This window comes from Ambystoma mexicanum, chromosome 6q (genome assembly GCF_040938575.1).
Source record: "Ambystoma mexicanum isolate Mex_15411 chromosome 6q, UKY_AmexF1_1, whole genome shotgun sequence".
Taxonomy (NCBI): domain Eukaryota; kingdom Metazoa; phylum Chordata; class Amphibia; order Caudata; family Ambystomatidae; genus Ambystoma; species Ambystoma mexicanum.
The window spans coordinates 82,177,565-82,754,280 of NC_090937.1; the positions used below are offsets into that span (position 1 = coordinate 82,177,565).

General features: G+C 48.1%; 1 protein-coding gene across 7 annotated transcripts; it reads left to right on the forward strand.

Moving 5' to 3' along the window:
- Positions 1–154,575: 154,575 nt before the first annotated feature.
- YTHDC1 (YTH N6-methyladenosine RNA binding protein C1) lies at positions 154,576–440,674 on the forward strand. 7 transcript variants are annotated; one of them, XM_069630505.1, is made up of 19 exons: positions 154,744–155,075; positions 198,577–198,678; positions 214,746–215,083; positions 215,304–215,484; positions 215,590–215,631; positions 246,832–246,918; positions 247,202–247,255; positions 252,919–253,013; positions 259,264–259,372; positions 259,461–259,578; positions 261,976–262,060; positions 312,346–312,512; positions 317,131–317,210; positions 333,889–333,925; positions 354,613–354,652; positions 354,737–354,799; positions 392,180–392,314; positions 423,902–423,967; positions 439,702–440,674. In XM_069630505.1, the coding sequence occupies exons 1-19, from the start codon at positions 155,048–155,050 to the stop codon at positions 439,939–439,941; spliced, it is 2,067 nt and encodes a 688-aa protein (XP_069486606.1). In that variant the 5' UTR covers positions 154,744–155,047; the 3' UTR covers positions 439,942–440,674. The 7 variants fall into 7 exon arrangements, with proteins under 7 accessions (XP_069486609.1, XP_069486606.1, XP_069486608.1 ...); XM_069630507.1 differs by lacking the exon at positions 246,832–246,918; XM_069630502.1 differs by having other exon boundaries at positions 215,304–215,631; positions 439,702–440,102.
- The last annotated feature ends 136,042 nt before the right edge of the window (positions 440,675–576,716 follow it).

Genomic DNA, 576,716 nt, shown 5'->3' on the forward strand with positions numbered 1-576,716 from the left:
GTTCCCAAATTTCAGAGTGTTTGTGTGAACAAGCTATGGCAAAGCCAAAGTATTAGAAAAGTTTAGTAAAAGTTAGCAAACCTTTAAAGGGGAGTTTAGGGGGCAGGTAAGTATCACTATAACTCACCCCCTGTACTTCGATTCTTCATGAGACTTGGCAAGTCAGTTGAAGAAGGTCCGTGGTCGCTTTTCCCGCCATCAGCCTCAGCCCTTGGCCCCCAGGGGTTGCAGGCTTGAGCAGATCTCTGGTCGGTGTCTGATGCTGGTGCAAGGACTCTCAGTAGAAGAATGCAGCAAAACCCAATGCAGGGTCCCTCTCAGGACAGGAATGGATGCAGGTACGCAATTTTCGATGACAGCCACTGATGCACGGCGACGCAAAGGGACTTGCTTGTCGTGATCAGACTTTCCCGCCTATCTCGAGTCCCCTTAATGCTAGGAATACAACATTCCGCAGAAGTAAGTCATGTTGCACAAGCTGAGGATCCCCCAAGGTCCAAGCCTCAACTCGGAATGGCGACATCTGCAGCACGGTAGCCCAAACTCAGAGCTGGTCAGCCATAGGGCGGTCCTGGGCTACTTCCGAAGGCTCTTCTTCGTAGGACTCTGCGATGACATCAAGAATGGATGTTCCCTCCACTACAAGGGTCACAACTACTCCGCAGGACTGCTGGAGATTCAAAAATAAAAGCAAAACGTTTGGGGGTCCACAGAAAGGGGAGGAAAGGTGCAGTAAAGAGGGATCTTTCCTAACACTGTCCCAGTACTTACTTGTGAGGTTCCCGACCTCCATCTCAGGAATCCATTTAATCTTTTAATTAACACCCATACCTGCCCCAACCCTCCAGAGAGTACAATACTCTGCCACCCCCACAACATGTTAGATTTAATTTTCCTGCCTAGCTGTCAGGATCTTCGGTGGGTGGCTTTGCCACCTGCTGCTCTGTTCTTTCCACTCCCGTCTTGGCTTGGAGGGGCACCTGGATGTTCCCCTGCCCCTGCACTCTCTGCTGCGCTTTTGGGTGCTTGGGGTTGGGACATTGGTCTCCCAAGTCCCCTTGCTGAACAGGGGGACTGGTTGAGCGGGAGCCTGTCCTGTGGGCCCTGCTGGGCAATCCAGCATGGATGGTCTGGGCCCGGGCGTCGGTGAGTGGGCGATGGGCCCTTGGCCGTCGAACGAGGAGTGAACGGGAATGGCTTCCAGCCCTCTTCTGACTGCCGGGCTGCTCCAATCCCTGTCTCCGACGCTGCTTTCAGTATCACAGAGACAGGGACAGGGCTCTAGTGTGCGCATCCGCCTCTATGGGCTGTCGCATTGTTTCTGGACCTAGCAGGAATCCAGGCAGGGCCAGGTGACTCTGCGAGGTCCCTCCTACAAATATGAGAGAGGAAATAAAACATGTTCTTTTTGAATGGTGCGCTCACTCACGTTTGGATGCTTGGGGGGCTGTGGGCAGAAAAAACACCTGTCGGTCTTGCTGTGCTTCTTGCTGGCAGGTTCTTGCATGCCTCTGGGCTGCCTGACTGGGTCAGCTGGTCACGTTGTGGGCCAGGTGCATGGGGGAGGTGGCCAAGACATGGGCTGGGGTGCTTGAAATTGGTTGCACCTGGTTGTCCTTGATTCCTTACTTTAGGGAGGTTCTGCTTCAGTTATTTTGGCTTCTGGTCTTTTGCTCTGCTAGTGCCTGGTGCTCTGCTCTTGGAGGGATCTTGCTGCAGGATGTGTTGGTCTCTGCTGGTGCCTTTTGGAAGTTTCTGCTGGTGGTTGGCTACAGTTTTCTACCTGTTGTACCTGGCTGCCGTGCCTCCTGTAATAAGGTGGTGTAAGCTGAAACATATAGAGGTGGAGGGCACCACAGCGAGTTCCCTTTCTCCCTCTACAGACTCTGACAGGTGTACCTGCTCCAAGCGTAAGAGGGCTTCTGTGCTGGTCCACATTTGCAGGAAAGCCCTGAGGAGGGATGAGGATAAAGGCTAGGCGATCCAAGTCTCTGGCTCTGTCATACGCTTCTTCTTATGACCAGGAGTCCTCTTTGTCTTCCTCTTTGGTGCAGGCTGATGCTGACAATCCTAAAGGGAAGTATCTGGATAAAGAGGTGCTGGCTGCTGTGTTGGTGCAGGTGGCGGGATACATGAGGTTTCATCAATTGCGCCCTGTGCCTAATGTGTTGTCTGGATCCAGGCTTCCTCCACGCCAGTTTAAATATACTATCAGGGCGGGACTGCCATTGCTTCCTGAGATCTGGGAGGAAGTCCTCAAGGACTGATGGAAGCCTGAAAAGGTGGTGATTCCTCGCTTTATGGCCAAATTTGATCCCTTACATGGAGAGGAAGGTGCGCTTCCACAGGGGCTTCAGTTGAATACTATCCTGTCCAGCTTGTTGGGTCACTCATCAATGGCGGCTAAGGAAGCAGACGTCTGGAATCCTGTGGATAAAATGGTGGATTTGGCCATGAAAAAGCCTTACGCTGGGGCGCACATGGTCTTTCGGGCTGTCACATACACCTGAGGCTGCTTTGGGATGTTTTACTAAATTGGTGCCACTTGTAGTGGAAAGGGGCCGGATTGTGCTCCCCTCTCAGGCTATGCAGTAGCAGGTGGAGCTTCTGTCGGGTTTGGCAATGATGGGGTTTGTGCTGCTGCAGTGACCATAGGGGCTGCGGTCTCGGGCCGCTGTCACTTGCACCTCTGAGACTGGCATTCTGATGGGCATCAGAAAGCGGTGGTCATGAAGATTCCTTTTGATGGCAAGATGTTGTTTGGTGATTCTCTGGAGGACAGAGTGCACTGCATGTTCAAAGCAGAAAAGCACTCTGAAAAGCTTTGTCAACGTTCTGAGGTGAAGCCAACAGGGGTAAGGGGGCTTCTGGTGGCTGCAAGAGGTTTCGGAGTCATGCCGTGTCCAGGGGGAGTTTTTGGAAGCCATCTGGTGGACGTAGGTCTAAGGGGCCTCAGAAGTCTGGCAAACGTTTTGATCAAGTGCCTTTGCAAAAGTCCTGACTGCAAATGTGTTGGGGCAATGCTCTGCTGATTCTGTTCAGCTTGGAGGGCCGTCTCTACCGATCTGTGCGTGAACCGGATTGTTTGGTGGGGATACTGGATCGAATTTGTCACACCCCCTCCGTGCTTGGGAGTTTTGGAGATGTCGCTTCCCAGGAGGGCGGAGTGTGGCCATGCCATGACCCAGTGTCCTCGAGCTACTGGAGGATGGGGCAATCCAGGGGTATGCAGTAATAAAATCGCAGCAAAAATGTCACCTGTGCAAAAAATCACAGCAAAAATGCTGTGGTTTGACCTGGTAAAGGTTTACCCCGTTATATCATTTAAGGGGAGCTTGGGGTTGCGGGCGTGTCCCTCGCTCCCCTTAAATGGTATAATGGGTCTGGGGGTCTGGGGGTGTCCCCCGCATCCTTTACATGGATTGCAGCTGGAAAACCACAGCCTTTTTGCCACGATTCTTTGTGTAAATGGCCATGTTTTCTGCAATTTTAACGCATGGAACCAAGGAAGTTCCCAGAAGGGATAGGGCTATGGGGTTCTACTCTATTACATTTGTGGTGCCAAAACCCAATGGCAAGATTTGTCTGACCATGGACCTCAAGAGGCTTAACAAGTTCAAGACATTGGATTTTTTGGCATCCTTGGATCTCCAGGACACATACTTTAACATACCCATTCGGAGTGAAGAGAGGGTCCCAGGAATGGACCTTATAACCCCTATGCGACTGTCAACCCACAGAATGAAGAATGAAAGGTGTTACTCGCTGTTTGCCCAATCGCAAACTTCACCAATGTATCACAGATATGAAGAGAGATATTTCTCAGACAGCCATTTAAACAGTATCCAGTTGATGGTTTCAGGGAGACAGAGGTCTCATCAATGGACCAAATCAACTGACAATAAATCCAGGTATCGATGACGTCATTAGAGACATCACGACATAGCTGCGTTTGCCATGAAGCAAATATGCATCCATTCATGAAGCTACACAGACATGCACTAGTGTATTGTTTGTAGACATGAGAAAAATGCGTATAACTCCTGTAGGTAGAGGACGGATACATTTACATAATGCTAAGAACCTTTCCTTTCTTTCGCCAAAGCGAAACCGCAAGATGTAGAATATACATGGACCAAGCTTGCATATGCTTTATTGCAACTAACCAGTGTTAGGGAGAATTCTCTGTTTAGGCTGAATTTCCTAACCTAGTGAGTCCCCCAGCAGCTTTGCTGGATTTTTTGGGGTTTATTTTTTTCTCCTGCCAAGAGTGAGACACTTTTACCCTCACTCTTGGACATGATTTGAGTGTGTTTCTTTGGATCTGGATGTGTTTAATGGGCTATGGGGTCTTTTACGCCATAGGGCTTCATGTGCTTTTGTGATGTGTGTTACACAGCACCCTCAGTGCAGTGACACAGGGGTGTCATAGTGACCCCCCAGTATAGACTCCATACCCTGGGACTGACTACTGTCTCCCAGGGCATGTAAAGTCACCATTGACTTTACTAGTCTTAAATTCTGAACAGAACCAGTACAAACCATCATATTGTGGACGTACTGGCTGGGGCAATTCATTGCCCCGGGGTCTATTAGTCGAGGGGGCACATCTCCGTCCCCCCTGATCGAGTTTTGGCTGGTGGCAGTGGATACTACTTTTTATATTCAACCGTGAATATTCTCCTATGGGATTTCCCATTGTTTTAGGCTACTATCTTTATTTAATTATTTACGGTAGCCTCGAACATACCGCCGGTTTATTTAATTAATATTAATTCTCCGGTTGGTATTTTTTGCCAAAACTTGATTCTAAAATGGCGTTTGTGTTCCCTTCTGTGACTCCAACCCAAGTCGAGCCCTTTGTTCCACTTTTTGGCGGGCTTCTCCACAGAAGCCCTCCACAGTGGTGCCACTATGTCTGGGGTGCTTAGGAGGGGTGGAGGGGAATTTAGACACCCTAGACTGAGTTGCCTAGTCAACTCAAGTCGCACTCCGTCCTGATTGGCCCAGCCGGCTCACCACTTAGCATGTTTGAGTGACAGCTAGGCTGAGTGAATGGGGGTTTGCTGCATAAAAGCAGGGCTTTGGGGACTGGAACTTCAGAAGTCGCCACAGGACCTAAGAATCCGACAAGGGAGAAGCTGAGCCGACCTGCCACGACACCACTACCGGTGGAGCCCTGCTGGACCGTCTCACCACTTTTCCCAACGACAGAGGAGATCTCCCGCCGGAGAGTCTTCTTCCTTTAACTGGTGGGGATAACCAGTTTCACCGTCTTTTCGCTTTCCCGACGTATCTCTTGGCCGCCTTGCCCGTGCCAAGCACCCCGGCAACTGGGATACAACGTTTTACCACGACCGCGAGACAAAGGTACCACCTTCAACCGGAAAACTCCGCGGCTGGTTTCTGCCCTGGTAGGGCAACGACCTTCATCTTTCCTCCAAGTCGAGATCTTCTCTTCCCCTGGACGACAACGCAACTTGCACCCACTACCAGGAACAACTGCCACCGCTGGAGGATCCTTCCCACTTAAGGTACCGTGTCCCGCCTGGCTTCCCTTGCTACCGACTGTACGGGGTAGATTTAGCCCCCAGCTTTCGAACCTGGGTTAGCCTGGGACACCCTGGCTAAACTTTTCTAAGCCTCTCTAAACTCTTTTCTGAACCCTCTGCAAGACATTCTAAGCCTAGTGTAACTGTGTGATCTTGGGCGCATTTGTGCTCCGCTCTCTCTAAGAGTGGGCCCAGCCTTTGGACTTTGGCTCACCAGTGACTTTTCGCTCTCTGCCTTGCTAACAGTGTTCTTGAATCGTAGAGTGGTGTACCTCTTCATATTCTGTCTTTTTCCCTCCCTTTTTTCACAAACTTATTAGAGTGCAATCTAGTTAAGTGCTCACCTCTGTATGAAAATAAGTGGTGTTTTACTGTGACTTTTCTAATACGGAAAAAGGAATGTATATATCATAATAGTAACTGTGTGTAGGAGATGTTACAATAAGAGTGCTGGAGTGTTTCAACTGTGTGTTTTTAAATAAATAATTATATACTTTGATACCAAAGCTCTGGTCAGTGTGTGCTTTTATTATTGTATCTGAGTGCCTATTGAGTATACTTTGCATACTGCCTAACTCTTCTTGAGGGGAGTCTGACTGCTCAGCCACAGCTACCAGGTAAATCTGGGTGGTACAGACTGCTACCAAGTGGATTTACTGCCAACACCTGTAGTCTCAAATCTTTTGCAGTGGTCCCTAAGGGAACTGCACAGGTTTATGACTAACAACCATAAAAAGCCATGAAGACGTATGGCGAACCTATAGGGTGCCTGAAGTGAATTGGGTCGGAAAGACAGGCATCCAATATATGGAAGGGGAGACACCATCCTTGCAGCACACGTCACATAGCTGGTGTTTGCAGAGCTGGTGTTCACAGCCAAGGATAAGGGCGGGTGGGAAATTCCTAGTTCCCGAGGCAGCAAGCCACCTGCAAGAATTCAGAATAAAATCCTTATAATTGCAGACAGAAAGGCTTCACTTTGCGGTCCTCTCCCACGTGACCCAGCAGAACAGAACAATTCTCATTTACTCGTGGTGGGAAGAGAAGCTGTTCTCAGCGAGACAGCGTGGAATGATACAAAAGTTGCCACCAAAACTGCAACCTGCAGGCACTCTCTCCTAGGCTTAGGTGATCAGACAGTGGTAACAGTATGGAACACAGAGCTCTCCATGTTCCTTTGCATCACCTTAAAAAGGTACAGGGTCCCAGGTCTGGGAGGAACCACTTTAGCCAATCCAGAAGACTCATTTGTAAGGTGGTATAAAATGTTGCATGTGCCAATGGTCTTCCTGCGACCCTGCAACAGTGTAATTTGTAACTTTTAGAGGTAGCCTCAGGCAGAACCACCTGATATGTGGGACAATAAACAGACTAATGTATAGTTTTTGTATACATAGTTAGCCCAAACTGACCTATAAGGACACCCCGTAGGTTATTATTATTTTTTTTTTGGGGTGGACCCGATTTTGTCACATACGTACATGAAACCGTATAACACAGGCTCAGAAGCTGAGAATGCTGGATAATTATTTGTCCTGTATGATCTGTGTTGGATAATAAAGACAGTATACCTTGCCCCATGTCTGAGTCTCCTGTTCTTGCGGTGGGGAGTCTTTGATGTGCCCAAGTGTCTCTGCTTGGTATCTGGACAAATGCTGTGAGGTCCCATCTGCAAGCCCTTAACAGTTGGTAGCAGAGGATGGGTGCTACGTTCGATCAGTGAGAGGCGGTCTCGTCGCGCTGCATGCCTGGAAGGCTGTGAGGTGATCTGCGGAAAATGAGAGCGACTCAGCAAGTTCACACCGTGAAGAGGTCACCAGGAACTGACTTGGAGAAATTCCTGCCCGCTTTCCATGGGATGCCCAGCAGACCGGAAATTCAGAGTGGCATGTTGGGGGAGAGTAGGTGCCCGAACAATGTCAGCGGACCACGGAGTGTAAGTATAGACTCAGCTTTATTGCAAGTGGGGAGGGTGTGGAAAGGTTTTGCTCGATGTTTGGGTCATAGTTTTGGGTTGGTGAAGAGCAGTGTTGTTTGACTTTTCTTCTTGGTTAGGAGATATTCGGTCTTGAGGCAATCAGTTTGGGCAGTCAGCTTAGACGACTGACTTAAAGGTACGGATGACAAAAGGTATGTAGATAATGGATTTCCTGTGGGTTGAGCATTGTAGCTTGCGTCATGGATGATGGTATTCCTGGGTATAGGGCTTAGCAGACGCAGCTAGCTTGTATCACGGAAGGTGCTCTCCTGTCTCGCAGTGATGTTTTATCTATAAGGCAGCGCAATAGATACAGGTAGATCATGTAAATTATTCATTTTCCCTGTTGGTTAGGCAGGAAGGGGCCACGTATATGTTATTTATGTTCTGTCAAGTTTGTTTTTGTGGTTGGGGACTGTGTAAGCAGACAGATTGAAGGGGCAGGTGTCAGCTATTTCTTCCTAATTTTAGAGGTGACATCACCAACGTGGTTGTTGCGTAGGACTTAAAGTGCACAAGAGGTGCAGAGCTTTTAGGTGGCTGAAAGCTATAATCAAGTTTTGAAATATTGGTTGTGCCTTTGGAGCAGCGTGTGGCAATTGCATGAGCAGAATTGTCAGATGAGCCTTTGGGGTGGAGAGCTGCAGCAGGGTGGTGCGCGGATGACACCCATGGTATTGGTCAAAGCCGGACAGGCTGAGGTTAATGTGGTGATTTCATGGTCACAAGAGGTATTTGTTACTTGATATCGAGGTGAAAGAAATGGTGTATCTTAAAAAGTGGAAGTGTCAAAATCACGATTTGAGGCCAAGTAAGTATTGATATATGATGTATTCAGGTAGGTAAGACCATCAGGGACACTCCCCTACAGCATATGTGCAAGTCTCTCCCGCGATACAAGGACAAAATCTGTAAATATAGCACAGAATGGATCTGCGGCACAGAGGGCAAATTGGCAAAGCCCTGGCCTAAAAAGGGGAGCTTTTCCAAATGTGTGCAGCAACAATTACACACGTACATACACACAGCTTACAAAGGGAAAAGGTTAAGCAAACAAATGGCCATATTAGAGTTGTGGAAAATGTTTCAGGACGAGGAAGGGGACCTGGCATGGTGACAATGGATGCTGAGCCAGCGAGAGGCAGAAAGTGAATTGCCCTTGGTTCCCATCCTCCTACTCAAACAGAGAGTGAAGGAGCAACAGCAGGAACCCAGGGATTATACCCCACGATAGAATTAAAAGCAGCGGCCAATCCCACATTTGCACTTCGAGCATATAGTAAGAAGGAGGGGCAAAGCGAGGCTGAACAGGTAACTAAGGGAGCGCAGAACGCAGGCGGCCAAAGCAAAGAGTGCACCGAGATCCAGGCCAGGTTAAAGGGAAATTACCTAGGGGAAGGGGGAAGCCCTGAGGGGCAAGAGCCAATAGTACCGTATTAATGAGTAGGCGGACAGATATTGTTTAAATTGGACGAGAAAGTTGCAGGAGAGACAAGGTGAAAGGAAGTTGAAAATAGCAAAGACACAGAAGAGGCGAGAGAATGGGCAGAGATAATGGAGGAAATAGAAAGACGGGAAAGGGAATAGAAGGAAGAGAAAGAAAGGATGTGCAAAGAGAAACAGAAAGCAGAAGCATGAGAGGAGCGGGAAGCAAGAAGACAGAGCTTGAGGGCATAGCACAAAGAAAGACAGAAGAAAAGAGAGGAAAAGGTAAGTACAAATAAAGAAGGACAAAAGGGAGAAGTTGAATGACTCCTTGGAGAGCGACGACGCAAAGAAGAGGAGGGACACTCTTTAAGGGCAGCACAAGTAAAGATGGGTTTAGCGTGTTTTTGTGATGACGAGGAAAAGGAGACACAAGGGAGGAGAGAACGGGAACAAAGTGGGAAAAGTAGAAGGGCTATCCCACAGATAGACAGGGATGAGATTGATCTCTCAATGATGGGGGAACGTGGAAGTATAGGAGGAAAGCTGCCCCAGGGAGACACAGTATTGAGGAGGCTTAGCTTTCAGGAGGACATTGACAGTACCGATGGGTACACAGGGTCCGACGACGATTTTTTGGGGAGTGAGGACGACCAAGAGTAGAGAATCTCTTGCCACTGCCGAGGGAAGACGATGGGGGATGGCTATAGCATCCTAAAGATAAATCATGCAGCACAGGCAATAGCACCCCATATGCGCAGCGGCTTAGAGATCTGCCAGGCGAAAGAAAGGAGAAATGACAAGGGCATTTACCATCACCAAAGACATCGGGAGACAAAGCGGAGGGATAGGACTGGCACAGTGTCCACTATTAGAGAAGAGAGGAGGGCGACCCCAATATATACCATGGCAGCAGATGGACAAAGACAATTTAAGATTCAAGTTACCGTCATTGACAGCTGGGCCTAGGAAGTGGATATATGAGCTAAAGAGACTGACAGCAGGAACAACCTTGGCAGTGGGTGACATTAAGAGTGTGATCTCAGCAATTGTAGGGGAGGTAGCAGATGATGCATGGAAAAGAGCCGGTTACCCTGGAGTAACAGTTCAGAACACGGCACACAATGTTTGGCCATTCAATAATTGGGGAGTGGCCATGTGGCAACTCTAAGGGTACAGTACCCAGATACCTCGGACATTAGCGTGATTTTGGAATGCAAAATGAGGGAGGACGAGGATCCACTTCAATTGTAGGGAAGCCATGGTATGACAAGTATTGAGACTAACACAATGGATACAATTTGTTAAAACTTTATTGAAAATGTTGGGGTTTTGCCCTGTAACTAAGATAGGAGTAGTCTTGACCATCAAACGATAAACAAAACAGTCCTAGTGGATTCTGTCAAATCAAAATGGCCTATGCTAACAAAACCTAATGCCTGCCCTATCTCTTGTACAAAAAGCGTAAAAAGGAGAAATGTATGCAAAAGGAAAAATCAGTGTTCAAATGATAATGTGGATGAACCACCTATCCTCCCCACGTTAGGCCTCACAAAGTAATGATGGGGGGGTGTGGCTTGATGGCCGCGTAGAAGGACGGGCTCTGGAGGAGCTCCCGTGATCCAACATCGATCCGAGTAGAGAAAGGAGGTTTGCAGGAATACCAGTCTGCAAGCAGCATACCTACAGACTCCTGAATAGATGGACCGTACTCTGGGCATCAGGAAAATGAAAGCAGTAGCAGAATAAGCGAGATTCGGCGTCTCGCAAAAGGCTGGGTGTCCGCGTTGTGAGGGAGGACAAGATGGCCGGCGGCGGACAAAGGGTCATAAACTGACCAAGGTGCCGCGAACGAGAAATCTGCAGCTGTGGCTGGGCTCGTGACTGCCGTGACGCCGCACTGCCTGTGGAGGCGAACCCAAGGGGGACAAGACGAGGCTGGCTGTAGGGGATCCACAAGACATTCTGCAGCAGCGGAGCGCATTGGTGCTGCAGAAGATACACCAAAGGGCTGCCTGAGCCCTGCCGAAGCACAGAAAACGAGCCTGTGTGGCGGACCTGGCCGGAATCAGACAAGGGCACTGTGGCCCGCGGCGAGGGGGGGCGTAGTGGGAGTCAGTGTGGCCCCCGACTGCTGAGCACTGAGGAGTGCTAGAGAAGCGAGAAGCTGTGGCACTGCCAGCACCAAAGAAAGCTGGCAGCACAGGAACACGGCGTGTGCAGCGCTACGAGGGAGGACCCCCGATGGGACGGTGGCCCTGCACCACGGGAGCCCAGGAGAGGACGTGACACAACGTGTTGACCCCCGCAGTAGCCCAGAGCACCAGAGGGCTGGGACCAGACCCGATAGAAACCAAGAGCGGGTGGAGAGGTCCCTGCGGTATCCTGAGAGGTGGCAAATAGCTGGCCCCAACTGAACACTGCGGCGTCTGGGGAGGTCGCTCTAGCGGAGCGGAAGAGAATGATCAGCCCAGACACGGGCCGTCGGATGAGGGCCCCCAGCTTCATTTTGTAGCCCCTGCCCTGGAGAGGATGAGTGTATAAAGCATGGGCCGGAGAGAGCGGATTGGTGCGCCCAAGTCACTGGGTGCACAAAGTGCCTAGGAACTGGCACAGGAGCCCAAAGTGGGGGCCGGCGAGCTCGTGCCCTAGCAGGGCACACTAACTGATGCATGCATGCATGTGCTCACAGGTGGGGGCCCGAACAAGGCGGCCTGAGGATAAAAGGGGGCTGACCCGCTATTGAACACATCCACAAGGGCCAAGGAGCCAGAGGGAAGTTCCTTATACAAGACTTGGGACGGCAGGTCCTGGGGCCAACGGCGCGCCGGAGTGGGGGTAAGCAGAGTCAGTGTGGGCACTTAACCACCGGCCACTGGCAGAATTACGGCAGGGGCTGGCCGAGCAATACCACATGCGCACAGGTACGTGGGAGGACACAGCCCACTCTGGAAGTGCGGTGTGCGATAAGGACACACCCAAATACGGCTGAGGCGGCCCTTGAGCGCTGAGAGCGGCCTGGTGCCACGCTGGCTGTTGCGAGTGGGGTGGCAATGCTAGCTCGTGCCCGAACGGCGCAGCACGAAGTCTACCAAAATTGTCAGACCCAGGAACAAGCAGCCCACACTGGACGCCTACGCTAAAACACCTCCAGGTGCAGAAGGGGGCAAAAGCAAAGACAATACTACCACGGCGGCGGCGGAAACACCGGGCACGATCCAGGAGGTGCTTGCAGCAATTGCGGACCTGAAAGTTGCCTGGGAGACCAAACTGGGACTGGCAATGAACGAACTATCTCCCCCGCGGCCGCTGATCGCAAAGATCCTAAACTACTGGGATTAGGAGAAGATAATCAAATTCTTCCGGAAGGGAGGTACGATTGAAAGAGGGCCGGCGAAAATCACAGCGTACCCGGACTACACCTTGCACATGCAGCACAGCAGGATGAACTTTGGGTCAGTGAAGAGGAGATTGAGAGAGGCTGGCCACAGATATATGCTGCTTTATCCGGCCAAACTGAAAGTGTTTCACAAGAACAAAACCCTGTTTTTTGAGACGCCGGAGGACGCTATGGACTGGCTGGACATGCAGGGTCGCACCCAGGAACCAGGTATCCAGACAGAAGCCGATGAAGATAAGTAGCACACAATGGGGCATCCCTTGTGACATAGCACAAGACATTGGGACTGGAATATAGTACTTAATAAAGCCTGTGGGGAATGTGTTGCAGTAAATATACGCTTGAAAGACTCGCTAGTAGCAAACACTCCTAATTAGACAAGAGGGAGCTCCTGGGAGACATCCCTTGATGCCCATTGTCATAAAGCACCAAAGTATTCACTGAAAAGGATACCGTACTCAAAAGGATACAGATGGTAGGGTCTTCCGGATCCCTGTTCACACGATTTGATAGTTGTGAAGTCAAGTTTAGACCTTCCAAATGATACGACTCTCTGACTGATGAAACAGGCAGAGAGATGGATCACTGGAAAGGGCGTGGGTAAAGTATAGGAAGTCAGCCTAGAACAAAATAAAGTATCATAAGAAACTGCCCCAAATCGACTCTCTATGATAGAACAGTATTTGGCATTAATTCACACACTGACCTTATGACTGGTGTAGAAGAATCCAGCAGAAGTCTCTTGAGGAAAATCCGGAATTGGAACAAACGACAAGGAAGGGAAGATTAGTAAGGGAGACTTATCCCGAACGGCACGAGGCTCACGCTAGATACCGGGTTGCTGCACCACAGGATAGCATCCAAAGTACTGTTCACTGTCACATTCCAACAGTCCTTGAAAAGCTTCCTTCCCACGTAGAGAAAAGTATAGAAATGAATAAATCCACCTGTTAACATCACAGATGCAGGAGTCGGAAATAGCGCCCTTTTGTGGAATAAACAAAGTACACGCGGTTCTGAACAGCCGCGAAGAAAATAGTGTGCGCGTGTGGAATTACACGCGAATAGGATTCACGCAATCCAGGCCAGCCGCGCTTGAAGACAGTGTGCGCTTGTGGAATTGCACGCGAACAGGATTCACGCAGCCCAGGCCAGCCGCGCTTGAAGACAACGTGTGCGTGTGGAATTACACGCGAACAGGATTCACGCAGTCCAGGCCAGCCGCGCTTGTAGACAGCGTGCGCTTGTGGATTTGCTCGCGAACAGGATACACGCAGTCCTGAACAACCGCGCTTGAAGACAGCGTGCGCGTGTGGAATTACACGCGAACAGGATTCACGCAGCCCAGGTCCGCCGCGCTTGAAAACAACGTGCGCTTGTGGATTTGTACGCTGACAGGATACACGCAGCCCAGGACAGCCGCGTTTGAAGACAACGTGCGCGTGTGGAATTACACGCGAACAGGATTCACGCAGTCCAGGTCCGCCGCTCTTGAAGACAACGTGCGCGTGTGGAATTACACGCGAACAGGATTCACGCAGCCCAGGCCAGCCGCGCTTGAAGACAACGTGCGCTTGTGGATTTGCACGCTAACAGGATACACGCAGCCCAGGAAAGCCGCGTTTGAAGACAACATGCGCGTGTGGAATTATACGCGAACAAACAGCTCCAGGAATCAGCGTGTGGCGGAAAACACACTATAGAAGGCCCAAGAAGCAGCTGAGGAAAACTGCAAGGACGCAGATCGGAGGTTCAGCTACACAACGCCAAAGGATTCGATCAGAAGCAGCGAGTGAAGTTTCCATGCTACTTATATACGTAATGCCGTAGCTCACGTGACGAAGCAGAATTCACGTGAATTTAGCGATGTGAAAAGTGCAGACGTCGCTTTCCCGGCAATGAATCGAACAACCACCATTTGGAATAGAACGGTCTAGCTGTTCTATGAGCGTAAGAGGTAGAACCACGTCCAGCATGCATGACAGTGCCATCCCCCAAAGGGGCAACCTCTCCCCTTTTCGAGTGAAAACGCTTCAATAAAGCAGGAGCATGTATATTGGAAAGAGGTTCCCAGGACCTATCTTCGGGACCGTAGCCCTTCCAATCCACCAGATAATACGGCCTACCAGAACGTAGCCTCATATCCAGTATGTCCTGTACCTCATACTCATCTGAACCCCTCACAGAAATAGCAACAGGCCGTACAGGCAATCTGGTAGCTTCAGAACACGGCTTAATGAGTGACACGTGGAATACGGGATGCACTCGCCATCATTGTGGCAAAGCCAGACGGACAGCAGCCGGATTAATTACTTGGAGTACTGCATACGGACCAATGTATTTAGGCAACAATTTCTTTTTTCCTGGTATCCTCAAGTTCTTAGTGGACAACCTTACTTTCATACCAGCCTTGTAGACAGGTGCAGGTACTCTATGGGCATCGGCATAGAACTTGTCGTGTCTTTTAGCTTGTTCCAATTGCTGCTTCACTTTCCTCTGTAGATTCTTAAGATCACGAAAAGTATGGCCTGCGGCAGGAGTATCCAAAGACAAACTGGAATCCAAAGGTATTGATCGGGGGTGTTGTCCATAAAGAGCATAGAAAGGTGAAGTGCCTATGGCACTATGATAGGAGTTGTTGTAGGCGAATTCTGCTGCCGGCAGGACCTTGAGCCAATCTGATTGAAACTGCAGACACAAACACCGCAGATATTGTTCCATAGTGCTATTGACTCTTTCGGTCTGTCCATCAGTTTGAGGGTGATAAGCACTGGACATTCTGTCATCAATCAGTAATGCTGAAGTTAGTGCTCTCCAAAAGCGTGACGCAAATTGTGAGCCCCTGTCCGTAATGATTACTGACGGTAGACCAAAGAAACGGAATACATGTCGAATGAACAGGTCAGCCAAAATAGCAGCTGTTGGTAAACCAATACAGGGAATATAAAGAGCCAATTTAGTGAAGTAATCCACTACAACCCATATGGTATCGTATTCCTGGTTTTGTGGGAGTTCCAACACAAAGTCCATAGATATCATGTCCCATGGTTTGTTAGGGACAGGTAGGGACTGGAGTAAGCCCACTGGTTTACCAGGAGTGTTTTTGCATTGGATGCATACAGAACATGTTGATACATGATTTATGACATCTTTTGTCATGGATGGCCACCAACACCATCTTTTAAGCAGCTCTAGTGTTTTCTTCTGTCCAGGATGGGCTGCGATCAAGGAATCATGATTCCACTTGAGGGCCTTATTCCGCGTTGAAAACGTTGGTAAGTAGAGCACTCCTTGTGTGAAAGGTAAACCGTTATGTACGTCCAGCTTCATATCCTGGATCACTTGGGGATGATTTTTCACCCACACCTGTACTTCGTTTTTTAAGGATGGTTGAACAGAACAACTACATATTACATGATCTGCCAACAACTGATTGCGCACCTGTGATTCTTCCTTCGCCTCCTCACCAATGCGAGACAAAGCGTCTGACTTAACGTGTTCTCTGGCAGGACGAAATGTGACCTGGAAATCGTATTGAGCAAAAAAGACATGCCATCTGGCCTGTCGAGCCGTAAGACATTTCATAGATTTGAATGCTTGAAGATTTCTATGGTCAGAGTACACCAACACCTGATGTTTGGCCCCAAGAAGATGATGTCGCCATTCTCGGAAAGCATCCTTGATTGCCAGTAATTCCCGCTCAGTGACGGTGTAATTTCGTTCATATGGGGTAAGTTTGCGAGAGAAGAAAGCCACTGGGTGCTCCTCCTTGGTTTCTGTGCAAACTTGTGAGAGCACCGCTCCAGTAGCGACACTGGATGCATCCGCTTCAACAATAAACTGGCGATCTGGATCTGGATGCTGAAGCACGGGTGCAGTGGTAAATGCTTCCTTTAACATCTCGAATGATGCTTGGGCATTCTGATTCCAACAGAAAGGAACTTTGGAACTAGTTAAAGCCGTCAAAGGAGCCACTGTTTTGGAGAAAGAACGAATAAACCTGCGGTAAAAATTCGCAAAGCCTAGGAAAGACTGTAATGACTTGACATTGTGCGGAACAGGCCAATTCAATATGGCCTTCACTTTGGAACGGCTCATTCGAGCACCTAGATTGGTAATGTCGTAACCCAGGAATTCCACTTCCTGTGAATGAAAGACACATTTCTCGGCTTTCACAAAAAGAAGGTTCTCCCTGAGTCTTTGTAAGACTGTAGAAACGTGTTTGACGTGTTCTGAAAAAGACGATGAATAAATCAGAATATCATCCAAATAAATCACCACGAATTGGTCCATTATATCCCCGAAAATATCGTTCATGAAGAACTGAAAAGTAGCGGGAGCGTTGCACAGACCAAAAGGCATCACCAAATATTCGTAAAGGCCATACCGCGTCTTGAAATCGGTCTTCCATTCATCGCCCTCATGAATGCGAACTAAATTGTATGCTCCTCGCAAGTCCAATTTAGTGAAGTACCTGGAAGTACCTAATTGATCCAATAGAACGTTTATCAGCGGTAAAGGATACTGATTTTTTATGGTGATGTCGTTAAGTGCCCTGTAATCAATGCAAGGCCTTAGATCTCCCTCTTTCTTCGGAACAAAGAATAGAGGAGATGCAGCAGGCGATTGCGATGGCCGTATGAATCCCATCGCTAGAGCTTTATCGATGTATACTTTCAACACAACGTCTTCTTTTGGAGTCAATGAATATACACGACCTGTAGGAATTTTAGCTCCAGGAATCAGTTCAATCGGACAGTCATACTGTCGATGTGGAGGCAGTTGTTCTGCCTGGCCTTTATCAAAAACATCAGCGTACTCAGTGTATTACGCTGGTATGGTTGTATCGCTTTGATGTACCACACTAATAGTTGAAGCTTCCCCCATAGAGGCCAATATATGTGAATTGTTTGACACCTCCTGACTGGTAAAGCAATGTTCATTGCAATAAATTGAAGGATACTGGAGCAATCCCGAAACCCAGTCAATAGCGGGATTATGAAGGGTCAACCAGGCAAGACCAAGTATTATTTTGTACTGCGGAGCAGCTTTGACATCGAAGACGATTTCTTCCGAATGACTATTAGATAATGTCATCTGAACAGGTACAGTCTCCTGGGTTACCATACCAGAAGTAAAAACAGATCCGTCCACAGTATTAACCGTTTCAGGTTTGTTCTTGTTTACAAGGGGCATGGAACAATTCTTGGCATATGTGATGTCTATGTAATTGTTAGTGGCTCCGTAATCAATCATGGCCTTGGAAACCAATTCTTGGTCATCACAACGTAACGTCACCTCGACAGCTATAGGTGCGTGATTAGGAATGGTACAGGAGTCCGATAAAACACTCGACACAGGGACTCCTGCTACTGTCGAGTTTTGGCGTTTCCCGAACGCTTGACTGGTTTCTTAGGACATGTCGCTAATAAATGCTCGGATGAACCGCAATACATACATAAATTGTTCTTTCTTCGGTTCTCTCTTTCTGCATTGGACAACCGGCCTCTCACAGCGCCAATCTGCATTGGTTCAGGGTCGTTCGAGGAAACTGCCGGTGCCTCCGAACGAACCGATGCTTGTAAGAATGTTTTTTTCTCTCCTTTCCGAGCATTTCTTCGGGCATCGATTTGTAGAACCAAATCGAGCAACTCTGTAAATCCCGTAGGAACCACGGGAACCATGGATAAGGCATCTTTCAGTTCTTCTGAAAGACCCTTGTAGAAAACAGCCGTTTTCTTGCCTTCAGGCCATTGAGTTTCGGCTGTTAGTTGATTGAATCGGGCAATGTAAGGCTAAAGAGGTTGACTGCCTTGTTATAGATTAAGTAACTCCAGATCCATAGCTTGAGTAGCATAACACATGTCAAAGACTTTACTCATAGCAGCCAAAAGATCATCACAGTCGTATAACAAAGGGCTATTTGATTCCAACAAAGGGTTAGCCCAAGCAGCAGCTGTACCCCCTAAATGGGAAAGCACAAATGCTGCTTTTGTGGTTAGGTCAGGGAATGATGTAGGACGGCAAAGAAAATGGAGTCGGCACTGATTAACGAAGGTTCTATAGGTTTTGGGGTCACCTGTGAACCGTTCCGGAGGAGCCAAGGGAAACTGAGTGGGCATAACCACATTAATAGTTTCCTGTGGGGGTGTCATAGTCCCAGATCCAGATGCAGTGGCCATCGGAATCTGTGCTCCCTGAGGACTAGCGTGCATGGCGTCTTGCATAACGTCCATACGGTGCCGTAACATGTCCTGTGCCGTAACCATTTCATTTCTCAAATCGCTGATCAGCTGAGTCAAAACAGTTAAAGGATCCGTACCCTCCATGGCTTCTGATTCTGTCATAAAGCACCAAAGTATTGACTGAAAAGGATACGGTACTCAAAAGGATACAGATGGTAGGGTCTTCCGGATCCCTGTTCACACGATTTGATAGTTGTGAAGTCAAGTGTAGACCTTCCAAATGATACGACTCTCTGACTGATGAAACAGGCAGAGAGATGGATCACTGGAAAGGGCGTGGGTAAAGTATAGGAAGTCAGCCTAGAACAAAATAAAGTATCATAAGAAACTGCCCCAAATCGACTCTCTATGATAGAACAGTATTTGGCATTAATTCACACACTGACCTTATGACTGGTGTAGAAGAATCCAGCAGAAGTCTCTTGAGGAAAATCCGGAATTGGAACAAACGACAACGAAGGGAAGATTAGTAAGGGAGACATATCCCGAACGGCACGAGGCTCACGCTAGATACCCGGTTGCTGCACCACAGGATAGCGTCCAAAGTACTGTTCACTGTCACCTTCCAACAGTCCTTGAAAAGCTTCCTTCCCACGTAGAGAAAAGTATAGAAATGAATAAATCCACCTGTTAATATCACAGATGCAGGAGTCGGAAATAGCACCCTTTTGTGGAATAAACAAAGTACACGCGGGTCTGAACAGCCGCAAAGAAAATAGTGTGCGCGTGTGGAATTACACGCGAATAGGATTCACGCAATCCAGGCCAGCCGCGCTTGAAGACAGCGTGCGCTTGTGGAATTGCACGCGAACAGGATTCACGCAGCCCAGGCCATCCGCGCTTGAAGACAACGTGTGCGTGTGGAATTACACGCGAACAGGATTCACGCAGTCCAGGCCAGCCGCGCTTGAAGACAGCGTGCGCTTGTGGATTTGCACGCGAACAGGATACACACAGTCCTGAACAACCGCGCTTGAAGACAGCGTGCGCGTGTGGAATTACACGCGAACAGGATTCACGCAGCCCAGGCCAGCCGCGCTTGAAGACAACATGCGCTTGTGGATTTGCACGCTAACAGGATACACGTAGCCCAGGACAGCCGCGTTTGAAGACAACGTGCGCGTGTGGAATTACACGCGAACAAACAGCTCCAGGAATCAGCGTGTGGCGGAAAACACACTATAGAAGGCCCAAGAAGCAGCTGAGGAAAACTGCAAGGACGCAGATCGGAGGTTCAGCTACACAACGCCAAATGATTCGATCAGAAGCAGCGAGTGAAGTTTCCACGCTACTTATATACGTAATGCCGTAGCTCACGTGACGAAGCAGAATTCACGTGAATTTAGCGACGTGAAAAGTGCAGGCGTCGCTTTCCCGGCAATGAATCAAACAACCGCCATTTGGAATAGAACGGTCTAGCTGTTCTATGAGCGTAAGAGGTAGAACCACATCCAGCATGCATGACACCCATAGCATTAAGCTTAGTTAGGTCACTGTTAGTCCGGTGACGCCCTGCGGGTCATAGCCCTCGGTTTATGGGACAGGACCAAACACGGGTGGGCCTGAGATCCAGGGATGGAGCTGGGCATTTGTTGGGGTTGGGTAGGGAAGGGGGGTGGGAGGGTTGTGTGCAGTGGGGAAGGGTTTGGGAAAGGGGGTGGGGGGAAGTTGTTGAGGTTGGGAAGGTTAAGAGTCGGGAAATGGGCCATCGAAGTAGACATCAGAGGGAGTCGGGAGGGGAAGAAAATCAAGTCAATGGCTTCGGGTAATCTCAGAGTTGTGACCTGGAATGTGCGGGGCCTTAATAGTTACCTTAAACGCAATAAGGTGATGATGTACCTAAAGAGGATGCGGATTGACATAACTCTGCTACAGGAGACTCATCTCACCAAGGAGAAGTTGGAGGTGGTCAGGAGAAAATGGAAGGGTAATGTCATAGGATCCACATACTTGGCATATGCAAGAGGGGTGATCACATGGGTGGCATCGCATATGCCATTTCGGCTGCTTAGGTCAACGACAGACCCAGAAGGTAGAATGGCGGTGGTGGTGGGGCTCCTGGAGAGCAGAGAAGTGAACTTTGTAAATTTGTATGCCCCTTACCACGATGCAGCGGCATACTTTAGGTCCCTATATGGTAAAATTAGCCCCTGGGTAGGTGGCGCAACGGTGTGGGGAGGGGACTTCAATTGTAACCTAAAGCCCAGGATAGATAGGTCAGATGACAAGTCAGTAAAGCCGGCACCAGCGACTAAAGCGCTGGGAACACTGTTGACAGATCTCGGCCTGGAGGATGTATGGAGACGGTTGCACCCTAGGGACAGGCAATACTCGCATTACGCAGCTCCACATGACCTTCATACAAGACTGGATTATGTGTTTGTTGCCGCCGAGATAGCGGGAGAGATGGTGAGTGTGGAATACAAGGCCCGGGTACACTCAGACCATTCACCTTTGGTCATAGAGTGGCGACACCAGCCCCCCAGAGCGCGAATCCCGACGTGGAGGCTTAGAGCTGAGGCTCTACAGTATGCAGTATTTCGAGAGGATCTGAGGGAGGCCATCGAGGAATACTTCGAAATCAACAAGGGAAGTGTACGCTCTGTGGGAACAGTCTGGGAGGCATTTAAGGTGGTGGTGTGAGGGGTAGCTATATCAAAATCCAAAGGGCTCCAAGTGGGCATCGAACGGGAATTGCAGGAAACAGAAAGAGAGCTAGAGGGCCTATTACAAAGTGGGGGGACCACCCGAGAGGACAGCGCCAAGATAAGGGATTTACAGGCGCCCTGTAGTGAACTCTGGGATAGATTATGTAAGCTAAATTATAAGAAATACACAGAGAGGCTACATGCCGGGGGAGATAAGACGGGTAGATTACTGGCATGGTTATACAAGAATGAGACCCCCGCGCAGTGATCAGAGAGGTAAGGGACGTGGAAGGCCAAATATGCAATACACAGGAGGGAGTAAATGAGGAGTTCCTCAAATATTACAAACGATTATATGAGGACATAGGAGGGGATATGAGCCAAGAAATACAGGAAACAATAGATGATATAGGCTTGCCCACCCTGGATGACCTGGAATGCGCAGAACTAGAGGCCCCATCACCGCAGACGAATTGGAAGCAGTGATCCAACACTTGCCCACATGTAAAGTGCCCGGGTCAGACGGGTTACCCAGTGAGTTTTATAAAACATACAAGCAGGAGCTACTCCAGCCGTTGCTGGCTGTGTTTAATGAAGCCTACGAGCAGGGAGAACTGCCGGCGTCCCTCCGGGAGGCTGTGATCATCCCGCTCCTAAAACCGGGCAAGCCGGATGTGGAGTGTGGGTCTTATAGGCCCTTGTCTATGCTCAATCAGGATAGCAAGATACTCACGGCAGTGCTGGCCAACAGACTTAAGAGGGTAATTGTCAAGTTGATACACCCAGACCAAACAGGCTATGTCCCCGGTAGAAATATCACAGACAACCACAGGAGGCTGCACCATATCATCGATCAAACCGAGGGAGACTCGGGCGAGCTAGCTATCGTGTCATTGGACGTGGTTAAAGCCTTTGATTCAGTGCGGTGGCCATGGTTGCTGGTGACCCTGAAAGGGTATGGGATGGGACCAGGATACATCAGGTGGGCCCAGCTGTTATACAGCTCCCCGATAGCGAGAGTTAAAACAGGAACTATAATTTCAGATAAATGGCAACTCAGTAGAGGGACCAGACAGGGGTGTCCCTGGTCGCCCATGTTATCTATCCTGGCACTAGAGCCACTGGCAATTTGCCTGAGGCAACAATACGGGGAGGTGGGGATTCGCACGACAGGAGGAACACACCTAGTATCACTATATGCAGATGACATGCTCCTCTATCTGCGCTACCCGGAGGAGAACCTGCAATATGTGCTGGAGGTGATGGATCGTTATGCCACCCTCTCAGGCATATCGGTGAATCCTGGGAAGTCCAGTTTGTTCCCTTTGGGCAGGTACAAGAGTATCCCACTGGAAAGGCTACCCATTTTGCAGATACCCTGGCAGACCGAGACGTTCAGATATCTGGGCGTAAACATTTACCATAGTATAGAGAGAGAGCACAAACACAACACAGAGAAAGCAATTGATGGAATTAAAAACAGCATGGTGTTCTGGTCTAGATTACCCCTTGCCATGATGGGGAGAGCAGCATTGCTCAAAATGGTGGTTTTGCCCAGACTCCTGCATTTTTTTGTGAATGTCCCATATTTGATCCCCAGACGTTTTTGTGAGACTTCATGGCCTGTGCAGGGGTTCATATGCACAACTCCAGGAACAGGGTGGCCCTGTGGAAACTACAGAACGCATGTGACAAGGGGGGCATAAACCTGCCGAACTTTGAATTGTATTACTTAGTGGGACAGCTGTTGTATGTGGCCAGGTGGTTGTCTGCAGAGGACTCGGCTGAAGCTAGGCTCCTACAAGGTGATTCAGCCCCATACTTCCTTAGATCGACAGTGTGGCTGCATAAAAATAAAATGGCAGGGATGGGGAGACTATTGGTGTTGGGCTGCGAAGTCTGGCACAGAGCATGGAGGACTGTGGGCGACCCAGACCCGCACTCCCATCAGGTCCTGCTGGCAGTGCTATGCGGGGAAGACTCAAAACTGTTGAAAGGGGTCCGAAGATATTGGGAACCGGTGGGCTTAGCCACCCTCTGGGATATATGGCAGGAGGGGGAGGCACTGGAATTTTAGAGGCTGCATGAGGAGACAGGGGTGCATAAAGGTCAATATATTACCTATACCAGGCTCATGAAACGGGTGAGGGAGAGGTGGTCTGAGACAGTGTTAGTGGAAGAACCTGATGCCACCCTAGAAATTATGTATGACGTCTCGGAGGGTGGGCACGAAATATCTTGAATATATGAGCTCCTGAGCGCGAAGGCAGGAAAGGAGCTGCTGCAACTGAGATATGACTGGGAGGAGGAGTTGGGGGAACCCATGACAGAAGGACAGTGGGATAGAGCCCAAAGATACCATAAGAAGGTGTCCCGGAATGCGAGACTCCAGCAGATACAGCTGTATGTCACCCACAGAGCTTATCTGACCCCTGGAAGAATAGCCAGATTCGGAGGCTCGGCCATACAGAAATGCCCCACATGTGAAGAGGAGGAGGCAGGGCTGCTGCACATGTTCTGGGCCTGCCCTGAGGAGCAGATATTCTGGGAAGAAATAAAGGTGAAAATGGCCAGGGGAGGAGTGGTGCTTGAAGTGGGGTCTGCATGGACATGCATGCTCGGGTGTTTCCCTAGACCACGTAATTTGAAACACATCAGTAAGATGAAGGACCTGGCCTGTATCCTAGCCAAGCGTAAAATAGCAATGTGTTGGAAAGCGACCCGTAGGCCCAGAGTGGAGATATGGTGGGCAGACCTCTTGAAATGGGCAGAAGCAGAAACTGCGGTGTGGTATGAAGCTATCACCAGAGGGGGAGAGGAGGAGGTAGGCCCCTTGATAGCCTGGAGGCAACTGGTGACCATAATGGCAAACCCCCACCAGGTCAATAATGAAACGGAAGACTCACGCGAGTTGACCAATACTGAGAAACCTGAAAATACCCAGGCGGATGGCACAGAGGAGACGGCTCAAGTTTGTGGGGAGGGAGGGGGTAGGACGGGAGATGACACTGTATAATGTGATGTTTTGATACGGACTATGATCGTCCTAAATGGTTGTAATGTTTGGTGTGTTGTTTGATAAAAATAATAAAAAATATAGTAAAAAAAAAGTAATGATAGGATAAGTCATTTATAACGCGCCTGTAGACAAGTGTTTCTAGGCACAACAAGACAAGGAGGGGGAAACAGAAGGACGACAAACAACAATCTTACTGGGCCTCGTGTCATTCAGATTGTGCTGGTGTGGGGAAGAGGGGAGGGGAGAAGTGCCATGGGGAAACGGGGGTGAGGAGAAGTGCAGGTGACTCAATATGTGCTGCCAGAGGTTGACGCTTAAGTGCAAAGAGAAGGTACTGTAGTGTTACAGATACAGCCCCTTAACTGCTAAGGGAGCTCAGAGGCAGTGCGAGGTCAACTGGACATGCAGGAGCCTGGGCACAAGTTCAGTGGTGGCCAGGCGACCAGTGTGCGGAGCTATCAGTGACATTAGCAGGGGAGTGGAAGAGAGAAAGTGGAAACAAAAAGGAAGGTCTTGAGTTGTTTTTGGAACCGGAGGTGGTTCTGCTCAAGTTTGAGAGAGGTGGGGAGACTATTCCAGAGAGAGGCCCCAGCCGAGGCAAGAGATCTGCCTCCATTCTCTGCTTGGAAAAGCTTCTGACCCACTGAGAATTGGAGGTGGATGAGCCGAGAGCTCGAGAAGGAAGATGTTTAGGAAGAGAACGTTGGAGGTAGTGCTGTCCCAGGCCCCAGAAGGCCTTGTGGACGATGGAAAGGGTCTTGAATTTGATCCTTGCAGCCACAGGGAGCCAGTGCAGAGATTTCAGAGCTGGAGAGATACGATCCCTTGGCTTGAGCCCAAGGACAAGTCTCGCAGTCCTGCTCTGGGTGAGTTGTAAAGGTTGAAGAATAGAGACAGATTTAGAAAGACGCTGTTGCAATAGTCCAGCCTGGAGAAAACCAGGGCTCTAGAGAAAGTGAGCTTCTGGGGAAAAGTGAGAAAAGGCAGAATACCTCTGAAGATGTGCAGCTCAAAGTTTGACTTCTTAGAGATGTCGGAGATGTGAGGAGGAAAGGAGAGGGTGGAGTTTAAGATGACACCAAGGTTCTTAGCCTCACAGGAAGGTGCAGGAAGAGGGCCCAGGGTGGGTGGCCAGAGAGAGAAAGGAAAGGAGGGAGCAGTTATCCTGATGAGAAGGATCTCGGTCTTACTGGCATTGAGGCAGAGATCATTGGCAGCACACCATTCCTGAATTGCGGCCAGACAGTCTGGTATGAGAGAAGTAGCCGAGGTGGCTGGAGGGAGCTTGAAGGAGAGCTGAGTGCATCCGCCTAACACTGAAAGTTAGAACAGGATGTAGCAATGCAGTTGGCCAGTGATGCCAGGTAGCGGTTGAATAGCCAGGGAGAAAGTTTGACCCCTGGGGAACACCACAAGTAGAGAGAGAGATAAAAGAGAGAAAAACCTCAGTTGGACCTGGGAGGGTCAGTCAGTGAGAAAGGAGGTCAACCAGGATAGTGCTTGACCAGTGATACCTAAGTTATGTAATGGCCACAGGCCCCAGAACACAAAAACCACACCATCTGGTGACGGGGGCAATGGGTCTCTTAATCCTTATGTCCCGTTGGGACTCATAAACACAGGGGCCCTGGCTGGACTCAGTCATGGTGCCTTTGGCGCCAGGCTCATATAGAGATGGGTGCAGGAAGACGTTATTTCAGTGCAGGAGTGCTTTTATTTTACTTCAGTGCTGGAGTGCTTTTATTTTACAAGAACTTTCCAGGTGCTGGAAGCCTTTATTGCAGAGAACATTCCCATGAGCTGACTGACCGGACGTGGCTCCCTAGGCCTGGTCTTCAGGTGCTGACTCATCGGGTGTGGCAGGGCGTGGCAGCAGGCAGGCCAGAGCTACTAGGCATGGCCGGGAACAAGACTATATAAACCCACTGATCCCTCAAGCAAACGTTTCACGTTACTCTGCACCTCCGTGCAACGTGACGCTCACCACCACCTGGACCAGCTACTTACCTCGTGATCCTGCAACAACAGCATCTTTACCTGGACCGTGGCTCGTATCTCACGGCAACGCTCCATCTTCTTGGCAGATCCTGAATCGACGCCGCAGCACCTGTGCTCTCTGTCCCATGAAGCCCTGAAACGAGAAAAGAAGACAAGACAAGGTTAGAACTCCCGAAAACTCGAACCCAGGTTTGCACCTCATTTAAAAACCAACGTGCACCCTAAGGCACCATTAAAGGCACTTATCAGCTGTCAGACCATCTCAGCCCCACTCCTCCATACCACCAGCTCCCCTTTTTCTACCACAGCTACTGCCGGCACCGCTACACCACCTGCAAGGGGAGAGAGCAGAGAAAAGAGACATTACATACAAAGGACAGAGAACGAACTTTGCAAATACAATTACAACAGTCGGGAGACAAGCGGACAAGTGGAAACAAGGGAAACACTTACCCACAAGAGAAGTGGACTAGTCACAACTGGCCTGGACTTCCACGACAAGGGACCAGTGAAGGAACTTGGTTCCCTTCAACAAGCACCCCTGCCAGAAGCAGGAGGACGGAGAGCTCATCATCATCATTCAGCAGGTGAGCCTCAAGAGTAGTACAAACCCAGGGAAGCCACATCCAGGGAGAAGAGGTCTGGAGAAGGGGTCAGGGACCACAGGCTGCATACTCATACGACCCCCCCTTATATTCACGCAGGAACCGTACTGCTCATCACTGCAGTTCCCCACACAGTTGCAGACGGAGGAACAGACAAGAGGAGTTTAATCCCTGGGAGGGCTGCGGCCGTGCCCCAACACCTCTGCAGAGACCAGGTGAGCGTAACAGAACGTGAAGCCTCCTACAAATCTCTGCCTGGGTGTTATGGAAACTTCAGAAACTGACCAGTTGGCCCAGTTACTGGGAGAGTTACGGGCTGAAGTTCATGCCTCAAGACAGGAAACCAATGCCTTAAGGAGGGACCTCATTGTGAATTGAGAACGCACAGACAATTTAGCAAGCAGATGCTCCAAGCACAGGCTGGCCAAGCCCCATTACCGGGGCTGGCCCACCCTATTCCGCTACCACAGTCAATGCCAGAGCCCGTACAGGTGGTTCTTCCAGGGGCAGCTCCCTTAGCTCTGCCCGAACGCTTCACTGGTGATCCAAATAAGTACACTGTATTCATGAATCAATGCCGCCTTCATTTCCTGTGCAGACCTGAGGCCTTCCCCAACGATTAATCTAGGGTGGAATTTGTATTTTCATATTTGGGAGGAAGTGCGGCGGACTGGTCTATACCCTTGGTAACTCAAGATGACCCCTTGCTTCGGGACTTTGGGGGTTTTCAGCGCGAAATGGCAAAACTATTTGCATGGCATGCCCATGGTCAGGCTCTGGACAACAAATTATTGTCACTCTGGCAGGGTAACCAAGATTTGTTAACCTACATTGCCTCCTTCAACTGTCTTATAGTCCAAACAAATTGGCCAGAGGGCAAAAGAACTACGCTCTTTCACCGTGGATTACGGGGGGAATTTAAGGACATTCTAGCCCAAGTAGTAAATCCCCCAGAGGGGTGTGCTGAATATATTGACCTAACAGTTCAACTCGATCATAGATTGCAGAGTCGGAAAATGGATAGAGCCAGAGCTGAAGGGCGGTCAGTCTATGTGCGACCCTGTGAGAATCAGGCCAAGCCGCATGAACGGTCGGAACCAATGCAGATTGGGGGCTTGCGAAGCCCTCTCACCAGGGCGGAAAGAGAAAAAAGAAGACAGCAACAGCTCTGCTTGTATTGTGGTAAAGCAGGACACTTTCTCCGAGAATGTCCGGTGAAACCACCCAGGAGAACAATCGGAACAACTGACAAGAGTGATGAAGAAGAACTGGACTCGGGAAACTCCAACGCCCAGCAAGCGTAGGGGTCCACTTGTCGAGCGGTGAAAAGGAACCAATACAGAACTCACAACTAGTCACCCCGGTGCTCTTGTTAGACCACAAACACCCATCCACAATGAATGCTTTAGAAGCATATATTGACAGTGGAGCTGTGGGGAATTACATTGACCAAGATTTGGCTATCCGGATAGGTCTTCCTCTCCGACAGAAGCAGAGATCGGAAAATGTTGCAGCGGTTGATGGATCTCAGTTATCTTCTGGCCCAGTGACGCATTATACCGAAAAAGTTAAGCTTCTGTGTCAGGGAGGTCACCAAGAGGACATCACCTTCGATCTCATTGGCACTCCTCAGTTCCAAATGATATTAGGGATGCCTTGGCTGGAAATCCATAATCCCAAGATCGACTGGCGTAAAAGAGTTCTGACTTTTCCCGCAGACTGTGCTAACACCTGTTTCAACAAAGAATGCTTAGTGAAGGATCACACTAAACCAAGTTCAAAGAAAGGAATCGTATTAGGTCTCACCAGTTCTTTACCCTCTGAACACCTGGATTACCAAGATATATTTCAAAAGGAGCAAGCGAATACTTTACCCCCGCACAGAACGTACGACTGCCAAATTGATCTTGCACCCGGAGCCCAGATTTACGCCCTAACGGAGTAATAAAACCAATATTTAAAAACATACTTGGATCAGTATTTAGCCAACGGCTTCATTAGCCCCTTTAAAATCCTCTGCTCCCTCGGCCTTATTTTACCTGCCTTAGAAGGAGGAAGACCTTGCATTGACTACAGAGCCCTCAATCAGATCACGATAAAAAACGTGTTACCCGTTGCCACTCATTCCAGAACTTCTGGATCAAGTAAAAAACGTGCAAATGTATACCAAAATGGATTTACGAGGGGCCTACCATCTGGTAAGAGTCAAAAAAGGGGGTGAGTGGAAGACAGCCTTTTGCACAAAATATGGCCTTTACGAATATCAGTTTATGCCCTTCGGGCTATGTAATACCCCCGCAGCGTTCTAATATTTTATGAACGACGTGCTCCGTGAACTATTGGACGTGTGCGCACTTGTCTATATCGACGACATCCTCATTTACTCAACCACCAAGGAGGATCATGTCAGACATGTCCGGGCTGTTTTAGAAAGACTTCGACAACATCGGCTGTACGCCAAGTTGGAGAAATGCTTCTTTCATGTGACGGAGGTTGAATTCCTCGGGAGTATACTCACACGGCAAGGGGTACACATGGACACGCACAAAGTAGATACCATCCTCCAATGGCCCTCACCAACTTCCACGAAAGGTGTACAAAGTGTGCTCGGGTCTGCCAATTTTTATCATCGGTTCATCCTAGGATTCTCCCAGATTGTTCACCCCATCACATCCCTGCTGCTAAAGAACAAACAATTTCAGTGGACCACAAAAGCAGAAGAAGCCTTCCAAATCCTAAAACAAGCATTCACATCAGCACCCATTTTACGGCATCCCGACCCGAATTGCCAAACGTCGTCGAAACCGATGCTTCCAACCTAGCAATGGGAGCAGTTTTGTCTCCGCAAGATCCCGAAACAAGACAATTACATCCCGTGGCTTTCTTGTCTCGTAAGTTCTGCGCTCCCGAATTGAACTATGTGATCACAGATAAAGAACTGTTAGCAATAAAAGCGTCATTCAAGGCATGGAGGCATTACCTTCTTGGAGCCAGGCACACAGTCACCGTCATTACGGACCATCGTAACCTACAATATCTGGAAACCGCAAAAGCACAATTATCACGTCAACTCCGCTGGGCTCTCGTTTTTGCGGAATATGACTTTGTCATTACCTACAGACACAGAGTATGCAATGGAAAAGCGGATGCCCTATCACGAATGAGTGAAGACGTAAAGGCGTTCACCACACTAGACCCCGTGGCAATCATCCCTGAAGAACGAATCCTGAACACGATTGCAGCAACTGCCACTTTGGGCAACCTAAAAATTGACCTTCAACACTTGATGAACCAATCAGAACAGCAGGAATGGCTGTCAAGAAGAGACCAATACACTATTGTGAACAATCTACCGCACTTTCATAGGAGACTGTACATTCCGGATAAAGACCTGCAATATCAAATTATAGCAAACTACCATGACTCTTTAATAGAAGGACATCCAGGAATGGCTAAAACTCAAGCTAAGATAAAGAAAAATTACTGGTGGCCCAATTGGCGAAAACATATTGCCCAGTTCATTGTGACCTGTGGGGTTTGCGCTCAGCACAAGTCTCAAAAACAAAGTCCTGCAGGCCTTCTACATCCTTTGATGGTGCCCCAGATTGTATTACTGATCTTCCCCTGTGCAACGGATACAACACCATCCTGGTCATCGTGGATCTGTTCTCTAAGATGACCCATTTCATTCCTCTAAAAGGGGTCCCGACGGCCTCTACTCTGGCCACTGTCTTTTTGGAACAAATTGTCCGACTACACAGATTCACATTAATATTGATATCAGACCGCGGAACTCTGTTTGTCTCAGCTCTCTGGAAAAGATGTTGCAAAATCGCCAAAATCGACCTTCGATTATCCACAAGTCATCATCCCCAAACCTATGGCCAGACCGAACGGACCAATCAAACTCTAGAGCAGAACTTAAGGTGCATGGTACAACAAACCAAAGATACCTGGAAGGACATAATCTGGTTGGCCGAATATGCATACAACAATTCCATCCACACCAGTACAGGACAAACACCATTTTACACAGTATATAGTCGACATCCACAAAACATCTGTCTTTGATTCGCTTGAAGCACTGGAGATGCCAGCGGTAACGACCTTACATGAAACCATCACTCGATTCCTTAAGCAGGCAGCAGAACATTTGACCAGAGCCAAAGAAAAGCAGAAAATGTTTGCAGACTGACCCCAAAAGGAGGCTCCAAATGATCAGGTCGGGGACAATGTTTGGTTAGCTTCCAAAAACATTTCTCTGAAGGGGCCACAAATCTTCCTTCCCAGATACCTAGGACCCTATTCCATCAAAACCATGATCAACCCTGCGGCCATGAAATTAGAATTACCGGCCCACATGCGGATCCACCCGGTGTTTCATGTCTCCCTCCTAAAACCATTGAGACCAGGTTCACAGATCGATACTCCACCGGATCCTGAAATAGTTGAAGGTGAACCAGAATACGAAGATTAAAAGGATCCTAGATTCTAAGATGGTCCGGACCAAGCTATACTACCTTATAGACTGGAAAGGTTATTGACCCCAAGATCGGACCTGGGAGCCCAGTGAACATGTTCACACGCCATGATTAATCAGGCAGTTCCACCGCAATAACCCCACTAAAGCAGAGCCAGGGGGGAACCACTCCTTGAGAAGAGTCTTGAGGGGGAGTGCTGTCATGGCCATGGGACCCAGAACACAAAAACCACACCATCTAGTCACGGGGCAATGGATCACTTGACTCACATATGTCCATTTGGGACTCATAAACACAGGGGCCCTGGCTGGACTCAGTCCTGGCACCTTTGGCGCCAGGCTCATATAGAGATGTGAGCAGGAACACTTAATATCAATGCAGGAGTGCTTTTATTTTACTTCAGTGCACACTTTATGTCAGTGCAGGAGTGCTTTTATTTTACTTCAGTGCTGGAGTGCTTTTATTTTACAAGATCTTTCCAGGTGCTGGAAGCCTTTATTCCAGAGAACATCCCCATGTGCAGACTCATCGGGCGGGGCTCCCTAGGCCTGGTCTTCAGGTGCTGACTCATAAGGTGTGGCAGGGCGTGGCAGCAGGCATGCCAGAGCTACTGGGCATGGCCGGGAACAAGACCATTTAAACCCACCGATCCCTCAAGCAAACGCTTCACATTACTTTGCACCTCCGTGCAACGTGACGCTCGCCGCCGCCTGGACCAGCTACTTACCTCGTGATCCTGCAACAACAGCATCCTTGCCTGGACCCTGGCTCGCATCTCACGGCAACGCTCCATCTTCTTGGCAGATCCCAAATCGACGCCGCAGCATCTGCGCTCTCTGTCCCACGAAACTGAAGTCCTGAAACGAGAAGACAAGACAAGGTTAGAACTCCCAAAAACTCCCAACCCGGGGTCGCGCCACATTTAAAACCCAACACGCATCCTAAGGCACCATTAAAGGCTACTTACCAGCTGTCGGACCATCTGAGCCCTGCTCCTCCGTACCGCCGGCTCCGCTTCCTCTACCACAGCTACTGCTGGCACCGCTACACCACCTGCAAGGGCCAAGAGCAGAGAAAAGTATTACATTACATACAAAGGACATAACTTTACAAATACAATTACAACAGTCGGAAGACAAGCAGTAAGTGGAAACAAGGGAAACACTTACCCACAAGAGAAGTGGACTAGTCGCAGCTGGCCTGGACTTCCACGACAAGGGAAAAGTGAAGGAACTCGGTTCCCTTCAACAAGCGCCCCTGCCAGAAGCAGCAGGATGGAGAGCTCATCATCATCATTCAGCAGGTGAGCCTCAGGAGTAGTGCAACCGCAGGGAAGCCACATCCAGGGATAAGAGGTCTGAAGAAGTGGTCAGGGACCACAGGCTGCATACTCATAGGACCCCCCTTATATTCACGCAGGAACCACACTGCTCATCGCCACAGTACCCCACACAGACGCACAGGGAGGAACAGACAAGAGGAGTTTCATCCCTGGGAGGGCTGCGGCCGTGCCCCAATGCCTCCGCAGAGACCAGGTGAGCGTAACAGGTTATCACGTAGGCGATTGAGCAGGATGGCAGAGGATAGCTCGAGGAGAATGAGGACAGAAGGAATATTAGAGTCAAGATTAGGGAGCAACTCTTCACTGGTGTTCAGGAGAGAAGTTTCTATGATTATGGCAGCTCTGAAGCCAGACTGGTGGTCGTGAAGACAACCAACAGATTCCGTATGCAGATTAAGCAGCTTTTCCAGGAGTTTGCCCAGGAAAGGAGTGATGGAGATCGGGCGTTAGTTTGCCAAGAGGAAGGATGGGAAGAGGGCTTCTTAAGAACGGGTGCACAAGGGAGTGCTTAAGGGGGAGGGGAAAGTTCCAGTGGCAAAGGAGTGATTGCAGAAATCGGCCAAGGCTGGAGCCAGTGTGTCAATGTGGTCCTTGATGGTTCTGAATGAGCAGGGTTGAACCTTCTTTCACAAAACTGTCAAAGATCGGACTTGTCTAGAAACATTGTTAGGGGTGTATGAGGGAAAGGAGGAGAAAGGAGGAGGGGAAGCTGCCGAAGATGGGCCAGGGGTGACAGAGGAAGAGGAGGTAGAGGAAGAGAGAGTGGACAGGATATCCTGAGTTTTAGTGTTGCAATGCAAAGCCAGGGCCATGCAGAGGGCCTGGGAGGTAACAGGAGACTTAGAGACTGCAGCAGGATTGACCTGCTCCTTGCAGATTTTGAAAATTTCAGCCGAGTTGTTAGATGGTGCAGAGATGCCGGCTTGGATGTAGGCTCTCTTTTTAGAGAGGACAGAGAGTCTGCACTGCTTTTGGAGCAGTCGGCAGGCTAGTTTGTCAGAGGGTGCGCCTAATGCCCTCCACTTCCTCTCAGCCGCCCTACACTTGCGTTTAAGGGTGGCGAGATCAGAATCTTACCAAGAGTTGCACTTGAAAGTGGGCTTCAAGTGAATCCTAATGACAGGGGCAAGGAGAGTGTTAGAGGGATACAGGTTAGATAGGGCTGTGTCAGAGTGTGAGTCAAGCAAAGGTGTAGGAGGAGAAGGAGAGTAAGTAGCAGCGAAAGCCTCCGCTGACACACGCTTCATGGGTCGGATGACTAAGAAAGTAGGTGGCAGTGCTGGGGACGGCTTGACCTAAGGGGTAGAGAGAGAGAGAGGTGGGAGGAGAAGAGGAAGAGGTCACTCCAAGAGAGTGGCAGAGGTTACGAAAGTGCCCCGAAGAGGGGTTGGTGGCATCCAGGTGGATGTTCAGGTATCTGAGGAGGAGAAGCTGAGAGGTAGAGGCCAGGAGGGAGGAGGAAAGGTCAGCCCACTCAGAGAGGAAGAGGGCGACCTGGCCAGGCGGCCTGCAGATAGTGGCCACAATGAGAGCAAGGCCAGGAGAGATAAAAGAACCTGCAGACCAGGCATCCAAAGGAGAAGGAGCCCTGCGCTGGGAATTCAAGGCTACACCCCTGCCGGGACGGTTAATTCTGGGTTCAGAGAGGATCTTGAAGTCATCAGGAAGGAGAGTGTCAAAACCTGTGACAGAGCTGGCCGTGAACCAAGTCTCAGTGAGACTGAGTACATCCAAATCAAGCTCTTCCAGGAGACAAGTGTTTTACAGCAGAGTGAGAGTTGAGAGTAGCGATGTGAAACAGGTTGCCACCTTTGAAAGACTTCCGTGCAGGGGTACAGGCCAGAGGTGCGCCCTGCGGAAGTGTTAAAGGTGCACGAGGATGGGTAGAGGAGGAAGGAAGAGAAGGCAGGGTAGTCGGAGAGGAAGAAGAGAGTGCCAGAGAGGTAGCTGAGGAAGGAGGCAACAGGGTGGTCAGAGAAGCAGCAGGGGGTGCTGGAGAGGTGGCAGAGGAAGGAGGCAGCAGAGCAGCCAGAGAGTGGTAAGTAGGGATAGCAAGAGAAGAAACAAAGTTGATAAGGCATGGCAAGCATCTAGCAAAAAGGAGGAGATTGGCCTGAAGGCCCTGGACCAAGAAGGGGGCATTTAGGTAGACATTAATGATGGTCTTAGAGGAATGGAAGGGGGCCAGACGGGCCTCCCACTGGATGCCATCATTAATGGGAGAAGAGGAAAAAGAAAACAGAAAAGAGAATATTTGGGGGGTCCATATGCCTGGAGAGGGAACGACAAAGAGGATGTCGGTAAAGGTCTGTCTGGAGGAAGCACTGGTGTAAGTATCATCGATAGGGAGGCCTAGGTTGGAGACCAAGATGTCCCTTTTGAGCTTTTTCCTGGCAGACTTAGTGAGAGGGATAGGATAGTCGATAGAATAGCAGTTAGAGAAGATAGGTGAGACAGAGAGCACCAAAGAGGTTACGGGGAAAGAGCAGGTGTGTGGGGGCGGGGGGCAAGCAGGTAGGGGGGTAGCGTAGGGGGAAGACAGTAGAGAGGCACAAGGGGAGGAACAACAGGGAGGAGAAACAGCACTGTCATGAACTGCTGAATTCGTCCATTCTGGACTTCATGGTTCATGATACACCGCGGTATGAACTCTGTGATCCTTCCAACATGGCCGACAGTTCCGAAACGCTGCACACCAACCCTTGCGCATTACGTTCGACTTCCTAGAAAACAGCCACGCCCCTGCGGCTCTGTGCGTCTCAACGCTACTGCTTGGAGTAGTTAGACGTGTGTTGTCGGAGTCCGCTTCCGTGCTCTTTTGATTCCTTTTTTCCCTTCTTCCTATTCCTGGACCCCCGTTAGTTTCCTTCCTTACCTCTTATCCGTGGCTTATTCCTGGATTAATCCTGTGCTTGGTCCTGGTTCGCTCCGAGCCTGGAACTCTATCTCCCTCCTGGCTCCACATCCTGGATACTGAACACTACCCGACGATGGACAGCTGGAGAACTCACGCTGGAATCCGAAGACCCGCGCCCAGGCCTATACAAGTCTCGGACAGTACGAAAGAAGGAAGCCACTTCCAAGAAGGTCGCAAGTAAAGAGAAACAGGTGAGAAGGGGAGAAACTTGTGACGGAATGAGAGGCCTCAAGCCTGATACAAAAGCAGATATGGAAGCCGCAGTTCAAGACCTTATGAGAGGTATGCAAGAATTAATGACTGAAGTCCAAAACCTCAAGGCTGAGAATGCAGCATTAAAGCAGTTAGTCTTATCTCATGACTCTGCAGCCAAGGAAAGTGTCCTGGTAGGGGGAGTAGTGGACAAATATGACGGATCATCAAAAACCCTACGTGCCTTCCTTGATTCTTGTTTAGTACATTTCACCTTCAAACTGTACTATTTTTCCACCCCACGAGCAAAGGTTGGATTCATGATATCTCATCTCACGGGTATTGCCTTAACCTGGGCAACTCCCTTAGTCAATATGGGTGATCCTCTCCTGGATGATTACGATGGGTTTGTGGAAGCCCTTAAGGCCATGTTTGATCATCCAGAACTTGTTTATAGTGCACAAGAAAGACTGCTTGAATTCCAACAAGGGCCTCAGGATATGCTCACTTATGTGACTCGCTTTAAACAGCTAGTAAAGGAAGCCGATTGGTCCCAAGAAGCCAGCTTCACCCTCTTTCGAAGAGGTTTAAATGACAAGATAAAGGACGAATTAGCTAGAGTAGCTCGCCTAAGTTCCTTCCAAGCTCTCATGGACCTCTACCTACAGATTGATTTCCGGATCCAGGAAAGAAAGGCAGAGAAAAGGAAGTCTAAGTCAACATCCCCAAAGGCAGCCACAGGTTATCCCTGCCCAAAGGAAACAGCTGCTTCGCAAGCCTCAGATCCAGAACCCATGAAATTAGGCGCCTTCCGAGGACCAATTTCTCCCCAAGAAAGGATCCGTCGGATTAATACAGGACTGTGCATGTATTGTGCCTCTGATAAACACCTTGTAAGAGAATGTCCTATAGCGCCACCTCGGTGTTCGGGAAATGCCAGCTCCCAATCCTAAGCGGAGCACAGCTTTGGGAGAAAGATATCTGCTCCTCATCTATTCCTTCCTTGAAATCTCCAGGACAGAACACTCTAGTGATTCTACAGACATTCATGTCACCTACCAAAGAAGAATCCTACCCCATCATGGCCCTAGTGGACTGCGGTGCCATGCGCATTTTCATAGATCATGATTCTGTTGTCAACCATCACATTTCTTGAGAAACCAAAGAGGTAGTACAACCTGTTGAAGCCATTGACGGCAGACCCTTGTCTTCTAAACCCATAACTCACCAAACCAAGGACTTACTACTTTCAATAAACAACCATCAGGAAATGCTTAGATTTGACATCATAAAATCTGCCCACTACCCCATGGTTTTAGGCATGCCTTGGCTACAGAAGCACAATCCATATATCAATTGGGCAGCAGGGTCCTTGTTTCTCAGTTCAGAACATTGCATGTCCCATTGTTTATATCTTTCCACATTGCAAGGTCCTTCAGCAGACTTCCAGGAGCACAAGCAACCATCCGTAACTGTATCCAACATTATCCAAATTCCTCAGGCGTACCAAACATACTCAGATGTGGTTTCAACAGCCATTGTTCAAGCTCTCCCACCTCATAGACTAGAGGATTGTGCCATTGATACAGACCCATCTGCGGTGATTCCTTTCGGGAGAATGTTCATTTTATCTGAACCAGAAAAGAAAGCTCTCCGAGAATATCTGGACACCAATTTGACAAATGGTACTATCCAACCTTCCAAATCCCAAGCCAGTGCTTCCCTCTTCTTCGTTCCTAAAAAAGACACTAAGGAACTTCGACCTTGACTGGATTACCGTGGCCTCAACCAATGCACACTCAAGGACCGCTATCCGCTACCACTTATTTCAGACATTCTGGAGGCAGTGAGGGGTGCTGTCATTTTCACCAAACTTGATCTAATGGTGTGCTTACCGTCTCATTTGCATAAGGGAAGGCGATGAGTGGAAAACGGCCTTTAGAACTCCCTTTGGCCACTTTGAGTATCTGTAATGCCCTTTGGTCTCGCCAATGCCCCCGCAGTTTTTCAACGTTTCATGGATCGTGTTTTTTCTGACATGCTGTTCCTTTTTGTCATTGTGTATCTGGACGATATACTAATTTACTCCAATGAACCTCAGGCCCATCAAGAAGATGTAAAAGCAGTTTTACAACGCCTACGTGAACACAAGCTCCTGGCCAAGCCTGAAAAATGCCTTTTCCATGTATCAACCGTTCATTATCTTGGATTTCTACTTAGTTCCAAAGGTATCGGAATGGACCCTTCCAAGGTTGATTCCATCCTGTCTTGGCTCGCTCCCACTACTGTAAAACAGATCCAATCCTTCCTGGGACTTGCTAATTTTTACAGAAAATTCATACCTGCGTTTTCTGACATAGTACATCCGATTGTAACACTCTTAAAGAAGGACATTCCGTTTCAATGGTCCACGGCTCAAGAGACGGCCTTTCAACAACTGAAACAGGAATTCACTCGAGCTCCAATCCTAGCTCAACCTGATATAGATCGACCCTTCTTGGTGGAAACAGACGCATCCGACTATGCCATTGGAGGAGTCTTGAAACAAGAACTTGAGGACAAGATGGAGCATCCTACTGCATACTTATCCCGCACCTTGACTCCCAGTGAGACTCATTATTCCGTCCCGGAGAAGGAGCTGTTAGCCACCCGACAAGCCTTCACCGACTGGCGTCATCTTCTTTTGGGTGCCAAACACCCAGTACAAGTTCGTACGGACCATTGAAATTTACAAGTCCTACAGTCCCTGGAGTGCAGAAACAGCCGTCAAGCCCGTTGGGCCTTCTTTTTTGCCCAATATCAATTTCAACTTCACCACTTTCCTGGAACACATAACATCATTGCAGATGCCTTGTCCAGACGTCCTGATTATGAGCCCCTCAAAGCACGGACCTTTACTAAGATGTTTCCTGACACTGTGTTAGTAGCTCAAGCCATTTCTCTCTGGGAGGACATTAGTGCAAAAACACCTTCTTCCGAACTCTGGAAGGAATACAAAGGGAAGAATCAAAGGAACCTCATGATGAAGGACGGATATCTCTTCAAGGAAACACGGCTGGCAATACCCACACAAGAACTGAGACATAAGATTACGAATCTATGCCATGATACCCTCCATTCAGGACATCGAGGCATCGCTACCACCCTCCATCTTATACAGAGGCAGTTCTGGTGGCCAAGGATGATAGACAACATAAGAACCTATGTCCAATCCTGTGCAGTGTGCAACCAGAATAAACATGATAACAGAAAGCCAGCAGGCTTCTTACACCAAACAGCAATGCCAACACACCTTGGGAAATCATCGCCACAGATTTTATCGTGGAATTACCCCCATCCAGAGGATACACAACCATAATGGTTACCATCGATTTGTTTACACATATGGCTCACTTTACACCTTTGTTCAAGCTACCATCCTCATCTGAATTAGCTGGAATTTTCCTGGAACACATATTTAGGCTTCATGGACTACCTTCCAAGATCATCTCCGACAGAGGACCCCAATACATATCCCAGTTTTGGAAACAACTATGTCAAATATTGGGAATCCAGCGCGCTTTGTCTTCAGGATATCATCCACAGACCAATGGAGCAACTGAACGAGTCAACCAGGCACTAGAACAGTACCTTCGCTGTTTTGCCACCAAAGTCCAGGATGATTGGTCGCTTTTGATTCCTGTGGCTGAATTCGTTTACAACAATTCAGATCATTCAGCTATCAAGACTAGTCCATTCTTTTGGAGTCAAGGATTTCATCCTTCAGTTCTACCATCTGTTCTTCCACATCCTACCCCAGTTCCTGCGGTCGATTCCTGGATTGAAACACTGGTCAACGTACACAAAGAGGCCAAGGAACGACTGGAAAAGGCCAGAATAGATGTCAAACGATATGCAGACACCAAAAGGAGACCAAGCCCTTCTTATCCAGTAGGAGAGAAGGTTTGGCTGTCTTCGAAATCTCTTCCTCGACATCTGCGACCAAATAAACTGGCCCCCAAGTATTATGGGCCCTTCTCCATAAAGGAAATCATTAATCCAGTGGCCTTCCGACTCCAACTTCCAGAATCATGGAAAAGGATTCACCCGGTCTTCCACACTTCCTTGTTAAAACCATTTGTACAATCCACCCGAACTGCTCCAAGACCTACTCTTGTAATCATCAATAATCAACTTGAATTCGAAGTCTCCAGGATATGTGATTCCATATACAGACGAGGTCATCTCCAGTATCTAGTTGAGTGGAAAGGATATCCTCCCAGCGAGCACACCTGGAAACCTGTCTGAAACATGAATGCCCCCCGTTTAATACAATGATATCATTGAATCCACCCAGGCAAACCCGGAGGTGCATGATGCACCGTGGTATGAACTCCCTGATCCTTCCAGCATGGCCGACAGTTCCGAAACGCTGCACACCAGCACTTGCGCATTACGTTCGACTTCCTAGAAAACAGCCACGCCGCCACGGCTCTGCGCGTCTCAACGCTACTGCTTGGAGTAGTTAGACGTGTGTTGTCGGAGTCCGCTTCTGTGCTCTTTTGATTCCTTTTTTCCCTTCTTCCTATTCCTGGACCCCTGTTCATTTCCTTCCTTACCTCTTATCCATGGTTTATTCCTAGATTAATCCTGTGCTCGGTCCTACGGCGCTTCGGTTCGCTCCAAGCCTGGAACTCTATCTCCCTCCTGGATCCACATCCTGGATACTGAATGCTACCCGGCGAAGGACAGCCGGAGAACTCACACTTAAATCCGAAGACCCGCGCCAAAGGCCTATACAAGTCTCGGACAGTACAAAAGAAGGAAGCCACTTCCAAGAAGGTCGCAAGTAAAGAGAAACAGGTGGGAAGGGGAGAAACTTGTGACAAGCACAGAACAAGAAACAACAGACCTATGAAACCAGATGTACGCAAGGACCATCAACAAAGCACAAAACACAGCAAGGAAGAGTGCAGGCAATGCAAAGTAATGCAAAAACCAAGAGCACAACCATGGTCAAAAACAATTGCCAGGTAACAAAACCACAACAAGGAACCTAGAAGAAAGGAATGCAGGCAATGCAAGAAATGTAAAAAACCATAGAGAACACTGCAATGTCAATATAATAGGGAAGACAGTATCAAAGTACAAAGCAGAATCCCAGCCCACCAGGAACAGTAAACAACTGAAGAACCTAGAAGTAAGAAGCACAGGTAAAAGCAAAGGTACAATAATGAAACAAACAGTGGAATGGGTAGGGAACATTAAGCAAAGGGGGGGTGACAAGCACAACTTACTGTGCCACGTAGCACTTGTCCTCACCCTAGCACCGGAGAAGTTGACGTTGGCAGTGTCTGATGATGGTGGGGATGGCCTGTGGGGACAGAGGAAGAAAACTCATGTCAGCCCATGCTTACCTGTTGTCTGAGCAGGGGTTCGGGCCCTCAGTTCTTCTGGTCCGAACAGGCCCAAACAGGAATTGCCCTTTTCTTCATCTGCCCTTCGCTTGGGGTGCCAGGGTGAGAGACACCCTTGATCTAAGAGTTAAGGGCAGAAAGGAAGAGGCACGGCTAAGAAGGTGGGCGGGGCTTAGACCAGCGGACCTAGATCCACTTGCACCTGCTCAAGGCGATCCTTGTAGGCAGGATGACACACTCTGGCTTGGTTTCCAGCACAATACACAGATCAAAACCCTGGATTGAGGCCCGCCTGGACTTCCACGTTAAAGTATCTTTCTCTGACTTTCAAAATAATGTTTCAATCAAAACATTCACAAAGATCCTCTTCTGCCAGGCTCAGACCTTTCACCACACGGTTCTCGTATGTCCCCCTCTGTCTGGCTTAGACCTCTCACGATAAAGTTCAACACAAAGTTGCAAGGGGGCTACCTTCCCCAAGCTAACTATGCTTCAGGTCTCCCTCAGTCGGGCTTGCACCAGTTTTGGATGTCAAAGTATTTTGAATGTGCTTGGCTTTCTTTACAGATCACCACAGGACAACTTTGACTCTAAGTTTGCTATTTTACTTTCACTCTTGCTGTTTGTACGTCTTTTAGCTTCAAACAATGTACCTTTAACAGAGACTTTCGAATTGGCTGCTTCCTTTCACCGGACCACTCTGTTACTTAGTATCGCTGATCTTGCAGCTGCATTTTACTTTAAAGTTCATTCACAGGTCTGCCTTTCTACGCTTCTCATACACACGTGTGCAGCCTTCACTTGTGATATGATGGTGCTACTTCATTCACTTTAACACACACCGGTCTCTCGGGTCGCTTGCCAACTCACCGCCTGTGTGCGCTTTTTTCTCATTATCTCTGTGTCCACAGGTGACTCTAACGTAGATCTGCTGAAGAGCCAAAATCGGCTCTTATGGCTGTTTGTTTACTGCCAGAATCACCTAGTGCTTTTACTATCCACCCATTCACCAGAGCTTTTTCATACGTAAAATCCATTGAGGATCAGCATAAACATATGCTAAAGGTTTCTAGATCCTCCTCTTGTTCTTCCCATTCCTCTTCTCTTAAGCAACCTATTTCCATAGGCTCCTCCTTTTGATTTTTGGAACAATGATGAGCCAAATGACCTGTTTCTCTAAATGAGAAACAGATGGGTGGTGTTGGCCCAATCCCTCTGGGTTCCTCTCTACTTTAATTCTTCTTTAATCCTAGTGTCAGGTATTTTTATTTCTACCTTTTCTCTCAGGGTCCATTCACGGGTCATAGAGAGTCCTCCACGTTCTAACGTTAGGTTTTCGTTCTAACGTCAGGTTTTGAGAGAGTTAGGGTGGTTTTTGATCTTTTCTATCTTCATTTTATGGACGGAATGGAAATGTTACACAGTTCAAAACCGTGAATCGGGGCCCACCTGGCCTTCCAAGTTAAAGTGTCTTTCTCTAACTTCCAAAATAATGTTTCAACCAAAACGTTCACAAAGATCCCCCTATGCCGGGCTCAGACCTTTCACCACACAGTTCTCGTAGGTCCCCCTCTGCTGGGCTCAGACCTCCCACAATAAAGTTCAACAAAAATTTGCCAGGGGGCCCACTTCCCCAAGCTTATTATACTTCGGGCCTTCCTCAGTTGGGCTCAGACCAGTTTTGGATGTCGAAGTCTTTCGAATGACCGTGGCTTTCTTTACAGACCACCGCAGGACCACTTTGACTCAACGTTTACTATTTCACTTTTGCTGTTTATTTGTCTTTTAGCCTCAAACAATGTACCTTTAACAGAGACTTTCGAATGAGCTACTTCGTTTCACCGGAAAACTCCGTTACTTAGTATTGCTGGTCTTGCAGCTGCATTTTACTTTAAAGTTCATTCACAGGTCTGGCTTTCTTCGCGTCTCATCCACATGCGTGCAGCCTTCACTTGTGATATGAGGTTGCTACTGCTATTGGAGAAGGTGACACCATAAACAATCACAATCAGAAAAAGACAAAAGGAAAAAGAGAAACAAAGGCTGAATGACTGACTGCATTTTTTTCAAATAGTCAATTGCAACTGCAAATTTAATTTACTAAGCTTTGGATATTCATCCCTCTAATTTATTTTTCTTGGGGAAAGTATCCCAATCACCTATCAGCCTATGACACAGGCACCGGGACCACAAAAGCAAGGACCCATACAGCCATACCCATAGGCACCACCTGCACCCCAGATGCAGAGAAACATGCCACCACTCGAAGCGGTACAGCAGGATGCTAGGACAACGACACTCGTAGACTCCATGGAATCGACTCCCATTTGGAAGTTGGGGGGAGGGGTTGACTGTTGTGGGAGGTAACCCGCTCAGAGGGACAGCAATGTCATTATACCCACAATAGGACAGCCCACAGACGGACCTGATGTGTTCAATCCTATTGGTTACACCCAACCCGGCAAAGCGACCAGGTATAGGGGTGACGATAGGTGACAAGACCTTCCTTTCTCGTGGACACGGGTACAACTAGATCTTGTATCAGGGAAGGGAGATACCCAATGTCATGCAATACCATGAATGCGCAGGGATTCTCTGGGGTGACGGATTTGGTTCCTTTTACAGACAAACTGTCACTCTCTATAGAGGAACATGACTTAGCTTTGCCACTATTGTATGTTACATCTTCCACGTCTCCTACCTTACGAACTACTATGATTCCCACAGGCGCACGTTTCCGCACGCCCACAACTCCCACATTACGTAGCTCCCGATGCTTACCTCCTGGCGTGCAGACGAGGCAGCACCATTGCGCCCGTCATGGCAGGGGGCGCCGTGACAGGCTTGGTGTCTATCGCCCTTCTCTCCGTTGGCAATGTAATTGGAGGTTCCCGTTTGGCCGGAGTCACTGTTGCTCGTGTGGACCTGATCGTCACGTGAGGAGACCAAATGCAATCGGTATCACGTGACGACCCCACGCCTCAACGTTTCCCTGTTGAACATCACGTGACTTTTCCATTGGTTCAAATGCATTCGGAAACACAGAAACGTTGCTTCACAGCTGGTTTTCCTCTCTGATATTGTGACACTTTGTACTTACCAGGATTTGGTCACTCGATAACGGTCTGCCTTACAGATTGCCCTCTCTACTCCCTGAACTTGCCTTGAATATCATCGGTACTCTTGGTCTCTCGACAACGGTCTGCCTAACGGATTACTCTCTCTAAACCCTGAACTTGCCTTGATTAACTCTGAAACTCATGGTTACTCGACCACGGCCTGACTAACGGATTGCTCCACGGACCACGATTTTCCTTGTCACCTGGGCCTACGGTCTCTCGCTAGGCGTTCGCCTGGTCAAGTACTCTAAACACCAGTGCTTACCACCACCATACCAGAGTTTGTGGGGAGCCCATCTGAACCCAGGCTCAGGTCCAGTCACTCTCCTTCCTTTCTGGGTGGGCCTACAGTACACATAGGTAAGAACGTTTAGTTACTATTCCTAGCATACCCTGTAATAATGCATTCTGCCCTGTACTTAATCCCTCCTTGCCTTACAGCGCTCAAAGGGTCCTTCCGGCAGTCCTGACTCCAGACTCGACGAACTACCACACCTGTGGTAGTCCTCCTCAAGGACTGCACAGGCAGTGTTCCTAAATTGCCTGTATGGTACTTGGGGACGGAGGTATTCATATCTGCACGACCGGCAACTCTGTAACATTGTATTCCCGACAGACACCAGTGAACATAATATGAAGGGACATAATGAATAACGACTAGGGGATAGTGTGTTCAACACCAGGAATTCATTAAATGAACGTGAGGGAGATTATCCAGGCATATTGCGGGCACAGGGTACAGAGGGGGGTGCCAGCAGATACTGAACTGTTCCTATATGGAGTGAAGGTAGGTAGGTGAAGCATAACGTCTTCGCTCCGGGAACCAAATTGGCCAAGGAGTAGATCATCCGAAATTGCTTCATTTCTAGGCACTCATAGGCAGAACCTGTGGCACTATACTTCGCTAAGTGTCATTAACTCGCTTTTGAAGTTAACAATATACTTTCCCAAACGTGTTAATATAGTGTGTGTTTTCTTGTTCTTTCTCATCTACCCATAATATTAGATGTAAGTAAACATCTATGAGGGAATACAATCTCTTTTACAGTCCCTTAATCCTGACAGTACTGTATACACAACGCCAGCATCTCACTAAACTACTAGCTACTTCAAGTATGATGATGCGTTCAGGTAGGTAGTTTTGTAATGCCTAAACTGATCTCTATCGTATTTTCTTTTCTTTAACTTTTTCTTTAACTCTTTCTTATTTGTTGTTTAATGCACTGCTAGGACTAGTGTGCTCTATTTTCAAGCACTATTAAGCACCCTTTGCATTTCGTTTTCCATTTAGCACTGAACACGTTTTTTCCTATCCCCCTTTTTTTTGACTGGTGGTCGATTTCTTAAATTCTAGCCACAAGAGACAATCCTTGGGTAACTCTCTCCGGGACTGATTGCCCAGCTCAACGTTTTAAATAATTATCTGCTACTAGTTGGTACCTACTATATGATTATTTGTCTTTTATATGTTCTTAAGTATAATATTTTTACTATTTGTTTTTAGTGGCTGAATAGAGTAAATCTCTTCCTGATGAAGGTGGTGGCAGATTTATCCCTTCTACCACCGAAACGCCAGTTTTGCCACTGTGATAGTTTGGGATGCGAATGCACACCCTGGACAAGAGAATGTGGCTTATCACGCTTACAATAATTCAATACAGTGGATGCCGTAGGCTTTTTCCTCGTATCAGCCTCATTCTTTCATCCTGGTATTTAATCACCAGGTGGATTCTTTCCTGTGAGTGTTAATTATGTTTCTCTAAACTATAAGACATTGTTCCTGTCGATTGGCACACTATGATGGAGTGATGAAATTAGTCATGATCTAGCCAGGGACAGTTAGCTATATTTTCTGTTAAGGATACCGTTTGGTGCCTCATTACTAATTTTAGTTTGCTGGTTAGAATTCGTACTACAAATGCATGTGTGCATATATGTGAAATGCATGTCTTTACAAGTGAAATTGTTTTGATTAAATGTTTCCTTTTTTTCGTGTACTGAATGTGTTTTCTTAATCATCAGCTCCTTACCCGTGTTTTTCTACACAGGTGTGTGTGCATATAAGTGTATTTGTCTCTGTGTGATTGTGAACATTCAAAACATTTTTTTAAAATAAATTCCATTTCTTTTGTCCTTATCTTTACTATTTGTGACATACCATAACGGAGAACAAAACGTTTTTTGGTGAGGTATTTTCTCCTTGTTGAATTTAATAAAATTCTTGTTTAAAAACATTGAATAATAATTTTTTGTCCATTCGCTTGTCTAATGAATTGTATATTGTATCTAAATGTACTGATAGGTACCACTTCTTCATAAATTGAGTGATAAAATCACTGTAAGATCCATTTAGCAAATGCTTTAAGCTCACTAAGGATTTCAAAGGTTTTTTTACACTGGAACACTTTGTTGTTATTGCTAGTGGAGGCATTGATAGCATGGCTTCCAGGGATTTAGGGAAAGCTATGGTGATTAACCAACAAGTAAATATTCAGGCCAAAAGTCCCATTCGATGAGCCTGAAGGGAAAGTGGTCCAAATAGAGCTGGAGGGTAAGTGGAGGTAATAGTGGGAGAAGACAGGATAACATTACCTGGGACAGATGACACAGGACGATCCTGGAGGACAGTGATTGCAGTGAGGGGAGGATACAAGTTGACTGACATGACAGGTGAGGAACTGTTCCAGGACGATTGATCAGATCACAAAGTGGTGTTTGACATCAGCATTACATATTGGGTGAGAATACATTATAGGGAAGTACTACAGAGAATGGCTGTGTTGCAAAATGCACTGCCACCATTTCTCGAGGAAGACTTGGGGAGGGTACCCAGTGTCTTATGAACCATAAATCCTTATGACGTGGGGATACTAAAAGGGATAGGGGTAGTAAAGATAAAGCTTAAACCAGGGGCAATTATACCAAGGGCAAAACAGTATCTCTTGTCAAGAGAGGCAGATGAGGGCATCTATGAGACAATCGCAGCATTAGTGAAACACTGCATTCTAGTACTATCAGAATCAGAGTTGCAATACTGCAGTGTACCCTGTGAAAAGGTAACATGGGGAGTCTTGGCGTTTTATACAGGACTTGTGCCCTTGGAACCAAATCGTTGAGGCAGAATTTCCTTTAGTTCCAAATCCAGCTACAATTGTGTGCAGCATTCCCACAGAAGATACCCACTTCACGGTAATAGATTTCAAGAATGCTTTCTCCTCTATACCACTTCACATAGAGTCATAAGACCAGACTTCCTTCCTACATAGAAACTGTAAGTATAAACACACATGGCTCCCACAAGGGTACTGTGAGTCACCTTCCATATTCAATAGAGTCCTACAGATGGACCTAGGCAGCGTACAATTGGAAAGTACTGTCATACAGTACGTTCACGACATTTTGAACTGAAGCAAGTAGTGCAGAAATGACTTTGTGCACATGTTGACAGTTTTAGCAGAGAATGGGTACAAGGTAGATAAGGCAAAATGACAGTATTGTCAGAAGAAGGTGCAGAAGGAGGTGCTGTACATTGGACAGGTAATCTCGCAGGAAAGGTGGAGAGTGACACCAGGAAAGGCAGGGGCAATCCGTAGGACACCGACAGCTACGACAGTGGGACAAATGCAGCAGTTTTTAGGTCTCTGTAATTATTGCAGAGCTTAGGTATTTGACTATAGCACATACACAAAACCTTTGTTAAGTGCACTTAAAGAAGCACAAAGAGGGGAGGGCACGCCATAATGGACAGAAGAAATGACAGATGCATTTGAGAAGCTGAAGAAAGTAATATGCACAGCTCCTGTGTTAGGGATCCCACATTAGCAGGACACATTTTATTTGTTCTCGCACTCTAATGGAGTAGTAATGACCACAGTACTCACACAGAAGACTACTTTAGTACACAAGCCATTGGCATACTACAGTTGAAAATTAGATCCAGTAATTAGGGGATATTACCCTTGAGTGCAAGCACTGGCTGCTGCAGCATTCACAGTAGAGAAGTCAGCGAGTATCACAATGGGGTGTAGCACCACCCTTTTTGTGAAGCATGCTCTCTTTCCAATACTCGAACGGCCCAATAGTACTCTGACCACACAGAGGGCATACGGGTGAAAGTGTAACGCTCACCTGATTCCCGCAGAGGCGCCGGTCTTGACTGGGCGAATACCGTATCTTCAAAGGTGATGTGTAACACACGATTGGCTCTTTGGGCTGGACCTCTGTGCACTGTATGTCTGACTCGAAGAGTAAGATGTCTGCAGATAGAAAATATGGGATTAATGAACTGGGGTTATTGGGTGTCTCTCTCTTCTTCCCCTTCTCTTCTCCTGTAGAACCCCAAAGGTTAACGCTCTCACCTTAGGTAAGTGAACGGCGAGCTCTCTATCTGCCTCGGGGCAGGGTGCCGTAACCAGTTTCTTCACTGGATAAGGGTGCAGGCCTCTTGACCTCAGAGGACTGCTGTCTGTCGTTTACTGCACGAACGGTAAGTTCCGAGTATTTCAAATGTCTTTAAAAGTCTTTTGTAATGATGTCTCTTGTTTTGCAGGGTTCCGGCGATGGCGGATGACGGGCTGAAGTGAGTTGAGGATGGAACCCGTGTGAGGAATAGAAGCGCCTGGAAGCACGTAAGTAAGCGCTTGTTGCCTGCTTCACGATGCGCACTAACTGTCCTTTTATCTTGCAGGTACAAGTTCGGAGCTGCTGAAGGGTGCCGGAATACCCACTGGGTTCGGCGTGGGAAGGAGTAATGGCACGTGAGTAATAAAGTTACCCAATGTCTTTAAACGCACCTTCTTTTGTCTTCAGATGCGGGATGCAGCGCCGAAGGCCTCCGGAGCGTGCGAAGAGTTGGTAAGCTTTTGTCTTTCAGATGCCGGAATGCAGTGCGAAGACCTCCGGAGCACGCGAAGAGTAGGTAAGCCTTTGTCTTTCAGATGCCGGAATGCAGCGCGAGGCGTTGGTGACAGCCGATGGACAAGGTAAGAGAAGCGCTGTCACTGAAGACCGTAATGCTAACCTGTTCTTTCTTGTCTTTATAGGTGTTGCTGAAGACTGGATTCAGGATGGTAAGCCTTTTTCCCTTAGGCCCAGGATCAGATGCAGAAGACACGATGAGCGTTCTGCTGCAGAGGATGCAGAATAACACAAAGCAAGATTCATCCATCGGGTGTGGTTTAAATAGCCTCCTGTGGTGCTTAGGTGTCTCCTTCCACAGCCACGCCTAGGTAAGAAAAGAGTTCCTGCTTTCCAGAAGAGTTCCAGTGTTCTGAACCTAGGGAGTGGCTCCTGCCCCACCCAACAGGAAAGGTAGTCCCAAACAGAAGAGGATTAGAGGCTCAACTGGCAGGTAAGTAAGCAGCATGGTCTGCTGCAGGTAAGTCCACCCAAGCATTATAAGCCCGGCGCTTCCAGCGCTGGGACTGGGCATATTTATGAGCCTGGTGCCACTGGCGCCAGGACAGGGTCCAAAAGGTCCCAATTGGGACTGGTTGGCACTCGGAACCTGGGTTATGGGTCTGCTTCCAAGGGAGTTGGGTAAGTCCTGACCTTTTGGAAGCAGAGATCATGACAACAAGGTAGTACCCTCGAATCCCGCCTTAAAGATAGTAAGATGCAGGACTGTAAAACCAGCAACATTTGTACCTGAACCAATAGAGGAGGGAGACTACATGAACAATTCCACCACATACATGGAGCAGTATGATGACCTTGCGAAGGTGGGAGAAAAGCCACTTGAGGGGGGAGAAGTGCTTTATATTGACGGTTCCTCAGAGAGATCAGACCACAGAAGAAAGACACATGGAGACAGCAGTAGTGAGGATAAAGACAGACAGACAGCTGACGTAGTAGCAAGCGCATGGTTGCATCACATTTTTCAGCACAAGCAGCATAATTAGTGGCTCTTATATTGGCATTAGAGCAGGGCAGGGACCAGGAACGTGAAGGTGTTGTTACGCTCACCTGGTAATCACAGGGTCGCCACCCAGCCAGGTTACTCGCTGGTATGCTTCTCAGCTTTGCCCTGATGAGGTGTGCGGGGAAGGTTCTGCCTTGTGGTAGAATTAGGCGTGCTCTCCGTCCTGCCTTCTTTGCAGGGGCACGTTGTCTTTCATGGGCGAGTGCAGTCCAGTTACTTTACTTACGCCAGCCCGTTTGATATTGTTCAGGTAGGTTTTATTGCTGTTCTTTAGTTTTGTTGCTATCCTGCATGCCTTTCTTTGTTTATAATGTCTCTGTTTTCTCCCTTAGGTATGCGGAGCTTCAGCGCGGCGAACTGGCTTGGTTGAGCCCCGCTGGTAAATGTTGGTGCATTAAGAGCGCTATGATGCGGTAAGTAAGCGCTATGCGCAGCGCTGGGAAGTCTTGCCTTTGCTAACTTGTGCTTTCCTTCCTTGTAGGTCGCGGTGTCCTTCAGCACGAGTGGAATGTCCGGAGTGGTGCCAGCCAAGAGGCGACCAGCCAGGTAAGCCTTTTGAGCAGTTCGTAATTTGTAAATGTCTCTACTGCTTTCTTTAATGTTGCCTCTATCTTCCTCTTTTAGGTCGTTCTGTCCGGGGGGCGTGCAGATTCGAGGAAGCTGTTCTCAGTCGCTGCGAGTGTTTAAAGATGAAGACTGCAGGTGAGATGTTGCTGCTAATGATGTTCCTTTTGTCTCCTTGCAGGTTCTGCTTCTCTGAGGTTTGAGGGAATAGCTGGACACGGTGAGCGTCACGTTGCAAGCTGCAAAGTAACACGAAGCGTGTTGTCTTGCTCGGGTGTGGTTTAAATAGCCCCAATAAAATAGTCCAGGAAAGGTAGTCCCTAGGCTACCACACCCAAAACACTAGACCGCATAGCTTGGTTCTTAGGAAACAAGCTATGTGGATGCCTCCATGTTGGCTGACAATAATAAAGTAGTTCCCAAGCACATTGTTTATTCATGGTGTATGAGCCTGGCACCATGGGCGCCAGGACTGGCCCCATGAGGGCTTTTGAAGAGGATGCCAGGCTCTAGAGGCCCGAGTCCTGACTCCACCTGGCCAATGGGTTTGCCAGAGGGGGTTTTGGGCGAGGGTCATGACAGCTGTATTCAGATTCTGCCTACGTGACATCTACAGTACACTCTGGGTTGTCAAGAGAGCAGAGGAGGGGCTTCCAACGTGCTGACGGCACACCAGTGCAGCACGCACCCCTATTGGGCAGACTCAAAGAGGCGCTTCAACACCAGCAGACAGAGCAGTCATGAAGTGCCAGGACCACACAAGGGGGGAGGACCCCGTCTTCAGGGGCAATAAAGCAGCAGACGCAGAAGCAAAGCGTGCAGCATATTTTGTTGATATTTCAAGCTTTGATACTCCATCCCACACACGTATTTTTGTGTGCGCACAATGGTGTTACAGGAAGGGTACAGCGTGTTACCTTTGACACAGATAATGGAGTTATAGGGAAGTGCACCAAGGGAAGACACAGAATTATGGGCAAGGGGATGCTCTATATCTCCATCAGATGCCCTATGGTGACAGGAAAGTACAGGCAATCTGTCGATTCCACTATTATTAATAATACAGACTGCACTGACACAACTACACCAGCCTACCACATGGAGAAGGATGTATTTGATGCTCACATTGAGGGAGAGTGGTTTTGTCCCAATCTGGTGTAGCATGTGACCCCCTTTGTAGAACATTGTATAACCTGTACATGTTTTACTGTGGGGCATACTTTGAGGGTAGTGAGAGGAGCTATACCTCGTCCAGTGGGTCTGTTTCAACATCTCCATGTAGATTATATTGACATGATCTAAGTTTGTCAGGGCTACCGCTATATAATAGTGGTTGTGTGCCCATTTTTCCAAAGGAACGAGGCCGGTCCCTTTTCACACCCAAATGCTCTCAGAGCTGCAAGGTTCCTATTTAGAAAGGTTGTCCCACGCGGGGGGAGGGTGAACTCCAGCAGTCTGACAATGGACCCCACTTTGTTAGTTAAGTATTCCAGAACATAACAACTTTACTGGGGATACAGCATAGGTTTTTCTGTGCTTATCACCCACAAGCAAATGGAATTTGTGTGAACACCTAAACGGTCTATTGAAAGAAAAAAATGCTAAAATAAAAGCAAGAGTTGGTTACATAGCCTGCCCTTAGCCCTGTTTGCATTGTGCAACCAGCCTGGGTCTGACCACCATTTAATGCCACATGAAGTGGTAACTGGATGGCACATGCGAATACCCATGGCTCCTCCCACTATGGCTTTGACAGATGCCAATTCTGTTTCTGATGTTTTCGGTAAAGAAATGTATAAGTACTTGGTGTCTTTGATGGCTAGGGCGTCTTTTATCTCTCGCCAACTACAGGCACGGTGGGAGAGGTCAAAGAAGGGCAAAGAGGACCACATTCCAGAGGCCAATGAAAATCGCTTAGCACCACCACTGGTTTACCCTGGGGACTCTTTACTGCTATGGAATTTTACCCGGACTTGATATAAGCTGAGGTTTAGTGGCCCTTATATCATGGAGGAAGCAACTGATCGAGCGTGAAAATACAAGGCAAAAGAGCTTGGAATTACACTGGAGATGTGAAACTCTCTCTGGCAGAGGCCTCTCCCAGTCGTGAAGAAGACGAGGGAAATTTGAGGCAAGGGGAAGAACCAAATACCAGGCCAAGACAAAGACAAGCAGAGGACTTGCAGCCAAGTCTCACACGCTCTAGAGCAAGAGAAATAGGGCAAGGACTTCCCATACACCTACATTAGGCACACTGGCCCTCATTATGAGTCTGGCGGTAGCCCTGCCAGTGCTACCGGCGGTTGCCGCCAGACTCGCAATATTTTACTGGCGCCTGACTTCCCGGTTTCACTGGCTCATTACGAGTCCAGTGGCCCGGGAAGTCAGGCACCGGTAAATTGGAAGTTGCCATTCCCATGGGAGTGGGGAAACGGAAGCACTGGCACCGTTTTGTTTTGTACTTTGTTTATTGTGCTTGACATTACAGCAAGAGAGCGAGTACCTTACAGATAGTAGGGAAATATACAATCAACATACACAGTGTAAATGTGGTGCAAACAAGATGGTAGGGGACCAGCAAGAAATACAATGTACAGAGCTCAAATACTGCAGTAACATTAGGGGAGTATCATTCAAGCAATAGGGGTTGGGGAGGAGAGATCATCAAGGCCATTATCAGTGTCAGCCAATATAGAGGAAACATAGGAACGGAATGGAGCCCAAATATTCCTGGGTTGTGACACTAGTGATTGCTGAACCGTCCAAGCCTCCTCAGTGTCTGAAGCCCAAGTTACAGCTCGAGGCCACTAAGCACGTGTGGGGGCCCCAGGGCGGAGCCAGCACAACAGGATACAACAAACTGCTAGTAGCATACATAGGCTTGCTAGTTTCCTGGCGTTGCGACCTAGACTAGGGAGTTCATGAAAGAGACATGTCAGTGGAGATGGGGCAATAGTGCAATCCAGGATGTCAGACATAGTGGACCAAACCTCCTCCCAGAACTGCGAGAGACGTGGACAAGACCACATCATATGTATGCATTTTGCATCGTCCGAGCCACATCTGGGGCACCTGTGGAGGTGATCCTTTAACATATAGTGCAGTCTGATCGGGGTATAATGGAACCTGTGGAGCACTTTGAATTGGATTAATTTAAAGCGGGAATTGAACGATATATCATGGACACGGAAGCACATACGGCCCCAACGTTGATCAGTTATTTCAATTTCTAGATCCTCGCCCCAGGTACGTCTGAGTTCTTCAAAGGGGGGGAGGCCTTGGACTGAAGTAGGGCATATAGTCTGGAGACCTTCCCCTTTAAGGACATAATATTCAGGATTTCAGCTAATATAAGTTCTTTTGGGGGAACTGCAGAAAATTCTGGATATCTTTTCTTAAGGGAACGGCAGAGACCTGTGTATTAGAGCCAATGGGAGGGTTTCCTACGCAGGTATGCAGGAAGATCAGGCCATTCGATGAAGTTACCCTGATCAAAGACATCTCAGAAAGTCTCGAAGCCCTTATCGGCCCAGAGACGTAGCGCAGCCAGGGGTATGCAGGGAGCCTCCGGGAGGAAGTTCCAGAGGAGAAAGTTGCCAATAAAAGGATGTGAGACATCGGCCAGTTCCACAGTTTAGTTAGAGCCAGTGACGTGGAGCCTACAGAGTCGAGGGGTTCGAACTTGACACGTTTGGAGGGGAGGGCCAAATAGCGACTATCACGGTCCTCTATAGCAAGCCGTTCGAGCCTGGTATGTAGTGGGGGGTCTGTAAGTATAGACCAGTGCGTGGCATATTGTGCCTGGGCTACTATCCAATACCTTTCAAAATTAAGAGCGCCAAAGCCGCCCTTGGACATGGGTGCAGTTAACGTGTCCAATTTTAGACGGACCGTACCAGAATGCCATAGGAAAGTCTTTACGGTGTGGGTCAGTGATTGAAAAAATGTGTTGCCGGGCCATAATGGGATATTGAGGAATTTATCAAGGAGTTGGGGGATTTTCAGAATACCGATTTTGCCCGCTAAGGAGATTGGTAGTTTAGCCCAGCCTGTACATTTCCTGGTGAGTGTAGTAAGGTATTTTCCAAAGATGGCCGTGCATAAAGGGCTGGATTGGCGAGCGACCACCACTCCGAGATAGGTGATCTTGGTCTGTGACCATGTGACACCCAAGCGGTCCAGGGGGAGCGGGGGGAGAGTAACTTCAGTAAGCGGAAACAGGACAGATTTCGAACAATTCACCTTGAGACCTGAGATCTCACTAAAGTGAATGACATTGTCCAGGATCGGGGGCCGAGATTGTACGCTGGAGAGCGAATGAAGAGGAGAGAGTCGTCAGCATACAGGGAGATGATCTCGGGAGAGCCAGACAGTCTCAAACCTCTATGTGCATGCATTTGACGCATCCTGTCTGCCAGGGGCCCAATGGCTATGGCAAAGATCAGGGGAGAGAAGGGACAACCCTGCCGTGTGCCTCTGGCAATTTGGAAGAGGGACGAACATCTGTTCTCAGTGCAGACTCTGGCCACTGGATGAGAATAGAGAAGTTTGACCCAAGACTGAAAGCAGGGCCCGAAGTTGCTTTTTCTCCAGGACTCGCCAGAGGTAGCTCCAGGAGACGGAGTCAACGCCTTCTGCATGTCAAGAGTGGTCGCCACTGCCTGTATGGTCGGATCAATCCGGGCGAGAACATTGAATAGTCGACACAAATTAAGGGAGGTAGAGCGTCCTGGGATAAATCCCGCCTGATCTGGGTGTATAATGTAAGACATATATGGGGCTAGTCTCAGAGTCAGCACTTTAGCATAGATCTTGAGATCACAATTAATGAGGGAGAGGGGCTGATATGATCCACATTGAGTGGGGGGTTTGCCCGGTTTCACTGGCACCGTTTCTAACAGTGCCAGTGCTTTGTGACGGTTCTGCCTACCATGGCCTCTGTGCCCGGCAGCGTTAGACCTGTTGGGCACAGGGCCATGGCAGGTAGACTCAGAGTTTGCCGATCCAGAAACAAGGCTGCCGGTGAGTTTATAGGCATCCTTGTTTCCGGACCGGCAAACTCCTGAGGCACGCTGTCTTTTCTTTACGAATAGTTATTCATCGAGAAAATAGCGACTTTCTGCGTTCCATGATTTCTTAGAGGCCCCTAACCATATAGGATTACTTTGTACAATTCCTTATACAATCTGAATCAGAGAGAAGAGCACCTCTGGGTCTATACTTCCATGCCTTTTTGCTGTATTTGGCCCAAACTTATCCACAAGTTAATCACAGAAACCCATTTGTCATAGAAGTGCTCAGTGACACCAGAATCTGTATTGTGTGGGAACTGTAAGGAAGGCATGGTATCAAGAATAGACGGACACAAGTTATCACAGTTCAAAGGTGTTTATTTAACTGTATAGGTAGGGTGGAAAAACGCCTAATCTAAACCTAAATCTAAGATGGGAGCAAGCTACAACCATCAAATCGAAAATAAGGCAGTCCTACTGGCATCTTGTCAAATAAAAGGGCATATACTAAGAAATACCTATTGCCAATCCTTATGCTAAATACAAAAGAGCGTGGGATAGGGCTCACAAGAAATAAAGAAGTGTTCACTAATAATAAGTCAGGATGCGGTAGTCATGGTCTCCCTTCCCCGTGTTTTGAGCACAGGGACAAGGCGGGACTCTGGAGCACAGCACATGCTTGAGGTTTCCCAGCACGAGACGACAGTTCTGTTTTCAGCTATCAGGATCTTCGATAGCCAAGTCTCTTGTTCTGTAAAAAATCTCTTGCCTTCGAGGGCCTGATACATGCTAAATAACAACAAAAGTTCCTTTCTGCTTGTACGTTGGGTGATGCTTTTTAACTCCTGGATCCCCCTCTGTGGTATTCATGAATCTTAATGTCTTTTTAAATAGTTCAAGGTGGACAGCCCTCTGCCAGGTTCATTCTTGTCAACACACTGTTCTTTGGGACTTTAGACTTTGCCCCTTTCCATCAGCATCCCTCCTTCAGGTTCACTCTTGTCAATCTCACAGTTCATTCTACTTTCTTACGATATGGGATTAATTTCCCTTATTCACGATCATCTGCCAGTCAAAGACTTTCGACTGTACAGAGGATTTTACTAGACCCCCGTATGACCACTTTGACCCTCTTCTCGCCTTTCCCAAGGCCTTCTAGTTATAGTAGTTTCAACAATAGGGTAATCACCCAGAGTTTCTCGAGTGAGCACCCACATGGTGCCTGGCTCATCGGCAGCTGGCTTTCCCCTTTTTACATCAACAGATCTTTGTACATTCCGCAATCAGCCATTTGCTAACTTTGTTCAACACTGTTCGGTTTCTTTATCGGTTCTCCCCTCGACTCACCGGCTGTGATGAACTGCTGGGCTTTCTTTGTTTCGGGAGTTAAGGCCAGGAAACGGTAGCAGGTGTCTCCCTCTGTCTTGCTTATCAGCGTAGGCCCGCTTTGTGTATCATTGACATCTGATGAAACACACCTTGGCTATTGTTCCCGGTCTCACGATTCCTTCCACAGAGGTTTCATGGGCCTTGGTCAGAAAGAGCAAGATCGCTTCTCTCCTTGTCCCCCTCTCGGTTCGCGTCGTCTTTCTCCTCCTCTTGAATTGCTGTGCCTGGATAGCTGTCTCGCAATGCAGTCTGCCTTGCTCGTATGGTACTCTCGTGCTCCAACTTTCATCCCTGTGGGGAAGGGAAAGGGCCGTCAGGTGTGTGTGTGATTCTGGTCAATTGCCTGACTTTGCCTGACCTTTGGGACACGTCAGGTAAACGGCTCTGGTGTTTGTTCGTCGTCATTCATGATGTGCAAAAGTGTTACAGTTGGAAAAGGGGGGGTAGAGCGTTTGCATTTCCTACGGAGTAGGATGGGAAAAGGTGTTATAAGAAGGGGGATACGGCATCTCACCTGTTGGCCTCCCACTTCCACTCCCCAAGGACTCCCCATCCAGGTGATCCTCCCTGACTGGTCCACCCCCATGAACTGGATCCAATAGTGATGGCCATGTCCTGGGCACCTGGATGACAGATCCCCGGGGACCAGTCAGGGAGACACCATCAGGTTTCTCACATACCCTTCCTCCATGCAATGTAGCCACATTTGTTTTAAAGGGGAACCGGGAAAGCATATCTACATTTCCCTGGTCTTTTCCTTTTCGGTGTTCCACAGTGAAACAATAGGGTTGTAGGTCTAGAAACCATCGCATGACCCGAGGGGTTAGAGTCGTTGCGTTGGCTAATCCAAACTAGGGGTGAGTGATCTGTGACGAGGTTGAACTTTCGTCCTAATAGGTAGTATATAAGGTGGTTTATGGCCCATTTGATGGCCCGAGCCTCTAGTTCCAACACAGAGTAATATTTTTCACGTGGGTACAGTTTGCGGCTGGTGAATAATATGGGGTGTTCCAATCCATCGCCAACCTGGGACAGGATTGCTCCTAGCCATATAAGGGAGGCATCTGTTTGTAAGACAAATTCTTTGGAGAAGTTGACTACCTTTAGGATCGGGTTCTGGCACAGAGTCTGTTTCAAGGCGTTATAGCATATCTCTTCATTGTCATTCCAATTAAGTTTCTGGGGTTAGGCATTCTTAAGTTCATCAGTTAGCCGGGCTGTTTTATCTGAAAGGTGGGGTATAAACCTACGGTAATACCCTATTGACCCGAGAAAAGCTCTAAGGTATCTTTTGGTCTTGATGTACCTGTGGGGGATGGTAGGGCATGCCGTTAGTGGTGTCACAGGATGTGTATGGGGCACTCACATGCAACACACTCCTCATGCTTCATCCACTTGCAAGTATACTCATTGATGGGCTTGCACTCAGTTGCACTCCGTCTAGCTGTCCAGGTGTATTGTCACATGGGGGTGCTGGGTGTGGTGGGCTTAATGGGAGATGTGTTTTGTGCATATGTAGCCCTGGCTGGGGGGGAAGGGGTGCTGGGTGTGGTGGGCTTAATGCGGGATGTGTTGTGTACCTATGTGGCCCTGGCTGTGGGGGCTGGGGGCGGTGCTGGCCTTCCTTCATTTACACTCATGGCTTTGCACTCTGTGTACTTACCAGCCCTGCCAGGTGTGTCTGCTCCGATCTCAGCGTTACCAACACCCTCAATCCCTTCCAGGTGCATGATGTTGCTGCACCTCTCCTCCCATGTTTGCAGCTTCAGTGGGGAATGTGTTCCTCCTCCTGTGGCACTGCATTGCTGTCTGTGTGCTGCCAGTAGGTTCCTGACCTATAGCCGCAGGTCATCCCACCACTTGTGGCAGTCCTTCACTGTCACACCCAAAGCTGTGCACTTCTGGGCAGCCTCAGACCATATCCCCTTTCTCCTCTGCTGCGTGGTGTGCCTCTGGTCAGCACTGAATAGTACCGTTGCATTCTCCACAATGTGCTCCACGAGCACTGTCAGTTCTGCCTCGCTGAAGCGGGGTTTCCGCTGCCAGATGGCTGGGACCCTTGATGTCATCACCACTCACAGGAGCTGTAGGCCTTGTGGTTCCAGAGGATTGCAGCGGATTGGCCACCGATCTCTTTCCGGTTTTTGCAATCCCGGTTTTACCGGATACGGTATTTCTGCATCCGCTGACACTGGCATGGCCGTGGTGGATATGGATGTACCGCTGCCATATGGCCCAGTGCATCCGTCTCCGTGGGTTTGACTGTGATGGTGGTGGCACCGGTTCTGCAAGAGTTCTGGTGCGCGCGACTGCCAACCCGTAATTAGACCTTACTTCCGCATACTTGCGGTCGCGGAAACGGTGCCACCGCCATCACTGTAAAACCGGATTCCGGACCGGATAACTTGTAATGAGGGCCATTATCTAATTTTTTTCTGTCTTCAATATGTATTTGATGACTTGAATCTGACTTTTTTAGAAGTGAAAAATACACACTTGTTGGATAGGGAGAGTCTTTATGCTATCCCTTTTAGATAGACAGTGCATCATCCGATCCCTAGGGAGAAATTCATGGGGAAAGGGACAGGGTGTTCTTCATTACAGGGACAGTCTGTTTTTGTGTATTTTATGTAACTGCAAGAGGGCCTGTTCCTCCACTGTAAATTGTGTTCTCCTAATGCCGCTCTTTTTACTACATTGTACTATAACGGTAGGAAAGTATTTAGGACCTGATGGTCTTTAACTAAGCCCCAGGTGTTTCCGTGATACAAATGAACCTTCTGTTTTCTGTCCGGATTAGTAACTTTATAAGTATAGGTTCCCGTTCGTTCTACTACCTCATAAAGGCTGTGCCATTTGGAGACAAGTTTGTTTTCTGAGGTGGGTAAGAGGACCAGTACTTTTTGTCCTATGGAGTGTGGTTCTGCGGCCCTAGTGTAAGTCTGTTGTCTTTTGTGGTGTAAGAAAGTGTCTGTGTCGGAAAAGGGGGGGTAGAGTGTTTGAGTATCCTACATGGTAGGCCAGGGAAAAGGTATTATAAGGAGTGGGATACTGCGTCTCACCAGTCAGTGTCACACTTTAACTCCCCAAGGACCCCCCATCCAGGTGATCCTCCCTCACTGGTCCACCCCCAGGAACTGGATCCAATAGCGATGGTCGTGTTCCTGGCCACCTGGATGACAGATCCCCGGGGACTAGTCAGGGAGATACCTTCATGTTTTTCACAGAGGGCACAACTCTTGTGAACAGGCACTGGCTACAGCAGCATTTGCAGTAGAGAAGTCAGCAAGCATTAACATGGGATGCAGCACCATGCCCTTTGTGGAGCATGCTCTCTTCGCAATACTCGAATGACCCAAGAGCACACTGACTACACAAAGGGCTTCAGGGTACGAGATAATATTGTCCAGTGCAGTTATAAACATAGTGAGATGCTGAGCTATGAACCTTGCAACATTTGTCGGCGAGCCCATAGAGGAGGGAGACTATGGGTCACATGAAGAGTGTGGCGGTACGGAAACAAGGGTGCCGGTAAGCTTATAGGCACGCTTGTTTCCGAACCGCCACACTCTGAGTCTGCCTGCTGGAGCCGCTGTGCCCAACAGGTCTGACCCTGCCGGGCACAGCAGCCACGGTAGGCAGACCAGTCACAGACGCACCAGCAGCGTTAGCAACAGTGCTGGTGCCTCCGTGTCCCCACTCTCATAGAGTCCTATGGGACATTATGGGAATGGGGACTTACATTTTACCGGCGCCTGACATCCTGGACCGTCAGAGTTGTAATCTCTTGTAGCACCGGGAAGACAGGCGCTGGTAAAATATTACGGGTCCGGCGGCAACCCACTGGTAGCACCGGCAGGGATACCGCTGGACCCGTAATGAGGCCTTATTTACATGATTGTACCACAAACATAGAAAACTGGAATAACATTCCGAGAGTGAGGGAGAAGCCACGTGAGTGGGTGAAATACGTTATATTGACGGTTCATCGACAATAGACCAGACCACGGTAGAAATACATACTGTGATGGCAGTGGTGAGGCTAAAGGCGGATCGGACAAGTGAAGTGGTAGTTAGCGCACGCTTACCGTCACATTTCTCAGCACAGGCGGCAGAGCTAGTGTCTCTCATACGGGCATTGCAGCAGAGCAAAAACCAGAAAGGGGCAGTGTATTCAGATTCAGCCTACGTGATGCCTACAGTCCACTCTGGGCTGGCAAGCTGGATGAGGAGGGGCTTCTGACATGCTGGCGGCATGCCAGTGAAGCATGTGGTCTTATTGGGTAGATTGAGAGGGGCGCTCTGATTCCCAATAGGCATAGCGGTAGAGAAGTGCGAGGCCCACATGAGGGGGGAGGATCCCGTCTCCAGGGGCAACAAAGCAGCAGACGAGGAAGCAAAGCGTGCTACGTATTTCGAGGATAACCTAGACATAGATACCCCATCCTGAGCACGTAATTATGCACAAACTGTGGTACTGAAGGAAGGGTACAATGCGTTACCAGTGACACAAATAATAGAGTTGCAAGGGAATGCGCCAAAGGAAGAACAAGAGTTATGGGTGAAACAGGGGTGTTCTATATCACCCTCAGATGCTCTACGGCGACAGGAAAACATGGGTAAAGTAGTGATGCAGTATCGTTATTACAAACGGCACTGACACAACAACACCATCCTACCCATATGGGGAAGGATGTACTTGCTGCTCACATTGGAGAAGACTGGTTTTGTCCCAATTTGGTGGAACAGGTGGCAGAGTTTATGACAAATTGCATTGTTCTTAAGAGTTTTACGGCAGGCCATACATTGAGGGTAGTGAGAGGAGCCATACCTCGCCCACTGGGTCCATTCCAATACCTTCACGTTGACATGCTCCAAGTATGCCAGGGCTACCGCTACATGATAGTGGTTGTATGCCCGTTTTCCTGATGGATCGAAGCTGGTCCCTGTTCCCAACCTCATGCCCTTAGAGCGTCAAAATTCCTGGTTGGAGAAACTTTCCCAAGATGGGGCGTGTGTGAGGTCCTGCAGTCTGTCAACGGCCCTCACTTCGCCAACGAATTGTTCCAACATATTGCAAACTTGCTAGGGATTCACCACAAATTCTCCTGTGCATATCACCCACAAGCGAACGGGCTGCTCAAGGAGACCATTGCCAAAATAAAAGCAACCTTGAATAAAAGTTGGCTCCACTGTTTGCCTTCAGCCTTGTTCGCATTGCGCAAAAAAAACTCTGACCAGGACTTAACCCCAAACAAGGTGGTAACCGACGGCGCATGCGACTCCCCTTGGCTCTTCCCACTAGGGCATTAATGTATGGTTTCAATGGTTCCTTGTTAACTAGTGCATCTTTTATTTCTCGCCAACTTCAGGCACGACAGGAGAGGTCTAAGAAGAGCGAAGAAGATAACAGTACAGAGATCAGTGAAAATCGTCTCAAGCCATCACAACTCTACCCAGGAGACTCTGTGCTACTACTGTATGGAAGGTATGGTATCAAACAGTGAAGACAGACACAAGTGATCAAAGTTCAAGGGTGTTTATTGAACTTCAATGGGTTGGTAAACCTAAATCTATGGATGGGAGCAGGCTACAACCATCAAATAATAATAGCACGGTCCTAGTGGAGTCTGTCAAAATTAAAGTGCCTATACTAATAAACCTATTGCCAATCCTTACTTCTAAATACAAAATGGTGTGGGACAACAATGTTCGCAAAAGAAGTGTTCAAGAAACAATATGTCAGGATAGTTAGCTTCCCTTGCCCACGTTTTCAGCACGGGACAAGGCGGCACGTGCGGGCTTCACACACACTCTAGCTTCTTGATCCCAGCTAACAGTTCAACACGTAAGCATCAGGGCCTTCCCCCAAAGTCCCCCTTGCAATGACAGTCTCTCAATGCAGATGGCCTGATGCAGCAAACAAAGCACAAATGTTTCTTTCCTTTGTCAAGGTTTCACTTTCACAAGTACAATATTGGTCTCCCTCCTTCAGGCTCGGACCACAGGTCCCCCTCATCCGGGCTCAGACCCCTTTTCTACAATGTTCACAATTTGGTCTCCCTTGTCTGGGCTCAGATCCCCTTTCAATATCAGAATCCAAGACCTTTGAAAGTGAGATGGGTTTTGCTTAAACCGTCGCAGGACCACTTAGATTCACTTCACAAAATGTACACTTCACATTGCTTTTCTGCTTTTTGGAGCGAAGGACGATACCACAGAGTCTGCTGCTCCTCCCCGCATTCGTCAGTTACGCAGGAGGACTCTCGATATCTCTGAACCACAATGCAGGATTCTTTAGCCTTGTTTCCCGGTCTTACATTTTCTGCCTTGTAGGTTTCTTGAGAGTAAAGGCTTCCTGTCAACGAGGTCAAGGGTGTTTCCCCTACCACAAACCTCTCGCGCCTGGCCGATTTCTCCCCTCGTTCAACTGCCAACTTGAAACTGCTGTACCTGAGTGAGCTCTGGTGCTCCACCTTTTATCCGTGTGGGGAAGTGTAATGGAAGTCAGGTGTGAGTGATTGTCGATAATTGCCTGACTTCGCCTGACCATAGTATTGGGACAGGTCATGTACAAGGCTCTGGTGTCAGTCTGTTTTCTCCCAGACCACGCTGTCCGTGAGAAAGTGTTCGTACAAGAAAAGGGGTGGAGGTTGAGTTTCTAAACATCCCATTGGGTAAGATGGGATAACGGTGTTACAGAGAAGAGAGGGAGACCGCATCTCACCATCCGGTGTCCCACTCCCATTCCTTGAGGACCCCTCACCCAGGTAATGCTCCCGCACTGGTCCACCCCCAGGGTCTGGATCCAAAGGTGATGGCCATGCCCTGGACACCTGAGAGAGAGATCTGTGGGGACAAGCGGGTGAGACACCTTCAGGTTTCTCACTCTATGGAACTTCACCCAGATCTGGTACAAACCCAGGTTCATGGGACCTCACTCTATAGAGGAGGTTACTAGTAGGGCAATCAAAATCCGTGAAAAAAAGCTTGGAATTTAATTGGGGATGTGAAACCCTGTCGAGCAGCGGCCTATCATAGCATTGACCAGGAGGCAGACCAACATCGTGCAAGAAGAAAAAGACACTCAGCAAAGACGGTCACAGCCCAGCAAAGATCAACCAAAGATTACGCTCTCTAAAGCAAAAAAGTTAGGGAAAGGACTTCCTACACATCCAGAGTGACAGCACACAGTACCTTTTTTACACATAGTTATTCATCATGAAAGTGGCGACTGTGATTTATTTTGTGTCCCATGATTCCCCAGGAACCTCGCCCTACGACCTATCAGGGCCAATTTGTCCATTTTGTTAGAAGGTCCGAACGAGAAAGAAGACCACCTCCCAGTTTATTCTTTTGCTTTCCTGATCCACTTGGCCCAAACATACACACGACTTTGCAGAGGAAGTCCCTCAGCAATTGAAATACTCTGTGACCCTAGAATACGTATTGTGTGGGAACGATTATTCATTATCGCACTCTCACAATATTATGCCTGTGGAGCTTGAGCGAATATGTATAAACTACATAACAACGCATTTCTAGCAAATTCCAGGTGGTTCCAGGTGGGTACCTTTGAAGCTACACAAGATTCCGAAGTGGAGTAAGTTATGGGTACCATTATTAAAAGTGTGATAATGATGATTTGTGTTCTTTTTTCTCTCTCCATCTTTACCCTCATTTTTTTGGCGAATGCCATTTGTTGTAGAGGAACAAACTGTGACCCCTACTAACATAACCCCAGTTCTGGTAGGTATGGCTACCATGTCAGGTCAGGTGATAAGCACTGGCGAAGCAATAAAGAGAGGTAGGCACAGAACTTATATAGGTATAGGAGGGATTGATTCCGATCTAACTGATACAGCCTGAGTATCTAATAACATGTGGTACAAGCATATGGCCAAAGTAGGCAAACAAACCACTGGAGAGAGCTGCTATGTCTGCTCCCTCATCCCCTATGCCATGAGTGTCTCCAGAACCTTTGTGGGAACTTAATTTCCAGCAGCAAGACGACAGTGCCTCATGTACCTATCAATGTGTACCACCAGAGGAAGGTTCCAAGGAAAGACAGCAACCTTAAGGTGTATGTCTAAAATGACTTTCCCCTATGAAGACAGCTGTATAAAAACCCTAGACATGATGAACAATTACTGGGGGAAAAGACCAGGCTACAGAATACATAACTGAAGACCCACAAAAGGGAGAGACAAGAGCAATAACATTAAAGGAGTTACCCTGTCCCAAGAGGGGACCAGCAGAAATACATGGAGAACCAGGATGCTGGGAAAGACTACAGATGCTGGTGTATGGTAAAATATACACAGCTGAAGGATGGAAATAAGGAGTGGTGGGGAGCAAGGCACACGCGATCCTAAGAGTTCTAGTCCATATAGTACAAGAAGAGAATGACAAATACTTAAAAGAATGGGAGGCCAGTGCAAAGCTATTAACATGGGTAGACAATGAGGCTGGGCCCCTGCCCATAGTACCAGTCAAAGGAGCAGTATTATGTTTCCAGAACGACGGTACAGTAAAGGCTGGAACAAACAAGGAATGCAAGCAGACAATAAAAGTTTGGGCATGAAAGTGGGAACAGCAGATTAATCGATCATTATTGGGCCTGCGGATCCAAGGTGTATGAGAAGTTACCACCCAACTGGGGAGGGGCGTGCTCACTGGTGCACATCCTCACACCAGCACTGGTAATGCCACAGAAGGATATCAAAATGGATGAGTTTCCTAAAATGGACTCTAGCAGAAGAAAAAAGAGATCCGTAGAGCTAACAAGGGTGAAAAGAGGAAACTATATATCATCAATAATGGAGGACTCTCTAGATGAGATACCACGGGAGCATAGACTGTTTAGCAGGACAGAAATGTTTGATCGTGGCAGGTAGCCTATTTGTGCCAGATAGCAGCATTCCACATCCAGCCTGATTGTGCCAGGTAACGTGATTGTGCCAGAAAGCCTGCTTGTGCCAGATATCCTGATTTTGCCAGATAGCCTATTTGTGCCAGATAGCAGAATTCCACATTTAGCCTGATTGTGACAGGTAACCTAATTGTACACAATAGCCTTATTGTGCCAGCCTGATTTAGCAAATTGTGACAGAAAGCCTACATTTGCCAGGTAACCTGACTGTGCCAGATGGCACAATCAGGCTACTTGTGCCACATAGCAACATATCCAGATAGCAACATTCCACATCCAGCCTGTTTCCGCCAGTTAACAAGATTGTGCCAGATAGCCACATCTCACTTTCAGCCTGATTGTAGAAGGTAACCTAATTGTACCAGATAGCCTGATTGTGCCAGAAAGCCTAAATGTGCGAGGTAACTTGGCTGTGCCAGGTATCCTGATTGTGCCAGATAGCCTGTTTATGCCAGATAGCCTATTTGTGCCAGATAGCAGCATTCCACGTCCAGCCTGATTGGACCAGGTAACCGGATTAGGCCAGATAGCCTGATTGTGCCAGATAACAGCATTCCACATCTAGCCTGACTATGCCAGATCGCCTGATTGTGTGAGATAACAGCATTCCATATCTAAGCCAATTGTGACAAATAGCAGTGTTTGTAATACTGTATCTTCTTTGTTAGATGAATAACAGGTGAGTATTGAGAAGATAAAAGTGGCACCAACCTTAGATAGATACAGCAGGCTTGGAGATGTGAAAGTCTACCTGGTCTCCCTATCCAATCCCAGACTAAGCCTGGGCTGAACAGAAATTCCAGGGAAACCCTTGTGGGGAAGAAAAACCTTGGCCAGTATTCTACTGGCGATGTGATGGTCGATGAGGTGAATGTAGCCTACTGGCGATGTGGTGGTCGCTGAGGTGAATGTAGCTGGATAGGTCAGGGATTCCCTTCTGAGATCGCTGCAATAAGAAGGCGAGAGTTAGAGGCAGAGAACTGGGAAAGGAGGGAATGAGCTTTGCGTGAATGGAAAATTACCCAGTAATCAGGAGTGTGTCTACGAAGCTTCCAGCTTAAGACAAGATCCGGAGGAAGGATGGATAGAACCTGAATGATAACCAGAGGGGGCAACAGTGAAATGATAGGAGCATGGACTAGGAATAAAGGCAAATACGATACGAGCTGTTTACCAACCATGTGTGAAACTCTCTCTAGCTGGGATGAGAAGATAAGTTCCCAGAGGGCGAGGGAAGCATTGTAGGCTTTGATGTTTAGATCTTATCCCCTTAGTGGTAGGAGAAATCGCGGAGTGACTGCCTGCAGTAAGAGCGAAAGCAAAGGTTAACTTGGGAAGGAACCGGGACCAACTTTCATGGGAGTGTGAACCAGGACGTACCAATGAAGGCGTGGCTGGCAGCGCAAGAACTGCCAGCCGCGAATTGAGGCGGAAAGGACAGATTCTGCACCTGGTATGTTTCGTTAATGCCTCTGAGAGTGCACCTATATTAATGAAAAAGGGTTGGCGGTTAAAGTGGGGAGAAAGTAAGAGTGGGTCTGCAGGGAGAGAGGAATGAGATGTACCACCATAGGTGTGGTTTTCGGACCGGGAAATGTTGGCCGTGAACGAAAGGTCACGTTCTGCCGTGAGGTATGCGGAATTGCTAAGGAATGCAGGAGACAAAGAGGTAAGGAATTGGGAGAAGTTAGTCACCAGAAAGATTCAGTAAGAAGGCACAAACTTATGTAGCGTAAATACTGGGGAATGCAGAGAAGCAACGCGTCTCAGTCCAGGGCAACAGAGCAAGCAGGTGTGGGCAGAGACAAGACCGCGCCTCCATTACAGACTAGAGCGCTGCCTTCTGCGCAATCTTGGGGGAACCAACATGAATTGCAGTGACAACGCCACCTATGCCACAGGGACCATCGGTGTCGATGGGATCTGACAGCGTCCACATCTAACCTAATTGTGCCAGATAGCATGTTTGTTCCAGACAGCCTGTTTGTGCCAGATATCCCAATTTTTCCAGATAGCCTGATTGTTCCAGATAGCCTATTTGTGCCAGATAGCAGCATTACACCTCCAGCCTGATTGTGCCAGGTAACCTGATTGTGCCAGATAGCCTGTTTGTGCCAGATAGCAGCACACCACATTTAACCTGATTGTGCCAGATAACCTAATTGTACCAGATAGCCTTATTGTGCCAGAAAGACTAATTGGGCCTCATTACGACCCTGGCGTTGGACCATGGTCCATGCCGGATTCCGCCATGGTGGATGGCGGAATTACCGCCCCATTACAAGGTTGGTGGAGCGGTAATTCCCCATTCACCATGGCCCCTTCCCCATTCCCATTTTTGGCCCATAGGGCACAATGGGAATGGGGAAGGCGCTAATTACGGCACCGTAAATTACGGCGCCTTAATTAGCACCAAGGTCCCATAGCGGGTTGGACTTTAACGCCTGCAAAAAGCAGGCGTTAAAGTGTGAATCGGGCGTTAAGGGTTTAACGGCGCCGCAGCCTTTTACGGCGCCGTTAACCCCTTAACGCCAGGGTTGTAATGACGCCCATTGTCCCAGAAAGCCTAAATGTGCCAGGTTACCTGACTGTGCCAGATAACCTGATTGTGCCAGATAGCCTATTTGTGCCAGAAAGACTAATTGGGCCTCATTACATGGTAGGCGGTAAGGGTTTACCGGTACCAGTATTTTACCGGTACCGGTAAACCCTTACCGCCTTACTACGAGGTCCCTTTGTGGGTTGGAGAATTTAACGCCTGCTTTTTGCAGGTGTTAAAAACCAACCCGCAAAGGGACCAGGGAGCTAATTACGGTACCGCAATTTGCGGTGCCGTAATTAGCACCTTCCCCATTCCCATTATGCCCTATGGGGCAAAAATGGGAATGGGGAAGGGCAATGGGGGAAGGGTGAATTACCGCCCCACCAACCTTGGAATAGGGCGGTAATTCCCCTTTCCACCAAGGCGGTGCCAGTATTTTACCGGCATGGACCAAGGTGCTAGTAGCACCTTGGTCCACCGCCATCCGTGTAATGAGGCCCATTGGGCCTCATTACGACCCAGGCGCTAATGGGTTAACGGCGCTGTAAAAGGCTGCGGTGCCGTTAACCTATTAGCGCCTAATTACGAGGTCCCTTTGCGGGACCCCACCTTAACAGCTGGTGTAAACCAGCCGTTAAAGTTGGGACTCGCAAAGGGACCTTGGTGCTAATTACGGTGCCGCAATTTGCGGCACCGTACTTAGCGCCTTCCCCATTCCCATTGAGCCCTATGGGGCAAAAATGGGAATGGGGAAGGGCCATGGAGGAAGGGGGAATTACCGCCCCGCCAACCTTGTAATGGGGTGGTAATTCCCCCTTTCTCCATGGCGGAGTCGGTAACTTACCGGCATGGACCATGGTGCTAACAGCACCATGGTCTTCCGCCAGGGTCGTAATGAGGCCCATTGTCTCAGAAAGCCTAAATGTGCCAGCTAACCTGACTGTGCCAGATAGCCTGATTGTGCCAGATAGCCTATTTGTGCCAGATAGCCGCATTCCACTTCTAGCCTGATTGCACCAGATAACCTGATTGTGCAGATAGCCTCATCTCGCATTCAGCCTGATTGTGCCAAAGAGCCTACCTCAAATTTTAGCCTGACTGACCCAAAGAGCAACAATTGGCATATAGCCTGACTTGCACTGGGTAGCCCGGCTGTGCCTGATCACCATAGTTCAACTACCTAGAAAACTCAAATCTTGGAGTATCACTTTGTCTATAACTACTGTGCTCTGAAACTTGGGCCTTCTCCCCACTGTCCAGAAAAGAAAAAAAGGGGTCTTTCTCATTGACTCCTATATCTAAAACTAGACACAAGCATTTTAGAGATAACCAGAAACTCCAACAATAAACCTTGAATCCCTTCAAGCCTAGGTCGTCCCCAGGCCTCCCCTTGTAAATCCAACGATAAGGCAACGACCCCCAGGCTACCCCCCCAACACCCCTCCCACCCTCTGTCACAACAACATGACATACCAAGCCATAAGACCACCCGACGCTAAACCATTACGCCTACAATCGCAAAAGTAAAGAAGCCAAGAACCGCCACAATCGAACCAGGAAAGCGTATTTCTCATTGACTCCGATATCTAAAAGTAGGCAAAGCCTTTTAGAGATAACCAGAAACCCCAACGATAAACCTTGAATCCCATCAAGCTTAGGACCTCCCTGGGCTTCCCATAGTAAATCCAACAGTAAGACAAGGATCCCCTGTCTACTCCCCCCAACAACCCTCCCACCCTCCCCCACAACCACCCAACATACCAAGCCATGAGACCACCCTACGCTAAACCATTACGCCTACAATCGCAAATGTAAGGAAGCAAAGAACTGTCACAATTCAACCAGGAAAGCGTTGCTTGTGGGCTACGGCCCCTGCAACCTAAAAAGAAAGCAAAACGCAAACAAACTTACAAAGCAAAAGACAACCAGGCGTAGGAATGAACCAAATGGAATGACACCACATAGTCACAACCACGGAACACACCCCGAGAAACACGGTCGACACCAGAACAAACGCCAAAAGAAGATAAAAATCTCTATACCCACCATACCTACTGACCAACAACTCACCGGAACAAGTCCATTCGACCAACGTTATGAGAGGGACCAACAACAAAATGGAGCCGTGCAGAAAAAGAACAGAAACACCCAGAAGGAATAGGTACAAAATCGACGCCCTCACCGCATTTATCGCAAAAACACGGGGACACCTCCTTCAACTACAACAAAATATAGAAGAGGAACCTGAAGAAAACAAGAACCCAATACTTAGCCTAGCAGACCTACTCAACGATGACACAGACGCGACTGAACCACCATCACACCCTGAGAGCAACATGATAGGAAACCTTTGCAACAACCACAAGACAAACCTGATTTTAAAAGACAAACAAAACCAAGCCACAAAAATCCACTGCAACCTAATAAACGCAAGGTCAATGTCAAAACACGGAACAGATATATACGACCTGCTCTGCAATGATGGCATCGACGTGTTATTTATCACAGAAACATGGTTAGACGACAACTACAAAATCACACTCCACAGTTTCCCACCAGACAGCTTCAAGTGCACACAGTTAAACAGGGAAGGAAAAAAAGGAAGAGGTCTTGCAATAGCTTTCCAAGGAACACCTGAAAATAAAACCGACTGCCAAGAACTAAGGGAGGAGAGGCTATCAACCCCCTCTCCCGAACCACAGAAGCCGAATAGATTGATCTGGCACGTGGATGGCACGTGCGCCTGTATTTAAGTTAACAGGCAACCAAGTGGCAGCCAATGGGGGGGAGGATAGATTAGGGAGAGGTTGTGGATAGGTAGGGGGAGTAGGGAAAACCAGAAAGAGTGTAAAGATAGTGTAGTGGGATAGGTTTGGGGGAGGTTAGGGAAAAGCCAGCATACGCATATACCAATACTCCTGACCTGCTCTCACCAGACATACACATAACCGTACTTTACCCTAACTGGTACTTTTCAACCTGGACCCTATACCACACTGAAACAGCGTGGCATTCTCACAACATAGAACATAAATATAGCATGAAGTACGAGTATGGAAGCACACTACATATATCATAGTGCAACATGAAAGCACAGAACATGGAACTTAGTTAACATGGAGACACATTGCATAGGAGACAATGTAGCGTAGCAACACAAGCATGAAATGGGTTGCAACATGTGGTGCACTGAGATTTACACGAAAGCAAGCTGAATGACACACACAAGGGTTTCCCCTTCATGAAAGAACAAATGCATGGCCCTTCGGGCAAGCAACGAAAAGCGAACTGGACATTACATCACATTTCTGGGTTTCCCCTTTCTCCTCATGCAATGACGGTCAAATCTCAAATAGCACTTCTTGTAAAACTCTACCCGCGGTAGATAATGTCTCATACAACTGCACAAAATGCATGTCCTATGACTGCTCTACCCAGTGTGTTCACTGAGGTGCTGTTGGTAGTGCAACCGCAGCCTTTCCCCCATAGAATCACACGTGCGCCGAGCGCACATTCAGAATGTCTCATGATAACAGACTTTCCCACAAACAAGCACTTATCTGAGTGTCCGGGGCCCCGTGAGGCAACCTGGACCTGAAGATGTAGGGCACAGCACTTGCCAAGCAGTTTCTGGTCATCAGCGCCACGGCCCGGGCTGAAGATACTGCTGCATTCCTCTGGTGTCCCTCCCAGTTTCAGTCTTCCTCAGACAAACTGCTGTGACCGTTAAATAGTCTGTGCCTAATCCAAAGCAGCTGCTCAGAGGCGCGAAGCCCCAAAACGACAGCACGGTCCCGGGTTGCTGGGAAATGTAGTTTATTGCTACCACCCTATCTTTTAACATGAACTGCAAGTCTTTTCCTACCCCAGCCCCGATTCCTGACACAGACGAACCACTTAACTTCAAAAACTGTGAATCCATGGTCCTTAACTTGGAAGTAAACCAAAAAACAAACATCAATTCATACTAATTTACAGACCAACGCCATATGACGCAACTTTCTTCGACAACTTTGTAAAAACCATCACCAACATAGCCATCCAACATGAACATCTGATAATCCTTTGGGACTTCAACATCTGGTTTGAAGAAGAAAATGCAAACTCACAAAAATCGCTCATCGAACAACTGAAAAGCCATGAAACTACGACAATTAGTCAAAGGAGCAACACATACAGCGGGGTACACACTTGATGCAATCTTTGCCAACACAAATGTTATCGCCACTCACCACCAATACAGACACTCTGGAGCGACCACCTCATCATCCCATTTGTGATCAGGTTACCATCTAAAGCAACCAAGCAGCCCAATAAACTCCCAACCATCACAAAAAGAAACTGGAAAGCTGTCAAAGCGAGCAATTTAATAGAACAACTTGAACTCACAAAACCGACTACCACTAACCTGGATGAAGCTGACCTTGACGGAAAAACAGAGCTACTTTATAAATGGACAGCTGAAAGAATTGATGGCCCCTGAAAAACCGTTGACCCGTCGCGAAAGAGAGCAATGGCAAAATGGTTTACCCCAATGCTAAGCACCATGATAAAGAACAACAAGAAACTCTAACTGGAATGGAGGAAAGAATACGACAAATGAAAGAGAGCACAATTCCAACAACAGATCCAATCTTACAAAAAAGAAATTCAAAAAGCCAAAAAGAAACACTACGACAGCACAATCACCAAAGCCGCAAACACCCAAAAAGAACCGTTGAACATCATAAATTAAATGAGAGACATGCCGGGGTGCAACAGCACACTGGTACCTTCCCAGAAACTATGCAATGACCTAGCAGCCCACTTAAATCAGGGGCTCCCATCAAATTATACGAAGCAGACCGATCAACCCAAGCACACAACCAATCCCACCAAACAAGGAACCACAGTATAAACTCCAAAGCTTCCCAGAAATACCAGAAGAGACATTTGTCAAGCTGGTAAAACATAGCAATAAAGCAGGATCCGACATGGACCCCTGCCCCCCCAGACATTTACAAATCTATCCTTACACAGGGTGCACCACTGAAACACTACAAAAACGTTTTTAGCCTATCACTCGCAAGTACCTCGATCATTCAAATCAGCTCACATCAAACCACTACCCAAGGACAATAAAGAGGAGACGTGGAAGATCTCTCCAACTACAGACCGATTTCAAACATTCCCTACCCAGCAAAACTACTAGAAACCTACGTCTGCAAACTAACACAGTAACACGTAGAAAAACACCAGCTGCTGGGCCAGGCGCAAGTTGGCTTTAGACCCACGAGGCGAACAGAAACGGCACTCCCATCTATCTGGGATGACCTAGAGACAAACGCAGACTCCGGCACAAACTCTGCCCTAATTCTACTCGACCTCTCCGCAGCTTTCAACAAAGTCAACCATGACATCTTCATCAAGAGAATAGAAGAAATAGGAATAACAGACTTAGCCCTACTCTGGATAAAATCATTCAAATCCGCTCCACGGGACACAGACTGTGGAGTACCACAAGGATTGTCCCTATCCCCACTGTTCTTCAACATCTACCTGGCTTGGCTAATCAAGATAATCAAAAAACACAACCTTACGTGCTACAACTATGCAGACCACGCACAAATCATCTATTAAATCGAAGATACACAAGAAGAGAACACAACGCTGGGAGAATGTCTCAATATTACACTGGGCCTCATTATGAGTATGCCGGTCTGGTAACAACGGTGCCGGTAACAGTGCTGGTAAGTTAATGGCACTGTTGTTACCGGACCGGCACACTTCGAGTTCTGCTGGCTGGTGCAGTCCCGCCCGCCAGGTTTGATCTGGTGGGTGGAACGGCACCCGCCCGCAAGCACTGGCACTGTTGCACACAGTGCCGGTGCTTCTGTCCTCCTCATTCCCATTGAGTCCTATTGGACTCAAACGGGAATGGGGAGTAACATTTTCTGGCACCTGGCTTCAGGGACCGTCTGGGCTGTAATGCCCCAGTGATTCCATAAAGCCAGGTGCTGGAAAAAACACGACTCCGGCAACAGCCTGCTGTTTTTACAGGCACGGCTACTGCCGGAGTCGTAATGAGGCCCACTGGCTTCCAGTCAAACAATGAATCGCGGCCTTAACAGTGTGCATAGCGCACATAGCAATCCACGGCCAAGGAGCAGATTTCCTACAAAAAAATAAAGATTAACCAACCAACCAGAAAAATCAGATCATGTAATGACATCTTCCTTGAACCAAAACCTTACACAAGGAAAAAGCTAGGGGGAGCCTCCTTCTCTCACCTGGCAGCAAAAACTTGGAACACCCTCCCGAAAGACATCCGAAATATAAAGGACTATCTAAAATTTAGGAAACTACACAAAACCTGGTTCTTTGCCACATAACCAAAGTGAATCTGGGACCTCCAAAGCTAAGACCCCTCGGTAGGCTAAACCCAAGGGACATAGACCGCCCCTAGAGGAGCATTAAACACTAAGTAACATCTTACAGGAGAAGGAGCGCATAGAACTCATTAAAAAAATGTTTTATTTGTTTATTGGTATTTTACAAACAATAACATAGCATCTGTAAGTCGTTTCAGCAAGTATAATGTACAATATATATATATATAAAGCAAAGACAGCTTAATCTCTAAGTGGGCATGTGGCATACCAAAAACAAAAAATAAACAGTAACTGAACAGAACCAAACAAAAAAGTTAACACTCTGGGTTTAACAGTCAGGTTATTATACAGGGTGCCGCAGGGAGATCGGCATTGTAAGGTTGAGGTGGCGACACAGGTACGTTGGAAAGGGCAACTAAGGAGACAACCGCTTAGAACTCATAGGGCCTCATTACAGGATGGCGGAGAACCATGGCGCTATCAGCGCCATGGTTCATGCGGTAAAATACCGGCACTGCTTTGGTGGAAAGGGGAATTACCGCCCCATTCCAAGGTCGGCGGAATGGTAATTCCCCCTTCCACCATTGCCCTTCCCCATTCCAATTTTTGCTCCATAGGGCATAATGGGAATGGGGAAGGCGCTAATTACGGTACCGCAAATTGCGGTACCGTAATTAGCTCCCTGGGTCCCTTTGCGGGTTGGTTTTTAACGCCTGCAAAAAGCAGGCATTAAATTCCCCAACCCGCAAGGGGACCTCGTAGTAAGGCGGTAAGGATTTACCGGTACCAGTAAAATACCGGTACCGGTAAATCCTTACCGCCATCCGTGTAATGAGGCCCATAGGGAGGGGACCAACCCATAGGAACAAATGTGAGACAATGAGAGACAGAGCACTCTTACGACCAAAAAACACATGATAACCTTAGCAATCTCAAACCTGGGTGGGGGTGGCCCTCACCTCCTGTCCCTCTAACAAAGCACCAGACAGCCTCAGATAAAGAAAGCCGCCTCATGCAGAACCGGGCGAATGAACCACAGGGGAATGCTCCAACAGACAGCAAGACCATAGAAAGAAAGACAAGACAGATGCCTGAAAGCATGAGATAACCCCAGTAACCCAACCGCGAAAACCTCAACTCTTGGCACACGCCTGTCAAATGCTAAACAAACACAACCACTCTCATGCACCCCAAACCGCAAGCACTTCACTGCACTGCAACAACCAAACAAACCACACATAGCACCGCACAACAGCACATGGGAGCCCACAGATCCAGAAACTGCACCCATGCTCAGCACATGGTGCTAACCGAACTGAAGCTGCCAACAGAACACTTCTAATATCGCTCTACCTTTATCCCGCCTCACTCACCAACCAATCCTACCCTCTGAACTTTCAGATCTGGCAGAGAGCCAAGGAATCACTCCGGCGTTGCTAGTGTGCAGTATAAATATCCTTTAACATAACATAACATTGAGCCTGATTGTCCCAGATATCCTGACTGTGCTAGATAGCAGCATTTCGCATTCAGCCTGATTGTGCCAGATAGACTGATTATGCCAGATCTCTCACATATAAGTGAGCAATATCTCACAACTAGGTAGACTATACTCTGTGCTAGCTAGTCCAGATAAAATATAATATATGAGCAAGCTTCACAATTAGACAGAATTGTGAAGATTAGCTTGCATCATATCTAGACAGAACTGTAATACTAGCCTGCGTCATAACCAAGCAGAATTGTGAAGATTATCTTGGGTTACATCTAGACAGAGCTGTAATACTAGCTTGCATCATATCTAGACATAATTATGAATGTCAGCTTGTGTCACACCAAGCCAGAACTGTGAATGTCAGCTTGCACCACACCTAGACAGGATTGTAAAGATTAGCTTGCGCCGCATCTAGACAGATTTGTGAATGTCAGCTTGCACCACACAGAGACAGAATTGTGAAGATTTGTATTGCGTCACATCTAGACAGAAATGTCATACTAGGCTGCGACATATCCAGATAGAATTGTGAAGATTAGCCTCTGTCACATCTAGAGAGAATTGTAATAATAGCTTCAGAATTGTGAAGACTAGCATTGCGTCACATCTAGACAGAATTGTGAAGATCAGCATTGCGTCACATTTGGACAGAATTGTGAAGATTAGCATTGCGTCATATCTAGACAGAATTGTGAAGATTAGCATTGCGGCACATCAAGACAGAATTGGAAAGAGTGACTTGTGTCACATCTAGACAGAACTTTGAAAATTAGCATTGCCTCACATCTAGACAGAATTGTAATACTAGCTTGCATCATATCGAGACAGAGTTGTGAAGATTAGCTTGAGGCACATCCAGATAGAATTTGTAAAGACTGGCTTCACATCTAGACAGAATTGTAATACTAGCTCGCGTCAGATCCAGGCAGAATTGGAATACCAGCGTGTGTCACATCTAGACAGAATCGTGAAGATTAGCATTGTGTTACAACAAAACAGAATTATAATACTAGTTTGCGTCACATCCAGATAGAACTGCAAAGATTAGCTCAAGTCACATCTAGACAGAATTGTAAATGTCAGCTTGCATCACATCTAGACAGAATTGTAAAGATTAGCATTGCGCCAAATCTAGACAATATTGTGATGATTAACATGAGTTGCTTCCAAATAGCGATGCCACTAACCAACCCCACTAAACAATCTCTCTCCTCTGCATAGACCTCTCACACTCTACACAAACACAACCACACCTACAAAGCACTACAAACCGGACGCCCATCACTACATCGCAACAACAAAACATAACACACATAGCCTCGCACAACAACCCATGCCGACTACCAACCGAAAAGCACACTTAAGCACAGCGAACTGAGTCAACCGAACTGAGGCTGCCAACAGCACATCACAGCTCTCTTGCTCGTTTCACACTCAACCTTACTAACCCATCCCACCCTCTTTCCTTCTCAGGTCTGCCAGTGTGCCAGGGGACCACTACGGTGGCGATCGTTTTACATTGTGGATGTTTTACAATGTCGAGCCTCCGTTGGTGTGGGAGACACAAATGATATGCGCAGGCCCGCATGGGCCTGTGACATGCAGCGCAGCAATGATGACATGACCAGCTTGTGAGATGCATAAACCCGGACTGGCACCTGATGCGCAGTTCCGGTGATTCCTTTATTCTTCCGGCCCCGCCCCAAACACGTGATCCCGGTCTCCCGCGATACACGTGACATCACACGCTGTAAAAATATCCACTAACATAACATGTGTTAGGGGGAATTGAAACTAACATGATGTGGGGGGAGTATTGTACTCTCTGGAGGGGTTGGGCCAGTCTGGGTGTTAGTTAAAATATGGAATGGATTCCTGAGATGGAAGTCAGGAACCTCGCAAGTACTGTGACAAGGAAGACTAGAACTAAAATAAAATGGCAGAATCATTACAAATGCAGGGAACTCATCTATTAGAGATCTGTCCAGGCCCTCTGGGGCAAAATACATGCACATCAACTAATTTGCATATGGATTGCATCAACAGACATTACTACACAGAAAGCACATAGCAAGGAGCATCATCAGTCTTTGATACTTGGAGGCAGAATGTAACTGACTTTAGAATAAGTTGTCATAAGTAAGCCAAGTGGCAAATCATTTTGTTTTGCAAAATACCTAAATTGCACTGTTATATATGGAGCAAGTCAGGCTTTTTTTTTTAAAGTAACAGCATCATATATTAACACATAAGCTTTGAAGTGAATCACTTACAGAGCTGCAGATAAGACACAGTCTGATTTCATGATCTGCCCAGGAGCACAAACTCTGGTTAATAGTGAAACCGGGATGGAGACAATTTAAGCAACTGAGCACATCTTCACAGTTTTAGTTTATTTAGATATTTATTAATGTTTCCCTTTGCATTTCATGTGCTTAAATAATACTTTATTTATATCAATGCCTTGGAAGCAAAGCACATTACATAACAAACTTCCCTTTCATCATTAACTTTACACTATACATCATTATAGAAATATGTTGAGCAATAAGAGGATGGATTTGGTTTTATTCTCCCCTCCCTGCATGCAAAGTCACAATAGCATCATGCAGATTAACGTGAGCCTAACAAATCCCCCTTGAGTAAAGCCATAGTCATTATTTCATAAAGCCTGCAGCATTATGCAACCTTCTAACACCTGATCACTCCCTGCCATGCACATTTCTAAAGGGACAAAAGTCCCTGCTAATAGTACCCCCTACCTCTCAATAGTGCCTAATGGCTCACATTGAAATGCTATGTTGACACAGAGCAACTTGCAAGCCCCTCTGCTGCTGCCCTGAGCTCCTTGGAACATTGTCCTGCCAGAGGTTTCGGAAAGGGTAAGGTGTCCTGCTGCCAGGACAATTACTGTGCTGAGCAGGAATTACTGAGCACACATTTTCCTGCCAGCGGGACACCTTTCTCGTTGGGCACCCTCATTGAGGTGCCGAACGGGAAGGGTGGCCCACTGATGAAAGTCCCGGTCAGGCTCTAAAAAGAGCCTGTGGGGTGGCAGCGTGCCCCCTCCCACCCCTGGCTCGGTACGCCACTGTTACTTGATCAGTCAGCTGAACTGCATTGAGTTAAATGGAACTTAGTTGGTTATATGGTTATTTGTAGCTTAAAAAAAATCACAGCTGCCAATACTTGGTGGGTTATTTGGTTATTAGTAGCTGAATAAATCACAGCTGCCAACAGTGACGGAAATGGGTACACAAACTACGCTTGGAAATTGAAACAATACTCCGGAATACTACCTCCTTAGGGAAATTGACCCGATAGATGGGTTCACTGTAGAGGGTGTTGTGTAGCGGTGCAGTCATCATGGCAAGTACGTAAAACACATACAAATAATATTTCATTTTACAGGGTTGACATTAAACGCAGATAAATCACAAAATAAACGAGACTGACAATATATATATTACACATCTCATAGCATAGTGGGATTATTTGTGGTGTTTCCCTTTTAAGAACATGTATTGCCCCTCTAAGGGTGTCAAGAGAGGATTAGAGTCAAGGTCTACCCTTGTTCTAGGCCTTTGACTCTAATCCTCTCTTGACATTCCTCTATACACCCTCCAGAGTCAGGCACCCTCACAAAAAAGAGGGTCTTGCCCCATTTTTCTCACAACCTCTAAGGATGTGTCATGACAGGCTCATACCTGACTGGAAGAAGGAGCCTCCGCATGCACGTGCAATACCAGGGTGGTAGACTAAATGTAATGGCACACTGTCTCTGTGTCTCACTGTGTAGGGCCTGCAGGCCTACCCCTTGTGATCACAGGCCTGCGGCCCTGCTCGGCTGGGTGCGGTCTGGGTGCCCCAGACCAGCATGTGTAACAGGGTGCCTCCAGGCCACTGGCCCTCTGTGTGATCGCAGAGCAGCTGCTTGTCCAGGAGCCCACGGAAGCTGCGGTCTTGTTGTGTGACCACGACGATCAGGGTGATCCCTGCCACATTAATTTTGTGTTGGTGCCCTGAGCACCCATTGGGCTGGCCCAGAGTCACAGTGCACATAAATTATGTACTCCCATCCACAATTCAAGGGATAGTTCAAGCAGAGCGTTGTTAAATGTTACCCCTCAAAAACAAGGGGATACCAAATATTACAACCCTATATTAGCCATTATACTTGGTATCCCCTTCAAAAAAAGGATGGGATGGCTTCCAGAAGCAGCTGTCACAGTGAAGGATTATGATGTACTCCCCTCCTCAATGCAATGGATAGTTCAAGCAGAGTGTTGTTAAATGTTACCCCTCAAAATCTAAGGGGATACCAAATATTACAAAACTATATTAGCTGTAATGTTTGGTATCCCCTTCAAAAGAAGGATGGGATGGCTTACAGAAGCTGTCACAGTGGAGGCTTATGATGTGCCCCCCTCCCCAATGCAAGGGATAGTTCAAGCAGTGGAATGTTAAATGTTACCCCTCAAAATCAAGGGGATACCAAATATTACAACACTATATTAGCTGTAATATTTGGTATCCCCTTCAAAAAAAGGATGAGTTGGCTGTCAGAAGCTGTCATAGTGTAGGCTTATGATGTACTCCCCTCCCCAATGCAAGGGATAGTTCAAGCAGTGCTTTGTTAAATGTTACCCCTCAACATCAAGGGGATACCAAATATAACAACCCTATATTAGCCATTATATTTGGTATCCCCTTAAAAATAAGGATGGGATGGCTTCCAGAAGCTGTCACAGTGAAGGCTTATGATGTACTCCCCTCCCCAATGCAAGGGATAGGTCAAGCAGTGCGTTATTAAATGTTACCCCTCAAAATCAAGGGGATACCAAATATTACAACACTATATTAGCTGTAATATTTGGTATCCCCTTCAAAAAAAGGATGAGATGGTTTCCAAAAACTGTCACAGTGTAGGCTTATGAGGTACTCCCCTCCCCAATGCAAGGGATAGTTCAAGCAGTTGTTAAATGTTACCCCTCAAAATCAAAGGGATACCAAATATTACAACCCTATATTAGCCATTATATTTGGTATCCCCTTCCAAAAAAGGATTGGATGGCTTCCAGAACCTGTCACAGTGAAGCCCTTTGATGTACTCCCCTCCTCAATGCAAGGGATAGTTCAAGCAGTGCGCTGTTAAATGTTACCCCTCAACATCAAGGGGATACCAAATATTACAAAACTATATTAGCTGTAATATTTGGTATCCCTTTCAAAAAAGGATGAGATGGCTTTCAGAAGCTGTCACCGTGTAGGCTTATGATGTACTCCCCTCCCCAATGCAAGGGATAGTTCAAGCAGAGCATTGTTAAATGTTACCCCTCAAAATCAAGGGGATACCAAATATTACAACCCTATATTAGCCATTATATTTGGTTTCCCCTTCAAAAAAGGATGAGATGGCTGTCAGAAGCTGTCATAGTGTAGGCTTATGATGTACTCCCCTCCCCAATGCAAGGGATAGTTCAAGCAGTGCGTTGTTAAATGTTACCCATCAAAATCAAGGGGATACCAAATATTACAACACTATATTAGCTGTAATATTTTGTATCCCCTCCAAAAAAAGGATGAGATGGCTTCCAGAAGCTGTCACAGTGTAGGCTTATGATGTACTCCCCTCCCCAATGCAAGGGATAGTTCAAGTTCAAGCAGTGCTTTGTTAAATGTTACCCCTCAACATCAAGGGGATACCAAATATTACAACACTATATTAGCTGTAATATGTGGTATCCCCTTCAAAAAAAGGATGGGATGGCTTCCAGAAGCTGTCACAGTGAAGGCTTATGATGTGCTCCCCTCCCCAATGCAAGAGATAGTTCAAGCAGTGCGTTATTAAATGTTACGCCTAAAAAAAAGGGGATACCAAATATTACAACACTATATTAGCTGTAATATTTGGTATCCCATTCAAAAAAGGATGGGATGGCTTCCAGAAGCTCTCACAGTGAAGGCTTATGATGTACTCCCCTCCCCAAATGCAAGGGATAGTTCAAGCAGTGTGTTGCTAAATGCTACCCCTCAAAATCAAGGGGATACCAAATATTACAACACTATATTAGCTGTAATATTTGGTATCTCCTTCAAAAAAAGGATGAGATGGCTTCCAGAAGCTGTCACAGTGTAGGTTTACAATGTACTCCCCTCCCCAATGCAAGGGATAGTTCAAGCAGTTATTAAATGTTACACCTCAAAATCAAGGGGATACCAAATATCACAACCTTATATTAGCCATTATATTTGGTATCCCCTTCAATAAAAGAATGGGATGGCTTCCAGAAGCTGCCACAGTGAAGGCTTATGATGTACTCCCTTCCCCAATGCAAGGGATAGTTCAAGCAGTGCATTGTTAAAGGTTACCCCTCAAAATCAAGGGGATACCAAATATTACAACACTATATTAGCTGTAATATTTGGTATCCCCTTCAAAAAAAAGGATGAGATGGTTTCCAAAAACTGTCACAGTGTAGGCTTATGAGGTACTCCCCTCCTCAATGCAATGGATAGTTCAAGCAGTGCACTGTTAAATGTTACCCCTCAACATCAAGGGGATACCAAATATTACAAAACTATATTAGCTGTAATATTTGGTATCCCTTTCAAAAAAGGATGAGATGGCTTTCAGAAGCTGTCACAGTGTAGGCTTATTATGTACTCCCCTCCCCAATGCAAGGGATAGTTTAAGCAGTGCATTGTTAAATGTTACCCCTCAACATCAAGGGGATACCAAATATTACAACACTATATTAGCTGTAATATTTGGTATCCCCTTCAAAAAAAGGATGAGATGGCTTCCAAAAGCTGTCACAGTGTAGGTTTACAATGTACTCCCCTCCCCAATGCAAGGGATAGTTCAAGCAGTGCATTGTTAAATGTTACCCCTCAAAATCAAGGGGATACCAAATATTACAACCCTATATTAGCCATTATATTTGGTATCCCCTTCCAAAAAAGGATTCGGTGGCTTCCAGAAGCTGTCACAGTGAAGGCCTATGATGTACTCCCCTCCCCAATGCAAGGGATAGTTCAAGCAGTGTGTTGTTAAATGTTACCCCTCAACAACAAGGGGATACCAAATATTACAACACTATATTAACTGTAATATTTGGTATCCCCTTCAAAAAAAGGATGAGATGGCTTTCAGAAGCTGTCACAGTGTAGGCTTATGATGTGCTCCCCTCCCCAATGCAAGGGATAGTTCAAGCAGTGCGTTGTTAAATGTTACCCCTCAACATCAAGGGGATACAAAATATTACAACACTATATTACCTGTAATATATGGTATCCCCTTCCAAAAAAGGATGAGATGGCTTCCAGATGCTGTCACAGTGTAGGCTTATGATGTACTCCCCTCCCCAATGCAAGGGATAGTTCAAGCAGTGCGTTGTTAAATGTTACCCCTCAAAATCAAGGGGATACCAAATATTACAACCCTATATTAGCTGTAATATTTGGTATCCCCTTAAAAAAAACAATGAGATGGCTTCCAGAAGCATTCACAGTGTAGGCTTATGATGTAATCCCCTCCCCAATGCAAAGGATAGGTCAAGCAGTGCGTTGTTAAATGTTACCCCTCAAAATCAAGGGGATACCAAATATTACAACCCTATAGTAGCCATTATATTTGGTATCCCCTTCAATAAAAGAATGGGATGGCTTCCAGAAGCTGTCACAGTGAAGGCTTATGATGTACCCTCCTCCCCAATGCAAGATATAGTTCAAGCAGTGCATTGTTAAAGGTTACCCCTCAACATCAAGGGGATACCAAATATTACAACCCTATATTAGCCATTATATTTGGTATCCCCTTCAAAAAAGATTGGGATGGCTTCCAGAAGCTGTCACAGTGAAGGCTTATGATGTACTCCCCTCCCCAATGCAAGGGATAGTTCACGCAGTGCGTTGTTAAATGTTACCCCTCAAAATCAAGGGGATACCAAATATTACAACCCTATATTAGCCATTATATTTGGTATCCCCTTCAGAAAAAGGATGGGATGGCTTCCAGAAGCTGTCACAGTGAAGGCTTATGATGTACTCCCCTCCCCAATGCAAGGGATAGTTCAAGCAGTGCGTTGTTAAATGTTACCCCTCAACATCAAGGGGATACCAAATATTACAACACTATATTAGCTGTAATATATGGTATCCCCTTCAATAAAAAGGATGAGATGGCTTCCAGAAGCTGTCACAGTGTAGGCTTATGATGTACTCCCCTCTCCAATGCAAGGGATAGTTCAAGCAGTGCTTTGTTAAATGTTACCCCTCAAAATCAAGGGGATACTAAATATTACAACACTATATTAACTGTAATATTTGGTATCCCCTTCAGAAAAAGGATGAGATGCCTTCCAGAAGCTGTCACAATGTAGGCTTATGATGTACTCCCCTCCCCAATGCAAGGGATATTTCAAGCAGTCCTTTGTTAAAGGTTACCCCTCAACATCAAGGGGTTACCAAATATTACAATCCTTTATTAGCCATTATATTTGGTATCCCCTTCAAAAAAAGGATGGGATGCATCAGAAGTTGTCACAGTGAAGGCCTATGATGTACTCCCCTCCCCAATGCAATGGATAGTTCAAACAGTGCGTTGTTAAATGTTACCCCTCAACATCAAGGGGATACCAAATATTACACCACTATATTAGCTGTAATATATGGTATCCCCTTCCAAAAAAGGATGAGATGGCTTCCAGAAGCTGTGACAGTGTAGGCTTATGATGTACTCCCCTCCCCAATGCAAGGGATAGTTCAAGCAGAGCATTGTTAAATGTCACCCCTAAATATCAAGGGGATACCAAATATTACAACACTATATTAGCTGTAATATTTGGTATCCCCTTCAAAAAACGATGAGATGGCTTCCAGAAGCTTTCCCAGTGTAGGCTTATGATGTAATCCCATCCCCAATGCAAAGGATAGGTCAAGCAGTGCGTTGTTAAATGTTACCCCTCAAAATCAATGGGATACCAAATATTACAACTCTATATTAGCCATTATATTTGGTATCCCCTTCAAAAAACAATGGGATGGCTTCCAGAAGCTGTCACAGTGAAGGCTTATGATGTACTCCCCTCCCCAATGCAAGGGATAGTTCACGCAGTGCTTTGTTAAATGTTACCCCTCAACATCGAGGGGATACCAAACATTAAACCCATATATTAGCCATTATATTTAGTAACCCCTTCAAAAAAAGAATGTGATGGTTTCCACACTGAAGGCTTATGATGTACTCCCCTCCCCAATGCAAGGGATAGTTCAAGCAGTGCTTTGTTAAATGTTACCCCTCAAAATCAAGGGGATACCAAATATTACAACACTATATTAGCTGTAATATTTGGTATCCCCTTCACAAAAAGGATGGGATGGCATCAGAAGCTGTCACAGTGAAGGTTTATGATGTACTCCCTTCCCCAATGCAAGGGATAGTTCAAGCAGTACGTTGTTAAATGTTACCCCTCAACATCAAAAGGGGATACCAAATATTACAACCCTATATTAGCCATTATATTTGTTATCCCCTTCAAAAAAGAATGGGATGGCTTCCAGAAGCTGTCACAGTGAAGGCTTATGATGTACTCCCCTCCCCAATGCAAGGGATAGTTCAAGCAGTGCTTTGTTAAATGTTACCCCTCAAAATCAAGTGGATACTAAATATTACAACAATATATTAGCTGTAATATTTGGTATCCCCTTCAAAAAAAGAATGAGAAGGCTTCCAGAAGCTGTCACAATGTAGGCTTATGATGTACTCCCCTCCCCAATGCAAGGGATATTTCAAGCAGTCCTTTGTTAAATGTTAGCCCTCAACATCAAGGGGCTACCAAATATTACAATCCCTTATTAGCCATTATATTTGGTATCCCCTTCAAAAAAAGAATGGGATGGCTTCCAGAAGCTGTCACAGTGAAGGCTTATGATGTACTCCCCTCCCCAATGCAACGGATAGTTCAAGCAGGGCTTTGTTAAATGTTACCCCTCAAAATCAAGGGGATACTAAATATTACAACACTATATTAGCTGTAATATTTGGTATCCCCTTCAAACAAAGGATGAGAAGGCTTCCAGAAGCTGTCACAATGTAGGCTTATGATGTACTCCCCTCCCCAATGCAAAGGATAGGTCAAGCAGTGCATTGTTAAATGTTATTTCCTCAAAATCAAGGGGATACCAAATATTACAACACTATATTAGCTGTAATATTTGGGATCCTCTTCAAAAAAGGGATGGGATGGCTTCCAGAAGCTGTCACAGTGAAGGCTTATGATGTGCTCCCCTCCCCAATGCAAGGGATAGTTCAAGCAGTGCGCTGTTAAATGTTACCCCTCAAAATCAAGGGGATACCAAATATTACAACCCTATATTAGCCATTGTATTTGGTATCCCCTTCAAAAAAAGGATGTGATGGCTTCCAGAAGCTGTCACAGTGAAGGCGTATGATGTGCTCCCCTCCCCAATGCAAGGGATAGTTCAAGCAGTGCGATGTTAAATGTTACCCCTCAAAATCAAGGGGATACCAAATATTACAACACTATATTAGCTGTAAAATTTGGTATCCCCTTCAAAAAGAGGATGAGATGGCTTCCAGAAGCTGTGACAGTGTAGGCTTATGATGTACTCCCCTCCCCAATGCAAGGGATAGTTCAAGCAGAGCATTGTTAAATGTCACCCCTAAATATCAAGGGGATACCAAATATTACAACACTATATTAGCTGTAATATTTGGTATCCCCTTCAAAAAACGATGAGATGGCTTCCAGAAGCTTTCCCAGTGTAGGCTTATGATGTAATCCCATCCCCAATGCAAAGGATAGGTCAAGCAGTGCGTTGTTAAATGTTACCCCTCAAAATCAATGGGATACCAAATATTACAACTCTATATTAGCCATTATATTTGGTATCCCCTTCAAAAAACAATGGGATGGCTTCCAGAAGCTGTCACAGTGAAGGCTTATGATGTACTCCCCTCCCCAATGCAAGGGATAGTTCACGCAGTGCTTTGTTAAATGTTACCCCTCAAAATCAAGGGGATACCAAATATTACAACACTATATTAGCTGTAAAATTTGGTATCCCCTTCAAAAAGAGGATGAGATGGCTTCCAGAAGCTGTCACAGTGTAGGCTTATGATGTACTCCCATCCCCAATGCAAGGGATAGTTCAAACAGTGCTTTGTTAAATGTTACCCCTCAACATCAAGGGGATACCAAATATTACAACCCTATATTAGCTGTAATATTTGGTATCCCCTTCAAAAGAAGGATGAGATGGTTTCCAAAAACTGTCACAGTGTAGGCTTATGATGTACTCCCCTCCCCAATGCAAGGGATAGTTCAAGCAGTTGTTAAAGGTTACCCCTCAAAATCAAAGGGATATCAAATATTACAACCCTATATTCGCCATTATATTTGGTATCCCCTTCCAAAAAAGGATTGGATGGCTTCCAGAACCTGTCACAGTGAAGGCCTTTGATGTACTCCCCTCCCCAATGCAAGGGATAGTTCAAACAGTGCGCTGTAAAATGTTACCCCTCAACATCAAGGGGATACCAAATATTACAAAACTATATTAGCTGTAATATTTGGTATCCCCTTCAAAAAAGGATGAGATGGCTTTCAGAAGCTGTCACAGAGTAGGCTTATGATGTACTCCAATCGCCAATGCAAGGGATAGTTCAAGCAGTGCGTTGTTAAATGTTACCCCTCAAAATCAAGGGGATACTAAATATTACAACAATATATTAGCTGTAATATTTGGTATCCCCTTCAAAAAAAGAATGAGAAGGCTTCCAGAAGCTGTCACAATGTAGGCTTATGATGTACTCCCCTCCCCAATGCAAGGGATATTTCAAGCAGTCCTTTGTTAAATGTTAGCCCTCAACATCAAGGGGCTACCAAATATTACAATCCCTTATTAGCCATTATATTTGGTATCCCCTTCAAAAAAAGAATGGGATGGCTTCCAGAAGCTGTCACAGTGAAGGCTTATGATGTACTCCCCTCCCCAATGCAACGGATAGTTCAAGCAGGGCTTTGTTAAATGTTACCCCTCAAAATCAAGGGGATACTAAATATTACAACACTATATTAGCTGTAATATTTGGTATCCCCTTCAAACAAAGGATGAGAAGGCTTCCAGAAGCTGTCACAATGTAGGCTTATGATGTACTCCCCTCCCCAATGCAAAGGATAGGTCAAGCAGTGCGTTGTTAAATGTTATTTCCTCAAAATCAAGGGGATACCAAATATTACAACACTATATTAGCTGTAATATTTGGGATCCTCTTCAAAAAAGGGATGGGATGGCTTCCAGAAGCTGTCACAGTGAAGGCTTATGATGTGCTCCCCTCCCCAATGCAAGGGATAGTTCAAGCAGTGCGCTGTTAAATGTTACCCCTCAAAATCAAGGGGATACCAAATATTACAACCCTATATTAGCCATTTTATTTGGTATCCCCTTCAAAAAAAGGATGTGATGGCTTCCAGAAGCTGTCACAGTGAAGGCGTATGATGTGCTCCCCTCCCCAATGCAAGGGATAGTTCAAGCAGTGCGATGTTAAATGTTACCCCTCAAAATCAAGGGGATACCAAATATTACAACACTATATTAGCTGTAAAATTTGGTATCCCCTTCAAAAAGAGGATGAGATGGCTTCCAGAAGCTGTCACAGTGTAGGCTTATGATGTACTCCCATCCCCAATGCAAGGGATAGTTCAAACAGTGCTTTGTTAAATGTTACCCCTCAACATCAAGGGGATACCAAATATTACAACCCTATATTAGCTGTAATATTTGGTATCCCCTTCAAAAGAAGGATGAGATGGTTTCCAAAAACTGTCACAGTGTAGGCTTATGATGTACTCCCCTCCCCAATGCAAGGGATAGTTCAAGCAGTTGTTAAATGTTACCCCTCAAAATCAAAGGGATATCAAATATTACAACCCTATATTCGCCATTATATTTGGTATCCCCTTCCAAAAAAGGATTGGATGGCTTCCAGAACCTGTCACAGTGAAGGCCTTTGATGTACTCCCCTCCCCAATGCAAGGGATAGTTCAAACAGTGCGCTGTAAAATGTTACCCCTCAACATCAAGGGGATACCAAATATTACAAAACTATATTAGCTGTAATATTTGGTATCCCCTTCAAAAAAGGATGAGATGGCTTTCAGAAGCTGTCACAGAGTAGGCTTATGATGTACTCCAATCGCCAATGCAAGGGATAGTTCAAGCAGTGCGTTGTTAAATGTTACCCCTCAAAATCAAGGGGATACCAAATATTACAATCCTTTATTAGCCATTATATTTGGTATCCCCTTCAAAAAAAGAATGGGATGGCTTCCAGAAGCTGTCACAGTGAAGGCTTATGATGTACTCCCCTCCCCAATGCAACGGATAGTTCAAGCAGTGCTTTGTTAAATGTTACCCCTCAAAATCAAGGGGATACTAAATATTACAACACTATATTAGCTGTAATATTTGGTATCCCTTTCAAAAAAAGGATGAGAAGGCTTCCAGAAGCTGTCACAGTGTAGGCTTATGATGTACTCCCCTCCCCAATGCAAAGGATAGGTCAAGCAGTGCGTTGTTAAATGTTATTTCCTCAAAATCAAGGGGATACCAAATATTACAACACTATATTAGCTGTAATATTTGGGATCCTCTTCAAAAAAGGGATGGGATGGCTTCCAGAAGCTGTCACAGTGAAGGCTTATGATGTGCTCCCCTCCCCAATGCAAGGGATAGTTCAAGCAGTGCGCTGTTAAATGTTACCCCTCATAGCTCTCAACTCACACGCTTTTGGCGGGTGTCACCCGCCTTGCAAAGGGCTGACTCACCCGCCAAGCCTCCTGCAAGCCCATTCATTCCAATGGGCGTCTCACCCGCCAAAAACAAAATCGGGTGATTTCACCCGCCTTTGCAACACAAATGGTTGAGAGCTATGACCCCTCAAAATCAAGGGGATACCAAATATTACAACCCTATATTAGCCATTGTATTTGGTATCCCCTTCAAAAAAAGGATGTGATGGCTTCCAGAAGCTGTCACAGTGAAGGCATATGATGTGCACCCCTCCCCAATGCAAGAGATAGTTCAAGCAGTTGTTAAATGTTACCCCTCAAAATCAAAGGGATACCAAATATTACAACCCTATATTCGCCATTATATTTGGTATCCCCTTCCAAAAAAGGATTGGATGGCTTCCAGAACCTGTCACAGTGAAGGCCTTTGATGTACTCCCCTCCCCAATGCAAGGGATAGTTAAAACAGTGCGCTGTAAAATGTTACCCCTCAACATCAAGGGGATACCAAATATTACAAAACTATATTAGCTGTAATATTTGGTATCCCCTTCAAAAAAGGATGAGATGGCTTTCAGAAGCTGTCACAGAGTAGGCTTATGATGTACTCCAATCCCCAATGCAAGGGATAGTTCAAGCAGTGCGTTGTTAAATGTTACCCCTCAAAATCAAGGGGATACCAAATATTACAACCCTATATTAGCCATTATATTTGGTATCCCCTTCAAATAAAGGATGGGATGGCATCAGAAGCTGTCACAGTGAAGGCTTATGATGTACTCCCCTCCCCAATGCAAGGGAGAGTTCAAGCAGTGTGTTGTTAAATGTTACCCCTCAAAATCAAGGGGATACCAAATATTACAACACTATATTAGCTGTAATATGTGGTATCCCCTTCAAAAAAAGGATGGGATGGCTTCCAGAAGCTGTCACAGTGAAGGCTTATGATGTGCACCCCTCCCCAATGCAAGGGATAGTTCAAGCAGTGCGTTATTAAATGTAACCCCTAAAAAAAAGGGGGATACCAAATATTACAACCCTATATTAGCCATTATATTAGGTATCCCCTTCAAAAAAAGGATGGGATGGCTTCCAGAAGCTGTCACAGTGAAGGCTTACAATGTGCTCCCCTCCCAAATGCAATGGATAGTTCAAGTTCAAGAAGTGCTTTGTTAAATGTTACCCCTCAACATCAAAGGGATACCAAATATTACAACCCTATATTGGCCATTATATTTGGTATCCCCTTAAAAAAAAAGGGTGGGATGGCTTCCAGAAGCTGTCACAGTGTAGGCTTATGATGTACTTCCCTCCCCAATGCAATGGATAGGTCAAACAGTGCATTGTTAAATGTTAGCCCTCAAAATCAAGGGGATACCAAATATTACAACAATTTATTAGCTGTAATATGTGGTATCCCCTTCAAAAAAAGGATGGGATGGCTTCCAGAAGCTGTCACTGTGAAGGCTTATGATGTGCTCCCCTCCCCAATGCAAGGGATAGTTCAAGTAGTGCGTTATTAAATGTTACCCCTCAAAAAAGGGGATACCAAATATTACAACCCTATATTAGCCATTATATTAGGTATCCCCTTCAAAAAAAGGATGGGATTGCTTCCAGAAGCTGTCACAGTGAAGGCTTACAATGTGCTCCCCTCCCAAATGCAAGGGATAGTTCAAGCAGTGCGTTGTTAAATGCTACCCCTCAAAATCAAGGGGATACCAAATATTACAACACTATATTAGCTGTAATATTTGGTATCCCCTTCAAAAAAAAGGATGAGATGGCTTCCAAAAGCTGTCACAGTGAAGGCTTATGATGTGCTCCCCTCCCCAATGCAAGGGATAGTTCAAGCAGTGCGTTGTTAAATGTTACTCCACAAAATCAAGGGGATACCAAATATTACAACCCTTTATTAGCCATTATATTTGGTATCCCCTTCAAAAAAAGGATGGGATGGCTTCCAGAAGCTTTCACAGTGTAGGCTGATGATGTAATCCCCTCCCCAATGCAAAGGATAGGTCAAGCAGTGCGTTGTTAAATGTTACCCCTCAAAATCAAGGGGATACCAAATATTACAACCCTATATTAGCCATTATATTTGGTATCTCCTTCAATAAAAGAATGGGATGGCTTCCAGAAGCTGTCAGAGTGAAGGCTTATGATGTACCCCCTTCCCCAATGCAAGGGATAGTTCAAGCAGTGCTTTGTTAAATGTTATGCCTCAACATCAAGGGGATACCAAATATTACAACCCTATATTAGGCATTATATTTGGTATCCCCTTCAAAAAAAGAATGGGATGGCTTCCAGAAGCTGTCACAGTGAAGGCTTATGATGTACTCCCCTCCCCAATGCAAGGGATAGTTAAAGCAGTGTGTTATTAAATGTTACACGTCAACATCAAGGGGATACCAACTCCTATATTAGCCTCCTATATTAGCTGTAATATATGGTATCCCCTTCAGAAAAGGATGAGATGGCTTCCAGAAGCTGTCACAGTGTAGGTTTATGATGTACTCCCCTCCCCAATGCAATGGATAGTTCAAGCAGTGCTTTGTTAAATGTTACCCCTCAAAATCAAGGGGATACTAAATATTACAACACTATATTAGCTGTAATATTTGGTATCCCCTTCAAAAAAAGGATGAGATGCCGTCCAGAAGCTGTCACAGCGTAGGCTTGTGAGGTACTCCCCTCCCCAATGCAAGGTATAGTTCAAGCAGTGCATTGTTAAATGCTACCCCTCAAAATCAAGGGGATAGCAAATATTACAACACTATATCAGCTGCAATATTTGGTATCCCTTCATAAAAAGGATGAGATGGCTTCCAGAAGCTGTCACAGTGTAGGTTTATGATGTACTCCCCTCCCCAATGCAAGGGATAGTTCATGCAGTGGGTTGCTAAATGTTACCCCTCAACATCAAGGGGATACCAAATATTACAACACTATATTAACTGTAATATTTGGAATCCCCTTAAAAAAAGGATGAGATGGCTGCCAAAAGCTGTCACAGTGTAGGCTTATGATGTACTCCCCTCCCCAATGCAAGGGATAGTTCAAGCAGTGGGTTGCTAAATGTTACCCCTCAACATCAAGGGGATACCAAATATTACAACACCATATTAGCTGTAATGTATGGTATCCCCTTCCAAAAAAGGATGAGATGGCTTCCAGAAGCTGTCACAGTGTAGGCTAATGATGTACTCCCCTCCCCAATGCAATGGATAGTTCAAGCAGAGCGTTGTTAAATGTTACCCCTAAAAATCAAGGGGATACCAAATATTACAACACTATATTAGCTGTAATATTTGGTATCCCCTTCAAATAAACAATGAGATGGCTTCCAGAAGCTTTCGCAGTGTAGGCTTATGATGTAATCCCCTCCCCAATGCAAAGGATAGGTCAAGCAGTGTGTTGTTAAATGTTACCCCTCAACATCGAGGAGATACCAAATATTACAACCCTATATTAGCCATTATATTTGGTATCCCCTTCAAAAAAAGAATGGGATGGCTTCCAAAAGCTGTCACAGTGAAGGCTTATGATCTACTCCCCTCCCCAATGCAAGGGATAGTTCAAGCAGTGCGTTGTTAAATGTTACCCCTCAATATCAAGGGGATAGCAAATATTACAACACTATATTAGCTGTAATATTTGGTATCCCCTTCAAAAAAAGGATGAGATGCCTTCCAGAAGCTGTCACCGTGTAGGCTTATAATGTACTCCCCTCCCCAATGCAAGGCATATTTCAAGCAGTCCTTTGTTAAATGTTACCCCTCAACATCAAGGGGATACCAAATATTACAATCCTTTATTAGCCATTATATTTGGTATCCCCTTCAAAAAAAGGATGGGATGGCATCAGAAGCTGTCACAGTGAAGGCTTATGATGTACTCCCCTCCCCAATGCAAGGGATAGTTCAAGCAGTGCATTGTTAAATGCTACCCCTCAAAATCAAGGGGATACCAAATATTACAACACTATATAAGCTGTAATATTTGGTATCCCCTTCAAAAAAAGGATGAGATGCCGTCCAGAAGCTGTCACAATGTAGGCTTATGATGTACTCCCCTCCCCAATGCAAGGGATATTTCAAGCAGTCCTTTGTTAAAGGTTACCCCTCAACATCAAGGGGTTACCAAATATTACAATCCTTTATTAGCCATTATATTTGGTATCCCCTTCAAAAAAAGGATGGGATGCATCATAAGTTGTCACAGTGAAGGCCTATGATGTACTCCCTTCCCCAATGCAAGGGATAGTTCAAGCAGTGCGTTGTTAAATGTTACCCCTCAACATCAAGGGGATACCAAATATTACAACACTATATTAGCTGTAATATTTGGTATCCCCTCCAAGAAAGGATGAGATGGCTTCCAGAAGCTGTCACAGTGTAGGCTTATGATGTACTCCCCTCCCCAATGCAATGGATAGTTCAAGCAGAGCTTTGTTAAATGTTACCCCTCAAAATCAAGGGGATACCAAATATTACAACACTATATTAGCTGTAATATTTGGTATCCCCTTCAAAAAAATGATGTGATGGCTTCCAGAACTTTCACAGTGTAGGCTTATGATGTAATACCCTCCCCAATGCAAAGGATAGGTCAAGCAGTGCGTTGTTAAATGTTACCCCTCAAAATCAAGGGGATACCAAATATTACAACACTATATTAGCTGTAATATTTGGTATCCCCTTCAAAAAAAGGATGAGATGGCTTCCAGAAGCTGTCAGAGTGAAGGCTTATGATGTACCCACCTCCCCAATGCAAGGGATAGTTCAAGCAGTGCTGTGTTAAATGTTACCCCTCAAAATCAAGGGGATACCAAATATTACAACACTATATTAGCTGTAATATTTTGTATCCCCTTCAAAAAAAGGATGAGATGCCTTCCAGAAGCTGTCACAGTGTATGCTTTGATGTACTCACCTCCCCAATGCAAGGGATATTTCAAGCAGTGCTTTGTTAAATGTTACCCCTCAAAATCAAGGGTATACTAAATATTGCAACACTATATTAGCTGTAATATTTGGGATCCTCTTCAAAAAAGAGATGGGATGGCTTCCAGAAGCTGTACAGTGAAGGCTTATGATGTGCTCCACTCCCGAATGCAAGGGATAGTTCAAGCAGTGCGCTGTTAAATGTTACCCCTCAAAATCAAGGGGATACCAAATATTACAACCCTATATTAGCCGTTGTATTTGGTATCCCCTTCAAAAAGAGGATGAGATGGCTTCCAGAAGCTGTAACAGTGTAGGCTTATGATGTACTCCCCTCCCCAATGCAAGGGATAGTTCAAACAGTGCTTTGTTAAATGTTACCCCTCAACATCAAGGGGATACCAAATATTACAACCCTATATTAGCCATTATATTTGGTATCCCCTTCAAAAAAAGGATGGGATGGCTTCCAGAAGCTGTCACAGTGAAGGCTTACGATGTGCTCCCCTCCCAAATGCAAGGGATAGTTCAAGCAGTGCATTGTTAAATGGTACCCCTCAAAATCAAGGGGATACCAAATATTACAACACTATATTAGCTGTAATATTTGGTATCCCCTTCAAAAAAAGGATGAGATGGTTTCCAAAAACTGTCACAGTGTAGGTTTATGATGTACTCCCCTCCCCAATGCAAGGGATAGTTCAAGCAGTTGTTAAATGTTACCCCTCAACATCAAAGGGATACCAAATATTACAACCCTATATTCGCCATTATATTTGGTATCCCCTTCAAAAAAAGGATGAGATGCCTTCCAGAAGCTGTCACAGTGTAGGTTTATGATGTACTCCCCTCCCCAATGCAAGGGATAGTTCAAGCAGTCCTTTGTTAAATGTTACCCCTCAACATCAAGGGGATACCAAATATTATAACCCTATATTAGCCATTATATTTGGTATCCCCTTCAAAAAAGGATGGGATGGCATCAGAAGCAGTCACAGTGAAGGCTTATGATGTACTCCCCTCCCCAATGCAAGGGATAGTTCAAGCAGTGCGTTGTTAAATGTTACCCCTCCACATCAAGGGGATACCAATTATTAGAACACTATATTAGCTGTAATATTTGGTATCCCCTTCAAAAAAAGGATGTGATGCCTTCCAGAAGCTGTCACAGTGTAGGCTTATGATGTACTCCCCTCCCGAATGCAAGGGATATTTCAAGCAGTCCTTTGTTAAATGTTACCCCTCAACATCAAGGGGATACCAAATATTATAATCCTTTATTAGCCATTATATTTGGTATCCCCTTCAAAAAAAGGATGGGATGGCATCAGAAGCTGTCACAGTGAAGGCTTATGATGTACTCCCCTCCCCAATGCAAGGGATAGTTCAAGCAGTGTGTTGTTAAATGCTACCCCTCAAAATCAAGGGGATACTAAATATTACAACACTATATTAGCTGTAATATTTGGTATCCCCTTCAAAAAAAGGATGAGATGCCGTCCAGAAGCTGTCACAGCGTAGGCTTGTGAGGTACTCCCCTCCCCAATGCAAGGTATAGTTCAAGCAGTGCATTGTTAAATGCTACCCCTCAAAATCAAGGGGATAGCAAATATTACAACACTATATCAGCTGCAATATTTGGTATCCCTTCATAAAAAGGATGAGATGGCTGCCAAAAGCTGTCACAGTGTAGGCTTAGCATGTACACCCCTCCCCAGTGCAAGGGATAGTTCATGCAGTGGGTTGCTAAATGTTACCCCTCAACATCAAGGGGATACCAAATATTACAACACTATATTAACTGTAATATTTGGAATCCCCTTAAAAAAAAGGATGAGATCGCTTCCAGAAGCTTTCGCAGTGTAGGCTTATGATGTAATCCCCTCCCCAATTCAAAGGATAGGTCAAGCAGCGTGTTGTTAAATGTTACCCCTCAACATCGAGGAGATACCAAATATTACAACCCTATATTAGCCATTATATTTGGTATCCCCTTCAAAAAAAGAATGGGATGGCTTCCAAAAGCTGTCACAGTGAAGGTTTATGATCTACTCCCCTCCCCAATGCAAGGGATAGTTCAAGCAGTGCGTTGTTAAATGTTACCCCTCAATATCAAGGGGATAGCAAATATTACAACACTATATTAGCTGTAATATTTGGTATCCCCTTCAAAAAAAGGATGAGATGCCTTCCAGAAGCTGTCACCGTGTAGGCTTATAATGTACTCCCCTCCCCAATGCAAGGCATATTTCAAGCAGTCCTTTGTTAAATGTTACCCCTCAACATCAAGGGGATACCAAATATTACAATCCTTTATTAGCCATTATATTTGGTATCCCCTTCAAAAAAAGGATGGGATGGCATCAGAAGCTGTCACAGTGAAGGCTTATGATGTACTCCCCTCCCCAATGCAAGGGATAGTTCAAGCAGTGCATTGTTAAATGCTACCCCTCAAAATCAAGGGGATACCAAATATTACAACACTATATAAGCTGTAATATTTGGTATCCCCTTCAAAAAAAGGATGAGATGCCTTCCAGAAGCTGTCACAATGTAGGCTTATGATGTACTCCCCTCCCCAATGCAAGGGATATTTCAAGCAGTCCTTTGTTAAAGGTTACCCCTCAACATCAAGGGGTTACCAAATATTACAATCCTTTATTAGCCATTATATTTGGTATCCCCTTCAAAAAAAGGATGGGATGCATCATAAGTTGTCACAGTGAAGGCCTATGATGTACTCCCTTCCCCAATGCAAGGGATAGTTCAAGCAGTGCGTTGTTAAATGTTACCCCTCAACATCAAGGGGATACCAAATATTACAACACTATATTAGCTGTAATATTTGGTATCCCCTCCAAAAAAGGATGAGATGGCTTCCAGAACTTTCACAGTGTAGGCTTATGATGTAATACCCTCCCCAATGCAAAGGATAGGTCAAGCAGTGCGTTGTTAAATGTTACCCCTCAAAATCAAGGGGATACCAAATATTACAACACTATATTAGCTGTAATATTTGGTATCCCCTTCAAAAAAAAGGATGAGATGGCTTCCAGAAGCTGTCAGAGTGAAGGCTTATGATGTACCCACCTCCCCAATGCAAGGGATAGTTCAAGCAGTGCTGTGTTAAATGTTACCCCTCAAAATCAAGGGGATACCAAATATTACAACACTATATTAGCTGTGATATTTTGTATCCCCTTCAAAAAAAGGATGAGATGCCTTCCAGAAGCTGTCACAGTGTATGCTTTGATGTACTCCCCTCCCCAATGCAAGGGATATTTCAAGCAGTGCTTTGTTAAATGTTACCCCTCAAAATCAAGGGTATACTAAATATTGCAACACTATATTAGCTGTAATATTTGGGATCCTCTTCAAAAAAGAGATGTGATGGCTTCCAGAAGCTGTCACAGTGAAGGCTTATGATGTGCTCCACTCCCGAATGCAAGGGATAGTTCAAGCAGTGCGCTGTTAAAGGTTACCCCTCAAAATCAAGGGGATACCAAATATTACAACCCTATATTAGCCGTTGTATTTGGTATCCCCTTCAAAAAGAGGATGAGATGGCTTCCAGAAGCTGTAACAGTGTAGGCTTATGATGTACTCCCCTCCCCAATGCAAGGGATAGTTCAAACAGTGCTTTTTTAAATGTTACCCCTCAACATCAAGGGGATACCAAATATTACAACCCTATATTAGCCATTATATTTGGTAATTTGGTATCCCCTTCAAAAAAAGGGTGGGATGGCTTCCAGAAGCTGTCACAGTGAAGGCTTACGATGTGCTCCCCTCCCAAATGCAAGGGATAGTTCAAGCAGTGCATTGTTAAATGGTACCCCTCAAAATCAAGGGGATACCAAATATTACAACACTATATTAGCTGTAATATTTGGTATCCCCTTCAAAAAAAGGATGAGATGGTTTCCAAAAACTGTCACAGTGTAGGTTTATGATGTACTCCCCTCCCCAATGCAAGGGATAGTTCAAGCAGTTGTTAAATGTTACCCCTCAACATCAAAGGGATACCAAATATTACAACCCTATATTCGCCATTATATTTGGTATCCCCTTCAAAAAAAGGATGAGATGCCTTCCAGAAGCTGTCACAGTGTAGGCTTATGATGTACTCCCCTCCCCAATGCAAGGGATAGTTCAAGCAGTCCTTTGTTAAATGTTACCCCTCAACATCAAGGGGATACCAAATATTATAACCCTATATTAGCCATTATATTTGGTATCCCCTTCAAAAAAAGGATGGGAAGGCATCAGAAGCTGTCACAGTGAAGGCTTATGATGTACTCCCCTCCCCAATGCAAGGGATAGTTCAAGCAGTGCGTTGTTAAATGTTACCCCTCCACAGCAAGGGGATACCAAATATTACAACACTATATTAGCTGTAATATTTGGTATCCCCTTCAAAGAAAGGATGCAATGCCTTCCAGAAGCTGTCACAGTGTAGGCTTATGATGTACTCCCCTCCCGAATGCAAGGGATATTTCAAGCAGTCCTTTGTTAAATGTTACCCCTCAACATCAAGGGGATACCAAATATTACAATCCTTTATTAGCCATTATATTTGGTATCCCCTTCAAAAAAAGGATGGGATGGCATCAGAAGCTGTCACAGTGAAGGCTTATGATGTACTCCCCTCCCCAATGCAAGGGATAGTTCAAGCAGTGTGTTGTTAAATGTTACCCCTCAACATCAAAGGGATGCCAAATATTACAACCCTATATTAGCCATTATATTTGGTATCCCCTTAAAAAAAAGGATGAGATTGCTTCCAGAAGTCATTGCCTTCATTTGGCAGTGCTTCCATCTCCTGTTGTGAGAGCTCAGGTGGTGCTCTCTCTGGTTGTGGGCGACTCCTGTCGATGTCTTGCCTCTGATTCGGCCTCTAGATTTCTTTCCTCCCAGCTCCACGCTTCTCTGGGATCCGTGAAATGCACTGTCGTACCGTTGTTGTATATTTTCAGTTGTGCTGGGAACAGAAGTCCGTATTTTATGTGAAGACCTTGAAGACGTTTCTTGAGTGGGTCAAAGGACTGCCTTGCTTTCTGAACCTCCCTGGTGAAGTCTGGGAAAAAGGCGATTCTGGAGCAATTAAATGTTATGGAGCCCTTAGTTCTGGCCATCTGCAGTATGGCGTCACGATCCCTATAGCTCAGGAGATTTGCTATTACCGTGCGCGGGGGAGCTCCGGGTATTTGTCTGCCCGTTGGTGAGCACCTTCAACTGAGAAGAATTTTGATAGGGTCTTGGGAGCGAATAGATCCGCAAGCCATTGCTGTAGGAATAGCTCCATGCTCGGGCCTTCAGAGTTTTCAGACGACCCAAAGATCCAGATGTTGTTCCATCTTGCTCTGCCCTCACCCTCTTTCACTCATTCTTCCAGTGCCTTGTGGTGTGCCAACGCTCCGGTCATTTGGTGATTTACAGTCCTCACGCTGTCCTGTTTCCGACTTGCGGCCCTCTGCTTGCCCGGTACGACCCGTGAATTTTTGCAGGTCATGGCGCAATAGCGAAACCTCAGTACTTATGCCATCCATCTTGGTAGCGATTGTGTACTGCTCCATTTGCTCTGCACTGTCACGTTCTTTGCCCTGTCTTTCCCCATGGTGGTCAAGCCAGTGTTGATTTGCAGTTGCTACCTTCCCTCTCAGCCGATGTTTGTGCAGCTGTTTCGGTCAGTGGGGTGCTCGCTTCGGGCGCAACGACTCGGCAAGGCACCATCCAGTTGTTGCTGTTGGTTCAGGATCTTGTGGATACTGGTCAAGTGGTTCACCAGAGACACTTGTGCCGCCTTCGCAGATGCACTGTCCAGTGTTTATTACCAAATGGTGCTGTCCGTAACCACCCGGCTGTGGTACTCCGAAGACGGCAGAGCCACAAGCCTTGGCTTCTGTCTCGCTAGGGAGGTGCCGTTGTAATCTATAACACCTCTTCCCTCCTTTTGGTTTCTCTTACAGTTTATATGCACTGTCCACTTTGTGGTTTTCGTCCCAGAAGTCCGCTGTGTTATCCCCTATGCCCTCTCCCTCCTTTGTTTTGTTGGCCTGAGGATTGGGTTGGTCGGCACCCTATCTTTCGGGAAGGAGGTGTTTCTATTAGTCTCAGTTCAAACGTGTGTCTTAGACTCGTACAGTGCAGGATTAGGGGCCCTGTTGCCGCTTCATGCCACGGACAAGCAGGCCAGTACTCCAGTTGCCTCCTTTCCTGGGAGACATGCTTGTTTCAGTTGTCCTCAGTAGTAGTCTTTGATCGGGCCGGTGATAACAGAATGTTTTTTTGCTCTCTCAAATCCCTGCAGCTTCTGAAGTGCGTGCCTCAGGTCGGCGCACCAGTTGTGTACAAGCTCGCCTCCCAGCAGGTGGTCACTTTTGATAACGGTCTGGGCTCACAAGCGATTTTAAGTGTGTAAACCACATTTATTGCTGCGTGTTATGGCGGCTAGGTGATGTATTCACAGGATATTAGTCTTATTGGGTTCACCTTGGACACTCAGCGCTCAGCCACATCACTACTTTATTGGGAGCTCGGAGCGTTGTAGATTCAGTGCACAGTTCTCATTCACCTTATAACAGCCATGCCCTCAGCATAGGCAGCTTACCTTCCATTCTCGGTTGCTTTGTGGAATGTGTGTTGCAATCCACGTGTCGCGTTCCACTTTCAGGGTCCCACTGTGAGCGGTTGGGGTCCAGGGATAATTCTGCTGCGTATCGTTGTTGGTAGGCAGTTTAGCTTCTTTGCACCGTCTCTGGTAGGAGACGTGTTTGATTTGGTTGCCCCGCTCACTCCTTGTCGCAGGCGCTGCTCGCTTTGCTGTCGGCCTGGCTCTCCTGCAACCGGAGCGCCTTCAGACAGCCTTCCTTGGCTCGCCTGCTAGCTCGGATCGCGTCGTTCCCAGGGGCCCACAGCAGCTTCTCGCAACCTCAGATGGGACTGCCCCATCGACCGCCGGGGCAGCAGGTAGGAGCCGAGCCTCGCTGGCACTTGGAGATCCCATCAGGGGGAGGACCCATAGCGCGGCTCACCTTGGCGCTGCAGTGATCAGGATCGTAACGTCGGCTGGTCCTCTCTGTCATCCTCAAGCAGTGTTGCTCCACCTCGTATCGGAGCAGGGGATGCCAGTGCCCGCCTGCTTTCATGGGTGCGCTCACCGCCTACTCGCAGTGTTGTTTAGGGTCAGGATCAGTGTTTAGTCTTCCTGATTTCGGCCGCAGCGATGTAATGGTAGTTGCTTTTGCGGGGCGCTTGGCTCACTGGAGCCTTTAACGTAATGCGCACCTTCCTCTTAGCTCGCAGTCCCAGCGGCCATCTTGTCTGGCATACACAGTCAGCCGCTTCTGGATTCCACAGCGCGTATCTCCGGAACCACATGTCGGTTCAGGTCCATAGTGCAGCGACCCGTTGCAGAAGGGTTCCGCCGCCTTTGGGAGCTATTTTCATGAGTTTAACAACATCAATTGTTAGGATAAAGGCAGGATCTAGCTGGCGGACTGGGAGCAGCGAGGAATCACGTCCTCATTGCCCGCTTTCTGGCTGTCATGCCCTCCATCCGACCCACCAGTGATCCCAGTTCCCCCTTGGCCCGGATTCACCCCCCACTTACCCTCCGGGGCTCACTTTGGCGGTCCAGACCGGCTCGCACACAGCTACAGCAGCAGCTTCACGCTACTACTCCACAGTCACGACTGCGACCATTTCTTCATTGGCAGCTGCTGTGGATTTTAAGCCATCAAAAGATCAGGTTCGCTTCTTTGCATCGTGCTGCTGGCGCTATCCAATCGCGTGACCTAAACTTGCGGTCACGTGACCGGAACTCGCGATCACGTGACCTGGATTCACGATCACGTGATCGGGAATCAAAGGGTACTTAAGCAGTGGAGTACTTCAGTACCGCGCTTCACAGCTGTTTTCTCGGAGACCTTGTTTGGCCTGCGTTTTTGTCACCTTGTGTTTTGTTTGATCTTGGACCCGGCTAACTCTTTTTGGAACTCTTTTGGATCACGTTATATCTGTGCTTTTGGCTTGGACTGATACTCTTGGCTCTTGACCTCGGACCGTTGTCACGGACTTCTCTTTGGATCCCGCTCTTCATTGTTTCGTCAGCTTGGACTGCTACACTTGGCTCTAGACCCTGGATTGTTGTCACGGACTTCTTGTGGATTACCCCTCTCCAAAGTATCTGGAACACTGTATGAACTACGCCTCATCACCACCCTTACCTGCAATTTGGTTCAGCCCGGTTTCCAGGTCTTCTTCAGGTGGGGTCTGGTGTGACTACCAGTAAGTGCCTCCTACCCGGGACCATTTGCCATCTTGAGCCCCGGAATCCCTTCAGCTACCAATTCCTGGTAAGATCCTTCCTGTTTATTGGTTACCCGTGCTTTTACCACTGCTTTCCTTTACAGCTTCCGTGGGGCTTCCAGTACTTCGCGGTCCCGGATTCTTCTCCACCTGTGGCCTCAACGGTTGTATAGGGAGTGAATTTATCATTCTCCCTGTGCGGCACTTGGGGACGGAGGTCTCACGTATCTGCACAACATTCAAGTTACAACAGTCTGTGAAGCCTTGTCGTGTCAGGTATGGAGGGTACCGCGGAGGACCCCATGGCTGCTATAATCCAAGCAATCACGGTATTACGGGCCGACATGGTCGCTGCCAACACAGCAATCCACCAACGCCTTGATTTGTTGCAGAGTGCCCAACATCCCTTGCCTGCGGACCCAGAGCTTGGAGACGCCGCTCCGGTTCCTGTGCCACCTCCTCCTGTAACCCCGGCTCCGACTGCCTCCACGACCGTCCCCGTTGTTCTACCATCTCCTCTTCCATTGGCAGCCCCAGAAAGGTTCCATGGAGACCCCAGAAAGTTCAGGACTTTCCTTAATCAATGCAAACTACATTTTCTATGCCGGCCTCTTGCTTTCCCAGATCCCACCACTAAGGCGGCCTTCACCCTGTCACACCTAGAAGGTACGGCTGCGGCTTGGGCAAACCCCCTATTAGAAAATGACCACCCCGCTCTCTATGATTTCGACCAACTGGTATCAGAGATGTCACGAGTATTTGACACTAGGTATAAGGCGCAGTCTCATGATTTAGAGTTACTCGAGCTTACCCAGGGTAGGGGGTCCCTGATTGATTACATCACCCGATTTAACCAACTGGCGGCCGAAACATCATGGCCAGAAAGCAAGAGGGCAGTGGTCTTCTACAGAGGATTAAGTAATCCCATGAAGGATGCATTAGCTGTGGTCCCATCCCTGCCCGTCCAATTCCCGGCCCTTGTGGATCTGACCCTTCAAGTTGACGCACGACGTTCTGAACGGAGAGCTGAAGCTGGATTTTCCCATTCCACAGGTCCTGCCATATCTTCGTCCACCTCAGACACCATAGGGGAGCCTATGCAGATTGGAGGTATCAGGAGCCCCATCACGTCTAGGGAGAGGGAACCTAGAAGAGCAGAGAATGTTTGTTTTTACTGTGGGTTGGGTGGCCACTTCGTGAAAGAATGTCCCCGAAGACCGAAACCCAAGAACCAGGTTTTTCACCCAGCTTGACCCTAGACACGGGGGGAGGGTCGAGCTCCCTATGTTCCTCCCCGGATCCAATCCCGATGTTCGGTAGAATTAGACCCATCCGAGTACAAGCCACCCATCCTGTAGTGATCACCCTTGATTCAGGGGCCTCCGGGAACTACATTGATATCACTTTAGCCCGAGCCTTAAACCTGCCCGTGGTTAACAAAAATTGACCCTAACTGGTACAAGCAGTTGTTGGGACAGAACTCGCGTCTGGACCCATCAGACAACAAACAGCACCACTCATACTGACGATCCAGTCCGTTCAAAAGGAAACCATACACTTCGACTTGATAGCCATGCCCCAGTTCGGTGTTATACTAGGAATGCCATGGTTGCGGGATCACAATCCACACATTGATTGGGGTTTGGGTCACGTGCATTTTGAATCCGAACTATGTCAGAACTTTTGTCTCCCCATGAATGGAGAGGAGAACACGCCTGCATCAGCATTGGGCGCTATTGCCCGGCTCAGTATCACAGAAAACAGGGCGTCCTCTGATCCGCATGTGGTGGGTTTAGTCAACACAAACATCCCTGCGGAGTACCAGGACTATGCTCCGGTATTCGATCAAGGCTCTTCTGAAATCCTACCTCCACACCGTCCCTATGATTGCCCGATTGATCTGACCCCCGGGGCTTCCATACCCTCAGGTCGTATCTACTCCCTGTCACAGTCTGAAGATCAAGCCCTCAAAGAATACATAGACAAGTCTTTGCGCCTAGGTCACATACGCCCCTCCACGTCTTCAGCTGCCAGCCCAATCTTTTTCGTGCCCAAAAAAGAAGGCGATCTACATCTGTGTGTGGACTACCGCAGGCTCAATGCCGTTACCACTAAGAATCGGTACCTGATACCTCTTATCACTCCGCTATTGGACCGATTGACACACGCCTCTATCTACTCCAAGTTGGATTTGAGAGGTGCCTACAACCTTGTCCGCATTCGTAAGGGGGACGAATGGAAGACCGCATTCTGTACACGATACGGCCTTTTTGAATATTTGGTAATGCCTTTCGGACTCTGCAACTCCCCAGCCACCTTCCAACACTTTATGAATGATGTGTTCTATGACATTTTGGACATCTACGTGGTTGTATATCTTGACGATATCCTCATCTTGTCCCATACCCTACAAGAACATGTGCAGCATGTTCGAGAAGTATTGTCCCGGCTACAAAAACACTCGCTCTATGCGAAACCTGAGAAATGCCAATTTATGTGACCAATATCGAGTTCCTGGGGTTCAACATCACTTCCGGTGGCTTGGCGATGAATTATTCCAAGGTTAGAGCGATTCTAGCATGGCCGACCCCGCAGACCCTGAAGGCATTACAGTCGTTTCTTGGTTTCGACAATTTCTACCGGTGTTTTATCTCTGGCTTCTCCTCCATTGTATCACCCCTCACCTCCCTCACTATTCCACATGTTCCTTTCAAATGGCTGGAGATACATCAACAGGCTTTTGAGAATCTAAAAAATGCCTTCACCACTGCCCCTGTACTCCAGCATCCTGACCCTGACCTACCTTTTATTGTCGAGGCAGATGCCTCCTCTTTTGCGTTAGGGGCAGTCTTGTCACAAGTATGTTCCGCTACAGGACATCTACACCCTGTGGCCTTCCATTCCCACAAATTCAACTCTGCAGAAGTCCACTATACTGTTACTGAGAAAGAGCTTCTGGCAGTGATTGACGCTTTTCGCACTTGGCGTCACCATCTGTTGGGGGCCAAATACAAGATCATCGTGTTTACAGATCACCGGAATCTACAGGACCTGGCCTCCCTGAAATGTGTGAACAGCAGGCAGGTCAGGTGGCACTTGTTTTTTGCAGCCTTCGACTTTCAAATTAAACACCGTTCTGGTCTGACGCACGGTAAAGCCGATGCCTTGTCTCGTTCCCCCGGGGGGGTTTTGCTACCTATCTTTCCCGACACTCTCTTGTCTCATGAGAACGTTGTATGCACATGTACACCTCCGTTAGCATTGCTGGACGCAATCCGTACTTGGGTCCAGCAGCATCCCAAGCAGCTGTCCGAATGGGACCAGTGTACTATGACGGGTTACCATATGTACAGAACCGCCTAGTTCTACCCACCACTGATACCAGAAACCTGGCTTTGGAGTGGTCTCATGACGCACCTTTCAACGGCCATCCAGGCCAGGCCCGTACCCTGGATCTATTGAAACGCTGGTGTTGGTGGCCATCCATGAAACGTGACGTTATCTGCTATGTCAACACATGCGCAGTCTGTGCCCAAAGTAAACACTGCAGGGGTCGTCCACTTGGCCTCTTGCAACCATTACCTATACCACCCAAGCCCTGGCATACAGTGACCATGGATTTTGTGACTGATTTACCTAGGGTCCAGGGTTACGACACAATCTGGGTGGTGGTTGATACTTTCACTAAAATGGCCCGTTTCATTCCCTGCAGGGGTATTCCATCTGCACCTATGTTGGCCAAGTTGTTCTTTGAAGGTGTCTTCTGTCTCTTTGGTCTGCCTTCTGTGCTCATTTCTGATAGGGGGTCCCAGTTTAAATCTCGGTTCTGGCGTGCCTTAACCAGGTTGCTTGGTATTGATATACGGTTCTCCTCGGCGTACCATCCCGAGACCGACGGTCAAACTGAGAGAACAAACCAATCCATGGAACAATACCTACGTTGTTTGACGCTGCAACAACAAGCAACCTGGTTGCAGGTCGTTCACTTTGCCGAATTTGCCTATAATAATGCTATACATTCCTCCAGTGGTTCTTCCCCTTTTTTCACTTTGTATGGTCAACACCCCTGTGTCCTCCCGGTTCCTGATTCTTCTTCCTCTGTCAACCCAGCCGCAGCTGCCTGTGTTAGAGATATGTCCTCTATCCATGCCCAGACCGTGGTTCACCTCCAGGAGGCCCAGTCATCCATGAAAGCTTTCGCTGACTCGAAATGTAGTCCTGCCCCGCCATATGCGGTAGGTTCCCGGGTCTGGCTGTCCACCCGACATCTCCGTTTGGCGGGTTGTCGGAAGCTTCTGCCTCGTTTTGTGGGCCCTTATGTGGTTTCCCGAGTCATCAGTCCAGTGGCCTACCACCTTGTGCTCCCGTCTTCTTGGCGGATTCACCCTGTTTTCCACACGTCTCTTCTCAAACCTTGTCCTGCCTCCTCCCGCCTCCGTTCCCCGGTTGCCCCTGTGTCCCTGGATGCCCCTGATGTCTTTGAGGTTTCCGCTATTCTAGGTTCCCGCCTCCTTAGGGGCAAGCTACAGTACCTGGTAGACTGGTTGGGCTACGGTCCGGAGGAGCGGTCTTGGGTCTCGGCTTCGGATGTCCAGGCCCCCCGGTTGGTTGCTCAGTTCCATCGGGAGCATCCTTCCTGCCCACGCGGTCGTGGGCCTTTGCGGGGGGGCTCTGTCATGCCCTCCATCCGACCCACCAGTGATCCCAGTTCCCCCTCGGCCTGGATTCACCCCCCACTTACCCTCCGGGGCTCACTTTGGCGGTCCAGACTGGCTCGCACACAGCTACAGCAGCAGCTTGACGCTACTACTCCACAGTCACGACTGCGACCATTTCTTCATTGGCAGCTGCCGTGGAGATTAAGCCATCAAAAGATCAGGTTCGCTTCTTTGCATCGTGCTGCTGGCGCTATCCGATCGCGTGACCTAAACTTGCGGTCACGTGACCGGAACTCGCGATCACGTGACCTGGATTCACGATCACGTGATCAGGAATCAAACGGTACTTAAGCAGTGGAGTACTTCAGTACCGCGCTTCACAGCTGTTTTCTCGGAGACCTTGTTTGGCCTGCGTTTTTGTCACCTTGTGTTTTGTTTGATCTTGGACCCGGCTAACTCTTTTTGGAACTCTTTTGGATCACGTAATATCTGTGCTTTTAGCTTGGACTGATACTCTTGGCTCTTGACCTCGGACCGTTGTCACGGACTTCTCTTTGGATCCCGCTCTTCGTTGTTTCGTCAGCTTGGACTGCTACACTTGGCTCTAGACCCTGGATTGTTGTCACGGACTTCTTGTGGATTACCCCTCTCCAAAGAATCTGGAACACTGTATGAACTACGCCTCATCACCACCCTTACCTGCAATTTGGTTCAGCCCGGTTTCCAGGTCTTCTTCAGGTGAGGTCTGGTGTGACTACCAGTAAGTGCCTCCTACCCGGGACCATTTGCCATCTTGAGCCCCGGAATCCCTTCAGCTACCAATTCCTGGTAAGATCCTTCCTGTTTATTGGTTACCCGTGCTTTACCCTGCTTGCTTGGTACTTAACACTGCTTTCCTTTACAGCTTCCGTGGGGCTTCCAGTACTTCGCGGTCCCGGATTCTTCTCCACCTGTGGCCTCAAAGGTTGTATATGGAGTGAATTTATCATTCTCCCTGTGCGGCACTTGGGGACGGAGGTCTCACATATCTGCACGACATTCAAGTTACAACACTGGCCACACCTGTTACGCTCACCTGGACCCCAAAGGGGTGTCGATCGGACCCGGACAGCTGCGGTCTCTGTCAACGTGATGCGTAGTGCAGAGATGACGGTCTGGACTGGCCCGCCTAGTCTTGTCTGTTGGACCCGAAGAAGTATTTTCCTGCAAGTGGAGACAGGGATTAGCCACCTGTGGGTTTTAGGGATGGCCTCCCAACTGTTCTTGCTCTCCCCCACTAATCACCTCCGATATCCCCTTAGTAACCTCACCTTATGTTTGTAAAAGATGAGCTCTCCATCCTGCGTGTCTTGCAGGGGCGCGTAGATACCAGTTACTTCACTGGTTTGAAGGCGTTGGGAGAGTTCCTGTAAGCATTGACTCTGAAGTCCCAGGCGGGATTGGTAAGTATCAAGTTCAAAGAGTTCAATGTGCCAGATGTTCACTCTTGTCCCCTTCCTTCCTTAAGTTGCAACTGAGTTCGTGAGATGAAGGTCTCGTAGCTTCTGCTGGCGTTCAGGTAAGAGTCTGTGTTACCCAACGCTGTCCGGTAACTATTGCATGCGTTAACGTGTTGTTTTTCTTCCTCTTTACAGATGCGCCATATGAAGATATGGAGAATAATACCGCCGGTGGTAAATCAGGTAAGTCTATGGTGATAAGAGGTATTTGTTGATTCCCTTGGCTCACCTTGTTATTCTTGTGCCCCTAGGTGCCGGAGTACGGAGAAGAAATGATGGAGACAGTGCCGGATCGAAAGATGCTGTGAGAACTGGTGAGTATGGCGCCATGCTGGAGCTGACGAAGTGACGCGTGCAGGACTGATGTACTTTCCAGGTCGGGAGATGAAATGGATCCGGAATCAGGTGAGGAATTTGAAATAAGTTTGTTTTCTAACCTTGTCCTTTTCTTCCTCTTTATTCTAGGAGCTCCGGATTCGAGGCGGGCGTGGCAGAAGACTGGATGCTGGCTGCAGGCACGCGGGCGTGGCAGAAGACTGGATGCTGGCTGCAGGCACGGTGAGAGTCACGCTGCTGGATGCAGAATAACACGAAGCATGTGCTGCTGTTCGGGTGTGGTTTAAATAGCCTCCAAAGTAGTCCCAGGAAAGAAGTTCCCCAGGACCACACCTGAGTAAAAAATAGTCCCTGTAGTAAAATAGTCCCATCCAGGCCTCACGTTGGCTTGGATTTATTTGCAGCATGGTCTGCATGAGGTAAGTAATGTCTATGAGCATGATTTTTAGTATGAGCCTGGTGCCTACGGTGCCAGGACTGAACCCAGACAGCCCCTAGCTGGGGCTGCTGTGGTTTTTGTAAATGTCTGGATGCCTGCTCCCGGGGCTGATGGGCTTGATCCGGATGCCCGGGGGTAGGCCCCCTCCAACCTTGGTGATTATTGAAGGTAAGGTTACCCGGTATATCGGGTGCGTCCGTTTACCGTGCACAGCCCCTATTCGATGAGCCATAAACACATTTGGAGACCCTTTGCACACACCCCTCCATATTTCATTGTGGGCAAGGGGATGTTCAGTGACAGACCAACAGATCTAACAGATCCTTTGGCAGACCTAAACCCATTTTGAGGTTAAAATCTCCTCCCCATTTGCATTGCTCATTATGATTCCTCCTGTTTAGAAATAACTCATCAATAAAGGCCTTGACTTTGGCTAACCTGTCTGCCTCAGCCTTATAGGGGCTGTTCTAGAGGTTCAAAATGATTGACGGGTACCCCCCTAGAGGGTAAAATACAGAGCACCTCTAGGTAGTCCATGTTAGTCTCCAATGCCCTAAACCTACAGGTTAGGGAGGCTTTAATCAAAATCACCAGACCCCCATACCATCTTACTCTAGCATTTTGTTCGCTGAGATCCCCTATGATGTGTGGTCTCCAAGGCCCAGGTCTCTTGCAGGAGAATGACATTGTGTTTTTTTATTTTATTTATTTTTCTTGTTTTTTTTAAAAAAAATGTATTTAAAATGTTTTTGGTTTATTTTCTAAACCTTTACATTTATACATTATCGCATACTATTTAAAAATATATCTGTTACATTAAAATGTTCATGATTGTGTTAGTCCATGGATGCAATTGTCTCTGAGGTTATCTCTTTCCAGAAATGAATGATTGCAGTCACCATCTTTCTATTATTTCCCATCAAAATGTCGCTCCAGCGTTCCTCCGTTTCCAATTCGTGAGGTGCTGCAGCGTAACTCTGGCTGAGTATTTGTCTTTTCTGGTTTAATGCATCACATTCTATTATCACGTGACAAATAGTTTCAGTTATCTCGCTCCTTTGGCAGAATCTGCAGCTAGTATTGTAATCAATCAAAAAATGGCCTCCACTTGTGTGCATATTTTTCTGTCTATGTTGATCATCGTTTCACTTCCATATGTTAATATGGCGGTAACTTTCTGTTTATAAAATGATAGCACAGGTTAGATGGAAAATTTCCCAAATTTTCTATGAATCATAAGACCTTGTCTGCCCAATGCTTTGGCTTTGGATTTTAAATGATTTTGCCAAGGTATTTCAGTCAGAGACTGATTTATCCAAATTCCTAAGTATTTGTACGTGGATATTTGCTCCAATTTTTGTTTCTGAATATAGAATACTTGAGTTTTTTGCTTCTTATGTTTTTTCTGAGTTAGTGTCATGGTCTTAGTTTTTTTTATGTTTATCGACAGCTCATTGTGTTCCATGTATACTTGTGTTCTATCCAGAGCAATTTGTAGCCCACGTGGTGTCTTAGCTAGAAATATTATGTCATCTGCATATATCAAGCACGAGAGTGCGTTATTATTTAGCTTTGGAGGGTTGATGCATGGGGTATATATGCTTTCTTCATAGTCTGACGTGAACAAGTTAAATAAAGCGGCAGCCAATGGGAAACCTTGTTTTAGCTCCTGACAAGTGTTAATTTTGTTGGACACTATCCCGTCAGTTAACATTCTCACCTGAATTTTGGTGTTTGAGTATAGTAGTTTTATAGGTGATAGTATGTCATTGGGACAGCCCCAGTTCTCAAGTTTTTTCCATAATAGGTGTCTATTGATTTTATCGAACGCTAAACAAAGGTCCACATATGCGACATAAGTTTGTGTTCTTGACTCTATTGCTTCATGTTTTAACATATTCATTATTAATAAATTAATACCTGTACCAGTTTTTCACATAAAGCCCGTTTGTCTGATCGCTTGATGCTTCGTTTACTGTGACCAAGCATTGAGCTTAGTGAGTAGATGGTTGGCAAAGATTTTTCCCAAAGGGTCCAAAAGTGAAAATGGGCGATAATTCATGGGGTCTTTGGTTGATCCCTGTTTAAATATAGGGATTATAGTTGCCAGCTGCCACGATGTCGGTATACTTTTGGTCTTGTTGATTAACTTGAAAATTGCATCACAAAATTTAGCCCAGATTTGTGGATTCATTTTCAGTATCGCATTCGATAGTCCATCTGGACCAGGAGCTCTAGAAACGTTCAATTTTTTTATCGAATTTTCTAGATCAACGATCTCATACACCAAATTCCATCTTGTTTCCTTTATATTCACTTTTTCATTCTCATGATTTTTCCTTTCCTTATATAGTTCAGTAAAGTGAGTAATCCAGATGGCCTCTGGGACATCAACTATCATATTCTCCTTTGCGTGGGGGTTAGGTTTTAACAATTCCCATAAGCGTCTCGTGTTCTGATTTTTGATTGCCGCCATCATTGTCTCAGCGTTTTCTTGCTCACGTAGCATTTTTGCATTTTTTAACCAATTTTTGTATTTTTGTTTGGCATTATGAATTTTTTCCGTTCTGCTTTTACCCATGTGTTCATTTTTTGCCATTTTCACAGCTTTCCTTAGTTCCTTTTTTTTCTAGCGATCGACTCATTATAAGGATTTTTGTGCATTTGTTGTTGGAATTTTTTGGGCACGATCGTCAATTGGAATTGCTTAAGTAGCCATCCGTAGTTTAATTTAGTAATTTCAACTAGTTCCGAGACCACAAAATTAGTTGTCAAATTTTCTAGATCATTTTGATTTATTCTGAGATGATTCATTCGAGAATTTAAATCTAATGACAAGGTGTTTATTCTTCTTGGTGCCAGACCAGTTATTTCCCAGGTTCGTTTCAGCATACAGTGGTCGCTTATGTTTGTAGGGATATTTTCTGCTTCTATGATATTTTTAGATATCCCTTTTGTTGTATATACATAATCTATTATTGATTTTCTTTTCCCGCATGACCAAGTGGGGGCTGAATTGTCGTATTTCCCGGTAATGCATCTATTCGGTCAAAATCCCTTTGCCTTATTTCACTTGACCATCTCTGGGTTCGAGGTTCTAGGAGATGATCTTCTAAATTATTTCCGGCTTCATCGAATATGTGGAAATTAAAATCTCCACATATGATTTGCTCAATGCCTTCATATTTTTCTGAGTTGGTATCAATTGCAGATAGAACCGTGTCAATGACATATTCATCTTCTTGTTTCCTGGGATTCCAGTATCTGTTGATGATACTTAGATAGTTTACGTTAAGATGGCAGTCAATCGTATTTCCCAGTTGATTCAAGGTGTTTCTCTTATTATGAATTGTATTTTGGGCCCACCATTCAATATTTGTGTATTCTATGACTTCATAAGGCAGGTCATGGCTAATTAGAGTAAGAAGGCCTGCAGAGGGTCTTCCTATTTTCCTTGCTATTGCTGGATTGGTTTGTGTGGTATAACCTTCGCAAATGGGGTGCTCAATTAGCCAAGTCTCTTGCAAACAGATTATATTGGCTGTGTTTAGGGTTGAGTTTTCTTTGTGGAATAGATGTAGGTGTCCACGTGTATTCCATGAGCTGCAAATCGCCAATGTGTTATTCACTGTGGATCGTTGTTATTTGGATTTTTTATTTTTATTTTCGCTGTAGGTCATCTTAGATTCATAGGGCCTCATTACAACCCTGGCGCTAATGGTTTAACGGCGCCGTAAAGAGCGTCAGCGTCGTTAAACGATTAGCGCCCGATTACAAGGTCCCTTAGCGGGTTGGAGGCTTTAACGCCTGCTTTTTGCAGGCGTTAAAATCCAACCTGCTAAGGGACCTTGGAGCTAATTACGGCAACCGTAATTTACGGTGCCGTAATTAGCGCCTTCCCCATCCCCATTATGCCCTATGGGGCAAAATGGGGAAGGGCAAATGGTGAATGGGGAATTACCGCCCCCGCCAACCTTGTGATGGGGGCGGTAATTCCGCCATCCACCATGCCGGAGACCGGCATGGACCATGGTGCTAATAGCACCATGGTCCAGTGCCTGGGTCGTAATGAGGCCCATAGTCTCTCCAAAAAGGCGTTTGCTGTGATTCTTTCTTATTGTATTTTCCAATCCGACTATCTTTCTCATTTGTAGAATTGTTGTAAGTAATATTATTTTCTTTAAGTGTGTTTTTGTCAGTTATTTGATTCACACTATTTTCTAACTTTTCGCAGCAGCTGGTCTCTGAGTACTTGCTTATAGTTCCATTATTATTTGCATTGTATGAATCTTCTTGTGTTTGGTCATCGCATTCTTCTATGCTCAGCTCGAAACCTGGTTACTTTAATTCTTTTTTGAAAGATTCTATTTTCCTCAGTGTTTCGGCCGTATAGCAATGAATCCAGATTTTATCAAGATTGCTTTTGTCGATGAATTCGATTGTTTTTAGATCTTTACTAGATATCGATCTTAATTTTGGTATTGCATGGATCAAATGCAGTGTGTTTGTTCTGTTCAAGATCAATTTTATATTTCTGTTTACTCTTCTTTGTAATTTTAATACATGACACGGTATTCTTTCACATGGATCAATAAATTGGGGATAAATGATAGATCGATTTTGTTCGTTAAAACTTGTATTATCATTGCTATTCTGATCTTGTTCACTAGATATTGTAATTTGTTGATAAGAAAGTTTCTCTGAGGGCGTTGAAGTAGATACAAGCGTGATGAAACTGTTTTCATCATGTGAGATTTCTTCGAGAGACAGTTCCAGAAATCTCTCGGATCCAGCTGTTGTTTCTTCATAGCAGTCTAGTACAATCATGGATGCCACACTTGAGTGATCTTCAGCCTGTCTTGGTTCCAGGGATTTCCTAGGCTCTTGCTCTTCATCGTCTTGATCAGAATAAATTGACAGATTCATTAGGGATTCAGTGTTTCCAGCGCTTTCCTCTAGCGAATCTTCAGAATTTGATGTTTCATTAATTGGCTTAGGATTTTGTTGAGACCTTGAGTTCAGTTCTTTTTTCTTAGTCAATTCCTCATCTTTTTTTTGTTCGTCAGAATTTGTTTTGAGTTTATCAGTTTCTGTTATTTGTCGAATGGGCTGTGGAATTTTTTTTGCCTCGTTAACATTATGCATTAAGTTCCTTAAAAAAGCTCTTGAACCCTTTTGCTGATTTTTATTTTGGTTCTTTGCCATTTTCATTTTCGTTGGTGGAGGAATATTTTGTGGCTGTTGTTCGAAAATACTATAGGTCTGGTTAATTATATTTTGCTTCGGTTTTGGGATGGTTTCTTCTGGATTTCCTCCGTTCATAGTTGAAATTGTTTTTGCTTTCTCATTTAACGGCATAATAGATGTTAAATCAATGAATAGTATTTCTTGTTTAGGTGTACCGTTTGATCTTAACGTTTCTTCTTTTTTTTGCATACTTGGCTTCTTTTTCTGATTTATGGTTTGAGTTTTTTTTCAATCAGAATTAGATATTTCTTTTGGATGAGCAATCACTTCTATTTGAGTTTTATTTTTGTGGGGTTCGGAGGCGGCAATTAGTGCTTCAATTAATTGAGCTTTGTCGCTTCTATCTTTACTTGCGATATCAGTCAAGCGTTGTTGCCAAGTGTAGCTTGTTTCAGCTTCCATTTTAAGACGATCAGTAAGTTTGATTATTAATTTTTCGAATCTTGTTTGTTTATTATGCAAGGAATTTAGGAGTTTGGTATTTTCTTGCAATGTGTTTGTGTATAATTCTTGCAGCTTTATGTACGGGGTCATTGTCTGCGAGGTAATTGCTATTAACATGTTTTGCAAGTCGACCATATTAGTTGCTATGGATTCTTGAGGTTCATTCCTACTGGTCGTGCATGTTGTCACGCCGCGGGGAAACTGGCGGCTTTGGAAGAAGTGGAAGCTGCGACCGCCATAGCGGGTTCCATTACGTTTTTTGTTTTGAGCTTGCGGTGCAGGTCTAGTCGTCGTTGCGACGTACCAGAACCGGTATTTAATCCTTTCCACTTCCGGGTTCAGGTGCGTTGCAACGTACAGTGTTTCGTCCTGTTCCTGCGCCGCTGCTACTTTTCGAAATTAATACCTTTCCCTTCCGCTTCATTAGTTTCTTTCCCTCTTCCGCCCTTTCGCTCCTTACCTGCTCCGGTAATTCTTCTCGCCTTCTTTCTCTCTTTCCCTTGTTCTATTCCGTTCCAATCTATTTCCTTCCCCCCTTCCGCCTTGATCTCTTCCGTCTATTCTTTCCCGTCTTTTCTAGTTTTCCTCCTGTGTTCTTTCTCCTCCAGTTACCCCCCCTCTGGCCTCTCTGTGAATTCCCGGATTCCGACCTCTGTCTGTTTTCAAGGATTGCCTCGTCCAGCCCTTTTCTGCTAAGTCTGCTGATGATTACTGTGTACCGACCTATGTCTGCAAATTGGATTGCCTCGCCTCATCCTCTACAGTCTACTATTTAAGAACTTTCATCGTGCTGGTTCGTTCCCTGTTCCTCCTTCTACTGCTTCCTCAGGAGAGTCCATTACATCACTACGCTTGAAGATCTTTATCCTCCGGGGGTTTTTTGTGCCTTTGGCTTTTTCCCCTTTGTACCGCGACTGAGGAGGGCTGCCACAGATCACCCAAAGGGTGTCACTGTGGCGTCCTACCTTGGTCGTCCCTCTCTTCAAAAAAAACAAGGAGGGAAGGCTCGAACTAAGGTCAATCCAACGCTAACTCAACGTCGGAGAATTCAAGGTGAGGAGGAAGGGGAGGAAGGGGAGTCTCAGGAGGAAGAGGAGATTACCGACCTTCCTGACAGTTTGCAACGCCTAAATCTAGACATGGCCACTCCACAGCAAGTACAGGAACTGGTAGCAGCCGTCCAAAACTTGAGCCTAGAAGTCCAGAATTTAAAGGGCACTAATGCAGTTCTACAACAGAGGATGGCTGAGCGAGAACTACCGACAACCGATTTGCCTCCATTACCGTTAGTCTCTGGGAAGTTTGATGGGACGCCCAAAAGGCTTAAAGAGTTCTTAGATGCTTGTCACCTACATTTTTCATTTCGTCCACATGCCTTTGCTTCTGGCCATACCAAGGTTGGGTTTATGATAACCCATATGTCTGGCAATGCCTTGGCTTGGGCCACCCCTCTGGTCAATAGAACAGATCCAGTACTTCTGGATTATGAGACTTTCAAGACCATGATGAAACAAACTTTCCTTCGAACAGAGAGCACTTTTTTAGCCTCCGAGGATCTATTGGACATCCGACAAGGGAATGCAGACTTAATGTCCTATATCACCTCCTTTAAACAGATCGCTGCGGAGGCTGGATGGCAAGAACAAGCTCAGTACGCCATCTTTCGGAGGGGTCTGCGAGAAGAGCTAAAAGATGAACTAGCACGTATCGAACGCCCCTTAAATTTTGCCGATCTTATCACTGCAACACTTCGGATCGATTTCAGGCTGTCTGAACGGCGAGCTGAACGACGTAAGATTAAGAGTGGTCTTCCGATGCCCCCAGCTACTTCTTCTTCAGCACCCCTTCCTCCTACTCGTCTCTCGCGTGAAGAGCCTATGCAGATCGGCACTACCCGTTCTCCTCTCTCTGCAGAAGAACGAAAGAGGAGGCGTGAAGGAAACCTATGCATGTACTGCGGATCTTCTAATCACCTGCTTCGAGAATGTCCTGATGTGCCTCCTAGACGCTCGGGAAACGAGTACCCTCGGTAAATTTGGGGACATATTACCGAGGGAAGGAGTCCAGTCCCTTTGTTACCCTCTCAGTCACCTCTTTGGAATGCTCTGACGATGATCGTCTTATGGTAATGACAGTCACTCTTCTGTATGGCCAGACCTCCATCCAGACTCAGGCTCTTCTGGATTGTGGAGCCGCAGGAAATTTCATCGATACCCACTGGGCAGAGAGTCAAGGACTGACTCGGATAGCTAAGACCGAGGATCAAACGGTGGAGGGTGTTGATGGCGAACCTTTGAGCTCAGGCCTTATTACCCATTCTACGGAAGTCCTCACCATGCGTATCATGCAACATACTGAACGCCTTTCTTTTGATATCATCAGAGCCGCTCATTTCCCCTTGATTCTAGGCATTGGATGGTTGCGTCGTCATAACCCTACCATTGATTGGTCTAGGAACCTGTTGAGTTTTCATTCAACCTTCTGTAAAGCAAGCTGTTTGCCGAAACCAAACTTTTCTACGTTACAGACTTCCTGTGGGATGGAATCGAAGTCCATACATTGTTTACCATCCTATTTGAGCAGTTACGCTGAAGTGGTGGCAGAGAAGATTCCATTAGAGCTTCCTCCTCACAGACCTGAGGATTGTTGCATTGATTTGCACCCCGAGGCTTTAGTCCCTTTTGGTCGCATGTATCCCTTGACTTTGCAAGAAAGACATTATTTGAGAGATTACCTAGACAAGAACTTAGCCAATGAGTTAATCAGACCTTCTAAATCTCCTGCTGGTGCCTCCCTATTCTTCATTCCCAAGAAAGACACGCAAGAACTACGACCCTGTATCGATTACAGAGGATTAAACAAGGTAACCATCAAGGACAGATATCCTATGCCTCTCATCTCTGAAATTGTTCATGCCGTCCAGTCGGCCACAGTGTTTACTAAACTAGACTTACGCAATGCATACCATTTACTTAGGATCCAAACCGGAGACGAGTGGAAGACTGCCTTTAGGACACCTTTTGGCTTATATGAGTATCAAGTGATGCCCTTTGGCCTGGTAAATGCTCCATCTATCTTCCAACGTTTCATGGACAGACTTTTTTCAGATATTCTGGGACACTCTGTCATCATTTATCTTGATGATATATTGGTCTTTTCCCACTCTCAAGTAGAGCATAATACTCATGTCAGGGAGGTATTTCACAGACTCAAAGAAAATCATCTCTCTGTCAAACTGGAAAAGTGTGTGTTTTCGGCCACGTCCATATCGTATTTGGGATACATACTCTCCTCTGAGGGTATTGCCATGGACCCTCAGAAGGTCAATGCCATCCTAGATTGGCCGTCTCCTAAGTCCGTGAAAGACATCCAAAGATTCCTGGGGTTATCGAATTTTTACCGGAAGTTTATACCCAACTTCTCTCAACAAGTACTCCCGATGACCTCACTCCTTAAAAAGTCTTCCTCTCCCTTCAGGTGGTCTTCGCATGCCGAAGAGAATTTTCAACAACTCAAGCAAGCCTTCTGTTCAGCTCCCATATTAAGACAACCTGACCAGCTCCATCCTTTTATCGTGGAAACCGATGCATCCTCTGCTGCAATCGGAGCAGTGTTACTACAAGAGCATGAAGGGAAGGAACATCCAGTGTCCTATTATTCCAAGACACTTAACCCCAGCCAACGTAACTACTCTGTGATAGAGAGAGAATTGCTGGCTATGAAATTAGCTTGCACAGAGTGGCGACACCTCCTCCAAGGTGGAGAACACCCTTTTACACTTCGAACGGATCACAAGAATTTGCAGGTATTGCGTCAATTCGAATGTTACAACACACGACAGGCAAGGTGGGCACATTTTTTTGCCCAATTTGATTTCAACATTACTTATATCCCGGGTGAGCAAAACTTAGTGGCAGATGCCCTGTCTCGACGAGGTGATTACCTGTCAGAACAAGAAACTACTACTGAATTGATGTTTGCAAGATCTCGGATAATCGGAGCGGTGTCCACATTCCTGCAACAAGTTAAGGACGATTCTGGAGGGAGGTTTGAAGCAGAAAAGGATAACGTCAAAACCGATTATGTAATCAAGGAAGGTCTATATATGGTTAAGGACAAGTTGTATCTGCCAACTACGTCTTTAAGGAAGACAGCATTATCCTGGTGCCATGATACCAAGATTGCGGGCCACCGTGGAATTCGGAATACTCAAGAACTTTTATCGAGATATTTTTTCTGGCCTCGGATGAAGGAAGAGACTAAACACTACGTTCAGTCTTGTGTTACCTGTCTTCGTAACAAATATTCCACACAAAAGCCTTTGGGCTTGTTACAATCCGACGCCATACCCACAGGTCCGTGGACCACAATCTCGACCGACTTCATTGTAGAGTTGCCAGTGTCTCAGGGTTGTACCTGTATAATGGTAGTAATCGATTCTTTCACCAAAATGGCACATTTTTCGCCTCTACCGGGTGTACCATCAGCATCTCGCATGGCGGAAGTCTTCTTGAGCGACATATTTAAGCTACATGGAATGCCTACTAAGATCATCTCAGACCGTGGCAGCCAGTACACTTCTCATTTCTGGTCTGCTTTATGCAAGCGTTTAGGCATTGAAAGGGCCTTGACCTCGGGATTTCATCCACAATCAAATGGACAAACTGAACGTCTTAATGGTACATTAGAGCAGTATCTCCGGTGTTTTGTCAACCAACAGCAGGATGATTGGGTCCAATTGCTCCCTACGGCCGAATTTTCATATAACAACACCTGCCACTCTGCCTTGGGTTCTAGCCCTTTTTTCTGTATGTACGGGTATAATCCCCGTACCTTTCTTCCCTTGGTCAACATTGAGTCCTCGGTGCCCTCTGTGGAAGCTTCCCTATCTAATATTCGAGAAGCCCAAACCAAAGCTCGACAAGGACTCTTAGAGGCAAATGAAAGGAACCGATCCCAAGCAAATAGACACAGGAGACCAGTACCGAATTGGGAAGTTGGATCTAAGGTGCTTCTGTCCACTAAATTTCTACCACGTTGGGTACACCCATCTAAACTGTCCCCTAGATTTATTGGACCTTACAAGATAACACAAATGATCAACCCTGTAGCATTTCGCTTACAGCTACCTGCACAACTGGTCGAGTACATCCGGTGTTTCATGCCTCTCAATTGAAGACCTTCATAGAAGATAAGTGGTTCCGAAGAAGGAAGAACACTCAGATCCCCTCAGACCCCACTGGAGACGTTTATGAGGTATCCCAAATTTGCGACTCTAGATTTCATAAGGGTCGTCTAGAATACCTAGTACACTGGAAAGGTTACCCTAAGTCTGAAGATACCTGGGAACCCAAAGCCCATTTAAATACACCTCTCCTGTTGCGCAAGTTCCATTCCAGACATCCCAATAAACCCGGTGGGGAGACCCTTAGGAGGGGGCATACTGTCACGCCGCGGGGAAACTGGCGGCTTTGGAAGAAGTGGAAGCTGCGACCGCCATAGCGGGTTCCATTACGTTTTTTGTTTTGAGCTTGCGGTGCAGGTCTAGTCGTTGTTGCGACGTACCAGAACCGGTATTTAATCCTTTCCACTTCCGGGTTCAGGTGCGTTGCAACGTACAGTGTTTCGTCCTGTTCCTGCGCCGCTGCTACTTTTCGAAATTAATACCTTTCCCTTCCGCTTCATTAGTTTCTTTCCCTCTTCCGCCCTTTCGCTCCTTACCTGCTCCGGTAATTCTTCTCGCCTTCTTTCTCTCTTTCCCTTGTTCTATTCCGTTCCAATCTATTTCCTTCCCCCCTTCCGCCTTGATCTCTTCCGTCTATTCTTTCCCGTCTTTTCTAGTTTTCCTCCTGTGTTCTTTCTCCTCCAGTTACCCCCCCTCTGGCCTCTCTGTGAATTCCCGGATTCCGACCTCTGTCTGTTTTCAAGGATTGCCTCGTCCAGCCCTTTTCTGCTAAGTCTGCTGATGATTACTGTGTACCGACCTATGTCTGCAAATTGGATTGCCTCGCCTCATCCTCTACAGTCTACTATTTAAGAACTTTCATCGTGCTGGTTCGTTCCCTGTTCCTCCTTCTACTGCTTCCTCAGGAGAGTCCATTACATCACTACGCTTGAAGATCTTTATCCTCCGGGGGTTTTTTGTGCCTTTGGCTTTTTCCCCTTTGTACCGCGACTGAGGAGGGCTGCCACAGATCACCCAAAGGGTGTCACTGTGGCGTCCTACCTTGGTCGTCCCTCTCTTCAAAAAAAACAAGGAGGGAAGGCTCGAACTAAGGTCAATCCAACGCTAACTCAACGTCGGAGAATTCAAGGTGAGGAGGAAGGGGAGGAAGGGGAGTCTCAGGAGGAAGAGGAGATTACCGACCTTCCTGACACATGTACAGTGATTAATCACGTTCTTTTGCGCACATTTTTCTTTCGTTGAGCCAGTGTTCAGAAAACTATATTTTTCGTTAGATGTAGAATCCGATAGAGTATCTATCTCCGTTCCCAATCTAGAATTGTGAGCATGGTTTCTTCATTGTTTATTCGTTCTGTTTTTTTCTTGAAGTTCTATTAATGCTTCAATCTCTGTCAAGTCTAGAGATAATCACTCCATTCGCTTTGGATTAAAAGGCCGAACACTCTTAGCGGTGAAATCCATTTTTTCAGGCTTTCATATTGATGTTTCCATTGAAGTTGGGCATTCATTGCTTTTTCTTTCTGCAACATTGGACCTGGTGAGCAAGCTTGAATTTGCTCCTTCTGACATTGTGGATCAGGGTTGTTTAATTCCTTAGGCTCGCCCTCAAATTCTGTTTTTTCTGATGGATGCCGGCCTTCCTTTTTATTTGTGGTTTCAGATAGATCCTTTGTACACAAGGCCTTTGCATTTAGATGATTTCCATTCATCATGGTCAGTATAGGATTATTATTTGTAGTATCATCCTGTGGTACAGTCAAAGGGGTCGGGTTTACAGAGTTTCCTTCAGTCTTAATTTTGACTTGCTTATTTGCCTGTATTTTTAAATCATTTACAGTGCAGGGTGTTTCACTGTCATGTTGCACAGAGTTATTCATTGCCTTATTTAATTTATCTTTTCCATTTAGCTGTGGAGAGTTGTGAACTGATGTGCGTTTATCTTCCATTGTTTTTGCTTGTTGTCTTGTATTTGGATGAGGTATGATTGTGCTTTTCTCTTTGAATTCTGACATTTGTGTCAGACCGTTCTAACTTATTATTTCCCTGCTTCACTTATACAAGATTGAGGCTGTAGACACTTGCGCCAGCACTAATGACTCAGCGCTCAGTAACATATACATGCCCCCGGCGCTCCACGCGTCTGGGGCGGGCCCGCAGCCTCAGGTCCTCGCAGTGTGCACAGCTGAACAACAGGCAGGCGCTGCGAATGGAGCCGAATCGCCGTTTCAGCAACTCTCTGCAAGCGAGTCTAGCTCTCCGGCTCGCGCTCTCGATCACTCCCCGGGGAACGTCCCGCCATCTCCCCAGGTCTAGTGACCGGCAGTCATGGCGTCGAGAACGGCAGCCATACGGGTGAGTCAGTAGCGTGTTCTGGATGTACTAGGGCGAAGGACGAAGGGAGAATGGGAGGGGGATTCGGGCTTCAGGCTTCAAGGGCGAGTGGGTCAAAGGAGGTCTCCCGTCCCCACCCACCTACAGTCTGTTCCGGAGCTTTGTTTGGGTTCAATTCAGGTTTTTATGATTTAGATGCGAGTCAATTCGCTACAGCAGCCTTGGAGGGAGGCAGAGGGGGGTGAGGACGTGTAAGCGTGTAGATAGGCAGGGTGCCTTGTATCCAGAGGTGAATCACAGGGTTTTTCTTACCTGGGTTTTTCCCCTTTTTCTTTACTTCTGCGTATCCCGCGGACTCCAGCAGACTCCACACTCTGCCTCGGCCTGTTGTGTATTAAGTAAGGTTGGCCGGCTCCTCCTCAGCAGTAGAAAGAGAAAAAACACTGGGTCCACTCCAGCAGACTACACACTCTGCCTCCACACTCCGCGGCCCGCTCTGCGGCCTGTTGTGTATTAAGTAAGGTTGGCTGACTCCTCCTCAGCAGTAGAAAGAGAAAAAACACTGGGTCAACTCCAGCAGACTCCATACTCTGCATCCACACTCCGCGGCCCGCTCTGCGGCCTGTTGTGTATTAAGTAAGGTTGGATGGCTCCTCCTCAGCAGTAGAAAGAGAAAAAACACTGGGTCCACTCCAGCAGACTCCACACTCTGCCTCCACACTCTGTTTTATGAAACAACAGAGAACCTTTGGAGCAAACATGAAAGGTACTTGTGTCCGTATATAACTTATACAAAAAAGAATTGATAATTCCCTGGCGTTTACACCCTTCCCTCCTCCCTCCCACCCCCTTTCAAGGCACAGTCTCTGATCGCTGCTTTCACTTATACTGTTCAATCCGTAGTCAGCAGCCCCGACCGGGCACTAGATCGTCGGAAATGGGCCGATTCCTCTGAATTAAAGTCTGTGTTTTCCAAGTTAACTATTTGGTGGGGCCAAGTCACTGTTCTCCGGGAATTTCAACCAGTACTTTCCATGTTACTAAAAGCACTAAAGAACGCTAGCCATTCAGTCTCTATCAGAACGCTGGATCCCTGTATAGCTTCTGTGATCTTTTCCATAAGATAAATATCCCTGGCCACTGCCACCCATTCTTTCTTCATGGGGAGGCAGGTCCTTTTCCAAGTTCTAGCTCGACAGGCTCTGGCCGCTAAAAGTAAACAATGTGACAGGTGTGGAAGCTTGTCCAACCGCTCATCCCTTCTTTCAAGTCCAAATAATACTAAGATTGGGTCTAGTGGGAGGGATCCTCCGTCCGCCTTTTTTATCCAGCTCAACTCTTCTGTCCAATATGTGCGCACTTTGTGACATGTCCACCACATACGCCAATAATTGGCTTATTCCCCACATCCATGCCAGCCACGGATGCTGAGACTCCACATTCCAGGAGGCGATGTCAGTGAACATATTATGACAACAGTAACCAAGTTATGAATGAGATGTAATGCACACACGAGCCGATCAATACATAGACATTTAAATATAATAACTTCTAATATGATAAAGTGTAACCTCTAACACTCAACATCCGGTCCCCCATCCCTAGTCTCACCTCCTCCCCTTCCACTTCTAAAGATTTCACCAGATTCTTCCTCCTCATGGACAGTACCTTCCCCACTCTCTACTGTTTTCATCACAGACCTCGACAACGCATCTGCAACCACATTATTTTCTCCTTGCACATGCATCATAACAAATTGTAAACCTTGTAAACTGCTCACCCACTTGATGATGCGTCTGGACACACCTTCCAGACCACCCTTAGAAAATGTACTAACCAATGATTTGTGGTCAGTGCAAATAGTAAACTCTCATCCCCATAAGTTTCTTTTAAATTTCTCCACACCCCAGACAGACGCCAACACCTCTTTCTCAACAACAGAGTACCTACGTTTAACTTCCTTAAGAGTTCTCGAGGCAAACGCCACAGTATAAAGCTCCAAGCCATACTCCTACATGAGAACACCACCCAAGCCATAGTTGCTTGCATCCACAAATAACAAAGTGTTCCTTGACTCGACAAATCTGCTAAACACGGGAGCATTCACCACAGCTTGTTTAATGTCTGTAAACTCCTTCATACACTTCTCATCCCAATCAAACAACACACCTTTTCAAGTAGGAAACCTCATGAGTAACAACAAGGACCCCCAGCCAGGGGAAATCTTTGCAAATGACCTAGTGGAATGTGGAGTCCCCCAGATGCTGAGACTCCACATTCCAGGAGGTGATGTCAGGGAACATATTATGACAACAGTAACCAAGTTATGGATGAGATGTATTGCACACACAAGCCCATCAATACATAGACATTTAAATATAATAACTTCTAATATGATAAACTGTAACCTCTAACACTCACCATCCGGTCCCCCATCCCTAGTCTCGCCCCCTCCCCTTTCACTTCTACTTCCTTATCTGCCTCCATACCAGGGTGCAGAGGATCCTGAGGCATACACACCCCAAGCAACTGCTCCTGTAGAGTCATTACCTGAACCACTGTGCCCCCTAAGGCCCCCATCCCCTCAATACAACAATTTTTTTCAGTGGTGCTACCTTTGGGATTCGCTCCTGAACCTGAAATAGCATCCCATGTTGCTTTTCCAGTGACAGTAAAGCGATTCACTATTTTGCTGGCCATGTCTTACAAATACGAATCAAGGGAGTGTTGCAAAAGATGGGGCTTAACCTTGGCAAGCTCCTGTGCTGTTTTAATTTGTTTCTTTTTTTGTCCTTTCTGTCAGCGCCCCTGGTCTCCGATCATCCCTTGCTTTTCTTTTCACCATGGTGGAAATGCACCTAACAACAGTAAAATTATGCTATTATAAAATTGGTTAAAAAGAGTAAACAGACCGCTAAAACAGCAATGTCTAAATGGTGACTAAGCATTGGGATCTTCCGGCATGCGCCAGAGCATATGAAATAAATGGTAATGGGTTGGTGGCCACAGAGGACCACAACCATCTGCAGAACAAATACAGCCACCCAACACCCGGGATTGATAGCTTAGTAAGGACTGTTCGGCTCCAAAGGCAGCCACAACACCCACGGTCACAGATGACCACCGGCAGCCAGTTCTCAGGAAAAACCTCCAGAGACCCAGGGAGGGGGGACAGGGAAACCCTGATGGCTCAAGGAGCAGCCTTAGTCTGTCTGTCTCCCCCTAATCTCACTCTCATAAACACAAAACTTGAAACAGTCAGAGGCATTGGAGAGCGATAGATTTTAGCGGCAAATCAATAGTCAACCAGTAGCACGGCTCACGGGAGGGATTCTAGCTTGGCACACTCCTCCTTATCCAATTGCCGGAATAAGTAAATAGCCACTCAGTTGGCTGGACGTAAAGTAGCAGGCAAAAGTGGACGGCAGTGCAAATATATTCACGTACAGTTTTTCAACAGTCCAGCTTTCACTTTCCCGCTTTCGGGTTACAGGTTTTCCGCACTGCACTATTATGCGGAAGCACCAAAGTGTAGAGGGGTGAGGAAACCTGGGTTACAAACGGAGGTCGGCCAATGACTTACTGTCATGAGCGCTACTCCCGAGGAGCCAAGACTGGCCCAGCGTCCCCGGAAGCAGGCTCATCATCCACACCCCCGGTTCCAGCAGACCCCTACAGGGGCCCTTTGGACTATGTCCTGGCGCCTCTGGCGCCAGGCTCATAAGGAACCACAGTCCCGGCGCCATGGGCGCCGGGCTCATATTCTTTAAGTGTGCAGTAGTGATTGGGTGGTCTTACCTGTGGCAGACCATGTTGCATACTCACCTAGAACAATCCAAGCTGGGTGAAGTCCCAGCCACTGGCTGGGAGGGACCAATCCTCTGTTACAGGAACTCTTTTCTTACCTGGGTGGGGCAGATGCTAATCCGCTGACACTGGAACTCTTTTCTTACCTGGGTGAGGCTGGAGGAAGAATACGCACCAAAGCACTTCTCCACTATTTAAACCACGCCCGATAGAATTCACGTGCTTCGCGTTATTCTGCAACAGCAGCAGGACGCTCACCGAGTCGGCTCCTGCCTTCCAGGTCCAGACACACCCTCAGCTTCTTGAGCAGCAACCTGTGGATGAAGAAAAGGCACAGGAACATCTACTCACCAGAATTCAGCCACAAGAGTCCAGTCTCCGACAACCTGCAAATAAAGACATAAGGTTAGAAAACGGGCAACACGCTCGCAGCTGCGCTCGCTTACCTTATCCATCCGTGATCACACCGGAGTTCACTGCGGCCTTCGCTTCGGCAGCATCCCAGCACCTGGAAGACAAAAGACATTGTTAGTGGTGTCCGAGCCGAAGGGGTCGCAACTTTGTTATACTTTCGCGCTTCTTCACGCGCAGCAGCGGCAGCATCGCCCTCAGCATTTCGGCACCTGAAAGGAAGGAAAAGACATTATCAGAGGCGCCCATTTGGAAACGGCCACAATTCAGTTATACTTACGTGCCACCGCACGTGCAACAGCGGCGGCATCGCCCACAGCATCTCGGCACCTGAAAGACAGAAAAGGACATTATAAAAGGGTGCTCCTTCAGAAGCGGCCTCAGATCTTCTATACTCACGAGCCTCTTCTTGCACAGCAGTGGTGGTGTCGCCAACAGCTCCTCGGCACCTGAAGGACTATTACAAGCCACAAAAGGACACTGAGCCTAAACACTGAAATCATCCAGTGACGTAATTGGATTCCACGCGCCCCTGCACCAGAAGCAGGATGGAGAGCTCGGCTTTACTAAACCAAAGGTGAGAGTTCGTGGAGACCAGTCGAGAACCAAGAAGTGGGAAAAGCAGAAGATTGGTGGGAGAACTTATCCAACCAGCTTGTAATTACCCCTTTTTCTTCCACCTGCAGAAAACTCACCTTACAAGCCAGACAGTCAATATTCGGAGGTCCTGCCCAGAGCGTCTTCCGAGTTCTACGCCTCATCATAGTCATAGAAGCAACTGTAGCAGTCCAGTTTGGGTCAGCGCCTCTGTGGGAATCAGGTGAGCGTTACAGAACGCGAAGCCTACCCATAATCTCCTACCCAGGCGCTATGGAAACTTCCGACACAGACCAATTGGCCCAGTTGTTGGGGGAATTAAGAGCTGAAGTCCATGCTGGTCGCCAGGAAACGAACGCCCTTAAGAGGGAATTGATAATGTCAAAAGAACGAACTGACGATCTGGCCAGACAGTTATTACAGAGTCAAGCGGGGCAAACTCCTCTACCTAACTCAGGGGGGAATTATACCCCAGTTACTTCAACCAATCCCGTTCAAATCAACCTACCTGGAAATGTGCCATTGGCACCACCTGAACGCTTTTCTGGTGACCCTAAAAGATTTGCAGTGTTTATAAATCAATGCCGACTGCACTTTCTTTGTAGACCTGCAGCCTTTCCAACTGACCAGACCAAGGTAGCCTTTGTACTTTCGTATCTTAGCGGCAGCGCCGCTGATTGGTCAATCCCTCTGGTTACACAGGATGACCCAATTCTTCGGAACTTCTCAGCCTTCCAGGCGAGTATGGAGAGACTTTTTGCAAGACATTCCCAAGGGCAGGCCCTGGACAACAAACTCCTCTCCCTGCGACAGGGCAACCAGGACCTCTTAGCCTACATTGCATCTTTTAATAGGTTAATCGTGGAAACTAGATGGCCCGAGGATAAAAGGATCACGCTATTTCACAGAGGTCTGCGTGGTGAACTTAAAGACGTCCTTGCCCAGGTCGTGAATCCTCCTCAGGACTGTGCGGAATATATTGATTTGGTGGTCCAATTGGATCATAGGCTCCAAAACAGAAAGGCGGACCGATCCAGGTATGAAACCCGAGTATTCACGAAAACACAAAGCAACGCCAAAGGGGTCGACACCGTTGAACCTATGCAGATTGGGGGCGTAAAGGGTCCCTTAACCCAGAAAGAGCGTGACAGAAGACGACAAATGCAATTGTGCCTCTATTGTGGAAACTCTGGACATTTTCTTCGAGATTGCCCGGTAAAACCACCTAAGAAGACAGTAGGAGCGTCTGACAAGAACTCTGAAAAGCCTGAGCCGGGAAACGACCTCGCCCGACAATTGTAGAGGTCCGCTTACCGAGCTTAAAAACCAGTTCTTTGACCTCACACTTCATAATGCCTATGGTCCTCGTAAACCCAAAGCAACCAGAATGTTTGCATGCTATTAAGGCATACATTGATAGTGGAGCAATAGGAAATTACGTGGACCGCGAATTGGCTTCCAGGATGAACCTACCTCTTTGTCCAAAGGCGGTTAAAGACGTCATTACCACGGTGGATGGGACCGAAATCGCCTCCGGACTGGTAACCCATACCACTGCTGAAGTGACGTTACTAGGCCAAGACGGGCATCGGGAGGTAATTGTGTTCGACGTGATCAAGGCTCCTCAATTCCAAGTAATCCTAGGAATCCCTTGGTTGGAGAAACACAACCCTCAGATAGATTGGCGAGCAAAGACGATAATGTTCCCTGAGTGTGCACCAACCTGCTAGCCACGACCCAGCATTGGCCTAGCGTCAGCAACGACTGACGGTCCACAATTACCTCAAGAGTATCGAGAGTTCCAAGATGTTTTTCAAAAGGAACAGGCTAACACCTTGCCACCTCACAGATCATACGATTGTCAGATAGATCTGCTACCCGGTGCAACTCCCCCTTGCAGTAGGATTTATGCCCTCACCGAGCCTGAGAACCTTCATCTGCAACAGTATTTAGACCAGTATCTCGCCAATGGCTTTATCTGTCCGTCAAAGTCTCCTGCATCCTCGTCTCTGTTCTTCGTACCAAAAAAAGAAGGTGACCTCAGAACCTGTAATGATTACCGTGCTCTGAATCAGATAACAGTAAAAAACAGATACCCCTTACCTCTGATCCCGGAACTCCTCGACCAGGTGAAAAACGCCTGTATTTATACCAAGCTTGATCTCCGGGGAGCTTATCATTTGGTACGGATCAAGGAAGGTGATGAATGGAAGACGGCATTTCGCACTAAGTATGGGCTATTTGAATACCAAGTGATGCCCTTCGGACTATGCAATGCGCCGGCCGCCTTCCAATATTTCATGAATGACGTCCTCAGAGAGCTCATCGATGTCTGTGTTGTCGTCTACATAGACGACATTCTTGTTTACTCATCTTCGGAAGCTGATCATCAAAATCATGTTAGGGCGGTCCTTGAAAAACTTCGCCAACATAAACTCTTTGCCAAGCTCGAGAAATGTGCCTTTCATGTCACCGAGGTCGAATTTCTGGGATTTATTCTGACACCCAAAGGAGTCCACATGGACTCGAGAAAAGTTGACGCAATCCTCAAATGGCCATCTCCTACTTCCGTGAAAGGTGTTCAAAGCATGCTAGGCTTTGCCAATTTTTACCGCAGATTTATTCCAGAGTTTTCAGGAGTGGTACAACCCATCACATCCTTCTTAAGAAAAAATAAGCGCTTTGAATGGTCTGCAGAAGCTGAACAAGCCTTCCAAGAGCTAAAGGCCAAGTTCACCTCGGCGCCAATACTGAAACACCCACGCCCGGATCTCCCTTACATCGTTGAAACCAACGCCTCCAGCTTTATTTCTCACTTTTGGCGTAGTTGTTGTCGGTCAGCTCAAATCGATGTAAGACTTTCAACCAGCCATCACCCCCAGACCGACGGGCAAACCGAGAGAACAAACCAGACTCTCAAACAATATTTACAATGCATGCTACAACAGTCTGAAAGCAACTGGAAGGACATCCTTTGGATAGCTGAATATGCATACAACAATTCAGTTCATTCGGGAACCGGGAAGAGTCCCTTCTACATCTTGTATGGAATTCATCCTCGAACCTCCAACCTCGACCCACCTCAAGATCTTGGAACACCCGCCGTAGATCAGTTGCACTCTGTTATTACCCAAGCTTTCAAGGAAGCGACTGCACATCTACAACAAGCTAAAGAAAGGTACAAAAAAGGAGCAGACCAACACCGAAGTGATGCCCCTCAATACCAGGTTGGGGATCAAGTCTGGTTGTCCACCAAACATTTATCGCTAAAAGGACCTCACACCTTCAACCCCAAATACCTGGGACCATATTCAATTACGGCCATAATTAATCCAGTGCCGTTAAATTAGATTTGCCAACCCATACGAGAATACATCCTGTGTTTCACGTATCTCTTTTGAAACCCATGCAATCTGGAACCAGACTGACCAGATGTCACGACCCGGCCAGGTTGGAAATTGCCTTGGCGATTATCCGAGCGCTATTCGGCAAGTAAAAGTCCCTGAGACTACAACTCCCACAACGCCTGCTATCATAGCCGCGTGAAGTACGCGTGACGTTGCGATGATTTCATTTGTTGGGAACGATATATAACTCCCATCTACCCGGAGATCGAGTGCTCCTAAACTGTTGTTAGTTGCGAGCTCCCGGACCCGTTTCTTGAATCCTTGACTAACCAGCGCCTGAATTAACTTATTGCCTTCGCCTTGTCCGTACCTGCTTCCCGACGCCAGCCTCCCTCGATTGTTCCCCTTGGATATTCTGAACCCGGCTTACTCATTCTCGACCTCCTAATTCTAAATCCTTAAACTTTGGTGACCCGATACCTCGAACATCTCCGTAAGGAAATTAGCGTGAAGTGAACGCTCACTTCCCATTTCAATTTTCCTTTTACTTCTGTTGCTTCGAACTATATTTTGGGGACGCTTTGCTGTTTACCTTTTGGATTGCTTTGAACCTTTATTTGGGACGCTTTGCTGTTTACCTTTTGGATTGCTTTGAACCTTTATTTGGGATGCTTTGCTGTTTACCTTTTGGATTGCTTTGAACCTTTATTTGGGACGCTTTGCTGTTTACCTTTTGGATTGCTTTGAACCTTTATTTGGTGCGCTCTGCGGTCTTCGCCCTGGTGATCCTAAGATACTGGCAAACTTCCACTCCTCCCTCCCTACAATTCGATACTAGTAGGTTACTGGTATATTATTTCTACGGTGCAGGTAAGAGTGGGGATTGGGGGTGGTGTTGGCTGTTTGTTATCCAACACTACTTGGCTGCATTTTTCTGAACAACTGTTTTCTTTGTTTTGTTCTTTGTCCCTCTAGCTCTGACGATTCTGCTCCGGCCTTTTCGCTCAAGCCCCCAACCTGTCAGGTTTATTTATCCCTGAAGGCTGAGCTCTTGGGAGGGAAGTCTTGGGCGCATCTCCATAAAAGCCCAGGATTACTTGAGCAAAAGGAAATACTGCATACAACCAGAAAACAACCTCTGGGTTGTGACAGATTTAGGAGCCTAACATAACGCCTATTGGTTATGGAAGCCGCATCTGACCCGATGGCAGCTCTCATGCAGGCTTTTTCTGCCTTGCGTACCGATATGGCATCTGCCCATGCGACCTTACATCAACGCATGGATGTATTACAGAGCTTTGTGCAGCCATTACCCCATGATGAGGAATTCGGGGATGGCGCTGCAGCGGCACCTCCTCCTGTATTTCCCCCAACTCCAGCTCCGGTGGTTCTTCCTGGGCCATTTCCTTTGGCCCCACCCAAACGCTTTTTGGGGGATCCCAAGGCGTATCGGACTTTCGTGAATCAATGTCGCCTTCACTTTCTTTGTCGTCCTTTGGCGTTTCCAGATGCTACCACTAAGGCGGCCTTCGTTCTCTCCCATTTAGGCGGCACTGCCGCAGCATGGGCTAATCCTTTGTTGGAAGCTAATGATCCGGCTCTTTATGACTTTGATCGGCTAATTCAATCCATGAACAGCGTTTTTGATATGCGATACAAAGCACAAACCACGGATTTAGAATTTTTAGCTATAAATCAAGGCAAGACGGATCTGTTGACCTACCTGGCCCGTTTCAATCAGTTGGCGGCTGAAACCACTTGGCCAGAACAAAAGAAAGCGGCTGTTTTCTACAAAGGTTTGTCGGAGGACCTAAAGGACGCCTTGTCAGTGGTGCCCGCCCTTCCACCTGGTTTTCCTGAGTTACTCGACCTGGTTCTCCAAGTTGATGCTCGGATTCGGCAAAGACGGGGCGAACGTCGGTACCCTGATATTCGTACCTCTTCCCGGTCAGATAGCACTACTACGATTCCTCAAGGCGAGGTTGAACCCATGCAAATTGGGGCCATCAGGGGTCCATTGTCTAAGGCTGAACGAGAGAAACGGGCACTGAATAACCTATGTTTCTATTGTGGCCAGTCAGGACATTATATACGGCTATGTCCTAAAAGACCAACTAAACCGGCGGGAAACGCCAGGACTCGTCCATAAACCGGGCCTTTAGGATGAGTCAAACGTACCCGGGCTCGGATGCATGTTTTCCGTCTCCACATGTATATCTCACTATGTGCTTCAAGGCCCCTGGTGTCAATGCTTTTTCCAACCCGGTAATGATAGACTCAGGGGCTAGCGGGAATTATATGGATTCCAACCTGGCTAAACATTATGGGCTACCTATAATTTCCAAAATACGACCTGAAGACATACATGCTGTTGACGGTTCCCGTTTGGTATCCGGACAAGTCACGGAACAAACCACTGCACTACAAATGTCCACATTACAGGGTCATTCGGAATACATCACCTTTGACCTCATTACGGCCCCCCAGTTTGGTATGATTCTGGGTCTATCCTGGTTGCAAACCCATAACCCTGTAATCAATTGGGTTAAACAAACCGTGCTGTTCTCTTCCTCTTTTTGCAGTCAGAAATGTCTAGGGACTCAAGAGGCAGCAGTCTTCTCCCCTTGCCTGGCCCTGGTGGCAAGTGTACCTTCCATCAGTGCTCTATCCTCTATCCCAGTCCCTGTACTTCCAGAGGAATACCGAGAGTACTCGGATGTCTTCGACAAAGGCTTATCAGAAAAACTGCCTCCACACCGAGACTATGACTGCCCCATTGACCTTATACCTGGGGTGGTCATCCCACATGGTCGTATCTACTCCCTTGCTCGAAAGGAAGAAGAACACTTGCGACATTACATAGACAAAGCATTACGCTTGGGACACATACGTCCATCCCGTTCACCAGCGGCCTCCCCGATATTCTTCGTACAAAAAAAAGAAGGAGATTTACGTCCATGTGTCGATTATCGTTCCCTTAATAACGTCACAATCAAGAACCAATATCCTCTACCGCTCATTACGGAGCTTCTTGATAAAATGACCTCCTCTACCATCTTCACCAAGTTGGACTTACGGGGAGCATACAATTTGGTGAGGATGCGTGAGGGGGGTGAATGGAAAACAGCATTCAAAACTAAATTCGGGCTTTACGAATACTGTGTAATGCCCTTCGGGCTTTGCAACGCCCCAGCGACGTTCCAACACTTTGTCAACGACATTTTCAGGGACCTGTTGGACTGTTACGTCGTAATATATTTGGACGACATCCTGATATATTCAGATACCTTGTCCCAACACATACACCATGTACGCTCTGTTCTCCTCCGTCTGAGAGAACACTCCCTCTTTGCAAAACTGGAGAAGTGTGTGTTTCATGCATCGTCTGTGGAGTTTTTGGGTTTTCAAATATCACAAAAGGGAGTGCTTATGTGCACCTCCAAGGTCCGGGCAGTACTGGATTGGCCTGTCCCGACTTCAGTAAAAGCCCTTCAATCATTCTTGGGCTTTTCCAACTTTTACAGACGTTTCATCGCCTCCTTTTCTGAAATAGTTGCGCCACTAACTCGGTTGACCAGCCCGAACGTCCATTTCATTTGGGATGAACAGGCGCACTCTGCATTTCAGAAATTGAAGGAAGCCTTTACCACAGCTCCAGTCCTGCAGCACCCTGATCCGACCCTTCCATTTATCGTGGTAGCCGATGCCTCTGCAATTGCTGTGGGGGCTATCCTGTCGCAAATTTGTCCAGCCACCCACCGACTACATCCTGTGGCTTTCCATTCTCGGAAACTTACGCCAGCCGAACGTAACTATACGATCATGGAAAGAGAACTACTGGCGATTAAGGTAGCGTTTAATGAGTGGAGACATCATCTCTTAGGTGCTAAACATCCCATTACTGTATATACGGATCATCGGAATCTCCAGGCATTATCCCATATAAAATGCACCAATGCTAGGCAAATACGGTGGCATTTATTTTTCACCATGTTTAATTTCACAGTGACATATCGCCCCGGTCCACTACATGGAAAGGTGGATGCATTGTCGCGTATCGGTACAGATATGGTAACTACGAAACAGTCAACCCCTGTATTATCCTCAGGGACTGTGGTGTGTATTTGTTCGGTTTCTCTGTCCATCTTAGATGGATTAAGGACGTGGGCTAAGGATCATGCTCCTATTCTTAAGGAGCTGGGCGCTGAACTCATCACCGGTCTTCCATATGTTAATGGTTTGCTATACTTACCTGATAACCGTATTCGACGAAAAGCTCTTGAATGGTCCCATGATCTCCCGTTGGCAGCTCACCCTGGTCGGGCTAAAACTTATGATCTTCTCCACCGATGGTGCTGGTGGCCTGGTATGAAGAACGACACCGAACAATATGTCTCCAAGTATGCAGTATGTACACAGTGCAAGAGGCAACCGGGCAAGCCCGTCGGTCTTCTAATGAGTATGCCGTTACCCCCATATCCATGGCATACGGTTACCCTTGATTTCGTGGTGGAGCTCCCTTGTATCGGGGGTATGTCCACCATTCTTGTGGTTGTCGATGTCTTTACCAAAATGGCACGATTTATACCGTGCTCGGGTATACCTACTGCCTCTATGTTAGCGACTCTGTTTTTTGACCATGTGGTACGATTTTTTGGGCTTCCTACGGTTCTAATTTCTGATCGGGGGTCTCAATTTACCTCACGCTTCTGGCGCTCCCTTACTTCATCTTTGGGTATCGATGCCCGCTTGTCTTCGGCCTACCATCCTCAAACGGATGGTCAGACTGAACGTACCAATGGTACTATGGAACAGTTTCTTCGCTGTCTGTGTCTGCAGCATCAGTCCAACTGGTTCTCGCTACTAGGTGCTGCAGAATTTGCCTATAACAATTCTATGCATTCCTCAATTGGTTGCTCTCCGTTTTATGCTTTATATGGTCTGCACCCAAGGGCTCTCCCACCTGTCTTGCCCTCCTTAAAGCAGTTTCCCGCCGCTAATGCTGTAAAAGACTCCTTGCTTGCCATCCGTATATCGGTGTTGTCCCATCTGCAAACGGCGCAACGTCGTACCAAAATGCAAGCTGACAAACGGCGCACACCCGCCCCATCGTATTCTTGTAGGGAACGTGTATGGCTCTCTACAAAACATCTGGCCATTAAAGGAAAAGGGAAACTATTGCCATGTTACCTAGGTCCTTATAGGATTCTACGGTGTCTTAACCCTGTCACCGTTTGCCTAGGGATTCCATCTCATTGGCGGGTACACCCGGTATTCCATGTTTCCTTGCTTCGCCCTTTTGTACCTGGCACGAGATTACCTACTGCCCCCACCCCAGTAAACGTCCATGGTGAAGACGAGTATGAGGTGCGTGCAATCTTGGACACTCGCCTATGTCGTGGGATTCGCTCCTACCTGATCGACTGGAAAGGGTATGGTCCAGAGGACAGGTCCTGGGAACCGGCCTCTAATCTAAACGCTCCCCGTTTACTACTTGCCTTTTGGTCACACCGCTTGCGTAGTCTCAGGAGAAAGCGTTCTTTGTGGGGGGGTACTGTCACGACCCGGCCAGGTTGGAAATTGCCTTGGCGATTATCCGAGCGCTATTCGGCAAGTAAAAGTCCCTGAGACTACAACTCCCACAACGCCTGCTATCATAGCCGCGTGAAGTACGCGTGACGTTGCGATGATTTCATTTGTTGGGAACGATATATAACTCCCATCTACCCGGAGATCGAGTGCTCCTAAACTGTTGTTAGTTGCGAGCTCCCGGACCCGTTTCTTGAATCCTTGACTAACCAGCGCCTGAATTAACTTATTGCCTTCGCCTTGTCCGTACCTGCTTCCCGACGCCAGCCTCCCTCGATTGTTCCCCTTGGATATTCTGAACCCGGCTTACTCATTCTCGACCTCCTAATTCTAAATCCTTAAACTTTGGTGACCCGATACCTCGAACATCTCCGTAAGGAAATTAGCGTGAAGTGAACGCTCACTTCCCATTTCAATTTTCCTTTTACTTCTGTTGCTTCGAACTATATTTTGGGGACGCTTTGCTGTTTACCTTTTGGATTGCTTTGAACCTTTATTTGGGACGCTTTGCTGTTTACCTTTTGGATTGCTTTGAACCTTTATTTGGGACGCTTTGCTGTTTACCTTTTGGATTGCTTTGAACCTTTATTTGGGACGCTTTGCTGTTTACCTTTTGGATTGCTTTGAACCTTTATTTGGGACGCTCTGCGGTCTTCGCCCTGGTGATCCTAAGATACTGGCAAACTTCCACTCCTCCCTCCCTACAATTCGATACTAGTAGGTTACTGGTATATTATTTCTACGGTGCAGGTAAGAGTGGGGATTGGGGGTGGTGTTGGCTGTTTGTTATCCAACACTACTTGGCTGCATTTTTCTGAACAACTGTTTTCTTTGTTTTGTTCTTTGTCCCTCTAGCTCTGACGATTCTGCTCCGGCCTTTTCGCTCAAGCCCCCAACCTGTCAGGTTTATTTATTCCTGAAGGCTGAGCTCTTGGGAGGGAAGTCTTGGGCGCATCTCCATAAAAGCCCAGGATTACTTGAGCAAAAGGAAATACTGCATACAACCAGAAAACAACCTCTGGGTTGTGACACCAGACCTCCAGAACCCATTCAGGTGAATGGAGAGCCCGAATTTGAAGTTAAAAGAATTTTGGACTCCAAGATCATAAAATCAAAACTATTCTACCTAATCGACTGGAAAGGCTACGGACCCCAGGAAAGATCCTGGGAACCCTATGACTACGTCCATGCTCCTCGTCTAGTCAGGAAATTCCACCGAACCTTTCCCGATAAACCAAAACCCCCGGGGAGGACAAGTTTCAAGTTTGGGAGGGGCCTTGAGAGGGGGGTGCTGTCATGAGCGCTACTCCCAGGAGCCAAGACTGGCCCAGCGTCCCCGGAAGCAGGCTCATCATCCACACCCCCGGTTCCAGCAGACCCCTACAGGGGCCCTTTGGACTATGTCCTGGCGCCTCTGGCGCCAGGCTCATAAGGAACCACAGTCCCGGCGCCATGGGCGCCGGGCTCATATTCTTAAAGTGTGCAGTAGTGATTGGGTGGACATACCTGTGGCAGACCATGCTGCATACTCACCTAGAACAATCCAAGCTGGGTGAAGTCCCAGCCACAGGCTGGGAGGGACCAATCCTGTTACAGGAACTCTTTTCTTACCTGGGTGAGGCTGGAGGAAGAATACGCACCAAAGCACTTCTCCACTATTTAAACCACGCCCGATAGAATTCACGTGCTTCGCGTTATTCTGCAACAGCAGCAGGACGCTCACTGAGTCGGCTCCTGCATTCCAGGTCCAGACACACCCTCAGCTTCTCGAGCAGCAACCTGTGGATGAAGAAAAGGCACAGGAACATCTACTCACCAGAATTCAGCCACAAGAGTCCAGTCTCCGACAACCTGCAAATAAAGACATAAGGTTAGAAAACGGGCAACACGCTCGCAGCTGCGCTCGCTTACCTTATCCATCCGTGATCACACTGGAGTTCACCGTGGCCTTCGCTTCGGCATCATCCCAGCACCTGGAAGACGAAAGACATTGTTAGTGGTGTCCGAGCTGAAGGGGTCGCAACTCTGTTATACTTACGCGCTTCTTCACGCGCAGCAGCGGCAGCATCGCCCTCAGCATTTCGGCACCTGAAAGGAAGGAAAAGACATTATCAGAGGCGCCCATTTGGAAACGGCCACAATTCAGTTATACTTAAGTGCCACCGCACGTGCAACAGCGGCGGCATCGCCCACAGCATCTCGGCACCTGAAAGACAGAAAAGGACATTATAAAAGGGTGCTCCTTCAGAAGCGGCCTCAGATCTTCTATACTCACCAGCCTCTTCTTGCACAGCAGTGGTGGTGTCGCCAACAGCTCCTCGGCACCTGAAGGACTATTACAAGCCACAAAAGGACACTGAGCCTAAACACTGAAACCATCCAGTGACGTAACTGGATTCCACGCGCCCCTGCACCAGAAGCAGGATGGAGAGCTCGGCTTTACTAAACCAAAGGTGAGAGTTCGTGGAGACCAGTCGAGAACCAAGAAGTGGGAAAAGCAGAAGATTGGTGGGAGAACTTATCCAACCAGCTTGTAATTACCCCTTTTTCTTCCACCTGCAGAAAACTCACCTTACAAGCCAGACAGTCAATATTCGGAGGTCCTGCCCAGAGCGTCTTCCGAGTTCTATGCCTCATCATAGTCATAGAAGCAACTGTAGCAGTCCAGTTTGGGTCAGCGCCTCCGTGGGAATCAGGTGAGCGTTACACTTACTTGCAGACCTTGGTGACTGGAGTAACCCCCTCCATGCCGCTCCACCACGAACCACCAATAACCACTTATGCCTCCACTTCACCTCTGTGCAGCACGCCACGCTTGTCTTAGGGTTAAATGCTCCTCCTCCTCCACCTCACATGAGCATAGGCAGCAAAAACAGACTGGAAAGGCTGGCAGTCCCCCACCAATAATCACTTGTGCCTTGACTTCACCTCCACGCCACGCTCCGTGCTTGTGTTAGGGTTAAATGCTCCTCCTCCTCCACCTCATGTGAGCATAGGCAGCAAAAACAGCAGTAAATGTGCTAATCATCTTCATACTGAGTTTATAAAGGCTGGAGATTTCAACACCATTTTAAGCACCTCCCTAGGTAGATCCAGCAGAGTTACTAGAGCTCTTTCATTGTCTGCACAGGAAATTCACAAGGGTATGTATGATTTTGAGCTTTTAGACCTGAGGAGGACACTCCATCCAAGTGATAGGGAATATTCATATTACTCTTCAGTCCATGAAATGCAGTCGTGTATTGAATGTATCTTAATCGAGACGGGACTGTTACATAGGTCTCGGGAGTGTATTCTGCTCCTCAGGACTCTATCAGAACACCCCTGCTTATTGTGGACATTTCTTCTTGAGGAGAATGTGATTGAGCAACTGCTCTGGCATTTTAAATTGCATGCACTGTCGGATGTAGCATTTAAAAGTGACATCAACGTGGTCATTAACACCCTTTTTTAAACTAATATCGGCTTGGTCCCCCTGAATATTTACTATCTAGGACACAGTCAAGGTTTATCTTCATGCTGCATAGGCATAGAGAATGGAGTCCATAAAATCATAAGGAGGAGTTTTGACGGAACTCGAGGTAGAGATCAGACAACTTGAGATTGAAATGGATCAGGTCCAGCAATAACATCCTGCTTCCATTCATAAAAGTTCAACTGGACCAATTCCGCTCACTGGCAGATCAGGAGGTGAAATTTGTTTCTGCACAGACACAGACCCAAAATATGAAGAGGACGGAAGACCTGCCGCTTACTAGCCTTACTGTTGTGTTCTGAAAGAGCCATCACCTCTTTTGTTTTGCTGTAGTCACCCCGAGTGGGACGGGTATGCCCAGACATGGGTCCCGCGATTGCTGGGCCGAGAGACCCAAGCTACTCCTCACTGATGAGGCCTAACAAGACCAAAACATGTTTGTGGATGCTTGTGGTCTCGTGCAGAAGGGATGTGACCTAGTAGTTCAGGCTAGACTGCCCCTTTTGGAGTGGGAGCAAGCCTGATTTGCATATGGGCTTTCCCCCTTTGTAATGGGTTGGCAGGCAAAGAACAATGGCCTGGAGGGTTGCCCAGAGCAATGCCAGTAGTTAAGATTAATTCTAAACCCTCCAGCCATCACCTCTTTTGTTTTGCATTCTGAACGGGGACCTACCAACATAGCGACCATATTGAACGATGAAGGGACACTTATGTCAGATCTGAGTGACTTAGTGTATATGTTTCATACTTCTAGCAAGACACTGTATGCTAGGAAGAATACACAATTCCCTATGGAACTCAAAGCAAACCTATGCGATATGCCGATGCGCAAGTTAAATCAGAGCACCCTATACTCTTAAATGCCCCAATCACGGAAAAGGATATAATGAATGCCATTGCAGCGCTACCCACCTCAAATGTCCTGGTATCGGATGGTTTAACTGCTGTATTTTTTTAACGAATTTAGTCCTAAAGTGTCCATGCGCTTGTTGAAAGTCTGGCAAGAAGCTTTCCAGCAAGGCTCCCTCCCTCCTTCTATGGTGAAGCCATGATTACGCTAATCCTGAAGCCCAGGAAAGACCCCACTAATTGTGCCTCCTATAAACCTATAGCACTACGTGTGGTGGCATATATCTAGTTGGCAGATATGAACTCTTGTCAGGAAGTTCTGTGGATGAGGGGGCAGATAGAAAAAGGGGGAGGGCGGTGAAAGGAACTCATGGTGGCAACAGTAAAGACCGACACAAGTGATCACAGTTCAAGGGTGTTTATTAAACTGTATGCAGGTTGGAAAAACGCCTAATCTAAACCTAAATCTAAGATAGGAGCAAGTGTCGACCATCAAACGAAAATAAGGCAGTCCTAGTAGCATTGTGTCAAATGAAAAAGGGCCTATACTAAGAATCCTATTGCCAAGCCTTCCAACTAATAGAAAAGGGGTGTGGGATAGTTTTCAAAAATAGAAAGAAGTGTTCACAAATAATATGTCAGGATATGGTAGCCTGTGTTTTCCTTGTCCACGTTTTGAGCACGGGGTAAGGTGGGATCTTGGAGTACAGCACAGTCTCAAGCTCTCCCAGCATGAGACGACAGTTCTGTTTTAGCTTATCTGGAGCCTCGATGGCCAAGTCTCTTTTATCTTCAAAAAGTCTCTTGCCTTCTAGGGTGAGTAAAATAACAAACACAAAGTTCCTTTTCAGGTACCAATCGCTTTCCACAAATCATATATACAGTCCCCTTTCAGTGGGTCTTGGGTGATGACTTCCACCCCGAGAACCCCCTCTTCTGGGCTTGGATACTAAAACAGTTTCTATCGATATCAAGGCCTTCAGTGGTTGAGTCTCCTTTTTCCGAGGGCCTGATAGGTTTACAAAAATGACTAACAAACGCAAAGTTCTGTTCTACGTATTCCTCAGAGGATGGCTTCACCCCTGGGTCCCCCTCTTCCGGGCACAGACCCCTCGCTGCTTTCAGTCTTCCGCCACTGAGTTCACTATGGCTTATTTTTCAGGTGATGGCTTCACCCCTGGGTCCCGCTCTTCCGGGCGCAGACCCCTCTTTGCTTTCAATCTCCCTTCACCGGGTTTACCATGGCTTTCTCTTGGTTCCCAAATCTTAATGTCTTTTCTAACAGTTCATAGTGGACATCCCTCTACCAGGTTCACGTTTGTCAAAGCATTGTTTTTTGGGACTTTAGACTTTGTCCCCTCTTAGTCAGCATCACTCTTCTGGGTTCACCCTGGCCAACTTCAAATTCACATTTACTTTCAATGTTTGCAGGATTTCTCCAGCATGGGGTCTGGCATGTATTCACATGCGCATGAATATTCCCCGTCGTCAGGCTGGGAATCCTCGGTAAAGAAAAAATCTGTTTCAGTTTAGTTTCTGAACTGTCTTTCTACTAGTAACCAATCACTGGTCTCTGGGTCATACTGCCCCCAACCAATGACTGCCCTCTACCTAAGCCCCTCCTCTGGCAGCCATCTTCAGATTTTTACTGCACGTTCAAGAGTCCTCGTGCTGTAGCTCTCGAGCTTTTATTGCATTTAGTGATTTTTCGAAGAGTTTACTCTTATTTTTTCGGTCAATCGAGCCTCAAGCTCCACCAATTCTACTTCCGATCAAAGGGGACCCGTTTTGGAATTTTCTACACCCCTCAAGGGTGAATTTTCATGAGTTTTCACTTCTCGGAGGATTCCGGAAGACCTTTGAGGCCTACACCGCGTGGTCATGGCCCAGGACAAGGGAAACACGACTCCAGGACCCAAGCTGTTCAGAAGCTGCCCTGGATGCGGACTACAGAATGTCTTCAAGGAAGATGAGCACTCCCGGTGCCTCTACTGCCTTCACAACGACAAATTGCACATGGAGAAGGACTGTGCGTTTTGTAAGAACATGTCGGAACGGACAATGAGGGATCGTCGTACCCGACTTGCCAACTGGCAATGCTGAAAAAGGGCACGATAGAACACGTCCCGAAGAGGCTCCAGGGCTCCGGAGTCAACTCACGGTACTTCCTCGTCCGAAAGAAGACCAGCGGTTGGCGACCCATCCTGGACCTTTGTCGTCTAAACAAATACATCAAGCCCCAGAAATTCCGGATGGTCACCCTCCAGCACGGGCTGGGACAGCTGGAGGAAGGCGACTTCCTATTGTCGCTGGACTTGGAGGATGCCTACTTCCACATCCCCGTTCTCAAAGGACATCGAAAGTTCCTACGATTCGTGGTCCAAGGACGACACTATCCGTTCAAGGCCCTTCCCTTCGGATTGAAGTCAGCTCCCAGGGTCTTCACCAAGTACCTGGCACTGGTGGTGGCGCGGCTGCGACTGCAGGGGATCCACGTTTACCCCTACCTGGACGATTGGCTCATCCGAAGCAAAGTCAAGGAAACTCGCCGTCAATCACACAGCGAAGACCGTCCAACTGCTCACGGATCTGGGATTCTCGATCAACTTCGCAAAACCCCACTTGGTACCGTCGCAAGACGCCCTGTTCCTGGGAGCCAGACTCGACACAGTGGCGCGATTGGCTTCGCGGTCGGAGAAAAGGACGAAGGCCATCTTGGGCAAGGTACAACGGCTGTTGACCATGGACGTGGCTAGGGTGAGGTCCATCAAGTCCCTACTCGGCATGATGTCATTGTGCATCTACTGCATGCGCCTATGCAGGTTGAGGATGCGACCACTGCAGGAGTTCCTCGACGCCTGTTGGATGCAAGCGGCGGGCAGCTTCAAAGACAGGATCTCACTCAGCGAGACTTTCCGTCAAGCGATCCGGTGGTGGGGTACCTGTGCGCATTTAGCGGCGGTCATGGACTTCCAGACCCCAGCACATCAGAAAACGGTGACAACGGACGCCTCCCTGCAAGGATGCGGAGCGCACACCGGAGATCTCCACGCAAGAGGCCTTTGGTTCCTGGAGGAGAAGTCACTACAAACATTCTGGAGCTCCAAGCCGTGTTCTGGGCCCTCAGGTCGTTCCTTCCGTCCCTCAAGGGCAAGCTGGTGAGGGTCTTCACCGACAACACCACCCCAATGTTCTACATCAGGAAGCAGGATCTGTGGCACTGGGCCATTGCCCAAGGGATGTTCCTGGTACCTTTCCATCTGGCAGGAATAAAGAAAACCATTGCCGACTCACTTAGCAGAGAGCTGCGCTCGTGCCATGAGTGGGAGCTTCGACAGGATCAAGTGGATCTCCGATTCCGATGATGGGGCAATCCCCAGATCGACATATTCGCGACGGCGATGAATGCCAAGTGCCGGAGGTTCGCCAGCAGGTTTCCCTAGCTGGGGAGCATGGGCGATGCCTTCTCATTCCCCTGGGACGGCCTGTTCCTGTATGCGTTCCCTCTGTTGCCGTTGCTGCTGCGACTCATCAGTCAACTCAGACGGTCCCGGTGCAGGATGATCCTCGTCGCACCGCCGTGGCCGAGGCAGATCTGGTTCCCGGATCTTCTGGACATGTCAGCTTCCCCCCGGTCAAACTACTGACGGACGCGGATCTTCTCGCCAGGGAAGGAGGCGCCATCCTCCATCACGACCCAGGATCACTGAACCTGCAGGACTGGCTCCTGCAGCACTAGAGTTCGGAGGGTACAATAACCCGGCGGACTGCAAGGAGGTGCTTGCAAAGGCCAGGGTGTCCTCGACTCTCAAGTTCTATGGACACAAATGGAAGAGGTTCTCTGTCTGGTGCCGTGCACAGAAGATTAACCCTCTGCGGATTACGGCCCCTCAAGTGCTGCCGTACTTGCTATCTCTGGCCAAGGCGGGGCTGGCACATGCCTCCATCAAGATCCATCTGGCGGCTATCTCCTGCTACACCAGAACTCTGGGGCGGTCATCTCTGTGGTCTCATCGCCTGGTGAAGGAGTTCATGAAAGGACTGTTCCGGTCGTTCCTGCCGGTGAAGACCCCGGCCCCGGCGTGGGAGCTCAGCGTGGTGCTGACCAGGCTCATGTGGCTGCCATTCGAGCCTCTGCATTCGGCACCGTTGAAGTTCCTGTCGTGAAAGACAGCGTTTCTTGTGGCCATCACCTCTGCACAACGAGTGGGAGAGATCCAGGCGCTCTCCTGTAAACCTCCATACCTGATGTTCCACAAGATGAGGGTAGTGCTGAGGATGCACCCCTCCTTCATGCCCAAGGTGCCGTCGGACTTCCATCTCAACGAGCTGTTGGTGTTACCTGTATTCTTCCCGTCGCCTTTGTCGCTGGCTGAGAGGACTTTGCACTCGCTGGATATGGCTAGAGTGCTGAAGTTCTACGTGGACTGCATGAAGAGTCTTCAGAAGACATCACAGCTGTTTGTGAACTTTGGACCTGTGAACCAAGGGAAGGCTCTCTCGAAGGCTTCCATTTCCAGATTGCTCTCCGGCTGCATCATGCACTGTCACCGGTTGGCAAACCGACCGTTGCCCGGCCGTCCGAGAGCCCATTCAACCAGAGCGATTGCTGCTACCATGGCGTTCCTGTCTGGTGTGCCCCTGCTGGACATCTGCAGGGCTGCTACGTGGAGGTCGACGCACACCTTCACGAGATTCTACTGTGTCGACCGGGATTCCAAGGGGGAGTCCAGAGTCGGCCAGGCAGTGCTGCGCAACCTGTTCGCCTGAAGGTGAGCCTGGTGAGGAGGTAAGAGATGCTTAATGTTGAGTTGTTGAAATGCTTAATGTTGAGCCTTGCCACCTCCCGTGGTTGTGCATGTGTGTACTGCTATGTATTCTTGTATTCATGAGCATGTGAATCCAGGCCAGACCCCATGCTGGAGAAGGAACAAGTTACTTACCTGTAACTGTTGTTCTCCAGCATGGGTCTGGCATGGATTCACATGTGAACCCTCCCTCCAACCCCTCTGCGGCTCTTCTCTTGGTCCCACTGCCACCTTACGTTCTACCATATCTGAAGATGGCTGCCAGAGGAGGGGCTTAGGTAGAGGGCAGTCATTGGTTGGGGGCAGTATGACCCAGAGACCAGTGATTGGTTACTAGTAGAAAGACAGTTCAGAAACAAAACTGAAACTGATTTTTTCTTTACCAAGGATTCCCAGCCCGACGACGGGGACTATTCATGAGCATGTGAATCCATCCCAGACCCATGCTGGAGAACAACGGTTACAGGTAAGTAACTTGTTCCTTACTTCCGTTGCTTTCTTATAGTTCTTAGGTCAAAGGCTTTCGACTATACAGGGATTTTGCTTGATTTCCTGTATGACCACTTTGAGCTGTCTCGACGGCTCTCCTACAGCCTTCTGGTATCTGTAGTTTCACTGAGGGATCAATCAGAGTCGACCAGAGTTTCTCAAAGCAGCACCCACGTGGTGCTGGAACCCTTCTGCAGCTGGTGTCCCCTTTATAATTTTTCTTTGAACTTCTTTTAGTTTGCCACTTTGCAATTTTCATTCCCCACAGCCCAGTTCTTATCAGTTTTCCCTTCGACTCACTGGCTGTGATGAACCGCTTGGTTTTCTTCTCAACTGGAGCCAAGGCCGGAAGCATGGTAGCAGGAGTCTCCCTCGATCCAGCTTATCAGCGTCAATACACTCAGTGTACCTTTGGCATCTGCTGCAGGACACTTGGGCTATTGTCCTCGGTCTTACAATTCCTTTTGCAGAGGTTTCGCTGGGTTTTGTCAAGAAGGGCAAGGTTGTGTCTCTCCTAGTCTGCCTCTCGATGTTTGTCGCCTTTCTCCTCCTCTTGAACTGCCTGGTCTTGATAGCTGTCTGCCTCGCTCATACTGTGCTCTCTTGCTCCCCTTTTTATCCCTCTGGGGAAGGGAAAGGGCCGTCAGGTGTGTGTGATTCCTATAAATTGCCTGACTTTTGCCTGACCCTGGTATTGGGACAAGTCAGGTAAACGGGTCTGGTGTTAGTCCATTGTCTTTCATGTTGTGCGAAAGTGTTGGTGTCGGAAAAGGGGGGCAGTGTTTTTGAATGGCCTATGGAAGAGGATGGGGAAAAGATGTTGAAGGAAAGGGGATACCACGTCCCACCCGTCAGTGTCCCACTCCCACTCCCCGAGGACACACCATCCAGGTGATCCTCCCTCACTATTCCCCCACAGGATCCAATAGCGATGGCCATGTCCTGGCCACCTGGGCGACAGATCTCCGGGAGATTTAGCCAGGGTGACACCTTCAGGTTTCTCACAGCAGTTAAACAGGCATTGGGTGCAAGCTTTAATCGCCCACTGAGTGACTACTGTATGTTTTTTTATGTTGAAGGGAAAGTGTGAAAGGGAATTGTATCTGGGCAATCACAAACAATGGAGGCTCTGCCAAAACTATGGTGAGATGGCAGTTAGTTGACAAGTTGTCCTACTGAGCTTGATCATAACCCTGGGGAGTGGCTTCCTCTGAGGGTTTGACAACTGAGAACTAGGTCTGCTTCCCATCACAGTCTTCAGCTACAACCAAAACAGACTTGTTTATGGGACACTGAGAATGCTAGGATCCCTCGCTGATTGTTTCAATGTGTCCCTCCTCAGCACACGAGGGAAGCGGCTACATCCCCCATGCACAGCCCCCACCCACTCACACAAATACTAGAGCAGCGTCTTCTTATTCTAGAATAGGTCTCTGAAGTACAGGCTAGTCCCAGTTCGGTCCAAAACCTTGCTATGACCCACCTCAGCAAGCTCTACCCCATGAGGCAGACGGGCGGCTGTAAGCCAGGTCTGCAGCAGGGTGTCCTTCTGTATCTAGTGGGTGATAGGGCACCACTGCCACACTAGCTCAGGGAAGCCTTTCAGAAGCTACCCTGCACTGGTGTATCAGCAACATCCTATTTAAATGTAAAGCTCCAAGCTGCTGTGTACGAGCGGAGAGCTTATCACTTAAATAGTGTGCCGCTGCCACACCAGCATGGGTAGTCTTTCAAAGGCTGTCCCATTCTGGTGTAGCAGCAGTGCCCTATTTGAATGAAAAAAGTCCTGCTCCCGTGCTGGAGCACCCAGAAGAAGGGACATTTGTTTTTATGAGGAGCAAATCATAATACATTTTTCAGTTTTTCAGGGGTGGGCTGCAGGGGCCACAGCTCTTCCATTGTTTAGAATGGTAGGTATGTGCAGTGATGTAACAGACAAATCAGAGCAGGCATATTAACCCTTTGTGCAATCTAACTGGGAATGGGAAATTCGGACCCATAGGATACAAGTATATCTCTGCAATAGAGACATTAACACCCCTGGCTATATTACAGGGACTCAAACTTACTTTTATCTCTTATTTGATTCATTTTTTATTTGACTTTTTATTTTAGTAGAATTATTTGAGTACTGATTACATTTGAATTTTTAAGTTTTGGCTCCATGAGGTGGTGGTTTAGTTCCCCTCTGCATGTGAGCCAAAATGAATGCCCTAAATGATGACTAGGAGATAAGGCGTCAGGTTCAGTCCTTACCTCTTTGCTTCTGGACTCCTTTGCTGGGAAGAGGTAAGGCCTGTCCTTTCAGGTAGCCACCATGCAACCCGATTACAGGATAACAGGTAAGCACTACGGCTACCCCGGGAGCCAGGTCCCAGGGGGAAAAAAACAAGGTGCTGAGAAGACGTTCCAGGTAAATTTGTTATTCTGGGAATTTGTCTTTACAGGAACCAGGAACAAGTATAAAACACGAGGTCGCAAGGCAATCTAGCGTTCCGCAATACAAAACAATTGCAATGCGAGAAGCCTTCTGAATTACCTCTATTTATTTCTGGGTATCAGATGCTGCCGAGCACGTGAACGCGATGATGTCACCGCGTGGCAAGAGCGTCTGGGCGCCATCTTGGATCGGGACGCAATTTGAAAGCGTTTCCAAAATGAAACCTGATCAGATAAGCGCCAAGTAGGCAAAAGCATGACATAAGGGTTGGCAGAGGCAGATATAGAGTCTGGCTTTTGTTTGGCTGAACTGTCTTTTGTCTTGGTTATCTGCAGTTAAAAGGTTTTGCATTTTGCATTATTCATATTACCAAACGTTTTTTAGGATCAGACAACAGGCGACCATTGCCAAACACAGTTGGCCATTGCTGACTTTCACCAGCGTCCAAACCAACCACAGTTGCCTATCCCCAAGTCAATCATTGCCAACCATGGCCCACCATCCCCAATCAAAGCTAACCATTGCCAAGCATTGCCGATCATGATCAAGTCTTGCCGATCATGGACAGCGATTGTGGACCATGGCCGACTATAGCCATCTGTTGAGCCAGTAAGGTTGTTCTGTGGGTTGAGTCCCACCACAGAGATCTGAGGAAAACCTCTAGACTGCACCTTTTGTACTTTCACAGTCTATCAAAGACCTTGAAATTATATGAGGTTAATGGTCAAGGTGTATTATTGAAGTGGCAAGAGTGCATTTAGTTTATGGAGGGTGTTTTGTCAAAGATTGTGTGAGAGAGACAGGTAGAGAGAGATAAAGACAAACACTTACCATTCCAGCACCCAATATGGCATCCAGAAAATCATCATGGAAGGGATAAACACATGTTATAAATATAATCCCCACCTGTGGAACACCACCAATCACTGGGGCACCCTTGAACAGCATTAATAAGCATGCCAATTAATCTGTTTTTACATACTGCCTGCGCCTGCTGTATGCATCTCCTTCTTAACAAATGTATGATCTACACAGCCTATAAGATAGCTAGACTGGTAATATTGCTGTGGAGAGGATTAATACACTTGCTACCGTGATCTCCATGTGAGCAGGAGTAGGTACAATGTTTATTTTATTTATTTCAAATATTTTCATGGTGAAACATATTCTAATAAGGCCTCACAGCGTTGACAACATTGGTATGGAAGACTTTGCTAAACCAGGGGACTACACCAAGAACTGCACTAGAAGCAACGAACATGCTTTAACAAGCTTGTGGCAGTGGGGTTTGAAAGGGAAGGCTGTATCAATCCTACTCACTGACAAATAATCCGGCAGGGCTTCTGTATTGATCTGCACAAAAGAGGAATACATCAGTACAGTACTCCACTCATGCACATCTTCTGAACTAAGGACGTGAGACCAAAGGACATGCAGGAGAGAAGAGGTGGCACTTTGCAGCAGCACAACATCTCACTTATCTCCTGACTCAGGGTCTGAGCCCAGGCCATTGTAAAAGGGAGGCAACATAATGCGTGCCTGCTGCACCCATGCACCAAAGCAGTATCCCAATTGTGTTTGGAATTGAGGGCTTCTTACCTGCAGATGCTGTAAGGGGTGAGAGGCACAACATGTATGCCTACTGTGTTGATGTTTCTGCACAGCATACTGTGTGGCCCGCATCTCTCTGCCCCACGCCACAAGGACACGCCGTTCGTGGTTGAGGAGGCGTGTGAGGGTCTCACAGGGCACTGCACAGAAAAGCACAGAGTGGCAGGCAGAGAGGTTGCTCCCATGGAGCTCTCCTGCTTGTGGAGTGAACTACACTATGCACACCAGCCGGGTGTGATAGCAGCTGTTACCAGGCCAGCACAGTCGTAAGTCAACTTCATGTGTAGAAATGCTCATTTCTACACATATCTCTCAGGCATATTACATCCATGTTCCTCTTCCTTGTCCCAGTACCTACTTTTAAGGTATCAGCCTCTTTGACAGAAACCCTTCAGGTGTTTGCATATGAGGAGGGTCACGCAGCTTGCAGACTTAATTGCTGCTGTAAACACGCTACTGGTGTAATAAAAATGCTGAAGCCAGGTCTGCATTCAGCCACTTCATTTATAAGCACTCTGTGTTTATTTAATTAAAGTGCTGTTAAGCACAAGCATTGGCAAAGCCAACAGTTTTGGCTTGGTATAATATTAGGAACTTGCCGGGCACTGCTTAGATGCCAAGGTACTGCCACCATTTTGCACCTGCAACGACCAATGGGCAGTTAATACCAATATGACTGAGCCTGACAAGTGTCTTTGCCATACCTACAAAAAAGCCCAAACTGTTTGCATTGCTAATGCTTGTTGTATCAGTGTGCTCCGGCTTGTAGATGTTCCTGTTGCTGTCTGTCACAAACACACCTTGTACCCACCGACTTTCCTTATGTATTGCTGTTTGTGGGTGTTTTTATTAGTGCCTGTTTGATGGAAAATTGTATTTGAAAGGTTGCATTTCTTGATTTATGTAAGGAATCCGTGGCGGTATATGATAAGGATGCATCACTTTGTTGAAATTATTGTTCACGCTCTTTCTTGAATATAACATGTTGACAAAAAAAGTGTAGAACCTAATGGAGGAAGTCTTATGTGGTGTGTTAAAGCCCTTCAATCAGGAGGATGGGTGAAATGCACAAGGGTGGTTCATGAACTCATAGATGTGGCACCAGGGACTGTAAAGCTTCATACCTTGATCGGCTGGAGAACACCTGGACACAGTGGCGTACCGAGCGGGGGCACACTGCCACCCCACAGGCTCTTTTGAGAGCCTGACCGGGACTTTCGTCAGTGGGCCACCTCTCCTGTTCGGCACTTCAATGAAGGTGCCCAAATGGGAAAGGTGTCCCCCTGGCAGGACAATGTGTGCTGAGTAATTCCTGCTCAGCACAGTAATTGTCCTGGCAGCAGGACACCTTACCCTTTCCGAAACCTCTGCCAGGACAATGTCCCAAGGAGCTCAGGGCAGCAGCAGAGGGGCTCGCAAGTTGCTCTGTGTCAACAGAGCATTTCAATGTGAACCATTAGGCACTGATGGGAGGGAGGGTGGATTATTAGCAGGGACTTTTTCCCTTTAGAAATGTGCATGGGATGGAGTGATCAGTGAGACGGTTGCATAATGCTGCAGGTTTTATGAAATAATTAGTATGGCTTTACCCAAGGGGGGGTTGTTAGGCTCACATTAATCTGCATGATGCTATTGTGACTTTGCATGCAGGATGGAGACAATAAAACTAAATCCATCTCCTTATTGTTCAACATATTTCTATAATGATGTATAGTTAAAGTTAATAATGAAAGGGTAGTTTCTTATGTAATGTGCTTTGCTTCCAAGGCATTGCTATAAACAGACATGGCAACATTGTGAAGCCCCTGAGAGGGAGATTTCACAACAGAAATCGGGAGAATGCAGTTTTCCCATAAAACTGCATTGGGGTTATAATGATTTTAGGCGGGAGACAGTTAAAAATAACATTTTTTGTAACTGAAAAATCGGGAGTCTCCCGCCTAAATTGGGAGGGTTGGCATATATGTATAAAGTATTATTTAAGCACATGAAATGCAAAGGAAACATTAATAAATATCTATATAAACTAAAACTGTGAAGATGTGCTCAGTTGCTTAAATTGTCCACATACCAGTTTCACCATTTAACCAAAGTGTGTGATCCTGAACAGATCATGTTATCAGACTGTGTCTTATCTGCAGCTCTGTAAGTGATTCATTTCAAAGCTTTAATTCATGCTGTTATTTTAAAAAAAGCCTGACTTGCTCCATATATAACAGTGCAATTTAGGTATTTTGCACCACAAAATTATTTGCCACTTGGCTTACTTATGACAACTTATTCTAAAGTCGGTTGCATTCTGCCTCCAAGTATCAAAGACTGATGATGCTCCTTGTGATTTGCTTTCTATGAAGTAATTTCTTTTGGTGCAATCCATATGCAAATTAGTTGATGTGCATGTATTTTGCCACAGAGCGCCTGGACAGAGCTCTAATACATGAGTTCCCTGCATCTGTAATGATTCTGCTGTTTTTTTTGTTGTGTTAAAATGCGGGATGCCACTAGTAATGTTACCAAAAAAATAGTTTGGGGCAGGGGTGGGCGGATTGTGTGCGCGAATGAGACAACCTGGAATTGCGTGCACTGCATTTGAGGGGAAAGTAGCAGGTGTTTCACCGTGGCTGTCCCCCTTACCACATCTTGCAATGCTGAATACTCCACTTACAGGATGATATAGGGAGGCTTTTCAAAAGATGTAACTGTCTTGTTATTACCACAAAGCGCAGCTCGACATTTCATGAACTATAAAGAGTCATTAATAGCTTCCGTCGAAGCCTCGCATTTTAATGACAAGTTAAAGTTTATGCAATGCTGAGCTTCCTTCCGTTGTGGATATATATTAATCACCGTTTATTATTCTGAGAGAAAGCTTTACATCAGCAGCTTCCTCAAAGACAGCCTTGCATTTTAATGCAAAGCTTCCTCTCCGAATGAACAGTGTTTTATCTATTACAGCAATGGAGGAAGCTCACGCGGTGTTCTGCTGCTTATGTCCGCGACAGCTCGGAAGAGGGGCCGTTGCTCAGGCTTAATGCAGCCAATCAACAATTAGCCGAAGACCAGGGGATACCGGATCAGTATGGGATACCAAATATTACAGAACACCAACTACTGAGACGAGGAACACTACGACCAAGAGTAATGAGGAGTACAGGTAAGCAATCTAGGCTTTAGCAAGCGAAGTCCTGGCGAGACTACAAATTTGCGAACACACGTGAACTTTTTCCGCAAAATGTCCCTCTAATATACGAGTACTTGGAAGAAACTCCGCAATTATACATTGAGTGTGCGAGTAAGTTCGTTCCTCAATGGGGAAGGAAGTAAACACAGTGTAGAAATGGCCGCCTTGTTTCTAAGAAAGGAATCGTGACGTCGTTTCTATTGTGGTTTTCTTTATATTGGTCGATGTTCGGTACCGTCTTGTGCGGTGATGCAGAAAGACCAGTCGAGGGAGTAGAAATAAAACGAAAAGAATCTCTTGACAGCCGGAGCACTAACAAGAAAAAAACACGGAAATCACCTAAGACCGACAACCAGAGTGCATGCCGGGTATGTGGCGCGGCACTGAAGAGATAAAGAGCTGAAGGGGCGCGCGCCGCCATCTTAGGAGCTCCAAACCAGACCTACCAGGTGCAGCAGCGGACGTGTCTCACAGAGAGACACAGAGCCTTCGAGACCACCAGAGCGACCCGCCGCCCACTCCACCCAAGAGCGCGCGGCCCTATACCTTCTCCGGCGCGGCCCCGCAAGAGCGCCGCCACGGCAGGGGAGCGAGAAACCCGTGTCCGGAAGCGCGGGGTCGAGCCCTTTACTTCTGTGTGCGGCGGCCGGGATAGGCGCAAGGAGCGCGGGGGAGGCCGAAGCAGGATGGAAGCAGACAGCAGGGACGAGAAGGGTAAGCAAGGGGGTAATGGCCTGAGTGGCCGGGACTTATTTAAACCGTACTATTTGAGCTCCCCGAAGCTCGACCCCCCCTCCTACCTCCCTGGTTCGAATCTGACACTGAGTGTACCAGACGGCAGCGCCTCACGTTTGTATCTTTTGTTCTATCTTTTGTTCTTCACTGTCTCTGAATAAGGTGCTTAACATGGCGGACTTGCGGATTGTAGATGCCTACGGAACGCTGTGCGTGAAGCAATGATTCGCCGCACAGCTCTGAGTTGTAGGTTTAACCATAGAACTGTACTCTTATGAGCCCCCTTTCCCAGCAAACCCTTCGCCTCTCAAGGCCGCGGTTGGCCGATGTCGCCTACTTCCTCCCAAAATCGACAGGGTTTCGATTTCGACTAACAGTGATATGATGCAGCACTCATAGATCTGATTGCTCCTTTTGACCCAGATATGTGATCTTGATTTCTGCTTTTTGTACAGTGGAACACGTCACTGGGTCTGCATTCACCGAGCAATTGCAGTATGTGGGTGTTACTTTTTTCTGTTTGTTTTGGACTCTGCTCAATGTGTCCTGTCGTCCATTTTGTGCAGTAAATGCATCCATGTCACTTTGTAGTAATCTAAATTAAGAGTTAGATTGGGGAGATAGTACATAGTGAGGCTCAAATCTAATATCCGCATGAAATGCAAGTGTTAAAATGCAGCCCTTTGTAGGTTTAATTGTGCTTAAATGTTATAATTGTGCTTTTATTCTTTGTGAATATTACAAAGCAAGTAGGGTTAATATCCGATCTGTTTTTATGACACCAGCTGGGCCTAGTGAGTCAAAACGAGTTGGTATTTAGCGAAGAAGTCTCTCCTAGTTTGACATGGGGCAAGATAGTTTCAAACCCTTCTCTGCATTCCTTCCGTTACCATCAGAATCAACGGTGGGTAGTTTTATAAACTATACCAAATATACACTATTACTGTCGCATTGTTGTGTCAGATGCGTCCAGCACTACCATCTCTTAGCTCACGTCATGTATGGAGGAGATTCGTAATTAAAATTGTCACCTACCTCCAAATTCATGTAGCGAAATGTCACAATCTATTTAGCTGATCTCGTCCTCTCCACAAACTTTCAAGACAACCTTTAACGTCCTCCTACATGGGAGGAAAAACGTTTACTGTACACAGCAAACACTTTGTTACTCTGTCCCAATCTGAGGCACCTCTAAAGCTATCCACTTTATGATGCTGAACGTTTATCATTTCCCCTACTATACATCCCATCTCGGTTTTGTTATTAGCGGGGGTTACATTGATAGAACAGCTGACGGTTTTCCCACCCAGTGCAGATCTCTAGTTTGGTATGTTGGCATTTATGAATCCCTTGTATTTTTTTATTTTTTTTACAAGCGATATCCTTGCCGAATGTGCACCCTTTTCTTCCCACCTGTAGGCAGGCATAACGCCCCCACCTGTAGGCAGGCATAACGCCACAAAGTATGTGTGGTTTGCTGTAGTGGGGTGTGAGAAAGTAACAAACAAGTGACAATGGTGTTTTTTTCAGAAACTGCCAATAAAATAATGTGCGGTTCGCCATCTTTTCAGGAACAGGTTTAATTGGAAAAAACATATTTTTCGTAAGCGTATCATTAGTTGTGTAAAATGTCGGCGATTTTTTTTCCCTTTTCTGAATAGGACATGCTTGAACGTTATGTAAGAGGGTATGAAAGCAGAATGGGAACACAGAAAGGCATACATTCTGAAAAGTAGATAATATTACAAGTTCGGGAAGAGCTGTTTACCCCTAATTCCCGTGTTTGCCCAAAAAATAGCAAAAATTGCTGGGGGAAAAGACAGGTTTGCACTTGTGAGGTGTAATGGTTTCCATGAATATTCTGAAAAGCAATCCACCGCTACATTCCCTGATCATCTAGTTCGAAAATCACTCGTTTTTTAAAATGTTTAACAAAACCACGAGCCAAAAAGCAAGCCGTGGTACACAGTATTTTTATGCTGGCGGCCTAAAGTGACCTAATTAGCATTTTTAAAAAACAACCAATGTGGTGAAGAATGCCAAGCATATATTTTTTGAAAGAACACAGGCAGACATTATGAAGCATAAGTGACTGCGCAGGTCACAAAAGCACACAGTACTTAAAGCAGCCACTGAATGAAGGGCTCGTGTTGCATAACAAGACACAGTAGAAAACGTGTGAAGACGTTATCACAGCCAAGAGAAAACGTATCCTTCCTTCCCACGGGTGTTCCGATAAAAATGGTATCTCACGTGTCGGTGCACTGTCACTGGCCTAAAAGGAAATGACTAACCCAAGGCACGCAAAATCTACTAGCATTGTCGCGTATTTTTTTTATGAAGTGCTAGTTTGTCACCTCTGTCACAAAAAAGATCAAATAATACAACAAAACGTCAATTGACCATGATTTCTGCACACAAAAAAAAGATACTGTCGCTGAGTAGTAAAAACTCTGACCTCGACTCAGACAGTGATGAGACCACTGAGTCTTCCTTCATTGAACGACCATTCCCGAAAATTAGAAGAAACAGAACTAATACTGCCAGAAGCCTCAACCAGTCGAAAGCACCCACTCACAGCTCCTTAGATAACACCGCTATGACGACCACATGCCTGCAAGAACTAGTTTTATCCACATTAACCATCTCTCTTGCCCCGTTCATAAAACTGTACGAACATTTACATGAGGCCACCCGAGATTTGACCAAGTTAGTGGCTCTACTTAATTCAAAAGTAGTGAATGTAGAACAAATATGTGGATTAACTAATAAAACACAGCTGGTGGGCGTAGGAAAACTAGACGACCTACATAAGTTTGTGACTAAACAAAGGAATAATGACGCAACTGACAAAAGACTACTCGCTGAAGTAGCCAATGAAGCATTAGCCATATTCAAATGGGAAGGAAAACGACCACATTCAGTATCGGGACAAAAGGGACCCCATGACCTATCACAACTGGCAACTGAAGATTCTACGCAAGGAACAGATCACTGTGGTGTCACCGCAAATTCACTGGGCCTTTGTCCAATTATCAAATCTAGCCTAACACAGGCGAACCCTGGAGTCTTGTCTGAGAAGACACTTGATCAGACTCCACCTGTGGATTCCTCTACGGCCCCTACTATCATATCAAAAAAACTCAGACTACAGCCAATAAGACTCTGTGCCTCAGCAAGTATAGCAACTCCAAGTCCTGAAGTTATTCCAATTATTGAAATTACTGACGTATCCTTCCACACTGCATTCGAACAAGCTAAAAACTCTGCAAATTTAGCTTTGAGGGATTCACAAGTTGAATCAACTTCTACCACACAGCCGCAGTGTGTGGAACCAAACTGGACCGAGCAGGGCCCCATTGAAGACTCAAATCGACCATTATTCTCCATTTTCAACAAAGAAGACGAGACACCATCACAAAAAAGTGTGGGTAAACATCTGACCGGACAACAATTAAAAAAAAAATCTAAAAATCTACCTGTCAAGAGAGGCAACAAACAAAATGGAGCACGCAAATTTTTACGTAACATCAAGGTGGTCCATACGTTAGCCCCGGGAATAATAAAGCAGTCTGTTAAGCAAACTCAAAAACAGGCTTCTGCCAGTCTATCTGACACAGAGTGTCCCTAAGGAATCCAATAAAGTAAGCACAGAGAAAGAACCCTCAATTGACTTATTAAATATGTCAACTTATGATGACAGTGTATATGAGGACTTGGAATCCAGTGCTGTACTTTGTGAAAAACCATATACTGGTAACGAGCCGAAAACGGAGTGCTTAAAGATAGAAGCATCCGCGATGGGTAGAGCGATTTCCATTGGGAACGACGCCAAAGCGAGTGCTCCTACCATGTCATCCAAGGCTGACGTTGAGTGTCCACCTGGGCGAAACTTCCAAACAAACGACAAGGGAGTCGCCCTACCGAATAAGAGCAACAATTTTCTGACCATGCAAGACAAACGGCAAGAGCAAAACAGAATTTACCAATTAGAAAAGTGTATTGATCAAGTTCATCTACCCTCGGACCAGAGAAAGAGTCAAGTAGGAGCTCGTAATGAAAGAGTCGAGTTCCAACGCTCATTACTACCAGAGAGGAACAATAATGATTACATAACAAGATCCATAAACACAACTAAAACAACGAAAGAGATTCTAACATCCAGGGGATCCCATCATCATCCCTTAGTCAGAATACTTGTCGAGCGATTGCAGCCTCATGATAACTTGATTCTAAATCGCAGGAATATCGTAACATTATTACATCACGTCCCGAGATTACGTGCCATCAACTCAGACGACCTGCTCTTAGTCGAATTCCCAGAAGAGTCCCGGAACGACAAAGTGGTGCTTCATATAACCTCTCCCTTGATCGCTTCCTCCATCTTGGAGGAAAACGTGTCTCTTCTTTCTATGGGCTTTGATGTCTATAAGTTGCAAGATGAATCATTTACTGTAGTAACATGCAACCATAGCCCCCAACTCAAGTCTTTAGGACGTGTCTGGGACACTCAAAAAGCAACAGAGAGCCTGTCCGAGGCAGCGTCAAACGACTTTGCGGGAGGGTTAAAGCCCCCGCATCAGAACTCAAATGATGAGAGTTCAAAAGCAAAAATAACAAATAAAAAGTTTCTGCCTATTGGTAAGAAACACGTCTCATTTGATAACGGTTGCTGTCAAGATGAAAGTGTACCCATAAAACAGTTTTCCATAACAATTCAAGGGTATGGGAAAACAAACGACGAAGCGACAAACACTCATATTACCTCTCTTCCTCTTGGGGTGGAACAAAACTGGAACTGGGTAGCAGCAACATTGAACATCAATCAACCACAATAATGCCAGGCCGAGCCCCCACCCCAGACATGTTCACTAGGATCGTGGAACACACGGGGTTTCAACCATTTGTTCTACAGTGAGTGGTTGGGTGATTTGACAATTGCTTGTTTACAAGAAACATGGTTAACTGAAGCTCCTGTAGCGACGGGCTTTCAGATCGCCGTAAACCCTGCTATACAATCTGGCAAGGGGCGCCCAATGGCTGGTCTGCTAACGATGGTAAGGAGTATATCTGGGTTCAAGATTACAAACTCTGTGAATCATTCTCCTTTTATTCAAGAATCAACCTTGACCAGACCAGACTGCGACAAACTAGCACCTGAACAAATGACGATTATTAACGTTTATTGGAACCATGCCAGTGCGGGGAATGACGATTTCATCGACGCAATCTCGACCATCATAGATCGTCTACTTGTGAACCAAAGGAGCTCCAATATAATATTTTGCGGCGACTTGAACATTGATTTCTTTCATGCAAGAAAATCTTCAACAAAAAACCTGGGGTCAAAAATGAAGAAAGAACTAGGCGCTCGAAATTTGCAAATGCTAAATGGTCACACTCAAGGCGACATACCACCAGCGCATACATGGAAAAGTGGTTGTCACGGCTCAATAATCGACTATATATTTGTCTCAGCAGATCTTCACAAACGAGTAACCACACTAAAAGTGATCTCAAAGGAAATGAGTGACCATAACATGTTAATAATGAAATTTACTATTCAGACGCAAAATGTCAAGTCGAAATGGTCACAGAGGATCAAAGTTGGACCAAACAGAGTGAGGTTAAGGCTTGACGCCGAAGAAGTCGTTCATATATTAGACCAATACTGTACAGGAGATCCAACACCTGACTATGCAGGTCTATTAGTAAAATTTCAAACAAATAAAGGTGGGCTAAAACGACCTAGCATAAAACGCCTTCATTGCTTTGATCTCAATGTATTGCAACAAAAACGTTTGATGAGGCGCACTATCCGACTAGCCCGGAACAGCGATAACGCTACACGCGTAATTTTGACCAAAGATGCCAGACAGCGGTACAAAAACTGGATTAAATCTCACAAAAGGTCAATGTTACAAGGTGACTCGGAACGAATGTTAATAAGTCTCGGAAATAAAAATACCAGAGACTTCTGGAACATCATTAACGATTCAGAAGCCTCCCAGTGTGGCATGCAAGCCGCGGTGGTGCCTGAGTCAGTATGGATTGCCCACTTCAGCGACTTATACAAAAAGAACTTTGAAATACCTAATCCGTGTGTCACAATCTCAAACAAATGGGATTTGGTATTCAATAAAGATGACATCATAAACATAATTAAGAAAGCCAACAACTCGCGAGCTCCCGGCCCGGATGGCCTTACAAACTTCACAATCAAGCAACAACCAGAGTTGTGGGCCGACTTTTGCATGATATTATTTCAGAGAATAAACGATCAAAGGCAAACACCAAGATCATGGAAATCAGCAGTAATTGTACCCATTTACAAAAAAGGTGACAGAACCTGCCCAAAAAACTACCGACCAATTGCGTTACTCGACGTATTAGGAAATATTTATGCAACCGTGTTACAAACAAAGTTAGTGACGTGGGCAAACCAATCTAACCATGTTGATACGCGTCAAACTGGCTTTGTCAAACGTGTGGGATGTTCTTTGAATTTATTGCTACTGAATCTATTGAAGATGGAGGCCATTAGATCTAAAACAGCTGTATACCTCGCATTTATTGATTTTTCCAATGCTTTCGACATGGTAGATCGAGAATTGCTATGGGAAAAACTGAACAAATGGGGGTGCCCAATCGACCTTTTAGACGCAATAAAAGACTTACATACTGGCACCACTGTGAGAGTAAGACTGGACCAAACTGGAACATTGTCTGCACCGATCGAAACATTTAAGGGGGTTAAACAGGGTTGCCCCCTGGCGGCAGCTATATTTTCCCTGTTTATTTCTGACATTGGAATTCCAATAGAGGCAGTAAGATCTTTTCCGCTGACGATTCATGGGTCTCCCCTGAATTGGCTTCTGTATGCGGATGACCTCATACTATTGGATCGGACACCGATTGGTCTGCAAAGGAAAATCAACGCAGTACAGCAGTACGTGCTTGAAAATCATCTTCTCATTAACACAAAAAAATGTGAAATTCTTATGTTAAACAATTTGCAGAGTGGTCAGAAAAGAACGCGAAAAAACCAATCTTGGTTCATAGGAACGGAAAAACTTCTGATATCGCTGGGTGTAAAATACCTTGGAATGATCGTCAGTTCCTGTCTTAATGACAATCCTTGGGTAATAGAGACAAAACGTAAATGTAAACAACTAGCAAACCAAGCTCTAGTCCTAAAGAAAAGATTTGGCAGGTTTTCACTCAAAGTGGTAATAAAATTCTATCAACAAAAAGTAATCCCATCCTTAACATATGGAGCAGAAAACGCCTTGGGGTGCTCTTGGAAAATCTGGTCCACGCTCGAGAATATTTTTTGGGTAAAAGTCCTGGGATTACCCAAAGGGACTGCGACAGCATCAATTAGGTACGAACTATCACTGATCTCCATGCACGCACGTGTCTGTTGGAGTTTGTTGTCTCTATATCGGAAAACAAAGGTCGGAGAAGGAATTCCGCAATTTGCCATTTTCAACAATGAAAGCACATCAACTTCAGGAGTATTAGAAATGTGGCTAAAGCGCTGTGAAAGCTTAATGTCGGAATACGACATCAAACCAGCCCTGTTAGAAGGAAATCCTGATGCAGCAAAATTAAAACTATGGCGCCTAGACTGGGAGCTGACTTGCTCTGAAAGAGGAGCCTTGAAACTATTGAGCGAAGTGCCACCTGAGGCTTGTGCCTTTAATAACTTGCAAAAATACATTGAATTATTTCCTGATCCGAACGCAAGAAGACTGTACATGCGTTTTCGCCTTAACATGTTCAAAACAAAAGAACGCCTGAGAACATGGATAGTTAACAGGAATATGAATCCAATGTGCCGACTCTGCGATCAAGAACCAGAAACTTTAAAACACTTAGTGCTATTTTGTACAAACCTACGTACAGAAAGAACCCGACTTCTGGGTAATTGGAGCGAGAGTCACCCATCCCTCAATGCTGAGGAGTGGTGGTCTCACATGTTTAGAGGAACGGATCAAAAACTGATACTACCACTGACAATTTTGCTAGAATTAATTGAGAATTGTTTACTGGATTAATGTGGTGGCTCAAAAACCAATGTAGATAACGTGAATGTAATGAAGAGCGATGTATGGTCTCATCCTTTTTGCTTTTCTTTTTAAAGGTTTGTAAATAAACCAATAAAAAAAAAAAAAAGTGCTAGTACCATTTGCCTTCGGGGCGAATATAAGGTTGTCAAACATGTCTCACTTACTGAAAACACGTTTTTAACTCCTCAGCTTTCTTTACTTTTGCTTCTCCGTGCAAATCCTTATGTTTCGTTTCAGTGACGGCAGATATATTCCTTGAAGACTGCAATTCGCTCAACACAAATAAGGCTAGGTCCCCACTCCATGGGTATAAAAATTCAGTCCACTCAACCTTAAGTGGACACTGCTCCTTGTCAATTTTCCTTTTTTTAAACAGCACTAGGCATTGGCAGGGCCATTTTTGGGGACAAACAATGATGCAGTGCAATGCACACTGTGGCCTGTGCACAGCATGGAGTACCAACAGTAAAGGGTGGGTTCCATGGTACTTCGGGTAAGATAGGAACTCAAGTTTTATGCTCCAACTGCGATGGTCTAAGTCTAGAGTATATATAATTCATATACTTTTTAGACGCACGCCTAAAAGTGATAAAAGAACAAGATCAGCCCAAGAACGTAACCTTGTTGGCATATCTTTTCGTGCACTTATTGATGGGTACTTGCCTCGGGTAGAAACAAACATTGCCACTGAGCACAAAATGTAGAACTGTACAAGTGCACCTTGGAAGCGGCTACTTCCATAAAAGTGCTTTTTGTGAAATTCCAACTGCGATAAGACGTACATACCCTGGAAAGTTAGTGCTCAGTGTATGCACTTTTGCTCCCTCCCATTGTTTGCCCCCCTATCAACACACATAAGGACATTGTATGAGGGCAGAAGCGGGGACAATGTGGAACAGCACTAGCCGCACCATACTGTGTTAATGCTGTAAACCTAAACGGGACAGTGTGTGCGTCTGCTGCACAGATTCAGGATGCACTTTATTCTGAGAACAATGTGGACTTCTACCAGTAATGTTATGTCTCGACAAGCCACCCTCAGCAGAGCTGGAAGTAACTAGAGTGAAATGCCACATGTCTGAGAAAAACAATGGTTGGCCAGTATATTATAATGGATCCGGGAGAATATTGGCCAGGATAGCCCTCTTATCACCCCTAAACACTAATGCTTAGAACCTACGCATAAACCGCCTGTATGTTACGTTCCATGCACTCAATGGCTGTCGCTTGCGAAGCTAAGCTTCATAAAGCACCAATTTTGCTACGGAGAGCAGCGAGGTACAGAAAGAATGACTTTTGCATAGGAGCGCCTGGAGACTGTCCCTGGGTCGGTTCACAGTATTTATCAGCACAACATAGCAAGCTACCTGTCCCCCGCTTGAACTGGGGCTGTAGAGGGCAGGCCCGAGACAGAAGAGGTAGGAGTGATCAGACTGTCTGATGATGCACATGCAATACATGGCGCCCTATTTGGAAATCTGAGCGCAAAAGAAGAGTGCAGAGAAATGCGCTCCTATAATTTGCGCTCTTAGACGAAATGCTCAGGTCACATTATTCGCAAAGATGCCCTGAGCATTTCGGGGGGAGATGGAATATAAATAGCGCAAAGCTGCACTGTCCAGCCCCCGTGCATACATTAGTGTCGGGTGCTTGCTCCCTCCCCTAATGTATGCCAGGCTCCCAGCAACCACGTGGTTGTTGGGAGTGTATTTTAGTTAGACGGGATGCAAAGGGCACTTAGTAGGATGGTTGTTGGGAGTGCATTTCAGTGAGACGGGATGCAAAAGAGCACTTCTCAGTATAATTCATGGATCTGGCAAAGGATGGTTGTTGGGGGTGCATTTCAGTGAGACAGGGCGCATAAGGGTAGATCTCAGTGCAATGAATGGATCTGGCAAATTATCTTCTCGGTTCTGACTATTTGGCTCCTTTTTCGTGCTTGGTTGAACTAATGACTGTTGTCATAGAGGGTGACTCGTCTCGGGTGTGGGGACTTTGGGAGCTGGGTCCGGTCACTGCAGACTTGGAAGGATGCCCTCAAAGTTTCAGGCAGGTCTCAGGGTATTTGCGAATTGCAAGCTGTGGAGGTCGCAGCTCTCCAGTTAGTCCAGGGATGACTTTCTATTCAGAACTTCCCTGGCGCTTAGAAGTTGAGGTCGGGACAGTAGTGGTTACTCGACAGGCACTGGCAGTCGCTGGAAGTTGCTTGTGTCATCTTTCGTTCTTCTTCTGATCGTCTGCTCAGTGGTCGAGACTGGGATTCAGCTCCAGGACCTCTGCCTTTATGCAGAAAACTTGGCTGAGCCCACCAATCAAATCACATGCACCATTCAAACTTCGGGATGGCTGTCCAATGGGGAAAGCTAGTCTGAACTGGTTTCTCTCATGCACACTGCATGACAAAAAACGTTTGTTTTGGTTCACCTCCCCCATTTTCTGTCTTGCTAGTCACTCAAAGGGTCCCCGTGGGCTTTCAAAGGGAAACCCACAGAAGACATAGGGACAAGAGGACCCTCCCCCCACCAGGGCTAGCAAAATCTACTAGCCCACTAGCATTGGCGAGTAGCTTTTATGAATGGCGAGTACCATTTACATGATACTCAACCTTGGTGGCGAGTATGGGGATCTTAGAAACTTTAATTTATTCCAAACACACTTGTAGTAAATGGCAAATACAGGTTTCACTGTGCATGCTTGATATTGCAGCAAATATGAAGTATGCTTATGGTGACATGTACCATTTTACAAAAAGCACTAGTAAATATTTTGTCACCAGTCACCTTGTGACAAGTGCTGTTCTCTTAGGTCGAGTATGTTAACCAACAAACTCACCCAGCATGTCTAGTGGGATTTGTAAGAATTTGCTAGGCCTGCCCACCTAGCAGGGTGGGAGATCCAAGAAAGGACAGGCCTTCTTGTTTAGGGCTAAAAACAGTACAGCCACCATTTTGGGCAAATGGTGCCACTCATATCCCCTAGTATGGTTGCAGAGACAGCCTGTGATCAGAAAGTTCACAACACGTTGTGTAAATGGTACCATGCCACCAGACTAAACAAATATACCTGTCACAGTAACTAAAAAGTTACTGGAGAGTTGAGGAAAAGGGATACATTCGATCCCGTTGTGTGCTGATGTTGCAAAATAAAACAAAGGTGGGATATAAAGTATTCCCCTATCTTGGTAATAAGTTTGCCAAGTACAGTAAAAGCGATCACGGGGAAGCTCTAGGAGCCTCCAGCGAATCTGCACAGAAAGTGCAGTGTGCTGTTATAGTAAGTTGTAGATGCCTTTTTAAAATTGGAGCAAAGCATGACTCCAAAAAGAGGTATACTGGTTCCCATGATCAGAAGAAAAAGATTCCCACTCGGGAGAATCAGTCAGAAAATCCAAGAGTGAAGCAAAACATGCAGGGGGACTCTGTCATAAATCACCAAAGTATCAACTGAAAAGGATACAATAACCAAAAAAGGATACAATTTGGTAGGGCTTTTCCGGATCCTATCTTCACACGACTTGATTGAAGGCAGGTCAAATTAGACCTTCCAAATGATACAACTCTGACTGAATAAAACAGGCAGAGAGATGGATCACTGGAAAGGGCGTGGGAATTGTACAGGAAGTAAGCCTAAAATAGATAAGTATCATAAGACACTGTCCCAAATTAAATACTAAGAAACGCAGAATTGGGATTAATTCAAACACTGACCTTAAGGCTAAACTGAAGAATTCCAGGACAATATCTTGAAGAGAGTTCCAAGAGTTGAACAAACGACAAAGGAAGGGAAGATTAGTATGGGAGACTTATCCCGAACGGCACGAGGCTCTCGCTAGATACCGGGTTGGTGCACCACAGGGTAGCGTCCAATGTACTGTGCACATTCACCTTCCAATAGTTCATGAAATACTTCCTTTCCCACAAAGAACAAAATAAGAATCTCACCTGTTGACTGTCACAGGTACCAAAAGTTCGAAGAAGTTCAGAAAAACACGTGCAGGATTGCACGCGACAGTATACACGCAGCCAAGCCAGCCGCACCTGTAGGCAGCGTTTCCGCGTGAAGAATTAGACACGCGAACTGGATTCACGCAGCTCAGGACAGCCGCGCTTGCAGACAGCGTCCGCGTGGAGAGTTGGCACGCGCACAGGATACACGCAACCCAGGAATTAGCGTGTGGAGGAAAAACAAGCTCAAATTAGGCCAAAGAAGTTTGCTGGCAGGAATGCGAGAACGCAGGTCCAGGGTTCAGCTACAAACGCCAAAATTGACTTAATCAGAAGCAGCGAATGGAGTTTCCACGCTGCTTATGTACGCACTGCCGTGATGCACGTGACGGACCTAAGTCACGTGAAAATTAACGACGTGAAAAATGCAGACGTCGTTTTCCGGGCAATGTATCGAACAACCTCCATTTTGAGTAAAAAGGTCTACTGGTTCTGTGGGCGTAATTCATCTTGTATGGAGAAGTTGTTACTGGTCCAGGGGTATGTCCGGCAGGCATGACAGACTCACAGGTGGAAAGAATTTCGCACAAAGATGGGAATCTAGTCCAACGGGGTGGGGGGGGGGCTAATTTCTGCTAACACATTTAAAAACTCATCCCACTTATGAATTTCGATGCACTATTAAATGCACAGAAACACCTACTAGCTATCTTGCTACCACATCAGCTATATTCCCACCGTTTGCCCTTTTCTGTTCTCTTTGGCTTCCTTTCTTGTTCATCCTGCTGTCAGCCTGTTACTCTCTGGACACGTCCCAGTTCCTGCCTCCTCCCTCTGCCTATTCCTCCAATGCCATGGCCCTTAAGCCCTTATTCCCCCCCCACCAAATGGCGTATTCCATGTCCCTTGAAGGCCCCCAACAAACTATATGTCCCTCACCCAACAGCATGGCACTGGCTTTGCCTTATTCCACTGCCAATGGGCACATCCCATGATAAGCAGGGAACACTTCTGGGAAGATAGGCAGACCAATTCATGGTAGCTTGGCGAGCAGTCCAGGCTAAGTCACAGGAGGGGTGGGGGTGATCTAAGAATTACCCTTAGACGACAGTATACGACAATATAGAATTAGGCCCATGAATAAACGCACGTGAAAAATGAAATGCATAGTAAAATCATCACTCAAACACACATTGTAAAATATCTACAGTCACTTTGGTCAAAGCGGTAAAGTTACGGAACACAGCCAAAACCTGCAAGTGTAAAGGGCAGGTAAACTTTATAGCATCAACAGTTCTTCAGAGATGGCTAACCTTAAGTCCAGCCCACGATGAATGGAGCCATGTACTTAATGGTGGATGCTCGTGTAAACGCGCTAGGTTGTGCGTAAAGTCACAAAGTACAATTTCTAAGGAGCTGGCGAAGTTGGAGACAGGATTTGGAAGGATGAAAACGGGTTCAAAGAGTCGGGGGAGGATCTGATGCGATGATCAAAGCTATTCCCAGCTTTCAGGGGACTTTAGGAAGCCGAGGCTGCCCAAGCTAAATAGAGGACCACAAGGAATCCCCTGTGCGTAAAATACAATGGAGGAACAAGGGGCCACCAGTAAGTGGTTTCAGTACTTAGCACAGTTTGGGTCCAAACTTGGCAGGTCTTGAGGGGTTTGCCAGAGGTATGATTTCCCACCCCGGATTCTACTTCAAAGTGCTCAGGCACTGCGGGTGCAGATGCGGTTCTGGTTCGTACACGGAGCTGTAGCTCTCGTCTTGTTTGAAGAACAAAGAAAACACTGATGTAGCTGGTCTCAGTGGACCAGGAGGAGCATGTGAAACCCGACTTCAGTGACCGGCACTAGTGCACCAGAAGGAACACAGGGAAAACCGCCTTCAGCTGCTGGCACTGTCGCGCAGGGACGCACAACTCTTGCGATCTGATGCACGCTTCACTTTCACGGTCAAAGCAGCTAGAAAATATGGTAAATATATGCTTTGCAGTGCATGCTAGATTTCCCCAAAGTTTCCAGGCAGAACTCGATGCGGCGACGCTCCTGCAAGGGTGCCAAAGTTCAAGCTGGATAGCCCACTGGCATGGCCCAGGGGCACTTCGAACAAGCTCTTGCAGGGCAACCAGGAGGCGTCAAGAGTGATTGGTGCCACCACTCCAATGGGTTGAAGCACCTTCAAAGGGCTGCGAGGATTAAGTTCGAAACCCTCTGCATTGTCCTGGGGCCTCTGCCGCTATGTGTGGCCCCTGCTCTCGTGCTTGGTCGCAGGCACTTTGCTAATAACCACCATATCAATCTACTATGCTTACTCTCTAGGAATACACCATCATTCAACTAGAACACAGCTATGCTATGACACATTAGGCCTAGCTGTTCTCATACTAACATGACCCCACGAACACCACATCCTGATAAAACACAGCTAGCTGAGCACATACCGTCTAGTTTAGGTGTCTCCTCAGGCCTAACGCAGCCAGAACTCAGTCTGGGCGTCCACCCTCCAGACTAAACACATCCAACTGACTTCCTCACCACCACACCTACTGCTGAGAAGCAGCTATCATGCAATAACCACACCAGCTGCACACATATCCGGTGTGCCCACGCACCATATGACACACTCTCTGAGGGCGTTCAACCTACCAGTGCTTTGCGGTCAAACCAATAATACATAAGGCGCTATATAAATGCCAAGTAACATAACTCTCTTCCTTCTTGATCTCATTGCTCATCCGCCTCCAACTCCTTCTTGATCTCTTTGCTCATCCGCCTCCAACTCCCTCAAGGTCAGTCTCTTCTCCAAGCAACGAGTTGTTGTTAAATCTTTCTTTGGCTGGGGCCTCCCTCTGGAACTGCCTCCCTGAAACTTGGAGAACCATCTCCGGTTCCGGAAGCACCTCAAAACCTTCCTCTTTGCTTCTGCTTTCTCTCCTCTCCCCTGCTGAATTCCTGGCTGAAATTGCACTGATTACCTGGCCACCCTCTGATCTCAGGCCCAGGTCTTCTCCCCCACCAGTTGCTCATCTGCACTGCCTCCTGGGCAACCCCAGGACTTGGGATCTCTTTTCTGTATCCCTACAGTCCCCTACCAGCACTTGACAACCTGATGTCTGCACTTACCCGTGCACATGCCACCAGCTGGCAGTACTTTTACTTATTGGTTATTTATTCTATTTATCCCATGTACTGCACTGCACCCCTCCTTCCCATGCACTTGCGCAATCTGATTGACACCTGGCCTAGTAAGATCTGTCTCCCCTATGTTCCCCCTCCCTTGCCTTTTCGCGCCTTGAAACACTTGTGTATAGGTGCATTATAAATATCATATATAACTGCATCTTAAAAAACAACTTGGATGCTGGTGACAATGCAGGCCGTATCATAGCCAAAGGCATGTTAATTCACCATGCCTGGCTGCGCCAGTCAGGGTAATTCTGAAACACAGGCCATGCAAATAAACATGCCCATTAAATCAAATGCCCTGTTGGGTCATGCAGTTGAGGATGCTTTTGCCAAAGAGGAGTATCATCCCTCAAATCTGACCACTTTCCAACAAACCTTTTGTCCAAAGGGGTGCCTTTACTACAAGGACATTCTTCCGTGGGCAGGGTCCACAACGTTCCTCCAATTAGTCAGGGTAGCCAGTCACCATCGTGGGGCACCTCTCATGGAAAGTCCAATTTTCAAGGTCCAGGAGCAGAGGCAGAACCTCTTCCACCAGATGATCCACCCCACCCAAACAATGACGCCACGCTCCAGGTCCCCTTCCATGATACCCCATTAGGAGATTGCATCTCACAATTCACCCACGCTTGGGTAATTTACAAGGACGAGTGGGTGTTGTCCAATTACCACCGTGGCGGGCGGTTATTGTATAGAGCTTCTACAGAAACCATCCAACCACCTGCAAAGACCCAGGAAAATGACTCCAGAGGAGAAACTCGTCCTATTGGAAGGTTAAAACGCTGCTGCAAGAGACCAGCTTGAGCCATCTCTCGCCTAGCAGAGCATACTGGTGGAATAACCTGTAAATCTTGCATTTTGTTTTAAAGAAAGTCGAGCCCCTCGAGTATACCAAGGTTCAAGCAGAGCCGTAATGGTGCCCTCCAACTTTCCGAACAATGTCTGTTCTGTAATGAGGGTTGGGACGCCGGGGTGCAAGTAACAGACGCTGCAATAAGAATAAGGAAGTGGCCCGATGCGTAAGCCAACAGCATGGAACGTTGGAACTCGGCTGTGTGCCGGCTCGTTGCCATATATTACTGAGCATAAGCGGTAAGGAGGTGCCATAAAACAACTTTCCGTGATGAACATTTGGTAAGAGATGGGCTGCAACAAACATTGCTCTGACAGAAAATAGACACTCATGTCAGTACATAGAGCCAGCTGCATCAGCCTCGATCAGCTCCCGCTTTAGCGCGGTCTGTGCGCATTTCCTGCAGTGAGGACATCCACTTGACATTGCGCGTCAACGCAGTGGTTTAGGCGGCGAGCCAGTGCATTACTTGAGCGTACCTTTGTAGCTGGCCCTGTTGGGTTGGGTTGTGAGCCCGCCGGGGCACAGCAGCAGCTTTTAATGTGCATGATAACCTGGGGTGAACCTACTAAAACTGGTAAACACTGAAAACTTTGGCTTCCCTAATTAAAAGGGAATCTCTCGGTTCCAGAGGGAAATGGTTTCCTATGCGGACATCAGACACCGCTCTCTCACGGCATAGTCTGAGAACCGTTTTGAGGAACTGCACACCATGGTACGATTCGGTGGAGGTTTTTTTCTCATCAGCCCGGCCAGCAGTATACAATACCCAGCAAATTGCAGGTCACAACACTTCGACTGTATTAGCACTTAAAGTGAACCTTGACAAACCCCATCAATCAGAATCATCGTGGCCTCCTTAACGTCTCAAAGGACCGATCAAGGTGAAATGCATATGAAAGCAGAGTGAATCATTTGCATGGTTGAAGTTGTCCCCTTCGCAAGACAACTGGACACACGACAAAGGTGGCCAGCACTGTACAGATTACCAGCTTTACCTAAAATTATAACATGCATACCTAATTCCAACCTGGATCAGCACACTGAACTCGCACTACAAAGCTTCCACCGCAATTCGATTGGAATGTAACCGGAAACACAGTAAATCCGCCAGACATCCCAGGCGTAGACCATGATCGCTCAACCAAAGCAGACATACGTCCACTGCTAGGTGAAATGTGATCCTTTAAATCCAGTTTAACTGCACAGGTAACTGACCTACATTCCAGAATGGTTAAAGTCGATAAAATAGAAGTTCTTGAACTATCAGCTGTCCAGACACTTTACCGCAACGAAGACCGAAGCCTGCTTCCAAGACCTGGAACAGAGAGATTTAGCGCAAAAAATTGACGACCTTGAAAACGGAGCAGCGATCCAACATTTGCATATTGGGCCTAAATGAAATTCGAGGCGCGAGTCCTCATCTTCTTTGGAGTAACGAGTGAAGGCTCTTAACGGTTAACTTTTTACCCCCATGTCCACAGACATAGTTTGATAGAATTCATAGAGCTGGGGGTCCAGCTAACGGCCAGAGGTCTGTCCTTGGCAAGTGTCACTATTTTAAACAAAAAAATGACATTCTACAAAAAGCTAGGTAAAAAGATAGTATTGATATTGAAAGATAAAGACTTGTCAGCGACTGCTCTCTTCAAGTGAAAAGTCTGCTGTCCACTCACAACTTGGCTGCAAGAGCAGGGAATCTGATATAGATGGGGGCGCCCCTTCTCATTCAACTTTGAACATGGAGATGATTATCGTACAACCTCAGAGGAAGAAGCTCGAGGAGTCTTAGAAGGCCTGCAACCAGGTACTCAAGGAACAAACCTGGAAGACTCTTTAATGCCTCAGGATCCCACTGACAAATTGAAGACATCTTTACCACGAAGATGCCATGCTCAAGGCTCCAGGAAGGATACACGTTTCAATACTTCATGACATCGGAGTACGCAGTGAATGCTTGATATGGGTGGTGATTGGCCCAGCACTTTGTGAAACACCTTAAATTGTTACCAGTCTTATAAGGAGTCCAGAGGTTCAAGATGAGCAAGAGACAGACGCCTAGCTATGCATATTCCTGTTTTCAGTTCTTATGATATTGTTATGTTTGTTTATGGAAACTTAAAGTACAGTGGTTGTCTGTTTCCACTTTTCTAAAATTAGGCTGTTGCATATTGCTCAGTGACGGGCTCCTGATGTGTGGCCCTTTTTTATTTTAGGGCGTCTCTGTTGGGAGTGAGGTGTCAATGGAGCCACTGTTCGTTGGGGGGAGAAGAGGTCGGGTTTGGGAAGAGTTGGATTCATATAATGTAAATAACTTGAAATCTAGTTTTTTCAGATGTGAGGGGAGAGTTTTTGGGGTGGAGGGAGTAGCGGGGGATTCATTTTTGGTTGCCGAAAGCAATATTGTCATCAGTCACGTCCTGCAAGCGTGAAGCTTCTTGCTATGTTACTTTTTTTTGATTTTAAGATGTTTTTTTCACACTGTAACATTTTACATTGTATGTGACATCTGCTGGAAAAGGACGCCATAGAAATCGTCCTGACAAACCAGGAAAACAAGGCTATTTATTCAACGTACTTCCTAGTGCCAGGGCCCAGTTCTAGTCTTTCACCCAGCGAACACTGTATGTATGTCAAGCCACAGAAATTTTGATTGACAGCGCGACAAGAGGCAATTCCTTCCTTAAAACAGGGGGATTACATGTCAACATTGGATATGAAAGATGCATACTTTTATATTTCAATATTCCCAGTGCACAGAAAATATCTGCGCTTCCAAAATAGTGGCAGAATACTACAGTTTCAAAGTGCTCCGCTTCGGCATGGCCTCCGCTCCAAGGATATTCGCAAAGGTACTAGCGGTGGTATCGTTGCCCTATGTAGTCTCTCAATCCCAGTGTACGCTGAAATAGACTGGCTGATAACAGGAGTCTCCTCAAATTTGCAAATGCAACACCCAAAGAACAATCAACCTTTTCCAATTGGGATTCTAGTCTCGTACCCAATCATGCTGTTGCAAGTACCTCACTATCTAGCCGGTCGCCAGACACCTAGGATGATGGCCTCATGCATTTATCTAGTTTCACACGCGTGGCTGCGCATGCGCCCAGTGCAAGAGTGGTTAGCAAAACATTGGTCTCAGGCAAGTGGTCAGTGGGACGATCTAGTGGTTGATTCACTAACCTTAGTACAGGCTCTTTGCTGGTGGCCCAAAGACAATTTGCTAAAATGAAAACTTTTGCAATCCACCAGTTCAAGCGATTATACTAACTACAGACGCATCACTCTCCGAAGGGGGAGCCCATTCACTTCACCACACAGCTCTCGGCCAGTGGAGACACACACCACAGCACATAACCACATAAACCTTCTAGAACTCCTAGCGGTTCTCAAGACTCTGCAGGATTTTCAGCCGCATCTAGCAGATCACAGTGCAAGTCTTCACAGACATAACCACTGCCATAGTTTACCTAAACAAGCGGGGAGGTACTCACTCTCCAGGTCTGTCCAAGCTATCCCAAAAAATCTGGATGTGGGTACTCAAGCAGAATATGTTCTTAGTCTCTCAACATGTTCCATGGGTACTCAATGCTCTAGCAGACACTCTGAGCAGAAATCCTCTATCCGAGGAGCATGAGTGGCAAATCAACAAAGATATATCCTAGACTATCTTCTCCATGTGGGGTTATCCTCCAGTAGACTTGTTCGCCACAATGCACAGACTTTGCATTCAGGTTTCCTCAACCAGGATCCAATGGGAACGCTCTGTGGATGAGCTGTTCAGGGAAATTTGCTTACGCTTTGCCACTGACACCACTCCTGAGCAGGATAGTGCACAAGATGCACCAGGCACAAGTCACTCTAATCCTGATCACTCCAGTGTGGGCAAGACAACCATGGTTTCCACACCTGCTCAAACTGGCGATTTGCAAACCAATCGAGCTTCTGTGCCCCTCCAACATGCTGTCCCAACACAAGGGGACAACACGCCGTCCACATCCTCAGCCTATGAACTTTGCAGCTTGAAGTCATAGAAGTTGGACACTTAAACATTCCTCAGAGGTATATGGATATCCTCAAGGAGGCACGAAAACCCAACACCAGACACTAAGTGGAAAAGGTTTGTGGTATGGCGCAGAGCGCACAATCCCTAAATCCAATTCAGTGTTCACCATCCAACATTCTACACGACATAATCTATCTACTAGACTCTGGCCTAGTATTTAACTCCATCACGCTACACCTAGCAGCCCTGTCCACATGGTGGAATTTTCCTGTTATGCTTTCATGGAAGGGAGTAAAGCGGCAATACCATCCCTTTTTAGCCCTCCACAAGGTTGGAACCTCATTGTTGTACTCTCAAAACTCATGGGCCTGCCCTTTGAGCCTATGCACAAGGCCACCCTAAAACACTTTACCCAAAAAACTGCCTTTCTATTATCCATCACCTTGATAAGACGACTCGGTGAGCTACAAGCTCAAGACCCTTGCATTGCAATCCACAAGGAGTGGTCCTTGGAACACACCCTAGGTTCTCACCAAAAGTCCTTCCAAGTTCCATGTCAACCAGTCCATTGAACTACCTTCTTTTTTCCACGCACCTTCTAAGTCGGCTGAGAAGCCTCCATACTCGTGAAGTAAGGAGGGCAGTCTTGTACTACATAAACAAAACATCTAAGGAAAAAAGACCAGCTCTTTGTTTCCAAAGCACCTGGTAGGGAAGGTGAATCACATTTAAAAAAGCGCCATCTCCAGATGTATAGTCAAGTGCATACAACTGTGCCATTAACTATCAAAAAAAGAGCATACCTTTCACACCATGGGCTCACTCTACCAGAGGTACGGCGGAGATAGTCTCAGACTAAGACTCCAAGCAGTCCAGAAGGCATTTGAAGCAAGAGAGAAAATCAAAGAAGCGCTGCCTATGGCATATATATATATATATATGCACCCAGGGTTCGAAATTGGGCGGGAGCTGGGAGCTAGTTTTGGCTCCCTAGGCCAATGGTAAGGGTAATAAATAATACATTTTTATTAAATCATAAATACATTTTTATTTAGTTTTAATTATTTTTCTCCATTTTATGTGTAAGTTAGATCTGTAAGAAGCAATGTACTAGCTACTCGTTCCCCAGTGGTAGCTCCTGGTAACTGGAGCTACTTGTATGCTCCTGCTTATCCAATCCCAATTTTGAGCCCTGTATACCCAATACCTATCGGTTGCATAATTGTTTTTTTTTGTCTTAGTTGCGTATTTATAACGCATTTAAACACCCAGAGGTTTCTAAGCGCGGACCTGGGGATTGAACCTGTGTTGCTTCGTTTTGTCTTGCTTCCAAGGCGCGCACGTTGCCGCTGAGCTATCCTCCCGGGACAATAGCCCCATTTGTCACGAGGTTCTTGAATTCCTCCTTTAGACATGGGAGGGGGTCTCCAAGTCTGTCAAGACTGTCTTGGTTACTCCACTGCCAAAAAAAACATCTTAAACCCCAAATATCCCAACACACTCAGACCCATCGCCAACTGCAATTTTCTACTCAAGATCCCAGAGCAATCTGCATATTTGTAATTTCAATTCTATGTAGAATTAAATAGTATACTCCATTGCAGACAAACGGCCTTCCGGCCCTATTAGTGTGGAGACAGCACTGGCGGTTCTTCAATCACATATGTTAAAAATCATAAAGTAGTGTGAAAGGGGGGCTTCTGGCCCTATTGGACCGGTCGGCGGCATTCGATTTGGTGGATCATGGCCTTCTCCACGATTCCCTTTGTCATTGCTCGGAATGGCTGTCAATTGGTTTCACTCCTTCCTAACAGACCGCAAATCTAGAATCCAGTGATGGCATGGCTTGCTCTCCAGCAGCCCGATCTAGTGTGGTGTCCCTCAGGGGACAAGTCTGTCACAGATATTGTTCAACTTGTACATCAGACCTTCAGTTCACTACTAGAGCACCTGGATGGATTCTTCATAAAGCAGACACCCAGTTAGTCATAGCAACTACCGGTGACTACACTACAGATTCTGCAGCACTGTCAAATATTTACAAACAAATTGCAGCCTGGATGTCATCAAATTGGCTCTGTCTTAATGGCAATAAAACAGAGCTCCTGATTTTTGGGTCTAAACAACCCCGGGCAAAGCTAAGCCCTGACTGAGTTTCCAAAAAAGACTCTTAACATTCTCCTACAGAGCAAGGTGAAAACAGCATTCAGCTGGAGGCTTCACTGAACTCTGATGTATACATCAATCAGCTGAGTAAGAAATGCAATTACGACCTCTGCCTTCTCAAAAATATTCACCCTACATTTCCAAAGATAATAGCGCAATCATTGCCCGAGCCACATTGCCTAAGCCCCGCCCACCTGGTGCCTGCCCGCTGCTCTTTTTCACCTCTTAGCGAGCCCCGCCCAACTGGTGCCTTCCTGCTTGCCGCTTTTTTCACCACTTAGCAAGCCCTGTCCACCTGGTGCCTTCCTGCTTCCCGCTCTTTTTCACCACTTAGCAAGCCCCGCCCACCTGGTGCCTTCCTGCTTGCCACTCAGTTTCCCTACTTAAGGAGCCCTCCAGCTTTTCCTTTGCAGATGGGGAGCAGGTGCAAGTGGATCTAGGTCACCTGGCCTAAGCCCCGCCCACCTGGTACCTTCCTTCACCATCACTGCCTTGTGGCCAGTGCCGGATTTGGCTTTTATGGACTTCATTTCATTCACGGCGCGTCACACTTTCTTAACTCTCATGCTGGACTTCCTTTGCATCTTGTACTCATGGTGACCCTGAATCATGCTGTTCCCATCTTCATCTTGTATCCTGGCTTGCAACATTGTGTTACTACTGACTTCTGCAATTGTATTCGCTCTTCACTCTTGCTTCTCAACTCTTTTTGACTGCTTACTCTTTTCTCTCCTCCTTCTCCTCCCCTTACTTTCTTCTATGCACTTACTCTATCAGAATTGTCCCTGGACCTAATATGATGGCAACCTCGTCTGCTTCCTCCACCCTCCCATTACTGGTTTTTTCCTCCCCACAACCCCTCCAGCACTATCTGAAATGCTTGTACTACACAGTTTTGGTAGCGTGTTGAGCAGCCAGGCTTATCTCAAGGGGGGGTTAATGTGAGCTGTAGTGGAGTTACACATATTTACAGTTACAAGTAACACTAAAATACACTTTATGAAATACACACTCTCAATCTCTAAATCAGTAGATATTTAGTATGGCCCACAGACACTTCTTACACCCTCAGGTGACTTCAATTGCTAGGGTGCTGGGGACATTAATATATATCTGTTGCATTTAGAATCATATAGTAAGTCAAAGGAAAGGGTTATTTAGAACATACAAGAGACCACAAATATTGGAAGAGGCTAATCCAAAGTCAATAGGCAAAAGTCTATATGCGCTGAAGCACTTCTTTGTAGGTAAGTAGAAAGTCTTTTCACTGTGTTTTAGAAGTCTTTGAATAAAAGAAGAATCAAATGTAGGGCCACAAGCTGATTGGACTTGTGAGTAGTAGAAGATGAAAGCAACTCTACAGTAAGAGCTAAGTTCTCTCAGACTTTGTACAGTACTTTTAGAATGAAGAAAAGTGCAGCGATGACTTCTGTTCCTGTGCAGCTCTGCACATCTCACTATTCCTGGGCCTCAATCGGGAGGACTTATGGGGACTCCTGCGCTGCAATGGGACGGTCACCGGCCGCAATCTTCAATTCATTGGCTGTTCAGTGTTTCAGCTTCTCGCGTCTACTGCAAATAGCAACACTGCGGTTTCTGACTGTCGAGACAGACTTTTCTTGCTTCTCAAGTCAGGCACTCTGTTGAGGGGGCTCAGGCTCGGACAGTCCTGCTTCCTTGGAGTCCAGAGAATCTTCTGAAGCTCTAGGCCAACTTAAAAGCAATGCACACAATCGGGTGTTCCTCTCCCTGGCTATACGGTTTCCAGCAGCAACTCTGGAAAGTCAACCAGCTCCGAGATGGATGTCCAGGTGGCTTACTTTGGAGTTGATTGGCCCCACCAACTCAAAGGAAGAAGTCGTCCTTGCAGGGGCTTCTCTGTCGATAAGAATTTGGAGTTTGAGCACAGTAGCAGGTCTTCACCAGGCAAACCAACGGTCCAGGAGTTGCAGCGGGCGTCCTCCAAGTTCTTCTTGGGTTCCTTCGTCCAGTGGTCGACTCTGCCTTCCAAGCCAAAAGCTGTGCCTTTTTTTTCATTTCTCTCCCATTCATCCCAGCCCAGCTGCCAGTTACCCAGTAGGGTGGCTGCCCTTGCCGGACAGTCAGCCGGTCAATCACCACAGAGTGCATTTGGGTCTCCTAGGAGATAAGCACAGGGAGTTTCGGGCACCTCCCTCACTTCCTGGCTACCCCAGACACCATGGAGCCAGAGGTGGGCTTCACTCGGGAATCCCACCAAAGTCAAAGTGAGCAATGGGACCAAACCTGGTTTGGTACGCAGAGTAAATCTCAAGGACCTTCCCACAAAGAAATGGGGGTAGGGGGGATGACCACCTGGGCCATTTTGACAAAAATGGCTCCCTTGGGTGCTTTACTGCAGCTGCGAGCGCAGCCTGCGGTAAATGCACACCATGGTAGTTAAAACAAAACCACTACCACCAGCCATTCAGCGAGAAACGGGTAACATAAAAATGTTACATGAGAAGCTAGAGAAAGGGGATACTAGGTAACCCCTCCAGCACCCTATTGCAAGACAGTGTGCTGGGTCTAGAAAGTTACAATGGTAAGTAAAGCCAATTTCACTTTACTGCTCTGGGAAACAGTAGTTTATCCCAGAGAAGGTATTTAAACCTTTGGGAAATCTGAAAGACTCCCCTGTGCCACTGCACTGAATGTGCTGTGTGACACAATGTAAAAGATGATGCCTATGGAGTTTGTCAGACTCCACAACCAAAAGAAACAGCATACAAAATCACATTAAAATACATGAGAGTGGGTGGAAAAAGGGTCTCACTCTCTCCAGGTTAAAAAAATCAAGTCCTCAAAATCCAGCAAAGTTGCTGGGGGTCTCTAAAGTGCAGGGAATTAGCAAATTTCTGAGTATTCTCCCCCCCACCCCCGACTAAGGGACAGGAGGATTTAATCCACCCCTGGATGAATCTCCTTACTCCAGTCGATCATACTTTCTGGAGAGACCATCAGCATTTTGGGGTTCACCCCCAGACCGGTGTTCAATGGTAAAATCAAACCCCTGTAGGCTGATTGACCATCTTAACAATTTAGGATTTCCCCCCTTAATCTGCATTAACCATCTCAGGGGTTGGTGGTCTGTTTGAATTACAAAAGTAGACCCATACAAGTATGGTCTGAACTTCTTCAAAGACCACACAATGGCAAAACATTCACGTTCTATGGTTGCCCACCTTGTCTCAGGTTCTTTCAGTTTCCTACTGATGAAGCAGATTGTGTTCCTCATTTCTTTCGCTCATTGGGGCGCATGGTAAAAATTGATGAAATTGACCCAAGGAAGGAGTTTGTTTTTAAATCTTACTAATTTGTTGAATCTGTTTACTGCTTTTCAAGTATTACTTGCTATGATATATTAAGGCTTGAATTGCCCAGATGGGAGAGTACATCCAACTGGGTATATATTGAGTTTTGATCATCAGCTATTGTATCTTTGTTATGCACATGTGCACAAGATCGGTATGGGCTGGGCCTCAAGCTCACTATTGTAATCTATCCGATGGAAAAAATACCAACAATCCTTTTACACAACCAACAATATTGCGGTTCTGAGCGAGAGGCCCATCCTAATTTCAAGCACTTTAATCCCGCTAATCAATGTGTTTGTACACAATTTTCCTAGCATTACTCAACTAGAACTAACAACAAAATCATTAATCTCCAGAACAAGCATTGACCTAACTTTTGGGTTTCTTTGATGAAATGGCTGTGCTGGAACACCTGTGGGTTTGGTTCCTTTTTGACTTGCCCCCTAAGCAAGTCTTTCATACAAAACTCTATCTTTATTTTGCAGGAGACGGATCAAAAAAGACATTTTTCATTGATGGATATTACATATTGTATACGCCTGCCAAAGGCGGCTCTCAGGGTAGGTCTAGTGGAGGCCTGGCTATTGGCGCCTCAGTAAAGTTCACACTAAAGAAGTTCACCATGGCCCGGCCCTCCTCTTCTACCATGGCTGCCTCCTTGACTAATGCTGGATACCATTTACTTCACCTCAATATCGATGACCCTCCTGATAGAGTGGAGACAAGGGCCATTGTTGCCAATATGGAGGATACCCTTGCACTTTGGCAGGAAAGTAACCCTGCCAGTGGTGTTTTCCTAACTGGTGACTTAAATCCTTCTACCATGCTACAGGCTTTGTGTTGGGCTCACTCTTATGGCGAGGAGGACCAATTTGGAGAGAGAAATCGCTGTGCTGCTGCAGACTATATTTGGATGCAATTTGTCCTTACCCCAGGACCTTGTATGTTAGAAATTCAGTGATCGCAAGGACGGGTGTGCTCAAAACACATGGTCTAATGGTGCCAGTTTTTCCCATTTGGATTGCATTTTCGTAGACTGTTGTAACGCTAATAAATGAGGCGTTTAATATTGACGCATCAATTATACATTTTCAAAGAATAATGCAGATTGGAAAGGTCTGTTCCAATTGTTGTGTAGCAAGGATGATAGAACATTTTGGTCCATATTTTGGTCCCTGTTTCGCTCCTTTGCCAATGGTTCTAACGGCAGTGAAAAGAATGTTTAGTGCGGCAGGCTGGACAGAATAACAAGCCTGGGCTTAGTCAGTTTCTAATGCCTTTTTCCCACAGTATTGAATTCGCTCAGGGATTTTAGATGGATAATATAACTCATTAAGTCTCTACATGGATCTAGAGCTCCTGGTCCGGACATGCTTGGTAATGTACTTTTTTTTAAAAATGTTTATTTTAAACCAAGGCAGGGTGACAATGATACCGCGTAAGAAAGACATGTAAAGCACTTTCAACAATCCCCTCCAACTCCTTCTCCCCCCCAACCCCCCTGTTCTTAGTCCGGGGACACTTCACATTGGGTTACCCGTTCTGTGGCTCCTCCAGCTATGTTCCCCTTTCAGGGAACTTCCTGGTCCCTCAGGACCCACCGGGTATTGATGGGCTTGTAGGTCAGTGCAGGAAATTTCTGGTCATACTCCAGCACTGGGGCCCAAATATTCTGGACACTGGAGGACTCCGGCCCATGCCGCTGTTACCTTCTCCTCGATCAATGTGTCCCATAGCTTCCCCCACCATTGGGATATGAAGGGGCCATCGGGGGCTTTCCAGAAGCGGGCGAGCACTATTTTCCCCGCTAGGAGGCATTGAGTCAGCAGTTTCGCTCTGTTTCCGGAGCGCGGATAGATCCCGGGGACCGAGACCCCTAGCAGTATGGGCTCAGGCTCCAGGGGGAGAGGGCTGTCTGGGTAATCCGTTCAATGGTCGCTAAGCATAGTTTCCAGAATTGTTGGATCTTTGGGCATGTCCACCACATATGGATCCACCACATATGGAAAAAGGAGCCCAGCAAACAGTCAACAAGGGGGTTCATATGGTGGAGCCTGAGGGGGGGGGGTAGTACCAGCGCAGCATGATCTTGTACGCGCATTCCCTGTTGGTGACACAGGTGGATGAGGTGTGTGCTCGTGTCGAGATATCCCCCCGGGTCTGGTCTTCAACCGGGTGTCCCAGGTCCACCTCCCACTGGGCCATACATCAGGTTTTTGAAGCCAGGAAGTCCCCCAGTAATCGTCTGTATAGGGTAGAAATCCTGCCTCGGGCTGGGAGATCCTTGAGCGTTAGTTCGAGATGAGTGAGGGGACGCAGAGCCGCCCAGAGGGTTTGGGGATGGGAGCACCAGTGACGTAGCTGACTGTACGTAAATCTGTCTCTTTCCTGAAGTCGGAACGTTTCCTTACCCTATTCGAATGTGCAAGGTAGATTTCCCGCGTGCAGCTGTTCCAAGGTTTCGAGGCCTCCCTTTTATCCAATTCTGGAAGTTAATGGGGGTTCGCCCCGGGCGAGATGGTCGGGTTGTGCAAGATTTGTGATAGGGGACTCAGTCCTCTCGGGATTCCCTTTTAGTGCCCAGTCCCAGGAATTCATAGTATGCTTAGTCGCCAGCAGGAGTCCTTTCCATCGTTCTCTGAGGGGAGGCGGAATATGTGGAAGAAACCGGAGGGGGAGCGGGAGCCGTGATTGCTCCAATTCCACCCATCTGGGGCGGTCCGTGGTTATCTACCACGCATGAATGTGTGCCAATTGCGCTGCAACCCTGTAGGATTGTAGGTCGGGGGCCCCCAGCCCGCCCGGTCTTGCGCTGCATAGCAATGTTTTTTGGGGTTACCTGGCTTTTTTGCCCCTCCAGATAAACCTAAGCATTTATCTCTAAGTCGCGAAGGGCTGGTGCTGGGATTGCCACTGAGAGCAGGCATAGAGGAATTTCAGGAGTACGTTCATTTTGCAGGCTGTTGTGCATCCCATCAGTGAGATTTCTTGGGTCGTCCAGCACTTCAGATCCCCTTCTAGTTCCCTAAAAAGCTGAGGAAAGTTGGCCTGGTACGTGTCTTTCGGGTTTGCGGGAATGTGGTCTTCCAGGTAAGGGATAGCCCTTCCCTTCCACGCAATTGGACACATCAGGGCCAGCGCCTCCTGCTCCTCCGGGGAGAGGCCGACGCCCAAGGCCACCGATTTGGTGAAGTTAACAGAGAAGCCAGTAACCTCCATAGTTGGTTATTTCATTCAGGGCATGCTTGAATGAGGAGCGGGCCTCCGAGATCGTGAGCAGCACATCATCTGCTTAGAAGGCAATTTTGTGCTGAGATGGTCCGACCTGGGGGCCCTTGATATGGTTATTCAGCCTGATCATCTGGGCGAAGGGTTCCATAATAAGTGCAAAAAGCAGTGGAGATAGCGGGCAGCCCTGTCTGGTTCCGCAAGTCGGGGGGGATCGGGGCAGAGAGGGAACCGTTGATCCTCAGGAAAGTCTTTGGCAATTTATAGTTGGCCAGTATCATAGCCTGGAACGTCGGGCCAAACCCAAAGGCATGCAGGGTGAGGCTCATAAACGACCAGTCCACCCTGTCAAATGCCTTGATGGCATCTAAGGCCATTAACACCAGCCCCTGGGATCTTCGGTAGGCGAGGTCTACCAGGTTCAGGGCTCTGCAGACATTGTCTCCCGCTGCTCTGTTCAAGATGAAGCCAGCCTGGTAGAGGTGAATTACATCAGGTAGTATGCGTGATAGGCGATTAGCAAGGATTTTGAAGTATAGGTTAGCGTCTGTACTCAGAATGGCTATTGGCCTATAGGTCGTCGGGGTCCCTCAGGTCCTTCCCTGGCTTGGGTAGGACGACAGTGGTGGATTCCTGCATTGAGGGGGTCACCAACCAGTTTCCCTAAAGGAGTTGAGTGCCACCAAAGGGGGGGGGGGCCAGCTGGGATTTGAATGTTTTATATAACCTGGAGGAGAATCCGTCTGGGCCCGGGATTTAATAGCTTCCTTGACCACCTCTGTGATCGGCACCTCCAGGCTCTCTGGTCGAATCGATTAGTCGGGGCAGGGCTGCTCCCCGCAGGTATTCCTTCTGTTTAGATTAGTCTCGCGGTGGTGCTGTCATTACTGGGGATAGGTGGTCCGATGCTAGCTGTTGTTGTTTCAGTTCCACATATTGTATCACTCCATGTGGATCACGCAGTCCGATGGTGTTGGCACGTTTTGTTTTGGCCAGTTTAGCTACAAGCAGCTTGCTCGCCTTATTGTTGTTCGCATAATAGAATTGTTTGGCATTGGCCATTAGTTGTGCTGTGTGTTCGGCGTTGTGGGCCTCCAGCTTCTTTCTCGCAGTGCTGATGGCTCGCTGTGTCCTGGGGGACCGGCCTTTTTCCTTGTGAGTTTCCTCCGCTGCTTTGAGTTGCTCCTCAAGGGACAGCCGGGCCTGTCGCGATGGAAGGCCACCCCTTGTGCTATCGGGACTCACCTAATCACTGCCTTCAGGGCGTCCCAGTTGTTTGCAGGGAGGTGTCAATGGCTGGGTTTTCTCTGAAGAAGTTCTTGATTGCTGTTGCGGTCTTGTCTCTTACCGACATGCCATTAAGAATTGGATCGTAGAAAGTCCATCTACGTGGGGAGTTTGGCTTGGGTTTGTGTGCCCGGATCTCTATGATTACTGGGGCGTGATCAGATAGGATCCTCGGGCTGATAGATACTTTGTTGGCCTAGGCAAGTGTCTGGGGGGATGTCAGGAGGAGATCAATCCTTGAGAAGGTTTGGTGAACGTAGGAATAGAAAGAGTAGTCTTTTTCGGAGGGGTGAAGCACTCGCCATGAGTCCACTACCTCCAGGGATCTAAATAGCCGTAGGAGGCTGAGCGCCTGAGTAAAGTCTCCGAGGGTGGGGGTTGGGGTTTCCCCCGATTATAGTCTGGCCTTCTATGAAGCATGAGAGGGAGGAGTCCAGTGAGTCGTAAAAAGCTGCTAGCCCAGAATTGGGGGCATATACTGAAATAAAGGTCTACAGGTCTCTGGGCATGTTTTTGAATCCAGGACCTGGGGGTTTAGGTCCTTCATGAAAAGGATCACAGTATCTCCCTTCTTAAGGCCTCTTGAGGCAAAGGACTGGAGTGAGTATAGTCGGGTGCAGAGTCGGCCAAAGTCCGCCGGTAGTCCGCTGCATCTTCGTCCTGAAGTTTTTGTAGGACCGACTTCTGTTTGGCGGGGTGAGTTCAGCCCATTGACGTTGAGGGAGAGAAATATTAGGGTTTGATGCTCCTGGGCTAGGTCCCTCCCCGTTATAGCGTCCGGGGCGGGGGGGATAGGTCAGAAGGGAGAGGGTTAACCGCCATCTCTAGTGAGAGCTAAAAGTGCGTCATCCTTCTCTTGGGGTTTTAACACGAGTCCCGAACGGGAGTCCGTAACTTTAACTGGCGGGGGGGCCGGCATTGTAGGTTCGGCCAATCCCCTGGCCAATCAAGTTAGTAAAAATAATATGCGATTCCAAGGACTCAAAGGTGGAATGTACCTTGGAAATGGGCATGGGCCGTGGGTGTGGCCCGCTGCAATGGTTGTAGACATTCTTAAACTGGTTCGGAGTTAGTGATTTTCTTTAAGATAGAGCTGGACGGTTGGTGAGAGCGTGAATCGGGGATTCTGCCGGGTGTGGTCCTGTCCCCGATCACCACCGCCTGGGCTTCATGGAGGGAGCAGCTTCCTAGTCATTGGTGGCCTACGGTCTTGGAGAAGCGGCCTCTTTGGGTGGGGATGGGTGCATGAATTTGTTAGCATCTTCGTGGTGGCTGATTCTCCGTAGAGTGCCTTTGTATGCGAACTGTAGGGCAGTTGGAAATAGCCATCTATATCGAACCTGGTGCTCCTGGAGGAAGAGAGTCAGAGGACAGAGTGATTTCCTCTTTTGGAGAGTAAGGAGCGAGAGGTCTTGATAGATCTGGAGAGGTGAGCCCTGAAAGGAGAGTTCATCTTGTGAGTGACTGATTGCTGAGATTGGCCTCCTTTGTGGTGAAGAAATGGACCCTGGTGATGTGTCCGAATCCACTCCCCCGACGTGGGTGCGATCTAGCATAAGTTGCGTTTTGTTCATTTGTGGGACAAGAGATTGGAAAAAGTCCCCTACATATTCTCTCGGATCCGTAGGTTATTGCGGCGGGCCCCATTTTCGAGATCTTTCTGTTTAAATTCGAGGATTTCACATTTGTCTTGTAAGGTTCTGATTGAGCGTTGGATTTCCCCCAGTGTGGTTGCATGGTCCTGAGAGCGATCATCGATCTCGCTCCATCTCGGTCACCCTTTGATTGGTATGTTCTAGCTTAGTGGTGAGTTCCGTCATGCAGGATCTAAATTCAGACTTATCAGCCTTGAAAGTCAGAATATCCCCTTTAGTGGCAAGGGCTTTACCTTCTTGGTGTTTCTGCGGGGTGAGCTTGGAGGGGTCGAGTTTCTTTCCTCTATCCTACACGTGAACATAGTGACAATATCTGAGTTCTTGCCAGCTTTTGATTGAATGATGCTGAGGTTTCTCGTTGGCGTCTGGTTCAGGAGGCTATTGACTGAGGCCAGAGCGTTGTGATCCTGCAATTCGTTGGAGTAGAGGCTCCGGAATTTCGTTTCGAGTCCTGTTGATGTTCGAGTAGGAATACCAGTTGAGGAAGAGAGGGAGACTATGGTTCTTCCGGTAAGGAGTGGGGTTGTGATGTCGTTCCTCACTCCTTGGGATGGGGCAGAGAAGGGGGGTGAAAGTGTGGGCCGGGGTACCCCAGGAAGTCAATGGGGGGCAAGGAAAGGTATCAGAGTTGCCCCGGTAATGTACCAGATCAGCGCAGCCTCCTTGGGGTAGAGAATGAGGGCCCAAGTTGCTTCAGGCTGTGATAAGTTCTGCGGGCCTTGTGGTAGCCTTATAAGTCTGTGGTGAGAGCACAGCTGGGTAATGTACTTAGCTGCCCGCAGTGTCAGCGTGAGCTTTCAGTTGTGTTGCGGGCTTCAATCCTACCTCCGTTGGGGCCCAGGCCTGGTGCAGCCCGACCCTGCCTTTCTCCTTGCTGCGGGCACTAACGGCGTGCGCCCCGTCCGCGCTGCCAATATATTGCTGGCTCTGTGGTGCGTGTCACGGGCACCTTTGCTGGGAAGTGTGGCGCCTCACGGGGCCCCCGTGTCACCCCGGGGCCCAGCTAGAGCGCCCCCCCAGGGCTTGTCACGCTTGGGAGCCGGCATCCATCTTCAGCGTCCCGCAGAAGCGGGGTAACTTGCTGCTTGTGGTGCTGCTCCCGACGGAGAAGCTCCGATGGTTCTGCGGCGGCTCCCCACCTCTCTCCTTGCTGCGGGGGCTGCCGACGTGTGCCCAGTCCGGGCTGCCACTGTTGCAGCCCCTGCGGCATACCTCTCGGACACCTCCGCTGGGAAGTGTGGGGCCTCACGTGGCTTTCGTGCAACCCTGGGGCTTAGCTAGGGCGCCACCCAATCCCCTCGGGGGTGGGGGGCACTGCGGGCCCCTGCCGCTTGTCACGCTTGGGAGCCAGGGTCTGCCTTCGGTGTCCCACGGAAGCGGGCGAACTTGTTGCTTGTGCTGCTGCTCCCGTCAGACTAAACTCCGATGGCTCCACGGCAGCACCGGGGTCCGAGCTGCCCGCCAAAGCCATGCCTTGAGGCGGTTGCCGCCAGGATCCGCACCGAGGCACGCCTCCGTTCCTAATTGTAGTGTGCGTCCGCCATCTTGGATTTTCGAATGCTGTCTGCTCCGGGGAACCCTGTCCGATTTCGGGCATAATGGTTGGGCGTACGATGCTCATCTTCGAGCCAGCAATACTAGAGCAGATCCGGTTGCCTTAGGTGGAGTCGGCGACCCAAATTCGTTGCGGGAACTGCATATTTTACGCTTAGGCAGTGGGCTTCCAACGGATGGCTTCAAAGGAGCAGCCACATCGATGGCGCTCCTGGCCATGCCTCCAATAATGTAATTTATAGGCTTTTAGCCATGCCAGACATTGGCTCTAAAATATTTTCTAGTATATTGCAGAGAAAATTAGTTGAGTGGGTTTTGTCTAGGAAGTTGTTGTCCTCATTCCAAACGGGATTTGGTAAATCGTATGGTGCTTTGCACAACCTCTGTACTTTACAAACGATTATTAGTCGCTGCCAGGAAGAAAACTATAGGAATGTTTTATTTTTGTTTGTTGATTTCTCCAAAGCTATTGATTCTGTCTCCCGTAATTGGCTTTGGGCTAAACTAAGCAGTTTGGATATCGATGGCTCTCTATTATACTTTGTTGCATTCTATACCAACACTACTGTTTCTCTTCGGGTGAACCAGCAGGCCACCAAGGATATACCTACCCATGGCATACAGGTTTGAAACAGACTTGTGGCCTGGCCCCTTTTTTTTTAAAATTTAATTTGTATGTGGCAGATATGGGTGGCTGTATTGGCTCATTTCCTGTACCTTGGATTGGGTATGCCGACGATACCGTCATTATGGACTGTACCCCTATTGGGCTACATAGATCTTTAGATGCACTGGCCGTGTTCAGGCAGGCTAATGACCTCTCTGTCAATAGTGCCAAAACCCCTGAAGCATATATAGAAGTGGCGCTATGCTAACGAACTGTTGGAAGTTGTGGACAGTTGGGGTACCTTTCCATAGCACTCCATCAACACGAAAGTATGGTGATTTTTTAACTATGTAGACATGGCTTACGATAAGGCGATGTATTCATAAGAGGTAATCATATGGAGTGAATAGTGGAAATTTACAGCAAAAGTATTTTTCCGATCCTATATGGGTCTCCGATTTTCCCTAAGTCTATGATCAAATGGATGGACAACTTCCAGTTATGTTCTATTTTGGGGGTGCCTTCTGTCCCTGTCGATGCTCTTCGCTGCCAACTTGGGGTTCAATCTATCAGTTCACTATGGTTACATCAGCGAGGAAACTGTTTCTCAAGATATATCATTCACCAATTGAGGCATTCACCTATTGAGGCTGGGAATGTTTATAGTTATATTATGCGATTGTATAGGGGGCTACGTCCAACACGTTATTTGAACAGCTCAAAGCTACTGCGTTTGAACATCTATCCAATTTCGACATTGATATCTCAGTGGTATTTGAGTTGCCCAATTCTTCCCTTATTCTAAAAGAAGAATATTAACGCCGATTAGGTGGTTAATATCCAATATCTAACTAAGAAACCAATGTATTTCATCAAGGACAGCCTCGTACTTATTTGCTAAAAATACTGCCTACAAATATACAGCGTTTCATATTTTATCTACGCTTCAATATACTCCCGACTCAAGAACATAGAGGGAGATGTTTTAAATTGCCTCGATGTCGTAGACTCTGCCGAATTGTAACACTCATATTGAGACTGCACGTCATCAACTAACTCAATGTCAGGCCATTAGTGTACAATATTATGCTGGTTACAAGAAATGTGTCCATCATATTGCAGCAATAGTTGGCAACCAATTCTGGAATAGCTTATATAGTGCCGATTCCATTGTAATAGCAGGAGGAGTCTTTTATGTGTGAAATATGGCTTTGCAACAAATATTGAATTTAAATATGTTTAACATATAGACTGCACATTTCCTTTTTGGTTTATGGATTGTTTTCCTCTAACTGTATGATGCGTTCTGTTTTTTATTATTGTACATGTATTGTATGTTAAATGGCTAAAAGTTTGTATTTTAACCATATGCTCTAAATCAAAAAAAGAAATGACATTTAAAAAAAGACATTGCAAATGTCCCTCTAGACGCTATTTGCAAAGCAGCTACTTGGAGTTCCGTTCATACCTTTACGCAGCAATACTGAATTGACCCACATTCTGAAGCAGCATTCATTTTTACTGTGCTGATTGTCTTTTTTTTTTTCTGCTGACTATATTCCCAAAATGGCTGCTCCTTATGGTTTTTTACCCTTGTTCTTGGAAGCATAGACTTCCTCCCTTCTCAGTTAGGAAATGACCATATAAGGCCATGTACATTTGTGGACATAGTGCAACAATCCTTTAGAAGGTCCAGTGAGTGTTTAAGCTGTCTGGAACTGGCTAGTGGGGCTTTTTGACCCCAAGATACATTCCAAGCAGAATGAGATCGCTGTTTCGGTGGAGCTGGCTGCCTTGGATAGCCATTCCCAAGTTTGAGTGTAGTAGGTACTGTATTTGTGTGCTTAGGATATATGGCCTGAGATTTTTAGATAAATGGAAAGGATCTGGAGCCATTTGAGATGTTGACCCTTGGAGCCGAGTATCCATTGCTGATAGATGAATGTAGGTATGCCAGATGACTGCTGCTGCAACCATCATTGGCCAAGACAGTTAGCGAAGCACTGTTTTTCTCTTTGGCAATGGGGCCTGCTTGGTGGGCTCAACTAGTCTGGATTCGCTGCATTCTCTGTCGACCAGTCTTCTACTGAATGTACATATACTAGCTTTTGGATGCTGGAAACTTTGCAAGCATTTTTTCTTTGCCCTTTGAGGACTTTCTCACTTGCTGCTGCTACTCTTTGCTGAACCATCCTGCCCAGTGCCAGTCCACAGTGTATGCAACTGCTAATCAAGTTTACTGCTTCTGTTTACAGTGTCCTTCATTTTGGGAATTGAGATAAATGCATTTTCAGTCCATCCAGGGGTGTCTGTGTTAGGATAGTTTTTCTAAAGTCCACCCAAAGGGCCTTTATAAAACTATACCTTGGGCAATACAGAAACTCCAACTCTTAGTATGAGTCAGTACCACCTGATATTATGGTAGCAGGGACAGAGCCGCCATGCTTGTCTTAGATGTGAGAGAGGGCTGTAGAGGTACCAAGAACGTGTAGCACACATGCTCCAAAGAAACACTTATATATATACACACTGTATTGTAAAAAATAAAGGTGTATATATATTTCGGATGCTTGTTAATCTGCTTAGATTCACACGCCATGCCTATAGTCTGACATCTAGTGATAATCACAGAATTTTGCATCTTTCTTTCGAGCATCGAAAGGGGATGTTGATATGGTCGTGACAGTAACACTATCCCTGACGTGTAATGTACCCAAAATCCCTCACGCGTCGAGGCCCAGATTGTTTCTTCCCGCCCGCCCAACTAGTTGGTCGCCTTATGCAGAGCTCGCAAGAGTTGGTATTGCAAAATAGTTCCCACGACCGATATTGTCTAGTTTCGCCTACTTCTCTTCGACTGCTTCATGGACCCCTACGCTGAAGACATCCACTGCTTTTCGCCGACAGGTGCATCGATGATCGCATGGCCTCGGCCCTCCGGCCAGGCCCTTACAGTAGGGAGAGTGGGTCCCTGGGTTGATTCTTTCTGAGAATGCATTTCCTTTTCACCTCTCTTACACTTTCTGGTCTGGCTGCCACCTTTTACCTCCGCTATGGAGAGGCCTCCATTTGAATTTTGTCGTGCAATGAAAATACACCTGGAAAGGCACCCATCGCAAATGCAATAGTTGCTTACCTCGTGACCACGACAAGCGTGCCTGTTAGTCCTAATAGGTTAAAACTTTTGTCCTAATAGGTTAAAAGCTAGGCGGACAAAGCGGTGGGCAGCCTATGCAAAAGTTGTTCACCTGTGGGCGCCGTCGCCTCGGATGACGACTTTAGCGGCAGCCATGGCTCCAAACCTGATGGCAGACACATTTTGTCAGAACCCACCGGTTCCCAGGTGCCCGGCGCCGACAGACCGACCACCGGTACTTTTATGGGGAGTTCACACACCGTCGACAGGGGCACACATGCACCACCCAAGGAAAATCACACAACCCCCAGAGCCTCCTCGACGGATACGTCGAAGCACCAAACGCAACAGGTCTGCCGAAGACTTCAGCTGTGCCTGCCGAACCTCACGGTCCGGCGCCCTACCCGCAACAGTCTTCTCGGCATGCGACTGGGCATTCTACTCATAAGGGCATTCCCACAAAAAAGCACATGAGTGCCGACAAGCCGTCCAAGAGCGCGTCAGCTCCTAAGGCTTAGACGGAGTTGACACCCGCTACGACGTCTACAGGCATGTCGAAATCCATCATACAGCTGCCGAAATTGAGTCTTGCAGCTATTGTTTCAGCAGCGGAACGACCCAGAAGCACCCCATCTCGCCGAGAGTACTCTGAAGGCCCCAGTCCCTCTCCGGGGCTTTATCTGGTAATCTCCCCCTTCTGAAGAGCCTTTCCCTCCTCCAGACCCCTCCGGTTCGTCCCTGTGGACCAGGCAGAGGCTCGAGAATTACACTGATAAAATGTTCCAATTCGTGGACTTCTCAGAAAGGTACATTATTCCCAAGAGACCTAGGGAGGAGGATTCCTGCCCCATTCTACCAAAGCTGCAGAAGCTTCCAACTCAGACACAAACTCATCAGGACGAAATCGAGTATTCTGAGCCAGAAGAAACCTATGCGGATCCTTTTAGTCATGAGGATAATCCTTTTGGTCAGGACAAGACTTACCAGTGGTACCCAGACTGGGGACAAGATCAACCAGCAGATGAAGGGCCTTTGCTCTCACCCACTCCTACCCTAGATCCAGACACTATTTGTCTGGACCCGCCGTCCTCACCTCAACAGAGGCAGCCATTGACAATAGATGACCAAGTGGTATTTAATGCCATCCTAAAGAGGGCCGAGGACCACTTTCAGGTCACCACCCAGAAGGCTTTTAAGGACTCTAATTATGCTGAGGACATTCTTAAGGAAAAACCTCCCACAAAACACAAGTCAAGCTATTCCTCTGCTGACAACACCTTGCTGCTTCCTTATTGTCTCCTTCTCTTACAAGTACTGTCAACCCTCAGGTTGAGAAACTGTTTCACCCCTCCATCTGACCCTATGTACATTTGAGGTCATGCCACACCGACCTCTCTGGTTGTTGCAACCACCAGGAAAAGGGCAGCGATCCACTGTCTACGGTAGAGGCTCCCCTGGATAAGGACTGCAAAAAACTCTATGCCCTTGGCAAACGTATTACCACATCTGCAGCCTATTCGACCAGAATTGCGAATAATACCACCCTTCTCGCCTAGTTACAGCGACGTGCAGTGGGGCCTGCTCCAAGAAGACCTCCAAGAGGTCCCATAACCCCACCGATCACGCCTCCTGGCAGTAGTCTGTGAGGGTAGACTTGTGACCCAAAATGTTCTCAAACACTCTAGACGCTGCTGAAACTGCAGGACACACTCTGGCACAGGGTACTCTCCTCAAGAGCCACGCCTGGCTAAAAAATTCAGTCTTCAAGCTGGAAACTCAGGCGTCCCTGATAAATAAGCCCGAAGAAGAAACAAACTTAAGGCTGTGGATGACGCCTTGGAAACAGATAAAAAAAGAACACTAGACACTAAATTGCTGCCAAGCCTTTCCAACAGTGGTGAGGTTCAAAATCGTGTACCTTTCGGCCTCAGTCCTTCTCCCGTTCTCCCCACGGACAATATGGCACTGGGGGTACCCAATGGTCCTCCGGACGAGGTTCATCTGACAATAGCCAATATCAGCAAAGGAGGCAAAGTTAAAGGCAGAAACTCCACCCCAAGAGGCTCCCCGGCATCTGCATCAAAATGACTTGCCAGTCCGGGCACCCTCCCATGCCTCCCCTGTCAGGGGACTGCTGTCATATTTCATTCACGCATGGGAGGGGGTCACATCAGGAAGTAATCCCACTGCTGGTACAGGGGGATTACATGGGAACATTGGATGTGAAAGATGCATACTTTATATTTCAATGTTGCCAGGGCACAGAAAGTACCTACGGTTCATGATGGAGGACAAGCACCATCAGTTCAAGGTTCTTCTCTTCAGCATTGCCTCAGCTCTACGGTTGTTCACGGAGGTACTGGTGATAGTAGGATCTACGTGTTCCGACCGTGGCTGATTTGCCTGCGGCCGGAAAATTTCCATGAGAAAGGTGCGAACCACCAACAGTTTCCACCTTTCTCATGCGAACACCCATGACACACACCCTCAACACACACAAACCCCACTTACCTTTTTCTTCACGCTGAGTCCCTGCAGGGCCAGTTCCCTTTCACTTCCTGGATCGGGAAGCGATGCCGGAGGGTCTTTTTTTTTTTTCTTTTTCCTTCTTTTACGGGGGCTGCAGGGGTTTCTCCCACAACCCCCGCTCACTATACTAAGAAGTATAGTGAGCGGGGTGTTGCGGGGGGGCAGTCCAGTCTTTTTTAAAAATACATTTTTTTTTTTTTTACTTAACCTGCAATGCTCCCGCCAAAGGTTTGAACTTTTGGTGTTCGAACCTTTGGTGGTAGCATTTTTAGACCCTTTTGTACGTGCAACTGTTTAGATAGGGTTAAAACGTACAATACCCAGTAGTAGCTGCTCACTTGTGCAGGCAGTCCATCCCAGTTTACCCTTACCATGACAGGCTAATAACAGGGAATTCGTACGGAACATGCTGAAAAAATACCCAAATGACGATAGTCTAGGGTTCTCGATGAACGAGAAAAAGTCCATCCTAGACCCCAGCCAAGTCGAGCAGTTTTTGGGGGCTCTAATTCAGACCAAAGGCAGCCTCGTCATTCCCTCCGAGAGGGTTCAAAACATGCTGTCACAGATCCCTTACTAAGTAGCCAGTCGCGCGGTGACCATACGCAAAGCCATGAGACTGTTTGATGGCCTCCTGCATTTACCTAGTTCCACACGCACGTCTGCGTATGCACCCCAGGATGGCTCTCGAGACAATGGTGTCGGGCCAGCGGACAATGGGACGATCTAGTAGTGGTCTCTGCAGCCCTCGTTCAGTCTCTGCAGTGGTGGTCAAGGGAAAACCTCCTGCAAGGGAAAACCACCCTTTCCTTAGAAGCCACTCTCACCACAGATGCATCTGATGGGGTGAGGGGGGTGCTCACGTCCTTCATTAGACGGCGCACAGCGTATGGCCCCCAGCAGTAGCATCCAACATATAAACATGTTGGAACTGGTAGCAGTGTTCAAGGCCCTAAAGGCCTTCAAAACACACCTCCAGGGGAAGACCCTTCTAGTCTGCACAGACAGTACTACGGCCATGTATTACTTAAACAAGGGGGCACTCACTCTCTAGGGCTGTCCAGACTGTCCCAGAACATATGGAAGTGGGCTCTCAAACCCAAGATGTTCCTCCTGTCACATGTTCCAGGGGAACTCAAATCTTCTGGCAGACGTACTCAGCAGAGACTTCCCTCTACCTGCAGAGCACGAGTGGCGACTGCCGGAGGGCATTGTACTCACCGTCTTCGTAGACTGGGGCATACCAGTGGTCGGCTTGATCGCCACTTTGAAGAACGCACAATGCCCAGTCTACGCCACCCGGTACCCTTAGAACTGCTCCAAGGGGAACGCCTTTGGATAACATGGTCTGGGAAATTTGTGTATGCAGCCCCCCTCCAACCTCCAATTCCCTTGCTCAACAGATTAGTGCACAAGATGCACCAAGAGCCAGTCAGGATGATTCTGGTTGCCACGATGTGGGCCTGCCAGCCTTGCTTCTCCCATCTCATGGCAATGTCTGTCTCCCCTCCCAGGAAGCTGCCATGCCCGTACAACGTGCTGTCTCAAGACCAGGGGGAAACAGCCTGGCTCCTGAGGTCATAGAGTTCGGGCACATCCAACCAGATGTATCGACATACTGAGAAGCATGGAAACCTAACACCGGGCATTGCTACTCCAGCAAATGGAAGCGTTTTGTCATTGGTGTAATGACAAGGGCACCAATCCTATTGAATGCACTCCTAAACATATTGTCTTGTACCTGACCCACCTATTCGTTTCAGGTCTGGTTTTCAATTCTCTAAAGATCCACTTAGCTGCGTTTTCCTCGTACACCACGTCCCAAAGCAAGGTTTCGTGGTGGAAAATTCTGGTAATTAAAGCATTTATGGAAGGGGTAACAAGGCTTGCCCCCCCCCCCCCACCGACCCCTATTTCCAACCCAGTTCCCGGGTGTGGGACCTGAATGTTTTTCTTACTAGATTAATGGGGCCTCCCTCTGAACCAATGCACAAGGCTAGCCTTAAAGCACTCCCAAGACAGCCTTCCTGGTGGCAATCTCCTCTATAAGGAGAGTTTGAACTGCAGGCCCTTTCAGTTCAGCACCCATTTGTCACGATTCACAAAATTTGTGCACACACCCATGCTTTGCGCCTAGATTTATCTCAGTTCCATGTAAACAATCCATGGAACTACCCACCTTTTTCCAGAATCCCCAGTAACTAGGTGGAATAAGCCTCCACACACTGGATGTGATGAGAGCGCTTATCTATAATCCTGAAAAAACAAAGCCACTAAGGAAAACAAACAAGTTCTTAGTTTCAGTGGCAGCTGGCAGAGAAGGGGGCCCTGTCTCTAAATCAGCTATCTCAAAGTAGATCGTAAACTGCATCACACTGTTACACTCTTGCCACGAGAGATCTACCCTTCACACCTAGAGCACACTGCACTCTGGGCACAGGGGCTACCATAGTATTCATTGCAACTGTTGCTCTTGAGTCCATTTGCAAAGGAGCAACCTGGAGTTCTGTACACCCCTTTATAGAACACTACTGCCTAGATACAATCTAGGTCTGATTCTCAGGTGGGACAGGCGGTGCTAATACATCTTTGCTACTGTTCCTTCACACATCCCACCACCATCTCTGGGTACTGCTTGCTAGCCTAGGCACAGCATGTGATTCTAATCAAATTCACAAGCATCAGAAGACCTGCATTACTCACCGTAGTAGCATTTCTGATGATTGTATCTGCTTAGATCCACCTGCACCCACACTTCCTCCCCTCATGGAGTAGAAGGAACATGGAGCTCTTACAACTTCTCTCTCCTGTACTTGCTCACACTAGAAGGCTCCCTTGTGGCAGAAAAAACACAACCAGAGGGACCTCGACGCGTGAGGGATTTTGGGGACACTACATGTCACGTATGGGCTAGTGTTAGTCACGCCCATGTCGATGTCCCTATTCGATCTTCGAAAGAAAAATGCAATACTATGCTATTTCCACTAGATGTCGGACTATATGCATAGCATCTGAATCTAAGCAAATTTAATCATCAGAAATGCTATTACGGTGAGTAATGCACGTCTTACTACTCCTATTACCTCTGATTATTTATAAATCACCCTTTCTAACTTGTATTTATTCCAGCAATTCAAAGGTTTTTGACAAATTGATTTCAACCGCAACCATTACTTCCAACCGGAAATATGCAAATTTGATATTGGTTCACTCTTAGTGGGCTTGAGTAATATTCGCTAGAAGAGGAGATGAATTAATATGTAAACCTGTTTGTTTATTGATTTGTATGGTGCACCAAACCCAAAGGTAACGGCGCAACAGAGAACAGAAAACATGGATACTTGAAGCATAGTTACAGAGTAGAGCATAAAGGTACATAACAGGCAATTTAAATATCTCATCTGATTATATTTGGATAATTTCTTATAGCATCTGGAAACCTCTTGATGTTTCCTATTTCAGGTGTCAAGATGAAGTTGTTTTGTCTAAAAAGTATATATACAAAGGTGTGGAAATTCTAGTACTCGTCTGTCTTATTATACTGTGCATACAACATATCTCCTAAATCTAAGCCTTCATTCTCAGCAGAGCTTTGTGGAAAAAAACATTCCTGGTTCACTAGCTTAGCTTTTGCAGAGCTCTACATCCGTAGTGTTTAACAAATCCCTATAACACCAACTCTGTGTTTACAATTGTGATAGTGCTGCTCACCAATAAGTAGGTTGTTTGTCCATTTACATCTGAGCGCAGGTACAAAATTGATCAATATTAAATACTGGTTTTAATTTAATACATGAACCGATTGAAGTATTCTTGTTTTCCATTTTAAGGAAAAAATAAGTTGCATTTTACATATTTAAAAATAACATCCTATTATTCATGAAGTTCGTTGGGCTTTTAAGTGTTTTGTTTAATTTCAGATGGTGAACTTAATGTCTTGGATGACATTTTGACTGAAGCGCCTGATCATGACGATGAGTTGTACAATCCAGAAAGTGAACAGGATGTGAATGAGAAAAAAGGTGAGCGTCTCCATTATCGGCCATTGTCAATGCAATTAACAATTTCATTTTCACAGGTCTGTTTATTGTATCAAGAATTCCAGCGATCTTTGAATGTACAGATGAGATCCATGGCTTCTGTAGTTCACTTATTTAGTTTGTTCTGTGCATATGCTGTTGACACACATATTCTTCTGGCATGTTTTGCTCTCTGGAGGATTCTGTGGCAGCATATAGTGCTGCATTATTAAGCACTGATTTGGATAGCCTGCAATAGAGAAAAAATAGACCCTTCTAAATTTGATGCATTACCATGCTAATGTTCTTTTTGAAACCACTTTTTTGGGCTATGGCCCCCAAGTAGATCTATACATTTTGTATTTCTTTTTGGACCCTGATTTTTCCGAAGGCAACAAATGAATATACTATTCATTACAATCTAGTTTCTTTTAAGTATGCTGCCAGGGCAGAGTTTAAAATAATGTCCTTACCCCCATTGTCTGTGCGTTTATAATGATGCATTCCATTTTGAACTTACAAAAAGTGACTTGTCCATAAAAGTCCTAAAAGCTGCACTTGACATGCTCACTTGCTACTGTTCTTAGTAGGACATCATCCATGCCGTCAAATCTGTGGTCTTCCATTCATATTGAGTTTTAGATCCTATGTTTTAATGACATAATGTATCTCCTACATATAGCAAAAGCTGAACATTCCATGGTCTTATGTTTGGTAGTTGTGCTTGGGCGGGCAAGCCTTGTCTATCCTTCATCCCCTGGACTGCATGGAATTGCTTCCTGATCGATAAATGTTATGTTGTGTTACTTGACATTTATATAGCGCCTTAAATATCATTGGTATGACCTCAAAGCGCTGGTAGTTTGTACGCTGAACACCCTCGGGAACCACAGTTCTAGTCAGTGGAGAGAGAGAGAGAGCGCGAGCGTCATATGGTGCGTGGGTGCACCAGATATGTGTTTAGTTGATGTGGTTGTTGCATGATGGCTGCTTTTTAGCGGTAGGTGTGGTGCTGAGGAATCAGTTGGATGTGTTCAGTCTGGAGGGTGGACACCCAGACTGAGTTCTGGCTGCGTTGGGCCTGAGGAGAGCACCTAAGCTAGCCGGTATGTGGTTGGCTAGCCGTGTTTTATTACGATGTGTTTGTGGGGGTCATGTTAGTATGAGAACAGCAGGCCAAATTTTGTCATAGTATAGCTGTGTTCTAGTTGAATGATGGTGTATAGGAGAGAGTGAGCGTAATAGTGTGATATAGTGGTTATCAGTAAAGCGCTTGCGACCAGGCACGAGAGCAGGACAGGGGGGCTTACATAGCGGCATACATATATAAAGCGACAGGATGAATAGGGGCGAACTTGTGATACCGATAGCATGGGGGTACACGTATTTGGCATATACATTTTTGACTTTTAGTCACAATCAACGATGTTGGAACACTTTCTAAATTCAAACTATAACACAGTGATGCTGTTAGGCACACTTTCTAAGTTCAGATTTTAAAGAGTGAATGATGACCACAATTTTTCATGCCAGAAAAAATATTTTGTAGCTTGTCGCACACCTCATGCTATTAAATCTTATTGTGCCTAGCATTAAGATTCCCTCCTCTGGAAACCTTTTACAGTTTGTGGTTTTGGCGCCCTTTTCAGGAGCCTGGAGAAGACTGAAAATCGCTGCTTGGATTATCGTTGCTAATCGCGTCCAGCACTCTGGTGAGGGGACTTCAGGGATTCAAATCAAGTCTCTGGAGGTCCAGAAGGACGCCACCAAAGCTTCAGTGCTATTTGGATTTTTGGCAAGGTCGCATCACGCCAAGGGATGGCTCAAATGCAGGTGGTCTTGAGTCTAGTGGGTCTCACCAGGCTCTGGTTCGTGTTCGTCCTTTTCAGGATCCCCAGGTCGATTGGATGGAAGGGTTACAGAAGGCTCCGGTTACACAGCAGGCTCTCCGGTCGCAGAAAATGACTACAGCAGTCGTCTCTTTGTCTTCCTCTTTGGTTTTAGCTCCAGTGGTCGACTTGCCAGCAGCTTCTGTGTTTGGAGTATTTAACAGGAACTAGCACAACATGTGCATTCTGTCCCTGCATTGTACAGCAACTGGGGGGGTGGGGGTGGGCGGTCTGGCTGTCCAATCAGTCATAAAGGTAAAACCACTGCCACTAGCCAAATCATGTAACACTTGCAATTGTTACAAAATGTTACCAGGTAAGTAAGAAAGGGGATACATTGTTTCTGATGTTTGTTAATCTGCTTAGAATCACATGCTGTGCATAGGTCCGACATCCAGTGGTCACTGCGGAGTATTGCATTTTGTTTTCGTAGTCGAAAAGGGGACGTCGACAAGGCGTGTCTGTAACACTATCCCTATAGTGACGTGCGTTGTACCCACAATCCCTCACGCGTCGAGGTCCCTCAGATTGTTTTTTTCCGCCCAGCTTCTGGTCGCCTTACGCGGAGCTCCTAGAGAGACATTGCAAATACTTACTACGGACCTCGGTCCTTAATTATACTTATTATATTGTTAAAGATCCCTCCCCTCGACGTTAGCTGTGAAGCTGTTTCTCCGCCGAGCAAGTTTTCGACGGAGGGGAAGAGACGGAGGAGATCCTTCGGCGCTGCCGAACACGTGGCCTGGCCTCGCCGGCCAACATACAGTAGGGAGAGTGGGGGTTCGAACTTTTATCTTCTCTTTGAGAATGTCTTTCTTTCTCCCCTACCTTTCCCTTGGGGTTGTTATCACCAGTTATTATTGCCTCAGCTATGGAGAGGACACCTTTTAAGTTTTGCCACGCTGTAGGGGCAAATACACTTGGAAGGACAAACACAAGCTCTGTAATCGTTGCTTGCCCCTCGATCATAAGGACAGCTACGCGGCCTGTAAACTCTTGAAACCAAGAACTCTTAAAAAACGCAAAGTTAAGAGATGGGCGGACTACGCTATGTCGAAGTCAGTTTCCTCACCCGCCGCCGCTGTTACAGAAAGTGACGAGGAGGGTGATAACTCGACGCCCGTTACGGAAGTCATTAACCCCCAGAAGGAGCGCTCGCGCTCCTCGATGTCAGTCCCCGACCCCGACGGGCTCGGCTCACGCCCTGCTCATGGGGATGAACACCCCGGCGACAAGGACGCACACAGACCCCATAGGCCTAAGCACACAACCCACGGCTCTTCTTCGTCGAAGACGAAGGATCCATCAGCGCCGAAGGGGACGCAGGGCACTCCGGCGTCTACCTCAGACCGTAAGGGTCTCGAGCCCCACCCGCAAACGCAGCCGCGACCAGCGATTGGGCTTTCATCAAACACGGGCGCTACCCCAAAATCATCCGACGTAACGCTCCATAGAGCGGCCGTCGAGGAACAACGCGTAACGCAGGCAACGTCGACACCAGAGTCCTCTACTGACAAACTCGTTGTTGAGAGCCTGGCGAGAATTGTTTCCGAAGACACACGTAAGCGGACGACGAAACAAACGTCGAATACCGCACAAAAAGCTATAGAAACGCCGAAAAAGCATAAGAGTAGCCAGGAACTGCCCCTTTCATCTAAGGGCACTTCGGAACTACCGGAGGGCTTTTCAGATGGCGATGGAAACCTTTCTTTGACGTTGTGGGAGCGTTCTAAGCGTTTTGAAGGTGAAAACACTGATTTCCCCCCTCTAGACTATCCAGGGGTCCCCCATGAGACCCTTGAAAGACTCCATTCTTGTATGGAGAAAATGGAAAGGTTTTTGGGAAACCAAAACCCACCCACACCCAAAAGACTAAGAGAATGGCCCCAGGATGACCCTAGGGTCAAAATTCCTAGGCTGTTTCCCCCTTCTACAGACATATATGACTTCACGGAAGAGGAGCAATACCTCCAGGAGGATGATGAGTGTTTGGGTGGAGAGGAAGAACATGAGGAAGAGGGGTTTGAAGAAGATCCTTACACCAGTGCAGGAGCTTTCGAAGAAGATACAGCTACCTCGCAGCCTTGGCAATCCCCATCAGTGCACTCAGACCCTGATGTCTTTCACCCTTCTCCTCCCAAGGATTCACCTATTGGAAACACCTCTCCCATAGATGACCAACCTTCACTTAATGCACTATTGCGCAAGGCAGCAGCGCATTTTGAAATAGACACAGGGGAGACTCTTCCTGACATAGACTTTGTAGAGAAAGTTATTAAAGAAAAAGCCCCTGTTAGTCAGTCTATTCCGCTCCTGGCTTCTATATAGAGAAGAATAACTCCTTCCCTTTCCAATCCTGCCTTAGTCAGAGGGGTCAACCCTCGGATAGAAAAGCTCTTCAGCCCTTCGCCCTCTGACCCGTTGTACATCAGAGGCCATTCTATTCCGGACTCCCTCGTAGTTACTAATACAAGGAAAAGAGCAGGGGTACCGCTATCCACTAGTAAGGCACCACCAGACAAAGAGGGCAAAAAGCTCTATGCACTTGGGAAGAGAATCACGACGTCCGCCGCCTTTTCAACTAGGATTGCAAATAACAATTCCCTACTAGCTAGCTACGCAGATGCACAGTGGAGCAAGCTGCGCAGCGAAGCAGAGGACACACCAGAACCCCTGCGTTCACGCCTGTTAGCTTCAATCTCAGAGGGAACTCTTGTAAACCGGGGGCATCGTAAAGAACTCCTTAGATGCCGCAGAGACGGCTGGCCGTTCCCTGGTTCAGGGAACACTTCTCAAACGCCATGTCTGGCTGCGCAATTCGGGATTTAAGCCGGAAACCCAGGCTTCCCTGATGAATAAGCCCATAGAAGAAACACATCTGTTTGGGAAAGCAGTTGATGAGGCCCTAGAACATGCGAAGAAAGAGTTTGATACCATCAAAACTCTTGACCAAATTTCTAGGCCCCCTAACAGACGCGGCTATGGCAATAGACACTCCTTTCGTGGCCAACGCCAGCAGCAAAACCAACAGCAATTTTACTCTGCTACCAACTGGCCCTCTAACCAGGGTAACAACACCCAGTTCAGTCAAAGAGGCCAACGCCGTGGCAGGGGAAGAGGTCGCGGCTCCAGCCCCAAAGGTTCCACGCCCAATACCAACAAGTGACCCGAAGATTCGGGTCCCCTCCCATGCATCACCGGTCGGGGGCCGGCTAACATTGTTCCTTTCAGCATGGGAGGGAATATCGTCAGACCGCTGGGTATTATCCACCATAGCCCACGGATACGGCATCGAATTCAACGGTTCCCCGAAGTACAGACCCCCACGGAACCGACGCATGACACCGGAACACCTCACCATTCTTCTACAAGAAGTAGAAGAGCTACTGAAAAAAGAAGCTATAGAGGCTGTCCCCCTATCTCAGGTAACAGAAGGTATTTATTCAGTGTACTTCCTTGTACCCAAAAAGGACTTAACCATGCGCCCTGTATTAGATCTGCGCCCAGCGAACAAGTTTGTCAAACCCCAAAAGTTTCGTATGGTGACCTTGCAGGAAGTAATCCCACTGTTATCACAGGGGGATTACATCACAACACTGGACATGAAAGATGCATACTTTCATATTTTAATGTTGCCAGCGCACAGAAAATACCTCAGGTTCAAGATAGAGAACAAACACTACCAGTTCAGAGTACTACCCTTCGGGATAGCATCTGCAGCAAGGGTATTCACGAAGGTACTGGCAGTGGCAGCGGCCCACCTGCGCAGGTTATCCATCCCGGTATACCCTTACCTCGACGACTGGCTCATAACAGGGGATTCTTACGAAACATGCTTCTCCAATACCCAAAAGACCGTAGACCTTTTGTTCCAACTGGGCTTCTCCATCAACGAAAAGAAGTCCAGCTTAGACCCCAGCCAAATCAAACAATTCCTAGGGACTCTAATTCGAACAAAGGACGGCCTCGTCTTCCCCTCCAACGAGAGGGTCCAAAACATGCTGTTTCAGATCCCCCATTAAGTGGCAGGTCGAGAGGTGACGGTACGCAAAGCAATAAGCTTGCTAGGAACGATGGCGTCATGTATTTATTTGGTACCTCACGCGCGCCTGCGCATGCGCCCAATGTAAGAGTGGCTCAACAGCCAATGGTGTCAGGCCAGCGGACAATGGGACGATATAGTGGTGGTCTCGCAGGCCTTGGTTCTCTCGCTACGGTGGTGGACAAAAGAAAACCTGTTATTAGGGAAAACTTTTGCCACACCCGAAGCCACTCTAACCACAGACGCATCCCTTACAGGATGGGGGGCTCACCTATCCCATCAGACTGCTCACGGAGCGTGGACTCCGAGCTTAGCATCCAAGCATATAAACCTGCTCGAACTACTAGCGGTGTTCAAAGTACTGAAAGCCTTTCAGGAACACCTACAAGGAAAGACAGTGATGGTCCTCACAGACAGCACCACAGCCATGTACTACCTCAACAAGCAAGGGGGCACTCACTCTCCAGGACTGTCCAGAACATCTAGAAGTGGGCTCTCAAACACAACATGTTCCTACTATCACAACATGTACCAGGGGAACTCAATCTGCTAGCAGACAAACTCAGCAGAGACTTCCCCCTGCCCGTAGAGTACGAATGGCGGTTACAAGAAGACATCGTCTTCGACGTCTTCACACAGTGGGGTTTCCCAGAAATAGACCTGTTCGCAACTCTGGAAAACTCTCAATGCCAAGATTACGCCTCCAGGTACTCCCAGAACCAGTCCAAGGGGAACGGTCTATCGATTCCATGGCCAGGGAAATTTGTTTACGCTTTTCCCCCCCGACTCCCCTTCTCAACAAGATAGTGCACAAGATACACCAGGAACAAGTTACCATGATACTGGTGGCCCCTATGTGGGCCCGACAGCCATGGTTCGCTCACTTGTTGAAGATGTCTCTATCTCCTCCAGTGAAACTGCCCTGCCCGTACAACATGCTGTCACAAGACAGGGGCAGGACACTGCACCCATGCCCTCAGACCATGAACTTAGCAACCTGGCTCCTGAGGTCATAGAATTTGGACATTTACAACTTCCACAGAGGTGCATGGACATCCTCAGAGAGGCCAGAAAGCCTAACACTCGTCACTGCTATTCTAGCAAATGGAAAAGATTTGTCATCTGGTGTAGAGGGAAGAGTATCAACCCCGTTGACTGCTCTCCCACACAAATTATTCTGTACCTGGACTCTGGTCTAGTATTCAATTCTATTAAAGTACACCTGGCAGCGGTTTCGGCTTACACCCCTTCACAACTCAAAGTATTGTGGTGGAGGATCCCAGTAATCAAAGCCTTCATGGAAGGGGCAAAGAGAATACACCCTCCAATAGCAAACCCAGCTCCTGGCTGGGATCTAAATGTGGTACTCACCAGGCTCATGGGGTCACCCTTTGAACCCATGCACAAGGCAACTCTTAAAGATCTCACTTTTAAGACTGCTTTCCTAATCGCTGTTACCTCCATTAGGAGAGTAAGTGAACTACAGGCCCTTTCGGTTTTAGACCCCTTTGTAACAGTTCACAAAGATAAAGTGGTTCTACGCACACACCCATGGTTCGCACCGAAATTCATCTCCAAATTCCATGTCAACCAGTCTATAGAACTACCAACGTTCTTTCAAAATCCTTCAAATCTACGAGAAAAAAGCCTGCATACACTTGATGTGCGCAGAGCTGTCATGTTTTACATGGAAAGAACTAGTCCACTGAGAAAGACTAATCAGTTCTTTGTCTCGGTGGCAGCAGGAAGAGAAGGAGATGCAGTTTCAAAATCCACTATATCTAGATGGATTGTACAATGCATCACTCTCTGTTACACTCTTGCTAAGAGAGAACTACCCTTCAAGCCAAGAGCACACTCTAATCGAGGCACTGGGGCATCCATAGCATTCATTGCAAATGTTCCCCTTGAGTCCATCTGCAAAGCGGCAACCTGGAGTTCTGTACACACCTTTACAAAACACTACTGTCTAGATGCCCACTCTAGATCTGATTCCCAGGTGGGACAAGCAGTATTAAGACATCTTTTCTCTACTGTTCCTTCTCACAACCCACCGCCAACTCCGGGTACTGCTCGCTAGTCTATGCACAGCATGTGATTCTAAGCAGATTAACAAACATCAGAAGACAGTGCATTACTTAACCGTAAAAGCATTTCTGATGGTTGTATCTGCTTAGATTCACATGCGCCCACCCTTCCTCCCCGCTCGGATGGAAGGAACATAGACATCCTTTTCTATATCTCTCTTTTCTGTACTCCCTCACGTCTAGAAGGCTCCCTCAGGGCAGAAAAATACAAACAGAGGGACCTCGACGCCTGAGGGATAATGGGTACAACGCACGTCACTATAGGAATAGTGTTACAGACACGCCTTGTCGACGTCCCCTTTTCGACTACGAAAAACAAAATGCAATACTCCGCAGTGACCACTGGATGTCGGACCTATGCACAGCATGTGAATCTAAGCAGATACAACCATCAGAAATGCTTTTACGGTAAGTACTGCATTGTCATTACCCCCCCCACCTCACTTATACAAAATGTAAATGGCATGAAAATCCCTCTTTACTACTTGGGAACTGTAGTTCACACAAGTATACGAAAGAGAAATTAACAGGGGAGCCCAAAGGGGCCCCCCAGCCTAAGCCCAAAAGTTAAAGAAAACTAGAACTTCAACTACACTACAGAGAGACATGAAAACTCGCCCATAAAAAGTGTAAGACTAGTTGAGAGGGGAAAAAGATTCCCCTTCACCTAGGGACAAGGTAAAATAGTTACCAAGTCCAAGCAAAAAGTTCTGGGGTTTACACAGGTCAGGAAGATATCATTAACAGACCCTTTATACCTTAAGTATGGTATTGGGTCGCCCTTGGGGCATCAAGTCCAATGGGTGCTTTTTCAGGCTCCCTGTTTGTTTTCCCTAGCGCGATTCTATCCCCCTACACAGGATTAAGGGAGTAGGTTGGTGCAGGAAGACTTTAGTTTTTGGCTCCACCAAGGGGCGAAGCCATTTTACTGCTTTGCTAGCCCAATGTGTCTTTTTGGTGCAATGTCCCCCTCTAACCGGTTTAAGCCATTATAGGTCAATTGTCTCTCCCTCTCACTTCCTGTGTGTTTGACTTCGACTAAGTGGCAGTACCAGAGACCAGAAATAGTGGTTGGCCATCTGACCCTTTGCCTCGAGGCCCCTTTAGTGGTTGGCCTTTGGCCAGCCCCTTTGTGCAAGGGTATTTAGGCTTTGACCTGCCCCTGCTAATCTCTTGCTGCTTTGTTCCTGGAACAGAGTTGATGTGCTGAAGCTTTCCTGTGCTTCCTTACATTTTTACAATTTGTAAAGCCCATCCGTGGTGAAATTTGATTAGGTGAACTTGAAGACGCCTGCTGACTCTCCAAAAACAAAACGTTTTCTGAGCTGTTTACCACACAACCAACCTGCCAGGATCATCTGCTTTTCTGTGAGTCACTGTTGGTGCCCAGAACAGTTGTGAGACTTCACCAACCTGCTAGTTTTTCTGATTAGGATGTCTGATGTTGCCTTCAGCCGTTGCCACCGATCTGGGATGATTTGCTGAATTGCTGTCTTCATCTGTTGTCCACCATGCAGCTGAGATCTATCTACATGAACTGCACGTTTCAGCGGAGTCTTCCTCGTCATTCCGCCAGCCGTTACCACAGATCACCATTACCACAGACTCTTTCCTAGAGGGATGGGGGCTACCCTGGACAGCCAGAGCTCATCAAGAGCAGCTGGAACACATCAACTGGCTCGAGATGATGGCCATCTGGCTTGCTCTCAAAGCCTTTCTCATGATCAGCTGAAACTCGGTCTGCATCCAAACAGACAGCTCCACCTGCATGCATTAGATCAACATGCAGGGGAGTACTAGGTCCCCGCCTCTCTGCAGTCTTTCGATCGACAACTGGGAGTAGGCACTGTCGAACAGCATTCACTTGTCAGCGGTCCAACCTGCGGGCAGGCTGGTGATGGACAACTACGAGTGACAGTTGAGCAATGGTCCTCCAGGGGATCTTCAGCAGGTGGGGCCACCCTCAGGTGGTCCTCTTCACTACCAGTGCCAACAGGAGATGCTCCCAGTTCCCCTCTTGGCTGGGGCTCGTTGGGCGACACATTGCAGATCCTGTGGAACAACATGGGTCAGGGAGTCTTGGAGCCTTTGGCTCATCTTGATGGTGCCATAGTGGCACGCAAGACCTTGGTTCTCAGAACTTCTGTCTGTTGGATCAGCCCCCAGGATACCCCCCGGTGGGCCCAGCCCACTTACTGTCCCAGCAGGGGGCACAGTGAAACCCTGCTCTGCAGAAGTTATCGCTCGCAGCATGGTTCCTGAACAGGTTGCCCTGAAGCATCTGCACCTGTCACGGGATAACCTGGCTATCGTAAAAGGGGCTACAAGCGACTCCACCAGGAGTCAGTACAGGAGCAAGTGGACTAGGTTTTGTCACTAGGCAGAAATAAAGATTGATCCAGTAACATGCTTGTTGAATATTGATCTGTCTTTCTCAGCGCCTCTGGCTCATTCAGTGTGTGCAGTTAGACATCTGTCATACGTATCTGGTGGCCATAGGGTCCTACAAGAACTCCGGTGGTTACATCTTTTCATCCTCCAATGCGGTGGTGGTCAAACACCTGGCTGGTCTAACCAGGCTATATCCGCCATTCAAACTACCACATCCGGTCTGGTACCTTAACGTGGTGCTGTGCATCCTGGCGTACAAACCTTTTGAGCCCATGTTGTCTGCGGACACAAGGCTGGTTACCATTAAGACAGCCCTACTGGTGGGCCTTAGATTTACACGCTGTATCAGTAAAATTCAGGCCCTGGTGGCTTCAGAGCCCCATACAACATGACACGGTGACAAGGTGGTGCTTAGATCACATCTGCCTTTCTTCCTAAGGTCGTAACTTCCTTTAACGAGGAGATAGTACTCCCAACATTCTTTGCAGACCCAAAGGATGGGGCGCAGAAAATATTGCTCTGGATGTCGGTGTGCTCTTAGATTTTATCTGGACAGGACTAAGCTTCTGCAAATCGGATGCCTTGTTCATCACATTTGGAGGATCAAATCAAGGCTGTGAAGCATCCAAGGCTTCAATTGCAAGGTGGATGGTTATGGCCATCAAGGAGGCGTATGAGGGGCAGTACAAGCCCTTTGCCAGCAAACATGCACTCCCATGCCATCAGAGCCACGGCTGTGGCTTTCTAAAGACACGTATGGCAGACTGCGTGGGCTACCCCCTCTGCCTTTTGAAAGCACTACTGCTTGGGTGCCAGTGCCAGGTCCGACGCAACATTTGGCCAGGCAGTTTTGAAGAACTTGTTTTCTTATGAGGGGCAACTCTCCTCCCTTGGGCTGCAACCAGTTGCAATCGCCCATACAGTATGGAGGAAAGGGGACGGGACGTAGGAGTAATAAGTTCCTCACTGCAGTGACTAACACACTCCTAGTCCATAGTCCTCTTCATACGTCCCACCATCTTCCCCCATAATAAACCTGTCAATCGGCAATTGTAATATTGTTGACGCGTCAAAGGGGAATGAGGAGTGGCACGGTGGGCGGAACATGCGGAGCGCATGATCCCTGGGCAGCGCCCCCACGTGCATCTAAATTTAATGGGGAAGACATTTTTTTTTTCTGGTGAAAAGGTTTGTTTCCCGTCCCTAGAGAGGGACGCCCATACAGTATGGAGGAAAGGGGACAATGGACTAGGAGTGAGTAACGTATCATCGTGCTCTCTCTCGGGGTCCGGGCAACCTAGAAAGAAAACCAAAGCATATTTAAATACAACAACGTTGTATTTGTTTTGGCTTCAGCTGTTTGAACAGGATTCTGGCTGGGAGCCCAGGAGACTTGAAGCTGAAGCCAGCAAACATAAATACAAGTTATTAATGCTGCAGTTTTCAACTTATAAAGCCGCTGCATTTGTTTTCCAGTGCTTTTAAAAAAGAAATTTGAAGCACTTACCAGCAGCAGGTTGTGTTGATCTCTGCTCTCGGGCAATAATGAAGCAAAAGCCACCCGCTGGTAGCTTTTGTGTATTACAGCTGGCTGGCTTTTGCTTCATTAGTGCCGCAAGGGCAGAAATTAACACAAGTACAGGAGGCTCATCCATTTCACAAAATGGATGCCTCCTAGTGCTTTAAATCTGTCACTTTGAGCCTTGTTTGCTCAAACGTTTACATAGCAACTTTCTTTGACTATTTTTTATATATATTTTTGATGGCCCATCTTTTGAGCCAATAAAGTGTTTGGCACTACTTCATTAATACAAGGGTAGTGGACCCTAACAGTTGTACCGTGGTGCTCAGCAAGAAATCGCATAGTATTTCAACTGGGCAATATACTTTTTATACTAGTGAAACACAGATTCTAGGAACAGCATCAACCTTTAACTCTGACTCAGGATAAAAGTTATTCTAGGGGAGTTGGACCTTTTGGTGTAATATGCCATTTCACTTCATTTCAGCTCAGTGAAACGCAGTCTAAGATTTAAGTACTTATTACACTATTTCTGGGCCAGGTTAGCTACACCTAAGAACACTTCAAGAATGGCACACGGCTATCCTAGGCAGGTAAACCTAATGTTGTAATATACTACTTCAGTTTGCTTTTCAGATCAGTTCAACACAGATTAAGGTAAGCAATAACTATTTTAACTTGTTTGAGGATGGCACACAGCTAACACAAGGTAAGTAAAACTTATATACTTTTGTAAGGAGGTGCCGGCAACCTAAAAGAGAACTGACCCAGGCAGACTTATTCTAGACAGGCTAACAGCAAGTCGGGGGGAAGCAACGCTTGATTGGGGACACTCCTACAGTTATCCTAACAGGAATAATCAAGTGAAACCAACAGCATTACTTTTGGGAACCCAGTTCAAAGCTAAATTAACCTATCTACTTTGTTTGAATGGTGAGACAGTTTCTAAGGAAATTAAGGCTTTGAGAATACTTATTTATAAAGGCACACAGTTTATTCAGGGTAAGTGAATCCTATATATACTTTTCAGAAAGGCAGAACAGACTATTCACTCAGCGTTTTAAGTTACCAACTAACTGATTCACAAGTAAGTAAACTTCAACACTTGTAGTAGTACAAAGGTTCTCTCAGGCAGAAGATGGGCCCTAGTGCTCTATGAGCAAGCTGGAGGTAGGGTCAGAGGGGGGCGCAGCTGCAGGCAAAGTTCAGAGTTCCAGAGGAAGACTGTTCAAACAAGTATTTTACTTTAGTTAGTTTAGGGTCCAAGAACTTCAGAGAAGACGCCCTATGAGAATTCCATAGTTGCCTAGGCGTACTGGACGAGAGACCTCTCAGTCACAGAAAACAACCCAAAACTACACAGTAATCACAAGAGACTGAAGGTAAGTAAATACCCAAGCCAGCACAGAAGATTTTGCAGTAGGACTACTTCAGGATCTGCAGCCAAAAACCTGGTCGTTTAATTCCTTCATCAAGAAGACCGGACACTGGAAGGACTTTTGCAGCAAGTATCACGGGTAAGGCTCTAGGCGATGTTTCCTCGCGGCTGGAAGTGGCGCCTTTTTCAGGAGCACAGAAGAAGACAGAATATCACTGGTTGGTTTCTTGTCGTTTGCAAGGTCCAGCACTCTGGTGAGCAGACTTTTGGACCTGATTTGCGTCTCTTGGGGTCCAGCAGGATGGCCACAAAGTTTCAGTGAGATTCTGAAAACTGTGCACCACATAAGGACCTGAGGACCCAGGTCGCCTTGAGTCTACTGGATCCCACCAAGCTCTTGGACGGGAGTCGTCCATTTCGGGATCCCCAGGTCGATGGGAAGGAAGGGCTACAGCAGGCTCCAGTTATATAGCAGGCTTTCTGGTCGCTGGATATAGTCTCGGTTGCGTTTCCTTCATCATCCTCTTCGGTTTTGTTTTGGTTCCAGGGGTCGACTAACTCTTCATCTTCAAGGATTAGATTTTTATGCAGGAACCCAGCCAAACAGCCTTGCAACATTCAAACTTTGGGGGTGGGGGGGTTGGCAATCCTTTCAGGACAGCCACCTGCTCAGTTTGAACAGGATTCTCACAGGCTGGAAGACAAAGGGCTGCAGAGTTTTGGACTCCTCCCTCACTTCCTGCCTTCCCAGACTCCTGCCAAAGATAAAAACCACACAAAGAAATGTCCCTCCCTGGAGGTCAGGGGAAGGAACGAGAAAGTAGAAGAAACGCTAGAATGGCGAAAAAAGAATACAGGGCCCATTTTGGTAAAATGGGCACCCATGGGCTGTGGAAACCGCTTGCAGTAAAGGTGCACCATGGGCTGTGGAAACCGATTGCGGTAGTAGGTTAATTGCCACCAGCCATTTGTTATGTTTGTCCTGGTAACATAAATGTTAACTTTAGAATGGGGATACATGGTATCTCTCCAGCACTCCACATACATAGGGTGCGGGGTGCTGGTCTCACCTATGAAAATGTAAGATATCCAAAGATCCTTTCTATCCATGGGAACTGTAGTTCACTCACGGTTAGCCAGAGAAAGTTAAAAGGTGCGCCCCTGGGGGAACCCAGCAACAATAGGCACTTATTGCCAAAAAGTTGTCAGAGGATAATTTTTAGAAGACCACATGGAGAGTCTTAAAAATGACACCCATAAAAAAGAGTAAAAGATTCGGTGTGTGTTGAAAAAGGTTCCCACTCACTGAGGTATAAGAAAAAATAATCCACCAGTAAAAGCGAAATGTTCTGGGGTTGACAGGTCAGGAAGATGTATCATTGCTATGAAAATCTTACCTAACCGCCACCTTTAGCAGCCATTTGCAATAAACCCCAGAGCAAGAGTATGGTAAAAATATCACTTGATGCCACCAGCTTTGGTTACATAAAAAGTAACCAAAAAGGTAAAATGTTACAAGGATACAAAGTATCCTAACTGCACTTCACTGGAAGGTGTTGTGTTCAATTGTAGAAATGCAAGAACCCCAAAAGAGACATTTTCTCAGTACTGACAGTCTTGGGGGGGGGGATTTGCAAAAGTAAGGCACGGTAGTGGCTTTATTCAATTCAAAAAGTCAGGACCGGTTCCAAAACAAACCGAAAACAATGGTGTCCCATAGAAATGTAGGATGGGGAAGGTGGGAAAAGAAAATCTTTCTGAAAAGTTTCCTGCTTAGGTTTTGTGCTTCCATGGTTCATCCCTCCTCCTTTTAATTTAAATTGGGTGCCTACCTGCGGGTGGGCCCACAAATAAGCAGTTTGGTTATGAGAGTCCTTTATAGATGGAACTGTTTTTATAATTTACTGGGGTTATTGTAAATATTGTGCATTATCCTCCAAGTACTTATATGGACCCGATGTGTGACTTTAAAGTATAGAATTTTCAGAATGTCGATGTGGTGTAATTTCTAGAGATATCTGTGGACTCATGTTACCTTTGTCAACCAGCTTACCCCTGCCTTTGAGTTGAGCCATATCACTGTCCAAGTTACCTGCCTTAAGAGCGTTTCTCTTTCTTGTCAGGCATGTTTAGCCCCCGTTAATGTCAGTGGTTGTAGTGCCCTCCACAGAGGGTGGTACAAAGTGTTTTCAGACCAGACTATTGGAGTAAGAGAACATGCATTAGTGTCCCCTGCATGTGGCTCTGCATAGGGACAAAAACAGTTATCCCTATGCCTTTTAGAACACAAGGGAAATTGGTGCTGTATGAAACGGGCTGGCACTTTATATAGATTTGTCTCTTCCTTAAGACAGTTTTATATATTTTGAGCCCACTGCATGCAATGTATTCAAAGTAGTCTAACTTTTTGGTTTGTGATAAGACTATGGATCAACGTGACTCTTGTATATGCCGCAATCTTTAATGTAAAAACAGTAGAATATACAAAAAAAGGGGGCAAGTGCTGACTCTTGAGTTTTCCCTCTTTCTTTGTATTTGCTTCTTTTGTCATAACATTGTGTTCACATGAAATCAAAATGTGCTGGATGACCTTTTGTTATTTGTTTATCAGTAAACATTTTGGGGCTAGTGTTTGAGCTGGGAAGACAGTATGAAGTGTGAACTTGGAAACAATAAGCTGGGTGGTCATATATGATAGATGCATGCCAGTCTGCATCTGTAATATGCAGTACAAATGTTTCTATTTATACTTGTGTTTTAGGGGCTAAAAGAAAAAGCGACAGAATGGATTCTAACGATATGAAGAGGCAAAGGCCCTCTGTCCATTCATCAAGACCGCCACCCCACCGGCCGCTCAGTTCATCTGTTGGCAACAGTGGCAAGAGAATCACCAATATCAAAGGAAAACATGTAGCCCAGTATAAACGTAATGAGTTTCACCGGCCTGATAGGAGTAAGCGCCCGGATGGTGATGGGAAGAGCCGTGCTGCGAATATAGGTTCTAGAGAGCCATACAAAGGTCATCCCGACAAGGGCGGCATGAGGAAACATGAAGCTGATAGAAGGGCCAAGTCCACCACACCAGATGGGCCACCGGAGGTACAGTTAGGCTTTACCTCACACTTTGGTTTAAATAAAATAAAGTAGCACTCTGGCTAAGGGGAACCTGAAAATGCTATAGAATAAACCCTAGAATTTAAAGTAAGCATTCCTTAAAATGGTATAGGTCAAAGCCTTTACAAAATGTGTCCACTATCTGCTCTTTAAATTGTCGATTCTGGGTGTTTTATCATTACCAGTTCACTTTCTCTTTAAACAGCAACAGAACAGGCAGGACGTCGAAAGGCGGGCGAGCGGGTCAAGCCATTCCTCCAAAGATGGAGATTCAGATGAATATGGATCAGACGGTGATTCTGGCAGCAGTGGATCGTCTGATGACCAGGGCAGCAACAATGAGAATGAGGAAGGAATGGAAGATGATGGGGAGGAAGAGGATGATGGTGAAGAGGCACAATATGTGCAAGAGAGAGCGCAGAGGGAGGGGAATGACTATGACACTAGAAGTGAAGCAACCGATTCTGACTCTGATTCTGGATCTTTCACAGATGGGGATTCTGTCCGTTCTGGATCTGGCTCTGATCTTTCTGGTAAGTTGATTGCTTTTTTGTATGGGGCTTCAGCTTTGTCTTTTGGGTTAATGATTTCAGTCTGTAAACCATTAGAAAAAAGTTTTGTTTGGAATTTATTTTGTGCACTGCTACAATTTACATGGTCTCCAGATGGCTCTGGTGGATCTTAGAGGTAGCCCTGGACAAGGTTGGTGGAGAGCGAGGTAAATTGTGGGATAGATTTGCTGATGCGTGCAGCCCAGAAATACCTGTGCTGTGCATGCTGCCATTTCTAGGTGTCCTGTTACAAGAGGATATAGGAATTTTAGTGGTTGGGAGCCTTGTGTGCCTGTGGTGCTAGGGTGTATTTGCATGGACTGTTCTGTGTAACTTTATTGCAGAGAAAGTCTTTTTTTGTGTTGCGAAGGTTATTCAAGTTGTGTGTGTTTGGCTTTGATGTTAACCTTATAGTGTTTTTGAGCATAGAGGTTTGAGAAGATTGGTGGAGAGCTCAGTGTGCAGCTTGAGTATCCATCTTGCTTGGCCATAGTACCATCTCGGTAGGCATGCACACTGGATCACCTCATGGTAGAGGTTCCCTTCAGGTAAGGCACTTCTGAGCATAGGAGCTGTCCTGGACATCCTCCAGTCAGATGTTTTCTGGGACAGTGGACAGTGATCCTTTTTTAAGAGTTAAGGAACATGGGAAGGAGTAGAGCAACAATGGTGGGTTCCAAGTAGACATTGGGTGAGCATGCTTTCCCGGTGGGGTTCAGGTTAGCTATTCAGGAGAGAGGTAATGGGTCCTAAAGGGAGAAGGGCAACTCTGCATAAGAGCAAGGTTAAGGTGCGATATTTAGGATCCAGTTGTGTGAATTGCATTTGGTGTACGAGAGCAAAAACACAGTAGGGCACTCCTTGCTTTGGGCACAGTATAAATAGTGGGGACACATAGGAGTAAATCCCAGTGCACAGAACCGCAGTGAGGCTTCTGTGAGTAGTATATTGTGAGGGAGGTGTGAGCAGGTTAGCGAGGTTGTAAACAACCAAGTCGCAAATAGTAAGATGTTTTGACATATAACTAGAAGTTGGACTCCAGTTAAAGAGAAGGAAATGCTAATGTACGGTCATGCCTCTTGACCGGCTCTGTTCATTGGTGAAAACATGGTGTTTTTTTTTCTATGATTAGCCCTTAAGAACTCACCTATACACAAGTGTTTCTTTTGTTTGTATGCATCTTTTGCACCATTGATTTCAATGGGTTCCAGCATATTTCTGTGTCTTGCATTCCTGGCTGACATTTTATTTTTATTGTATTTTGAGGTCTGTAAAGTCTTTAACTTTGTGCACCTGCAAATCTCATTTATTTTGGGGACACTGTCGGTCCCTAATGTTGCCTGCTCAAAGTGGCTTTCTCCCTGTTAGAGTTTTTCGTTAAGGCACTCTGATCACGGTCCTCATTAATTTCCTCCAGATCACCAGGCTCTCCCAAGTGGTAGTTGTGACTGTACAGTTTATTGCTAACTCAGGTGGTGGTTCACAGGCACAGTATATGTGTTTCATTAATACCCAAATGAAAGATGGTCTACACACTTTTGTTATAAAAATATAATCTTTGTTTAGCAAAGCGAATGTTACTACACTCATAGGTAAGTATCCTTGTAAAATTGAATATGCCACAGTGCGCATCAGGTAAGTAACCCAATTTTAAGTGTTCTTTATAGTCACTAGAGAGTTGCACCTAAATACTAAAAGGCAGTAACGGGTATGGGATCAAGGAGCAATACTGACAACAGAAAAGCTGTTCTGTAGTAGGCTGTCTGTGGTTTCTAGATGTGGTTGCTTTGTGTTATGAGCAGTCTACTACAACCTCTTCCTCCCCTCTCATTCCAGACTGTCTGACTGCTGTTCAGGCATGTTGTGCTTCTAATCTATCTTAATGCCAGTAAGACTGAGATCCTTCTTATTGGGATACCTGTGTCCTCTTTTCCTCTTGCCGCCCTCCTTGGACCCTCACCTTCTACTAAGACTTGGCCATTTTCGACTCCTCTCTCAACCCCTCACATCTTGCACCTTGTCAAGAAGGCCCACTTTAGCTTCTGCTCCTTAGTGGCATTCTCCCTTTCCTCGCCTTCCCACAGAAGCTCAATGTCACTAGAGCTCTGGTCCTCTCCAGGCTGTAGTACTGCAACAGCCTCTTCCTCCTTTTCCTCCCTTTACCCCCCTTCAACTAATCCAGAATAGGGCTGCAAGACTTATCCTTGGCCTCAAGCCCTGGGACTGTATCACTCAAGCTCTAAATTCTCTCCACTGCCAGCGAGGATCAAATTCAAAACCCTCATCATTATCCACAAGGCTTTCTGTGACCTGGGATCCCGCTATCTCCAACTTTCTTTCCCATACTGCTAGATCCCTTCAATCTTCTAGTTTCAACTCTGCTGATCAAACGCTTCTCCAAGCAGAGAGTGAGGGGTAGAGCTCTTTGGCTGGTGCCGCCCTTTGGAACAGCCTCCTTACGTTCTGGAAACTCTCTTCTCTACCCCTTTGCATCTATCCCTCCCCTGCAAATTCCCCCACTGCCGCTGAGACTGGCAGCCTGGTCCTTTGTGAGTCTTGGAGGCTACCAGGCCCTCTGGCCAGTTGACACCAGCACCCACCCGCCTCAGCACTGCCCTCTGGCCTCCCTGCCCCCCACTGGGCTTCTGGGTATCTCTTCCCCTCCCCCAACCCATTGGGTCTCCTACGCCTTTGCACTTAGCCAGTGACATTATTCCCTGGTACCCTATGACACCCTCTGGGGCTCCCAATAGCACTTCCCCACACCTTGATTCCCCTCCTCCCTACCCTCTCTTTTTACTGCACTTGCACAATCCGAATGTGTCAAGGCCTAGTAGGACCGCTTTTTGTTCTCCAGCATGGGGTCTGGCATTGATTCACATGCTCATGAATATTCCCAGTCAGGCCGGGAATCCTCGGTAAAAGAAAAAAGTTTCACTTTCACTTACAAACTGTATTTCTCCTAAACCAATCACTGAGCTCGGGGTCATTACTCTACTGCTCCCTCCCCACTTTTGCCTTGTAGCGCCTGGAAACACTTTTCGTTGTATAGGTGCCTTATACTCAAAATAAATCGGCGATGTCCAGTGATGAGTCAACATTGCAGGGGAAGACCCCAGGGCCCTAAGGAAGAGCAATTATTCTCCATTGATTCCCAGGTCAGAGCCGAAATTGCAACAGGATGCAGTTGTCGATGTTGGATTCTCATGTGCTGTGTCTCAGGATTTGTCCTCTGAGGCTGGAGTCGTGCAGAGGAGAGCCCAAGGAAGAGCAGTTCATGGTTTACTTGAAGAGTCACACTGGAGAGGAGCCAACCATGAAAGGACTTGGAAGGTGAGCTTGGTAGTTGGTGTTTGGATGGATTTCTAAAATCAACCTTGGTGTGCAGATTTGAGCATGCCACCTTAGTTGAGGTGAACAGGGCAACTCTGGGAGTTTAGCCAAAACCCAATCATGGTAGCAATGGAGAGTAGTCAAGGCTTAGTATCAGAGTGCAAGTGTGGTTGGGGTCTTCAAGATGGAGCTAGGAGACCTAGGGCTTTGCGCCCAGTGTTAAACTATGCAGAACAGGGTGGATTGGGAGGGGGGCACAAATAAAAGTTTGCTTACTTTCCCGCCTGACTGGATTTCTCCAAGTGTCAAGATGGATGCAAAAGAGTGTGTGTGTTAGGACAGTTTTTCTAAAGTCCACCCAAGGGGCTTTATAAAACTATACCATAGGCAATCAAGTAAACTCCAACTCTCAGTATAAACCTGATTTGGTAGCGTGGATAGAGCAGTCAGGCTTGTCTTAGGAGGGAGAGAGAGCTGTAAATGGCTACAAAGAACGTGTAGCATACAGATGGTCCAAAGAAACACTGATGTATTGTAATAAATAATGGTTTATTTTACATATACACAGGCAAAGGGTATTCTTTATAAAGTTAAGTATCATTCATAAACACAATTCTGAAAACAGTACTCATGGTATGTAAACCAGAGTATAAACCTTATTTAGAATGGCAGTATGCTATTCAAGGGTTTTAAAACCACATTAGTAGACTTTTAGGATGACCGTATGTAATTCATGGTAAGCAGACCCTAATAGTAAGTATCTTGCTTGTTCAGTTTCGTGAATAATATAGTTATAACAGTGTTCAAGTACTTGCAACATATGTAACCTATTCTTTTTTCAGGAATGATAGTTACTCATTACTTTTTAGAATTGTGGAACACAAGTCAAAGGTAAGCAATGACTTTTTTAGAATGGGAGTATGCTTTTGAAGAGGAGTAAACCTATATTGGTAATACTGTTAAACGAATTCAGTATCAGGCATAATACAGTAATACCAACTGTTACTTTCTAGAATAGTGGAACACAATTCAAAGGTAAGTAAATCACTATTTCAGAAATAATCAGTTGCAGCATTAACACATTAGCAAGTAAGTACTTTGCAACATTTGTTCTAATTTCTTGTCCAGAGGCCTTATACTTAATCCTTCCCTATTTTAAGGCATGCGTGATCTCAGAGGCAGAAGGGGGGGACACTGGTGGCCCAATTGCCAGCAGTGCGCAAGACTGTAGGTAAGTACCAGCCACACAGTACCTCAGCAGTGAAGACGAGTTTGCCAACGGACATCTTCACGATGCAGGAGCCCGGGACCCAGTCTCTGGATTCTTGGTCGTGGTGATGAAAGAAAGGACACTGGATGGGAACAAAGAACAAAGAATTCCAACAAAGAATTCTTTGGTGCTTCTTGCGGCTCTGTGAATTGTGTGCCCTTTTCAAGGTACCAGATGAAGGACAGTTGCCGCTGATCGGATTTGCCTTGCATCTTGGTCCAGCACTCTGGTGAGGAGACTTCAGGGAGTGGAATTGTTTCTGGAGGTCCAATAGGAGTCACCAACGTTTCTGCGAGATTTGTTCTTGGGAAGACGTTAAACAGCAATCGGGCTCGAGGACCCTTGGTATTTGCAGTTTGTAGGCCAGGAAGGTCACAGCTCGTTGTGGGATGGCTCAAAATGCAGTTCTTCTTAATACTGATTGATCCAACCAGTCTATGGGTCGGAGTCGTCTTCGGGACTCCGCTGTCACATCAAATAAAGGGTCGGCGCCGGCAGCTGTTACATGAGCATCTCAGTTCGCTGGAAGTAGCAACAGTAGTCTTCTACTCTTCATCGGATCTTTTGTTCCAGTGGTTGACTTGTCTTCAGCTTCCAGATCCAGGCCAGATATACAGGAACTCGTGCACATCCTCTGTAAACTCTCCCTGCAGTTTACAAAAAGGGGCGGGTGGAAGCCAATATCCCATTATGGACGGCATTCTCTCAGACACATAAGACAAAGGTGAGCAGAATTTTGGTCTCCTGCCTCCCTTCCTGCCTTCAGACACTGGAGTCGTGGCGGGCTACACAAAAGGGTTCCTGCCGAAAACAAAAGCACAACCAGGACCTCCCTGACCCAGGACGGCAGAAGGACCAAGAAAGGACAAGCACACTAAAAATGGAGATAAAAGTAAGACGTTGCCATTCTAGATGAATGATTAGTCGGTAACGTATGTCCACTGCTACCAGCCATAATAGTAAGTTTGTCACGTTAACAGAAATGTTACAGGAGCAGTGAGAAAGGGGATACCATGCATCTCCCCAGCACTCCACATGCGGTGAGATGTGCTGGTCTCGTAAAATGTAGGGGGGATAAAAATCCCTCTACCGTTAAGAACATGGGTTGTGCAAGGTAAGTCAAGAGAAAATAAAAAGGGCTACTTTGGGAGCAACCCAGTAACACTGCACAGAAAGTGCTGTGTGCTGCAAAAATAAAATGTAGATACCCAAAAAGTTCAAGCAAAGGACTATGGAGTCAGAAAAATTACACCCATAAAAAGAGTAAAAGAAAGGGTGAGTGGGGGGAAAAAGGTTCCCACTCACTAAGGAAAATGAAAAAAGAATCCACAAGTGGAGGAGGGGGTGTCTCATGTGAGGGGGATTTAGCATATACATGAAAATGTTACCCAACAATGTGACCCTTGATATGGGGGTTGGGACTGTCTGGCCCCAGTACAAATCCAGATAAGTGAAAGTTGTGGCTGGGGGATTGCCACTGCCAGTTTGAATAGTGTAGATCCATCACATTGGTCGACCTGGGCAAGCTTCCAATCCAGATCTTAGATAAAAGGAGGAATCGTGCAGCCTTTCTTCAGATCGTTTGAGCCAAGCCACTACGATGAATCGCATCCTGTTGACCTGAGGTCGACCCCAACATTCGACCAGCCTCAACTCCAATTAAGTCCTACTCCTCTGCCTGATCTCAAGACAATTACCAGATCTACACCTACAGGGTTGCCCAAAAAATGACCAACCACAGGAAACATTGGTAGGCTTTAGGGGGGTTGAGGAGCCTCTTGCACAACTCCAGCTTCGAGGCCCAGTAGTCTGGAGAAGGCCGAATTTGGGACCAATGCAATTTAATGGTAATGGGTGGTAGAAGTGGACCCGCAAATTACTACACCACTCCTAGACTCTAGGAATCCCTGATGACGATACCAAGGAATATCAGCACCTAGGGGTTAGTACCCACTGTAGATTCATTTCTGAATCAGCAGGAGAATCTTGTAAGTGCCTAGCTTTTACAGATCTGGGAAAGTGTTGTGGGTGTGCGTGTGGGGGCGGGGGGAGCACGCAGGTACCATAAGGCCTATATTTCCTGACATGGATAATGTTGAGAGCATGGTGAGCATGAGGCGACTCCCCAAGTGTTAGTCTAACGAGAGAATGACCACACCCAATATTTTATAAAAATATCTTTATATAAGAACAGGCAAGAGATACGTAACTACACAGGTAAGTAAACTTTGAAAACAACAAAGGCATTGCTGTTAACAGTACAATTTCATTAAGAATTTTCAGAGTTCAGTAAAGTCATTCCTAAGAGTTAAAAAAGCAGCAACAGATAAGTAACGCACTTTTCTAGTCTAAGCAAGGATGTTGAAAAGAGACAGGGGGGATGGGGTAGTTGTGTGCAGATTTGCGGCAGTCTTTTTGGCAGAAAACAGCTTCTAAGAAACTGGTCCAAGGAGCAGTTTCCGGAGTCCCGGGAAAGTTGTTAGAAAGTTTTCCTAAAGCCCACCTATGGCAGGCCTGTAGAAGACTCTCCTTTATAGTGTACTGGGCTCCAACTCTTAGTATAGGCCTGAACTACCCAAAAGGTTTGGTAGCTATGGCTGAGCAACTGGGCTTAGTCCAGGAGGTGGGGTAGGCCTGTAATAGAGTACAAAGACCTTTTTGCACACAAGCAGCCAAGAAGACACACACTTGTAGTTGTATATACATTTTCTCCAACATGGGGTCTGGCATGGATTCACATGCTCATGAATATTCCCTGTCGTTAGGCTGGGAATCCTCAGTAAAAGATCAGTTTCAGCTTCGTTTCTTAACTGTCTTTCTCCTATCAACCAATCACTGAGCTCTGGGTCATACTTCCCTCATCCAATGACTGCCCTCTACCTTAGCCCCTCCTCAGGCAGCCATCTTCTGACTTGGTAGCATGTAAAGTGGCAGTAGGACCAAGAGAAGAGCTTTTGAAGGGGTAGGTGGAGGGTTCGCATGTGAATCCATGCCAGACCCATGCTGGAGAACAGTTACAGGTAAGTAACTTGTTCCTTCTCCAGCATGGGGTCTGGCATGGATTGATATGCTTAAGAATACATAGCAGTACATACGTGCACAACCACGGCAGGTGGCAAGGCTCAACAGAAGCAATCTCTTACCTCCTCGCCAGGCTCACCTTCAAGCGAATAGGTTGCGCAGCACTGCTTGGCCGACTCTGGACTCCTTCCTGGAATCACTGGGAGGAGTCAAGGCCTCAGTGGAAAGTCAAGTAAGAACGCTTGCAGGACAGGGCCTGGATCTCACCTACTGATCTTGCAGCAGTGATGGCCACGAGGAAAGCTGTCTTCCACGACATAAACTTGAGTGACGCTGAAGGCATAGGTTTCGAATGGGGCTCCATGGAGTATAGGTAAACCCCTTTTAATATAGGCCTGTATTACACAAGTTGGTAGTGTAACTGAGCAGCCAGACTTGCCCCTTAAGAGGGGTAATGTAATGTGAGCTGTGCAATGAAACCCGTAAATACAAGCATCCAATTAGCCACGTGCACACTTACATGATTTATTTATACACAGATATTTAAAGCATTCTTTAAAAGGCAGTAATTAGCTGTAACATTAATCCCAAGCTAGGATACATTCAAAACGTGAACAAAGCAGGTGAGTAATTCATTCATATGTTACACATGTTCCAATACTGGAGATGACGTCGTTTGAAGTCAGTATAGCATTTATATAGGATAACCTTTGCAATTTTGTGTTTTTCAAGGAAGGAAAGGTTAGGGAAGATTCTGGAAACTCATCAAGACCACCTTCCTTCTCTCACCCTACCCTGCTAACCTAGCTCTCTGCTCTTCCTTCTCTGCCTCCTTCCACACAGCTTATCGACTGGCTGCCTGGTGTACTTCAGTCTCACAGGAGCCAGGCACCCTTGCCAGTCCTTCTGCACTAACCGCAAAGCCCTACACCCACTGCACTTGTAATAAAACCTTGTTCTCTTTCCGCACTTCACCAGTCTGACTGGGTGCACTTGGTCCCATGCCCCTCCCTTGCCCTCCCGCACTTGCACGATCTGTATACAGCCAGCCTAGCCTGAAGATAGTTGTCTGTTCTCCCTTTTCTTCACCCCTTAATGTGTATTTGAAAAAACGCAGAATCGCCGGCAGGCCCATTTGCTAAATCTAAACTGTTAAATGTATAATATTTCACTTAATCTGCCTGTACAGACCGTTATCATCTCAGAAATTCAAGGGCTCTGCGCGACTTTTCCCTGTGTTCCTTTCCTTCCTTGAGCACTTTGAAACACTTGCCTGTGTTGGCGCTATATATATAAACATTACCATACCCGGGTTAGATCAGAACAGACTGATAGGTTATAGGAAAAGTTAGATTCTCCCAAAGCGATGCAGGCAGTCTATTTTCCAAGCATTTTAGTGTACAACTGCCCTCCATCCCCACCAAAACCCCCCAAATAAGTCCACGGTCCAGTCAGAGGGAGCTGCCGAGTGCTGAAATATATTCACTGCAGTTGCAATGTATTTCAGCACTGGACAGCTCTGGTGAGCGGACTCTGGATGCGGATTTCTTGTTTCTGTAGGGTCCTCTGGGTGTCAACGAAGATCTGGCTGGATTCGGGTAGACCATGCACTCACAAGTGGGCGAGGTAATCCCGGGTATTGGGCTTCTGCCGCCTTGGAAAGTCGCAGCAGGTCATGGTTTGTCTCGAGGCTAGTTGGTCCCACCAGGATCCAGGATAAGGGAGGAAGTTGTCCTTTCCGGGTCTTCCCAGCCGATTCGAAAATGGGGTCTGCACAGCTGCAGGGCTTCACCAGGCACTTTGCGGTCTAGAATGGTGCTGCTGGCGTCTTCTGCTTCGGATGTTGTCCTCCAGTGGTCGACTCTGCTCTTTGTCCCAAAAACCTTGCATTTTATGCAGGTTCCCATTCATTCACAGCCCTAGACTGTCATTCGCACAGCAGGGTGGCTGTCCTGCAGGATAACGAGCCGGCCAATTGGAACTGGTTTCACTCAGGTACACCTAGAGACAAAGGACAGGGACGTTTCGGAACCCTCCCTCACTTCCTGCCTTTCAAGGCATACTGGAGCCTGGGCGGGCTTCAGGGCTGAAGCCCATTAAAAGGCAAACTACACAAAGGACTCGCACCTGATGGAAACGAGTAAAAGCCCAGAAGAAATTAACTAACAAGAAATGACGAATCAGAAGACTGGCCATTTTGGGAAAATGATCACCCTTGTGTGCAGCCGAGGTATCAGCCTGCAGATACATGTCACTAGGTAATAAAAAAGAAACCACTGCCACCAGCCATTCAGGTGCGTTAGTGTAACAAAATGTTTTAAAGGAATTACTATGTAACCCCCTCCCCCCCCCCAGCACTCCACTTAGGGTGGTGTGTTCTGGACCCGTAAAGGTAAGTAACACAGGGTTCATCTAGTCTTGGGAACAGTAGTTCAACCAAGAAAATATAGTTAAACATTAAGAGAAGTCCAAGGGCCTTCTCAGTGGCACTGCACGAAAGGTGGTGTCACAATGCAAATTCCTATGGCGTTTACCAGACTCCATAAAACAGTAAGGAACACAGATAGCATAGTCACAAAAACAAATGAGTGAGAAAAAGGTCCCACTCACGCAGGAGTAAAAACTAAAAAGCCCCAAGTCCAGCAAAAGAGCTGGGGGTCTCTAAGGTTAACGGAATTGGCATAGAAATGAAAATTCTCCTCAACAGATCAAGACATCCTTTCGACCCTATCTTCCTCACCACAGCACACGCCAACACTGGTACCTCTCTTCTCTCGCACCAGTCACACCTGATGAGGTCACCAGACAAGTCTGATTTATGAAGTCTTCATCCAAACAGACGGACCCCTTCCCCTGAAAAACCATTAAAGACAATATTGACTCCCTCACCCCAGCCTTACCTGATCTCTGCAATCTCTCCTTTTCCACTGGAGTTTTCCCAACTGCCCTTAAGCACTCCCCTGTGCACCCTCTGCCGACCCTTCCATTCCGGCAAACTACCGACCTATCTCCATCACTCCCTTCATGGGCAAACTCCTGGAGAAGTTGGCTATCTCTCAGCTCACCCTCCACACTGAATCTATTGGTTGCTTGCATGACCATCAATCTGGCGCAGCGGCACGGAAATTGCTCTTAACACCTGTGAAGACCTGCTCTCAAATCTTGACACTAACACTCCCTCTGTCCTCGTTCTCCTTGACCTCTCCTCTGCCTTTGATACAGTTAACCACAACATCCTGATCGCACGTCACCGTGATACCTTGGGAATCACAGGCCAGGCTCTGGCGTGATTAACCTCCTTTCTCTCCGACCGCCCATCCCAGGTGGAACTCGAAGCCTTTCTTTCAACTATATCTCTCTGAACCTGTGGTGTTACCCAGGCATCTAACCTATCCCCCTGGTTCTTCAACTGGTTCGTGTGATTGCCACTTTCACTTCTACCTTCCAGTACTACGCGAATGACCCGCAACTTCCTTTGAAGTCTATCTGCTACACCTCCTCAGAGCCCTTGTTCTCTCTAGGCTGGACTACTGCGACAGCCTCTTCCTCAACCTCTCTTTTGTCTTACGCCCTCAAGACTTATTTCCCACCTCAAGACTTAAGTCTTATGACCACAAGACTTAACCTTTTACGCCCTCTCCAACTCATCCAGAATAGAACTGCAAGACTTATCCTTGTCCTCAAGCCCAGGGACGCATCTCTCCGGCACTGAAATCCCTTCACTGGCTCCTTGTGGCTGCAAGGATCAAGTTCAAGACCCTCTGCATTGTTCGCCAGGCTTTCTGGGCCCTGGGACCTACCTACCTGCAACGCTGCCTACCTAAATACTGTCCCTCACTAGCCCTCCGCTCATCCACCTCCAAACTTCTGCGAGTGAGCCGGTTCTCCAAGCAGAGATTTGGAGGGTGACCTTTAATCCTCAGCAGGTGCCTCCCTCTGGAACAGCCTCCCTGCTGCCCGCTGTCTTGAGCCTGATCTTCTTAGGTTTCGTAAACTCCTTAAGAGCTTACTCTTCTCTTCCTTTTCCCTCCCTCGCCAACCTAGTTTTCTGCTCTTTCCCTCTCTACCTCCTCTTCCTTACAGCTTGCTGACTGGCTGCCTGGTGTACCTCAGTCTCACCGGTCTCTGGCACCCCGCCAGTCCTCTTTCGCACTTGCCTCTGGGCCCCACACCCCACCCACACTCTCTGCACTTGAGAAATAACCCAAGAGAGTGACTCTGCACCTTTACCCCAGTCTCCACCGACCGGGTGCACTTGGACCTCCCCCTTCCTAAGACAGTTGGTGTACGTGCATGATCTGTACGCACTGTGCCTGAAAATAGTCTGTTTCCCCCTTGTCTTCACCCCCTTAATTGCACTCGTTAAAACTGCAGAATCGCTGTAAGGCCTATTTGCTGCATCTCAACCGCACTTTATCGTCTCCGAATTTCAAGGGCGCTGAGTGACTGTTTTTTCCCCATGTTCCCACTCTCCTTGAGTGCTTTGAAACACTTGCCTGTCTATAGGCGCTTTATATACCATACCAAAGTAGTAAGGACCTACATAGTTTTCAGAGGGGCTACAAGCAACTCCAAGACCAGTATTAACTCCATGACTGTTTTAGAAATTCACTAAGCAGATCAGGGAAAGCAAAACCCAGTGGTACACTTTAAAATGACAATCAGTTATTCAATGTAGGTAAACCTATCGGTAAGCTTTTACACTCATTCAGTTAAGAATATTAAAACAGTTCCAACATAATTACTTTAAAGAAGAGTGGGACACTATTCAAAGTAAAGCAACACATACGTTTTAAAGGAGCAACCAGCAACTTAAAGATAAGTAATAAAATTGGTAACACTTTGTAACTTATTCTATTTCAGAGATAGTTACAACACTCATTTACAAGCAAGTACTTTTTCAAGACAGAAGCCTTATCTTTTGTAGTCCTTCCTATAGAATGAGTTTTCTCAGATACAGAAGAGGGATCCCTAGTGGTCTAGGAGCCAGCTGTATGCAGGTCAGGATAGGGTTCAGATGCAATAAAGTCAAGAGTTGCAGGGGATATCTTCTTCAACAAGTAACTATTAGCTTTAGAGTTAGTTTTCAGGGACTTCACAGAAGGCTCCTTATATGCGTTCCAGCATTAGGCTTGGGGAAACTCCCAACCACATTGAATCACCCACTCAGCTTCACAGGATTCACACAAGGCTTAAGGTAAGTATTATCCAAGCCAACACAGTACCTTGGGAGAAAAGAAGAGCTTCTGGGTGGATGCCTTCAGGGCACCTGTATTCTTGGTCTGGAGACAAGAGAAACGGACCAGTTTCTCGAGGCTCTCTGGATTTGGCACCTTTTTACAGGAGTAAACAAAGGGGTGCCTGGTCAAAACCTTGGTCCTCCAGGCTAGTAACAATAGCAAAACCACACAATGGACCAGTAGATGGACCAGTAGAGTAGGGAATGGTGCACGTCACATTTATCTTTTTACAAATATCAATACATGTCACTCATTAAATTCATATTCATTTTATTATCGTAAACTTATATAAAATATAAACATTTTAAAATCACATATCACAAAGTATATCACAAAATTCAGCTCACACTCAATCATTCCTACCATTCATTCATTGTTTTAAAATGTTTACATCAAACCTAACTCATTATCCCCTTGGTCAACAATTCATGTATTTCTATGTGAGAATGTCATCCACTTCAGTGGCAGATGGTACTTTCAGTGTCTAAACAATTACACAGTAAAAAAAAAAGTCTACATATGTTTCGGTTGACTAGTTGAACATCCCAAATTCGTCCTCTTGACGCAAACTTCTTCAGGACTGTAATAGGGAATTTTAATCATTCCCATGTAACCCAGTAGGGTGAGTTTTACCATTCGAAACAAGGCAACAGACAGCGTATCTACTATCTTTGTCTTGTTAATTTGAAGATATCATATCATTAATCAGATGAAGAGGGTTTTCTTCTTGGCCTAATTAGCACTCAACACACGGACATCAGGTCGTGGCACGCCTATTTGACGCCATCTACACACGTTTAACAAAAGCTGATCTTGATATTGTACATATAGCTCAAAAAACAATGGCATCTGCATGCAGGGTGTCCCCTCTGTATTAGTTTATCATCATCTTAGTCTGTGTCCACGGATGTCCTGTAACGTTGAATAGATGAAAATTATGTTTAAAGTAAATGTAATTTTCGGCTACCCAATCTCCATCTGGCATCTTGCACAAGCCTCCCGGTAGCTACATTCCAGCTGCACCTCCAACTTGACACCAGGAAGATTCCCGGTTCCCGCTCACGGCATCTTGTTCCTTTCAGACAAGGTGAAAGACAAAGGGCTGCAGAGTTTTGGACTCCTCCCTCGCTTCCTGCCGCCTTAGACTCACTGGAGCATCTGTAGGGCATAAAAAGGATTCCCGCTGAAGACAACACTTCAACCGAGGTCGTTCCCACCTAGAATGGCAGAAGATGACCTATGAAACAACAAGCAAAGAGATATTGCAAAAAGAGCCCACAATTCTAGCAGAACAGTGACCCTCCTGTGCATTACTGAGGCTGATTTGACAGCCTGCGAGTAATGACTGTCAAAAAACTGCCACAGCCATTCCAGTAAACTTGTTTGTAACAAATGTTTAACCAAGTAATTAAGCAAGAGGATACGTTGTATCCCCCAGCTCTCCACATAAGGTGGGATGTGCTGGCTTACTATATCAAATGTAAAGGGGATGGAAATCCCACTTTACTTCTTGTGAACAATAGTTCACACAAGAAATAAAAGAATTAAAAGGAAGCCACTGAATTTAAAAGGCGTTCTGGCCTTGATGAGGTAGAGGTTGATGAGGTAGATGCAACCTCTCCTCCATTTTGTAATCTTGGCTCTGCTTTCTTGCCCTTCCTTTCCTCCATTCCCCTGCTTGGTTTTTTGTCATCCATTTGCCTGCTTTGCCCTGCTGTTTTTTTGTCATTCATTCCCCTGCTTTGCTGCCTGTTTCACTGTCTTTTTTTTCCATTTTTCTTGCTGCACCTGTGACCTCCTCCTGCCCTCTCCCTGCCACCTCTCTCCGCTTGCCCCGGCCCCGTGATTGGCTGTTTCCATCCAGGGGGTAGGCTCTAACCACACCTCCTAGGGCAGCCCACTGCATGTGCAGCCCCTTCGGCTAAGGGCCCCAAAGGCAAAGGGCAGCTCCAGACCGTGTTTGCCTGTGTTTGTCTGAGAAGCCAGTAGCCAGCTGTCAACCAGCAGCGACTGACCAGATAAATGCGGTCTGGGTGGGGAGTACAGCAATCACTGTACAAAAAGCCCTGCCTCTTGTTACCTACACAATATAGCATACCAAAATCAGCCAGCTAGTAAAGAATACCCCTATCACTGCTGTGTACCAACCATTCAGTGGTGTTTCTGCCCCCAATTTAGGCGTTCCCCCCTCTGTCCAGGTGAAGTTTAGCCATGTGTCACACTCAAAAGAGTTATGGAGCTTAGTATTGCATCATATCTAGACAGAATTGTAAAAATTAGTTTGCATCACATCTAGAGACATTTGTGAATATCAGCTTGTACCACACCTAGACAGGATTGTATAGATTAGCCTCCGTGACATCTAGGCAGAATTGTGAAGATTAGGTTGCGTTTGGCTGCTAACTGTGGCTAGTGTCCAAACGTGGCAGTGCCACATGGTTTTCGCTTGTCCTTTGGCCTGTGAACTGTGAAGATAATCTTGCGTCACATCTAGATTGAATTGTGGAGATTAGCATGAGTCACATCTAGATAGAGCCGTGAAGATAATCTTGCGTCACATCTAGATAACATTGGGAATTTTAGCATGCACCACTTCTAGATAGTAATGCCGTTAACCAACCCTACTAAAAGTATCACCATTTTGCATACACCTCTCATACTCAAACCAAACATAACCATTCCTCCAAGCACAACAATTCGCACACACTTTACTATACTGCAACAACAAAACAAACCACACATCGTCTCGCACAACAGCACATGACGGCAACCAACGGAAAAGCACATTTAAGCTTAGCAAACCGTGTTAACAGAACTGATGCTGCCAACAGCACATCACAGCTCTCTTGCTCTTATCCCGCTCAGTCCTACTAACCCACCCCACCCTCTTATAATTTCAGATCCACCAGAGCGCTAGGTGACCACACCGGTGGTGATAGTGCGTGGTATAAATATCCTTTAACATAAAATAGTACTTTATAATCAGTCCAAAGTTATAGTAAACTATAGCTCTCATGCACAAAAAGGTCACCCATAAAAAGAGTAAAAGACTGGGTGAAAGGGGAGAAAGATTCCCACTCACGTAGGGACAAGGTAAAATAATTACGAAGACCAAGCAAAAAGGTCTGGGGTTGAAACAAGTCGGGAAGATTATTCACATTTATGAAAATCTTACCTAAAAATGGGCAAACTCCTGCAACAAAGGAGCAGCTCAGCCACTCTAGGTAAGCTCTACCAGGAGTTGACCCTAGGAAGATCCATTTCAAAGAGGACGTCTGCAGCAACATCTGAGTGACAGCTGCTGCTACAGCCCTCTTTTCCAAGCGACGGGCAAGCTCCAGGCTGGACGACTTCCTCTCTTACACTGGTGGTACCAACCACTCTGAAGACGACCTGCATTTTGCACCATCCTCAACGAGCTGTGACCTTACTGGCTGCAATTCAACAATACCTTGTGAACTAGGCCCACTATGCAGCGAATAGTATTCCGAAGATTGAATCCTCCTAAAACTTTGGACTCCTTCCAGACCTCCAGAGGTAAGATTCCACTCACTGAGGTCCCCTCTTCGAAGCGCAGGACCAAGAAAGCGAGCTTAATCGACTGGGCGGTAACCATTCTTCAGTGGTGCTTTACAAAGGGTGCCATAACCACACAACCGAGATTGATCCGTTGCCAAGAGCCTCTAGCCTGATGCTGCCAGATCCATATTTTCAATCCTCCTGACCAAGAATCCAGTAGTCAGGTCTGCTGCTTCGAGGGGTTATCGTGCTGCATCCTCTTCATGTTTAGGGTACTGCAAGACTCCTGGTAGAACTTAAGTTGCTGAGCTGCTCCTGTATTGGCTGGAGTGCTGATTTGTTTGCCCATACATGTTTACCCAGGCCTAAAGCCTGTGTGCCTACAGGGACACTTCTCAGAAGTCGCTGTACCCCTTTTCCCAACAAAGAAGGGCACTTACTTGCTACAAGTCGTCTTCTGGAACTCTTGACTTTCTACAGCTGGTGTCTTGCTTGTTTTGCCTGAGAGACTCAATCTAAGATGAGGATAGACTTTTGACGCCTAAATCACTAAGTGTAATACAAGTCTTACATGTTCAGTGTTGGTTTTGATTTCAGTTTTTCCTGAAACAGTGAATCCAAGTATTGATTGCCAAGTGCATTTATTTACCTTGAATGGCTTCCAACTATTCTACAAGTGTGTACAAAACGATTTTATCCACCAGTATTCTCGTTCTGTGGTTGTTAGTTGATGAGCACTTTTGCTAACCTGAAGACTTTCCCTTACCTGAATTCTAACTTGAGGTTTACTTAACTGTACATCCTTTTGAAAGACTTATTATTTACACCCACAGAAACTTTCCCTGACTTTGGCCCATCTTCAAAGGGTACTTTGAACTTTTGGGTACAAGGCCACATTCAGCTTAGGATTTATTTATCTATTGAAAGTTCTTATACCATCGCGCCACATGCCCATGGGCAGCAGGGCGCGCACACATAAGACCACATGTCAGACCACTGGAACAAATAGCATTAGGACGATGCAGAGGGAGGTACAGTGGGCAAAACTTTGAGCCTAATTGGGCGGTAGATTGAAGAGGATTGTCTAACTCCTTTTTAAACTTGACTGTTTCCAAGGCTCTCCAATTTGGAGGCAACAGATTCCACAGATCAGGACCTTGCACACTGAAACTATGCCCGCCTGCCTTCACCAGCCTAAATCTGTGTTTCTCCAGCATGGGGTCTGGCATGGATTCACATGCTCATGAATATTCCCCGTCGTCAGGCTGGGAATCCTCGGTAAAGAAAAAATCAGTTTCAGTTTCGTTTCTGAACTGTCTTTCTACTAGTAACCAATCACTGGTCTCTGTGTCATACTGCCCCCAGCCAATGACTGCCCTCTACCTAAGCCCCGCCTCTGGCAGCCATCGTCAGATTTTTACAGCACGTTCAAGTGTTGGGAGTCCTCGTGCTATAGCTCTCGAGCTTTTACTGCGTTTTGCGATTTTTCAAAGAGTTTAATCTCATTTTTTCGGTCATTGGAGCCTCAAGCTCCACCGTTTCTACTTCCGATCAACGGGGACCTGTTTTGGAATTTTCTACACCCCTCAAGGGCAAACTTTTCGTCGAGTACGCTTCTTGGAGGATTACAGAAGACCTTGAGGCCTATCCTCTGGACATGGCCCAGGACAAAGGAAGCTCGACGCCCGGATCCAAGCTGTTCAGGAACTGCCCTGGATGCGGATTGCAGAATGTGTTCAAGAAGGACGAGCATTCTAGATGCCTCTACTGCCTTCACGTAGACAAATCGCACGTGGTGAAGGACTGTGCGTTTTGCTAGAACATGTCGGAGCGGTCCATGAGGGATCGGCAGATCCACCTCACCAACTGGCTGTAGGTGAGAAGAGGAGGTCCGAGCGGTCTCATAAGTCCTTTGAGGCCGCTCCGGCGACGGGCCCAACATAAGTCTAAGCAACGTGAGTCCTCGGGCACTGGGAGCGGCGAACGGCCAAAAGTCGTGAAGGCCCCGATTCACCCGGCTATGGCCTCTATCTAGGGAGTAGTGGCGGCCCTGGCGAAGCCTGTGGAGGCTACCCCAGTGGAGGCGACCTTGATGCCCAGAGTTTCCTGCCACCGCAGAGGGAATCCTCTTTTCAGCCCATCGATAAGACCCCAGTGGAAAAAGAGGGGGGGGGGGCAGTGGCCGTTGCGGACACGGATACAGCCTCAGAGGAGGAGCTGGTTGAAGTCGTGAAGGGCCTCAACAAGAGGTCTGATGAGGTCTGGTCCCACGGGAGGAATCCTGGGAGGTGGATGAAGAGAGTGACGGTGGCGCCGACGAGGCTCCCGTGGAGGAGCAGCAACCATTGCGCCCGTCGCAGCCAGTGCCTGAGCCCCAGGACAACTCGGTGGCCATTTTGATGGCAATCCAACCCTTATGCACGGAGATAAGGACGAGGTTGCCTCTACCCCCAACGGACGACCCAGCAGAACCGGGCCCGTTGGGAAGCCCTCCAAACAAGCAGGGGAGAGTTCACCCCCCACCCTTGCGGCCCGCTCAGCCTTCATCTCCTTCCCCTGATCCTAGGGATGACACGGGAACAGATACGGCCACGACGGGGACGGATGACGACGGTGGTGACGACGGGATGGGCCTTCCATCATCACCCCCTCGGGCCTACCCGGCCGACGAAATGGCTCCTTCCACGCCATGATTTCCCGGGCATCCGAGCTTTTCCAGTTTTGCCCCGAAGAACAGAAGGAAGGCTTCCCCTATCAACGGCACGAGGCCAAGAGGAAGACGGTCCTCGCGGTGCCGTTGCTTGACATCTGGGACGAGGGACTTGCTCTACTGAAGAACCCGTCCACGACGCCTGCCAAGAGGGATCGGTACGAGAAGTAGTACCTGGTCCCCGATTCCGCCCCTTTGTGCCTTAGGGCACAGCCGACCCCGGATTCGGTCGTCTCGGCGGCAGCCAAGAAGAAAGCGGCGAGGGCGACGGCTTCAACTTCAACCTCCCCACCTGACGGCGAGGGAAAGAGACTGGACGCCATGGGACGACGAGTCATCTCGTCTGCGGCGACGACAATTAAGGTAGACAACAATTAAGGCGGCCAACGCCCTAGTGATTGTGGCCCACTACGACAGGGAGTTGTGGTACAAGATCGCTCCCCTGCTGGACTTCCTACCGGACAAGAGGGCGGAGGCCCTGGGGTTCCTACAGGAAGGTGAGGTAGTGTCAGACCACGCCATAACGGTGGCCACGGACATCACGGACACTGGGTTCTGCCAGTTGGGCAACAGCATTTGCCTTAAGCAGCGGGGATGGCTCAAGGCAACAGATTTCCACCAGGACCTGCAAACCAGAGTTCTGGACATGCCCTTCGACGGGAACAACCTGTTTGGAAAGACAGTAGATGAGTCACTTCAGGCCATCAAGACCAACACGGAGACTGCTCGGGCCTTGGGAGTTTTGCAGCAACGACGGGAGCCCTTTCGGCACTCCGGAGGCAAGCAAGGTGCCTCCAAAGGATTCGGCGGTGGTTCCTCGGCGTACTGCCAGGCAGCCCGTTCCTCGTCGCAAGAGGCCTACAGAGTGCGCGGGAAGTCAGGAGGATCTTGCTGCCTCCAAGCAGGACTGAACCGGCCGTAGCGTCGGGCCCCCACCTGAGCACCTCGGTGGGATGCCGGCTGGCGAAGTTAGTCAGCGTGTGGGCGTCCATCTCCACCGACTGTTGAGTGCTGGATGCCCTGGCCCACGGGCACACTCTCGAATTCCAGAAGTGCCCCCGCATTGCTCCAGTGGCCAGGAAGGAAAAATCACGTCCCTCAACTGCTGTTAGAAGTAAGGGCGATACTCAAGAAGGGAGCCATCGAGCTCGCCCCGAAGAGGCTCCGGAGTATACTCAAGATACTTCCTCATCAGAAAGAAGACAGGAGGTTGGCGTCCCATCCTGGACCTGAGTCGGTTAAACAAATGCATCAAGGCCCAGAAGTTCCGGATGGTAACCCTCCAGCACGTGCTGGGACATCTGGAGGAGGGCGACTTCCTATCGTCGCTGGACTTGGAGGATGGGAACTCGCTGTCGAGCACACAGCGAAGACCGCCCAACTGCTCACGGATCTGGGATTCTCCATCAACTTCCCCAAATCCCACCTGGTTCTGTCACAGGTCGCACTGTTTCTGGGAGCCAAGCTCGATACAATGGCACGATTGGCCTCTCCGTCGGAGGAAAGGACAAAGGCCATCCTGGGCAAGGTGCAGGGTGAGGTCCATTAAGTCCCTTCTCGGCATGAGGTCCTCTTGCCTCTACCTGGTGCGCCTATGCAGACTGCGGATGCATCCTCTACAGGAGTTCCTCAACCCCCGTTGGATGCAAGCGGCGGGCAGTTTCGAAGACAAGATCCCGCTCAACGGGGCATTCCGCCAAGCAATTCGGTGGTGGGGCACCCGCACACATCTCGTGGCGGCACAGACTTTCAGACCCCAGCACAACAGGAGACAGTGACAACGGATGCCTCCGCGGAGGGATGGGGAGCGCACACCAGAGATCTTCACGCAAGAGGCCTTTGGCTCCCGGAGGAGAGGTCACTCCACATCAACATCCTGGAGCTCCGAGCAGTGTTCTGGGCTCTCAAATCGTTTCTCCCGTCCCGCAAGGGCAAGGTGGTGAGGATCTTCACCGACAGCACCACCATGATGTTCTACATCCGGAAGCAAGGAGGAACCAGGTCCCCGGCCCTATCCAAGGAGGCACAGGATCTATGGCATTGGGCCGTTGCCCAGGGGATGTTTCTGGTGCCCTTCCACCTAGCAGGGATAAAGAACACCATCGGCGACTCACGCAGCAGGGAGCTGCGCTCGTGCCACGAGTGGGAACTGCGTCAGGATCAACTTCCGACGATGGGGCAAACCCCAGATCGACCTGTTCGCGACGGCGGTAAACTCCAAGTGCCAGAGGTTCGCCAGCAGGTTTCCCCAACCGAGGAGCATGGGCGATGCTTTCTCGTTCCACTGGGACGGCCTGTTCCTGTATGCGTTCCCCCCGTTGCTACTGCGACTCGTCAACCAACTCAAGAGGTTCCGGTGCAGGATGATCCTCGTCGCACCAGCGTGGCCGAGACAGATCTGGTTCCTGGACCTTCTGGACTTGTCAGTGTCCTCCCCCCTCCCCAAGTCAAACTGCTGACGGACACAGATCTCCTCGCCAGACAAGGAGGCGCCATCATCCACCACGACCCGGGGTCGCTGAACTTTTGCAGGCCTGGCTCCTGCAGCACTAAGTGTTTTGGAGGGTACGATATCCCGGCGGACTGCAAGGAGGTTCTTGCAAAGGCCAGGGCGTCCTCGACTCAAGTGCTATGCACATAAGTGGAAGAGATTGTCTGTCTGGTGCCGTGCACAGATTAACCCTCTGCAGATTACGGCCCCCCAGGTGCTGCCGTACCTACTGTCGCTTGCCAAGGCGGGGCTAGCCCACACCTCCATCAAGATACATCTAGCAGCGATCGCCCGCTACACCAGAACTCCAGGACGGTCATCTCTGTGGTCCCATCGTCTGGTGAGGGAGTTTATGAAAGGATTGTTCCGATCATTCCTGCTGATGAAGGCTCCAGCCCCGGCGTGGGAGCTCAACGTGGTGCTGAGCTGGCTCATGGAGCCGCCATTTGAGCCTCTGCATTCGGCACCGTTGAAGTTCCTCTCGTGGAAGACTGCGTTTCTTGTGGCCATCACCTCCGCACGACGAGTGGGAGAGATCCAGGCCCTCTCCTGTAAACCTCCATACCTGACTGTCCACGAGACGAGGGTAGTGCTGAGGACGCACCCCTCCTTCATGCCCAAGGTGCCGTCGGACTTCCATCTCAACGAGCCCTTGGTGTTACCTGTTTTCTTCCCGTCGCCTTCGTCGCCGGCCGAGAGGACTTTGCACTCGCTGGATGTAGCCAGGGCGCTGAAGTTCTGAATGGACCGCACGAAGAATTTCAGAAGACATCACAGCTGTTTGTGAACTTTGGACCTGTGATCATCATGCACTGTCACCGGTTGGCAAACCGACCGTTGCCCGGCCGTCCGAGAGCCCATTCCACTAGAGCGATCGCTGCCACCACGGCTTTCCGATCTGGTGTGCCCCTGCTGGACATCTGCAGGGCTGCTACGTGGAGTTCGACGCACACCTTCAAGAGATTCCACTGCGTCGACAGGGATTCCAGGGAGGAGTCCAGAGTTGACCAGACAGTGCTGCGCAACCTGTTCGCCTGAAGGTGGGTCTGGTGAGGAGGTAAGAGATGCTTAATGTTGAGTGATGAAATGCTTAATGTTGAGCCTTGCCACCTCCCGTGGTTGTGCATGTGTACTGCTATGTATTCTTATATTCATGAGCATGTGAATCCATGCCAGACCCCATGCTGGCGAAGGAACAAGTTACTTACCTGTAACTGTTGTTCTCCAGCATGGGTCTGGCATGGATTCACATGCGAACCCTCCCTCCTACCCGTCTGCGGCACTTCACTTGATCCTTCTGCCACTTTACGTGCTACCAAATCTGAAGATGGCTGCCAGAGGAGGGGCTTGGGTAGAGAGCAGTCATTGGTTGCAGTCAGTATGACCCAGAAACCAGTGATTGGTTATTAGGAGAAAGACCGTTCAGAAACCAAACTGAAACTGATTTTTTCTTTACCGAGGATTCCCAGCCTGACGACGGGGAATATTCATGAGCATGTGAATCCATGCCAGACCCATGCTGGAGAACAACAGTTACAGGTAAGTAACTTGTTCTTTAACCAGTCTCATGCAATATTGGGGCCCGAGTGGGCGAGATGACCCCTGAAGTTGAAGGCGCGCAATGATGTACTGGGGTGCTGTGTCCATCACGCATTTGTGTGTGAAGCAAAACTTTATGCCTGATTCTGAGTTGTACGTGCAGCCAATGTAGGCCTCGCCGCAGTAACATGGGCTCACCTGGCAAGACCTGAAAATACCCTTATTGCACCATTCTGAGAGACCTGCAAGGCAGCTATAATGGAATGTGTGCAGCCACTGAGCAAACTATTACAGTAGTCCAGCGTGTTTTATGGAGGACCGAGGCCTGGGTGTCTAGATTCTCATGAGAGAGAAAAGGGCGAATGTTGCACAGAAGTTTGTAATCAACCCGCAGGAGGACCGAATGAGAGCCACATGATGTGACATGGACAATTTCGAAACCACCCCACTGGGATTGGCGTAACCAGGAGTAAAACATTTTTATACTCTACTGGCAAGGACCTCATAGTGGGAGATACAATTAGAAGCTCAGTTTTGCTAGCGTTTAAAGCTAGGGAGTTAGCTGCCATCCAAAGATGGATAGCTTTGTAAATGATAAACTTAGCTGCATCCTCAGAGTATGAGCCAGATAATTTGACAATCACCTGAGTGTCGTCAGCGTAATTGGCCACATAGATACCCAGGCTAATCAACAAACAGGATCAGATGGACATTAAACCATGTTGGCGAGATACAGGATCCCTGGGGCACCCCACAGGTGAGGGATCCGAGCAAACTTTGCCTATGTTCACTCTAAAGTTCCTGGGGCCAGGAAGGACAAAATCCAACAGGCTCCTTTAATAGAGCACCCGGCCAAGGTCTGTAGTCTGCCCTTGAGTAGATTGTGATACACAAGGTTGAATGCTGAAGATCCAACAGCATGAGGATCGATAATTGTCCTTGGTCCATGTCCAGTAATAAGTTGGTTTGCAGGTCTAGCATTGCGGTTTCTGTACCATGCCCTTTCCGGAAACCGGATTGGCAGGACAGTCAAATCTTGTTACCCTCCAAGAAGTTCTGGAATTGTAGGTGTGCCACCTTGTCCAAAATTTTCAACAAGAATGGCACGTTCATGATTGGACGATAATTGTCTAATACAAACGAATCCAGTGACTCATGCTTCTATACCTGTGGACTGGTTAAATTTGCTTAATTACCTTCCCTTTTTAGGTGTATTAGTGAAACTGCTTGCATTGTATTAACCAACTTTGACTGTATATGTTTTATATTTACAGTGTTGTGATATTAACTGCCTGATTCATTTACCTAGTGTGTTTATGGGCCTATAATAGAGTATGTTTGTACAGCTGTCCAAGTGTAATGATTGTGGACCCCTGAACCTACTCACCACTCCTGCGTCTTTGACCACTCTTCCATGCGTACCTTGATTGGTTTGGCTAAACTCTGAGTTCCCCTGTTTACTATAACTGGGGTGTCCTGAAATGTGTCCACTAGGCCAGATTTGTTTAATCCATTTTAACAGCCAGAAAAGTAGGAGAGCAATACCCTGCATCTGAAAGGCAGTTCTGCAGCAGGCAGTTACCAGAGTTGATTGCGGTGCACACTGTTTGATGACCACCTTAAATTCCAGCGACACAATGCTGGTGCGCAGGGAGCACTGCTTGACCCTTGGGAAGACCGATTATTGGTAAGGAGCTGCTGAAGTGCGAATGCACTGCAGTCAACAGTCTGTAATGCAGGGTTATTCTGTCTTCCGCTAGCACAGGATTCTGCTTCTCAGATGGGGGATAAGCTTAAGACTCCAAGGAGGAACGTATAGTGAAGAAAAGCTGAAGTAATTGTAGGGGAGCACCCCATGAAAGCCTGACCTTGAGGGTGGTTTTGCAGAGCATTTGCAGGATTGCAGGCAGGACAGGACGCTGGAGCTTCACAAATGGGTGAGCGAGGGGGAGAACCATTGCACTTGCCTGATGTCCTGGGATGAAGTCTCTGGTTGCACCCACTTTAGGCAATGCATGCTTTTCAGGAGCTTCAGGGAGACGAGACTTTCCTGCAGGAGCTTTGATCCTCTTATTCCAACCAGGTCGGGGGAAGGTGCGCTGCAGCCTTTCTTCTGGGGAGGCAGAGCTTCGCTGTCTGAGTGGAGTGCCAAAGATGCTGATGCAGAGCTTGTTGCCTTCCTTGAGTAGTAGGCTTTCCAGGAATGGAGGTACAGAGTTCCAGCAGTAGACCAGGTGAGCGGGCATGGGGTTCTGCTTTTACCCCTACCCTCACGTCCGCCCCATCCCCAGGGGGCAGTGAGCGAACACAGCACCCGATCATACAACAAGAATCATTCATGGCATACCAGCTCTCCAAACAGCCTTGCACTTGGGAAGGGCTTCACCAGGCAAACCAACGGTCCAGGAGCTGCAGCATGCGTCTCGTCCAACAAGTTCTTCGGATTCCTTCGTCCGGTGGTCGACTCCGCCTTCCAAGCAAAAGACCTCACCATTTGTGCATGGTCCTTCTATTCATTCGCAGCCTAGCTGTCAGCCACACAGCAGGGTGACTGTCCTCCGAGGAATGGCTTTGTTTGCCATTTCTTGCTTGCTTGAGGTCTTCCCCTGCGATTCTAGGCGTGCTGTTACCAGAGCTTGGTCTAAAACTTACTTCCAATCGACCTGGGGGTCCCGAACGCGACAACTCCTACCCAGAGGCTGGTGGGATCCACTAGTCTCAAGAAGACTTGCATGTTGAGCCATCCCCCGATGTGCTTCGATCTTGCTGGGCTGCAATACCCTGGGACCTCGAGCCATTGTGCGGTGCATGGTCTTCAGATGTCCGAATCCATCCGAACTTTGGTGGCCTCCACCCGACATTAGAGACATGATTCAAGTCCCCTCAGAAGAGTGACAGACCGAGAGAGTGAAGAGAATCTGACCAGCGACATTCATTCTTTATCTGGCTGCTGTAAAAAGGTGCCAAATCCACAGAGCCGTGAGTATTACTTTAAGTCTGCTGTGCTTCCTGTGAGGATGAGCGGGTGATGAGTGTGGTTGGGTTGGGCTCATACCACAGGAGTATTGCTGGAACATATAGGGTACCTTCTCAGAAGTTCCTGAACCCTTTACCAACTTTGAAAGTGAATACTTGTTTAAAGAAGATCTCCAATGGAACTTAAGAATTTCCTGCAACAGAACCCTATCTCACCCTGCCTACAGCTGGCACCTAGACTACTAGGGTCCTTCTTCTGCCTCTGAGAGAACTCATGCAATAGACTAAGAACTGGATAAGAAAATGATTCTATTCTAAAGTATAACAAGTGTAAAAGTACTTGCTTTTGGAAATAAATAGTGTGGTAACTGTATCTCTGTGTAAGTTAGTATCCTGAAGTTATACTTAACTTTTATGTTGCAGTGTGCCCTCTAAAAAGTATGTTATTTTGGTTGGCGTTTCCCCCTTCAGAAAAGTAATGTGTTGGTGCTGTTTTATCATTGCTTAACTGAATGAGTTTAAAATCTTAACAATAGTGTTTACTTACCTTGAGTAAGTAAACCTTGTGTTCTTCAAGTGTACCACAGGGTGTTACTTTCCCTGATCTGTTTTATACAGATCTAAAACAGTCCTTGAGTTAATATTTGCCTTTCAGTTGCTTGAAGCCCCTCTTTAAAGTATATGGTGACTTACCATGAACAGCTGCTGCACTTCTAAACTTGTAACGCAGGGTTGTGCCTCCCCTGAAACTGCTTAGAGCTGTTCCTAAATAGCCAAAGGGTCCATTACTTACCCTGAATTCTCTTGGGTCTTAAAGTATAATTGGGTTTTAGTTTCCTTGAATTGCAGAGTGCATGCAGAAATAGTGTGCTAATACTGTCCTCTCCAGAAAGTATGAGTTGTTTTACTAGCTCTGAACGGAGTTCTAAAAAGTAATGTTGCAAGGCGTATACTTGTAACAGAGTTGATTTATTAAGTGATTTCTTAACCGAGTGTTACTGCATAAGTGGCATTCTACTACCCTGGAATTACTGGCTGTGTTCTAAAAGTATATCTAACCTGGATTTACTCCCCAAGAATAGCTGATTGCATTTAGTGTAATAGTTTTGACTCATCTTCAACTGTTGATTGCTATTCGTAATAAGGTTATACTTCTGGTTGTATCCCTTAAGTATTGAGTTTGTTTTTATAATTCTGTTAATATGATATGTTAGAGTACTTATCCCCACAATGCTACCACATTCTCAGGTGGAACAGCCTTATACTAAGAGTGAAGCGTATGTACTGCCTCAGATGTATGGTTTTATTAAGCCCTTAGTTGGACTTTAAATAAACGGTCCTAATAAACCTCAAAAATGATATTCAGCTATAAAACCTACCCTAGTGATATGTACTTTTGGGGTATACTCGCATTGACCAGACCCCACTAAATTTAGCTAGATGGCCAGTCATACCTTAGTGGACTGAAATAGACTGTTTGGATTAAGTGTGGGCTGGGTGTACCTCTCCTGTAATCATGTGCCCTGTTAAAGGAGGATGAGGGGAGTGTGGACATCAGGCACTAGTGTGTAAGCTTCTAATTGGTGGTCCTTTTTAATTTATAGACTACAGTCTAGGCTTTGATTTGTATGTTCCTGATTGGACCACTGCTTTGGGGGGGGTGTGTGGGCCTTATCTTTGATTGGCTAGTGGGAGTTTTGGCTCTTAACTGCTTTATGAATAAGAGGACCCCCCCTGCACCCATTCTCCAGGGATCCTAGAAGAAACCTGAAGGACCCAAGTATGCTGTACAGCTGCAAGACGTGTAAGGGCCCACTGGAAGTCCTGCTGCTGCTGCCGTCGGGCAGAGCCCTATCTTGTAGATCTTTACAAATCCTGCGAAGGAGCTTAGACCTTTGGAGTGGAGGGAACATCCATTCTCGACGTCAGCTCGGAGTCCTGCGAAGAAAAGCCCTTGGAAGTGCCCATGGATCACCTAGTGACTGCCCAGCTCAGTTTGGGATACTGTGCTGCAGGCCTCACCATTCCGTGTTGAGGCCTGGAACTTTGGGGATTGATAGCTTGTGTTGCAGGGCTTCTCTGCCAGATTTTGTGGTTCCAGCATCAAGGGGAACCGAGATAGCGGCAGAGTCCGACCTCTGCAAGTGTATTGTCCCCCCGTGACGCTGTGCATTGGTGGCCGTTATGCAAAACCGCTTTTCTGCGTCCTGTGCTCAGGTGCCCTGCATAGTTCTTCTGCATTCTCCATCCTTTAGATTTTGCACCAGCATTTGTCGCTGAATAGAGAAGTGCTCGACCCTGCAACCCCTGGGCATCAAGGACTAGCTGAAGGTGGGAAAAGTGACCTTGGACCCTCTTCTGTAGACCTGCCAAGTCCTAAGAAGAGTTGAGTATGTGGGTGAATTCTAACGGTAATTGCCTGAACCCCATCACTTCCTTTTTAAAAGTTTGGTAACTTTTGAAACGTTTTCTAAGAGTTTGGTTTTGCCATTGCTTGCTCGTGCAAGCATTCCGAAAGTGTGCTGGAGAGGGTTAGGGGGGGTGACACTTTTATTAGCTAGAATAACTTGGCCTCTACCTGTTGGAATGCTTCATTGGACCTCAGAAGCCCTGCTGTGTTGTATGGCCATAAATATTTTATAACTGTGTGTTCCTTGACTTTTCACTGTATTCTCATTGAGGACCCCTTACAGGCTCACTACTCGTTTTGCTACTTTGAACTGGTTTGGCTACAGTTCCCAGAGGTGTCCCCGAAATTACACTAATTTGGTTGCCAGAGTAGAGGAAATCAGTCCTAAAACACACAGAGAAGATTTTAAATTTAATGTTAGGCCCGCCCCTTTTCCCCAGCAGAGTTGATGTGGAGTGGTGATGGTGGTCCGTGTATGTCCAAGTTCATGTTAAGGGGTCTTGGCCTGACCTCTCCAAGGTGAGTACAGTCTGGGTCTGCTACCCCAGTTTTAGTCCCTGATGGTCTACGAAGTCTTTTGCTGGCCCGTGGTAGCCAATGCTGGTAAACGGTGTGCGGCATATCTTGCAGCCACGTAAGCTTATCAGTGTTCTCTAGTACGTGGTGCCTCTCAGGTTCCAGGTTTCCTGAACTGGGATGCTGGTAGCCAGGGATGCTCTCCTTCCTGCTTCTCCTGTTAGTCAAGTTGTGAGCACCAGATCTACAAAATAGAGACGGAAACCTGGAAAGCGTTTGGTATAAGAGGCACAGGGTAATGGAAATGGGGACTGCTCATATATACATTGGCACTTGGGTAGGAAACAGGAATTGGGGCCCTCCAAACTGTCCCCATGCTTCTATGGTGTAGGACTGGCACTGGATTTCGTCCTGGTAGGTCTCCTTCCCTAGGCCTTGAGGGGGTTCCATCACCTCTTGACAAAGCCAGGGTAGTGATCTGGTCACAATGCAGGCCTAGGTCTCGAGCTAGGTCCACGCTTTAAACAATAAAATAAAAAATGCTACATTTGTGAATGGTCTCTGCATCTATTTTTCTTGAAACTGTTTAGCTTTATCCTCATGAGCCTGCCAAATATTTTTTGGGATGCACATTTTTTTGTAACTATTTTGGGCTGAAAGGCGAGGGGAATAGCTGTAGTGTCTTTCAGACTAACCTTCTCTAAGCAATTTTTTTCTTTTTCTCACTCATTCCATGTTTTATGAAATGATGCAAGGCGACTCCTTAAATTTTCCATTGGGCAGGTGGTTTTGGTCCTTCCACTTAGCATGAAGCCATTAGTGATGTAACAGTTTGTGGAATAAGAACAGCTGTTTCAATAATCTAATGTCAAGTTTGTCTGTTTGCTGTTATGAAATGTATCATGTATTCTTACACTACTCGCTACTAGGAAGAAATCCAACTAGGAAGAAATCGATTAATCTAATACTCTACCCTGTCATTTAATATTCGTTCTGAATTTTATGATATGCTGACACTGCCAGGTTCAATATAGTTGTTTCCCCATCAATTAACACAGTACTGTATTTTTCTTTAACATAAGTATGGGGGAAATTGGGAATGTATGCAATGTGTACCACACACAATATAAACGTAGTTTCTGTATAGCAGTGCCGTATGCTATTGTCTGTTTATCTTTTTTTTTTTCTACACCACCTACAGCAACTTTCTGGATTCTGTGGAAAGCTCTGTGTGGTCATTTATACTGCGAGCCAAACTCCCTTCTTCAAAAGCTGTATAAAAGAGAAGTCTGAACGAATCTTGTTAGTTTTTAACATGTCCTGTGCATTGAAATGAACAAATCACTTGGCAAGACAATTTCAACGGATGGATAGTACGTTTAAAAAATGCTGAAACTGAACAAGGCTGCACAGTCTTAAAATATTGTCTGACCAGTAGGTTTCATGCTGTGTATTGTAGCTTGGCGTTAGACATTGTTTTTTTGGAAGGGTACCATTGGAGCCATTGCTTTCAGTTGTTGAAGTTAATTTGGTTTAGTGCAGGACATTGATTTGCTTGTGGTTCTCCTTGAAAGGTGGAATTTCACTGTTCAGTGTATAATCCGTACTTGTTAAACTGAAGGAAGGTTCAAACTTTCTGAAACGGGAGACCAATTTTAAAATATCCAATTCTTGTTTGCTGCCAAATAGTCCCAGGAATAATGTAAATTTGGTAAAGGTGGTCTTATCGTAAACATTGGGCCCATATACCTTTTTAACCTAGCAACTTAAAATATGGTACTTGCACCCTGTACATAAGGAAATCATTTGTTGGGTGTCCATATTGTCCAGGACAACAGGGCCTTAAGCATGGTCTTGAAATACTTTGAGGTGGAAAGATCTTTTCAGATTGCCATTTACACGTTAGGTTCTGTTCATATTCCAGCAAACGTTTTGTTATGGGCAACCGTATCTAAAAGCCATTATCCGCAGCGTAGGCTTTTTGCTGCTGCTCACCATGGAGTAGCTGAAGGTGGGGCAAAACCTTACTAGCTGGGGAACACATACAGTGGTGTGGATTGTCAGCAGCATGATCTGGATAAGGTCTGGGTAACTTAAAACCCTCGGACAGACTTGGTTTGAAGTGCAACATTGAAATATTTTGTTTACGTTTTGTAGATAAGAAAAAGGACAGGAAAAGGGCTAGAGATGCTTCTCCAATTGTATTTGATACAAGTAGAAGTTCTGCATCAGACTCATGTGCAGGTACTTTTTAAATGTATGGAAGCATGTTGTAATTTCCTACACAATCCTCTATGGCCACAAAATATCTTTAGAATTTGAATTAATTTATTTACCCTATAAGTCTAAGTTTTTCCTGCATCTTTAAAATGGTTTTACACTGCACTGGTGAATTCTTCATGGTCTTGAAGTGAAAGTGGTGATGGTTCATAATCTAAAAACTCAGCACTCGTGTTCACATCGGTCGGGTTCTGGCTTTTAAATTTCTATTCAAGGTCTTAATATGAGCAAATTTGTTTAACTGCAGGTTCGGAAAAGAAGCATGAGAAATTATCCTCTTCTGTTCGTGCTGTCGAAAAAGGTATTTGCTTCATATTCTGTATCACAAAGAAGTCTCAATGGTTTTCTAATTTAGTAGTTTATTTAGCTGTGTGCGTTCTGCTTAAAATGTATTTATAGAAGCATGCTGCTGCAGTTTCACAAACTGTTTGCACTATTAACATTGGCTGGTAATATTAGTTTGTTCGGCGGAGGTGGGTGGAGGGGTGTAACACATTTTCATCCCATGATGGCCTGAACTGGAATTGAATTAACCAATTTATCATAGAATGTGTATTTCTTATTTTGCAAATGTTTTTATTTTTTTTTGTTTAGATTATAAACTTTTACAAACAATTAGATTTAGAAAGCATATTTCGAGTTAATTACACATCATAAAACAGGTTATTTCACACGGAGCGTTTCCCTATTTATAGGATCAACCGTTTTCACTTATGTACGTATAGCCTATTTCTGTTTTGTAGAATAATGGAGCAGGCACCACATTTGTTACTAAAGATTATTTCTAAAATTGTTTTTTCACAGTATTTGGGGTAGGCCAAAAAGCCTGAATATATCATTATCATTAATGAAGGAACTGTAGGACCACCTCCAGTATTAGCAACACCCTAGCATTAAGTACTTGTATAACAATCAAATGTAACTTGACTTCTTTGGTTAAAAAATTGTCTTTATTCACATTGCTTTGCTAGTGTTTGAGTGGCAGAGTAAATGGCCAATGCATTTAGGACAGATAGCACATCAGGGTGGGCTCTACAAATATCAGACATTGATCATTGAATATAACAGATTTTTGAAAAGATGTTTCTAAAACGGCATGTTTTGTGTGTCATTCCTGTCTACAAGTGGAGCAATGATTCTGCCCAATAAAGCCTGAATCATATAAGGTGACATAAAATGAATTATGAACACAGTGCACATGATGTAACTGTCATGGTACTATAAATCAAACCATATACTCAGTAACAAAATACGTCCTACCTTATCTTCTATACAATTATATGCCAGCAAAGGCTCATAAGACAGGAAGACTAGAAGAATATTCTACAAAGAGGTTTTTCAGTAACTCGTTAAAATGGATTTCTAAACTCTGCCTGGTGGACAGAGATTAGGGGGGGCACCCTAGTTATAGTGAACAGGGGGAACTCTGGGAGTTTCGCAACACCAATCAAAGTAGCAAGACTACGTCTCGGGAGAGGCGAGTGAGGTCAGGGATCCACACAGTGAGCACACAATGATTATACTTAGACAGCAAGCATACAAATAATATATTTTAGTCCCAAAACACACAAAAAATAATCAAACAGGTAAAGTTGTCACACAATACTAAAAATATAAAGGTTCTCCAGCATGGGGTCTGGCATGGATTTACATCCTCATGAACATTCCCTGTCGTCAGACTGGGAGTCCTCCGTAATAGAAAAAAGTTTTTCATTTCCTGTCTTTCTCCCATTAACCAATCACTGTGCTCAGGGTCGTCTCTGCCCCCAGTCAATGACTGCCCTCTACCTAAGCCCTTGCTCTGGCAGCCATCTTCAGATTTTTACTGCACGTTTGTGTTGTGAGTCCTCATACTTTGCTCTTGGAGATTTCGCTGTGTTTTCACTTTTTTTTGTGTTGAACTCTATTTTTCGGTCAATCAAGCCTGTGTGCTCCATCGATCATCCTCGAGGGCTATTTTCGTTGAGTGTTCTTCTTAGAGGGTTCCAGAAGATTCTTCAGGCCTACACCGCGTGGATCATGTCAGACGAGGACGGCTCTTCACTTTTCAAGCTTTGCTCCGACTGCAATTTGCAGAATGTGTACATGGACAACAAGCATTCCCAGTGCCTGTATTGCTTGCAGCCGATGCACAAGGAGGATGATTGCACGTTTTTCCGTGGCTTCTCAAAGCACACGTTTAGGGATCGACACCAATGTTTGGAAGCGTGGTTGCAGTCCAGGGCCTCTGCCACGGTTGCCACCCAGCGGCATGCCTCTCCCAGATCCGGAAAACCTGAGCGGGCTTCTAAGTCCTATGAGGGCGCCCCACCCATCGGGGCCCAACACAAGGCCAATCAGTGCAAGTCTGCTTCCGTCGGGGTCGCCGCTGCTGCGGGTCCCACACCGGTCAGAGTGCGATAGTCCTCAGCATCCATCAGCATCGGTCTCCAGCCACCACTCTAGATCGTCCAAGAGGAAGTCGACCACTCCGGGGAAGTTGAGAGAGAATCCAGAGAAGGCCAAGGAGAAGGCCAGGCAGGGTGCCGTGTCCGACCCACCTACGACTCAGAAGGCCAAGGCAGACAAAGGGTCTGACAAGGCCCTGATTGAGAAGGCCATGGTGTCCGACACGGCCAGGAAGGAGAAGGCCCAACAGGACAAGGGGTCCAGTCGCTCCGTGAAGGCCCAGGTGCACCATGCAAAGCCGTCGCCCGTCCCTCGAGGTGGTAGTGGCGTCTCTTTCAAAGGCCCTGCGGGTGGACCTTCATGGTGCCCAGGCAACGGCCAGGGTCTCTCCCTCCCAGGAGAGAGGTGTCAAGCATCTCTGTTGAGAAGACCCCGGAAAAGAGGATGCCGGACCTCAACCCTACACAGACCCCTCTGGACCTGAAGAGGGGGGGGGGATGTCGAGGGTCTGCAGGGTACAGACATTTTGTCCGCGGATGAAGATGAGATGCTCCGTCCAGGAGGGCGATGACTAGGGTAACGCCGGCGAGTCACCCCGCGACAGGGGAGACGACTGGGATATCGTCCACAGAGGTGACAGGCCCCAGGACGACTAGGCCCCAGCGTTTAACGTCGCTACACCCCAAATACTGCCTAGACATCTCACTGGACATTCTCTCTACACTCTGGTGTCAGAGATACACAGGAGGATCCCAGCGACCCCCAGCGCCGGCTCCTGCTCCTGCCATGGCTCCAGTTCCGGCCGCCACATTGACACCGGGGAGCCACCGGCCAAGAAGAGGCAGCCTACATGCCACCCTTCACCACCTTCTCCATCACCCCTCTCCCCGAGGGACACTAACACGGACACTGCAACAACGGGCACGGATGACGGCGGGATGGGGGACCTCCTGTCACCTCCTCCCAGAGCCTCTCCACCGGACGAGGTGGGGTCATTCCATGCGATGATCGCCAGAGCTGATCCAGATCACGCCAGAAGAGAGAGAAGGCTTTTTGTATCCGCGCCTGGAGGCCTTCGGGACGAGGGACTGGTGTTGATGAAGAACCCCTCTACAGCCCTAGCGAATAGACAGGCTGGAAAAGAAGGATGGTGCTATGGACGCACCCCTCCTTCATGCCCAAGGTGCTGCCGGGCTTTCATCCAAACAAGCCCTTGGCTTTGCTGTTTTTTTCCCCCGATGCAGTCTTCGCTGGCTGAAAGCACTTTGCACTCGCTGGATGTGGCTAGAGCGCTGCAGTTTTATGTGGCCCGCACAAAGTGTTTCCGGAAAACTTCTCAGCTGTTTGTGAACTTTGGTTCTGTGAACCATGAGAAGGCCCTGTGCAAGGCTTGGCTCTCCGGCTGCATCACTCACTGTCACTGGTTGGCAAACCGACAGTTGCCTGGCCATCTGAAAGCCCTTTTCTACCAAGAGCAATCGCTGCTACTACAGCGCTTCTGTCTGGTGTACCCCTGCTGGACATCTGCAGGGCTGCTACGTTGAGGTCGATGCACAACTTCGCGGGATTCTACTGCGTCGACAGGGATTCCAGGGAGGAGTCCAGAGTCTGCCAAGTACTGCTGTGCAACCTGTTGCTTGAAGGTGAGCCTGGTGAGGAGGTAAGAGATTGCTTCTGTTGAGCCTTGCCACCCGTAGTTGTGAATGTGTGTACTGCTTTGTATTCTTTATTTATGAGCATGTGAATCCATGCCAGACCCCATGCTGGAGAAGAAACAAGTTACTTACCTGTAACTGTTGTTCTCCAGCAGGGGTCTGGCATGGATTCACATGCAAACCCTCCTGCCTACCCCTCTGCGGCTCATCTCTTGCTCCTACTGCCACTTAACGTGCTACCGAATCTGAAGATGGCTGTCAGAGGGGCTTAGATAGAGGGCAGTCATTGGCTGGGGGCAGTATGACCCAGAGCTCAGTGATTGGTTAATGGGAGACAGTTTGGAAACACAAATGTTTTTTCTATTACAGAGGATTCCCAGCCTGACGATGGGGAATATTCATGAGCATATAATCCATGCCAGACCCATGCTGGAGAACAAGTTACAGGTAAGTAACTTGTTCCTTCTTCCTTTGAACAGTCTGGCTTCCGACCTCAACAAGTAACAGAAACTGCCCTTGTTGATCTTAAAAGTCAGATTGACGAAATTAAAGATGAGGGCAAGGCTGCCATCCTACTCCTCTTTGACCTTTCAGCAGCCTTCGACCTGGTTGACCATAAGATACTCTGCAACCACCTCTCCCTTGCCGCCAACTTTTCCCCCTCTGCTGTCTCGTGGATACAGTCCTTCCTGGCCAATAGAACCATGAGTCTTCTCTCCGGTGGCTGCAGCAGACCCCATCCCCATCACTTGCGGTGTCCCACAAGGCTCTTGTATTTCACAGACTCTATACAATATCTTTGATAAACTGGACCGTCTGGTTGTCACCTACACAAACTACGCGGATGACACCCAGATACTCCTCACCATCTCGGGCAATTACAATACTGATGTAGCTAGGATCAATTAAATTTTCTCTGTCATTCAGGCATGGATGGCCACACATGGCCTCTGCCTGAATGACGAGAAGACCAAACTGCTCATTGTTGGTTCACCGAACAGCCTACAAAAACTAAGTCCCAACTACTCCAACATCATAATTGATGGCAATACCATCCCGGTCGCCAAAAATGTGAAAACACTTGGCTTCTATCTTGATGCCAATATTAACCTCATTAAACAAGTCAACTCAACTGCTTCAGCCACTGCCTATACAGGTAAACTAATTAGAGCTTGTAGACCATTTCTTTCCTCTAACAGTTGCCTCATGCTAGCAAGAGCTCTTATACAATCTAAGTTAGACTACTGCAATAGCCTTTACCTAGGTGCCAACCAAGCGATAATAAGCAAACTCCGTCATCCAAAATAATGCGTTACGGGCAGCGCTCCCTAGGCGTGAGCACATCTCTGCCACTAGATCGACATGCAAATGGCTTACCATCCAACATAAAATTGATCTCAAAACCCTCTGCCTTACTTACAAAGCTCTCAACCATCTACCCCCCCTACCTTACAGATAAATTCACCATGAAACCATCCATTAGAACCACAAGATCGTCCAATAGAGGCTCGAGCTTCACTGTCCTCGCCTCCCAACTCTGGAACTCCCTGCCACTGAATATTAAGTCTTCCAAATCCCTCCAATCGTTCAGGAAACTTGCCATTGGGTGGCTTCTGACAAAAAGTCAACCTTTAAGTTAGTCTCAGATATATAAATGTACATATTGCATAGGTTTCATTTTGTCTTTATTTGGTTGCTATTCTGTATACACTGTATATATCTGCTTTCCTACTGTTATTGTTGTTACCATGTATTGTTGCCTTGTAACCTGTACCAAGCGCCCTTTTACTCCCGGGTCCGGAGCGCTATAGAAATAAAATAAACAAACAGTATTTGTATTCGGCAGACAAATTTCAGTGTTAGATGAAAAATAAAAAAAAACGATTCTAATTTTGTACTGTTTTTAAATTTTTTTTTTTAGACCAGACCAGTAAGCTAAAGTACATCATTGAAGATGCAAGATTTTTTCTCATCAAAAGTAACAACCATGAGAATGTATCTCTGTCCAAGGCTAAGGTACGACAGTTTACTTTAAGTCAGCTCCTATCCTATAATGTCATTAGTTTATTTTTGCATTTTTAAAGCGCAGTAAACCCTCAGGCATCAAGGCGCTCAGTTTCGTCATGGTTGGCAGGAGGCCAGACTTTTATGGTAATAGACCACGTGCAAAGAGTAATGTCTTGAGGCGTTTCCTGAATGACCAGTAGGATTGACCTGCTCTGCGTGTGAGGGGCAGTGAATTCCAGTACTTGGAGGCAGTGACTGGGAAGCTTGATCCACCGGATCTCTTCAGGTCTTGTCTTGGGGTGGTCGGATTGGCAGACCGAAGTGTCTGTTAATATAGCTTATTGGTTAAATCCTTGTTCAAAATCAATTTGTATTAAAAAGACTAGAAAACACGCTTATTTATCCTAAATTCTGTGTTATTTGCTGCTTTTTAAATGATTGTGTGACTGGGTCTCTGCAGTCAAGTTCAATTAGGGGTTGTTGGGCTAAGGAATCCTATGCTGTGTGCAGCCTTGTGGGCAGTCAGTGCAAAATAAGCAAGCAGCATGTTAGGGAGAATTCTCAGAAATTTGCTAATTTCCTTCTACCTTGGAGATGCCCAGCTCTTTTGCTGCACTTTTAATTTTTATCCTGGAGAGTGAAACCTTTTTCCCACTCTCTCATGCATTTTTATTTGATTTGAACACTTTCTTTGGTTTTGTAGTCTGACAAACTCCATAGGCATCATCTTTTTACATTGTGACACACAGCACCCTCGGTGCGGTGTCCCAGAGAAATCCTTTGGATTTCTGCTAAGGTTTAAATGCCTTCTCTTGGATAACTTCTGTTTCCAAGAGTAGTAAACTGAAATTGACTTTACTTACATTTTCCTCTTTATAGATCCAGCACACACTTCTTACAATAGGGTGCTGGAGAGGTTGCTTAATATCCCCTTTGCCTACATTCTCGTGAAACATTTTTGTCACCCGTTCTACAATTAATGGCTGGTGGCAGTGGTTTACTTTTTCCTACCATTGTGTTTTTACCACGGGCTGCGTTCGCAGCTGCAGTAGAGCACCCATGGGTGCCCATCAAAATGGCCTGGTCTTCTTTTTTCAGAATTTTTTGTTGGAAAGTTCCTTGATATTTACTCTGTGCGCCAAACCATGTTTGATCCCTTTGTTTGTTTTGGTGCCCGACTCCGTGTTTAGTCTCCTTGGTTACATGAATGCACCCAAAGGCGATTGGCCAGCTGGCTGTCCTTGGAGGACCGCCATCCTGCTGTAAGTGTGACAGCTAGGCTGCGAATGAATTGGGGGGGGGGGAGGAGGAATTGCATAAAAGGCAAGGTCTTTTGCAAGGAAGGCAGACTTGACCACTGGATGAAGCAACCAAAGAAGAAATGAAGAGAAGCATGCTGCACCCTCCTGGACCGTTGGTTTGCCCAGTGAAGACCTGCTGTGGTGCTCAAGCTCAGAATTTCTAATCGACTAGAGAAGCCTGGAAAGGGCAACTTCTCCCCTTGTGTTGGTGGGACCAACTGAGCCCAAGATGAACTTGACTGGAACCCCTCCCCCTGCCGTCTACTTCTTTGCTGCTGCTGGAACCGAGTGCCAGGGGACAGGAACACCAGAATCAAGATAGTTTTTAAGCCGCAAAAAGCCAATGCACAGGGTATGGTGTCGGGCCTACCCCTGAAGGCCCAGGAGAAGTCCTCGTCAATCAGACGGGATGCTTCGGCCAAGTCGGCGGAGAAGACATCGGAGAAAAGGATGCCGGCCCTGAGCCTGGCTCAGGCCCCTCAGGATGCAAAAGGGGCGGGGCGGCAGTGGAGGCGTCCACAGTGCTCCAAGGCACAGATATTTCTCATTTGGACGAAGGACATGGTTTCAGTTCATACAGTCCCAGAGGACGTGGGGAAATGCCGGCAGCGCAGACGAGGATGATGAAATCGTTGAGGGGACAAGCAAGTTCCCCTCCACCTCCCAGGGACTTCCCGCTGGAAATACCGTCCACTCTCCACACGCTGGTGTCAGAGATCCAGAGGAGGATGCCGACGGCACCCCTGACGCTGGTGAAGAGAACTCCATGCCTCCTCACCAACCGGCTCACATACCCTCTCTCCCCCCACTCCCCAGGGACACGGCGGCGTCTCCCCGCTGCCGAGAGCTTCTCCACCGGATGAAGTGGGATCGTTACATGCCATGGTCACCCGTGCATCTGAGCTCTTCCAGCTGATGCCAGAAGAGACAAAGGAGGGTTTCCTTTACTAGTGCAGAGAGGCTAAGAGGAATACCATTCTGGCAGTGCCTTTCCTTGACGTCTGGGATGAGGGCCTAACGCTGATGAGGAATTCTGCCTCCGCCCTGGTGAAGAGACAGGCTGGAAAAGAAATACCTGGTGCCGGAGTCTGCAACCAAGTGCCTGCGGTCTCAGCCCTCCTCGGACTCTGTGGTCTTGGCGGCTGCAAGGAAGAAGTCCTCAAATCCATAGTTTTAAGACTCAGTTCCCCCGGACAGCGTGGGGAAGAATTTGGATGCCTCGTGTAGAAAGGTAATCTGTTCGGCGACGATGGTCAAAGCAGCGGATGCTCTCGCGATCCTGGCCAGGTACGACAGGGAGCTCTGGTACAAGATGGCCCTGCTGCAGGAATTTCTCCCTGACGACAAACTGGTCGAGGCGCTGGAAATTCTCCAGGAGGGCGAGGTGGCATCTGACCATGCCATCTTTGTGGTCCTGGACATCGCGGACACTGGGTTCTAAAAGATGGGGAACGGTGTCTGCCTCCGTCGTCGTGGCTGGTTGAAACCACCAATTTTAGGCAGAAAGTTCAGACGAGGGTCCTGGACATGCCTTTCGATGGTGACAATCTCTTCGGGAAGGCCGTCGACAAGTTTTTGAAGGCTATCAAGACTGAAAGACAGCCCGGGCACTAGGCGCACTGCAGCAGCATCGGCCTTCCTTTTGTACCTCAGGAGGCAAATCCGGAAGATAGTCAAAGGGTTTCGGCGGGGGATCCTCATGGTACCGCCAACCCTACTGTTCAACCACCCGAGAGGCTTACAAGGGTCATTTCAAGGCATTCGAAGGTAGCCGACGATGCTCCCAAGGCGGCACACAGGCCCCAAAGCCGAATTGAACCGGCCAGGACGTTGGGCCCCGATCCATGCACCCTATGGGAGGCCGGCTTCGTCAGCGAGTGGGAAAAGATCTACACCGACCGATGGGTGCTGGATACTCTCGCCCACGGACACTCTTGGAGTTCCAGCAGAAGTGTCCGTGGATACCACCCGTGGCACGGCAGGAGCAGCACATCCCTCAGCTTCTGCAGGAAGTACGGGCAATGGTAATAAAAGGGGCGATTGTGCTCAATCCAAAGCGAGACTGGGGCTCTGGAGTCTACTCCAGATACTTAGTAAGTAAAAAGACGACCGGGGTCTGGTGGCCCATTCTCGACCGGGGCGTCTAAACAAGTTCCTCAAGTCCTAAAATTTCTGGATGGTCACGTTGCAACATGTGCTCGGCCAACTGGAGGCAGAGTACTTCTTGATGTCGCTGAACCTAGAGGACGCATACCTCCACCGGAGGTTCCTGCGCTTCACCGTGCAAGGCAAGCACTACCAATGCAAGGGACTCCCCTTTGGACTGAAGTCGGCCACCAGGGTGTTTACGAAGTGCCTGGCACCCGTGGCGGCCCACCTACGTCTGCAAGGGATACATGCGTACCCGTAAGACTGGCTCATCCGTGTCAAGTCAAGGGAGGTCGCTGTCGAACACATGGACAGGACCGTCCGGCTGCTGACGGATCTGCGATTCCCCATCAACTATCTAAAGTCCTGCTTGATTCCATTGCATGACTTGCTATTCCTGGGTTCCAGGCTCATCACTGTCTCCTGCCTGGTGGCCCCCTCGAAGGAGAGGGTAGCAGCCATTTTGGGCAAAGTGAATTGGACTGCTGGATATCTTCCACAGGAGGACAGGGTTCCATCAGGGCAGCAGCAGAAGCTGGTTGCAAAGCCGCCTCCATGGTCTCCTTGCAAGTCTTGTAGCTGGACAGGAGTCTTGGCTCCTTCGGTTTACTCCAGGATCTCTCGAGTGGGTGCACGGGCCCTCTATCCTAAAAGCCAGGTAAGAGCAGCAGTCTCACTTGCCAATGACGGATCTGCCACACACACACCCCACAGGTCCAGTCAGTTTATTCTACCCAGACACACTGGCACCGGTATGTGGATTGGGATCAGACAGTCCCAGCCTTGGGTCATGATGGTGCTATTGTGGCATTAATGATGCAGCTAGGGTTAAGTACTTCCCACCTAGTGCCACCATTAATAGGTGAGCAGGAGAAACCGGAGTGAGTGGAGACCAGATTGGGAGTAAGAGGGGGTCTGTGCATAGGCCAGGAAAGGGGACAGAAAAGATGTGAATAATAGTCTGTTGAAAGTAGCATTGACGGCGGCGTCGGCAATGCCTGGGTTAGAGGCCCGGAGAACACTTAAGATTTTTTTCTTCCAGACTTCATGAGAGATGTAGGATAGGTTATAGAGTAGCATTTGGAATAGATGGGGAGATAGAGTGCGCCATGGGAGTAAGTAGCAAGGGAGAGAAAAAGACTGACTGGAACTGCACAATGCACAAATACCTCACCAGGTAGCCTAGTAGCCAGGCGGGTACAGATGGAGGTGTGCAATGGAAGAGTCAAAGCACAGATTTAAAACCATACCTAAAATGTATTTTCAAGCAAGGTGCTGAAATGCTGCAGAAAAGCAATCTTTGTATGGATGAAAGCAAAGCAAGAAAAAATGTGTGGTGCAGACTTACAGTTGAAAGGCTTCATTAGTCCAAGTCAGGCCGACAGCCATCTAAGCACCAAAAAGGAGCAGAAAAAGTGAGCACTTAAAAAAGCCAAGGTACTCGTAACAAATGCTGTAGTGAAGGGGGCGTCCTAAAACGTCGCTATACTGGAGATAAGTGGGCCATTTTAGTGGTCAGAGTTTGCAGAAGGAAGGCAGCTGCAGAGACACTTGGGTGGAAGTTGGGTACAGTGCAATATGAAGGTCGGGTAGAACCAAGAGAAGGTGAGGCAGGGTATTGGCAGATAGTTGTAGGAGCTCAGTGTCTCGCATAGTGTAAGCGTGGGTCAAGGGGCCTCGAGGCTGCCAGTAAGTAGGACACTCAAGTGGAGTAGGGCACACCAAGTAGTGCGAAGTGACCATAATGTGGGCGAGCGAGTGCCGGTGAAGCTGTGGATCTGAGGGGGAAGACAGGGCAGTGGGTGTTGTAGCATCATAACAATATGAGATAGGTGCTTACCAATTGTGTGAAATCACTAGCAGTCATTTCGCCAGTAGATTAGGATGTCTGAGGGGGCCCTCTCAGTCCTCTCAGTCCACTCAGGGCCACACAGGTCGGAAAGACCCTTTCAGGTGGCCGGCGATCCCTGCACTGCGAGCCGAATCTGGCGGGCGAAGTAGTTGCGGCCAGCCAATCAGGGCAGGCCTCACCCGCAGCCCAGGTCAGCTGTTTTGTATGCTGCGCGGGTTGACAATGATGGAATGTCCCTCACCGGCTCTGGCTGCACCGTGTGAGTGCGGCTTGCTGTTAGGAAAGTTTCATCTACTGCACATAAAGGGTGTGCTGATCTACAATATAAAATGTAGAAAGGATAAATAGTATCCCTCTACCCTTGGAACATGTGTTCCCACAAGGAAAATGCAAAGGGAAGCCCAAATGGCACCCAGTAGCACGGCACAAAAGGTGCTGTGTGCTACAAAAGTAAAGTACAGATACCTTACAAAATATGGAGGAAAACTTGACTCCATGAAATAAAGTACGAAAGTAATGTACAAGGGTTTCCATATATAGAGTAAAAGAATGAGGTTGGGAGGAGCTCTGACTCAGTCAGGAGACTGATCCAAAAAAACACGCAAGTCTAGCAAAAAGTGACCGGTGCCTAACTGGAGAAGGCCATCTGGCATAGAAATGAGAAATCTACCTAACCCGGGGTCTTTGTAAATCAAAGGCTCCTGTTGCCTTTTGGGAGGGGGGGGGCGATTGCAATGCCTCCCTTGTGAACATTTGCAGGTAATTGAGACAAACTCCATGGTTATGAATGACTATTCTCGGTACTGTTTGAAAACATTTTATCTTACATTTTTCTTACTCATATATTTTCATATCCGCAATTTCTGCTAGTGCCTCGTAGATCATTTGAAATGTTTTTCCATGTAAGCAAAATACATTGTTAGTAAATTTGATTCATTTTTTTTTCTCCCATTTGTAGGGTGTCTGGTCCACTTTGCCAGTTAATGAGAAGAAATTGAATGCTGCGTTCCGATCGGCTAGAAGTGTCATTTTGATATTTTCTGTAAGGGAAAGTGGTCATTTTCAAGGTAGATCACTCTATACCTTTTTACCATTTTCTAAACATATCCATTTAAGTTTGGAACCATATGCATAAAAAGTCTGTTTTTCTTGTAGGGTTTGCGCGGCTCTCGTCTGAATCACAGCATGGAGGGTCGCCCATACACTGGGTACTACCCCCAGGAATGAATGCGAAGATGCTTGGAGGAGTCTTTAAAATAGACTGGATTTGCAGGTGCTCACTGCTACTATGTTGACTTACCCATCGCTTAACCTGTGACAACACTAACTTTACATATACTGAATTAACCTACACTGACAAATTGATTTTCCGATTAAAGCCTATCATATTTACTGGCATACTGGACTTTATCTTACAAAGATTTTAAATGATTTACGCTCCATAAAGATGTCTGCATAGTTTCAGAGGTGCAACATTTTAAACTTGAATTCAAATGAGTTGAATGTTCCATATAGGCTCTTAGAACCATTTATCTTCTGGTGTCTTCTAATGGTACACTGGAAATATTGGGGGATTGGATAAAGAAAGATGCTGAATTACTGACCATGAATACTCCTAATTTTCCAAGCATTGTATGTGTGTGTCCAAGTATGTGGCAAGGTAATTGTACAGTGTAAATAAAGACAAGCTAAATGTTTAATGTATAATGGTCCACCTCTACCTGCTTGGTTTTAAAGGAAGAACAACAATGGTTCTTATTACAGCCTTTGTGAGTCAGGTACAAGGCCCAGCTTTTACCTGATGAAGGATGTATGTGATTTCTTTGAAAATATTTCACCTAATGGAGATTTCACAGAAAACCTAGATTACTTTTTCTACTTTTTTTATGCGTGGAGAGATTCCCTGGATCCCCTCATCACCTCTACCTACCCTAATTTATATCCCTACCCCACACCCCGCCTATTACGCATCACACATATACCATTTCCCCTACCATTTCCGGTGAAATAAATTTGGGGAAATCTCATTAGGTGAAATGGTATTAGAAGAAATCTACTGTAACTGATGAAGAAGCCCCTTGTACTTAATACTTTTCTGGGATTTGGGCTTTTTCTCCCAGCAAGCCTTAATCCAAAGCCTGACTGAGTGCGGCTGTTTTTATTTGCATTGTCTTTACCGTTCCTATGACTGCTTAAGCAGGTGTACACCAAAGGAGCTCCATGGTGTCCCAGAGAAGGAACCTGCTAAGCTGGGTTTTCAGAACTAGCACTGTAGAAAAGTTGGGAGAGGCCACCCTAGCTAATGAACAGGGTAATTGGCACTTAGGTCCAACCAAACCCTAATAAGGTGTAATGCAGGCTGAACGGTAAGGAAGACTTCAGGAACTGTTAGTGCACAGCTGCCATTTTCATGGCCTCCAGGAGCTCTTGAGGATGAGAAAGGGTAATAAAAAAAAAGGATGGAGTGGTTAGGGGATTAGCGGGAAAAGACGCTCACTTCTTTCAAATCGGCAACTTTATACATATAGTATGTTCTCTGTGCTGGTCTTATTGGAGTGCTCTGTTGGTTAAGTGTACTACTACATCACCCCTTCTCTCGTGAAGTCTGCCTCACTGCTCTGCCTGTGATACCTTGGTAGAGTTTGCTAACCTAATTATCAGTTACCCTGGTTATCATCTCTGGTGTTCCCCAAGAATCCTTCCCACACCGCTGGTTATGAAAGGTTCTCATAACAGTATCCTCACCCCTTAACGGAGGGCTCTGGGAAAATCTTACTGAACTTGTAGAAAGACTGTGATCCTCTACCAGCGTAGTATGTTATGTTGCCAGGAGATTGGTAGTAGCATCAGCAAAGAAATCTGCAAAAGTGGCAGAGGAACTAGGTTGATCTACAAGTAAGATGTACTGGGTATTACATGGATTGATCACACATTTAATCCGTCATAACTGTCAAGAGGGATGAGCGTGAAATAGGAAACAGAAAAGGGCGTCCCTCTTTGTTGAGGTGTGTTTAGAGTCTAGTATTGGTTTGAAATCATTAAATAAAACAAAAGCTTGTCTGTAAACCTAGACGCTGTTATTAAAGAAAAAACACAAATAATTTGCTGGATCTCAAAGCGGTTTAAAAGTGAATTGTGCATTAATCGGGATAGCTTTAAAAGGTTTTTGATGGGAGTTTTCAGGAATCCCATATTGGTCCCTGATGGTCCTCACAATCCCAGGGATTTTAAGACTATTTCTAAGTGGACGTGAGTGGACTCAGTGGTCAGAAGGGTAGGCTGCTTGGAGTGGGCACTCCAAAAGCTTTGGCCTTACAACAGGGGTGCCTCTTCCAGTGCATAGGATTCCCTGACACGCCCTGATGGGTAGCCATTGGGTCCAATAGCCACCAAAGATTAGAGAAACTCCTGTTAGTAGCTGGTTAGCCTTTTCTACGTGGAGAACTGAGAGGAAAGGAAGATGACGCTTCTTTGAGTCATCCAGCTTTTGATCTACAGTTATGTGAAAAATAAGCCTTGGGACAATTTTAATTCAATTTGATGTCTCAAAGTTGATGATCACAACGGTTAAAAGTAAGCCTCTTTGTATCTAGCAAGACATCTGTGATTTGAAATGCTCATCTTGGAAGTTAAATTGCTAAAAATTAGTTGTATTTTTGTTACTATGTAGGCGGGAGTTACCATTCACCAAGTCATCGCACCTCAGCAATCCATGGAATGAAAGTAAGCCAGTGAAGATTGGACGCGATGGACAGGTAACTTATTTTTTAAAGGAATGATCGGATGGTAAATTGAACAATTCACTTGATGGAGAGATGGAGCCAACATTACTGCTGTAATACATTACTCTCATCTCCAGTCCTGTTTAAAGCTTGGAAATAGGCCATCCTGTTCTGTTAAGATGTATGCGGCACAACTGCAAAGCAGGCTTATCAGATCTAATGTTGGTCATTGTTGGAAAAGATTTTCATTTTGCACCTTTCCTTGTGATTGCAAAGGAGCCCCGTGCAGTCAAGATGAGGGGCAGGGGAATGCCCATCACTGGATTGTCATGTGGTGTACGTGCAAGAATGTGTTTGAAAACAAAATCTTATGGTGTTAAAGTATCTACCTCCTGTATACTATCCATGATCTCCCTCAGAGTGCCTGGCAATTTATTTGGTGCAAAGACAAAGATGAGGACATTCCTGTGGAAAGAAAAACTGGCTTTCATTGCGCTTGCGAACTGCACTTCGAATGTAATGGGGATCTGCGTGTGCCAAATTTGGTAAAATACCTTGCAGCCTTCACAACAAGACACATTTGCTGGTTTATGACTGTTGGAAATATTTTCTTTTTGCAACTTTCCTCCATAGATTCCTTTTGGACCCCAATATGTGCTAATTTTTTAACCATGTCCTGGCTTTTGGTGGTCTGTAAAGCCTTCTGCTTTATTTCACTTGTCTGTTTTGGGGGAAATTGACTAGTCCTGAAGACTTATCAGTGCAGAGAGAATGTCTCTACTTTAAAATTCTTTACTTTTTACAATTGCTCACATCTTGCAATGAAGTACATTAGGATACTTTGTATCCTCCTGACTTTTTACCTAATTACTTTTTGGCTACTTTGAAAATGTGCCTAAAACAAGCTTATGGCAGCTGTACCTTTTTGTGATCTTTTTCTCATGCACTTTTGCCGCGAATGTCTCCTTAAGGTGGCTAGCACTCTAAAATTGCTGTGCCACGAGATTATCGCTTTGGCCCTTTTTTTTGCCTTCTCAAGTCAGGAAATGCGATATATGGGTACCCCTTTTCAGGAGAAAGTTGGTTCTTTCACGGGCAAGTGAGCTTTGTGAGCCAGAGGAGACTGGGACTCTGGCGCCCGAAAGTCTGTTGCTGGACGGATGTGATGATTGGGCAAACCTGGGCTGTATTGAATATTGAGCCTTACATTGGTGGGCTTGCTCCTGTAGCTATTAGAGAGATCGTTGGAACTAGACTTCTCTGAAAAGGAGCAGCCTTCTAACGACACAGGGACGACTATAGCAGCTGACCGGCATAGACTCCAGTGATTGATCCAGAGAAGCCCTGCTCCTCTGCCTGATCACAGAAGACCCTTGTTGGTGATTCGAACAGTAGAAACAAGAAGTCTCGACCCCTGCTTGAGGATCTGTGCCTTTGAAAGTCTCTTTGGACCACCCAGTGGGCTATCTCCCTTTTGGTCTACCTTGCTGCAGCCGTGTTCATTTTGACCAAATCCTTGGTTACTTGCAAGATCTTGAGTTTGGGCCATAAGTCTCCTGCCCTCACAGTTTCAGCCATCTCATTCCAAAGAAAGCTGTGCTGGGGCTGCTTCTGTGTTCACGGCTGGATCATCGCTTGTCCGCCCCCGACTGTGGTGACCTCTGCTGCAACAATCTTTCTGCACTTCCGTCAAGTGTCCTGAAGGGTCTGCCCTGCTGAAGTCTCCATCTTTTCTTCATTTGGGGGTCTTCTTGAAGGTGACCGGAACAGTCTGGTGAGAACCACAAACAGCTCCCTACCAGAAAAGTGACCCCTTCACCCACGACCACTGGGATTCCCTCTCCCAAACCAAGGACCGTTTTGTTTTGTCCCCAGTGAATTGCGCAAGACCTGCAGTGTCACCTGGAAGAATCAAGTCGGGTGAGTAAAGTGACCATACCTGTTTCTGCCTCCCCGACCCCTATCCTCCACAGGATAAACAGAATGATGGATTTCTAAAATCAACCCTAGTTAACCAGAACAGGAAGATAGAGTTTAGTCAAAACCCAATCAAGGTAGCAATGGAGAGCACATCAGGCTTAGTCTCGGGAGTGTGTGTGTTTGTGTGTGTGGTGTCAGTTTAAAAAAAGTTTATTTAGGCTTTATGCACACTAAAAAATGAATCTAGCAGGTATTCATATCTCACAATGCAATGTATACATCAGATATCTTACAGCAGGAAAGTTAGATGCAGTAATTGATGGGAACCAATCACGGGCAATTCCCTAGCTTCAAAAAAGTCTGAACCCTAAGATGAATGGGGTCTTGTTCCCAAATGATGCAGGGGCCAACACTCAGTTTCTCGCCATTGGGCTTGTGGTGGTGATTATTTTCTTTTTTTAAAAAACTTTTTTTTATTATTTAGCTTGGCAGCACAACACAGGCGAACAATACACAGGCCAAGTACACAATATGTACAGTTAATACAGGCATACAGTTACGTTGTCCAATGTGGACATATTCATCAAGTACTCATGCAGAGTAAATGCAAGGTGAGGGGCACCGTGACTCAGGATGGGGAACCTATTTGAGCAGGTGTAATAGTTGGGGACGATGCATCCGGTGACGCATCTGACATATAGGATCGGAATTGGAGCCAAACATCTCTGGGCCTCAAATGAGTGGGTTGTAGATAGTACCAGGTTTCCTCAGTGTCTGAGGCCCACGTAATTGCCCTAAGCCACTGAGCATAAGTGGGAGGTGCGGGGCGTAGCCAACAGAGTAGAATGGCTCGTACAGCAAGGAGCATGCAAAAGGCCGGCCAGCTTCTTGGAATCCCGGGATAGTCCAGGGAAGTCATGGAAGAGGCACTTCATTGGGGAAGGGACGATAGGTTGGTCAAGTACAGTGGATACGGTTGAGCACACCATCCCCCGAAATTGGGAAAGGCGGGGCAGGACCAAATCATGTGGATATAATCGACAACATCCTGGCCACACCTGGGGCATCTTGGAGAGTGATCACGGAGCTTACGATGCAAGCTGTTTGGGGTATAATGAAACCTATGCAGTACCTTTAGCTGAATTAATTTGAAGTGGGAGTTAAAGGACACCCGATGTATGCGAGCACACATGTGAGCCTAGCGTTCGTCTGTCACCTCCACCCTTAGGTCATCCTCCCACCTCAACCTGGTGAATTTTGGAGTGGATCTGGATTGTGCCGTAGTGTATAGCCTAGATATTTTCCCTCTGGTAGGTGTGGGGGAAGTCAGTTCTTCAACAGCGGGATCGTCCTGTGGTATTGTTGGGAACATGGGGTATTTTCGTTTAAGGGTTTTACGTAGGCACGGGTACTGGAGCCAAGCACTCGGGCCACCCCTCAAGGGCAACGGTAGGTCCGGCCACTCAACGAAGCTGCCCTGCTCATATACGTCACGGAGCAGCTCGTATCCCGCCTCAGCCCAGCGGCGCACAATTGGTGGCGGTACACGTGGGACCCCTGGGAGAAAGTTTCATAGAGGGAGGTTGCCATGGAATGGGTGGGGAGTGTCAAAACAGTTTCCACGTTTTCATTAATGCCAGGGAAGTGCAAGCCACCGCGTCCAGTGTGTCCAGTGCCGAGGGGACGGGTTGTATCACCAGGGAGCGGATGTCCCGATCACTGACTGTTCGTTTTTCACATCTGACATGTGGAGGAGGGTCCGCCGTGTTAAACCAGTAGGATGTGTATTGGATTTGGGAGACCAGCCCGTATTTAAGAAAATCAGGGGTCCCAAAGCCACCATCAGCCATGGGGGCAGTCAAGGTACCAAGCTTAAGCCTGACCGCACCCGAGTGCCACAGGAAGGAGTTGATAGTGCGAGTCAATACTCGGAAGAAGCTCTCGCCCGGCCATAGGGGGATGTTGGTGAACCTGTAGAGTAATTGGGGCAGCACTATCATTCTCAATATCCCTATTCTGCCTGCAAGGGAGATCGGCAACTTGCTCCAGGCTAGAGTCCTGGTCGCCATGTGCGTAAGGTAGTTTTGATAGTTCCCCTCGAAGGTTGACTCAAACTGGCGTGTTATTTCTATCCCCAGATGGGTGATTTTCGACTGAACCCACGTGAACCCCAGGGTATCGGGAGGAGGGAGAGTGACTCCGTGAATGGGAAAAGCGTGGATTTTGCACAGTTCACCTTGAGCCCCGAGATGCGACCGAATAGGACAACATCCTTCAATATCGGAGATAAATTAGTAGTGGGAGAACGCACGAAAAGAAGTGCATCATCAGCGTACAGGGACACTATATCGGCATGATCCGCCGTACGGAGCCCTCTATGTGAGTGGGATTGACAAAAGGTTCTATTGTTATAGCGAAGATCAGGGGAGAGAACGGGCAACCCTGGCTCTTCCCTCTAGAAATTTTGAAGAGTGGGGAACATCGATCTTCCGTGCGGACCCTGGCCACTGGACCCAAGTAGAGCACCTTGACCCAGGAGAAAAAGGCGGGCCCAAATTTACATTGCTCAAGCACCCGCCAAAGGTATCTCCAGGAACCCGAATTGAACGCTTTCTGCATGTCGAGAGTTGTGGCTACCGCGTGCACATTAGGACTTAACCTGCTAATTATATTAAAAAGCTGTCTCAGGTTCAAAGAGGTGGAGCGTCCTGGGATGAATCCCGCCTGGTCCGGGTGAATAATAGATGGCATACTGGGGGCAAGCCTTGTCGCTAACAATTTGGCATATATTTTGGCATCGCAATTTATGAGCGGGCGATACAAACCGCACTGTGTGGGGGATTTACCAGGTTTGAGCAGTACAGTAATTGTGGCTTCACGAAGTGATGGAGTATGCCCGCCTCTACCGATTCTATCCAGAGAGCTATTAAATGTGGGAGTAGGAGAGATTTATAACGTTTATAAAATTCGATCGGGATGCCATCAGAGCCGGGAGTCTTCCCCGGGGAGAGGGCATCTATGGCAACTGAGAACTCCTCCGGGGTGAGGGGGAATCGAGGGATCCAACAGTCTCAGGGGAGAGAGCTGTTAGGGAAGAGTATCAAGATAGGAGTCGACCTCCGCCTCCGAGGCCTTGTCCGAGTTGGAGTATAGGGCTTCATAGAAAGTAAAGAATTCCGAGTTGATGGCCTTTGATGTGATAGCCAAGGAGCCATCAGGTCTTTCAATCCCGGGGATATGTGGAGCACCCAGCTCATGCGGATGAGTCTAGCAAGGAAGCGGCCAGGCCGCTCACCCTCTACGTATTTCCTCTCCAGGCCGGGGCTATCTAAAAATTTTTGTTCAGGGACCGAAATACATCTAGTTCTACTCCTATAGCTGCGAAGGTCCCAGGGGTTGAAAGCAGCGAACATTGGGCCTCCAGGATCGATAGTTTGGATTTGCTTTCAGCGATGTCCCTCTGGATTGTTCTAAGAATGCCACTTTCCTTGGATAGCGCTATGCCCCTAATGTACGCCTTGAAGGTTTCCCATAGAGTGGCCTGCGAGGACACTGAGTCTGTGTTTATTCCAAAGAACTCCTCAATGGCCACCTCAAGCTCGGAGCTGAACAAGGGGTCAAGGAGAGAATTAGGTTTCATCCTCTAGCGTCTAGTACGGTCGCGGTCCTTTCCACAACCCATAGTGATGGTCACTGGCGAGTGGTCAGATAGGGTTCTAGGAAGGATCGTCAGCCGGATCACATTTTTAATCAATACATCATAGATTACCCATCTATCAATTCGGGAGTAGGAGTCATGCACCGATGAGTAGGAGGAGTAGGCTTGGGAGTCAGGGTAGAGGAGTCTCCATGCGTCAACCAGGGCAAGAGGGGGAAGGGATGACAGTGTAGCATAAGCTGCCTTGGTGCGTTGACGAGGTCTGGACCCAGATCTGTCGAGGTCTATATCAAAAATGGTGTTAGTCACCCCCCCAGAGAATAGGAACTAGGGGGAAGCCATCAAGAAGGGATGTAAGATGTGCAAAAAACTCCGGGTCATCTATGTTAGGGCCAGAAATGTTCAGCAGGATCACCTCCCTGTTCTGAAGTGTGGCATGGAGTAGAACATATCTACCCTGGGGGTCTATTTGTGAGGATATGAGTGCAAATTTAAGACTCTTGTGGATAAGTCATTTGTGTAGAGAAGTTGAAGTATCTTTGGGGGCCCCATTTTTTGGCAAATCTCACACATTGTTCAGAACAGGCTTGCATCTCCTGTAAAAAAAAAAAAAAAGATCTTGAACCCATGACATTCGGCCTGCAGCTGAAGCTGTCTCATCTTCTTAAAATTACACAATCCCCGCACATCCCAGCTCATGAAAGTCAGATTATTTTCCGTCAAAGATGCGGGAGCTTTCTTATCACCGGGATGTTAATATCCAATGGACCTGTTCAGCAGCCCTGTAGTCCCAGTAACGCAACATTACCCTGTGGTCCGCCCTCGCTGCCAGTGCCAAACATTTTATAACATAACTCCCACCGTAACCCACCCCCACCCACATCCCTCTCCCAACTTGAGGAATGACAATCCCAAAACTCCTTATCCAAACCAGTGGCATCAACGCCTGTGGGCCTGACTGGTGGCGCCGCTCCGGGCCAATGGCAGATCCGGTTTAAACATAGTGCCTACAATGAAGCTTCGTACATAACTTGGAAAATATTTTTGCTCATATTAATGTGGCACAAACATGTAGAGATAAATAAAGTTGAGCCCGTTGAGGAGTACAGGCGTTATATATTTCTTGCGTAGGGAGATGGTCGGTGTCGCCGACTCCCCAACGGGGCATCTGAGCAGCTATAGAGACATAATTGGAGGGGAGGGTCAACCTGGAAAATGTTTGTCAATGAATCTGGAGGCCTCATCCGGAATCGTGAAAAAAACACCCAGTTGTTGTGCTCGACTCGCAGTTTGGCTGGATATAACATGGAATATTTGACACCATGATCTCTAAGCCTTCTCTTTACCGCCAGGAAAGTCTTGCGCTCCCGTTGGACAGCCACAGAGAAGTCAGGGTATAGGTGTATCCTTGCTCCACCCAGCAGAAGCTCTCCCTTAAGTCTTGCGGCTCTGAGGAGGGCATCACGGTCTTGAAAGTTCAGGACCCGAGCTATAATGGGTCGTGGAGGTGCACCCGGCTTAGGTTTAGCTGTCAGGGCCCGGTGCGCCCACTCTATAGCAAAGTGTGGAGAGAGCCTCGGTGAATCAAGAAGCGACAGCAGTGTATGTTCGACATAGTCCTCCATTGGCTCATTGATGCCATTCTCTGGAACACAGATGATGCAGAGGTTGTTACGCCTCGATCGGGATTCCAAGTCCTCATTTTTCTTCACCTCAAGGACACGGTTGGAAAGAGCTGTGACTTCCGAGCGTAGAGCCCCCAGGCCGTCCTCGGCGGAGCTCACCCTAGTCTCGACCTCTGATACTCGACTGTCCGTCCTCTCGATATGGGCCTTGATGGAGGATATGGTGCCATTCATGTCGTCTAACTTCGAGTGGAGTGGGTTAAGCCCTCGCGGATCAAATCCATCATGTTCTGGGATTCCGAGGTGGCAAGGGATGAAGAGTTGGCAGGGGCCTGCTCGGAGACCTCCTCAGGGGACCTCACCGGAGTCTTCGTAACCATGTTTATGGAGCTCTGCTTTTTTCCGGCCCCTTTAGTCATTGTGACGGTGATGAGGGACAGAAGGGGTGAGGGAGAACCAATGGCACCCCAGTCAGCGCAGGACGGGTACCCGTGGGATATAGCCCCCTGGGGGTTCAAGCCGCCCACCTCCGCCTCAGGCGGCCGCTCGGGATGACAGTAGGGTATTGTATACGCCCCTGTAGGGTGAAAGAGGTCCCCCAGAATGTGCAGTTGGTTGGGGCGGTGGGCCACCCTATTTGCCTGTTGTTCCCCAGTGGGGGTTTTGGGGGGGCAGCGGATCAGCCAGGCGATCAGGGGATCCAGTGAGCATGTTCCCGTCCAAGGAATGGGGAGGGTGCGATCGCCGCCGCCTATGGGTACCCGGCTCGTAGCAGGCGAGCCAGGGGCGGAAATCCAAATCCTCCCTGTGCTCAGGTAGGGGCACCCACTGTAGTTCACCGAGGAGGTAGATGTTGCGTCCTCCACTCTGCCCTCATGGAAAACAGGAGCTCATGTGCAAGTGTCTTGTTGTAGTTGCCGAGGGGGTGAGGGCGCACGCCCCTCCACCTCGTAGTAGTAGCTATTGGAAGGTTAGGGTGCGAATAAGATGGGCGGCCACAACGATGTTACCAGAGGCTAGGGCCCCTCCGGGCTCGATGCAAGAGACTGGCGTGGTCCGATCCACGCGATGCTGGGGCTAGTGGAATCAGGCAAAGCCGCGCCGCAGGGGGCGCCTTGACAGAAGGAGTAGCGTAGCCAGGGCAGGGTACAGTAAAGTGTCAGGTACAAGCCAACGCAGCCCAGTGTTATTGTCTCGCTACAAGGCCGGGGGCTACTGGCAAGTTGTCTGTGGAGCCCTGCAGGGTATGAAAGCGGTGTCCCTCGGTGCGCATGGGGCCCTCCACGTACCTTATGGCCACAAGGATCTGGCTGTCTAGTGTGCGTTGTCGGGGAGCACAGCACCTGTTGCTCGCTGGTGTGCCGCCGCTCCACCCCGCGTGTTGGAGTCTCGCTGACAGTAGGGGGAGGGGGGGGGCCCGCCACCGGATCGCGCCTCCGATGTAGCGCTGTCCCCAAGAGGGAGGGCCGGGCAGGGCCAATATAGGGGCAGCTGACTCCCCGTATCCGCGCTGGTCCAGCGCCCAAGGGCCGGGATACGTCCCGGCCGCACGGCTCCAACGGCTGCGTCTCCCCACGGCCGCGATGCACAGCCTCAGTGCGCGCTCAGCCCGCTCCGGATCCTCGCCTCTATTCAGAGGCGCGTCCTGCCTCGGCGGCCTCAGCAAGGGCGCCGTGGAGTCTCGGGTGTCCCGTGTGGTCTTTTCCGCCTCTCCTCCGGCCCAGGGTTTTGGTGCGTATGTGCGCTGCCGATGGGGGGGGATGGGAACAGCAGCGCCCGATTGCAGGGTCCCTGGCACCGTTTTTCACCGGGATTTCGACCGGGTGGTCCCTGGGTCGGCAGGGCAGGAATCGTGAACGCTGGGGCCCGAGCTATGGTCGCTGATGTGCCAGATCAGGATCTTGTGATCTGCTTGCCACAGAGCTTGAGCGTCAGGCGGCAATCTTGTTCGGCGCTCAACAGCGCCCCCCCCCCCCCAGGTGATTATTTTCAAACTAATTAAGTTATACAACAATTTAGGAAAAGTATGTGTGCTCATTTATCCAGACCCAAGGCTAAGCCGGGGTCAGGATACCGGACCTAGGTTCGACAACCTAAGTTGAGTGGAATAATGATCGGGGACAGAGGGACTTGTTTCCAATTTTCTCCTATGTTGGTCAAGGGGTGTGGGGGAAGGGGGGAGAACAGGGGACAGACACACTGATGCTTACTCCCTGACTCTGATTTTTCCCAGTTGCCTTTGTGGATCTGGGGTTCGGTCTTCTGCCGTTAATTCTGGTAAAATGCCAAGAAGTTGAGGTTTTAAGGATTCTTCTGGTTGAATGAATGAAAATGCAATACTTTTTTGGTGAAGAATTGCAGAATCACACGATGCTGGTCTCCTTGGGACACTTCACTGGATGGAGGGAGGGGAGTTCTAGCGACGGTCACCGATTGCTGACATCTGGTGTCTTTCCAGTCACGGCAGCTGCTGCTTCCAGAACTCTGGGAAAAGGCAACTTGTGAAACACTGGTGACTACCAAAGTTCTATGCTTCAACTCGAAATGGCGACTGTTATGGTGAGGTAGGCAACGAGAGAGCAAGTTAGTCCACCGGGCCAGCCAGGGACATTTCCGGATGCTCTGAAGGGCTGGCTCTTTGTCAAGGCGTGGATTAGTTGGTCCCACTAGACAACGGGCTCAGGGTCTTCGGAGATTAGACAGAGGAGCACGGCTTCACCAGGCTGGATACAGGGCCACTTCAGGAGTTTGCTTCTTGGTCTCGCATCCGCGCCAGCAGAAGAGCTTCTGGCACCAGGTATGTGGACTGCGATTAGATGGGGGCCCCCCAACCACACAAAGGTCACTAGCCTCAACGACACACAAAGGATCATTAGCGAAAGCAGCAGCTTTTCCTGGCAAGTGCATGTGGGATCTCCTGGCCTTGGAAGGCAGGAAGATAACCATACTTCAGTATAGCCAAAGAACAAGCAAAACTCTGGCTAGTGCCCTAAAATGGCCATGCAACAAGATTTTCTGCTTGTCCTTTTGCCATATTGTTTTTTGACCACCTTCCTGCCTTTTCGGGTCAGGAAATCCCATAGGTCATGCACTTGCCCAGGAAAGCTGCTGCTTCCTCAGGCGAGTGATGGCTTGTGTGTGGCCCAGGAAGTAGGTGGGACCGTCTGGTCAGTCCTCATCTTCCACAGTGTCTTGGGCTGGGGCATGAGTGAAAACCCAGTGATCCTTTTTTTTTTATAAAACATTTTTATTGTATTTTAACATAACCAAAACAGCCACCGAATCGGGGGCAAAGAACAACAAAACGACGAGAAAAGAGGGGACAACAAATTAAAAGCACTCCAGTATAGCATCTTCAGTCACGTGTTTACATAGTATTATAGTATCTCATCGCCATGGGTCGCGGGCTCCCCGTCCCACCCACCTTCTGTTCATGTGGAGGCCACCACTGCATCAGGACTTCAAGGCCCCGTTTCTTCCCATTTCCCCCATATCTTGGATGCTTTATTCGTGCACCCTCTTGTGCCATAGACTCGGTGCTCCGTCATGGCACATGAGTCCATGTCGAGTATCCATTGTTCCAGTGTCGGAGGGTCAGGCGCTCCCCATTTTTGCGCAATGTTGCGTTTCACTAGGGCCATCGCAGTGTTCAATAGCAGTTTTTCCCATTTATTAGATTCGGACACGTCTGGTATACCCAATATTAAGACCTTCGGATCTAGTTCGATAGGACAAATGAAGGCTCTGGACAATTCCGTACAGCATGCAGTCCAATAGTCACGGATCCGAGGGCATGTCCAGAGGATATGATAGAAGGTGCCTTCCTCCTCTCCACAACGGAGACAGTTCGGACTCATTACTTTCTTCCAGCCATATAAAAGAGTTCGAGGGTAGTACACTGTATGCAGGATTTTAAGTTGCACCAGTCTAAGTCTGGGGGAGATGGCTACCTCCCGTGGGTGCATTAGGACTTGGATCCAGTCCTCAGTCTATTTCCCCCACCTCCCTTTCCCATTTGGCCTTTAATCCCAATAGCTCGGGAGTTGCGAAGGAGGTGATAGCGTTAGAGAGTGGATGTACATTTGCTGGGGATATACTCGGGTAGCATATTGCGTTCCATCGGAGTGTAGTCTGGGATTGAATCACCTGGGGGTATATGGGTTCGGAGGGCATGGATCAATTGCGTGAAGTGGTATCGCTCGGTGTTGGGCATTTGGAATCTACCCTGGATGTCTTCAAATGAGGTTAGTTTCCCATCTTTTAGGATATCTTTAATTCTAAGGATTCCCACTCTTACCCAGCGCGGCCACGGTTCAAGTTTCTCGATTTCCTTCAGATGATTGTTGTGCCATAGGGGTTGTGCTGCTGTTAGTTGGTCTTCCCACCCAACAAACACGTGTGCCTGCCTCCAAATCGTAGTAATGTGAGACTTAATTGTGAGCGGGGGGGGGCCTACCCGGAGATTGGTACAGCTCCTGCAGCAGGTCCATACCCTGCATGGGTCCCACTTCTGCCCTAATGTGAGGTAGCGCCCGGTCCCCTTGGAGCAGGTCATTGACCACCGAGAGTTGAGAAGCCCAATAGTAAGTCTGGAGACGGGGTACGCCTATCCCACCCTCCCAGACTGACTTCTGCAAGGTACTTAATGCAATGCATGAAAGGCCACCCCTCCCCCACCCCCCAGATGAGTTCCCTAAGAAGGGTTTCTATACGATTGAATTCAGGGGCAGGGATCGCAAGCGGGACATTCTGCAAAACATAGAGGAATCTTGGTAATGACATCATTTTAAAGAGTGCGGCTCTCCCCATGAGGGTCAGGGAGGAGCTTCCAGTGGTGGACGTCGTTGACCAACCTATCCATGATTGGCTGGAGGTTGTCTTGTATATCTAGTATGGTCAGGTGTTACCCAGATCCCCAAATATTTAAAGCCCTGCCGTTAAAGCCGGTATGGACAATTCGGCAACTCGGCCTGGTCCCCCACTCCCCCCCTTCACCGGGAACATTACGAATTTCTTCCAATTCATTTTCAACCCACTGAATTACCCTTAAGAAAGAGATATGCGGTCTTCATGCCCTTCGGGCCACTTGAATCCCTTACATGCCCCCCTTTGACGAAGCCACAGTGCCAGTGGTTCAATGGCGAGGGCGAAAAGAGAAGAGGGGAAAGGGAACAGCCCTGCCGCGTGCCTCTACCTAAGGGAAAGGCTCTGGAGGTCCATCCATTCACTTTAACTTCTGCCCGGATGTTTGTATAAAGCAATTTTACCCAACCTAGGAAGCTGTCTCCAAATCCCATATGGGCCATGAAAGGCAATCCCAACGGACCGAATCAAATGCCTTCTCAAAATCTATTGCCAGCAGTGCTAATGGGGTATCAAGGATGGGGGCCCGTTCTAGCGGCAGGTGGAGTCGGCGCAGATTCATCCTGGTTGATTTGAGGCATAAAGCCACACTGGTCTGGATGTATAAGTGTGTCCTCTACCCGTTGCAATCGGTTAGCCAAGAGCTTGGCCAGGATCTTGGCTTCGCTGTTGATTAGCGAGATCGGCCTATAAGACGCACATTGCTCTTGGGGTCTGTCCGGCTTGGGGTTGTCCACTATGGTGGCTTTACATAGGTCGTCCGGAAGGGAGCCCCGCTCTAGCGCGGCCAGCAGCATCTGATGCAGTGGAGGTGGTACGTTATTCCCTCCCAGTTTCTGCCATATTTCTATGGGGAATCCGTTTGGACCCGGGGTCTTCCCCGGTTGCAGCTGTCCCAGGGCTTCTACCTTCTCGGCCTCAGAAAGATCAGAGTCCAGCATCTCGCGTTGCTGCGCCGATAGGGTGGGGAGCACGACCCCATCAAGGAGGGTGCGGTCCAGCGGTAGCTCCGAGGCATGGTATAGTTCAGCATAAAATTGGGCGAAGGCTTCTGCTATTTCGGCGTCTAAACGACAAATCTCGCCCTGCTGGGTGGTGATCTCACGGACCGAGCGCCGACCCTGATAAGATATGATATGGCATTTGTAACGCGCCTATACACAAGTGTTTCAAGGCGCGACGAGGCCGGGGGTGGGGGGGAGACAGAGGGAGACAGACAACGATCCTACTAGGCCAGGTGTCATTCAGATCGCGCAAGTGCAAGGGTAGGGGGACTGGGAAAAAGTGAAGGGGAGAGGGGAAATGCAGTACATGGTTAGTAGAATACAAGATATATAATAGGGCCAGCTGGTGGCAAGTGCAAGGAAAGTGCGTTACATGGTTAATAGAATACGAGATAAATAATAGGGCCAGCTGGTGGCAAGTGCAAAGGGAAGTGCCGGGAGAAGGGGCTGTGGGATACAGAGACAGTCCCGTAGTGCATGTAGGCAGTGCAAGGAAGAGTGGCTGGGCCAGGACATGAGATCGGTGAGTGGCCCAGTTGCAGATTTAGTGCAGGTTCAGTGATTTTAGCAGGGGAGAGAAAGTGGAGGCAAAGAGTAAGGTTTTGAGGTGCTTCCGCAACCGGAGATGGTTCTCCTCAAGTTTCAGGGAGGCAGGAAGGCTGTTCCAGAGGGAGGCCCCTGCTGTGGCGAGAGATCTACCACCAGCTCGTTGCTTGGAGAAGCGGCTGACCCTGAGGTAGTTGGAGGTGTATGAGCGAAGGGCTCGAGAAGGAAGATCCCTCATCCCTCCTCTCAAGCCAAGCCAGCAGCTTACCGGCTTTATCCCCAAGCTCGTATATATCCAGGCTCTGGATTCCCAGTGGGCCTCTTTGGCGTTGTCTAGCGTAAGGTTTCGGAGGCATTCACTGGCGCGTTGAAGGGACATGTGGGTCTGTGGGGTATGGTCTAGGGTATGCTCGTTCTCTCTGTGGGTTACCTCCTTCTCTGCCTCTGTTATTTTCTGGAGTCTCTCCTTTCTTTTGTTCGCTGTCCAAGAGATTATCTCTCCCCGCAGCACGGCCTTGTAGGCCTCCCACAGCACCATCGGGTCGGTTTCATCAGAACCGTTTTTTTTTTAAAAAAAAACAATTTTATTAATTTTGTTCAAACAACAAATAACAAACCCAACTCAACTTACAGTGGTTACATATCTTGCTCATAAATGCACATACATTGTTACTTTTTCACCCACTGTATTTCCCGTCCCACCCCCCTCCCAAAGCCTACTTTCTCCCATTTTCAGTCTCCACCTCTTATGGTGGGGAGACCTCTTCAGCCACGCTTATTGAATCATCATCACTTGGTCCATCATTCGAGGGCCCAAATAGCTCTGCTATTAATTGTCTCCAACCCGCTAGGGCTCAGGCTTCACCCTCTGTCCCCTTTACACGCTTCCTGCCATGCCGCTGTTTCTGCCTCCGCCCACTTCTGCAAGTCCCTCCACCACGTCTCCACATTGGGCTTGTGGCACGCTTTCCATCCCATTGCAATCCTTCTCTTCGCCAGTACATATGCCAGATCTTTTAATTTACTCACATGTTTAAGCTTCCGCGGTCTGGGGAACCCTCCCAACAGGCAAGCCCACACCGTATCCACCTTCATGCGGATTCCCTTGTCCTCCATTTTTTGTGCTATATCTCTCCAATATTTCGCTATCAGTGGACATGCCCAGAACTTATGCACCATTCCTGCATTTTCCTCATTGCATTTGGGACACACTTGGCTTCCGATGTTCTTAAACTTGGCTATTTTAAGTGGCTTCAGATATGCTCTGTGAGTTATATACAACTGTATTTGTAGCAGCCTAGCATTTCTCGATACTATGATACCCCTGAGCCCTTTCCCACATCCCATCACTCATATCCCCTACTTCCTCCTCCCAGTCCAGTCTAAGATGCACCACTTCCTTGCCCACTTGAGTCATCATCTCGTACACTCTAGACATTTCATGCCCTCCTTCTGCTATATCATATATCACATCTAGTGTGGTGTCCGGTTCCTCTGCAAGTTCCACCTCGGACCAGGTATCTTTAATTTGTTGCACCATCCCATGATACGTAATATATTGCCCAGCACTCAACCCCGTTTGTTCCACCAGCTCCTCAAATTCCAACATTTTCCCCTCTTGCCACACATCTCCCAATGTTGCTATTCATACCGGTTCCCAATACTTCCTAATCATTAACCTTAGTTGCTTTTCTGTCCCCATCATTGTGACCAGTGGTATTTGCGGAGAGCACAGGGCGGCTTGTCCATCAACCGGCACGCCCTCTGCCACATCCCCCCCACCCAAGGCCCAGCATCCCCAGACGACCTCTTTGCTCCCGCTTGGGTAACCATATAATTTCTCTCAAAATGTATGGGGCACAATCACCTTGATGCAGCCTATGCTCTAAGGTAGGCTCCGCAGAGAGCCATTTGGCTACATGTTGCAACTTGCTCGCTACATAATATACTTCCCAGTTAGGTAATTTAATACCCCCTTTCTCATGCGGGTTTTGGAGTTTCCACAGGGCTACCCTGTTCCTCATCCCGTACCATAGGAATTCGCTGCATATGCTGTCCAACTTAATAAAGACTTGCCGGGGTATAGAGTATGGGATGTTCACGAAGCAATGCAACAGTCTGGGCAATGCCACCATCTTGAGCATCGCCCCAGATCCCATCATTGCTAAGGGGAGTTTTGCCCAGAACTTCATGCTGTTCTCCAGTTTCTGAACCGTTCCTTCTGTATTATGCCTATGTTCGGCTTCTGCTGTATGATATACGTCTATCCCAAGATACCTAAAGTTTGTGGCCTCCCACGGTATCTGGATTACCGGCAAATTCTCTGCCAAGAGCCCTCTATCTGCCCAGCGGGAACACACAGGATTTACTTGGGTTCACGGCTATACCTGAGAGTTCAGCAAAACTCCCCACCACTTCCAACACATACTGCAGATTCTCCTCTGGGTAGCACAGATACAATAGCATATCGTCTGCGTATAGTGAAATTAAATATGTTTCCCCAACGACAATGCCTATTGCGTCATATTGCTGCTTTAAATAAATCGCCAGAGGCTCCAAGGCCAGAATGCACAACATGGGCGGACCCGGGGCATCCCTGTCTGGTCCCTTTCCTAATTTGCCACCTTTCAGAGATCACAGTTCCTGTCTTCACTCTCGCTAATGGCTCACTATATAGGAGTTCTACCCAGTGAAGATATCCTGGTCCCATACCATAGTTGGCTAGGGCCGCCTTCAGCCAGGGCCATCTAACCGAGTCAAATGCCTTGACCGCATCCAGCGACACTATCGCCATTTTGCTAGTGGTCCCCTTCAGTATGTTCGATCACTCGATGGAGTCGCCTCAAATTATTCGAGATATTCCTATTTGGGACATATCGTGTTTGATCAGGATGAATTAGTTTGTTTATGACCTTCTTTAATCTGTTTGCTAGAACCGCTGTTAAAATCTTACTATCTTGGTTTAACATCGATAGGGCCTATAGGAACCGCAGTCACTACCAGGCCTGTTGGGCTTGAGGAGTGGTATAATAACTGCTTCGCACAGTGATTCCGGTAATCTCCCAACTTCATATGCTTCGTTAAGCATTTCCAGCAGTGGGGGGGAGAATCTCTGCTTTATATGCCTTATAAAATTCGCTTGGGAGTCCGTCAGTTCCCGGGGTTTTACACGTGGGCAGCTGCCTCACCACTTCTTCTAGCTCTTCTAGAGTGATCGGGGCGTCTAGCTCCTCCCTTTCTTCCACACTAATTTGGGGTAGCCCAATGTCTTCCAGTATGTCTCCTATCTCCCCTCTTCTGCTTCCCGTCTCGTCTCCGTACAAGCGCCTATAATCTGCAAATTCTTGATTAACCCCCTCTTGCGTATCCACTACGTCGCCATTGTCTTTCACTATTGTTCTGATTGGCGGCCTGGGAGTCTAGTTTTTGTAGGGTTTCATCAGAACCGTTGATCTCGAAGTACTCAGTCGAGACCTCCGTAAGGCGGTCCACCAAATCCGAGCTGCCTAAATAGTAAGTGTTCAATTGCCACTTTCTGGGAGGGGGGGGGAGCCGGGGGGGCGTTCCCTGCAGTCGCTTTTCCACCAGGAGAGGCGAGTGGTCCAAAACCCCCCGGGCGAGCAAGTTTGCTGAGAGCATATTAGACAGGTCTGTGTGTGGAACAAATAGGTAATCAAGCCTGGAAAGGGATCCATGGACCCCGGAGTGGAACGAATAGCCTCTGTTTCCCGGGTGCAGTTCCCGCCATACATCACCAAGACCCAGGGCAGACACAAAGTTAAACAGCTTTGTGGGGAGGTTTGGATTGTGTTGTCTAAGGTGCGAGCAATCTAAGGTGTTGCACATGACGTCATTGAAATCGCCTCCCAGGAACCACTTGTCCGATTGGTGCCTACCCATCAAGGAGGTCCGGTCATCAAGGAGTTCCTGCCCCAGCCCAGGTGGGGAATAAATGGAGACAAGTCCCAGTGTTTCTTCCCGGAGTGTCCCAAGCGCCATCACGTAGCGTCCGCGAGGGTCCTGCTCTAGTGCATGCAAGACAAACTGGACCCGTTTATGTATAAGAATGAGGGTGCCCCTGGATCCCATGATATATCCCGCATGGAAGGCGGTCTTGTAATTGGTGCATAGAAAAAATTTACAGAGTGCCCCCGCAAGGTGTGTTTCAGTGAGCAAAGCCACGTTGGGGGAGTATCTGGAAAGTAGCTGCTTGACCAGACGTCTTTTGATCGTGGAGCCCATCCCATTCACGTTTCAGGTGAGAACCTTGAGAGAGCTAGAGCGCTTGGACATGGATGGGTGAGATTGGTCAAGTGGCATCTAGTAGAGGTGTAAGAGGGATAAGCAGGCTGCCCCCGAGGGTGCAGCCCCAGTGTGTGAACATGCGGTGCAAGAGAGATAAAGATTGAGGTCTGAAGCGCTGTTCCTGTGTGGTGTGGTCCCAACTGGCCAGGAACTCCTCCATCCCTGGAGAACTACCAGGGAGGGTCGGTCCTGAAATAACAAAAAAAATTCCCGAACTAACTCCTCACTCCCCCTCCCTATACTCCAACCCAACTTGAAGTACCTGTCGACCCAACATTGCTGACAATCAAAAAGAGTAGATTGTTAACTGCCCTTATTAAAGTTCAACTAGAAAGTCAGGGGGGGGCTGTGATGTTGTTGTGCCCCCTCTTAAACACCCAAGTTGGAGGGCAGCGATCCCCCGCTTACCGCATTACAAGAGTGTGAAATCGCTTTCAGTAGTCCCATGGCTTTGTTTTGTCAGTGACCACAGAGTGGGTACTCTGTGGACAAGGCCCTCGGCAGGTTCAGGAAGGTGGCCTATCACCCCCATCTTTTAGCGGGTCTGGTAGTGGTGGCCGGTCCGGCCTGTGATGTTGCTCCGGTGATGGTCTGGGGTTCCAGTTCCTGTTTCTGTTATTGTTACCTCGGGGTGCGGACCAGTCTCCTTCAATGTGCTGCTCCGCCCAGCGCCATGCCTCTCCAGGATCATCGAAGTGGACCGTTGTGCCTCTGATAAATGTTTAATTGTGCGGGAAACAGGAGGCCGTACTTGACTCCCAATGTCTGCAGTTGCTTCTTAAGTTTCCCAAAGGACTGTCTCACTTTCTGTACTTCCCTGGTATAGTCGGGGAAGAAGGCCAGTCTAGATCCGTTGAATGTAATTGTGCCCTTGGATCTTGCGAGTTGTAAGAGCGCATCCCGGTCTCGATAGTTTAAAAACCTTGCGATCACGGTGCGTGGGGGAGCGCCGGGCAGTGGTCTACCTGCGAGCATTCGGTGCGCTCTCTCGATGGAAAAGAACTTTGAAAAGGATTGCAAGTCGAACAGGTCTGTTAACAATTGTTCCAAAAAGAGTTCCATGCAGGGCCCTTCCTCTTTCTGGGGATACCAAGGATGCAAACGTTATTGCGTCTGGACCTTCCCTCGCTCTCCTCCACGCTGGCCCCCAGCGTCTTGAGTGTGGCCGAGATTCCATGGATCTGTTGCTACACATTGTGTAGGCCGTCTTCCGTCGTCGCAATCCGTTGTTCTGCCTCTCCAGTGCGCGCGGACAGCTTTTGGAGACGTCAAGGCTTATGTGGTCTATCTTCTGCTCCATAGATGAGCGGAAATCTGCAATGGCCGCCATGACGTCTTTAAGCGAGAGCGCGTGTTCAGTTTCCATCTCGTCAGGATGTAGCGATTGGGAATCCGTCTGTTGTGATGAGGGCACAGTATATTGTTCAATGCTGTTCTGCATGTTGGGTTTCCTCGTCTTTTCTTTCCCCATGGTCGCACCCCGATCCTGGGGCAGTAGCTCGATAACCGTGTTATTACCAAGGACCTTCGGTGGTGTTCCACTCCCGCTCCGTGTCTCAGGTCTGTGGTCTCAGTGCGGGAGGCGTCTGATGTCTAGGCTGGTGTTGCCGGTTCTTCTCCTTCTAGGGGGGGCCCCCTCTGCGAGCGTTGGTTCTGTAATGCAAGGCAAGACGTGCAAGTAGTATGAGTTGGTGTCTTGGTACAGCGAGTTCTTTCAGGATCTGTACTCCGGACCTTCCCGCTCGTCAAGGCCACCCCGTTCCTCCAGTGGCCAATTCGCCAGATCCACTGCGCACTGGAGCGGATTAATGGGGAGGACCGGGAGCCGCTCTCGACGAGGCCTGGCTCTTCTTCACAGATATGGCGGGTGGGGAAACCAGTTCGCGTCCCGGGGGAAGGTGAGGAGTGCCCGAGGCACTTGTTTGCAGGGTCCTGCCTCGGCCGCCTTGACACGGGGCGAGGCCCGGGCCCGGATCCTCAGGGCCGGGGCGAGTCGTCCACCTCCCCCGCCGTTCCGCTCAACACCGGGTCCGGTTCGTCGTGAGGCCGCCTCTTAAGGTTCGCGTAGGAGCGCCCAGCTCCTTCCACTGTCTTTTCCTCGGCCGAGACAGTCGTAGCTCCTCGTCATCCAGTGCGTGCCGTTCGTTAGGCCTCTTCACTCAGGCGGCCATCTTAGGAGAGCGCCAGGCGATTCTTCGTCCTCCTTCGCCTCGACGTATCTTCGTGCCCTGCTTCCGAATATTTTCACCGCCTGGAGCGAGTGAGCACCACGATTCCCGCTAAGCATAGAGGTAGTTTTAAAGTTTTATAATTAGAGTTCTCCAGCATTGGATCTTTCATGGATTCACATGCTTTGAATATTCCCCGTCGTCAGGCTGGGAATCCCCGGTACATTATATAGACCCTTTCCCGTAGGAAAGCTTTTTCGACGCTTATGCGTCCTATCCACCTCGTTTTGTATCATGCGTGCCCGTGCCGTCAGGACGTCATGATATAAATACAGGCCCCGCCCCCGCGCTCCCTCAGATTTCAACCGTCTTTCAAAGCAGTGGGATCTTCGTGTTACTACTAGTGATAACTAGATTGTTTTTTTGTCTGTTTCGCGTAAGCGAAGTTCAAATCTGGAGAATTATGTCTGGAAAGGCGTTATTTCGCCCATGTGCAACCTGTGGCCTCAAAAAGGTTTATGAAGGAGACGGCCACATGGACTGTATCTACTGTCTCCACCCGCACCACGCGGCGGATACATGTGAGATATGCCAGGGTTTCTCCCAAAAAACCCTTAAGGACCGTAAAAGAAGGCTGGTCGACTGGCTTAATGACGGAGCGGGTGCCTACCCGGCTTCGGAAGTTGGCTCCACGGCCTCCAGGAGCAAGTCGGAGCCTCCATCGAAGAAGGTGCGGCCAGCAGAAATTCGCCCTGAGGACAAGCATAAGGGGAAACATGCTGGATCCTCCTCATCTCATAAAAAGCCCTCCTCCTCCTCATCATCTAAGACGGAGAGGCTGGCGCTGTCTAAATCCTCCTCAGGGGACCGTCCCAGGTCTTCCGTGAGTCGAGAAGCTTCAGCCGGGAAGTCGGCATCAAAATCGACAACGAAGTCTAAAGGCTCGACGACGACGACTTCCTCGTCGACCTCGGTGTCGTTGACGATGCCTATTACCGTTCAAGCAGCAGCGGTTGGGATTCCTTCGTCGACGGAAACTCAGTCTATGGCTTGGCTGCCTGAGGTCTATGACCCGATCCCCCCTGAGGTCTTACTGCAGCCAGACACGGCCTGCTCGGCGGAAGGGGAAGGTGACATGGTTCTGCAGCCATTGGATTTAGGCTTACGGCCTTCCACGTCGACGACGACGGCGACGAGTGCGAGCGGGGGTATGGTACCTATATCATCCACGTTGCTGAACCCCCAGACAGTTTTGTCTCTGGATGTGCTTAATACTCTTCAGAAGCTACTACAGCGGCTGGATACCCAGTTCCCTCAACCTGGGACGTCATCGTCACTTCTGTCTGTACCTTCCGTCGACGAGCAAACTTGTACGGCTCGCTCGTCGACGAATCACCCATCGGCTCCCCAGGCGGTAAAAGATCGTCCTCGAGCTCAGGAGGAGGGTGAGTTGTCGGAGTCCGACTCTATACATGATGACTCTGGGTCAGACATCTCCCTGTCACCGTCGAGGGACCCGACATGGAATTCGGATGTAGAATTGGAGTCTACGAGGAGCCAGACACAGCCATCTCCCCCTGATGATGTGGGAGCCTTCCATGCAATGATGGGGAAAGCGTGTTCCGAATTCGGCTTGATTCCTGAGGAGCAGAGGAAAGACTGTTTCCTTTTTGACCATATGGGTCAAAGGAGAAAATCGGTATTTGCCATCCCAATCCTTGACCACGTGTGGCAAGAAGGTCTCAAAACGATGCGCCATCCGTTCTCGGAACCAGCCATAAAGGGACGGATCGAGAAAAAGTTTAAAGCTCCTGAGTCCACTCCAAAATGTCTAACATCACAGCCTTTGTCTGACTCGGTGGTGTCGGCGGCAGCAGCTAGGAAGGCCAGGGTCCAGCAGAAATGTTCAACGCCACCGGAAAGCGAGGCTAGGAGGCAGGACGCATTTGGAAAGAAGGTGCTCTCGGTCGGAGCGACGACAGTAAGAGCAGCCAATTCCTTAGCGATCGTGTCACGATATGATAGGGAAATGTGGCACAAATTAGCCCCTATCCTAGAACACCTGCCAGACGAACACCGAAAAGCAGCTATGTTACTGGTGCGGGACGGCGAGGAGGCCTCGAACCACGCTATTAATATCGCAGTGGACCTAGCAGAGTCTGGTTTCAAACAAATCAACCATGGAGTAGTGCTTCGTCGACAAGCGTGGCTCAAATGTACTACTTTCCGTCCTGAAGTACAGTACAAAGTCCTGGACATGCCATGCGAAGGGGAGCACCTGTTTGGCGAAAAAGTTGATGAAGCGCTGAAAGGGATGAAAGAAGACACGGATACTGCTAGGTCCCTCGGCGCCCTTCAAACGGGTAGAAATTTTCGCTCTTTTCGCCCTTTCAGAGGTGCTTCTGGAAACTCCCGCTTTGGAGCCTCGAGGGACCGTGGATTTAACAGGCCCTCGTACTCTTCACAAGGGTTCAGACGAGCGTCCCAGTCGGCACGTGGAAGCAGGGACTATCAAGCCTCCAGGCGGCGAGGCTCAGGTCCGTCGTCAACGAAGAACAAGCAAACCAGCAACCAATGACGGCCTTCGGAACGTCCTGGGGGGTCGAGTCTCTCATCACTTCGACCGATGGAAATGCATCACCAAAGATCGATGGGTCCTAGACACGATTCGCATGGGTCATGCGCTGCAATTCAAAGACAAGCCTCCGCGTCTTCCTCCTTTATTCTCGACACAGCCCCACCTCCAAATCCTACGACAAGAGGCGGAGCTTATGTTGCGAAAAGGGGCGGTAGAGAGAGTTCCTGTGGCACAGGAAGGCCAAGGAGTTTATTCCAGGTTCTTTGTTGTCAAAAAGCCAAACGGCAAATGGAGGCCCATTCTCGACCTGAGGGTACTCAACAAGTGGCTAAAGAGCCAAAAATTCAAAATGCTAAAACTCCAAGAGGTTATCAGATCGGTGCAACCCATGGACTATCTCTCTTCACTAGACCTTCAGGATGCTTATTTTCACATCCCAATACGCCCACGACACAGGAGATATTTAAGATTCGTCGTCGGGAGAAAGCATTTTCAGTTCAAGGTCCTCCCGTTCGGGCTCAAGTCCTCCCCCAGGACGTTCACCAAGTGCTTGGCCCCTATAGCGGCCCATTTAAGGAAGGATGGTCATCATGTCTATCCATATCTAGACGACTGGCTAATCAGAGGGTCATCCAAGGAACAAACACGAGACAGTCTACGAGCCACAATGTCCATCTTACAGGAACTGGGCTTCGCAATAAACTTCAACAAGTCCTCAGTAGAGCCTTCGAGGACCTTGGTCTTTCTAGGAGCGGAGTTTCATACGCACACAAGCCTGGTGAAACCATCCAGCGAAAGAATTCAGAAACTTCAAAACAAGGCGTCGGAATGGAGCGGCGGTACCAGAGTCTCTGTGCGCAAGTACATGTCCCTGCTAGGGACCATGTCGTCCTGCATTCCGTTAATAAACAACTGCCGTCTGTTTATGAGGCCTTGCCAGGAATTTCTAGCGGACCGTTGGGCACAGAGCAGAGGTCGCTGGTCCGACAGACTGGTCGTCGACGAACAACTAGTTCAAGCACTCGGCTGGTGGAAAGTGTCTACTCACCTAACGAGAGGGATGCCTCTACTGGAACCAGAGTTCCAAAAGACGGTGGTGACGGATGCATCGCTGAGCGGATGGGGAGCTCATCTGGATATGTTACAGGTACAAGGCCAGTGGTCTTTGCAGGAGTCCTCCCTGCATATCAACCTGCTAGAACTGAGAGCAGTGCGATGGGCTCTGAAGTCTTTTCTTCCGCAACTGAGGGACTCGGTGGTGCGTGTCATGACGGACAACACCACTACGATGTTCTACTTGAGGAAACAAGGAGGGACACGTTCCAGGTCCCTATCGACAGAGGCACAGAAAATCTGGCATTGGGCCCTTCAACACAACATACAAATCTTAGCATTTCACCTACCAGGAGTGAAAAACGTGGAAGCCGATGCCCTCAGCAGAGAAATGAACGAAGTTCACGAATGGGTGCTGAACGACCAACAACTTCAACAAGTATTCAAGGAATGGGGACACCCTTCCATAGACCTGTTTGCAACGAAGAACAACAAGAAATGCCATCAGTACGCAAGCAGATGGCCTCAGCAGGGCTCACTGGGGGATGCGTTCTCATTCCCATGGACGAACAAATTCCTGTACGCATTTCCTCCTTTTCCCCTTGTCAGGAGGACGTTGCAATGGATCCTCAGGTACCCATGTCGGGTAATTCTGGTGGCCCCATACTGGGCCAGACAAGTGTGGTTTTCAGACCTACTACACTTAGCGGCGGCGGAACCGATGAGATTCCAGAAGACCCCCGACCTTCTGTCTCGACAGGAGGGTGTCGTTTGGCATCACGACCCGGACAGCCTCAAGTTGACGGCCTGGCTCCTGACTTCGCCGAATTTGGTCGGCTAACGATTCCGGAGGACTGTCGACGTATCCTGCAAGCGGCAAGAGCACCTTCCACAAACGCCTCATACGCGTACAAATGGAAAAGGTTCTGTCAATGGTGTGAGGATCAACCAGGTTTGGCCCCGCAATCGATTAGGCCGGAACAGCTCCTTCCATACTTGCTGTTATTAGCTCAAATGGGCCTGTCGGTGTCGTCAATAAAAGTACACCTAGCAGCCATTTCCAGGTTTACTCGTCGACGGCACTCGGCACCATTGTTCAGCGACCGCCTGATTAAGCACTTCCTTAAAGGCCTCTTTCGGAGTTTCCCTCCAGAGAAGAAATTTCCACCGGAGTGGAGCCTCAATCTGATCTTAACGTCTCTTATGAAACCTCCGTTTGAGCCAATGTCATCATCGTCTCTGAAGTTTCTGTCGTGGAAATTGGCCTTCCTGGTGGCCATCACTTCAGCCCGACGTATCTCAGAAGTTCAGGCTCTAATGGTGGACCCACCATACTTACGATTTTTCAAGACCAAGGTAGTCCTAGCCACTAACCCACAGTTCATACCAAAAGCTCCTTCGGTGTTTCATAAACACTCTTCTATCGTGTTGCCTACGTTTTTTCCGGAGCCATGCTCGGGAGCGGAGCGCATGCTACACACATTGGATGTAAAAAGGGCTCTCAAGTTTTATCTTCATCGTACGCAACCGTTCAGAGAAACGAGACAGCTGTTTGTGGCCTATGGGTTGGGTGCTAGAGGAAAAGCCATTTCAAAGCAAGGACTTTCAAGATGGGTGTCATCTACCATCTCGTACTGCCATTCCAAGGCAGGGAAGCCTCTTCTACGACGGCCAAGAGCTCATTCAACTAGAGCAGCGGCATCGTCGACGGCACTGTGGGCCGGAGTCCCTCTAGGGGACATCTGCATGGCGGCTACCTGGGCGACTACACACACCTTTACCCGCCATTACTGCCTGTCGCAGCAACATGCCGAAGACACCCGGATGGGACAGGCGGTGCTTCGACACCTATTCCAGTAAGGTAAGCCCCGGCTGCGGGGTGGCATCCTGTGGAATTTATGACTGTATGTGGTCCGTTTTTTCCCTATGTAAACTATTACTGATGTATACATAATCTTAGGGAACGGCCTTTTGCGAAGAATGTATAGGGGTTTGCATGCACACCTCCTCTTGGGGGTAGTACTGCTATGTAATCTATTCAAAGCATGTGAATCCATGAAAGATCCAATGCTGGAGAAGGGAATAGTTTCTTACCTGTAACTCCATTTCTCCAGCATTGGTATCTTTCATGGATTCACATGCGCCCACCTGCCTCCCCTGATCATGCAAACCGGTTCCCCCACTACTTTGGGGGCCGAAATCTGAGGGAGCGCGGGGGCGGGGCCTGTATTTATATCATGACGTCCTGACGGCACGGGCACGCATGATACAAAACGAGGTGGATAGGACGCATAAGCGTCGAAAAAGCTTTCCTACGGGAAAGGGTCTATATAATGTACCGGGGATTCCCAGCCTGACGACGGGGAATATTCAAAGCATGTGAATCCATGAAAGATACCAATGCTGGAGAAATGGAGTTACAGGTAAGAAACTATTCCCATATCAGGCGATTTATCAGGATTCATGCAGCGATCGCCCCCAAAGTGATCCTTGATTGGACAACTGATGGTTGTTTAAATAGCGCATATCATTTCTTGTGCCAGTTCCTCTCAACCCGAGACCTCCAGCAACTTTGTTGGACTCTGGGATTTTTTTGATCTATTCTCCTGAGTGGAACTTTTTTTCCACACACACTTTTTGCTCTGACTTGGGGAAACTTGTTTTACGCCTATTTAAATGTTTTGCTTTCATTGGGTGATGCTTTCCTCCATGTATTTCATAAGTCATCTGTAAGTGATTGTTGCAGCACACAGCACCCTATGTCTAGTTTTGCTGCCGAGTCCCTTGTGCTTCCCTGTTTATTTTTTATATTGTTTTCCCTTGAGAACTGGGGTTCTGCAGGATAGTAGGATATTTTTAATCTTGACTTTTTCTTTTGTGGGATCAGCACACCACCACCTTGTTTGGGTGCCCAGGGGTTACACTAACTCCTTTCCCACTGCTACTGTAACTTTTTAGTTACAAACCTAAATGGCCAGTGGATACATTTTTCTACCATTTGTGTGTAAGTTAGTCGCAGGCTGTTTCCACAGCTGCAGTACAGCACCCATGGGTGACAGTTTTCCCAACATGGCCCCAGTCTTCTTTTATCACCATTTTTTCATTTGTATGTTCCTTCTTGGCCAGGTGGGGGTGTGTCCTTTTTTGAGTTTTGCCTTTAGCGGGATTCCTTTGTGAAGCCCACCAAGGCGTCTGCTGAGGCAGGACGTAAGGGAGGAGCCTGGAACTTCTCTGGCCTTTGTCTGAAGGTATGCCTGGCTAGAACCAGTTTGAACTGGGCAGCTGGCTGTCCGTCAAGAACGCCCCTGCCCCCCTCCCACCCCACGGTGATTGAAGAGTCCATAGGACTGAAAGAAGGGGTTCCTGCATAAAAGGCGAGGCTTGTGGAACAGAAGGCTAAATCTACTACTGGAACTAAAGCTCCGAAGAATATGACGAACAGATGCCTGCAGCACCTCCAGCGACCGCAGAAGCACCATTCAAGTACCTCTCCTGGCCCTGTTTTTGCATCGCTAGGGAAGCTCTAAGGGCGACTTCATGTTGGTGGGCATAACCAGCCTAAGGACAATCTTCAATTTGAGCCGTCCTGTGACCTACCAGGGCTGCAGAATCCCAATACTCAGGTGTTAAGCAAGAATTGATGTAGTATGAGATGAATGGATATAATGGATGGAATTGACGCCCGGATGGAGTGGATGGAACAGCTGGAATGGATGGTGTTAGGCAGAATTGCATGCAGTACCCTCTGGGACCACCACACACAATTAGGACTACAGGTGTAAGCAGGACCAACCTTTGGTATAAGTCTGTACCACACAGTTTGTTGGTAGCGAGCTGATCTCAAGAGTGAATGTGAGCAGTAGAAGTAGTTACACAGAGGATTTTCAATCACAGTGGTTCAAGTAGACATTTATACTCACTGTTTCTTGGTTAAACAGTTATTTTTTATACCATCATTTATAAAACATTTCACTAGAAGACAACTTAATATTATATACCAATACACTTCAATAGAAAACTCTAAGCTTTGGAGACAGTTTGAGCTCCCCTGAAAAAGGAGCCAAATGGCAGTTCATTTATTAGCAATGAGCAAAAAGGACAAAGTAAGTAGAGTAGATTACATATACTTTCTAGGCAGTGCAAATAGTTTCAGTTCACCAGAATAGTTCAAGTCAGTTGGCCAGGCCAAAGTCAATGGGCTAGTGTTCTGGATAGGAATGAGCAGTTCTGGTATCAAACCATGAAGTCTTTGCAAAAGTTCTCCGAAGTAGTTAGACGAAAAATAATCATTTGTGGGGTTACAAGCTGATTAGGCCTGAGAGTTGGCAAAGTTTCACAAACTTTCACCGCGATAGTGGCGTTCTCTCAATCGGGTTGGCACAGTACCTTTTTATATGAAGAAAATAAATGTTACTGAAGTCGTGGTTCCTGGCAGTTCCTGCAGATCTCACTGTTCCTAAGCCTCAGTCGTGGGGACAAGGGGGAGGACATCGGGGGACTCCTGCACTGCACAGGATTGTTGAAGAAAGCAAACAAAATTGAGTCACTTCAGTTCCAGTAGCTGTAGATTCAAGAACACCAACTGGTGTCCCTCTCCCTGGTTAAACCTAACCAGCCTTGAGAATGGTATCCAGGTGTCTTATGAGTTGATTGGTCCCACCAACTCAAAGGAAGAAGCAGTGCTTGAAGGAGCTTCTCTGTCGAATGGAGTTTGGCAATTCGGACCTGCAGCAGGGCTTCACCGGGCAAATCAACGGTCCAGTGGTTGCAACAGCTGTCCTCTTCCAGCTTATCTTCGGCTCTTTCCTTCCAGTGGTCGACTCCGCCTTCCAGTCCACGAGACTTGCCTTTTAAACAGTTTTCTCCCTTTCATCACAGCCTAGCTGTCACTCACCCAGTAGGGTGGCTGTCCTTGCCGGACAGTCAGCCAGCCAATCACGCTAGAGTGCATTTGGGTCTTCTAGGAGACTAAGCACAGGGAGTTTCAAGCACCTCCCTCACTCCCTGCCCACCCCAGACACCAAGGGCGGACTTCAGTCCTCTAGCCCGTCAAAGGCAAATGAACAAAGGAACCAAACCTGGTTTGGCGCGCAGAGACAAATACTAGAAGGACCTTTCCAAAAACAAATGGTGAAAAAAGAAGACCGGGACCCGTTTAAACAAAGAGGCTTAAGGCGTCATCTTGAAAAACATGGCTCCTGTGATTTTGATCTACTGGTGTTCGCGGTCGGGAAAAATCATGGTAGTTTGTTGTAAAACCACTGCCACCAGCCTTTTTAGGAAAGGGAAGCATTTGGCTGCTACATGCGTGTTTAGACAAAGGGGATACTATGTAACCCCTCCTGCACTCCATTGTAAAATGTTTGCTGGGTCTAGGAATTTGGAAAAGACTAGTAAAGTCAATTTCACTTTACATTCTCTGGGAAACAGTAGTTTATCCCAGATACGTTATTTAAACCTTAGAAGTCTAAAAGACATCCCTGTGTCACCGCACTGAGGGTGCTGTGGAACACACATGAAAAGATGCCTAGGGAGTTATCTAAAACTCTATAATCAAAGAACATAAATGTAAAACACACGAGTGGGAAAAAAGGCTCTGTCCAGGTAAAAAAATCAAGTCCTCAAAATCCAGCAAAGTTGCTGAGGGTCTCGAAGGTGAAGGGAATTAGCACATTTATGAGAATTCTCCCTAACGGATGGAATGGAGAGTGTGGATTTAGTGGGCGGAATTGATGATATGCATGAAACGGAAGGAATGGACGAAGTAGACGGAATGAATGGGGCAGAAATGAGTGAGCAGAATTCGATGGAATTCGCCCACACCCTGTCTCGCTCTGTACCCATTTCTCATACTGTTGCTATATATCTGTATCCTCCTATATATGCTATATATCTGTATCCCCCTACATACCCATATTGCCCCTGTCTCTAAATGACTGTCTCCCGCTTTGTTCCCACCATCCTATTCAATCGCCTCGGGCGCTCTATGGTTAACCACCACATCACCACTCTTACTCTCTACTATACACCATCACTCAACTAGAACACAGCCATACCCCTGATTAATTCGGCATAGCTGTCCACATACAAACACACAACCTCATGAACACATCACCCTAATAAAACGCAGCGAGCTGAGCACATTCCGGCATAGTTGCTCACGTATGCGTCCTTCAGGCCTAACTCAGCCAGAGCCAAGTCTGGATGTCTACCCACCAGGATGCACACATCCAACTGACATCTTCAGCACCACACCTAATCACTAGGACGCAGCTACCAACCAGCAATTGCATCTGCTGCACACTTATCTGGTGCACCCACGCACCCTACGACACACTCTCTCTACTGACCAGAACTACGGTTCCTTAGGTCATTCAACCTACCAGCGCTTTTGCGCTATATAAATGCCAACATACCATAACATAGTAACCCTGTGAGAGACTACACCAGCCGTGTCCTCTTGGTATTGGTTAACCCACCTTTTGGTATAAGCCTTATTCCTACGTCCCCTCCCCTTTCCTCCATACTTATGGGGATATTCCTCTGTCCTGTGGGTCGGGACCAGAGCACTTTGTAAAAGCATCAAAAAATGTTGCAAAAATGTTTGTCCTTCATCTTTCTACATGGGGTACAGCATGCGGCCGTAACCCCGCCCATCTTCGCTCCGCATCGCCCATCAGTCCTTTTCTCCGCTCGTTCGGGACTGGATGCACTTGCATCTGTGGAAGAATTTCTTCTTTTTTCCTCCTCTCTGGCTCTCGCTAGCGATCGCATACTAGTCTGTCGTTTAAACTAGACTTTCCAAATTGTTCCTCGTGTCAGCGACGCTTCGCGAGGGCAGATCCCCATCCTCTTTGTTTAGAGTGTTTGGGTCCCGGTCACCGTTGGGACTCCTCTTTCTATTGTGATTCCCTTTCGGTCCGGGCACTTGAACGTCAGTTAGAGCGGTGGGAGGTGGTGTTCCAGCCTACTCCTCCTACGCATTTTCAATTCTTCATCGACAAAAAGAAGAAACGCCCGGTAAGTACTTGACTTTTTTAGACGCCTTCCTGGGTTCTTCCCGGTCTGGGAGGGGCGTCGACCGCTGTGTCACTGGGGCTTGCCCCAAGGTGCCTTCTGGGCCTAAAAAGAGTACCAGAGTTTTCTCTGAGGGTCTCCGTAAGGGGCCTGTGGATACCAGAGTACACTCCGAGGCCCCTCCTGTGGGGGCTGCTTGTAGAACTGGTTCTACTGAGTCGTGGGGTACCAGAGCTCGCTCCGAGGCCTCCTTATTGGCTTCCCTCAAAAGTACCGGGGTGCGCCCCAAGGCCTCGGCTGGGCTTGGTGATACCGAACCTATGTTCGAGGCCCGCTGTGGAAAGGCTGCTACCAGACCTGGGTCCGAGGTCCCTCGTACAGAGGCTAAGGAAACCAGCAGTTCTGAGAGGCCTCAGAAGGCCTTATTGGTGAAAGGTGTTTCTCATTGTTCCCGCTCTTGCGACACCAGAACTGTTGAGGGGGCAAGGAGTGCGTGTTAAAACCTTAGTTCCTCCTTTACTGGCAGTGCCAAGGTCCTTCCTGTGAAGGCTAGTTTGGCTATTGGTATGTCGTAGAAGCATCTCCAGGCCGCATAGTACTGGCTCGGCCGAAGTTCCTTGTATAAAGGCTAAAATGAATACCCCTGATCCACCAGGGGGGGACCCCTGCCTCACTTCCACACGTGTCGCAGCTCCCCTCCGGTGTCTGCAATATGGCGGCCGTTCGCGCCATGGCGGCCATTTTTGGCGCTTCGCCTACAACTACACCATCGGCTTCAGGTGTGGGGAACGGTTCTGTAGGTGAACATAAGGTTCCTTGTGCGCACTTGTTTCGTCCAGTTTACGACAGGATCTCTCGGATGCCCCTTCCGCACATCTTGCTGCCTGTGGGTTCAGCACCCTTGATTTATGTTGACGCCTCTGGGGATGGGCCAGCTTGGCAACCCTCACCTCTGCGTCCTTGGAATTATCCCCCTCATGAGAGGCCTTCTCTGGCAGCTCCAAAGCTTTCTCCGGAGGACGCTTTTTTCAGCAGGTTTCAGGTTCTCATGCGTACCAACCCCATGAGGGAGTATTTCAAAGGTTTTTTAGGGAGATGTGCCCGCCTGCGTCTCTGCTTCCACCGGTGCCGCCTTTGCCTACGGTGCCTCCCCCTACCCTTCCGCCTTTGCCTCCGTTGTCCCCCGTGGATAAGGTGATGCCCGACGTGGTTCAGCAGGACCCTAATCTGTCGGATGATGTGCGGGGCGATCAGGACAGCAAAGACCAGCCCCGCTCTATTAGAGCTTTTCACGACCGTGTGCTGGACATGATGTGTCTATTGGATGTTTCTGTGCCCGAGGCACCCGCTCCACAGGAGGGTTTGCTTTCGGGGGCGTTCCCCTTATCTCCTTCGGAGCATACCGGCCTGTTCTTGCAGAAGGACGTTTTGGCCGAGGTCCGTAGAGTCTGGGAGAAACCACACTTTGGACTTTTCGTCAATAAGAAAATAGACGCGCGCTACTGGCTGCATTCTTCAGAAGAGGTGGTTCTAGTATCTTGCCACCCCCCTCCTCCATAGTGGTAGCTGCGGCCACTTTACAGTCCAGGTCTGCAGCATCCTCTTCTACGACTACTCAGGTCCTGGGGAAAGAGGACAAGCTTCTCGACTCCCTTTGGAGGAAGCTTTTTGCTAACTCAGCTCTGCAGTTGCAGCAGGCCAATGCAGAACTGGTGTTAGCGGGGGCAAATATGAAGATGTGGAAAGGTCTGGAGGAGTTCATTCCAGTCGAGAAGCTGGACGACTTTAAGCTGGGATTGTTGGATCCCAGGGTCTTGGCCCAGGATCTCCTGGAGGCCGCGGCTCATCACGCTGACACTTCGGCTCGGGGCCTTATGCTTGAGGTTGATACCTCTCGGCAGGCTTGGTTGCACGCCACCAATTTCTCAAAGGAGGTGCAGGACAAAGTGTTGGACCTGCCGTTTGACGGTAAGGAGCTTTTTCATTCCTCAATGGATGTAGAGCTCACCAAAACGAAGGACAGCATCAAGACAGCCAAGTCCTTGTCCGTCCTGGTAAAAACTCCTTTTAGGACCCAGAGACCGTTATCGCAAAGCCGGCCCTCCTCTGGTTTCAGGGCGTTTCTAGATCGGAAATCCCACAGAGTCGATACCCCTTCAGGAAATTCCTGCCAGAGGCAGCAATAGACTCGGTTTTTCTCCCGCTCCTCAGCCGCCTCCTCGGGTTCCGGTGGTAATGCCACCGAAAAACCTGCCAAATGAGGGTTCTACGTGCTCGCACGAGACCCCGGTGGGAGGATGCATCACGTCTCATTGGGAGGCATGGCAGACCATCACCGAGGACCGGTGGGTCTTGTCAGTCACTCTGGCGGGCTTGCGCTTACCCATACCCACCCTCCAACCCTCCTTTCCAGTAGTCGGGGTCGTCCTCCCTAAAAGCCGAGGTTCAGAAACTGCTGGACCTCAGAGCTGTGGAACCCGTTCCCCTAGGGGGGGGCTTCTACTCCCGACTGTTTACGGTGCCATCCGAGACCTTTCTCAGTTCAATCTTCAAGATGATCACGCCCGGCCAGATACGGTCCTTTTTGCAGATGGACGATTGGCTCAGCGTGGTGGACCTTCAGGATGCGTACATGCATATTCTGATCTGGAATCGACACAGGAGATATCTCCGTTTCTCTGTGGGAGAGGAGCGCTTCCGGTTTCGAGTGCTTCCTTTTGGCCTCAGCTCGGCGCTGCATATCTTTACGAAGATGTCTGTGATTGCGGCCTATCTTCGTCTGCAGGGTATTCATGTGTATACGTATGTGGACGACTGGCTCTTACGCAGCCCTTGCCAGTTGAAAGCCGCGTCCAATCTTCAGTCTCTCCTCCAGCTCCTGTTCCATCTCAGACTGTCGGTGAACTGGCGGAAATCTTCCATGGCGGTCTCTCAGGACTTGATTTTCCTGGGTTTTTGCTGGAACACGATCGACTGCAGAGTTTACCTGACCTGGGACAGAATGGCGGATCTGTTGGCCACGTGTCCGATGTTTGCGCAGTCAGAGAGCATGTCGGCCTGGTGATTCCAGAGGCTTCTGGACCTCATGGCCTCATGTGTTTTGGCTCTACCTCTCGCCCGTCTGAAGATGAGGCGGACTCAGATGGCTCTTCGGAGTTCTTGGCTTCAGGCTGTGGATCTGGACTCCAAGTTGATATTGATTCCGGCTTCCATGAGAGCGGACCTGGAGTAGTGGTCGTCTCTCAGCAACCTGTCGGTGGGTGCGGGTTTTCAGGACCCAGCCCCGATGGTAACTGTCACGACGGACTCCTCCCTTCTGGGGTTGGGTGCAACGTTGTATCTTCAGGTCTTGGACCTTTGGTTGCCTCAGGACAAGTTCCTCCAAATAAATAATCTGGAGCGTCTGGCGATTTTCCTGGCGCTCAAGGCGTTCAGACCGATCATTGCCCACAAGGTGGTCCATATCCGCACGGACAATGTGGTGTCAATGTATTACATCAACGATCAAGGGGGCACCAAGTCTCCCCCTCTCGTGGACCTATCCATCCAGATTTGGGAGTGGGTGGTTCGGCATGGTGTCTGGCTGGTAGCAGTACTCATTCCGGGCCAACTGAACGTCACGGCAGATGCGCTCAGTCGGCGGACAATGGTCAGTTACGAGTGGGAACTGAAGGCGAGATCCTCTCATGGATTTTCCTGCGTTGGGGCACTCCGGAGGTGGACCTCTTCGCAACAGCGGCAAACAAGAAACTTACTCTGTATGCCTCCAGAAATGGTCTGGGAGCCTCCTCTCTGGGGGATGCGCTCGAGATTCCTTGGCACAACATGAGGGCATATGCTTTCCCACCTCTGCCTCCGATTCATCGGACGATTTGCAAGCTGAAGAGCACGGTGAACTGTTCTCTTCTGCCTATAGCCCCGTGGTGGCCGGCCAGGCTCTGATTCTCAGAACTTCAACACCTGTCGTTGTGTGCACCGATCAGGCTGCCGGTGAACCCGATCTTCACCAGGGGGATCAACAGCTGTGGCACCCCTCCCCACAATCGTTCAGCTTGGCGACATGGAGTTCAGGTCTTTAGAACATCTCAACCTGTCTGCTGATAACATGCGCATTATTCAGGCAGCCAGGAAACCCTTGACTAGGTCTCAGTATAGAAGTAAATGGCTTAGATTCTGTTTTTGGTGCTTAGACAAACAGCTGGACCCAAGGGCGGCTACGATTGACACTGCGCCGTCATTCGTATCTCACCTAGCAGAGTCGGGCATTCACATTCTGTCATGCAGAACTTATCTTTCGGCGGTATTCGCCAACCTATCTATGGACCAGTGCTTACTCTGTCTAATCCAGTTAAGAGACATTTCGCTGGTTTGACGTGCCTTTATCCGCACCCGGCGTGGGATCTGAATGTGGTCATTGTGCCATAAACCGTTCGAACCAATGGCCGCGGTGGACCTCGTGCACCTTTCGTGGAAGGTCTCTCTTTTGGTTGCCATTACTTCAGCAAGGCGTGAGCGAGCGCCAGGCTTTGTCGGTGGAGAATCCCTTCTTGGTTTTCCACAAGGATATGGTGGTCCTATGGACAAACCCTTTTTTCCTGCCAAAGGTGGTCTCTGATTTCCATCTGAACCAGTCAATCTCCCTGCCGATCTCTTTTTTCCGAACTCCGCTTCAGAAGCGGAAAGGGTTCTGCATTGTTTGGATGTTAGTTAAGTTCTATCCAGACAGAGCATCCGAATTTAGGAGCTCTTCTCAACTGTTGGTAACCTTTGTTAATCCACAAGGTAAACAGGCCTCTAAGGCGACTATCTCCAGCTGGATCGCTGCCTGTATTACAGAGTCTTACACTGTCCAAGGACTGTGCTTGACCTGAGGGGTCTCATTGGTTTGTAGATTTATTTTCTTTTGTAGGAATTCAGCTCCATGTCCGGAGATTGACCTGTGCGTTATGCACATTGTTTTGAAGGTGATACAAAGTTTTACTGGGAGCCAGGGTAGTGTTTTTGGGGCAGGGGTGATGTGGCCTCTTCTGGACAGTTTGAGGAGTAGTCTGGCTGCTGTATTTTGGATCCGTTGTAGTTTCTTCAGGAGGTATTCTGGTATTCCGAGGTAGAGGCTGTTTGCATAGTCGATTTTTGACATGATGAGGGCGACGATAGTGAGTGTTTTGTGCGTGAAAGAGAGGAAAGGTAGGATTCTTCTAGCCGTGTGGAGGAGGAAGAAGCATTTCTTGACTGTTACGTTTATTTGCGGTTCTAAGGTTAGAGTGTTGTCAATCAGGACCCCCAGATTTTTTACAACCTTAGACAGATGGTGCTGTTCCCATTTTCGTTGGCACGGGATAGCGGTTTCGTTCACTTGGTCTTTGGATATGATCATGATTTCTGTTTTTCCTGGGTTGATTTTCAGGTTGTTGGCATTCATCCAGTTGAAGACTTCTTTTTGACAGTTGGTTACGTTTGAATGATCGGCTTGGGTGTCTTTGATTTTGTAGATGATTTGAGTATCATTTGCGTAGTTGTAGCATCTGTGTTTCTTGAAGATTCTGATAACGGGTTTGGTAGATGTTGAAGTACAGTGGTGATAGTGAGGATCCTTGTGGTACTCCACAGTTAACTCGTGGGGTGGATTTGAAGGGTTTAATCCATACGGTTTCTGTTCTGTCTTCTAGGAATGATTTAGCCCAGCGTAGTGCTATCTGTTATGCCTGTGTCTTCTAGTATTTTGGTTAGGGTGTCATGGCTAACTGTTTCAGAGGCTGCGGAGAGGTCAAGTAGGATAAGGGGTGAGGTTGTGTTGGAGTCTGCGTTTTTAGGTCGTCCCAGATGGCTGGATAGTGCTGTTTCTGTTCCTCTTGTGGGTCTGAAGCCGACTTGAGCTCGGTCTATAAGGTGGTGTTTTTAAACATATTCTTGGGTTAGTTTGTATACGTATGTTTCGAGGAGTTTTGCCGGGTAGGGGATGTTTTGAGATCGGTCTGTAGTTGGAGAGGTCATCTACATCGCCGCTTTGAAGTGGTTTGATGTAAGCTGATTTGAAGATCCTCAATACGGTTCCCGTTAGTGATAGTTTTAGACGTTTTCTGTAATATTCTGATGGCGTTCCTTGTGAAAGAATTGATTTTGTAGATGTCCGGGGGACAGGGATCCATGGGTGAACCGGCTTTCTTGGCTTTGTTTTACCAGCATTGCGAATGCCTCTGCTGAAATTTCAGGAAAGTTTTTGAGTGCAAAGATTCTGAGTTAGGTTTATTTGGTTGTATGTTGCTTTTGGTTGGTCCCTGTTAAATGGTTTGTCGGATGTCATTGATTTTTTTTTTTTAATTTATTATTTCTTTTTTTTTTTTTTTAAAGTGGTCTGCTAGGTCGTTGCAGAGTTTCTCTGAGGGGGTTAGGGTGTTGTCACATCCTGGTGGGTTTCTCATTTCTTTAATGTTAAACATTTATTTTTGAGTGTTGGTGGCATTTGTGATTCTGTCATCATAATGCCTTCTCTTTGCCTTTTGAATTTCCTTTTTGTATGCGCGGATTTGTTTCTGGAACAGTGTTTTATTTTGTCTGGTTGTATTTTTTTCTCCATTCCAGTTCCATCTTTTTGTTTTCCTTTTTCATGGTGCTTAATAATGAGGTGAACCATTTTGCCATCGCTCTCTTTCTTGTTGGTGTGGATGGTTTTTCTGGGGCTATTTTGCCAATTGTATCCGCAATCCATTTGTGTAGTATCTCATCTTTCCCGTCTAGGTCAGCTAGCTCTAGTTCTGTAGTTGAGGGGTTGGTTAACTCCAGTTGTTCGGGTAGGTTGCTTTCTTTGACGTCTTTCCAGTTTCTTTTTGTGGTGGATGTGAGTTTAGGAGGTTGGATGCAGACTTGAGTAGGCAGTGTGATCACGAATGGGATGGTAAAATGGTCGCTCCACAGTATTTGTATAGGCGGTGCCGTGGTGATGAGTTTTTCCTCTGCGAAAATTGCATCTAGGGTGTGTCCTGCCGAGTGTGTTGCCCCTTTTACTAGTTGTCGAAGTTTCATGGTGGTGAGTTGTTCAGTCAGTGAGTTTTGGGAGTTGGCGTGATTGTCTTCGAACCAGATGTTAAAGTCCCCCAGGATGATTAGGTGTTTGTGGTTGATGGCTATGCTGGTGATGGCTTCTATGAAGTTCTCGACGAAGGATGCATCATAAGTTGGTGGTCTGTACACCAAGATGAATGTGGTATTGTTTTTTGGGCTCGCTGTTGGGTGTATGACCATGGATTCGCAGTTGAGGGTGTTGAGTGGTTCGTATGTTCTTATTTTTAGGTGGTGTTCGAAAGCTATTGCGATGCCTCCTCCTTTTTTGTTTTTTCTGTTTATTTGAAGGCATTTGAAGATTGCTGGAAGGCAACTTTGGAATGTGATTTTGTAGTCGTCCAGCCATGTTTCTGTGATGAATAGGATGTCAATGCCGTTGTCATCAAGTAGGTCAAAGATCACTGTAGAATGTTTTGACATGGATCTTGCGTTAATTAGATTGCAGTGGAGTTTGGAGGTGTAGTTTAGTTTGGCTTACTTAGGTCGTCTTCTGATCTTGTTGAGGTGTAGGTTTCGTGTGGTCGACGTCCTCCAATAGTTCTTGGGTTCTTTTCTTCGGGTTCGTCTTCTAGGAGTTGTAGTTGATCGGAAGTTCTTCTAGCTTTGGTGATGTAAGGTGTTATCGCTTCGGCCGTGTGTTTGTAGTTTCTGGTGGTGTTCATCCTTCTTCGTGATTTTGTTTGGTTGTTTAATGTTTCTGCTTCTGGCGTTGCGTTGGTTCGGTCTGGTGAGCAGTTCTCGACGAGGAACAGTATGAATCCGTCAACGGACTAGAAGATTCTGCAGGCAGCTAGGTCAGCCAAAGTCAATTGGAGCAGTCTACAGAGCTTAGACACTTCTTAGATCTTGCACAAAGTTTGTTGAGGAACATTCATTGTAGGGTCAAAAGCTGTTACACTTGTGAAAGTTGGAGCTGAAATCAACTATAGAAAAGCAGCTACTACAAGTCTCAACTGAGAGCAGCAAGCTACAGACAATGAGGTAAGTAGTACCTTAGGTTATAAGAGGAGGATCCAGCTGGCTCCTTTCTGGGTTGCAGTGTTGCAGATCCTGTCTTCCTGGGCCTCAGTCATGTGGACAAGAGGGAGGACGTTTCGGGACTGAAGCCCACCAAAGGCAAAACGAACTAAAGGGTCATGCCTGGTTTGGGGCGCAGAGTAAAACCCAAGTAAGCCCTCACAAACAGAAAATTGCTCAAAAAGACAACCAGAGCCATTTTGACACAATGGTCACCCATGGGCGCTATACTGCAGCTGCAACGTCAGCCTGCAGTAGAAAAGCACAATGGTAGTAAAATTAAACCCCTGCCACCAGCCATTTAAAGTAGTGAGGATAACATAAAAAATGTTACATGAGTAAGTAGGAAAAGGGGCTACTAAGTAACTCCCCCAGCACTCCACATAAGATGGTTTGTGCTGGACCTACAAAGAAAAAAGGTAAGTAAAGTCAATTTCACTGCACTATTCTTGGGAACTGTAGTTCACCCAAGAAAAGGTATTTAAACCTTAAGAGAAATTTAAAGGATTTCTGACACTGCACTGAAGGTGCTGTGTCACCATACAAAAGGTAGATGCTAATGGAGTTTGTCAGACTCCAAAAACAAAGGAAACACATAATCCAAATCAGATCAAAACACATAAGGGAGTGAGAAAAAGGGCTCACTAACTCCAGGTTTAAAATTAAAAAGTCCTAAAGTCCAGCAAAAGACCTGGGATTTCTAAGGTTGAAGGGAATTGTCAAAGAAATCGGAATTCTCCCTTACAGGTCTGGCATGGATTCACATAAGAACACTCCCTCCTACCCCTCTGCAGCTCTTACTGTACGTGCTTACCAAATCTGAAGGTGGCTACCAGAGGAGGGGCTTAGAGGAAAGGGCAGTCATTGGCTGGGTGCAGTATGACCCAGAGCTCAGTGATTGGTTGTTAGGAGAAAGTTCAGAGATGAAACAAACTGATTTTCTTTATCGAGGATTCCCGGCCTGACGACGGAATATTCATGTGAATCCATGCCATAACACATGCTGGAGAAAGTTAGTAACCGAGAAAAATCATGGTAGTTTGTTGTAAAACCACTGCCACCAGACTTTTCAATAGGAAAGGGTATCATTTGACTGCTACATGAGTGTTTAGACACAGGCGATACTATGTAACCCCTCCAGCACTCTATTGTAGGATAGTGTGTGCTGGGTCTAGGAATTTAAGAGACTAGTAAAGTCAATTTCACTTTACTTACTCTGGCAAACAGAAGTTTATCCCAGAGAAGGTATTTAAACCTTGGGAAAGCCTTCCCTGTGTCACTGCACCGAGGGTGCTGTGTGACACAAATGAAAAAGATGCCTATGGAGGTGGTTAGACTCCCTAACTAAAGAAAAAAACACAGAAAACACATTGAACTTTGTGAAAAGTTCAAAGTCCTAAAGTTTAGCAAAAGTGCTGGAGGTGTCTATGGTAGAGGGAATTGGCACATGTATGAGAATTCTCCTTAACACAAGGTGGTGCAGATCTTGACAGACAATATCACCACAATGTTTTGCATCAGAAAACAGGGGGGCACCAGATCCCCAGCGCTCTCCAAAGAGGCGCAGGACTTATGGCATTGGGCCGTCGCCAAAAGGATGATTTTCCCGTTTCATCTGGCAGGAGAAAAGAACACTGTTGCTGACTCTCTGAGCAGGGAGCTTCGCTCTTGCCACAAGTGGGAACTTCGTCGGGACCTAGTGGAGAACCTGTTCCTCAAATAGGGCAATCCCCAGATTGACTTGTTTTCGACAGCGACGATCACCAAGTTCCAGAGGTTTGCTAGCAGGTTCCCCCACCAGGGGAGCATGTGGGACGCATTCTCATTCCCTTGGGAAGGCCTCTTTCTGTATGCGTTCCCGCCATTGTTACTTCAAGTCATCAGTCAACTCAGATGGTGCCGGATGATCCTCGTTGCTCTGCCGAGGCAGATCTGGTACCCGGACCTTCTCAGCATGTCGCGGATCTTCTCTCCAGGGAAGGAGGTGCCATTCTTCACCACCATCCAGGGTCTCTGAACCTGAAGGCCTGTGCTCCTGCAGCGCTAGAATTCGGTTGAGATTTGCTATTTGGTGCCATTCACAGAAGATCGACCCTCTGTGGGTTAAGACCCCTCGGGTGCTTCTGTATTTCTCCAGCATGGGGTCTGGCATGGATTTACATGCTCATGAAAATCCCCCTTTGTCAGGCTGGGCATTCTCAGTAAAGAAAAAAATCAGTATCAGTTTTGTTTCTGATCTGTCTTTCTTAGTAACAAATCGCTGGTCTCTGGGTCATACTGCCCCCAGCCAATGACTGCCCTGTCCCTAAGCCCCTCCCCTGGCAGCCATCCTCAGATTTTTACCGCACGTTCAAGTGTTGCGAGTCCTCGTGCTTTAGCTCTTGAGCTTTTACTGCGTTTTGCAATATATATATATTATTTTTTTCAAAGTTTTAATCTCATTCTTGGTCAATCGAGCCTCAAGCTCACCGTTTCTACTTCTGATCAACGGGGACCCGTTTGGGAATTTTCTATGCCCCTCAAGGGCAAAGTTTCGAGTTACGCTTCTTGGAGGGTTCCAGAAGTTCTGAGGCCTACCTCGTGGACATGGCCCAGGACAAGGGAAGCTCGACGCCCGGATCCAAGCTGTTCAGGAACTGCCCTTGATGCGGATTACAGAATGTTTTCAAGGAGGATGAGCATTCATGATGTCTTTGCTGCCTTCACGAAGACAAAACGCATGTGGAGAAGGACTTCGCGTTTTGCAAGAACATGTCGGAATGGAGCATGAAGGATCGGTGTATCCGCCTCACCAGCTGGCTGGAAGGTAAGAGCCCAGTGGGAGAGAAGAAGAGGTCAGAGCGGTCTTCTAAGTCCTTTGAGGGCGCCCTGGCGACGGGGGCCCAACAGAAGGCAAAGCACCGGGAGTCCGCAGGCACTGGGAGCGCCGAAGTGTCGGGCTCCTTGGCTGCCAGGCAGGACACACTTTCACTGACGCCATCAACCAAGAGCCAACGCTCTGGCTTGGGGGAGAGAAAATCCGAGAACCCGGGTAAGCTTCTGGAGAAGTCCCGGTCGATCTCGAAGGAGTCAGCGGAGGGGGAGCGAGGCGGCAACCCTTCCCCCCAAGGTGAAGGCCTCAAGCGCGCCCAAGGTGGTGAAGGCCTTGATTCACCCGGCTAAAGCCTCTATCGAGGGAGTCGTGGTGGCCCTGGCGAAGCCTGTGGAGGCTACACCAGTGGAGGAGACCTCGGGGGGGGGGGGGGGGGGGCAGAGTTTCCCTGCCACCACGGAGGGAATCCTCTTTTCAGCCCATCGATAAGACCCCCGTGAAGACCCCGGTGGAAAAAGCGGGGGGCAGTGGCTATTACGGACATGGATACAGCCTCTGAGGAGGAGTTGGTTGAAGTCGTGAAGGGCCTCAACAAGAGGAACCCTGAGGACGTGGGCGAAGAGCGCGACGGTGGCGCCGACAAGGCTCCCGTGGAGGAGGAGCAGCCATCGCACCAGTCTCAACCAGTGCCCGAGCCACAGGACAACTCGGTGGCCATTTTGATGGCAATCCAAACCCTATGCACGGAGATAATGCCACACCAGCTGCACACATATCCGGTGCTCTCACGCACCTTTGTCTCTCTCTACTCTCTACTGACTTGAACTCTGGTTCCCAAGGGCGTTCAACCTACCAGCGCCTTCAGACCATTGGTATGGTACATAAGGCGCTATATAAATGCAAAGTAACATAACATAACAGATAAGGACGAGGTTGCCTCTACCCCCAACGGACGACCCAGCAGAACCGGGGAGCCCTCCAAAGAAGCGGAGGAGAGTTCACCCCCGCCCTTGCGGCCCGCTCAGCCTTCATCTCCTTCCCCTGATCCTAGGGATGACACGGGAACAGATACGGGGACGGATGACGACTGTGGTGACGGGATGGGCCTTCCATCACCACCCCCTCGGCCCTCCCCGCCCGACGAAAATGGCTCCTTCCAAGCCATAATTGCCAGGGCATCCAAGCTTTTCCAGCTCTGCCCCGAAGAACAGAAGAAGGAAGGCTTCCTCTATCAACGGCACGAGGCCAAGAGGAAGACTGTCCTCGCAGTGCCGCTGCTTGACGACATCTGGGACGAGGGACTTGCTATCCTGAAGAACCCTTCCACAACGCCTGTCAAGAGAGATAGTTAGGAGTAGTAGTACCGGGTCCCCGATTCCGCCCCTTTGTGCCTTAGGGCACAGCCGACCTTGGATTCGGTCGTCTTGGCGGCGGCAAAGAAGAAAGCGGCAGGGGCGACGGCGTCAACTTCAACCTCCCCACCTGACGGCGAGGGAAAGAAAGTGGACGCCATGGGACGACGGGTCATCTCGTCTGTGGCGACGACAATTAAGGCGGCCAACGCCCTAGCGATTGTGGCCCGCAATGACGGGGAGTTGTGGTACAAGATCGCTCCCCTGCTGGACTTCCTAATGGACGACAAGACGGCGGAGGCCCTGGGGATCCTCCAGGAAGGTGAGGTGGCGTCGTACCATGCCATAACGGTGGCCACGGACATCGCTGACACCGGGTTCCGCCAGTTAAGCAACAGTGTTTGCCTTCAATGCTGGGGATGGCTCAAGGCAACAGATTTCCGCCAGGATGTACAAACCAGGGTTTTGGACATGCTCTTCGACGGGAACAACCTGTTTGGAAAAACAGTGGATGAGTCACTTCAGGCCATCAAAGCCGACATGGAGACGGCTCGGGCCTTAAGAGTTTTGCAGCAACGACGACTGCCCTCTCGTAACTCCGGAGGAAAGCAAGGTGCCTCCAAAGGATTCGGCGGTGGCTCCTCTACGTACCGCCAGGCAGCTAGTTCCTCGTCGCAAGAGGCCTACAGAGGGCGCGGCAAGTCAGGAGGATCTCGTCGCCAAGGGGGCCAGGGCGGCAAGGCCACCTCCAAGCAGGACTGAACCGGCTGTAGCGTCGGGCCCCCACCTGAGCACCCTGGTGGGTGGCCTGCTGGCGAGGTTCGTCAGCGTGTGGGAGTCCATCTCCACCAACCCTTGGGTGCTGGATGCCCTAGCCCACGGGCACACTCTTGAGTTTCTAAAAGTGCCCCTGAATTCCTCCCGTGGCCAGGAAGGAAAATCACATCCCTCAACTTCTGTTAGAAGTAAGGGCGATGCTCAAGAAAGGTGCCATCGAGCTCGTCCCGAAGAGGCCCAGGGCTCCGGAGTATACTCAAGATACTTCCCCGTCAGAAAGAAGACAGGCGGTTGGCGCCCCATCCTGGACCTGCGTCGGTTAAACAAATACATCAAGGCCCAGAAGTTCCGGATGGTCACCCTCCAGCATGTGCTGGGACAGCTGAGGCAGGTGACTTTCTATCGTCGCTGGACTTGGAGGATGCTTACTTCCACATCCCCATTCTAAAAGGACACCGAAAGTTTCTCGGATTCGTGGCAAGGGAGCTCGCCGTCGAGCACACAGAGAATCCCAGGTCCGTCAGCAGTTGAAAGGTCTTCGCTATCAACTTCCCCAAATCCCACCTGGTTCCGTCGCAGGTCGCACTGTTTCTGGGAGCCAAGCTCGATACAGTGGCACGATTGGCTTCTCCGTCGGAGGAAAGGACGAAAGCCATCCTGGGCAAGGTGCAGCCATCAAGTCAATTCTCGGCATGATGTCCTCTTGCATCTACCTGGTGCGCCTATGCAGGCTGCGGATGCGTCCTCTACAGGAGTTCCTCGACGCCTGTTGGATGCAAGTGGCGGGCAGCTTCGAAGACAAGATCCCGCTCAACGAGGTCTTCCGCCAAGCTATTCGGTGGTGAGGCACCCGTGCGCATCTCACGGCGGGCACGGACTTTCAGACCCCAGCACACCAGGTGACGACAGATGCCTACCTGGAGGGTTGGGGAGCGCACACCGGAGATCTTCACGCGAGGGGCCTTTGGCTCCCGGTGGAGAGGTCACTCCACATCAACATCCTGGAGCTCCGAGCAGTGTTCTGGGCTCTCAGGTCGTTTCTCCCATCCCTCAAGGGCAAGGTGGTGAGGATCTTCACCGACAACACCACCACAATGTTCTACATCCGGAAGCAAGGAGGAACCAGGTCCCCGGCCCTATCCAAGGAGGCCCTGGATCTGCGGCATTGGGCTGTTGTCCAGGGGATGTTTCTGGTGCCCTTCCACCTAGCAGGGATAAAGAAAACCATTGCCGACTCGCTGAGCAGGGAGCTGCGCTCATGCCACGAGTGGGAACTGCGTCAGGACCAAGTGGATCGGCTTTTCCGGCGATGGGGGGTGGGGGGGTAAACCCCAGATCGACCTGTTCACGACGGCGGCGAGCTCCAAGTGCTAGAGGTCCGCCAGCAGGTTTCCCCAGCCAAGGAGCATGAGCGATGCTTTCTCGTTCCCCTGGGACGGGCCTGTTCCTGTATGCGTTCCCTCCGTTGCTACTGCGACTCGTCAACCAACTCAAGAGATCCCAGTGCAGGATGATCCTCGTTGCACCGGTGTGGCCGAGACAGATCTGGTTCCTGGACCTTCTGGACTTGTCAGCGTCACACCCCCCCAGTCAAACTATCGACGGACGCAGATCTACTCTCCAGAGAAGGAGGCTCCATCCTCCTCCATGACCCGGGGTCGCTGAACTTGCAGGCCCTGCTCCTGCGGCACTAGAGTTTGGAGGGAACGATATCCCCGCGGACTGCAAGGAGGTGCTTGCAAAGGCCAGGGCGTCCTCAACTCTCAAGTGCTATGGACACAAATGGAAGAGGTTCTCTGTCTGGTGCCGTGCACAGATTATTAACCCTCTGCGAATTACAGCCCCTCAAGTGCTGCCGTACCTGCTGTCGCTGGCCAAGGCGGGACTGGCTCATGCCTCCATCAAAATACATCTGGCAACGATCTCCCGCTACACCGGATCTACGGGACGATCATCTCTGTGGTCTCATTGACTGGTGAAGGAGTTTATGAAGGAACTATTCCGTTCATTCCCACCGGTGAAAGCCCCGGTGTGGGAGCTCAACGTGATGCTGACCAGGCTCATGGGGGCGCCTTTCGAGCCTCTGCATTCGGCACCGTTGAAGTTCCTGTCGTGGAAAACATTTCTTGTGGCCATCACCTCCGCACGACGAGTGGGAGAGATCCAGGCCCTATCCTGCAACCCTCCATACTTGACTTTTCACGAGACGAGGGCGGTGCTGAGGACGCACTCCTCCTTCATGCCCAAGGTGCCGTCAGACTTCCATCTCAACGAGCCCTCGGTGTTACCAGTTTTCTTCCTGTAGCCGGCCTAGAGGATTTTGCATTTGCTGGATGTAGCTAGAGCACTGAAGTTCTACGTGGACCGCACGAAGAGTTTTCAGAAGACATCAATTGTTTGTGAACTTTGGACCTGTGAACCTCTCGAAGGCTTCCATTTCCAGATGGCTCTCGGCTGCATCATGCACTGTCACCAGTTGGCAAACCGACCGTTGCCTGGCCGTCTGAGCCCATTTGACCAGAGCGACCACGGCGTTCTTGTCTGGTGTACGCCTGCTGGACATCTGCAGGGCTGCTACGTGGAGGTCGACGCACACCTTCACGAGATTCTACTGCGTCGACTGGGATTCCAGGGTCGGCCAAGCAGTGCTGCGCAACCTGTTCGCCTGAAGGTGGGCCTGGTGAGCAGGTAAGTTGCTTAATGTTGAGTTTATGTAATGCTTAATGTTGAGCCTTGCCACCTCCCGTGGTTGTGCATGTGTGCACTACTATGTATTCTTATATTCATGAGAATGTGAATCCATGCCAGACCCCATGCTGGAGAAGGAACAAGTTACTTACCTGTAACTGTTGTTCTCCAGCATGGGTCTGGCATTGATTCACATGCGAACCCTCCCTCCTACCCCTCTGCTGCTCTTCACTTGGTCATACTGCCACTTTACGTGCTACCTAATCTGAGGATGGCTGCCAGGGGAGAGGCTTGGGGAGAGGGCAGTCATTGGCTGGGGGCAGTATGAACCAGAGACCAGTGATTGGTTACTACTGAGAAAGACAGATCAGAAACGAAAATGATACTGGTTTTTTTTCTTTACCGAGGATTCCTAGCCTGACGGGGAATATTCATGAGCATCTGAATCCATGCCAGACCCAGGCTGGAGAATAATATAGTTACCCTACCACAATAGTACTTCGCAACACATGCAACGTATTCTATTTCAGGAATATGCAGTTACACTAAAATTACTTCCTAGAATAGTGGAACACAATTCAAAGGTAAGCAATAACTTGTGAATAACTTTTAGGAATGGCAGTATGCACTTGAAAGAAAAGAACTCTATTTCACATTTAGAATGGCAGTATGCTATTCAAGGTGAGTAAAATTTCAAGTTGAGTAAAACCTGATTGGTAATAATTTACACATTGCGTTTCAGCAATATGCAGGCACACCAACATTACTTTCTACAAGACTGGAACACAATTCAAAAGTAAATAACTTTGTATACTTTTCAGAATGGCAGAAAGCAATTCACGGGTAAGAAAGAACTTTGTAAAACTTTGTAATTTATTCTGTTTTAGGAATGGCATACATTACTCACCTAATCTTATTTCTGATTGCATCTGCCTAGATTCACATGCTTTGTATATAGTCGACATCTAGAGGTAATCGCATAGTATTGCATGTTTCTTTCAAAGATCGAAAACAAAGTTCTCCAGCATGGGTCTGGCATGGATGCACATGCTCATGAATATTCCGTCAGACTGGGAATCCTCGGCAACAGAAAAAACGAGTTTGTTTCTTAACTGTCTTTCTCCTACAAATCAATCGCTGCACTCTGGATCATACTGCCCCCAGTCAATGACTGCCCTCTACCTAAGCCCCTCCTCTGGCAGTCATCTTCAGATTTTGGTAGCACGTAAAGTGGTAGGACCAAAAGAAAAGCCGCAAAGGGGCAGGTGGGAGGGTTCGCTTGTGAATCCATGCCCATGAATAAAGAATACATAGCAGTACACACAGGCACAACCACGGGAGATGGCAAGGCTCAACAGAAGCATCTCTTACCTCCTCATCAGGCTCACCTTCAAGCGAACAGGTTGCGCAGCACTGCTTGGCTGACTCTGGACTCCTCCCTGAAATCCCTGTTGACGCAGTAGAATCTTGTGAAGGTGTGCATCGACCTCCACGTAGCAGCCCTGCAAATCCAGCAGGGGCACACCAGGCAGGTAGTCCCTTGACAAATTCCTTGACCAACCGGTGCAACCACAAGGAGGGTCGTCCTGGGGATCTGGTTTAGCGGGAGATAGCCGCCAGATGAACCTTGGAGGCGTGAGCCAGCCCCGATTTAGCCAACAGCAGCAAGGAACAAGTTACTTACCAATAACTGTTTTTCTTGAGAGAGACTGTTACTTAGTTATCGTAATGTACTTATTTGTAACAATGTTAAGCTAACTATTCCTGAAACTGAAGAAGCAACATAGTTTACTACCAATAGGGTCTGCTTACTTTGAGTTGCCTATGGCCATTCTAAAAGTCTACTAATGTGCTTTTACTCCCCTTGAGTAGTATTCTGCCATTGTGTAACACTAGGTTTTACTCACCTTTAACTGCGTGCTGCTATTCTAAATATGGTTATACTTTGTTTTACTTGCCATGAGTATTCTGTTAGTTTTTATAATTGTTTGACCGATGGCATTTACCTTTTTAAAGAATTATCTTTACCTATTTATATATAAAATAAACCATAATTTTTACAATACATCAGTGTATACGTTTTGTTTGGACCATATATATGCTACAAGTAATTTTTACCTTCCAACAGCCCTCCCTCCTGAGATAAGCCTGGCTGTTCTGTCCTTTCTGCCATATTATCAGGTGGTATAGCCTTCTACTAAGATTTGGAGTTTCTGTATTGCCCAAGGTATAGATTTATGAAGTCCCTTTAGAAAAACTGACCTGACACCCACCACAAACCGCACACACCTCACAATACCCAACAGGAAACCAAACACAAGCACACACAAGCACACACAAAGCACCCATGCAAAAACATTCTCCACCACACGACAGCTACCAACCCCAAACGCACCAATGTTCAGTGACCGGTTTTTCTGAACTGAAGCTGCCAACAGCACATCAAAGTCCTTCTCCCTCCCACTAACAAACCCCCAACCCTCCTCCTATTGCAGATCTGCTGGACGGCCAAGAGACCATGCAAGGGGCAGCCGTGTGCAGCACAAGACCACATAACATAAATGAGCATAAGGAAGTGAAGCTGAAGGCTTTACTTCCCTTCAGAAAGTCAGGTCGGCATCAAAAACAATGCAAAACCAATGGGGTTCCATAGAAAAGTATGGAGGGAAAGTTTCAAAAACTATCTTTGCTCAACATCTGCATCTTTTTATGTGCGTGGAGGGGATGAGTGCGTAGAGGGGATGAGTGCGCAAAACAAATTAAGCATGGAGCAGATAAGGGTTGTGGTGCGGATGTGGGTTGTGGTGCGGATGTGGGTTGTGGTGCGGATGTAGGTTGTGGGAGTGGATAATAGAATGGAGCGGATATATAGTGTTTTGATGATTTAGGGTGTAGAACCGATGTAGGGCGTGATGGGGCTGACCAGATGTAGGGTGTTGAGTGGATGTAGGGTGCGGTGGTATTGAGCCAATGTAAGATGCTGAACAGATGTAATTATGGTGCGGAGCGGGTGTCAAGTGTGGAGAAAACGGCCGATATATGTGCGGGACGGAATGATTTGAGTGCATGGAACGTTTGAAAGAGCATGGCAGTGAACGGTTTTTCGAGTGCTTGAAACGGTCGTAATGCATCGAACGGTCGGAGTACTTAGAACGGATGGAGTACTTGGTACTATTGGAGTGGGCCAAATCTCAAACACCTAAGGTAAACCACCATATCACATCTCCACGCTTACTCTCTTCTTTACACCACCACTCAACTAGAACACAGCGATACTATGACACCATTCGGTATAGCTGTTCTCATACCATCATCTGCCTCATACTCCCCATCACCCTAATTAAACACTGCTGGTTATACACCCTCCAGCCTAGGCGTTCTCCTCAGGCCTAACACAGTCAGAATTGGTCTGGGTAAAAAGCTGCCAGAACGAACACATACTCTTGATCTCTCAACCACTGCATCTACCGCTAGAAAGCGGCTATCACACGAATGCCACACCAGCTGCACACACATCAGGTGCTCAGACGCACCGTTTGACTTTCTCTATTCTCTCTACTGACTTGAACTTCGGTTCCCGAGGGCAGTCAACCTACCAGCGCCTTGAGACTATACCAATGGTACATAAGGCGCTATATAAATGCAAAATAACATAACATAATAAATATCCTAAATTCTATTGCTTTCACACCCTTAAAGATTTGAATCAGTCACACACCAACCTGGCAAAAACATAGAGCATCAACAACTTGGTACCTCCGCCTGTTATTGAAAAAACGTATATGGATCCAAATTTGCATCAATGTTTGTGCTTTTGCTGTAATTTGTGTAGCTTACACATTTAATTCACATTCTTTATTTTGTCTGTTTAAGGAAATTGAAAATGGATGTGGAACCCAGCTTTGCCTTCTTTTTCCTCCTGATGAAAGTATTGACTTGTATCCGGTCATTCATAAATTACGTCACAAGCGAAGAGCTAACTCTCAGCCACGAACAAGAGGCAGACCTTCGCGTCGAGAACCAGTGCGGGACGTGGGAAGGTTAGAAACGTTCTATGGACAGATAGTAAGCACATGTATCGGAATTACGTGACGGAAGAGTACGATTCACGAAGCATTTTACCTGCGATGATGAAGAGAGCTTGAGAAAATCCTCACATCAAGCTACATGGACTAGTTTGTGGCTTTATTGAGGATTTCGACTCCCCTCCCCCCCAGCTGCCCCTTCTTCATAAGTCTGTCATTCCTCAAGACCAAAATGGGGATCTTTATGCCTTAAAGCAATCTCGCTGAATGGATAGCTTTCTTAGACTAGCACAGTAGATTATCTTTGTTGGTACTGAAGCCTACAGATGGGCTTAATATTTTGATTTGGGAGAATTAGGAAGCATTTCCTTGCAGATAAAAATGTTAATTTCTTGTTTAAAAGCCTTTTCTTTCAGGTGTTTCTCTGGAATAACCTAATCAGATATGGGACTTTTATAAAGGATCTCTAATAATTTTGGAGAAGATGATGCCTCGTATTGAGGAGCATTTTTTAAATTTATTTTGTATTCAAGAGGAGCATTATTTGGGACTGTCATGTGTTTAAGCCTATTTCCAAATGTTCTCAAAGCGGGTTGCAGCAGTGAATGCAAACATCTTGCTGAGCTTCTGAAAAGGATAGGTTCTTCCCAAAGGTGATCAAGTAAAGTAGCCCATGGAGACGCGGCAACAAACCAAAAAGAATGGCTGTTGCTGTGTCTGCACGACCCTTCCAGATGCTGTCAGTACCTGTGGACTGAGTTAGAGGATCGACATGGTGATTGATCACTGCATTCTGAACTTATCAGCCTTGACCAGCAAAAAAGGGGGTGTAAGATGCAGAATTGGAGAAGTTTTACAAAGAACTAATAAGCCTTGCATCCAAACCTTTCTCCCTTTTGTAGCCATTTTCATTCAGATAAATCTTAAGCTAAAGACTGTTGCATATGTGGTTGACGGGATGCAGCCTTGGGTTAAGTTTTCTATTCAAGGATATGTCGGTGGTAGGTAAAAAAAATGGCACCAGGAGAACCCCAGTTTCTTTGAGCTAAAAAAAAGGACTATCAAAGGTAGGCGGAAACCTGGCAATAGCGCCCTTATATGGACTGAGCACCCAAGATGTCTTGAAGTTTTAAGCTGGCAGGTTTCCGCAGCACAAAAGTATACTCACATGAAGTTTTTTCACCTTGTTTTGCAATGGACTGCAAAATATACTTAACGCCACCACACCTTCTCAAGCCTTCCAGGGTCTCCCTTTATGCGAGGCTTACAGCTTAAAACCCTTAGTTGGACTACTTTATGAACTGTTACTGTCATATTTTATACCGGTCGTAAGTGCACTCTCAAAACTACAGGAAAGCGGTATGTTTCTTTTTTACACCAGCTTTTATTCTTAATCTGAATTTTCTATGCGTTCAACTACTGTCTTTTTGCTCAGATTGTGAAGTCAGACTTTTTAAAAATGCTTACATTTTTGTGTGAGAGTATGGGGTGGAGGGAAGAAGTTTGTTTTGCAAACTTGTATGAATGTTGTAGCTGATTTTTCAGTTGCACTGCAATATCTCGCTAAATTAGCCGTCAGTTGACAGGTTAATGAAAGTTCTTTAGGATTAATGTGGAAATGTCATTATGGAAAGTCCTTTGTCACAGCGGTGCCTTAAGTGCGTAGCCCAAGTTCAGCAAATTTTCTAGCAATGCCAGAATCAATTTGATGCATTCAATATTTGGACGTTAATTTTTCAAAATTTTGTGCCCAGAATGGTGGCATGCACACCTAACAGTACGAACCAGTTAATGGAAGAACATTCATGTAGATTCGCAAACTGGAATAAGTTGGTGCTTTTGAAAGACCTGTAGCAAGTTCTTTACTGTGCACTTTTTTAATTTCTATTCAATTGGCTCATTCAATGTAGTCTGTTCAAAGGTAGTAGAATGCTCGGGAAGGAGGAGTCTAAATTGAGCTACTCGTTTTTTTTTTTTTGGGTTAATGTACAACTGGTTTTAAATGCTGCAAATCTGGACCCGAACACATGCTTTTCACAAGTCCTCAATTAGCCATTTCACAGCTAGTTTATCTGGCATATTTGTCAATAACCTCTAGTCGGCATTAAACTCAGAAGTGCCACTGTTTTTTCTGCAGATGAACCTGGATGCTAGTGAAGACTTGCTATAAAATACATCTATAATTATATTTGAGTGTAGTTTGCTTAGTTTTGAAGGGAGATTCAGAACAGTTTGCCTTAAAAACCACATATGAATTTTTATTGTGGTGGTCACATTAATATGTTATTTTAAGACATGCTTGTTGCTTCAAAAATGTGTATGTTTCTCGTGGACATAAGCACCATGAAAAACTCAATATAAGGATAGATTTTTAGACTTCACATTTATTTGCTGATATGATACGTCATTTATAACACGCATGTACACAAGTTTCTAGGCGTGACAAGACAAAGGAGGGGCCACAGAAAGACACAAAACGATCTTACTTGGCATTGTGTCATTCAGATCGTGCGAATGCAAGTGCGGGGGGGAGGAAATGGGTAAGTGCAATCAGGGCAGAAATTCTCAGAGTAAGTGCAGCCAGGGCAGCGCAGCTTTGGGTAAGTTCAAGGAGGCAGGGAACTGTAGGGTTACAGTTACAGCCCCCAAGTGCGCGGTAGGTCCGGAGGCAGTGCAGGGGCGACTGGTCATAGAGGGGCATGGTTCCCAGTGAGAGTCTGAAGGTAGCCCAGCCACCAGTCAGCAGAGAAGACGAATAGGTCAGCAGGGTAGAGAGCGGGAGAAAGCAGAGGCAAAAAGGAAGGCCTTGAACTGCTTCTGGAACTTGAGGTGGTCCGGCTCAGGTTTGAGGGGGCAGGGAGGCCATTCCAGAAGGAGGCACCTGCAGAGGCGTGAGATCTACCCCCCCATTCTCTGCCTGTAGAAGCGTCTGACACTCAGAGTTTGAGGTGGCTGCGTGAAGGGCTCGAGATGGATGGTGTTAAGGAAGAGAGTTTTGTCCTGTGGGCCCCGACCCCAGAAAGCCTTGTGGACGATGCAGAGGGTCTTGAAATTGATCCTTGCAGCCACCGGGAGCCAGTGGAGAGATTTCAAGGTTGTGGGATATATAAAGTCCCTGGGCTTCAGGCCACGGACAAGTCTTGCAGTCCTGTTCTGGATTATTTGCGGAGGGCGGTGAGTAGAGGAAGGCAGATTGAGAAAGAGGCTATTGCAATAGTCCAGCCTAAAGAGAACCTCGCTCGTGAGCACTGGAGCCTGTACAGCAGGAGGGCGACAGTACTGGGCTTGGCATTTTAAATAGCTCAATACTGTTGGGGGAGGATTTTTATTTGTACGGCAAGTATTGTTGAAAGAGCCACGTGTTTAGTGTTTTGTGGAACTGGAGGCGGGTGGGACATTAGTAGTATCTGCCAGGATTGTTACAGATGGTTGTGATGTGAAGGACAGTTGGTAAGTTTTCTCTGTATGGGCTAGCTAAACCACCTACAATTTTAGTTTTCTACGTGGGGTACAAAAGCCTCCAGAGGTGTAGACTTTACCTGCCAAGTATCTTGGTGTTTCATTTGAGACTTTGTAGGTGAAACATGCAGTTTTTACTATGGCACTGGCAGGGGGGAGGGGAAAGCAAGTCCAACTCAGTGTTGGGTAGGTACTTCCAGAACTAGAGAACAGCAGCATATGGGAAAACCAACTTATGTTGAATGGCTGTTTGCAGCCCAGAATCAGCGTTCGAATATCTTTTCTAAGTAGTAAATGCATGGAAGTATTTAGTGAGTGTAAAGCTTGTAACTAGGTTTGTGTAGTACCGGTTGACATTTTATAACAATGGTGGTCATTACCACATTACTTTGTGCTTTGAGACAGGAGGTAGGCACTAAAGAGTATTACTTTATTAGGATTAGCTGATTCAGCCAAGCTCATCAGCCATTCCAGAGTGGTGACTGAAAGCCTCTTTACACCCTTTGAAAAGTGAGCAGCCTTTTTTCAACATTTCCTCTTGGTAGATGCCACTTATCCCCTTCTCGTGGTAGAGCAGAACTCTTCGCTGAAGGTATGCGACTGCAGACCTTGCATGGCTTTTTTCAGAGCATAATTTTGCTATGGTTTAAAACTCCACTTTTAATTATACTATGTATATTACACCTTCAAGTTGGAAAAACACTGGGCAGCTTATGCAGCAAAACATTTATTCAATGTTTCAGAGTGGACAGTTTAACTTTATAAACACCTTTAGTGACGATCACAGACCTAATCAGTTACAACCCTCTCATTGACTTGGGATACTCATGCTTTTTGAATTAGTTAAAATATCAAAGTTGGGAGAAAGTGATTATCCGAAGCAGTTGCCTTGTGACATGAGGGTGGTATGTTGATTAAATGTGGTCTTCTGGCTCCTTGTGACACAAGGTTCCTCTGTGACAAATGCCCTTGCACTAGGTATAACATGCTTAGTAAGGGAAGTGATTTTAAGTCCTATAAACCATGTAAAACAGATTGTTTTAATCTATGCAGAAAGCACTTGAGTAACTATATATTTAATGTTTGAGGACTAATCTGAGCAGGTGTCTGACTTCTAACATGTCTTGTGAAACTTTTCATGCAGTAGCTCATTTCCAATATCTAATTTATATAGGCGTCGACCCGAAGAGTATGATATCCATAACCGAAAGAAACCAAGGATTGACTATCCCCCTGACTTTCACCAAAGGCCAGGTTAATATCTTTATAATTATGCAGATAACATTGTATGAAAGCTTGACTTGAGTATATCATTTTCAATGTGGATGTTTTGTGTTTACCAGTAGAGATGAAAGGTGATTTTGCCTAAAGAATGTATCTGTTTTGGAAAACATGGTTAGCTCTGCATGGATTTCAAACTAACTTTTAAAATGTGGGTTCCATTTTTACCAGGGGTGGTGGTGGGGTTGGAATGTTTGGTTATAATCTATGCTTTTGCCCTGTTCAGTTATCTTAATTTTTTTTTGGATGCTTTTAATTGAAATATTTTGGTTTATAACTTCCTCTTCTCCATTAACTATTGTCATCCTGGAACATAGATCTGGTGTTGATTTTTAATCACCATCACTTTTTATTCTCCATTCTCTGTCCCAAAATAAATGTTTTATAAGTAGTATTTTAATTCCTATACGTTCCCATTACTCATTAGGTGATTTGGACAAGTCGTGATAACTGTCCCCTTCATCTCAGTGTGTGGTAGGATCACACAAAATGTTTACCAATTAGGTGTGACTTTGTTCCACCCTGCCTGCAATGATGGGTCTTCCTGGTAAATTTCCACTACAACCTCTGTAGCAATATGCGTCCCTTGTTGCCAGTATTCCACAACTCTTCTTTTTTTTGTTTTGTTCATATTTGCCTTGAAATATCCAACATCAGTCTTATTCAGATTTAGTTCCTTGCAGTCTTTTCTGTGGCAGCATTTCACAGTATTTTGTCCAGCACCGTTTACCTGAAAAACTAGTGCTTGTAGTGTGGTGTAAAATGTCCTGAAATCATTTCTTATGCAAGGTACATTGCCTTTTGGCTTCTGTTTCTGTTGGCCACTGACCTTTATGTATGGAATTGCATTTACACCCATCATAGTAGTTTGTGGTTTGGCTTTTATTTTTTACAATCGGAAAGTTGTGGCTGGCAGCTTACTGTTTGGTATGGTATCTGTTATAAGAAGTCTCTTTGAACCCAGCACACATGCACAACAAGCACCTGAGGCTTACAAATCTGTTTAGAGTTGCATGCTTTGCATAGGCCACCTTCTACTGACTGGTGCAGAGTATGAACATCTGTGTACTTCTAAAGTAAAAGTACTTCGACCTGGGTGGTTCTCCAACACTATCCATTATCTATTTGTAGGTAGATGAAGGGATAGTATGGCAGCAACACCATTCCATTTTGGAAATGTCTCCCTGAAGCACTGTATTAGTATTTGAAAATTATCTCCTGAAGATTATTTTGGGTGGTTGTGAGCAAAACTGAACAATAACTTTTCTTTTTGTTGCAGTAAATGTCATGTAATAAACTGTATGTGAAAATAAATTGCAACAGTCATTTGCATTAGACCACACCACTTGCAATCCACCCCAAAATCTAATTTGCACTCCAAAATAAAACACCAATGTTCTTGCACAGAACATACAAACTTAATATGTAAGACCAACCCCTTCCTAAATCCGATTATCCCTCTGGCAAAACTTCCATTCTCCTGCATGGGGGCTGGCATGGATTCACATGCTCATGAATATTCCCTGTCAAGCCGGGAATGCTTGGTAAAACAATTTCAATTTCACTTACAAACTGTATTTCTCCTCTAAACCAATCACTTTACTCTGGGTCGTACTGCTCCCAGCCAATGGGTCCTCTCATCGGAGCAAACAAAATGGCGTCTCTTCAGCTCAAGTAGCTGTGGCTTCCAAACAAAAACTGATGTCCTTCCTCCTGGTTAACCTTAACCAGCTCTGGGAATGGTATCCAGGCGTTTGCTGAGTTGATTGGTCCCACCAACTCAAAGGAAGAAGCCATCCTTGAAGGAGCTTCTGTTGATTGGAGATCCTGCAATAAGGGGTTGCAGCAGGGCTTCACCGGGCAAACCAACAATCCAGTGGTTGCAGCAGTCGTCCTCTTCCAGTTCGTCTTCCGTTCTTTCGTTCCAGTGGTCGACTCTGCCTTCCAGTCCTGGAGACTCGCCTTTTAAAGTTTTCTCCATCATTCCAGCCTAGCTGTCACTCACCCAGAAGGGTGGCTGTCCTTGCCGGACAGTCAGCCAGCCAATCACGCCAGAGTGCATTCAGGAAGGGGTTTTGGGCACCTCCCTCACTTCCTGCCCACCCCTGACACACAGACGCCATGGGCGGACTTCACTCATGAACGAAGGGACCAAACCTGGTTTGGCGCGCAGAGCTAAACACTAGGACCTTTCCACAAAGAAAAGGCGAAAACCAATGACCAGAATGTTTTTACCGAGGGGTCTTGGGCGTCATATTGAAAAACATGGCGGCCCGATTTTTAACTACCGGTGTTCGCGGTCGGGGAAAATCATGGTAGTTAATTCTAAAACCACTACCACCAGCCATTTCGAGAGGAAAGGGTGGCATTTGACTGCTACATGAGTGTTTAGACCCAGGGGATGCTAGGCAACCCCTCCAGCACTCTATAGGAAGGTAGTGTGTGCTGGGTCTATTAATTTAAAGAGACTAGTGAAGTCAATTTAACTTTACATTCACTGGGAGACAGTAGTTCACCCCAGAGAAGGTATTTAAACCTTGGGAAGTCCAAACGACATCCCTGTGTCACTGCACTAAAGGTGCTGTGTGACACAATAAAAAGATGCCATAACCAAAGTAACAAACACAGACAACACATTAAAAATGAAAAGTTCAAAGTTCCAAAATTTAGCAAAAGCTCTAGGGTGGGAGGAATTAGCACTTGTATGATAATTCTCCCTAACATCCTGTACCAGAGGCGCGAGGCCAAGAAGACGACCATCATGGCAGTACCCCTCCTGGGTGACGTGTGGGAGCAGTGGCCCGGTAGGAGTAGCACATCCCTCAACTCTTGGAGGAGGTACAGGCCATGCTACGAAAAGGGGCGATAGAGCTGGTTCAAGACAACTCTGGGGCTCCGGAGTCTATACCAGATAATTTTTTAGTTGAAGAGAAAACCGGGGGCGGGTGGCCCATTGTAGACCTTTGGCGTCTCAACAAGTACCTCAAGAATTGAACCCTCTTACCCTGCCTTCAGAAATAAGGTAAAATCCTGGCTCTTCTCTCATCCTGGCTCTTCTCTCAGCTGATCTAAAGTCCCCAACATGCCACTGACTCCTCTTGAAGGCTTAAACAACTTGCTTTAATCCATTACTGTTCGAGGCCGACGCGAGGAGACGGATTGTTACTAAGTAGAAGGGAATTACCCGGAACTTATGGAATAAGACGGAATATGATGTGCACCCTATCAAGCCCCGTTTTGTTTTGAGAAAGGCTTTTGAGTAGCCGAAACACGTGTTAACAAGAATTAAAGGGCAAATAAGGAATAAAGGATGTTCTTTTGAGTTTTTGAACTGACAAGTGTGGCGCAATTCTTGAGTGGCAAATTATTCATTGCTTTAAATCAGACCTACGCTTAGATCTGCAACACTAGACGAATGCTCTTGAGACTTCACTCTTTCCGAAGACAGGCGTCCTGATCTGTAACACAGGACAGTTGCTTTCCTTATCTACTATTGCACTTTTATATCTTTATTTGTGTACATTTGCCTTCCATGTTGAGACGGCACTGCACGCTCATTGTATGTTTTTTTGTCTGTACCGATAATTGCCTGTCTGTTGTAACAAATTTTGTAACCTCAAGCAAAAGCGCCCAGATACCCTTGGGTATTCAGGATGTTCACGTTGCATCACGTGCTCTGCCAACTGGAGGAAGGGGACTTCTTGATGTCACTGGACCTGAGGATGCCTACCTCCACGTCCTCATTCACAAGAGGCACCGAAAGTTCCTACGCTTCGTAGTGCAGGGACGGCTCTACCAGTTCAAGGCTTCAGCCTGAATCCGGCCTCCAAGGGTGTTCACGAAGTGCCTGGCTCCGGTGGCAGCCCATCTGCATCTACAGGGAATACACATGTACCCATACCTGGACAACTGGCTCATTCGGGCCAGTTGGTGAGAGTTGGCCGTCGGACACACAGACAACCATCTGGATGATACTCGTCACCCTGGCATGGCCAAGACAGATTTGGTACCCGGACCTTCTCAGCGTGCCAGTGTCGCCTCAGTTCGAGCTTTCGATGGTCTCGGATCTGCCCACCAGAGAGACAGACGCAATCCTGCATCACAAACCAGGATCTCTGAAGCTGAGGGCTTGGCTCGTGCTGCTCTAGAGGTTGGAAGATACGATTACCCAGCAGACTGCAGGGAGGTCCTTTTCGCCCTCAAACGCAAGTGCAGGAGGGCTGAGAGGAAATGGCATGCTACCGGGACATCCTCTGACAAACTGGCCTGCTCCAAAGGCAATAGCGGCTCTGCCTGCACCAAGAAGAGATCTCACATCCAAGCCTGCGTCTCCGTGGCATCTAACAACTTGGCCAAATTCTTTAGAATCTGCAAGGAACTGGCCAATCCTGCTGCAATCTCTACCTTTCCTGTTGCCTCCAAGGCCCTTGCACGGCTCTAGTTTCTCATTTCATCTCTAAAGCTCAGGACATCCTGTCCTTGCTCTCTTCCTCTCCCCCTGCTCTGCCTCTTCTTCGGCCACCTCTCCTCCCTCCTTTTCTGCCTTTCCCCTGTTCTCCCTAGATGAGGTTTCTAGACAAGTCCGATCTATGCCTGACTTCTGCAACCACTCTTTCGCCACTGGAGTCTTCACTTCCCCCCCTGAAGTACTCCCTTGTGCACCCGCTTCTTAAGAAAACCTATGCAGACCCTTCCTGCCTGGCTAACTATTGCCCAATCGCCATCACCCCTTTCCTGGGCAGACTCCTGGAAAAGTTGGCCATCTCCCAGCTTAATCTTCACACTGAATCTGTTGGCTGTCTTCATGACATCAGTCTGGCTTCAGAGCAGCCAGAAGCACGGAAACTGCTCTCCTGAACATCCGCGAAGACCTGCTCTCTAACCTCTATTCAAACACTGTCCTCATCTTACTTGATCACTCTTCTGCCTTTGACACGGTCAACCATGCCATCCTGCTCAACAGTCTGTGATAACCTGGATATCACCGATCAGGCCCTGGCTTTACTCTCCGATCGATCGTCCCAGGTCAAACTTGGGTACTTGCTCTGCTCTATCTCTACCTGTGGTGTTCCCCAGAGGTCTAATCTCTCTCCCTGGCTGTTCAACCAATACCTGGCACTTTTTGCCCACTGCATTGCTGCTCTGCCCAAAATTTCAGTGCTATGCGGATGACACTCTGCTCATTTTCAGGCTCCCTTCCATCACCTCTTCTTTTCTCATCTCCTCCCCTTCTCTCCTCACATCTGACGTCTATTAGAAGTCACACTACCAGCTGCACCTCCTCAGAGGTATTCTTCCTTTCCTCTCCTTCCCCCAGAAGCTCACTGTCTCCAGAGCTCTCTCTAGGCTGGTCTACTGCACCAGCCTCTTTGTAAATCTGCCTGCCTCTACTCTCTGCCCTCTGCAGCTCATCCAAAACACGACTGCGAGACTTGTACTTGGCCTCAAGCCCAGCGATCGTATTTCTCTAGGACTGAAATCTCTGTCCTGGCGACGAGGATTAAGTACAAAACCCTCTGCATTGTCAACAAGGCCTTCTGGGGCCTCCATGCAGTCAATGCTCTGTTCCTGAATATCTTCCTTCTCGAGCTCTTCGCTCATCCGCCTCCAACTCGCTCAGGGTCAGTCGATTTATCCAAGCAACGAGTTGGTGGTAGATCTTTCTTCGGCTGGGGCCTCCCTTTGGAACAGCCTCTCTGAAAATTGAGGAGAACCATCTCTGGTTCCGGAAACAACTCAAAACCATCTTCTTTGCTTCTGCTTTCTCTCCTCCTCTCCCCTGTTGAACTCCTAGCTGAAACTGCACTGGTCACCTGGCTACCCCTGTTCTCAGGCCCGGGTCCCTTCCCCGCCAGTTACTCACCTGCACTGCCCCCTTGGCAACCCTTGCACTCTGGGGCTGTCTCTGTATCCCTACAGCCCCCTGGCAACACTTGTCACTTGATGTCTGCACTTACCGGTGCACTTGCCACCAGCTGGCCGCACCTCATTTATTGTACTTATTTATTGTTTATTACTGTCTATCCTGTGTACTGCACTTCCCCTTGCACTCCCCCTGCCCCCCTTGCACTTGCACAATCTCAATATCACCTGGCCTAGTAACATCATTCTGTCTTCCCTCTGTTCCCCTCCCTTGCCTCATCGCGCCTTGAAACACTTGTTTATAAGTGCGTTATAATTGCCATATATCATATCCTATATATCAAGGCCAGATTGTTGTCGACTCTTAAGTGCTATGGTCACTAGTGGAAGCGTTTTGCTACGTGGTACACATGGTACACATACACTGGTGACCGCGCAGATTACCACCCCTCTGAGAGGTCACGCCCCTGCATATTCTTCCGTACATGTCCTTGTTCAAGGCGGGGCTGGCGCACACCTCCATCAAGGTGCATCTGGCGGCTATCTCCCCACTGCACCAGTTCTCAAGGAAGATCCTCGCTTTGGTCCTACAGACTCGTCAAGGAGTTACTCAAAGGACGTTTCTGATCTTTCTTGCCGGTGAAGGCTCCTGCCCCGGCGTGGGAATTCAACGTGGTTGTGACGAGGCTCATGGGGACCCCCTTAGAGCCTATGCATCAAGCCACTCTCAAGTTCCTCTTGTGGAAAACGGCTTTCCTTGTGGCCATCACCTCTGCCAGGAGGGTGGGTGGGATCCAGGCCCTAGCCTGCAAACACCCTTATCTGACTTTCCACTAATCGAGGGTGATTATGGGGACGCACCCCTCCTTCAAGCCGACGGTTCGTCAGAATTCCACCTCAACAAGCCTTTGGTGTTACCTGTGTTTTTCCCAAAGCCTTCCTAATCGGCTGGAAGGGCCTTGTACTCGCTGGACTTTGCTCGTGCTGTAACGTTCTGCGTGGCACGCACAAAAAGGTTTCGGAAGACTTCTCAATTCTGAACTTTGGTCCTGTGAGCCATGGGAAGGCCTTGTCCAAGGTTTCCATATCAAGGTGGCTCTCCGGCTGCATCACGCACTGTCTTCGGTTCGCCAACCAATGACAGTTCGTGATGCAGCCAGAGAGCCGACCACTGCCTGGCCGTCCAAGAGCCCACTCCACCAGAGCGATCGCTGCGAGGATGGTGTTCCTGTCTGGTGTGCCTCTGCTCGACATCTGCAGGGCTGGCTACGTGAAGGTCCATTCACACCTTCGATATTCTACTGCGTCGACGGGGATTCCAGAGTCGGCCAAGCAGTACTACGCAACCGGTTTGCTTGTGGTGAGTCTGTTCCAGAGGTAAGAGTTGATTGCTTCTGTTGAGCCTTGCCACGCCACGTGGTTGTGTAATGTTGTACTGCTGTGTATTCGTTATTCATGAGCATCTGAATCCACACCAGACGCCATGCTGGAGAAGGAAAAACATACTTACCTGTACCTATTGTTTTAAAGCATGGGTCTGGCATGGAATCACAATCGAACGCTCCCTCCTGCCCCTTCTTGGTAATACTGCCACTTTACGTGCTTACCAAATCTGAAGATGGCTGCCAGGGGTATGGGCTTAGGGAGAGGACTGCCATTGGCTAGGGGCAGTATGACCCAGAGTACAGTGTTTGGTTTAGAGGAGAAATACAGTTTATAAGTGAAAGTGAAACTGGTTTTTATTTTACTGAGGATTCCCGGCCTGACGGGGAATATTCTTGAGCATGTGAATCCATGTCAGACCCATGCTGCCATATAGTAATTACAGGTAACTAACGTGTTCCTTCACTTAGTGTGCCTATATTAAAGTGCTACCTACAAAATTGCCTTCCTTTCCTTTCAACCCACATAGTAGAACAAAATTAGACCAGTCCTGCCCCCCTGCCTGACCTTCCACTTCTAAAAACACCAATTCGAATAAGGTGGAAGATCCTCTACATCCATATTTACAACCGGTCCAATATTCAACTATGCCACTTAAAATCACCTCTAAATGTTAATACTTTAACTTTCTGTTAATAAAACCTGTCGAGCTTTGCTTTCAACATGCATTTTAAATATTACATTTTCAGCCTGTTAAATTCTATTTGATCATTTGTATACTAGAAATGTGATCAGTTGAGGCAATGCCTTGTCAGACATCCCCAACAGACACGGAGAACGCACCAGACAACCATAACCTGGTTTGGAATGAATGAGTGGATAAGGGGGGGGTCATGGCTTTTCATCAGGTTCTGGGGCCAGAGACAGCAGTATGTCAGTATTTCATTCACTTTGAGCATATTACAAAATGTTAACTACTTCAACAAATCGACCCTTCCTCTTGAAATCGGTTTCTTTTTGGAGAATAGGTTGATATAACCGCACTGCAAAGTAGGCATTTTGGGATTCATTGTATAAGGACTATAACTTCGGCACATTGTGGGGTGATTTCCTAAAAAGATTCACTTGAAATCACATCCAAATCTCTTAATTCCTGATAAAGGCCCTTTACTGTAGACCTCCCTAGTGACCATATATCTATTTTTAAAACATTAATTTAATATGTGAGATTCAAGCGCTCTGTTTTATGTGATTGATGCATAATTTGGGGGCATTTGTGCATACCTGTACATATAGATGGTTTTCTCCTCGTTATGCATATTAGCTTGTGCCCTGACTTCATTAGACAATCTGTAAAGGGCGACCACACTAAAGGAGACTTTATCTCTGGCATTTCCAACAACATGAACAGCTGTCTCTTTCAGTGTTAGTGATGTGTGTTTTTTGGAGTCTTTATTACTCTAAATTTATGATGGTAGAATCATGGGGGGGAAGTCCTTGTGAAAGTTGCCTGCATCATCCCGGACCAGGAGTACTGTTGAGACATTTTGAGTGCGGTCAGGTTGTGGAGTTGATCCTTATCATCCTAAAACTCCCACCTTCTCAGTTTTCACTACACATTAACTGCTTCTTTGCGCTGTCTCCCTTCTTTTGGCCAGTGGATCCCAGAATGGGCGCCTAGAACAGACTGCAGTACAATTTCTGATGCTTGTTAACCTGCTTTGAATCACATGCTGTGCATGACATCTAATGGTAACCGCAGAGAACTGCATCTTTGTCTTTCGAGGATTGAAAGGGTGCGTCGACATGGGTGTGCCTGTAACGCTATCCCTAACGTGACGTGTAGGGTACCCAAAATCCCTTGCGCGTTGAGGTCCCTCAATTTCTTTTCCGCCCAGCTAGCTGGTCACCTTAGGCGGAGCGCTTATCAAATTGCAATATTGTAATATTTCCCGACCTCCGGTTATATTTATCATCGTCCCCTCCTCAACGATTGTTTCCAGAACCACCGCCGAAGACAACGAAAGAACACACTTCTACGGCTGGGTCTCCGGTCGACGCTGTTGCCCGCGTGGCTGGGCCTTCTGGCCGACCTCTACAGTAGGGAGAGTGGGGTCTGGGGGAGACTGGGGGTTTCTATTCTCTTCAAGAATGTCTTTCCTTCTCCCCTCTTTGTCCCTTTTGGTTTTGTTGTCACTTTTAAATTCCTGAGCTATGGACGGACAGGACACCATTTAAATTTTGCCCTTCCAGTAAGTGAGAATTCCCATGGAAAGGCAAGCACCGACGGTGAAATAGGTTTCTTCCCCTCAATAATGACGAGGCGTCCTGTAAGCTCCTACGTCCTAAGACGAATAAGGAGCGTCGGGTGAAACGGTGGGCAGTCTACGTTATGTCGCAGTCCGAGCGTAGCTCCGCCGCCACTGAATGTGATGAGGAGAGAAGTGACGACCAAGGCTCCAGTTCGGACGCCATTGACCTTATGTCGGAGCGTTCATGCTCCACGACGCCCGTTCCTTGCCCCGCTAGGCACAACGCAAGTCCCACTTTGGGGAATGTACATCCCGGCGACGGGGACGCACCCGCTACTCAGGGCACAAATTACACAACCCCCCGTACCGCCTTGACGTCTCATTCGAAGCGATCCAAAGCGCCAATGGGTACGTCGGATTCTTTGGCACCTGCCGATTCGCGTGATCGGCAGCCTTCCACGCAACCGCGTCAACGGCCTGCGTTCAGGCACTCAAAGTAATGGCGCCAGCACCAAAAGCCACGCAGCTGCCGAGACGCCTCGAAGTGCGCCGACGTTGCATAAAGCCCAGGTTGCATTGAAATCCACGGCACAACCGCCTACACAGTCCAAACACCTCCCAGTAACGCTGAACACTGGCAAGAGTATGGCTAAGATTGTTTCGGCGGCTTAACATAAAGATAGGCCCAAAGGTGCTTCGAAAGACATGACAAAACTGAAAGATTACACTGAAAGTCCCCTATCTTTATCTAAAACTCTGGTTGAGAAATCTCGACGTTCTATGGAAGAGGATCATCTGTAAGAGCCCTTTCCTCCTCTAGACACCTCTGGCTCATCTTGGACCAGAGAGGAGTTTGAAGGTTGCAGACTTTTCTGAGAGGTTTGCTCTTAAGAGGCCTCGTGATCAAAGCCCTTATACACCAATAGCAAAGTTCCAAAGGACCTCTGAATTACTGATCAAGAAGTTGTTCCTATTGACCCATACCTACAGGAGGATGATCCCTTTGATGATCCTGCTGATGATCCCACTAATCAGACCCAGGGATGGGGGGGGGGGCGACCAGCCGGTAGATAACCCACCTAGGCTGTCCCCTACTCATACCCTGACACCTTATGTATGGACTTGTCCCTCTCCCCACCATTACGTCAGGCATCACCTAAAGAAAGCAGCAGGACACTTCCAAATTGCCATGCAGGAGGCAGTGCCAGATTTGGATTTTGTTGAAGTCATTTTAAAGGAGAAGCCTCCTGCCAGCCAGCCAGGCTATGCCATTGCTTAATTCTATTAAGACACATTGCTCCTTCATTAACACCCTGACAAACCAGGGCTGTTAATCCACTGGTGGAAAAGCTTTTTCGCCCTTCCCCTACTGACCCCTTTACATTAGGGGGTATGCCACCCAGGATTCTCTGGTGGTCACGACGACAAGGAAGAAGGCAGTTGTCCCCTTGTCCACAGACGAGGCACTGCCTGCCAAAAAATGTAAGTAATTGTACGCTCTGGGAAAGAGAATCACTACTGCGGCAGCATACTCCACCCGCATAGCCAACAACACTACGCTCTTGGCCAGCTACTCTGATGTTCAATGGAACCTGCTGCAGGAGGGCCTGCAGGAGGTCCCTGATCCTGTGTGTACTCGCCTGCTTACAATTGTATCTGAGGGGGTAAGCAGGTGAACCAGAATATTCTCAAATACTTTAGACGCTGCAGAGACAGCAGGAAGGACTTTAGCCCAGGATACCCTGCTAAAACATCATGCCTGGTTGAAGAACTCTGGGTTCAAACTAGAAACTCAGACGTCCTAATCAACAAGCCGGTGGAGGGCTCCAACCTGTTCGGCAAGGCCTTTGATGAGGCGCTGGAAACGGCAAAAAAGGAACACAAAACTTTGAACCAAATTACTCTTTCAACAGAGGGGGTGGTTCTCGAAGCTCCTTTTGTGGGCAGTCCTACTCTCGCACCCCTGACAACCAATATGGTTCTGGGAACAATTGGTCCTCAGGACAGGCGTCTGCCTCCTCTACCCCCTATCCACCTAGGGGACAACGCCGTGGGAAAGGAAGGGGTCTTAATGCCACCCCCAGATGCTCCCTGGCCTCCAGATCTGGGTCCCCTCCCATGCCTCCCCGGTCAGAGGACGTATCATTCCTGCACGCATGGGAGAGGATTACAACAGACCAGTGGGGTGCTCAAGTCCATCACCCACGGTTACTGTATAGAGTTCAGCTGACCGCCTCGATTCAGTCCTCCGAAATCAAGCCGCCTAACACCAGAACACCTGAGGATCCTGCTGCAAGAGGTCGAGATAATGCAGGAAAAGGGCACTATCGAAGTTGTCCCTCTTCTACAGGTAAACAAGGGTATTGATTCAGTTTACTTCCTTGTACCCAAAAAGGATCTCACCATGCACCCTGTCCTAGACTTGCACCCAGCGAACAAATTTGTGAAATCTCAGAAGTTTCATATGGTAACGCTGCAAGAGGTAATTCCTCTGCTGACGCAGGGGGATTACATGGCAACATTGGACATGAAAGATGCATACTTTCATATTTCAATGTTGCCGGCACACAGCAAATATCTTAAGTTAATGATAGAGGACAAGCATTACCAATTCAAGGTCCTTCCCTTCGGCTTTGCCCCAGCCCCAAGGGTGTTTACAAAGGTGCTGGCCGTGGCAGCAGCACACCTGTGCAGGTAATCCATTCCAGTTTATCCTTACCTCGACTGGCTCATAACGGGGGATTCTCAACGGAACATGCCTATCAAATACCCCAAAGATGATAGACTTCTTATTCAGTCTAGGATACTCCATAAGCGAGAAAAAAATCCAGCCTAGACCCCAGCCAAGTCAAGAAGTTTCCAGGGGCCCTAATTCAGACAGAAGACGGCCTGGTCTTCCCCTCCAACGAGAGGGTCCAAAACATGCTGTTTCAGATCCCTCAGTATGTAGCCAGTCAAGAGGTGATGGTACGCAAGGCCATGCAACTGTGCTCAACGGTCAGTGGTGTCAGGCCAGCGGACAATGTTAATGTTAAAGGACATTTGTACCGCGCACTATCACCACCGAAGTGGTCCCCTGGGAAGATCTAGTGGTTGTCTTGGCAGCCCTCGTTCTCTCTACAGTGGTGGTCAAGGGAAAACATCTTGAAGGGGAAGACATTCACCACCCCCGCAGTAGAAGCCACTCTCACGCCAAACGCATCTCTCACGGGATGGGGGGGCTCACCTACTTCAGCTGACGGCGCACAGCGTTTGGTACCCAGCAGTAGCGTCGAACCACATACACCTGTTGGAGCTGTTAGCAGTCTTCAAAGAACTGAAGGCCTTTCAAACACAGTTGCTGGGGAAGACGGCCCTGATCCTCATGTACAGCACCACAGCCATGTACTACCTGAACAAGCAGGGGAGCACTCACTCTCCAGGGCTATCCAAACTGTCCCCAGAACATTTGTAAATGGGCTCTCAAACACAAGATGTGCTTGTTGTCTCAACACTTTCCTGGGGAACTCTATCTTCTAGCGGACGTTCTCAGCAGAGACTTCCCACTGCCCTTACAGTATGAATGGCGACTACACGAAGACATCTCCAACATCTTCGCTGAATGGGGGTTCCCAGAGATTGACTTGTTTGCAACTCGAGAACGCACAATGCCAAGAGTACGCCTCCAGGTACCCTCAGAACCGATCCAAGCGGAACGGTCTCTGAATAACATGGTCATGGCGATTTGTTTACGCTCCTCCCACTCCCCTCGTCAACAAGTTCATGCACAAGATGCACCAGGAACCAGTCACCATGATATTGGTGGCCCCGCAAACCCTGGTTCTCCCATCTGATGGGATGAAACTTCCTTGCCCATACAACATGTTATCTCAAGACAAGGATGAAACACTACATCCATGCCTGCAAACTCTAAACTTGGCGGCCTGGCTCCTGAAATCATAGAGTTCGGGCACCTCCAACTTACTCAGAGATGCATGGACATATTTAGGGAAAAAAGTAAGCCTTACACTTGACATTGCTTTCTAACCAGGCTCCCTGATGTGACCTAAATGTGGTATTGACCAGACTTATGGGGTCTCCTTTTGCGCCTATGTATAAGGCAAGTCTCAAAGCTCTTACGAAGACAGCCTTCTTAGTGGCAGTCACTTCAATAAGGAGAGTCAGTGAACTACTGGCCCTTTCAATTTTAGACCCCTTTGTTAAAATGTGATTTATTTCTATACAAGTAACGGTCCTGAAGAAGATGGTTCAATAACTTTGGATACCATCGAAACCGGTTGACCGACCAACTGGTCATTGGGGGTCTCATGACCATCTGTTGATATGCAAGACAACTAGGAGGGATATGCTAGAGCACAACCATAACTGCACATCGTGCAGAAAGTTTTTAGTGGTCCAAAAGATATGGCCATTTGTTTTTAACATGTTTTCAAGCACAACCAACTGTGTTTGGTATACTTGATACCTGTGGGTAAATAAATCAGTTCATAAAAATCCCACCGTTACAAATATACATTGTTTCCTATTAGTCAGCTATTACAGACAGGATCTAATAACCAGTCCTGTTTTGACCTATGATAGCCGATGGGTTGTATCTCAAGCTATTTTAATTCCAACAGCTTTTGACATTATCCCATTGGTAGAGATCAGGGACAGCTTTCTCTTCTGCTATCCCTGTTAGATAGGCGGTGCACCATCCACCACCTAGGACAGGGTGTTCTTCCGGTAGGGACAGCTAGGACATTGTTTATATCCATCTTCTGTAAACTTTGTGACATTTGTAGTCCGTGTCACGGTAGTCTTCCTCCCGAAGAACTGTCATTGTGTGTTAAAAGACTGTTTGACTAATGGTTAGGGAATGCAAATTTCTCATTGTTCTCAATTGTACCCTGTTACAATACTTAACGTAATAGCATTTCCGATGATTGTATCTGCTTAAATTCACATGCGCCCACCCTTCCTCCCCGCTTGGATGGAAGGAACATAGACATCTTACTACTACTCTTTTCTGTACTCGCTCACGATGGTCATAAGGCTCCCTCACGGCAGAAAAAAATACAATTGGAGGGACCTCAACGCATGAGGGATTTTGGGTACACTACATGTCACGTTGGGGATAGTGTTACAGGCACGTCCATGTTGACGACCCCTTTTGATCTTTGAAAGACAAGATGCAATAATCCGCGGCTACCACTAGATGTCGGATATATGCAGAGCATGTAAATCTTAGCAGATACAATCAGAAATGCTATTACGGTAAGTAATGCATGTCATCTGCTTTAATAGCCTTCTGAAAATGGACCATGACCCACTAGACACTTGTGGGATTTGCAGGCCTCCCACAAAGTTGCATCCTGTGCTTGTGGGCAGATTATAGGAGTTGGGTAATTGTATTGCTTCACCATGGTGGTGTAAACCCTAAAGGAAGAAACTTCAAGCTATCTGGGAAAGGGTTGCTTGTGGAATATGGATAAACTAGTGAAGCACTTTATTGAAATATTTTCTTTCTCCCTTCCAAGAGAAGGTAAGACCAGCCATAATACTGATCACCCAATGTGCGAAAAGTGGGACTGGGTCTCCAATCTTATGTGACTGGCTCCAGTGTCCTTATGAAATATCCAAATCATGCAGGAAGGATAGCTCCCGGCTGCATGTTTTTCTTGGAAGCCAGACAACACATAGTAGCATAGGTTTGAATCCCACAATTATAAATGATATGCCAACATTGATACAGCCAAAAGGGGTAAGACAGTGGCATAATCATGGGACATGTTGCTTCTATACCAGTCTTTATAGTTGCTCCTCATCAGCAATTTCTGCTGGAGCCATTTGCTATGCGACCCATTCGCACCACAACCTGTCCTACTTTCTCTTCACCCTGAATGCAATAATGTTCTCAGTGAGTCAATCTAAATAATTCCACAAACCAATACAATGGGTCCTGTCTGTCCTGGTAAAGCAAATCACATCACTGGACTAGTCACTCCACTCCTAATCTGTCATCACCTTTTTTTTCCGGGTATTAGAGTGCCCTGGGCTCAATGTCCTACTTCATGTCTGTGGTGCCACTGGGACATGCCAAAATAATGTGCTTACAGTGCACATTACTGTTGGGAACTGAATAAGGACTCCCATGCCACAATCTACTTCAACAATTTAAATGGGCACACCTCATTCTTCAGACCTCATAATCTTCAGACAATTAACCTTGTATCAATCATGTGCTTTGCAAATATATTGAAGTTCTTCCCAGTGAAGCTCCAGAGCAAGGGTGTTCTGATTTACTCTTAAGATATAGCTTTAATATTGTATCATAATAAGCTGAAAACCACCTCGTCTCTTTGTTGGATTATCATGGACATCTGTGGTTGTCCTGTGTGTGTTCAGTCTAGGCTGTTTTTGTTGATCTGCCAGCAGTTCAATAGTAGACTGCCCTATTAATCACAACCTACACAAAAGGTAGCTGATGCCCCCTAACCCCCAATACAATGCTGATTTTGAGAGTACACCATTAACAACAGTAACAAGTTCATTCCACTAGCAAGAATGTATTGTAACTACTTTCAAATCTTTTGATTTAAAACAGTGCGTTTCTGAACATCTTATTAATAGGGTTGTTCAAAACAAATCCACTATTAGATTGAATAAAATATATTGTCTGTTTTAAATTTACATCTCCATCCTAGATTGACATTCTACATAAGTGGAATTACTGTATCTGAAAGGTGCTCAGAATTCCCAATAAGCATAGCTTCAAACAGTTTTGAATAAAAAATGCACAAGAGCTGCAAACATCATTACACATTTTTGGAAATGTAGTTTGAAACACTATAAATATGGTAACAGTACAACCCTCTAAAGCCTGGATCTTTAAGAAAGGTGATTAAGATTTCTTATAGACTGTGAAAAGCCCTTTTCTATGTTGACCTCATAAAAATGTTTCAATTACCACATCAAATGTATAATAAAGTGTAAATGGAAGGTAAAGTTCCTCCAATGGAATGTGAAGCAAAACCGGTTTGAATGTCCTTAGATTTCAAGTTATATTTCATTTGACATCCGAGTTATATGGTATGGGTCTTTTTAAGCAATTTTGTTTAAGGTTGTGAAAACATTGTGATTCTAATTGACCAACATGCTTGATGTTTGAACAGGGTACGTCAAGGATCCCCGATATCAAGAAGTAGATCGGTAAGAACGCACATTTATTTCTGGATTTTCTTATAGTTTTAAAATGTTTGAATCTGTTTATGTACATGTCCAAGTAGGACATGTAGCAGTGTGAAGATCTGCTGTCTTCTATAAATGGCTGGATTAATTGGTATCAGTATAACATTTTAAAAAATCCCAAGTGTAAATAAGAGTACATTTGGCATTTAATGCAACACACGGTTCTTGATGTGTTTGGTAGAAAACCCACATTTTACCTGATGAGTGCCCCCCCCTGTAGTTTTCCTGTATTTAATGGAATTAGGTGTTTCATTTTTCCCCATAGTTGGTCATTATGTTGGTTAGATTTATACCGCACATAGTTGTTTGCATGGTCTCCTGACCGCTCTGAACGATCTGAAAAGGAAAACACTTGTTTTGATAAAGGGAGGAGAGGGGGAGCATGCTTAAAGCTTTTGCTTTGATGTTTGTTTCAGTATGCAAAAACGGGTCACTATGTATGGGTCCTAAAGTTTTCTGGGTTAGTGGGTGTACAGACCTTTCAGCCTTTTCTTTGTGATGTACAGATGGTATTGGCTATGTTGCGTTAGTGAGCTCTGCTGGTTGGCATTGGTGTGGGGATGCTATAGATGTTTGCATTGCATAGTTTTTGTTTGTGGTATGTTTGCAGGAGTATGGAAGGGTTTTGTATGGGTTAGTGGGCAGAAATCCATATAGTGTTTTAAGTATCAGTTGCTCGGGTACCTTGTTCGGTAACTGAAGCCCGTTCTGCCCTGGCCAGCTATATTTTGTCTATTTGAACAGTGGTTTCTGGCTGGTGAAATTAGCTCAGCATATTAAACAGACATGTTTTTATTGCATTTCCTGTAGGTCCGATGTTCCTCTGTGCGTATTTCCTTGTGGATTGAGTTCCAGAGTTTCGTTGAGAATGCTGATTCACCCTATTTCATTTTCAAACAATGGCATATGTTCTTATTAGACCTCAGGGTTCTATTTGATTTGTAGATGTGGACTTGCAGGAGTTCTGCTCCTAGGCTTTGAATTGCCCTTTAAACAATGCAGTGTGTTTTGACTTGGATAATTTCCTTGACCGGTAGCCAGTGTGATCTTCTCATTGGCGTTATGTTTTCTCTCTTTTTAAGTCTTGGAAGTAGCCTTTCAGCTGCGTTCTGTATTTGTTGTAGTTTTGGGTGAGGCATGTCTAGGTAGATGCTGTTGGCATAGTCTATTCTTGTGATAAGTGTGATAATGAAGTGGTGTTCTGTGTGGAAAAGTCGGAAAGGGCAGTATCAGTCTGATCATTGTAGTTGGAGGAAGCATTTATTTACTGCTATGTTGACATGATGATCTGTTAGCTCATTTTCACAGAGGATTCAAAGATTCTTAACCACTTGGATGCTCTGATCTAGTACCCATTCTTGTAGGCAATGGTTTGGGCAGTTGGAGAGAAGGGTTGTTGGGCAGGATCATGTTAGGACAGTTTTTCTGAAGTCCAACTAGTAAAACCATTCAACTGAGACAGTACAAGACTTCACTCTTAGTATAACGCTGTACCACCTGAGAAGATGGTAGTATAGACCGAGCAGCCAGAATTATCTTGAGAGATGGCTGTAGAATCAGTACAAAGAGGTTATAGTACACATACGGTCCAAAGAAACACTATATGTTGGAAAAATAAAGGCTTTATTTAAATACAAGTAGATGAAGGTAAATCTTGGGTAAATAAGTACCATCACAGATCATATAAACACATTATAAAAACACACTATGCTTTAAAGTACACAGACCAAAGCATTGACTTGGTTCAGAACACTAACAGTATTTTCTAGGTAAGTCTGACCTTATCATACACATTTAGTATAGGGCATATCTATTCATGGGGAGTAAAACCATTAGTTACTTTCAGATTACTTTCTGTAATACAAAGGTAGTAGACCCTGTCACTTATCTAGTGATGCTCAGCAAATAAATCACGTATATACTTTTATGAATAGTGGAACACCGGTTCAAGGAACAGTGTATACCTATAACTACATTTAATAACAGTTCTGCTAGGGGACTAAGACCTTTTGGTGTAATATACAATTAGTTGCTTTTCAGCTCAGTGGAATACAGTCTAATATGAGCAAGAACTCTTTACACTAATTTAGGGTGCACCAGGGAGACCAAGCTCAGCTATACCTAAGGAACACTTTTCAAGAATGGCACACAGCTATTTTAGATAAAACCTAAGGCAGACATATTCTAAACAGGCTATACAGCTGGTTGGGGGAAGCAAGACCCAGTTGGGGAACTTAGACACCTATTCTCTGAAAGAAATAGTGAAGCCAGCAGCATTCGTTTGGGAAAGAGGCACAACCAATTCACAGGTGAGTAAATTAACCTTATATTTACTTTTCATAATGGCACAGCACACATTAAAGGGAAGTACACACTTTTGTAACTGCTCACTCAGTTACCAACAAACTCTTTTCCAAGCAAGTACTTTCAACACTTGACATACTTTTCAAGACCAGAATCCTTTACTTATCCAGTCCTTCCCTATTCTATTGCATGAGTTATCTCAGGGGCTGAAGGAGGACCGTAGAGGCAGGGTGAGATAGGGTTTTGTTGCAGGCACAAGTCCGAGTTCCTGTGGAAGACTGTTCGAACACATAAGTAGTTCACGTTTAAGTTAGTTAGGGTCCAGGGACTTCTGAGAAGACACCCTAGGAGGATTCCAGCAGTGGGCCTGGGTGAGCTGGATGAGAGGACTCCCAATCACAGAAAACACCCCAAAAGCTCCGCAGAAATCAAAGGCTTAAGGTAAGTAAATACCCCAGCCAGCATAGTACCTTGCAGCAGGAAGGCTTCAGGGTCTGCAGCCAAAATACCAGTTGATGGATTCCTTTGTCATGGAGACAAACAGGACTTTGGAAGGGCGTTTGAAGCAGGGATCAACGGAGAAGGCTCCAGGCAAGAGTTTCTTTGTGGCTGGATGCTGCTGTGGTTTTGGCGTGCTTTTCAGGAGCCAGAAGAAGACGGAATAGCATTGGTCGGATTATCATCGTTAGCAAGGTCCAGCACTCTTGGGGTCCTTTTAGGACTCAAATCGTCTCGGGAGTTCAAGCAGCTCGATTTGGAAACAAATTTACAGATTAGGAAGACCGGCACCACACACTGCTTAAAGGTCTCAGGGTATTGGGGTAATGCAGCCCTGCAAGGTTGCAGCACGACGTGGGATGGCTCAAAATGCAGGTAGACTTGAGTCTAATGGATCTCACCAGGCTCCGGCTCTGGGTCGTTGTTTTCGGAGTTCCCAGGTTGAATGGAAGGAAGGGCTACATCAGGCTCCGGTTACACAGCAGGCTCTCCGGTTGCTGGAAATTGCTGCAGCCATTGTTTTTTCATCATCCTCTTTGGTTTCAGTTCCAGCTTCCAGGTTCGAAGTTTTTATCAGGAACCTTTGCATGCTCTCCCTGCATTTTACAGAAAGGGGTGTTCTGGCTGTCAAATCATGACAGCGAGCCCCCCACTGGGAGTTGCTCCCTTTCAGGCAAGGTGTAAGACAACGGGCTGCAGAGTTTTGGACTCCTCCCTCGCTTCCTGCCTTTCCAAACTCTCTGGATCCTGGGTGGGGAATCGACGGGATTCCCGCCAAAGACAAAACAGCCACTGAGGTCTTTCCCGCCTAGAATGGCAGGGGAAGACCTCAAATGGCAAGCACAAAAGAAATGGCAAAAAAAAGGAGCCTGCCATCTTAGAAAAATGGTGACCCTTCTGTGCATTACCGAGGCTGAATTTAACAGCTTGCAAGTGTTAGGGAGATTTATCATTATTATGCTTCACCCCCCTCTCCTAGTGAGACCCCAGCATGTTTTGCCGGACTGTTGGAACTTTTTTCTCTAAATCCTAAATGAGTGAAGCCTTTTTCCACTCATTCATTGTTTTAGGCTGTCTTTTGGAACTCTATTCTTTGTATTCTACCTATACTTTTGAGTCTGTCTGCTCCATAGCTCTTAAAGGCATCTGTTTTTTACTACTGCAGCACACAGGTCCTTATGGGCAGTGTTGCTGGGGGCCCCGAGTTTCCTCGTTTAATATTCTTTTTACAGTTCTTAGGGACAGAGAGTATCTCTCCCAAACCTTAACTGAGCGATTGGCACACACCACCTTCAGTGGAGTGGCAAAAAGGGATACGTATCCCCCTCTCTGTGCTCCTGTGACTTTTTAGTCACATAGAAAATCACCTAGTTATGGCTGATGGCAGTGGACGTGTTCTGTCAACTATTGTGTATTTTTTGGTACTGCAGGCTATGACGATAGCTTCAGTGGTGCACAATAAGGGCACCCAAGAACCACCATGGGAGCCTCCTTTTTTTGCCATTAATATCCTCGTTGTCCTTTGTCAGCCCTCATACCATTCTGGGCGGTGAGGCCTGTGTTTTCCCTTTGTCCGGAACCTTTGGGTATCCCTCGCCTAGGCTACAGAGTGTCTGGGCAGGTAGGAAGTACTGGAGGAGTTTTCCACCCCTGTGTCCTTTGTCTGCCAGAGTGCCTGAATAGGCCCAGCTCCCACAGGGGTCTGGTTGTCCTGATTGGACAGCCGAACGCCCCTTTCTGTAAAATGCAGAGAGATTTCATAGGACTGTGTGCCTGAACTGTATAAAAGGTGAGGCTTCTGGTGTGAAAAGCAAGTCGACCACTGGAAGCTGAAGTAACAGAAGACTACCAGAGACGCCTGCATACCCTTTGCAACACAGTGAAGTGACCACCCATTTTCTGTGTGACAGAGGAGCTCCAAAGAGGACTCCTTCCCTTTGGCTGGTGGGAGCAACCAGTGCCAAGACAAACAAGCCATCTCACAAGGCTTTCCAGAGCTGCAGAATACCAATACCAGGAGACCTGCTGCTCATTTCGCGTTCATCTTTATGGAAAGGCCGAATCCGTCCAAAGCTTTGCTGAACCCGGAAGGACACTCCAGAGATCCGATCCAACTCACCCAGACCCACTCATCAGAGCGTGGGACTGCAGGAAGTGAAGATCGACCGGGCGATCTGTGTCCTTTGTTCGTACTGCAGAAAGGGCGCCAAAACCGCAGAGTGAACCAAGAAGTTGCTGAAAATCGTGCTACAGGTATTCCCTCAAGACTGCTGCGAAGCGATCCTGTCCATTGCCCTGCCTTCAATCATCAGACCAAGGAATCCGGACTGGTGCTCTTGTTCAGAGGAGAATTGCCTAGCATTTTGGTTCTGGGCTGCCCCTGGGAAGGACAAAGACTGATATGCGGGGACATTTCTTCTCTGTGAAAAGAACAATTTGCTAAAGACTTGGTTGAGTCTCTCCCAGAGGCCCTCCACCCCAAGGACAAGTCAGTGGGCTGTGTTTCGAATCTCTGTTTTGAATCCGGAGGTTGAGTCCAGAGCTGCAACATTGCGGAGCATCCAGCACAGATTTTTTTTTTTTACCCTAAGGTACTGTTGGGGGAAAAAGATATTGCATACCTGATAACAAGTCGTCGCTCCAGAGAGTTGGGAGTGCACGTAGAGGTGTCTAGGGCAACCCCCTCTTACCTCAGACCCAAGCCGCTGCTTGTGTCCCTGTTGGGGAGAACTTTCATTTCTGTGCCAATTCCCTTTAACCTTAGAGACACCCAGCTCTTGTGCTGGACTCGGCGCTATTAAATGTTTACTCCTGACTGGATGGGACTTTTTTTCTCACTCATGTGTTTGCCAGACTATGATTTTCTGTGTTCCTTATTGTTTTATGAAGTCTGGTAAACTCCATAGGCATCTGCTTTTGCATTGAGACACAGGGCCTTTTGTACAGTGCCACTGAGAAGTCCCCTGGACTTCGAAATACATTTTCTTGAGTGAACTGCTGTTCCCAAGAATAGTAAGATGACCCCTGTCTTACTTTATGGGTCCAGCACACACCACCCTTTGTGAAGTGCTGGCGGGGGGTTGCGTAGTAACTCGTTTCACCCATTCCTCATGTAACATTTTGTTACACTAACTCACTTGAATGGCTGGTGGCAGTGGTTTCTTTTTTACTACCTGATGACATGTATCTGGAGGCTGATACCTCCGCTGCAGTGCTGCACCCAAGAATTTTTCACAAAATGGCCCCTGTCTTCTTTCACCATTTCTTGTTAGTTTCTTCTGGGCTTTTACTCTGTTGTTTGCATCAGGTTAGAGTCCTTTGTGTGTTTTGCCTTTGGCGGGCTTCAGCCCTGAAGCCTGCCCAGGCTTCAGTGTCTCTGGAAAGGCAAGAAGTGATGGAGAGTCCCGAAACGACCCTGTTTTTTGTCTGTAGGTGTGCCCGAGTGAAACTAGTTCCACTTGGCCGACTGGCTGCCCTGAAGGACAGCCACCTTGCTGTGTGATTGACAGCCTAAGGCTGTGAATCAATGGGAACTTACATAAAATGCAATTGCATTAGTTGCTCACATACTGAGTCCACCCAAGCACCCTATAACACTACTCTCTCAACTGACTTGGACTGCAGCCCCCAAGGGCGATCAACCCACAAGTGCTTTGAGGTCATACCAATGATATATAGTGTGCTATATAAATGCCAAATAACATAATTTAACAAGCAAGGTTTTTGAGACTAAGAGCAGAGTCGACCACTGGTGGACAACATTGAATCAGAAGACGGAGAAAATGACAGCTGCACCCTCCTGGACCGTGAATTGCCCAGTGAATCCCTGCAGCTCTGCTGACCCTTTGTTCAAATGGACAGGCAAGACCTGTAAGGGGCAACTTTCTCCCCTAGGCTGAGGGGACCAACTAGCCTCAAGTCAAATTCGATTCTCCAGCATGGGGTCTGGCATGGATTCACATGCTCATGAATATTCCCGTCAGGCTGGGAATCCTCTGTAAAAGAAAAAATCAGTTTGTTTCATTTCTGAACTGTCTTTCTCCTAACAACCGATCACTGAGCTCTGGGTCATACTGCCCCAGCCAATGACTGCCCTCTAAGAGTTTTGCTCTATTTTTCTGTCGAGCCTCGTGCTCCATCGATCATCCTTCCTATTAACATGGACCCGTTTTTTGGATCTCTTCAGCCCCCCTCAAGGGCGGATATCGTTGAGTTTCTTTGTGGAGGCTTCCAGAAGATTTAAGGCCTACACTGCATGACTCATGTCGGACGAGAAGGATTCCCCTTCCCTTTTCAGTCTGTGCTTTGACAAAAGGTTGCAGAATGTTTGCATGGACGATAAACATTGCCAGTGCCTGTACTGCCTGTGCGTTTTGATGGAACTCTCGAAATGCACGTTGAAGGATCGGCGTAAACTGCTGGAAGAGTGGCTGCAGGCCAAGGCCTCTGCACCGGGTGGTTCCCAGGAGCATGCCTCTCCCGGGGAGCTGAGCGGGCTTCTAAGTCTTTTGAGGGCGCCCCTCCCACAGGGGGTCCAACAAAAGGCCAAGCACTGCAAGTCTGCTACCGTCGGCAGCGCTGTTGCGGTGGGCTTCTCAGCGGACAGGTTGTGTTCGACATCCCCAGCTGCATCGGTCTCCTGTCCATCCAAGAGGAAGTCGGACCACCCAGGTAAGCTGAAGGTGGCCCCGGAGACGACCAAGGAGAAGGCCAAACAGGGTACGGAGTCCAGCCTGCCCTCGGCAGAGCAGGCCGAAGGGGACTAGGCCTCTGATCCAACCTCTAATGACAAGGCCAAACAGGACAAGGTGTCTGGGGCGACCACGAAGACCAATCAGGACAAGGGATCTGGTCTGGCCTGACCGTGAAAGCCCAGGTGCACCAGATGAAGGCGGTTCCTTCCATTGAGGTGGTGGTAGCGTCCCTTTCAAAGTCCGCAGGGGCAGACCGGCAGGGCACCCCTCCAAAGGCAGGAGTGTCCCTTCCTCCCAGGAAGGAGACTGCATTCCAGCCCATTGAGAAGACCCCAGAGAAGATGATGCCGGTCATCTTCCCGAGACCGTCTCCTCTGGACGCAAATAAAAGGGGGGGATGTCTAGTCCTCCAGGGCACAAATATCTTCTATCTACCTCCAGACCATCCAGGTGGAGGGTGGTGATGAGAGAAACATCAGTCGCGCCCTACGACTAGGGTGCCGACGATGAGGGCGATGCCGACCGTGATACCATTGAGGAAGTGACGGAGGGCCTCAGGATGAGGGTCTTAGCCCTGCTCCTACGCCCCAGCTTGCCTGTCCCTAGACCACAGCTGCCACCTAGAGATCTTTCAATGAACATTCTCTCCACCCGTTGTACACTTGTATCAGAGATGCAGAAGAGGATGCCGGCGAAACCGCCTGCTCTCCCAGCGTCACTGGTACCTACCGCCCCGCTGACGGGGGAACCGCCATCCAAGAGGAAGAAGCACCCGCTGCCTCTTTGCCACCCTCTTTTCCGCCACCCCCAACAGGTGAGACTGAGTCAGACACAGCGACGTGCACGGACAATGGCGTGGTGAGGGACCTCCCATCGCCTCCGCCCAGATCCTCTCGATAGATGAAATGGGATTGTTCCATGCAATGATCCCCAGTGCATCAGCTCTTCCAGCTTGCGCCAGAGGAGAAGGAAGGCTTATTATACCAGCGCTGCGAGGCGAAGAGGAAGGCCATCCTTTCAGTCCCACTCTTGGATGACATTTGGGATGAAGGACTGGCACTCATGAAGAACCCTTCTACTGCCCCAGCGAAGAGGGACCGCTTAGAGAAGTACAGGGTGCCGGACCCCGCGCCTAAGTGCTTGCGAGCCCAGCCGTCTCCGGACTCTGTGGTTTCTGCAGCGGGCAAGAAGTCGTCGACTGGCTCTACGTCTTTGGCTGCGTCCACCCCTCCTGACAACGAGGGGAAGAAGTTGGATGCGATGGGAAGGCGAGTTATCTACTCTGCAGCAACGACCGTCGAGTCCGCCAACACCCTTGCTATCGTAGCGCGCTATGACCGGGAGCTGTGGGTCAAGCTCGCACCTCTGCAGAACTTCCTCCCCGACAAAAAGAGGTCAGAGGTGTTGGAGATCGGACCACACCATCATGGTGGCCACGGACATCGCGGACACGGTTTTCCGCCAGATGGGCAATGGCGTTTGCTTTCGCCGCCGTGGTTGGCTCAAGGCCACCAACTTTCGACATAGGTCCAGGCAAGGGTTTCGGACATGCCCTTTGACCGAGACAATTTTTTCGGGAAGACTGTGGATGAGTCTCTACAGGCCATCAAGGCGGACACAGACGGCACGTGCCCTGGTTACGCTACAACAGCAACGGCCATCCTTTTGGTCCTCAGGAGGCAAGTATCCCCGTTCTTCAAAGGGTTACGTCGGGGGGCTGCTCCTTCTTACCGCCAACCCTCCCGCTCCTTGCACAAGAGGCCAACCGCCAACCCTCCCGCTCCTTGCACAAGAGGCCAACAGGGGCCGCTCCAAGGGCTTCGGAAGACGACGTTGTTGTCGCCAGGGACCCCAAGTGGGAGGCTGGCTGGCGAACTTAGCGTGTGGAAGACCATCTCCACCGACCGTTGGGTGCTGGAAGCTCTCGCTCACGGACACACTACAGTTTCAACGGAAGTGTCCCCAAATACCACCGGTGACCCGGCAGGAAAACCACGCCCCTCAGCTGCTGTGGGAGGTCCGGACCATCCTAAAGAAAGGGGCGATAGAGCTAGTTCCAAAGCGACTCTGGGGCTCCGAAGTGTATTCAAGGTACTTCCTCGTGCGAAAGAAGAACGGGGCCTATAGAGGCCCATTCTCGACTTGCGACGGCTGAACAAGTACATAAAGTCCCAGAAGTTCTGAATCGTCACTCTTCAACACATGCTCGGACAACTGGAGGAAGGAGTTTTTCTGTCGTTTTTGGATCTCGAGGATGCGTACTTCCACATCCCCATTCGCAAAAGACACCAGGTTTCTGCGCTTCGTCGTTCAGGGGAGGCATCGGGTTGAAGTCAGCGCCCAGAGTCTTCACCAAGTGCCTGGTGCCGGCCTATCTACGACTATAAGGGATCCACGTCCACCCATACTTGGACAACTGGCTCCTCCCGGCCAGTTCAAGAGATATCGCCATCGACCGCGAGGACGGTCCGCCTACTGACGGTTCTGAGGGTTCTCAGTGAATTATGCCAAGTCCTGCTTGACTCCATCGCAGGACGCGCTGTTCCTGGGATCCCGGCTCAACCCGGTGTCATGCCTGGTGTCGGTAGGAGGGAGTAGCGGCCATGTTGGGCAAGGTGCAACGGCTGCTAGCTCTGAAAATCGCCACAGTAAGGGCCATGAAGTCTCTGCTCGGCATGATGTCATGCATTTCTCATCCGACTCTGCAGGTTGCGGATGCGCCCACTTCAGAAGTTCTTTGGTGCCTGTTGGATTCAGGTGTCTGGAAGCTTCCAGGACAAGATCGCGCTCGACGAGGGGTTCCGTCAAGCGATGGGGTGGTGGGGCGTGCGCTCGCACCTGAGCGGAGATGCGAATTTCCAGGCCCCACCGCACCAGGAGACGGTCACGAAGGACGCTTCCCTTGAAGGATGGGGAGCCCACACCATAAGTCTTCACGCCAAAGGCTTGTGGTTGCCGGAGGAGGAGACGTTGCACATCAATGTCCTGGATCTACGGGCAGTGTTTTGGGCCCTCAAATCGTTCCGCCGTCTAAAGGGCAAAGTTGTGCGGGTCTTGACAGACAATAACACCACAATGTTTTACATCAGGAAACGGGGGGCACCAGATCTGCGGCACTCCAAAGAGGCGCAGGACTTATGGCACTAAGCCGTCGCCCAGGGGATGATCCTCATCCCATTTCATCTGGCAGGAGTAAAGAACACGGTCGCCAACTCTGACCACGGAGCTTTGCTCTTGCCACGAGTGGGAACTTGGGCAGGACTTAGTGCAGAACCTGTTGCGCAAATGGGACAATCCCCAGATCGATTTGTTTGCAACGGTGACTAACACCAAGTGCCAGAGGTTTGCCAGCAGGTTCCTCCAGCGTGGGAGCATGGGTGACGCATTCTCATTCCATTTGGAGTGCCTCTTTCGAATGGATTGTCTTCCAAAGTATTCCACACCTTTGACATGTAATGTCCACAGCTGTGCACTTTGGAAACTTTTTCAGCGAGGGCGTCCTGCGTCTTGACATCGGGTCGATGTTCCTCAAAGGCCTCTGTCGAGGGCGACGTCACCGGATGTTATATGTTATAAATAGGACGCACAGCACCCGTAGCCTCAGTTCCGTTGTTTCTGCGAACGTGTTGCTTTGTGAAACTCGGCACGCCTCGTTTGTTCATAGTTGAGATGTCTTTTTCTTCGACCCCCTCCGACTCTGCGGTCTGGCTTCAAGATCTGCCGGGACTGCAAGTCGAAAATGTCGGTCACTGACCCGCATCGCATTAGTTTGTGGTGCTTGGGTGAGAGTGACGACACAGACGACTGTTCAAAATGCTAGTCGCTGACTGCCAAGGCCTTGCGGAAGGGGAAGCTCCAGGTCGGTAGGGGTTCTAAGCCCAGTAAGTCCTGTAAATCCAAGTCGAAATCCAAAGGGGTGTCCACCGACAACTCGAGGGGTGACTGTCTGCGTCGGGAGGAGGCCCGGGGTTCTCGGTCCCAGAGTGGTTCCCGCCATTCTTCTTGCTCATCGCAGCATTCTCGGAAGTGCCGTCACCGGTCACCTTCCCCTTCCTCCTCGGAGGATGGAGCAGCGAGGAAAATGGCATGCCCGGTGAAGACCTCGACTCCGGAGGAATGGGTTGCCTTTAAGGAGCAGATGTTAGCGATATTTCAATCGCAGTGCACGGGTCCGGTCGTGCCTTCTAACGACGCCGGCCAGGATCGGTCTCGTACCGTGGCTGGCACGTCTTCTGGCTAGGGTCCACGACACGACTCGCATTGGGCACCTTCAAGGTCCAGTTCGGACAAGGTTTCTGATTGTTGCAAGAGACGTGCTTCTCGGTCCTCGTCCCCAGTGAGACCGCTGCAACCTACTAAGGACTCGAAGCCGGCGTTGACTCGGTCGGTGCCGTGTCCGTCCGACTCGGACGTCAACGCTTTGCCGTCTTATCAGCCCACGATTGTCGACACTCTAGGCGTCAAAGCCCTCAACGCCTTTGGGGATTTTAGTCCAAAATTTGCCATCAGAGTACTCTGATGTGGTGGATCCTCCTAGGAAGGCTACTGCCAGGTCTGGGAGGCCTGTATTGGACGCCAGGGTTTAAACTCCTTCTCGACGAGATATATGAAGAGGAAGAAAGGTCTGATTTTGAGGACCCTGGTGAACTTGACGTGGCTCCAATTTTTTCTGGAGACAGTTAGTTGGAAGAGTTGGGGCAAACCCTTCATGGTGCCAGTGGGTTGGACAATTCTCCGGAAGTGGAATTTGGTAGGCCTGAGCCTCGGGCTCATGCTGAGTCTTCATATAGGAGGCTCATGGCTAGGGTATCTGAGTATCTGGGCTGGTCAAGTTCTCCTGAAGACTTTGTGCAGGATGATCTAACAGACATCTTAGATCAAGGTCCGTCCTCTGACCCGGTGTTACTGTTTCATCTTCCCTTACAGAAAAGGGTGGCAGCTGCTTGGCAGTCACCGGAATCTCTTCCGGTTGTTAATAAATCTTTGACACAAAAGTACCGCCCTTCCGTTAGCAACCCCAGCTATTCATCCACTCACCCCACTCCCGAGAGGTTGGTGGCTCAGGCGGCCACGACCACCCCGAGGCAGGCGGCGATCCCTACCATCCCTCCTGATAGGACGACAAACGCTAAAACGGTTGGGCTCGGAAGGTATTTTCTGCGGGGTGCATGGTTTTGAAATCCACCAACTCCACTTGTGCCTTAGCAAGGTTCTCACACACTCTGTGGAACTGTTTCTTTAGTGGCTGAGTATATTCCTGAGGGGGAAGAAAGGGCTGGCTTCCTGGCTCTCGTGCAAGATGGCAAGGATGTGATGTGCGAATCCCTTCAGTCTGGTTTGGATACAGCAGACCATGTTAGCCGGTCCATGGCTGCGAGCACCGTTATACGCAGATTTGCGCGGTTGCGGAAGTCTGGTTTTGCTCCGGATGTGTGCAGAGCAGTCTTCTGAACATGCCCTTTGATGGTGCACATTTGTTTGGCAACATAGCTGACGAGAGCCTTGAGAGGTTGCAGACCTCACATGCTGCAACAAAATCTTTAAGCGCATCTGTGCGTCAACCTCTGCCTTATTGTCCTAGGGGACAGCAGTTAAGGGGGAGAGGGGTTCTTTTCGATACTCCTCCTCCTTTGGTAGAACGAGAGGGGCCGCCAGTCAAAGGGGCCAGCGAAAAAGTACCTGTGGTGGTAGGGGAAATCGAGATGCCAAAGCCGCTCGGGCAGCTGCCTCTTTGCCTTCAGGCACTGCCACAGTTGCTACTAAACAATCATGAGGCCATAACCCATGGTTCGCCGGTTGGGGGCAGACTAGCTCAGCATCTCGAAGAGTGGCGAGCCATTACTTCAGATGCGTGGGTTCTGGATATGATAGCCCGCGGCTACTGCCTACCTGGACGACAGGCTGATCCGGGTGCACTCTCCCGAGCAAGCATCGGATCACCTTGGTCATACCTGCCGCTCCCCACCACAGGCTGGGCTTCTTCCTCTATTTCAAGAAGTTGCATCTGACACCTTCCCAACAGCTCCAGTACATCGGGGCTGTGTTAGACACGTCCTTGTGGAAGTGTTCGCCTTCCAAGGTGAAAGCTCTGTTCCTCCAACGTATTCCACATCGCCCTCTCAGCCTGCCCCTCTGGAGAATTTCCTATGCGATTCGTTTCCGCAAGGCTATGTTCAGTCAAGCAGGCATGAGACTGGTGCCACACATTCTGAGGGAGAAAACTTAAACTGAAGCTATGGGCGCTGTGTCCTATTTATAACATCCGGTGACGTCTCCCTCGACGGAGGCCTTCGAGGGACAGTGACCCAACGTCATTGACACAGGACGCCCTCGGCTGAAAAATTTTCCGGAGTCCACAGCTGTGGACATTACATTTCAAAGATGTGGAATACCTTGGAGGAACATCCAGTCGTAAGAAGGTTACCAGTTGGTAAGTAACATATTCTTCTGTATGCGTTCCCTCCGTTGCCGTTGTTGCTTCGAGTCATCACTCAACTCATACAGTGCTGGATGATCCTCGTTGCACTGTCGTGGCCGAGGCAGATCTGGTACCCGGACCTTCTCAGCATGTCGGCGTCCCCACCGGTGGTCGCAGATCTGCTCGCCAGGGAAAGAGGCGCCATTCTTCACCATGATCCAAGGTGTCTGTACCTGAAGGCCTGGCTCCTGCAGCACTAGAATTCCATGGCTGCGATCTCCCAGCGGACTGCAAGGAAGTCGAAGGCTAGAGCATCGTCTAATTTGAAATGCTATGTACTCAAGTGGAAGAGATTTGTTGCCGTTCACAGAAGATCGACCCTCTGGTGCCATATTTGCTGTCGTTGGCCAAATCTCCCGCTATACCAGATCCCCAGGATGACCCTCCTTGTGTGGTTGCACGGGTTGGTCAAGGAATTAATCATGTGACTATCACGCTCGTTCCTGACGGTGAAGGCTCTGGCCCCGGCGTGGGAGCTCAATGTGGTACTTACTAGGCTCATGGGACCCCCGTTCAAGCCTATGCATTCTGTTCCACTCAAGTTTCTGTCGTGGAAAACAGCTTTTCGCGTGGCCATCCCCTCTGCACGATGAGTGGGTGAGATCCAGGCCCTGTCCTGTAAGCCACCTTACTTAACTTTCCACAAGACTAGGGTGGTGCTGCGGACGCACCCCTTTCGTCTAAACGAGCCCTTGCTGTTGCCTGTGTTTTTTCTGCTGAAAGGACTTTGCACTCACTGGATGTGGCTAGAGCGCTGAAGTTTTATAGTGCCTGCACGAAGAGTTTTTGAAAAACTTCTCAGCTGTTTGTGAACTTTGGTCCTGGGAACCATGGGATGGCCCTGTGCAAATCTTCCATTTCCAGATGGCTCTCTGGCTGTATCACCAAATGTCACCGCTGCCCGGTCATCCGAAAGCCCATTCCACCAGTGCGATCACTGCTACAACGGCGTTCCTGTCTGGTGTGCCTCTTCTGGACATCTGCAGGGCTGCTAGGTGGAGGTCGACGTACACCTTTCCCGAAATACTATTGCATCGACAGGGATTCCAGGGAGTAGTCCAGAGTCGGCCAAGCAGTGCTGCGCAACCTGTTCGCTTGACAGTGAGCTTGGTGAGGGGGTAAGAGATGCTTAGGTTGAGCCTTACCACCTCCCATGGTTGTGCCTTTGTGTACTGCTATTTATTTCTTTATTCATGAGCATGTGAATCCATGCCAGTCCCCATGCTGGAGAAGGAACAAGTTACTTACCTGGAACTGTAGTGGGTCGGGCATGGATTCACATGCAAACCCTCCCTCCTACCCCTCTGTGGCACTTCTCTTGGTCCTACTTACACTTTACGTGCTACCAAATCTGAAGGTGGCTGCCTGAGGAGGGGCTTAGGTAGATGGCAGTCATTGGCTGGGGACAGTATGACACAGAGCTCAGTGATTGGTTGTTAGGAGAAAGACAGTTCAGAAATGAAACTGAAAGATTGTTTTCTTTTACCTAGGATTCCCAGCCTGACAGGGATTATTCATGAGCCTGAGAATCCATGCTGAAGAACATTTACAGGTAAGTTACTTGTTCCTTACTACTTGGGAACTGTAGTTCACCCAAGTACATGAAAGAGAAATTAACAGGGTAGCCGATAAGGGCAACCCAGCCTAAACCCAAAAGCTGTAGGAAACTATAACTTCAACCATACACTATGGAGAGACATGGAAAGGTGACACATAAGAGTAAAAGACTAGGTGAGAGGAAAAAGATTCCCCTTCACCTCGGGACAATAGTTAAAGTCAAAGAAAAAAGTTCTGAGGTGACACCGGCCAGGAAAATTTATCACAGATGAGAAATCTTTCCTGAAATAAAGTATGCAGTCTCAAAAAAAAATGACTCCCATAGAAAGGGTGAGTAGGGGGGAGGAAGTTCCGACTCGCCCAAGAACATAGAAAAATCCATCAGTCCAGCAAAAAGAGGTGGGCGGTCTCACATAGCATAAATGTGAAAACCTAACCTTGCAAGGCTGCAAGAAGCCAGGAACAGCGAAGATAAAAATGTGGTTTTCCAGCAGTTCCGAAATATTACTGCTGGTGATTTGAAAGAGCAGAAAACCAGTCATGGGGCAAAGTCGGGCCCATGTGAAAGATGGTTTTAAAATAAATGTCTTTTCCCTAAAGACGAGTGGCTGTCTTCGGGCTTTAGGGCGACCGCGAGTGGGAGGGAGTTCCAAAGACCAGTGCCAGGACGAGTGATACCATAGCGCTAATAATCTCAGATTTGTGGTACATATTTAGCGTCGGTATCCACCTGCTCATGCTTTAGCAGATGTTAGGCAAGATTGTATGCAGTACCCTTTGTGTGCACTACAACAACCCTGACCACCTGGCAATAGGAACCCAACCTTTGGTATAAGTCTGTACTACACAGGTTGGTAGCGTGTTGAGCGGCCAGGCTTATCTCAGGAGGGGTCAATGTGAGCTGTAGGAGAGTTGCACAGAGGATCACAGTGACAAGTATTCAAATAAACTCACACACAGGGTTTCTTGATTATAAACAATTTATTTGAGTCAGAGTAAGCCTACTTCAGAAGGGCGCAATATAATAGCAACACAAATACACTTCAAAATACACACTCTTAATATTTCCAATCAGTAAGTACCCTTTTGGAATGGCCCACAGACACTACCTAAACCCTCAGGAGACATCAATAGTTAGGGTGCTGGGGACATAAATATATCACTGTTTCATTTAGAACATTCTACAGTGGAGTGTCAAAGAGGTTTCAGAATAAGACAAGTACTCACAAATGTATTCTTAAGCGGGTAAGTACTTTCAGAATAACCCCCCATGCAAAGTTAGTTAACCCCTTCCTGGAAGGAAGTCACAATACCTAAGCAGAGGAGAGAAGTCATTTAGGGAGCCAGGCCAGCCAATGGTAAATTATCAAAAGTCAAGGTGAATTTAAGCATTTCTAGAAGGTAAGTAAATGTCTTGCATAATGTTTTAGAAGTCTTTGTAGAAAAGAAGAAATCCAAGTAGGGCCACAAGCTGATTAGACTTGTGAAGTAAAGAAGCTGACAGCAACTCTACAGAGTAACCAATACAAGTCTCAGAGGACAAGTGAGGTTACACAACAGCAGGTAAGTTCTCTTAGACTGTACAGTACCCTTAGGTTAACAAAGTGCAGCAGTTGGCTTCTGTTCTGTGCAGCTCTGCAGATCCTGTTGTTCCTGGGTCTCAGTCGTGGGGACAAGAGGAACAACGTCTGGGGACTCCTGCACTGCAATAAGACAGTCACCGTTTGCAACCGGCAATCTTCCAAACAAGTGGCACTTCAGTGTTTCAGCTCCTCGTGTCTACTGCAAATAGTAACGCCCCGGTTCCTGGCTGTTGAGATGGGCTTTCCTTGCATCTGGGGTCCAGCACTCTGAGGTGGCTCAGGCTCGGTCAGTCCTGCTTCTGGAAGTCTGGAGGATCTTCCTGGAGCTCTTGGCCAGCTTAAAAGCAATACACACAATCTGGTTTTCCTCTCCCTGGCTATTTGGTTCCAGCAGCTACTGCAGTGGAATTTCAACCAGCTCTGAGAGGATGTCCAGGGGGCTTACTTTGGAGTTGATTGGTCCCACCAACTCAAAGGGATAAGTTGTCCTTGCAGGGCTTCTCTAGTCGAAACAAAATTTTCGTGGTAGCTCTTGGTCACTGCTTAGTTCAGCACAGCAGCAGGGCTTCACTGGGCAAACCAACGGTCCAGGAGTTGCAGCAGGCATCCTCTTCAAGTTCTTTTTCGGATTCCTTCGTCCAGTGGTCGACTCTGCCTTCCAAGCCAAAAAAGGCTTGCCTTTTATGCAGGTTTCTCCCATTCATTTCAGCCTAGCTGTCAGGCACCCAGCAGGGTGGCTGCCAGCCGGCCAATCACCTAAGAGTGCATTCCTGTCTCCTAGGAGACTAAGCACATGGAGTTCCGGGCATCTCCCTCGCTACCTGCCCCTGCCAGACACTGGAGCCAGAGGCGGGCTTCACTCGTGAATCCCGCCAAAGACAAAACTAACAAAGGGACCAAACCTGGTTTGGCATGCAGGTAAATCTCAAGAAGGACCTTTCCACAAAGAAATGGCGAAAAAAGAAGCCTGGGGCCATTTTCACAAAATTGGCACCCGTGGGTGCTTTTCTGCAGGTGCCAACATAGCCCGTGGTAAATGCACACCACGGTAGTTAAAAGTAAACCACTGCCACCAGACATCCATCAAGAAAGGGGTAACAAAAATGTTACATGAGAAACTAGACAAAGGGGATACTAAGTAACCCCTCCAGCACCCTATTGTAAGATGGTTATGCTGGGTCTAGGAAGTTACGAGTGTAAGTAAAGTCCATTTCACTTCACTGCTCTTGGAAACAGTAGTTTATCCAAGAGAAGGTATTTAAACCTTTTGGAAATCTGAAAGACTTCCCTGTGCCACTGCACTGAAGGTGCTGTGTGACACAATGTAAAAGATGATGCCTATGGAGTTTGTCAGACTCCACAACCAAAAGAAACAGCATTCAAAATCACATTAATATACATGAGTGAGTGGTAAAAAGGGTCTCACTCTCTCCAGGTTAAAAATGTAAGTACTCAAAATCCAGCAAAGTTGCTGGGGGGGTCTCTAAGGTAGAGTGGAATTAGCACATTTCTGAGAATTCTCCCTAACAGCAGACGTGCCCAGTTGGTTCTCTCTCTGAACTTAGTTCATTGCATCATTGCTAATATTCAGACCATAACTTTCACCCTGCTAATTGAGGGTGTTGATAAGGACTGGCACATTTTGCTCTACAAAAATGTAATTGCTCCAGCTGCATATTGCCAAAACGCCCTGTTTCACTATGCAGCTAGAAGCCTTTTCTTGCTCGGTAAAAGACATTGAAATACTATACACTGACTTGGTAATATATTCTAGTGGTGCAGATGAGCGAGCGAAGAAGGGAACCATCCATGATATGATTCTGTTGCTTGGGTATTTTGACTAGGTAGACGATATATTATTAGGAACAAAGAAGTATTGTCTTTAGCTCCTCAGAAAGATAGTTGACATTCATTGCTTGTTTTGCTTTAAAGCAAAGCAATTCATTACATGACAGTTGCCACTTTGTTTCAAGACTATGATAATGGTACAAAAGCAAGGTTATTGGTGTTGTATTTTTTTGTCTTGAGAGAGAGATGTGATGACTTGAAAGATGATCACCAGGAGGGTATGTATGCAGGAGACCTGCATGTATGTACAATTGGAAATACCCACATAAATTGGTATGGGACGGCTGCTGCGGTGCTGTGAGGAGGAAAGGATAACAGTCGTGAATGAAAGCTACTGATCTCCATTGAGATTACATATTTAGCTCCTACTTGTTGCCTGTTTGAAGAGCCTGGTTAACTTGATACCAACATCTACCAGGAGCTACCTTTGATGTTGAATAAACACACCTATGTGCATTTAACCCTATGCGTTTGTAACAATATATGATGAGATAGTTTATTTATATAGCGCCTATACACAATGTGTTTCAATGCGCCTCAAGGCAAGGGAGCGAACAAGGGAAAATACAATGACATTCTTACAGGCCATGAACAGTAAGGAAGTGAAATTAACTATCGTACTTAGCTTGACAACATTTCAGATCGTGCAAGAGCTAAGACATAGATAAAGAAGGAAGGGAGTGGGAAGGAAATGGAAACACAGGCGTCTACCGTACTAGGCCTGACGACATTTCTGGTAGAGCCGGAGAAAAACAAAAGGTGAGGGTGAGGTGTGCAGAAAGGGAGGGGAGGAACAAAACAAGCGACTATCGTACTAGGCCTGACAACGTTTCAGATAGTGCTGGAGGGAGGGGGGGCAGTAAGGGGATGGGGGAGTGACAGGCAAGGTTGCTATCATACTTGGTCCAGGGACAATTATGATAGAGTAAGTGCATAGGAGAAAGTAAGGGGAGGAGTTAGGAAAAGAGATAAACAATCTATAAACTAACATTCAGGCACATCTATATAACAAAGCATAAGTAGTCATAAATAATGAGGTTTACATTGTATGTGGAAGTTGGATTTGCGGAATGCTATGTAGTAGCTCCCTGTTCCCTAGTGGTAGCTCTTGGTCACTGCTTAATGCTGGATACCCAGGATCTACTTTTGCTCCTGCTTATGCAATCTTAGTTTTGATCCCTGAGATTATATGCTGAGCCGTATAGAATGTCCAGCAAATCAGCAGTTTCTACAATGGCAGATACAATTGAGGACATTTATTTGTGGCATAGAGGAGCTAAATTGATGCAGATTAGAATCATGATGGAAGTGGATTTTTCCATAGCGTGTGAGAAAAAGAAATTGGTGCAGTCTGCTAGCTGGGGAGGACACTAGTTTAGTAGCTTTTTTAAATTGTTTAGGTGGATGTCATTGCACATGGAGAGGTTTGTTAGAAATAAGCGTGGCTGATAATCATAAGTTCAAGAATTATGCACATATGGGAACAGAATAATTGTACTTTTTGTTAGCTAGTCAGTACTAAACAAATTGGAATATCTTGGTGGAGGAGATGCAAGTGTTGGGGAATGATCCACATAGTTTGGACTTTAGCAGTGGGCAGCAATTACACTATGAACAAAAACTCAGTGCGACTGTGGTTGTTTATTTGTACCACACTAACTCAGTTTTGAATTTTATTCTTATCAGACGATTTACAGGAGTCCGCCGTGATGTGTTCCTGAATGGGGTAAGTTCAGTTTACTGTAACACATTACTGAATTTTGTTATAGCATTATTAAATTTTAATGCTCTAAATCTCTTTACATTTTAGTCTTACAATGATTATGTCAGGGAATTTCAGAACATGGGACCACCTCCACCATGGCAAGGAATGGTGTGTATACCATATTTATGCATTTTTCTATTACTAATTTTCAAGCCAAAGTGTTTATGTTGGCAATGTTCATATTAAAGAAGCTGTCATTTACAGTTGGCTAAGGGTGGATCCTTTTTTCCCCCCGAGTTCTATCCTACTTGTTTGCCTAGTTGTTAGTGTCATGACTCAGACACAACTATTATTTCTTGTTTATAGTAGCTATATTTTGCTTCCGATTTATATTGAGTTGCCTTCATTTGTACAAATGTGCATGTTTCAATTTTGACATTTTACCTGTCTTGAATTTTTCTTTTTTCACTGTTTTGGCCTTTTTGGACATTGTGGCTGTAATTCATTTTTAACAGTAGAACACAAAGGGTATAACTAAAGACTAAGGGTCTATTTACATTCCTACCATTAATCATGTAACATTGTAGCACTCTAGAACGGTCTGTGGAGGACTCATTAGGGTATAGTATACATACATCGACAGATTATCTACACATATAGGCAGACTGTCCCTACTAGAAGAACACCCTGTCCCTCTCAATGTTGTTGCTCACCCTAGAAGTCGGGTGTTGCACCGCCTATCTAACAGGGATAGAGTAGAGAGACTATCCCTTTTCTGAAATGTTTCACTAAAAAGCCTGATACAAGTTATTAGTCACACTATGTATATATTTTAGGCATTCTACATTAGATAATGTCTAAATCTAGGATATACTTGAAATATCTGATAACTGGGATTTCCTGTACCTTTAATTACAAGTACACTATCAGCTTTTCAGTATCCCCTTCAACTTGTAATGGTGTTTAAAACTGGTTAAGCTCCTTATGTAGGGGAGGCTTAAATGCCAGGAAACAACAAAGACCTGATCAAACTGTCAGGTTTACTCAAAACATATGTCTGCGACTATTATTTAGGTAGACAGATCATCAGAGACATGAGTCCAGCTCATGTCTTAGGAAGGTCGACCGGTTTCACTGAACGTGATGGCTAAGGTCATCTTCATCAGGACGATCTAAAGGTTTAAAGGTGTAGGGGACCTTGCTCCCTTAGTAGGTAACTCCTTATGCCCACTGCAGTGCTCCTTTAATCCACAAGGGGGGTGCTCCGATCCTGCTGGTGCCGATTGGGCTCTCTCATGCATAGGATGCCAGCATTGTGCTCCTACTGGGTGCAATGAATGTTTGAAAGAAGTGCTGAATGCAAACGCAGTCTGCCGAACTGTCTAATTGTCCATGTAGAGGAAGTTCAATGAGTCCTTCCGGTATGCTGCTGCTAGGTGCCGTGCCACTGTTTGTAACGCTGACTTTGAATCTTTAACAACCACTGCAATCAATTTTCCTCTTGTTACTTAATCATGTATGACAGCAGTATCATTTTGGTGCATATAACATGTTCTCCAGAATGGGGTCTGGCATGGATTCACATGCTCATGAATGTTCCCCGTCGTCAGGCTGGGAATCCTCGGCAAAAGAAAAAAGTTTCAATTTCACACTCTGTTTCTCCTCCAAACCAGTCGCTGTGCTCTGGGTCATACTGCCCCAAGCCAATGATTGCCCTCTCCCAGAGCTCCTCGTCTGGCAGCCATCTTCAGATTTTTACTGCACGTTCAAGTGTTGGGAGTCTTTGTATTTTGCTCTGTGAGCTGATCTGTTTTTCATGCTTTTTTGGTAAAAGGGTTAATTTTTGTCAAACGGCCTGTGTGCTCTTTCTCTACATCGGCTGACAAGCCGGGATCAGTTTGTCGGTGAATTTCAACGCCCCTCAAGGGTAAGACTTATCGAAGTTTCATTGAAGATTCCAGAAGGCCATCGGGCCTACTCCGCACTCCGGACCATGTCGGAGGAGGGGAAGCTCCCTTTTGAAGCTGTGCTCAAACTGCGGAATGTGTGTGTAGAGGACAAACACCTGTAGTTCCTCTACTGTCTCCATCTGGATTACAGGGAAGCGGATTGCAAAATCTGCCTTTGGTTCTCCGAACGAATCGTGAAGGCTCGTCGGAGTAGGCTGGCAGCGTGGCTCAGCGCCAAGGCCCCTGCCCCATGCGGAAATCAGCAGGGGCATGCATCACCCAGGACCAGCCGGTCCGAACAGCGGGCTTTTAAGTCCTTTGAGTGGTGTTCCATCTATGGGACCGCAAGGCCGTTTCTTTTCGGGAGCGCCGCGCAAGCAGGTCCCGTGACGGGCAGGGCACGCTCATCTTCACCCTCTGCCTCCATCTTTAGCCATCGCTCCAGCTCCTCCTCGAAGAGGAAATCTGGTAACCCGGCAAAGCTGCGGGAAAAGGCAGAGAAGACGAAGGGGCAGGAAAGACAGTCGACCTGCCCCAGGCGGCCCAGGTGAAGTGGTTGTCGACGATTGAGTTGGTAGCGGCCGCCCTCTCGAAGGCCAAGGGGGCTGACCCAGGCAAAGTAGCCCTGGTAGTGCCCAGAGTATCCCTGCCCGCAAGACGGGTGGCATCGGCCAAGCCGGTGGAGTGGACACCAAAGAAGAGGATGCCATCCCAGAGCCCGAACCAGACTCCCGGGATGCAAAAAAAGGGGACGGGGAGAGGAGGCCTCAACTGTACTCCAGGGCAAGGATATTTCTGCCTCAGACGATTTCTTCCAACTTAGGGCGAAAGAGGAAGCAGCAGCATCCTATGCCGCTGCATCAACCTCCACACGTGCCCTTGCCCCCCAGAGACACAGGGACGGACACAGCGACTACAGACACGGATGACCACAGCCAAGATCTTCTCCCACGGACGAGGTGGGGTTGTTCTATGCTATGATCACAGAGCATCTGAACTCTTCCAATTGACACCAGAGGAGACCAGGAAAGGTGGTTTCCTATATCGATAACACAAGGCCAAGGGGAAGACCATCTTGGCAGGGCCTCGCCTAGACGACGTTTGGGAGGAAGGCCTGGCTTTGAGAAACCCAGCCACGAGGGATCGCCTGGAGAAAAATACTGGATGTGTGAGTCTGCACCCAAGTGCCTCTGTTCACAGCCTTCCCCCGCACTCAGTGGTCTTGGCGGCAGCAAGGACGAAGTAGTCTAACCCGGATATCGAGGGTAAGAAGTTAGATGCCATGGGAAGAAAAGTAATCTACTCGGCGGCGTCAACAGTCGAGGCGTCCAGTGGCCTTGCAATCCTGGCCAGATACAAGGAGCTGTGGTATAAGATGTCCCCACTGCTGGAGTTCCTACCAGACAAGCGGGTCGAGGCACTTTCCATGCCCCAGGAGGGGCAGGTGGCATCGGACCATGCCATCACGGTGGCCCAGAGACAGAGTTCTGGCAGATTGAGAACAGTGTCTGCCTCAGTCGTTGTGACTGGCTGAAGGCCACCAACTTTAATCAGGAAGTCCAGATGAGGGTTCTGGACATGCCCTTTGGGGACAACCTCTTTGGAAGGCAGTCGACGAGTCGTTGACGGACACTGAGGCGGCCCGTGCCTTGGGCACTCTTCAACACCACCCGTCCTTTCGTGCCTCCGGCGGGAAGTCTGGCAGATCGGCAAAGTGTTTCGGCGCAGTCTCCTCTTTGTATTGTTCACCCTCCCGGTCCATGACCGAGGAGGCCTACAGGGGCCATTCCAAGGCTTTCGGTGGAGGTAGCCGACGTCGCTTCCAAGGCGGCACGCAGGCCTTGAATCAAGATTGAACCGGCCAGGATGTCCGCCCCCCACCCATGCACCCCTGTGGGAGGCCGGCTGACGGGCCTGGTCAGCAAGTGGAAGATAATCTCCACCAACTGGTTGGTGCTGGACGCTCTCGCCCACGGACACACTGGAGTTCCAGCTGAATTGTCTGGGCTTACCTCCGGTGGCTTGGCAGGAGTAGCACATCCCTCAGGTCCTGCGGGAAGTACGGACCATGATAAGAAAATGAGTGATAGAGCTGATTCCAAAGCGACTCCACGGCTCCAGAGTCTACTCTCGATACATTTTGGTAAAGACGACTGGGGGCTGGAGGCATATTCTAGACCTGCAACAAAATACCTCAAGCCCCAGAACTTCAGGATGGTCATGTTGCAGCACGTGCTCGGCCAACTGGAGGAAGGAAACCTCTTGATGTTGCTGGATCTGGAGGATGCATACTTCCATGTCCCCATTCACATAAAGTTCCTGTGCTTTGTAGTACAGGGAAGGCACTACCAATTCAAGGCCCTCCCCTTCGGACTGAAGTCAGCTCGCAGACTGTTCACAAAGTCCCTGGCACCAGTGGTGCCCCATCAGCGTCTACAGGGGATACACATTTCTCTGGCATGGGGTCACATGCTCATGAATATTCCCCGTAGTCAGGCTGGGAATCCTCGGTAATAGAAAAATCAGTTTAGTTTCTGAACTGTCCTTTTCCTAAAAAACAATCACTGAGCTCTGGGTCATACTGCCCCCAGCCAATGACTGCCCTCTACTAACTCCTCCTCCGGCAGCCATCTTCATATTTTTACCGCACGTTCAAGGGTTTGGAATTTCTGCTGCGTTTTTTGGTTTTTTGAATTAGTCTTTTTTTCGTCAATCAATCGTTTGTGCTCCATCGATCATCCTTCTGACTAACGGGAACCCGGTTTTTAGATTTTATGGGTGGTTTTTGTCGAGTTTTTCTAATTTGAGTCTTCCAGAAGATTCTTCAGGCCTACACTGCGTGGATCATGTAGAACGAGAAGGACAACGCTTCCCTCTTAGAGCCGTGCTCCAACTGCGGTTTGCAGAATGTGTTCATGGAGGGCAAGCATTCCCAGTGCCTGTACTGCTTGCACCCTGCGCATAAGGAGGAAGAGTGCGTGATTTGCCGTGGCTTCACCAGGCGCACGTTGAAGGATCGGAGCCAATGACTGGAGTTGTGGCTGCAGGCCAAGACATCTGCCCCGGGCGGCACCCAGGGGCATGCTTGTGGATCAGGAAAGTCTGAGCAGGCTCCTAAGACCTTTGGAGGCACCTCCCCTGTGGGTGCACAACATAAAGCCAAGCATGGCAAGTCAGCTTCAGTCGGACTCTCCGCTACCGCGGGTCTCGCGGTGGTCAAGTCACGATAGTCATCTCCCTCAGCATCGGTCTCCATTCGACACTCCAGATCATCCTAGAGGAAATCTCATTGAAGCCGGCGGAGACCAGCCCACAGAAACCCAAACTCAAGGCGGTGACCGACGCGCCATCGGCAGAGAAGCCCAAGAGAGACAAGGCGTCTGACAAGGCTCTCAAGGAGAAGGCCAAGCTGGATAAGGGGCCTGAGGCGGCCAAGAAAGACGGGGCTAAACCGGACAAGGGACCCAGCCTTTCTGTGAAGGACCAAGTGCACCAGGCAAGGTCGTCTCCCTCCCTTGAGGTAGTGGTAGCATTACTTGCAAAGACTGACGAGGCGGACCCGCAGGGTACCTGTCATGATGCCTACCTCCAAGGAGCCAGGCCCGACCCAGCAACCCCAGAGGCAGGCATCATTTCCCCCAGGGGAGTGCCAGCGGGCCCAAGCTGGGGCCCTTTGGACGCAGTCCTGGCGCCTTAGGCGCCAGGCTCATGTTGGACCCCTGTCCTGGTGCCTTAGGCGCGAGGCTCATAAAGCTAGACATGTGTTCAAGTGTTTTAATGTGCACTTACCTGATGCAGACCATGCTGCCACATCCAGGCCCTCTTGAGGCCTGAATGGAACTACTTTACCTGTGGGATTACTTTCCACCCGGGTGTGGTCGGGGAAGGATACATACCTGATCGGAGGAAGGATACACTTTTGGAACTTCTTTCAAAGCTATTTAAACCACACCCGATCAGCAACTCGCGCTTTGCGTTGTTCTGCTCCTCGCAGCTGGACGCTCACCGTGTCAGCTCCTGCATCTGGACATCAGCCACGCCTGTCAGCATCCTGGGTCACCTGCAAAGGGAGACAAGAGACCTTACCAGCTAAATCTGCACCACGGAGACATCACCGACGATCCTGAAAGGGAAGACATTATTTTTAAAAGCATTTCGTTACGAATCCTGCAGCGCTGCATTTCTCTCACCTTTCCTGGGTTCCTCCATCTTCAGCAGCTATCATCCGGATACACAGCCACTTCCCAGAGCCTAGAGAAAAAGACAAGAATAAGAGGTGAGAGAAGGAAGGGAATAAGACTTACCTGTTGGGTCATTCCCATTTCATTTCGGGTCTTGCCGCTTTCAGGCATTTTCCGGACCCCGGCCCCTATGGGGAAAAAAGACAAAGACATTGAGCATATGCAAAGACAGTTCCCGAGCGCTCATCCAGAACTAACCTGCCATTTACTGGAACTGGAACTGCACGTTTCACTTCGGGTCGGCGCCATATCTCCGGCATTCCGAACCCCGGCCGCCTAAGGGGAAAAAAGACATAAGCATTAGCGCTTGCTGCAAAAAGACAATGAACATTATTATTAAGCTTGGACTTTTGAACTTGCAACTGAACTTTTACAGAGCCTTACCTGAATAGTCAAGCTTACCTGAACTCCCATCAATCCTCAATCCAGTGAAGTAACTGGGTTTCAACGCGCCCCTGCATCAGAAGCAGGATGGAGAGCTCATCCTTCCTGACCCTAAGGTGAGACTTCACGGGGAATTGTGGAAGGGTATCGTGGAGGGTTGGAAGAGAGTGGGAGGCTTGAGCATAACTCGGTCAGTAGGTAATACTCCCTTTTCACGCACAGGGGAATATTCCTGCAAGCCGGAGAAGCCAGAATAGAGGGCCCTGCCTGTCCATCTTCAGAGTCCTGCGCTTCACCATTGAAGAAGCATCAGCACTCGAAGCCAGACCTGCGCCTCCGTGGGTATCAGGTGAGCGTTACAGAATGCGAAGCCTACCCACAATTTCCCACCCGGGCGCTATGGAGACTTCCGAGACTGACCAGCTGGCCCAGCTTTTGGGGGAATTACAGGCGGAGGTGCACTCAGCCCGCCAGGAGACTAACGCTCTCAAAAGAGAACTGATCTTATCCAAGGAAAGAACAGATGACCTAGCCAAAAGGTTATTACAGGCCCAGGCAGGGCACACTCCTTTACCTAATTCCGGGGACGTTTCCACATCAATGGGTTTGAGTAACCCGGTACAAATGAATCTACCTGGACACATGCCTTTGGCCCCGCCTGAACGTTTTACGGGGAATCCCAAGAAATATGCCGTCTTTATGAACCAATGTCGTTTACACTTTCTATGTAGACCCGGAGCCTTCCCTAACGACCAGACCAAGGTAGCCTTTATACTATCTTACCTCAGTGGCAGTGCTGCCGATTGGTCTATTCCATTGGTAAATCAGGATGATCCCATTCTCCAGAATTTTCAGGGCTTCCAGGCCAGCATGGAAAGATTGTTTGCTCGACACTCTCAAGGACAGGCCCTTGATAACGAACTGCTATCCTTACGACAAGGTAATCAGGATCTTCTGTCCTACATAGCCACCTTTAACAGACTGGTTGTGGAAACTGGATGGCCAGAAAGCAAAAGGATCACATTGTTTCATCGAGGCCTGCGCAGAGAGCTTAAGGATGTTCTAGCTCAGATAGTAAACCCACCCCAGGTCTGTGCAGACTACATTGACTTGGTGGTTCAACTTGATCAGACTTCAAAATAGAAAAGCAGATCGGTTCAAGTATGAAAACCGAGCACCGATCAAAACCCACGCTAACTCCAAGAGTACCGACGTATCTGAACCTATGCAAATCGGTGGTGTTAAAGGACCATTAACGCAGAAAGAACGAGAGAGAAGGCAGCAAATGCAACTGTCTGTATTGCGGGACTTCCGGTCACTTTCTTCGAAATTGTCCAGTTAAACCACTTACGAAGGTGGTTGGAGCCTACTGATAACGAATTAGTGACACCTGATTCGGGAAACGACCTAGCCCGGCAAGCGTAGGGGTCCACTTGCCGAGCTTGAAAACTAACTCTTTGACCTCGCATTTTGTCATGCCAATGGTGCTCGTGGACCCAAAACAGCCTCAGCAGTTGCATGCTATAAAAGCATACATCGACAGTGGAGCTATTGGAAATTACATAGACCGTGAATTGGCTTCCAGGATTAAGCTTCCTCTCCGTCCGAAAGTAACCCAGGATGTCATTACTACAGTAGATGGAACCGAAATAGCCTCAGGGCCTGTAACGCATTCCACTGTTGAAGTGACACTGGTGGGTCAGGATGGACATCGGGAAGCAATCGTGTTTGATGTGATCAAGGCCCCACAATTTCAAGTAATTCTTGGAATTCCTTGGTTAGAAACACATAATACCAGAATTGACTGGCGAGCAAAGAAGATAAGTTTTCCTGATTGTGAACCAACTTGTTATCCAAGAAATCCAGCTATGGGTCTAGCCTCAGCAACTTCCACCCCTGTACAGCTACCGTCAGAATACCAAGAATTCCAAGACGTTTTTCAGAAAGAACAGGCTAACACGTTACCTCCCCATCGGTCTTATGATTGCCAAATCGATCTGGTACCCAATGCTCAACTACCTTGTAGTAGGATTTATGCTCTTACGGAACCTGAGAACCTGCATTTGCGTCAGTATTTAGATCAGTACCTAGCCTATGGTTTTATTCGCCCGTCCAAGTCTCCTGTTTCTTTAGCTCTGTTCTTCGTGCCGAAAAAAGAAGGCGACCTTAGAACGTGTATAGACTATCGCGCCCTAAATCAAATAACGATTAAGAATCGTTATCCTCTGCCCTTGATCCCTGAGCTTATCGACCAGGTGAAAGACGCTTGTGTGTACACCAAGTTAGATCTCCGAGGAGCTCATCACCTGGTGCGCATAAAAGAAGGCGACCAATGGAAGACTGCATTCCGCACCAAGTTTGGGCTCTTCGAATATCAGGTGATGCCCTTCGGTTTGTGCATTGCACCTGCGGCCTTTCAGTACTTTATGAATGATGTTCTTCGGGAACTTATCGATGTCTGTGTCATTGTTTACATTGACGACATCCTGGTGTACTCTTCTTCAGAATCTGATCACAGAAAACATGTTCGGGCAGTTCTTGAGAAACTGCGCCAGCACAGACTATTTGCAAAACTCGAAAAATGCGTTTTTCATACCACAGAAGTTGAGTTTCTCGAATTCATCCTGACACCTCAAGGAGTTCGAATGGACTCGCGAAAGGTGGACGCCATCCTCAAATGGCCTTCTCCAAGCTCGGTGAAGGGAGTTCAGAGCATGCTCGGCTTTGCCAATTTCTATCGAAGATTCATCCCGGAATTTTCCCGAACAGTCCAACCCATCACCGCTCTCCTAAAGAAAAACAAACGCTTCGAATGGACTCTTGAGGCCGAACAAGCCTTTCAGGACCTAAAAACCAAATTCACCTGTGCACCTGTATTGAAGCACCCGCACCCAGATCTCCCGTACATAGTGGAAACCGATGCATCCAGTTCGGCCATGGGAGCTGTCCTGTCGCAAAGAGAACCAACTACACCCAGTGGCCTTTTGGTCCAGAAAATGTTCTCCTCCTGAAATCAACTACGCAATTACCGATAAAGAGTTACTGGCCATCAAATCTGCTTTCAAGGCTTGGCGTCACTACCTTCTCGGGGCAAGACACACCATCACCGTAATTACGGACCACAGAAACTTACAGTATTTAAAAACGGCCAAAGCTCAATCTTCACGACAACTCCGCTGGGCTCTATTCTTTGCGGAATTTGATTTTGTAATTACCTATCGCCCTGGCTGCAAGAATGGAAAAGCGGACGCCTTATCCCGGATTGGCATGGAAGAACCTAATTCGAGCTTAGAACCTGTGCCCATCATACCTGAGCAAAGAATCTAAGGCCTAACTTCATTGCAAACTATTGAGGCCATCCAAACGCAAGTAAAACAACTTCTAGACTCTTCAGCCTTACTGGAATGGAGTCAAAAGGGTCCTCACTACACTGTTAAGGATGACTTACCTTACTTCCAGGAGCGGTTGTTTCTGCCTAGTAAAGAATTGCAAGAACTTGTTATTGCCCATCATCATGAATCATTAATGGAAGGACACCCTGGTATCGCTAAAACGGAGGAAAAAATTAAACGTCACTTCTGGTGGCCTTCTTGGAGAAAAGACACAGTCTTTTGTTCTGTCTTGCGGAATTTGCGCCCAAAACAAGGCTCAAAAGAAAAGGCCAGCCGGCCTACTTCAACCCTTGGATATTCCACCGGCGCCATGGCACACCCTGTCAATGGACTTTATAACCGACTTGCCTCCTTGTGCTGGTTACAACACAATCCTTGTAATTGTGGACCTATTCACCAAAATGGCCCACTTTATCCCTTTAAAGGGTTTGCCTTCTGCTTCCACCTTGGCCAAGGAATTCCTGGAGAATGTAGTTCGCATACATGGTTTCCCTTCCATATTAGTCTCGGATCGTGGAAGTCAATTTATCTCCTTTTTTTGGAAGAAGTGTTGCCAACTAGCACAAATAGATGTGTGGTTATCCACCAGCCACCACCCCCAGACCGACGGACAAACCGAGAGAACCAATCAGACTCTCGAGCAATATCTTCGGTGCATGTTACACCAATCCGAGTTAAATTGGAAAGACATCCTTTGGATCGCAGAATATGCATACAACAATTCAGTGCATTCTGGAACCGGACAAACCCCCTTTTATACTTTGTATGGTCACCATCCTCGGACCTCTGACCTAGATCCACCTCTGACCCTGGAAATGCCCGCAGTAAATCTGCATTCCACAATAACCCGAGCCTTAAAAGAAGCTGCAACTCATTTACAGCAAGCCAAGAAAAAGTATAAAGAAAACGCAGATTTGCACCGGAGTAAAACTCCGCCTTACCAAGTAGGAGACCAGGTATGGCTAGCAACTAAACACTTATCCCTCAAGGGCCCGCAAACCTTCAATCCCAGATTCCTAGGACCTTATCCCATCAAGGCTATAATCAACCCGGTGGCCTTTAAACTGGATCTACCGTCCAACATGCGTATACATCCAGTTTTTCATGCATCACTTTTGAAGCCCGTACAACCAGGAACCCGATTGTCCAAGCCTCCAGATCCAGTTCAAATTGAAGGGGAATTAGAATTCGAAGTAAGACATTTTAGACTCCAAGGTAGTAAAGTCGAAACTCTTCTATCTTGTTGACTGGAAGGGATATGGACCTCAGGAGAGATTGTGGGAGCCTAGTAACCATGTCCACGCACCTCGATTAGTACAAAGGTTTCACTGGAGATTTCCGAACAAGCCAAAACCCCCGGAGGGAAGAACCTTGGGAGGAGGGGCCTTGAGGGGGGGTACTGTCATGATGCCTACCTCCAAGGAGCCAGGTCCGACCCAGCAACCCCAGAGGCAGGCAGGCATTTCCCCCAGGGGAGTGCCAGCGGGCCCAAGCTGGGGCCCTCTGGACGCAGTCCTGGCGCCTTAGGCGCCAGGCTCATGTTGGACCCCTGTCCTGGCGCCTTAGGCGCCAGGCTCATAAAGCTAGACATGTGTTCAAGTGTTTTAATGTGCAGTTACCTGATGCAGACCATGCTGCCACATCCAGGCCCTCTTGAGGCCTGAATGGAACTACTTTACCTGTGGGATTACTTTCCACCCGGGTGTGGTCGGGGAAGGATACATACCTGATCGGAGGAAGGATACACTTTTGGAACTTCTTTCAAAGCTATTTAAACCACACCCGATCAGCAACTCGCGCTTCGCGTTGTTCTGCTCCTCGCAGCTGGACGCTCACCGTGTCAGCTCCTGCATCTGGACTTCAGCCGCGCCTGTCAGCATCCTGGGTGGTCACCTGCAAAGGGAGGCAAGAGAATCTTACCAGCTAAATCTGCACCACGGAGACATCACCGACGATCCTGAAAGGTAAGACATTATTTTTAAAAGCATTTCGTTACGATCGCTGCAGCGCTGCATTTCTCTCACCTTTCCTGGGTTCCTCCATCTTCAGCAGCGATCATCTGGATACACAGCCACTTCCCAGAGCCTAGAGAAAAAGACAAGAATAAGAGGAGAGAGAAGGAAGGGAATAAGACTTACCTGTTGGGTCATTCCCATTTCATTTCGGGTGTTGCCGCTTCCAGGCATTTTCCGGACCCCGGCCCCTATGGGGAAAAAAGACAAAGACATTGAATGAGCATATGCAAAGACAGTTCCCGAGCGCTCATCCAGAACTAACCTGCCATTTACTGGAACTGGAACTGCACGTTTCACTTCGGGTCGGCGCCATATCTCCGGCATTCCGAACCCCGGCCCCCTAAGGGGAAAAAAGACATAAGCATTAGCGCTTGCTGCAAAAAGACAATGAACATTATTATTAAGCTTGGACTTTTGAACTTGCAACTGAACTTTTACAGAGCCTTACCTGAATAGTCCAGCTTACCTGAACTCCCATCAATCCTCAATCCAGTGAAGTAACTGGGTTTCAACGCGCCCCTGCATCAAAAGCAGGATGGAGAGCTCATCCTTCCTGACCCTAAGGTGAGACTTCACGGGGAATCGTGGAAGGGTATCGTGGAGGGTTGGAAGAGAGTGGGAGGCTTGAGCATAACCCAGTCAGTAGGTAATACTCCCTTTTCACGCACAGGGGAATATTCCTGCAAGCCGGAGAAGCCAGAGTAGAGGGCCCTTCCTGTCCATCTTCAGAGTCCTGCGCTTTACCATTGAAGAAGCATCAGCACTCGAAGCCAGACCTGGGCCTCCGTGGGAATCAGGTGAGCGTTACAGTACCCCGGCGACGGGCAGGGTGTCCCTGCCTCCCAGGAGGGAGGCTTTGGGCATGCCTGTGGAGAAGACACGAGAGAAGAGGATTCCGGACCTCAGCCCGAGACCGACTCCTCTGGACCCAGCAAAAGGGGCGCGATCGGCGTGGAAGGCCTGCAGGGCACATACATCTCTTTGGCTGAGGATGAGATCATTTCTGTCCATACCGTCCAGGAGGGCAATGACAACGAGGGTAATGCAGAAGGCTTCCCCACAACGTATGGCGAGGGCAATGATAGAGCTACCATCCACGGAGGCGACAAGGGGCCCTAGGACGAGGTTCCACCTACTCCTGTGCCCCTGATACCGCCTAGAGACCTTTCTGTCCACCCTCCACGCTCTGTCAGTGATGGGGGTACCACCGGTCAGGAAGAGGCGCCCTCCTCCTCCCTCCCCCTGAGGTAAGAGAAATGGGACGGGATGGGGTCCTCCTGTCACCAGAGCACAGGGCCTCGCCGCCGGACGAGGTGAGCTCTTTACATGCAATGATTGCCTGGGCTTCTGAGCTGTTCCAGCTCACACCGGAAGAAAAGGAGGGCTTCTTGTACCAATGCCGGCAGGCAAAGAGAAAGACCATCCTTTCTGTCCGGCTCCTTGATGATGTGTGGGACGATGGACTGACCCTACTGAAGAACCCCTCTACAGCTCCAGCAGAGAGGGGACCGGCTGGAGAAGTAGTACACGGTGCCGAACTCTGAACCCAAGTGCTTGCGGGCCGAACCTTAAACAGACTGGTTTCGGCGGCCGCCAGGAAGCAGCAGTCGGGCTCTGCGTCTTCTTACTCTTCTTCCTCCAGCCCTCTGGGTGTAGTTTGATTTGTTGGGTAGGAAAGGGACTACTCAGGGTCAACGACTATCAAAGCTGCCAACGCCCTCGCGGCTAGGTACGACCGGGAGTTGTGGTATAAACTGGCTCCACTCTTGGACTTCCTTCTCGAGGACAAGCGGGGGGAGGCTTTGGAGATTCTTCAAGACGACGAGGTGGCGTCGGAACACGCCATCTCAGTGGCCCTGGACATCGCGGACACGGCTCTGGAGTATACTCGGGGTACTTCCTCGTACGAAAGAAGACGGGGGCTGGAGGCCCATTCTCGACCTACGACGGCTCAACAAATAGTCCCAGAAGCTCAGGATGGTCACGCTACAGCACTTACTCGGGCCAGCTGGAGGAGGGAGACTTTCTGTCGTCATTTGGTCTGGCGGCAGCTTATTTCCACGTCCCCATTCACAAAGGACACCAAGTTTCTGAGTTTCGTCGTTCAGGGGAAGCACTATCCGTTTAAGGCGCTCCATTGCTCACTGAAGTCGGCACCCAGAATCTTAACCAAGCGCTTGGCGCCAGGCCATCTGCGTCTGCAAGAGATCCACATTTACCCCCATCTGTACCACTGCCTCATCCGGGCCAGGTCAAGGGACATCGCCGTCGACCACACGGCGCGGACCTTACGTCTGCTGACTGATCTGGGGTTCTCAGTGAACTATGCAAAATCCTGCATGACTCAATCTCAGAATGCAATGTTCCGGGGATCCAAGCTCAACACTGTCATGCCTGGCGTCACCGTCAGAGGACAGGATTTGGGCTATCTTGGGCATGGTGCAACGGCTGTTGGCAGGCACTGAAGATAGCGAGGACCACTGTCGCTACTCAGCGTGATGTCGTCATGCCATATACCTGGTTCGGCTCTACAGGTTGCGCATGGAGCCCCTGCAGGAGTTTCTCGACGCCCGGTGGGTTCAAGTGTCAGGATGCTTTCAGGACAGGATCACCCTCAACTAGGTGTTCCGACTGGCGATCAGGTGGTGGGGGCGTATGTATTGTATTTTGTTATTTATATAGTGCTCTTTCCCCACTTGTGTGGCCTCAATGTGCTTTTCCTTGGTTGAACGCCCTTGGCGAATGTAGTCTGTCGTTGGAAAGTTCTAGAGAGTTAGTTTAGGAGATGTGTGTGGGTGGCTGGCAAGGCTCGACTAAGCAGCCTGAGCGGTCGGACACATGGGTGGGTGCTGTTGAGGGTTAGAGATAGAATGCTATTGTTTAGAGAGCATGTGTGTCAGCTATACCAAGTTCCTTTCGGGTGGTGGTCACTGTGTGCTAGTGATAGGTGTTGAGGTATGTCAGGTGTTTGGAAGTCTGGGCGGCTATGTGTGCACGAGGCCAGATGTGCTTAGGTGTGTTCTATCATGCATGAATGCTTGGCCGTGCCTGTGGCCTGTGTCCACGCTGGTGGTGCAAGCTATATGTACCGTAGATTCGAGAGTCCTTTGTGTTGGGAGGGAGGCCTACACCTAACAATGAGGATTAAGAACAAGGCTAAACTCAGCTGGATTCGAGAGTCCTGTATGTTGGGGGAGAGGCCTATACCTGACAATGCGATTGAGTACAAGGCTAAACAAAATAGAGCCTACTCTAACAATGCACTTTGAGAAGGGGGCTAAGAAGAGAATCCTTGAGCAGCTTGTCTTGGGTGTCACCCTGCCGTATGTTTCACCATATGGTAAGTCAGGAGAGGCTGTGCCTAAATTGAGAAACCTCTATGGTCGCCAGGCGGCCCCGGTTTTGCGGTGCTGGGGTCTCAATATAAAACGAGCAAACTGAGGGGGCTACCCCTCAATTCGTGTAGGTGGAGGGGACCTAGACATAAAAAGCCTTAGGTTAAATCCGAATTGTATGCTCCAATATAGCCGGAGGCATGGTTTTCCAGAGCCCCCAGTCCAGGAGACGGTTATGACGGATGCGTCTCTGGAGGGTCCACACCGGACATCTTAACGCCGGAGGCCTGTTGTTGCCGTAAGTGAAGGATCTGCACATAAACGTGTTGGAACTACAGGCAGTGTTCTGGGCCTTCAAGTCTTTTCTGCCATCCCTCAAAGGCAAGGTGGTGCGGGGACATCTGGAAGCAGGTGGGCACTAGATCCCCGGCGCTCCAGGGAGGCGCAGGAGTTGTGGCACTGGGCCGTCGCCCAGGGAAATGTTCCTCATTGCCTTCCACCTGGCAGGTGTGCAGAACACAGTCGCCGACTCCGTCAGTAGGAAACTCTGCCTGTGCCACGAGTGGGAACTTCGGCAGGACCAAGTGGACCACCTGTTCCGCAGATGGGGGAAATCCCCACACAGATTTATTTGCGGCAGCGACGAACACCATCTGCCGGAGGTTCGGCAGCAGGTTTCCTCAGCTGGGGAGCATAGGGGACGCATTCTCATTCCCCTGGGATGGCCTGTCTCTCTATGCGTTCCCTCCGCTGCGTCTTCGAGTCATCAATCAACTCAGACAATCCCGGTGCAGGATGATCCTCATCGCACCGGCATGAGCGAGGCAGATCTGGTACCCGGACCTTCTCAGCATGTCATTGTCTCCTCCAGTCAAGCTTCCAGTGGTCGCGGATCTTCTCGCCAGGGAAGGAGGCGCAATACTGCACCACGACCCAGGATTGCTGAACCTTAAGACCTGACTCATGCAGCATTAGAGTTAGGGCGTTACGATCTCCCAGCGGACTGCAAGGAAGTGCTTGCCAAGGCCAGGGCATTGTGTATGTTAAACTGCTATGGACACAAATGGAAGAGATTTGCAATTTGGTGCTGTTCACAGAAGATCGACTCCTCAGGTACTACCATATTTGCTGTCGTTGCCCAAAGCAGTGCTGGTTCACGCATCCATCAAAGTTCATCTGGCGGCTAGCTCCCGTTACACAGATCTCCGGACAGTTCTCGTTGTGGTCGCACCGTCTGGTTAAGGAATTCATCAAGGGACTGTTCCGTTCGTTCCCGCCGGTGAAGGCTGCGGCTCCAGCTCCGGGGTGGGAACTCGATATGGTACTCTCTAGGCTCATGGGAGCTCCGTTTGGGCCTATGCATTCTGTTCCACTCAAGTTGAAGACCTTTTCTCGTGGCCATTACCTCTGCACGACGATTGGGTGAGATCCAGGCCCTGTCCTGTAAGCCACCTTACTTAACTCTCCACAAGACGAGGGTGGTGCTGCGGACGCACCGCTCCTTCATGCCCAAATTGCTGTCGGATTTTCATCTAAACGAGCCGTTGGTGTTACCTGTGTTTTTTACGACGCCTTCACCGCCGGCTGAAAGGACTTTGCACTCACTGGATGTGGTTAGAGTGCACAAAGGAAAATGTCATGGCTCTTTGTGAACTTTGGTCCTGTGAACCATGGGAAGGCCCTGTTCAAGACTTTAATTTCCAGGTGGCTCTCCGGCTGCATCACCCATTGTCACCGGTTGGCAAACGGACCATTGCCTGGCCATCCAAGAGTCAATTCTACCAGAGCGATCGCTGCTATGATGGTGTTCCTGTCTGGTGTGCCCCTGCTGGACATCTGCAGGGCTGCTACTTGGAGGTTGCTGCACACCTTCACGAAATTCTACTGCGTCGACAGGGATTCCAGGGAAGAGTCCAGAGTCGGCCAAGCAGTGCTGCGCAACCTGTTCGCTTGAAGGTGAGCCTGCGGAGGAGGTAAGAGATGCTTATGTTGAGCCTTGCCACCTCCTGTGGTTGTACATGTGTGTACTACTATTTATTCTTTATTCATGGGCATGGATGCCAGACCCCATGCTGGAGAAGGAACAGGTTACTTACCTGTAACTGTTGCTCTCCAGCATGGGTCTGGCATGGATTCACATGCAAACCCTCCCACCTGACCCTCTGGAGCTCTTCTCTTAGTCTTACTGGCACTTTACGTGCTACCAAATCTGAAGATGGCTGCCAGAGGAGGGGATTAGGTAGAGGGCAGTCATTGGCTGGGGGCAGTATGACCCAGTGCTCAGTGATTGTTTTTTAGGAGAAAGACAGGTCAAAAACTAAACTGATTTTTATTTTACTGAGGATTCTCAGCCTGACAACGGGGAATATTCATGAGCATGTGAATCCATGCTAGACCTATGCTGGAGAACAGTTACAAGTAAATAACTTGTTGTGTACCTGAACGACTTGCTAATCTGCGCCAAGTCAAGTAGCCATCGAACACACGGAGAGGACCGTCTGGCTGTTGATGGATCTGGGGTTCTCTGTCAACTGTCCAAAGTCCTGTTTGATACCATTGCAGAACGCTGTGTTCCTGAGGGCCAGGCTCAACGCGGTCTCCTGCCTGGCGGCTCCCTTGGAAGAGAGGATAGCGGCCCAGAAAGGCAAGGTGCAACTGTTGTTGGCACTGAAGACGGCCACAGTGCGTACTGTCAAGTCACTGCTCGGCATGATGTTGTTGTGCATCTTGCCCTATCCAGCTCTGCATGGTGCGGATGCGACTCCTTCAGGAATTCCTGGACGCTCTGTGGATCCAGGTGACCGGAAGCTTTGCAGACCAGATTGCTGTCGGTGAGGAGTTCCGTCGAGTGATAAGGTGGTGGGGCCTACGCTTCCCGAGCCCCCCATATCAGGATCGGTCACCACAGACGCTTCCCTGGAGTGCTGGAGAGCCCACACCGGAAGTCTCCACGCCAGAGGTCTGTGGCTGCTGGAGGAGAGGGATCTCCACATTGATGTCCCGTAGCTGCGGGCAGTGTTCTGGGCCCTCAGGTTGTTCCTTCCGTCCCTCAAGGACAAGGTGGTGTGAGGGTCTTCACAAACAATACCACCATGATGTTTTATAGCAGGACGCACCAGATCCCAGCACTCTGCAGAGAGGCTCAGGACTTGTAGCACTGAGCCGTTGCCCAAGAGAGGTTTTTCATTCTTTTTCACCTGGCGGCAGTTAAGAACACATCGCTGACTCCCTCAACAGGGACCTGCGCTCCTGCCACGAGTAGGAAATTCGACAGGATCAAGTGGACAGCCTCTTTCTCAAGTGGGGCAGACCCCAAATCGATCTGTTTGTGACGGAGACGAACTCCAAATGCCAGAAATTCGCCAGCATGTTCCACCAGCCGAGGAGCACGGGAGATGCATTTTTCTTTCCGTGGGAAGGCCTGTTCCTCTACGCATTCCCTCTGTTGCCTCTCCTGCTGTGAGTCAATCAACTTAAACAGTACTGATGCAGGATGATCCTAGTCGCCCTGGCGTGGCAGAGGTAGATTTGGGACCCGGACCTTCTCAGCCTGTCAGCGTTGCCTCCGGTCAAGCTGCCAGTGGTTGCGGATCTGCTTGCCAGAGGAGGAGGCACAATCCTACGTCACGACCCAGGGTCGCTGGACCTGAAGGCCTAGCTCCTGCAGCCTTCCAGTTTGGAGGGTAGGAGTTGCCTTAAGACTGCAGGGAAAGTCCTTGCCAGGGCAGTGTGTCGTCGACTCTTCAGTGCTACGGGCACAAGTGGAAGAGTTTTGCAACGTGGTTCCGGATGCTTGTCCTTGGCCAAGGCGGTGCTGGCACACGGCTCTATCAAGTTGAATCTGGCAGTGATCTCCCGCTACCCCAGGTCTCCAGGACGGTCTTCTTTGTTCCACTGTCCCACTGTCTCGTCAAGGAGTTCCTCAAAAGGACTGTATTGATCGTTCCCTCCAGTGAAGGCGCCTGCCCCGGCGTGGGACTTCAACATGGTACTGTCAAGGCACATGGGGGCACCCTTCAAGCCTATGCATCGGGCCCCTCAAGTTCCTCGCTTGGAAAACTGCTTTCTTTGTGGCCATCACCTCTGTCAGGAGTGTAGGTGAGAATCGGGCCCCATTCTGCAAACAGCCTTATTTGACTTTTCACGCCACGAGGGTGGTGCTGCGGACGCAGACCTCCTTCATGCCAAAGGTTCTGTCGGACCTTTGGTGTTGGCTGTGTTCTTTCCGAAACCTTTGTTGCCGGCTGAAAGGACTTTGCATTCACTGTATGTGGTTTGTTTCCGGATAACGTCTCAATTAATAGTGAACTTTGGTCCTGTAAACCATGGGAACGCCTTGTCCAAGGCTTCCATCTCCAGGTGGCTCTCGGGCTGTATTGCACACTGTCATCGGTTGGCAAGCCGCCCGCTGCCTGGCCGTCCGAGTGCCAATTCCACAAGGGCGATCGCTGCGACTATGGCATTCCTGTCTTGTGTGCCTCTGCTGGCCATCTGCAGGGCTGCTATGTAGAGTTCTATGCACACCTTCACCAGATTTTACTGCATAGACAGGGAATCCAGAGGAGAGTCCAGGGTCGGCCAAACAGTACTATGCAACCTGTTTGCTTGAAGGTGAGCCTGTTCCGGAGGTAATAGTAATTTTCTGTTGAGTCATTACACCCCCCTTGGTTGTGTAATGTTATATTGCTATGTATTCTTCATTCTTGAGCATGTGAATCCATGCCAGACCCCATGCTGGGGAAGGAACAAGTTACTTACCTGTAACTATTGTTCTCCGGCATGGGTCTGGCATGGATATTCCCTGTTGTCAGGGTGGGAATCCTCAGTAAAATAATAGTTTAATTTTCACTTAACTGTATTTCTCCTCTAAACCAATCACCCAACTCTGAGTCATACTGCCCCCAGCCAATGAGTGATCTCTCCGTAAACCCCTCCTCTGGCAGCCATCTTCAGATTTTTATTGCATGTTCAAATGTTGGGAGTCCTTTTAGTTTTGCTTCCTGAGCTATTCTATGTTTCACGCTTTATTGAGAAAAAGCCCTTTTTTGCCAAACAGAGCCTGTGTGCTTTCTCTCCATCGGCCGACAAGCGGGGATCCGTTTGTGAATTTCGGCACCCCTCAAGGGCAAGGATCGTCGAATTTTCATCAAAAGTTCCAGAAGGCCATCGGGCCTACTCCGGACCATGTGAGAAGAGAAGAGGGATTCTCCCTTTTCAAGCTCTCTTCCAGCTGTGGGCAGTGGAACATGTTTGTGTAATGTTAGGGAGCATTATAATTTCTGTGCTAATTCCCTTCCACCTTAGAGGGCCCCAGCTCTTTTTCTGGCCTTTAGGACTTTTTAATTTTAACCCTGAAGTGAGTGAGCATTTTTCTCTTTCTCTCATGTTTTGACCTGATTTGGATTACGTTTTTCCTTTTGTTCTTGGAGTCTGACAAACCCCGTAGACATCTATTTTTGTATGGTGACACATAGCACCTTCAGTGCAGTATCAGAGAAATCCTTTTTCTATTTCTCATCAGGTTGAAATCTTTTCTTGTGAGAACTAATGTTCCCAAGAATAGTAAAGTGAAATTGACTTAACTTACCTTTCCTCTTTGTAGGTCCAGCACACGCCATCTTATGTGGAGTGCTGGGGGGTTACTTAGTATCCCCTTTTCCTACTTAATCATGTAACTTTCTTATGTTAACCTCACTACTTTAAATTGCAGTGGTTTATTTTTCCTGCCATTGTGCTGTTCTACCGCTTGCTGAATCCTCAGCTGCAATAAAGCACCCATGGGTGACCACGGTGTCTGAAATGCCCGGTCTTCTTTCGCCATTTTCTGTTTGTGAGGACTTTCTTGGGTTTTACTCTGGCCACCAAGCCATGTTTGAGCCCTTTGTTCATTTTGCCTTGGGTGGCCTTCAGTACTGAAACCTGCATCTGGCTCCAGTGTGTTTGGAAGGGCAGGAAGTGAGGGAGGTTCCCGAAACTCCCCTGTCCTTTGTCTTTAGGAATGCCTGAATGTGCCCTGTCCTGATTGGCTGGCTGTCCTTTGACAGCCACCCTGCTGTTTGAGTGACCGCTAGTCTGTGCATGAATGGGAGAAACCTGCTTAAAAGGCGAGGGTTTTGGGTCTGAAGACTGAGTCGTCCACTGGGAAGAACTACCCGATGAAGAAACCGTGAACGGATTTTGCTGCATCCTCCTGGACCGTTGGACTGCTTGGTGAAGCCCTGCTGCTGTGCTGAAACTGCTTTTTCTGATTGACAAGAGAAGCTCCGGAAGGGACGACTTCTTCATTTGGGTTAGTAGGACCATCTAACCCCGAGACAAACTCCACTGGACCATCTTCCTCGACTGGTTGTACTTGAGTCTTGGAGTTAATACGTGTCTCTGATTCGCTTGTATCACCTCTTGAAAGTATGCTTACCTCGTTCCATCTAACTTTATTTCGATCCGGCAGATCATAAGTCGCATAAAAAATTCAACACTAAAAGGATCGATAATAAATAACATGAATGGTAATACAGGTAAAATCAATAGTACATAAAATACTGATAAAATTAATCTAGGGATTAAATAAATTCAATGAATCGTCCAAGGGTAACACATCCCTTGTCAGGCAGATACTTGCTTAGATCTCTTCCTCCAAGCCTTGTATACATTATTCACCTTCCAATGGGTCACTAATTAATTCCCCCCTGACACACATAAGTAGAGTGCCTTGCTTACAGTTCTTGTGCATAATTGCCTGCCAGCCCCTCCTCCCGCTTCAAAGGGAGAGGCGGCAGACCGGCAGGCGAAGCCACAGTCTGGCGAAGGCTGTTGGAAAAGGCCGACGCTGCTCTCTGAAGCTCTCCGCTGCTCGACGGCGTGCCATGCGCCTCCTTGTCTCCATTTGCAAGATAAGGCCTCCAGAAGCCGCTTCTGCCAATCTTCCCTTACTCCACACCCCCTAATGTCCAAAGTTGCCACCAACACCCACTACCCCCACTCCCTGCTGCCTCAAACTCTCGCCTTCGGAGGCGTACCCTTCCTCTCTTGTCAACTACCTACACTTCCTGCCATGCAGTCCGTAACTCGAGATTGACTCACAGATGTCCACCCCTCTCACGACGCCGCTGCTGTGGCAACTACCTCCATCTTGTGGTCAAGGCCAGGGCGCATAAGCCCGGTCCCTCAAATGCACAGTTACAAGCACAGACTTATGCAGGATCCTGTATGCCCTCTCCTGCAGCTAGAGCAAGGCGCATGCCCACCCCTGTGACTCTCCATGGTCCACAGCAGCCACACTCTCGCTGGGAGTACCCTTCCTAGAACTTACCTGCCACCTGACCCTGCACTGTATACCATGCCTGAGCCCCCTGTAGCACCCATGCTTGATGTTGACCCTGCACTGTATACTATGCCAGAGCCCCCTAAGGCCCCCACAGCCCCACCGGCCACTGTTAAAGATACCTCCAGGCTGACTCGCACTCTTAAGTTGTGCCCTGGTCAATGCACGCTCAGTTCCTTCCCATGCCCTCGCCATTAATGACCTCATCGTCAAGGACAACCTAGACCTCTTAATAATAACCGAGACATGGCTTAATGAATGTTCTGGCCCGGCATTAGCTCTTACCATCCCACCGGGATACTCCATACTCAGAAAAGACTGCACCCCCCAAAGAGGTGGGGGTGTGGCTCTCATTGCAAGGGGGAAACCCTTGCCATCAGAGAAGTGGACGGGCAACTTGATCACCACTGTGACTATCTCCCTCTGAAAATCAATGTCTCCCACAACTACACGATAGCTATGCACATTGTCTAAAGACCCCCCGGGTCCCTTCTCAGACTTTCAGGACACCCTCCTCCTCTCACTGTCTGACAACATTATAAAGACGTCTCAAGTCATTCTTCTGGGAGATCTGAAGCTGGGGCTTAACGACTCTAAGGACCCCCACGCCAAATCCCTCAAGAAAGCCTTATCTACCTTGGGCTTCTCACATTCTGCCTCCGGACCTACCCACATCAAAGGGCGCACACTTGACTGGATCAGCCATCACAACTGTTCTATCCAAGTCACCGCCAACTCGCCTATCCCTTGGTCTGACATCACTACATTCATTTCAACCTTAACACAAAGAAAGGGCCACCTAGGCCTAGTTACCCCTGTCGTGCAGCCCTTGCAAGTAGCTCACGTCAATTGACAGTTGAAAACCTAGCACCATTCCTCCTTAGCCCAGCTCTGCAGGCCCAATTCCCCAATAACCCAGAGACCTTAGCTAACACCTTCAAAGAGGTCATCACTCAAGCAGTGGATGCCATTGCACCACTCGCACTTAAAAAAGCCAAAAAAACAAACACTCCAACTCATCATCACTCCATATCTCGCACCCACTCACTGGAATGCCCTACCTCCCACAATTCGAGGTGAGGCCTCCCTCAGCACCTTCCGCAAAACCATGAAAACCATCTTATTCACATAAGATGCCTCGCACCAGTCGAATACATCTCATATGTTCCTAATGCATAAACTGTATTGTAATGACCAACCGTACCAACCAAAATGTCAGCTCTATGCTTTGTCGAATTCATAATGTACCACTGAATGACTCAATGCCTGTAACTAAGCTCTTCAAAGTAACAGCGCCTCAATGCCCATGGGTTACTTGCGTGCTATATAAATATAAATAAATAAATGGTTTTCAAAAGAGCTACTTGACCAACGCTCTCAGAAGAGACATGTTCTCTCCGCATGGAAAACCAGCCCCTCTCAAGCTACCAGAAGTGCCTTCAAGGCATCTCCATATCCTATAAAGCTAACATTAATACAGCTAAAGCAACATCCTACAACTCCAGGATTATTGACTAAATCCAGCTCCAAAGAAATCTTCACCATCTTCAGGGAGTTGGAAAAACCCGCCCCCCCCTCCTCAAGGACGGAAGTTGGTGCAACAGTATTCAATCTGCCATGTTAGATAAACTTGACTTGCTACAAAACAAAATCTGTGGACATCAAAATGCCCTCAACCGCCACATTTCTAACCTGCACAGCAAAAAGTCCTCAACCGCCATAACTGAGTCCTCCCCTCCCTTTGACTTAAAGGACATGACTGAATTAGATGTCATCTCCCTCCTCAAATCTATTAAACCCTCTAACTGCAAAGGAGACGCATGTCCTGCCCAACTCATCCAAGATTCGGCCCATATCTTAGCACCCTTCTTCACTGCGTTCATGAACTCCTCCTTCCAGGCTGGCCACGTTCCAACCGGACTCAAGGAAGCGTGGGTCCACCCGCTCATAAAAAAACCTTCCCTACACCCATCGGTCCCAGGGAACTATAGGCCCATTACCACCGTCCCTTTCCTACTTAAAATTCTGGACAAAGCAGCTTACCTGCAAGTCCAAAAATTCCTGGAAGACAACCGGCTTCTCGGCCTGCAGCAATCTGGATTCCGCCCACGACATGGCACTGAAACAGCTCTCTTGGACCTAAAGAATCAAATGGACGATCTAAGAGACACAGGCAAACCTACGCTCCTTCTGCTCCTTGACCTATCCGCAGCTTTCGACCTAGTGGATCACAACACTCTATGCCACCATTTGGCAACTGCGGCTAACTTCTCCACTAAAGCCTGTGACTGGATTACCTCCTTCGTCCAAGAAAGGTCCATGAAAGTCTTTTCTGACTCAGCCTCTGCTACCCCAGCCACATTAAATGCGGGGAGCTGCAGGGCTCCTGTATCGCGCCCACACTCTACAACCTTTTCACGAGGCCTTTGTTCAGTATCCTTGACTCCCTGCTCATCTCGTATACCAACTATGCGGATGACACGCAGGTGCTCATTCCACTCACTGGAGACTGAGGAAGACGCCAAAACACTCACCATCTACTCCACTATCCAATCCTGGATGGCAGATAAATGGCTCTGCCTCAATAGTGAAAAAACAGAACTCCTGCTCATAGGGTCACCCTCCACACTCTGCAAGCTTGAAGAACAGTACTTATCCTTCACTATTGATAATAACTCCAAGGTCTCCAACAACGTAAAGACACTTGGAGTATACCTTTACTCCAACCTCCCCGTGGACAGGCAGGTGAATGCCATCGCATCTTCATCAGCCTATTATTCCAAAGTCCTCAATGCAGCCAGACCCTACCTATCACGCCAGAACTGCCTCACAATTGCCAGGGCAATAATTGGCTCAAGGCTGTACTATTGCAATGCCCTCCTCCTAGGGACATCTTGCAAAAATGTGGCCAAACTCCAGCTTGTCCAAAACAATGCCCTTAGGGCAGCTACAGGAACCTCCAGGAAAGATCACATATCCGTAGTTAGAAGGCAGGCCCACTAGCAAAGAGAGAATTGTTTTCAAAACTCTGGCCATCACGCACAAGTGCCTACATGAACTCGCACCCCCGTACCTTGCTCAGAGAATCACGAAGCACACCGCCACAAGACCCCTTCGGAAGTGCTACTCTAACATGATTATCATGGCCAAAACTCTGAAAGCCCGCGCAGGAGGATCTAGCTTCCCCACCCTAGCAGCCACCCACTGGAATGCACTTCCCTCCCACCTAAGAATGATAGACTCTCACCAAGCGTTCCGGAATGCCATCAAAACTATAATCTTTATCTAAAAACCTGTGTCTTTCTGCAGGTGTATACTTAACCACTGTTTATATGCCTCTGCCTGTAACCATGCTCTTTTCTGTTCGCAAACTGTTCATGCTTTCTGTAACCAAGAGACTTTTGGTCTCCTGTAACCTTATTCAAAAGTTATTACATAATCCTGTAACAGCTCCTCTATGCCCACAGGCTGCAAGTGTGCTCTACAAATGCAAATAAATAATTGGTAGAAAGCAGTATTAAATATTTCCTTCTAATAAGAAGATACTCGGGTAGAAAAGAATAAAGTAAACTGCGTTCAACATTTGGGCATTATGGTCAATCTGCCGAGTTGCTTGAGTTCCAATTCAGCTTTAGGCTAGCAAGCAGCAGAATGCCAATACGCAGCTTCTTGTAGAGGGCTCATCAATTTCGACTGCATCCCATCTAAACACTGTTCGAAGCCTGGGTTTTCCTTTCTTGACGCATATTGGACTAAGCTAATGGAATTTTTCTAATTTCATACCGGTTACTTTCTCCCACCTTCTTTCATAAGCCTTGCTCACTTGAAACTTAAAATTTCTTGGAATTGATTCAGACAAAGGCTTTCCCACCCCATGGTAATCCGCTCTTTTCTTATAGTGGCCAACCACGGTAGATTTGAGCCTGTGGGCTTGGATAAAATGTCATTTAATGCTTTTCTATAGTTGCTCAGATTAGGACTGGACCAAAGGCGGGCCCAGAGAAACACTGGCCTAACTCCCCAAATGAAGCCAATGCTCTGCAGATCCATGTCCCAAAATACAGGAAATTGGGAGCATTTACAGGCAATCCCAGGAGGGTTTTAAAAAAATGTTCTTACATGACCTGCAGCGTGCTTGTATTGCACATGTCCCATAGCTTGTCTGGCTTGATTGCTAGATATGCGAGATGGCACTAACCGGTCCTGCAGTGTGATATTTACCTATGAATTGCTGGATGCCATTCTTAAAAGTATAATAATTTGTTTGCTTACCTTGAATAGCCTTGCCATTCTTAAAGTGTATAATTGCGGTATACATTCCCTGAACTGCCAGAGAGCAGTTCTGAAATATTCCTAAAGTTCCTGCTTACCATAGAACTGTATATTCTCCAGCATTATCTGTCTTTCGTAGTAGTAACCAATCACTGATCTCTGCGTCATACTGACCACAGCCAATGACTGCCCTCTACCTAAGCCCCGCCTCTGGCAGCCATCTTCAGATTTTTACCGCACGTTCAAGTGTTGGGAGTCCTCGTGCTTAGCTCTCGAGCTTTTACTGCGTGTTTTGCGCTTTTTCAGGTGAATTTTCACATTTTTTCGGTTAATCGAGCCTCAAGCTCCACCGTTTCTACTCCCGTTAACGGCTACCCATTACGGGATTTTCCTACGCCCCTCAAGGGTGAAGATTTCGTCGAATCAACTTCTTGGAGGATTCCAGAAGATTCGCGGCCTACTTCGAGATGGCCCAGGGCGCAGGGTTTGTCACCCGGACCCAAGCTGTTTCACAGCTGCTCTGGATGCGGGCTGCAGAATGTGTTTAAGGAAGACGAACATTCGCAATGCCTCTACTGTCTTCATGGGGACAAGACTCATGTAGAGAAGGACTACCAGTTCTGCAAGAACTTGTCGGAGCAGACCATGAGGGACCGTCGATCCCGTCTCGCCAGCTGGTTGGAGAAGGGCTCAACGGGTGAGAAGAAGAAGAAAGGGTCCGAGCGGGCTTCTAAGTCCGGTGCGGGCGCCCCGGCGACGGGGGCCCAACACCAGGCCAAGCGCCGCGAGTCCGCTGGCTCCGGGAGCGCCGAAAGGTCGGGCTCTTCGGTCGCCAGGCAGGGCGCACCTTCCCCGGCACCGTCAACCACGAGCCAGCGCTCCGGTTCTGGGAAGAGGAAGTCCGAGACCCCGGGTAAGCTTCGGGAGAGGCCCTGTCTGATGTCGGAAGAGAGGGAGCGAGGCGTCGCCCCTCCCCCGAAGAAGGCCCGGGACGCACCTAAGGTGGTGAAGGCCCCTACCCAGCAGGCAAAGGCCTCTATCGAGGCGATCGCGGCGACTCTGGCCAAGCCGGCAGAGACCCCGCCAGCGGAGACTGCCTCCGGGACTAGAGTTTCCCTGCCGCCAAGGAGGGAATCCTCTTTTCAGCCCATCATCATGGCCACCATGATGGAAGAAGCGAGGGGGGGCACGGTAGCCTCCTCGAGCTCGGAGTCAGCCTCGGAGGAGGAACTGACCGAGGCCGTGAGGAACCTCGAAGTCCAATTCGAGAAGGTTCGATCCCGTAAGGAAGATCCTCGGGAGATAACCGAGGAAGACGATGGCGAGGAAGAGCAGCCTTCCCTTCCGGCATAGCCGGAACCTAGGCCTCAGGATGGCTCGGCGGCCATTTTGTCTGTGAACCAGTCCTTATGCTCTGAGATAAGGACGAGATTCCCACGGCCCAGGTCGGAGGACCCGCAACCGGGCCCGTCGGGAAGTCCTCAGAACAAACGACGGAGGACCCAACCCTCTCCTCCACTCACCCCGTAGGGCCTACAGTTCCCTCCTCATCCTCCCACGAGTCGGGAGATGACGGTGCGATGGGCTCGACGACGGGTTCTGACGACGGAATGGGTCTCCCGTCACACGGGCCTCGCCGCCCGACGAGATTGGCTCATTCCACGCCATGATCGCCAGGGCGTCCGAATTGTTCCAGCTCTGCCCGGAGGAGCAGAAAAAGGAAGGTTTCCTCTATCGGCGCCGGGAGGCCAAGAGGAAGACTGGCATCGCAGTGCCTCTAATCGATGACATCTGGGAGGAGGGCCTGTCGGTTCTCAACCCCTCCACGGCACCAGCCAAACGGGACCGGTACGAGAAGTAGTACCGGGTCCCCGAAACCGCTCCCCTGTGCCTCAGGGCCCAGCCAACGCCAGACTCGGTCGTCTCGGCGGCGGCGAAGAAGAAAGCGGCAGGGTCAGGAGCCTCGACGTCGAATTCCCCGCCGGACGGCGAGGGAAAGAAGTTGGACGCCATGGGGCGGCGGGTCATTTCGTCGGCGGTGACGACGATCAAAGCGGCCAACGCCCTGGCGATCGTGGCCCGTTACGACAGGGAGCTCTGGTTTAAGCTGGCCCCCATATTGGACTTCCTACCGGACGACAAGAGGTCCAAGGCCCTGGAAATACTTAAAGAAGGCGAGGTGGCGTCGGACCACGCCATAACGGTGGCAACCGATATTGCCGATACTGGGTTCCGCCAGCTGGGCAACGGTGTTTGCCTACGACGACGGGGTTGGCTCCGGGCGACCGACTTCTGTCAGGACGTCCAGACCCCAGGGTGTTGGACATGCCGTTCGACGGTAGCAACTTGTTTGGGAAGGCGGTGGACGAATCGCTCCAAGCCATAAAGACGGAGACGGCCCGCGCCCTAGGAGCCCTTCAGCAACGACGGCCCTTTCGGAGCTCCGGAGGCAGACAGGGTGCCTTCAAGGGATCCAGCGGTGGCTCGTCATCCTACCGCTAGGCGGCACGCTCCTCGTCTCAGGAGGCCTACAGGGGTCGCGGCAAGCAGGGAGCGCCTCGCCGCCATCGGCAAGGTGGCCAGGGCGGCAAGGCCACCACCTCCAAGCAGGACTAAACCGGCCGTCGTCTCGGGCCCCCACCGAAGCACCCCGGTGGGAGGCCGGCTGATGAATTTCATCGGCGTGTGGAAGTCCATCTCCACCGACCGTTGTGTGCTGGATACCCTGGCAAGAGGACACTCTATCGAATTCCTGAAGAAGTGCCCTCAAGTTCCACCTGTGGCCAGGAAGGAAAATCGCGTCCCGCAACTGCTGTTGGAAGTACGGGCGATGCTCAGGAAAGGCGCCATCGAGCTTGTCCCGAAGAGGCTCCGGGGTGTACTCAAGGTACTTCCTCGTCAGGAAGAAGACGGGCGGCTGGCGCCCCATCCTGGACCTTCGTCGAGTTCCTCAGGTTCGTCGTCCAGGGACGCCACTACCAATTCAGAGCACTGCCGTTCGGATTGAAGTCGGCCCCCAGGGTCTTTACCAAGTGCCTAGCACCGGTGGCGGCGCGGTTGCGCCTGCAGGGGATTCACGTCTACCCCTATCTGGACGACTAGCTCATCCGCTCAAGGACGAGGGAACTCGCCGTCGAGCACACTGCGAGAACCGTCCAGCTATTCACAGACCTGGGATTCGCCATAAACTACCCAAAGTCCCACCTGGTGCCGTCGCAGGTGGCCCTGTTTCTGGGAGCGAAGCTCGATAGTGAGGCGCCTGGTGGCCCCATCGGAAGAACGGGCGAAGACCATTCTAGGCAAAGTGCAGCGCCTGCTAGCCACGGACGTGGCCAGGGTGAGGTCCATCAAGTCCCTCCTGGGGATGATGTCCTCTTGCATCTACCTGGTGCGCATCTGCAGACTACGGATGCGCCCTCTTCAAGAATTTCTCGACGCCCGTTGGATGCAAGCGACGGGCACCTTCGAAGACAGGGTCCCCCTCAACGAGGTGTTCCGGCGGGCGATTCAGTGGTGGGGCTTTCGAGCGCACCTCATGGCGGGCAAGGATTTTTCAGACGCCGGCGTACCAGGAGACGGTGACGACGGACGCCTCCCTGGAAGGTTGGGGCGCCCACACCGGAGATCTCCACGCAAGAGGCCTCTGGATCCCAGAGGAGAGGCTCCTGCACATCAACGTCCTGGAACTCGGAGTCGTGTTCTGGGCTCTCAAATCGTTCCTCCCGTCGCTCAAGGGCAAGGTGGTGCGGATCTTCACGGACAACACCACGACAATGTTTTACATACGGAAGCAGGGAGGCACCAGATCCCCAGCCCTATCCAAGGAGGCACATGATCTGTGGCACTGGGCGGTCGCCCAGGGGATGTTCCTGGTTCCCTTCCACCTGGCAGGAGAAAGAAACACCATCGCCGACTCGCTCAGCAGGGAGCTGCGCGCGTGTCACGAGTGGGAACTGCACCAGGATCAGGTGGATCAACTCTTCCGACGATGGGGCAAACCCCAAATCGACCTGTTCGCAACAGCGACGAACTCAAAGTGCAAGAGGTTCGCCAGCAGGTTTCCCCAGCCGAGAAGCATGGGCGATGCGTTCTCGTTCCCCTGGGACGGCTTATACCTGTATGCGTTCCCTCCGTTGCCGTTGCTGCTTCGACTCATCAACCAGCTCAAGAGGTCCCGGTGCAGGATGATCCTCGTCGCACCGGCGTGGCCGAGGCAGATCTGGTTCCCAGACCTTCTGGACTTGTCAATGTCCCCTCCCCTCCCATCAAGCTGTCGGCGGACGCAGACCTTCTCTCCAGAGAAGGAGGCGCCATCTTCCACCACGACCCGGCGTCGCTGAACCTGCAGGCTTGGCTCCTGCAGCGCTAGAGTTTGGAGGCTACGATATACCGGCCGATTGCAGAGAGGTTCTTGCAAAGGCCAGGGCGTCCTCGACTCTCAAATGCTACGGTCATAAGTGGAAGAGGTTCTCTATCTGGTGCCGAGCACAGAAGATCAACCCCCTACGGATTACGGCCCCTCAAGTGCTGCCGTACCTGCTACCGCTGGCAAAGGCTGGGCTAGCCCATGCCTCCATTAAGATTCATCTGGCGGCGATCTCCAGATATACCAGAACCATAGGACGGACGTCCCTATGGTCCCATCGACTGGTAAAAGAGTTTATGAAAGAACTGTTCCGCTCGTTCCCGCCGGTGAAGGCCCCGGCGTGGGAACTTAACGTGGTGCTGACCAGGCTCATGGGGCCCCCATTCGAGCCGATGCACTCCGCACCGATGAAGTTTGTGTCGTGGAAGACTGCATTCCTGGTGGCCATTACCTCCGCACGACGAGTGGGAGAGATCCAGGCCCTATCCTGCAAAGCACCGTACTTGACTTTCCATGCCTCGAGGGTGGTGCTTAGGACGCACCCCTCCTTTATGCCCAAGGTGCCGTCATACTTCCATCTTAACGAGCCCCTGGTGTTACCTGTTTTCTTCCCGTCTCCTTCGTCGCCGGCCGAGAGGACTTTGCACTCGCTGGCTGTGGCTAGAGCGCTGAAGTTCTACGTGGACCGCACAAAGAGTTTCCGGGGGACATCACAGCTGTTCGTGAACTTTGGACCTGTGAATCAAGGGAAGGCTCTCTCGAAGTCTTCTTATTCCAGATGGCTCTCCGGCTGCATCATGCACTGCCACCGGTTGGCTAACCGACCGCTGCTAGGCCGTCCGAGAGCCCATTCGACCAGAGCGATCGCTGCTACTACGGCGTTCTTATCTGGTGTGCCCCTGCTGGACATCTGCAGGGCTGCTACGTGGAGGTCGACGCACACCTTCACGAGATCCTACTGCGTCGATCGGGATTCCAGGGAGGAGTCCAGAGTCGGCCAAGCAGTGCTGCGCAACCTGTTCGCTTAAGGTGAGCCTGGTGAGGAGGTAAGAGATGCTTAATGTTGAGTTGTTGTATTGCTTAATGTTAAGCCTTTTGCCACCCCCGTGGTTGTGCATGTGTGGACTGCTATTTATTCTTATATTCATGAGCATGTGAATCCATGCCAGACCCCATTCTGGAAAAGGAACAAGTTACTTACCTGTAACTGTTATTCTCCAGCATGGGTCTGGCATGGATTCGCATGCAAACCCTCCCGCCTACCCCTCTGCGGCTCTTCACTTGGTCATACTGCCACTTCACGTGCTACCAAATCTGAAGATGGCTGCCAAAGGCGGGGCTTAGGTAGAGGGCAGTCATTGGCTGTGGTCAGTATGACGCAGAGATCAGTGATTGGTTACTACTACGAAAGACAGATCAGAAACGAAACTGATACTGATTTTTCTTTACCGAGGATTCCCAGCCTGACGGGGAATATTCATGAGCATGTGAATCCATGCCAGACCCATGCTGGAGAACAACAGTTACAGGTAAGTAACTTGTTCCTTATACTTCTGAAAAGTATCATTGGTTAAACTGTCTATCCTTTTTTCGGAAAGTTTCAGGTACTCATGCGTACCGACCCCATGAGAGGGTATTTCAAGGGCCTTTTTAGGGAGATATGCCCACCTGCGCCTCCAGCTCCATCCGTACCTCCGGTGGTTCCGCCGCCTTTGCCTACGGTGCCTCCCCCTACCCTTCCGCCCTTGCCTCCATTGTCCCCTGTGGACAAGGCAGTGCCCGACATGGTCCAGCAGTATCCTGACCTGTCGGATGATGCGCAGGGCGATCAGGACAGCGAAGACCAGCCCCGCTCTATTAGAGCTTTTCACGACCGGGTACTGGACATGATGTGCCTTTTGGATGGTCCAGTGCCAGAGGCACCCGCTCCGCTGGAGGGTGTGCTTTCGGGGGCGTTCACCTTGTCTCCTTCGGAGTGAACCGGCCTGTTCTTGCAGAAGGACGTTTTGTCCGAGGTCCGTAGAGTCTGGGAAAAGCCACACTCTGGACTTTTCGTCAATAAGAAAATTGACGCACGCTACAGGCTGCACTCCTCAGAAGAGGTGGCTCTAGCATCTTGTCCGCCCCCCCTCCACAGTGGTGACTGCGGCCACTTTACAGTCCAGGCTTGCAGCATCCTCTTCAATGACGGCTACTCGGGTCCTGGGGAAAGAGGACAAGCTTCTCGACTCCCTTGGCAGGAAGATTTTTGCTAACTCGGCCCTGCAGCTGTGGCAGGCCAATGCAGAACTGGTGTTAGCGGGGATGAATATGAAGATGTGGAAAGGTCTGGTGGAGTTCGAGGAGTTCATTCCGTTCAAGAAGCTGGATGACTTTAAGGTGGAATTATCGAATACCAGGGTCTTGACCCAGGATCTGCTGGAGGCCGCGGCTCATCACGCTGACACTTCGGCTCGGGGCCTTATGCTTGGGGTTGATACCTCTCGGCAAGCTTGGTTGCACGCCACCAAGTTCTCAAAGGAGGTGCAGGACAAGGTGTTGGACCTGCCGTTTGATGGTAAGAAGCTTTTTCATTCATCGACGGATGCAGAGCTCACCAAAACGAAGGACAGCACCCAGACGGCCAACTCCTTGTCCGTCTTGGTTAAAACTCCTTTTAGGACCCAGACACCGTTGTCGCAAAGCCGGCCCTTCTCTGGTTTTAGGGGGTTCTAGATCAGAAATCCTGCAGATTGGGTAACCCTTCGGGAAATTTCCGTCGGAGGCAGCAGCGGACTCGGTTTTTCTCCCGCTCCTCGGCCTCCTCTTCGGGTTCAGGTGGTAACACCACCAAAAAGCCCGCCAAATGAGGGTTCTCCGCGCTCGCATGAGACCTCGTGGGAGGGCGCATTGGATCTCATTGGAGGCGTGGCAGACCATCTCCGAGGACTGGTGGGTCTGGTCAGTCGCTCGGCGGGCTTCCGCTTACCCCCTATCCCCCCTTCAACCCTCATTTCCAGCAGTCGGGGTCGTCCTCCCTAAAAGCCGAGGTTCAGAAACTGCTGGACCTCAGAGCTGTGGAACCCATTCCCCTAGGGGGGGAGTGAGGGGAGGGCTTCTACTCCCGACTGTTTAAAGTGCCCAAACCCAACCAAGCTGGCCTGCGCACCATCCTAGACCTTTCCCAGTTCAATCTTTTCCTACCCCAAGAGAAATTCAAGATGATCACGCCTGGCCAGATACGGTCGTCTTTGCAGATGGGCGATTGGCTCAGCGTGCTGGACCTTCAGGATGCATACATGCATATACTGATCTGGAATCCACACAGGAGATATCTTCGTTTCTCTGTGGGAGAGGACCACTTCCAGTTTCGAGTGCTTCCTTTTGGCCTCCTCTCGGCGCTGCGTGTCTTTACGAAGACGTCGGTGATCGCGGCCTATCTTCGTCTGCAGGGTATCCATGTGTATCCGTATTTGGACGACTGGCTCTTACGCAGCCCTTGCCCGTTGAAAGCCGCCTGCAATCTTCAGTCTCTCCTCCAGCTCCTGTTCAACCTCGGGCTGTCAGTGAACTGGCGGAAATCTTCCAAGATGATCTCTCAGGACTTGATGGGTTTTCGCTGGAACACGATCGACTGCAGAGTTTACCTGACTGGGGACAGCATGGCTGATCTGTTGGCCACGTGTCAGATGTTTGCGCAGTCGGAGAGCATGTCAGCCTGTTGGTTCCAGAGGCTTCTGGGCCTCATGGCCTCATGTGTTTTGGCTCTACTTCTCGCCCGTCTCAAGATGAGGCGGACTCAGATGGCTCTGCAGAGTTCTTGGCGTCAAGCGGTGGGTCCAGACTCCAAGTTGATATTGATTCCGGTTTCCATGAGAGCGGACTTGAAGTGGTGGTCGTCTCTCAGCAACCTGTCGGTGGGAGCGGGGTTTCAGGACCCCCAACCCCAATGGTAACAGTCACAACGGACTCCTCCCTTCTCGGGTGGGGTGCAATGTTGGATCTTCTTCAGGTCCCGGACCTTTGGTTGCCTCAGGACAAGCTCCTCCACACAAATCTGGAGCTTTTGGCGATTTTCCTAGCGCTCAAGGCGTTCAGACCGATAATTGCCAACAAGGTGGTCGGTATCCGCACGGACAATGTGGTGTCAATGTATTACATCAACTAGCAGGGGGGCACCACGTCTCCCCCTCTCGTGGACCTGTCCATCCAGATATGGGAGTGGGCAGTTCGTCATGGTGTCTGGCTAGTGGCGGTACACATTCCGGGCCAGCTGAACGTCACGGCAGATGCCCTCAGTCGGCGGATGATGGTCAGCTACGAGTGGGAACTGAAGGCGAGATCCTCTCAGGGATTTTCCTGCGTTGGGGCACCCCGGAGGTGGACCTCTTTGCAACAGCGGCAAACAAGAAATTTCCTCTGTATGCCTCCAGAAATGGTCTGGGAGCCTCCTCGCTGGGGGATGCGCCTGAGATTCCTTGGCACAACATGAGGGCCTATGCTTTCCCGCCTCTGCTTCTGATTCATCTGACGATTTGCAAGCTGAAGAACACGGAGAACTGTTCTCTTCTGCTTATAGCCCCGTGGTGGCCGGCCAGGCTCTGGTTCTCAGAACTTCAACATCTGTCAGTGTGTGCACCAATCAGGCTGCCGGTGACTTACGATCTTCATCTCCAGGGGGATCAACAGCTGTGGCACCCCTCCCCACAATCGTTCAGCTTGGCGGCATGGTGCCCGAGTTCAGGTCCTTAGAAAATCTCAACCTGTCTGCGGATAACATACGCATTATTGAAGCAGCCAGGAAACCCTCGACTAGGTCTCAGTATAGAAGCAAATGGCTTAGGTTCTGTCATTGGTGCTTAGACAAACAGCTGGACCCAAGGGCGGCTACGATTGACACTGTGCTGTCCTTCGTATCCCACCTAGCAGAGTAGGGCATTCACGTTCTGTCATTAGCTTTCAGCGGTATCCACCTACCTATCTACAGACCGATGCTCTTACTCTGTCCAATCCAGTGGTTGAGACATTTCACAGGTTTGATGCGCCTTTATCCCTGGTTCATAAACCACAGCCAGCGTGGGAGCTCAATGTGGTCCTTAAGGCGTTGTGCCATAGACCCTTCGAACCAATGGCAGCGGTGGACCTTAAACACCTGTCGTGGAAGGTGTCCTTTTTGGTTGCCATTAACTTCAGCAAGGCGTGTGAGTGAGCTCCAGGCTTTGTCGGTCGAGCATCCCTTCTTGGTTTTTCACAAGGATAAGGTGGTCCTCTGGACAAACCCTGCTTTCCTGCCGAAGGTGGTGTCTGATTTCCACCTGAACCAGTCAATCTCCCTGCCGTTTTTTTTTCCGAACCGCTTCAGAAGTGGAAAGGGTTCTGGATTGCCTGGATGTTAGAAGGGCTCTTAAATTCTATCTGGACAGAACATCCGAATTTAGGAGCTCTTCTCAACTGTTGGTGACCTTTGGTAATCCACAAGGTAAGCAGGCCTCTAAGGTGACTATCTCTGGATGGATTGCTGCCTGCATTACGGAGTCTTACACTGTCCAAGGACTTCAACCTCCTAAAGGTATTCATGCACACCTGGTGCGGGGCAAGGCAGCCGCAGTTGCCTTTCATAAATATGTCCCCTGGGAGACCATCGCAAAGGCGGCTACTTGGGCCTCCCCACCGGCTTTTTGTAAACATTGTCTAGATCTGAGCTCCAGATCAGATGCTCAGTTTGTTCAGGCTGTGCTAAAGAACCTTTTTCAGTAAGGTGTTTCCGATCCACCCGTAGTTCCTATAAGGAGATGAAAGGGGACGGGACGTAGGAATATAACCAGGTTACTCACTGTAGTGACCACCTTACTCCTAGTCAATAGGCCACTTTCCTCCATACGCCGGCTGTCCCCTCTAATAAGGTTCCTCTGTTATTGCTTAAAGGTCTCTGGCCTGGCGATAGAAAAGGACTGATGGGCGATGCACGTGGCGGAGGCGAGATGGGCGGGGTTACGCCCGCATGCTGTACCCCACATAGAGAGGAAGGACTAACATTTTTGGAACATTTTGGATGCTTTTACAAAGTGCTCCGGTCCCGTCCCACAGGACGGAGGAATGTCCCTTAAGTATGGAGGAAAGGGGACTATGGACTAGGAGAAAGGTGGTCACTATGGCTAGTAATCTGGTTATTCCCTATAGTGCAGGTGACCTATTTGACCTACGTTTGCTGCTGTCCAGTATCGTATTCTCTTCACAACGTCTCCTTTGTGTCCTTATGTAATATGAACTAAGTACAAAACGTTAATTTTTCAGCCTCCGTATCCTGGAATGGAGCAACCTCAGCATCATCCATATTATCAGCACCACGCACCACCGCCTCAAGCTCATCCGCCTTATTCTGGGCATCATCCTGTACAGCACGATACAAGATACAGAGACAAACGAGTTGTAAGTTCACATTCATTTGAAGTCTTAGTTTCCCTTGTTTTAGCCCTTTTTTGGTTTTAGTGCTTCCCTGTGAGGGGATTGCTTGCATGCACTGTAATTTGGTTTTCCATTGGGGTGTCATGAAAGACCATTTAATATTCATTAAAAGTAAATTTGATTATCCTCTTTTTTATTTAAATGTTTCAACTTACCCTAGCAATGTCCATGACGCTATTCTTCCAGACTGATGTGTTGGCTTATCTTTAGAACAGAACACATGAAAAAATGTAGCATAGCAGTATTTCAGCTTCTTGCACCATATTTTCCACTTTGCTCAGCTAGAGATTCTATCCTTTGCACATGCTATTTTGCCATGTTGTCTCTTATTGGTTCTTGCCAATGGACCACTGTCTTCCCAGCCCATCTCCTAGCTAACAGCTTTACTATTAGCACCTGGTTTCAAGCAAAAGATGATTGTCTGTTGCCGTTCTCTGAAGCTCACTCACTTTCCATTTGCTTCTAAAGTCTTGTGCCTGAGTATCCCAAGCTGGCATACCTGACTTTGGGCTTTGTAGTTTTTGTTTTGGTCTCTTTAACGGTAACCTCTGGTGGCCCTGTGTCTTTGGGTTTAAAATGCCACAGGAGTTATTGGATTTTGTAACTCAGGAGCAGAAAAAAGTCTCAGATGAGAATAGTTTTGATTTCTGTGGCCGACAATTTATGCTGTCGTTAGGGCAGTGGTGAACAACTTTGGCCCTCAAGAGTACCGGTCAGGTTTTCAGGATAACATCATTTGAGTCCATTAGAAGCTAATTTATTTAATAGAATACTCATGTTACTGTTTTTTTCTACAGCACTTTGATGCCATTTGCATGGTCTTCTGTCACTTTGTGCTTGCTTAGTAAGGACAGATAGATAAAGCAAGAGGTTTGCTGTTGGGCATTTGAGAAGCGTATCCAGAGGGGAAGTCTTGTGTGCCTAGCGAGTGAGTATAGATTGGTTGGGACTATTAAAGTTGATGGGAGGCAGGGATGATTCTAAAGTTGTGTTGTGCTTAGGCAGGTCAGGGCGGGTTACATTTGTGTGTGGGTGGATTAGTTATGCACATGTAGTGGAAAGTTTCATTAGAGCGTGTCAGTGGTAGTAAAGTTTACTCATTTTTGTTAATTAATTTATTTTTTAGCAACTTCCCTTCCATTTCTATGGACCCCAAAACATTTTGCTTTTGTACTCTGTCCTGACTTCACTGCACTTATGCTCATTGTTATGGGGAAACTGACCACTCCTTCAGACTTCAGTACTGGGAAACTGTTCCCCTTTTCTTTTTACTTCATTCAAAGGGATTTTTTGGTTACCTTAGATGTGCTGAAGGACAAACTGGTGGCAGCAGTTTGTTTTTGATTGTTACTGTACTCTTAGTCTTACCGCATTTAGCTACTACCAATGGTTAGTGCCCCAACATGGCCGTGCCACAAGGTATTTTTTGTTCTTTGGCCATCTTACCCTGTGTTGGGACAGTTTTTCTGAAGTCCAACTAAGGGCTTAGAAACATTCAGCTGAGGCAGTACAAGACTCCACTCTTAGAATAAGGCTGTGCCACCTGAGTTCAGGGAAGCAACAACAGAGCAGCCAGGCTTATCTTAGGAGGGAGAGAGGGCTGTAGAATCAGTACAAAGAAATACTATTATACATATGGTCCAAAGAAACACTGCAATACTATGTACAGTGAATATAAATGCTTAAATACAAGTAGGCCCAGATAAATCTTGGTGGGGGCGGGAGGGGGATAATTACTATCACATTATATATTACCACTTTTATAAAAACACAACACTATTCTTGAAGGTGCACAGACCAAAGCATATAACCTTATTTGTAACACCTAGATAAGTCAAACCCATGTATATACATTCAGTATAGGGCACACCTATTCTTGTGGGGGGCGGGAGTAAAACCATGAGTTACTTTCAGATTACTTTACAGTAATAAAAGGGTAGTAGATCCCATTGTTGGGTAAGAATTAGTGCAGTCCAACTGGTGTGGGACATGTTGGGTAAGAATTGATGTTGCACTGTGAAAGTCTACACAGCGCTTATCTGCTTGGTATAAGGTAACCCACCTTTTGGTATAGGCCTGTACTACACAAGTTGGTAGTGTGACTGAGCAGCCAGGCCTACCTCAAGAGAGTTGAATGTGAGCTGTAGAGCTGTAGCAATTAAATTAATCAATACAAGTAACACATTCAAGGTTTCAGTCATAATTAACATCCCTTTTTAAATTAGCATTCTATAGTAAGGCAATTCATGTAACAATGTAAATATACTTTACAAATACTTTTCAGAAGTCACTTTACAAATACTTTTCAGAAGTCAGTGGATAATCTTTGGAAATGCTTCTTACACAATTCTTACACCCTGGGGTGACTTCAATCACAAGGACAGTAATGGCATTTTATATCACACTAATTATACTTTGCAGATTCTGAGGTTGCAGAAAGGAAAGGTTTAGGGAAGGGAAAAGGCCAGTATATGTGAGGACACTTAAATCTTCCAATGAAATCTAGACAAGCCTTTCCCAGCAATAACAGTCTAAAACAGGTTACCACTTATGGGGTACAAACAATGTCAAAGTGATTGGGCTAGAAGAGTCGGCAGGGAGCCAGGGCATCCAAAGCCAATTTTGAAATGGTCTATGGAGCTGAGGCACTTCTTAGAATCAGTCTTGCACAAAGTTAGAGAGTTTGATAGAAAATCACTTGCAGGTTCACAAGCTATTAAGCCTGTGAAAGGAGAGTTGGAATCAACTCTAAAAGTAAGCCACTGCAATTCCCAACAGAGAGAAGCACAGCTAAAACACAATGAGGTAAGTACCCCAACTCTAAACAGTACCTCTGGTTTGAAGAAGAGTGGTCTAGGTGAATTCTGTCCTGTTACAGCGGTGCAGACCCCGTGTTCCTGAGCCTTAGTCGTGGGAGAAAGAGGCAGGCCATCTGGAGGGCTCCTGCGGCAGTAGTTGGGAGGTCGTCGGCAGCTATGGGCTCTTTCCGTTTCAGCTGCGCTTAGTAAACAGCACTGGCACAGATCTTGGATACTGGTTGGGCTGTCTTTACTCCTTGGGCCCTGCACTCTGGTGAGGGGACTCGAGCTCCGGTCGTCCTGCTTCTGGTGGCTCCTTAGGAGACTCCTGGAGCTTCTGGCCGGATTTCAGACTGTTGGGCAAGATTTGGTGCAGTACCCTTTGGGTGCACCACAACAAACTTGACCTCCTCGCAATAGGAACCTTTGGTATGAGAAATGATTCCAGCTGGCTTCTGTTCCTGTATGGCTATGCAGATCCTTTTGTTCCTGTACCTCAGTCGTGGGGACAAGAGGGAGGACTTCTGGGGAATCCTGCAACACAACGGGAAGGTCAGGGACAGCAAAGGCCAAACTTCAATTCAGTGGTACTTTGGCGTTTCAGCTCCTTGCGCCTGACAGCAAATAGCAACACTGCGGTTCTCGGATACTACTTCACTTTCCTTGCTTCTGGGGTACAGCACTCTGTTGAGGTGGCTCCGGCTTGGTCATTCCTGTATCAGGGAAGTCTGGAGGATTGTCCTAGCGCTCTGGCCCGACTTAAAAGCGATCCATTCGATTTGCTGTGCCTCTCCCTGGCACTTGGGTTCCAGCAGCAGAAGTACAGCCAGCTTCGAGAGGATGTCCAAACGAGTTCACTTTGGAGTTGATTGGTCCCACCAACTCAAGGGGAGAAGCCATCCTTGCAGGGCTCCTCTAGTCGAGGCGAATTCGGAGCTTCAGACAGCAGCAGGGCTTCACCGGGCAAACCAACGGTCCAGGAGTTGCAGCAGGCGTCTCTTCCCAGTTCTTCTTCAGATTCCTTCGTCCAGTGGTCGACTCTCCCTTCCAGGCCAAAAAGCCTCACCTTTTATGCAGGTTTCTCCCATTTATTCCAGCCTAGCTGTCAATCACACAGCAGGGTGGCTGTCCTGAAAGGACAGCCAACCTGCCAATCAGGACTGGTTTCATTCAGGCACTCCTAGAGACAAAGGATGGGTGTTTCGGGAACCTCCCTCACATCCTGGCTTTCCAGACACACTGGAGCCAGAGGCGACTTCAGGGCTGAATCCCGCCAAAGGCAAAATTAACAAAGGGCTCAAACCTGGCTCAAAGCAGAGTAAAACCCAAGAAAGACCTCACAAACAGAAAATGGCAAAAAAAGACTGTCATGGCCATTTTGACAAAATGGTCACCCATGGGTGCTGTACTGCAGCCTGTGGTAGAAAAGCACAATGGTAGGAAAATGTAACCACTGCCACCAGCATGTTAAAGTAGTGAGTTTAATATAAAAATGTTACATGAGAATCTAGGATAAGGGGCTACTAGGTGACCCCCAGCACTCCACATAAGATGGTGTGCGTTGGACCTACAAAGAGAAAAGGTAAGTAAGCCAATTGCACTTTACTATTCTTGGGAACTGGAGTTCACATAAGAAAGGGTAGTTAAACCTTATGAGAAATGTAAAGGAATTCTCTGACACTGCACTAAAGGTGTTGTGTGTCACCATACAAAAAGGAGATGCCTTTGGAGTTTGTTAGACTCCAAAAACAGTGGACACCCATAATCCAAATCAGGTCAGAACACATTGTATTTGGTTATTTATATAGCGCTCTTTCCCCACTTGTGTGGCCTCAATGCTCTTTTTTCCCTGGTTGGAACGTCCTTGGTGACTGTAGTCTATGTGGTTGCATTCTTGCATGTTGCAAGACTTGGGTGGCTGGCAAGTTCAAATAAGCAGCCCCGGAGAGGTCAGACGCGTGGGTGGGTGCTCTTGAGGGTTAGAGATGGATTGCTATTGTTGAGAGAGTCTGCGAGGCCAGCTATACCGGGTTCCTTTCGGGTGGTGGTCGCTGTATGCTAGTGGCAGAGGTGTTGTGGTATGTCAGGTGTTTGTCTGGACGGCTATGTGTGGTACTAGGCTGGATGTGCTTAGCCCTAGCCATACTCTATCATGCATGGATATTTAGCCATGGACATTTAGTAAAATGATAGTCGAGTTTTTAACACAAAAATAGTGCCTTGTAATTCTATGGTTTTAATCCAACGACTATTGTATATGCTCTCAACCTAATATCTGTGGATTACGGGAACTCATCTAATATTTAAACGTAGGTTGGTGTTAAGTGATGTCCCCATAAGGTAGCTATTGGCAACCTTAACAAGCCAGGCAGCATCACCCACCAAACTGTCCGTAGACTACATTCTGGATTGTTGTGGCCTAGTTCTGTTCTGAAGGGCTCTCGCATTCACAATGAATATTTAGTGGAACAAGGTCCATTTGGCTGACGTCCACCATCCATAAACGTGCCTGACCTTGCACTAGCTAACATAGGCACCTTAACATATTGCAATGATAATCTGGCAAACAAACCTGCAGGAACTGCTGCAAGACGACTTGCAGCAGGAATTACTCAAAGGCTGAAACAACTCAGTGTACATTACTCTGGCATTATGATCTGACGAAAAGCCTGCAGCAGTTTCCTTCAGGTGTACACGTTAAGAAAGCAATATGAGTTTCTCTCTCATCTGAGTGGAGATGGTTTGGAGAAAGCGTTTTGTGCAGCCATTTCCCGGGCTCGGCTCTTTGTGGGTTCCTAGAGCCAGGCCTGAACCCCAGGCTGGGCCCTACCCATGAAAATCTCTTGCTCCCCCACCTCTACGTGCACCACACAATGGCTTGAGGTCCCAGGGCATTGCAGCCTGCAAGGTCGCAGCACAATGTGGGATGGCTCAAAATGCAGGTATTCTGTGTAGTGGGTCTCACCAATCCCTGGATCGGGCTCGTCGTTTTTTGCAGTCCCCAAGTCAATTGAAAAGGACATCAGGCTCTCCATCGCTGGAAATCATTTCAACTGCAAATTCTTAAAGTTCCTCTTCGGTTTTGGTTCGGACTTTTATGCAGGAACCCAGCCAATCAAACAGCCTTGCAACATTCAAACTTGGGTGGTTGGCAATCCTTTCTGGACAGCCAGCCTCTCAGTTTGAACTAGAATTTCGCACTCAGGCTGGAAGACAAAGGGCTGCAGTGTTTTGGACTCCTCCCTTGCTTCCTGCCTTCACAGACACTGTGGAGGCTGGGCAGGGGGCGGGGGGGTCCACAGGACTCCTGCCAAAGATATAAATCACACAAAGGAATGTCTCGCCCTGAATGTCAGGGAAAGGAACAAGAAAGGACAAGGAACACGAAAATGGCAAAAAAAACAAGACTGGGGCCATTTTGGTAAAATGAGCACCCATGGATGCCTTTACCGGGGCTGTGCAAACAGCCTGCGGTAAAGGTGCACCGAATTAATAAAAAGGTTCACTCCCACCGGATGTATACTAATTGACCTTTTCACAATTGACTTCGGGAGAATTTACCTAATTTAAAAGCTCAATTAGTACATATATGTAGGAGGGGGGACCTTGCACCCAATCCCAAAACCCCAGCAAACCCCCCCTCCCACCCAATCACCTTATATTTATAATCCAAAACCAACCCAATACATATATAAAATAATATAAAGGTCAATTGTTCAGAAGGTCAATTAGGACAAAAGGTCCATTGTAAAAGGTCAATTTGGGTAATACCCTGCCCCCAGCCATTAAAGGTAAGTTTGTCCTTGTCACCCAAATGTTACATTTAAAATGAGAAAGGGTATAATCAGTACCTCTCCAGCACTCCACATAGGTTTGGGGGGTGCTGGTCTCACTTAATATAATGTAAAAGGAATCCAAAGATAATTTCTACCCTTGGGAACTGTAGTTCTCAAAAGGTTAGCCAGGAAAAGTTAAAAGGGGAGCCCCTAGGGCAACCCAGCAACAATTTTATTTATTTAATCTTTTGTAACGCTCCACATGCCAAAGGGCCTCAGAGCGCATATAGAGACAGACAAAACAAACCTATGAGACAGGTTGGAAAAGGGCATTAGAATTCAGGTCAGTCAGGGGAGAGCGATCGATTAATCACTGGACTCAGTCGGGGGGGAGGTTGAAATGTAGGTCTTCAGCCTCTTCTTAAACTCTGTTGCTGTTTCTGTGGTTCTGAGGACGTGCAGGAGGGCATTCCAGGCCATGGGCCCTTGTACATCAAAGCTGCAATGTGTCCTCGACGACTTCGTCGAAGAAGGCGAAAGCGCCATCAGATCGATCTGATCCGAAGCCTTCCCCGCATCCGCAGCAGCGCATAACGACTGGGCATAACAAACATAACAAGGGCGCTACTCCCCAAACTACACACGCCAAAGTTTCTGAACAAGAAACTTCGACGGGTTCCAAGGCCCGTACAGGCCCGAAAACTGCAAGTAGGCCTCTACCCGAGAAGCCATCCGCTGGCCCTTCTGGAGCCGCGGAAGACATTTTCACTGCCGACACATCATCGGAGGCGTTGTCTCCCGAAGATTCGGTGACTATCCGTAAGAGCATCAATAGGATTGCTATGGCGGTGGGCCTAGTACCGGTTCCGCCCACAGTTATGGGCCAATCCGCCGAAATGTTTTCCACGGATTTGGAAGACGATCCCGAAGACTCTTAAGAAGAAAGCCAGGTACCCCTCTGAAGCACCCTGAGGAGATCCTCAACGCCTTAAGGCGCAGAACCCGGTTCCTGCTCAGCTAGGGCCATTTGGGTCATCCAAGTGGACCATGGAGCAATTCGAGGGGTGTATGGATCGGCTGGAGCAGTTTTTCAGGGCTTCTGATCAACCTCTGCCGAAAAGAGCTTGGGTAGATCCTAACCCTCAAACACAAGATGCCCAACACCTAGATGTCCAACACCAAGTTGACTGTCAAGAAGATGTCCAGATGGACACGTATAGAGACATCTATACAGAAGAAGAGGAGGCTTCTTTTCTGGACAACTATGGGGAAGATCAAGGGGCAACGGACAACTGGGAGGACACCCAGCATGGTGATCACAATTCTGATATCGTTGGTCTCGACTCTCCCCCCATCCACCCCGATTCTACAAGCTTCCCCGGTGGATGATCAAATGGCTTTCAACAACATGTTGAAAAAAGCAGCGGAATTCTTTAAAATTGCCACGCTGGAAGCCTTGCCCGAACAAGATTTCGCGGGGGATATTATTAATGAAAAGCCTCCGGCAAGCCGGTCTATCCCTCTTGAGCTCTGTAAAGAGACGGCTGGCCCCTTCCTTACTCACACCCGCTCAGACTAGGGATGTAAACCCAAGGGTCGAAAAACTTTTCCGGCCCTCCCCCACTGACCTGCTTTATATCAAAGGACACGCAATCCCAGACTCGCTGGTGGTGACCAACATTTGCAAGAGAGCAGGGGTTCCCCTTGCCACGGGAGTCACCCCTGGACAAGGAGTCCAAAAGATTGTATGCCTTAGGCAAACAGGTTACGTCGGCGGCAGCCTATACCGTCCGGATTGCCAATAACACAACGTTACTGGCAAGCTACGTCGACGCCCAATGGAACCTACTCCAGGAAGGCCTTCAGGAGGTTCCAGAACCAACCAGAGCCAAGCTTCTCGCCATTGTCTCGGAGGGCAAACTTGCCAATCAGAATGTTGTAAAGAATACCCTGGACACCGCAGAGACAGCAGGCAGGTCTCTCGCACAGGGTACTCTCCTAAAGAGACACGCGTGGCTGCGCACGTCGGGCTTCAGGCCTGAGACCCAGGCATCCATTATCAACAAACCCATCAAAGAGGCCAACCTCTTCGTGAAGGCGGTACACGATGCGTTGGAGACAGCCAAGAAGGAGCACAAGACTATTAAGTCGCTGCACCAGATTTCCCAAAAACCCTCTTCACAGAGGGGCAGTCATTCTCGGCGGTCCTTTCGAGGACAAGCCTGCGCCGCTCAAAATAATTTCGGCATGGGCAACTTAAAGTCAACCTCCTGCAAGCCCCACTTACTACCCCCAGAGGGGTCAGAAGCGCGGAAAGAATAGAGGTAGAGGCTCCAATTCCAGAGGAGTGTCAACTTCGGGTCAGAAATGACCAAGTAGAGGTCCCCTCCCATGTCTCCCCGGTCGGGGGGCGATTAACATCTTTCCTCAAGGCATGGGAGGGGATAACTTCAGACCAGTGGGTCTTAAAGAGGGTCGCCCACAGTTACTGCGTGGAATTCGCCCGACCTCCACAGATCAGACTGCCGAAACATCGACACCTTTCACCGGAACATCTGCAGATCCTGATCCAAGAGGTGGAAGCGCTGTTGGGAAAGGACGCCATAGAAGCCATCCCGATTCTTCAGGTAAACGAGGGTATCTATTCAGTGTACTTCCTTGTACCCAAAATGGATCTCACCATGCATCCTGTTCTAGACCAGCGCCCAGCGAACAAGTTCATAAAGCCCCAGAAGTTTCACATGGTAACACTGCAAGAGGTGATCCCATTGCTAAAACAGGGGGACTTCATGACAACATTGGATATGAAAGATGCATACTTTCATATTTCAATGCTGCCAGCGCACAGAAAATTCCTAAGGTTCGTGATTCAGGACAAACACTATGTCATGATCTCTGCTTCCAAAAGGTCAGGGTTTTCCCAACTCCCTTGGAAGCAGATCCATAACCCAGGTTCCGAGTGCCAACCAGTCCCAATTGGGACCTTTTGGACCCAGTCCTGGCGCCAGTGGCACCAGGCTCATAAATATGCCCAGTCCCAGCGCTGGAAGCGCCGGGCTCATAATGCTTGGGTGGACTTACCTTCAGCAGACCATGCTGCTTACTTGCCTGCCAGTTGAGCCTCTGATCCTCTTCTGTTTGGAACTACTTTTCCTGTTGGGTGGGGCTGGAGCCACTCCCTAGATTCAGAACACTGGAACTCTTCTGGAAGGCAGGAACTCTTTTCTTACCAGGAACTCTTTTCTTACTTAGGCGTGGCTGTGGAAGGAGACACATAAGCACTACAGGAGGCTATTTAAACCACACCCGGTGGATGAATCTTGCTTTGCGTTATTCTGCAACCTCTGCAGCAGAACGCTCATCGTGTCTTCTGCATCCGGTCCTGGGCCTAAGGAAAAAGGCTTACCATCCTGAATCCAGTCTTCAGCAACACCTATAAAGACAAGAAAGAACAGGTTAGCATTCCGGCATCTGAAAGGCAAAGGCTTACCATCCTGAATCCAGTCTTCAGCAACACCTATAAAGACAAGAAAGAACAGTTTAGCATTCCGGCATCTGAAAGGCAAAGGCTTACCTACTCTTCGTGCGCTCCGGAGGTCTTCACACTGCATTCCGGCATCTGAAAGACAAAAGTTTACCAACTCTTCGCACGCTCCGGAGGCCTTCGGCGCTGCATCCCGCATCTGAAAGACAAAACAAGGTGCGTTTAAAGACATTGGGGAACTTTAATACTCACGTACCATTACTCCTTTCCACATCTAATCCAGTGGGTATTCCGGCACCCTGCAGCCGCTCCGAACTCGTACCTGCAAAATAAAAAGACAGTTAGAGCGCATAGTGAAGCAGGCAACAAGCGCTTACTTACGTGCTTCCAGGCGCTTCTATTCATCACACGGGCTCCATCTTCAACTCACTTCAGCCCGTCATCCGCCATCGCCGGAACCCTGCAAAACAAGAGACATCATTACTAAAGACTTTAAAGACATTTGAATGACTCGAAACTTACCGTTCGTGCAGTAAACGACGGACAGCAGTCCTCTGAAGTCAAGAGGCCTGCGCTACCTATCCAGTGAAGAAACTGGTTACAGCACCCTGCCCCGAGGCAGATGGAGAGCTCGGCATTCACTTACCTAAGGTGAGAGCGTTAACCTTTGGGGGTCTACAGGAGAGGAGAAGAGGAAAGAGATAGGGACACCCCAATAACCCCAGTTCATTAACCCCATATTTTCTATCTGCAGACATCTTACTCTACACGTCAGGCATACAGTGCACAGAGGTCCAGCCCAAAGAGCCAACCGGGTGCTACACATCACCTTTGAAGATACGGTAGTCGCCCAGTCAAGACCGGCGCCTCTGCGAGAATCAGGTGAGCGTTACACACTACCAGTTCAAGGTACTCCCCTTCAGCATAGCCTCGGCGCTAAGGGTGTTTACCAAGGTCCTGGCAGTGGCAGCGGCACACCTGCGCAGACTTTCAGTTCCACTTTACCCTTACCTCGACGATTGGCTCATCACGGGGGACTCGTTCAACGTTTGTTTTTCGAACACCCAAAAGACAGTAGACCTACTGTTCAGCCTGGGATTTTCTATCAACGAAAAGAAATCCAGCTTAGTCCCCAGCCAAGTAAAACAGTTCCTGGGGGCTCTAATTTGTACAGAAGACGGTCTAGTCTTCCCTTGCAGCGAGAGGGTTCAGAACATGCTCTCTCAGGTTCCTCAGTATGTAGCCAGTCGAGAGGTGACGGTACGCAAAGCTATGCGTTTGCTAGGGATGATGGTGTCATGCATATACTTGGTTCCCCACACGCGGCTGTGCATGCGTCCCAATCAAGAGTGGCTCAACAGCCAGTGGTGTCAGGCCAGCGGACAATGGGAAGATCTGTTAGTTGTCTCGCCAGCCCTCGTTCTCTCTCTGCAGTGGTGGTCGAGGGAGAACCTCTTGAAGGGGAAAACCTTCACCCCCCCCTGCAATGGAAGCCACTCTCACGACAGACTCATCTCTCATGGGGTGGAGGGGGGGGGGGGCTCACCTGCTTCAACAGACAGCGCACGGAGTGTGGTCCCCTCAGGTAGCAGTGTTCAAAGCATTGAAAGCCTTTCAGGAGCAAATGCAAGGGAAGACAGTGCTGGTCCTAACCGACAGCACAACAGCAATGTATTACCTGAACAAACAGGGGGGCACTCACTCTCCAGGGCTATCCAAGCTGTCCCAAAACATCTGGATATGGGCTCTCAAACACAAGATGTTCCTGATATCCAAACATGTTCCAGGGGAACTCAATCTGCTTGCAGGCGTACTCAGCAGAGATTTTCCTCTGCCAAAAGAGTACGAATGGCGACTGCATGAAGACATTGTATCCAACGTCTTCGCAGAATCGGGGTTTCCAGAGATCGACCTGTTCGCTACTCAGGAGAACGCCCAATGCCAAGATTACGCCTCCAGGTACCCCCAGAACCGATCCAAGGGGAACTGTCTCTGGATAACTTGGTCGGGGAAATTTGTCTACGCTGATACCCACCCGCCCCCCGACTCCCCTTCTGAACAAGGTGGAACCAGTCACCATGAGCCTGCCAACCTTGGTTCGCGCACCTGATGGAAATGTCCCTCTCCCCAGCAGTCAAGCTGCCCTGCCCGTACAACATGTTGTCTCAGGACAGGGGGGAGAGACTGCACCCATGCCCACAAACTCTGCACTTAGCAGCCTGGCTCCTGAGGTCTTAGAGTTTGGACATCTGCAACTCCCTCAAAGATGCATGGACATACTGAGGGAGGCAAGAAAGCCTAACACACGTTATTGCTATGCCAGCAAATGGAAACGTTTTGTCATCTGGTGCAGTTCCAAAAGCGTCAATCCTACCGATTGCTCGCCTTCACACATTGTGTTATATCTAACCCATCTGTTGGACTCTGGGTTAGTCTTCAATTCCTTAAAGGGTCACCTAGCGGCGTTGTCAGCCTACACCACGTCGCAGCAGAAGGTGTCATGGTGGAAAATACCTGTGATTAAAGCCTTTATGGGAGGGGTTAAAAGAATTTATCCCTACATCACTCACCCAGCCCCTGGGTGGAATCTAAATGTGGTTTTAACTAGGCTCATGGGACCCTCTTTTGAGCCTATGCATAAAGCTAGTCTGAAAGACCTGACTTACAAGACAGCCTTTCTAGTAGCTATCAATTCTATCAGAAGAGTTAGCGAACTACAGGCCCTCTCGGTTTTGGACCCCTTTGTTACAGTTCACAAAGATAAGGTAGTTCTGCGCACACATCCCAGATTTGCGCTGAAATTTATTTCGAAGTTCCATGTGAACCAGTCAAACTACCCACGTTCTTCCAGAGACCTACTAACATGGCCGAAAGAAGCCTTCACACACTAGATGTGCGCAGGGCAGTCATGTTCTACATGGATAGAACTAAACCACTGAGGAAGACTAAAGAATTCTTTGTTTCAGTGGCAGCTGGTAGAGAAGGGGATCCTGTCTCTAAATCAGCAATATCAAGGTGGATTGTCAAATGCATCACACTATGTTACACTCTTGCAAAGAGAGAACTGCCCTTCAAGCCTAGAGCACATTCTACTCGAGGCAATGCGGCATCCATAGCATTCATTGCAAATGTTCCCCTAGAGTCCATTTGCAAAGCGGCAACCTGGAGTTCTGTACACACCTTTACAAAACACTATTGCCTAGACACTCATTCTAGGGCTGATTCTCAGGTGGGACAAGCAGTACTAAGACTACTGTTCCTTCTCACCACCCACCTCCGGTTACTGCTCGCTAGTCTATGCACAGCATGTGATTCTAAGCAGATTAACAATCATGAGAAGACATGCATTACTTACCGTAAAAGCATTTCTGATGATTGTATCTGCTTAGGTTCACATGCGCCCTCCCTGCCTCTCCGCTCGGTGTGGAAGGAACATAGACTTCTTACTAATTTCTCTCTTCATGTACTCACTCACTATAGCCTTGGGCTCCCTCATGGCAGAAAAAATACAATCGGAGGGACCTCGGCGCGTGAGGGATTTTGGGTACTACACACGTCACGATAGGGATAGTTTTTCAGACACGCCTATGCCGACGTCTCCTTTCGGTCCCCGAAAGACTAGATGCAATACTCCGCTGTTACCACTAGATGTCGGACCATATGCACAGCATGTGAATCTAAGCAGATACAATCATCATAAATGCTTTTACGGTAAGTAATGCATGTCATCTAGGCCCATATCTCATCAAGATAAATAAAAATCTAAGGTAATACCTCCCACAGATGAGGACTTGGGACTTTCACAACCTTTGGTAATCCCAAATTCAAAGGAATGGTCTTCACAAGACATGGACAGGGTGATGAGAATTACCTTTATGGCCAATTTCTACGAAAAAGACCCTGCATACTTCCAGAGTTTCCACTCCCCCCACCTCAGCTCCCTCTGGGTCACAGGTCTCTTCTCTACCTACCCAACCCCCTTCTAAGAGGTCTCGTACAGATGTTCCACTGCAAAGTACAGTCATAGAACTCTGACCCAGAATCGGAACACAAAGATCTCTCTATTGTAGAGGCAGCTGACCCTCAGTACGGTGAGGATACAGCAGAACCTTATGTTACTTGGCATTTATATAGCTCCTTATATATCATTGGTATGACCTCAAAGCGCTGGTAGGTTGAACGCCCTCGGGAACCATAGTTCAAGTCAGTAGAGAGTGTTGTATGGTGCGTGGGTGCACCGGAATGTGTGTGCAGCTGGTTTAGTTGTTGGATGATAGCGGTTTCTTAGCGATAGGTGTGATGCTGAGGAAATCAGTTGATGTGTTCAGTCTGGTGGGTGGATGCCCAGACTGCGTTCTGGCTGCGTTAGGCCTGAGGAACACCTAAGCTAGCCAGAATGTGCTCAGCTAGATATGTTTTATTAGGGTGATGAGGTGTTTGTGGGGCTGTTTTCGTATGTGAACAGCTAGGCCGAATTATCAGGAGTAAAGCTGTGTTCTAGTTGAATGATGGTGTATAGAAGAGATTAAGCGTACTGGTGTACCATCTGCACCATCCGCAAAGTCTGCCCCATCCATACCATCTGCTCCATCCACTCCATTTATTCCTTTATTTTCTGTTTGATCAACTCTGATTTTCTGTTTACTGTGTCTATTCACTCAGTTTCCTCCATCCGTCAACTCTATTCACTCCAATTATTCCCTCTAGTCCATCCATTATGTCCGATCATGTGGGTGGTGCACCAGGTACGACAGCTTCTTTGTGTGTTTCGTCATTCGGTTGCAGGGGGTATGGACACATTTTGGGTGGTCATCAGTGTTATGGGAAGAGCAATGTTTTCAGTAGTTTGTGGAATGACAAGTAGTCTTCGGTCAGTCGGATGTGGGGTGGAAGCGAGTCCCATACAGTGGGAGCCAAGGCTGAGAATGAGGATCCTCCTATCCTCACCAAAAGGAGGGCAGAGCTTGATCTTAGAGCGCGCAGTGGGTGGTAGGGTTTTTAGCTTGTTTTGCAGGTATAGCGGGCCGGTTTTGTGCACTGCTTGGTGGGTGATGCATAGGGTTTTCAAAGTGGCCCTTCGTCCAACTTGGGAGCCAGTGGAGAGTTCTGAGAGCTGGAGAGGTATGGTCTCTTGGGCCCAGGGCTAGTAGCATTTTGGCCACAGCGTTTTGTGCTCTTGTAATTTAATTAGGTGTTATGCTCAGACTCGAAGATAGAGGGAGTTGGCGTAGTCCAGTCTCGACATTACAGTGGACTGAACAGCGGCAAGTCTGTTAAGAAAGGAGAGGTAGGGAAAAATGTGTCTAAAAATTTTGAGGTGGTAATGATGAGATTTAAATACGTTGTTGATTTGGCGATAGAGGGTTATGTCAGAGTCGAGAGTGCATCCAAGGTTTTTCACTGTGGCGGAGCTGGTGGGTGGATTGCCCATGGATGTGGGCCAAGGTAAAGGGTGTGGGAGAAGCTTGGTTTTTCCACAAGCCATGATTTTGGTTTTAGTGGGGTTTAGGAGGAGGTGGTTTGTTGTCATCCAATGATCGATGTCAAGGAGGTAGGCTGCGAGGTCGGGCTGAGAGTTGGAGTCTGAGTAGAGGAGTTTTAGGATTATTTGGGTGTCATCGGTGTAGTTATAGTACAGGATGTCGTGGGGGCAGATTATTCCAGGGAGAGTGGACATACATAGGTTGAAAAGAAGGGCTGATAGGCATGCTCCTTGAGGTACTCCAGTATTGACTGGACGGGCAACAGAAGCAAAGGTGGAGAGGAGGGTTGTTTCCTGTTGTTGAGGAAGGAGGCTATCCATTTGAGAGCGTTTCCACTGATTCCTAGGGAGTGGAGGCGGTCAAGTAGGATTGAGTGGTTAATTTTGTCGCAGGCGGCAGAGGTCTAGGAGTATTAGTGCAGCGCATCCTGCAGAGTCCGCGGTGATCTTAAGATCGCCCCAGATTGAGGCCAGAGTGGTTTTGATTCTGTGTCGTGGTCTGAAGCCTGATTGTGCTGTGATGAGGACCAGGAGGCTGACCAAGAGACCCTTTATTCTCTATTGATCAAGACCCTCCAATTGTTTTTCCTATTGATAACCAACCCCTTCTTAATGAGGTGCCTAGCCAAGGTGGCTGAGCACTTTCAAATTGACACCCTGTAGATACAGGAGAAGGACTTTGTGGAACAGATCCTTGGGGACAAGAAAACAGTGGCACAGTTTATTCCTCTAATAAAGTCAGTGCAGAGCAGGATACCACCGTCATTAGAAGCCCCTAAACTTACAAGGGCTGTAAACCCACGTGTAGAAAAGCTATTTAAACCTGCACCTTCAGACCCATTATATTTTAGAGGGCAGCTGAAGCCAGACTTGTTAATTGTAACTACAACTAGGAAAAGAGCAGGCAACCCCCTTGCTCCCTCTGAGGCCCCACCCGACAAGGAAAGCAAAAAGATTTACACCATGGGTAAGAAGGTTGCCTCCTCTGCAGCTTATCAGACCAGAAGTGCGAACAATGCAACACTTTTGGCCAGTTACAACTGCCGCAAATGGGAGGAAGTGTCGGCTTTACTTTCATCTGCCCCATAGCCCTGAAGTCCCAGCTAGCACAGGTGGCTGCAGAAGGGAGGGCAGTGTCAAACTGTTTACTGAAGCCCAATCTTGACGCGGCAGACAATGCCAGAAAATCATTGCTCAGGGTAGTATTATTAATCGGCATGCGTGGATGCGCCAGTCTGGTTTCAGACCAGAAACGCAGGCCATCCTAATAAACATGCCTATTGAACCCAGTGTGCTCTTCGGTAAGGCTGTCGAAGACCCCCTTAAGACCGCAAAGGACGAGTATGACACACTTGAATTGTTGGGTCAACTCACCAACAAGCCTCCCGGCCAAATGGGTAATGGCAATTTGCCTCGTTTTCGCAGCCAAAGTTCTCAACGGGGAAAAACCAGGGCTGCTCCTGTGGAAATAATAAAGGTCTGTCCTCCCAGGGCTATCGTAGGGGACAGCGCAAAGGTTGTGGTTGGGGCAAACCCTCTCGAGGTGGCACACCACCTCAAAAGCAGTGACATTCCACTTCAGGTGCCCTCCACTGCCTCCAGTAGGAGGGATAATTTCCATCTTCACCCACGCATGGGAGGGAATCACCTCAGACAGATGGGTGCGGTCCACAGTAGCAGGCAGATACTGTATATAACTCCTCAAATGACCCCATGACCAACCCCACGGCAAAAGATCCACTCGGAAGAACACCAGCGTATCCTTCTCGAGGAGATAGCCACACTTCTAATAAAGGATGCCATCGAAGACATCCCAGCCAACCAGGTAAACAGGGGTATTTATTCAACTTACTTCCTTGTGCCAAAGAAATGCCTATCAATGCGCCCAGTATTAGATTTGCGCCCTACAAACAAGTATGTCAAGCCACAAAAGTTCTGCATGACTACGCTACAAGAGATAATCCCGCTACTCAAAAAGGGGATTACATGGCAACACTGGATATGAAAGATGCTGATTTTCATATTTCAATGTTCCCAGCGCACAGACGATTCTTGCGTTTCAAGATAGCGAACCAACACTACCAATTCAAAGTGCTGCCCTTCGGAATAGCCTCTGCTCCAAGGGTTTTCACAAAGGTACTGGCGGTGGTGGGCAATTCCAGTGTACCCTTACCTGGACGACTGGGTCATTATAGGGGAGCCCCCCGCCCCTCCCTTAATTTGCAGACAAAACATTCAAACAATCAACCTTCTCTTTCAATTGGGCTTCTCCATCAACGAGAAAAAGTCAAGCTTAGTGCCAAGCACTTCAAAACAGTTCCTATGAGCTGTCTTAAACACACGAGGGGTTGGTCTTTCCATCAGAGGAAAGAGTACAAAATGTGTTACTGCAAATAGTGCATTATCAGGCCGGCCGCCAGATAAGGGTGCGCAAAGCAATGCGTTTAATAGGCATGATGGCATCTTGCATTTACCTGGTTCTTCAGGTGCGCCTGCGACCCATGCAGGAGTGGTTGAAGAAAGTGGTCTCAGGCAAGTGGTCAGTGGGAAGATGTATTGGTCGTTTCGCCAACACTTTTACAAAATCTTCGCTGGTGGACAGGGGAAAATCTAATGAAGAGGAAACACTTCTACGATCCAGAGATACAGGCGTTTGTCACGACGGACGCCTCTCTAGCGGGATGGGGGGGGGCTCACTACCTTCATGACACAGCTCGGGGTCTGTGGTTTCGCACTGCAGCTCAGAACCACATCAATCTGCTAGAGTTTTGGCAGTATTCAAAGCCCTTCGGGCATTCAAATCCCATTTAGCGAAGCAGATCCTGACGGGCGGCACCACAGCAATGTTTTATATCAACAAACTGGGGGCACACGTTTTCCGAATATGTCCAGACTTGCACAGCAAATTTGGAAATGGGCAATCAAACGGAAGATGTTCCTGTCGTCGCAGCATGTTTCAGGGGAACTCGACTCTCTGGCAGACTCATTGAGCAGAGATCCCCTACCAGAGGAACACGAGTGGTGTCTACACGAAGGAGTCGTAGAACACCTCTTCTCTCAATGGGGTTTCCCCGCAATAGACTTATTCGCCACAAGTGAAAACAGTCAATGCCCAGACTTCGCCTCCAGGTCCCCCCAGCCAGGCTCCAAGGGGAACGCCCTATGGATGAACTGGTCAGGGAAATTTGCTTATGCTTTTCCCCCCAAACACCTCTCATGAGGAAGGTGGTGAACAAGATCCACAAGGAACCGATGACGCTTATCCTAGTTGCTCCTATGTGGGCAAGACAACCATGGTATCCACATCTGCACAAACTGGCGATGTGCGATTCCCATCAAACTCCTGTGCCAGTACAACCTACTCACTCAGCACGAGGGACTTACAGTGCACCCGCAGCCTCACTCAATGAACTTGGCAGCATGGCTCCTGAGGTCATAGAGTTCGGACATCTCAACCTGCCACAGAGATGCATGGATATCTTGAAAGAATCAAGAAAACCAAACACTAGGCACTGTTACTTACCGGTCATCAAAGCATTCATGGAAGGAGTAAAGAGACTCCACCTTCCAATCTCTAACCCGCGGCCAGGGTGGGATCACCATGTGGTAGTCGCTAAGCTCATGGGACCACCTTTCGAGCCTATGCACAAGTTTCAAGCATCTGATTTTATAAAACTGCCTTCTTAGTGGCTATCCCTTCCATAAGAGTTGGTGAAATTCAAGCATTGTCAGTGCAGGATCCTTTCTTTGTTGTACTCAGACAAGCTGGTTTTACATACTCACCCTAGGTTCTCCCCTAAATGAATCTCCAAATTTCATGTAAACCAGTCAATTAAGCTACCGGCTTTCTTCCAGGAACCCAACAGCTCAGCTGAGGTAAAACTCCACACACTAGATGTGAGGAGAGCGGTCCTCTCCTACGTAGATAAGACCAGACCGCTAAGAAAAACAGATCAATTGTTTGTCTCCATAGCACCAGGCAGAGAAGGTGACCGCATTTCAAAAAATGCCATCTCTAGGTGGATAGTCAGATGTATCCAACTGTGCTATTACCTATCAGATAAGACACTGCCTTTTACGCCTAGGGCTCACTCCACAAGAGGCACAGGAGCCACCCTGGCTTTCATTGCAAATGTCCCCTTAGACAGTATTTACAAGGCAGCTTCATGCAGCTCTATACATACTTTAACTCAGCACTACTGCATTGACACTCATTCCAAGACAAATACACAAGTGGGACAAGCGGTTCTAAGACATTTATTCGCTCATGAACCTTCACATCCCACCTCCTTCTAACACTGCTTGCTAATCTATGCACAGCATGTGATCTAAGCAGATTCCAAAAGCCCCAGAAGGGAAACATTACTCACCGTAATCGTATTTCTGATGCTTGTATCTGCTTAGATTTACTTGCGACCCACCCTTCCTCCCCTCGGAGAGAAAGCACATGGATGCTTATTAGCTTGTCTGATACGGATCTGCTTGGGTACAACTGTACTCGTGCTACACCTCATGTCAGAAAAACAACAATCTGAGGGACCTCAACGCGTGAGGGATCATGGGTACAGTGGATGTCACACGAACCCCCTTTTTTTGTTTTTACCTTTTTTTTTTTACATACGAGAGCCAAAAAATAAATATAAATTTTAAAAAAGTATTCAATGTTTTTTTTCGACTTTTTTGTCTTTCAACATTTTTTTTCCGATTTGACTGCACACCGAGGATAATTCAGAGTCTAACGCTAATATTGTTGAAGAGTCAGAGTCGTCTCAGGAAGAGAGCCCCTCTTTGCCTCAATAGTCCCTTTTGCCTCAACCTTTAGCCACAGGGACCCCACCAGGTCCAGCACGGAGTCCAGAATTTGTGTCTCTTGAAAAAATGAGACTTGAGTTAGAGTTCAAAAGATTACAGATCCAAGCTGAAACAAAACATCAGGACATCAAACAAAGGGAAATGGAAATGCAACATGCTCTTCTGGGGCCACTACTAAAAAGGATGAGGGGAAACAGCACAAGAAAGATGACGAGGAGAATTCTAAAACCTCCCATCCAAAAGAAGGCCACAAACATAAGAAGCGTAAGGCACATGGCAAACCAGGTCGGTCTGGTGAAACCTCTGGTGCCAAAACAGAGGGAGGTCAACAGAAACCCTCATTTGTCAAAACATTTGGAAAATGTTAAGCTTGTGGGTCAACGGACCATGTGAAAGGGGATTCCAGATACAAGGGTAAACCTTCAGGGGTCCACACTGCCTCCTTAGCCTTCATCACTGACGGAGAAGTACATATAGCAAGTGGAAACTTTCCACTACTGGCTGAAGGACCTCATTGGAGTCTCTGCCAGTGTTTCTTTAGTGTCCCTGGGTCTGTGGGAACAGCAGAATGTAGATGTGCATAACTTTATACCAGATAACACAAAAGAATACTACAAGGACAGTGTACTTGTAAATAGTCCGGAGACCCCTGCCATTAGAGACTAGGGCCAGCATCACAGTGGTGGATGAAACCTTTTTCAAACCGGAGTATGTTGCGAAGGCACCCAATGGGCCCACTAAGCTTGCTGCGGGCCCTATCCAGATGGTTCCAATACTACCAGCTCTCATCCAGTTCAGCAAAATGACTGTAAGAATACCTGTCAGTGTACAAAGTGAGGTGACTGGGAGAGTCCTGCTGGGGAATGACTTCAAAACTCTTGGATTTGTCTCAAGAACCCCCTGGCCTCCCATTAAAAGGAAGTAGGAGCAGACTAGGAAGGCCAGAGAGCTCACTTTAAATGACTCTCAGTGGGTTGTTACAGGAGACCCTATCCACAGGAGAAGCCAACTTCTATCTCAAGGAAGGAGACCAAGGGGAAACCCAAGGTGTCAGGAAACAAGGTAGCACTCCTGTGCATCAAACCAGGACCTCCCCGAGAGGACAGTCCTAAGTCACACCTTTGACTACTCCACCAGCTGAGACTGAGTGGAGAAGAGGCAACCAGAAGGTGGTGAGTCAGCTACTGATGAGACAGAGCTGGAAGAAGACCTTCCCCCTGTTGGAGATCTGTATCCTAAAGACCATCCTGAGCTGCAGTCTTTACTGGCAGAAGGTGGCCCCTGTAGGGCTGAGGTCAAAGAGTGTCCTACTTTTGAAGGACTTCGCCAACATGCAGCTTCCTACCTGGAAGGGCAAGAGCCAGGGAAGCGCAGGTTGTACTGGGAGGGTGGCCTCCTCTACAGTGAACCCGTTGAGTCTACCCCAGGAGACTACAGAAGACTTGTAGTGCCCCAGGAGGTGAGACCTCAGTTTCTACAGTTAGCCCATGAGATTCCTTTAGCTGGTCACTTAAGCTTTAAGAAGACCAAGGAAAGGATTTCTCTTTATTTCTACTGGCCTAAGATGGGGTCTAATGTAGATAAATTCTATAGGAGCTGTCACACTTGTCAGACATCTGGCAAGAGTGGAGCCAAGAATGTGGCACCTTTGGTGCCTCTCCCAGTGGCGGGAGTCCCTTTTGAGAGGGTAGGAATCGACATTGTTGGTTCCTTAGACCCTCCAACAGCTTCAGGCAACCAATTTATATTGGTTGTGGTAGACCATGCTACCCGGTATCCTAAAGCCATACCTATGAGGACTGTTACCGCTCAGGCCCTACTTGGTATTTTTACCAGAGTAGGTTTTTCTAAGGAGGTTATCTCTGACAGGGGATCCAACTTTATGTCCCACAACATGCAAGCCATGTGGAAAAACTGTGGAGTGACCTACAAGTTCTCAACAGCCTACCATCCCCAGACCAATGGGTTGGTGGAGAGGTTTAACAGAACTATTTAGAGCACGATCGGTGCTTTAGAAGAACCCCTTAGAAGAAAGTGGGACCTTTGAATGCCATGCCTTCTTTGCTTATAGAGAAGTCCCTCAGGAAGGGGTTGAATTCAGTCCCTTTGAGCTTCTCCCTGGTCATCCTGTTAATGTCCATTGACCCTAATCAAGTAGGGGATGGAGAGTGCTCCTTCCCACAAGGCAGTGAGAGTCACTATGTGTTAGGCTGACGCACATGATGACAGAAGCATCTGATAACTTGAAAGCAGGTCAGGCTCTGGTGAAGCATTGGCATGACCAGAAGGCCAACAAGGTTGTTTACTCAAGACCAGCTAGTTCTTGTTATGGTGCCTACAAGGCAGAGGGCCTGGCAGGACAAATGGATTGGACCCTTCAAGGTTGTGGGAAAACTTGAGAGGTCAATTATTTGGTGCACTTAGGCAATCCTACGCAGGCCCCCAGCGTCTTTCACACCAACTGCCTAAAGGGCTAGGTCTCGAGACCAGAACCGGGAGCTTTGCTTCTAGCCTCTGCTCTGCTAGAGTGAGCCTCTACCTGACCTCCTCAGAGGACAACCTTTAGATGGAAAGATAGGAGTTAATCTTTCTTCTTCTGATCTGACACTGGAACAACAGGGGGAGCGCAAAGCTCTGTTACATCATTTTGCCCCTTTGTTCTCACTTTCACCAGGCTTGACCCCTTGGGGCCAGCATGAGATTCTCACTGATGACTGTTTACCTGTTAAAAGCAGAGATTACAGGATGTCAGACCATGTAATAACCCACATAAAGGACGGGGTCTACATGATGCTTGATCTCGAGGTAATAGAGCCATCTACAAGCCCATGGTCTAGTCCAGTTATGCTAGTACCAAAGGCAGGATTTAAGGAGTTGATTCTGTGTGGACTATAGAGCCCTTAATGCAGTCACCACGACTGATGCCCATCCTTTACTTAGGACAGATGAGCTGGTGGACAAACTTGGTTCAGCTAAGTACCTCAGTACATTTGACCTAACCTCAGACTATTGGCAAATAGCTCTGACTGACCATGCCAAGTAGAAAACTGCATTTTCAACCCCGGGGGGCCTCTACCAGTTTAAGGTTATGCCTTTTGGACTAAAGAATGCACCTGCTACATTCCAAAGGATGGTGGATCATGTTCTGAATGGGATGGAGGACTTCTGCATGGCATACTTGGATGACATTGCAGTGTTCAGCCCTGCTTGAAAGAACATATTGACCACACCTCTAGTCACATCTAGATACGATTATGAATGTTAGCGTGTGCCACTCTTAGATGGAATTCTGAACTTTAGCCTGTGTTGCATCTAGATAGAAATATGAATGTTGGTATGCGCCACACTTAGATGGAATCGTGATCATTAGCCTGCCTCACATCTAGATAGGATATTGAAGATTAGCAAGTGCCACACTCAGATGGAATAGTGAATGATAGTAAGCATCACACCGAGACATGATTGCAAGGACAGCAATGCTAATTAACCGATCCACTAACCATATAACCCCTCTGCATATACCTCTCAAACTCTTAACCAAACGCAACCACAAGCCTACAACACAACCATCTGCAAAAACTTCACTACACTACAACAAAACACACATAGACTCGCACAACAGCACACGACAACTACCGACCATAAAACATCCCAAGCCCAGCCAACAGACCCACCGGTCTGAGGCTGCCAACAGCACATGACTGCTCTCTTGCACTTTTCCAGCTTATTCCCACTAACTCACTCCCCTCTCCCTCCTTTCCCTTTTTCAGAGCCGACAGAGCACCCGGGGACCACAACACTTAGGATATGTATTGCAGGCTCTTGAGCAGGCCAATCTGACCATAAAGGCAAGTAAATGTCAAATTGGTCAGAGTAAAGTGGTCTACCTTGGACATGAGGTTGGGGGAGTGGGTGAAATAAGGCCTTTGCCTAGCAAAGTACAAGCTGTACAAGACTGGGCCACCCCTACTACTCAAACCCAAGTGACAGCCTTTCTAGGTCTCACAGGTTACTATAGGAACTTCATTGAGAACTATGGGACCATAGCTTCTCCCTTGAATGTGATTTCCTCACCCACATTCCCCAAGAAGGTCAGGTGGAATGAAGAGTGCACTAAGGCATTTAAAGGACTTAAGCCCTTTGTCAAGCTCCAGTTTTAACATTTCCTGACTACAACCAATTCTTTATTGTACAGACAGATGCTTCCAATACAGGTATAGGTGCAGCTCTGAGTCTGCCGGATGAGAAAGGCAGGGAACACCCATTCTCCAGCATTGGATTTTTCATGGATTCACATGCTTAGAATATTCCCCGTCGACAGACTGGGAACAACCGAGGGCTCCCAGTCTGTCGACGGGGAATATTCTAAGCATTTGAATCCATGAAAGATACCAATGCTGGAGAAATGGAGTTACAGGTAAGAAACTAATTCCCACCTGCTTCAGTAGGAAACTGAAGAAACCTGAGACACCGTGGGCAACCATAGAAAGTGAATGTTTGCCATTGTGTGGTATTTGAAGAAGTTTAGACCATACTTTTATGGGTCTACTTTTGTGATTCAAACAGACCACCAGTCCTTGAGATGCTTAATGCAGATGAAGGGGAAAATCCTAAATTGTTAAAATGGTCAATCAGCCTACAGGGGTTTGATTTTAACATGGTCTCTCCAGAAAGTATGACCGACTGGAGTAAGGAGATTCTTCCAGGGGTGGATCAAATCCTCCTGTCCCTTAGTCTGGGGGGACGAGTGTTAGGGAGAATTCTCAGAAATGTTACATTATGTTACTTTGCATTTATATAGCACCTTATTTACCATTGGTATGGTCTAAAGGCGCTGGTAGGTTGAACGCCCTTGGGAACCGAAGTTCAAGTCAGTAGAGAGAGTCAAAGGTGTGCGTGTGCGCGCACCGGATATGTGTGCAGCTGATGTGGCATTTTTGTAATAGCTGCTTCTTAGCGGTAGGTGTGGTGGTTGAGAGATCAAGAGTATGTGTTCGTTCTGGCAGGATTCATCCAGAACGATTGTGACTGCGTTAGGCCTGAGGAGAACGCCTAGCTTTGGGGGGGGGGGGTGTAACCAGCAGAGTTTAGAGTGATGGGGAGTATGAGGCAGATGTTGGTATGAGAACAGCTATAACGAATGGTGTCATAGTATCTCTGTGTTCTAGTTGAATGGTGGTGTAAAGAAGAGAGTAAGCGTGGTGATGTGAAATGGTGGGTTACAAGCTCTTTCAAACGTTCCCTGCAGTCCAAACCGCTCTATGCACTCCAGTCCGCTCCACGCACTTGAAATCGTTCCATGCATTCGAATCCGTTCCGTGTATTTCCAAGTTGTTTTATGCACTCCATCCACGTATTTCACCCGTACCATCCACATACTTCCCGTACCGTTCACGTATTACACCAGTACCTTCTACATACTTCATCCGTACCTTCTACATACTTCATCCGTACCTTCTACAAATGTGTTAATTCCCTCTACCTTAGAGACCCCCAGCAACTTTGCTGGATTTTGAGGACTTGATTTTTTTAACCTGGAGAGAGTGAGACCCTTCCCACTCTCTCATGTATTTTAATGTGATTTCTGGGCTTTGTTTCATCTTTTGGTTGTGGAGTCTGACAAACTCCATAGGCATCATCTTTTCATTGTCACACAGCACCTTCAGTGCAGTGGCACAGGACCCAAAGGTTTAAATAACTTCTCCAGGGTAAACTGTTTCCCAGAGCAGTAAACTGAAATTCACTTTACTTACATGTGTAACATTGTAGACCAAGCACACACCATCTTACAATAGGGTGCTGGAGGGGTTACCTAGTATCCCATTTGTCTAGCTTCTCATGTAACATTTTTCATGTTGCCCTTTTCTCACTGAATGGCTTGTGGCAGTGGTTTCGTTTTAACCACCACAGTGTGCATTTACTGCAGGCTGCGTTCGCAGCTGCGGTAAAGCACCCAAGGGTGCCATTTTTGTCAAAATGGCCCTGGTCTCTCTTTTTTTGCCATTTCTTTGTGGAATGGTCCTTCTTGAGATTTACTCTGCGCGCCAAACCAGGTGTGGTCCCATTGTTCGATTTGCCTTTGGCGGGATTCACAAGTGAAGCCCGCCTCTGGGCTCCAGGGTGTCTGTGGTAGGCACTAAGTGAGGGAGGTGCCTGAAACTCCCTGTGCTAAGTCTCCTCGGAGACCCAAATGTACTCTGTAGTGATTGGCTGGGTGACTGACAGCTAGGCTGGAATGAATGGGCGAGAACTGAATAAACGCGAGGCTTTTGGCTTGGAAGGCAGAGTCGACCATTAGACGAAGGAAACAACGAACTTGAAGAGGACGCCTACTGCAACTCCTGGACCGTTGGTTTGCCTATTGAAGCCCTGCTGCTGTGTTGAAACTCCAAATTCGTATCGACAGAGAAGCCGCTGCAAGGACGACTTTTCCCATTCAGTTGGTGGGACCAATGAACTCCAAAGTAAGCCACATGGACATCCTTCTCGGAGCTGGTTGCATTTCCGCAGAGCTGCAGCTGGAAACCGTATAGCCAGGGAGAGGAACACCAGATTGTGTGCATTGCTTTTGAGCTATCCAAGAGCTCCAGGAAGATCCTCCGGACTCCCAGGAAGCAGGACTGACCGAGCCTGAGCCCACTCAACAGATTGCGGGACCCCAGAAGCAAGGAAAGTCCATCTTGACAACCATGAACCACGTTGTTGCTATTTGCGGTAGTCACATGGAACTAAAACACTGAAGTTCCACTTGTTGGAAAGATTGCCGGTTGTGAGTGGTGACTGTCCCATTGCAGTGCAGGAGTGCCCAGAAATCCTCCCTCTTGTCCCCACGACTGAGGCCCAGGAACAGAGAGATCTGCAGAGTTGCACAGGATCGGAAGTCATCTGCTGCACTTTTTCTTCAATACAAAGGAACTACCCTCTTGTTGTAGAGTTGCTTTACCTGCAAAGAAGTACTTCAGCTCAGAAGGACATTTGCCTATTGACTTTGGCTAAGCCTTTTTCACTGAATGACTCTTCTTGGAGGACCTGAAAGTATTTGCCTGCTTAAGAATATTTGTGGTCTCTTGTATGTTCTAAATAACCTATTCCTTTTACCAAATTCAACAGTATTTTAAATGCAAACAGTAAGATATTAATGTCCCCAGCACCCTAGCTATTGAATTCACCTGATGGGGTTGTGTCTGTGGGCCATCCCAAAAGGATCTGCACTGATTTTAGACTATTAAGAGTGTGTTTTGAAGTGTATTTGTTTATTCAGGAAACCTTGAGTGTAAGAGTTTATTTAAATACTTGTCACTGTGAATCTCTGTGTAACTCCCCTACAGCTCACATTGACCCCTCTTGAGATAAGCCTGACTGCTCAACACTCTACCAAATCTGTATAGTACAAGCTTCTACCAAAGGTTGGGTTTCCTATACCTGTAGTCAGAGTTGTGTGTAGTGCACCCAAAGGGTACTGCATGCAAACTTTGCCTAACACAATCCTTAATCACTCCCTCACATCAGGATCTTCCCCCAAAGCCCTAACAACATCCTACACCAAACCCATTCTCAAAAAAATCAACTCTTGACCCACTCCTCCCCCAAAACTACTGACCTATCTCCAATACGCGCTTCATCGCCAAACTGATTGATCGTGCTGCCTACAAACAACTTGGCCAATTTGCCGAAGCCAACAACCTCCTCGATCCAGCGCAATCAGGTTTCAGACCACTAAGGGGAAGAAAATCTTCACTAGTCTTAATCTGGGACGACCTAAAAAGATCTGACGCAGACAGCTGCGCAGTTCTCATCCTGCTAGACCTCTCTGCAGCCTTCAATACTATCAATCACTCGATTCTATTAGTTAGATTACATACACTAGGAATCAAAAGCACAGCCCTCCTTTAGCTCTAACCCGTCGCACTTCATCCTTTATCTCTAACCGGTCGCAAATCATGTACCTCGACCAGTTCACATCATATCACGTCCAGTTTGTAAAGTAGTCCGCCAAGAGGCGTCCACGTCGCCCCTAATCTTCAACTTCTACATACAACCCATTCCCGCAATCATTCGCTCATACAACCTCACTTGCTACAGCTATGCAGATGGCACCCAGATCATCCTCAAAATCCCAATCTCCGAAGGCTCTGGCAGCCCGGACCCGTCATCGTGCCTCTCTGACATTGACCACTGGATGATGACCAATCACCTCATCCTCAACCCTAGGAAAACCAAAATCCTAGTCTGTGGGAAAACAGCTCATCACCCAGCCAATCCCGTGGCCCGATTCACTAGGACAAGCACCGGCACCCTCTGATGTGGTTAAAAACCTTGGATTCAAATTTGACTTGGATTTATCCCTCACCCAACACACCACCAGCATATCCAAAACCTTTTTCTTCCATCTACGTATCCTCAGGCGGATTTTCCCCTACCGCACCTATCCACACCGGTTCTCGCCTATCAATTCCGCCTAGACTATGCACACTGCCTCTACTTAGGAGCCCCGGCATCCCAACTAAGGAAACTCCAAAGAATCCAAAATGCAGCAGCATGCCTGCCCATTAACCTGCTTGACACACCACCTTCAAAGCCATGTTTTTCACCCATTGCGCAATCCACAACACCGGCCCTAAATTCCTCCAAGACAAAATTGTCCCCTACCAACCTTCCAGGTACCTCCGATCTCGCACTGCATTTCGCCTAGTGATCCCACCCACAGCTCCAGAAGGCTTGGTGGTTCCCCCTTTGCCGTCCAAGCACCAATCTGGAATTCCCTTCCCTTACACATCCACAACACTGAAAACCCCCTGAAATTCAGGAAGGCGCTTAAAACCTGGCTCTTCCCAATACTCTTCTAATCCACTGCACCCTGTGAATACACCACTAATAAACTCCCCTGCCTCAATCACAACTCGGGGGCTAGCAGTTCTCACAGCGGTTTCGCCTGAAACACCACCACATATTGCTCACCACCACTGTCAACCAACTAGTAATCCAGGTAAGCTAGCAGCTTTCGTTGTGGCATACCTGATCCACTTTGAACCCACCCACAACACGCCAGCCTGACGAGCACTCCAGGTAAGCCAGCAGCTCTCACTGTGGCACACTCGCAACATTCTCATCTGCGCCCCCGCCTGCGGGTCCTCGTGAGATGACTAACAATAGAACTAGCCCAGGGTAGCACATGCCCATCACTAAGTAAACATTTCCACTGTTAACCTCCATTGCTCATTCAGGGAAGCTGTCAACTCGAGCAACCCCCCATTACAAATATATTTCCAAATCTAGGTACGACAAACCATTGATGACTGGCATACTACGCAAACCTACCGTACTATAGGCTGAAACCTACAACTCTGAGAAACCTAGGCCACCGCGCCCCCACATCCCTACCACCATGCAGGATTCTCAAATTTAGGTTAAGCATTCTCCTTTTGTTTATTCAATGACGAGGCTGCCTGCTTTGAAACCTAGGCCTCCCGCCCACTGGAAAGGGTTCTCAATTATAGGTGCAGACTCCATCTTTATATACTATATGATGAAACCTACCGCATTGTGACACTAAACTGGATTCTCAAATCTAGGCGTAGCCTCCGTCTTTGTTTACCATATGCTTAAACCTACTGCACTGTGAAACATAGTCCTTTCTCCCACTATACAGGACTCTCAAACCTAGATGTTGCCTCCATCTTTGTTCAATATACACTGGGTACCGGCTACAGTATGAAACCTAGGTCCATTGTTATAGGACTCTGTTATAGACCTGGACAAATATTGCCCCAGCTGAGCAAAAGCCTACAGTACGTATATATTCTCACACCACTAGTGTGGACGCAGGCACTGCCAAGCATCCATGCACGATAGAACACGGCTACAGCTAAGCACATCGGTCTAGTTCGCACATAGCCGTCCAGACCGAAACACCTCACGCACCTCTGCCACTAGCATGCAGCGACCTCCACCCAAAAGGAACCCGGTATAGCTTGCTTCACATAGTCTCTCTGAATAATAGCAGTCTATATCTAACCCTCAACAGCACCCACCCATGTGTCTGACACCTCTTGGGCTGCTTAGTCGAGGCTTGCCAGCCACCCAAGTCTTAAAATGGCAATATGCACACATGCATCTCCTAAGCGAAACTCCCTAGAATTTCCAACCACTCCGACTACGGTCACCAAGGGTGTTCCAACCAAGACAAAAAAAGTGCATTGATGCCACACAAGTGGGGAAAGAGCGTTTTATAAATAACCCAATACAATACTCCACATAGGATGGGCTGATCTCTCGAAAGGAAAAGCTAATAAGGATAAAAAGTGTCCCTCTAATCTTGAGAACAGCTGTTCTCGAGGGGAAATAACACAATATAAAAAGGAGAGCCCAAAGGGCTCACAGCAACACTGCACAAAAGGTGCTATGTGCTGCAAATGTGAAACAGATGCCTTCAAAAAGTATGGAGGAAAGCAAAACTCCATAAAACAAAGTAATAAAAACACAATGAACAGGGTTCCTATGGTCAGAGCAAAAAGGATGAATGGGGGGGGGGGCGTGGGGAGACTCCCCTCATTCAGGAGAACAAAAAGGTCAAGATGTCCAGCAAAAAGTGCTGAGGGTCTCACCGAGGGGATTTGGCATAAAAATTGAAAATCTCCCCAACAAGCGGATGAAGGATAATGTGCTTGGGCATGTTACTTCAGAAAGGTCCATGATTAGACTATTCTGCTCCACTGATTGGTTGAGCTTTGCTATTGTGACATTAGTTCAATATGTAAAGACCTCCATGGGCAATGCATTGTTTACCCAGTAAAGCCAATTCCGTGTAGGTCTTCTGCGATTTGTGCTTTCGTCACCTAGTCTGTTAGCATTATTCAGTCTCTGCTCCATGATGTAGTTACTTGGGACTTCTGGGGTTTGACCTTCACCTTACCATCTTTGCTTTTAAATGTTGGTAAAGAAAACGTCTATCACTAAACCGTATAATGAATGCGTTATTACTTGGTAAGTAACTTGTTCTTAATAGGCATCACAAAGCTTTTGGAAGTTCACCTGCTTTTATAGAATGGATATGGCGTTATTTGACAGCAGAGTGAAGTGTGTTAGAAGTTGTTCCTAAGACCCTTGATTAATTTGAAAGGAGGCTGTAGCACTCTGGGTGTGCGCACAGCATAGTAGTTGAAAGACTCACAAATTGTTTTTCGTAATCTGTACATCTAGGTACAGGGGGGCCACAGCAGGCAACATGAAGATTTCCATTTCAGCAGCTCACAGTATGCAAAACAGGTATATCAATGTAGCCCTATGATTACACGATAACTGGTTCTGAATATTAAATTAATGTTCAATATAATCTGTCAGTTCTTTGCTCTATAACAGTGTTTACCTTACATTTTTGAGCACCTGTCTTTAGTTCTCCTGTCATGTCCCTGTTAACCCTTGCTCAAGTGACATTCAGGCTTGCAGGCTCTGGACCACCCGCCCCCCATACCTCCCCAGAGTGTGCTGAACGCAACTTTAAAAGATGTCTTTACCACATCGTATTCCCTCCCCAGTCCTTTTGTCTGTTGGAGACAGTCTGGCTTTGGGCAGCTGTGCTTTTCTGCTCCATGTCTACCTATCTCACTGGGTCCACTTATCAGTTTTATCCTTCTTTAATGTTTTCTGCTTATGCCAAAGGTTCTTGGCTCGAGCCTTGCACTCCCAATGTTAATTCCCATCAGGTTTCTGTTCAAGGGTACTGCGTTTGAGCTATTCTCACATCCTCCAGCAAAATGTCAGGAATTCATCACCTGTTAATACTTGTTCTGTCACTTCCCCCAGCATGTTACTTTTCATACACCACCTACTTGGTGGGGTCAGTGAGTCCAAGAATAGATGCAACTGGTGTCTTTTAAAGCCAACCAAACCAGCTCATGTGCCAAATTGCCACTACTGGCTCGTATGGCGCGGTGCCCATCAGGACTACCTGTGTCACTATGGAAGTGTTTCACCGGTGGATAGACCACAGTATCCCTGGGGCTAAATTACCTGGAACATCAGGTGTTCTCTGGACCCACCTCAACATTCCATTCAGCCTTATGGTGAAACAGGATCCCATAACAGTTAATTTGCCTTTACGCCAGCACTGGTACAAAGACATCAGGGGGGGTTCGGGTGTTTTCCAGAGTGTTCATGCCAGTGCTGTTCTAAAGGCAAACAGGATTGTATTGGCATATTTACTTGGGTTTCCTGAACATTCCAGAATGGCTCTGGCAGAAACTATAGGCTACATTTCTGGCCAGTGTGAAAAGCTATGACCAACAACCTGACCCCGGCACAAAATGTTACCACAGTGTGGTCTAAAACGAAATCCACTGGTGTCTTGTCCACAAACCCACTAAGCAAGTAGCACACATTACTTGATGGCATAGGCAAAGGTCGTCTACAGTAACTACTTCACTTCTTCCTATGTAATTTGTAGATGCACTATTAGGTGGACTATCCCAGAGCCCTTTGTGGTCCGTAGTTCTCTTCCAAAGCTTATCAAACATGCACGTTTTAAGGTTTCCTTTTCTCACCAACTACTAGTCTTGCAATCAAGATAAACTCTTCAGAGGAGTGTGGTAGGCCAGAATGCAGGGTGACACAATTTCCCTGTAAATAACAATGTGTGCACACACAAGTATGAGAACATATTTATTTATTGAAGCTTTACATCGTGCCCCATGCAGGAAGATTAGGGTAAGACCAAAGGTGGTGGCAGTGGGAGAACTCATGAGTGTCAAGCAGTGAGAGGAGGATGGGAGGCTTCCAGTTCACAAAATAAACATACTTAAAGTGGTTGGTTATGTAGGACATTAAGTACTGCATATGTGAGGGTGAAACTAGGTTCAGTAACCACCAATCACCATATGTCATTAGAATGGGGGAAAGGAGGGAATACAATAATGTTTTACTAGCTGTTGGGATTTAAAGTCAGTACCTTTTGGGTGTAGGAATTGCAGACACCAATCTGGAGCCAACACGGTTGTCTCAACCAGAGTTTAACTTAACCACCCTTGCGATGGTAGCAAAGAGTAAGGCTAATTTAAGGAAGGAGAAGGGTTCTGTTGGGTAGTAAAGAAAACACAGTACATGTCGGACCATGTCTGGGCAAAGGAGGGAGGTTCCCTCAAGCTCTGCTCCAGCTGTGGATTGAGAAACATGTTTGTAGAGGACAAACCCCTCCAGAGCTTCTACGGTCTCCATCCGGACCACAGGGAAGCGAATTGTGAAATCTGCCTTGGTTTTTCCAAGCAATCCGTCAAGGGTCGCCACAGTAGGTTGGCAGCGTGGCTCAACGTCAAGGTCTCTACCCCATGCGGCAAGCAGGGGCATGCCTCATCCAGGACTGGCTGGTCCGAGGAGCGTGCTTCTAAGTCCTTTGAGGGCGCTCCATTCATGGGGCTCCAAGAAAAGGCCAAACACTGCAAGTTTGTTTCTGTCGGTGTCGCCGTGCAAGCGGGTCCCTTAATGAGCAGGGCACGCTCATCTTCACCGTCTGCCTCCATCTTCAGTCATTGCTCCAGCTCCTCCTCGAAGGGGAAATCGGCTAACCCAGGGAAGCTGCTGAAGAAGACCAAGGCACAGGAAAAGAAGTCCAACCTGCCCCTGAAGGCCCAGGCTGTCATCCTCGACGATGGATCTGGTGGCGACTGCCCTCTTGAAGGCAACAGGGTCTGACCCGGTATGGGAGGCCACGACCAAGCAGGTGGAGAAGACGCCGGAGAAGAGGATGTCATCCCTAAGCCCGAGACCGACCCCTCAGGATGCAAAGGAGGTGGGGGTGGGGGGCGGGTAGAAGAGGCCTCAACTGTGCTCCAGGGCAAGGATATTTGTTCCTCAGATGAGGAGGGACCTGGTGTCCCTTCACATGGTCCCGGAGGAAGTGGGGAACGACAGCAGAAATGCTGAAGGAATGTGGGGGGCAACAGCAGAGCCTACTCCCCCGACACCTCAGAGGGACGTATCGCTACATAACCTCTCGCCCCCCCTCACCCAGGTGTCGGAAATCCAGAAGAGGATGCGGACGCCGCCTCCGGCCCTGGAGACACCAGCCCAGCACCCGGCAAAGAGAATGAGACGGCACCCTACACTACCGCATCAACCTCTGTACATGAGCCCCCCCCTACGGACACAGGGATGGGCACAGAGACTACGGACACTGACGACAGCAGCGTTTCTCCGCCGCCACGGGATTCTCCCCCGGACGAAGTGGGGTTGTTCCATGCCATGGTAGCCAGAGCACCTGAGATTTCCAGCTGATGCCAGAAGAGACCAAGAAGGACGGTTTCCTTTACCAATGGCGTGAAGCCAAAAGGAAGACTTTTCTCGCAGTGCCTCTCCTGCACAACGTTTGGGACAAGGAACTGGTGTTGATGAGAAAACTGGCCTCAGCCCCGGCGAAGAGGAATAGGCTGGAGAAAAAAGTACTGGGTGCTGGAGTCTGCACCCAAGTGCCTACCTTCGCAGCCTTCTCCGGACTCGGTGGTCTCGGCAGCAGCAAGAAAGAAGTCCTCTAACCCCTCGTCTTAGCCTCAGATCCTCCAGACAATGAAGGGAATAAGTTAGATGCCATTGGTAGGAAAGTGATTACTCAGCGGCAGCGACAGTCAAGGCAGCTAACGCTTGCAATCCTGGCCAGATGCAATGGGGAGCTATGGTATAAGATCCGACGACAAGCGGGTCGAAGCGCTGGCGAACCTGCAGGAGGACGAGGTGGCATCGGACCATGCCATCACTGTGGCCCTGGACTTCGCAGACACAGGGTTCTGACAGATGGGGGAAAGCTGTCTGCCTCAGTCGTCGTGGCTGCTTGAAAGCCACTAACTTCCGTCAGGAGGTCCAGGCGAGGGTGCTGGACATGCCCTTTGACAGGGACAACCTCTTTGGGAAGGCCGCCACAGAGACAGCCAGTGCCCTGGGCATGCTTCAGCAACATCGCCCTTCCTTTCGTGCCTCAGCAGGAAAATCCGGCAGGTCTTCGAAGGGCTTTGGCAGGGATCCTCTTCGTACCGCTAGTCCTCTCAATCCACGACCCAGGAGGCCTACAGGAACCGTTCCAAGGCTTTCGGGGAGGTGGCCCTGAAGGAAGCTTGAACCAGCCAGGACGTCGGGCCCCCCACCCTTGCACCCCGGTGGGAGGCCAGCTGACTGGCTTCGTCAGCGATTGGGAAAAGACCTCCACTGACCGATGGGTGCTGGACGTTCTTGCCCACAGACACTCTGGAATTCCAACAAAGTATCTGTGGATACCGACTGTGGCTCTGCAGGAGCAGCACATCCCTCAGCTCCTGCAGGAAGTACTGGCCATAAAAAGGAAAGGGGCGAAAGAGCTGATTCCAAAGTGGCTCCGGGGCTCTGGAGAGTACTCCAGATACTGCTTGGTAAAGAAGACTGGGGGCTGGAGGCCCATTTTAGACCTGCAGCGCCTCAACAAATACCCTAAGTCACAAATTCAGGATGGTCATGTTGCAGCACTAGCTCGGCCAACTGGAGGATGGAGACCTCCTGACGTCAATGGATCTGGAGGACACTTACTTCCATGTCCCCATTCACGACAAACATTGAAAATTCCTGCACTTCGTAGTGCAGGGAAAGCACCATCAATTTAAGGCCCTCCCCTTCGGACTGAAGACGGCGCCCAGGGTGTTAATGAAGTACCTCCCACCAGTGGCAGCCAGCCTGCGTCTACAGGGGATACACATATACCTGTACCTTGATGAGTGGCTCATCTGGGCCAGTTCAAAGGTATGCCCAGAGAGGAACGTCAGGCTGCTGACGGATCTGGGGTTCTCCGTCAACTAGCCAAGTCCTGCTCGATACGATTGCAGAACGCACTGTTCATGGGGCCCAGACTCAACACAGTCTCCTGCCTGGTGGCTCCCTCGTACGAGCAGATGGCAGCCCTGCTAGGCTAAGTGCAACTGCTGTTGACACTGAAGACCGCCGCGGTGCGGACCATCAAGTCTACTCAGCATGATGCCGTTGTGCATTTACCTGATCTGAGACTGCAGGTTGTGAGCCTGTTCCGGTGATGAGAGTAATGGCTTCTGTTGAGCCTTGCTACCTCCTGTGGTTGTATAATATTTTACTGCTATGTATTCTTGATCCATGAGCATGTGAATCTATGACGGACCCCATGCTGGAGAAGATACAAGTTACTTGCCTGTAACTATTGTTCTCCATTCGCGGGTCTGGCATTGATTCGCATGTGAACCCTCCCGCCGTCCCCTCTGCGGCTCTTCTTGGTCATATTGCCACATTACGTCCTTACCAAATCTGAAGATGGCTACCAGAGGAACACGCCTCTATCAAGGTGCATTTGGCGGTTATCTCCCGCTACACCGCGTCTCCAGGACAATCTTCTCTTTGGTCTCACCGTCTCGTCAAGGAGTTCAAGGGACTGTTTTGATCTTCGACCCTGGTGCAGGCTCCTAACCCCAGCATGGGAACTCAATGTGGTACTGACTAGGCTCATGGGTGTTGCGTAAGAATTGGTGTAGTAACACTGTGTGAGACCACACACTTAACCGCTTGGTATTGGGTAACCCACCTTTTGGTATAGGTCTGTACTACACAGGTTGGTAGTGTGACTGAGCAGCCAGATTTATCTCAAGAGGGGTAAATGTGAGCTGTAGCATCGAAATCCACAAATACAAGTATCCAAATAACACTTAAACTCAAGGTTTTCTAGTAAAATAATAATTTACAGTCCGTTTTAAATGAGCATTCTTTAAAAAGGGCAATGTGCAACAACAATACACTTCAAAAATACTTTCGCAAAATCAAGGCAAAGCAAGTAGATTCTCTTTAGAGATGCTTCATACACACTTCCTACACCCTGAGGTGACTTCACTGACTAGGACAGTAATGGCATTTGTATATCACTTTGGTACTTTGTAAAATTCTGAGGGCTACAAAAAGGAAAGGAGTGAGCACTTTTAAAGCTCCCAATAAAGTCTTGATAACCTTTCCCAGCAAATATTAGTTCCAAACAATGTATCACCTATGAGGGACAGTAAGCATCAGTCAGTGGACTAGAGGAGTCTGCAGGGAGCCAGGACGGCCAAAGTCAATTTGGAACAAAGTCTATGGAGCTGAGGCACTTCTTAAATGGCAAAAGTTCTTGCACAAAGTTAGAGAGTTGTTGTAGAGAATCACTGTTGGCTACAAGCTGCTACAGACAGTCAGAACAGTATCTTAGGTTAGAAGAAGAGGATCCAGCTGCCTTCCGTCTTGGTTGCAGTGTTGCAGATCCTGTGTTCCTGGTCCTCAAGTCGTGAGGACAAGAGGGAGGACGTCTGGAGGACTCTTCGGAGGTCGCCGGCAGCTACAGGCTCTTTTCAGTTCAGCAGCTCTTTGCGGTAAACAGCACCACCTTGCATCTTGGACACTGGTTGGGCTTCCTTCACTCCTTGAATCCAGAACACTGGTGAGGTGACTCGAGCTTGGGTCGTCCTGCTTTCTGGAGGGTCCTCGGTATCTTCCTGGAGCTTTTGGCCAGCTTACAGACATTGCACTTGATTACGGATTTCTCGACCCCTGGCACTCGGTTCCAGCAGCAGCAGCAGCAAAGTAGTACAGCCAGGTGGGGAAGGTCTTCTCTGGGTTAGTTGGTCCCACTAACCCAAGGGAAGAAATTGTCCTTTACGGAGCTTCTCTTGTCGCTTAGGAATAGGAGTTTCAGCAGCAGGGCTTCCCCGGGCAGTTCAACGGTCCAGGAGGATGCAGCAAGCTTCTCTTCATGATTCCTTTGTCGGATGTTTCTTCCAGTGGTCGACTTTCTTCAGTACAAGAAGCTTGGCATTTTATGCAGGTTTCTCCCATTCATGCACAGCCTAGCTGTCACTCACACAGCAGAGGGTGGCTGTCCTACAAGGACAGCCAGCAAATCAGGACTGGGTGCATTCAGGTTACTGATGGGAGTTTCGGGCACTTCCCTCACTTCATGCCCTGCCGGACACTGGAGCCAGAGGCGGGTTTCAGTACTGAAGCCCGCCAAAGGCAAAACCAACAAATGGTTTAAACCTGGTTTTGTGCACAGAGTAAAACTCAGAACTCACAAACAAGAAATGGCGAAAAAAGTCGACTGGGGCCATTTTGACACACTGGTCACCATGTGCTATACTGCAGCGGAGGATTCAGCCGGCAGTAGAAAATCACAATGGTAGGAAAATTAAGCTACTGCCACCAGCCATTTAAAGTAGTGAGGGTAGCATAACACTTATTACATGAGCAAGTAGGAAAAGGACCCACATAGGAAAAAGGTTAGTAAAGTAAATTTCACTTTACTATTCTTGGGAACTGTAGTTCACCCAAGAAAAAGTATTTTAATCTTAGGAGAAATCTAAAGTATTTCTCTGTGACACTGCACTGAAGGTTCTGTGCGTCACCATACAAACAGTAGATGCCTATGGAGTTTGTCAGACTCCAAAAACAAAGGAAACACCTAATCCAAATCAGATCAAAATACATGATTGGCGACCTCAACGCAAATTGCTTCGAAGAAAATAAAGTAACTCAAAGTGACACAAATCAAAAAAACGATCAAAAACGCAAACGTGGGAAAGTATGGAATGAAGAAATGGAAGCAAGGAGATTGCACAGATTAAATGGCAATACGAAGGGAGATATACCGCCAGCAAAGACCTGGTCAAATGGCAATGTGAGCAATACACTTGACTACATGTTTGTGTGCGAACGATTATTAGCAAAAACTCAAAGCTTCAGGACATCACCTTCAAATTACAGCGATCATGAACCAATCATAGCTGAATTTTCACATTGGGAAACTCGAATAAAGCAAATATGGGATGTAAAAATAGAGCTAGAACATGGCCTAAACCGCTTAAGGTTGAAAAAAAGTGACTTTGATACTGTACTAGAAAATCTAGAAAAGTGGCAATCTAAAGAAAAAATGTCTGTAGAATACAACACATCATTACAGATATTTAGACAAAGCTCTGGAAAATATACAAAATCAAGAGTCAAAAAATTACATGTATATGATCCAGTAGTAGTGATACAAAAGAGACTACTAAGAAAAGATCTACGTGCATTAAAAAATGGAAAGAACAAAGGTATGAAAGAAATGTTTCAAAAAAGAAAACAAAAATACAAAAACTGGCAGAAAGCCCATAAATCACAATTGTTACAAGATGCAGAAGTCATGCAGAAAGCAATGTCTAACGCAAATAGTAGGACATTATGGGACCTGCTAAATGACAATCATCAGCAGCGCTCACGAACCCAATATCCGAAAATGTTTGGATAGAGCACTTTGCAAAATTGTTCAATGAGATAGAAACATCGGCTATGGAAAAGAACACTAAAGAAGAAAAAACATGTCCCTGGGAAATTCAGTTAGATAAAGTCCTTAATTATGGGAGCAAGCTCTTCAAGAGCCCCAGGGCCAGATGGCTTATCGAACGGAGTGTTAAAAGAAGACCCAGAAAAATGGCCAATTTTCTGCGAAAGACTTCAAGAGAATTGTGACGCAGGGTCAAATACCAAAATTATGGAAGTCGGCTATCATCGTCCCAATTTTCAAAAAAGGTAACAGGATGGACCCCAAAAATTATCGACCAATTGCCCCACTAGATTGTGTTGGGAAAATCTTTGCCACTCTCTTGCTAAAACAACTGAAAACATGGATCAAGGATTCAAATACATATGACAAAAGACAATCAGGCTTTGTTGAAAATGTGGGGTGTAATTTAAATCTCCTGATTCTAGGATTGATGAAAAGAAGACCCTATACAAACAAACAAAAACTGTATATAGCCAGCATTGATTTACGGCAAGCATTTGATAGCGTGAAAAGCCGTCTTTGGGAAAAACTGGCCTCTAAATGTTGCCCTACAGATCTCTTGAAAGCCATCAAAGAACTGTACGCCAAAACCTCAATAAGAGTTAAATTAGATCAAGGCGGCAATCTATCCAAGGATATAAAAACAACAAAAGGCCTTAAACAAGGATGCCCGTTAGCAGCTACTTTGTTCTGCTTTTACATCGAAGACTTGCAATACTGCCTCAAACAGCAGGACTTTTCCACCTAGACTAAACTACAGACTGGTCAACCATCTGCTTTATGCTGACGACCTGATCATTTTAGATCACACACAAATTGGTCTACAAAGAGCTCTATATCAGGTTGAAAAATATATAGAAAACAATGATCTAGAAATAAATACAGATAAAACCGAAATATTAATAAAATGAAGAATGGAAAGTTAACGAATCCTGGATAAAATCATGTGATGAAATGAGATATCTGGGAATACAAGTAAGTGGAATAAAAAATAAAGAGCCCTTGAAAAGGATGCTAAAGATAAAAACAAAACGGCTAAAAGCCCAAGCTAACATCATCAACAAAAGATATGGTAAATGTTCCCTTCGACCAGTGATAACATTCTACAGGCTTAAAGTAATTCCAACGTTGATATACCGAGCAGAAACTTCTATGAATATCCCAGAGAAGTTTTGGACCACTTTAGGTGGTCACTTTTGGAAAAACATCTTACCGATACCGAACGCAACTCCAATGACGGTAATTCGACACGAACTGGGCTTAACATCGCTATATATACACATCCGCTACAATAAACTGATGTTGTATAGAAAAATGAGTAATCTGGTGCCTCCCCAATTTGAAATATTTGGCAAATCCAATAACTACGAAGAAAAAGTAGTAGAAGACTGGAAAAGAGAAAATGAACAAACTCTGACAGAATTTGCCCTCAAAACCCAAACATTAGCAGAAAATCCAACAGCTGTAAAAAGAGCTCTTTGGGCTGAGGACTGGTCGAACACTGAAATGGAAAGAGCTCTGTCAAAAACCCATACACTCCTGAAATCCAATTGTGGGGTGATGACTATCATACCAGACTATTTGAGAAAGTTCCGAAATTCCAAACAAAGAGATCTGTTATTACGCTTCAGATTGAATACCTTGCAAAACAAAACAACAAAGGCAAGATACACTAAAGAAAAAATATGCACAAAGTGCTGATTGTGCAAAAGAAGTGAAGAATCATTAAATCACTTAGTGTTATTCTGCACTAAACTGAGAGACCTGCAAAATTTGTACCTAACTAGTAATATCACTGACTTATGTCGCCTAGATGCGGAGAAATGGTGGAGTATAATTTATGCTTGCCAATCTCCAAAAATAAATTTTGTAACGGTCAAACACCCTTAGAAGGCTAGACCATACCGATGAAGGAAACACATCGTAAATAGTGAATTGAATGGTCAAAAGGATGCGTTGTGTTAGTGTTTAATGTTCATCTTTTACTGTGAATCTTTAATCCAAATTTTTATCTTTATTACTTTTTTGAAAAACAAAACTTATTTTAAGTATCCCGCTCGAATGTGAACGGTTTTTTAGATTTAGTTTAGCCTATTCTGGACTTTCTAGTTTTTTTCTACTTTTGACCGCTGCTTTGTACTTGTTCGATATTGATTTTGTTATGACAGATCTCTTTGTGAAATGAAATGCTTTGCTGATTGTGAAAGGTTTGTAATAAACCAAATACACTTAATAAAAAAAAAATACATGATTGAGGAAAAAGGTCTCACTCACTCCAGGGTAGAAACGAAATAGTCCTAAAGTCCAGCAAAAGAGCCTGGGGGTCTCCAAGGTTGATGGGAATTAGCACAAAATTAGAATTCTCCCTAACAGAGTCCGCTCCAAGGTTTTCGGTGGAGGTGGCCAGCACCGTCGTCAACCCCAAGGTGGAACGCAGGTGCCGAAGCAGGACTGAACTGGCCAGGACATCGGGCCTGCACCCTGGTGGGAGGCCGGCTGATGGGGATTCGTCAACAAGTGGGACAAGATCTCCAACGACAGATGGGTGCTGGATGCTCTCGCCCACGGACATACCCTTTAGTTTCAGCAAAAGTGTAGGCGGATTTTACTGGTGGCCCGGCAAGAGCAGCCCGTTCCGCAGCTCCTGCTAGAGGTGTGGGCCATGCTAAAGAAAGAGGCGATGGAGCTAGGTCCAAAACTTCTCCAGCTCTCCGGGGTCTACTCCAGATACTTCATACTGGACCTGCGGAGTCTCAAGTTCATAAAGTCCCAAAAAATTCAGGATGGTCACGTTGCAGCACGCGCTAGGACAACTGGAGGAAGGAGACTTCTTGATGTTGCTGGATATGGAGGACGCCGACTTCCATGTCCCCATTCACAGGAAACATCGAAGTTTCCTGTGCTGCGTAGTGCAGGGAAGACGCTACCAATTCAAGGCCCTCCCTTTTTGCCTAAAGTCGTCGCCCACGGTATTCACGAAGTGCCTGGCAACATTGACAGCCCATCTACACGCGTACCTGTATCTCGACGATAGGCTCATCCGGGCCTAGTCAAGAGAAGTGGCCGTCGAACACACAGAGAAGACCGGGCAGTTACTGATGGGGCTGGGGTTCTCCATCAATTATCCAAAGTCCTGCTTGACGCTGTCACAGCTCTAATCCTGGGAACCAGGCTCAACACGGTCGCCTGTCTAGCGTCGCCCTCAGAGGACCGGGTAGCGGCCATGGTGCAGACCAATAAGTAGCTGCTCGGCATGAGGTTGTTGTGTATCTCCCCGATTCGAGGCTGCGGATGCGTCCTCCAAGAGTTCCTAGATGCCCGCTGGATACAAGTGTTGGGAAGCTTCGCGGACTAGATCGCACTCGACACAGAGTACTGTCGAGCAATAAAATGGTGGTGTGTACACTCCAACATCACCCTGGGCACAGGGTTCCAACACCCCCCCCCCCACACACACACACCCTTACCAGAAGACAGTCACCACAGATGCTTCCCTGGGGGGAGGGCTGGGGAGCCCACACCAGACGTCTGCACGGCCAGAGGCCTGTGCCTGCCAGAGGAGAAGGATCTCCACAACAATATCCTGGAGCTGCAGGCTGTGTTCTGGGCCCTCAAGTCTTTCCTTCCATCCCTGAAGGACAAGGTGATGAGGATCTTCATGGACACCACCACCATAATGTAGTACATCAGGAAGCCAGGGGGCACTCAGTCCTCAGCGCTCTCCAGAGAGGGGCAGGCTTTGTGGCGTTGGGCCGTCGACCAAGAGATGTTCCTCATCCCCTTTCACCTGTCGGGAATCGAGAACACTGTTGCCAACTCCCTCAGCAAGGAGTTGTGCTCCTGGCACGAATGGGAACTTCGGCAGGACCAGTTGGACAGTATCTTCATCAAGTGGGGCAGGCCCCAGATCGATCTGTTGGCGACGGCGGTGAACTTCACATGCCTGAAATTTGCCAGCAGGTTCCGCCAGCCAAGGAGCATGGGGTACTTGTTCTCCTTCTAGTGGGACGGCCTGTTCCTGTATGCGTTCCCTCTGCTGCCTTTCCTACTGCAAGTCATCAATCAACTCGCACAGTGCCGATGCAGGATGGTACTTGTCGCCCTGGCGTGGCAAAGGCAGATTTGGTACCCGGATCTTCTCAGGCTGTCTGCGTCAGCTGCAGGTAGATGTGAATCTGCTCACGAGAGGAGGAGGCGCAATACTGCACCCCAAACCAGGATCGCTGAACCTGAGGGCTTGGTTCATGAAGCCCTAGAGTTTGGAGGTTATGATTTGCCAGTGGACTGCAGGAAGGTCCTTGCCAAGGCCACGGTGTCATCGACTCTTAACTGCTACGTTCAGAAGTGGAAGCGCCTCGCAACGTGGTGCCGGTCGCAGAACATCAACCCTCTGAGGGTCACGACCCTGCGGATTCTTCCTTACTTGTTGTCCTTGTCAAAGGCAGGACTGGCACACGCCTCCATCAAGGTGCATCTGCCGACTATCTCCCGCTACACCAGGTTTCTGGGACGATCTTCTCTGTGGTCCCACCGTCTCGTCAAGGAGTTCCTCAAAAGACTGTTTCGATCTTTCCTGCCCTGGCATGGGAACTTAGCGTGGTGCTGACGAGGTCTCATGGTAGCCCCCTTCGAGCCCATGCATCAGGCCCCTCTCAAGTTCCTCTCGTGGAAAACTGCTTTCCTTGTGCCTATCACCTCTGCCAGAACGGTGGGTGAGATCAAGACCTTATCCTTCAAGCAGCCATATCAGACTTTTCACGAATCGAGTGTGGTGCTGCGGATGTTGCCCTCCTTCATGCCAAAGGTTGTCGGAATTCCATCTCAACAAGCCTTTGGTGTTACCTGTGTTTTTTCCCAAATCTTTGTCGCCGGCTGAAAGGACTTTGCACTTGCTGGACTTTGCTCGTGCTCAGAAGTTTTATGTGGCACGCACAAAGAGTTTTCAGAAGGCATCTCAACTGTTTGTGAATTTGGGTCCTGTGAGCCATGGGAAGGCCTTGTCCAATTCTTCCATCTCAAGGTGGCTCTCCTGCTGCATCACGTATGGTTGTCGGTTGGTGAACAGACCACTGCCCGGCCGTCCGAGAGCCCATTCCACCAGAGCGATTGCTGCAACGATGCTGTTCCTGTCTGGTGTGGCCCTGTTGGACATCTGCAGGGCTGCTATGTGGAGGTCCACGCACACCTCCACGAGATTCTTCTGCATCAACGGGGATTCCAGAGAGGAGTCCAGGCTCGGCCAAGCAGTGCTATGCAACCTGTTCGCTTGAAGGTGAGCCTGTTCCGGAGGTAAGAGTATTTGCTTCTGTTGAACATTGCCACCTCCCTTGGGTGTGTAATGTTGTACTGCTATGTAATCTTTATTCATGAGCATTGGAATTCGTGCCAGACCCCATGCTGGGGAAGGAACAAGTTACTTACCTGTAACTATAGTTCTCCAGCATGGGTTTGGCATGGATTCACATGCAAACCCTCCCTCCTATCCTTCTGCGGCTCTTCTTGGTCATACTGCCCCTTTACGTGCTTACAAATCTGAAGATGACTGCCAGAGGAGGGGCTTAGGGAGAGGGCAAACATTTGCTGGGGGCAGTATGACCCAGAGCTCAGTGATTGGTTTAGAGGAGAAATACAGTTTGTAAGTGAAACAGTACCAATGTTTCCTGCCTGACAGGGAACATTCATGAGCATGTGAATTCATGCCAGACCCATGCTTGAGAACAATAGCTACAGGTAAGTAACTGGTTCCTTAAATTGTGATTGAAAGAATATTTAGAAGGATTTCTGCCAGCAGGCTTATAAAATTGCAGAGCTGTGATATCCCATTGGGTGGGCGAAATATTAGTCCCGGGGCCCTTTCCTAGCACACAGTCCCGCACTGATGGCAAACCCTGCAAACGGAAGGACAAATCATGTGTTCTTTCAATCCAAACTGTTGGCTCGTTGCACAGGTATCAAAGGTCCAGCGATTACTGCTGTAAACGTATTGTTAGCAACTACGCCTTATTTTTAGGCAATATTTGATTTGTTGGGATGTTAGCATTTGCATCAGAATAGTGACGCAAGAGGAAACAGGAGATGTGTTAAGGGAGAGTTCAAGCTGATTTACTGTTAAAGCTAACTGTGAAGTCTCACACAATTGTGTAAAATGTTAGATGCCTTAAACGCCACATTTGCACAGAAAGTGACTCAAGTAAGTTGAGTTTATCCATGAGGTCAAACATGGTTTTGCATTCTGGGACTTGTAGTTTTCTTTTCAGGGTGGTGTAAAATACTCCTACAGGGGAGGTTGCTTTGGGTGATTTTTGGACATAAACAAGACCATTGTGGTTCTTGAAACCCAAAACAAATATTTGTACTAATTAGAGTTTGGATGTTTGTGGCAAACTTCTTAAATTGCTGGCATATTCTGGCTTCACTGCTTAACCAAAGTATGTGATCCTAGGAAAATCATTTGACCCAACCACACCAGTGCTGACAAGAACAGAAATGTCCATTTTATCCATGGGCAGTGTCAGTGGCCTAGATGGGCATTACATTGACAACTGTTGGCAGCAAATTGTGCACTCACTACTTCCCGCAATGCCATGGAGTCACAAAATGCACCTGTGAGCCATATGTTCCGAGAAGAGATTTCAATCCCTTGGATGTTTTGTTGGCATTAAGTGGTGTCTGGGACGGCATGCTCTCTTTAGAACATTTTTATCTTTTAATCTGACTTGCAATCAGCCACACCACAAATGGATGATTACCTGATAACTTGCTGGGCCCATTTCTGTCTCGCAGATGAGCATTTTCTGGCGCTAGTAACTGGTTTGTGCAGCAACAGGCCCTCACTGACGCGGGCAGACCAAGAGACTGAATTCTTGGCATCTACTGTGGTTTTTTGGTGCTGCAGAATGAGAACTAATTATGTCCCCAAGTTGTTGCGCCCAGTTTGTCACAAACTCTTTGTAGCTGCTGTCTTCATCTAGAACTGTTGACACTGTGATGCAATCTACTGATGCATGGACCTTTAATGTTTAATGTAAGCTCTCTCAAAAAGAACAGATGCACACCAAGCATGTCTCAAGACACATCATGGTCCTATGTTCCTTTTAAAATGTCTCTCCCAATTTTAAACCGAGCAGTAAAGTTTCTTGTAACGGTTTATGCCAAACACTAGCTAAATGTAACTTGATGATAAAATAAAAATTGCACACACTTTATTGATGTCTTGTTAACAACATGAAGGACACAGCAATGTGCAATACTGACTGCATGACCCAGCTGCTCAGAGCCCCGAACTGAAATGTTGTTAGAGCTTTCTGTTATCATATCTATTTGTTTGTCCGTTCATGCAGCGAACCTTTACATTTGTACAGTGAACTAATGTATTACTTCAGTGGTACACATAAATGCTATATTCCTGCTAATTTTATGTCTTGGCTTACAACTAACATCTGGTGACGTTTAAAATATTAGGACAAAATTGCTAATCAAATAAGTTTGTTTGCTAATGAAAACAATTTTGATAAGCAAATTCTGCTAATCAATTTTTGAAAACAAATGTATGCCCTGAAGTAGGATAGTATAATTTTTGTGAACAGTTAGATCTATTTATTGATTTTCCCCAATGCTTTGAAAAAGATTTTCTGTAAAGAACCTTTTTTTGAGGAATCATGCTTAATGTGACTGTTTTCTTTTAAAGCATGACTACGATATGAGAGTGGATGACTTCCTACGACGCACGCAAGCTGTTGTAAGTGGCAGAAGAAGCCGACCGCGGGAGAGAGAACGTGAGCGTGAACGTGAGCGTCCCAGAGAGAACAGGAGAGAAAGAGAACGGGACAGAGGACGTGACCGTGATAGAGATCGAGAAAGAGAACGAGAAAGGGTTAGAGACAGAGACAGAGATCGAGACAGAGACAGAGGAAGATACAGAAGATAAAGACTTTAATGCACTGGTTACAAGTGTACAGCTTTTATCTGTGCGTGTTTACAAAGTAGCACATTATTTTGGAGCTGTCTACCTTAAAGAAATACTTGTTTAGGAAAGTGTTTTTGGACCCATTGTTCCATGCGCATGCAGCGTACCATGAAGTAGAAAATCTGCCGGCCAAAAAAGAAAATAAGACTATGTTGACCTACGTTGACGTTCTTGTTGGGGGTGGAATGGAAAACCGAGGTCGCTATTTGACATTCTCAGTATAGTTAATCTATTTAATGTTTTCATCGTGTTTTTCCCCACTTTCCAGAAGGTAGTAACTGTCATAGGTTGCTTTGATATTTTCTTACATTTAGTTGCACACGGTTCATTCAAATAATGCTGCTATTGAGTATGCAAATATTGAGATATGATTGTTTGACTGTACGGCAGTGTTGTAGCAGCCTGTTCTTGGGATTTGTTAATATATTTTTTTTTTAATCCTGTGTAAAGTTATGGGATTGTTTTTCAGTCAACCATGATGAAAGCAATATTAACGAGACTTGATATCTAATTTTTAACTTTTTTTTAAAAAGAAAAGCAAGTTCTTTCGTTTTTCAGCATTTTGATCAATGCTATTAAGCTTTCCTCTTCAAAATGTACTCCTTGTTTCACAATGTGCACTGTCTGCGTGGCAGGTGATATTACCATGTTATACACTGCTACTTTTTGTAAAAAAATAAATTGTTAAAATATTGACGGTTCTTTATTTAATGCTATATTTTGATTGTATTAAAAAGTGCTTATGTCATAGTTTACTTTTATATCAACGCTTGTGTATATATTTATATTTAAATCTGAAGGCACTACTAATGCCAAACAGTAGACTTGTGAACTAGATTCCCCAACTAAGTCTACCGAACGCAGTTGTTCCACAAACTCCTTACATTAGTGGAGAGCTTGAGGTTTGTTAGGACAGTTTTTCTCTTTTTTTTTTTTTTAACTTTTGTTCATTGGCATACAGATTAAGACAGGCATAGCACAAATTACATAGCAATGATCTGACAACATAACCGCACTTTTGGCAACACACCATAGTTGAAATGAACATCTCGAATTGATGACAGGTGATGTCTCAGAGGGGCGACCATAAGCACAAAAAAAGGAAAAGAAAAACCAATAGGGAAATTTAGACTTCACACGGCATGTCGGGCTGTACTGGTAGGGGGGTTGAACTCAATTCCACTTCGTCTCTATTGTTTAAGTAGCTACAGAATTCCAGCCAAACATTTTTGGGTCGTGATGTTGAAGGCAGGGTTCCAATGTATTCTTCTTCGCACATTTGTGTCCAGGTAAGGGCTTTCAGCCACATCATAAAAGTGGGGGTATTGCGGCGCTTCCAGCATTGCAAAATACATCTTTTGGCCACAATGACACTTACATTCAAGAATTTTGACATTTTCCTTACAGACTCACCCTCCCAAGCGCCAAACAATAGGGCAAGTGGCTCCATATTCACCGGGGAACCAACTATCTGTCTGTCACAGCCACCCAAAACGTGTTGAGAGCGGGGCAAGACCAGAACATGTGTATATGATCTGCTTCACAGGATTTGCATTTAGGGCACACAGGGGTCGGGGTACCTGTAAATGACGCCACTCTGTACGGTGTATAATAGAGCCTCTTGAGGAGCTTAAATTGTATGCAGCGGAATCTAGCGCTCTGGGAAACCCTGCGCGTGTGTGCACACATTGTGCCCCAAAGATCGTCTGTGATTTCCGTTCCAAGTTCCCTAGCCCAAGCTTCGCGTGGTTTGAGAGACTTATCCGCATTTTTATTCAGCTGCATTTTGTACAGATTGGATATTATACCTCTGGCGCCCCCAGAATTTGCTATATATTGTATTTAAGGAGAGCCTGGGGGTTCAATTGGGTATGAGGGCCACATAGCCCGTATTGCAGCTCAAAGCCTGTAATACTGCAGCATCTCAAGCGGAGAGTTGGAGTGTTCCGGGCGCCATGTTTGAGGGGTGATAAATACACCATCAGGGAATAGGTCAGCCAGGGCCCAATAGCCCAAATTTTCCCAGTAGTGTACGAGATGTTGGTCGTGTGGGGGGGGGGGGGGGGAGTCCGGGAAACTGCCACAGGGAAGCCATTTATAGTATGGGTGTTGTTCCTGGTCAGAGCCTAGGATGCTTCTCCAAGCCCTGAACATGGCGGCCACCGGGTCTGCCTGAGCGTCTGTTTGGAATGTGCGGTGCAATAGCAGGGTCATATTAGTCCCCCCTCCCACCAGTTTCTCAAGTTTTACATGCGTAGGCGGATTCTGGAACGTGTACCAATGGGATGCGTGTTGGGCCTGTGCTGCATTCCAGTACAAGCGAAGGTCTGAGGCTGTGAATCCACCTTTATCATAGGGAAAAGTCATGTGTTGCCACTTCTTGCGGACCGAACCTGGATGCCAGAGAAATTGTGCGCACTCCGAGTGGAGCCTCTTAAAGTATTGCATCCCGGGCCAGATCGGTACGTTAACAAAGACATACCGGAGCTTGGGGACCACTACCATCTTTATTAGGGAGAGTCTGCCAGCCAGGGATAGGGGTAAATTGCGCCATTTGGAGAACCTGGAGAAGATCAGTTGAGCCGCTGCCTCGTAATTGTCTGTCAATAGGGAGGACATGGCTAGCGATATTTGTACTCCAAGATACTTAACCCCACCCGGGGACCAGCGTAGGGGGTACTCACAAGACGGTTGTTGAGTTGCTACAGTAAGAGGGAAAATTTCAGATTTAGAGTAGTTAATTGCGAAACCTGAGATTTGCCTATTTTGGTGATATCACGGATGATCGGGTCCAGATATGTGGAGGGATTTCTGATATACAGGAGCACGTTGTCTGCGTATAGCGAGATGATTTCTGGTGCTTCCAGCAATCGAATGCCTTTATTGCTGTGCCGTCCTCTCACGTGGTCAGCCATGGGTTCGATAGCGAGTGCAAATAGGAGGGGAGAGAATGGGCACCCCTGACGAGTGCCCCTGTGTAGCGTGAAGGGAGAGGAGGGTACAGAGTTCACGAGAACCCTAGCCAGTGGATCCGTGTATAAAAGTTTTATGTAAGAGACCATATTTGGACCCACTCCCTCCAACACGGCCCACAAATATTGCCATGAGACCATATCAAAAGCCTTTTGGGCATCCAGTGTTACCGCCACAGCATCAGCGCCTGGGTCAATTCTGGACATCACATTAAACAGGCGGCAGATGTTAAGCGCCGTGGATCGACCGGGGATGAAACCACACTGGTCTGCATGGATCATGTGGGACATGAAAGGAAGAAACCAGTTTGCAATAATCTTAGCAAAGATTTTCGTGTCAGTATTAATAAGGGATAGGGGCCTGTAGGACCCGCATTCATCCGGGGATTTTCCAGGTTTGGGGAGAGCTGTTATTAAAGCTTCCCTGAGGGAACGGGGGAGGCTGTTCAAACGAAGTGATTCGGCCCAGACCCCGTGCAGAACAGGCGCCAGTATAGCCACATGCTCCTGGTAGAACTCAGAAGTTAGCCCATCCGGGCCCGGCGCCTTGCTTTTGGGAAGGTCTGATATTACCTGAACGATCTCCTCCAGGGTGAACGGAGCGTCTAAACACTCCCGGGTGTCTTGGGATATAAGAGTCCTAGGAATGCTCTCCAGCAGGTCGTCTAGGTCCCGGACCGAATGTTCAGGTTGGGGGCCATATAGATTGGTGTAAAAGCTAGTTAAATGTATCTAGTATGGACTGATCTGACCAGTGTCGCACTCCACTCCCGTCTATAATGCTATCAATGCGGGCCCCCCAAGTCTCTGCACGCACCAGCCTGGCCAAGGTTCTACTCGGTCTGTCCCCCCTCCCCATATTTACAGGCAGCAACAGGGCGAGCATAGTATTGCACCTCACTCATGGCATGTGACTCAAACCTGTCCAGCTCTGATCTGATCGCAGCTAGGGTTGCTGGGGACCGAGTGGACAGGTACTGCTGTTCAAGTACTTTAAGTTTAGTTTCAGAGTTAGTTAGGGCCTGCCTTATAGCTTTCAGGACCCCAGCTTACCTAGAGATGCACATCCCTCTGATGTAAACCTTAAAAGCCTCCCACCTAATTCCTTCGGGTGTGTCGGTTGCATTGTTCTTTTCAAAGAAAGTGGTTATATCCGCAAGGATCTCGGCTTTGAATACAATGTCAGATAGGGCAGTGTATTTGAAGCACCAGGCGGGTCGTATCGGCTTTGTATCGCCAAGTTGGATCTGAAGGAGCACGGGGGAATGATCAATAGCGTGCGCGCAAGGATCGTGACCCCTGAGACTCTCCCCACCAGTTTGTCAGACAAGAGGAACATATCTATTCTTGAGGAACTGTCATGTACAGTTGAATAAAAAGTGTAGTCCCTTTCATGGGGGTGAAGCGTTCTCCATATATCATGTAAATTGAGAGCGTCCATGTGCAAGAGGAGACATTTGGCCGCTCGTGATGTGGGTCTGCGAGTGGTCGTCGTCCTGTCCAGTACAGTGTCCAGTATCAGGTTCATGTCCCCCCTCCCCCATATTATAGGGACATCTATATATCTCATGAGTATGGCAGTCACTTCGTCAATAAACTCAGGGGAGTCAGTATTGGGCGCATATACGTTGACCAGTAGGCATTCTTCATGAGCCAAGGTGCAATGCAGGATCACATATCTGCCCGCTGCGTCGATGTGGGAAGAACGGAGAGTGAACTGGACTGACTTATGGATGAGGGTCAGGACTCCCCTAGCCTGGGTGGAGTATTGGGTGTAGTATCTATTAAGGCCCCAAGTCGGTGCAATGTTCGATGATAGATGTTTAAGGGCATGTGTCTCCTGTAGTAGGAGTACCTTGACCCCATGCCTCTGTGCGTAGGTCGCAATCCTACAAGACGTGAAATTTGTCAGGCCCCGAACATTCCATGACATCATCTTAATCGCTATATAGGCAGCTTACGGGACATCCCAAGCAAAGGATCTGCCTCTGAAAAACGCCATGAGGGCTGCCCCATCACAATAGTGCCACCATATGTAACCGTTCTCAACCCCTACGCCATTTTGAATATAACCTACCCCGAGATTCCAACCCCCCACCCTCACCGCCGAGCCCCAACTAGCAGTGTGAAGATACCCACCCTCAGAGTGAACCATTGCATGCCAACTCCAACTCGGCAATGCTTGGGAAGGCGCCCAACAGGGGCAAAAACACAAACATTTAGACTCTACAGGAATTGCAGCTGCAGTGGGGGCCACCGCTGCCGTTCCGCCCACCAGTAGTAATACAAATTTCGATGGAACAACATGAGCTGAAGATCGGCTGATGCAAGTGAGGTTACAAAGCAAGGATACATGTATTGAAGGGTATCAAAACAGAATCACAAGAGGAGAGCAAGCGACCGGTTCTAGTCGTTATCCATTGGCACCTCGGGAGGATCTGCTAGTGGGATCTGGGCCTCGATGAACTTAACAGCCTCATCCGGCCCCGTGAAGAAGTAGAGCTTGTTATGGTGGGTGAATTTAAGGCGTGCGGGGAAAAGCATTGTGTACTCAATCTTCCTATCCAGTAGCATTTTCTTCACCCCAGTGAATCTGCGTCTCTCCATCTGCACCCCTACTGAAAAATCGGGGAAGATCCTGATTATTTGCGAATCCAGCCTTAGTTCCCCTTTCTCCCTGGCCAAACGGAGTATGTGATCCCTGTCCTTATAGCTGAGCAGTTTTGCTATTATAGGTATGGGAAAATGCCGCGGCCGAGGTGCCAAGGAGCGATGAGCTCTTTCAACCGTGAAGAATGGCGGAAGATCGGGGTCATCCAGGAGATCTTTGAGTTTTTCAACCGCCAGCTTCATGCGCCCTTTGAGCGCAGATTCTGGGACCCCAATTATGCAAATGTTATTCCTTCGTGACCTCGATTCAGGTCATCGCATTTAGCTTTGACCTGTTTCATGTCTCGGACCAGCTCTGATACTGTGTTTTGTAAAACGTGCACATTGTCCTCCGTGGTGCCAGTCCTCTGCTCCACTTCGGTAATCCTGGCCCCGTGTTGGTCAAGCTTAGCCCTTAATGAAGCCACATTTGCATTTATATCATCAAGTTTTTCATGAAAGGCTGCAAAGTTTTTAGCCATGGCTTCCATCATAGTGGCCAAGTCCGGCTGCGGGGGGTCCGGCGGGAGGTCGCCCTCCTCCTGAGCTGTAGCAGACGACGCCTGGTCTCCCCTGGGCGTCGCCCTGGCGAACTTGTCCATAGCACCCCCCCTTGCCGGCGCCACGCGCTCTTTTAGACATTGTTCCGTGTAAGAATCACAGCTGACACAGTGAGGTAAGTATTGGAGGGGGACAGGACTCAGCAACCGGAAAGATAGGAGAACAGTGGCGGCAGTCCACCAAAAGGAGGTAGTATGCGACACAGCGGTGAGGAGGAAGCAGCAGCCACCAGCACCCAGCCCGGCGGCCCGTACAGCTCCGAGCCCCACCGAGGCCAAAGCCGACCCAGAGGGAGCAGGACAGGGGAAGGAGCCAAGGGAAATGCGCGGACAGTGACACTAGGGTAAGATTGGTCTCGCCTGACAATGCGCCCCCAGCGAGGCCGGTGGAGTACCTCCCTGGTGTATTCGGGTGACAGCGTCCCCCTCCACAGGCGTTGGGAAAGAAGTTGCCTCCCCTACCTTTAATACATTAAGCTTTGCAGGTGTGTGGAGTGAGCGCTCCGGCAAGCGTAAGCATATATCTGCCGAAATGGAGTGACACTGAATCCAGTTCCCGCACGAAAGGTGCCGGCCACACTCCCTGGCAAAGAATATTAGGGGGAGACAGAGCAGGCTTACATGCAGGCAGTGCTCCTGGGTACAAGCAGGTGGAAGGGAGGGAAGAGGCCCCCTTAAGATGAGGCAGGGTGAGAAAGACCCCTCCAGGAGCACCCACCTCTCAGTTGTGTAGGGCGGCCACCCCATGCACTGCCAGCGTAGAGCAGTCCGTGTAGATAGCGAGGGCGCCACCACCAGATTCCAGAGCCACTCCAATCACAGGGGGCCGCAGGTTCCCCAGATCAGCGCGTGAGGGCCCCTCTCCCCAGCAGTGTTATCCTGATGCAGGACAGCCGGGCCTCAGCAGGTCAGGAAGCACAGATCCTCTCACCCAGGCGGCCGCGGGGGGACAGCTCCGTGGCCCGCGGCTGCAACAGGTCTTGCGGCGAGTCCGTAAGGCAAGGAGGATCAGCCCGCCCACCGGTCCACGGGCCGGCGAGAGTGGCAGTCGCGGACTGGAGCTCTGCCTCGGCGAGCCCAGACCACACAGGCGAGGGGGCCGCGCGCTCGCGTTCCTAAGCGCCGGTCTCACAGCCCGGCCCCCGCACTCCGGAACAGGCCCCCACCCCGCACAGCCGATCGGCCTCAATCCAGGAGCCCCTTGGAGGACCGGGGCACGTCCACGGCCGAAGCGCCGTGTGTTCCTGGCACACGATCCAGGCCACGATAACAAGGAAGGCTTCCAATCGAAGCGGAGCTCAACAGGCAGAGGGCAGGCGACAGCGCCCAGGACACCAGCACTGCCGCTCCTCTGGGCGGGGGGGCACCCGCGCAGAAGCGGGCTCACAGGACAGGAGGCCGCAGCGGGCCCAGGTGCCCAATCCTCAGGATACAGGCTGCGTTTTCACCCCAGATTCCGGCCACAGCAGCAGAAGAGCCCCCACAGCAGAATCGTGGCACCAGCTTGGGAGAGAGATGCTGATTAGCGCCGATAGGTGGGCAGACTGGTGGGCGAGAACGGAGCTCCCAGACTAGGCAGCCATCTTCCTCAGCTGCTCAACAGCGCCCCCCGTTAGGACAGTTTTTCTGAAGTTCAACTAAGGGCTTAGTGAAACAAACTGAGGCAGTACAAGACTCAACTCTTGGTACAAGGTTGTACCACCGGAGTTCAGGGTAGCGTAGACAGAGTAGCCAGGCTTATTTTAGGAGGGAGAGAGGGCTGTAGAATCAGTACAAAGAAATTGCAGTACACACCTAGTCCAAAGAAACATTGCAACACTATGTATTGTAAAAAAATAAAGGGTTTATTTAAATACATGGTAGACCAAGGTAAATCTTGGGTAAATACGTACTATCACAGATCATATAAGCACATTATAAAAACACATGCTTTAAAGGTCACAGACCAAAGCATAGACCTTATTTAGAAATCTAACAATATTTCTAGGTAAGTCAGACCTTTGTGTACACATTCATACTCTTACGTCCCGTCCCCTTTCCTCCACACTTCATGGGCGTCCCTCGGTAGGGACAGGAGACAGAATTTTTGTCCCAGAAAAAAACAACCTTTCTCTTTAAATTTAGAGGGGCGTGGCGCTCCCCTGACTGCCCACCGGTGCCACTCCTCAGTCCCCTTTTCCACGTCGACTGGAACGGGCCGATTTCACCAGCGCTCCTGGTTTTGGCTTTGTCCATGTAATACCACAAGCTCTTCCCCGGATACTTTCTTATGTCTTTTTGTCTTTTAAGAGTACTCGCTCCTCTGGCACCATGCACGTCCCCGGCGCATGTCGAAATCAGCGGGCTTCAGCAGGTGTCCAGTCTCCGAGTGGCTTTGCATCCGATCCCCACGCTCTTTGCCTCCGCTGCCTTGGCCTCAACCACGTACCGCTGGGCACGCACTTACACCGCGTGCTCTGAAGAACAGACCAGCTAGGTGGACTGAGCTCTTCGAGAAGTCTCCTCAGAGTACTAGAAGGACTTTGTCAGACATAAATCAAGGACAAGGGAGAGCCTCTTTTTTTTTCCAGCGCACCCCGCAAGGGTGACTCCTGCCCAAGGAAACGCCAGAGCGGGAGGAACCCCTCAGATTCTCGCACCAGCACGGGTACCAAAGCTAGTTCAGCTACAGGCCGTCAGGCCGAGGGGTCTGTGGATCCTTCCGAAGACAGTGCTGAGGGACCGCAAGGTTCTTTTACCAGGTATACACCTGAGGGGCTATGCCCTTAAACCGGCAACATGTCCGAGGGGGCGTCTGCCGGTGATACTGCCGAGGGTGACACGCCTACCAGGCCTCGGCCTGAGGTGCAGGGTCGGTCTCGTGCTCCACGGCCAAGAGTCCTGTAAGAGGCCGGGCCAGGCCCCCCCAAAGCCAGCCTCTGCCCCCCCCCTTAGAAAGGGGGCCATGCCAGTGGTGTTAATGACCACTGGTAACCGAGGGAGTGGGGGGTGGATGTCACTCTAAACCACGGGTGTACAACATGCGGCCCAAGTGCGGCCCAGCATGTTGATGTTCCCGGCCCGCCAGGATGAAAGACTCTCGTAACGGAGGACAGGCCGCAAGCAGCTACGGCTGTCCTCTGTTAGGAAAGTCTTTTTTTTACTTGCCAGGCTGGGAAATGCTGACCCTCTGTTGGTGGACTGCATTTACTACGTGGCTCTTACGAGTCATGTAGTGCATGGGCTACACCAATAGAGGGCCAGCATTGCAGCTGGCGTGGCATGGACTGTTGCCGGAAGGCATTTCAGCCTTTCCACGCCAGCTGCAGCGCATGCACATCCACAGTGCTGGTAAGTGGGGGGCGCTCTCATGTTCTTTATCGGTGTGTGCGCGCTGGGAGTTTGTGGTGTGTGCAGGGGAGTATCCAGCATTGCAACAGTGTTTCGGGTGAGGCGCAAAAAAAGTCCTACTTTCCCCCCAAATGCAGTGTGCGCAATTCCATACATACGGCCTCATTCATGCAGCTTCCCCTCCCATCAACTTTTTTTTGGTAACATTAGTGGCAGATGGCATTTTAACACCTATACTTGCATACGGATTGCACCAACAGAAGTGACTTCACAGAAAAGGACTTTGCAAGGAGGATCATCAGTTTTTGGTACTTGCAGGTACAATGGAAGTGACTTTAGAATAGGTTGCCATAAGTAAGCCAAGTAGCAAATAACTTTGTGGTGCAAAATACCTAAATTGCACTGTTAATATAGATGCAGCAACTCTATAGTCATTAGGATTTGTTTTTTATAACCGCATGATATGTTAACATAAGCTATGAAGTGAATCATTGCAGATAAGGCACAGTACGATTGCATGATTTGCCCAGGATCACACACTTTGGTTTGTAGTGAAACCGGGATGCAGACAGTCATTTGTTGATGCCAATTCTATTTCGCTCACTGTCTTTGTGAAAAGGCTCTTGCGCTGATGCAATCCACTGGTCATTATGTTGTTTGGGGGGTGTGGGGCATATGGTTTGATTGGGGGTGGTGGCCATGGGGCATAGTGTGGGGGTGCAGGCCATGGAGCACAGTTTTTAGTTGTGCGATTGTGGCCATGGGCATAGTGTTTGGTTGCAGGGTGGGGTCCATTGGGCATAGAGTTTGGTTGGGGGGTGGGGGCCATTGGGCATAGTGTTTGGTTGGATGGTGGGGCCAATGTGGCATAGTGTTTGGTTGGGGGGTGGCCATGGGGTATAGTGTGGCGGTGGGGGCCATGGGGCACAGTTTTTAATTGTGGGAATGTGGCCATGGGGCATAGTGTTTATTTGGGGGTGGGGGCCATGGGGCATAGTGTCTGGTTGGGTGTGGGAGCCATGGGGCATAGTGTTTGGTTGTGGGTGGTGACCATGGAGCATAGTGTGGGGGTGCGGGCCATGTGGCACAGTTTTTAGCTGTGGGATTGTGGCCATGGGGCATAGTGTTTGGTTGGAGGCCATGGGGCATAGTGTGTTTGGGGGGGTGGCCATGGGGCATAGTGGTTGGTTGGGGGTGGGGGCCATGGGGCATAGTGGTTGGTTGGGGGTGGGGGCCATGTGGCAGAGTTTGGGTGGAGGGTGGTGGCCGTGGGGCATGGTGTGGAGGTGTGGGCCATGGGGGACAGTTTTTAGTTGTGGGATTATGGCCATGGGGCATAGTGTTTGGTTGGTGGGTGGTGGCCATGGGGTATAGTGTCACACGCAAGAGTTAACCCAATCATAAAGCTAAATTAGGCACAGTTAACAGATGTACCTCCTTTGCCTTTTGTGGAAACCTGACTCAACGAAGGCCATACTCCCAAGATTATGGCCAACTCAAACAGCAAAGTATAGCAGTCCAAAATAATGAGCTTGTGCCTTGCAAATCTAAAGCGGCATAATGCGTGAAATGTTTGAGCGCAGTGTTTTTTCTCCTGAATGATTTGTCTACTTTGTCCACTATTGCCAATATATCCTTATGAAATAAATTAATTATAAAAATGGAAAATCTGTAGTACAAAATATACGTTTGAAATGCACAAAGACCTGCACACCTAAAAATGTATTTTTTTCCATGTGTTTAATAATAATTGAGGGTTGAAGAACACTCCTCAAGGAAAGGAAAAAGTGGGCACCACTAGATAATGATCCTTAGAATAAGGTAAAAAAGTAAAAAAGAAATGGAGCTTCTCAAAAAATACTTTAAGTGAGCAGGCTGTGAAGAGTCTGGAGACACCCCGACTCTAAAAGTAACAGTGGAGAAAGAGACTAAGTATTGCCAACTTAGTCACACAGCCGCTCTCCGTTGTACCCAAACATGGGTTATGGAATTAGTAAAACTTTCTGCATATTGATTCCTGTATACAATCAGAACTACTTGTATCCAATTTCAAAAATGGTAATCAAAACAAAGTCCAAGTAAGTGATGAATTGAATAATAGTTTATCCAAAAAATGTTGAGAACAAAACACTAATTCAGTCTTAGTGAGGATGCAGCTACACATCACGTGGTAAGTATCAACTTAATATGCCAATGCATTTCGTAGTATACAGACTACTTCATCAGGGCAAGTTTGATTTGTAACAATGTGAACACATAATACACGTACACATTTGTAAATTAACAAAAGAAAGGAAATTGAAGCACATACCAGATTGTAGAATGTTCAAACAAGCGTTGAAATATAAATGGGGAGTAAATAACACAAAAAATGCAGTAAATGGAAAGCGAATGGGAAACATATAGAATAGGAAATAAGGAGACAAATGGTACTTTGTTTTGATTACCATTTTTGACATTGGATACAAGTAGTTCTGATTGTATACAGGAATCGATCTGCAGAAAGTTTTACTAATTCCATAACCCATGTTTGGGTACAACGGAGAGCGGCTGTGTGACTAAGTTGGCCATACTTAGTCTCTTTCTCCACTGTTGAAGAACACTCCTGCCACTACCTCGCCTGTCGCTCCTCCCGCATTTACTTTTCGGCCCACTATAGGCAGCATGTAGGGTACCTTCGGCCCTCTGGCAAAATCAGTTGTGCACCCCTGCGTCTAAACATTCAGCAGCAACCTCAGAGACATCATTCCGAGAGGCTGAATTGCAAGAGGCCGGGCCAGGAATTGTTTTCTTACCCTAGAAAATGTTGTATGCCCCACAGCCATTCACACCTCTTAGTGAGGTAGCACAATTGTTCAAGCAGGCTGTCTACAACCATTTTCTGAAACCTAAAATCAAAATTTTGGATTCTGTAATTTAAAGTATGTTGTTTTTTTGTGGGAAAATAGTGGTTTTACACATCATGCTTAATAAAATGGTTAACTAGATCAAACAAATGACCGGTAAAGTTGCTTTAACACAGATTTCTGCAGAAGGTGCGTCAACTGACGGGGGGCCTTACAAATTACATTCAAAGTATATATTCTGCTGCATTAACTACTTGAGTATAAGTGAAAAGATAAGGTTGGTAGTAACAAAAATGTAATTCTGGAGGCAAGAGTATAGTCAAATCAAAAAGTGATAGATGCAATGCTTTGAATTAAATATTACCACTAATGTTGCTCTGCGCAACATTCCATGCCATAATTCTGTAGTATGTCTGTGCGATTAGAGAAGGGGACAAGCCATTAGCAAATGACTTTTGGTGCTGCCACCAAAACGTGCAGTTTAATCTCAATTGCTAAGCCGTATTGCATCTGCACTGGAACACAAGCAACCACATTAATGTTTAGGCTCTGTGGTTTAGCAGTTTGGGAAGGGCACTGACATTAGTGACAGGGCCAAGGCTGATATGCAAACAATGGTATGGAAGGCTGGCCAGAGCAATGGCGGTGGTTCTGATTGATTCAGAGACTTTTTACCTATTATGTACCAACAGAACTCATGCTGTGAAACACAGATTACATGGCAATAAACTGTGAGGAGAAACACACATCCTATGGGTGTGTCTGGTCACCTACCCACCTAATGACTAGCCATGGCTATGTCTATGCCTCACCACCAAAACCTAACCTTTGCAGAACTCTTTGAGCAAGCTCTGTCACAAAGTAACAACAAACGTGTTGCTGTACAGGGCCTGCCAGTGTTATATCTAAGCATTCTTTTGACTGTTTAATTACTTAATTGCCTCTGTAAATGAGCTACTGTTGTAGTAAAATTATCTTAATGTGTGTCTTCAGCCAGTTGATTTTATAAACAATATATTTGTCAATGCCTCTGTGACTTGCACTGAAGTCCCGTCTTAAACAAGCAATCACAAAGTCAGCAGTTTTGGCTTGCGTATAGGTATTAGCAGACATTTGCCATCATATGCCCAGTTACTGACAGCATTTTCCAGCTTTTTCCATTTTATGGCCAGGTGTACCCTCATGGCAGTACCTGGCAAATGCCTATCCATGCCTAATCAAAAGCCCAAGCTGTTGGCTCTGCCAGTGCATGTTGCCTTGAGTTTGTCCCCCTAAGTGAACGTGTATATGCCCAGATGTGGGTGTCTTGCTTGCTATGCCTAGGGAATCAAGCTGCACCTCACTGAGCTGGTCCAACAAGGCCCTACTTGAAAATGATAAGGCTAGGTTGGCAACTATTGACCAGTTTCAAATCTTCTCATGCATACTTACCAGTGGGGCTCTGACCTAAATAGAATGTATCTTTGTTTGGAAGGCTAGTCTACCCTGACCGAATGTTTCATGATTCAAACTGATAAGTACTGACTTGATAACCTCATTCTGTTTGAGTAAATTTCCAGAGTTTACATGTAAACAAAATAGGTCATGTGTGCTGTGGGATTTGTTTGGAATGTATGATGTAAATCTTGGGTGCTGGGTGTTTAGGCAGTGCTGGAAATGAAACATGAACACCCGTAAAATAACAAAAAAGAAGTGAGTTTTCTATAATGTTACGGACAAAGAATAAAAAGTGTACATCTTTTATAACTAAAAAGCAGTATTTAAATATTTTCTTAAGAGTGCAATCAGAGGTGGATTTAACAATTGGACAAGGGACAAATGCCAGCGCCAGCCGCCTCATGCTCTACTCCCTCCCCTCGAATACAAACAGCAGGGCGGATCAGGCCCTACCAGTGAGAGTCTCAGAGGCAGATTATTTACAACAGGAAGTGATTAGAGATGAGAAAATGTAAAAAGGCAGTGCCCATTGCTGTAGCACTTTAAAATAAGTTATATAGGGTTTTAAGAAGCTATTTAAGTGTGATTGTTGGGTGATTAGTAAGTAAGGGGATACAGAATAAGCTGTGTGAAACAGTAACGTTGTCATGCGTTTCATTTCACTTTGAGTCTGTATGAGTAGTTTTGTAAATTCTCATTAATTGCTATACTGGAGCTTGTAGGCTTCCATTCAGGATGGGGAAAATAAAGCTACAGTCATAGGGGATAATTTTCCAGGTCAATCGGTGTGGAAGAAGTGATGCTAAATGCATTTAGCTTCACATTTTATGAGCTGCTGGATTTTGTTTGATTTGACAGGCGAAGTTGGAGAGCAGATCAGACTTAACAAGGTCCCCCTGCCAAATCCGATTGGTGTTCCACCAGCATGTATTTTTACATTGGGGAAAACCAATGGATTCCTATGGGATCTGTCTGACGTTTACACCTAGTAAAAGCAGGCAGAGTCCAAAGGAATACATTGTGGATGGCTCCCATAATCCTTAATTGCGGAAGTGATTTACACTTTTCCAGACACGTAATGGTAAAGTAAGGAGCAAAGGCAATTTTTGCATGTGTTTTACTCTTTACTTTTGCAGTACTTGGTGGAAACAATTAAAATTAATGAATGGTCCCTTTTGCAAAAATGTGCAAACAGGAAAATAACTCTTTGCAATTTTGGATTCAAAACAAAATGCCCACCTTAATCTTTTCATCAACATGTTTCTACAATAATTAATACATTTTCAGGTTGGTTTATCATGTGACTTGTGTTTTTTTTAAACTGATCTGTGTAACATTTAGTATTATTTTAGGTATTCAAAGCCAAACTTCAACACATATTTGTACCAACTTGAGCTCAGAAGATGTGTGGTCAAGTATCTAAATTTCAGGCTAGGCTCAAATTATGGCTTTCTCCAGCATTGGATCTTTCATGGATTCACATGCTTAGAATATTCCCCGTCGTCAGACTGGGACCCTCGGTACACATATATAGCCTTTTCCTATAGGAAAACTTCCAACACTTTTGTGTCCTATCTACGTCCTTTTAGGTCCCGCCTACGCATGCTCCGTAGGCCGTCCCAGTATGAGGCCCGCCCCCACGGTTCCCCTTCAGATTTCAACCGTCTCCAAAGTAGTGGGATCTCCTTGTGTCGTCTTACTATTTTGTACAAGGTTGTGTGCCTGGAGTTCAACATTTTTTTCCCATGGCAGGAAAAGCGCTGTTCCGTCCATGCGCGACGTGCGGCTTGAAAAAAGTTTACGAGGGGGACGGACATATGGATTGTATATACTGCCTCCACCCTCATCATTCGGCTGATAACTGCGACATATGCAAAGGGTTTTCTCAAAAGACCCTCAAAGACCGAAATCGTCGGCTGGTGGCATGGCTGAATGATGGAGCGGGGGCATACCCCCCTTCAGAGGTAGGCTCCACACAATCGGCAAAAATATCACACCGCGCTGCCTCGTCGGAACCACCGGCGAAGAAATCTCGACCGACAGAAAAAGAGTCATCTCGGAGTCATTCAGCTAGAGAGTCCTGGTCGAAAAATCGTCATCTTCATCAAAAAAGTATGACAAGGAAAGGCCGAAATCCTCCTCGGGCGATTACCATAGATCGACTTCGAGTCGAGAGTCCAGTAAAGGCAGGCCAAGTGTGGAAAAGGCGGGACCGCCTAAACCACCTGCTAAGTCACCGTCGTCGACGGCGGTCCAGTCATCGGCCACCCTGCCACTGACGCATGTGGTATCCACCGTCCCACCGTCAACGACTGCGACGGTGGCCTCGTCAACGGGGGTTCTACAGGAAGCCTGGAGGCCTGAAGTTTTTGATCCGATCCCCCGGATACTTTACTGCAAGAACAGGCTGTGTCGCTATCCTCGGGGGAGGACGAGAGCGGGAGAATAGCTGGCCCGGCAGACCTAGGGCTACGAGTGGTTGACAAGTCGTCGACGAGGGGATCCGGTATACCGGTATCTGCCCCTCTTCTCAATCTGTTTTGTCGTTGGAAATTCTGTCCACGCTTCAGTCTTTGGTGCAGTCGTTGGACCAGAGACTACCTCAGGCAAACCTGCCACAGTCACCCGTCGACAAGCCTGTCCCGTCCACCGACGCACTTAATAAACGCCAATCTCAGCACTGGCACCCCAAGAGGAAGGTGAGCGGCCAGATTCGGAGTCTGACAGGGGAGCCATGTCGGATATCTCGTCATCCCCCTCCAGGTATCCAACCTGGGAGTCAGAGGTGGAGTAGGAAGCCCAGCTCACCCGTCCCCTCCGGACGAAATTGCATCATTCCATTCTATGATGGAGAAGGCGTGTAAGGAATTTGGTTTGTCCCAGGAAGAACAGAAAAAGGACTGTTTTTTGTTCGACCACATGGGTAAGAGAAGGTCTGTGTTCTCAATACCAATACTAGACCATGTGTGGAAGGAGGGGTTGCAGACAAGGCGTCACCCCTTTTCGGAACCGGCAGTGAAAGGACGCCTCGAGAAAAAGTTTAAGGCTCCAGAGTCTACCCCAAGTGTTTATCCTCCCAACCAACACCGGAATCGGTGGTCTCGGCGGCAGCGGCGAGGAAGGCGAAGGCCCAGCACAAGTGCACGACTCCGCCTGAAAACGAAGCAAGACGCCAGGATGCCTTTGGCAAAAAAGGGCTCTCCGTGGGAGCAACCACAGTAAAGGACGCAAACTCTCTGGCTATTGTAGCCAGGTACGACAGAGAGATGTGGCACAGGCTAGTGCCGTTGCTGGATCATCTTCCGGAAGAGCATAGGAAGGCAACAATGTTGCTTGTCCGAGAGGGTGAGGAAGCCTCCAATCACGCAATAAACATTGCGGTGGACCTCGCTGAGTCAGGCTTCAAGCAAGTCAATAATGGGGTTGTATTACGACAGTCATGGCTTAAGTGTACCTACTTCAGACCAGAGGTACAATACAAAGTATTAGATATGCCTTTTGAGGGAGACCTTCTATTTGGAGAGAAGGTAGACAAGGCCCTAAAGGGAATGAAAGAGGACTCGGACACGGCACGTTCATTGGGTGCCCTCCAGAGTGGCCGAAGCTACAAGTCTTTTCGTCCCTTCAGAGGGGCTTCAGGTAATTCCAGATTCTCTGCGTCTGGAGACAGATCCTTTGGCAGGTCGGCTTACCCCTCCCAGGGATACAGGCGTGCTTCCCAAACGGCAAACCGACGTCGGAACTTCCAGACGTCCAGGAAGAGACCATCCTATCCGTCGTCGTCGAGAGACGAGCAAAATAAAGATCAGCAGTGACAGACAACACACCGTTCTGGGAGGAAGAGTATCAACATATGTCGACGAATGGGAACGAATAACGACGGATCAATGGGTGCTGGACACTAGAAGGAACGGGCACTCTCTACAATTCAAGCACAGCCCTCCGCACATTCCACCTGCGTTCACTGCTCATTCCCATCTGAGGATACTGCAACAAGAGGTAACTCTCATGTTAGCAAAGGGCGTGATAGAATTAGTTCCAACATCACAAAGAGGTCAAGGAGTCTACTCAAGATACTTCGTCGTGAAAAAGCCGAACGGCAAATGGCGTCCCATTTTAGACTTACGCAATCTGAACAAGTCTTTAAAGAGCCTATAATTCAAAATGCTCACGCTGCAGGAAGTGATCCGCGCCGTTCAGGAAGGGGATTTTCTAGCGTCCCTGGATTTACAGGACGTGTACTTCCATATTCCAATGTGTCGGAAGCACAGGAAATTCCTAAGATTTGTAATAGGGCGGACTCACTACCAGTTCACGGTTCTTCCCTTTGGGCTCAAGACCTCCCCCAGAACGTTCACAAAATGCCTGGCCCCAGTAGCGGCCTGGCTAAGGAAGCAAGGCCACCACGTATACCCATTCCTTGATGACTGGCTGGTAAGGGGATCCTCCCCAGCGTCGACCAACACAAGTTTGCAAGCCACCATGCAGCTTCTGCAACAGCTGGGATTTGCCATAAACTTCGAAAAATCCTCTCTGCGGCCATCGAGAACGTTGGTGTTCCTGGGGGCACAGTTCAAGACCCAGTTAGGGCTAGTGAAACCTTCTCTCGACAGAACCTCAAAACTCAACCAGCTGGCGAGCCGATTACGACAAACCAACAGGCTCTCAGTGAGGAAATACGTTTCGGTCCTAGGGGCCATGGCATCCTGCATCCATCTAGTGGCAAACTGTCGCCTATTCATGAGGCCAGTCCAGGAATTCCTCGCGGACCGATCGACGCAGGCCCAAGGATCGTGGTCAGACAAGATAACCATCGACGACGACAAACTGCTTCGGACCCTTCAGTGGTGGCAGAGTTTCCACAATCTGAACAACGGTGTACCCCTACAGGAACCGGAGTTTCAGCGAACCATAGTCACGGATGCGTCCCTAACCGGATGGGGAGCTCACATGGGTACTCTTCAAACGCAAGGTCGCTGGTCTCCAACGGAGTCACTCCTACACATAAAGGTGTTAGAGCTCAGAGCAGTACGATGGGCCTTGAAGGCATTCCTACCACACATCAAGGGATCACGAGTACTGACCTACAATACGATGGCCATGTTTTATTTGAGAAAACAAGGAGGGATGCAATCAAGAACTCTTTCCATAGAGGCCCAGAAAACATGGCATTGGGCATTAAAGCACGAGATTTCCATCGTGGCTCACCATCTCCCGGGAGTGAGGAATTTGCAAGCAGATTCCCTCAGCAGGAGCATGGCCCAGATACACGAATGGGAAATGGACACAGTTCAGCTGATGAAAGTGTTCGAGAAATGGGGTCACCCCCCTTTGGACGCTTTCGCAACCAAGGACAACAAGAAATGCGAGCAATTCGCAAGCAGATGGCCTCAGGAGGGTTCCATGGGGGAGGCATTCTCCTTCCCATGGACGGACATGTTCCTTTATGCTTTTCCTCCGTTCCCCCTCATACGGAGGACAGTACAGTGGATACGCAGATACAGTTGCCGGGTAATTCTAGTGGCACCGTACTGGCTGCGGCAACCGTGGTTCTCCGACCTGCTTCACCTGTCGCTGGAACATCCAATAGCATTTCCGAGAGTCCCGAACCTACTATCCCGGGACAAAGGCACGGTGTGACATCACGACCCGGACAGTCTCAACCTTGCAGCCTGGCTCCTGACTTTTCAGAGTTCGGTGCGTTAGACATTTCGGAGGATTGTCAAAAAATTCTGCAGGCGGCTCGAGCCCCTTCTACCAACAAATCTTACACCTATAAGTGGCGGAGGTTCTGTGAATGGTGTCGAGGACAGCAGGGCCTACAACCGTTGATGGTAACGCCTGAACAAGTTCTACCTTACCTGCTTCTCTTGGCGGAGAGGGGTTTATCCTTCACATCGATAAAGGTGCACCTGGCGGCCATCTCGAGGTTCACGAGGAAGAGACAGTCGTCTCCTCTATTCAGCGACAGACTTGTGAAACACTTCATGAGGGGTTTATTTCAAACTTTTCCCCCGGTAAAACGTTTCCCTCCAACTTGGAGTCTCAACACAGTATTGGCAGGCTTAATGAAACCGCCTTTTGAGCCTATGGCCACGTCGGACATGAAATTCATATCGTGCAAGTTGGCATTCTTAATTGCCAGCACATCAGCTAGGAGAATCTCAGAACTGCAAGCGCTGGTCGTAGACCCGCCATACTTAAGATTCTTTAAGGACAAGGTGGTCCTGGCAACTAATCCCACGTTCGTCCCTAAAGTTCCGACAGTGTATCACAAACACTTGTCCATTGTTCTACCTACTTTCTTCGCGACCCCGTCATCGGCAGCAGAAAAAGCTCTTCATACCTTGGACGTTAAGAGGGCCCTGAAATTTTACCTACATCGTACACAGGAACTCAGGTCTACTCGACAACTGTTCATCGCATATGGTCCGTCGACGAGGGGAAAAGCGATCTCTAAACAAGGATTGGCTCGATGGGTCTCCTCAACGATTGCGTTTTGCCACTCCAAGGCCGGAAGGCCGCTGCAAGGGCATCCTAGAGCCCATTCTACAAGATCAACGTCCTCCTCAGCAGCATTATGGGCAGGAATTCCGCTAACCGATATATGCCAGGCTGCGGCATGGTCAGTGCCCCACACGTTTACCCGCCACTACTGCCTTGCCAGGCAGCATGTGGACGAGGTGCAGATGGGAAGAGCTGTCCTGCGCCATCTGTTTCAGTAAGGTAAGCTCCACGCTGTGGAGAGTCTGTTTTCTACCTTTTGATGACAGTATACTTTATGTGGGAAAGGTTATATGAGTAAACTTATTCCTGCTGTACATATGTATTGTGTATTATGGTGAGGGTATATTACATTACATTCTCACCGCCGTTTCAGGTGTTACTGCTATACAATCTATTCTAAGCATGTGAATCCATGAAAGATCCAATGCTGGAGAAGGGAATAGTTTCTTACCTGTAACTCCATTTCTCCAGCATTGGTATCTTTCATGGATTCACATGCGCCCGCCAACCTCCCCGGAATGCAATGTATTTGCGTGATAAGTTTAACCCTTCCTACTTTGGAGGGGCCGAAATCTGAAGGGGAACCGCGGGGGCGGGCCTCTTATACTGGGACGGCCTACGGAGCATGCGTAGGCGGGTCCTAAAAGGACGTAGATAGGACACAAAAGTGTCGGAAGTTTTCCTATAGGAAAAGGCTATATATGTGTACCGAGGGTCCCAGTCTGACGACAGGGAATATTCTAAGCATGTGAATCCATGAAAGATACCAATGCTGGAGAAATGGAGTTGCAGGTAAGAAACTATTCCCTTACCACTTGATCAAAGTGTGTGATCCTTGGCATACTTTTAATTTCACTATGCCTTACCTGTTAAAATTAGGTACCCCTCGAAATGATTCAGTTTGCATTATAAGCTTTTCCAAAAAGCCTCACTCATGGTTTAATAGATGGACAGCACAAGCATTAGGACATGTAACTTTGAAAATATCCAGGCCACATTTATTGAATAAGATTGTGCCATTCAATAGCAAATCAAAGTAAACACATCAAACAAAGATCATCATGGACAATTGCATATTATAACCAGTGTATTAACAGTATGTACCAGACAATGATGTACAGGGTCACGCCCCACCAGGAGCGATACCAGAAGGCTGCAAACCCCTTAAATTGCACCGTCTGCCTCCTGATGCAGCACCTAGCACTCCCGTGCACTCTCAACTCAATTAAATAACATTTTGTGTTTAACATGGAATTTTGGACATGAACCATTGATGGGAGACATTCAGAATGGGACTACTGTAGTGCTTCAGTTGGAAAGGAGGGGGGAAGGAGGTTGTGGAATGGGTGGGTGAAGGGAGGATTGTATATACATGTGTATGTTATTGGAGTATATGTTGTTGTGCTCGAAATATTCTTAAGATCAAAAGACTACCTGTGTTGATTGTACATGGTATGTTCTGTTCTTGAAATTAACTGAAGTTTGAAAGAAAATGTAATTTTGTAGGAAACAAAATCGCCTATTCCTTGCTTCAGTATTCTGAGGGGCCGGGGGGGATCCATCTTTCACAACAAGATGGAGGGAGCACAAGCATCTCCTCCGGGGCATGCTGGGAGTAGCCACAGTGCTCAGGAAGGTATTGTTGGGCAGACACATGCTCAGATGGTACAAAGACTAGGGGCCTCACTGCTAAGCCCTCTCAAAGGAGGAAGAGGAGGCATCACCCTCAATAATTCTCCTAAGCCAGGCAAGGAAAGGCGTGCTGGGTGCTGGTGTGAATAGGTGGGAGGGGAGGTAAATTGGAACAGTGGTTATGGCAAATGAAGGAAGGTAACTGAACGGTGAAAGGTGAAGGAGGATCAGATATACCAGAAAGGGGAGAGCAGATGGGAAGGAAAGATAGGTAGATTGATGTTGCAACACTATTTTCCTTGCTTCTCTTTTGCTATGTACTGTTTTTTATAGAGGGGTGCACACATATTTTTGCAGATCTGGGAAGACATTGTTTGTTGGATCACAGATCTGGGAAATCTGAATCAACGCCAGCACTTTGTTTAGGGTACTCCTCGACCCACACCCAATGGAATGTGGGCCCCCCTGATCACAACCCTGGCCCACCCAGATGAAAATTCCTGGAGCCGGGCCTGGGCCGGGCCCAGTGAGCCAAACACCATGACTTTGGCATGTGGCATGCAGCTCGACAAGATGGTTGCCGCGCCAGACGAGATGGGCGCTCGTCTGTTACTGCCCCGAAGAACGGAGCAGGTGGGAGAATGAGTTACAAGGTGGGACTGGTGTCAACCAGGTATGTGGCCTACAGTTTATCCATCAGCATTGCAGGGCAGGTTTACCCTGCAACCAGCTAGACAGAGTACACACTCCCCCAGCAGCCGCCTGCTACCCCGTCAACATCATCTGCCTGCGAGGGCAGGTTCTTAGAAAAGTTCCTCACTCTCATGAAATTTCCTCAGATGGGGGTCATCCTTAGGGATGTGATCAGGGACATGATCCCTCTGGCCCCTCCGCCTGCACCTACAGTTATTCCTCCAGCGCTGCAGGCCCCGGTGCAACCTATGATGCCCACACCAGCTCCTTCGATTCCGGCGTCCCTGCCTCCCACAGTTCAGGTGGTTCCATACCAGCCTCTGCTGCAGCCTCTGGCTCCGGTTCGCACACCTCAGTGCCGAGCACTCCGCCCGCTCCAGACCAGCAGGACGCCCTGGTGGCTACAGACGAGGAAGAAGACCCTGACACACCCTCGTCAGCCAAGGCCTTCCTCAAACAACTTACAGATCTTGCAGAGTAAGTGGGCCTTCCTCGACCTGAAGTCGAACAACCGGAGGTGGGGTTACTTGCAGAGGTCCTCACTCTGCGCCCTGCGGCTAGAGCGGGGATTCCGATGCACGAGGACGTTGTCACCTTGGCCAAGAGAGGGGGGTGCTCAAACCCCACTCTGCCCACCCGGTCAATCTGCGCCTCGATGCCAACTAAAGGCAAATGGAGGGGGGTCCACTCTTGCTGTCGGCCCACCCTCACCCGCGCACTTCGGTGATTGCTGCTGCGTCACTCTACTCAAAGCCTCAGTCGTCCTCGACCACCTCGTCCTCTGCACTGCTAGGCAAGGAGGAGATAATCTTGGAGGCGTACGGAAAGAATCTTTATTCCAACGCTTCCATGCATATTCGTCAAGCCAACGCGGATGCCATGCTGGCAGCCGTTAACCAGAGGCTTCGGCGGGAAATAGCAGACTTCCTTCCGGAACCCCCTGTGCAGAGCCAGTCACGTTTCAAGGCAGGACTGGCAGAGGCTAAAATGGTGGCGCAGGACATCATGGAGTCCACTGTGGCCCACATTGACACACCTGGCTGGGCCATATGCATCGCCACGGACATGTGGACTGCCTGGCTTCGGGCTACTAAGTTCAACCCAGACGTCCAGGAACGCATATTGGACCTTCCATTTGTGGGTGGTGATCTTTCACTCCACTACCGATGAGGAGCTAGATAAAAATCAAAACCGTTTGCAAAATGCGAAGTCTTTATCCTTATGAAGGCCACAGCCAAGGCGTACACCCTTGCTTCTTGTAGTGGGGCCGTGGGATCAGAAGGCAGGCCCCTCGCACAGTGTGGCATATGCTGGTTCCAACGCAGGTTTAGTGGCGCTGGTTGATCCTTTTTTTTTTTTTAATTTCTCGCCGGATTGCAGTGATTTACATGTTGTGCTCGGTTTCCTTGCTATGATCCCAGCCCCTCACTAGGGTCCGTGACGTGAGGGGTCAACGGAAATGCCCCTCAGCAGCCTCGCGGGCCCCGAATCACCAAGCCCCCGAGCCGGCACCGGATGGTCTTGCTGTCGTCTTTTTCGTGTTACCGGGGATGCCAGCATGCGGTCCCGTCCCCTCCCTGGGTTCCTGATGCCCCACGAAGGCTGGCCGGAGTTGCGTCTCCAGGTGCCACTCCGCTGCACGGGGGAGGCAGACTTTGATTGCCGCGTTGCTCACTCTTCAGATGTCCACAGGGGTGGGGGGGGGCTCGCGCTGATAGTCGGAGGCTGGTGGTGCCCAGTTGGGGGTGATGCTATGCAGCATAGGGGCGGGGGGGCTGCCCCCGCACCACAGAGTGCCTTGGATCCTGCCGCCCCTCAGGCGCTCCGCACCCCACGGTCCCCGAAACGTCAGGCGCCCGAGCCGGCGTCGGATGGTCTTGCTCTCCACTTATCCGCGTTGTCTCGAAAGCTGGCTAGAGCCGCGGTGCCTCCAGGCGTTCCTCTGCCACTCCAGGGATGCAGGCTGTGCTTGCTGAGTTGCACTCTTTCCGAAGCCCACAAGTGCGGGCAGGCCTCGGCAGTCCCTCGGCGCCACTTCTGTTTTTCACTGTGCAGGTCTTGTTTCCAGCCGATAGCGTGTATCCCGGATGGCTGGCTGCACAGGGGGCGGAAGTTCATTGGGCCTCAGCGCGGCCGGGCTCCCTCAAGTGAACACGGGCTGCGTAAGGGCTTACTGCAGCAGATTTTGGCTGTGGGACGTGGCTCCAGACTTCATACCCCTTAAGTCTGTGGAATAAGCTGTGTAATCATCAGGGGAAAGGCGATGAGACAGGGTTCATATGGAGTCGTTTGGGAGCTCACATAGGAGCCGCCATTTTGGTCAGCTTTCCAGCGCCTTCTAAGGTAAGTAACTCCTTTATATACTTTTCAGAATGGCAGAACATATCTAAGTAATAACATTTTGTAACTATGCACTGAGTTTAAAGTTGCCAAATAACTAATTTAGAAGTAAGTACACTTTTCAACACATGTTCTACTTTTCGAAGCAGACCCTTTAAATGATCTAGCCCTTCCCAATTCTAGTACACAAGTTCTCTCAGAGGCAGGAGCGGGACCCTAGTGGTTTAGGAGTCAGCAGTAGGCAGTGTGAGATAGGGCTCAGTTAGGGCAAAGTCAGAGTTCCTGAGGAAAATTGGGCAAACAAGTAGTTCACTTTGAAAGTTAGTTAGGGTCAAGGTACTTCAGAGAAGACAGCCTGGTGGTATTCCAGCAGTGGGCCTTGGTCAACTGGCAGAGACCCCTCACAATCACAGTAGCACTCCAAGGATATACAGGAATCACAAGAGACTGGCAGTAAGTAAATACCCCAGCCAACACAGTACCTCAGCACAGAAGAAGTCTTGCAGCAGGAAGACTTCAGGATATGCAGCCAAAAACCCAGTCAATGGATTCCTTTGTCCTTGCTGCTGGTGCTGTGAATTTGACAACTTTTTCATGAGCACAGAAAAAGACAAAATATCACAGGTCGGATTCTCGTTGTTTGCAAAGTCCAGCACTCTGGTGAGGGCACTTTTACGGTGCGTTTCAAGTCTATGGAGGTCCAGCAGGATGCCCACAAAGTTTTAGCAAGATTCGGAAGAGACTGCACAGCACAATGGCTTGAGGTCCCAGGGTATTGGAGTATTGCAGACCTGCAAGGGCGCAGCATGCCATGGGTTGGCTCAACATGCAGATCTTTAGCCTAGTGGGTCTCACTAGGCCCTGGGTCGGGGTCGTCATTTTTGGAGTCTGCATGTCGATTGGAAGGAAGGGTAACAGCAGGCTATGGTTACACAGCAGGCTCTCTGGTCGCTTGAAATCATCTTAGCAGTGTTTTCTTCTTCATCCTCTTCATATTGGTTCCAGTGGTCGACTACCTCTTGAGCTTCCAGGACCAGACTTGTACAAGAACCCAGCCAATCAAACAGCCATGCAACATACAAACTTGGGGGGGGGTTTACAGTCCTTTCAGGACAGCCAGCCGCCCAGTTTAAACAGGATTCTCGCAGTCAGCCTGGAAGACCAGGGCTGCACCGTTTTGGATTCCTCCCTTGTTTCCTGCCTTCACAGACACTCTGAATCCTGGCCAGGGAATCCACTGTAGTCCTGCCGAAGATAAAGTTAACACAAAGGATTTTCCCGCCCTGCAGGTCAGGGGAAGGAAAAAGAAAGGATAAGGAATGCTGAAATGGTGAAAAAAAGGCCATTTTGGTCAGATGAGCATGCATGGGTGCTTTTACCGGGGCTGTGGACCAGCCCCTGATAAAAGTGCACCAAATTAATAAAAAGGTTCCCTGCCACCAGCCATTAAAGGTAAGTTTGTCCTTGTAACATAAATGTTTCCTTTAGAATGAGAAAGGAGATACCTAGTATCTCGCCAGCACTCTACATAAGGTGGGGGCTGCTGGTCTCACCTAATATGTAAAAGGGATCCAAAGATCCTTTCTACCCTTGGTAACTGTGGTTCTCACAAGGTTAGCCAGAGAAAGTTAAAAGGGGAGCCCCAAGGGTAACCCAGCAACAATAGGCAGTTTGTGCCAAAGGTTGTCTGAGGATAAAATTTAAAATATAACATGGAGTGTCTTAAAGGCATGGTCTAGTAAAAAATGTTATTGTCCCTACGGGTCGGCCATGTTTTTTTAAGCTTAAGTTGCTCGATTTTAGAAAACTTTCCTATGGACCTTACCCGAGTTTTCGTCCATTAAACGCACGTGAAAACAAGCACCAGGGAGCTGCCATTTTCTGATAATCCTATCTTTTCCCCCATCGCCCTGGCTGACCTGCTTTTGCGGCACTAAATCAATTCCCCCACCCCTGAGCATGACGTTATCAAAACATTCATATTCCCCGCCTCTCTCCGTGACGTTACTGTGCTGCGTAGGCAAACGCGCCCAGTCGTCGTCTGCGCGACTCCACACAGAACCCGGAAACCAACACAGATCAACTCACAACACAGCGCGCCACAATTCGGAATATGAAACTGTACTTTAAAATGAAACAGCAACACGGTACATTTGGTAAAGTACATTTATTTGACATTCAATGTTTAGAGAATATTCAGCAATTGCCATATGAACTCCGAAAGCCATTTATTTTCTTTTATCTGTATCCGCAATAATTGTTCCATTTCATCTTGAGTCACGCGCTGTTCCTTTATGGTACACAGGGTGTTCATTTTCGTAAAAAGAATCACTTTGGAAGCACGGTGAACCGCAAGGCTGTTCCATCAACTAGGCACTAGTCCAGCCTAAAGGTTGATATGTTGCTTCTAGCCACTAGTACAGCGTAAGGGCATGTGGGCCCTTGGCGATCGTCCCATAATATGGTGATCATGCTCCAGTTGTTGACACGAAGCTGCAGGTGTCTGCTGAAGAATCCATCCGCCGGTGTCTCAAACAGATGGCAGTGGCAGAATGGGATCAAATACCTGTTATGAAAACAAAAAAATTATAATTAGTCTCGCTAGCCGAACTTCATTAATATTACTCATTTTATTTATTACGGCCGATCAGAAACTATTTGCTTGCAAGGATAGTTAATGGAGTATGTTTGTCTCTAAAATCAATGCGAAAAGTAACGAGATAAATCGAGGCAAACACACAATGAAAACAACAGTTCGTCTACATGCGTGAGGAATGATATGATATGGCATTTGTAACGCGCCTATACTCAAGTGTTTCTAGGAGTGACGAGGCAGGTGGGGAACAAGGGATGACAGACAATGATCCTACTAGGCCAGGTGTCTTTCTGATCGCGCATGGGGAAGGGCTGTAAATGGTTAGTTGAATACAAATTAAATAATAGGGCCAGCTGGTGGCAAGTGCAAGGTAAATGCCGGGAGAAGGGGCTGAAGGATGCAGACAGTGTCCCATAGTGCAGGTAGGCAGTGCAGGGAAAAGTGGCTGGGCCAAGGACCGAGATCGGTGAGACCAGTGGACCTGCATGCCCATGTGCCCACTACGAACACGTTTTACTTGCTTTTCCTAGCTCTTCATTCATTCATTTATTCATGCATCCATTCATTAAATCTTCATTCCGGTATAAAAGCGTGTAAAGATTTACTTACATTATATTTGAAATTTCCATTGTGTCGCTTCGTAATGCAGTCTGTAAAACGGACCGTGCTCTTGACAACGATTTTTCGTATACTGAACTAAAATGAAACTCGGTCTAGTTTCTGAATTTTCTGCCTTATCGTCTCTTACGTTATTGCGCACTCCCTTCAAATGTAGTTCTTTCGGCATGGTCCCTGTCTCAAGGTCAAAAAACAATAGACCCTTATACTTCCAGTGCGATTTCTGGGCCTCACCTGGGCGCTGTCCTTTGCATTCTTTATTTGCAACATCACGTAGTATAGGCACCTGTGAGAACTTGAAGTTTAGAATCCGTCTATGTAGTGCGCCTCAATGTGCAAATGCGAACTGGCTTCTCTCCCAAATGCCACGGCCCGCTTGGCTGGCGCGTTCGAAGTGCCCCAATTTTGTCCCCGTTGTCTGCGAGCTTTGCAGCCCAAATTGAGACATTTAATTTTTTGCGGAAGGTCAGGGAAAGTGTAAAGTACCACAGGAGTTGAGTTAAAAGTGAGATTTATTGTTTGTTTGTTTTATTATTTGCAATACGCAAGCCTCCCCTCTGTTAACAGTGCGCAGCATTTACATGAGATGAGTGTGATGCCGGAAATGCATCTGAGGGACAGGGCCTCTGAATCCTTGTCCTTTTTCTGTTTTTACCGTGTGTTCTGTCATGTTTTCTGCCCAGGAGTCCATGAGGGACTCCTGGCAGTGCAGCTCTCTTTTGGTTTGGTGAACAGACCCATGGGATACCCTTATGGCACCCATGGGTAGGGGTACAACCCTGTGCCCCTAGTGTATGTTTTTGGGCACCTGTGGGTGGCCCACAGAGCAGGGTATGGGCTGGTGGCAGCTCCATGCTAAACTTGACAGGTGCTCTGGGTGTCCTCCATTTTGGGATACCCAGGCCCTGCCATTGGGATCAGTTGATTCCTGATAGAAACAAGATGGCCCCTGTGGCCTCTTGCTTTCTATTGCCTGTTGTCTTGTTTTTCCCAAAGTCCTGGGAAGCCCTGGCTCTGTCCCTTCCCCCTGGCTGGCTGTTGGGTGGAAGTTCCATATATGGTGTTGTTGTGAAGGCCCAGCTAGACTGACTGGAGCCTTCCCAGTGACTGTATGTTATGGGTACCTCCTGTGGGTGGGACCTGGGTGAATGGAGCGTGTGACCAATATACACTCCTTGTTGTGGTTGTCTGGTTTCTGGCATGAGAGACAAAGACTGAGACAGCCCTGCCCGAAACTGGCCTGAATGCAGTGTGTAGTGTTGAATGGCTGGGTACTTGTCCCAATCCACATTCCTTGTTGTGAGTGTCTGAAAGGGAGGAGTGTGGCCTGAATGCACTGTGTGCCTGATTGGCTGACTGACTGCATGAATGCCCTTCTGTGTGATTGGCTGCTGTGTGTGTGCCAGCAGTGTGGATGAGAGACAGAATAGTATATCTGGGGACCTCTCACCACTGGAAATTGTTCAGAAGCATTCAGAAGCTGAGTCTCCACTCAAGAGTAACTGGATTTGCTGATCCTCGACGTCCAGCTGGAAGAAGAAGACTTGCTGTGGCATTTGCTTCGACGGAACTCAAGGTTGTCGAAATCGTCGAGGACTGACCCGAGAGAGGACCTGGCTAGGCGCCCTCTTCCCGTGCTCCGAGGGACCATCGAGCACCGCTGAATCTTCGCCGAAGCTCCCTGGACGCCAGACCATCGAAAGGCTGCCGACCGGAGAAGGGGACTGCCGAGGAGACCGAAGTAAAGCACCCGGACATCGACGCTGTCGAAGTCCATTGCCGTCGACCAGGGTTCGCAGGTCTGTGCAACCGCTGGAGGCCCGTCGAAGTTGTGTTGCCCAGCCGTGGGAACCACTTGACGCCGAGCCGCCGACGACCGGAGCCGTCCGCTCCTTGCCTAAGAACATTTGACTCGAAGGACTCCCTCGTCCGCACCGTCGACCGCTTTTGCCCTGCCGGAGAAAGTCGAGGACGACCAACGCGCCGAGGAGAATCCGCCGGTGGGTTTCCCGCCACCTCACGACCCCAAAGACTCGAGCGACTCGACGCCCTTGCTGGGCTCCCGTCTCTACAATCTTTGCGGTCCAGAACTATTGTCATCGAGGTGCCCCGCACACCTCCGCCTTGCAGGACGCCGACGCCCCGACGTCGACGAGCACCGCTCGGACGAAGCTGCCGCCTCCTCGACATCGTTCTACCTCGTTTGTCGACGGACGTTCGACGCCCCGTGTCTCCCGCTTGGAAGGGAAGGCATTCAAGAAGGGCCGTCGATTCCCCGTCGCCGAACCCCGAGGTCTTCGACGTTTTTCGACGCCTCTCGACGATCCGTGACTCCTGCTTAAAAGGGGGTCATTCAAGAAGGATCTGTCGACGCCTCTTCGAAGAACTCGACTCCACCAGGTACATTGGGGGGGTAAAAACATTATAGGAGAGAAATAGACTATTGAACAATATATGGACTGGGCTGGTGTTATATCTCTTTATTTTGCAGGTTGCCCAGGTGGGGGGATCTCCACACAGAACTGTGTCCAGTGGTAGGGGCCAGTATTCTGCCTATTGTTTTCAATCATCTGCTATCTCTCCCCTCTCTATTGCTGGTTTCCTTCTTATTGATCTGTGTGCCATTTTTACAGTATTGTGAATGCACTTTAATGAGGTCTAATATTAGTGGTACCACTTTAGAATTGTAGATATTTACCATTGCTGATTTTCCTGAGCACAAAGTGCGTTATTGTGATAAGTGTACATAACCCTTGAATATTAATTATATAAAGACTGTGTTTTCAGTAATACAGTGTGTGGACATTCCTTTGTGGGGGCTTGGGGATACACTGTACTTAAGAACCAGCCTGCATCACCTCCTGAGAAGCTAGGCCTTGATTGCTCGTCCATTGCTACCGTAATCGAGAATCTTGGCTGGGGTCTTCTGTGCCTCTCCTCTACCATATAGAGAGCGGAAGTACAGACCCCCCCACCGGTCTTGACAAGCTGGTGGCAGCGGTGGGATGCTTATGGTTTTAAGACTCAGTGTATAACCGTGCCACTTACAAAATATCCGCACTTTATTAGATTAAGGTTTGGGTGTGTACCAAATAACTGCATTACAGGCAATGGAGCCCATTGCAAATGGTAAATTGACTCGGATGAGCTTAGAGGCTCTCCAGAGTGCTTGTGAAGCCAGGGAGTTAGACTTTGTGGATAAGTCTAGGGCTGAGCTGATAGCTGCCCTGGTGGACTACCAGACTGATGGTGAAACCCTTGATGAAGGGGGGGATGCAACCAGTGAGGACCCTGCCCCTGGGGTTGTCACTGAATCTGTTTCTGGGAATGCCACCATTCCTGCTGCCTCTGTTCCAAACCCCAGCAATTCCATGGAACTTGAGTTATTAAGGATGAAATTGGCCTTTGAATATCGCAAGTTGGAAATAGAAGCTGAGCTTAAGAAAGAGGAGCTGGCACAGCAAGTGGAACTCAAGAATAGGGATCTTGCGCTCAAAGACAAGGACACTGAATGTCAGAGAATCCAGCTAGAGAGAGCTAGAGTGGAGACTTCAGCTAGACCCATTGAGAGTGGCAGGTCCCCAGCCACCAAGTTTATGAAAGATTTGGTTGGTGTGTTTGTGGAGGGTTCAGATATCCTCCAATGGATTGAAGCGTTTGAAATGGCATGTGCAATTCATGATGTAGATAAAAGAGATTGGGCTAAGTGTTTGTTAAGCAGAGTGCCTCAAACTGGATATGACTGTATTCTGAAGCTGAGTGTGGAAGAAAGGGGTCAGTATGAGTGTATGAAGTCTGCTTTGATTGCCAAGTTTGGCAAGACACCTACCCAATACCTTAAAAGGTTCAGGGATTTTAAGAAAAGAGAGAATGTGTCTTGGGTTGACTGGGTGAGTACTGCGCACATGAACATGATGGGGTGGATTGACGGTTACAAGGTGAAAACCTTTGTTGAGTTGTCCCACCTCTTGTTTTTTGAGCATTTTTCTGAAGCCTGTTCACCAGAGCTGCGTCAGTATGTGGCTGACCAGAACATTTTGGACCCCTTTAAGCTGGCTAGGTTGGCTGACAAGTGGGTCTCCCACCGGGTGTCCCCTAAGGACTCCAGTGGGAAGGACAAGGACAAAGAAAAGGGGACCTCTCAGAAAGCTGAGGAGTCCCAAAAGCAATCACAGTCGGGTAAACCAAAACCTTCCTCTCCTAAAACCCAAAAATCTGGTGGGGATAAGTCCTCTGTGGGTGGGAATAAGAGTAGTGGTCCACCTGCTGCAAAGCAGGTTCCCAGTGGTTCCAGTACCGTACCCCGCACTCCTGGCACTTGTTGGGATTGTGGGGCTCTGGATCACAAAAGGGGTGACCCCAAGTGTAAAGGTAAGGCACTTGGAGTACAGGCTGTCAGCCTGACCTACCCTTACCCCGTGGCTGAGGTGGAGGCCACTGTCCTCCCCTCCTCTACAGGAATCACATTTGGTGCTCCGGTAGAGATTTCCTTAGTGTCCCTTGGGGCCTGGGACCAGTACGCAGAAGTACTGGCAACTATCCCGCAGAACACCCGTAGGTTTTTGAGAAGTGTCCTCTTGAATGGCCAGCCTTCTACTGGTTTGAGAGACACTGGGGCAAGCATGACAGTGGTGGACAGGACCCTGCTCAAGCCAGAGGACTATGAAGGTGCTCCTCTGCAAACCACCAGGTTAGCTGGTGGGCCTCCCAAATTATCGCCTGTAGCCCTAGTCACACTCATGATTGGAGACAAGACAGCAAAGCTTCCTGTCCTGGTTCAGGACAATGTCCCTGCTAACATTCTGTTAGGAAATGATCTAGTAGAGTTGGGGTTGATCTCGGATGGTCTTCCCATGACTGCTGCTGCAGTCACTAGGTCACAGGTGACACCGGGTCTGGCTGTGAGTCAGGTACCCGAGCCAAAGGCGAGGCCTAAGGCAAGAAGAAGGAAGACCAAGAAGGCCACCTCTGTGGAGGGAACACCTTCTCTTCCTGCTGTTCCGACAGCACCCATTGGGATCCATGCTCCGGACGGGCTGGGTCCAGTGGAAAACCCAAACTCAACTCCTGTGGGAGAAGAGACAGAAGACTCTCCTGTGGGAGAGGTTCTCAACCCGGAGGATCATCCCGACCTTCAATGCTTGTTAGCTGAAGGGGGACCCTCCCGGGCAGACTTCTGTAAGGGACAGAGAGAGTGTCCCTCTCTCGAGGGTCTGCGGACGCAGGCCCTGTCCCAGGCACAAGGTGAAGTGCCTAGGACATTCAAGATTTATTGGGAGGGTGAGCTCCTTGTTAGTGAGCCCACTAAGCCCGAACCTGGTGCCCGCAAGAGGTTGGTGGTACCCCAGGTTTACAGGCCCTTCCTACTGCAGTTGGCGCATGAGGTGCCCTTGGCTGGTCATCTTGGGACCAAGAAGACTAAGCAGAGGCTCTCTGCCCATTTCTACTGGCCACGGATGGGAGTAGAGGTGGAGTCCCACTGCAGGACCTGCCCAACTTGTCAGTTGTCTGGCAAGACTGGAGGCAGGGTCATTGCCCCACTGCAGCCATTACCAGTGGTTGGCACACCATTTGAGAGGGTGGGCATCGACATCGTCGGTCCCCTTGACCCTCCCACTTCAGGTGGACATCGGTTCATCCTGGTCTTGGTAGATCATGCCACCAGGTACCCTGAGGCAATACCCCTTCGGACTGTTACTGCCAAGGTGGTTGCCAGGGCTCTCCTGGGCATTTTCACCCGTGTTGGATTCCCCAAGGAGGTTGTCTCTGACCGAGGATCCAACTTCATGTCTAGTTACATGAAAACCATGTGGAAAGAGTGCGGGGTAACCTACAAGTTCTCCACCTCTTACCACCCCCAGACCAATGGTCTGGTTGAGAGATTTAACAAAACTCTCAAGGGCATGCTAGGTGCTTTGGAAGAGCCCCTAAGGAGGAAATGGGATCTCCTCCTGCCATGCCTGCTGTTTGCTTACAGAGAGGTACCTCAAGAGGGTGTTGGTTTCAGCCCCTTTGAGTTACTCTTTGGACATCCCGTGAGGGGGCCCCTCGCCTTGATCCGAGAAGGCTTGGAAGCCACCCCTCCAGGTCCCGCCAAGCAAGTGGGGGACTATGTGTTAGGCCTCAGGCGGAGGATGACACAAATGATGGGTCAGGCAACAGCAAATCTCAAGGCCAGCCAGGAATTGAATAAGTACTGGCATGACCTGAAAGCTTCGCAAGTGGATTGGACTCCGGGACAGGAAATCCTTGTGATGGAGCCTACCAAGCCTAGAGCTTTGGCAGACAAGTGGACTGGACCCTTCAGGATCATCTCCAAGATGGGCGAAGTCAATTATCTGGTGGACATGGGAGCCTCTGGGGTAGCCCCCCAGGTATTCCATGTCAACAGGCTCAAGCCTTTCCACAGGCGAGCAGAGGTCTCATGTCTCTTGCTAGCTTCAGGGCAAGAAGAGGATGAGAGTGAGCCCCTTCCTGATTTGCTGCATAGCAACCCTCAGGATGGCTCAGTGGAGGGAGTACAACTCTCTCCAGATTTGACAACAGAGCAGCAGAGGGCCTGCCGGGCTTTGCTCCAGCAGTATGCCCCTCTGTTTTCACTGACACCGGGCCTTACACCGTGGTGTAAGCACGAAATTGACACTGGTGACAGTGTGCCTGTCAAAAGCAGGAGCTATCGTATGTCAGATACCGTCAAAAACCACATCCAGGCTGAGGTCGCCAAGATGTTGGATCTGGGTGTTATTGAACCCTCCACCAGTCCCTGGTCCAGTCCAGTGGTCCTTGTCCCCAAGGCAAGTTCCCCGGCGGGTACCAAGGATTGGAGGTTCTGTGTGGACTACCGAGGAGTCAATGCCGTCACCAAAACTGACGCGCACCCATTGCCCAGGGCTGATGAGCTCGTGGACACTATAGGTGCTGCCAAATTTGTGAGCACCTTTGACCTTACCTCAGGCTATTGGCAAATAGCTCTGACGGACCATGCCAAGGAAAAGACGGCATTCTCCACACCTGGGGGACTCTACCAGTTTAGGGTCATGCCCTTTGGGTTGAAGAATGCCCCTGCCACCTTCCAGAGATTGGTCAACCATGCGCTCAGTGGGCTGGAAGCCTTTTGTGTGGCTTACTTAGACGACATTGCCGTCTACAGTTCCACCTGGGAAGAGCATTTGACACATCTGGATAAGGTGTTGCAGGCCTTGAAAAGGGCTAACCTCACTATCAAGGCCACCAAGTGCCAGATAGCTCAGGGGAAAGTTACCTATCTTGGTCATGAGGTAGGAGGGGGTCAAATCCAACCTCTCTCCAGTAAAGTACAGGACGTACAGAACTGGGAGACTCCCACTACTCAAACCCAGGTGAGAGCCTTTTTGGGCCTCACTGGGTACTATCGCAATTTCATGGCAGACTATGGAACCATAGCTGCACCCCTGACAGCTCTAACTTCACCCAAACAGCCTAGGAAGGTTAATTGGACCGAAGACTGTCAGAGGGCCTTTGATGGCTTGAAAGAAAGTCTGTGTAGGGCACCTGTGTTGTGTGCGCCTGACTACAGCCGACCCTTTATCGTCCAGACGGATGCCTGCGACACCGGAATTGGAGCTGTCTTGTCCCAGTTAGATGACAAAGGGAGAGAACATCCTATCATATTCATCAGTAGACAACTCAAGGGTAGAGAACTTAGGTGGGCTACTGTTGAAAAGGAATGTTTTAGTATAGTTTGGAGCCTTAGGCGTTTTAGGCCCTACCTTACGGGGTCCACCTTCAAGGTCCAAACAGATCATAAGCCCCTGAAGTGGCTTATGCAGATGAAGGGTGAGAATCCGAAATTGCTCAGGTGGTCGATTAGCCTACAAGGGCTAGACTTCACCATAGAGCACAGACCAGGGAAGAGTCACGATAATGCAGATGGCCTTTCCAAAAGGTATGTTGACCGTCTGGATGAGGGTGTCTATCCCGTGGGAGATTAGGCACCCTCCACCTCAGTCTGGGGGGGGCGACTGTGATGCCGGAAATGCATCTGAGGGACAGGGCCTCTGAATCCTTGTCCTTTTTCTGTTTTTACCGTGTGTTCTGTCATGTTTTCTGCCCAGGAGTCCATGAGGGACTCCTGGCAGTGCAGCTCTCTTTTGGTTTGGTGAACAGACCCATGGGATACCCTTATGGCACCCATGGGTAGGGGTACAACCCTGTGCCCCTAGTGTATGTTTTTGGGCACCTGTGGGTGGCCCACAGAGCAGGGTATGGGCTGGTGGCAGCTCCATGCTAAACTTGACAGGTGCTCTGGGTGTCCTCCATTTTGGGATACCCAGGCCCTGCCATTGGGATCAGTTGATTCCTGATAGAAACAAGATGGCCCCTGTGGCCTCTTGCTTTCTATTGCCTGTTGTCTTGTTTTTCCCAAAGTCCTGGGAAGCCCTGGCTCTGTCCCTTCCCCCTGGCTGGCTGTTGGGTGGAAGTTCCATATATGGTGTTGTTGTGAAGGCCCAGCTAGACTGACTGGAGCCTTCCCAGTGACTGTATGTTATGGGTACCTCCTGTGGGTGGGACCTGGGTGAATGGAGCGTGTGACCAATATACACTCCTTGTTGTGGTTGTCTGGTTTCTGGCATGAGAGACAAAGACTGAGACAGCCCTGCCCGAAACTGGCCTGAATGCAGTGTGTAGTGTTGAATGGCTGGGTACTTGTCCCAATCCACATTCCTTGTTGTGAGTGTCTGAAAGGGAGGAGTGTGGCCTGAATGCACTGTGTGCCTGATTGGCTGACTGACTGCATGAATGCCCTTCTGTGTGATTGGCTGCTGTGTGTGTGCCAGCAGTGTGGATGAGAGACAGAATAGTATATCTGGGGACCTCTCACCACTGGAAATTGTTCAGAAGCATTCAGAAGCTGAGTCTCCACTCAAGAGTAACTGGATTTGCTGATCCTCGACGTCCAGCTGGAAGAAGAAGACTTGCTGTGGCATTTGCTTCGACGGAACTCAAGGTTGTCGAAATCGTCGAGGACTGACCCGAGAGAGGACCTGGCTAGGCGCCCTCTTCCCGTGCTCCGAGGGACCATCGAGCACCGCTGAATCTTCGCCGAAGCTCCCTGGACGCCAGACCATCGAAAGGCTGCCGACCGGAGAAGGGGACTGCCGAGGAGACCGAAGTAAAGCACCCGGACATCGACGCTGTCGAAGTCCATTGCCGTCGACCAGGGTTCGCAGGTCTGTGCAACCGCTGGAGGCCCGTCGAAGTTGTGTTGCCCAGCCGTGGGAACCACTTGACGCCGAGCCGCCGACGACCGGAGCCGTCCGCTCCTTGCCTAAGAACATTTGACTCGAAGGACTCCCTCGTCCGCACCGTCGACCGCTTTTGCCCTGCCGGAGAAAGTCGAGGACGACCAACGCGCCGAGGAGAATCCGCCGGTGGGTTTCCCGCCACCTCACGACCCCAAAGACTCGAGCGACTCGACGCCCTTGCTGGGCTCCCGTCTCTACAATCTTTGCGGTCCAGAACTATTGTCATCGAGGTGCCCCGCACACCTCCGCCTTGCAGGACGCCGACGCCCCGACGTCGACGAGCACCGCTCGGACGAAGCTGCCGCCTCCTCGACATCGTTCTACCTCGTTTGTCGACGGACGTTCGACGCCCCGTGTCTCCCGCTTGGAAGGGAAGGCATTCAAGAAGGGCCGTCGATTCCCCGTCGCCGAACCCCGAGGTCTTCGACGTTTTTCGACGCCTCTCGACGATCCGTGACTCCTGCTTAAAAGGGGGTCATTCAAGAAGGATCTGTCGACGCCTCTTCGAAGAACTCGACTCCACCAGGTACATTGGGGGGGTAAAAACATTATAGGAGAGAAATAGACTATTGAACAATATATGGACTGGGCTGGTGTTATATCTCTTTATTTTGCAGGTTGCCCAGGTGGGGGGATCTCCACACAGAACTGTGTCCAGTGGTAGGGGCCAGTATTCTGCCTATTGTTTTCAATCATCTGCTATCTCTCCCCTCTCTATTGCTGGTTTCCTTCTTATTGATCTGTGTGCCATTTTTACAGTATTGTGAATGCACTTTAATGAGGTCTAATATTAGTGGTACCACTTTAGAATTGTAGATATTTACCATTGCTGATTTTCCTGAGCACAAAGTGCGTTATTGTGATAAGTGTACATAACCCTTGAATATTAATTATATAAAGACTGTGTTTTCAGTAATACAGTGTGTGGACATTCCTTTGTGGGGGCTTGGGGATACACTGTACTTAAGAACCAGCCTGCATCACCTCCTGAGAAGCTAGGCCTTGATTGCTCGTCCATTGCTACCGTAATCGAGAATCTTGGCTGGGGTCTTCTGTGCCTCTCCTCTACCATATAGAGAGCGGAAGTACAGACCCCCCCACCGGTCTTGACAATGAGACATGAGAAAAATATATACATACACATATGTGAGGTGAATAGAGAGAATTCAACGATGACACCCAGCTTGTTCGCCACCCATGATGGTGAAGGTAGGGGTTAGGTTTACAGGTACACTGTACAATAACATTTATTTACAAAAAGACAATCGTATTGCAATTATTTAAACCGGGATTTGTACTTCACAATCGGCTGTGCTTCGGGTGGGCATGGCACAGTCGCAATGTTCGGTGGCAATGGATCACTGCTCTGCACAGAAACGTCCAAAATTCCATATCTGTGCTTCTCTAACACAGCAACAATAAGGCCTTTCACAAAGTCGAACTGCATTTCATCATAAACTGGTTTGATCACCCATTGCTTACTTCGTTTTGAAAACACCTTAGTGTAGCGAGGCATCCTTACTTTACCCCTAGTCCTAGATTGTTCACGTCCGACATTGCTGTTATGGGCCAAGACCGCTAGTAGAGTGCAATGTTTCATGCCCCGAAAGCTAAAATGCAAGCGCTTTGGCCTGTACTTTAGGCACATATTGTGGAACACCTCCAAATCTCCTGTGTGACAGAATTCTGTCAGTCCTCTCAAATCTCTTGATAGAGTTTTGTCGAAAACAATCTTCTCAATGGCTTTGTGTGTCGGTGAAGATGGAATCAACCACTTCTTCTTCCGTGCCTCCTCTGGGGACAAAGGGCCATGTTCACATTGGTGGAAATGTTCATTTGCTGTCCAGCGGTGAATGTTGGTACAGTGGTGCATCAGTGACCGCCATTTTTCAAGTAGTACTTCCACTGACCCCTCACAAGTTTTTGAGCTCCACCAAAGATGGTTGGTGATAGAATGTGACCACTGCAAAATACTTTCAAAACTTTTTTTTTCCCCTGCAGCCGAGATTTTCTTATTGATTGATTTAGCAAGATGCCATACGTCAAATTGATGTTTAATATGTGGGGACTGCTCTCTCATTGTCTTGGCAATTGAAACGTGTCTATCCGTGGCTATGAGGTCGATGTGCATTCCCCTTGATTGTAGATATTCCACTGATTTTATAAATCCTAGTTTCTCCATGGCCACTGACGATGTACATTGTGTTACCTGCACGACCACCGAACTCACAATTTTCTTACTATCCATGTCCTGAAAGTGGTAGGTGCAGTACTTGGCAGAAAATCCAGGGCTGTCGCACTGTCCATCGCCGGCTAGCCTGAATCGTTTGCCTTCTAATGTACTTGCTAGAGACAATTGTTCAATTTTCCAAGCATCACTAATGGCCGGAAACAGATAATCACGTTGGTATATGTAGTACAGCGCTTTAGAAATGAAATGGAGTCCCACAAACTAAAAGAAAGCCTCTAACTTTCTAAAACTGGAGCCACTAAAAAGTGATGCAGCTGCACACAGTAGATTGCCTGCTGGCAGTTTCTCAAGCATCGGTTGTGCAGACCATGAGAACCTATGATTTAATCTACAGGCGGCATTTATTTTGACGTTACTGCCTTTTATTTGACGAGTCACATTAATCAATGGCTTCCCACATACTTTCCCTCTAATGCAATGCACACATTTCAGCATACTTATAATTTCCATCAAACAACTGTCGAATACAATGTATTTGCTCTCTTTCATTAGACTGTCATCCTGCGTCAACGTTGTTTCGGCCTGTGACGACGTGGAGATTTCAACACATTGGAAAGTAATATCGCTGATATCAAGTTCTGATGTGTCTATGGATGCTGCGGCTGGTTCATGCTCTGTCATTTCGACATCTATTACTTCAACATTGATGGGAGAACACAACAATGTCGACAGGTTTTTTGGTGTCAAATTTTTGGCGGGTGTAGATTGTGTAAATTGATCTGCAACTACTTCAGAGCTATCTTCAATACATTCAATAACCTCTTCTTGTGGTGGTGCGGACGCACTGTAGCTATGGTCCAATGCAACTTTGCTGTAGTCTCCAAACATAGTTAATTCATGTTCTGGCCATTGGACATGAGCATCTCGAGCCTGAACACGCCTCGCCTCAATTAATAGTTCCTCCATAGTGTACACGGTCTGGCAAGCCACATCTCTCATTCGCTTCGCTGTCTGTGTGTGTATAGTTCTGACACCCACGGGTAACCGGAGGAGAGATTGGAAAAGGGATGTTCAGTTTAAACACAAGATGGAGTGTAGTAGAATTGACTGGAAAAAAACATAAAATAGTCCCCAGCACAAACATTTTTTTTAAAGTTATGAACTGTTTGTAACTAACCTTTTATTGTTTTTTTTTCTTTGCAACTTTTTTGACTCGACCTTCAACATCTGCACGCTGTAGCTCCGATTCGTTCCCGCATGTCCTACCTCCCTCTTGCGCTGCAATGACTATATTTTCTGGATCCGCATAGACAGCACGGAATGAGGCTCCATCGTCTCCCTGAAACATAGTACTTTCATTACTATGTATCAAAATATTGTTAGCATAAAACACACGTGAGGACGAACACACAGGTACATCTCAATAGCCAAACACGATTTAAACATTGTGTGCAACAATCAAACGACAAGTATTCGACCAATGATGATCTATTTCGATGGAACTGTCAGTATCCATACCGCTGGCTCTGCATGGACTGCCATGAATGGTTGTATTGGAGAGGAGGCATCCACATCTCCCTGAAACACAGTACTTGCATTAGTATGCTTTTCAATATTGGAAACACAACACACACTTGGGGTCGACGGCACAGGTAGATATAAAGAGATAACCACAAATAATGCATTGTTCAAAAGAATCAAGGAAAATCCAAATATGATCACATTTCATCGACTTATTTCAACGATTCCTTTACATCTGCATCATCTAAATGAGATGTTGTGATTGTGGTGGAAGCTCCGTCGTCTCCCTGAAACACAGTACTTGGATTACTTCAATATTGGAAACATAACACACACTTGCGGTCGAACGCACAGGTACATATAAAGAAATAACCGCAAATGATGCATTGTCTAAAAGAATCAAGGAAAATCTAAATATGATCACATTTCATCGACTTATTTCTCCGATATATTTACATCTGCATCATCTAAATTGGATGTTGTGATTGTAGTGGAAGCTTCGTCGTCTCCCTGAAACACAGCACTTGCGTTAATAGAGAAGAAAGTATAGCAAATGGAATCACGTTATATGATCACGCATGATGGAGCTGTCATTATCCATACCTCGTGCTGCTGAAGAATATCTATGGATGTTGTAAATGTAGTGCGCACTTCCGAAAGCTGTTGCGCCGATTCGTATACGCATGGTCCCGCTTCCACTTCCCCTGGAATTACTTGAATGTCAGGCTCTGCATCAAGTGCAGGGGTTGACGCTCCATCAACTGCCTGAAACATAGTACTTGCATTAGTGAGGATTACAATAGTGAAAACATAACACACACCTGGGGTCAACAGCACAGGTACATATCAACGGCTAACCACGAATGAAACATTGTGTAGAACAATCAAACGACAAGAATTCCAGCTCTGATGATGACGCTCGATGGAGCTGTCAGTATCCATACCTCCTGCTGTTGAAGAACATCTAGAAATGTTGTAGATGTGGCGGACGCTTCAGCATCTCCCTGAAAGACAGTACTTGCATTAGTATGGATAACACTAATTCTAACTGAAAACAAACACCAGTGGACGATAACTAAGGTGTATATCAATTGGAAAGCACTAACCAAACATTCGGTAAAATGATTACACGATAAAATAAAAATATTACTTGACATGCATAAAACAGGTCTGTAGCGGATTAGCCTAGTAAGATTACCTCATAGGCGCTAGAAGTGGTTGATAACTGCGACCACGTCAAGGATGTAGAATGTTCTTGCTTCAGATTCAAGGGATAGTCAAGAAGTTGTAAAGGTAAATTAATGATTGATAATGAAATGCCAATATTAAAAAAAGCCATGTAAGGCGACAGAATACTTGTAAAATGCTCAATACAGCACAGTTCCCTGTTCCCATATATATACATTGCGTTTGTGGGTTATGATATCGAAAAAGAATATATTGGTAAATGTCATTATTCAAAAAACTATACACTCATATCAATATCGAAATTATTACAAGGGATAGAATACCTACAATATCAATTAATCCGTTTGGATACCTACACACTACCGCAAGGCCTAAAGCTAAATCCGGACACTTGACTCACCGGTGGCGGAATGTGGACGAATAGAGTGGGAATAGCGTTTTCGAGCAATTTCCGTGTCGTTCGCCGTTTATTCTTCTTTGTTACCCAAGATGTTGTGTACATGTCCAAGGAAAAGTGCCGGCTGCAGATGCAGTATCGATCACCCCTCTTGTCCTGTAAGACTTGTTGGACTCTACTTTCCAGCTCATCCAGTGGATATCCGCAATGTCTGACCCATTCTCTTATTCGATCAACAGTTTTCGGGAATACATGCATTGTAGTGCCTTCAGATTTCACATGGGTCTTCGAAGGGCAACCGCTAGTCGAACAGGCAGGCATTGTTGATAAATCTGAAAAGTAAATATCGACATTATTATACAATCTTCAAGAATAAAGATTTGATACAAAAGTAAATGAATCATACAATGATCAATGCAAGGTTTGTTTTGGTCGCAGGAACTATAGCAGTTCATTATGTGCGGTATTAGTATTTGCATAAATTGCAGAAATGTATAAATGATGTGTCTAAAATCTGAACATGTGACTCGTCCCTTGGATGTTCTGTCTTGCACGAGAAGGAAACATGCTTACATTATAGACTGGACCCCCGAAGGATGCAATTCTATGACAATAGACACAGATGAAAATAAATAGATCTATTGATAGCATAGCAATGGAAACTCAAGTCAATAGCAATGAGACCAATGAACATAGCACTATTGTGTACTCTACTCGCAAATAGATAGAAATTTAAAAATCTGCGAAATATGACTAGGATACATGGCCTTACCTTGACCAACAAACAGTTGGATTCAGCAAGCAGAACAGTATGTTGCAGGAGAAGAGGTGGGTGGCCACAGGTAGCACACTGATGGGTTTGCTCTAAGCTGTCACAGAAGTTCACGGATAGCACGACGACGAGCAGATTAGCGTAGATCTCAGTGGTTGCCAGGTAACACGTTCAGGAGTTGACTTGCAAAGCACAAAGATGTTCTCATGAGACATATCAAGTGGTTTATAAAGTATTAGAAACGGGGGTGTGTTTGTGAATGAATGACGTTTGTATGTCGTGGATTGCAGGGGGGCGGCCTGCTTCAAGGGGAGGCCTGGCTGGAGACACGGGGTCTGAGGAGGCCATGTGACCGATGGCCCCTTGGCGTGGGACACCTTTTGAAGTGTACATGCAGTTTGGCACCTTGGCCGTTTGCGCCCGTCACAGACCCCCATGCCAGCGCTCATCCCCGGGTGCGAACCGCCTTTGATAGAGGGGGGTGGGATGGATGGGCCTGGGGCATGCAGATAAGGCACAGGAAGACTGCTGAATGGAGACACACTTATGTGGATTGCAGGGGGGCGGCCTGCTTCAAGGGGAGGTCTGGCTGGAGACACAGGGTCTGAGAAGGCCATGTGACCGATGGCCCCTTGGCGTGGGACACCTTTTGAAGTGTACGTGTAGTTTGGCACCTTGGCCTATCGTGCCCCTGACAGCCCCCCATACCAGCGCGCATCCACCGGCGCGAACCGCCTTTGATACAGGCGGGTGGGATGGATGGGCCTGGAGCGTGCAGATCAGGCACAGGAAGACTGCTGAATGGAGGCACACTTATGTGGATTGCAAGGGGGCGGCCTGCTTCAAGGGGAGGCCTGGCTGGAGACACAGGGTCTGAGGAGGCCATATGACCGATGGCCCCTTGGCGTGGGACACCTTTTGAAGTGTACATGCAGTTTGGCAACTTGGCCGTTTGCGCCCGTCACAGCCCCCCATGCCAGCGCTCATCCCCGGGTGCGAACCGCCTTTGATAGAGGGGGGTGGGATGGATGGGCCTGGGGCGTGCAGATAAGGCACAGGAAGACTGCTGAATGGAGACACACTTATGTGGATTGCAGGGGGGCGGCCTGCTTCAAGGGGAGGCCTGGCTGGAGACACGGGGTCTGAGGAGGCCATGTGACCGATGGCCCCTTGGCGTGGGACACCTTTTGAAGTGTACATGCAGTTTGGCACCTTGGCCGTTTGCGCCCGTCACAGCCCCCCATGCCAGCGCTCATCCCCGGGTGCGAACCGCCTTTGATAGAGGGGGGTGAGATGGATGGGCCTGGGGCGTGCAGATAAGGCACAGGAAGACTGCTGAATGGAGACACACTTATGTGGATTGCAGGGGGGCGGCCTGCTTCAAGGGGAGGCCTGGCTGGAGACACAGGGTCTGAGGAGGCCACGTGACCGATGGCCCCTTGGCGTGGGACACCTTTTGAAGTGTACATGTAGTTTGGCACCTTGGCCTATAGCGCCCCTGACAGCCCCCCATGCCAGCGCGCATCCACCGGCGCGAACCGCCTTTATATCAATATATAGTATATCGTCTTTAAATCAATGATAGTATATCGTTGCTTATCAATAACAAATGCCACATACCAGAGATTCTTGTGAGCACAGACCCACACTTCAACCGTTGTATTATAGTGGTCAAGACCCAAGGCCTGTATAATCCAATGGTAATTGTTAGTATAGACATATGTGGGACTTTTATAGAGACATAACCCACTGAAAGACTTTGAACAAGTGTTATTTAGTGCATGCATTATCGAGAATATGTTATGTTAGCTTAGATAGATAGTGACCACCCTGCTTCACAGCGACCAGACCTTCTTCCATTCGGAGCACAGATGTCTGACGTCCATCCTTGAATGGAGACACACTTGATTCATTTAAAAAATCGAAACAACTGTTGTTAAAATATATGTGGTGTTTTATTTTGTATCTTATTTTGATGACACAAAAATACAAGACTTTAAACTTTGTACAGTTCAGGTTGCAGCACAGCGAGAGAAAATCCCCTGTACTGACCGCTATCACTCGGGAACGTTTCTCTAATGGCACGAACGGCACAGGCGGGTATCACTCTTCGAACGCGGTTCCCAAGCCTCCCTTGGAGCCACCATGTAAAGGAACGATAGGCCACCAGCCTGTACCACCTGTGAAAAGGAATGAAACAAACTGTTTTTAAATGACCAAGATAAGTTTAATAAACGTTTGTTGTCGATGACAATTCTTGTAACTAATGGCATTCTGCACGGACAAATGCTATCTAGACAATGCACACTATTGAACGACTTACATGCGTTACAATGATATGTAGATGTAATTTTGGATATAGTAGAAGAACATGAAATAGGAGTGGCATGACAAGCAGAGTATACTTACTCGGATTACGAGGACGAACAGTTGCGCGAAGTTCGTGCATAAGCACCATCATTATTCTCAACACGGCCCGTGTGAGGCAGGCTGCCCTGAAGTCTGGCAGCTCGGTGATGCATTGCGGAAGTGGCTCGCCTTCCGAAATGTAGGCCAGGCATCCCGAGTTTTCTCGGCAGCAGCAGTTCTCCTCCTCGGTCGGCATTAGCTCGCAACGATTGCATGTGCACCAGGTGGAGACGCCGTCCATTCGACTAGGCCCAGGCTCTTCATCTGTTGATTCGTCCTGCCAACTGCCGTCCCAATCCCCATCGTTTTCGTGTGCTTCCCTTTCCAGTAGTTCCTCCTCGGTATACTCGGGCTCGTACATGTAGGGCATTATTGTAGCCATTGTGTGTTAAACAAACTAAAATAATTTATAGTGGTGGTACTGGTATCTGTTCACACGGGCTACAAGCGGCGAAGGTAGCTGACCAGAGCACTGAAACGAGTCACAGAATACTCAAAGTAACACAGAGAGAGGAATGGAATCGAAAATCTGCTGCTGTGTGTTGTGAAACGGTCTGTTTATACTTATTGAGGAAAGAGGCGTCCTGCCATTTCCATGGCGACACGTCATTAGCTGAAGCGCAGCGAATGTTGACACGAGACGTGCTTTGGCGTTGGGAAATGGGCGGTACGAGTCTGCTGATGACAGGTTCAGGGGCGGGGGAATTGATTTAGTGCCGCAAAAGCAGGTCAGCCAGGGCGATGGGGGAAAAGATAGGATTATCAGAAAATGGCGGCTCCCCGGTGCTTGTTTTCGCGTGCGTTTAATGGACGAAAACTCGGGTAAGGTCCATAGGAAAGTTTTCTAAAATCGATCCACTTAGGCTTAAAAAAACATGGCCGACCCGTAGGGACAATAACATTTTTTACTAGACCATGCCTTTAAAAATGACACCCATAAAAAGTGTTAAAAAAACTGTGGAAAAAGGTTCCCACTCACTGAGGCATAGGGAAAAATAATCTACCAGTCTAGCAAAAAGTTCTGGAGTTGACACAGGTCAGGAAGAATTATCATTGCTATGAACATCTTACCTAACAATATTCTGGTTTTTATCTGGTGTCTACCACACAAACAATATTGCTGTTCGCTGCAACACTGCATGCATCCATTGCACTACATGTATTTCTTTTATTCACAGTTCAGCATTGGATCTTTCATAGATTCACATGCTGTGAATATTCCGTGTCAGGCTAGGAATCCTCTGTAACATGGAGCAGTTTAAATTTAAACCAAGTTTGTCACTTTTGTGCTCTATAAGTAGTTTTTGGGTCATACTGCTCACAGCCAATGTGAATATCTCCCTTAACCTCGCCCTTGTTGGCCATCTTCAGATTGTTTACTGCACGTTTAGGTTGGGAGGCCTCACATTTTCTCTCTACAGATTCTTAATAAAAAGTAGACTTTAATTCCAATTTAGACCAAAAAACAAATTTGTAGACTTCGACCCGCGCAGAGTCGGTAGATCGTTCCCACTGCCGGTTACTTTGACTTTTTTGTTGCTGCGCAGTTGGTGCCTACCTCATGGCTGAATCCATGAGGAAGAGCCTGTTCAAGCTATGTGCTCGCTGTGGGCTGAATGTCTACATCAAAGACCATCACTGCGGCGACGGTCTTCATCCCCACCATGTGATACAAGACTGCGATATCTCCCAGTCTTTCTCTAACAAAACACTGCGTGATTGTCACTGGCATCTCGTCGCTTGGCTTGAGGATGCCAGCGGGTTCTCTGACACCGCTTCTGTATGGTGCCATGCCTCTCTACGGTAGGACAGCCTAGCAAAGCACCTCCAGTAAGAGGTCTAAGTAGCATGAAGACCGCAGCAGGAAGAGGCATAGGGAGACGGACGAGTCAAGGTTGTCTCACAAGGGCCGATCATCACCCAAGGTCACTGCCCAAGGGGGTTTGATGGAAAAGAGCAGCCAAGGACTTTTTCCCAGCTAGACAGAGGCAACCCTGTCAATCAAGTCCTCAACTAAGTCTGGTGGCCACTCTTAAGCGATGGTCAAATCTACCCCATTGTCCTGAAAGTCGGTGCCGACTAAGTCTTTGTGCACACCCAAGTTTTCCTCCGGCTCATCCACGCCGAGACCATCTACACCGTCCACGGGTCCCCCGATGACGAAACAGTTAAGACGAGCAAGCACGCTATCTTGTTGACCAAGACCTTGTCGACGTCCACTGCGTTGAGGACATTTGTACCACCGGCAACAACAAAAATTGTCTTCTCGCATGGTCACGTCCATCGACCACTTCAGACACCCCCACCAACAGTGTGTTGGCTCTGGCAGCGCTCCCCCAACCATCATACCCAGAACTCAAGTGGGGGTGCTCCCAGAGGGAACTATTTATAGTGGAACAAAGGTCTTCTTCCTCTGAAGACTTCGACGAAAGGGATATCCTACCTGTCGGATGAGCTCCCGCTTCTCCACTAGTCAACACACCACCTCCTAGGGTGCAGCCTAGGTCACCACGTGGGATGGGCGAGCCTGATGCAGCTGCCAGTATTGCCACCCTTGCACCCAACACCTGCAGAGAGCGAATTGCCTCTGGTGCAGCCTGCGCCGCAACATCCTCGACCAGGGGACGCGTCTCTGGACATTTTATCCACCCTTACTTCTCGGTTGGGTACATTACAGCAAAGGCTTCCGGCACCAACCCTGGTACTGCCACAGCGGCCTACTGAAGAGGTCCCTGAACCATCCAGAGTCTGTTCCATGACTCCCTAGAAGGGATGAACCCCTGCCAAGACCCCGGCAACTGTCAGACAAGGATGGACACAGACCGCCAGGACGATTTGGCATCAATGCACACATCACGCACTGACGAGTTTGAGGATTTAATCATGGCCGATGGGGAGCCAGAGGAAGCCCCTGTTAGGCACTAACCACCAGATGAAATGGGTACTTTTCATGCGCTCAAGGACAGGGCAGCAAAAATGTTCAGCTTCGTCGCAGAAGAGCAGTGCAAGCACAGTTTCATACCAACAAAGGGAGAAACAGAGATCGGTCATGTCCATTCTGCTTTTAGAGGATAGCACATCCTGCCCCGGCAAAGGACCGTGCCGACAGAATATAGCGCCCCAGACAACACCCTAGCCTGCCTCCGCACACAGCCTACACTGGATTCTGTTATCTCTACTGCAGCCAGGAAAAGATTAGCCAACCCGTCTTCTTCCTGCTCCATTCTTCTGGAGGGAAAACGTCTGGAGGCCTTTGGCAAGAAGAACATCACCATTGCAGCCACTTCAGTGAGGCTGCTAACTAAGTTGCCATTGTCACCACATATGATTGTGAATTATGGTACGAACTGGGCCCCATCCTAGAGGTTCTACCTGATAACAAGAAGCAAGAGGTAATGGACATTCTCCAGCATATGGGGTCTGGCATGGATTCACATGCTCATGAATATTCCCCGTCGTCGGGCTGGGAATCCTCGGTAAAGAAAAAATCAGTATCAGTTTCGTTTCTGATCTGTCTTTCTTAGTAGTAACCAATCACTGATCTCTGGGTCATACTGCCCCCAGCCAATGACTGCCCTCTCCCTAAGCCCCGCCTCTGGCAGCCATCCTCAGATTTTTACTGCATGCTCAAGTGTTGGGAGTCCTCGTGTTTAACTCTCGAGTTTTTTTACTGCATTTTCACGTTTTTCAGGAGATTTTCACATTTTTTCAGTTTAATCGAGCCTCAAGCTCCACCGTTTCTACTTCCGATAACGGGGACCCGTTTCGGAATTCTTCTACGCCCCTCGAGGGTGAAGTTTTCATCGAGTTTATACTTCTTGGAGGATTCCAGAAGATCTGCGGCCTACCTCAACGGACATGGCCCAGGACAAGGGAAGCTCGACACCCGGATCCAAGCTGTTCAGGTGCTGCCCTGGATGTGGATTATAGAACGTTTTCAAGGAGGACGAGCATTCCCGATGTCTCTACTGCCTTCATGAGGACAAGACACACGTGGAGAAAGACTGTGCGTTCTGCAAGAACCTTTCGGAACGGACCAAACAAGACCGTCGTTCCCGCCTCGCCGCCTGGCTGGAGAAGGGCACAGCAGGTGAGAAGGCGAAGAAGAAGTCTGAGCGGGCTTCTAAGTCCTGTGAGGGCGCCCCGGCGACGGGTGCCCAACAGAAGGCCAAGCACCGCGAGTCCGCGGGCACCGGGAGCGCCAAAAGGTCGGGCTCTTTGGTTGCCAAGCAGGGCGCAACTTCCCCGGCACGTTCGACCACGAGCCAGCGCTCTGGTTCGGGGAAGAGGAAGTCCGAGAACCCGGGTAGGCCGCTGGAGCAGACCCGGTCGATCTCGAAGGGGGAGCGAGGCGCTGACCCTCCCCGCAAGGCGAAGGCCCAGGACGCACCTAAGGTGGTGAGGGCTTTGATCCATCCGGCAAAGGCCTCTACCGAAGTGGTCGTTGCAACCCTGGCGAAGCCGGCTGAAACTATGCTTGTGGAAACCCCCTCCGGGCCCAGAGTATCCCTGTCACTGCGGAGGGATTCCGCTTTCCAGCCCATCGCTAAGACCCCCGTGAAGCCCCCGGCTGAAAGAGGGGGGGGGCTGGTGACCATTATAGACTCGGAATCAGCCTCTGAGGAGGAACTGGTGTAAACCGAGAAAGGCCTCAACGAGAGGTCCTTAGGCCTCAACGAGAGGTTCAAGAAGGTTCGATCCCAGGAGGTGGTCCCTGCTGACGTGATCGAAGATAGCGACGATGAACAGGGCCCAGTGGAGTGGCCATCCCGTCGGTCGCAGCCATTGCCCGAGCCCCAGGATAGCTCGGCGGCCATTTTGTTGGCAATCCAATCCTTATGCACCGAGATAAGATCACCACGCACCCCTACGGAGGATCCAGAACCAGGCCCGTCGGGAAGCCCTCCGAACAAGCGGAGGAGAGTCCACCCCGCTCCGCCCTTCGTGCCTGCGAGACCGGTGGACCCCTCATCCCCCTTGCCGGACCCTAGAGAGGATACGGCGATGGATACAGCGACGGGGACGGACGATGACGGCGGCGATGACACAGCGGACATCCCGTCTTCACCCCCCTCCCGCGGGCGTCTCCAGCTGAAGAAATTGGCTCTTTCCACGCCTTGATAACCAGGGCATCCGCGCTCTTCCAGCTCTGCCCTGAAGAACAGAAAAAGGAGGGGTTTCTGTACCAACGACGAGAGGCCAAGAGGAAGACAGTCCTTGCGGTGCCTTTACTCGACGACAACTGGGACGAGGGGCTTGCTGTCCTCAAGAACCCTTCCACGACACCAGCCAGGAGGGACAGGTACGAGAATAAGTACCGAGTCCCCGATACCGCCCCCTTGTGCCTCAGGGCCCAGCCCACGCGGACTCTGTCGTCTCGGCAGTGGCTAAGAAGGCAGCGGGTGCGGCGGCTTCAACTTCCACTTCCCCGCAGGACAGCGAGGGCAAGAAGTTGGATGGGAAGACGAGTCATCTCTGCGGCGACGACGATTAAGGCGGCCAATGCCTTAGCGATCGTGGCCCGCTACAACAGGGAGCTCTGGTTCAAGATAGCTCCCCTGCTAGACTTCCTACCTGACGACAAAAGGGCAGAGGCCCTAGAAATTCTGCAGGAAGGCGAGGCGGCATTGGATCACGCCATAGCGGCGGCAACGACATTGCCGATACCGGATTTCCCCAACTGGGCAACGGAGTTTGCCTCCGACGACGAGGATGGCTCAAGGCGACAGAGTTTCGCCAGGACATCCAGACCAGGGTGTTGGACATGCCATTCGACGGCAACAACCTTTTTTGTAAGGCAGTGGATGAGTCCCTACAGGCCATCAAGACCGACTCAGAGACGGTCCGGGCCCTGGGGCTGCTTCAACAGCGACGGCCCTTTCGGAGCTCCGGAGGCAGACAGGGTTCCTCCAAAGGATCCAGCGGTGGCTCTTCCACTTACTGCCAGGCGGCCCCCTCCTCTTCCCAGGAGGCCTACAGAGGTTGCGGCAAGCAAGGGGGTTCCCACCGCCGCCAAGGCGGCAAGGCCGCCTCCAAGCAAGGCTGACCCGGTTGGGTTGTCGGGCCCCCACCGAAGCACCCCGGTGGGAGGCCAGCTGACGAAGTTCGTCAGCGTGTGGGAGTCCATCGCCACCGACCGTTGGGTGTTGGACACCCTGGCCAACGGGCACTCGTTGGAATTCCCAAAAAAGTGCCCTTGCATTCCTCCCGTGGCCAGGAAGGAGAATCACATCCCTCAACTACTGTTGGAGGTAAAGGCGATGCTCAAGAAAGGTGCCATCAAGCACGTCTCCAGGGGGCTCCGGAGTGTACTCAAGGTACTTCCTCGTCAAGAAGAAGACAGGCGGTTGGCGCCCCATCCTGGATCTGCGTCGCTTAAACAAGTACATCAAGGCGCAGAAATTCAGGATCTTCACCCTCCAGCACGTGCTGGGACAGCTGGGGGAAGGCGACTTCCTATCGTCTTTGGACCTGGAGGATGCTTACTTCCACATCCCTATTCTAAAAAGGCACAGGAAGTTCCTCAGGTTCGTGGTTCAGGGACGCCACTACCAATTCAGGGCCCTACCGTACGTATTAAAGTCGGCACCCAGGGTTTTCACCAAGTGCCTGGCACCAGTGGCGGCGCGGCTGCGTCTGCAGGGGATCCACGTTTATCCCTACCTGGACGACTGGCTAATCTGGGCAAGGACAAGGGAACTCACCGTCGAACACACATCGAGGATCGTCCGGTTACTCACGGAGCTGGGGTTCGCCATCAACTACCCCAAATCCCACCTAGTTCCATCGCAGATAGCACTGTTTCTGGGAGCGAAGCTCGATACAGTGGGGCAGTTGGCCTCCCCCTCAGAGGAGAGGACCAAGACCATCCTGGGCAAGGTGCAGCGCCTGCTAGCCACGGACGTGGTAGGGTGAGGTCCATCAAGTCCCTCCTCGGGATGATGTCCTCATGCATGTATCTTGTACCCCTTTGCAGACTTCGTATGCGTCCGCTACAGGAGTTCCTCAACGCCCGCTGGCTTCAGGCGAGGGGCTATTTCGAGGACAGGATCCCTCTCGACGAGGAGTTCCGTCGGGCGATCTTATGGTGGCGCATCCGTGCTCACCTCACGACAGGCACGGAATTTCAAATCCTGGCGTTTCAGGAGACGGTGACGACGGACGCCTCTCTGGAGGGTTGCGTGGAGGTCTTGCGTGGAGACCTGCACGCAAGAGGCCTTTGGCTCCCGGAGGAGAGGTCTCTCCACATCAGCATTCTGGAGCTCCGAGCAGTGTTCTGGGCTCTCAAGTCGTTCCTTCCGTCCCTCAAGGGCAAAGTGGTGAGGATCTTCACCGACAACACCACCACGATGTTTTATATACGGAAGCAAGGAGGCACCAGATCCCCAGCCCTATCGTAGGAGGCCCAGGATCTGTGGCACTGGGCTGTCGCCGGTTCCGTTCCACCTGGCAGGAATAAAAAACACCATTGCGGACTCACTCAGCAGGGAGCTGCGCTCGTGCCACGAGTGGGAACTGCGCCAGGACTAAGTGGATCGACTCTTCCAACGATGGGGCAAACCCCAGATCGACCTGTTCGCGACGGCGATGAACTCAAAGTGCCAGAGGTTCGCCAGCAGGTTCCCACAGCCGAGGAGCATGGGCGATGCTTTCTCGTTCCCTTGGGACGGCCTGTTTCTATACGCGTTCCCCCTGTTGCTGCTCTGCCTCATCAACCAGCTCAAGAAGTCCAGGTGCAGGATGATCGTCGTCGCACCGGCGTGGCCGAGGCAGATCTGGTTCCCGGACCTTCTGGACTTGTCAACGTCCCCACCAGTCAAGCTGCCGGCCGACGCGGATCTTCTCTCCAGAGAAGGAGGTGCCATTCTCCATCACGACCCACAGTCGCTGAACTTGCAGGCCTGGCTCCTGCAGCACTAGAGTTTGGAGTGTACGATATCCCGGCTGATTGCAGAGTGGTTCTTGCAAAGGTCAGGGGCATCCTCGACTCTCAAGTGTTAGTCATAAGTGGAAGAGGTTCTCTGTCTGGTGCTGTGCACAGAAGATTAACCCTCTGTGAATTACGGCCCCTCAAGTGCTGCCGTACCTACTGTCGCTGGCCAAAGCTGGACTGGCTCACGCCTCCATAAAAATACATCTGGCAGCCATCTCCCGATATACCAGGACTACGGGACGGGCGTCCTTGTGGTCTCATCGCCTGGTAAAGGAATTTATGAAGGGACTATTCCGATCATTCCCGCCGGTGAAGGCCCCTGCCCCGGCATGGGAGCTTAATGTGGTGCTGACCAGGCTCATGGGAGCCCCTTTCGAGCCTATGCATTTGGCGCTTTTGAAGTTCCTGTCATGGAAGACAGCGTTCCTCGTGGCCATCACCTCTGCACGACGAGTGGGAGATATTCAGGCCCTATCTTGCAAGCCTCCATACTTGACTTTTCATGACACGAGGGTAGTGCTGAGGACGCACCCCTCCTTCATGCCCAGGGTGCCGTCGGACTTCCACCTCAATGATTGGTGTTACCAGTTTTCTTCCCGTCGTCTTTGACGCCGGCTGAGAGGACTTTGCACTCGCTGGATGTAGCTAGAGCGCTGAAGTTCTACGTGGACCACACGAAGAGTTTTTGGAAGACGTCACAACTGTTTGTGAACTTTGGGTCTGTGAATCAAGGAAAGGCTCTGTCGAAGACTTCCATTTCCAAATGGCTCTCCGGCTGCATCATGCATTGTCACAGGTTGGCAAACCGACCGCTGCCCGGGCGTCCGAGAGCCCATTCGACCAGAGCGATCGCTGCTACCACAGCGTTCCTGTCTGGTGTGCCCCTGCTGGACATCTGCAGGGCTGCTACGTGGAGGTCGACGCACACCTTCACAAGATTCTACTGCGTCGATCGGGACTCCAGGCTCGGCCAAGCAGTGCTGCGCAATCTGTTCGCTTAAGGTGAGCCTGGTGAGGAGGTAAGAGATGCTTGATGTTGAATTGTTGTATTGATTAATGTTGAGCCTGTTGCCACCTCCCGTGGTTGTGCATGTGTATACTGCTATGTATTCTTTTATTCATGAGCATGTGAATCCATGCCAGACCCATGCTGGAGAACAAGTTACAGGTAAGTAACTTGTTCCGTTTCCAAGAATGCAAATTTCCATCAGACCATGTATCAATGGATATTGCTGACACAGGATTTCGCCAACTTGGTAATGGGGCTGTCCGCCAACCAGGCTGGCACAAGGCCACAGATTTTCAGCCAATCTAAAGTAGCCGACATGCGTAGACCTTTTCAGAAAGAAGGTTGACACAGCCTTACTCGCCATCAAAACGGGCACTGAGACGGTTTGCTCCCTGGGCATGCTGCAACAACAGTGCCAGTCCGTTCGCTCTACTAAAGGACGCTTCAATAGGACTGCACAGCACAGCCGTTCCTCGTACAAGACACCATACTTGCGGGACCAATACAGGATGAAGTCACAGTCCTACAGAGGCACTCAGTGCTGCTCTGACTCCTCCTAATCCATGGCCCAGTCCGACAGAAACAATGACCAGTCCAGGGCCCAGTCCTTCCTCTTCAGCACCCCGGGGGGAAGACGCCTCTCGCGATTCATCAGCGAATGGAGAACCATCACATCCGATGAGTGGGTGCTATTCCTTTTCCAGCAGTGCCACTCGCTGAAGTTTATAAACATAGCGCCGGACATTCCACCTACACACAAGCCATAGAAGTTGCAGCACCTCCACAGGTAGTACAGGCCTTGCTAGCAAAAGATGTGGTGGAGACTGTTGCAAAGGGCGAATAGGCCACCAGAGTCTACTCCTGCTACTTACTGATGAGAGAAAAGGCACTGCACAATAAGTCGGGGGTTGGAGACCCATAATAGATCCAAGGGTGCTCAACAAATTCCTAAAGGAACACATGTTCCGTTTGTTGACGCTGCATTAGGTCCTGACCCAGTTTCAACAAGGAGACTTCCTGGCGTCCCTCGATCTCTGATGCCTGTTTTCACATCCCTATTCACCACTCACACCTGTGCTTCGTAGAGGCAGGAGTACCAATTCAGGACCTTACCCTTCGGCCTTGTTTCAGCTCTGCAGATGTTTACCAAATGCTGCCCACTGGTGGGTGCTCACCTGCAGTATGCCTGTACTTGGATGATTAGTTGGTAAGCCCCCTCCTACCCGCTGGCCGAAGATGGCACAGAGACCACCATCCAGTGTCTGCAACAGCTCGTATTCTCCAACTTCCCAAAGTCGCGTCTAATGCCATCAAGACAAGCTCTCTACCTGGGAGCAAAGCTCAGTGCTCAATCATGCAACGCCCTTGGCCGAAAGTGTGGCAGCGCTCCTTGCAAAGGTGTATTGCCTCAGCACTGCCCAGGTAACCCCAGTTTGCACTACATGTCAATACTGGGGATGTCACTGTGCATTCCTCTGATCACTCACTGCACATGCGCCAGTGCAGGATTTCCTGGACGCTCGATGCATTCAAGCTTCCGTGTCCTGGGACGATTGTATCACACTGACAGAGGATTTCAGACAAAGCTTTTGCTGGTGGTCAGTCGGGGCATCTTGTGAAGGGAGCCCCTTTCAGGCTACCAGGCCACAGGCACGACTGATGCCTCACGGAAGGGGTGGGGTGCCCACTGTCAGGACCAACACACGAGAGACCTCTGGTCCACAGAAGAGAAGTGTCTACACAACCTACTGGAATTGCTGGCCATTTTCTGGGCCCTAAAAATCTTACTTCCCCTACTAGCAGGCAAAGTACAACACCAATGTTTTATATCTGCAAAAAGGGGGGTACCATCCCCCCACAGCTGTCCATGCATTTGCTTGGGAGGGGAAGTTACTTTATGCATTGATCATCCACACTTCCCGTGCAAAGGTTGACTGCTCCTCTCAGGTTGAATCCACAACCAGGCTCTCCTGTCCAGGAGACTAAGGAGCAGTAATGCACCACAACCCAGCCTCACTATATCTGACAGCCTGGCTCCTGTGTTTTTAGAATTTGGATCACTGCCCTTCCACAGGACTGCCAATAATGTCTGGCCTGGCCTGGACCTTTCACCACTTGGATAGTGAAGGAGTTCCTGCTTGGGCTGTTCTAGTATTTTCTACTTGTCCACAGGCCAGCTCCAGTATGGGAACTGGATGTGTGCAGCAGGTGCGCGATTCGAACCCATATTGTTCTGCCTTTTCTTGTTTCCAAGACTGCAGTATTTCCAAAGAGTTATCTCTCAGCTCTGCTTCAGCATTGTCTTTTGGAACTGACATTGCTGAAGTGTCAAATGATTATCCACCATTGCCACCTTGTGGCAGAAGGTGGAATTGACTTCGTAGTCGAAACATGGACACACAAATGAAACGCAACTTCTTTCCATTCTGTTTAATATTTAAAATGTCATTGTTGGCTTCCTGTGCTGGAGTTTAGGAATAAGCAGCCAGAGCTGTGCTTTTGGAGGGTATACACATTGTTTAGCTAAGCTTGATTTTTAACGCATTGCTGACAAAGGTAGATTCAGCATAAGTTTGATCACTTTGTTAACTTGCCTTTTCATATAAATACAAAACGCTTATTTTAAAAGCGTACACTTTTATTTCACCAGTTTGCTGCCTGTTAATGCCTCTAGCTTTCTTCTTTGGCAACTGGCAGTGTATTATTTTAAAAGGAACACAACATTATGAATGTTTTTATTTACAACTAACACACATACAAAGGGCTGAATTGTTTCGTGCTCGGCGCCGATGGCAGGTGCTTTTAATACCTCTGCGATACTTACCTCGAACGAGTAAATGACTGGCTCCACCGGGATTCAATGCAGCGTCCTTTAGATTTTCCACGGGCCTCTCCAGTAAGCGCATTAGCCCACCGAGCTGCTTTGCCATTACATCCCTTGTACCTATAACCACACTTATTTGCGCCGGTCTGAGGCTGCCCTCAGACGCTTTAATTGAAATATCAACACGTTTACTTAGAATGAGTAGGACGGAGAACGGACCTTTGCATGCAGTTCTAGAGTGTTCCGAAGGGGCTGGTATACACACGAAAAGGCACGTAATAACTCCCTTCTCACCTTCTTTCTTGAGATTTGTACCCTTGAGCATATTTTCACATCTTCCTTGATAGTCGATCACACGTTTCATTCCCCACACTGCGGTTTCAAAGGCGACGGTCATTGCTGTGTGATGAAATATTTAAACAAGCATAAAAATAACTTATCGCTTTTAACTTGAGTTTGCGTGTTTGGCTATCTTTGCCTGTATGTTAGACGCATTTTATTCTTATAATTATTCTATCTTCCTACACATGCAATAAAATACTAACACTGCTAATCACAATAATGGATGTGTGTATATATTACCTAAATTGATTTCTTTAGAAAAGTCACCAGTGGGTGTTTGCAAGACAGGCAATAGGCTCATGGTCTAAACATGCGTGTACAGGAATGCGTTTAATGTTGGTCCGCTAGGAGGCATGTGACACGGTATAGACATTCATAGCGCTTGTAAAAGTGTGGCTGATTGTAACATGAAGTGGTTATAACAGCTTGCGCTGAGAAATATTACCCTCCCTATGCACGCAATTAAACAATAACAAAAATCTGTTTACACTGGCAAAAAGTTATGAGCGTTTTTTTTTTAAAGGTCTGACTGGGAAACACAGATGCACTGATTGTCAACATTTTTTAAAACACTAGAAAAACACCCCCAGAAGTAAAACAAAAAAAACCTAAAACGGGAAAACCTAGTTATAATTTTACATAATTTACAAGAGCGCATGTCACGAATTTTACAAAATTGCAGAAGGTGGATCGAGGATACAAGGAATGAACATTTGATACTGTGATTTGAAAATTTTACACAATATACAGTGCGCAAAAGAGAAAAAAAATAAATACAGTTTTAGAAGTGTTGGTTTACAGCAGATCAGCTTAGTGTTTCTATCAAGTAAGCCTGTAAACGTTAGCTGTGAAGGTGGTAGCTATGATTCTTGGGCACGAAGCCAAGTTTACGTGTTTGTAATGAATGGATAGTAGTGTTCTGCTCTTAGGGGTAAGGTGTTCCATAATTTGGCTGCTAAAACGGGGAAGCTGCTACCTGCAGACTTTACCAACTTTAAGCTAGGTATTTTAAGACAATGTGCCTGTGCTGACCTTATGGGTCGGTTTGAGGTATTGCGTGCAAAGTTTTTGGTTAGGTAGCTTGGTACTAAATTGGCGAGAGCTTTGTGGGTGACAGAGAGGGTTTTGAAAGTAATCCTTTGCGCTTGATAGATAGCCAGTTCAGGTTGCGTCTTATCTCAGAGATATGTTGAGATCTAGGAATATGAGAGCTGATCTGATGGCATTATTTCGTAAGACTTGCAGTTATTTCAAATTTTGTTGACTGGTTCCCAGCTAGAGGGCGTTACAGTAGTCTAACTTGGAGAGTACTAGCGCTTTTGCTATCGAGATACAGTTGGGGGTGGTGAGGTACGGCCTACAGGCCATAATTGGCTTGCAAGTATAAGCTGTAGCGGAGGCTGATGCGTTGACCTGTCTAGATAAGTTTAACGAAGAGTCAATGTAGATGCCAAGAGTTTTAACATCTTTGGAGACCTTAATAGAGTTGCCGTCAATATTGAACGCTTCAAATTGGTTGTCAAGTCTGTTGAGTTTGATCTTGGAACCTATAAGGAGAAGCTCAGTCTTTGCGTCGTTAAGACACAGACCATGCTAAGCCAATCCGGCCTGTATGATGCCATTGATGTTAAGTACTTTGGCGTCAGAATCATCTCCGGAGATGGGTATGAGTATCTGGGTGTCATCTGCATAGTTAGTGTAGGTGTCACCCAGATAGTCAAGGTTCTTGAACAGGGGCTTCGTTAAATACATTGTGAATTGTAGGAGATACACATGAGCCTTGGGGAACCCCACATGTGACTTTTGCTGGCTCAGCTGAGGCTGGTTGTAAGAAGACTCATCATCCTATTGTCGAGAAAGGATCCGATCCACGTGGTGGCTTTATTAGAGAAGAGAGCAGCAGATGTTAGGTGTGAGCAGAGGACTTTTTCTACTACTAAGTCGAAAGCTGCCGACAGGTCAAGTAGTAGGAGTAAGGCAAGTTTCCCCTGTGTCTGTCTGTGTCTTTCAACTCCTCAATTTGCGTCTTTAAGTCAATTAAGGCTGTTTTGGTGCCGTGCCTTGGCCTGAAGCCAGATTGTCTAAGGCCCAGGAGGTTGTTAGTTTCCAGATGCTCCTGAATTTGCAGATAGGGTGCTCTATCAAAGATTTTAAGAAGAAAAGGGACCGTGCTGATGGGTCTGTAGTTTGTGGGGGTATTAGGGTCTAAAGTAGGCTTTTTGAAAAGCAGGGGGACCCAGGAGTCTTTGAGATTATTGGGCACTATGCCTGTTTTGAATTACGTGTTGATAAGATAGGTGATGAATGGAGTTAGTTCTTTAGCTGCCTCCTTAATGATAGGCGCAGGGCAAATATCTCCCTGCCATCTTGAAGCTTTTAGTTTGGTGATTATATCCTCAACCTTCTTGATGGAGAGAGGGGAGACATTAAATGGTCTTATAGTTATTGGAAAAGGAGTAGAGGTTGTAGAAGCAGTGTCCAAGATCGTGAGTTTTTAAGTCTCTATTTTACTTTTCACCATGGTTATTTTGTTCAGTAGTGCTGACTGAATATTGGTGCACCATGTGATGTCTTTAATGCAGGTATCTGGAAGAGGAGCCAGGGATTCCAAGTACTCAGAGTTTTTGTGATATTGGATTTTGCTCGAGTGATGCGGGTATTGTACATTTCATTTTAAGCTTGTAAAATTGCTTCTTTGTAGTTCAAGGAGCTGATTAAGAAGCAATCTAAGGTGTGGGATGAACCACAAGTTCAGATGCGCGATAGGTTTAGCTTTGCATAGTTTAAGGGGGTTGGAGGGCAGCAGTTGTGTTTATGGCGTTGAGAATGGTACGATTGAACAAATCCACTAGGACTGTGGGGTCTGAATGATTAGAGTTAGTGGCATAGATGATTGGTTGAATTAGTGGAAGCAACTTTTCCACAGTTATATTTCGAGAGTTCCTTGTTTGAGTGGAGGGGGCGAGGTTGTGTGGGTTGTTTTGGATGCCGTCATCCTTTATTGTGAATGAGATCAAATGGTGGTTGGTCCAAGCACAAGGTGAGTTGGAAAGGATATTGATGTCACAGTTGAAGTCTACTAACCAGTCTAGCGTCCTACCTTTGTTTTGGGTAGGTTCTGTGATCCCTTGTATGAAGCCTAATTCAGTGATTGAGCAGGCAAGGGTAGCAGCCTTAGTGTCTTTTGTATCTTGGAAGCCCAAGTTGAGGCCTCTGAGTAGGATTATTTGTGAGCCTGGCTTAGTATTATTTGAGAGGAGAAGAGTGATATCTTCTTCAAAGGTGGATACAGGTCCAGGTGGTCTGTGTACAAGATGTATGGTAATTGTACGCGAGGCAGAAATAGGTAATTTGACTGACAATATTTCTGCTGACGGGAAGGGCTGGTTAGGAATGCGCGTAAGACCCAGTGCAGTTTCTGAGATAAAGGCAATTCCTCCACCTTTGGCTCTATTGGGGTCTCTATCAAGTCTAGTGGAGTACCTGTCTGGTATGGCAAGTGAGAGAGAGAGGGTCCTGCTGCAGCATGGAGCCATGTCTCAGTGACTGCTAGGAAGTCAAGCTCGAGAGATGTTAGGGTATCAGCAGTATGAGCCGATAATGATCTGGCATTTGTAGAGGAGGTCCCAAGCAAAATTCACAATCCAGCCGTCCATTTTGAAGTACCAGGAACGTGCATGACGAAATATGTGACGTATGATGAGCAAATAAACCAGCAGAGAGCCGCAGTTGGGCTCTGTCCAGTACCTATCAGAATAACAGCACCTATTGAAGTGCCAATACCCAAGAAAACCTGGACAGTAAGGTAACCATTGAGAAAACCATATCGATAAATGAGACATAATGAAGACTGTCAGAATGCAACCCCAGAAGAAGCTAAAAAGATACTGAAGGAGGACGAATGGTGACATCGCAAGAACCCGGACTGACTCACATATAGAAGATATAACAACCTGAGAATGATGAAAAGAGACGAAACACCATGGATAAGTGACATCCTGAGCCTAAAGTGAAGTAATTGATGTCCAGATGTCAGAAATTATGTTGCATGCGTGATGAAGATATTCAGTTAGGTTAAACATGTACATATGCATGGAACCGCAAGAAGCACAGAAATCGTGAGGCTTGCTTATGCTTAGTAGTGAAATAGATTGCGGCAAGTGCCACCTATACATAGCTAACTCAAAAGAATCACTTTATATAAGTATACTTCCACTATGCACAAAAGCAGAATCTACCAAAGGTTACTAAAGGTCTCAAGAGGAGAGCTCCGCAGCGAACAAATCGAGAATTAAAGAGAGAAGAGAAACTCAGACGGAGGCAAATCGTGCCAGGGAGCCAAGGTCGTTTCGGCTGAAATAGACTGACAGTGGATATAATTTGTGAAAGAAGAACAGAGTATCCTGTTCAGAAAGGTCAAGATAAGCCACAGAAGGCAGGTGGCTGGCAAAATTAAATCAAATACACAAATTGCATGAAGAATAAGACAATTTCACGGTGTCTGAATCACGTGACCAGCAAAGCAAGAAGGGATTAAACTTTCACACCTACGCATGGCCTTGTGCCATGCACAGATATCATACCTTTTCCAGACCAAGAAGCAGTCTCAAGGCCAACCACAAAGAAATAATTGACGCATGACCATTACAGTGATGATTGATTGTAGCAATAATTGGAAGGAAGTTGGGGTGCAAACGAACTCCCTGCACCTGGCCGGCTATTCTGCACGCTGCTAGGCAAAGTGGAAAAGTATGAGTGGGGCTGTTGCCAATCCAATCAGAGTGGACCAAGTAATCTAGGGTCCTATAGTTCAGAAAACCAATGAGATGTACTTTTAATGATGTTTACAGTAGCCATTTTGAAGGTACGGCTTAGATGCCCCACCTGACAGTGTTTGTCCAATCCTTTCACTATGTTACCATATACAGATATAGTACCTATATTAAAGTTACCTTCCTAGAACCAATAGAATTGCATGCCAGATTTTAAGCATTACATGTCAGTGATGACGAGTTTTTAGTATAAATTGTTTTTTCTGAAATTAATTGGAGTTGACACAAGAAGGAAATCGAGCAATTGCTGATATTCATGAACTCCCTGTTTTTTTGTACTTGTCATTAAATGGACTCCCTTTGCCAAACCATTGAGTTGTCATCAATGATTTGATGCGAGAGTATTTAATCTGCATCCGCATTCATCTCACGGGTGCTGCTGCCTCATCTTAAAGTGCTATTGGCCAACCCCCAGCTCTATGGGCTGGTTGGGGTTCTATTGCACACATTAATCATCACACCCTTGATTAGAGTAATGGGATTGTTAGGGGTGTTGTGCGTCCTAGTAGGGGGAGCAGCTGAGGTCACTGAAGTTTTGTCTTTAGGTAGTGGTCCCCAACCTTTCTTTTCTAGTTTTCAGGGAGCAAGGTTGGTTTGGTGTGGGTCTTTTGGTGAATTGTTTAGTCCATAAATCAGATGCGTTAAGATATGGATTATTTGGGCATTCTGGTAAATTGTGACCCGTTTTGGTGGTTACTAGGAGGCACTGTGGTAGGTATGGGGTGGATGGTATGAAGTTTAGAGTCGAGGACCTTCTAGATGCGGGTCGAAGACTGTTTTGTCAGCTAGGTGAGGTGTTCATGTTAACAGAAGGTAGCCGGCGGTGGTCCGTTGTAACTCTTGAAGTCATGGTGTGGAAAGCTGAGCGCAGAGTAAAGGTAAATGGTAATGAAATGGAGCATAATCATGGCTTACTCCAGGAGGTTTAAGGTTGAAGACCTATTGGGTGCTGTGAGTGGCTGGCAACAATTTAAGCAATATGCGTACAGTAGGCAACAATTTGAGCAGACAGTATTCAGTGTCAGGTGGGGCCTGCTGAAGTTTTGCTGTTTGAGGTAATCAACTAAGTAAGACAATTGGCAGAAGGCCGGAATTTAAACAGCACAGTCACTAAAGTATCAGGCTATGAATTACCATATGACAGATGCAGGTACTGTACTGTTAAGCCGAATAGGCAATATCAGTTAGGTAAGGCATTTGGCATGGCATAGATTAATCACACAATTAGTTATGGTATATTGCTATTTTCGGCCTGGCATACTTGGGCAGGATATAACATTTCCTCATGGCACTTTAGATAAGATCCAACTTCTTGGATTTATTTGGACTACGTACTAAACCTTCTTGGATTTAGTTGGACTTCGTACTAACCCAGCATTTATGCTGTCCTCCCATCTGAATCAACCAGTGGTTTTACCAGTGTTTTTCAGCACCCCGACTTCTCTAGCTGAGCTGGCATTACATACACTGGATGTGGTGTGTGCCCTGAGGTATTATGTGGCCCATACTAAGACGCTCTGTCTCAAGTACCAACTGTTTGTCTTTTGGCCTGACTAAACCAGGGAAAGCTTTGTCAAAGTCTTCCATTTCAAGGTGGAGTATGGCCTCTGTTTCCTTCTGCCATCAAAAGGCTGACGGGTCCCTCACGGGCATGCTTCTGGCTCACTCCACCAGAGAAGTGGCTGCTACCACTGTCTTCCTTTCCACAATCCTGCTGCCTGACATCTGCCGTGCAGCTACCTGGAGATCGGTGCATATATTCACCAAGTTCTACTTTGTCGACAGATTCAGTAGAAGAATCTAGAGTTGGCCAGTTGGTTCTGAGGAACCTTTTTGTGAGGTTAGCAAGTCTGCAGCAGTAAGGTGTGCTGGGAGCTTACTTTTGTGTTGTTTATTAAAACTGCTTTATAATCTATTCACAGCATGAAAGATCAAATGCTGAATAAGGATTAAGTTACTTACCTTTAACTCCTGGTCTCCAGCATTGGTATCTTTCATAGATTCACATGCAACCTTCCCACCTACCCCGCATGGCTCATCTTTTGGCTCCTACTGCCACTCATTTGCACGTGCCAAAACTGAAGATGGCTGACGGGGGAGAAGTTAAGCGAGATGTTCTTGTTGGCTGTGGCAGTATGACCCAAAATGAATGTAAGGTCAAAAAGTTTATTGAGAACCTGATGTCCAAGGAAAGAAGGAAACTCGCCTCTTATATCTGGGGAGGAGATTTCAATATAAAAATGGGGGGTGGGTTGGACTTGGCTGTTTTAGACCCCCTTGAGGATCAGGTAGAGACCATCCCGCCTAGGAGTATGAGAGATGGGAGAGTCTGCCCAAAGGGCCTACAGTTTAACTCTTGGCTGTTAGAATGGGGTTTCCGCATTAATGGCCGAATGGCACCAGACATACCTGGGGAGGGGACCTTCAAAAATCATCAAGGTTGTTCAACAATAGACTATTTTTGCATTTCAGTAAACCTCTGGGAATGTGTAGTAAGATTCGAGGTGCTAGCGGATACCCATAGTGACCATCTGCCCATCTGTCTAACTCTTAAGGATTTGCTGGGGGAACGGGTTTCGCTGGCTATAGCCCCCAGCCCACGGTTGGGAGTATCCCCTGGCTCAAGAAGAATTAAATGGGGTACTATCCATGAGGAGGGGTTGCACTATATCACCAAAGGCGAGAATAATCTGTTGGTGATGGACATTTTGGGCAATCATCAATCTGCATTTGTAATTGTAGAGAAATTCGTAGAACTATTGGCTGCATTAACTGCGACATTTTCAAAAACTTCAAAGGCCAATGGTAATGTATCAAAAAGAGGATGTTTGATGAGGCTTGCAAAAATGCTAAGAAATCGCTGCTGAGAACTCTAAAGGATCCGATTAGCTGTAGATTGAGGATCGCCAGAGACAGAAAAGTTTACCGACAGGAGATTAAGAGAAGGAAATAGGAAATGGAACAGGCAGCCTGGGAAGGTTTTTTGAATGCCGCCTTGAAAGGGGATCAGAAGGCTTTTTGGGCTTTTGTAAAAAGTGGCCCGGAGGGGTGTTGGTCCAACGTGGGGAGTTGTACTCATGTGGAAGAAGGGGCATGGTTGGCGCATTTTGGTAGCCTGTTCGGGTCTGAACAATCAGTAGTTGAGTTAGACTATAGTGGCCCCTGCCTGACATTTGAGGTGGAGGAGACTGTTAAGGTAATAAAACTTCAAGCGCATAATCGTGCCCCGGGCCCAGACATGATACCCTCGGATCTGTTCCAGGACCAAGTTGATCTGTGGGTCCCACTTTTAACCGTGGTGTTTAACGTTTGTTTGAAAGCGAGGAAATATCCTCCCTCATGGAAGAGGGCGATAATCCTCCCTATTTTGGGAGACCTGTCCAGCCCCGGCGCATATAGGCCTATCTCTTTGTTAGACTCCTCGTTTAAAATTTTTGGGAGAATACTGCTGGCCCGAATTGAATCTTGGCTTGGGGAACAGTCAGTTTTATCAGATATCCAGTTCGGGTTTCGACCTGGAGTGGGCACTATAGAACAGAGCCTTAACTTGTACTTGTTGGTGGCTAACTCTGTGTTTTGTCGGGGCGAGGCAGTGTATTTGGCTTTCATGGACCTAAGCACTGCCTTTGATAAAGTTGATAGAGCTAAGCTCTGGGCAGTGCTTGGGTCCTTAGGGTGTCCAGGGGAAATTTTGCAGGCTCTGGTTGATCTCCATATGGATAATGAGGCCTGTGTTCGCAGTGGTCCTAGGGGGCACTGCACGGCCTGCTTTCAGGTGGGGTGTGGTGTGAGGCAGGGTTGTGTATTGGCCCCCATCTGCTTCTGCCTCTACATCAATGGCCTCTCACAGGACCTGATTGGTATTTTGGCAGATTTTTTAGTTTTGGGAGGAAGGGGGTTTCCAGTATTGGCCTATGCGGACGATACTGTCCTTCTTGCAAGAACACCCAGGGCCCTACAGATATTGATCAATGCGTATTCAACGTTTATGGACAATTTGGGCCTAAAAATAAATACTCAGAAATCTGCAGTAATGGCGTGCGTTGGAAGAAAACGTCCCGTGCCCATGAAACCCATGCTTTGTGCAGGAGAGATCATCCCCAGAGTTAAATCCTTTGACTATCTTGGAATACGCTTTTCGGAGGCGTTAAATGGTAAAGACCACGTGGCCAACCAATCCCTCAAGATGAGTCAACAGATAGGTGGTATTTTTCGGTTTATGTCGAAGTGTAGGGGTTGGCCTTTGGATGTGATCCTTAAGATTTATAGCACCCAAACTGCGGCCTCCACTCTGTACGGTGCAGCCATCTGGGGTTTCCAGAATGTGGCGGAAATCCAGAGAAAGGAGAGCAAATTTTTCAAATACTTGCTCGGGCTCCCGTCCACGCATCTGGTATAGCCATCCACAGGGAGTTGGGTGTGGAGTTTTGGGAAGATCAGGGGGCGTTGGCTCCACTTTTATTCTGGGTCAGGCTGTGGGCCAATGAGCATGCTTCCTTGTGTCATACCATTTTACGCACAGTGCTGGGCAAATGTGCCTGGAAAAAAATCCCCTGGCTAGCGTATGTCTTTTCAACCTTGGGCGAAGCCAACTTAGGTGCCCTTTTTTCGCCTGATACACTCATTTCTAAGAGTGAAGGGACCGTTTACAAAGATATGTTGGGTGAAACCTTAGTAAGAAAAAGATCTTTGCTAGAGTATGGCCACAGAAAGGGTGAATTTCATACCAGCATTAGCTGTCTGAATGGAATTCAACCATATCTGCTGTGGAGTACGCTAAAAAAGGACAGATGGTTGATCATGAGGGCAAGGTTTGATTGCCTTCGGCTGCAAGGTAACACCCATAATTGGAAGGGTTTTCTAGACACAGCGGGTTGCCCAGACTGTGGACACTGTAGAGAGGATCTCTCTCATTTGCTGTTCTTCTGTACTGGGTATGTTGGTATTCGTAAACTGACACTGATTCCAGCTCTTAAGAAGATGTTGATCCGCACACACACAGGGCTGCTTTTGTGTTCTTTTTGAGTGCCGAAACTGTATATACAGCATGGGCTCTTTTGACGTTCTTGAAAAGAGCAATGTATTTCAGAAACAGTATTCTAAAACTGCAAAGGGGGGAAGGTCTGTAATAAAGCCTAATAGCACCAGTAATGGGACAAAGGTTCCTGTATTGCTTTTTGCATGATCCCTTACTCAACTATTTTTTTTTTTAAATAGCGTTTGATGAGTTAACCATCTGATAATTAATTGTATCTGTATGTTGTCCGTGGAAATGTATATTGACTTTAGTTTTATTAATTGTAATTTTAAGAATTTGTATTTTGGATTTGTGCAATAATGTGTTGATTTGTCGTTTAATGGTTGTTTTTATACATCCGAATAAATTTGTTTTGATTGATTTGATTGAATGTAATGGAGGACAAAAGTGACTGAAAGTTTCAGTTTAAATTTAAATTGCTCTGTTACCGAGGATTCCCAGCCTGACAATGGGGAATAATCACAGCATGTCAATCTATGAAAGATACCAAGGCTGGAGAAGTTGCAGGTAAGTAATTTATCCTTCTTCATTGTTCTATGTCCTACTTGTGAGACCAAATATTCTACTCGGGTGCAGTCTTTCAGTATTTGTCATTATTTGCCTGGCTGGTGTACTAACTTTTCTGTAATCAATCATTAATCCTGAAGCATTTTATTCTGTGTTGCTTCACTTTGGTCACACTGTCCCAAAGATTTAATATGATAAAACCCTTCCTACCTGTACCCTTGTTACCACACCCACCCTCCCGAAGATGCATTTTCCTGAAACTAGTTAAACTCTTGTCTGAAACTGTATTTCCCTACATCTAGTTTAGACCAAGTAAGGATATTTCTTAACCTCGCCTGAACAGGCCAATTACAACTGTCCTGTTCTTACTTAAAAAAATAGACAAAGCTGCATATCTCCAGATCTATCTAGAGACTAATAACCTTCTAGGACTAAGACAATCTGCCTTCAGACCACTTCATGGCACAGATGCTGCTCTTATAGATTTGAAAATCAAATTGACCAACTCAAAGATGACCGACAATGTGCCCTATTACTCCTACTAGCCCTATCTGCCGCTTTTGATTTGGTAGATCACAAAGTGCTCTGCAAACACTCCCAAGAAGCCACAGACTGGATTCAATCCTTCCTCAACAGCAGGTCAATGAGTCTTCTCTCCGTTGGCCACTGCTGATCTGTCGCCTATCACATGTGGTGTCCTGAAAGGCTTGTGTGTCTCGCCCACTATGTACAATATATTTACGAAACCTTTGTTTGACGATCTGGATCATCTGGGTGTCATCTACACCAATTATGCAGATGACACAAGATACGCCTACCCCTCACTGGTGATTAAGACACAGACCTGGCCTTCGTCAATAAAATACATCCAATCATTTAGGCATGGATGGCAGCCCATGGCCTATGACTAAATGATGACAAGACAGAGATCTTGTTCATAGGAGCCCCGGCTTACCTTAACAAACTTGGCAGTCAATGCACCTCCATCAATATTGATGCCATCGACATTAAAGTTGCCAAGGAGACTAAAACCTTATGATTCTACCTGGATTCAGCCTTGAATCTGGGCAAACAAGTTAATGCGACAGCTTCTACAACAGCATACAGGTGCAAGCTGATACATGTGTGCAAACCACCCTTCTTATCTACTAACAGTTGCATTACACTAGCGAGAGCCTTAATCCTCTCCAGACTTGATTATTGTAACCCCCACTATGTAGGAGCTAGCAAACATATCATGAACAAACTCCAAATATTATAAAATAATGCACTAAGAACAGCATTAAGCATTCCAAGGAGACAACACATCTGAGGCCAGAAGAAAATACAATTGGCTTTCTGTCAAGGATAGGATTCAGTTCAGAATAGTCCCCATCACCCATAAATACCTAAATAATGCTGCCCTGCAGTACCTAAGAAAATAAATTACTAAAAATATCATCATCACGTCTCATCAGACCTTAAACTCGTGCTGCATCGTAGGTCCCAGATTTAATCTGAAAAAGGCGGGTGGCATTAGTTTTCCCATTCAGGCCTCCCAATTCTGGAATTCTCTCCCTCTACATCTGCGAATTGACCAGACTTTCCAAAGTTTTAGGAAAAACACAAAAAAAGGGCTAGTTACGAGCGACATCTGACTTCCTTCAAGTCTTTTACAACCTTCGATTCCATACTAGCACTGATCTTTGTAATCTACCTTCTCCCTGTTTTGTACAATGTCATCTGCTGAATCTCACAATGCTTGTAATCATTTATGTGTGGAACTGTAATCCTTGTAATTTCGTGCAATGCGCCCAGACACCTACGGGTTTGGTTCGCTATAAAAATCAATAAACAAAAGACGTTGTCACAGCATCAGACTCTCTGCCTCTGACCTATCCCAGAAGACCCGGAGATCCTAGGTGAAGTCGACAATTGAGTTGGTGGCGCCCGCCCTCTCGATGGCCAAGGTGGCTGACCCAGAGAAGGTGGCCCTGGCAGTGCCCAGAGTATCCCTTCCCGTGAGACAGGAGGCATCGGCCAATACAGTGGAGTGGACACTGGAGAAGAGGATGCCATCCCTGAGCCCGAACCAGACTTCCTGTGATGCAATAAGGGGGGAGAGAGAGAGGAGGCCTCAACCGTATGCTATGGCACAGATATTTCTTCCTCGGATGAGGAGGACCAAGAATCCGTCCACATGATCCAGGAGGATGTGGGAGACGCCAACAGCAAAAATCCCAATGGGGACAACTGAGGACCTGCCGACGGTGCAGTCCCAGTAGGCCTACGTCCCAACCTCCCTGAGGGAATCGATCGCTGGACATCCTTTCGACCCTGTACACCCTGGTGTTGGAGATTCAGAAACAGATGCCGATGACACCGCCAGCCCCAGACCAATCTCCAGCGAAAAAGAGGAAGTGGCACCTTGCGCTCCCACATCAACCTCCACACGTGCCCTCCCCCGGGACACAGGGATGGGCACGGCAGGTGGTTCAACGCAGCCAAGGGCCGTTTCTCCCCCCAGACGATATGTGGTCCTTCCATGCCATGGTTGCCAAAGCGTCAGAACTCTTCCAACTGACACCGGAGTAGACCAGCAAGGAAAGAAGGAAGGTTTCTTATATCAAAGATTTGAGGCCAAGAGGAAGACCTTCTTGGCTGTGCCTCTCCTGAATGACATTTGGGAGGAAGGCCTGGCTTTGATAAGGAACCCAGCCAAGAGGGATTGTCTGGAAAAGAAATACTGGATGCCTGAGTCCGCACCCAAGTGCCTACGTTCACAGCCTTCCTGGGCTCTGTGGTCTCGGCAGAGGCAGCAAGAAAGAAGTGGTCTAACCCCTCATCTTCATCCTCCGTCCCTCCGGATAGCGAGGGGAAGAATGTAGATGCCATGGGGAGAAAAGTTTTCTACTTGGCTTCATCAACGGTCAAGGTGGTCAACGCCCTTGCTATCCTGGCCAGATATGACAGGGAGCTGTGGTATTAGATGGCCCCACTGCTGGAGTTCCTACCTGACGAGCAGGTCCAAGCACTTTCCACCCTCCAGGAGGGGGAGGTGGCATCGGACCATGCCATCACGGTGGCCCTGGACATCACAGGCACAGGGTTCCGACAGATGGGGGAACGGTGTCTGCCTCCGTTGTCGTAGTTGGCTGAAGTCCAGACGAAGATTCTGGACATGCCATTTGACGGGGACAACCTCTTTGGGAAGGCCGTCGGTGAGTCATTGCAGGCCATTAAGACCGACGCCAAGACAGCACATGCCTTGGACACTCTTCAACACGGCCCGTCCTTAGATGCCTCCGGCAGGAAGTCTGGCAGATGGTCTAAGGGTTTCTACGGAGGGTCCACGACCCAGGAGGCCTAAAGAGCTGGTTCCAAGGCTTTCAGTGGAGGTGGCCATCATTGTCCCCCCTCCCAAGGTAGCACGCAGGCCCCGAAGCAAGGTTGAACTGGCCAGGACGTCAGACCCCCACCCATGCACACCGGTGGGAAGCCGGCTGGCGGGCTTCGTGAGCGAGTGGAAGATCGCCACTGACCGATGGGTGCTGGATGCTCTTGCCCACAGACACACTCTAGAGTGCTAGCAGAGGTGTCGGCGGATACCACTAGTGGCCCGGCAGGAGCAGCACATGCCTCAGCTCCTGCAGGAAGCATGTGCCATTATGAGAAAAGGGGCGATGGAGCTGGTGCCAAAGCGACTCCGGGTCTCCGGAGTCTATTCCAGATACTTCTGGGTAAAGAAGACGACCGGGGTATGGAGGCCCATTCTAAACCTGTAGCATCTCAACAAACACCTCCAGTCCCACAAATACAGGATGGTCGTGTTGCAGCACATGCTCAGCCAACTGGAGGAAGGAGACTTCTTGACATTGCTGGATCTAGAGGGCGCATACTTCCACGTCCCCATTCACGAGAAGTATTGGAGGTTGCTGCGCTTCGTAGTACAGGGAAGGCACTACCAATTCAAGGCTCTCCCCTTCGGACTGAAGTCGGCGCCCAGGGTGTTTATGAAGTGCCTGACACCAGTGGCGGCCCATCTGCGTCTACAGGGGATACAAGTGTACCCGTACCATGATGGCTGGTTCAGCCAAGTCAAGGGAGGTAGCCGCCGAACACATGGAAAGGACCATCCGGCTGCTGACGGATCTGGGGTTCTCCATTAACTATCCAAAGTCCTGCTTGATACCATCGCAGAACGTGCTGTTCCTGGGGGCCAGACTCAAAGCAGTCTCCTGCCTGGCATCCCTTTTGGAAGAGAGGGTAGTGGCCATGCTGGGCAAGTTGCAACGGCTGTTGGCACTGAAGACCGCCACGGTGTGGACCATCACAGCATGATGTTGTTGTGCATGTTAATGTTATGTTAATGTTAAAGGACATTTGTACCGCGCACTATCACCACCGAAGTGGTCCCCTGGCACTCTGGCGGCTCTGAAAAGGGGAGGAGAGGGGGTGAGTTAGTGGGAATAAGCTGGAAAAGTGCAAGAGAGCAGTGATGTGCTGTTGGCAGCCTCAGCCCGGTGGGTCCGTTGGCTGGGCTTGGGGTGTTTTTACGGTCCGTAGTCGTGTGCTGTTGTGCAAGTCTATGTGTGGTTTGTTTTGTTGTTGCGTTGTTGTGAAGTTTGTGCAGATTGCTGCGTTTTAGGCTTGTGGTTGTGTTTGGTTAGAGTTTGAGAGGTGTATGTTGAGGGATGGAATTGTTAGTTAGTTGGTTGGTTAGTTGGCATTGCTGTCCTTGCAATTGTGGGATTCCATCTGGGTGCGATACATGCCGACATTCACATTTCTATCTGGATGCGATGCAAGCTAAAGTGAAGAAATCCATACGAGTGTGGTACATTCTAACCATTATATTTGAATCTAGATGCGGCGGAAGCCAGAGTTCAGAATTCTAAGTGTGGTGCATGTTAAGAATCACATTTCAATCTTGATGCGACGCAAGCTCAAGTTAAGAATCCTGAATGAGGCACATGCTAACAATCACATTTCTATCTAGATGCGACGCAAGCTAAAGTTAAGAATCCAGAGTGTGGCATATGCTATCAAACACATTTCTATCTAGATGCGGCGCAAGCTAAAGTTCAGAATCCTGAGTGTGGCACATGCTATCAAACACATTTCTATCTAGATGCGGTGCAAGCTAAAGTTCAGAATTCCATACTTGTGTGGCAGATGCGAACTGTCACATTTCTATCTAGATGCGACACAAGCTAAAGTTAAGAATCCTGGGTGTGGCACATGCTATCAAACACATTTCTATCTAGATGTGGCGCGAGCCAAAGTTCACAATTGCATACTAGTGTGGCACATGCTAACAGTCACATTTCCACCTAGATGCGGTGCAAGTCAAAATTCAGTTCCCTACATGTGTGGCACTAGCTAAAACTGGCAAGTAAGTTCATATGCATCACAAGGCAACATTTACAATCCATTTACAGTGGTCACAAGTCTTCCTAAGTATGTATTGTTTAAGTCTATGGCAATCTACGCTATGGAAGGTAAGGTAGAGTGACAGGGGCTTTCTGGAATAGAGTAATTGCTCTACACCCCACCCATGCCACACTCACCGTTTTGCTGGTGTCTGCTGGCTTCCCCTTCAAGAATTCCTAGACGCTCAGTGGATCCAGGTGTCTGGAAGCTTTGCCCCCTGTACCAGGAGACGGTCACAACAGATGCTTCCCTGGAGGGCTGGGGAGCCCACACCAGAGGCCTGTGGCTGCCATAGGAGATGGATCGCCACAGCAATGTCCTTGAGCTCCGGGCAGTGTTCTGGGCCTTCAAGTCGTTCCTTCCGTCCTTCAAAGGCAAAGTGGTGAGGGTATACACGGACAATACCACCACAATGTTCTACATCAGGAAGTAGTGGGGCGAGGCGGGAGCAGATAGGCGCAGGACTTGTGGCACTCGGCTGTCGTCCAAGAGATGTTCATCATCCCTTTCCTCCTGGCAGGAGTCAAGAATACCATTGCCAACTCCCTCAGCAGGGAGCTGCGCTCCTGCCACGAGGACCGCCTATTCCTCAAATGGGGCAGACCCCACATCGATCTGTTTGCGACAGTGACGAATTCCAAATGCCAGAAATTCATCAGCTGAGGAGCATGGGGTATGAGTTTTCCTTCCTCTGAGTAGGCCTTTTACTCTACGTGTTCCCTCCGTTGCCTCTCCTGCTGTGAGTCATCAATCAACTCAAAAAGTGCCGATGCCGGATGGTCCTCATCGCCCCGCCCTGGCATATTTAGTACCCATATCTTCTCAGCCTGTCAACGTCACCCCCAGTCACGCTGCCAGTGGTCGTGGATCTGCTCGCCAGAGAAGGAGGCGCAATCCTACATCACGACCCAGGGTCGTTGCACCTGAAGGCTTGGATCCTGTAGGTAGTTCCTTGCCAGGGCCAGAGCGGTGTCGACTCTTAAGTGCTATGGACACAAATAGAAGCGTTTCGTGACGTGGTGGTGGACGCTGAAGATCAATCCTCTTAGTGTCACAGACTTGCAGATTGTACCGTACTTGTCCTTTGCCAAGGCGGGGCTGGTACACGCCTCTATCAAGGTACATCAGGTGGCTATCTCCCGCTATACCAGGTCTCCAGGGCGGTCTTCTCTTTGGTCCACTGTCTCGTTAAGGAGTTCCACAAAGGACTATTTTCATTTTCCCCGCCAGAGAAGACTCCTGCCCCAGCATGCGAACTCAACGTAGTACTGAAGAGGCTCATGGGGAGGGGGGCCCTTCAAGCATATGCATCAGGCCCCTCTCCGGTTACTCTCATGGAAGACTGCTTTCCTTGTGGCCATCACCTCTGCTTGGAGGGAAGGTGAGATCCAGGCCCTATCCTACAAACAGCCTTATCTGACTTTCACGACATGAGGGTGGTGCTGCGGACGCACCCCTCCTTCATGCCAAAGGTTCTGTCGGAATTCCACATCTGTCATGGTGCGTGCTCCAAAACCCCTGGAACCTCATTCCTTGACACCCAATAGGGCTTATCAAGCCCCAAAGGAGCGTCCCAGAACCTCCTGGACTCAGTCCTGGCGCCGTTGGCGCCAGGCTCATAAGATGGTTTGAACCATTTGGACTACTTACTCAGCCTAATGAGGCTAAGCCTTTCTGCATATCCAGGGCGTGACAGAGGGACTATACTTTACCTGAAAGGCAGGGTGTGGTAAAGGGACTATTTGCCTGGAACTACTTGCAAGGCTACTTAAGCCACACCCTCCAGGCAGAACACGCTTCGTGTTATTCTGCACTCCTGCAGCGTAACGCTCACCGTATCTGCTCTGTCCTCGAGCTTCTACAGCCACGCCCGTTCTGAGATTTCCATCCATCGGTGCCTGAAAGAAGAAAGAGAGAAGAACAGGTGTTATTACAGCGACAAAGGCCTTACCTGCAATTCTCATACACCGGTCTCGCCTTCAGCTGATCTTCGGATCGCCGTCCTTGTTGGGAAGAGGGCATCCGCACAGGCCTCCAATACTCACCCGCGCATCTGCATTCCTCCGGAATACGTCAGAGCGGTTCTTACATCCATCATCCAGGTGCCGCGCCTGCATAGAAAGAACAGAAAACAGCAGTTTAGTCGCGCACAAAACAAAAATGAACAATTATTCAGCCATCCAGCGCCACTCACCCGCGCTAATACTCACCTGGAGATGACCTGCCCAGCATCCTAGGAGAGTCAAATCTTCATCCAAACCTCTGTACGAATCCGCACCTGCAAGAAAGACAAAACCCGTTTTAAACCTTGGGAAATAAAGACATTGAGCACCTATACCAAGTATCCATTGGCATAGAGACTTACCTGCTTAATCCAGATATTCCACACACAGCAACAGCCACTCTGGACCAGTGAAGTAACTGTGTCCAGGGAAAGACTGAGCTTACTGCGCCCCTGCTGAAAGTCAAACAGGACGGAGAGCCAACCTCATAAAACTCAAAGACAAACGCCTCCTGGGGTGGCCGTAACAGGGGAGAGGACATCATCATACCACCAGAGCTACGCCAGTGCAGACATCATTCGTACGGCTACGTGCTATGCCCCCGTGGAGACCAGGTGAGCGTGACAACCTCAACAAGCCTTTGGTGTTGCCTGTGTTCTTTTCGAAACCTTTGTCGCCGGGTGAATGGACTTTGCACTCGCTGGATGTGGCTCATGCTCTGAAGTTCTATGTGGCATGCACAGTGTGTTCCGGAAGATGTCTCAACTATTTGTGAACTTTGGTCCTGTGAACCATGGGAAAGCCTTGTCCAAGGCTTCCATCTCCAGGTCGCTCTCTGCCTGCATCACTCATTGTCACTGGTGGCAAACCGACCGCTGCCGGGGCGTCCGTGAGCCCATTCCAGCAGAGCGATCGCTGCAACGATGGCGTTCCTTTCTCGTGTGCCCCTGCTGAACATCTGCAGGGCTGCTACGTGGAGGTCTATGCACACCTTCACGAGATTCTACTGTGTCGACGGGGATTCCAGGGAGGAGTCCAGGGTCGGCCAAGCAGTGCTAGGCAACCTGTTCGCTTGAAGGTGAGCCTGTTCCGGAGGTAAGAGTAATTGCTTCTGTTGAGTCCTGCCCCCTCCCGTGGTTGTGTAATATTGTACTGCTATGCATTTCTTATTCATGAGTATATGAAACCATGCCAGACCCCATGCTGGAGAAGGAACAAGTTACGTACCTGTAACTATTGTTCTCCAGCATGGTATGGTATGGATTCACATGCAAACCCTCCCTCCTTCCCCTCTGCGGCTCTTCTTGTTCATACTGCCACTTTACATGCTTACCAAATCTGAAGATGGCTGCCGGAGGAGGGGCTTAGGTAGAGGGCAGTCTTTGGCTGGGGGAAGTATGACCCAGAGTTCAGTGATTGGTTTAGAGGAGAAATACAGTTTGTAAGTGAAAGTGAAATTGTTTTTTCTTTTACAGGGGATTCCCAGCCTGACGGGGAATATTCATGATCGTGTGAATCCATGCCAAACCCATGCTGGAGAACAATAGTTACAAGTAACTTGTTCCTTTCACTATATTTAAGTCCTGCTGCTGTTTGGTGTCGCCACATTTTAGTTGTGCTACTGTAAGGTTTCACCACGTTTGAGTTGTGCTGCTGGAATGTCTCCTGTTGAGTTCTGCTACTGTTAGGCTTCACCACGTTTTGCAACCCTGCTGCTGTGGGGTTACACCACATTTGAGTTGTACTACTGTAAGGTTTCACCACATTTGTGTTTCCCTGCTGTGAGGTTTCACCACAGTTTAAGGCTTGTCGCTATTCGGTATCATCACATTTCAATCTTGCTGCTGTTAGGTTTCACCACCTTTGAGTTTTGCTACTATGCAGTTTAGCCACATTTGAAGCTTGCAGCTATTAGGCTTCATCCCTGTTCGGAGCTTGCTGCACTGAGGTTTCAGCTATTTTTTAAAATTTGTCTGCTTGAATTTTACAACTTGGCATTCTACCACTACGTTGTTCACACCTTGCTAAATCGTACTGCCTTCGAACTCTGCCACCTGATTTTGCTACTGTGATATCCGAATCCCTCCTAGGCTGTGCTGCCGCTGAATTTAGCCAGTTGAATTTTGCCACCACGATACCTGCTGCTTTTAATTTTTCCCACCTTAAATTTTACTACTGTTAGTCAGTAAACTATTTTGGGCTGTCCTACCCCGAAGTATGCTTTCATGGGGCTGGCCTCATTTAAACTCTGCTGATGTTGACTGCTGCAGCTCTGGAATTCAACACTGTGGAGTTCTGTCTCCTGGAATTGGCCATTGACGTTTCACCCCTTCTGAATTTTGATACTGCGAGAAACTCAGGAATTGTACAGACCTGACCCTGCGCATCTCTGGGAGCTCTCCCAGCAAAGCTGATCTGCTTTACTCTTTACCCAATTTAGAACTGCGCTGGTTTGGTCTCTGTGGCGGCTGAATATGGCCACACTAGAGCAGCCCTGTTGTTGTTCACTACCTCTTGTGACTCAGAATAGTGACCGACATCCTTTCCACAAGGCTAGTTCCCTACATTCATACAGCCCCCGAAAATGACCAGTGGCTCCAAAACGAGGTTACAAATGGTGCACCAGTGGTCTTGCTGATCACCCAGTTAGACACTATCCTTACCCCCCCTCCCTACACCAACTCTTGCATTAAAGAGATGCACTGACTAGCTCCCCATACCTATTCTCGGGAGGATAGCTCAGGGCAACGTGCTTGCCTTGGAAGCAAGAGGACACGGAGCAACACAGGTTCCATCCCTGGTTCCGCACTTAGAAACCTCTGGGTATTAAGTGCATTATAAATAACCTATCCTATCCTTTAATCACCCCTACCTTCACCCATAGACCCTCTCTCACGACATCTGGCAGCACAGACCTCACCCCATTACAGCTGCTCTGACACCTGCATTTACCTGACAAGCTCTCACCCTCCTACTCGCACTCCTCAATGGACGCCCAACCCTCACACTTTCGCTCTCTTCCAGAATACAAGCCCCCTCGACATTCAAACACCTCTACACATTCCACCACTTAGCCACCATTGACATTCACGCAATTCGAGCAACAACATTATACCCCCTCTTAGGACCTTTCTACTAAGACTCAATTCCCCTTACTCTGCTAAAATCTTACAATTCTACGCCTTCTAATCAGCATTCATTGTCTTCCCAGAACACCCCCCCTTTTCTACACAATCCCTACTTTCACCCTTAACTTTCAACCATTGCCCATCGGGCCCACTCCACCTCCAACCCTAACACTTTCCTCTTCCTTACACCACCTTTCATCTAATTCACTGCCTGTCCCCTCTCCACTTACTCCTACTTCTCCAACCTTCACTCCACATAACACCATTCCCAACTTCCACCCGAGCACTCCACCTCTTCAACAGCATGCCCTGCCTTCCATTCATGGAGGAACCACTTAATATAACTCATACTGCTTCTCCAGAATCCTCTCAAGCCCCCTGCGGAATTTTACTTCCCAGTCAACACCGACTCCTTTCGCTCTCACTTGATCCTGCCGCCACTGAAATGACCCGAGCAACACATTGATCATCCATGCCTCTGTAGACTTTCAAACCATCCCTCTTGCACACACTGTGTCCACCCTATTGTAAACCACATCCCCCCTCACTCCCAACTACCACTATCCACCCCAATCAGACCCCCAGCCATCACTAAGCACCTTGCAAGGAATTCTTGCCTCCACCCCCCCGCCCCCACTCAACTAACCTACTTACTCTTACACCCCCAGCACCCTCAACAAAACAGAATGGACACCTTGCTTCCCATAGAATCCTTAGGGAGCCTACCTCCCCCTACCTCCCTCAAGGCATCACCTACACCCTCACCCCCAAACCCAGTGAAATTCCTCCTCAAATCTGCTAAATAGCCCCCACAGCTTGTAAGCAAAGAACTTCACCCACAAAGAGATTGTTCCCTGACTCGCCTCGTCCAATGGGAGCTCCAGCTGAAAAACAAACAGACTGCTTCCAACCCTCCCACCTTCACCACAGACACTCCCTCTCCAGACCTATGGATTCCCAGCAACTTGCACACTAACTCGCCTCTTCCCTCGCATATACTCTCAACACTCTCAGCCATATCATCTATAGGCTCCACCACACAACCGCCAACTCTGCGTTGGCCATATGCATCTTCCCCTGCCTCGAGCCACCCCCTCTCCTCTGCCGCAACTCTCCTCCACACCAAGCTCCCACCCAGTGCCTCCCCCAACTCTCCAAGCCACACCACCAATCGAACTCCCAAACTCTCTACCCTCCCTTGGCTTCCCCTCACATCCTCCAACACTGCGTCAGCCTCCTCCCTCAAGCCAGAGCCAATCCTTTCCCTATGCTGACCCCCCTCCTCCACACCAAGCTCCCAACCAGCACCCAACCCCACAAGCCTCAAAGTAACAATAAGCCGCCTCAGATGCATTCTCATTCCAGGTTAGTCTAAAAAACAAATCATCATTTGTGATGCTTGTGGATCTGCTTAGATTCACATGCTGTGCATATAGTCTGACATTAGTGGTAATCACAGAGTATTGCCTGTTTTTTTCAAAGATCAAAAGGGATGTCGACATGGACGTGACTGTAACACTAGCCCAAATGTGAAGTGTAGTGTACCCAAAATCCATCACTCTGTCCAGGAACCACCTGATTGCTTTTTTCCGCCAACCTAATTGATTGCTTATGCAGAGATTATATTACCTATTTATTCCCACGGCCTACAGTCATTTAGTCAACTTTGACCATCATCTCGACGGCTGTTTCATGGGACTCCTGTTAGCTGATGCCTCCATCCCGACTGCTCGGTGACTATTGCCCGCGTGTCCTCGATGTGTCTTAGGGTGGTTTTGACCTTTATGACCAAGACCCCGTCTATCAAGACCCAGACTGGGATCACGCGGATGACAAGGACTCGTGGCACACACCACCACATAACACTGACCCAGACGTCATCTGTCTGGATCCCCCCCACTACTCCTCTGCAGAGGGATTCATCGCTGGTTGATGACCAAATGCTGTTTCACTCCCTCTTAAAAAGAGCAGCTGATCATTTTAAGATTACTACTCACAAAGCTGCCCCTGACTAGGACTACGTGGAGGACATCCTGAAGGAGAAAAGTCAGGTTAGCTAGCTATTCCCTTATTAAATTCCATTAAAAGACGCCTGGCTTCTTCCTTACTCTCCCCTTCCCTTACATGGGCAGTTAATCCCCATGTGGAAAAGTTGTTTTGCCTGGCCCCCTCTGAGCCCCTTTACATTAGGGGACACACCGGACTCTTTGGTCATCACCAGCAGTTGCAAGCGGGCAGGGGTACCACTGTCCTTGGCAGAATTCCACTCCAGCCAAGGATTGTAAAAAAAAGTTACGCCCTTGGTAAGCGCGTCACTGACTCTGTAGCTTACTGCATGAGGTTTGCAAACACCACGCTCCTTGCAAGCTATAGTGATGTTCAGTGGGGCCTAGTACAGGATGGCCTTCAGAAAGTTCCAGAGCCTACCCGATCATGCCTGCTGGCGGTTGTTGCTGAAGGCAGACCAGTTACCCAGAATGTCCTGAAGAACACTCTGGACTTGGCTGAAACCGCAGGGCCCACGCTTGTCCAGGGAACCCTGCTCAAGCGGCATGCCTGGTTGAAGAACTCTGGGTTCAAACGTGAAATAAAAGCCTCCTTAATTAATAAACATGTGGAGATATCCAACCTATTCGGGAAGGCGGTCGTCGATGCCGTGGAAACGGCAATAAAGGAGCATGGGACAATGGTCATTCAGCCAGTTTTCGGCTAAACCTTTTAACAAGTGAGGCGGCACAGACGACCACTGGTTCTTCTGCTCACCCCATGGTCAGTATGGCTTGGGGGTGCGGGGGAATGGGTGGGGAGATGACACCTGGTCCTCTGGCAATTTCCAGTATCTCGAGAGACTAGTTCCTTGAACTATTATCCGGCAGTAGATCCTCTGGATTCTCTTCTGAAAGAAATACTCTCCTCTAGTTGCACAGGAGAAATGGCAAGGTCCATACTAAATTAATCCCTCACCTCTGCCACCTTTTCAGAAGCTTTTAAAATAGTTCTTGTCAACCCCTTTTAAAAAAGGCATCCCTCGACCCCCTTGATCCAAAGAACTACAGACCGATCTCCAACATCCGATTTCTCGTAAAACTCATTGATCGGGCTGCATACTCCCGGCTCGACTGCTTCGTAGAATCCAACAAACTACTCGACCCTGCGCAATCAGGCTTCAGGCCGCGCCATGGAACAGATCTTGATCTGGGATGATCTGAAGGTCTCGGCAGACTGAGGGCTGCGCAACGCTGATTCTCCTTGATCGGTCAGCCGCCTTTGACACCGTTAACCATTCTATCCTCCTTGACCGCCTCCACTCCCTAGGAATCTGTGGCTCGGCACTCAAATGGATTGCCTCCTTCCTCAGCAACAGGAAACAAATTGCTTTCCTCTCCCCTTTTGACTCAACTGCTCGCGCTGTGAACACTGGAGTACCCAAAGGCACCTGCCTCTCCACTCTCCTATGTAACCTCTATCTAGCCATGCTACCAGGAATCATCCATGCACGCAACCTCTCCTGATACAACTACGCTGATGATACCCAAATTATCCTGAGAATTACCAAAACAAGCACCAACCCACACCCCGACCTCGAAGCTTGCCCTAGCGATATTCACCGATGGACGACAAAAAATCACCTCCTTCTGAACGCAAAAAAACGAAAATCATGGTGTGCGGCAATTCGGCTCTTGTCCCGTGACCACTCCCATGGCCCCCCTCCCTTGGCACCCCCTCCCTCCAAAATAGTAAATAAAACCTTGGCTGCACTATGGACTCAGACCTAACTCTCTCCCTCATCAGATCAATAATGTATCAAAATCCTGTCACTTTCACCTCAAACTCCTTAGACACATTTTCCCCTACTTCACCTACCCCAACCGACTCTCTGCTGTTATGTCGAAACTGCACCATGCCAACTCCTTATACCTGGGATCACTGGCATACCAACTTAACAAACTCCAAAGAACCCAAATCACTGCTGCCAAACTCCTTCTCGGCTTGGGACACAGAGACCATATCTCACCTGCTCTCCGCACCCTTCACTGGCTCCCTGTAGGACAAGGAGCCAGCTTAAAAACCCTATGCATTACACACCGAGCAGTGCACAAGACTGGCCCAACTTAGCTACAAGAGAAGATTATACCCTACCTACTCTTATGTCCGTCCCCTTTCCTCCATACTGCATGGGCGACCCTTCCAAGGGACGGGAGATGGAACCTTTTTCACCAGAAAAAACCTTCCCCTTTAAAATTTTGAGGCGTGTGGGGCTGTGGCCCAGGGAGCATGCGCTGCCCTGACTCTGCCCTCCGGTGCCCCACCCCAGTCCACTTTTACGCGTCTACGGGAACGTGCTGAATTAACCAGAGCTCCTGGGTTTGGCTTCGGACATGTAATTCCACGGTCGGATACTACTTCTTTGTCTTTTTATCATTCAGGTACTCGGTCCGCAGGCATCATGCTCCTCCCCGGCGCATATCGACTTCCACAGGGTTCAGCAGGTGTCCATCCTGCAATGAGCTCTTCCCAACTTCAGACCCCCACTCCCTCTGCCTTGGCCCAGCCCAGAGTTGGCAAGCTTGTACAGCATGTGTCTCGCTGTCCTCGAAAGCGCTGAAGAACAGACTAGCCAGGTGGAGGGAGCTCTTCCAGAAGTCACCTCCAGAGGACCTCAAGAACTTTGTGAAACACTGAGTCAAGCCCAAGGTAGGGCTCATATTCCCCATCGCACCCCGCTAAGGAGACTCCTTCACAGGGACTCCCCCGCGTGGGAGGGACCGGTCAGTTCCTTGTACCAGCACGTGCAACGAGGCTGCTGCAGCTACCGGCCTTCGGGCTGAGGGATCCTTGCATCCTCCCGGTGGTAGTGTTGAGGGACCGGAAGGTCTATGTAACCGATTGTCATCCGAGGGGCTCCAACCTTGCACCAGCAATATGGCCAAGGGGCTATGCCCTAATACCGGCAATACGTCCGAGGGGGGTGCCTAAACGGAGCTCTACCGACCCTCGGGTCGAGGGTGTCACACCTACCGTGCCTAGGCCCGAGAGCAGGGTAGGCCTTGTGATCCACACGCAAGAGTCTCGGAGGAGGCCGGGCCCAGCGGGCTGAGCAACATGTTGCAGGCACGTTGCAGGCAGCTCGACCAGATGGCCACTGCACCAGACAGAGCCACCCATACAACGCCATTCCAGGAATTCGGTGAAGAATGAGTGTCAAGGTGGGACTGCCCTCAACCAGGTACGTGGCCTACAGCCTATCCCTCTTTTGCGCAGGGTAGCTTCCCACTACATCCATATGGGCAGCTACCCCATCAGCACCCCCTGCTGCCTCTTTGACCACTGAGGAAGGATTCTTTGAGAGGTTCCTCTGCCTCATGAAGTCACCTCGGATGGGGGTTATCCTCAGACGCCATCAAGGAAGTCCTCCTCGCAATGCTAGTGGCACCACAAACACCTCCACCGGCGCCCCAGACCCCGGCACAGCCACTGCCTCTGGCCACCCAGCCGATGCCTCATGCGGTTCCGCACCGGCCTTCGCTGTCTCCTCAGCCTCCGGCCGTGGTCCCAATACCCCAGCCTCTGGCGACAACTACTCCTCCTCCACAGGATCCTCCTGACCCACAAGATACGGATGAGGAGGAGGACCTGGATACGCCATCCTTGGCTAGGGCCTTCCACAAACGTCTTGGTGGGCTGGCAGAGTATCTCGGCCTCCTCCAGCCTGAGGTTGAGCAGCCGCCAGAGTGGGTTCTGGCTGAAGTCCTCACGTGACGCCCCTCTGCCAAAACGGAGATTCCACTGCAAACCGATGTAGTCTCCCTGGCCAAGAAGGGTTGGCTCAACCCCCACTCGGCCCAACCGGTCAATCGACGCCTGGACGCCAAGTACAGGCAAATGGAAAGGGATACACTCTTGCTCTTGGCCCATCCTCAGCCACACTCCTCGGTGAACGCTGCGGCATCACTATACTCCAAGCCTCAGTCGTCCTCGGCTGCCTCCTCTGCGGCGCTGCCAGGCAAGGAGGAGAAGATATTGGAGGCGTATGGGAAGAAGCTCTATTCCAACACGTCCTTGCGTCTTCGTCTGGCCAACGCAGATGCCAGGCTGGCTGCCGCCAACCAATGATTATGGCATGAAATTGCGGACTTGCTCCCGGAACTCCCTACTCAGAGCCAATCACACTTTAAGGTGGGGCTGGCAGAGGCCAAGCTGGTGGCGCATGACCGCATGGAATCCACCGTGGCCCATATCGACACCTCTGGCCGTGCCATCTGTATCGCCATGGACAAGAGGACAGCCTGGCTTCGGGCAACAAAATTCAACCCGGACATCCAGGAACGCATATTAGATCTTCCGTTTGAGGGGGCAGGGGGGCTCTTCCACTCCTCCAAGGATGAGGAGCTGAACAAAAAGAAAAACAGCTCACAAACGGCCAAGTGTTTATCCATCCTAACAAAGACCACGCCCAAATCGTACACCCAATCTCAGCAGCGCTCCGACAGGGGTTGTACGTTTGGAGGGTTCTGCAGCTTCCAGGAACGGAGATCCAGGCAGCCGGACCGCTCGCCATCCCAGAACCGGCGCAAGTAACAAAAAAACAAAAAGGGAGGTGGGGAGAATTAAGGACTTTTTCCAGCCCCCCTCCTCCTCAACAGCCCCCGAGGGAAGGACGGCACGGCGCGTCCCTTCGGGTCCATGTGTCTCCAGTGGGGGGCAGGCTAGCTCTCCATGCACATTTCTGGTGCCAGAACTTTGCGGACCTCTGGATCCTCTCTGTAGTATCCACGGGGTACCGCCTCCCTATCCCAGCCTCTCTTCCCTCCTCCCCTACCCCCCACTCCCGCAGGTTGGGACAGCAACTCTTTTGGCAGAGATCCGGTTGCTCGTAGAGAGCCAGGCAGTGGAGGAAGTCCCAGCCTCCCAGCGAGGCTTGGGCTTTTACGCCAGGATTTTCGCCATTCAGAAGAAGAACGGGTCGGGCCTGACAGTTGTGCTGGACCTTTCCACCCTCAGCCTCTCCTTACCCCTGCAAAAATTCAAGATGGTTATGCCAGCTTTTATAGCGGAGACATTGTGCAAAGGAGACTGGATGTGCTCCCTGGATCTGAAGGACGCGTACCTATGGTTCAGGATCATGGGCTATCATTTTCAATACAAGGTCCTTCCTTTGGCCTCACCTCGGCCCCCAGGGTCTTTACCATGCTCATGAATACGGTGCCGGCCCTCCTCCGAGCGCAGGGCCTCCACATCTAACCATACCTCGACAACTGGCTCGTCAGGGCTAAATCTCCAGAAGCGGTCCAGCACTCTTCCCATGCCCTTTTGAACACACTGCACAATCTGAGCTTCTCTCTCAATCTCAAGAAGTCACAGCTGCAACCCACGCAGATTTCGACATTCTTGGGCTTCATCTAGGACATGTGCTCCAAGAAAGTATTTCCGTCGGAGGACAAGATCTCGGCCATCAAGAGGGCCACCAGCCACTTCATCAGCAGAGAAGTGACCTTGGCATGGTGGTACCAACATCTCCTGGGTCTCTTGGCGCAGTCCTATTAGCTGTTCTGCACATGAGACTGAGGATTAGGAGGATTCAGCTGCACTTTGCGGCCTCATGAAACCAGGAGCGGGGCTCTCAATCCGAGATGTTCAACGTTTCTCCATCTCTCCACCCAGACCTAACATGGTGGTCCAGGGGCTGCAACCTACGGACGGGCAACCCCTTTCGGCCACCCTCCCCGCAGGATACCATCACCACAGACTCCTCACTCGAGGGCTGGGGATCCACCCTGGACGATCTTTCAGTACATGGCACCTGGACTCGACAGGAGCAGGAATACTGCATCAATTGATTGGAGCTGAATGCCATCTGGCTAGCGCTCAGAGCATTCCTACCACTTCTCAGGGGCAAGCTTGTCCTCATCCAGACCGACAACTCGACCAGCATGTACTGCGTCAACAAGCAGGGAGGCAGCAGATCCCCTACGCTGCACAGACTGGCAATCAGCATGTGGGAGTGGGCCCTGGAAAACGACTTCTACCTCACAGCAGTCCATCTCTCGGGGGAGTCCAACCTGGAGGCGGACAGGCTCAGCATGCTCAGCAAGCTGGGAGCAGACAATTACAAGTGGCTGCTAAATGACCTCGTTATTCAGAAGCTCTTCAACAAGTGGGGTCCTCCCCAGGTGGATCTCTTTGCCACCTGGCACAACAAGAAGTCAGTTTGTCTTCTGGCAGGGAGAGGGCATCTACCTCACAGCAGTCCATCTCTCGGGAGAATCCAACCTGGAGGCGGACAGGCTCAGCAGGCTGGGAGCAGACAATTACAAGTGGCTGCTAAACGACCTATTTATTCAGAAGATCTTCAACAAGTGGCGTCCTCCCCAGGTGGATCTCTTTGCCACCTGGCAAAACAAGAAGTCAGTTCGTCTTCTGGCAGGGAGAGGGTCCCGGCTCGCTGGGCGACGCATTTCGGCTTCAGTGGAACAGCATGAGGGCTTACGCCTTTCCGCCTACTACGCTGATTCACAGAGTAATTTGCAAGATCAAGGAGTCTCGCCAACTCAACATCATTCTGATGGCTCCATGGTGGCCGGCCAGGCCATGGTTTTCGGTGCTCCTCAGCCTCTCGGAGATGCCCCCGATTCATCTCCCGATGGTCCCAGCACATCTTCTGGCGCAGCAGGGGGGCAGGGTCATCCACCCCGTGCCACAGAAACTAGCCCTCAGAGCGTGGTTCCTGAGCAGGTAATGCTGTAGCACCTCAGCCTCTCAAAGGCTAATCTGGAAATCATTCAGGGAGCAAGGCTACCAGGGCCCAGTATAAAAGCAAATGGACCAGATTCTGCCACTGGGCAGACTCTAAAGACATTGATCTACTGGCATGCACTTTGGACGACATGCTCTCCTTCTCGGTGTCTTGACTTGACGCGTCATGAAGAGGGGCCTCTGTCCCCAAGTTCCCCACAGGGAGAGAGAAAACTACTCCCTGTGCGAGCCTTGAGGCCACATGTGGTGGTTGTTTCACAGGATCAGACGCCGCCGAGGACCCCAGAGCTGTTGGAAGGAAGTCAGGTATTAGCACAAACAAGCACAGTACTGTCAAACAATGTAACTGAATTCCAAAAAGGGCTTATCTAAGTTCAATGGAAAGGTGCTAGGGACTCTGAGGCTATGGTGCAAGGGAACGTCAGCAATCCATAAAGCCTAGCGCCAGAAAATCAGCGCTGGCTACACACCTGTGTGATCCTTGAAGTATTCGTGGTACTATTGTAATCGTGGAATACTTGGAGGCACCGTAGCAGTTCAAGGAAAAACTCGAAGACAGGTCAAAAACAATCCAATGGTCAAATCCGGGCAGCGATGGGTAAGTGACAAAGCAGAGAAGTGGAATCCGAAACAATCCGTTAACCGTTAGCCAAAATCCAAAAGTCTGTGAATCCGAGCAGAGACCAACAACAGTATCCAAGGAGCAAGAATAACCAGTCCGTAATCCGTAAACTGAGGTCTTTGTCCAAAGAATCCGAGACGTGAATCGAGAACACCAAACAGTGTTGTGGAAACAGCTATGAAGCGGTGACTGATTCAAATTGCCCGGCTTTTATGTCTGCCGACTCCCGATCATGTGAGCGGAGCTCAGGGCACGTGATCGGGAAGTCGGCGCGAAACTAGGAAGTGGTTGCGATCGGCTGCTCCAGCCCACTCGCAATCTCCATGGCAGTTGCCATTGGAAACGAGGGAACCAATGAAGTCGCCCTCTGACTGAGCCTTGGAACAATTGCTGATGACGCCTCCCCCGCACCACAGGTAGCGTGACATTATGAGGAGCTGACCGTGACTTGGGGAGTCTAGCTGTGCTATGTGTCAGGGAATCCCCGGGTGTGACAGCGGGAGTGTCCCTATCCCTATGAGCATGAGTGTTATGCAGAGCGGTGTGCATGGGGGTAACCTTCCTACTGCGCATGACAGAGCCCCCCCCCCCCAATAGCCCACGACCACGTGGGCAGGCGGGATGGTCCAGGTGAAAACGAGAAACCAGCTGCGGGGCATGGACATCCTCTGCAGGAACCCAACACGTTCCTCCGGGCCAAAACCCGCCCAGTCCACGAGATACTCGAGACCACCCCTAACCACACGAGACCCCAAAATATTCGACACCTCATATTCCTCAGAACCACCCACAGAAACGGGACCAGGGGTAGACTGCAGACGGAGCGGGACAACGCTTTAACAGGGAGATATGGAACACGGGATAAATGTGCCAAGAGGCGGGAACAGAAAGGCGATAGGCCACTGGGTTGATCACTGCAGAAATCCTATAGGGTCCTACAAAACGGGGGAGCAATTTGCGATAGCCCGGCAATCGGAGGTGATGTGAAGAAAGCCAAACCCTGTCCCCCACAACATAGGAGGGCGCCACAGTCCTCCGTCTATCGACCGCAGACTTCGCAGACATCTGAGCCTCATGAAGATGAGTGAGCGTCTGGGCATGAACGGCCGACAGGTCGCGGGCGCAAGCAACAGCAGCAGGATTATCAGAAAGCGTGAAATCAGGAATAGGCAAGATACGGGGGTGCTGACCATACAGAACATAAAAAGGAGAAGAGCCGATAGAAGCGTGTAAAGCGTTATTGTATGCGAATTCAGCAAGGTGTAAGACACTTAGCCATGATCGTTGGTGCTGTAAAATGAGACAACGCAAATACTGCTCCATGGCCTGGTTCACCCTCTCAGTCTGGCCATCTGTTTCCGGATGATAGGCGGATGAAAAACAGGAATCAATGCCCAAAAGACCCGTGAGCGCCCGCCTGAACCGAGATGTGAATTGCGGCCCCCTGTCCGAGATGATAACCGTGGGTAGCCCAAAAAGACAGAAGACAGATTTAAAGAAAAGGTTGGCCAACACTGGGGCTGACAGAATGCCAGAACAGGGAATAAAACGAGTAACTTTAGAGAAGGAATCCACCATCACCCAAACTGTGTCGAAGCCCTTGGTTCGAGGCAGGTCTGTCACGAAATCCATCGAAACCGTGTGCCAGGGTCTAGGAGGTACAGGTAAGGGGCGTAAGAGTCCCACTGGGCGCCCCCGGCGATGTTTACACTGGGCACATATTGCACACGTGTTCACATCACGTTTCATGGAGGACCACCAACAACAACACCAGCGCCTGAGGAGGTCCAACGTCCGCTTTTGTCCAGGATTTCCATTAATGGCACTGTCGTGGGACCATTCCAAAGCGAGGTTGCGGGGTGTCTGCTGTTGGTAACGATAATTTATTCTGGATGAATGGTAACCCATCATGAAACACAGGATCCCACTCGGAGATTTGTTCGGGATGTAGCGAAACCCATGTACGAATTGACTTCAGTAGTGGTAAAGGAAGTGTACAAAGGCAAATGACGTGTTGGTCTAATAGGGTTTCAGGAAAAACGAGCAAGGAGACCCCGCCAGGGGAACGAGACAATGCGTCTGCCTTTCCATCGGACAAACCCGATCGATGTTTGATCTGGAAGTCGAAGGCCGCAAAGAATAAATGCCACTGCACCTGCCGGCTATTGATACATTTGAGCGAGGCCAAGTCCTGGATATTACGGTGATCTGTGAATACCGTGATTGGATGTTTTGCCCCTAATAGGTGATGCCGCCATACTTATAAGGCATCTTTGATGGCCAATAACTCTTTTTCCGTAACAGTGTAATGGTTTTCAGTACGTGAGCGGAGCTCAGGGCACGTGATCGGGAAGTCGGCCCGAAACCAGAAAGTGGTTGCGATCGGCTGCTCCAGCCCGCTCGCAATCTCCATGGCAGTTGCCACTGAAACGAGGGAACCAGTGAAGTCGTCCTCTGACAGAGCCTTGGAACAATTGCTGATGGCGCCTCCCCCGTAGAGCGGTGTGCCTGAGGGTAACCTTCCTACTGAGCATGACACTCGGTGCACCTCACCCACTTGGGTGTGCAGGTTGACACTTGCTGCACATATCTCGCAGCCATCGGAGCTTACAGGAACTCGGAGCAGGTGATCTTCTCCTCCTCCAATCCTATCGTCAAGAAACATTTGATGGGGCTCGCAAGGCCCTACCCTGTGTTGGACCTCAACATAGTCTTGGGCACCCTGGCGCACAAACCGTTTGAGCCAATGACGTCCGCTGACATCATCAAGATGGCCTTGCTAGTCGGACTCACTTCAGCTCGTAGAGTCAGCGAAATCCAGGTGCCGGTCGCCTCGGAACCATATGCTACCTTTCACATGGACAAAGTAGTCCTGTGGACGGACACACCCAGCATTCCTGCCCAAGGTGCTGTATGCTTTCCATTTGAGCAAAGAAATAGTCCTTCCTATGTTTTTTGCCAATCCCAAGGATGAAGCATAGAGAGTGCTGCACTGCCTGGATGTCAGGCGTGCCCTCAAATTCTACTTGGACAGGACTAAGGGCTTCCGCAAATTGGACGCCCTGTTCGTTCCTTTCGGGAGGCCCAAGACCAGTCTATCAGGCCTCTAAGGATTCCATAGCCCCCTGCATGGTCTCTGCCATCAAAGAGGCACACGAGGGCCAGCACAAGCCGCTTCCGGCCAACATGCATGACCACGCAGTCAGGTCCAAGGCAACAGCCATCGCATTCCAGCACCATGTCCCTTGGCAAGTCATAAGTAGGGCAGCCACTTGGGCCACTCCCTCGGATTTCTGCAAGCATTAGTGTTAGGATGCCGGCTCTAGATCTGACGTGGCTTTCAGAGAGGCGGTTCTCAGGAAGTTATTTGCTTAAGGAGGGTCTCCTCTCCACTCTGAGGCTACATTCAGTTGTAATGGCCCATGCTTTGTTTGTTTGTTTGTTTATTTGGTAATGCGCACCAAACCCTTGGGTAGCCGGGCGCAGCAGCATACAAGAAATCTTCAGCTTATTACAATAATTGGCATGAGTATATAGAACACATAGGCAAAACAAATAATAAAAAGGAGGAAGGAAGAAATATATATATGCAAGAATATGTACAAAACATATGTTAAGGCACATGGCATTACTCGGAAAAGTCCGGAACACTCTAGCAAGGCTGTCTAACAGGTGGGTGTATATACTCAGGTTTATAGGTAAGGCTATAAGTCTAAGTATCACATATGGGCTAGGAAGGTGGGAATGCATACTCTGCTATCTTGGTGTGGCGAGATACATAAGCCGGAAATATGGTAAGGGTCAAGGTGGGGGTGAGTGGGGTGTTAGTCAAGTTATGTGTCATTGGCCCGCAACCAATTAATAAGCTTGTGTCTGAATTTAGGGTACGGTTGTTCAGTAAGGATGAAAGGGTACGGGACGTAAGAGTAATTATAAGTTACTCACCGTAGTGACTAACATACTTTTAGTCCATAGTCCCCTTTCCTCCATACGTCCCACCAATCTCACTGGTGTCATTGGGCAATGTTAAATCTATTGTCAATGCGTCAATGGGGACTGAGATGGGGCGCTGGAGGGTGGAGTCAGGGCAGCGCATGCTACCTGGGCTGCACCCCCACGCGCCTTGAAATTTTAAAGGGGAAGCAGGCTTTTTCTGGTGAAAAATGTTCTGTCTCCTGCCCCTGTCCGGACGCCCATGCAGTATGGGGTAAAGGGGACTATGGACTAAGAGTACGTTAGTCATTACGGTGAGTAACTTGTAATTTCCTTCGCGCACGGTGACACACCCTAAGATCAAGCACTGCCCTCTTAATAGTGATTCCAACCTCCAATTCAGCCAGGATTGGATGATCCATCTTCTCAACCCTGGCTCCAAGACTGTGGAACTCACCCCCCAACCCCTCCAAACATCCGACACAACCAAGACAACATGGCCTTCCACAAAGCTCTAGAAACCTGGCTCTTTCCGTTAACATGATTAAGACCATCTAGGGCCACTGAGCACTGCTACCGCGAAGCACATGAATGTAATCCAGAACAGTGGGCTCCTAAGAATAAAACATCCATTCCAGACACTCATCTCTCCTATCACTATGCTCACTCTCTACTCTACACCAACACACAATAGAGCGCAGCTACACTCCGATCAATTTCGGCTTAGATGCTCACATAGGAACAATACTCCATGAACACCCCCACATCCTACTAGAATGCAGCTACACCCCATGAAATAAATCTGCCCAGCTGTACACATAAACGTCCAACACAGGTTTATACCGCCAGAATACAGTCTCAGACCAACCACCAGACTGCACACATTCAACAGATCTCTCAGTACCAACACACCTAAAGTAAGGTAGCAGCTACCATCAACCAATCGCATCAGTTGCTCACATATTGAGTGCACCCAAGCACTCTAAAGCACACTACTCTCTTGACTGACGTGGACTCCCGTTCAACCCACAAGCGTTTTGAGGTCATACCAATGATATATAGAGCGCTGTATAAATGCCGAATAACATAAAATAAAGACAATTTGGATCCGCCAATGAAATCTAGGTAAGCCTTTCCCATCAGTAAAAGTGTTCAACAAATTACTGAGGGACAAGCAATGCCAAAGCCAATGGATTCAGAAGGGTGCCGTTAGGGAGCCAGGACAGCCAAAGTCAATTGAACAAAGTCTATAGTTCTGATTCACTTCTTGGATACAGTCTTTCACAAAGTTAGTTCAAGAAAATCACTGAAGGAGCACAAGCTGTTAGGCTTGTGCAAGGGGAGTTGTAGTCAACTCGAAAAGCTAAGCAAGTGCAATTCACAAGCGAGAAAGCATGACTTAAGGCAAGCAAGTAAGTACCCACAAGCCTGAAAAGTACCTCTGGTTTGACGAAAAGTTGTCCAGCTGCATTCCGTCTTGCTACAGACAAGCAGACCCTGGTTCCTGGGCCTCAGCCATGGGGACAAGAGGGAGGGTATCTGGAGGGCTCCTGCAGCAGTACTCTGGAAGAACTTTGGCAGCTACGGGCTCTCTTCGATTCAGCAGCCCTTCAGGGTTTCAGCGCCTCGCAAACAGCATTGATGCAGAATGAATATCTCTGGTTGGACTTTCCTTGCTCCCTTTGTCCTGGACTCTGGTGAGGGGACTCTGGATCAAGATTTCCGGCTTCTGGAGTTACATTAGGAGGCTCCTGGAGCTTTTGGCCGGATGCGTTCCGCGGACAATGTTGCACTCGGTTATGGACACTTGACCCGTGGCATTGGGCTTCTGCAAGACTGGAGAAGCACAGTAAGTCGGGGATTGCGCCAAAGTGGAGTTCGTCACAGGCTTGTTAGTCCCACCAGCCCAAGGGGAGAAGTCGTTCCGTCCGGTGCTTCTCTGTCGAGGTGAAAAAGGAGGTCCGCACAGCAGCAATGCTTCACTGGACAATTCAAGGTCAAGGAGGTTGCAGCGGGCTTCCCTTCACAATTTCGTCTTTGGATGTTTCTTCCAGTGGTCGACTCTGCCTGTAGCCCCAAGAACCACGCCTTTTAAGCTTGTTCTCATTCATTCAAAGTCCTAGTTTGGCAATCGCACAGCAGGGTGGCTGTCCTTCCCGGACAGCCAGCCGGCCAATCATGACTGGTTTCGATCAGGCACACCTAGAGACAAAGGAGAGTGGAGTTTCAGGACCCTCCCTTACTTCCTGTCCCACCAGACACACTGTGTGCTGTGCTGCAGCTGAGGGTTCAGCCTACGGTTAAATAAAACACAATGGTAGTAATAAATAAACCACTGCCACCAGCCATTTAAAGTAGTGAGGGTAACACAAAATGTTACATGAGAAGGTATAGGGGGCTACTAGGTAACACCCCCAGCACTCCACATAAGATTGTGTGTGCTGGACCTACAAAGTAAAAAGGTAAGTAAGATCAGTTTCCCCTTACTATTCTTGGGAACAGTAGTTCACCCAGGAAAAGGTATTTAAACCTTAACAGACATCCAAGGGACTTCTCAGTGACACTGCACTGAGGGTGTTGTGTCACTATACAAAAAGCAGATGCCTGTGGAGTTTGTCAGACTCCAAAAACAGTGAAAACATGAAATCCTAATCGGCGAAAAACACATGATGGAGTGAGAAAAAGGTCCCACTCACTCAGGAGTTAAAAGTAAATAGTCCTAAGTCCAGCAAAAGAGCTTGGAGTCTCTAAGGTGGGAGGAAATTAGGAGGAAATTAGCACAGAAATGAAAGTTCTCCCTAACACCCTACCCTTTCACCCCCTAGTGCCATCTCGCCCCCAGTAATAGCACCTTGACTTCCCCTTCCACTTGTCAGCTCCTCTCTGCTCCTACCTGCCACCAGAACTCCTCAAACTACTATCACTAGCCGCACATCAGGCTCTCTGGGAGACGCCTGCTCCCCACGCAATCTCGCATGATGCAGCATCAACTCTACACTGACTTCTGGCATCTTCCCAGCAGAATTTAAGACCTTCACCAAGCCCCTCTTTAAAAAGGCCTCCCTAGACCCTGTTGACCCGTCCATCTACAGACCCATCCTGAAAAACAGCTTAATAGCCAAACTAGCTGACTGAGCGGCTTACTCGCAACTATGCCTCTTTTCAGAATCCAACAAGATCCTAGACGCGGCTTAATCAGGCTTCAGGCCATTTGGAGCAACAGAATCATACTTGGAGATTATTTACGTGTAGCTAGGACCACACTACCCAGGCACTCTTGCACCTTAAAACTTTCATTGCACGTGCGTTAGGGCCGGTGTGTTTTAGCCGGTTAGTGACTGGTTTGGTACTGCTTGCTGACTTTATTGTACTGTGCTTATTGCCTGTGGTAAGATGTATTCTTTCCAAGCGTTGCGCTCAGCATTCCCTGTGGTTGTAATTTTGTTCCTCTGGCATTGACAACATATTTTGCCTAGCTCTCTCTTGGGAGCTCCATCTGTTTTAAAATCTAAAGGGGAATCGGCTATTCTCGACCGCTTTCTCGTGATGGGCTTAGAGCCCATAATCGTATCCCACTGTCACTAGTCACAGACCAAGCAACGGAACAAAAAACATCTCCGATCTTTTACTAAGGGACACACCACACGATAAAGGGGTGCATACATCTGTGACCTCGCCTGCTGCAAAGGCAGTTAATTATTTTGATACATCCTTAAGCTTAGACTGCTTAGCACAGTCTCCTTCTCCTGGTCCTTATAATGCCACAGACATGGCGAGTTCTGTAAATACTTCCTTTGCCGACTTAGCAACCATCACCACCATTACTGTGCCTATTCCTTCTCTGCCCAGAGAGAATTCTACCCTGATCTCTCGCAGACGGCACATACTTACTCAGTTGGTTGCTAATTCTGAAAGGGGTGATGTGGCGCCCTCCTGGGATGCAGCTGGGAAAGGAACAGCTGACGCTCAGATTGCCCAATAAACAATCAAATGTAACACTCATCCTGAAGGATAACATTCGTATGCAACCTTTGTGCCACCTGATATCAGATGGAACTATTTGGGCTAAGGACGATGTATGCTCACAATATAAGGGCTCTGTGACCTTGGGCAACATGCATAATCTGATCCCTTCCAACTGCGCTGCTCAAACCCTGGCTGATTGTCTTTATTGTGTGTTGTTGAATAGTCGCTCTGTCAAACATGCGACGATGGCTTCATGACTCAGCTGACCCGGCTCTTTTTATCCATTCTACCTGGTTACAAAATGCTTAGAGTAGACAGACCGACCGACAGGCAGAGCAGGCGGCATTGCCTTGATATATAAATCATCTATTGTGATTCATAAGGTCGACGTACAGGGGCATGTAGGATGTGATACTCTACGTGCCAAGATCTTAACTGACCCAATACCACCATTAAACCATGCTGTTATATCCGCCACCTGTGGCCATGCCAGAGTTTCACTCACAATTTTGCGACCCGATCATGCCAAACCAGCCTCCACATTTGTGATCTCGGGAGATTTTAATTTATGTCTGGCTGATCGCTCTGATCCATCGGTTACAGCTGTCAAATTATTGTTAAATGATTTGGGCTCCATAAGTCATGTTGTGGACACAGCTCATATGAGAGGTAAGACATCTGGACTTGGTTGCCAGCGATAATGTTTCAGTATCTATTTTAGAGCTTGTACCTTGCCCCTGGTCAGACCACAGTCTCATCCACATTAACAGTCTATGCTTGTCCCAACATAAAAAGTTAAAATTAGAGAGAACTATTACATCTAGGAATATGTGTAAGCTAACTCTCCAATCCATAGCACCTTTTTTGCGATCCATTTTGGATGAATTAATCACTTCCAACACTGCTGCTGACCTTGCTATGGTCTATCAAGCCACGCATACTGAAGCAGTTAACCAGGTTGCCCCGTTAAAAAACCCAGAGTAGTCGTGGTACGCCTTAGGAATTCATGATCTTAAAGTAGCTAAACGTAAAGCCTTTAACACCTGGCACAAAGTGGGTTCTGTGGAGACCAAAGACACCTACAGTCGCATAGCTACGATCTATAAATCCACTATCATCCAGGCAAAAAAAAATCCTTTTATGGTGATAGGGTTGAGAACGCTAACGTGAACACCAAAGAACTTTTTAAAATACCGAAGGAGTTGGAGAATCCCTGTCCATCAACGTCAGAAATTGTCAAAGACAAAGCATGGTGTATGACCATTCAAGACACCCTGGAAAATAAGATTGGGAAGATCCAGGAAAGCATTGGCAGCAAGTATGTGTCTGAACAGAGTAGCACAGGGAGTTGATACTTTGAGGGATGTTGACATCTCAACCCTTTTTGAGTTCAGGACAGTTACAGAGTTTGAGGTAACAAATTTTAGGCCACCTAAAGCCCACTCCCTGCAAAGGTGACCTTTGTCCTGCAATGGTGGTGAAAGCTTGTGTATCACAACTCATCCCACTTGTTACTAAATTAATCAACCGCACTTTCTCTGAAAGCTCTGTTCCTCCTTGTATTAGGCAGGTGTGGAGTTCTCCCCTGCTAAATAAATCTTCACTGGATCCTAACATCCCATCTAATTACAGACCCATCACCAATGTCCCTTTCCTTCTCAAGATTCTGAAATGGGCTGCCTACATTCAATTACAAGAATTTCTTGCCCAGAACGACATCCTTGGCCTACGGCAATCTGGCTTCCGCACTGCTCATAGCACTGAAATGGCTCTGCTTGATCTCAAGGCCCCTATTTTACAGATATTGAAGAATGGTTGCACCAACCTCCTTATTCTCATTGACTTATCTGCTGCATTTGACCTTGTGGATCACACTTTACTGGTCAATAGCCTTGTACACTCTGCCTCTTTTTCATCTGTCGCCGCTGACTGAGTTGTCTTTTCTCTTCTCTCAGGCAGCTCTGCCAGTTCTTTGTGCTGAAGCTATTGCGGATGAATTTGTGGTGACCTGCGGGGTTCCTCAGGAATCCTGCCTATCCCCTCCCTTTATCACATCTGTACAAAGCCATTATTCGACCTGTTCGATGCCACTAAAGTATGCTGACGATACCCAGTGCCTTATACCTCTTTCAGGCGACCCTGCTTAAGACACAGACCATCAACTTTGTCTTCTCTTTGATCCAGTCATTGATATTGGACTATGCTCTAGATTGTAAGGACTCTTAAAACAGAGCTGATGCAGTAGGTTAGGCAAAAAAGCTCACATCTCAGAAGCCAGGAAATAGCTTCACTGGCTTCCAGTTGATGCCAGGCTCACCTTTCGCCTGCTCTCCTTAACACATAAGGCAATATGGCCATAGCCCAGTTTACCTACCAAATAGACTGTCTTGGTAGCTGGATCATAGAGTTCTGTGATCTAATAACTCCCACCTTCTGTCTGTGCTCCGCACAGCTGGTCACAGCACAGCTGATCTGCCTGCCGCGCCCGCCAGCCCCTCCTCTCCTGCCTTAAAGGGAGAGGAGGCAGACCGGCAGGCGAAGCCGCAGTCTGGCGAAGGCCGTTGGCAAAGGCCGACGCCGCTCTCTGCAGCTCCGCTGCGAGGGCCTCACGCCAGGAACCCCCCCAGGAACCACAGCTGCAGCCCCCACCCCGCCGCCATTGGGATGCACGCGGCCCGGCCCGCGATGCACTTGGAGGAGCAGAGCCCCTCCCACACAGCGCGACTCCGCACAGCTGGTCACAGCACAGCTGATCTGCCTGCCGCGCCCGCCAGCCCCTCCTCTCCTGCCTTAAAGGGAGAGGAGGCAGACCGGCAGGCGAAGCCGCAGTCTGGCGAAGGCCGTTGGCAAAGGCCGACGCCGCTCTCTGCAGCTCCGCTGCGAGGGCCTCACGCCAGGAACCCCCCCAGGAACCACAGCTGCAGCCCCCACCCCGCCGCCATTGGGATGCACGCGGCCCGGCCCGCGATGCACTTGGAGGAGCAGAGCCCCTCCCACACAGCGCGACTCAGCACAGCTGGTCACAGCACAGCTGATCTGCCTGCCGCGCCCGCCAGCCCCTCCTCTCCTGCCTTAAAGGGAGAGGAGGCAGACCGGCAGGCGAAGCCGCAGTCTGGCGAAGGCCGTTGGCAAAGGCCGACGCCGCTCTCTGCAGCTCTCCGCTGCTCGACGGCGCGCAAGGCGCTATTATGCTGCCCCACACAAAGTAAGGCCACTTGCCTTAATATTTGCTTGCCCCCCCCATCATGGGGGAAGGCCCTCCCTACTACTTTGTGCACAGTACCGTGCAGCTTCAGAAACGCACGACTCCGGTCGCGCACCCGCCCCTCTATCACCTACAACCCGAATATTGTTGACCGTAACCTAAAGGTAGGTCTCAGATGTTTGCCGCCGTCACGCAGGCACAACTTTAACCCGACCTACCCGGATGACACTCTTGTGCCCCACAGGCCTGCCTGCACCATGGCACCACTGTACACTGAAGCCATTGCACCTCATCTCCGCCCAAACTCATCAGGCGCCCAAATCAAAAGGCCCATTACTAACACTGTCGCGGAACTACCATCCACGCCCAGGCCAAGTGATGCTTACAAGCCCAATGTTGCCACTACTGTCTCTGCTGCACTTATACCTCATGTGGATTATGTACCGCCTGTTATGCCTTGTGATGCTCCCATGCCAAATGTTGATATTGTTGACACTGCTGATACTGCTGCCCCTATGCCCAATATTGTTTCTGCACTGCCTGTTATGCCTAGTGCTGACACCACGACCAAGTCCAATAACATACTACCCCCTATCCCTGACCCACCCACTACCCCCCCCCAGACCACCCACCTCCACCACACCTTCAACGGTCCACACCCTTAGTTGCGCCCTGCTCAACGCTCGCTCCGTACCTGCCCACGCCCTCGACATCAACGACCTGATCATTAATGACAATCTTGACCTCCTATTCCTCACGGAAACCTGGCTCAATGAAAGTTCAGGCCCGGCACTATCTCTGGCTATTCCGTCTGGGTACTCCATTTTCAGGAAGGACCGCACCTCTCAGAGAGGTGGTGGCGTGGCCCTCATTGCCAGGGAATCCTTTGCTATTAGGGAAATGGCAGGGCAACTTGACCACAATAGTGACTACCTCCCACTCAAAATTTATGTTTCGCCTAACTGCACCATAACTGTGCACATTGTCTACAGACCTCCGGGTCCTTGCACTGACTTTCATGACACCATCATCTTCGCACTGTCCAACAACATCAAAAAGACTTCCCAGGTCATACTCCTGGGCGACTTCAACCTGGGGCTCAATGACCCCAAGGACCCCCATGCCAAAACCCTCAAGAACGCCCTATCCACCCGGGGCTTTGCGCAATCTGTCTCTGACTCCACCCACATCAAAGGGCGCACCCTCGACTGGATCAGTCAACATAGCTGCTCACTACTTGTCACGGAAAACACGCCCATCCCATGGTCTGACCACCATTACATCCAATTCAACCTTCGCACCAAAAAAGAGACCAACTCACCTCCAGCACCTTGCCCAGCTACTCTCGCCAGGAGCTCCCGCCAGCTCACAGTCGAGAATTTAGCACCCTACCTCCGCAACCCGGCCTTGCAGGCCCCATTCTCCAATAACCCAGAAACCCTAGCCAACACTTTCAAAGAAGTCATCACCCAAGCAGTTGACTCCGTTGCGCCACTGACCCTCAAAAAAGCCAAGAAAACCAAACACGCTAACTCATGGTTCTCCAAAGAACTCCTTGAACAACGCGCGCAAAAGAGGACTGCCCTCTCCACCTGGAAAGCTAACCCTTCAGAAACCACCAAAAATGCGTTCAAAGCCATCTCTAAATCCTACAAAACTAACATCACCCTAGCTAAAGCTGCCTCCTTCAATGCCAGGATCTATGACGCCAAATCGGGGTCAAAGGAAATCTTCACCATATTCAGGGAACTGGAAAAACCATCCTCTCCTCCTCCCGCTCTCATCAAGGATGACAACTGGTGCAATAGCATTCAATCCGCAATGCTTGACAAGCTTAACACTCTTCAAACTAAAATTCGTGGCCACCAAAAAGCCCTTTCCCGCCTCATAACTAACCTGCATAGTCAACCCACCACACCCTCCACCACTAATCCCTCTCCATCTTTTGACTTCAAAGATATTACTGAGCACGAGGTCATCGCCCTGCTCAAGTCCATCAAACCTTCCAACTGTAAGGGAGATGCTTGTCCAGCTAGTCTCATTAAAGACTCAGCACAGATCCTAGCTCCATTTCTCACAGCATTCATTAATTCATCCTTCCAGTCCTACCACGTTCGAACGGGACTTAAGGAGGCCTGGGTACGCCCACTCCTCAAAAAACCGTCGCTGGACCCCACGATCCCTGGGAACTATCGACCTATCACCACTGTACCCTTCCTGCTGAAAATCCTGGACAAAGCAGCTTACCTGCAAGTCCAAAAGTTCCTTGAAGAAAACCGTCTCCTCGGCCTGCGGCAATCTGGCTTCCGCCCATGACACGGTACCGAAACGGCTCTCTTGGACCTAAAGAACCAAATGGACGATCTAAGAGACGCAGGGAAACCTGCTCTCCTTCTGCTCCTGGATCTATCCGCCGCCTTTGACCTGGTGGACCACAACAGCTTGTGTCGCCATTTAGCTACCCAAGCTAACTTTTCCCCCAAAGCCTGCGAATGGATTACCTCCTTCCTCCAAGAAAGGGCCATGAAAGTCTTCTCCGACTCAGCCTGTGCCACCCCTAGCCACATCACCTGCGGTGTGCCTCAGGGTTCATGTATCGCGCCCACGCTTTACAACCTCTTCACGAGGCCACTGTTCAGCATCCTTGACTCCCTGGGCATCTCGTATACAAACTATGCGGATGACACCCAGGTCCTCATCCCACTCACAGGCGATTACTTGGCGGATACAAAAACTCTTACCACCATCTACTCCACTATCCAATCATGGATGGCAGATAACTGGCTATGCCTTAATAGTGAAAAAACCGAACTCCTCCTCATAGGAGCACCTTCCACGCTGGGGAACCTCGGTGAACAGTACACTTCCTTCACTATTGATAACATTCCCATCAAGGTCTCCAAACATGTGAAGACACTCGGAGTCTACCTAGACTCCGACTTGTCAATGGATAGACAGGTCAATGCTATTGCCTCCTCCTCAGCCTATTACTCGAAAGTCCTCAACGCTGCCAGACCTTTCCTGTCACGCCAGAATTGCCTCACCATTGCTAGGGCAATAATTGGATCCAGGCTGGACTACTGTAATGCCCTACTCGTTGGGACCTCCAACAAGAACCTGGCCAAACTTCAGCTAGTTCAAAATAATGCACTTAGGGCGGCCACAGGTACCGCTAGAAAAGACCACATCTCAGAAGTCAGAAGACAGGCACATTGGCTCCCGGTGAAAGAGAGGATTGTCTTCAAAACACTCGCCCTCACCCACAAATGCCTCCATGAACTTGCTCCACCATACTTGACCCAAAGAATCTCCAAGCATTCTGCCACCAGACCATTAAGAACGTGCTATTCCAACACGATTGTCACGCCCAAATCACGCAAGGTGCGCGCTGGCGGCGCCAGCTTTTCCACTCGGGCCGCCACCCACTGGAACGCACTGCCACCTCACATCAGAATGATTGAATCCCACCAAGCCTTCCGCAAAGCTGTTAAAACCAAGCTCTTTGTATGAAACGTACCTGAATGCATTCTGTTACTGTATTATGAATATCATGCCTCACCTGCAACTATGCCTGTAATTTTGTATCCATAAGACCTCTGGTCTCATGCATATCTGCTGAATTAAGAATCCAACACTTACTTGTAACAGCGCCTCGATGTCCATGGGCTGCAAGTGCGCTATACAAATGCGAATAAAAATAAAATAAAATAAATTGACCTTGGCCAACCAGGGAGCATTTCAGTATATTGCTCCCAAATGCTGGAATGCCCAACCCCCTGATCTTAGGGCATGTACCTCTCTTGACCTCTCTTGACTGCTTCAAACGTGGATTGAAGACTGCTCTTCTCTTTACTTTCTCATTCTTGCTCTCACCCTGCTATGGTACTGATCCGCTGGGTTTATTTTCGTTCATTTTTTTAAAATGTTTGTCCTGTGCTTTCATGCCTCTGGCCCTCTGTTTCAGCGCTTTACAAATAATAAATAGTTTCCATCTAGGACAATCGAAAAACATACACCGATTCAGATGGATGTACTGCCCTAAACCTTCTCGACCTCTCAGCAACATTTGACACCATAGACCACTCCATCCTGACCGAGAGGCTACATACTCTAGGCATCAGGGACATAGCTCTGAAAATGGACATCCCCCTTCCTCTCCAACAGATCACATCAATAATTTGCCTCTGTTCTCCTTGGTACCCTTGCCAGTGCCCCACAGGGTACCACAAGGTGAGCCTCTCCCCTCTCCTCTTTAACCTCTACCTGAGCCTTCTGACTGCCCTCATCCAAGCTCATGGTTTATCTTGCTATAACTACCCTGACAGCCAACTCCTCTTCAAAGTCTCAAATAGGCCTTCCTCTAGCTCTCCCAAACTCTCCTCCTTCCGCTCCGAGATGGAATGCTGGATGATGGCCAATCATCACCTGCTCAACCCAGGCAAAACAGAGATTGTGCTATGTCGGGGGGAAACGGCCTCTTCACCCAACCCCGCCCCCTATACCCTCCCTTAGCCAATAGTTAAAAATCTTGGTTGCATTATGGACTCAGACCTGATCACATCAACTCAGTGGTAAAAAAATTGTTTCCTTTATATATGGTGGATCTTTTGCTACATTTTTCCTTTCCTGACCTTCCCACACATTCACCACAATTTTTGCAGTCCACTTTTCACGCCTAGACTATGACAACACCCTATACTTAGGAGCTACTGCCTGGCCGCTGAGAACCTCTGACAAGTGCAAAATATTGCCATGTGACTCCTCCTAGCTTTAGGTCCTAGAGATCACATCTCTCCCGCCCACAGAGTTCTCAAGGCGATGTGTATCACTCATCAAGCCTTTTACAACAAAGGGCCTGAATGCCTGCAGCAAAAATGTACTCGCTACAGACCGCACATAAACCTCAGATTGGGCACAGCACTTCTACTTGTAATTCCAGTGACCTAATCAACTCGTACGGGGGAGGGGAGGGCACCTCCTTCTCGGTACAAGCACCCACAATTTGGTACTCTCTCCCTGTATCCATCTGTCACACAGTGGACCACCTCGCCTTCAGGAAAGCTCTCAAAACCTGCCCCCCCCACACCCAGTAACTGCGCACTTGCCCAACATGAGAATCATCCCCTTGTCAGCATTTTCCACCCTATTTCTCAGTGCCCCCACATAAGAGACAACCCATCCATCAGCCTTCCTACCGCACCTAGCAACATTGACTAGGCGGTCAGAACTCTCTACCAGGGGCCCAAGGTAGGTGGATGATTGAGAGGGATTAGCGAGTGGTGTCTCTCTAGAAGACTGGCCACTCCAGGAGACATGCAATGTAAAAGACGACAAACTTGATTCCCATCAATGACTATTAACACAGGAGGATAGCTCAGGGGGCAACATGCTCACCTTGGAAGCACGACGTGGAGCCACACAGGTTCGATCCCTGGATAAGCACTTAGAATCCTCTGGGGATTAAGCGCGTTATAAAAAAAAATTACAATTACTATACATTATCTCCATCAGGCCTGAAAGAACCCTGCATTTTCTACTCTACAACAATTTTACGGACAAGAGGACTTACTAAGGTGGTATCTACGTCTTATCTCGCCTTTTACTGCATGTAAATAGCATGCCAAATGCATGTTAGTTATCGAGGCAGGTTTCCTGCCCATAACATACAGCAGAGCCCTTCACTGCAGACAGTTGCCCTGGGGATTGACCTGCTTCTTACATCACCCTTGCCTCTCGCGCTGCAACCCATACAGCCGAGTCTCACAAAAAATGTGGTGCAGCTGTCATATAGTCACTGACACAGCACTCTTGACTATGCAGTATGCGCTGAATGAAAAATTGCTTTAACATAGTCATCTCTGCTAATCACCGATTTGGTAATAAATGTCTGCATGCATTGTATAGCACCTCGAAATACATGTCTGCTCAGACCACTGTCTTCAAAAGGGTGTTCATCCACCACAGCGCTTCGAGGCCATACCAGGCAGGAGGCACTATACAAATATCAAATAATGTAACAATAGGTAAAAAGACTGGAACCAATGCACCTTGGCAATCAAGAGCTATAGCTACTCAAGTGTCCCGATCACAGCTTGAGGATGAGATTAAGTCTGTGGAGATGGTAATGGCCTTGTCGGATGATGTAGTAACTGGGCGGGGGCCGAGGGGGCTACTAGACCTATTTACTGAATTGGTGGACCGTGAGCTGAAATACCTAGCACGCCCAACCGGTGATGGCGCACCGGTATGGGGAAGAGGGCAAACCGGGTCGGTTACTGGCAGCGATGTTCCCGCATGAACGGGGGGCCTCTGATATTGCAGCGATACAGCGGCTGGATGGGTAGGTGGTGGTGGAGTCTGGTGCCATTCTTGACACCTTTCGACTATATTTGTTACTGTGGTGTGAATCGCGGGGTGCCACGGTTGGAAAAGATCTGGCTTAGTATCTGGAGGTGACAGTGCTCCCTAGGCTTGCCCCGGAGACAATCGAGGCGCTGGCTAGACCGATTTCGATTGACGACATTCTTACTGCAGCCTGTGCACTCCCCTCAGCTAAGGCTCCCGGGTCGGATGGCATAATGTCGAAATTCTACAGAGAGTTACGACCTGAGGTTGCTAAATATATGGTCGGGTTTGGGAAGAAGCACTGGGTTTGGGACAACTGCCCCCCACGATCCGCGAGCAGTGGTGACACTGATTCTAAAAGATAGGAAGGACCCATTGGAGCGTGCCTCGTACCGTCCAACATCCCTCATTAATTTGTATACCAAAATCTTTGCCAAGGTCCTGGTGGGTAGGTTGCTTCCATTTATCCGGGGTGTGATACACACAGATCAATCGGGGTTCATTCTTGGGAGATCCACTGCGCTAAATCTCTGTCATATGTTTGCTGTATTATCCCAGATCCCAAGGTGCAAGCAGTGGCGGCTCTCCTCAACATGGAAAAGGCGTTTGACTCTGTTGAAAGGGGTTATCCCTTCGAGGTGTTGAAGGCGGTGGGGGCCCCGAAGAAGTTTCTGGCAGCACTGCGACTGCTCTATAATGGTGCAACTGCTAGGATTGTCTTGTTTGGCAGGCACTCTGTGGCCTGTTGTCACTGTTACTATTTGCTCTGGCAATAGAACCCCTGGCTGCCAGGCTTAGGAAATTCCACTTAGCACGCAGACCTGCAATGGGAGGGACCAGGGAAGTATCTCTATATGCGGACGATGCAGTTTTGTATTTGTAGGACCCGAGCAAGGACCTACATCTGCTATCGCAGGACGTTGTGTTTTTTGGCCGGTTCTGAGGCCTCTGTGTGAACTGGTCCAAATCCATTCTCTTCCTGCTGAATGAGGCTACGGCCAAGTCAGTGGATATTAGAGGCTGAAGGTAGGAACAACAATCTAAGTATCCAGGGGTATGTGTCAGTAGAAACTCTCGATCGTGGATATTAGAGGCTGAAGGTAGGAACAACAATCTAAGTATCCAGGGGTATGTGTCAGTAGAAACTCTCGATCGTTGCTAGAAGAGAGCCACTTGAAGTACCTACAGGCTCTTAAAACCAAGGTAAATAAGTGGTGTATGCTACCACTGACTCTTCTGGGGCGAGTGTCCATTGCTAAAATGCTGGTTGTCCCTAAGCTACTGTATATGTTCCAAGGTATCCCTGTGTGGCCGGGAGCAATATTCTTTAATGAATTAAAGACCCCACTGGTGAAACTGACGTGGCATCCGAAACCACCGCAAATTAGATGGGACACGCTGACTCTCCCATGGGACCATGGTGGAATAGGGGCACCTGACATGGAGTTGTATTATCTGGTGGTGCAAGTGCACTTTGTTTCTTACTGGAAGCCGGGATCACCGACTTTCCTCGCACATGCGGATTGAAAAGTACTCAATACGACCTTTTGCAGCCCAAGGGGTGTTGGTGTCAAGGAATGTGGCAGACAAATGGTGCTCAGTGCAGGCATGGAACAGAATCCTCGGAGACTGGGGTGGATTTCCCGTATAACCTGGCCCTACAGCTCTGGATCATAGAGTGCCTCCAGCCCACTTGTGATGCAGCCTTGGTCCAAGAGTGGTGGGGGGCGGGAATAGGCACTATGGCAGACATGCACCCAGAGGGAATATTTGTATCCCAGGAGTTGTTCATGGCAAAGATGGGAGATAAACCTAGTACCAGTCTGCAATACCACTGCATGCATGCATCCTTCAAGGCATGGTCCCCTGTGTTCCCGAGCGCACCCTGACCCCCACCGCTGCCACTTCTAAACTGTCTGCTTAATTCGGCCTCGGCTAGCCAACTTGTCTCAACCATATACAGTCTGGTAAAGCGAGACTACCCCTCGGCGGCCCTGAAGTGTAGACAGCATTGGGAGAGGGATTTTGGGTCCCCCTTTACAGACAAACAAGGGCCAATGTTGTGTGAGTGCTCCCACAACGGAGCATTCAATACCTACTTTCGGCTGATCCAGCTCAAGACACTCCACAGGGTATACCTTACACCGGCCCGACTGCACCTCTTCGACTCCACTAAGGGTGAGGGGTGTCCATGGTGCGAGGCGCACCCGGCCGATTTCCTCCACATGATGTGGCCCTGTCCCCAATTGCAGGATATCTGGGCGGAGGTGACAGGTGTTCTCTCCTGCATGCTGGGGTGCGAGGTGCCTTGTGAACTATTGTGCTGTATGTTCAGATTGCTTCCTACTGTACCAGGCCTAGGCTGAAAGTTACTGACCACTTGCATGACAGTGGCCCGGAGATGTATATTAATGAAGTGGACCACTCTGAGTGCCCCCTACTACTCGGGCCTGGATGACTGAACTGATATGGCTAAAGGAAATGAATGGGGAGTACGGGGCACTGTGTGGGTCGCAGGCTCACCCAAAAAATATATGTGGCCCCCTGGTGTGTTACCTTCTGACTCGTTGCCTGGATGCAGGGGAGGTGGGGGCCGAGGCTGTACGCTGTACGCTAAACACTACCATAATTAATGTCTGCTACCTGCTCCTTACCACCTTAAAATTGTTTTTGCAGTGAGATGTTGTTGTATCCAACTACTGAAGGTTCGACTTTGCCCACCACTAAGCATTACTGTGATGTTGGTTTGTGAGACGTGACTCTCCTTTAATAAAAACATTTTTTAAAACATTTAAAAAAGTGTCCCGATCACAGGAGAAGCATGGAGCTTGACACAGTCTCCTCTCATATAGTGCCCAAAACCAGCTTACTGCAGTAGTGTAGGTGAATTTTTGTGAGGGGAAGCAATTAAGGAAGTGTCAGTAAAGGGAGTAAAACCTGGTGTGGGATCAAATTAATACAAGTAGATGAAAATCTACCTGTAAACCAAAATTAAATCAACAAAACATAAACAGACTCTTGCTTGGCTCAATATGCTCCATTGTTCGCTTTTTATGTCTTTTTGGAATCAAAATATCAATGGCCAATTCCTGGAAATTTGGGAACATTCTCCTTGCTAACTACAGAAATGTTCCTTACCAAAAACCTCAAGTTGTAAAATATGAAACGCTTAAATGTTTTCCCAGACTAGTCGAAACAGTTCCTATTCTCCAGCATGGGATCTGACATGGATTCACATGCTTGAATATTCCCCATCAGGCCAGGAATCCTCAGTAAAAAGAAAGCAGTCTTGCTTTACAACTGTCTTTCTCCCATTGACCAATCACTGGAGACTGGGTTAGACTGCACCCATCCAATGACGACCGTCTCCCTAAGCCCCACCCCTGGCGCCCATTTTCAGATTTTTACTGTGCATGTCGGTGCAGGAAGTCCTCTAGAGTTGCTTTTCAAGCTATTTTTTCCTGTTGGTGAAATTGTCTATGGATAAATTGTACTATTTTTCTCCTAAACTCTCTAGTTCACTGACCGTTGGTCAGTGCCGGCAGCGGTTCTCAGTTGCCGGTGAAGATCGACCACTACATCGTTGGATCTTATTTTCAAATTCGGAAGGCCTAGTTGACACCTACTTTGTGCCTTGCCATGTAAGAGGAAGGCACAAGGAGTCTGTTCAGGCTCGGCACTCGGTATGGCTTGAATATGTGGAAGACCGGCACACGAGCCTCTATTGCCTGCAACCTGATCATGATGACCAATGCGGCATCTGCCAAGGTTTCCTTGCCAAGGCAAAACAGCACCATTATCGCAGGTTTATGGCATGGCAGAAGGAAGAAAGTGCTCCAGGCGTAGCCTCTGGGCACGCACACAGGCCCCCGCCAGGTCCTTTGGATTGCTCTCCCTCAGGTAAGAGGGCAAAATCCACCGCGGATGTTCCTCTACAGGACATCCACAGGAAGGCCAAGCACCATGCTGCAGATCTGACAGGGGACGCTCCGGGTACCAGTTCAGAGTACATGTGCTCTCCTTCAGCTTCACCTTCCCCATCCACAATAAGCCTGCCGGATGGGTGGTATATCTTCAGAGAGACGTTACCTCTCTTTCAAGCATGGCCCTTCTTCGAAGGATGCAGGTAAGGAAGGCATTCGGAAGTCCTTGTCGATGCCTATTTTCACGTCTTTGCTAGCGGCGACACCGTCAGTGCCTCACAAGCAGAGGCTGTCTGCGAGGCCACCGTCGACCATGGCTACGACCAGGACCCAGTCGACGGCTGCCCTGTCGACAACCGTTGCTGCATCTCCATCAACGATCCCGTCGATGACTGTCTCATCGACGACCACAGCTAAGTCAACAGCAAAATCATTGAGGATTACGCCACCTCCCCGGCCCATGACTACGACCGCTTCAACCATGACCTCTTGGTCAGTGAAGGCCCCAGTCGTTCCCTCTTTCACGAAAGAGGCAGGAAGATCAAGGGAGCTGTTGCAGCAGACGGAATTTCTGCCCAGACCTTTCGGTGGGTCTATGGTAGGTCACTAGAGAGCAATCTATGGCGACCTACAAGAGCTCAGAAGATGAGTACCTGCAAGAGGGCTGCTGCTGAGACCAGGGTGGACACAACCCGGTGGGTATCAAAGCCCCCCCCGTGGGACAGGAACACCAAGCAAGCCCAGCAAGGTGCACTAGCGCACAGTCAGTGCCACCAAGGCACACTAGCATTCCTGCAATACCAGTGAAGTGCTCTAGCCCTCAATCAGCGCCTGCCTCATGGTCCCTAAACAGGGCCCTAGAGACGTGCCCCTGGAAATTCTGACTAGGCTACATACTTTGGTGTCAGAAATACAGCAGCTGCTCTGCCCCCGGTGGCCCGGCGGATTGCACCCACAGGCACAGCCCTCGGAGACCTAAGTACAGACCCTACGCTGCAGGTCCAAAGCGTGCTCCAACACTGAGGCAACCGGCGCCACCGCTCACTACAACTGTACCATTAAGGGGTCCACCCCATGCAGATACTGGAATGGGGACAGATACAGGCACCACAGAGACAAACTAAGTTGATGACTTTGTGCCGGCGGCTGGTGAACCGATGGGCGCCAATGGTACCCCAAGGGCATCTCCTCCTGATTAGGTGGGTTCATTCCACTCTATGCTTTCAAGGGCAACTACCCTCTTCAACTTAGTGCCTGAGGAAAAGTAGGAGGGATTTCTTTACCAGAGGCGCACATCGGCCACAAAGACAGTGATGTCCGTTCCTCTGCTGGATGAGGTTTGGGATGTAAGCCTGGCTCTGATGACCCCAAGCTCCACACCAACAAAACAGGACAGGCTGGAAAAAAATACAGGATGATTGACTCTGCCCCTATATGCCTTCGATCTCAGCCGACCTCTGACTCTGTTGTTTCAGAGGCCAATACGTGTTCTGCAATCCTGTCCTCTACATTCATGGTTCCCCCTGACCAGGAGGGGGAAAAACTGGATGCAGTGGGCAAGCATTTCATCTATTTTAAAAAAAAATGTTTTATTGATTTATTCACACAACAAAACAATGCAAACCAAACAAGCAGTGCCGCCTTCAATCTCTTCATTATACTTCCATAATTTCTAGTCGCTGCTTCCCTTTCCCTCCCCCCTTCACGAGTCTGTTTCTTTTAACCTTCTGTTTCTGCATCCTGTGGTACGGTCTCCCCTTCTATAGCGTCTGCAGGGTCTTCAATTGACCCAAACAGCTCGGCTATCAATAATTTCCAGGCCATCAGGGACTCCGTCTCCTCCTCCCCCCCTGTGTTACTAGCCTCTTGCCATACCATGGTGTCTGCCTCCGCCCATTTTTGTAAATCTCTCCACCACACCTCCACATTTGGCGTATGGCAGGTCTTCCAACCCATAGCAATTCTCCTTTTTGCAAGCACATAAGCCAGGTCCTTCAGTTTACTCACATATTTGAGCTTCCGTGATCTTGGAAACCCCCCCAACAGACAGGCCCACACTGTGTCCACTACAATCTTAACCCCTTTTTTCCCCAGTTTCTCTTTCACTGCACTCCAGAAACGCTCTATGACCGGGCATGACCAGAACATATGAACCATGCCCGCGTTCTCCTCATCACATTTGGGGCATGCTTGCCATCCTGCGTTCTCAAACCTCGATATCCTCCAAGGTGTCATGTATGCCCTATGCATAATATATAGTTGTATCTGTTTCAGTCTTGCATTTCTAGATACCTTCTTATGATACCCCTTCACCCGTTCCCACATCCCATCCTCCATCGGGGCTCCAACTTCCATTTCCCAGTCCATCCTCAACTGCGTGACTTCCTTCCCCACTTTAGACATCAACATTTCATATATTCTGGAAGTCTCATGACCCCCTTCTGCTATGTCATATATCATATCTATGGTGGCATCTGGTTCCTCCTCCAGCACTGTTTCAGGCTATATTCTCTTAATTCGCTGCACCATTCCGTAATATGTGATGTACTGGCCCTCGTGCAACCCAGTTTCTTCTCGCAGCTCCTCGAAAGTAATACTAGAGCCCTCCCGCCAGATGTCTCCCATTGTTGCCACCCCAACCGGTTCCCAGTGGCTCCTGATTATCATTCTTGGCTGCACATCTTCCCCCGTTAATACAACCAGTTGCACCTGCGGAGAGCATGGGGACGGGTTCTCCATCATCTGGCATGCCCTGTGCCATATCTTCCACCCTAATAGCAGCATTTTATGGCGCCCCATCATTTCCTCCCTGGCTACCCACATCATTTCTTTCAGGTAAAATGGTGCACAATCTCGCCCAAACAGCCTAGATTCCGAGGTTTCCTCATCAGAAAGCCATTTGGCGACATATTGCAACTGGCTTGCCACATAATACACCTCATAATTGGGCAATTTTATCCCACCTTTGTCATGGAAATTCTGTAACTTCCATAACGCCACTCTGTTCCGCGTGCCATGCCACAAAAAATCCCTACACATGCTATTCAGTTTGGTGAAGATCTTCTTAGGGATCAGGTACGGTATATTTCTAAAATAGTGTAGGAACCTTGGCAGAACCACCATCTTTAGCATTGCTCCCCGGCCCATCATTGCTAAGGGTAGTTTGGCCCAGAATTGCATGCACTTCTCAATTTTTGTAATGGCTACTTCTGTGTTGCACCTATGCTCCTCTTCCACATTATGGTATATATTGATCCCCAAATACCGAAAAGTGCTGACCGCCCATGGTACTTGCAATACAGGCAGTCGCTCCGCTGGAATCCCTATGTACCCTTCTGGGGGTTCACCGCTATGCCGGACAACCCAGCGAATCTCTCCATCACTTCCAAGATGTACTGGAGATTTTCTTCTGGGTATCGCAAGTACAACATGTCATCAGCGTACAGGGAAATCAGATGTCGCTCCCCTTTTACCTCAATGCCTATGATGTCATATTGCTGTCTTACGTATATTGCAAGAGGTTCCAGGGCCAATATGTAGAGCATTGGTGACCACGGACATCCCTGCCTGGTGCCCCTGCTGAGCTGCCATCTTCTCGATATCACAGATCCTGTCTTAACCCTAGCCAGTGGTTCGCTATACAATATCTTTGCCCATCTTACATGCCCAGGCCCTAACCCATAACACTTCAGGGCTGCAAGCAGCCATGGCCATTTAACTGAATCAATGGCCTTTATTTTGTCCAAAGACACAATCGCCATATCCTCATCATTTTTCGCCACCGCTCTCAACAATTCTATGGAGCCGTCTATGGTTATTGGTAATATTTCTGTTTGGGACATAGCCCGTCTGATCTGGGTGTATTAGTTTGCCAATGACCTTCTTCAGTCTATTTGCTAGGACCGCAGTCAATGGCCCTCATTACGACCCAGGCGCTGGACCATGGTGCTAATAGCACCATGGTCTATGCCGGTAACTCACCGACTCCACCATGGTGGATGGCGGAATTACCGCCCCATTCCAAGGTTGGCGGGGCGGTAATTCCCCATTCACCATGGCCCCTTCCCCATTCTCATTTTTGCCCCCGTAGGGCATAATGGGAATGGGGTAGGCGCTAATTACGGCACCGTAAATTACGGTGCCGTAATTAGCTCCAAGGTCCCTTTGCGGGCTGGATTTTTAACGCCTGCAAAAAGCAGGCGTTAAAGTCTCCAACCCACAAAGGGACCTCGTAATCAGGCGGTAAGTGTTTAACGGCGCCGTAGCCTTTTACGGCGCCGTTAAACACTTACCGCCAAGGTTGTAATGAGGGCCAATATCTTGCTGTCTTGATTCAGCATCGACAAGGGTCTGTAGGAGCCGCAGCTGTGCCCAGGCTTATTGGGCTTGGGGAGCGGTATTATGATGGCCTGTCTCAGTGATTCGGGTAAACTTCCCGTCTCAAACGCTTCGTTTAGCATTTCTAGCAATGGTGGGAGGACCTCTTCTATGTACACTTTATAAAACTCACTTGGGAGTCCATCGGTCCCTAGGGTCTTGCTAGTAGGCAGCTGCCTCACCACCTCCCCTAGCTCTTCTAAGGTAATTGGTGCATCTAGTTCCTCTCTCTCTTCCTCACTTATCTTTGGCAATCCTATGTCCTCCAACATTTCTCTCATCATAGTGCGACTACTTTCGCCATCATCCCCATATAATACCTTATAATAGTCCATAAATGCTTGATTGACTCCCTCTTGGGTGTCTGCTACGCTACCGTCCTCTCTCTCTATGGTCCTGATTGTGACTCTTGGAGTCTCGCTCTTATATAACCACGCCAAAAGTCTCCGTGGCTTATCACCACCCGCATGCTGTCTCTCTACATATTTTTTATAATTGAGGTTACACAATCTGTCCCAGTGTTCTACACATTTCTGCTGTAGCTTGAGTGTCAATTCCACCTTCTCTGCTGCGTCATCTCCGCTCCTCAAAGCCTCCTCCAGTTTCTCCTCCGTCTCCTTTAGGTCAGCTAGAATCCCACCTTGTAGGCCCTTAGATTTTGCTATGGCTACTCATCACTACTTTAAAGGTCTCCCATAGTGTTCCTGCCGAGTCCACACTCCCAGTGTTTGTTTCAAAATAATTCACAATCTCCTCCCTCAAGTCCTCCCTAAAGAAGGGGTCTCTCAGCGCTTCCGCTCGTAGACGCCATGTCGGGATCCTCGCTCTCGGGGGCAGTATTGCCATTCGAGAATCAGGGGTGAGTGGTCCGAAAGGACCCTAGCCTTGTACTTTATTTGCGTAATCTCCGCTATCATTTCAGGTGAGGTAAAGTCATTGGGCCTCATTACACGGAAGGCGGTAATCCAGGGTGCTATTAGCACCCTGGACCATGCCGGTAAATTACCGGCACCGCCTTGGCGGAAAGGGGATTTACCGCCCCATTCCAAGGTTGGAGGGGCGGTAAATCCCCCTTCCGCCATTGCCCTTCCCCATTCCCATTTCTGCCCCATAGGGCTCTATGGCAATGGGGAAGGCGCTAATTACGGCACCGCAATTTTGCGGTGCCGTAATTAGCTCCGAGGTCCCTTAGCGGGTTGGTTTTTAACGCCTGCAAGAAGCAGGCGTTAATTCCTCCAACCCGCAAAGGGACCTCGTAGTACGGCGGTAAGGGTTAACGGTCACCGTTGCCATTAACGGTGACCGTTAACCCTTACCGCCGTCCGTGTAATGAGGCCCATTGTCTAACCTCGTGGATAACTGCTGTGGGGCAGAATAGTGTGAGTATTGCCTCTCCTGGGGGTGTCTCACTCTCCATGCATCTTCCAAGCCTAGCAATGTCTGTAACACCTTGGCAGCAGGGGCCGGTCTATCCATCTTCCCATCCGATCTGTCTACCCTTGGGTTCAGTATGCAGTTTAAGTCCCCTCCCCAGATCACTGTGCTTCCCATACATGCGCTCAAATTAGTACACAATGTTCTAATGTACGCCGCTGTGTTCTGGTTCGGGGTGTACGTATTGACTATACGTATCTCCCTATTTTCCACTTGTCCCTCAATACAACCATCCTCCCGTCCTTCTCAGCTATCACTTGCAATTGCTGAAAAGGGACATGTGGCGCCACCCAAATAAGCACTCCCCTCGCATAAGCAGAGTATGATGAGCCCACCATCACTCCCTTCCATTTTCCAGCTATCTTATCCATTCTCTCTCGTGTGAGGTGGGTTTCCTGCAGCAGTGCAATATCTATTTTTTGCCTACGCAGGTACAGCATTACTTTGTTCCTCTTTAAGTAACTGTTGAGTCCCCGTACGTTCCATGTAACTATTTTAAGGTCTCCCATGGCCTATTCAAATTCCATTCCTCCTCCCACAGGTGCAGTCTGACTCTTAGTTCCATTCCAATCCGCATAGACTCGTTCCCCAATTTTAAACTCCCCTTAACCAAAAACACCCCAAACTCCCCATCCCCCGCCTCCCATCCCTGCCCCAACATCACACCCCTTAACTGTTGCCCAGCTCCATCCCTGGATCTCAGGCTCCCCCGCATCTAGCCCTTTCCGGCCCTTGCCTGTACTCGAAGCTCCGCAGGGTGAGGCCGCCCTAGTGGCTAGCCTACTACTACTACAACTAGAATTCGGGGGGTAGGGTGCTTTCACCCTGCCGCTCCTGTTCGCTTCAGTTTAACTACACATAGCTACACAATTTGCGCATGTTTACCTATTGCTGTATTCCAGTCCTCAAAGTTCGTTCCAGTCAGTGGTATCTTAACAAAATGTTAGCCATGCTTAGTCGCGCCCAACAGTATCACTCTTCATCTAGGCACCCCTAAGGTGCTCGCGCTGCACCTCATAAGTATACATACAGTGTACCAATCACTTATCGTGTTCCTCTTGAGCCTGCTCCATGTCTCGTTCTGGGAAACCCTGCAAGTCCAGCCATGTTGTTGCTTCTTCTGGAGTATCAAAAAAATTCATTTTCCTCTTGTGCACCACCTTCAATCTCGCAGGGTACAGAAGCATGTATTTTATGCCAGCCGCGCGTAGCCTCCTTTTGATTGCCACATAGCTGTACCGTTGCCTCTGGACCAACATTGTGTAGTCCTGGTATGCCGTGACGGTGCTTGAAGCCTTTTCAATCGTCCCTCCTTTTAGAAAGTACTCCAGTATCTTCTTGCGATCTTTATAATTCAGTATTTTGGCAATGATCGCTCGGGGAGGGGCCCCAGGCCTAGGCTTCCTCATAAGGGCTCTGTGTGCGCGCTCCACTGCAAACACCTGCAAGAGTTTTTCAGCCCCTATTTCTTGTAAGAGTAGATTCTCGATGTAGTCTGTCGGGTCCTGTCCTTCCTCTCCCTCTGGCAATCCTACCACACGGATATTGTTCCTTCTCGCTCTCCATTCTGCCTCCTCCGCCCGAGTCTCCAGGTTAGCTACCTGTTGTTTAAGTACGTGGATCTCCTTTACGTTACTAGTGCTGGTGTCTGTGTTGATTTTCACTGCACTTTCCAAGCTGCTCGTTCTCTCCGCCAGCCCCCTAACATCTTGCCTTAGCAGGGTGACTTCTATGCCTACTGCGTCGATTTTAGCCTCCAGGGAAGTGCGCAGGTCCGACATCGCTGTCCCCCATGAGTCTCGCAGCTCCGTGATGGCCGCTAGTATCTGATAATTGTCAGTCACTGTGGCACTCTCCCCCGGTGCTATCAAGCCTTTGGGCGTTATGGCCGCTGGAGATTGTTGTGTTTTAGCGAATGCCTCCATCGTGGATTGCTTGTTCTTCTTACTCACAGCCCCTCGCCCCGTCATCTTGCAGCCTCAGTTATACACCCGAGGTTGACTGGCCTCAAATGTGTAGTCCTGCTTTTCTGTATTTACTCGGCACCAGTGTACCTCCACTGGTATGGGGCAGCCGTCCTAGAGGAGCCCTGGCGTTGGCTTATGTGTACTGCGCTCCTACTCAGAGTGGGTTGTGCCCTCCCACGTATCAAAGCGTCTCACTGCATCCTAGAGACCACTCTGCTCCTGGGTGTTGTCACCTAGCTTCCAGGCTTTTGTGTGCAACGCATCACCAACTGTGTCCCCCCGCCGCTTGAGCTCGCTATGCGTGCCTTGCTTTCTGTGGTGACGACTACTGTTTACTCCTTGTACTTCTCATGGGCCCACTGGTCATTCCAGCCCTCCATAGTGCCAACAGCTCCCATTATTAGTCCCTCATTGTTGCCAGGGGTGCAATGTCGCTTCCATTAGAGTCGGTTCAGTGTCCATGCCCCATATTTTCCAATAGTCGCTGCTACCGGGTGTCTATCCCACCCTCAGCAGCCACTTTAGTGTTCATTCGGCTGCCGCCGTGCCCTATTCGCCACTTCTCTTCACAATATTGCGCTTATGAATTCATGCTGGGCGTGTGCTTCGCCCGTCCACTGTAGCACGGCCCTGCCACTGCCTTGTCCCCGCGCAGGGTGCGCTCTGCTGCTTCTCAGTCAGGCGCGCGCTTTGCGCCACTATTGCATACCGGGGCTCCCAGCCTTTTTCCTCCGCAGGATCACCCCGCTCGCACAGTTGTCAGTGCGACGCTGGGGCACCCGCTGTTCGCGGGCGAGGACTGTGCTCGGGCCCTTGCCTTCAGGATCTACTCACCCTTAGTTGGGTCCGCGTCGCAAGCCAGTTTCTCCCGGTGCATGCATGCGTCGCACAGTCGCGGGGGCTTCAGTTTATCCCCACATGCCGGCATTATTCGATCCTCACAGCTGGCTTCTCCATTCGGAGTTCATTGGAAACAGCTGAAAGTGGGCGCGCACCTCGCGCTACTGTAACTCCTCGGTGCTCGCCGCCTCCTTAATTGGCGCAATCGCCCACCCGCTCCTTAATGGGTGTGCCGCTCAAGCACACGCTGCATGCGCTCGGGAACTGCACAACACTGTGTGCCAGTCTCCCGTTCCACGTCTGCACTGTCTTCGCCGTCGGGGCCTGTCCGTTTCTGCCCAAGCCCGCGTCTCAGGCCAGCACACCTCCTTGCAGTCTGCTGACTTGCGGTCGCAGGAGCTTCGGATTCTTTTCATGTGCCGGCGTCCATCTCCACAATCATCTGCCGGCCCTACGAAGCCGCTTCAGTGGCTTTCGTTTTAATTCCTTTGTTGACGGCCATCTTGGAGACAATGTATCTCACGGCTGCGATTCCAATCGAGTGATACTTTCAGCCCGCTGCATTCGATTCACTCGGTCCTTGCCCTGTGTGCAGAGCACACGTTCCGGCGCCCGTGCTGTTACTCCTGGAACCTTTGAGGCATTTTTAAGCATAGTTTCAATGGATCATTTGTCGGATCCTCTGGAACCCTTCAGGAAGCACGTCCTACTCCATGGCTGCCCAAGCCACGCCCCCAAGCATTTCATCTATACTGCTGCATTAACTGTGAAGGCCGCCAAACCCCTTGCCATCCTAGCCCATTATCATAGAGAGTTGTGGTTCAAGATGGGCCCACTCCTGGATTTCTTGCCTGATAAGACTGAGGCTTTAGCGCTATTTCAGGAAGGTGAGGTGGCCTCGGACCATGCCATCACAGTGGCTATGGATATCGGGGACTCCATTTTTTGCCAAATGGGAAACAGAGTTGCACTCGGGTGCCAGGGCTGGCTTAATGCCACAAACGTATGAGTCGACTTCCAGGCCAAGGTGGTGGATATTCCCTTCGATGGGGATAATCTCGTCAGCAAGGTGGTGTACGACACGCTGCAGGCGATCAAGACGGACACTGATGCGGCAAGATCACTTGGGATCTTGCAGCAGCACCTATCTTTGTCCTTTCGATCCTCCAGAGGGAAGTTCAACTGATCCTCTAAAGTCTACGCATCCACCTCGTACCGTCAACCCTCCTGCTTCATGTCCCAAGATACATACAGGGTAGGGTGACCAGACGTCCCGGTTTTGCCGGGACTGTCCCGGTATTTGGTGCTCTGTCCCCCTTTCTCAAGATTATGCTCACATTGGAAACTGCAGTGGTCCCGGTTTTTGGTAGTCGGTCTTTATAGCTGACAGGCAGGAATGCACCTTCTCGCACAGAAGAAATGCTGCATTTTACGATAGTGTTAGTTTGTGATAAATTAATTATAATATGTCTTTCTTTGAACAGAAGCACTTAACCCCCCTTCTCCAAACGCTACTGAAGTGTAGTGACTTGACAGCCACGTCCAAGAGTTAGTCGTACATTTATGTTAATTACCATGTCCCGGTTTTATACTTTTTAAATCTGGTCACCCTAATACAGGGGCCGGTCACAGGCCTTCGGCAGAGGGGCACAACGTTGACGTCGCAAAGCAGGATGCAGCCACCCAAGCAAGCCAGGCCCTGGAACCGGAGCCCCACTATCGCACCCCAGTGGGGGGTTGTCAGACACACTTCGTCAAAGAGTCGTGTCAGTGCTGGACATTCTGGGGCACACACTGTCATTCCAAACCCAGGCGCCCTCGCATTCCCCCTGTCGCAAGAAAGGAGCTGCACATGGCCCAGCTCCTCCGAGAAGTGCAGCCCATGTTAAAAAAAGGGGTAATAGGACCCATCCCTCTGCGCCTCCGGGACTTCAGAGTGTATTCAGATACTTTCTGGTCCGCAAGAAGTCAGGGGGGTGGTTCCCGATCCTGGACTTGCGACGCTCCAATACCTGAAATCCCAAAAATTCTGTATGGTCATGTTGCAGCAAGTGCTCGGCCAGCAGGAGGAAGGGGATTTCCTGGCGACGTTGGACCTGGAGGACGCCTACGTCCACGTACCATACATCCGAAGCATTGGAATTTCCTGCACTTTGTGGTTCTGTGATGTCATTATCAGTTCAAGGCTCTACCCTTTGGCCTCAAATCGGCACCAAAGGTCTTCACAAAGTACCAGGCCCCACAATGGCAGTGCACTGACAAGGGCATACATGTCTACCCATACCTCGGCTGGCTCATCCGCTCCCCGTTTCAGGGCCTGGTGGTGCAGCACACCATGGAGATCCTATGCCTTCTGACAGATCTCGGATTTCCCATCTACTTTTCCAGTCCTGCCGTAGTGCCATTACAGATGCGCTGTTCCTGGGAGCCCGCCTCCACATGGTGGCATCTCTGCCGTTCCCCTCAGAGGAGAGGGTGGCAGCTTGGTTGGGAAATGTTAATCGCCTAGCTTCAGCCCAGTCCACAACGGTGCGCACTATCAAGTCGCTGCTAGGTATGATGTCCTGCATTCACCTGATCCCATTTTGCTGGCTGCAGATGAGACCTCTACAGGAGTTTCTGGACGCCAGGTGGCTCCAGGTCACGGGCACGTGGACGGACAAGATTGCCCTCAACCAGGACTTAAGACATGCTGTTCTGTGACGGGGAGGGGGTGTGCCAGCATTTCACTCAAGGGGTCCACTTTCATGCTCCCCCTTTCCAGGCTACGGTCACCACACATGTCTCTCTAGACGGTTGGGGGGCTCACAATGGGCAGTCCCACGCCAGAGGTCACCTGCGTCTGGAGGAGAAGGATCTTGGATCTGTACATCAATGTTGTGGAGCTGTGGGCCATGTTTTGGGCCCTCAAGTCTTTATACCACCCCCATGTTCTACCTTCTCTCTCCCTGGATTCGCAGGCCCTGTGACACTGGGCCATTCTTCAGGACATGTTTCTCGTCCCATTTCATGTGGCAGGCATCAAGAATACTGTCGTGGATTCCCTTAGCAGGCAGCTGCGATCCTGCCACGAGTTGGTGCTCCAGCGGGCGCAAATGACCCCAGATTGACGAAAAATTGGATATACTACCTGTAAATTGCGCCTTCAGTATTCTCAAGATTAATAATTGTTATTAAGTATGGACAGAGACACAGGAAATGTTGCAAGTACTTGTTTATTTAGATAAATGTGTGACTCCACATTAGGTATCTTGTCTTAAGTGCATTGTTAAGTTCACAATGAGAATCTGTTTGTGAGGTACTTGTTCTTAGCAAACCAGATTGTCCTTTATATAATAGAGTTCCTATTGTTTGGATATATTTGTTGATTTCACAAAAAATACCCTTTCAAAATCCTTGTTGCAAAAAAGTTCTTTCCTATTTATTGGATATATTGTTGGTTGCAAAAAAAATATCCTGATTTGATTTTTGTTCCTTCGGAATGCTCCTAATTTGGAGAGGATCTTTGGGTCTTTATTGCAGTCAATCATTTTTCAAAATTGTTCTTGATTTTAGAGTCCTTGAGATCTTTAAGTGGTGAGAGTATTGTTAATATTATTCTTGAATTTTTGAGAGTCCTTTGTGGAGTCCTTGGAATGTTGTTGTCCATCTGGGTGAATCTTGCAGGTAATAAGAAACATCAGTTGTTGCTAGAAGGTGATTTATTTTGTGCATTTGTTATGTTTCACAACATGCAGTTCCCGCGACACGTGTTTCCCCAGTGGGTTGAGACTGGTTCCTCAGGAGGGTAGGACAGTGTTAGACAGAAAATGGTAACGGTTGGATTTTTTCTCTACGGAAGAAGGGTAATTGAAAAAAAGGAAATAAGACCTCGGAAGGGTTGGGGTGTGATAATAGGATCAACTAACAGTTTGTTGTGCTCTGCTCTGATCATATACGTAAAAAGTCATCAAAAAGCGGGGCATGTGGCTGAACAGTTAACGTAATTCGTAGATAGTTGTTATGCAGATTTCGTACATGAAAATGTAGTGTATACATGTCTTAGCCTTACAATGGGTGCAAGCGCCTAGACTCAAATTTTAAAGGGCTTTGCCATAAAATAGATTCATAATTCCTTTAAAGAGATAAATAATACTTATGCGAGACCCACATCTTGGTCTTTCCGTTTTGATGCACATTGTAATGCAGTAAATAAGTATCCGTAATGGTATGTACCATTTAATTGTATACTGATTGGTATGCGGCTTACCTTACTGCTTAAAGAAGTTGTTGTCTTGCGGTGTCTAGTTTGGGTAAAACGGCATTAGTTGCCAAATTGTTGCGAGAGAGACAGCGTATGGTGATTGCTCCGCTTGTTGAAAATCCTGAAAAAATAGTGACAGAAGAGAAGACAGGCGCTAGGTACAGTGCAGTGAAAATCCAGGACATCTCTGTTTGTAGACAGTGGCTATGTAGTCGAGAGGCGACAAACAGTTTTAGGGCTTGGTATGCAGAATGAAGGCATCAGGTCTTATCTTCGTAGCTGAGCGTATGTCGCTAGAAAACCACCGGTATGATAGCCGAAGTGCGAAAGCGGAAGTCTCTGGTTGCTAGGTTAGAGTTTCACAACAACGTAATGACATTAAGCGTCGCTCGGGTGCGTAAGCCGAGGGCTGTGATTGGATGGTACCGGGTTGAAACGGTATAGGGAATCTATTGTCGTCAATAGAATTTGAAGTATAATGTGCTTTCACAGCAAATAGTTATCTTGAATCGAACACAGATTTTTTTGTTATTTTTGATTAGTGTTAAAATGTCTAATTATGTGCGCAACTTGTTTGCTTAATGTTATTTGGCTAATGTAAACCGACTTCAGTCAAAGTAGTCTGTGATCTATATCAACAGCTTTGAGCCTTAGCAGGAGTTTACGTGCAGAAACCGATTTGAGCGGTTGATTTATGTATGTGTGGAGTAATTTAGAAAAGGTGCATAAAAAAGGCTAGGCGATTGGGTTTCAAGCCTAGGGTTTCTGCAGCATGTATTCGCGATTCTGAGGGTGCAAATTAGAGCAAATATTAATATAGGTCAGAACACAGGAAGAAAAGCAGGTCAATGTTGGTAAATTAGTGGAATTACTAGTGTTATTTACATGAACAGGTTGGACAAAGATCTGTAAAGGTTAACTTGGTGATGGGTTTAGTGATGGGTTTAAATGAAATGGGCTAGCTGAGGCCGGTATGGCAGCAGTCCAGAAGGCAAATCCATTTGGCTTCATATTGGTGAAGTACTTTTTCCCCTGTTACCCCCCCTCCCCCCCCCCTGGGGGGTAAATTGACTTTTTGGATTCCAAAGAATTTGATAGATTCAATTTGATCCAGTTGATGCGTGTTGAAAAGGTGGAAAGCCAATGGGGACGTCATGCCCTTATTTTTAAGGCTGCAAATATGTTCTGAAATTCGGTTTTTCAGTTTTCTAATTGTACTGCCTACATACATTTTGAGGCATGAGCGTATGATACCATAGACTACATATTTTGTGTTGCAGTTAATGAAGTCTTGAATGAAGACATCTTTACCATTGGGCGATTTGAAGGATTTCAGTCCATCTTGTGAAAATTGGCAGAGGCTGCAGGAGCCACATTTAAAGTTCCCTTTTAGTTTAGTTTGATACCACAATTGTGGCAGTCCTGATTGCTTCTTGCAGTATTGAAAATGTGAGGGGAAAAGTATGTTCTTTAAATTTGGTGCTCTTCTGAATGTGAGATTAGGTTGATTGGTTAGGTGGTTTGAAAGATCTTCATCTACTTGAAGTATAGACCAATGTTTATTTAAGATTTTCCTGAGTTTCTGGGATTCACTGTTGTAGGTGGTTATGAACCTTGAAGTATTAACGTTTGAATCCTGAGTAGTAATTTTGTTTTGTAGTAGTTCCGTTCTGGGTTTGAGGATAGATTTCTGGTAGGCTTTTTTGAGCAATCATTTGTTGTAACCTCTTGATCTGAATTTTGATTCTGACTCTCACATGTTTGTGAAATTCCAAATCTGTTGTACAGATCTGTTTGATTCTCAGGTTTTCTTCTAGGGGAATGTTATTGATGTCGCGCCTTGAAACACTTGTGTATAGGCGCGTTACAAATGCCTTATCATATCGATGTGCTGGGGGTGATTGCTGTTTGCATGAAGAATGCTGTCACCTGCTGTGGGTTTGACGTAAAGAGTTGTTTGAATTATATTGTTTTCTACATATAATTCCAAATCCAAGAACTGTATTTTGGTTGTACTTTCTTGCATGGTTAGTTTCAAGTTATAGTTATTGGCATGCAAATGTTGATGGTATTGTTCCAGCTGAGTTTTTGTACCATTCCATATCACCAGAATGTCGTCAATATAGCGACCCCAGTACACCACGCAGTTGTGTTCTGAGAAAAGCGGATGTTTCCATGCATGGTATAGTTCATAATGCCCCATGTATATATTCGCATACAAAGGTGCACATTTGGCTCCCATGGCTGTGCCCTGAGTTTGTCTATATATTTGATTTTTGAATGTAAAGATATTGTTGTTGAGGGTAAAGATTGATCTCTTTGCGACAGCCGCAAACTCGGTGCCAAGCCTTCCCCAACCGGTTTCCCCAACTGGAGAGCCTGGGAGATGTGTTTTCATTCACATGCAAGGACCTATTCCTGTACGCGTTCCTTTCAATACCTCTATTGCTTTGCATGATCAACGCTCACAAACGCTGCCACAGCAAGATGATACTGATCACCCCGGTGTGGCCGCACCAGATCTGGTACCTGGAACTGCTCTGCATGGCGGTGGCACCAGCCATCCGATTGCCTCCTCTTCCTGACCTCCTTTCCAGAGAAGAAGAGACGATAATATATCACAACCCATCGTCTCTGAACCTCACGGCTTGGCTTCTGCAGCCCTAGAGTTCGTAAATTATAACATTCCTCTGGAATACAGGAAAGTCCTGGCCAAGGCTAGAGCAAACACTATTGTGTTATGGTCACAAATGGAAACACTTCACTGTGTTGTGCAGGGCGCAGAAGATTACACCTCTACCCATCACAGTGTCATGATCTCTGCTTCCAAAAGGTCAGGGTTTTCCCAACTCCCTTGGAAGCAGATCCATAACCCAGGTTCCGAGTGCCAACCAGTCCCAATTGGGACCTTTTGGACCCAGTCCTGGCGCCAGTGGCACCAGGCTCATAAATATGCCCAGTCCCAGCGCTGGAAGCGCCGGGCTCATAATGCTTGGGTGGACTTACCTGCAGCAGACCATGCTGCTTACTTGTCTGCCAGTTGAGCCTCTGATCCTCTTCTGTTTGGAACTACTTTTCCTGTTGGGTGGGGCAGGAGCCACTCCCCAGATTCAGAACACTGGAACTCTTCTGGAAAGCAGGAACTCTTTTCTTACCTAGGCGTGGCTGCGGAAGGAGACACCTAAGCACTACAGGAGGCTATTTAAACCACACCCGATGGATGAATCTTGCTTTGCGTTATTCTGCATCCTCTGCAGCAGAACGCTCATCGTGTCTTCTGCATCTGATCCTGGGCCTAAGGAAAAAGGCTTACCATCCTGAATCCAGTCTTCAGCAACACCTATAAAGACAAGAAAATCCAGTCTTCAGCAACACCTATAAAGACAAGAAAGAACAGGTTAGCATTACGGTCTTCAGTGACAGCTCTTCACTTACCTGGTCCATCGGCTGTCACCAACGCCTCGCGCTGCATTCCGGCATCTGAAAGACAAAGGCTTACCTACTCTTCGTGCGCTCCGGAGGTCTTCACACTGCATTCCGGCATCTGAAAGACAAAAGCTTACCAACTCTTCGCATGCTCCGGAGGCCTTCGGCGCTGCATCCCGCATCTGAAAGACAAAACAAGGTGCGTTTAAAGACATTGGGGAACTTTAATACTCACGTGCCATTACTCCTTTCCACATCTAACCCAGTGGGTATTCCGGCACCCTGCAGCCGCTCCGAACTTGTACCTGCAAAATAAAAAGACAGTTAGAGCGCATCGTGAAGCGGGCAACAAGCGCTTACTTACGTGCTTCCAGGCGCTTCTATTCATCACAGGGGCTCCATCTTCAACTCACTTCAGCCCGTCATCCGCCAATGCCGGAAACCTGCAAAACAAGAAACATCATTACTAAAGACTTTAAAGACATTAGAATTACTCGAAACTTACCGTTCGTGCAGTAAACGACGGACAGCAGTCCTCTGAAGTCAAGAGGCCTGCTCCCCTTATCCAGTGAAGAAACTGGTTACAGCACCCTGCCCCGAGGCAGATGGAGAGCACGGCGTTCACTTACCTAAGGTGAGAGCGTTAACCTTTGGGGTTCTACAGGAGACGAGAAAGGGAAGAAGAGAGAGACATTCAATAACCCAGTTCCTTAATCCCATATTTTCTATCTGCAGACATCTTACCCTTCTAGTCAGACATACAGTGCACAGAGGTCCAGCCCAAAGAGCCAGCCGTGTGTTACACATCACCTTTGAAGATACGGTATACGCCCAGTCAAGACCGGCGCCTCTACGGGAATCAGGTGAGCGTTACAGACAGCCCCTCAGATACTGCCGTACCTGTTGTCTTTAGCCATGGCCAGATTGGCCCATGCCTCCATCATGGTGCCCCTGGCTGCCATTTCCAGGTACATGCAATAATCGGGCAGACCCTTGCAGTGGTCTCAAAGGCTTGTCAAAGAAGTTCTGAGAGGCCTCTCAGGAGGGCCCTGAAGTTCTATGTGGCCCGCACAAGGAATTTTTGGAAGACATGTCAACTCTTTGTGAACTTTGGACCTGTGAAACACGGGAAGGCCCAGTCGAAGTATTCCATATGAAAGAGGTGGCTCTCTGGCTGCATTGTGCACCGTCGTCGTCTGGCCAACAGACTGCTTCCAGGCCGGCCTAGATCCCATTCCACCAGAGCCATTGCAGCTACAACATGTTTTTCTCTGGGGTTCCCATGCTGGACATTTGAAGGGGTGGTACATGAAAGTCTGTGCACACCTTAACGAAGTTCTACTGCATCAACAGGGATTCCAGGGAGGAGTCGAGAGTCGGTCAGGTGGTGCTACCCAACCTGTTTATTTTTATTTATTTTATTTTATTACATTTGTTATACGCCCAGACCGGGGGTATCACGGCGTAGTTACAGACAATGGGAGAATGCAATCTTAGAATGAACACAGAGGTACACAGGAATAGCAGTCAATAATATACAACAATATACAAAATAGTCAGATATTATACAACAATATACAAAGCAGTCAGATATGTACAGTTAATTGGAGCGGATTAGTGCTCTGCGTCAGTTAGTACTTATTGAAGAGCCAAGTCTTCAAGAAACTTTTGAATTTAGGGAAGGAAGTTTCGTTCATAATGTGGGTGGGTAGAATGTTCCAATGTCTGGGGGCCAGTGTTTTGAAGCTGCTACCCCCCTGCTTTCTCTCTTTTGTATCTAGGGGTTTCAAGGTATGCATTTTTATTGGACCTGAGGAGTTTGGTCTGGGGCTTCATCATGACTGTGTTGTTGAGGTATTTGGGTGCTTTGTAAGCCCTGCATTTGTGAGTGATGCTCAGGGTTTTAAATAGAATTCTAGCTTGGATGGGAGCCAGTGGTGGTCTCTTCTGGTGTTAGAGATATGTTCAGATTTTTTGATGCCCAAGGCTGCTCTGAGGGCTTTGTTCTGCATGAGTTGAAGTTTGGCTATGTTGGCTTTGGAGGTGCCAAGGAAGAGGATATTACAATAGTCTAGCTTAGACAGTATGAGTGCTCTGGCTAGAGTAACGCAGTTATTGGCTGAGAGGAATTTACGGCTGAGGGAGATTAGTTTGGAGGTGTAGGAAGTGGATGAGGCTAATGTGTTAACTTGTTTAGACATGGATAGTGTTACATCTAAGTAGACGCCAAGGGTCTTGACTTGTTTAAGAACAGGGATTATGGTTCCATCGATGGTGAATGATTTGAAAGCGGGCTCAAGGGTATTGATTTTGCCGGAGGAGCCTAGTATGAGGAGCTCGGTGTTGTCGTCCTTGCAACAAAGGCTATTATTAGCCATCCAGTTTTGAATGAGTGAGTAGATATGGTTAACCAGGAGGGAGACTTGTTCGTGATTGCCTGAGAGAGGAATGAGGATTTGGGTGTCATCGGCGAAGTTAGTATAGATGACACCCATGGCATCCAACGCTGCGAATAATAGCTTGGTATAGGCATTATACAGAGTGGGGGATAGGCAGGAGCCTTGCGGCACACCTGCCGGGACAGGCACTGGGTCTGCAGATTCTTTGCCGATGGATACTCTGGAAGTCCTATCGGCCAAGAATGATTTGATCCAGTTGGTGGCGTTCTGAGCTAGGTGGAAATTGTTTGCTAGAGTGTTACAGAGTTTATCGTGGTCAACCAAATCAAAGGCCGCTGAGAGGTCCAGGAACATCAGTAGACAGAGTTTACCTGCTTATCTAGTGGCATCCATTTGGATCTTCAGATCAAGGAGGGCTGTCTCTGTGCTATGGTTGGGACGGAATCCTGACTGACGGTCTCCTAATAGTTGATGGTGTTCCAAATGGTTCTGAATTTGGCAGTAGGCTATTTTATCAATTATTTTTAAGAGGAATGGGACCGTTGTAATAGGTCGGTAGTTGGTGGGTATTGACGGGTCCAGGGATGGTTTTTTTAGAAGTGGTGTCACCCAAGCTTTTTTGATACTGGTGGGGACTGTGTTTGTGAGGAAAGAGGCATTGATTAATTCAGTGATGAGGGGTGTAAGGGTGGAGCCACAGAGTTTCACTAGGTGGGAGGGGAATTGGTCTTCTTTACAGTTGGAGGCTTTGAGTTTCATTATGGTGTCAAATATTTCTTTGTTAGACACTGGTCTGAATTGAAATGGGGGGCCAGTAGTGGCATTTGATGTGGTCATTGATATGGTGGGTGGAGTTTTGTCAGCTGGGAGCGTTTTTTTACTATCGATTTTATTTTGCAGTAGGAGGATTTTAGATGATAGGGCGTTTTGTATAGTGGTGCACCAGTCTTTACTAGCGTTGGAGGGTGCTGAGGTTTGACACAGGTTTTCAAGCTCTCTAAGAATGGTAAACAGTTCTTTGCTGTCTGAGGAAGCATTAGTAATGCGAATGTTGAAGGCATTAGCTTTTTGGGTGATTATTGCTGATTTATATGTTTTGTTGGCGTCAGCGAAGGCTAATGCCGATTCTGGGGTATTGTTTTTCTTATGGAGGTGTTCAAGTGATCTTTTTGTGCGTCTTAAGGCTACAAGTTCCTCATTAAACCAAAAATAGGAACGTTTGTCCGGTCTGCGGGTTTTAGTGGTGATAGGCGCAAGTAGGTCAATAGTTTGGGTAAGGCATTGTTGCTATTGTTCTGCTAGGTAGGAAGGGTTATTGGTGCCTAGAACTGTATGGGCAAGGGCAGCACTCAGGGCTGGAGTGAGTTTGTCGGAAGAGAGCTTTTTGATATTTCTAGTTTCAAAAGTTTCTGGTTTTTTGGGGGTGATGTGATCTGTACTGGCGTTGTCTATAGTGAAGTTAATTACATAGTGATCTGACCAATTGACTGGGAGGATGGAGTCAATGGTGACTAGAGAATTAAGAGTGAGAAGCCAGTCCAGGGTTCTTCCTTTTGAGTGGGTGGGTTTATCTATCAGCTGTATGAAATTCATTTCTGACATGGCTGTATAGAATGTAGATGCCTCCGAGTCCAGGGGGTCATTGTATCCTAGTTTAAAGTCACCGAGAACTATGCATTTAGTTTTGGGCTTGATGAGGGGAGTTAGGAGTAGCGGGATGTCCAAATCGGGGTGTGTATTTTTATTGGGTGATCTGTACACCACTAGTAAGTTGGTAGTGGTTTTGGGGTTGGAAGTATATTTCACTAATAGGAGTTCATAACCTTGTATCTGTTCTATTGGGCAGACTCTGATTTCCAGAGTGGTTTTGGCTATTATGGCAACTCCACCTCCTTGGGTGTTTGTCCTGTCTGTCTAAGGATGCTGAATCCCGGGGGAATGGCAAGGGCTAGAAGTGGTTCTGCCGCTGGGTGAAGCCAGGTTTCAGTGACCACCAGCATATCAAGATGTTGGTCCTCAATGAGGTCATGGATATCTATTGCATGGGCACCTAGTGAACGGGCATTGATGAGTGCACATTTGAGGGTGGAGGTGGGGGCAGGGGGTGGTGTGTTACCTAAAATGGGGGAAAAATCAGTGGTTTTGTTCTTGGTTTGGTGTTTGAGTGGTGCCTTGTGGAGGCTTTTGAGTTGGAAATTGATGGGCGTGGTGTTTAGTTTGGTCAGTGTATTGGGTGTGGTGGTGAGTGAGGTAGCCAGTAGGGACATTTTAGTTCTAGACATGAGTCTATTGAGTCTTTCAATACCCAGAATGGGTGTAGTCCTATCATTAATGCTAATAGGTTTGGTGTGTTTATATGTGGACGGGTTGGGACTGAGGCACGGGAAGTCTGAGGTTGCTGCATTCTTGGTGATGGTAGGTGTAATGTGGGATTGGGGAGATGGTATGGGGAAAGGGGGGTGTGTGGGGAGGAAGGGGGGTGGGGCAGGGGATAGGGAAGTGGCGTTGACAACCTAGTCTGGCTAGTCCTTCGCCACCTTGATGAAATGTTCTCTTGTGCATGGTGTAGCATTAGGGACTATACAAAAAGGGAACATGATAATGGTAAGGAGAGCCAGCATTATATTGGTGGGGGTTGAGTAGGTGCAATGCATTTTACAATGTGGTCTAGGAGCGACCAGGGCACAATCAATAAATGGCAGGAGTGGTCTTTAGCGACCATAAGGCACAATGCAATTACAATGTGGTCTAGGATTGACCAGGGCGCAATCAATAATGGCAGGAGTGGTCTTTAGCGACCATAAGGCACAATGCAATTACATGTGGTCTACGAGCGACCAGGGCGCAATCAATAATGGCAGGAGTGGTCTTTAAGGCTCAATCAATAATGGCAGGAGTGGTCTTTAGCGACCATAAGGCACAATGCAATTACAATGTGGTCTAGGAGCGACCAAGTGTGCAATCAATAATGGCAGGAGTGGTCTTTAGCGACCATAAGGCACAATGCAATTACAATGTGGTCTACGAGCGACCAAGTGCGCAATCAATAATGGCAGGAGCGGTCTTTAGCGACCATAAGGCATAATGAATTCATTGGCAATAGATGGAAGTCATTAGAGAGGTTAGTGGAGTGATGGCTTACCAGAGGTTTTAGGTAGGCGTGCATCATTGGGTCCATGGTAGTACTTGGCAGTAGGCTTAGGACAGGGCAGCTTTAGTGCGCGAACCGGCGTACGTAATAAAGAGAATAGGAGACAGATGTCCACTCATGGTGCTAGCGCCTTCGCGTCGGTCGGCGGCGAACAGGAGCAAACAGGGACAATTGGCCTTAAGAGGTCTTCGGATGGCCGCCGGCTCTTCCACCGGCAGGCGGATGTTTGTGCTTAAAAAGGGCGCACAAACACGCGTTGCTTAGCAATGCAGAGGCGTCTCAGCCTCGTTATCATCAGTTTGGGAGCGAATGCAGGGCCTGTAGGGGTCTGGGGCAGCAGTGTGGTGCCCAGGCAGGGCAGGAATCAGCCCAGCTGGTGTAGCCCAGCGCAGGGGTGCAGGCAGCCGCTCGGGTGCAGCACGTAGGTTGTGACTCGCAGCTTGTCAATGCAGGGGCCTCGTCCTTGATGGATGTGGGGGCTCCTGCCCTCTCCACACCTGGGGTCGCAATGCAGGGGCAAACAGGGACAATTGGCCATAAGAGGCCTTCGGATGGCCGCCGGCTCTTCCGCCTGCCGGCGGATGTATGTGCTTAAAAAGGGCGCACAAACACGCGTTGCTTAGCAACGCAGTGGCGTCTCAGCCTCGTTATCATCCCGCATCACGCCCGACATTGGATTTGCTCAATGTCGGCATGTGCGGTTTGGGAGCGAATGCAGGGCCGTAGGGGTCTGGGGCAGCAGTGTGGTGCCCAGGCAGGGCAGCAATCAGCCCAGCTGGTGTAGCCCAGCGCAGGGGTGCAGGCAGCCGCTCGGATGCAGCACGTAGGTCATGGCTCGCAGCTTGTCAATGCAGGGGCCTCGTCCTTGATGGATGTGGGGGCTCCTGCCCTCTCCACACCTGGGGTCGCAATGAGGTGAGACTATTCCAGGAGTAAGTGGTTATATTTTTGTTGAGCCTTGCCACCTCCCGTGGTTGTGTTTATGTACTGCTGTATAATCGTATTCATGAGCATGTGAATCCATGCCAGACCTCATGCTGGGGAAGGAACAAGTTACTGGATTCACTTGCAACCCCTCCCTCCTTCCCTGCTGTGGCTCTTCTGGATTCATACTGGCACCTCATGTGCTTTCGAATCTGGAGATGGGCGCCAGAGGTGGGCTTAGGGAGCCGGTCATCATTGGATGGCTGCAGTATGACCCAGTCTCCAGTGATTGGCTAATGGGAGCAAGTCAGTTTGCAAGCTTTTAAAGCAAGACTGCTTTCTTTTTACCGAGGATTCTCGGCCTGACGGGGAATATTAATGAGCATGTAAATCCATGCCAGACCCATGCTGGAGAACAACAGTTGCAGGTAAGTAACTTGTTCCTTCTCAGAGATGTTCTTCTGCACTACAAGTGGAAAATTCTGGCCTTCTATGCAGTCTTGGGGCATGTCTGTGATCAGAGGGTATCTTATGTTTTCAGATGGATTTTCAGAATCAAGAGTGGAGGAGGGTTCTGAGAGGCCACCCTATTATGGTGAACAGAAAAAGACACAGGTCCAGCCAAACACAATTGAGGTAGTGTAGCAGAGCAGTAAGGCTTAGACTCAGGAGAGTGTGATCTAGGGCTATAGACATGGAGCCCTCCCATAATTACTACTTAGACAGAATATGTACAAAAATGTACAATTATGTATTTGGCCTTGCCATATACTCTAAGCGATGAAAACCGGAGATCAGTATTGTATAGATGCTGTGACCAATCCAAAGAGTTTGTCCCCTCTCCTCAAGGGAGGAACTACCCTAGGGGACTAGGGAGGTGAGCCTGCTACACCTAACACACCATAGGGGACAAGGCAAGTGGTATCCCACGGAGGGTGACCCCTCCACCCCCTCAAGGGGGTACATCTCCAAAAAGGATATGTTCTCCAGCATTGGATATTTCATGGATTCACATGCTGTTTGAATATTCCCCATCATCAGGCTTGCCACTTTAGTGCTCTCTTAGTCATTTTGGGTCGTACTGCCCACATCAATTAGGTTACCTTTACCTGTGGTATGCATTGGCCCTGATTTTGATCCTGTGCTTGGCATACACACAGATTCTTCCTGTCCAGTGACCTTTGGCTAAATGGCCCCTATAAATACCTCTGGTCGTATTCAGACTGGTTATAATCAACCTCCATGCCTGTCACCTCATCAAATATTGTGAGAAGCAGAGTCAAATTAACAGGGTAACATGGATGGCTTGATGACTATTCTCCTGACACTTGGCCAGGATTATAAAAACCTTACACTTAAAGTCCAAAGCTTGATGGATTTTATGAGAAATTTTAAATCGACTTTTTTTTAATACCTTATCAATTATGGATGACTTTATGAGGTCCTTTAAGAATGAGGTGTTAAATATTCTGAATAGTACACACTGTGTTCATAATATACCACAATTTGCAAGGGTGCCCCAACCACAGCAGTCAGGGTATCCAGGGCCATCTAATATCAACCCAATGGCATTGACTAGACAATTGGGGCCAGCCAATCTTAAAACTATGGTAGCGCCTGGGATTTTGGATATAGCTCCTTTTGGCATTGGAGTAGAGGGTAAAGTCCAGGGAAGATCTAGGGTGGATGTCCATAATTCATCTTCTCCACCCACAGATATTGTGTTAGTCAACACTCCCCAGTGGGAGCTGGACCTCGTTTAGATGCGTTACATCTCCCTCTAGTTGTGATAATTAATATACCCCAGTTGAGGGCTCGCTAATTTGAGGATGGTAAGTCTTTGGTTCACAAAACTGCACGTTGGATCAACACCAATCTCCAAGCCAGACCTATTAATCCGAACAACATCCTGATTGCCAGAAGAGTACCCTGGGTTGATCCGACGAGTAAATCCATCAAAAGGGATTGTATTGCAGTGTCTTTTGCTAGTCGTAGAAACATTGGTTATGTGGTAAACTCTAATCCGGGAAATCCCCGGAATCAAACAAGTGCTTGGATGGTCCCTTTGAACTTTTTTTTATCCGGCCAAGGGTGCCTACTTGGCTGGTGGGATGCTAGCCGGTTTCCACCAACCGGCCAATAGAGTGCTTCAAGAGACAAAGGGTAGATCCCATGGAGACATGATGAACATGCATATGGGTGTTGCATATGGGTGTTATGCTATTGGGCATTTGTATAGCGCTGCTTACCATTGGTATGATTCCAAAGCCCTGTGGATTTAACGCCCTCGTGGACCAGAGTTCAGGTCAGTGGAGAGACTAATGTAGTAAAGTGTGCTTGGGTGCACTCGGTATATATGGAATAAGTGGTGTGTGGCTGCATTCTAGTGCTAGCTGTGATGCAGTGGCTGTGTGAGATTAGTAGAATGTGTGCAGAAAGACCAATGGACTTGGGTCTCTGCATTATGGTGGCGCTGGTGTTTGTGAATGAGTATGTGTGCAGCAAGGCCGATTTTGAGGGGTTTAGCTATGTTCTAAAGACTGTTGAAGAGAACATGGAGGTGTGTAAGTATGTGTGCAGCTAGGCCGAGGTGTGTAGCTGTATTCTATTGTTTATTGCTGCAGAGGGGACCTTGTTCCTGTTGATCTTCCAGTGTCTGTGAAGGGGGTTGTATCTCCTTTGGGTTTGGGCTATTAGGCTAAGGTACTCTCTGTGTCTTGTTGGGTCAAATTGCTTTGGCGAAGACTGGCTGGTGGTGACAAGTTGTTCTGTCCCAAGCTCATGGCGTCACTGTATAGGTGCTAGAGATGTCCTCGATCGGTAGTTCTGCTAAATGGAATCCCTGATAGGTAGTTCGTCTAAAACATTCACAGATAGTTAGGATTAGCAAAGAATAAGTGCTAGAACGTTCCTTGGTATATATAGTTCAGCTCATGGTTTTCCAGATGTGTGCGATTAGCAATCAAGGGCATTTCCTAACCTGATAGCATAGTGCATAATTGCAGGATAATGGTCACTTTCAGAAGTGCTATTAGCGCTTGGGGTGGTGGTTCTGCTAGGTAGATTCCCGGTAGGTAGTTCTGCTAAAAACATTCCCTGATAGGTGTGATTAGCTAAATAAGTGCTAGACGTTCCTCCAGTATCTAGTTCTGCTCTTGGATTTCCAGATGAGTAGGGTTAGCAGACATGTGCCTTCTAGGACTGATAGCGTAGTGCATAATTGCATGGCCTTGATAAGCTCATGAGTGCTATTAGTGCTTGGGTTGCGAGTCTAGCACAGTCGGTCCAGATTATTGTCGATGGATAACTTTAGGCCTCGAAGCATACGATATCCCTGCAGGTGAAGGTAATGAATCAATTCCGTCAAGTACATGAGTGTCACTACGATTTGGGTTTCAAGTCTAGGGCAAAGGCTCTAGGCAAGAGGGGTAGATATCGTCTATGAAAGGGTACGTATTGAGCGGGGTACCATGCCAGTTTAGTCCTCGTGGTGGTAACGGCATTCCCTTATGTGTTTTTAGGTGAAGAGTCAGGTTGTGAGTGCCTTCTGGAAGCCAAGTAGTCTTTGCTGTGTCTATTGGGGGGAGGCAGTGAGTTCCACACAGTTGGTGCCAGGGTTGAGTAGGCGGACCTCCTATCCTGGCCGAATTGGAGGTGGGGTCCACCAGGAGGGCAGTGCTTGACCATAGGGTGTGAGTTGGGTGGTAAGGCATAATCTTTTCTTGTAGGAATTTGGGTCCTGCTTTGTGCACCGCTCGGTGGGCAATGCATAGGAATTTATGTGTCCAATTGGGAGCCAATGTCGGTGTGTAGGGCAGGTGAGATGTGTTCCCTTCGTCCCAATGTGAGTAGAAGTCTGGCAGCTGTGTTTTGTACTCTTTGGAGTGTGTTAACCTGGTTGGCCGGTGCACCCAGGTAGAGGGAGTTCGCATAGTCACGTCTGGACATGACAATGAACATAATTGCTGCCAGTCTATTAGGGTAGGTGAGGTAAGGGAAGATATGCTTCATGACCCTAAGGTGGAAATGACAGGATTTGGATGCATTGTTGCTATGGTGAGACAGAATTAGGCCCAAGTCCATTGTGCAGCTGACGATTTTGACAGTGGTGGTGGTTGGAGGCGGGTGGTTTCAAGTGAGGGTGGCCATGGAGTCAGTTGGGGGAATAGAGCAGTTTTGCAGTATATTATGATCTCCTTCTTACCTGGATTCAAAAAGAGATAGTAAGTTGACATCCATTGGCCAGTATCTGTGAGG

Coding starts and splice junctions, on each gene's coding strand:
- YTHDC1 (XM_069630502.1), top strand. CDS start 155,048: ATGGAAGCAGACAGCAGGGACGAGAAGG. Junction 259,373..259,460: donor GGAAAGTGGTCATTTTCAAG/GTAGATCACTCT, acceptor TTTTTCTTGTAG/GGTTTGCGCGGCTCTCGTCT. Junction 333,926..354,612: donor CGATATCAAGAAGTAGATCG/GTAAGAACGCAC, acceptor TATTCTTATCAG/ACGATTTACAGGAGTCCGCC.